Source organism: Lynx canadensis, chromosome F2 (genome assembly GCF_007474595.2).
Source record: "Lynx canadensis isolate LIC74 chromosome F2, mLynCan4.pri.v2, whole genome shotgun sequence".
NCBI lineage: Eukaryota > Metazoa > Chordata > Mammalia > Carnivora > Felidae > Lynx > Lynx canadensis.
Window position 1 is genome coordinate 59,944,568 of NC_044320.2, and position 576,716 is coordinate 60,521,283.

The following is a 576,716-nucleotide window of genomic DNA, read 5'->3' on the forward strand; positions in this document are numbered from 1 at the left end:
CTGACAGCTTGGAGCCCACTTCAGATCTTCTGTCTCCCTCTCTCTCTCTCCCCCTCCCCTGCTCATGCTCTCTCTCTCAAAAATAAACAAACATTAAAAAAAAAAAGCTAAATAAAATGAACTTTAGATGGTAAAACCTGACCTTCTGGAGAAATTTTCTGAGAACATAGGGATAAAGATTTCCAGAAGAAAATTTATCTGGAAAAGCTTTCCTCTTTCCTTGGGATATATGGGTTTTACTTACAAATGAAATGTTGACAACACAACTGAGCTGACACCAGATATGCTTCTGGATGATTCCTGGTTGCCAAGACCCTCCAAACATTCCTCAAGGACACAGTCATTTTGCACAACAAAGGGAAACCAGCCCATTTCTGGCAATAGGGTGGAATTCTAAGAGGAAAAAGCAAATCAATATAACTTCCTCTCCAGTGATGAAGAATGATTCATTTATATTATACTATAGAATAATCGGTCTTTTTAAAAGATCTTTTTCCTTTTTGAAAACACTTTAGAGAATTTCTCAGAGAACGTAATGATCTATCTTTAGGGGGAGAAGAATAACATCCTACATTGCTCTTATATTTAAAATCTTACAGAAATTTGCAAAAAGAGCCCAAGTTAATAAAATGATAGATTTTAAGCGTTCCTTCCGGTAAAGTAAAAGCATTCTATTCAATGTATCAGCCACCTAAATCTTTAAAAGAACATGAGGTACAAGCCTTTGGCTTCCATTTTCCTGTTAAAAACCAATGACATCTTCAGTCTTGGGATAGCTTTTAAAACTGTGGCTTCTGATAAATGTTGGCAGAACTGGTGCATTCCCAGAATAAATTCTGAATGCTCAGCTTTCCCTATTCAAAAACATCCCTCGGTCAAATGACTACAAAACTGCCCACCATGAAACAAGCTGAAGAGAAGTCCGGATGTGCTACAAGCTGTAAGTGTAAATTATAAAGTGCACTGGCACATTATGTCTAGGATCAAATCTCTATAAACAAATGTGAATCCCCTAACAACCCTATTACTGATACACGTGAAGTTTAAAACTGAGGGGCTGGGGTAGTGAGGAGACAACAGCACACAAAAGAAAAACTTCCCTTTTCAGGCAAGTTTCAGCTCCATCCTTGCTTTTAAAATACCAAAGTGCTGTTTTGCTCTCAATTCTTGTCCCACTGTACAAAGAAATCTGTGTCTCTATCCCCCAAATTAGGAATATGAGAAGCTTTCCAGACCGTAAAGACTAGAAAGCAGCCCCGCAGGTAACTGGCCCCAAGGGTGTGAAAGCGGGCATGGTGGTGTGGAAAGCCACGCGAAAGGAAAAAAAATCTGTAAACCCTACACCTGTGGTTGAAAACAAACAAACAAGAACACCCCACGGGACTGGACATCATCAAAATCTCGGGGTATAGAGAGAAAAAAACAACCACCATGGCGAGATCAGAACCAGAGCGGCGTTTCTCAGACGACCAGGTCAGCAGGTGAGCTCGCCGGGCACGCTGGGGAGCTGGATGTGACTGAGTACCGACAGCGCCATTTACCGTGCTCTCGCCTGCCCCTCCCCCACGGAGGCCCAGCGCTCCAGCCAATCCCCTCCCGCCGTCCCCTTCCCATCGGAGGCCCCGCCCCCCGCGCCCAGGATGCTGGGCCCCCGCGGCGTGACGCGAGCACGGCAGCTCCGCCCCCTGCGTCTCTGGCCTCGCCGGCCTTGGGGGGATGGTTCCATCATGGCGTCAATGCAGGTGAGAGGAGTTTGCAGCATCTGGGCGGGCGAGGGAGCCGCCGAGAGAACGCAAGCGTTTTGTCAGGGGCGGCGTCTGGGACTCTGGGGCACCCGGGCGGGCTCGGGAGCGGCCCTGGTAGCCAGTCCTTTCCCAGCCTCAGGACGTTCGGGAGGGGTGAGAGAAGGCGAGAAGAAGGGCGGGGGAGGGGGGTCCTCGGTCGGTCGAAGCGGACACCAGCCGGCCGGGAAGTTGGGGGATAAAGAAGGCTAAGAGGGGGGGAAAGGGCGAAGTTTGGCGTTGGTTCGGCGACAGTGGTCTCGAAATCATCTGTCGCTCACACACACACACACACTGGCCTGTCCGCCCGCCGCAGGGATGCCTTCTTCGCGGTCCCCGGCCCAGCGGAAACAGCTGCTTTCGCCGTTGTCACTGGGGCAAGGGCGGCCCTGAGAGGGGCTGAGTGTGGGGTAGCTGAGAAGGCGGCTGGCTGCAAAGGCGCCTCGCGGCCTCTGCTCAGGCCTCCCACGCCCAGCTTCCCGGACTATTCGGCCCCTCGGCTCTCCTCTCTTTTGACTCTTAATCCTTTGCCCCGTGTATCTTCCTCTGTTAGCCTTCGCACTCTCAACGAGCATTAGTCCGGCAGCTCACTTTGTAGCTCTCCCCGAAGCTGCCCTTAGTCCATCAACATCATTTGCCGCCTAGTATGCAGTCTCCCCGAGATCTGAGTCACCAGCCCCCTTATACCTTCGGGATAGCTCGCCCTCAAAATTTTTTTTCTACGGTGCCCCACCCTTGTGATCGCGGTAAGGCTACAGCCCTTTGCCCTTCTTCCCCAGGTCTTCAGTGGAATCTTAGTTTGGTAGGAGGCGTTTATTAACCCGTGTCATAGCTACCTGAGTTAGCAGTTCATGGTTTTCTGGCTTTCCAACTTAATACATTCTTTTTTTCCCCAAGCCATGGAGTTTGGTGTTTTGTTTTGTTTTGTTTTCCAGGCAAAGATGGCAACCACAACTGCAGTTTTGTAAAGATTGACTGTGTTATCTATAGCTGCATTTAATTTTACAGATGAAGACTAGCTCTAATGAAAGTATATAGGAAGAGAAGGTAGAACTCTTGTTTGGAGTGTCAGCTGAGTGCTTTTTAGAGTTTTGACATCATCTTAAAGAGACTGACATTTTTCTCAGAAGGATTTAGTGCTTTTGTTTCTAGAAGAATAAGCAAATCTCCCTATCCCCCCCTCTGTTTTTTCTCTCGTTTCTAGGCAAGATCACTTTTTCTTCTCTTTTCTGCATCTTCCTCTTTTGTGGACATATTTGCTTCACATTTACTTCTGTGCTTTTTCTTGTCTGTTCCCTTTAAACTTACTTTCCGTGCGATATTTTTACTTTTGCTTCTCACTCTGGACTTTCCTTCAGAATAGAAAAATGTATATAACGTTCCTAGTTGAAGGGATGTCACAAAATGGTGCGGGGAAAAAAACAAGAACAATTTGAGGAAACATTATACTTTACACCAACCTCCCCAGAGACGTTAGAGAAGTTTCGTCATTTGAGGCCAAAAAAGGAACTGTGGAACACTAGTTGAACAGTAGATAGGCTATATGACTAATTTAAGATTATTTGTATTAAGATTAAAAGTATTTGTTTTAAGACTAAAAATTAAGGTTAAATCCACAACACTTGTGAGATTGTATTTGACGGAGAATTATAGGGATAACTAATTGGTTAGATTTAGACTCCAGGGTTCTGGAAAAGGCAGATTTCAGTTTTTAAAAGAAAAAAGTACAGAACTGAGTCAGTACAGAACTTAATGGTGATAATCTTGGATTTTACATGGCGACTTAAGCAATAGAAAAAAAAAAAAAAAACTTGCCACTGCATTTTTCTGTGTCCCAAGTACTACCTCTGAGTATCTTATTACCCTTTATTCCTTAGTGTCTTCTGATTAGAGGAATGGAAAACTAAGGTTTCCTATTTTAGTTAAAATAAAACCTTTCCTTTTGTGTGTATTTTTGAAATAACTGATAAAGGTTTTCTGGTAGTAACTAGAAAAATAATTTTAATATAGATAAATCAAACTTCTGAAACACATTACTACTTTCAATGTGTTTATTTTGTCTTTGGTGAACAAAATTTTTTCCTGACCATCTTAATAGCAAAAAAAGTTTTTTGTAAAGATTTTGTTTTTTTAAAGTAATCTCTACACCCAATGTGGGGCTCAAACTTAAAACCCCAAGATCATGAGTCACATGTTCTATGGACTGAACCAGCCAGGTACCCCTTAAATTTAACTCTTCAAAAAACTGAATTACATATAAGACTGCAACCAGATTATCAAATTTGTTTATTTACTTATCAGTTATTTTTTAAGGGCCCACTGTGTCGGGTACTGATCAGCGTGCTGGAGATAAAGCAGATAAACCAAAGCAGATCAGGACCTCTGCCTTTGTGGATATAATAGTCTAGCTGAGGGAGACAGATAAGAACTAAATATTTAAGTTAATTGCATAGTATATTAGAAGGAAGGTGTTATTGCTTTGGAAGGAAGTTAGGAAATGGATATTTTGAGGATTTCAGTTAGGAATCCTTAGCTTAGGAAAAAAAGATACTATACACAAATGCTGCTCTGACCATGTCTTACCTAAAAAGTTTTCAGATTTCTTTATCTTACCCATACCAGGATATTATTGCTGCTGAAGAGATTACGTAAGCTGTGAGAGGAACTGTGTCTTAAAAACATAAATACTCTACAAATGTAGGATTTGATTACTTGGTAAAATGAAATAAGTCTTTAGGATCAATAACATCAAGTAGACTTTGATTTTCTCATTGGAGAATATTTTGAAGTTGAGGTTTTAACTTCTTTACTGTACCCTATCAGTGCCTCCCAGCCTTTTCTCAGGTGGTGGCATACCTAGGAAATAATTTTTGAATCAGGTACTAAGGTGGATGAAATAAAACATTGGTGATGAGTATCATCACATCTGTACAGATCTGTACATCTGGCACCTCTGTAATGCTGGAGGTGCTGTCCGCTATCATATTGATAGAGTTGTTCTTCAGTATACAGTGCAGAATTGTGGTTTTCAAACTTATTTGAGCCTTTGAGATGTTCTTTCTCATTTTTTTTTTCTTTCCAACTGTTTCTTCCTAGAACAAAGTCACATATTACCAGGATAATGGTTAGATTATGTTTTAAGAAAACATTCTTAGAGAATGGTGGGTTTCTGGCAGTGCTTAACATTGGCAGGAGTTAGAGTAAAGAAATAGATCCACATTTAATTTTGATAGTTCTAGAAATGTTAAATTACTCTTGCAGATTTTGTGCATTTTTTCTCTCTTACCTAATGGGGACTTATTTATTAACTGTTGATTTAGCTAGATGAAGGAGATTAAGATTTAGAAACAGGTGGATTTTGAATGGGTGCTTCTTTTCAGAGGATTTAGAAAGAGTAAATTATTTTGGATTATTCACAACACTGCACTGGTCTTTACTCAAGTATCTGGCTGTAGTAATTGAGAGGTAGAATATGGGCTCTTAACTGACATTTTTAGTAGTCACATTGCCTTGATGGACTCCATATAAGTATTTGTGATGTGAAGGGTTACAGCATAATCAAAGGTTAGAAAATTGACTCATCTTGGATCTTGAGGTTTACTGGGTACTGGGAACTTGGGGAGTATATATACCTAGAATTATAGTATCTGAGAAGGTTGATTGGATAATCTGGCTAGGAACAGGGCTGTCAGGGAGCTTTTAGGAGAAGCCAAGGAAAGGGGGAACAGAATAGAATTGAAGGTATTTTGTGTGAATCATAAATATAACTAGATAGTAGAGTTACTTGAGTAAAGGATAAAACTAAGGTAATCATCTTAACTTTCAAAGCAGTCATTGTGATCCTTTCTTTTAGCTGTTAATCAATTACTGCTTAATGAGATGCCTTCTATTTTTATGCTAAAGTGTTTGGGTGTTTTATTTAACTTTTCAGGTCTCTTTCACTCCCATGGGCCATAGATCTCCCGAGAATAGGAAAAATACCTTTTCTCTGTCTCTTAAATGGGTGCATAGTGATTACAGCAAATGTTCATTGCTTGGCAAACCAAAAAGCGTTTCTAACTATAGCAAGTTCTGAAATAGTTTAATTCTATTTTACAGAAATCTTTTTTTTTTTAAATTTTTAAAAATGTTTATTTTTGAGAGACAGAGAGACAGCATGAGCGGGGGAGAGGCAGAGAGAATGGGAGACACAGAATCTGAACCAGGCTCCAGGCTCCAGGCTCCAGGCTCCTGGCTCCAGGCTCCAGGCTCCAGGCTCTGAGCTGTCAGCATTTAACTGACTGAGCCACTCAGGCACCCCTGAGAATTTTTTTAAGCAATTCTGTAATAGTAAGGTTGAGGCCCTATAAAGGAATAATTTAAAATTCATATTTATATATATGTATTCCCCCAAAAGTTGGCTTATTTTCTTAGTTTATCTTTGCCATAATTTTTATGTTTTGCAAAGTATACCTAACGTTCTTTCTAGATTCTTATTCCAACCTTGTAAAATGGAAATCAGATAATCCTGTTTCATTTTAGTAGAGACGGAGAGTAATCACTTATTTGGAACGTGACTTACCCCAAATTATGTAGCCACTGTGTGGTGAAGCTGTGATTAGATCTGTTAATGCTATGAAGTTGTAGGTTATTAACATATTAACAAGTTTGGCATTATAGAGAAATCATTGGGACAATTACTTAACTTTACAGTCAAGAAGTAAACATTTGCTAGAATATTTTATAGCTTCTATAGCTGAGAGGATAATATTCCCCATATTTTATAATATAAAGTTAATGCATCACATTTTAAAAAGAATTTTTTTATGCATGTACTTGTGTGCTGAGTAAAACTATGGCAAATCTTTACTGTTCAAAGATAGTTTTTTAAAAAAAATACGTTTATTTTTGGTTGAGCACAAGTGGGGTAGGAACAGAGAGAGGGAGATAGAGGACCCGAAGTGAGCTCTGTGCTGACACACTGACAAGCAGTGAGCCCAATGTAGGGCTCAAACTCCGGAACTGTGAGATCATGACCTGAGCTGAAGTCGGGTGCTCAACCGACTGAACCACCCGGGTGTCCCAAGAGTCTTTATTAATCAAGGAGAATTTTTTAAAAATTTATTTTCAGTTTTATTCTTTTTTGAATGTTTATTTGTTTTTGAGAGAGAAACACAGCATGAGCAGGGGAGAGGCAGAGGGAGAAGGAGACACAGAGTCCGAAGCAGGCTCCAGGCTCTGAGCTGTCAGCACAGAGCTGGACACGGGCTAGAACCCATGAGCTGTGAGATCATGACCTGAGCTGAAGTTGGATGCTTAACCAACTGAGCCACCTAGGCACCCCAAGGAGAATTTTATTTTTATTTATTTTTTTTAAATTTTTTTTTTAACTTTTTATTTATTTTTGAGACAGAGAGAGACAGAGCATGAACGGGGGAGGGTCAGAGAGAGGGAAACACAGAATCCGAAACAGGCTCCAGGCTCTGAGCTGTCAGCACAGAGCCCGACGCGGGGCTCAAACTCACGGACTGCGAGATCATGACCCGAGCCGAAGTCGGCCGCTTAACCCACTGAGCCACCCAGGCGCCCCAAAGAGAATGTTAAAAGTAGGGGTGATCTGGCATCTTTCTGCAAGTATAGTTCTGCATAGTATTTATCTAAATTGAACATTTGTTATGTGAATTTTATTTCTTTGTGTCATTGCTGTCTGCTTTAATTTTACCTACACAATACTTGTTCCTGTTTGTCAGGTGTTTTTAATAATTCTTCATTTGATAGCCTTTTTTTTTTTTAATTTTTTTTTTCAACGTTTATTTATTTTTGGGACAGAGAGAGACAGAGCATGAACGGGGGAGGGGCAGAGAGAGAGGGAGACACAGAATCGGAAGCAGGCTCCAGGCTCTGAGCCATCAGCCCAGAGCCTGACGCGGGGCTCGAACTCACGGAGCGCGAGATCGTGACCTGGCTGAAGTCGGACGCTTAACCGACTGCGCCACCCAGGCGCCCCTGATAGCCTTTATTTGTGAATGCAGGTTTTGGGTCACCAACAAATGGTGCATGCCTTTGAGTTATTTTATTCTGATAAAAACTAACTTCAAAAAAAAAAAACTAATTTCATTCAGTAGGTCTTATAAAACTTCATTAGAAAAAAATATAGGATCTGGAATCAGAAGACCTGGATTTAGGTTCTGTTTCACTACTTAATGTCTGTGTTGCACAGAAATCAGTGTGTCAAGTTAGTGGTTAAGACAAAAGCAGATTGATAGAGGTAAACATGTATGAAACTGCTTTTTTTGACTTTACTTCCCAAACCTGTTTTTTTCTCCTGTAGTAGTCTTCATATTGGTACATGACAACTTTATTCATCCATTTGTTTAACCAGAAACCTTGGTTTCGTCCTATCCCATAGTCAAAACATCATCAAATTCTATCCAGCTCTACCTTCAGAATATATCCAGAATCCAACTGTTTGTCCTGTCTTCTGAATTACTTCCTGATGGAAATCCTTGTCATCCCTCATCTGGATTATATCAACAATCATAACTGATTTCCCTGCTTCTGCCCTTGTTCTCTTACTGTCTTTTCTCAGCCCATTATTTAGATTCTTTCAAAACAAAAGTCATATGTCACTGCACTCGCATCCCTGCTGTGGCTTCCCCGTTTTACTCAGAATATACAGTTGACCCTCCAACAATGCAAGGGTTAGTGGTGCTGACCCCTGCACAGTCCAAATCCATACATAACTGTTGATTCTCCAAAAACTTTACTAATAGCTTACTGTTAACTGGAAGCCTTACCGATAACATAGTTGATTAGCCTGTATTTTGAATGTTATATGCATTATATACTGTATTCTTAAAGTAAGCTAGAGAAAAAAAGGAAAACCATAAGGAAGAGAAAATGCATTTATATTACTCTACTGTATTTATAAAAAAAAAATTCATATGTAAGTGGACCTGTGCAGTTCAAACCCATGTTCAAGGGATTACACCTGTAATCCAGAGTCCCTGTTAGGGCATAGAATGCCTTACATTATCTATCTTTTTCCCCTCCCTGCTCACTTACCTACAGACTCCTTTCTATTTCTACCTCAGGGCTCTTGCCTTTTTTTCTCTTCTTGGAGTCTTCACCTATTGGGATGGCTCACTTCCTTTATTTATTCTCAGATCTTTGTTCATATGTAGTTTTCTCAGAGAACCCTTCTTTTGACCACCCCAGTGTAAAATAGCTCTTCCATCCATGGCAGTCGTAATTACCCTGCTAAGTTTTTCATAGCCCTGACATACTATTTATTAATTTACTTACTGTTTTTCCTGAACATGACTCAATGCCTGGTATTTAGCAGGCCCTCAGTAAATGTTGAAGGAATAAATGAGCGCAGCTTCTGGATTCAGATAAACTTGGTTTGAATTGATTCTAGCCTTGCCACTTAATAGTTGTATAACCTTTTTTGCCCAATATAAAATAGGAATAATAAAATAATCATATGGGATAAAGTTGCAAATTACTTCATTTCATGGATCTTTAGAGGCTATAGGCCTCTTATTTTAAACTATAGTATCCCTATAAGATACTTTTTAATTTTTTTTTTAATGTTTGTTTATTTTTGATAGAGCGTGGGGAGGAGCAGAGAGAGAGGGAGAGACAGAATCCAAAGCAGGATCCAGGCTCTGAGCTGTCAGCACAGAGCCCGACGCGGGGCTCAAACCCATGAACCATGAGATCATGACCTGAGCCAAAGTTGGATGCTTAACTGACTGAGCCATCCAGGCGCCCCCAGATACTCACTTTTTAAAAAAAAATTGTCTGATTCTTGCTCCTGTGTTGGCTATCAGTGGGAAAAAGCAGATTTCCTATATGATCCTGTGTCAAATGAGATCTCTCCTATTTCCACACTATAGGAGGGAGAGAAGAAGTATGGTTTCTAATTAGCATGTATGCTTGACTAATTCTCAAATTTTGAAGAGGATTAGCAAAGTAATATTTTGACTTTTTATAACAGTTTAAATGGCACATTCACATTTTTTTAAATTGAAATATAATTCACATACTATAAAACTTACCTTTAAAAAAAATTTTTTTTAATGTTTATTTATTTTTGAAACAGAGCATGAGCAGGGAAGGGGCAGAGGGGGAGACACAAAATCCAAAGCAGACTCCAGGCTGTCAGCACAGAGCCTGATGTGGGGCTCAAACTCACAAGCTGTGAGATCATGACCTGAGCCAAAGTCGGATGCTTAACTGACTGAGCCACTCAGGCGCCCCAGAACTTACCATTTTTATTAAAATGTACAATTCACTGATTTTTAGTATATTTACAACCATCATTACTATTTAATTCATCCCCAAAAGAAACCTTTTACTTATTAGCAGTCACTCCCCATTCCTTCCCCCCTCCTCGACTACCCTTCTCCTTCACCCCTGCCCCTCCAGATGAAAATCACTAATCTGTTTTCTGTCTCTTTTTGCCTTTTCTGGGCATTTCATATAAATGGAATCATACAATATGTGGCCTTTTGTAACTGGCTTCTTAGTATAATGTTTTTGAGGTTTATCCATATTGTTGCTTGTATCAGTACTTAATTCCTTTTTATGGCTAACAGTCCATTTTATGGTTATACCACAGTTTATCCATTCATCAGTTGATTGACATTTGGGTTGTTTCCTGTTTCCATTCATCAGTTAACTGGCAATTTGAATTGTTTCTACTTTTTGAATGCCACTATGAACGTTCATGTACATGTTTTTATTTGGCAGTGTTTTAATTTGTCTTAAGTATATACCTAGTAGTGGAATTGCTGGGTCATTTGGTAACTCTGTGTTTAACTTTCTAAGGAACTGCTAGGCATTTATGACAGCACCATTTTACATTCCCACCAGCAGTGTGCAAAGGTTCCAGTTTCTACACATTCTGGCCACTGTCTGTCCACTTTCTTGATTATAGCTATCGTAGTGGATGTGAAGTGATACCTCCTTGGTTTTTTGTTTGTTTGTTTTCTGTTTTTTTTTTTTTTTTTTTTTTTTTTTTTGACAGAGAGAGTGCATGTGCACACAAGCAGGGCAGGGGCAGAGGGAGAGAATCTTAAGCAGGCTCCATGCCCAGCATAGAGCCTGACTCGGGTCTCCATCCCATGAACCCTGAGATTATGACCTGAGCCAAAACCAAGAGTCAGACATTTAACCGACTGAGCACCCAGGTGCCCCTCTCCTTGTGGTTTTGATTTGCATTTCTCTAATAACTAAGGATGTTGCGCATCTTGCGTTTATTGGTAAATTTCTTGGAGAAATGTCTAGCCAAATCCTTTGCCCATTTAAAAAATAAAGTTGTCTATTCATTGAATTGTAAGCGAGTTTTTTTCTGTGTGTATTCTGAATATAAGCCCCTTATCAGATATGTGATTTGCAAACATTTTCTCCGAGTTATGTTTGCACGTTCCTGATGGTATCCATGCCAGCACAAAATTTTTTATTTTGATGAAGTCCAATTTAACTGTTTTTTTCTTTTGTCAAATTTATGCTTTTGGTGTCATATCTAAGAAATCATTACCTAATCGAAGGTCATAAAGATTTACACTTTATTACAGCTATGTTCTCTTCTGAGAGTGTTACAGTTTTAGCTCTCACATTTAGGTCTTTGATTCATTTTGAGTCCACTTTCTATATGATGAGGCATATTTAGTTTAATAGCATTAATATGGCAGCTTGTTTTTTTTTTCTTTTTGAAGTCGCCCAAGGTGAAAGCCTATCAGATTTGATAGTATCCTGCTGGATTCAAATTATTTTTCTAAGTCAAGTGGAGCTGTTAAGCTGTTTTTCAGATGACAATTTGTATTGCAGCCCTACTACTAAGAAATGTTGATTGTGGTCCTAATAAACTGTTACTGAGAATATTTATTCACATACCCGCTTTTATCATAATTAAAATAGGCATACCAACTTAACTTTTTACACTTAGAAAAACTTCACGCCACAGGGCATTTTAGAGGTCATCTGATTCAGCCAGCATACCTTTTCTTTAAGTCATTGCTGTATTTTGTGATTAGAAGTGTTGATAAAATATAATTTGTTTACTTTTGTACTACATGAAAAGAAGATATTTGAGCAAATTGAGTATACGGGTGTTTTGTTTTGTTTTGTTTTGTTTTTAATGCTTACTTATTTTTGAGAGGGGGGCACAGAGAGACCAGAGACAGAATCCAGAGTAGGCTCCATGCTGTTACCGGAAAGCCCAAAGTGGGGCTAGGCTCAAACCCACAAACTGTGAGATCATGACTTGAGCTGAAGACCCTCAACCTAGTGAGCCACTCAGGAGCCCTGAGTATATAGGCTTTTTATTTATTTATTTTTTAATATAGATTTGATATGAGAAAAATTGTCACATTCTTAGGAAATCCAATTTAGGAGTTCTAGTGGAGAAGATTACGTAGATGAGCATATTGGTGTCATTGTTCTTGATCTTGCTTAGTGGAAACTCAAATAGAATTCATTTCTTTGTAACAATTTGAGCTACCTTGACACTTCTACAGACTATTCTCAGTATTCATGGATTCTGTATACAGGATTTGTGAACCTGCCTGCTTGGTAAAATTTATTTGTAAGCCTAAAGTCAATCCTCATGGTGCTTTTATGGTGGTTTGTACACATGTGCAGAGCTGTGAAAAATTGGAGTACCTAAATATGCACGTTCCCAACTGCAGTCAAACAAGGCAACACTCTTTCGTGCTGTAACTGTTTCAGCTGTCATGCTGTAAACAAGTGTCCTTTTTTTGGTCTATTTAGTACTTCATGTTTTGGGGGTTTTTTTTTGCATTTATGTGCTTTTCGAGATTTCACTGTTTAAAATGGTACTCAGGCATATTATTGAAGTGCTGTCTAGTGTTCCTGACTGCAAGAAAACTGGAATGTACCTTATGTAGAAAAGGTGTGTGTTAGATAACCTTTTTTTAGGCATAAGCTCTTGGCCTTAGGTTCAATGTTAATGAATCAACAACATATATTAAGGATTCTTTAAACAAACACACAAAACCAGGTTGTTAACTGATTGGTTGAGTGTGACCAGAGGATGTAGGAACCTAACTCTCTTTCCCTTAGGAACAGTGTGGTTCAATATTTGCTAATTTAGTATTTGCTGTGATTTTATAGTCTGTAACATAACTACTGTGAATGCTGAGAATTGGCTGTTTGATTTAAATTTCAGTCTGCCTTTGATTTAAAATATATTGCAACCAGGTTAAAACTGGTAAAACTTGCTACATCTAGGTTCCTTGTTTCCTTTTTTACCTTTTTCTGCTGTAGATCGATGCCTTCTAGTTTTTTTTACTTGAGTTACCCGTACAATTCAAGTTGGTGGTTTCCCACTTTGGCATTATATTGAAATCACCTGGGGAGCTCTGAAGGGGGGTGGGGGTGGGGGGGGGACCTATCCCCAGAGATTGATTTAATTGGTCTGGCATGCATCCTGGGTATTGGAATTTTTCTCAGCTCCTGGGTAATTCTAATGTGCAGTGTAAGGTGAGAACTCATCTTTACTACAGGGGGTGAACTTAGGTGTGCAAATGATGTAAATTGGATCAGGTGTAATCCATCTCCTTGGACCAGATTTAGAGTTCAGGAGATAGTAGACATTTCTTTCTTCTTCTTTTTTTTTAATTAGACCTTCTTTTTTAGTGTTTATTTTTGAGAGAGCGAGTGAGAAAAAGCATGCACTGGCGCTCACAAATGAGGAAGGGACAGAAAGAGAGGGAGACAGAGGATCTGAAGTGGGCCCCGTGTTGACAGCAGAGCGCCCGAGTCAGGGCTCAAACCTGCGAACCGCAAGATCATGACTTGAGCCAAAGTTGGACGCTTACCCGACTGAGCCATACTGGTGCCCCAATAGTAGGCATTTCAAACTTGATACCTCTGGAGAGAACTTTAAGAACCAGATTTGAGACTGACAGTGTTTCTGTGTGTTCCTGGCTATCTGTATAATTACAGTTCTATCAAAGAACATCCATTTCCTATACATATCAACCAGTGTTGACTGCTTTATTAATTTTAGTGAATTCTCTTGTTTGGTGGCTATTTTATACAAAGAAAGTTTCTGCCAGGAGAGTTCTTTTGTGGAGGAGGATACTTTTGTGAACAAAATACATTCTGTGGCTGCTGTGTGGTCTTCTAGGCTCAGTTATGAGTTGAGTGATTTTTCTATGCCAATTGTGTACCTAGACAGACTTACCAATTTTATTTCATGAATCTTTGGAGTTGAACTTGAGTAATTCCAATCTCAAGTTGTTTTGTTGTTGTTATTTTAAATAATCTTAGGGGCCCTATATTAAAATATGAATAGTTCTTGGAATATTAGTCTTGTCTTTAGTCTTCTGGCCCTTCCTTAGGGCCATTATTATTACTGGCCCTTGCATCTCCCATTCTAAGGCCTATGCTGAACTTTTTATCAGTCCATTAAAATCCCTGAGAGTCAGGTTGTTTATATGATTCTGGGTGCTGGTCTCTCTCCCCTGTCCATTGGATGAAGTGGACATTACTGCAAACATGTAGATGCTGCACCCTTAACTTGCTAGGAATACTTACCAATTCTTTTTAGTCACTTTTTATATTGAACATCCATTTTGAATTCTGGGTCTTTTTTTTTTTTTTTTTAATTATGAATTCTGGGTCGTTTTGATAGCCCTCCTTCTTCTTACTGTTCCTGGGATTAAAAAAAAACAAAGTTAGCCCTTTCACTTTGTACCTGACATCATGCATGAATCCACCAAACTTAGCTTCAGTCCTCACAGTGTATGCACTTTTTCCTAACTCCTAGTACATTTTACCTCTTTCATTAGTATTTTTCATTTCTGCCTCTGTATAACTCACAGAGCAGTGTATTAGTGGTAAGCACTCAGGTGTTTTCTGAGTATTCAATTCGGTAGAACAGAGACTCAGGAAAATGCTTTTTCAACATAAGTCAGAAATGATATGAGAACATGGATTTCTTGCTATATCTCTTATTCCTTTGATGTCTCTTTTTTTGCTTCTGCCTTAGCCCAATTACACCAAAGAAATGAGGTGAATGGGAAAAAGTATATAGAATTTTAAAATCAGTGTAATATTTGTTAATTACATAAATCTCTCTCAACTAGATTAATATTTGGTTGGTAATTCTTTCACATTGGAGAGACCTTTATGAACTCAATGCAAATCTATTTTTTTTTTCTCGTGATTAAACTTCCAGTCCATAACCCTTATGGTAACAGCAGATAATCTTAGGTCTTGCTTCATTGATACTAAAATAATGTGGTTGCTTTCTCTCTAAACCAAAATATGTTGTGTCTCAGGATATTTCTCATGTCTGAAATTTATTCTTTTTCCAGATGTTTTATTCTTAGGGTGTGTCTAGGTGTGGTTTGGGTATAGATCTGTTTGTGTGTGCTTGTCGAGGTAGGAGGTTGTTTGGGGAGAGAGTGTTGTGGAATAGGGAATTTGTGATTGGTTCCTTCTTATGTTGCAGAAGACAGGACCTCTGTTGATGTCTGTAAAATGCAGACTGGTTTCTGATAAGCCTTTTTATCTTTAAACGTAAAGCTTTTGCATAGTGACAGAGTTTTACTTCAGATTCTTCCAACTTAAAGTACATGGAAGAAATTGGTCAGTTTAGAATACTCCTACCAAAAACAAAACAAAAAAACAGAAAAATCAACCCTGAAAGGAGAAAGAAGTTTGGCTCAATCCTGGCAAGCTTATAGTTTTCAGAAGTTTGTGCTGACAATGATAGAAGTACCAGGGGAGGCTAAGACAGTTAATGATGAAGGCTTGGAAAGCATTATCCATGATTCTAAACAGTAAAAATGGTGTCAGTAGGTACTGCTCCCTCTTTTTTTCAGCACCTAGTCTAAAATTGATAATTTTTTTGTATCAGCTTCTGACCGAAACCAGGTTTTTTAATTTAAAATATGTTGTTAATGTGTTTTATTATCGTATTTTACATTTTCATAAAGTGGCCAAAAATAAGGTAAAATTCAGCTCTAGTTTTGTAATTGAAAAAAACCTTTAAGGTAAATTGATATTTTCTTAAACTGGCAACATTGGTTGCCAAAATTGATTATATAAATCAGTCATTTATACTTATCATATTTCTTTTTGTTTTTGTTAGGATGAAACTTAGTGTAAATACATTTTATGTTCTCTTTAAGTTTATTATTCAAATAGACTGTTTTACTCTCTAGAGTGTTACTGTGTTACTCTCTAGAAACAAATCAAGTTGTTGCTTTTTGTTTTGGTTAATTTTTTTTTTAGTAATCTCGACACACCTCGTATGCTGGAACTCATGACCCTGAGATCAAGAGTTGCATGCTCTTCCAAGTGAGCCAGCCAGGCTCCCTCAGGTTTTTAGTTAAATCTCAGTGGCCTTGTATTTCCAGAAATTTTACATACTAATGTTAAAGAAGTTGCTGACTTCTGAGTTTGCATGGAGTGAAAGAAACGTGCTAAAGGTATTCTTAGACTCTTAGAGTTATACTGTGGCTATTTTTGACAGCTGAGGCCCAAATATGTGTAAATTTGTAAGCAAAAATTATCATTAAGAAGACAGTGATTTGGGGTGCTGGCTGGCTTAGTCAGTGGAGCATGAGACTCTTGATCCTGGGGTTGTAAGTTCGAGCCCCACATTGGGTGTAGCGATTACTTAAAAGCTTTTATTAAAAAAAAAAGACTGGGGGGTGCCTGGGTGGCTCAGTCAGTTAAGTGTCTGACTTCGGCTCAGGTCATGATGTCATGGTTTGTGAGTTCAAGCCCCGCGTTGGGCTTTGTGCTGACTGTGAGGAGCTTGGGATTCTCTCAGTCTCTCCCCTGCTCGTGTGGGTGCATTCCTTCTTTCTCTCAAAGTAAATATATAAACTTAAAAAAAAAAAACAGTAGCCTTTCTACTACTATACTGTTTATACTGTTGTAGCCTTTTATAACACATTGATGTCTTTTATAAAACATAAACTGAAACTATTCTGAAAAAAAAAACCCTTTTATTTTGATCACTTCTACGTATGTACATATATATGAGACACTCTGCCATCTACCTTAAGCACCAGGTCTTAAGCATATTGCCATATTTTTCATGTTAAAAATATTCCTGTAAACATTAAATATGATTCTATTTTTCTTTTCTTTTTTTTTTGATTCTTATTTGCCAAAGTTATCTAATCTTATAGAGGTTTCTGCTGTGTCAAGGGAAAGTATTGATGGAGTAAATCCCTAAAATCACAGGATAGCATAACTGAGCATGCTGAGGAAGAAAACAAACAACTGTTTATCTTCAGTGTAATAAAAAAGTTGCACAAACTATCTTTTCATTAAATGGATATTTGGGTTTGGCAAGGTAACTAACCTGGAATCTTAAGGTGAGTTGTTCACTTTATGATTTTATTCTTGCTGATGGTAATCTTTATAAATAGTGCTTAGGCATCACATTTTGTGGGCGTTTAAGTGGGTAAAAGGTAACAAGGGGAGGGAGGAAAATTGTTTATACTGAGTAGCTTTTTCCCCAATACTATTTTTTTTTAGTGTTTATTTATTTTGTGAGAGAGATGGAGCGAGCACACATGGGGGAAGGGCAGAAAGAGAGGGAGACACAGAATCCGAAGCAGGCTCCTGGCTCTGAGTCGTCAACACAGAGCCTGATGTGGGGCTCGAACCCACATACAGTGAGATCATGACCTGAGCTGAAGTCGGACTCTTAACCAACTTAGCCACCCAGCTGGCTCCCCATACTATTTTTAATTAAAAATGGAAATTTGCTTGCTTTAGACAAGATACAAGGTAATGATAAAATGAATTATGAACCTGTTTGCTTTCATAGTGGTGATTTGTTCGTTTGGCTAACTAAAAAAGTTTGTATAGTAGATTTTGTAATTAAAAGGAAATTTAGAGAGCTACAAAGAGAAAGTAGCTCTTTGTATAGTAGACTTCTCTTTATTTGCATTTTTGCCTTTGTGGACCAGAAGCAGACAGTCCTCCTTTTGACATATCGATCCTTTGACAGTATGTCAGAAGGTCACTTACACCCTAATGCTAGGTCACAGTGCCTACATCATTCACCTCACTTTGTCTCATTATGTAGGCATTTTAACATCTCACATCATCACAAGGAGGGTGAGTTCAGTATAAAAAGATTTTGAGAGAGACTACATTCACATAATTTGTTGTAGTATATTGTTATAGTTGCTGTAGTTTATTATTTTATATGATAATTTATTATAATATTTTACTGTTGTTAATGTCTTATTGTGCCTAGTCTATAAATTAAACTTTATTGTATGTATGTAGAGGAAAAAACATAGTATACATGTAGGGTTTGGCACTCTCTGTGGTTTCAGACATTCACACAGGGTCTTGTAGTGTATCTCCCTCAGGTACGGGGGCACTGCTGTATTTAGTTTTGGAACACGTTGTAAACCATTGTAGTTATGTAGAGATCTGGATATACAGAAATAACACTATGTTCACGTTAGATGAACATATTATAATATATAGGATTTACAAGATAATATACAGAAGTGCTTAAAACTTTGATGAGAATGTATGCATCACTTGTAAAACTACAGAAAACTAATTGCGGGTAAATATTGAATCAGACTGAACAATGTCTAGAGGAAGCTGCATGTAGCTTTAACTTGTGAAAACAAGTAGAATGGGTTCTGGGATTTTTTAATTAAAAGGAAATTTAGAGATCATTTAATCTAACTTTTTTTTTAATGAAAAAATGGGCCCCAATTTGAGGTGACTTAACTTGGCTAGGTTCATACTTCTCAGATAACTCTACTTAACAGACAGAACAGATATGTTTTCAAAGAAATTATCCATATTATCAATTTTATCTTTCCAAGATGAGTTCCATTACAAAACTAGATTTTCTCAGAACAGTAAAAATCACAATAAGAATGCAGTACATCTTTAAAAATATATGTATTTATTATATGAATGTTCTAATATTTACGCTCAGTAAGTTCCAAATCATCAGAAGTGTGTTCCTTTGGGATTAAGTCTATAAAAAGGAAAGATCTGTCCAACTAAGATCCATCAAGTTTGTGGCTTAAAAAGATCTTATAAAATCTTGTTAGTTGTAAAATTTAAAAGGTAAAGGCCCTGGAAGCTGTCTTCTGGTATAGAGAGTTGAGTGTCAGTGTTTGTTCTAACAGCCTGTCGTGATCTAAATAGTCATGTTCCTGTTGTTTCCACTTTTTCCCCCCATTATGAGCTTTCATTCTCTTCCCACCCCTCAATTTTAAATTATTCCTTAGAATAAATTTTTAAGAATAGTGTTCCTGAGACACAGAATTCAGTATTTTCTGGCTCTTGAAATACTTGATGACAGTTAATTTAAAGTCATTGGGTTGGAGCTTCCCGAAAATGGTAGAAAACTATTTTGCTTTAGGGGTACCTACAAAAAGAGTGGCCAGTAAGTAAGACATAAGCATAGCAGAAATGGGAACAGAGCCGTTTTGTATAATAGAATCAAAGGGGGTAAAGCTTTTCACGTGGAAGATTATAAGTGATAAGTCACCAAAATGGGTGACTTTGTTTTTAAGTAGGCTCCACACTCAACGTGAGGCTTGAACTCATGACCCGAAGATGAAGAGTTGCATACTATACCGACTGAACCAGCTGGGCATCCCGAACCCCAGTAGAATTTAATAAGCAAGTAGCATTGAACCTTGAGAAGTTTTGAGGGGTTGAAGCTTAAGTGAATGTATTAGAGGGGAAGTAGAGAGGCAGTGGATGTTGGCTGAGTTCAAGGAGTTGGGATAGTGAAACGAAAGGAGGAAATGGACAGAAGTAGAGGATAAAGGATGACTTTTTGCTTATTTTAAAGCTGGCAGAGACCCAGTTGATGGCTGAAGGGAAGGGATTCTGGAATGGCAAAGAGTGAAGTTATTATAAGTCAAATTATTAATTTGATCCTAGATGACTTGATAAGATCCAGTGAGAGACTGATGGGAAGATTTTGAGAAGGGAAAAGAATCTCCTTTGTCTGGGACTTCATTGAAGGACCAGAGATTGACTATAGGGACCATGTGTTTTGTTTTGTTTTTTTCTTTTAGTTTTAGCTAAAGATGAGGAAACAAGTTGTGGTTTGCATTCTTTGCATGTTTTAGTATTTTTTGCTAAGAGGAAGCTTTCCATTAATAACTTTTGGAGAACATCTGGGGCTAAATTTATAGATTGCAGCTGAGAGAAACGCTGAAGTTTGTTATTTAAAAATATTTCCCCAAAGCAAATGAAGCTGATGCATATTTTTATTTGTTCTCTAATAAAGTTGGTTAGGGAAAACTCATAATTTTAGGATAGTAATCTTTTATTTCTTTTTATTTGCCATCTTATTTTTTTTCTTTTTTGTCATCTTTGAATTTTGATACTAGTGTGTTTATTTGGAACTTACAACTTTTCAAAATAATGTTTTGTCTGTTGGACAGTCTCATTCTATCCTGTTAACAATCTGAGGTAGATATTTAATTATACAGGAATTAAGATAAAAGTTATAATTTATTCAAAGTTACATATATAATATACACTCCTGAAAACAGGTATTAATTTTTTTCAATGAAATATATCCCTTACAGCATATTCTAATTTATACTCTTTAAGGTTTGTGCTTTGCTTACCTTTAGAACAAATAAGTGACAGAACCTACTATTCCTAAATCCTAATTCTGGTTTCTTGTGATAGATCTGCAGTTTGATTTGAAGGTCAAACCAAACTTTCCACTCTTTGAGGACAGTATTATCCATCATTTTATCCAGCATATTTATTTAAGGTTTGATGTGTGCCAAACCTTGGCTAAAATGTGCATTTTCCACTACATAGCATGTTTTATGCTTTATGACATTTTATTTTCCTGAGTAATTTCTTTATTAACACTTACCAAAGTCTCTGGATATAGCCCAGCCTGGCAAACTGGAAGGTAAAAAATTTTGAATTGTACCTTTACAGGAGAAAAAAAAAATTAATATTCTTCCGAAGTTTAAAAAGGTTAGCTTAAATGAGACCTCATTTCATTCAGGCTTAATGCTGATGACTGTTTTTCATCTACAGTGTGAAATGTAGTGATCAGAAGGAGAAAGTAGACTCAGCACTGTATTTTATTTCATCTGGAGTCAGTGTTTCTGGGTAACTTAAATATTTTATTTGGAGTTATAATTTTCAAAAACTCCAGATAATTTCTGAACTAGCTTGAGAAATTCAGGTTTGATTCTGGGGTTGTAAACTCATTGCCTTCTGAATGAAGCAAAGCTGGTTTAAGGTATAAAGTATGCGTGATGCATGCATTGAGTTTGTAGTAGAGAGCCTACCCAGCCTAAAGAGCCTTATTTAAAAGGAGCAACTATGCTTCAACTCTGGTTGATTGACTTATTTTCATCCATCAGTCTGAATGTTCACAAGAAGCTTGAATTCCACAGGTTCAAAACTGAATTTAGTCTCAGCTGCCTCCAGCCCCAACGACAGATCTGCAATTCCTGCCTGTTCCTCTTAACTGTATGTCTTTCAGATTAATAGCACCACCATCCATCCAAACTAACATCCTGGAGTCATTCTTTTTGCTTCTCTTCCTCCCCCCCATCCAGTTACCACTCAATCCAGTACATTCTGCATCCTAACATAGTCCTGTGATTGCTCTGGTTGTTCAGTAGTAGTGTCCCAACCCTTCTTTTTCTAGTATTCAATCTGACTTCCTGGTCTTCCTTCTGTCTTAACTTCTCCAGTGTATCTGCCCACCATTATTGGAGTTACTATTTTTACTAGAAAACTTACACACGTTTAATGTTGAAATTATAGAAAATTACAGATAGGCAAAAAGAAAAATCACTACCCCAAGAAAATCACTGATGTTAAGATTAAAGGGTATTTTAATTTGTAAATATTTTGGTTTATATCTTTCTTTCCTAGGTATACAACATTTGCCCTTGAAAAGACACTTCCCTTGTAAAATCAGTCCCTGATCCTGAACTCTAGGTCCCATCTTCTTATAGGTTTTTTTACATCAGTTATCACCTTCTGTATTTACATGTGTTTCAGTTTTTCCTTAAAAAATAAACACCTCCATCTACCACTTCTGCCAACTATCATTCTATTGCTGTCCCTTCTTTCACAACCAAACTTTTGAGAGTGGCCTAGAAAAAAAGATGATGAAATACACATACAAAAGAATTTAAAAATTGCAGGTGAATATTTAAATAATATTAATAAAATACTGAACTTAAATAAAAGTTACCATTACTTTTGAAGTTTTCTTTCTGCCCCTTCTAATTGTACCTCATGTCCTTCTCTGAGTAAATTTCTCTTCTGGTTTTTATCCCCAATTTTTTATTGTAGATTTACCTTAAAGTGTATATTGTTTTGCTTTTTTGAACATTAAATAAATGGAATCATACTGTAAGTTTTTCTGACTTTTGTTTAGCATTTTAAGATTAATTTATCTTGATGGATATAGTACATTTTTAAGGTTAAGTAGTGTTCTTTGTTACAAATTCTATCAGTATTTATTTTACTCCCAAATTATTATGAACATTCTGCTTTAGATATACTGATACCTCTTGCCTGGTGCACACGTGTATGGTTTTCTTTAGGATATATATCTACGAGTGGACTTACTGGGTGGTACTCTGTCTTTGTTCAGTTTTACTAAATGTCAGAAGTAGTTAAATCAGTTTATGTTTTTGCTGGTAGTACGGGAGTCCCAGGGATACCACATACTCCCTGATATTTGGTATTGTCTGAGTTAATAATTTTTGTAGGTGATATCATTGTGGTTCTGTTTTACACTTCCTTGATTATTTGTTTATGGGCCATTTTTGTTTCCTCTTGTATGAAATGCCCATTGACTGTTGTCAGTTCATTTGTCTTTTTATTGATTTATAGTTCTTTTGTATGGCTAAATTCTTTTCCCAATTCAAGATTTGTTTTTTTGCTTTCACAGTGTCTTGATAAACCCTAAAGAAAATGTCAGTCTTTTCCTTTTGTTCGTATTTTTTGCATTTTGTTTAAGAAATCATTTTCTACTGTGAGGTCCTGACATTTTTCTGAAATTTGTCCTAAAACGTTATCTTCCAAAAAGTCTTATGGTTTAGCTTTTCACGTATTAGTCTTTTAATCCTTATGGTTTTAGGTAGAAATCTAATTTCTTTGTTGTTGTTGTTGTATTTTTTTTTAATTTGTTTTAATGTTTGTGTTTATTTTTGAGAGAGAGAGACAGAGAGACAGAGCACAAGTAGGAGAAGGGCAGAGAGATAGGGTGACACAGAATCCCAAGCAGGATCCAGGCTCCAAGCCGTCAGCACACAGCCCGATGTGGGGCTCGAACCCACAGACCATGAGATCTTGACCTGAGCTGAAGTCAGACGCTCAACTGACTGAGCCACCCAGTTGTTTGTTTTTTTACTCCCTATTCAGTTTGTCTCAGTTCCATTTACTAAGAACCTTTCCTGTTTGGTCATCAGTTAAGTTTCCAAATAGTATGGGTTGACATCTGGGCTCTTTCTTCTACCCTATTTGGTCTATATGTGTCCATACTTCACAGTTTATGGTGAAATCTTGATACCTGCCAGGGTGAGTCCTGCCACCTTGCAAATCTAGATATCTTTGCTTAAGGCGGACATTAAGGGAAATTTGCAAAAATATAAAATAATATCAATTGTTATAATTTCTGTATCAGAAGTAAAGTTATCTTCATAAATATTTGTATGTTGGGGTGCCTGGGTGGCTCAATTAGTTGTGCGTCTGACTCTTGATTTCAGCTTAGGTCAAGATCTCACAGTTCTGGGATCAAGCCCCGCTTCAGGCTCTGTGCTGACAACATGGAGCCTGCTTGGGTTTCTTTCTCTCCCTCTCTATCTGCCCCTCCCCCACTTGCTTACACACTCTCAAAATAAATAAACATTTTTAAAAATAATACAAGATTTATTAAGCAATAAGTTTATTTTATTTTTAAATGAATTAACAGACTTTAAAATTTCACAATTCAAATTTCTAATACAGTAGTTATCTATGTGTCTGTTTATCTGTCTATATCTGTATATATATATTTGCCCCATATTAACAAAAGCTTTTTGGGGAACTAAAAATCTTGTAAGTATAAAAGCCTTCTAAGACGGAAAGTTTAGTCTATGGCCATACCACCCTGAATGTGCCTGATCTTGTCTAAGACCAAAAAGTTTAAGAGCCATTGCTTTAAAGTAAACATTTAAAACTATAATATAGTTTATGTTAAGTACACTTTTAACTCTATGTCATAAGTTTTATAGGTAATATTTTTGTGATAATTTCTGAATATATTTGGTCTCCACTATGGTTCCTTCTCTGATCATTGTGTGTAAAAGTGTGTTTTAAGATTTCTAAATGTATGCACTGTCTCCTATTTTTGCTATGTCTAACTTACTGCATTGTGTTCAGAGGATGTGATTTGTATCATACAATTCTTTGAAATTTGTTGAACTAGATTTTATTGCTTGACACTGGTCATTTTTTACAAATGTTTTATAAATGCTTGAAAAACTTTTTTTCTCTAGGTATTAGTGTCAGTATTTTATTTTATTTTTTTTTTTTTAAATTTTTTTTTTCAACGTTTTTATTTATTTTTGGGACAGAGAGAGACAGAGCATGAACGGGGGAGGGGCAGAGAGAGAGGGAGACACAGAATCGGAAACAGGCTCCAGGCTCTGAGCCATCAGCCCAGAGCCTGACGCAGGGCTCGAACTCACGGACCGCGAGATCGTGACCTGGCTGAAGTCGGACGCTTAACCGACTGCGCCACCCAGGCGCCCCAGTGTCAGTATTTTAAATATGCTCTATTGATCTGTGAGCAGATAGGAAAATAATAACTACTGTAGGTATTTTCAGGCAGAGAGTTTTAATGCAGGTAATTGGTTACTAGGGTGTGTTTAGGACTAGACTGGCCAAAGGGAGGGGAGAGGCGTTGAGAGGAACAAAGGAGTTTTGTTTTCTTTCTCTGTGCTGACAGCAGTGAGCCCAGTGCGGAGCTTGAACTCATGAACTGAGAGATCATGACCTGAGTTGAAGTCTGACACTCAACAGACTGAGCCACCCAGGGGCCCCTGTGACTTATTTTGAGAGAGACTGTAAGCAGGGGAGGGGCAGAGAGAGGAAGAGAGAATCCCAAGCAGGCCCCATGCTATTAGCATAGAGCTCGGCATGGGGTTCCATCCCCATGACCTCATCATGATCTGAGCCTCATCATCCTCATCATGACCTGAGCCAAAATCAAGAGTTGAATGCTTAGTTGATGGAGCCACCCAGGTACCCCAATATTGTTATTTTTATAAAATTCAAAAATTTCTTAATTTTGAAATACATCTGGCCGCAAGACTTTATCCATAAGGAATTGTGGGCCTATGTTTTATAGCCAGTGTTCAGATTTATAGACTTACTTATATATTTATGTATTTTTGCTCACCATTCCTTTGCATCTTAAACTTGCAATTTGGGATCCTTTTCCAGAAGGAAGTCAAGATTTATTGTTGGTTGGTTGCTATTGGTGGTAAACTCTGTTTTGTCTGAAAATACCTTTTTTTTTTTTCACTTGTGTTCCTGAAATTTAGTTTAGTTTTACCAGATATAGGAGTTAAAACTGTCCATTGTTTTCACTTACACTAAAGATAAAATTCCAGTTTTCTAAGTTCTAGTGTTATCTGACTTCCATTGTTACTTTTAACCTAATTTCCATTTCTGTGTGGCTAATCTGTCTTTTCTCTCTAGTTTTAGGATTAAGCTCTTTTTAAATTGATGTTCTGTACTTTAAGTTCAGAATTCTTTTTATTTCGCTGTTTGGAATTCATTGAATTTCTTGACCTGAGGATTGATGTCTTAAACAATTCTGGGAAATTCTCAAGCATTATCTGTTTAAGTGTTGCCTCTTATTCTCCTTTATGTTCTTGTTTCACATTTTCATCTCCATTTCTCTGTTATATCCTGGATAAATGCTTCAGGTTATTGTCCTAGGTACTAATTCTCTCTTCACCTATTTTAGTCTGCTACTTAATCTATCCATTGAGTTTTTAAAAGGTTTTATTTAGATAAAATTTATATGCTATAAAATTTAACCATTTAAAGTGTACAATCAGTGGTTTTTAGTATATTTACCTGGTTTTGTACCCATCCCCATAATCTAATATTAGAATATTTTCATAATCTCCAAAAGAAAACGTGTACCCACTAGCACTCACTGTTCTGACACTTCACTCCACATCCCTCAGGCAGATAACTAGTCTACTTTCTGTATCTATAGACTTGCCTATCCTATTACATGAAATGTAAATAGTATCACATATACTAGTTTTTTTTGTGACTGATTTGTTTCACTTGGCATAATGTTTTTGATGTTCATCCATGTTACAGCATGTCAGTAGTTCATTCTTTTTTATGGCCAAATAACATTTTATTATCTGGACACATTTGCTTACCTCTTCATCAGTTAATGGGCATTTGGGTTGTTTCTTCTTTTTGGCTATTGTAAATAATGCTACTATCAATATTTGTGTACAGGTTCTTATGTGGATATGTTTTCATCATCCATTGAGCCCTTAATTTTATTTAATTTATTTTTTAATGTTTCATTCATTTTTTGAGAGAGAGTGAGTGAGCAGGCATGGGGGAGGGGCAGAGAGAGAGGGAGACACAGAATCCAAAGCAAGCTTCAGGCTCTGAACTGTCAGCTCGGAGCCCAACAGGGGGCTTGAACCCATGAACTGTGAGATCATGACCTGAGCCAAAGTCGGATGCTTAACCAACTGAGCCACCTACGTGCCCTTCATGTTTACATTCTTATTGTAAAAGAGTCATAGTATAAAAGTATATAGTGCAAATAGAGGTGTCTTCTTTCTCCTCCATTTCCACTGCTAGTAGGGTACTACTGTAAAATAGTTGGATATGCTTCCTTTGGACCTCTTTTGTATACATTTATATAACATTTGTACAATCTGTTGCTTTTGTTTTAACATAAAGGAATTCTATGTATTTTGAGACTTGCTTTTTCTTTTTTTTTTTATAAATTTTTTTTAAACATTTATTTATTTTTGAGACAGAAAGAGAGCATGAGTGGGGGGAGGGGCAGAGAGAGAGGGAGACACAGAATCCGAAGCAGGCTCCAGACTCTGAGCTGTCAGCACAGAGCCCGCTGCGGGTCTCGAACTCTCAGACTGCGAGATCATGACCTAAGCCTAAGTCAGATGCTCAACCAACTGAGCCACCCAGGTGCCCCTAGACTTGCTTTTTCTTCATCAGTATATTTTGAGGTTCTTTTGTTAGTACACATAATTCTTAATGGTTGCATAGTTTTATTTCTATATGCCATAATTTGTGTAAGTTAGCTATTGATAGACACATATATTTTTTTCTGGATTTTGCCCTTGCAAATAGTGAATTGGTCAACACCCTTATTAATTTTTTAGACATGTACTAAGGCAAAAACCATTATGTGCCAGGCACAGTTTTGAATGCTAGAAATACACAGAAATAGACACAATCTGTGCCTTAGAGTTGCTTACAGTTATATAAATCCTATAAGGACATAATTGGGGGATCTGGTACTATTCTGAATGCAAGAGAAGATAGATTTTTATCACAGTGGGTATTGAATGCTATTGTCTTCTGAATAAGTTCTCATTTGGTCCTTATTAATTTTTAATTTATCTTTCTAGATTCTGATAAATGAAATTGTTGCCTCCAAAGGATAAAACTTCTTTTCCTCTAGGGTTTATATTTGCTTCTGCCAGTTGCCTGGGCATTACTTCTTGGACTACTTTGATTAAATTCTTGTCTAAGGTTGTAGGAATTCATACTGAAAATCCACGTGGGTGTCCACTTGAGGTTAAGACATTTCATGGAAGAAATTTTTCTTCCTCCGCCCATTGCTGAGTTCAAAACAGGCAAATTTCTATGCCCTTTCTCTTACTCTTACACTGAAGAGTCATAGTCTTCTGTTAGAAGCCTCACTTTCTGGCCTTGCCCTCCTTGGGTTTGGTAGAAATCCCCAAGGCGAAATCCAACCATGATCCTTTTATTTCAGGATTCCTACACTCACTTTTTGTTTTGTTTTGTTTTTTTTATAGAATTATTCAGAGTCTCTATTCTGCCATTGTGCTGAAAATGAAATTGTTTAGTTTTTGTAACACATTCTTCCTTTGGTTTTCAGTTTATCATGATCGTGGTTTTTTTCTGTGCCCACTCCTCTCCTTTCAGGCACTGCTGTACCCTGAAAGCATGTAGAAGCATGAAAGCATGCAGTTTTTGTTTTTTTTTTTAGACTGTGGCCTCTTTGTAAGAAGAGGAATCTTTAAGTCTTGTCGCTTTTTGCATTCCAATCTAATTTTTGAAAATGTTAGTTTAAAATAAAGAATGAATACCTCTATTTGTTGGAGGCTTTCCATTTCCGAAAAGGGGCAAGAGTTTCAACAAATACCTATTAGGAACTAAGTCTGTAGAAGTGTATTTAGAATTCAGTAGGAAAGGAAATGTTTCCTTAATTTGCATGAATCAAATTCTGCTTCATTTTACAATAAGGTAAAATCATTTCATTGCTTAGCCTCTCACCCTGAAAGAAGAGAGATAGCTATTGTTATAATTGTTTAATGTTGTTGGGGGGAAAAATAGTAGTTGTTTGATAGTGTAATGATACTAATGTGTATAGTAATCTTATTTTTATTCCATTGTGTTCCCCTATTGTTAACCTTCCACCTGTTGGTTGTTGCATGAAATGAGAGAAAAACAGTGTTGGCCATTTCATGTACAGTTGCATTGGCATCCACTGACATTTATTTCTACATTTTTTTAAATGTTTATTTATTTTTGAGAGAGAGAGAGACAGAGCATGAGAAGGAGAGGGGCAGAGAGAGAGGGAGACACAGAATCCGAAGCAGGCTCCCGGCTCTGAGCTTTCAGCACAGAGCTGGATGTGGGGCTTGAATTCAAGAACCGTGAGATCATGACCTGAGCTGAAGTGGGACAGTTAACTGACTGAGCCACCCAGGTGCCCCTATTTCTACATTTTTAATGTTTTCCTGTCTTTATATTTTTCCCTACCCTAAATAAGGTTTTTTTAAATTTAAAACCTTTTTAAATAAGGTTTTTTTAATCCTTTATTTTTTTAAATATTTTGAGAGAGAGGGCACGTGTGAGTGAGGGGCAGAGAGAGAATCCCAAGCAGGCTCTGTGCTGCCAGCTCAGAGCCCAGCGCAGGGCTTGATCACATGAGCCGTGAGATCATAACCTGAACCAAAACCGAGTCTAGACACCTAACCAAGAGTCTAGAGCCACCCAGGTGCCCCTAATTTTACCCATTAGAATATAGGCATACCTCAGAGATCCTGTGGGTTTGGTTCAGACCATCACAATAAAACAAATATCACAGTAAAATGAGTCAGATGTATGTTTTGGTTTCCCAGTATATATAAAAGTTGTATTTACACTATGTTATAGTCTGTTATATGTGCGGTAGCATCGTGTCTGAAAAAACAATGTGCATAGCTTAATTGAAAAACTGCTAAAAATGCTAACCTCCATTGAGCTATTAGTGAATTGTAATCTGTTTTGCTTGTGGAGCTTCTTGCCTGGATGTTGATGGTCATTGACTGATCAGGGTGGTGGTTGCTGAAGATTGGGGTGGCTGTGGCAATTATATGAAATCAGACAATGAAATTTGCAGCATTGATCAACTCTTCCTTTCAGGAATGATATCTCTGTAGCATTTGATGCTGTTTGACAGCATCTGAACCACAGTAGAACTTCTTTTAAAGTTGGAGTCAATCCTCAAACCCTGCCACTGCTTTATCAACTGAGTTTATGTAATACTCTAAGTCCTTTCTTGTCATTTCAGAAAGTGACAGCATTTTTCCCAGGAATGGATTCCAACTGAAAAAACCACTTTCTTTGCTCATCCATGTGGTGCAACTCCTTATCTGTTAAAGTTTTATCATGAGATTCCAACAATTCAGTCACATCTTTAGGGTCCACTTCTAGACCTTGCTGTTTCCACCACATCTGCAGTTACTTCCTCCACTGAAGTCTTGAACCCCTCAAAGTCATCCATGAGGGCTGGAGTCCATTTTTTCTACACTTCTGTCAATGTTAATATTTCGACTTCTTTCCGTGAATCATACAGGGGTTTTTTTGTTTTTTGTGTTTTTTTTTTTTTGAGAGAGAGAGAGAGACAGACAGACAGACAGACAGACTCCCAAGCAGGTTCTGCACTGTCAGCACAGAGCTTTATGTGGGGCTCAAATCCATGAGCCGTGAGATCATGACCCAAGCTGAAATCAAGAGTTGGCTGCTTAACTTAGTGAGCCACCCAGGTGCCCCAAATCACACATGTTTTTAATGGCATCTAGAATGGTGAATCTTTTCCAGAAGGTTTTCAGTTTACTTTGTCCAGATGCATCAGAAGAATCACTGTCTATGGCAGCTGTGTATTTCTTAAGTAAAGACTTGAAAGTCAGAATTACTTCTCGATCCTTGGGCTGCAGAATGGATTTTGTTTGCTGGCATGAAAACATTAATCTTGTTGCACGTCTCCATAAGAACTCTTGGGTGATCAAGTACATTGTCAGTGAGTAGTATTATTTTGAAAGGAAGCTTTTTTTCCCTGAGTAGTAGGTCTCAAAGTAGGCTTAAAATATTCAGTAAGCCATGTTGTAAACAGATGTGCTGTCATCTAGGCTTTGTTGTTCCATTTACATTGCACAGGAAGAGTACATTTAACGTGATTCTGAAGGGCTCTAGGATTTTTGGAATGGCCAATGAGCACTGCCTTCAACTTAAAGTCACTAGCTGCATTAGCCCCTTACAAGAGATAGCCTGTTCTTTGACTCTTTGAAGCCAGGCATTGACTTCTCTCTAGCTGTGAAAGTCTTAGATGGCCTCTTCTTCCAATAGAAGGCTGTTTCATTTCCACTCAAAATCTGTTGTTTAGTGTAGCCACCCTTGTTAATTACCTTAACTACATCTTCTGGATAACTTGCTGCAGTTTTATATCTCTTACTGTTTCACCTTGCACTTTCATGTTAGACGGCTTCTTTCTTAAAACCTCATGAACCAATCTCTGCTAACTTCAAATCTTTCTTCTCAGTTTCTTCACTTTCTCAGACTTTACAGATTTGAAGAGAGTTAGAACCTTGTTCTGGATTAGGCTTTGGCTTATGGGAATTTTGTGGCTGGTTTGATCTTCTATCCAGACCACTCAGACTTTGTCCATATCAGCAATAAAAGGCTGTTTTGTTTTCTTACCACTCAAGCGTTCACTGGAGTAGCACTTTTAATTTCCTTTAAGAACTTTTTATGTTGCATTTACAACTTGGCTAACTGGTACATTTCATTTGATGATGTATTCTTCAGATTAAACAGTAATGTTCACTACAAAATGACCATAATAGTAACTTTTTTTTTTTTAAATACAGTCATACTCATCATCCTTAGCTGTGTGAAGAAAGACTGGAATTAATATATGACTGTGGGCATTGATGAAAATGACAATAGCTGAAGAGGCAGAGATCACATCATTGGGATGAAACTCCATGGTTTAGCACTGTGCTACACAGAGTATGATCTGTAGATGTTACTGGGCCATGCTTTTCATTTAATGAGGACTTGCAGAAATTACTCCTAATTTCTGTTTCAGTGAGACAGTATATTATGGTTTAAGAGCATGTGAAGGAATAAATGTTTGCCACTGTTAATGCTAGCCCTGAAGATGAGTATCGTTAAACAAAAATAAAGTGATATATTCAACAAAATAAATAAACTCTTTTGCTAGGTAATGCAGGGTGGGCTTGCGGAGAGGGAAACAGCAGATGAAGGAGAGAAAAGAGGAGAAAGGAAAATAAGATGTCAGTGAGTAGAAGTTAGGTATTGCGATAAGTTATTGGCAATGAAAAAGCAGATGACAGTAAAAAAAAAAAAGTGGAAAACAGGGATATCAGACTATCACAATTTGCTGCAGAGTTGGTTGGGCTTATAGATCTCATTGTTATTTAAGGCTGTCACAATAATGCAGTCATTGTTAGGCTAAATTATGTTCAGTACACAATGGCAGGGCTCTTTTAGGATAGAGTTTTGCCACACTTAAAAAGTTTTTTGGACTTCTGAGATTTTATGTTTATATGTATTTTATGTCTATATAATTTAAGTTTTTATTTTAATTCAATTAACATAGTATTTTATTACTTTCAAGTGTATAAGATAGTAATTCAGCACTTCCATACATCATTCTGTGTCCATCATAAGTACACTCCTCAATCGCTGTCACCTATATAACCATCCCCTCAGTCCCCACATTAATTTAAAAATTTTTAATGTTTAAAAGTGTTAGTCTTTGTATTTATCCATTATCTCATATCTTGATTATGCCAGGGAGGCATATGGCATATTCAAGCTTGATTTAACATTATGAGTGTATATTTGGATAGCTTTGATATTTTGAGTTGGGGGAAATGGAATAGAACTGTTAGAATATGGTGATTACAGTTTTAAAGTGATTTATCTTTTAAATTGCTTTTTTCTCTTTTGTATACAAACTGGCTTGAGCCTTCCAAGGGCTTTACATCTCGTGAAGTTAAGAGTAATAATAAATGTGTCTATTCTTCACTATGTTGACTGTTTTGTGTTTCCACAGTTCACCTTTGGTGTGAAGCAGCTTACTGTAGTAATTCTTGGAGAAGTAATAGTGGAGAGAGGGTATGTTAAGCTCCAGAGCAGCCTTTTAATACTATATTAATTTCTTTCTTCAACCCAGTACTGTAGTAATAAGCCCCAGTCATAGGGGAGAGTAAATCTCAAGAATAATCCCTCACATGCATTGAGTTGGAAAACATTTTAGGAACTGAACTGGTGTCACTGTAAGTACAGGGTTACAAGTCCTAGGCTGTTGTAATCTAGAGCAGAGATTCCCAGCTGTGGTGTTATGACATACTGGAGTGTCCTTCAGTTTTGTGGTGTGCTCCAATACCTTGTCATTGATGATAGTTGCAAAATTTGTCAGTGGTTTTCTTAATACTCCCCACCCCCAAAGGTAATAAATTAGAATGGATTCATATCACTTTGAACCATTTGCTTTTGTGAGGAAGGAAAGAAAAGGAGGTGCTGGCTGGACTACTGAAGCCAGAGCCACTGAACAGCCAAATCAGTTTGTTGTTTTGTTTTGTTTTAAGTAGGTTTCACGCCCAACATGGGGCTTGAACTCACAACCCTGAGATCAAGAGTTGCATGCTCTATTTGCTGAGCCAGCCAGGTACCCCAAGCCAAACCAGTTCTGAAAATGTTTAATCATTTCTCTCTCAAGGTATTTAGATGTATCAGGATCTTTCTTACTGATTATGTAAATCCATCTGGATCTCTTCAGAGCTCAGATTCTTGTGTGTTTTTTAGACTTGAGCCAACATAAGATGATGGCTTAGTTGGGAGTTTTTCAGGTTTACTCTAGATTTGTGGTGCTTCCAAACATTTAGATTCTAGACCTGACCATTTTTGATGAATGAGGTGAGAAAAAGAAATTCTTTTGCTAGTAGCTTTAGGCCTTTTTGTCTGGGAGGACAAGATGTCGGTGCACTTTTATGCAAATTCTGGAAAGAAAATGTATGTTTAAAGAGTGAAATCATGTATTTTTGGTTAGGTATTAAATATTGAGATAAGAATCATTTTTGGCATATTAAATTTATTCAGCAAATTAATTTTTATTTTTCAAGTAATTCTGGTATTTAAGTATTAGGAAAATTAAACTTTTATTAATACAATATTCATAGATTTTTAAATGCAGTTTTTTCATATTTAATCCAAAATGAAGATATGTCTTACCAGTGGTGTGTTACTATTCAGTTGGCAGTAGTCTTCTTTTTCCAGGGTTATATAAAATAATGGTGCATCTTAAGACTGATGATGTTTCTTAGATTCAGAAAATGATGATACATTTGCAATATATGTAATTAGTTTTTCCATGTCCTCACCAATTTAGGTACAGACAAGGGTTGATATTTGGCCAAGAACCATTGCAAATTTCTTGACTTCTTCCCCTCCCAGTGGTTTCAGGGTAGTTCTGCTTCTCTGGTTACAGCCGTTACCTTCTGCAATTAGTTTCTATTATCTTCAGTTATTTTAGTCTGTAGCTGCCATTTTCAGCACTGTATGGGAAAGCTGGCCATGTTGCCATAATGGTTTTCACAGCTGGTGGTATCATCACTTTTGCTAGTGTTTCTCATCTACTTTCATAATACTTTGTCTTCAATGATAGGAGGAGCTGAATGCTTTCCTCATGTGATAATAGCTTTCTGTTGATTGATACTACATGGTGTGATCTCTAAATAGATCACTAGCTCTTTACATCCTCAAGTAAGTATGAATTCTTGTTTATTTTTACATCAAATTTTTAGGTCCTTCTCTTTTAGCTTCTGTGTCCGTGTTCAAGAAACTTAGGGCTAGTTTCTTTGTTGTTGCTTTGTTTTGTTTTGTTTTGTTTTGGAGTATACCTCATTAGAACCAATTTCTTAGATGATCCAAAGGACCCTTGAGGGGACTGACTGCTTATTTAAAGACGTGTTCTGCCTTCTCCAATGAATTATTGTTCTGAGAATACACCAAAGGATAAATTCCCTGTTTTGTGAACCATCCAAATAGACAAACCATTTGACCTTCCATTCTTTGTATGTTTTTTTTTTTTATGTTTTGATTTTAAGTGCATGGGTGAATTATTACTTTTATTAGTGGGCTTAGTAAATATGCATTAGCCCCCAAAAGGTTGGTCATGCTTTATCTCTTTATTGGAGGCGATGTGGATGTGTGCAAAGTAGTTTAAGGCCTAGTAGCTAAGACATTAAGGGGCTGGCATGAATTGTCTTTTTATGTACTGACTCACCTGCTCAGTAAAAAAAAAACTTTTTATGTAGTGACTCACCCCCTCAGAATGTTTTAGATTCTGACCTGTGATACTGAAATGGAAAGTGGGTTGTAGATTATAACCCCTTTTCATGAGGGGAGTTTGGAGCAGAGATCCTGCATTATCTGTTGCTATATAACAAATTATCTCCAAATTTAGTAATTTAAAAGAACAAACCTTTATAATCCCATGTCGCCCAAAGGGTCTGGAATCAGAGGCTTAGCTGGATGGTTCTGGCTTAGAGTCTCTCTTGAGTTTGTAAGCAAGATATTGGCCTGGGCTGCAGTCATCTGAAAGACTGGCTTAGGGTTGGAGAATATGCTTCCAAATCATACATGGTTATTAGCAGGAGGCCAGTAATCTTAGCATGCAGTCTTCTGAATTAGGCTGTTCACAATACGGCAAGTGATTCTAAAGAGAATGACCAAGATGTAAACCATATTGTTTTATAACCTAATCTTGGGAGTGACATACCATCATTTCAGCTATGTTCTGTTAGTCACACTGTTGAATTTTGGTACAGTGTGGGAAGGAACTACACAAAGATGGGAATACAAGAAAGCAGAGTTAATTGCAGATTCTCTTGGGAGTTTGGTCATCACAGGTCTTTTTCTTTGTGGACATGTAAGAATTAGTGTCAGGTGAGGAAAGCATTTCTTTTTTCATAGCACTCTTAATCATTATGTTCAGGAGACATAAGGGATAATGATACCAATAAAACTCTTCTTAACTTACCTTTATATCCTTATGTTTCAGTTAGTACCTGTGCAAATTGCCTTATATATCCTTGATTTGATAACAGGGCTTGCGCTCCCTGTTTTAGTAAAGTTCTCAAGATCTGCAGAATTTCTACAGCAGTGTTACCCAAAATGTGATTATTGAAACAAGACTTTTCAGAGATGCTCTACACTAATGGGTTTCCATTACTTTTGGAAACTTCTTTGTTATCTTCTTCTCCTTGGAGAATCAATGTAGAAGTCTCTGAGAAGTCCCGCATTGAAGATACCAGTTTTTCGTTGTTGCACCCAGTGTTCTTAATTCACTTGAGGGGCACCTGGGTGGCTCAGTTGGTTAAGCATCCACCTTAGGCTCAGGTCATGATCTTACAGTGGTTCATGAGTTTGAGCCCTGCATCAGGCGCTCTGCTGTCAACACGGAGCCCATTTCAGATCCTCTGTCCCCTTTTCTCTGCCCTTTCCCCACTTGTGCGTGCGCTTGCTCTCTCTCTCTCTCTCTCTCTCTCTCTTTCAAAAGTAAACATTTAAAAAAATAGTAAAATAAAATAATAAAAATTTACTTGATCAGGGCACCTGGGTGGCTCAGTTAAGTGTCTGACTTCAGCTCAGGTCATGATCTCGTGGTTCGTGAGTTTGAGCCCCGCATCACATTGGGCTCTTTGCTGTCAGCCAGAGCCCGCTTTGGATCCTCTGTCCCCCTCTGTCTCTGCACCTCCCCCTCTTCCCTTCTCCCCATCGCACGTGTGCATGCTCTCTGTCTCTGTCTCAAAAATAAACATTAAAAAAATTTACTTGATCATTGAATCACTGTATTATATACCTGAAACAAATAATAACACTGTATGTTAAATACACTGGAATTAAAATTTAAAAACTTGAAAAAAAATATACTTGATCATATAACCTACATTTGTTAACATAAGAGGAATAAATTAAAAACTTTGTTCTAACATAGAACTTTATCACAAATATATTTCTTTATTCAAAACAAGTCACTTAGGCAGCTTTATTTCTGTATTTTAGATACTTAAAATTTTTCTTAACTGATTTTCAATTTGTAATTATTTTGCATTTTGGAAGGCAGCTGAGATCAGAAATTGCAAGTAGTTGATACCTTATTTTCATTTTACTAGCAATTATGATACTGCAGGATCTAAGGAAAGATTTCATTCTTGGCCACTTTAAGAGCCATTTAGGAATTTAGAATTTTTTTTTTTTAACATTTAGTGATTTATTATCGATGTTTTTCAGCATATTCTAGACCCTGGGGATGCTGTGATCAAAAACATAGTCTGTTCTTATTGTGAGGCGAGAGCCAAACAAATGTAGGAGGTAATTGCAGAAAGGCCACAGAGACCAAAGTAAAGGTGTGGTAGTCCACAGATACCTGCTTGTGGGCCAAGTGTGTGTGCCTATTAATAAGTTCTTTTCCAGTGATTCTCAACAGAGAAGGCAGGAGGTTTTTTTGTTTGTTTGTTTGTTTTTTATTTCTTTATTTTGAGAGAGAGAGAGAGAGAGAGAGAATGAATCGAAAGAGAGAGAGAGAGAGAGAGAGAGACAGGGAATGAATCCCAAGTAGGCTCTGCACTATCAGCACACAGCCAGACGTGGGGCTCAAACTCATGAACGGTGAGATCATGACCTGAGCCAAAATCAAGAGTTGGTCGCTTAACCGACTGAGCCACCTAAGTGCCCCGAGAAGGGAGGATTTTTCCAATCTGTAGTGGTATTGGATGCTGTTAAATTTACTTAAAGGCATCATAAACTGAAAAGGTCTAGAAATATTTGTTAGTGATACTTGATTGACCAGCAACAGCACAAACTAGCTTTTAAGTAGAGAATTGTTGAGTTCTGAACAGATACCCATTTTGGTCTACTTTATTCCAAGAAAAGATGCTCATTAAGAGTATTTATAATGTTACATGAAATAATTTCTAATAACATGGGTTATTTGATTTTTAAACCCATAAGTTGCAGGCTTCTATGGTTTTTGCTTTGCTTCTATTTGTTTTGCTTTGTTGTATACTGATAAAGAATGTCCACTAGTGATAACAGAAGAGTTGAACAGTAAAAACTTATAAACAAGAATGTAAATACATAGTCATTTGGGTTATGTGGAAAAATAACTGCGTATCTTGGGCCCAGATATGTTATATTCTGATATTGATAGTTTAAATTATGTGCAGATACCCTATTTAAGAAAACAAATATGGGCTGTAAATTGTAAATTAAATTATTTAAAATGTTTTCAAAAGGCTTTTTGCATGAATGGTTACTTGTATAGTTTCTCTGAAAAGCTTGCATGTTTGAAATGACACCTTTTTTTAAGGATGATGGAGAACTGTGGTTTTTACAATTGGAAAGCAGTAAAGGAAACAGTGCTGAAACTTTTAAGCATTTAAAACCTAGACTGAGATCTTGTAACCCCGATGGAGTAACAGTGAAGTTTTGTAGGTAGCTGGCTGCTCTTCATAACCACTTTACAGCATCAGTGTTTTCAAATATATTTGGAAATCTTTTGATTGTGAATTATGGGACAAGCAATTAAAACTTTGAGAGTGAGGCATACATACAAAGTGTAAGGGACTTGAAAAGATATGAGCCTATGGAGGAAATTTAATCAAGGATTTCATTCTGTGTAGAAGGATATTTACATTGTCATTTTTCTTAAAGTACAAATTATTATTGATACTCTTTTCTAGAAACGATTGCAGAAAGAACTGTTGGCTTTGCAAAATGACCCACCTCCCGGAATGACTTTAAATGAAAAGAGTGTTCAAAATTCAATTACACAGTAAGTAGTTAATTTATTATTATTATTATTATTATTATTATTGTTACTTAATGTTTACTTATTTTTGAAAGAAAGAGGGCACACATGCACACGAGCCGGGGAGGGGCAGAGAGAGAAGGGGACGGAGGATGTGAAGTGGGCCGACAGTCAGATGTGGGGCTTAACCTCATGAATCATGAGATCATGACCTGAGCCCGAGCTGAAGTCAGATGCTTAACCTACTGAGCCACCCAGGTGTCCTGGTAGTTAATTTTTGAAGTACTTCCGTGTTTCATTTATTATTAGTGTAATGTATGAATATATACTTACTTTTTTAATGTAGAATTTTCATATTTAATTCCACTCTCTTCTATCAAGAGATAAACAAATAGATCTTACTCTATGCATTTATATATACAATTTGGTGTTATGTAATATCATATACATTATATACAATGTATGATTTGTAACCCTTTGTTTTTTAAAACCATATGTTTGATTACTAATTTTTTTTTTTTTTTTTTTTTTTTAGTGTTTATTTTTGAGAGAGGGACAGAGTGCGAGCAGGGCAGGGGCAGAGAGAGAGAGGGAGACAGAGAATCAGAAGCAGGCTCTGGGCTGTGAGCTGTCAGCACAGAGCCCAACACAGGGCTCAAACTCATGAACCATGAGATCATGACCTGGGCCGAAGTCAGACGCTTAAAACAACTGAACCACCCAGGTGCCCCTGATTAGTAGTTTTTAAAATGTCTCTTGCTAAGAAGGCAGCATTTAAAAACTTAGGTCTGTCTTCATTTATGAAATGATCTTCATCTTAAATAACACAATTTGGCATGAAGTTGTTTATCACAGTTTTCAAAACCACATGTAAAGGTTTAAAGAGAGTAATAGTCAAGAGGTGTCTCCATCCCATGAACACAGTAGTTGCCCTGTACAGAAGGGTAAATAAATGAATGTCAGACCCTCAACAACCTCTTTTAATAGATAAGAAACTTCTTCATGAGGATGAAAAAGTGAAGCATGAAAGGAAGACACAGAAATATTCTAATTCCCCTCCTTCCTTGGGAGTAAAGAAGTGAAAAATTTTCCCAGATACAATACCAAGAAGGGTAGAGAGATATGTGTCCTCTTGCATAAAAATGAGCATTTGAATTAGTTTGAAACATTTTCAAGGGTATCACTTTAAGTCTCCAACCCTGTGTAGTCTATTTTTTACCACTCCTTTGATTTAATATTTTATTAGACAAGGGTAAATGTTCTGAAATTGGGGGAGGGGTGGGTAGTGGTGGAATTTAAAATAATGAACCCTCTTCTTAAAAAAAAAAAAACTCCAAAAACATAAAAGGGATAGGAGGCAACAAGATAAAAGTATACTGTAGACCAAGTTGTAGGGCAAATACTTAGTGATAGTCTAGGTCCAGAGAGCAAAAGTGACCAAAATTCGTGGACTAGGGCATCTGTATGGCTCAGTCAGCCAAGTGTCTAACTCTTGATTTCAGCTCAGGTCATGATCTCATGGTTCATGGGATCAAACCCCACTGTCAGCACAGAGCCTGCTTGGGATTCTCTCCTTTCTCTCTCCCCCCCTTTCTCAAACAAACATGTAAAAGAAAAAAATTCATGGGCATATTTATCTTTTTAGAGAAACAGTTTTGGTTACCTTTGACTTTGATACTTGAGTCAGTACTTAAGACAGAAGTCAAGCCTTTTAAGAACAGGGATATGAAGAATGGATCTACTGATGGTTGGATGGATATTGATGTTTGAAAATGTAGTGTAGATTTCTATCTCTATAACAGTCATTTTAAAACATTGCTGGGTTCGCAAGTATTTTTAGGTTCCCTATAAAACTGAGCAGAAGATACAGAGATTTCTCATATATTCTCTGCTCTCACAAACGCAGTCTCCCCCATTATCAACATCTTGCCCCCAGAGTGGTATATTGGTTATAATTGATGAATTATGGTTGACACATCATAATTACTCAGAGTCTGTAGTTTACATTGTAATTCATTCTTGATGTTTCTAAGGATTTGGGCAAATGTACAGTGACCTGTATTATCATTATGGTATCATACAGAATGTTTTCATTGGCCTAAAAATCCCCTGTGCTCCAGCTATTCATCACCTCCCCCAACCACTGATCTTCTTACTTTCTCTGTAGTTTTCCCTTTCTCAGAATGTCATATAGTTGGAACCATACAGTAAGTAGCCTTTCAGATCTCTTTTACTTAGTAATATGCATTTAAGGTTCTTCCATTTCTTTTTGTAACTCTCAATTGATTTTTCATTTCCATCAAACAAAACTTGAAAATGGAATGTATGGCATTTGTTCTGTATAATTATGTGATTTTTTTTTTTGTTCTGTATAATTAAACAGAATATATTCCATTTTCATTGGTAATAAGTGCTTCCTCTTTCAGTCTTTTTTTGGTGGGGCAGGAGGACTACACAACACAATGATTTATAAAATGTTAATGGAATGTTCTGCATTAAAAAAAATTTTTTTTTAATGTTTATTTATTTTCGAGAAACAGAGTGCAAGTGGGGGAGGGGCAGAGAGAGAAGGAGACGCAGAATCTGAAACAGGCTCCAGGCTCTGAGCTGTCAGCACAGAGCCTGACGCGGGGCTCAAACTCTTGAATCATGAGATCCTGACCTGAGCCGAAGTCAGACCCTCAACTGACTGAGCCACCCAGGCGCCCCTGTTTTACATTTTTATAAATGGAAACATTTGTATCAAGTAATTATACCATATTATATTATAACTACCAAAACAGCAGTGTCTTTGTTGCAGGATAAACCTGTCAGTTAGAGGTTTGTCAGGCAGGTTTTTTTTTTAAATAATTTATTGTAAATCAATCACAAAAGTTTTATATCTTTATCTTCCAGGATCTATAAATACTCTTAAAAAATTCTATCTTAAAATATGTGTTTAAATGGGATAAGAATTATAATGAAAGCACATTAAGCTTTCTGGAAGACAGTTTGGTGGCATATATTAAGATATTTAAAAATGAGAGTGTCATATCCTTTGACCTAAGAAATAAACCCATGCTGTCTTAAGGAAGGAACAGAGATACAGAAAGATTAGCCCAGGGGCACCTGGTTGGCTCATTCAGTAGAACATGCCACTCTTGATCTCTGGGTTATGAGTTTGAGCCCCATGTTGGTGGACATAGAGCTTATTTAAAAAAACAAAATTAACTTAGAACTAACTATACTTCTTTCAACATTACTATTTCTGGGGACAATTTGGAAACAATGTAAATATCTATAATTGGGAAATGGTTTCTCAGTGAAATGGCATCCCCTGAGTTACAGCTGATAGCATGAAACACAAAAATTTTGTATAGTCCTAATTACCTGTGAAAATCCTTAGAGAGGCAATATTGGTATGTATCCTGTCTTAATATATCCAACAGAGCTGGTTTTTCCTCCAGAAGGGAATAGTTGGCTGTTTTTTTTGTTAGTAGGAGCTATGAATGCATGAAAAATACCTGTCTAAACATTAGAATCCTAGAACAATAGTTATTCACAGGAAGTTAAGAACTGAAACTTCTCCCATATTCATCCTCAGAGGCATGTACCCATAATTGGAATCATAAACACTGGTGATTTGAATGTATATAATTTAAGTGTGCACATAATTCAACTATTAGATGTCAATATCATAGATAAAGAAACTACAAAATGACTAGAATGAAATGTACCCAAAAAATTTCAACAGTGATTATCTTTGGGCGACTTTTGTTTATTTATACCTTTCTAAATTTTCTGTGGTGAACAAACATGCATTACTTTTTTAATTAGCAAAAGTTATTTAAAATTACCCTGTACAGTGGTGAAAATTATGCCTTCTTCGACCAATCTCACCCAGGTATTGGAAGGATTACTGAGATATTTGCTTAGCTATTATTTAAAAGCTGTGTTTGGATAGATCACATGTAAATTTGTGGTGCATTATATCCTAAAATTTGCCTTTAAACAGAAAGAGAGGGCACCAGGAAGTCCTCTGATTTTTCCTTGGAATAACCACTGCATAGTGGATGTCAAGATAGCTAGAAAGGACCCAGTTTTTAAAGAGAATAGATTTTTTGTTTTTAATGCAGTTTATGCATTATACATTTTCTGAACGTTTTTATTCATTTTTGAGACACGGAGTGTGAGTGGGGGAGGGGCACAGAGAGAGACAGACACAGACACACACACACACATGCACACACACACACACACACACACACACACAATCTGAAGCAGGCTCTAGGCTCTGAGCTGTCAGCACAGAGCCCGACTTGGGGTGGGGTGGGGGGGCTCGAACTCACGAACCATGAGATCATGACCTGAGCCGAAGTCAGACGCTTAACTGACTGAGCCACCCAGGTATCCCTGCATTATATTTAATTTACTGTGTACTGGTTCTAATATCAGGAAAGTGCTATGCGATTTATCTTTCCAACACTTTGAGATGAATATCTGTTTTCAATGAAATTTTAACTTGTTTTTAATATCAATTTTACAATTGAAATAGTTCAAACAAGAGAGGTAAAACAGCTTACTCATGGCCACACAGCTAAAGGACAGACCTGTGTAATTTCATGATAAAATATTGGCTCTTGGCTTGTATTTTTTATTGCCATGTATAGTATTCAACACGCATTCTGAAAATGAATAGCTATGTTCTTAAGGGCCTGTATGTGTTAGCTGATTGCTTTCAGAGAGTAGACACATTTATTATTTTACATACTTTAAAGTCCATAGTATATGGAATCGTGACTAGAACCCCAACCCTGTATTCTCAATATTACTTCCTTTTGTTTCCCTGTACTTAAAGTAATACATTTTTATACCTAAAAAATTTAAGAGGAAAGGAATTGGCCAGAGAGATAATTAGGAATTCATTCTTATGACTGGTCCATTTTTGCTTCGCAATGTGACCCTATCATCTTTGCCACCATAACCCTTGTTCTACTCCTGTTCCTCCTTTTTTTTGTAAAAGAGCAAGAGGTAGGTGTCTGACTGGCTTGGTCTGTAGAGCATGCGACTCTTGATCTCAGGGTTTTAAGTTTGAGCACTATGTTGGGTGTAGAGATTACTGAAAAATAAATTAAAAGAGCAAGAGATAAGTGTACAGACTATAATTATAAACAGATTTGTATTCATAATTGTTATATGTGGAAACAAAGTATGCTTGTAAAGAGGCCATAGAAATCTCTTCTAAGTTTTATTAAACAACTGAAACATAGGACGCAAAGGAAAGGCATATAGAGCCTTGAATAGCCATCGGAGTAAGTGGACTGATGTCAGCTTAGCTTCTTTTTCCTGTTTAGTCTTCTCTAGAGTACTGATGAGAAGATGTGTCTAACGGCCATGATTCTCTAGTTGTTGTTGATATCTACTTCCACCATTGTTTCTAAAATGACATCAGAAAGGCAGTTCATTTGTTTCATGTTATCTATAAAATCTTTTCAGTCATTGCAGAAATAGTGTTTCTGCATGTAATAAATAGTGTTATAAAAATAGTGTTCCTGCATATAATAATTTCTGCATAAAATAAAGAGCACAGGCTTTAATGTCAGCACACTTGAGTTGGGTTTTATTTTGTGTTTTTAGACCTGGGTTAAAATTTGGCCCTGTCCTCTGCTAGTTGTCTGACTTTGATCTGGTTAAATAGCCCTTGAGTGTCAGAGAAGGGAATAGGGCGAGGGAGTTAATGTGCAGTAGGATGAAACGTGCTGTTGCAAGCTAATGCCTGGCATAGAGGAAGTCTTCAGTGTTCCTTTTCTCTTTCTCATCCCAATTCCTCTTACCTGAAGTTTTTAAATTTTTTTTTCCTGTTCTAGGTGGATTGTAGACATGGAAGGTGCACCAGGTACCTTATACGAAGGAGAAAAATTTCAACTTCTATTTAAGTTTAGTAGTCGATACCCTTTTGACTCTCCTCAGGTAACTGCCTTGCTTTTTAACATTTTATTGTGTTTTTAGATTATAGCAAAATACTAAATTAGTGACTTTTTACTAAATACAAACTTAAAAAAAGAAATCCATTATAATTATGTAAATAGATTTGTTCCTTTTTCTTATTTGTAATATAATCAAGATCTTAGGAACATTTACTTTATTGAGATTAGGACTTTGCTTTTGTACTTCCAAGAAGTTAACACTGTTCTTATTCATAGATGTTAGTGGAAAAGGGTTTGGAAATCTAACCCAGGCCCAGGGGTTGTGGGAGAATTTAACATTTTGGAATACCTGGAGGCACTTATTCCTAAATAAGATGATAGAATAATTGTGAGGAGGCAGTGCTTTGTTGAAAGGAACACTTTCTTGATTTTGCATTAACATGCTGTCTTTGTAGGCTTTTAGTACTGTAAAGATAGAACATATTACAAGATGTTGAATATCTAAACATAAGCCCTAAATCAGATTATTATAATTTGAGGCACAGTTAGTTTAGGTAATGGGTTAATACTTAGACAAATGATAATGGTGATAGAACTTTTTTGAGAGCTGTTTAACTGGTGAATGATTAATCCTTGGAAGTTAGAGAAAAGGAGACTCTAGGATGGCGTCCACATTGCTGGCTTGGAAGATGGGTGAATGAGTTACTAGTGGCAAAATGTTAAGACTTAATGCCAACTGTGTCTCATATTGCTGGATAATGAGGTTATGGATAATGAAATTTCCCAAATACCTAAAATTCAACATTTGAAGTGCTAAAATATGTTATTTTTGAGGAAAATCATATTTTATTGCCACTTTAAATAGAATATACCTAACAGTGCTCTTGGCCATGTAGGGGTACAGATGGAAGCCAGTTATTGTATTGTGCTATAAATAAAGAGGTGATTGTTTTAAGGCACAGAATTAAATGGAACTGGACTCCTTGAGTGCTACAGTTTTTTAATGTGAGCAGAAAATTAAGATAAGCTTATTTTTATTATTTCATAAAAATAAAGCCAAGGATAATGACCTTTAGGCCTCTATAATAAGCACCTGTAGACTATGATCAGAAACCAAAGCAAACATCATCTTTCTCTCTAGAAAACCATCTTCACCTTTTGTTGCCTTTTGGCTTATCAGCATCATTTCAGATTGTTAATGCTTAAAGGCAGTGTGGTCTCAGGTATTCCCTTCTCACCTTCAACCTGTTCTACTTCACTTCAGCTAAGTTTGTGGAAGGTATATGAAGGAAGAATGTGATTTATGAACTCCAAAATGTTGACTAGAGGGATATTGGAGAAGGCTTACTCCAGGAGCCCACAGATTGTTTTATCATGTTTTATCAGAGGAAGATAATATTTCTGTAAATAGGAACCAAGGCAAAAGTGTCCTCTAAACTCTCTCCTTAGCATTTAATTCTAAATCAAATATCACTCTGCAGCATCATTTGAATTTCATCTTGAATATTTCTGTAAGTTAGAACATATATAATGAATTCTATCATATCTCAAAAATTTTTTTTGTCCTTCCCTGGTTTGACTTCTGCCCACTTTTCTGATTCTTCTGATTTGGGATTCTTTATTCACTACCCCCGATACTTCTCACTCTTTTCTGTAATGTCTTCAACCATCTTAAGCGGCTGACTCCCAGATCTACAGTTATGTGTACAACCTCTTCCTGAGGTTTAATTTCACACCCTTGTTGGATATTGCTACTTAAGTACCTCCAGATGTCTCAAATTTAACACTTCTAAACTCAATCTTTTCCAATAATAAAATAAGAAAAAAAATTTTTGTCCTTGGGTTATTGTCCATTTGTCTGCTTTTGTTGAAATTCTTTTCTTCACCATTAAATGCAGCTTTTGAGGTCCTTTTGCAGTGCTTAAGTCAGTCCCTTCTTATCTTACAGTCAGTGGTGTACTCCCAAGTTTCCATCTTTCATGCGGGCTATTATGTAATAGCCTCTAGTTCTTTCCACCCCCCACCATCCTTTGACAGTGCTGCTAGATTTCTCTGAAGGCGCAATTACCTCATTGGTTTGCACAGACACACAACACTACCACCACTACTACAACAATCCCTGTCCTCCTCCATAAAACTTCTAATGCTTCTTTATTTTCTGTGAAGTCAAGTCTGAAAACTCTTTAGCTTAGTGTTCAAGTACAAACTTAACCATTTCAGCCTCACATTTACCTCCATGACTTCTATGTAGTAATATTTGTATCATATTTTCTACTGTAAATTCCATTCTGATTTTGTCTTGTAACAGCTCTAATGAAGTGGTTAGGGAAGATGGATTCATTCTCGTAAGTGAAGAAAGTGAAGTCTATAGAAGTAAAATGTCTTGTTCATGGTTTAAAAGCTAACTTGTAGGATAGTCAAGACTTAAAACCCAAGTTACCTCTTTCCATGCTGCCAATTAGGTCTGAGTACCAGAATGGGGAAAATGCCTATTTATCTAGACAGTAATATTATCTCTAAAAGTGAAGGATTATATATAGAATGATAACTTTGAAAGCTCTGGGCAGTTGTTCCCAGTCTTTTGGACTGTGGGGATTCCTTTTTTTCTTTTTTTTTTCCCCACTATTCTCATGGTTTTTATTCAACATTGATTTATTCAACGTGTGTGTGTGTGTATGTTTTTTAATCCAAGTTAGTTAACATATAGCATAATACTGGTTTCAGGAATAGAATTTAGTGATTCATCACTTACATACAACACCCAGTGCTCATCACAAGTGCCCTCCTTAATGCCTATTACCCATTTAGCCCATCCTCCCACCCAGCACCCCTCCAGCAACCCCTAGTTTGTTCTCTGTATTTAAGAGTCTCTTTTTGCCTCCCTCTCTGTTTTTATCTTATTTTTCCTTCCCTTCCCCTATGTTCATCTGTTGAGTTTGTGAAATTCCACATATGAGTGAAATCATATGTCTTGACTGATTTATTTCGCCTAGCATAGTATACTCTAGTTTATCCACGTTGTCGCAAATGGCAAGGTTTCATTCTTTTTGGTTGCAGAGTAGTATTCCATTGTGTTTATATACACCACATCTTCTTTGAGGATTCCTTTTTAAACATCACTCCACAGAAGCTGTGTATTCTAGTATCCATGATTGAGAAGAGCTGCTCTAAGTCTAGTAATACTTTAAAATTATTTTTTTAGTTTTTATTAATCACATCGTCTATATGATTACAAAATAATTATAATGGTCTAACAGTCAGTTGCTTGATGTGCATATCAACTTTGAGGTTTTCCAATAACTGAAACTTTCCATTGGTCTATTGCCCTGGGGAAGTGATTAGAACCACTCCAGGGCAGTAAAATTCCTCATTCACCACAGATTTTATTTGATGAGACCCAGAAACACTGGCACTTGCTGGAAAATTAGTTTTTGATCTTCCTGTGCAATAATTAGTACTGAATATACCACTACTTACAAAAGTAGAATTTGGGAAAATAAACCTAAAATAAGCCAGTCTGTTGTGAGCTTAGTACTTTTGCATCTGTAAGTTAGATCTTTAAGACTGTATTAACTTGATAGTCTTTTGTGTTTTCTTTCCCTACTAGTTGTAGTTAATTTCTCATATATCTCGCTTTATAGTGAAAAAGCTGCCTGTCTAAACAGGTGTTTGGCCTGGTCATTTGCTTTAAAAGAAACAATAATGACAACAAAACCTTTTTATATTGGGAGCAGAGATGAGGCACTTTTCCATCACTGTTTTCTGCTAATGTGCACTTACCATCAGTCATACAGAAAATAAAATATCTTTCTGTATTATATTGTTTTTCTGTGCTAGGATCCAGGTAAGTGATTGGTTGGTTTTGAATTAATGGGTATTTAAACATGAATTATGTGCCAAATACTGTGCTCTGTACTTGAGAGATAAAAAAGAGTACAGAAATTAAAAGGCATCGGGCCTGCCTTTAATAATTGGTTAGGTATGTAGATAGTCAGACACAGATTAATTCATTCTGTAAGGGGTGGAGGGCATAGGTATGAGAGATAATTTGGGTTGGAGGGTCCATCATAAATGGTGTAGGACATTTATATCCCATTGTAAGAATTTTGACTTTTACTCAGAATGAGATGAAAAATCTTTGAATATTTTGAGCAGAGGAATGACATCCTACTTAAAAGGAAAAATGTGGCACATTGATTGTTGGGTGTACAAGAGTACAGGGAGACCAGACCACTATTGCATTAATCCAGGTGAGAAGTGATGGTGGCTTGCACCAGAAGGGTAGCAGTGGAGACTATGGAAGGTGGCCATATTTTGGACCTTTAAAGGTTGAGCCAACAGGATTTGCTCATGAATTGAGGAATATGAATGAGGGAAAGGAGACAGAGAAGACTTCCACAACTTTTGACCTAGGCAACTAGATGGACCATAAATTGAAGTATGAATTGTATGCTTTGGGGACAAAAGAGAAAGCAGTGACCAATTTAGATTAAGATGAGGAGACAGAAAAACCTGTTTGTACTGGGACTTAAAGTACAGGAAGAATTTATGTCATAAGTGGAGCAAGTCACAAGAAGACGTGGCCTCTTCTGAGATTTGTGAGCAAATATAGTTTTATGTATAGATGCTGGAGGGCTGTGGGAGAAGATGAAAAAGGAAGGATGTTTTGGGGTTTATCCAAGAGAGTCTTGCAGTATGAAGGATTTAGAGATTTATCTCGAAGGAATTGGGAGGTATGGTCACCTCTCCATCCAAACTGTGAAGTCCTCAAGTTTAGTGTCTAGTGTTTTGCTTCTTTTCCTTTCTACTTCGTCACATTAGCAGTCCTTCTGTTCCAAATATCTATGATCTTATACCGTCTTTCTCTGTCAAAACATCCCATTTGAATGCAATGAAACTGAAACACATCTATATTATCTTGCAAATGTCCTGGTTATACCTTGTTTTTAATTAAGCTTTTCAACTCTAATTTTTGTTGAAGAAATTTTAGGCATTTTAGAAATAGGTGGGGAAGTATTTTTTTAGGGGGAAGAGAACACTGTACTTGGTCCTGAAACCATACTGATGCTAAAAGTGGTGCTGGAAATATACTTGCCTTGATTACAAAGCTTTAGAAACACTGGGGCAGGTCGCTTTCTCCTTATCCTTATCCCCCTTCCTATTCATGCCCCCTCAACATGGACCCTTTCGTTCTGTTGCTCAATACTCCTTCATTGAAAAGATCCAGAAACTATTTTCATAGTGTTCTCATAGTGTGATTCTCCTTGTTCTTTCATGTGAAGGGGGTTAAGCTTTCCAAAGTTTTAAATAACCATTTTTATTGCTTTAAGTTGTCTAGCATCTAGGATACCTGATGAGGAAAAAGTGAACAGTGAACCCTATTTGTTGAAGTCTGGTAAAGCAGAGGGAAGATAAATGGAGAGGACTGGTAGGCTAGAAGAACACAGCTTGTAAAGGAGAGAGAATGTACCATCCAGGGAACCCAAGTTTAGTTTCATTGTATCCAGGAATTTTGTCTGTGTAATACTTGAACTACTTGATGCTACTAATACATATTAAATGACTAAAAGGGGAGCATTGAATTAAAAACTATGCTAAAACTCCAAATCTCCAGTTATTTTTGTCAGATATTTACCATTTGTGCTAGCCTGCCTATATCATACATTATGAATAATTACATATCTGATTCCAACAAACTTTGCTTTTATGTTCAATTTCTATAGTTGCCCATTGAGTCTTGTCATCTACTTACAGTTTTAATAAGAGAAAACATTTCCTTATATTGTTCCTAGGGAAATCTTTGTATCCATTTTGTAGATTGGCTTTGATATTTTATAGCCTGTTTTGTACTACTTATTCTGGTCATGTGTTTTGACCTAGTTTGACACTATATTAGGTTACTCACTTTCTAATTAGTTGCAGAACATTAGTGTGAACTCAGTAGTATATGCCTTCCTTGTGGTCAGATCTCAGTATTTGTGGGCTCATTCAGTATCAACTTGATGTTTGGAAATCCTAATGTACTAGTACCATGAATTTCATATTAGAAACAGTTACCTAATTTCCATTCTTTATTTTGTCACTGTCAGTGGCTTTCATTCTCAGATTAGTAGTTTTATGAAAGACACTAATTTGGTACCAAAAGTTACCCAGGGGTTGGCTTGCTTAAAACTTTAGGTTAGGGGGCGCCTGGGTGGTGCAGTCGGTTAAGCGTCCGGCTTCAGCCAGGTCACGATCTCGCGGTCCGTGGGTTCGAGCCCTGCGTCGGGCTCTGGGCTGATGGCTCAGAGCCTGGAGCCTGTTTCCGATTCTGTGTCTCCCTCTCTCTCTGCCCCTCCCCCGTTCATGCTCTGTCTCTCTCTGTCCCAAAAATAAATAAACGTTGAAAAAAAAATTAAAAAAAAAAAAAAAAAAAACTTTAGGTTAGATGTGCTTACTTACCTCCAAAATTATGCGGATTCTGAGCATAGTTTTCTTAGATCGCACCTACTGTGGAAAATACACCATAATGATAGATGTTTGGAAATTTAGAGATGTCTGAGGACTGTTTCTCATGCAGACTCAGAACTTCAGATGTGATTCACGTGCATTAGATTTAAAATCATTAGATCTAAAATCATGGCTTTTTTCCCATAAAACAGCTTATTCTTTAAAATCTGTACTTCCATTTGATTGTTTGGTTTATGCAGTAGGGAGTGTGTGCAGTCTCTGTTAACTGTTTATATGCTAAATTTGAATTTGAATAAATTATTTAAAAAATAAATAACTTTTAAAATAAAGAAATTAGCAATGTTCTTATTCCCTTTTGTTTCAAATTCATTGTATTCAGTTGTCTTCTTAAATCTGTTTTGGTTTTGTCAGTTACTTGGGATTCCCCTCAAAAAGTTTTTTTAATTCTGAAAACAGCTCTTCATCTCTTAAATGTTCAGAACTTGCTTGGCTGCAGTTAAATAACTGAAATGTCCATTTCCTCCTTTGGATTGTACTGTGTGTTAAATAAATGAAGATGGTTAAGAGCATGATCTAAAAGAAATTCAGCCTTGGTTACTTTCCCCATCACATGCAAAGAACCAGAATCGCAGAGTTTCAAACTGTCTGTGGAAGCTGCTTACCAGCCTTTTTACATGAATCAGCTGTTGAAAAAAGTTTTTTCTTTTATTTCAGGGGTTCATCCTGGAATGCCAGTTACATCTGGCATGTAAACTCAGCCTTTCCATGTTTAGGCAAACTTCTAAAATTCTGTATCTGGCAGGTTAGGTCCTAGGGGCTATCTTAATATGTGCAGCTTATTGATTCCGCTGTTTTAGGCTGGCTGCATTGGCCCTGCATGCAGCATGTTAAAAAGCCCCAGCTTTTTTTTTTTTTTAAAGGTTTATTGAGATCTGATTAAGTTTATTACTTCAGTTCCCTTAGAGTTCAGAGCTGTTTCTGTCTTGATTTCTGGCTCTCCTCTGTGCTTGTCAGGGTCTGCTGCTCCTGCTGTAGGTGTCTTCTGCATTTCATCCCTTCTCTCCTGATTTCCTTGTTCATGGGTCCTTCTTGGCTCTCAGGCCAAGTGATTTAGTTTGTAATCCGTTCTAAGAGAAATACTCCTTTCCTTCTGCCTTGTGAATTGGCTATTCGAAGCATGTTGTGATAACCTTTGTATTTTGCTGTGTATTTTCTTTGATGGTCGCTGATGCATGCAAAGAAGATATCTTAGCAGTTCTTCATTTTTTGGTACTTTCAGAGCACTATTCTGTGTGACTTTTTAAAAAGGAGACCTTACTAGAAAAGAACTATCCTTTAAAATATATTTCGTGGCCAGGGGATAAGGTCTTGCTTGGGCACTGTTTGTGTTATTACTGAAAATACCCTACTGGCCAAACGGGATTTTGTGGCAGAATGAATCCCCCAGGGCAGATGCATATTCTGTGAGATTATAAACTCCCACTCTAGAAATCTACAACACATTGTGGGAATATCAAATGCATATAATAAACTACATGTTTATAAAAAATAGAATTTAAAATAATCGTGGGTAGACTCAAAAAGTATGGAGCTGCAAGACCATTTAAGCAGTCATTTCCTTTTAGGGTAGCACTTTTTTAGCAAAAAAGTGAATGAAAAGGGTAATAACACTGATAGATAAAATTGAGATAAATAATATGCTTTAAACACAGCTGTGCCAGAGTCAGGGATTGGGTGGTCTTCTACAATCAGGCAGAGCAAGTAACTTGATATCTCTTATTTTGAGACTTATTTTTAGTTTTCAGCTTTACTTTAGCTCTTTTCAGTGGAAATGGAGGGTGCATGACCAGAATTTAAAGAAATAAAAATATGCAAATGTGCAAAGTTATTCCTTTGAGAAGAAAATTCCTTTTGTTGTCTTATATTAGCTTCAGCCCAGGCAATGAGTTCCATATGTTAGTAGTATATTTGAAGTGTTAGAGGACTCCTGCTTATGAAAGAGTGCTTTGTTAAAATGTAAATATTTGTGAAATTATAATAAAGTCAGAATTGTTAGATAGATATTTTAAAATAAAAGCAAAAACCCAGCTTATGATAACTTTCCATAACATCCCATATTAAATAATGACATACCTTACCCTAGCCATACTTATTTCACTGGCTTTCTATAAAAGGGAAAATAAGTTATGCCTAGAATAACAAATACTTCATCAGTTTCTGACATAACTGAAGGTAGGGTTTTTTACTAAGATTTTGCTGTATTCAAGTGTGAGGCAGTTTGTAGGGCTGAGAGAGATTACCGTAAGTCTCTTTTGGGAAGTACTGGTTTATATTTGATGAGCTTTATAAAAATCTCATCATACCTATTGAATCTGTATCTATGAAAGTGGGACTCTTGAATTCTTATTTTTTAACCAAACCTTCGGTGATTTTTTTTTTTTAAGGTCAGGTCAGAAATTAGTAATTACTACTAAACAACAGAATAAAAATGGTACATCTTACTGCAGCATAAAATTAATGTAAAGATTGGTGGATTAATTTTTATATCAAAATAAGTAATTTTTTATGAAGTAACATATATAAGCATTCTTAAATATTAGACTTCTGCTTTCTTTGTCCTACTTTGCACTGTGCTTACAGATTCATCAGAATGTATGAATTCATTCTCTTGCCCATTCAGATGCTTAGTGTACATAGGGGTTTTGTTTTTAAATATGGAGTTATGTGTTTATTTTTGTTTTTTTTAAATACATTTATTATGTATGTATTTATTCCTTCATTCATTCTTTTTTTTGAGAGAGAGAATGTACACATGAGTGTAGGAGGGGCAGAGAGAGGATCATAAGCAGGCTTTACACTCAGGGTGGAGCCCCAACGGGGCTGGATCCCACAACCCTGGGATCACGACCTGAGCCAAAATCAAGAGTCGGACGCTCAACCAACTGAGCCACCCAGGTGTCCCAGTGTAGATACATTTAAGAAGCACTAACAGGATTCTTAATGAATTATTAGGGCAAGGGAGGGAATAATAGATTTATTACCTTTCAAAAAACAGTGCTGAGGCAAGGAAAGTTGGAGAAAGGAAAAATTGTTAGAAGAATTGAGTAGAAGAGGCAGAAAAAAACAAGTAATTGGGAGACTCATTCAACCATTGTTTGTGTGTGTGTGTGTGTGTGTGTGTGTGTGTGTGTGTAGGCACATAGTTTATTTGCTGATGAATAAATAGTAATTTGTATCCATCATAATGGACGAGTGAGTTTAGAGCAGGTGTTATATATAGCACTCATTTCCTTTTGCATGTAGTACCTTAGGTGATAGCATTGTTACAGGTGGAAGGGGTGCTCCTATCATCTAGAATTCATGTTGTCCCCAAATTGAATACTTTCATATGATTTCTATATGCAGAGAGCAATGAGTAGAATTTGAAAAAGCATTCTTATAAATATAGTAGTCTTTTGCTAGGCTAAAAATGCATGATTAATTTATGAATTTTTAAAAGGAATTTGTGAAAAATAGTTGAAATAAAAAATAGATGATCTGGGCTTTTTCCCTATGTGTACCATTCCCTACGTGCTCATTCATACAGTGAAACCAGTTCTTCGTGAATTGATGAGAATAAACAATGAGCAGTTTTTTTTTAGTTGCTTAGTTGGTTTTTAGAATAATAAGTTCTGTGGAGAATATTTTATTTCTTGATAACACAGAATATTTGGGTGTTAATGGAATTTTATTCTTTCTTAGGTCATGTTTACTGGTGAAAATATTCCTGTTCATCCTCATGTTTATAGCAATGGTCATATCTGTTTATCCATTCTAACAGAAGACTGGTCCCCAGCGCTCTCAGTCCAATCAGTTTGTCTTAGCATTATTAGCATGCTTTCCAGCTGCAAAGAAAAGGTAGGACTTTTCAGAATTATTCCAAGTAATATCTGTTCTTTTAGTTTGGGTAAGAAACTATTTTAATATATGATTTATTTGAAAGACTTAATGCCTTTTATTATGAAGTTATAGGTAATATCATGTTTAGTAATAGATTGGAAAATTACTGTGATAATTTTTCATTCCACGTAGAAGTCAGGCATTGTTTTATATTTCTTAAACAGAAAAGTTCTGCAGATTTCTTAAATAATCTGAATTTTATTTCTGTAAGCATACACAGGGCAAATGTGTACAAGAAATTCTTGCTTCTGGATTTCACAATGGAAAGCCCCAGGAACAAGTTTTCATAGCTCCCTTCTCCACTGTGTTGGCTCCCACCCTATCATCCTCTTTTAGGGAATTTCCCAGGAGCCAGAGCTTTCCTATCATTATGATCATCATAATGACTAGGTTGAAGGAGGAGGATTAGATTACCAGTAGAATTTTCAGGACTTCCCTCTAATTCTCCTTTACTAATCCACAGATCCTGTGTCTGATGGAAAGGCAAAAATTACCAGAAACAAAAATCAAATGAGTCAAACTTAGGATACCCTTTTAAAGTATCTAAATCCTGTGTGCATTTCTGATCTTCTTGTCATTTCTGCCTGAGGGTTAGTGTAGCACAATATTCATATAATTCTATATTTTAAAGACTCTCTTTCATAAGGGTTTCCTTTTGTATTCGGTTTAAAGGAGAAACAAATTTACCTTATGTATTAGGGGGTCTGTGGGGTTATTTCAGCATTTTTTTTCCTGTGTTCTCCAAATTCAACTATCATTTTTACTAAATTAGTGTTTAGAGAACTTGAAGGTTAGTAACTCTGAAACACCAAGACACTGTTTGCAAAGTAAGTTTCTTGGAATGTTAGTTCCATAAGATGTTTCTTGGTGTTAGTTTTAAAAAAACAAATAGGTTTTTTTTGTTCAAAGAAGTATGGGAGATAATGGTTTAAATTGTATTTTCTAAAAATATGGCATTATAAGCCCTTAACGTACAGTTTTATATACCTAATATAAGAAAGAAAAAAACTTCCGGCGGTAAACTATTACACCATTAGTTAAAAGGTATATATCCCCATTCAGGAATATTAAAATGTGCAGAAAAATGTACACTTTAGAATAGAGGAAATAAGGTACATACTATCTAATTGTGGTATGACTTTTTAATTTAAGTTTCCTCTTTCCCTGTGGGCTTTTTCACATTGCATATAAAGGCTACGCTTGAGCTTTTGTTAACCCCAAGGGCTTTGGAAACAACTCTTACTCCTTTATTGCTTCCATATTTTCTCATCCCCCACACTTCCAATCCCAGCATACATAAAAATTTTTAGGTGTAGAGCAGAGCAGTTTGCAGTTACAAAGACTTCTGTGCCCGTGTTAATGTTTAATGTTTTCAGAAAGGTGAGGCAGTTAAGTATAAAATTTAATAAGAAAAATTGAGACGAACACCAGTGATGTGTGCACGTAACTCTTGCATGTGCCTTGAATTAATTAGCACTTTTTTACATTTTAATGTAATTTAAAATACGTGTAATGATTTACTCTTAAAAGCTAGAAATGACTATATTCTTTACCTCCTGTATCCTTTTCTAATCCTCACTATTCACATTTCAGTTTTCTAGTTTTCTTGCGTAGTTAGTAAATGACTAATTATTCCATTTAAATTATTGGCAAGCTATGTTATATAATATAAACTTCATTATATTTAAACAAGATAATAATCTGGAAGGTAGAATTCTGGCCACATTAGTTCTGTGAAATATGAGGAAAATTCAGCAAACATTTCGTAGGTACCTACTAGGTGCTGTTTTTACTGTGTTAAGTACAAGGTTACAAACATGAAGAGGAAACTTGGTTTGAAACTGAGGGGATCTAGCTCCAAACAAGCTTTTAAAAATCTTTTAACTACTCACCAAAAGCTCTTCTTTTAAAAGAGGTGAATTTTACTCTGTGGCCAATGTGGTGCTGTGAGTTTCACTTTAATATTTGAGTTGAATACAAATTTTAATTTTTACTATAAGCATTTGGGAACTTTGATTTAGTCATAATTCTTTCACTCCAGTTTTCTTTTTCACAGGCAAGAATGGTTCCCTAAACTGAGGGCATTTAAATCCATTATGTCAGTAGATTTCAGTAGTTAAAAATAATTTCTGATATTGAGAGGGCTTTCAGTAATCTACCATTTATTCTCAGTGCCCTTGTAATATAGATTATCCAAACTTTCCAGCTTGTATTCAGTTCCTAAAACAATTTTGGTAATCCATCTTTTTGTATAGTTACTTTATTTTTCTAAGAACCATGTCTCTGTGATCACTTAGTATTTTGGTTGTATTCTTGACTTAAGCAAATAGAATGAGTGTATTTTCTTCCTTAAACGTGTGTGTGTGTGTGTGTGTGTGTGTGTGTGTGTGTGTGTGTGTATGTGTGTGTATTTTGAAGATTGGGTTCTAATCAATATACAGAGAAAATGAGTTTATGAAATTTGTTGCAGTGGTAGCAGTTTATTCCACATGAACACAGATTATGACTTTGCAGGACAAACAGCAACAGACCATCTATTCTTTGAGGTAGCCAGGCATCTCATTTCATAATACTAATTTTTCAGGTATTTTCTTAATCTGTGTCAGCAGGGTAATCTTGGGATAGCTGTTTAACATCTTATACTCTACTCTTCCCTTTTGTTAAATCACTATTAACATTGACTTATAAGAGTGTTATAAGGCTCAACTAAGATCAGAGTTCTGTACCTGAGTTATAGAAGTGCCAAGTGGACTGCCTATCTCCCTTCCTGTTGTCTAAGGCAGTCCTGCTCGCCATTAGTTGTTGGTTGGACCTATCATATTACCTACTAACCTGCCCTCAATGGCTTTAGTACAAACTTGACATGTTTCCAAATTTTTGTAGAGAGTCACATATTTGTTTTATGTAACCAGTATCCAACATTTTCAGCGAAATTCCCTTCCATAATCTGTCGTCAGTGTTGTTGGCATCACTTTTCCTGCTATAGCTCCCTTGGAGAGCTGCCATATGTTTCTAATATTATGCTAGTCGGGACATATGTATAGCAGAAATGCCAACATAGCTTTTCCCCTTTTTTCTTTTTATATATTGTTTGGAAACTGAATCTTTTAGTTTGTCCTTGGTGGTACTATCTTACAGGAAAACCATAATTCTTTGTGGAGGTCTATAAGTTGCTGTTAGTTTCTCAGACAAACCTAGTAAAGTAGACTTCTCTGCCTTTTTTTTTCTTTTTTTTTTTTTAATTAGTTTCTAGAAGTAATTACTAAATTATTTCTAGGGAGATAAATGAAAGCAAAATTCTTTAAAACCTAATGCTACCACTTTGGGTTAATAGTTGGAACCTAATCCAAATCACACATGCATACCTTTTATTTTATTTTATTTTATTTTTTATTTTATTTTATTTTATTTTATTTTATTTTATTTTATTTTATTTTATTTTATTTTATTTTTTAATTTCAGTGTCAAGACTCTACTTTTCCTGGAATATATTCATTTGTGCCACATAAACATTTGTATTTTTTATGCTGTCTGTAATAATTCTGCTAAAGCTTTTATTAAAACTGCCTCCTTAAATCTTCTTCTATTTTATAACTTCTTATCTATTTAAATTCTTTTTGGTTTCAGAGACGACCACCAGATAATTCTTTTTATGTTCGAACATGTAACAAGAATCCAAAGAAAACAAAATGGTGGTATCATGGTAAGCAGTTTTATTTTAGCATTTTGGTTTGAAAGATTATATATCTGTTTGGGGAAAAGAAGGGAATATATAACTGATGTAATTTTGTAATATAGAGAAGAGTCTTTAAAATATTTAAGACATTTAATGGATACGTTGGACTAGATTTTTAATACGGCACATAAAATCATACCTATCATGTAAGTAAAATCTAAAATCACTTTAACATTCTAAAATGCTACCATTTTATCACTAAAAAAGAGTCTTTAATAATCTTTAAGTGAAATTGAAATTAGTTATTGGAAACCTGTTAACTTAAAATAGAAATTTTGATGTCTTTTGTAATTACTTAATTCTGGTACTGTTCTTAGTGGCAGGAGGGGGAATCACATTGTAAGAGATGATCCATTAAATAAAGCTCTTCCTATTCTAATAGTTAGCCCTCAAAAATTTGTGGTTTTTCTGATTGTAGCTGTATGAATACAGTACTCTCCCTGATTTTGTTTTACTGATTCTGTTGGGAGAGTGCTGGTAGCTTTTTAATTGAAAACTGCCAGTCTTTTCTAAACTGACCTCACCTCTTCCTTAAAGAGGTACATTTGAAATTCACAACAAAAATTTTATACTCTTCAGTGTACTTTTTGAAGGGAGTGAACAAAACCACCCTGATGTATTCATCAGAGCATTTCCTTTATTTTTCTTTTTTTAAATGTTAGCCTAATAAAAAAAATGAGAACTGGGGCGCTTGGGTGGCTCAGTCGGTTGAGCGGCCGACTTCAGCTCAGGTCATGATCTCGCGGTTTGTGAGTTCGAGCCCCGTGTCGGGCTCTGTGCTGACAGCTCAGAGCCTGGAGCCTGTTTCCGATTCTGTGTCTCCCTCACTCTGACCCTCCCCCATTCATGCTCTGTCTCTCTCTGTCTCAAAAATAAATTTTAAAAAACGTTAAAAAAAAAAATTAAAAAAAAAAAAAGAAATGAGAACTGACAGCTAATTAGTAAGAATATGATCTTCCCCCCCTTATCTTTCTATCAATTGTGAAACCTTCTGTTACCTGAGTTAATTTGAGTCAATTAAAAACTTTTTAAATTATAAAGTTCTGTAGGTGTTGAGATAAGTGATGGCTAGAATCAATACAATAGCACTATGCCAACAGTTACATGTTAGAAAGCATAGTGAAAGAGGAATGCCCCTAAGAACCATGGAAAGGTAAATACTCATGTTAATGACAGTTATAGATGACCTAGAAGAAAAAATGACAAAACTTGTAAGAGCTATCAAAAAATAGAGATATTTGATGACAAACTAGTATCATATAATTTTCAAATTATAGGTTTAATATAATTTAGTAAAAATCCAGTGGAATGATGGGTGAGTGCTTGAAAGTTGGAAAAAAATAATAGGTGAGAAGAGCAGTTTGGATTTTGAACTAAAGGATAATGAAAGAGAATTGGTCTACTAAATACCAAAACATATTAATGCAAGAATAGACATCAAAATAGAATTACTCTTTCCTAGGCCTTTTTATATATAAGATTTGAATATATGGTGAATTAGGTGTCACAAATCAGAAGGCAAAAAATTATTTAGTAAGTTAACCTGTTAGAAAGTTGGTAATCATTTTGGGAAAGAAAAATTTACATTTTTACTTCATATATAAAATATTTCCTGTGGATTGAATTAAGTACTTTTTTTTAAACAAGGGAAAATATTTTCTTAAAGTTTGGGATCATCTCTAGAGGAAGGAAGAATTTCTGAAATCAAAAGGAATCACAAATGTTAAATATTAAAGAGTTGTATGAAAATTTAAACCTTTTAGAAAAACCTCAAAGCACAGCCAACCTTTATTTTAAAAATGTGAAAAACACTTACAGTTTATTAAAAATAAAGACCATTTGGGGCGCCTGGGTGGCGCAGTCGGTTAAGTCCGACTTCAGCCAGGTCACGATCTTGCGGTCCGTGAGTTCGAGCCCCGCATCGGGCTCTGGGCTGATGGCTCAGAGCCTGGAGCCTGTTTCCGATTCTGTGTCTCCCTCTCTCTCTCTGCCCCTCCCCCGTTCATGCTCTGTCTCTCTCTGTCCCAAAAATAAATAAACGTTGAGGAAAAAAAAAAAAAAAATTTAAAAAAAAGACCATTTATGAGAGTTGCTTAACATAATAAATAAAATTAATAAAAAACATTGGCCAAAAATTTCACAGTAAAATAATTACAGATTTAATATTTTGAAATTATTTTTGAATTGGCGGAGTTCTATAAAATGAGTGCAATCTTGGAAAAGAATAAAGAGTAGAAAAAAAATAGTGCTTTCGTATTTGTTGATGGTATAGCAAGTTCAGCAATATTTAACAAAGTTTAAGATCAAGACTTTTGTCTGAGTTACCAACTTCTGAGAATCCATCCTAAGAAAATCATCTTTTAATTTTTTTTTAAATATTTATTTATTTTTGAGAGAGACAAAGACAGAGGGTGAGCAAGGGAGGCACAGAGAGAGAGGGGGAGACAGAATCCGAAACAGGCTCCAGGCTCTGAGCTGTCAGCACAGAGCCTGATGCGGGGCTTGAACTCACGAACTGTGAGACCATGACTTGAGCCCAAGTTGGATGTTTAACTGACTAAGCCACCTAGGTGCCCCAATCCTAAGAAAATCATTTTTAAAACAGGAAGTGTTTTATACATGGAATGTTCAGTGGAGGATTATTTATAATACACACTATTTGTTATCTTATGTACTATTTGCCTGGATTCATTCCAGGCACAGACATGCACACAAACACACCTACCTCAACGAATCCTTCCACTACACACACCCTCAGGAACTCCTTCAGCAAAGTCTTGTTGATTGCTTTCTCTTTTAAAGAATTTAATAAACTTTATTACTGTGCCTAGAATGCTGGTTTTGTTTTAGTCTTTAAGGTATCCCCAGATAATTCTGATAGAGCTTGACGCTTGAGGACTACTGTTACAGGGATTCTGAGATATAAAAGGACAGGTTTCCATATAAAATGAATTAATAAGCAGACTTAAGGAATTCTTTCTGAGCACTGAAAGTCTACTAAAACATTTAAGACCCTACTTTAAGTAAACAGCCCTTTAATTCAATTTACACTGCTGGCTTGTCATTCTTTTTCATCCTCTTGCCTAGGACCAAACACCAAACTACCTCTTCCTTCCAAAAAAAAAAAAAAATTCTTGAGTGTCACAGACCCTGTATCTTAGCATAGACAGTCCCAGATTCATCAAAAATTCAGATTAGTCAATCAATATTGACAAACACACTAAATCAAACATGTTTTAAAGTGTCAAAGTTCTAAAGATAGTATAGTCCTTCTGTTTCAAACTCCACTAATCATAAAAAAGTGCCCCGTTGTCTTTTCCATAGATTTTAAGCCACTTGTGTTTTCTAATAAAACTTGAGAGGAAATTGTCTTGGAGTGATGAATTTTAAAAATACATATAATTTGAACGTATAAACTGCTATCTTGCCTCAGTGTGTTCATACATTTTCCCTTCCTTACTCCCTGGTAGGGAAATTTCAGAAAGATACAGTCTTTCAGGCCCTCTGATGCTGCCTTATATAGATAAAAGGACTTATGAGAAGTCCTTTATCCAAGAATATTCCCAGAATTTCTCATTACGTGCTGTTGAATAAGAAATGGAGAGGGGCGCTTGGGTGCCTCAGTTCGTTAAGCATCCAACTCTTGGTTTTGGCTCAGGTCATGATCTCATGGTCATGGAATTGAGCCCCATGTCCAGCTCTATGCTGACTGTGGAGCCTGCTTGGGATTCTCCTTCTCCCTCTTCTCTCTGCCCCTCCCCTACTCTCTGTCTTTCAAAATAAATAAATAAACTTTAAAAAAAAAAGAGATGGAGAAAAGTCCCATAGTGAAACTAGAAATATAAAATTAATTATTTAAAACAAAATACACTTCATAGAAGTTATTTTTCATAGTTAATAGTTTTTATCTGTTAACTGAGAAATTTATACTTTCGTAACTAAAATAGAAAAAGTCTTTTAATAGGTTGGACTATTACATTCTCCACCTTAGCCAAAAAGTACTAAGAAAAGAGAGGCTTTTCAAAGTCAATTAGCTTCTTAGTGTCCAGGAGTTCATTTTACCAATAAACAGACTAAAAGTGTCTCTCCCCCTTCCTGCCCCCAAAATACAAATTAGCCATCTTTAAAGGACTGGATTGTATTTCAACTAAATTATGACTATTCTAGCTCAGTTTCCAGTCCCAGGTACAGATACATTTTTTTTCCTTTACAGATAATTCTGTTTAAAACATTCTCAGATTATTGATTTACAGTGACTGGTCTTAACTCAGTATGTTTTGTACTCATGCTTGAACCCTGCATACCTGAATCATTCCCCTCCCAGAATCTCTTTAAATCGACAGTTTGCTTCACGAGTGACCATCATATGAAATCAAGAAAGGGTAATACTAGTTATACTTTGAGATGATAGAGCAGCTGCTCTTTCATAAAGGTGAGTGGGTATAGACAGTCTTCCTTGAACTTTTCCTTCATCTTTAAAAACTAAAGCATTTCAGCTGTGTAGCATATATTATCTCTGCCTTTATACATTTCAGAGTGACAGTTATAAGCAATGTGAGAAATAGCTCACCTTGACCTTACAGCTGAATTTGAAAAATCTTATCAAAAAGGTAATCATACTCTCACTCATAAAGCAGAATACGTCAGCTTTGTTTTGAGTTTTCCAGATGTCAGCTTATATGTTTTTCTGTTTAGCTGCGTTAGTTCCAAAAGATCTTCATTGATCAATCATGTTCTCCTTATAACACCAAATTACCAAGAAATATGGACTCTTGTTATTTCTTAGCATCATCTAATTCTGAAAGGGCTACAAGGTCAGGCCAGTGTCCTGACATGACCTACAAACTTAAACAAAAAGATCCAGAGACTAAATAAAGACTTGCTTGGAATTGGATGAACTTACTGAAACACTTAACATTTCAATTTCTAGAAGAAATTGAATTCTGCCCAAGCAGAATTGTGGGCCTCAGGTATAGGCTCCACAGTCCTTGGGTCAACGTGGGTCAGAGTGTTCGTCAGTGTTTGTAATCAAAAGAGACAAGGAAGGTTTGGGTTTAGTTTCATAATATCTATGCACTTGAGAGGGCTTCCTGGCTGCAGGATGAATGCCACTATTAATGAAAAACAATAATTCAGCAGTTCAGAAGATCTCCTGGATTTGGAAGAGTAGGTTTCTGCTGATACACCAGACTTGAGCTGCCAGATAGATACCAGTGTTGGGTGCTTGAAAAAAAAGCCTCTTTCAACTTAAATCTGTGATCTTCCATGTTGTTAGTATACTTTGAAAATGTAGGACAGTCACTGCTACCCTACTGTTACTCTCTTTGTAGTATCATATCTTCTGCATTTCTTTCTGCATTTCTTTTGAGATTCTTCTCTAGCTCCGTAATATTAAAGTGCAAAAATTTCCTGAGATGTGAACACACATTCCTTACTGTTACTTACTTGAAGTTTACTATCAACCTGTTTTCCAGAATTCTTTGATAGTTTCTTTTCACTAAAGAATTAAGGCCATTGGGATACAAATATTCTGTGTTGCAAATTAAGGCCAGGGGTCCATATGCTTTGAAAAATTGGTTAAATGGAGAGAATAGGGTTAAAAAAATAAAGGGAACTAACCAAAATAGGTATTTGAATAGACAACTCATTTCCGCATACATAAGGGGAATTTACCTATAATTCAGGGCTAAGATGGTAGCCAGTTTAGTGCACAAATGTATCCAGTTTAGCACACAAATGAATGAATGAGCCTAAAGTTCAGTATCAAAACAGACATAATTGTTCTTGAAAAAGAGAAAAAGTATCTTTTTATGGAATCGTAAAAATATTTCAATAAGATAGCCAATAGAATCCATTAATAATATGATCCATCTGTTTCCTGGGATCCATATTGAATGTATATAACTTAGTTTCATAATGATTGCTTTTCACAAATGGCAGTACTGATCTGGTTCTTGAAGCATTTTCCTTAAGGTGATAAGAGAATTGAGCAGTATAGCTTAAGACTGTTATTGAGTATTGGCTTCAGAAAACTAGGCTTACAGGAAACAGATTGGCATAATGTTTAGATGTTATGTCCAGTAAACTGTTGAGTTTATAAGTTTGGGGAGGAGTAGAAGAATACCTCGCTCTCTTTTTTTTTTATTTATTTTTTATTTTTTTTTACAAAACTTTAAACTACATTCTGGTTCCATTCAGCTGGACCTGTAAAATTTTAAGGATTATAAGGGGATAGGAACATAAAATTGTCTCAGACTAGTATTGATAAACTCTTTTTCTTCCTGTCTTATAGCTGTCTATAGAACTATAGTACTTATAGAGTCTATAGAACTTATAGTAGTCTATAGAACTACTTATGTTAGGTGTAAACCTTTTTATTTGCACTACCTTACAAAATCATTTTCTAAATTCCTAAGTCCAAATGTTTACGCAGCTTAACAGCCTTTTCCCTTTATTTCCTGCTAGATAACAGTTCTGTTGTCTATTGTGAAATCTTTCTTGAACTGGTTCATCAAAGTAAAATTTTAATTCCCTAAACTGTTAAGACACAAACCTAACTGTAAAGATTTATTTTTGTCTTTCTTAGAATTCGGATCCCACTTCATATCTACTGACTTATTACTGTGTTCCTTTTGTCCCTGGGAATATCCAGGGAGGTGGTTTCCAATATAACGTGATGGTTGTGGTGTCCATTATAATGGGATGGTTCTTATACTCGGGAGAACTAAATGACATGCTTCTAATATAGTTCTCTTCCACTCATATTTCCCAGAAGCCTAGTGAAGTTAGCCATGGTAGATGTCACTTCTTTGGAACTGGTGATTTGTGTATTATATTTGAGGGTATAGTTTTAATAAGCGCTTACACAGTTCCAGAAAAAAAGTTTAAGGGATTAATCTAAGATTTTTTTTCCAGGCCTTCATTTTGCTACAGATACTTTATTCAAGAGGTTATATATATTGTGTTATTTGACCATGTTTTATAGACCTATATTTGTCTTAATCTTATTAACAACCTTTTTTTGTAGGTCATCCTGGTATTCAGTAATCTTTTTCATCTAGTTAGGAAACTGTGTTCCTTTTGCTAACAGATGAGTTTTTTGCTTCTTAGTGATGGCCTTTTTTTCCTAGGAAAAAGTTTGCCTGGCTTTGGCTCATACTTGTCTCCATACTTAAGTATTTGCTCATAGACTCTTTGGTTATTTACAGCCATGATGGATTTGTAATGTTAAATCCATGTGTCCTTGTGGGTCCAGCTATCAGAGATCATGGAACTCTATTTTCAAAACTTACTTAGTACATTTATTTCTCTAAAGATAGAGTATTTAAGGCAGGGAGTATCATATTCATCCTCTAATTTTTTTTTTTTTTTTAACTTCTGATCCAGAGTGGAGATTAGGGTAGGGAGAATAGCTTTGTATGGATTTCTTACTCATTTTGGTGGATTGTAGCACATTCTACAGCAGCCCACTATACTGAAAAACTTCCAAAATGAACAACCTGATGCAGATACATTTACAGTATCACCTATCAGAGATGATATCTTTGGAAATAAAAGCTTATTTTTGGCAGTTAACTAGGTATATGATGTTCAAATTGAATTTTGTCTCACCTTTTTATTGTATACATTGTCATATGGTATGATACTTAAAGTTTGACCTATCAGAATTTAGTGCAGTCTCTTAGCTTAGAGATCTAAGGGCGGTTAGTTTGAGTATTAATTTCAAGGACCCTAATATTATAAATTACTCTGTTGGAAAAGTGATGTTTTAACATTTTTTATATTCTGCATCCATGACATCTGTATCTCCTCTGTATTCCAAGTTCCACAGTAATTGAGGAAACATACTTTCATGTGACACTTAGAAACTATAAACTGTCCATTTACTTCCTTCTTAAAGATATTATTTCTTCAAAGAATTCTAATGATTTAGGTAAGATTTATTTTAAAAATCCAATATATTTCACCCTTTAGATCACCCTTAATGTACAGGGGATGGATAGTTTGCCTAGCAGAGAATTCAGATATACTGGTTTTTAGCTCTCATTGAATCATTGGGAATGGGGATTTTATTAACAGTGTATTGATCCTAACATGGATATTTTATAAAGTATTTTAGCCAATTTTTCAGAAATGTTTTAGAGAGCTTTCACAATTCTTGGGTAGTTGTTACTAGTCTTCCTTCTAAAGCCTCTTTCTGAAGAGTAACCAGTCCTCAAAATAAATCCTTCAGATATGTCTTGTGAAATAAAATTTGTAAAATAAGTTATGAATCCCCAAATTTCATGTCTTACATAAATATGATGTGTTGAGGCTACCAGAAGTCATTACTAAATTATTTTAGTTTTTTAAACCTCGTTTGCATATGTATCTATACTTGCTGAAAAATGTATTTTTAAATGTATTTTCCATAGAGAAATTAATAACATTGACTATGTATTAATTGATTTGGAGATCATACCTTATTTGTGAAGTTATTTCCTTCATAGACTAAAGGCACAACTTGTATTATCCTGTGTTAAATAGTAGGACACTGTTGGTCAGGAGTTTGCTTCCTGTCTCATTATAATTTAAAATTGTGGCCCTTAAAACAACTCTTGAGAGATAAATCCTGAATATGTACTAACATATATCAATTTATTATTTTAAGGAGAACTAACACACTAATTAATGCATCAGTTAAGATCTATGTGAACTACATTTCCATGAAAGAATTGAATTTAATGTGTTTGTCACTATATAATTGAACACAAATTGGACTTTTTATTTGCAAGGATTGGGGGAGGCAAGTCAGACAAATAAATCATGTTCTTCTTGCTACTTGAAATTATTTATATGTTAGGCTAGCTTGTGGATTTTACTTATGCAGGCTTGACTTTTTTAATTATCTTTTTTCTCCTTTTCTTAAAGATGATACTTGTTGATGCCACTGTTATCATCCTCCTAGCAGAAGATAGTCCTACTGAGAAAATGAGCACTTTGATCATTCAGTCTTTGAACTTTAACCTTTGACTGGAAGTGACCTATAGGCAATGAAGACTACTTCCTTTTACTGCATTTTTACTCGTGTGCATTCTGGGCGCATGTTGATCGCTGGTTCAGTCCAGGCAACTGACATGCTTTTATTAGTCATACAGTATTAATGCAGGTGTCAGGAAATGTCAAATATAATTCCATTTTTTATTTTTATTTTTTTAAGCTTTTGGAAAAGTTCCAGGTCCTCATGTATTGTGCAATAACAATGACTTCCTTGGCGGTTTTGGGACGTTCATTGCCGGCAATGGACGTTTAACAGGAAAAATTTTCATTAACTCCTGCCACCCAATGATTAATGCATGATAGGGCCTATGAAATGAACTTATTGGTTATAGTGGGATTATAAATAAAGTGAGGGATCCAACATTACCTTGAAAGTCACCCCAACTGTTTATATTTGGATTCTATGCACTGTGATCCTAAGGTTAACGGCATGAATTAACATGCGTCTTTAAAGGACTGTAATGAAAGATCATTGCGTATTTATTGAATTGTTTATATCTGCTGTCAAATTGTTTTGACATGGAAGGTTTTCAAGTAACATTGGCAGAGAGGTACAATATGTTATCCCTATGGTGAAAATAAATTCATTTGTTGTATATAGTTCCTCAATATCTGAAGTAAAGGTATGAGTAATATAGGGTATGAATGGTTTAATCAAGGCTTTATTTTGGAAGTAAGAAAAATGGCAGTGATGATTCAACTGCTGCAGTCCATAATTTGGGCTTATTTGTACATTAACAGTTTTTCCAAGTAGATTACACTCTGTTACTTCCTGCTAGCCATCAGCATGAGCCCTACTGCCTAAACACTATTTCATTTATTTATGTTTGGAAAATCCATAAACAGTTTTTGTTTGCAATTTTGTTTCTTCTGTTATGTTTTAAGTCAAGATTGAATGTTACAGTACTTCAATTGGAAAATTTTTGTCAAGTTTTTTCCTGTAAATTTTCTTTACTTGTAAGTATCATTATGTCCTTTAATCCTGTACCCTAAAATAAGAAATACATTTTTGACAGAGGCTTAATGTTTTAACAAAAGAGTGTGGACATTTTTATTTTAAAATTTAGGCAAAAGTACACTATAGAATGGTATGTTTGCTTATTTGTCTCACACAACCATACAATTTTTCCTGGAGGGATTAGTTTTGTTTTCTTGTTGTTTAAAAGACTTTGCTTACAGCTAGATAAAGTTTTCTATAGAAAAAAATTGTTGAAACGTCCAATTCTCAGTACCATGTAAGTTAATGATACTGCAACTAGGTTCTCTTTTTAAAAAGCGATTATGTATTTTATAAATTACCTTTTCACATATGCAAAAATCTGTTTCTACTACAATGTTATTTTTACTAATGCCTGTTGTTGCACTCTTTTTGACATATCCTGCAGTGAATAAATATATGAATCAATTTGGGCTTAAAAGTAAAAGCCAATTGGCTGAAAGGTTTGAAGTATGTACCCCAGCAAAACCATCCAATCAATAATTGGCGAGGAGTATTTTCAAAATTGTTTTTAATCTCTGTATAGATGACATTTTGTAGCTTTGTACATGTTGTTAATTAAGGGCATATAATTTTACACTCTAAAAGTATAATTGCTGAACTCAGGGGTGGGTAGACTTCAAAAATATGTCTGCTGTAGAAATAACTTGAAAAACAAATTAAAACTATGGCCAGCCACCAAATTGTGGACACTGTTTATACTATAGTTAGCAACTACCACTTTTTGAAATTAAACACATTTTTGCTCTTTCTTCACTAGATACACCTAAGTTCTCACAGTAGTTTCTATCAGTCTTATTAGTTGCCCTGTTTAACCAAGACAAAAAATGTTTTTGGGAATGCTTGAGCTACTCTTAGTTTTTAACTGCTTTTTAATATGAAAATTGCAGTGACAAATTATATATTTTTCATATTTTACACAACTCCAAACTGATTGACTTGATCATTTGTGGGGGTGGGGGAGTCTTTCTCCATAATGCTGGTCCTCTTACTAAAATTCTTTTATAAAGAAATGACCTGTGACATTTATTCACCAAAGGAATTAATATACCAGGTCAAAGATGAACAATGCTGTCCTGTAGATTAATAGGTGGTATATAGCCTCAGTTGAGTTTTGTAAAATAAAAATAGCAGTATTTTAAGATACCTCTCTCTCTACCTAGAGATATCATAAAATAAATTAAAATGAAGCAGAGGAAAGTAAAGGAAACCAAATAATTTCAGTACACTTTACGGTTTAAAGAGAAGGTGAAATATCCTAAAATATAGAAATACCAATCATTCAAAATTTGCAATAAGATAACACTTTATTCGTTACATTACTCCCTTGAACTTAGGAATTATTGGAAACTCCTTTGCACTTAGATTTAATTAAGTTGATTTTAAATGTAAGTTACATTATTAAAAGACATAAGATGTTTACTTAAGTCATTGATCTAGAGAGCAAAATTAATGACTTTGTAATAATAAACTATTTCTCTGTAACACGTTGTTGAACGACAACCAGAATACCAAGAAAATGTACATAGGAATATGCTACTTCCCTCTTCCCTTGCTCTATGGGGCACTGTCTGCTACATAGGCCTACAGAATTATACTTTCATATTTAGACAATATGTACTCTCTATTTATTTATTTATTTATTTATTTTAAGGCCATTCTTCTGGTTTGCCAAATTCTGTTAAGGCAGTGATACATTCATTTCCTTATTTTGCATGTTTATATCATGAACTTGGTGCCCTTTCAAAAAAAAAAAATATTATGTCAAGTAGGTATTAATGCCATAGATTTTAATGAGAGAAACGGTTTTCAGTTTTTTAAGATAAATTTTTTAAAATACATTTTATGGCTGTTCTCTTAAGGAATTTAATATTCACCTCTAAAGGACTCACTTGTAGTGTATGAATTCCTCCTTTTAGCTAGCAGGGACATAAAGCTTTTTTTAATCCCCAAAAGAAAATGCTAAAAAACAGCTTTTATATACGGTTCATCTGGAGAAAGACCTTAATCCTTATTTGTTTTGACTAGGTATATAAATATTTGGTATAAAATAACTAGAATAGTTTATTACTTTTTCCCTTCTGAAATTTTAAATATATGCAAATATATATCATTAGATTCCTGTGGTGAATAATAATTTCTTCAGATTCTAAAACAGGTATCTAGTGACTGCTTAATTATTTCCAGATTGCATCAAAGATGAATTGACAAATAATGGAAATGAGTAGTGATATGAAAATGGTATGTAACCACATATTACTTGTTTCTGGTAATCAAATCTTATTTTTTAAAAAGCCTATTGTTTTTGAGAATTGAGATATTTAAACTTGTTACAACTTCTTCCTAAAAATAGAAGAGAAGAGGAGGTACTGTGTGTTCAAAAATTTTTTTAAATAAAGAATTCAGTGTCACTAGTTCTAAGCCTTTATGGTCACTGCTGCTTATATTTCTTGATCTCACTTTTATTTAATTTTTTTGTACATATTCGAGATGAATGCTTAGGATTATTAAGTGTATATAAATTGGTTTTCTAAAAGAACTGAGGCTTACCCATATCTTCTCTAAGGATTCACTGTTACCAAAATCAGCTACTGCACGATTCTGTGTTATGCTAATGCCTTTGCATGATTAAGATCTGTGAAGGTGTCTTTTAATCTGCACCACTTGGCCCAATCCTCTTTGCAGTCTTGTTTTTCTCTCTCTTCTTTCTTCCTGTCTTCTCACAGATGTCCACTATGTCGGTCTTCAGCAGTTTCCCGAAGTTTTCCTCTCCCTCTCCCTTCCTTCCTTCTTTCCTCCTTCCTTTTCTTGAGGTTAGGGAATCCAGAGAAGGAAGACTATTGAAATTACATCAGAATTTTTTCTTAAATAAGAGGACTCCTTCCTACAGATAAAATATGTAGAATTTCTGATACTTTATTTCAGTTCAAGAGTAGGTGGCTAAATTTATTGAATAATTGACTACTTGATAAATGAGCTGTTAATTGTAATTTAGTTCTTAAATACTAATATTAAGGGAGTTTTGCTTACTTTTTGGATGGTGACTCTCCCAAAGTCTAATTATTGCCCAAATGAATTGAATTAATTGTTTTGATAAAAGTGTTTTTTCCATTTAAGTTTCTAAGCCATTTTGAGATTTGGAACTTTTTTCTTTTTTTTTAATAATTTGTGGGAGACTTTAATTTTCTCAGCATGAACTGCATTAAAGACAGGCTTGTATGCATCATTATCATTAGAGGCCCGTGGAGTCTACACATGTACTTCAAACTTTAGATCTTTATCTTTAAAGTTGAAGTTCTGGTTCTGACTATCGTCCTGATGATTGAGGTGTTCTCTGTGACTTTAATTCTCAAAAGTTACTGGGACTGATAGTTGAGGATGAATCTCCAGAATGGTTATATGACTGTTTTATCAAAAAATTGTTTATAAAACAATATAATATCTGAAGACATTTTTGAATATGTGGAAGGAAAGCTTGACTAGAAGCTGGTATGTTTTACCATACCTAAAGAACTGCAGTTGTGCAAGTTGAGTGCAGTTGACAGGGAGAAAGAGAAACTGTTCTTGTTCTATTTCTTGGTGCATACTTTGTCAGGGTTTTGTCAAAAGTTTGCTTCTGCAGTAATTCTAAGCAGTTTTCTCAAAGGCAAAGCATGGTTCTGGGCTTTGGCTTGTTAGGTGTGGCCGCACTTGTCAAATTTCCTGGTAAATGGAAAGATTGAATAATCCCACCTCTCTAATTCTAAAGCCTGAAACAAGACTAGTGAGGAATGTGGTAGAATGTCAGATACCATGAATATAAATGCGAGTCTCTTAATAGTTAACCACAGATTATTTACATAAATGCAAATTGATTGTCATTCTCGGGGTAAAATCATTAATCGAACAGATTATCATGTCAGTTATCTGGTAGCCAAGAATTAAGTCCATGTTCAAGTTAAAGTGGATTTGTTGTTTTTAGTTGGTACCATTTTTCTCTCAATATTCAGAAATACAGATTGTGCATTTTATTAATAGGAACGGAAGCTCATGCTTGAGGATTTGAATAGGGTGGATGTATATATTTTATAAATTCAAGTTGTAAAATATGTAAAGCTGCTGCTTTTTGAATAGAATATAAATGTTAAGACATAAATCTATATATTATATATTTTTAAATACATGTACCAAACTTTTGTTAGTTGAATATAAATTACATTGTGTGCTTTATGGAATTCAGTAACTTTTAATAATAAAGCAGTTGTCATTGATTTTTTTTTATGTAGACTTGAATATTAAATTGGATAATTAAATCTCTTTGTAGTTTATAATAATGTAAAAATTTACTTATGTACTAGTTTCTCATTACAGAGGACTGCGATCTTCAAAGGTTTGTGGAAACAGTGACATGTCCATTTCCAAAAATAGGTGCAACAGCACGAAGATAGTCCCTAACGCCACTTGTTTATTTATTTAATGGATCATGTTCACTTAGCAGTGTAGCCTAGTATATTTTAGTGGTTCTTCATGCTTTAATTGAAGAAGTCCTGATTGAAACACAGGCATCTTCAGAAAAGGTGGAAATTGAGACCCAAGCACTTGCTTAGAGTTCCACCATGAGTCTAGTGTTGCTGAACTTTAAGTTCTATTAGATTAATAAGGACATACCATAGAGACCTTTGGAATACTTTCCTGAGTATACACATAGATCAACTAACTTATGTAGATGAGTGACTCGTGAAACTATGAGAAAAGCAGAGGAGAGGCTGAAGAATCAGGATACCTGTCTGCATCTCAGTTATTCACAGCAGGAAGAATGCTCTGCTGATATTCTAAGTTCTCTATCCAGGGGGGCCCTGCTTGCCCCAGGAGCACCTCACTCCTCACAGGGGCATGAAACTGCCTTACCTCAACATGCTGTTTCTCCATCCTCAACAGTAGATGAGTAACTGGTTACGTAAATGCAAGACCCATCTTTGTACTTTGATGACATTCTCTCCCTTTATTACAAATCTTAGAATAATTTCTACCTCTCTCAGGTGGTTTAAGCAACACTGTGGATAAGTGAGTCTTTTGAATTCCTCTCTACATTCCGTAGTACTTTTCACACTAACATACAGCAAAATTAAACATGAACTGAAGAGAAGTCAAATGACATAGCTAAGAGTTTTCTGTGCTTGGATAATAGGGTCCAAGGCCACAGTGGTTCTACAACATCTGTCCTGTTGGGAACTTCTGTCAATAAATCTTTTAAATTGCTTATGAGATTTCTTTTTATGTTTGCTTAAGGCAAAATATGTAAGTGAGTACCTGTGTGCTCTTTCCAGTCCAGTGGAGTTTGGAAATGTTTTAATAAGGAAAATTGAAATAAGAAACTAAGGTAGAAAATATCTTCTCATATAGGTACTTGACCTTCAAGGACCCATGGTGGGTAGATATAACTCATCAGGCAAGAACCTAATAAGGATGGCTATTTCCTGCAGAAAACGTTTCCAACTTAACATTAAAATTTTCTTATGTCCTGGGGCACCTGGGTGGCTCAGTTGGTTAAGCGTCCCACTCTTCAGTTCAGGTCATGATCTCACAGTCATGAGGTCGGGCTTCGCACTGAGCTGAGCGTAGAGTGTGCTTAAGATTCTTTCTCCCTCTGCTCCTCTCCCCCACTCACACTCCCTCTCAAATTAAAAAAATAAAAATAAAAATAACTCTTTAAAAAATGTTTTATGTCCTCTCTCATACCCCAGAAAGCATGTTTCTCTTTTCTTTCCTGTTACAATGGCATTCTGTCCAACCTAGTTATCCAAACGAAGACTTAATCGCTATTTACTGGTCCTCTCTGACATTTTTCATCATTAAGTCCTTTTGAGCCTCTCTTTAAAAATGATCTCAAATCCCTCCTTTCTCCTAGTGTCCTTGTCATTCTGTCCCTTCACTACCTGCATCCTGTGTTCCCAGGCTGCTCTTCAGCCATCCACACACTTTGTTCCTTAAATAGTAGCAAAAGAAGACTACCTATACTTTGCTAATGTTCTTCCATGTTCCTAGAGTGTTTTTCATCTGCTTTTCTACCTAAAAAGTCCAGTTCAAATGTAGTTCTAAGGTTATATTTGTCCTTCCCTTCCCACCCCCTACCAGTCTTCTGTCCTGGATTCTTTAACAGTAGGGGCAATGTCTCAAATGCCCCCAGCATGTAGCACACCCTACACAACATACAAGCTTTTAATAAATGTTTGTTAAATTAACTTGATTGTACTTGTATTTTTATACTAACTTTTCTAAAGAAAATTATGCAAGTGCTAGCAGTTTTGAAACCTACCTCTAAACCACCATCTGTGTGAAGTGTCACAGCAGAACAACTTACCCTTCCTATCCCAGAAGGTTTGAAAAAATTGCTTTGAAGTAAACCATTAACGATTCTTCATTGGTTTTACTTTCGTTTATTAAAAAAAATATTTTTCTCGTATCTTTGCCCTATGTCTGAGGTAAATTGCTTACCTTGAATATATATTTACAGATTAAGAATGTAATTGTTTTAGGGCACCTAGGTGGCTCAGTCAGTTAAGTGTCCGACTTTTGTCTTAGGTCATGATCTCACAGTTCATGAGTTTGAGCCTCACATCGGGCTCTCTGCTGTCAGTGCAGAGCCTGCTTCTGATCCTCTGTCCCCCCCCCAGCCCCTCCCCCACATGCACAAATGCTCGTGCGCTGTCTCAAAAATAAGACATTTAAGAAATTTTATTTAAAAAGAATATGTAGGGGCGCCTGGGTGGCGCAGTCGGTTAAACGTCCGACTTCAGCCAGGTCACGATCTCGCGGTCCGTGGGTTCGAGCCCCGCGTCAGGCTCTGGGCTGATGGCTCAGAGCCTGGAGCCTGTTTCCGATTCTGTGTCTCCCTCTCTCTCTGCCCCTCCCCCGTTCATGCTCTGTCTCTCTCTGTCCCAAAAATAAATAAACGTTGAAAAAAAAAAATTAAAAAAAAAAAAAATAAAAAAAATAAAAAGAATATGTAATTGTTTTAAGCTAAATATATCTGAAGAGACCTGAGCTCATAAAGGTAAACCTAATACTCATTAAGGTTAAAAACAGACATTAAGCAAGTACTTAGAACCTCGAATGCTGAGGATGGCAGATAAGACGAAGCATATATCTGTCTTCAAAGGGTCTATATTCTGAGCGGGATAAGAAAAAAATAATAACATCAAAAGTAATGAGCCCTAAAAGGTGCAGATAAATAGCTGTTTCTGATAATCATGGAAGTGAGTTGACTGCAAAAAGAAGCGTAATGGTTTGAAAGTTAAAAAGGTAGATGGGTTCTAGGGAAGTACAAAAGCCCTAGGACAGGGTTTGTATGAAGGCCAGCCTGGAGGAGGATGTGCCTGCTTCAGAGTACATTGTTGGGGAGGGGGAGGGGCAGCAGCCAAGGGCCAAAGGATGGTAGAGCCTTGTGGGTGAGGGTAAGGTTGAAATTGGTCTTTCAGTTTCCACTAATCAAAGAGCTGAGCCTAGCACTCAGTTCCTTTTGTCCTAGGGCGCTTATTGAGGAGAGATTATAAAGCTGAGTCATTGTGTGGGCAATATCACAGGAAATGTTGCTCAGAAAACACAGCGAGGGGTCTGAGCTACTATACCTACATCCCACCCACCAAAACTAAAGCCAGCGACTAGCAGAGCTCCATCCCCAGAGTGAAGGTCACCTGAGGAAGCAACCCTGATTCAGACTTGCATCTTGGATTGGTTCAGGGAATGTCAAGCTTTGAACTTGGATTGAGGTGTGGTCTCTGGCAGTGTCCTCAGGAGGTGGCCAGGAGGAAATGAAAGTTCTGTGGAAGAAGCTATTCTCTTCCCAGGTCTCAGATGATCCATACAAGTGATTTATTTCAATACAGTGACCAATACACAAAGGTTATCCCTTCTACGAAGCAAGGCACTGTGAAATGACAGACCTAGAAAGCACTGGAGGTGTGGGGTGGGGAGCGACAGGATCTGGTACAGTTTACTGCTCTGCATCCCACATTTTGTTGGGAGCTTCTGAAGAACAAGAACTGTCTTGTTCATCTTTACACTCATTCAGATATCAAGTGCTTTCTGTATCCCAAGGAGCTTATGATCTGGCAGAGAAGACAAATGGGTAATTAAAATAGTGTGACAGTTGTTGTGATAGGCTAATCACAGTGCTGAGTGAGCATCAAGGTGAGAACAAAGCTGTCTAAGGGAGTCCAGGAAAGAATTCCAGGGGAAGTGGTGAGTATTGGCCAGGCAAAGGTGGGAGAGTGAAGATGAGGGCATCTGAGATAAGGCACAGAGCAAGTGCAAAAGCCCAGGATGAGAGAACAGTGTTCAGAGCATTGAGTGTGGATGAGGAAGTGGTAAAAATAAATTGAGATAAAATTAGAGCTAGCATGCAAAAGACCAAATTAATAGAGTTTTGGTTTTATCTCCTGGGTGACAGGGACTGATGGATTCAGATTTGCACTTAAGAAAAATACCTTGGCTTATAGTCTGGAGAGTGATCTGGAAGGGTCACGAGAGGGGAAAAACAAGAGACCTTATCAGTACCAAATGATGATGACAACTTGGACTTATTATAAAGTATTGGCATAAAGACAGACATACCAATGGAACGGCAGGGAAAGTACAGAGATTAGTTTTTTTTAAAGATGCCAAGGTACTTGTAGGGGAAAAGAATAATGTATCCAACAAATGGTACTAGAACATTTGGAAAGCTATTTGTAAAAAAACAAAAATAAAAATCTTCTATACAAAAATTAGCCCAAAATGAATCATACACTTAACGAGTAAAACTATAAAATTTCAAGAAAACAGAAGCTCTAAGATCTTGGATGTGGCAAAGATTTCTTAGCTATGAAACAAATTACGAAAAACAATTGATGAATTGGGCTCAACAAAATTTAGGATTTAGGCTTTTAAAAAGACATTTTGTAAAGACTGCACAATATATGTGCAAAGTATATAACCCAATAAAGCACTTGAATTTAGATTTTTTTTTTAAATCTTAGGGTTTAATAACCAGAAGCAAAATAACCCAATTTAAAAATGGGCAAGTTTTATGATTTTTTTTTTTTTTACCTGAACTATTCTTGACTGAAGAAAATACAGAGACAGCAAATAAGTAACTGAAAAACTGCTGAGTATCAATGATTAGGGGGAATAACAGGTGAAAACCACAAGATACCACCGCACCATCACTGCACTGTCTGTACCAAGTTTTGGCAAGGACGTGGAGTAATGGGAACTTTCCGGCACTACTGATGGTGACGTAGAATGTGTAAGTACTTTGGAAAACTGTTTGATAGCTTCTTTAAAAAGTTAAACACGTACCTATACTATACAAGTCAGCCATTTCGCTCGTAGGTATTTACCCAGAGAAAAAGACTATGTCTACACAAAAACTTGTGTATAAAGGTTTGTATCAAGTTTGTAAAATACCCAAACTGGAAACATTCTAAATGTCCATTAGTAGGTGATTGGATGGCCAATGTGAGATATCCATACATTGGACTGCTACTCAGCAGTAAAACAGGAATGAACTATTAATATATGCAACAACATTGATAAATGTCTATTATGCTGAGTGAAAGTACCCATGCAAAAAGTACCCTGTATGGTTTTATCTATATAAAATGCAAATTCATAGTGACAAAAGTCAGAAGTATTTGCCTGAAGATATGGGGTGGTGGGAACAAACTTTTGGAGGTGATGGATACTTGATTATCTTGTTTTCCCAGATTTATATGTATATGAAAACTCATTAAATTCCACAATTTAGGGGCACCTTGGTGGCTCAGTTGGTTGAGCCTCCAACTCTTGATTTTGGTTCAGGTCATGATCCCAGGGTTGTAGGATTGAGCCCCGTGTCAGGCTCTGCACTGAGCGTGAAGCTTGCTTAAGATTCTCTCTTTCTCCCTTTTGCCCCTCTCCCCTGCTCATCCACGCTCTCTCTAAAATAAAATTTAAAAAAATTTAATTCTACACTTTATATATCAATACTTTACTGAATGTTCTACCTCAAACAGAATTAGGAGGTTTTAAGCAATAAAGGCAAAGGATGATAAAGGCCTGAAGTGGAATATAAGAAAGTGGGCAATTCAACCATAATCAACTTGCCCAAAATTATAGGTCGAAAGTGATGGAGCTGGAATTTAATCCTGAGTCTGACTGACTTCAAAATCCATGCTCTAAGTCAGTATGCTTATATTTAACATGAACCCCCCTACTTTTGGCTTAGACAATTGAACAGAGAGGCTGATGACTTTCACCAATACACAAGGAGGGGAGCAGGTTTGGGGGAGAGGATATGTTTGTACTTCCTTGTAGCAGCAAATACAGTAACTTACCTAGTGAATTAGTGAGTGGAGATGTGAGTTGAAGTTTTTAGGTGGCAACGTTAATGAAAGAGTGATGTAATCTCAGTTCATGAGCTTATTTGCCTATTGACCAACAGCTGAAAAATTTAATATTTTCTAGTCTAATAACCTACCCAATGAATTAGTTCCTTCTCAGCATCTTTGAAGTGAATCACCCTTGACACCTTCACTGACAGGAATTAACTCAGAAAATTACTGCACGTTTCAACAAATCTTATCATTAGAAAGTTATTTCTTTCAAACTGAAGTCTGCTTATACAATTTATTCTAGATTGAAGTGTGTCTCCCTAAAAAATATATGTTGAAGTCCTAACTCCCAGTAGCTCAGAATGTGATGGTATTTGGAAATGGAGTTGTCAAAGCTGTAATTAGTTAAGGTGAAGTCATACTGGATGGAGTAGGGTGGACCTTAATTCAATATGAATGGTGTCCTACAAATTGGAGAAGACACTGAGACACAGGCACTTGGGAGAACACCATGTATCCATGCTGTGATACATCTACAAGCCAAGGAACACCAAGGATTGCTGGGAACCACCAGGAACTGGAGGAGGCAAGGACGGATTCTTCCCCAGAGCCTTTGGAGAGTATGATCCTGCTACCTGATGTTGGACTTCTCACTCCAGAACTGTGAGAGAATAAATGTCTGTTGTTTGAAACCATCCAGTTTATGGTCATTTGCCACGACGGCTCTAGGAAACTAATCACACACTCTCCCATCTTTTTTTCCCCTAGTTCTGCCTTGTGGAGACACATGGAATAAGTCCTTGTCCTTTCTCCAGATATTTCCAGATGTTTTGAGAACACGTTTTTTTTTTGTTTTTTTTTTTCTGGGAGAATATCTCCCTCGCTGGTTTTTTACCCGATACATTTTTAAATCCTTTCATTATTCTTTTGTAGCACCAAGATTTTCACAGATGCTTTAGAGTGTGATAGCCAGAACTGATCTTACTACTTCAAACAGTTTGACCTACAAAAAAGAATGGAATTTGGTCTCTGGTTCAGGTCAGGGATCTTCAAGCTGTTTCTCAGAGCTTTAGGAGTTCCTTGGAGGTACGCCAGGGGCACACTTGATTGTATTCCATGTAAATGAAATACACTTTTCTGACAGGGTTGTTTTTGCTTGTTTGTTTGTTTGTGGGGAGAGGGGGTCCCATGTAAAGTATTACTTTTCCCATGAGTAAAAGTATTACTTATTCCCATGAGATTTTACTTTGTCTAGTTCTGCCATGCTATTTAGCCTTGTGCTTTTTTGGTTTTTTATTCCATCGTGTACCCTATTCTCTCTCCCTCTTTTTCAGTACCACCTCAAAGCATTTCTACACCTTTTCAGGACTGAACAAAGCCAATAAGGACATGAGCCTACAGCATGTTATCTGCAGCTCAGTGTGTTACTTAAACCATTTAACTACAATCTGCTATTTTTTCTACCAAGTGTCAAACTATTATCTCTCAGGCCATATTTCTATATAGTTTAGCAAAGAAAGATGCTGGTTATTCTGGTGAAACTCATTCTTGGTGAATTTATGCTGATTCCAAATGGTCGTTCGTTTGGTTTCTATTTTGAATAACTGAATTCTACATATTGTTTTGTGATTTCTGATCTGTTGAAATGAACACATTCCAGTCTGTCTGTCTGTCTGTCTTTCTGCCTCTTTCTGTCTCCAGTGACCACAAGGTGAGCATGGCTGCTGTGGGAGTGTAGGATCTCCCTTCATGAAATAACTTGCTGGTCAGCTGCAAGCGGTGCAATTAGCTGGTTGGTTTCTCCAAGGGTAGCCCTTCAGCGTCTGCCTCAGATAGAGCCCAAATCACACTTTTCCCAAGCAGCCCCCAGCCAATAACATGGCCTGGCCATTGCTGCCCAGTGTGGGACTTCTCCAATAGATAATCCTTGGTCTAGAGCTTCCCATTAGATCAGCGAGATCTTGGCAGATCTGCATCTCAGTCTGACGCTCCACCTACCCACATCTGCTTCCTCCCCCCTTTCCCTTCACAGGTTTCAGATCTACACCATGGTTTGGTTTTCATAGCCTGATCTTTTTTTTTTTTTAAGTAAACTACCCCCCAACATGGGGCTCGAAATCATGACCCCAAGATCGAGTTGCATGCTCTACTAACTGAGCCAGCCAGATGCCCACCCTGATCCTTTTTTATCTTTCACAAACATTACACATACTCTTTACCACAAGAAACCCCAATGCCCTCCAAACTCTAGTGCTGATTCTGGACCATCAGAATCAACAGAGTTGGCACTGAGTGTGGTCAAGAAGAAGGTTGATGAGATGGAGTTTTGAGGCCTAGTCACACTCATTGTCTCCCTGACAATGAGAACCCCATCCCAGGTGGCATTTGGGACATAGATAGGTCCTGCCACAGGTATTATGTGGCCCAGTTGCTAAAAGTTACACAAGTGATGATTTGGAAGAATGCTCCATTGGAGGGGACTGCCTTGGACAGTAAGTACAATGGTTCAAGCATTTGAAAAATATGGGGGAACAATGAATACAAGGACAATGAAATTGGGTGATTGTTAATAAATTGTATTATCCTCTGTCTTAGTCTGCTTGGGCCACAGTAACAAAATCTCATAACATGAGTGGCTAAAACAACGGAAAGGTATTCTCACAGCACTCAGAGAATGCAAGCAGGAACTGGTTCTTACGAGGGCACTAATCCTTTCATGCGGGCCCCACTGTCATAATCTCATCTAAACCTAATCATCTCTCAAAGGCTCCATCTCCAAATACCATCACATTAGGGGTTAGGACTTCCACATATGAATTGGGAGGGGACAAGATGAACAATCAAATCCATAGCATCACCTAGAGAGGGATGATGCAAAGTTGAGGGCAGATGACAATTGAAAACTACTTCTGAACACCAGAGGGCCTCTTTGGTAACTGCCAAAGAAGGTCTTACCTCCTGCAGTGGGAGAGCAGGAAAAGCTCAAGACCAGAGTCAGCATTTAGAAGATCCTTGAGGAGGGCGCCTGGGTGCCTCAGTCAGTTAAGCCTCTGACTTCGGCTCAGGTCATGATCTCACGGTTTGTGGGTTTGAGTCCCGTGTCAGGCAAGCCTGGAGCCTGCTTCAGATTCTGTGTTTCCTTCTCCCTCTGCCCCTCCCCCCCCTCAAAAATAAACATAAAAACATTTTTAAAAAAATAAAATTTAAAAGAGGCTTGAGGGGCGCGTGGCCGGCTCAGTAAGTGGAACATGTGACTCTTGATCTCGGGGTTGTGAGTTCAAGCCCCATGTTGGGTGTAGAGATTGCTTAAAATAAAATCTTTTTTTTTTTTCAACGTTTATTTATTTTTGGGACAGAGAGAGACAGAGCATGAACGGGCGAGGGGCAGAGAGAGAGGGAGACACAGAATCGGAAACAGGCTCCAGGCTCTGAGCCATCAGCCCAGAGCCTGACGCGGGGCTCGAACTCCGGACCGCGAGATCGTGACCTGGTTGAAGTCGGACGCTTAACCGACTGCGCCACCCAGGCGCCCCTTAAAATAAAATCTTTGAAAAAAAATAAAAATGAAAGAGCTTTGAGCTTCAAAAATATTTGGATGCTCAGCTGGGCCAGTCTGTTATGGGAAGGTCAGTGTCCCAATTGGGCAACCGGAGACCCTGACACATGAGATAGAGACATCTGGGTGTGGGACTCCAGAGACTGTGGGTCCCTGACTCCTCTGTAATTTTAGAGCCCATAGAGAGACCCACCCTCCATATTAAGAGCTAGAATACCCTCCAGTGAGAGGACCCATCAGGAATCCTTCTTAGACTCTGCCCCCACCTCTTCTAGCTGCCCCATGCATAAGCAGGTTTAAGAAACTATAATAAAGTTGGGATGAATGGGTGGCTCAGTCAGTTAAGCATCCGACTTTGGCTCATAGTTCGTGGTTCAAGCCCGCATTAGACTCTCTGCTGTCAGCACAGAGTGGATTCTGCTGTGGATTCTTTGTCCCCCTCTCCGCCTGCCCCTGCCCAGCTTGTTCTCTATCTCTCTTAAAATAAATACAAAAACTTAAAAAGAAAAAAAAAGAAATAATAAAATCTACCTGGAATATGTGGAGTCTCATAATGGAGTAAAAGAACTATCCCTTTTAAAAAAAAAAAAAATTTCCCCCCAGTATTATTGAGATACAATTGGCATATAACATAAATTTAAGGTGTACAATGTAGGGGCGCCTGGGTGGCTCAGTCAATTAAGTGTCCGACTCTTGATGTCAGCTCAGGTCTTGATCTCAGTGTCATGAGTTCAAGCCCTGCATTGGGCTCCACACTGGGCATGAAGCCTACTTAAAAAAATTTTTTTTTTAAATTTAAACATGAAATATAGACACAAAAAAACCCACAAAAACTTTAAAATTTTAAAACACAAATCATTACAATGTAATGACTTTTTATTTAGAAATTCTTTTTAATGTTTATTTTTGAGAGAGAGACAGACTGTGCGTGGAGGAGGGGCAGAGAGAAAGACACACACACACACAGAATCCGAAGCAGGCTCTCAGCTATCAGCACAGAGCCTGACGCAGGGCTCAAACTCACGAACTGTGAGATCATGACCTGAGCTGAAGTCGGACGTTCAACCGACTGAAGCACCCAGGTACCCAGTGTATAATGATTTGATACACTTACATATTGTGAAATGATTAGCACAATAGGGTTAGTTAACATTTCCATCACCTCATATAACGACCATTTCTTTTCTGTGGTGAGAATATTTAAGATCTAACTCTTAGCAACTTTCAAGTATATAACACAATATTATTAACTGTAATAATAAAATTAGATGTACATTAGATCCCAATGTACATCAAATCCCAGAACATATTCATCTTATAACTGGAAGTTCGTACCCTTTGACTAACATCTCCCCATTTTTCCCACCTCCAGCCGCTGGTAACTTTCTGTTTCTATGAGTTTGGCCTTTTTAGATTCCACATATTAGTGATACCATAGAGTATTTCTCTCTCTTTCTCTCTGACTTACTTCACTTAGCATCATGTCCTCAAGGGCCATGCCAGTTGACACAAGTGGCAAGATCTCCTTCTTTGCTGTGGCTGAAAAAGATTCCATTTTACATACATCACAACTTCTCTATCCGTTTGTCTATAGATAATGGACACTTAGGTTTTTTCCATATCTCGTGATTGTGAATAATGCTGCGTGGAACATGGGAATGCAGATACTCCTTGAGATCCTGATTTCATTTCCTTTGGATACATACCCAGAAGTGGGATTGCTGGATCATATGGTAATTCTATTTTTTAATTCTTTAAGGAACCACTGTTCTGTTTTCCATGATGGCTGTACCAATTTACATTCCCACTAACAGTGCACAAGAGTTCCCTTTTCTCCACATCCTCGCCAACACTTGTTATCTCTTGTCTTTTCAATAATAGCCATTCTAACAGTGCAAGATGATTTCTCATGTTTTTGTTTTGTGTTTCCCTGAAGGTTAGTGATGTTAAGCATCTTTTCATGTACCTGTTGTCCATTTGTATGTCTTCTTTAGAAAAATCTGTATCTAGTTCCTCATTCTTAAGTATTTTATTGCTTTTTATATTATGAATAGAATTGCTTTATTTCTTTTTCAGATATTTGTTATTAGTATATGGAAATGCAGCTGATTTCTTGATTTTGGATCCTGTACCTTTACTGAATTTGTTGATTAGTTAAGTTTTTTGGTGGAGTCTTTAGGATTTTCTATGTATAAGATCGTATTACCTGCAAAGATAATTTTACCATTTCCTTTTCAACTTGAATGCCCTTTATTTCTTTTTCTTACCTGATTGCTCTGGCTAGGACTTCCTGTGCTGTGGTGAATAGGAGTGGTGAGTAGGCATACTTGTCTTGTTCCTGGTCTTAGAGGAAAAGTTTCCCACCTTTCACCACTGAATATGACATTAATTGTGACATATTGACATAATATGTGGTTCTTACTATGTTGATTTACATTCCTTCTACTCCAATTTATGGTAGTTTTTGTAATGAAAAGATATATTTTATCAAATGCTTTCTATTTTGATATTTCATTGTATTAATGTGGTGTACTACATTTATCAATTTGCATATGTTGAACTGTCTTTGCATCCAAAGGGTGAATCCTATTTGATCATGGTGTGTGATCCTTTTCATGTGCTGTTGAATCTGGTTTGTTAATATGTTGTTGAGAATTTTTACATCTATGTTCATCAGTGATATTGGCCTGAAGTTTTATTTCTTGTAGTGTCCTTACCTGGTTTTGGTATCTAGATAAGGCTTGCCCATAGATTTTTTGGGAAGAGTTTCAGAAGCATTGGCATTAATTCTTCTTTAAATGTTCAATAGGCTTCACCAGAGAAACTATCTGGTCCTGGGCTTTTCATTATTGGGAAATTTTTGGTTACTGATTCAGTGTCCTTACTCATTATTAGTATGTTTGGATTTTCTATTTCTTCATGGGTTAGTCTTGATAGGTTGTATGTTTCTAGGAATGTATCCATTTCTTTAATTTATCCTATTTGTTGGCCTACAGTTGTTAATAGCAGTCTCTTATGGTCCTTTATATTTCTGTTTCATCAGTTATAATGTCTCTTCTTCCATGTCTGGTTTTATTTTGAGTCTTCTCTCTTTTTTCTTAGTCTAGCTTAAAGGTTTTTCTTTTTTTTCCTTTTCTTTTCTTTTCTTTTCTTTTCTTTTCTTTTCAAAACATCAGCTCTTATTTTCACTGATTTTTTTCCTATTATTTTTCTGGTCTCTGTCTTGTTAATTTCTGCTCAAGTCTTCGTGATTTCCTCCCTTTTGCTAACTTTGTGGTTAGTTTGTACCTCTTTTTCTAGTTCTTTGAGGTGTAATTTGGATGTTTTATTTGAGATCTTTTTTCTGAACATACATGTTTATCACTATAAAGTTCCCTTTTAAAATTACTTTTGCTGGGGCGCCTGGGTGGCGCAGTCGGTTAAGCGTCCGACTTCAGCCAGGTCACGATCTCGCGGTCCGTGAGTTCGAGCCCCGCGTCGGGCTCTGGGCTGATGGCTCAGAGCCTGGAGCCTGTTTCCCATTCTGTGTCTCTCTCTCTCTCTGCCCCTCCCCCGTTCATGCTGTGTCTCTCTCTGTCCCAAAAATAAATAAACGTTGAAAAAAAAATTTTTTTAAATTACTTTTGCTGTATTATATAAGGTTTGGTACATTGTGTTTCTTTCCATTTTCATTTGTTTCAAAATATTTATTTCTTTTTGACTTCTTTTTTGATCCATCAGATTATTCAGGAGTATGCTGCATAATTTCCACATTTTTGTGAATTTTCCAGTTTTCCTCCTGTTATTGATTTCTAGTCTTATACTATTATGATCAGAAAATATACTTTGCATTATTTCATTCTCAAATTTGTTAAGACTTATTTTATGATCTGTCATAGGATCTATTCTGGAAAATGTTCCTTATGTGCTTGGCAAGAATATATATTCTGCTATTGGGTGGAATGTTCTGTGCAATAGACTGTTAGGGGGCATTGGGGTGGCATAGTTGATTGAGCATTCAACTCTTAATTTTGGCTCAAGTCATGATCTCACAGTTCATGAGTTCGAGCCCCACATCCAGCTCTGCACTGAGAGTTTGGAACCTACTTGGAATTCTCTCTCCCTCTCTCTGCCCCTACCCCACTCTCTCTCACTCTCAAAATAAATAAACTTAAAAAAAAAATAGACTTTTAGGTCTATTTGGTTTAATGCTTTTTTTTTCTTTAAGTTAACTCTTTGCCCAATTTGAGGCTTGAACTCATGACCCCAAGATCAAGAATTGCTTTACCGACTGAGCCAGTCAGGCTCACCCTCCATTTGACTTAAAGTATGATTCAAATCTGTTTCTGTATTGATTTTCTGTCTGGATGATCCCATTGTTGGAAGTGTGGGATATTGAGGTCCCATACCATTATCATATTGCCATGTATTTCTCCCTTCATATCTGTTATTATTTGCTTCGTAAATTTAGGTGCTATGATGTTGGGTGCATATATATTTACAATTATATCCTTTTGATAAATTCACCTCTTTATCATTATGTAATGGCCCTCTTTGTCTCTTGTTACAGTTTTTGATGTAAAGTCTATTTTGTCTGATAAAAGTGTAGCAGCTACTCTGATCACTTCTGGTTTCCATTGGCATGGAATATCTTTTTCTCTCTCTTTGAGCCTCTGTGTGTCTGTAAAGCTGAAGTTAACCTTTTTTTTTTTTTTAATATTTATTGATTTATTTTGAGAGAGAGAGTGAGCGAGCAGGGGAGGTGCAGAGAGAGGGAGAGAGAGAATCCCAAGCAAGCTCAGCACTGTCAGTGCAGAGCCCGAGGTGGGGTTTGAACCAAAAACCGTGAGATCATAACCTGAGCCAAAACCAAAAGTCAGATGCTTAACCGACTGAGCTATCCACCCAAGCACCCCTTTTTTGTACTTGACCTTTTGTAGTTGAGTCTTTTTTTTTTATGTATTTAAATACACTCTATCTTTTGATTGGAAAATTTAATCCATTTACATTCATAATAATTATTGATATGTAAAGACTTACTAATGCAATCTTATTGTTTTCTAGCTGTTTTGTAGTTTCCTTATTTCTTTCTCCCTCTCTTGATGCCTTTGTGAATTGATGATTTTCCATAGTGGTATGCTTTGGTTCCATTCTCTTTATCTTTTGTGAATCTACCGTAGGTTTTTGCTTTGTAGTTACCATGACACTTATGTAAAATACCTTATAGATACTATAGTCTGTTTTAGGCTGGTGACAACTTAACTTCAATCATGTAAAAGTACTCCACGCTTTTACTTTCCCCCTTTTGTTTTTGGTGTCAGAATTTATCTTCTTGTATTGTGTATTTATTAACAAATTATTGTACCTATAGGTATTTTTAATACTCTTGTCCTTTAACCTCTATCCTAGAAATAAGTGGTTAACACACCATCATATTACAGTATTAGGTATTCTGCATTTGACTATATACTTACCTTTACCAGTATGTTGTATATTTTCATGTCTTCATATTACTAATTAGTATCTTTTTATTTCAGCTTGAAGAACTCCTTTCAGCAATTTTTGTAAAGCAGGTCTCATGGTGGTGAACTCTCAGCTTTTCTTTGTCTGGGAAGGTCCTTTATCTCTCCTTCATTTCTGAAAGACCACTTTGCCAGCTAAACTATTCCCTGTTGATAGTTTTGTTTTTTTTTTTTTCTTTCTTTCAGCACTTTGAATATATTATCCCACTCTCTCCTGCCTGTTAAGTTTCCTGCTGAGAAATCTGATTATAGCCTTATGGTGGTTCTCTTGTAAATTAGAAGCTTCTTTCCTCTCACTGCTTCTTAAGATTCTCTCTTCATCTTTTATTTTTAACAGTTTTATTATAATGTGTCTTGAAGAAGATCTCTTTAAGTTGAGTTTTTTGCTGACCTATGAGTTTCATGAACTTGGATATACAAATCTCTTCTTAGATTTAGGAAGTTCTCAGTCATTGTTTCTTTAGATTAGCTTCTAACACTTTTCCCTCTCTTCTCCTTCTGGGATTCCAATAATTCACAAATCATTTCTTTCTATTGTATCCAATAGATCACATGGGATTTCTTCACTTTTTTTCATTCTTTCCTTTTTTCTCAAGACTATGTAATTTCAACGTTCCTATCTTCTAACTCACAGATTATTTTTTCTACTTGATCCACTGCATTTTTTTTTCATTTCATTTGTTGTATTTTTCAGCTCCAGAGTTTCTATTTGGTTCTTTTTTATTATTTCTGTTTTTGTAAGTTCTCATTTTGTTCATGTATAGTTTTCCTGATTTTGTGCAATTGTCTTTCTATATTTTCTTGTAGCTCATTGAGCTTCTTTATTTATTTTCTTAAATGTTTATTTATTTTTGAGAGAGCCAGAGAGCACACATGGAGAAGGGGTAGAGAGAGAGGAGGACAGAGGAACCAAAGTGGGCTCTGCATTGACAGCACAGAGCCTGATGTGGGACTTGAACCCAGGAACAGTGAGATCATGACCTGAGCCAAATCGGACCTGAGCTGAAGTCAGACCTGAGCTGAAATCGGATGCATAAAGAAGACACAGGTGCCCCTGAGCTTCTTTAAAACAACTGTTGTAGGGGTGCCTGGGTGGCTCAGTGGGTTAAGCATCCAACTCTTGATATTGGCTCAGGTCATGATCTCAGGGTTCGAGAACTCCTCTGCGCTGACAGTGCAGAGCCTGCTTGGGATTCTCTCTCTCCCTCTCTCTCTCTCAAAATAAACATTAAAATAAATAAATAAATAAATAAATAAATAAAACAACTATCTTATTTTCTTTTAAATATTTATTTATTTTGAGAGAGAGAATCCCAACCAGGTCCTTCACTGTCAGCACAGAGCCTGACGTGGGGCTGGATCTCATGAACTGCAAGATCATGACCTGAGCCAAAACCAAGAGTTGGACGCTCAACCAAATGAGCCACTCAGGTGCCCCTAAAATAACTATTTTAAGTCCCTAAGTCAGGTAAGTTGCAGATCTCCAATTCTTGGGGACCAGTAACTAGAAGATTATTGTGATCCTTTGGTGGTGCCTTATTTCCTTGGTTTTTCATTCTCCTTTAAGTTTTGCATTGTCATCTTTGCATTTGAAGTGACAGTCATTTCCTGTAGTCTTTACTTTCTTTGGGAGAGAAATACCTTCCATTAGCCTTGCTAGGAATTCTAAGGCTTTGTCAGATCTTTTATAGATACATCTGCTCCATGCTTCTGGCTCTGACTTGTGGCAGAATTCTTAAGCTTCTATGCCCTCTCTCAATCCTTAAGCTTTTATGCTCTCTCTCAATCCTGCAACACACCATGCTGACAGTGCTGACAGCATTTCTTTTGTTTGCCCTAAGTTGGAGCTCAAGCTCTAGTTTGTGGTGTCTCCCTGGCCAACAGATTCAGGCCAGTTTTCTGTGTGTGCTCACTAGCCATCTTACAAAGTTTTCTCTTACCACCATTGGGAGTGTGCATGGAGACCCAGCTACAGCATGGAGGAGATCACGGGTGAGGTATGTGGAGTGTGGGGGGCGTCCATCGTCCAGTTGAGGGGAATCCACTTGTGAAGTGTTCCCAGCTGTTTATGGGCAGGCTTCTTGATGGAGTCTGCTTTGCAATTAGTAGGATCCACTTGCCTTTAATGCCCTCCTTTGAATTACTATAGTATATGGTAGAGTAAGAGAATAAAAGACTTAAGGAAGTGAGCATGCTGGGGCGCCTGGGTGGCTCAATCAGTTAGGCATCGACTCTTGATTTCAGCTTAGGTTATGATCTCGTGGTTCGTGAGTTTGAGCCCTGTGTAGGGCTCTGTGCTGGCAGCCTAGAGCCTGCTGGGATTCTGTCTTCCTCTCTCTCTGCCCCTCCTCTGCTTACTCTCTCTCTCTCAAAATAAATCAAAATAAAAAAAGAAGTGAGCATAAAAGAAATAAAAGTAAAAAAGAAGTGGAGTGGATGTTATGTGAGATCAGAAGACTCCTGAGAGCATTATATTCCATGAGAGGTCCTGGAGGACAAATGATCACAAGGCCATCATCTTAAGGTGCAGGTGAAGGGGGCAGTAGAATCATCACAAAAAGCTGGGAAGAGCCTGTGTTCCCACCAGCCAGAGTGGAAAGCCTTGTCATTCATGGGGCATAGGATGGAATATTCAGAAGAGTATTGCCTAAGTAGTGAGGAAAGATTAATCCTAGACTAAACACTGCTCTGTGCCCACCTCAAAAAGCATAAAGAGTACGTTTCAAGAGGATCAAACTCTTCCCAAGTAACTTAACTGCATTGCAGAACAAAGCTTTAGAATATTTATAGAAATAAATATCATGTTTATATTTGTGTGTGTGTTTGTCTCCAGCACCCAACAATCCAATGGTGGGAAAATCACTACGTTGGGCCCCTTTTGTCCTGGAAAAACATTATGGGTTAAATTGTGTCCCATCTAAATTCATATGTTGAAGTTCTGACCAGCAGTGCTTCAGAACATGACCTGATTTAGAGATAGTCTTTACAAAGGTAATCAAGTTAAAATAAGATCAGTACAGTAGGGTCCAGCTCAATATGATTGATGTCCTTTAGAAAGGGGAAATTTGGACCGAGAGACACACAAAGGAGGAAGACAATGTGAAGACATAGGGAAGAAACGCGAACATAAGGATGGTCATCTGTGAGCCAGGGAGAAAGGCCTGGAAGGGGCCCTTTCCTCACTGACCTCGGAAGGAACCACCTCTGCAGACACTTTGATTGCAGACTTGTAGTCTCCAGAACGGGGAGACAATTTCTCGTGTTTACCCAATTTGTGACACTTTTTTATGGCAGCCCTAGGAAACTGCTACAAAGGACAAGACTTTGTTTTCACCAGAGTAACACTTCTTCTGGGTATTGGTTTACCTTTTCTGCCAGCAGAGTCAAGCAGCCAGCAGCACTACCTGGTGTCTTATAGAGTCCCTGATCCACAGGCATGGATTCCAAATAATGTGGTATCTGATCAGGGGACCCACTTCACAGCAAAGGAGGTATGGGAATGGGCCCACGACCATGGAATCAACCGGCCATATCCCAGATGCACCATCCAGAGGTAACTGGCCCGAGAGTGCATCACAGCAGCATACTGGAGGGACAGCTGATGTATCAATTTGGAGGCAATGGTCTGTCTGCAAAGATGGGTGCTGTCTTCCGGGATATTTGTATATGCACTTCAATCAGAAACTTCTATATGGGGCTCTGTCTCTGATAGGAAGAATACATGGGTCCTGGAATCCGTTTTTGCCGGGGGACATAGCACAAGTCCCATTATACCCCAAGTTATAGCTACTGTCTTAACACTTTGGATTCTTTGTATTCAGGAACAGGCTGGCAAGGAGGCCATCTTGGCTGGAGTAATTGACCCTGATATCCAGACCAGGAATGTCAAATAGACCCAAGGCAGTCTCTTATGGATTTAGACTAAAAGAATACATTCTCATTTTTCTTGAGCATATTTTTCCCCAAGAAGTAATATTAAAGTTATTTTTGTATTATTATTAAAGTTCCTTGGTGATAACTCCTAGATAAGAATGTAGTTTCTTTTTCAGAAGAGAATTTTTGGAGAACATTGCCTTCTGCAGTTCATGGGAAGAATTGAGTGTCAATATATACGACTGGACATGAACAAAACAATACAACTGGAAATTTTACTTAAGTCATGGAAATTTGCTTGACTTTGAGCTTGAAGTAAAAAATATGCTTTCTAACTTCTTTACCCCCAGTTTTTTGCATATGGCCGGCTGTTAAGCAAAAAATTCAGTAAATGGGGGTGCCTGGGTTGCTCAGTCAGTTAAGCACCCGACTCTTGATTTCCGTTCAGGTCATGATCTCAGGGTTCCTGAGATCAAGCCCCATGTTGGGCGCCATGCTGGGCATGGAGTCTGCTTGAGATTCTCTCCCTCTGCCTCTGCCCATTCCTGGTCGTGCTCTCTTTTTCAAGAAGAAAAAAAAATATTAAAAAAAAAAACCCTCAGTAAATGTTTGCTAAATAAGTAATTAACAAAAGTTCTGAGCCTAAGTTCAGAGTTTCCCATTATTCTCATTTCAATGTCCCTGAAATTGCCTCTTTAGCTCCAACTTTTATGTGGCCAAAGTGTTTCCTCCATTCACAAAGCTGAAGAGTCTTTAAAAATTTTTTTTTCATTATTTTTTATCATTTTGTTTATTTTATTTATTTATTTATTTATTTATTTATTTTTATTATTTTGTTTTATTTTAATTTCAGTATAGTGAACAGTGTTATATTAGTTCCAGGTGTACAATATGGTGATACAACAATTTCATACATCACCCAATGCTCTTCACAGACAAATGCCCTCCTTAATCCCCATCACCTATTTCACCCCACAGCCCCCTGGTAACCATCAGTTTGTTCTCTAGAGTTAAGAAAAGAGAGGCTTTCATGAGCTCATTCGTGCCTTCCAGTAACAGAAAGGAAAGAGATTCTGTTTTATATCTTTGTCTCTTTAAGAAAAAATTATGACTTGGTTCAATACAGCATTACTGAGTGGTAAATCAATTCAACTCAGTCCCCTTCCAGTAAGATTTGGAAAGGAGTCAGAATTCATACTTCAGGGGAATAAAGCTCCCCCAGATGATTCTGACACACAGCCAGGTTTGAGGATGACTGTTTTAACTCACTTCCAAGTTTCTTAGGTTACCAGAAATGTTATTTCTCTTTCGAACATCAGTCTAGGAAGTTGCAAGACAAAGCAATTTTCAGCTGTAACTCAGTATCAGGAGGATAAACATTTGTCAGGGAGAATACAGCAACGGAACAACAGCAAAATGTACATTTTTTTTTTTTTTTGCAGAAAGAGGGGAAATAATTTAAAAATTAAGAGGAACTACAATTCCTATTTAGAATAAATAATAAATGGGCTCATGACCCATTTATTGTTTTGAGAGAATTGTTTTGAGATCAGTGAGAGATCTCCCAGTCATCAAAAAGAAATTTCAGATTAGAATAGTTTTACATTTGTAAATATCCTTTCACATTTCAAGCTGGAACTGGGCCTTGCATTAGGGCTATTTTTGTTTTAAGTAAAGTAGCTAAAACTGTTTGGTTTCTGAAACAGGAGAGTCTGGAGTGGTAGTGGCTTCATAATGGCGGGAGGCAGGGCTCAAAGAGGGTAGGTAGGGCCGTTTTCCCTTCTGTGTGGCTTTATTCTACAGGCAGATTCTCTCCAAATGGTGGGCAAGAGGGTCACTGACAGTTACATCTTCCCAGCCTAGTGACTCCAAGAAAACAGGTCTCTTCTCTAGTGTTTGCATGGTTATCTTAGAGCTGACTATGCTTGGTCTTTTTTGGATTGTAGTTTGTAGCACACCTCAATCATCACTGAGGGCAGGGTAATGGGGGACTTTGGTAGGCCTGGGTCTCATGACTGCCCCTGTGACCATGAGTTCACAACCCCATCAGGACCATATGGAATTGGCAAAGAGTTTCCCAACATAATTAAAATGAAGTTGGGGTTTTAATGGGCAGATTTTAAAATCTGCAGGATTGTTTGTATGGCAGATAAGAGATACGAATTTGTGCATGGAGTTAATCTAAAATATTTCAGTCTGTGAGACTGTAGACCAATGTTTTAGGTGGTTTTTTTTCAATGTTTATTTTTGAGAGAGAGAGAGACAGAGTGGGAGTGGGAGAGGGGCAGAGAGAGGAGGAGACACAGAATCTGAAACAGGCTCCAGGCTCTAAGCTGTCAGCACAGAGCCCGATGTGGGCTCGAACTCACAAACTGTGAGATCATGACATGAACCGAAGTTGGATGCTTAACTGACTGAACCACCAGGTGCCCCTAGATCTTTTTTTTTAATGTTTATTCATTTATTTTGAGGGAGAGAAAGAGAGGGAGAACACAAGTGGGGGGAGGGCAGAGAGAGAGGGAGAGAGAAAATCTCAAGCAGACTTCATGCTCTCAGCACAGAGCCCAGAGTGCGGCTTGAACTCATGAACCTTGAGATCATGACCTGAGCCGAAATCAAAGGTGGGATACTTAACCAGCTCAGCCACCCAGGCACCCTGGTTGTGGATGAATGTTAATATGAATGAATGGATACCTGGGGAGTGGGGAGGGAGGCAGCAGGGAAGCACTTGAAGGCAGCCCTGCCATGGCTAATGGCTATGTCTTTTTAACTTTTTCTTGAGATATAATTGACATAACATTGTGTTATTTTCATATGTACAAGTATGACCAATATACGTATGCATTATGAAATGATCAACGTAAGTCTAGGTAACATTCATCATCACACAGTAACAAATTTTTTTCCTTGTGATGATAACTTGTAAGGACCTGTTCTCTTAGCAACTTTCAAATATGCGATACGGTATTAACTATAGTTACTGTGTTGTATGTTACATCCCCAAGGCTTTCTTATTTTATAACTGGAAGTTATATTGTATTATACCATATGGGGAGGGAAGTAGGGGGTAGGCAAAATGAATGAAGGTGATCGAAAAGTATAAATTTCTGGGGCGCCTGGTGCCTCAGTCTGTTCAGCGTCCAACTTTAGCTCAAGTCATGATGTCACAGTTTGTGGGTTTGAGCCCCGCATCAGGCTCTGTGCTGACAGCTCGGAGCCTGGAGCCTGCTTTGGATTCTGTGTCTCCCTCTCTCTCTGTCCCTCTCCTGCTCACTCTCTATTTCTCTCTCTCACAAATAAATAAACATTTTTTTAAAAAGTATAAATTTCTCCAGTTATAAAATAAATAAGCCCCCATCACTTACCTCTGACAACCACAAATCTGTTTTCTGTATCTATGAGTTTGGCTTTTTGGGTGTTGTTTTTCTAGATACCACATGCAAGTGAACTCATATGGTATTTGTCTTTCTGACTTATTTTACTTAGCATAATGCCTTCCAGGTCCATCCATGTTGTCACAAATGGCAAGATTTTGTTCTTTTTTTATGGCTGAATAATAGTCCATTATATATATCACATTTTCTTTATCCATCCATTAGGCTGCTTCCATGTCTTGGCTATTGTAAATAATGCTGTAATGAACATGCATATTCTGGTATCTTTATATATATATATTTTGTTGTTGTTGTTGCTGCTGTTGTTCTATACTCAACATGGGGTCAGAACTCATGACCCCAACAACAGGAGTCACATGCTCTAGCAACTGAGCCAACCAGGCACCCCTACAGGTATCTTTTTGGATTAATGTTCTCATTTCCTTTGAATGAATATCCAGAAGTGGAATTGCCGCTGGATGATATGGTAGTCCTTTTGTTGTTGTTGTTGTTGTTTTTCTGAAGTATACTTGACATACAATGTTACATAATTTTCAGGTGTGTAACATAGTGGTTCAACAAGTATTTAAGGTATAAAGTGATTATACTTTATGCTGCACTCTCCGTAAGCGTAGCTGCACCATCTGTCACAACACAACCATTATTACAATACCGTTGACTATATTCCTTATGCTGTGCCTTTATTTCTGTGACTTATTCACACCATAACTGAAAGCCTTTACCTCCCACACTCTTCACTCATTTTGCCCATCGCCTTCCTGCTAGTTTTATTTTTATTTATTTAGTTAGGGGTTTTTTTAATGTTTATTTATTTATTTTTGAGAGAGAGAGAGAGAGAGAGAGAGAGAGAGAGAGAGAGAGACAGGAAGGAGCAGAGAGAGAAGGAGACAAAGAATCCCAAGCAGGTTCAACCCGTGAACTGTGAGATCATGACCTGAGCCAAAGCCAAGAGTCAGATGTTTGACTGAGCCACCTATGTGCCTTTACTTATTTATTTATTTAAGAGAAAGAGAGAGAGAGAGCATGCAAGTTGCGGAGAAGGGCAGAGGGAGAGAGAGAGAATCTCAAGCAGGCTCCACACTCAGCTCAGAGCCCAACATGGGGGCTCAATCCCATAACACTGGGATCATGACCTGAGCCAAAATCAAGAGTGAGGTGCTTAACCAACAGAGCCACCCAGGCACCCCTAATTTTTTTTTAAGTAATCTCTATGCCCAATGTAAGGCTTGAACTCACAACCCGAAGATCAAGAGTCACGTGCTCTACCCACCAAACCAGCCAGGTGCCCCTGTTTTCAATTTTTTAAGGAAACAGTGGCTGCACAAATTTACATTTCCAACAGTGCACATGTTTGCCTTTGCCATTTCTTGTCTTTTTGATAATAGCCATTCTCACAGGTATGAAGTGACATCTCATTGTAGTTTTGATTTGCATTTCCCTGATAATTAGGGATGTTGAGCATCTTTTCATGTACCTGTTGTTCATCTGTGTATCTTCTTTGTAAAGATTCAGATCCTGTGCCCATTTTATTTATTTATTTATTTATTTATTTATTTATTTATTATTTTTTTAATGTTTATTTACTTTTGAGAGAAAGCAAACCGGGAAGGGGAAGAAAGAGAGACAGGGAGACACAGAATCTGAAACAGGCTCAGGCTTTGAGCTGTCAGCACAGAGCCTGATGTGGGGCTCAAACTTGGGAACAGCAAGATCATGACCTGAGCCGAAGTCGATCACCCAACCAACTGAGCCATCCAGGTGCCCCTCTGCCCACTTTTAAATTGGATTGTTTGTTTTTTGCTGTTGAATTGTATGAGCTCTTTATGTATTTTGGCTATTAACCTTTCATCAGATACATGATTTGCAAATATTTTCTTCCATTCAGTATGTTGCCATTATGTTTTATTAATGATTTTCTTTGCTGTGTTATTCCTTTCTTATAATCATTTTTGATATTAGTAATTGCCTCTTTAATATTTTTACTTATTATATTCCTAGTGCAAAGAAAAAATCCCTGACATATAGTAAGAATTCAATAAATATTTTTAAAATAATGAATGTAATTGCTTAATTTTGTAGATACTGATCACTAATTCTTCCCCTGACAGTACAGTTTTCCGCATGCTTAAAAAGTTTCAGAGAGGGGTGCCTGGGTGGCTCAGTCGGATGAGCATCTGACTTCGGCTCAGGTCATGATCTCATCAGTTGATGAGTTTGAGCCTTGTGTCGGGCTCTGTGCTGACAGCTCAGAGCCTGGAGCCTGCTTCCGATTCTGTGTCTCCCTCTCTCTCTGACCCTCCCCTGCTCATGCTCTGTCTCTCTCTGTCTCAAAAATAAATAAACGTCAAATTTTTTTTTAAAGTTTCAGAGAAAGTATCAATCAGCACATTCTAGGTCATGCTCTGATAACGAATTACCCCCAAATGCCAGTGATTTTCTAGAGCAACGTTGTTTGTTTGTTTGTTTGTTTGTTTTTCTCATGATATAAATCTGCCACAGGTTGGCTGCACGCTGTCTTCACTCCCAAGACCCAATGAAAAGCATCCTCTGCAGAACATGGCTGGTCTGTGGCGGGCGGCAAAGGACATGTGGCAGACTGGCTGTTAGTGTTTCTACTATGAAGTTATTTATCACTTTCACTCACAATGTACTGAGCCAAATAGGTCCTTGGCTAAGCTTGACATAATGAGGCAGGGATCTATATTCTTAGAAAGGGGCTCTGGAAGGAAGGGCATCATGGGGAGAACCACTATATTTGTGGCAGAGAAATACAGTCTTTCACAGTGAATGCATCAGATCCATTTTCTCTAGGAGAAAAGTCCTCCATTCTCCTTTGATGTGGATTGTTTGCTTTACGGGCCTGCCCCACAGCTGTCATGCAGGGACTTCCCTTTACTATCATCTTGGAAAATCCCTTTGTGTATCACGTATATTGGTTCCCTGTTTACTGGATCTAGGTCTTTTTCTTTGTTTTACTTTCTCACTTGCCTGCATTCTCCCAGTAGAAAGAGAAGGCAGATTCATGAGGTAAATTTTGAGACCATTCAGGCTTAAAAATGTCTTTACCCTCAAACATGATTAATAGTTTCACTAAGCATAGAATTCTAAGTTGATAATTTTTTCTTGGAATTTTTTGAAGGTATGTCTTCATTAACTTTTTTTTTTTTTGAGAGGCCAACACTATTTTTGAAATAATTTGTTAATGTTTATTTATTTTTGAGAGAGAGGGAGACAGAATCTGAAGCAGGCTCCAGGCTTTGAACTATCAGCACAGAGCCCAACGTGGAACTCAACATGGGGGTCGAACTCACAAACCACGATATCATGACCTGAGCCAAAGTTGAACGTTTAACTGACTGAGCCACCCAGGCATCCTTAGAGGCCAATAGTATTTTTTTCTCATTCTTTTATTTGTGATATGTTTCTACTCTGGAAGCTTTTAGACTATTTTTTAATGACTGAAGTACTAAATTTCACAATAATGTGCCTTTAAATGGGTCTTTTTTCATTCATTGTGTGGGGTGCTTCAAAATAAGTAAATAAACCTTAAAAAATAGCATCCAGTTCTTTTTTTAAATTATGTATTTATTTCTTCATTCATTCACTTATTCATTTATTTATTTAATTTGAGAGAGAGAGAGAGAGAGAGAGAGAGAGAGAGAGAGAATATGCATGAGCCAGGAGGGGCAGAGGGAGAGAGAGGGAGAATATCAAGCAGACTCCATGCTCAGCACTGAGCTTGATGTGAGCCTGGATCCCACAACCCTGGGATCATGACCTGAGCTGAAATCAAGAGTCAGCCTCTCAACCAACTGAGCCACCGGGTGCCCCTATTTAAAAAAAAAAAAAAAAAAATTTTTTTTTTTTTTTTTTTTTGGTTTATGCCTTTATTTGACAATCATTGGTTAGTTCTCATCCACATTAACTGTAGATTTTTTAAGGTGGTGACAGGTACATAGATAACTAACATAAAGAGCTTGTTTGGCGAATCTTCATCCTCCTTACATTTTCTGGACAACCGCATATGGATACAATATGGAACATTCCTTATTCATTTGGCTCAGACAGCATTGTTGAGCACTGACTGGTGTGAATGTGCACATCTGGAGTCCTCATTCCCTTCATGCAAATTTCCAGATCTCTGCGAGTGTCTTCTTGAAACCCACTCCATAGGTGTGCTTGTGAATAATGCTAGTATGAGTAACAAGAAATATTTCTTCTTGCGTAAGCTTATATCAGCGTGGATAACCATTGGTGGTATATTCTCTGGTCACTACCTCGTTGGTGGTGGAATGGCCCTTCTTCTTCTGGCCACCCTTCTTTGTGGGAACCATTCTGCCAGGCCCTGGTTGGAAAGGAAGCAGCATCCAGTTCTTTTATAGGATACAATATATTCTCTAAACTTTGATGAATAACTAAAAACAAACAAACAGGGGCACCTGGGTGGCTCGGTTGAGCATCTGACTCTTGATTTCAGCTCAGATCATGATCTCACAGTTCATCAGTTTGAACTCTATATCAGGTTCTGTGCTGTCAGTATGGACCCCACTTCGGGTCTTCTGTCTCCCTCTATCTTTGACCCTCCCCATCCTCAAAAAGAAACATTAAAAACATTTTTAAAAAAGAAGTATGAGCCACATGTTTTATATGTGTGTGTGTGTGTGTGTGTGTGTGTGTGTGTGTGTATGATCAGTTGGTGGACATATGTTATTATACATTTGGCCAAATCCATAGAAAGTACAATACAGTGAACCCTAATATAAACTATGGACTTTGGATGATAATGATGTGTCAATGTAGGCTCATCAGTTGTCATAAATGTGCCACTCTGGTAGGGGATGTTGATAATGGAGGAAGCAATGCTTGTGTGATGACAGAGGGCATATGGGAAATCTCTGTATCTTCCACTTAATTTGCTAAGAACCTAAACCTAAAAAACTAAGTCTTTTTTGGGGGGTACCTGTATGGCTTAGTCAGTGGAGCATGTGACTCTTGAACTCGGGGTTGTGGATTCAAGCCCAGTGTTGGGTGTAGAGATTACTTAAAAATGAAATCTTAAAAATATTAAGTCTGTTTTTAAAGAAATGATCAGTTAAGGGGCGCCTGGGTGGCTCAGTCGGTTAAGCATCTGACTTCAGCTCAGGTCATGATCTCACGGTCTGTGAGTTTGAGCTCTGCTTCAGGCTCTGTACTAACAGCTCAGAGCCTGGAGCCTGCTTCAGATTCTGTGTCTCCCTCTCTCTCTGCCCCTCCCCTGCTCACACTCTGTCTCTCTCTGTCTCTCTCTCTCTCTCTCTCAAAAAATAAACAGTAAAAAAAAAAGATCAGTTAAAAAAAAAGATTAGTTGATAATTAAAGATATAGGGAGAAATTAGCAATGTAAATGACCTTTCTTGTTTTACCAGAAATCTGCCAACCTAGGTGGGAATTGGAGCCTTTGGCTCCATCTACAGGCAGAGTCCCTCTGTGTCTAAGTCTCTGTGCCTTAATGTTTCCCAAAATATGCTCCATAGATGTGCTCCCTGCCAAAAAGTTCCTATGGTCATATAAATTTAGGAAACAGAACATGTTCTTTTCCTTCTTGGAGACACCAACCATACTGGCAGAAAAAAGGCTCTGAGGAATCCTACGGTAAAGAAGCTTTAGCTTTATTGAACTCACAGCTTCTTAGACATATTTTATCAAAGAATCCTGTCCTCACGTAAAAGCTATGCATGTCTATTGAAATGATGCCATGGAATTACAGTTCATGATATTTTGGATCAGTCCTATTTATGGTCTGGAATTTGGGAATTCATAGGTCAAATGTTTCCATACTTGATATTGTTAATCCTGTTTTAAATGGCTTCTGGCTTTGTATTCTGAATTTAGAGGCTCCAAGGGTAATTCTGACAGTATTCATTAGGCCTGCTGCAGCCCTATTCAAAGGGATGCTGGGAAAAGGGAAAACTATGCCCTGATAAGATCTACTGATGAGGGTTTTCAATCCTTTAGTCTGTAAGGAGGAGACAGACAGGACAGACACTCACTGAATGGAAGTAGAAAAGTGGGGCTAACATGGGAGTGGGGTGGGAGGGGTTAGACCATTTCTGACCTAAGGGTATTAAGCAAACCACCAACTAGCTTAAGGAAATTGACTGGCCCCCCCGCACAGAGACCATGTGCTCACCATTTTGGGTAGCTCTACACAGAAGCCCCAGCTGAGGGCCAACGAGGCTGGAAATTCAGGGCATCTTCTGCTCACTCCCTTTTCCTTGGCATAAAGATGATACCTAATCAACAACACTTGTGCTGATGGAGCTGTGTCCAGCTGGAGGGGTACATTTAAAAAGGTCTCTTAAAGGCATTTGTGACATAAGAAGAAATACATAGTTGGTCTCTGCCTCCAGTTCCTGACACAGAGCTCCTAAAATCCTTGTAATTTCCTGAGTGATAGGCGAGATAGGAGCATTTTTTGTTATAATATTTAGTCTTTCCCGACACGAGAGCTTCTAAGATACTTGGAATCTACAGAGGGTAGAGGAAAAAGAGTCTATACCTACCAGCGACAGTGAGGCCTGCCAGTGTATTAAGAAGTCTTCTGGTGTCACTCTGCACCCCTGACACTGTGTGGAGCCAGCCAACTGGAAGTTTGGGAAGAGAAAGGATGAAAGGTTTGCGGATGAAGAACATTTGATTCCTAGGTGTCCACATGGTCCCTAATGGATGAAGCACCATCTATGCTGCAATTTGCTAAAGGTAAAAGTTACCGATGAGTTTAGAGACGGATACAGCTCCCTGGGAGTTGTTTTACTGGATGCATAAGAAAATGCAATCCAATGAGCAAAAGGTAAATTATACGATCCCTTGGTTACTGTTACCCATGATAACTAAGATGGTATTAAAACAGAGTGCTGAGGGGCGCCTGGGTGGCGCAGTCGGTTAAGCGTCCGACTTCAGCCAGGTCACGATCTCGCGGTCCGTGAGTTCGAGCCCCGCGTCGGGCTCTGGGCTGATGGCTCAGAGCCTGGAGCCTGTTTCTGATTCTGTGTCTCCCTCTCTCTCTGCCCCTCCCCCGTTCATGCTCTGTCTCTCTCTGTCCCAAAAATAAAAAAATTAAAAAAAAAATAAATAAATAAATAAAACAGAGTGCTGAGTTGAGCCTTGATGCCAGATCAGGCTCAGATTTCTGTTTGATCTGAGCTTAGGCCACTGGCCTCAAAGCCCCCCTCAGAGGGAAGAACTACGCAGGCACAGCAGAGAGTGCCTCTAAGACCTCTGGCCACCAATAAGATAGTCCACATTAGAAGGGGGCAAAAGCAGGAAATGACTGAAAACAGGGAGTATAGGGTGGCAGGGTGCCATTTTGTGGGCAGGTATCATCAGTTTCTTGAAGACCCTTTATCAAAATGGATTTTCAGAGTAATTTATGGGGAGTGGCTTTGGTTTTGAATGCTGTAGATGGAAGAGCAGGTCTGGGTTCATACAGGACCCACAGCTACTAATGAAAAAATCACAGATGGGTATACCTGATCCAGACACTTGTTCCTGAGGGAACAGCTAGCCTCATTTACTGGATAAAAGCCACTATAAGATCTGTTTACCCTGAGAAGGGAGACTAACCAACTGTCTCTATAAATGCAAGTGGAACACCATAGAAGAAGCAGCTGGTATGTTTCATATGCAAGCCATGTAGGACTGGCTTCATGATAATCAGGATATTCACTTACTAAAAATGCCCATTATCCAAGTTATGGTAAACGCTGTGCTTGAGGGAGCCGCCTTCACAGGGGCACCCCATTATAAGAGTAGTGCTGCATAACTAAGCAACAGTCTAGAAGCCTTGTGGAATTTGCTGTCTTAAGCTTCCCCTCATTAGTCTTACAGATGCTTATTAAACTATTAGTTAACAACAGAATGGGAGAGGCAGAGGGAAGAGTCCAAAGCTGGTTTTAGGAAGATGAAAAATTTAAAATGGCTATTAAGAAATAAGGTGGATAAAGGAAAGAAATATTGATAGGGGTGAAGAAAAGAGACAAAAGAGGTCAGTCAGGACACCTGGCTGGCTCAGTCAGAAGAGCATGCGACTTTTGATCTTGGGGTCGTGAGCTTAAGCCCCATGTTTGGTGTTAGAGATGAAAGAAAGAAAGAAAAAGAAAGAAAGAAAGAAAGAAAGAAAGAAAGAAAGAAAGAAAGAAAGAAAGAAAGTCATAGGACTCATCCCATCAGGGTGAAAATTGTTAGATGGTTATTTAAACAGGAGTTAATAAAACTGATATGGATAGGCTTAAAACACAGGTCATAATACTACACTATTACTAAAATGTTGAGCAGGCCAATGAGACCCCCACCTGCTCCTCCAACATTAAAGGGCCCCAAACTAGGCAGCTCTATTTACCCCAGTTTGGAGCAACTTTAAAAGTGAGAAATTGGACCTGCAATCACTTGGGGCAAAACAGTGAGGCAGATTAGTCAAGGTAAAGATTGGCAAAAGGGCCAGAGTTCCTCTGCCCCACCCTCTAGCTGAGAACCCAAAGCCTCATACACAAGAGAGGGTAAAATGGTCAGGGGATGGAGAAGTTTCCTAGAGTTCTTGTTAGGGGAGCCTCTTGTACTGTGCACCAACCATATTGGGGAAGTCCTGCCTGGAGGGCTATAATTAGATTGAGATGATGCAGAAATGTAGGCACCGTTCAGATTGTGAAGATCTGGAGCATTTCAGTGGGATTGTGTCAAGAGATCCTGTGTCCTTTGCCTTCCACACTGCTTAGCCTAGTGGTGGTCCTGTGAGCGTGACTCTCAGAAAGGTCAAGGGTATGCTCCACAGAGCAGCTGCAAGCAAACTAGGGAGCTAGGAGTGTAGGTTCACAGAAGGTTGGAACAGCTCTGGGTGGGGGTGGTAAGATCAACTGAAACTCAGTAAGAGTTGGAGGTCAAAGCTGGGGTAGAAGAGGGAAGGAGAAGAGAGGGTCAGACCATGTGTGTGTGGTCCTGGGCATCGAGTCTAGCAGGTACTGGATAGAAGAAGTTGTATATCAGGTTTTAAGAGATATGTGTGTGTGTGTGTGTGTGTGTGTGTGTGTGTGTGTGTGTTGGAGGGCAGTAGGCAGCATGGAGAGAATAACAGAGCAGGAATTTGGGCTCATGGAGCAGACAGGGTTACAGACAAGCACCAGACAATTTCTTAATACGTGGCATGTACTGTCACTGGCAGGTGTAGAGGAGGGGAAAATTTTTTTTGTTTACCTTTCTTTACCTTTTTCTTTACCCTTCTAAGTTTTCGACTGGCACTTCTGTAACAAAAGACAGATTAACAAGAGAAGAGCATACATATTTATTTAATATAAACTTTACGTGATGCAGGAGCCTTCATAAAGAAATGAATACCTAAAGAAATGATGAAACCTACATGCTTTTATACTAGGTTTGATGAAGACTTGTGGGAAGATGATGGGACAAAGGTTATGAGGTAAGTGTAGTAAACTGGCAAAAACTTAGCAAGAATGTTTGTGCAGATACTTTCTGTGTCCCTTCACGTTTGGTGATGAGAGAGCTCCTTTCCTCTGGGTATAGGGAGGGCACCTCTCATATGAGGGTTTTATTTCCTGTTTCAGGAGAAGATCAGAAAGTCACTCCTGCACATGCTATTTCTCAAATTTCTTCAGCTTAAAATATTCAGTATGCCAACGGGTCCTATTTTTGGGGAACATGTTCTAGACCCCCCATCACAGGCATATATGTTGAACAGGCATATATGATGAACAAATGACTTTTGCCTGCAGGTGATGCTGGGGTAAGGCTGGGAGAAAAAGGAATAACCCTTGCTCAGAGTGACGCCAGTCAGCATGACTTTGTCTGACTGCCTTCTGCTGGTCCCTCCCCAGGTCACGTCTCAGCTCCTCACCGGCAACATGGCCCACTTCCAACTGCAGTATGTCCCAGAAACACAGCACGATTCAATGTTACAATTGTACATCACTGCCTGGGGTTTCCTCCAGCTTCCAACTTACCCCTTCATCTCTTCTGCTGATGCAATTGTCAACTCCTTTAGCTTGCCCAAAGCCTCCCCTTGACCTGGCAAGGAGAGTGGACTCTAAAAGTGTATGAAGCCTTTCCTCTTGACCCTGGTTTTTGTGATCTCTATAATTCAGGTGTGCAACTGTCTTCAGTGGGCAAGGAGAGTGTTAGATGAGTGAAGTCAGCGGCCATGATTCACGCAGACCCAGGTATCCATGGAAGGAAATGTTCAATGTCACCTTTATTTTAACACAGAGACAATACAGCGAAAAGACAAGGTGATATGTTTCAGAGAATGTACAGAGTTTTAAATCAGACTTTAAAATTATTCGACATGCCTCTCATGGAGAGATGGGGTCAAATTTCCACTCCTTGAATCTGGGCCCAATAGATTATGGCAGAATTCACAGCATGTCTATGCCGGTTTATAAGCCCAGGTCTTAAAAATCTGATGTCTTTGGGGTGCCTAGCTGGCTCAGTCGGTAGAGCATACAACTCTTTATTGCAGGGGCATAAGTTAGAGCCCCGTGTTGCACGTAGGGCTGACTTGAAAAAAACAAAACAAACGAAAAACCAAAAACTTATGTCTTTGACCTCTGTTTTTAAAAATTTTTTTTGAATGTTTATTTGAGAGAGAGAGAGAGCGCGCGCGGGTGCGCGTGTGAGTGGGGGAGGGGCAGAGAGAAAGGGAGACACAGAATCTGAAACAGGCTCCAGGGTCTGAACTGTCAGCACAGAGCCCCATGCGGGACCCTGACTCACGAGCCATGAGATCATGACCTGAGCCAAAGTCGGACGCTCAATCGACTGAGCCACCCAGGCACCCTTGTCTTTGACTTCTTATTTCTTGGAACCCAGCCACCATGCTGTGAAGAAGCCACGCAGCTACAGAGAGGCCACAGGTAGGTGTTCTGACAGATGGTCCCAGCTGACAGCCAGCATCAACTACAGATGTGAGTAAGTGCACACTTACATGATTCAGGCTCAGCTTGAACGGAGCAGGGACTGGTTATGGAGCCTTACCCAAACTGCTTCAACGAAATAAACTGCTGTTGTTTTAAGCCACTAAATTTTGGGATGGTTTATTACGCTGCAATATATTACTAATTGAGTGTCTTTGATAATTATCAAAGAGAGGAAAGAATGAGAAGTCACAAATAGCTGGAATGTACAGTTTTTTTCTTACTTTACAAATGGGAAGGGAAAGAATAGCCTATGAATGATGAAGTCTTTTGAAAAGGTGGGGGGCCAATAAGGAAAGAGAGAGGTGATTGCTAAGATGATGCCTCTCAAAACAGTCACAATGAAAAGTGTTTGAAGAAGTCACTGAACTTATTTAATAAACAACACCTGTGGGGGCACCTGGGTGGCTCAGTTGGTTAAGTGTGCGACTCTCGGTTTCAGCTCAGGTCTTGATCTCATGGTTTGGGGGTTCGAGCCCCGAATCGGCTCTGTGCTGACACATGCAGAGCCTGCTTGGGATTCTCTCTCTCTCCCTCTCTCTCTCTCTCTCTGCTGTCCCCTGCTCGCATTCTCTCTCTCAAAATAAATAAATAAACTTAAAAAAAAGAAGAAGAAACAACACCTGCCATCTTCCTGCCATCCCTCTTGCTCAGTGATGTTACAAATTTATTTCCATTGCAAGGAAATTTAAATAATTATAAAGAAGGCACATTTCTAGCCTTTGTTTTATATATATGTACATATATATACATATATATACACATATATATATGTTTTAAAGAAAAGTATCAGAAAGTTAGGGTAAATATGGTAGAATAAAGCCAAATTATAGATTCTTTCTCTGGAATGTTTTCCCACACCACCGACCAATTCTCTGATCTCTGGACACCCACTAAATGGGAAAAATAGTTTTTCTTTACTGCTCACACCAACACTTCTGACATCAAATGTATGGATTTTCAGCACCAAGCAATTCTGACACGAACAGCCTGGGGTTAGTGCAGACGCCACAGGTTAAGAACTCAGTCCCACAAGACTGTCCCACTCCCCCAGTTTCACATGTTAATTGAAAGTCCAGGTTTTCGCCAGTGCTTCTGATTGACTCGGTAAAAATCTAGGGTTCCCACACCCTAACCTCAGGCTCAATAATTTGCTAGAGTGACTCACAGAACCCAGGAAAACACTTACTTACTAGATTACAAGTTTATTATGAAAACCTACATCTCAGATCCAGCTGAACTGAAGCGATGCATAGGACGAGGATTGGGCGAAGGGAACGACCAAGTCCTCCCCAGCCGTTGCACTCTTCCAGCACTTTGATGTGCTCAGCAACCTGGAAGCTCCCTTCCTTTTTTTTTTTTTTTTTTTTTAAAGATACCTTATTTATTTTGAGAGAAAGAGAGTTCATGCATGAGTGGGTGAAGGGGCAGAGAGAGGGAGAGAGATATCCCAAGAAGGCCCACAAACCATGTGATGGTGACCTGAGTTGAAACCAAGAGTTGGATGCTAAACCGACTGAGCCACCCAGGCACCCCTGGGAGCTCTCTTCCTCAGTTTGAGTTTTTAATGCAGTCTCATTATGTAGACATGAATGATTACATCATTGATCATTGGTGATCTCCAGCCTCTCCCCAAACCCTAGAGGTCAAGGGGTGGGGCTAAAAGTTTCAACTCTCTAACATGTGGTTGCTTCCTTTGACAGCCTCCATCCTTAGGGGCTTTCTAAAAGTCACCTCATTAACATAAACTCAGGTGGGGTTGAAAAGGGCTTGTTATGAATACCAGAAGATTCTCCTTTCACCTTTAATACTCTGTAGCTGTATCAGGAGCTGGAAAAAACCCCAAATATTATAGCAAAAGATGCTTCTATGACTTTTATCACTTAGGGGTATTACAAGTGTTTTAGGAGCTTTGTGCCACATAAATATTTTGTATTATATCACAGTATCACACTATCCCATCCCTAAAACAAATGAAATGAATGAAACAAAACATAATTTTGTTTTCCCTAGACGTTCTACTGAGCGATGGTAAGCTAATAATAGGTCTGGAGACAGCTTCCTAGATTAGGCAGGAGTAAAATGAGCATAAAAATTATGTCAATCATTGCAGCAAAACTAATAATGATAGTAATAATAATACAAAAATGGAACATGGCATTCAAAAGACAGAGGAAGAACCGAGGCTAGAAGAAAAATACCCATGAAGAGAAGAATTCTTTCTATGAGTGCATTGTACTATAGATAAATGTAGTACAAGTTCATATTCAATAAAAGAATCCAGTTTACAGATGATAAAACAGATCGAAATGAAAAAGGAGATTACAAAAGTATCGCATCTTGTATTTCAGCTTAGGACTTAAGTTTGAAATCGAAACTTAAACAATGCCATTACAAATCTAATAAGTTAAAATCAAAATGTCAGATTTCTGGTGTGGTGGAAAGTATAGATATATTCAAGAAAAAATTGATAGTTTTGGAGGGGAGATGATAGATATGACGGAAAAAGAAAAGTCAATCTAAGCACAATTGGTTCCCTATTATTATTCAAGAATATTTGTTAAGCATTATGTTTCCTAAGACTTAAAGGAAACTTTGTACACTTCATTAAATAAAATTTTGTTTCCTTACTCTTAATGATTATATTTATAATTTATTTCTATTCTTTTTTAGTATAGTGTTTTAGACAACTGATACCTAATAACTATCTTGTCATCATTATTATGGAAAAAATATTGAGTTGCAAACAATCTATTTGTGAACACACAAATACATTGGGATTTTTCAGAATGGTATTCTAATAGAGGTAAAGGATTTAGAAGTGCTTATTTCATGCATTTATCTATTCATTCATTCCTCTGTAAGTTCCAGGAGGAGAAAGATTCTGCAGATTTTTTTCATTGCTCTGTGTCTCTGGGCCATAAATAGTATTTGGCATATAGTAGCTACTCTGTAAATGTTTGTCAAATTCACTACTCCATTCATTCAACAAAAATGTATTGATCACTGTGCTGGATGCTGGGGAAGCAAAGATAAGGAAGCCATTGTTCCTGTCTTTAAGGAGCTGAAGGTATCGTGGAAGAAACACATACTGTGTAGTGATAACAATATGTCGATATAAGTATATAAAGGAGAGTAGCTTATATGGTGGGCACTGGGGCTACATGAATTTTACAGGGAAACAGACCTTAAGAAAAGGATGTATTAAAGGGCACCTGGGTAGCTCAGTCGGCTAAGCATCTGATTCTTCATTTCAGCTCAGGTCATGATGTCACTATATGTGAGATGGAGCCCCGCGTCCAATGCTGCACTGACAGCGTGGAGCCTGCTTGGGATTCCTTCTCACCCTCTCTGCCCTCCGCCACTCTCTCTCTCTCTCAAGATTAATGAATAAACATTTTTTTTAAAGGGAAAAAGATGTAATAATATAAGAGAGGGGACTTCTGGCTGGCTCAGTTGGAAGAGCATTTGAGCCCCATGTTGTGTGTAGAAATTACAAAAGACAAACAAACAAACAAAAAACCAACCCCCATTCCCCCCCCAGCCCCAAACAACTTTACAAATATATATATAAGAAAAGAGGACCGGGGCACCTGGCTGGCTCAGTCAGTTAAGCATCCAACTCTTGATTTCAGCTCAGGTCATGATCTTGAGTTCTGTGGGTTTGAGCTCCACATTGGGCTCTGTGGTGTTGAGAGTGGGGAGCCTCCTTGGGATTCTTTCTCTCCCTGTGCCTCCCCCATTCTCTCTCTCTCTCAAAATGATAAATAAATAAACAAACTTAAAAAAAAAAAAACCAAATTGCTCAAACCTGACAAAGATGAATTTGAAAGCGTATTTTTCTGAATATTTGACTACAATGGTACCTGGTAAAGATGCATTGATAAATGAGTTGCTTTGTTTTAGTCAGCTGCTAATAGGATCACTCTTCTTTAAATAGCCATTATTTTCAACTCCTATATGAATATTTTATTTTAAAGTAAAATCTTCAGAAGATTATAGATTTATGTGTAGATTTCCACATCACTCAGGTGATTTCATGTACTGATGCTATATACCTCATGCAACTGAAAGTGCAGCTTCAAGCTTAACAACAAATTTCTCTCTGAATATTGTGGCTTGAAGGGGAGCAAAGTACGTGACCCTCAAATATGCCACTTTGGCGTGTAGATTTTTTTGAGCTAAAGACAAGACCAGCAGACCAAGAAAAGCTTTATCTCTCTCTTTACTACCCAAAAGAATTTAGATAGGGGGTCTGGCGCAGAGAGAGAGAGAGCTATTACCAGAGATATCGTTTATCTGAGTGACCTATCTGTATGGCAGGGCAAACAACTAATTACAAAACATCTGCTCTTATCATCCTCTGAATCACCCTCCTCCCATTTGAAGCTCAATACTCCTCTCCCATTCCTTAGCTTAGGATGGCATATAAACCTCAATTGTCTGATTTGTCCTTGGGTCTCATGTGCTTATAGGGTTCCCATAGGTATATGCTGTTAATGTATTTCCTGTTAATCTGCTTTATATCAATTTATCATCCAAAGAACCTAGCAGGATAGAGGAAAATATGTCCTCCTCAACAGAGTAGTAAAAATTCAATCTATTTGGGGTACAAATGTAACATGCCCACGGTTTCCTAGTTAGCAAGTGGGTAACCAAAGACTTAAAATTGGTTATAAGAAAAAGTTACAGTGGAGATACAGTTTTCAGTTAACTTCAATTATCTAAATTAAAGGGGATGAAATTTCTGACCACTCTAGAGTCATTTGCCAAAGCATAAACTCATCCATTAATCCAAATGCATTTACTTCCACCCTCTTGCTGTTGGATGCTGGGGTTACCAGAGCCTGCCCTGAAAAGATGCACTGTCTGTGAGGAGAGATGGGCTCAAAACAATTGAATACACCAACAATGTCAGAGAAGAGAGAGTCAGGAGACAGCCCTGGCCCACTCAGAGGAGTCAGAGAATGCCTCTCAAGGAGCTGATTTTGGAATTATTTGAAGGATGATTTTCTTCATCAGGTGAGGGGAGATGGACTCAGGGGAGAAGCAAGAGCCTATGGAAAGGCCAGGAAGTGACAGACTTGTCAGGAGAACTGCTTGTAGGAAGGGCATGTATTCATTCAAACAAGTATTTAAATGTTGACTAGATGCTAAGTTTGAGTAGCTTGAAGTCACTAATCAAGGACTAGTGCAAATTTAGGGAGGGTAAACATGTTAAGTGTGAAGGAATTGGCAGAAGGGAAGAGGGGAAGGAGTTTAAGAAAGAGTTCTAAGAGGAAAATGTAGCAGTAGCTGCTATGTTACCACATGCCAGGCCCAGTTTAAAGGGCTTTATATATAATCATATTTAAATACATATTATCATATGTAATCTCCTGAACAAAAGCATAAACGGACTCATTGCTAATTCTGGTGCCCTTGGCTTAACCACTAACTAGACTATTATTGTCTCCCCAGTTGTAGATAGAACTGTCAGTTTTAGGTGATGACTAAAATCACAGGCTGGGTAAACATTTTCCAGGTGGAGATTGATACTGGGAAGGAACCCTGGGAATAATAATGCAAATGGGGAAGTTTGTGAAAACACAGTAATAATTCTATTTCTAGACTTATTTTTTTGCCAGATTATTTTTGGTGCCATTTACTAAATGAAGGGTTGAATTTCACTGGGTTTAGCCGGGTTGAAGTCGTCTAGACATCTGTAACCCACATCAAAACCAGGACGAATCAAGAAGTAACTCGAGTTTTCTGGCACTCTTGCCTCAATCATCTAGGATCTAGGGCACTGTTCTAAGATGGTCCTCATTTTTGGTTCCAAGGATTTTTTCATGTGACCAAATACGGTTTCTTGGGTTTTTGTTTTTGTTTGTTTTTTGTTTTCTTGGTGGAGGAGGCTCTTTGGCTAAGCTGCCGATCTTGGACAGCAGGTGATTACTGATCACTAGTGTTTTCTGGGCGAGACAGTTGCACTAACCCCCTCCCCTCCTCCCCCGCCCCCCTCCTCCCAGCGTCTGGAAAGGTGCAGGATCTGCTAAACCGTGCATCGCACAGCAGCGGCCGGAGCAGACGCGGGATGGTCGCGTGTCCCCAGCAGAACAGAGGGGGGCAGCCAGAGAGCCTGGGAAAGGTAAGGGCAGAGAATCCGGGCGCGTATGGGCGTCTAGGAAGAGCAGAAGGTCAATTGGGCGGGGGAGGCAGTTGCTGAGTGCAGGTGTGGAAGGGGCTGCCTCAGGCCCACCCTTTGCAGCCGAGCGGGCGGGGAGCCAGGCCTGGGAGCCGAGCGGGGAACAGGGAGACTGCGGACTGGGCGCGCTCCCCAATCACTCTCTCCCCCTCGTTCCCAAGGCCTCAGGGAACGGCCCTCGCCCGGAGGCCCAGCCTGCCGGCGCCAGCACCGCAGCGCCAGCCGCGGCCGCTACTGCGGGGGGCCGGACCGCCGCCAGGGGGCGGGAGCTGCGCCGCGAACAATGGCCGCGCTCGGCCGCGGGCCGACTGGAGGAGGAATGGAGCTAGGGCCGGAGCCGGGCGCGCGGCCCGGGTCCGCGGAGGGCCGGGGGCGCGCGCGCGCGCGACGGGCTGGCAGGGACGCGGGAGCGGCTGCGCAGGCGGGGGCGCGCGGCGCGGGCCCGGGAGGGCGCGGCGGGAGCGCTAGGAAGGCGGGCGGAGGCGGGGGGCGGGGAGCCGGAGGGGTGGAAGCCGGCGGCGGCGGCGGCGGCGGCGGCCGAGCGGGGTCAGTTCTCTGTAGTGCTTGCCAATGTTGGAGCCGTCTGCAAAGTGTCCCTGGCAAGAAGGTAAATACCCTCGTTGGGGGCGTCCGGGAGGCCCCGACTTCCGCCCCGCTGGCGGAGGAGACAGAGGGCGCTGGGGAGCCTTGCAGGTCCTCGGCGCGCGGCGAACCCCGAGAAGAGCGGCCCCTTGGCGGCCTCCCCTCCCCCGCGCCTTCCCTCCCTCCTCGGGATCTCTCCAGGCGGGAGGGGGGAGGGGAGGAGGACCGTGGGGGTGCGGAGGAGCCGGGGAAGAGGCGAATGAATTGGGGGGGGGGGGCGTGTGTGGAGGGGTGGGACGACACAGGTGTCCGGAGGGGAGGAGCCGGGAGGAAGGCTAGGAGGCCGGCATAAATGGAGTGCCCGGGTTGGGGGTGGGGTGGGGGAGGCAGGCGCCCGACGGAGGGCGCAGAAAGATGGGGTCTAAGGGGCCCGGGTGGGAACAGTCTGAAGAGAGGACGGTGGGTGAAGCGGCGGTGTGGGAGGGAGGGAGGGAGGGGGAGGGCCCGAGGGTGGGTCCCTGCGGAGGGGAGGGGAAGGGACGGGAGGAGAGATGGAGCGAGGCCCTAGGAGGGTCTGCGGGGAATGGCCCCGGGGGCGCGGGAGGAGCGGCGGGCCCGGGGCGCGCCTTGGGGTGGTGCTGGTGGCTATTTCTGTATAATGGGCAAGTGGTGAAGACGTAACACGCCGAAATGGGGAAGGTAGGTGGGGCCGAGGGGACAAAATATATCCTATGACAGGCAAGTTCTGATGTGGCTCATAAGAACTACTACCGTGAGGACTCGGCTTAAAGGGGTAGTTGGCAGTTAGTGACCTTGCCGAGGTGAAGGGAATTGGGCGGAGAGACAAAGATCAGTTACAGAATCCACTGTGTGAGGGCAGAGCCTCCAGTCCCTCCCGGGGAGAGCCGGGGATTGTGATGAGGGGGGTGTTCCGCAGAGGCAATCGAGGAGACGCTGAACTGGGATTCTTAGGGAGGGGGGCGGGGATAATGGCCTCGGGGTTCTGGAAGTCCCTGGAAATACGTGCAGGATTTTGCACTTGTGAATAATTTTCTTTGGAAAGGGTCCATACTCTGCGTGACCCGCCGCTCCCCACACCCCCAAAAGGTTAAGAACTCCTGGGGTAGGGATGGACCGTTCAATTAAGGGAATGTACTAAAGGATTTTGAAGTGGGCGGTTCCAGCAGAAACGATAGAGATGATCCTTTAAAGGTATTTCACTGTTAGGTGAAAACCCTTATTTTTAATATTTTGATTTCACAATTTTGGTGAACTTTTGCTGAGCATTACTTCTCTTCTGATGCATCCTTACATTTTAGGAAACCATGGCGAACACTTGAATTCAAAATTATGATGGGCAGGCAGGATAATAGTAACCTTGTAGGAGAAAAGATTGCAACGTTCTCCAGGAGGGCATTTCTTTCCTAGTCCTTTCTAAAGATGATTCAAATATATTGTTGTGAATTGAGCTGCAGTGGGAAAAAAAATTAGTTAATAAAACAATCAAAACCCAGACATCCTGTATCTCAGTTGTTTTGTAATATGGCAAGTGTTTCACTTTTCAGTTTGTCTATATTTTACTGCAAACCAGAGATCTCATATATCACTTGAATTGTAGATTTGCTGCGTTTTGCAGCAGGCCTGTATTAAATTTGTGAGGCATTTATACCAAACTGTGGGGTGTGTATGCTGGTTTTTTTTTTTTTCCTGCTATGATTTCAACTCAAGTCACCATTGCCACATGTCATTACATAGCAGTGTAGTTTGAAATTTATTTGAAAGTGATCATTAGCTGGAAGGATATAGTGCATATTTCCTAACAAATTACTGAATTTTTCCTCAAAAATCCGTTTTGTATCTGTAAAAATGTTGCAGCATAATCAGAATGTGTATTGTTAACTACTGATGGAATGCCATGTAATTTTTAAGTTTTAACTTTTTATTTGGAAATAATTTCAAGCTTATAGAAAAGTAGGAAGGATAATAATAATACAAAGAATACTCATGTAACCTTTACTCATATTTACCTGTTAGCATTTTATTCACTTATCACTAGATCTGGGTCTGTCATGTATACATAATATTTTTTTCCTGAATCATTTGAGGGTAAGTTACGTCATGACTCTTTATTCCTAATTGGCATGGGAAACCATATAAATTTTATATTTTAGATTTTTTGGCTTGCCTGGATGAAGTTCTAGGAAAGAGTGGCTTGGTTTGGCTTTCAACAAAGAATATTAAAAATATCTAAGATGATCAAACTTTTCAGTGTGTAAACAATACAGAAAGTGAGGCTGAGTGGTTTTCCTGTTTTAGGATCAGATTCTGAAAGATATAATTGGCCAGTACTTTGGGATTTTTTCTTTGTAACTAACCTCTTTACTATCACTCCCTCCTTTTGTTCACTTTGAGTTCTGGGTATCTGATAATTAATGTGTACAGATCATAATAAAGAGAAAAACCTAGATATTGTAAAATTGAATTGTGTTAATATTAGACTGAATAGTTGGAGGCATGCACAGTATGATCATATTATGTGTAGATATATTTGTGCCTCTTTTAGGTACTCAAGGAAATATTAGATGAGTGTCTAGAATCCATAAGAATTACAATTTATAATTGATTTTAAACAAATCACCAAAGTTCCAAAGGAACCTTGCTATTATGTTGTCCTAGAGATCAAGACCTTTGTGACAGGAAAAATTTTAAGAGGTGAAGTCTTTATTTATAAATTTAATGTATAATAAAGAGATGAGGACTTCAAACCAGACCATACTAGGTTTTAATCCTAGCAGTGGACTGTGGGATGTAATACAACTTCTAGAAAAGTGGAGATAACCTCTATATCCCAGGGTGATGAAGATTAAATGAGTTAATATAAAAATGGCAAAATATAACATGTGGTATATAACATTAGTGTCTGATAAATGTTAGTTTTCCTTCTTGGTTGGTGGTGAGATTTCTATATACTTAGAATCTTTCACAGGCTCTTAAGAGATATTAAAGTTTATATTAAATTATTTTGCTTTTCTTACATAAAAGTTCTTTTGGATGCCTACTTTGAAAAAGAAGTGAAAGTTAAGAAAAAACATTTTTTAATGCTTTTTAAGGACCCTGTGAAGTTTTTAGAGTAAGAAGCTTTGAGCTGATAGTTTTCGGGTAGTTTGGAGCCTAAGAATGGTATAGTAATTGTTTTTGCTTTTCATATTGTCCAATAAGACATTTATGTGAGGATTGCCTATCAATTGTGGGATGGTGCTGCTATAACAATTTGTAGAGAAATTAATTTAATAACGCTATTTTATGAAGCAATATTTAATTGTTGAAGATTTTATAGATTTAATTTTGTACAGCTTTCAATTTATCACATGGGTAAAATCTGATAATAAAAGCAAAAGCAGCAAGTTATATCAGCAATACATTTCACATACATGTTGGACTTCCAATTCTTCATGAGCAGCAAATCTTCTACAGTTAGTTGCCCTCTCTCCATAAATTGCTCTGCCTGTTTTCATTTAGTAGCTTGGAATCTGGAACTGCATGTCCTAATGTGCCTGACTGGATAGCACTGTCGGGCATTTTTGGGACATGTGAATAGGTTTCTCTAAAAGTACTTAGCTGTAATTGGAATGAACTGCAGCTGGAAACTTTTTTGATAGTGGATGGAGAAGTGGATTTTATGAAATCATAGGGAGTATAAAACTGCTCTACATTTTATTGATATTTTATCGAATTGTTTTAAATGTAGGACAGTAGAGCAGGCATGTCTGTAAAGAAGGAATGAAGTGTTAAAGACGTGTCCCTATGGGCATTCCGAATTGTCCATAGTATGGTTGTGAATTATAATTTATATATTGATGTAAATGTAATATAACTTGGTAAAAAAAGTGTAAGTTCAGAATATTATTCAGTTACGTCATGGAGTGCTATTATAGACCTATTAGTTTCATGTTTTAATTTATACAAATCTTTATAATTGTGAAGGAGAGGCTTACAGAATACTTAAAATTTTATGGTCAATTTTAAGCAGTTTTGTTTTTTCTTACAACTACCCTTTGTATCAGAAGATTAGAACTTTAAAAAAATGTAACCTTATATCTTATTGTGACTACTTCTTGGAATCCGCCCACTACTGTTACAAACTCTAATATTGAAGAGCGCCCCTATATTTACTGTAGCATTATTTACAGTAGCCAAATTATGGAAGCAATCTAAGTGTCCATTGATAGATGAATAGATAAAGAAGATGGGGTGTACACACACATACACACACAATGGAATATTTTTCAACCGTAAAAAAGAATGCCATCTTGCCTTTTGCAACAGCATGGATGGATCTAGAAAATATAATGCTAAGTGAAATAAGCCAGTCAGAGAAAGACAAATACCATATGATTTCAGTTTGATGTGGAGTTTAAGAAACAAAACAAGTGAACAAAGGAAGGGGAGGAAAAAAAAAGAGACAAACCAAAAAACAGACTTTTAACTATAGAGAACAAACTGATGGTTACCAGAGGGGAGGTGGGGGGTGGGTGGGAGGGGGGGGGAAGGTGCAATAGTTGAAGGAGATTAAGAGTACACTTATCTTGATAAATACTGGGTACTGTATAGAATTATTGAATTATTATATTGTACATCTGAAACTAATATAATACTGTATGTTAACTGTGCTGGAATTAAAATAAAAAAAAAATAACAAACTCTAATACTGAAGAAACACATATAGGTCTATAGATAAGCATTTGTAACTTTTAGAGGCTTACATGAGATAAAAACAAAATAGGATTTCTCAAATTTGGTGAGTGTTGAATTCTAGAAAGTAGGGGACACTAAATCACTGAGATGCTTTTAGTGGCTTTTTCACATTTTAACTTCCAAATGAATTATTTTCAGTTAAAAAAATGAAAATTGGTTGGGACTGTATTTTTAGTTATACCTAGTGTATTTTAATACCATTTGACTACTGAGGCACTTTTTAGTGATTTCTTTTTTTTTTTGAACAAAATGTAAATGTTTAAGTTTCATAATTTATCATTTTCAAGTTCTAATGTAACTCATTTACTCATGTTAAACAGGGAATTATTTTTTTGGTTTATCGAGGTATGTTAATTAATACCTAAATCACCATAGGAGTATAGAATTTTAGAATTGAATGGGATTGTCTTATTTATTGTTGCATAACAAATTACCCTGGGAAGTAAGGGCTTAAAACAACAAACATTTATTACTCAGTTTCTGTGGGTTAGAAATCTGGGTGCAGCCTATCTGGTACTTGTGGCTCAAGGCCTCTTAGAGGTTGCAGACAAGCTATCCCTGGAGCTGTGGTCTCATCTGAGAGAGTGACTGGGGGAAGAGCTGCTTTCAAGCTCATTCATGTAGCGCTTGGCAAGATTCAGTTGGCTTGGGAGGTATTGGACTGAAGGCCTCCATTTCTTTTGGGTTGTTGGCCAGAGGCCTGTCTCAATTCTTTGCCATCTGGGCCTGTCCAAAGGGCAGCTCACAGTATGGCAGTTAGTTTGCTTCAGAGCAGAGAGGTGAGAGAACAAGAGCAGGTAACACCTAAGGTGGAAATTGTGATCTTTTTTGTAATCCAGTCTTGTGAGCGGGGTCTTATTTCTGTTGTATTTTATTTGTTAGAGGCTGCCTACCACAGTGACTTTAGTTTACTTTTTACAGATTTAAAAAAGAAAGAAAGAAAGAAAAAGAACTCGAAAGACACACAAAGTAGTTTGCCAAGGCTCAAAAGGTAATCTCCTGAAGAGCTTGGAATAATATTCACATTCAGTGATCCTCAGCCGTTGTGCTGTTTCTACAACATATGATTTTTTTTGAAAATATAAAAATTGTTGCAGATGCCGAGGTCACTATTATAACATATGTATATTGAAAACTTTCAAATTCATTTTGAATTGACCTCAGTTTGTCATCTTGAGAAAATGGTAGCTGTATATATACACACACACGGTATACCTAAGAGTGTGTATATAAGAACCTATGTGTGTGTATATGTATATAGTGTATCTGTGTGTGTGTGTGTACGTGTATATATCAAGAACCTTTGTTTCTGAGGGAAATTTTAATATTAAAGTTTTACAGCATAAAAGATTCTTACCCAAGTGACTGGATTTAGTGCTTTTGCTCTTTATCAAGACTGTGTTGTTGCTTTTTAGATAAATTTTCTTGAAGGGTAGTGTCTGTACATAATTTGTTTTTCTTATTTTATTTTATTTTATTTTTTTAGTAGCCTCTATGCCCAATGTGCAGCTTAAACTCACAACCCCTAGATCAGGAATCTCATATTATACTGATTGAGCCAGCCAGGTGCCCCCATAATTTATTTTTTCATGTAAACTTTTTACATTGTAAGATCCCATGATTTGTTTGTTCATAGACTTGGGTGTTCTGCCCTTCTTTGGTATCTATTTTTAAATTAAGTTTAGAAGAGATTTGCCACATGCAAAGAAATATAATTGTAGCAGGGAGGTCAGACCCAGAAGGAAACAAACCCAAATGTAACAATGGGATATGTCAGGACAGTGATTTTTTTTTTCCTGAAAATTTTATGTGAAATTTTATTGTGCATGCTGTTTTTATAATGATGATAAACAAAACCACAAACAGAAAAAAAAATCCAGCTAGGTTATCTTACTTTGTACTCTTCCATACCACCTAGGAGAGTAAGTAGGAGAGTAAGTGTTGTATGTTCTTCAGGCTTAATTTGTCTTATAGAGCTTGGAAACAAAGCTGTTTAAAACCTTCCTAGAGCAAGGGGAGTGTATATTAAATATTAATCTGAAAATTTCAGATTGTTTTTAATAGCTCCACTTTTGCTGGAATTGTTTTAGAACCAGAAGGGTCATCTTTCAGCCTACCTCTGCACTGTCCACTAGTCACATATGGTTATTTAAATTTAAATTAATGTCAAAATTTTTAAAACATCAAAAATTTACTTTCTTGTTGCATTAGCCACATTTCAAGTGCTCGGTAGCTATATGTGGCTAGTGGCTACTGGATTAGACACTGCAGATATATAAAACATGTTTATCATCATAGAAAGTTCTATGTTGACCTAGATCTACTCCATTTTATATTTGATTTTGATCAAGGACATGTGTTTAAAGTGCTAATCATTGAGATCACCAACTAAGTTGAACTTTATTTCTTCATTTTCATTTTCCAGTTTTTGGAGCCGTGAGGGATACAGCAGTTTGGTCAATATTGTTTTAACATGCTTCAAATAAATCAGGTGAGTTTGTGTTAAGGCATGTCCTACTTATATGGTGCTTGGGCCATAAATTGTGGAACGTATTAACCCAGCTTTTCTATAGCCATAACCTGGCCACCGCTTTATAGAGCAATTACATCCTATATATTCACCATAGGAGACTGTGCAGGGCAGGTTGTCTAAGGATCATAGTGACAGTTCTGCAAGTTGTTAACTTATGAGTGTGCAGAGCAGAAGGTGTGTCTGTTCTTTTTGATGTTCCATCCCTCCAAGACTTAGTGTGTTCAGACTGCTTACAATTGTGATCTACCTTCAGTAGGTGGCAGTTCTGTAGACTGAAAGCATTTCTAGTGACAGATCTTGTGAAGTAGTTCTATCAGTGTGTTAAAAAAAAGTTCCTTTTCTAGGGCACTGGAAAAGGCTAGAAGGAAGGCTCTGTTAAATAAACTTTAGCCTATAATGTCTTAGACTCACTGAAAGAAGTATTTTTCTTAGGTCTTGGCATTTCTCCAAGAACTTTATACATTTCATCTTATTCATTCTGAACAAATAGGGCATTGTGTTGGAAGTATAATATTAGGAAATACTTTTATTTCAGATTTGTAAGTCAAGAGAGAAAGAATTGGATTGCAAGAAGTAATGAATTTTGTGTGTGTGTGATTTAATGAAGTGGTACACGCCCGCCCCCGCCCTGTCCTGCTCAGCTTGTCTAAGTAATACCCTCCAGTTGTGCATCACGCACCATCTCTCAGCCAGTGACTTCTAAGTTTATACTTCGCCTGGATCTCTCTTCCGAGCTCCGCACTCATGTAGCAGTTGCCAACCCGATCTCTTAACTTGGGTATCTTTATGCATCTCAGAATTAACATGGGCACAAGAAATGGTCTCAGTGCTTTGATACACCAGACTGAGTTCCTGGGTTGGTTGAGGTCGTCGTGCCAGCTGGAGGAGCTTTGCATAGATTGCCCCTGCCTGGGCCTCTCTTTCTGTCCGCTGTGGTTGGCTCACTTGACTCTGAAGCCTAGTATTTGCTCTCATAGCACCCTGCCCTTTTATTTAATGATGTTCTAACATTTGCAGTTCTAGTCAAATATCTAGTTGTTTGCTTAACATCTTTGTTCCTTGTTAGGGACCGTATGCTACATGAAGGTAGCGACTCTGCTGGTTTATTCTTGTATCCCCAGGTCCTAGAATAGTTTTGGTTGGATATGGTTTTTCATGTATTTGCTGAATGAGTGCATGGATGGTGCTGGGGTTGTCACCAAAGCAAGGAACTCTCCATTCTTTTCAAAATAACTGCGTAACCGTATCATCATTTTAGGTATTCTGTGCTTGCTTTACACAAATGCCACTAACATATAATTTCTTTCTTATGCAAAGTTATTCTTTGACTTTCTCCTTGTACTAGAAAATTTTCTCCTGCAACAAATGTTGCTTTCATCAAAGATGATACCTATGTAGGTTTAAAGGAATCTGAAGCTGTACCATGCTTAGTGCTTTCTGTGCCTTCATAGTTGCTGTCAAATCCCATGGGGTGCATTGATGGAGCTTTATGTGACATGACTCGCAAACTATGTTGTAGGTTTGGGTGGATGCCAAGTGTATGGATACCTGCTATTGTGTGGGTACAATTAGAATAATTTGTTTCATATTCCACCAAAGAAAGGTGGAAATAAACATTCTTTTTATGCCAGTCGTCATCACTGAAAATTATAGATTAGTCCTACTGAAGATTTACTGTTGGTGCTACTGGTCATGTGGAATCAGGCATTATAAACAATTCTAGGCAATGTTCTGCAAGGCCACAAGCAGTTTCCTGTGCTTTGGCTGGAATTGTACACAGTGCTTGGAGATGTATACGCTGTCCTGGTAACATATGTGTATTTTTAGACTCAACCTCAGGACTCTTGCTATCGACTAAGTTTCATCCCCCCAAATGTTCAAGTCTGAGGGGAAAAATTAATCTAATTTGGAATAGAAGTTATAGAGAAGACTTTTTCTTCAGCCAGACTTAAACTTATGAGTGATTTATGTTTTATCATTGTCGTGGTGACTGCTTTTCCACTAGAGTGTGAGGTCTCAAGATGACTGTGAAAAGGCATGAAAATGCGATTGAATCTGACACGTTGAAGCAGTTGAGGCTTTCACTGAGTGATTTTCAACACTGTCTTTCAGATTCATACTACATTCTTATTTGAGAGGTCATTTTGTTTGTTGTCTTAAGATGCCTGGGGAGTACTAACAAATTCTTCCATGTGTGTTCCTAGAACTAATTAAAAACAAGGCTATTGAGTTAAGTTATATGATATTTTATTTGATATTAGTTCTGCCTGACATTTTTAGGGATCATGGGACTGTCCCATGTTCCGTTACAGTAGTGGCACTCCTGTCTTTAAATTGTGCTCTAAATGTGTGTTTTCCATGTGCAACCCACGTAGAAAAATTAGGTAGTAGAGATAAACAAAAAGAAAACAGTCACAAATAATTCCACTATTCTTTTACAGAGATAATCACTGCTAAGCATTTTGGGGTGTATACTTCTAGATTTTTTTCCTATGCAGGTATGTTTTTATGTGAATATATGTTACTTTAAAAACTGGGATAATATAATAGTCTGAAGTGACTTAATAATTCATAGTTTGGAAGTACTAAATTTGTTTAATCAAACCCTTATTGTTGGACAGATTTTGGTATTATAGTTAGTGCCAGAGTGATTTTTTTCCTTCTTTTTTAACATATAAGTATGTTCCTTTGTCCATTATTTTCTTGTAATTAATTTGTTAGAAATGGAAATACTGGTCAAACGAGTATGCAAATTTTAAAGATATTTGATGCATAAATCCCCAAAATACAAAATTATATTTATTAGAATGCCTGTTTTCTTACTTTCTTGACAAATTTTCAATGTTTGCCAATCTGTCTGACAAAAAGTGATATTTTAATTTGCATTTCTATGATTTGCTTCTGTTTGTTGTTCTTTTGTGTTCTGTCTTTTGTGAATTGTTTATATGTGTCCACTGGTAACTTTTCCTTTTTATTTGTAAATAAAATTACTTGGATTATAACCCCTTGAGAGTTTTCTGAGCTAGTATTGATAATTATTACTTTATATTTTTCATTCATTTTTCAACAAATAACTAGTGGGAACCTATGTTTCCAGGTACTGTACTAAGTAGGAGTTTGGTATATTTTGGACCTTTCTCTCTGGTGATTAATTATGAACCCCTAGGGAAGCTGTAGCAAATTTAAATTAAGAAGGCATTTGTGCTATGAAATAATATTTTTCAATGAGTGCCTAAAATAAGGCACAGTTTTTGGGATTAATTGGTGAGGCAGAATTGACAGGGTATGTTTTCCACTGGGTTTAAGGGGAAGTCTGTATTAGGCAGCAGTAGGACTGGGAGAGTCCAGCAGCAGGGTATTAACAGAGGTCTCACTAGTCTGGTGGTTTCTTTGAAAGAGTTTTGCTGGTTTTGGAGTTTTGGAGGAACCTTTAAGTCCTGACTCAAGTAGAATGAGAGGTTAGACAGGACAGCACAGTATTTCAGTGCCAGAAGAGTGGGAGAGGAAGCCAGGTGTTATGTAGGAAGAATAAAGTACCAAGATACACTGCAAAGCATAAAGCCACTGTAGGATTATCAAGAAACGAAGACCTGGAGTTTAAGGGATAATGATGACCTATGTCACAGGTTTGTTGTGAGGAGTAATTAAACTGACAAAGGCAAAATGCTTAGCATTGACCCTGGTACTATTGCTACTGCTACTCGTAATGCCGTTGCTGTCTAGCTCTGGAGATTGATGAGAAAGGAGGCAGACATTTAGATTGGTCATTAGAGTTGAGTAGTTGTTTGGGAGAATGAAAAGCACCTCGGACGTTTCTTAAGCCCAGGTCTGCGATAAGTGCTCTCCTCTTTCTTGCCATAGGCATCAAGAACTCTTATTCTTTTCTCTTAAAAGCTGCTTCTACTTAACTCTTAGTTATTTTTTCCCCAAGTCTGGCTATGGAGTAGGATCTACAATCTGCCCATCTCTCTTGAAGCTGTAGGATGCAGTCTATAGTTAGAGGATTAAAAAAATAACATAAGGAGTTAAAATGTGTAAGAAGGACTTTGGCTTTCTGCCGTGTTGACATAGCAAGATTCTTCCTCTATGTGGCCAGCTTCCAAAATGGGCCCAATGATCCCTGCCTCCTAGTATTTATACCATTGTATAATCCTCTCACACATTGTGTGGCCAATAGAATATGGTGGAAGTAATGGATCATTTCCAAGGACAGGTTATAAAAGACATTGTGGCTTTTGCCTCTTCTCTGTCCGTCTGTGCTGCTCCCCCCCCACCCTTCCTTCCCTTGCTCATTCAGAGTAGTTAGCTGCCATGTTGTGAATAGCTCTATGGAGAGGCCCATGTGGTGAGAAATTGAGGCCTCCTGCCAACAGCTAACAAGGAACTGAGGCCTCTAGCCAACAGTGTGTGACTGAGTCTTCTTGGAAGCAGATCTTCCAGCCCTTGTCAAGTTTCCAGCTGTAAACTACTGGCCCACTGGCATCTTGACTGCCACCTCATGAGATATCCTGAGCCAGAACCACCCAGCTAAGCTGCTTCTTGATTGCCGAACCTCAGAAACTGTGTGAAAAAAATAAATGCTTGTTTTTTAAGATTCTAAGTTGGGGGTAATTTGTTATGCAGTAATAATATACTCTTCCTCCTTAAACAACTTGAGAACATATAGATATGTAAACAATGATTTTTAGACATTGGACGACAGGTGGCATCAGACTGTGATCCCTGAGAGAATGGAAACACATGAGGTAAGCCCTTCTTTACACTAGTTTACAGTAGAGCCTGGAGGTTGTTTATATAGGCTCCAGTGCAAGGAGGAGGAACCAAAACAGAGTTCACTTTCATTGAAATTAGGAAACAAAGATAAGTGTTTGGGAAGGCCAGGATGGTTAGAATTGCAGGGCAGAGTGCCAGAGAGAAGATACTTAGGGGGAGAAGGGTAAGTATATAGGTAAGTAAAAAAGTGCATTCAAGCATGAACACATTTTGGAGATCTGCAGAGGGTGCTTGAGTTTTTGGCTGAGTTCTGATCTGTAGATGCATGACAAGACTTATTCAAAGTCAGGGAAAGAATGACTGCAAAGCAGTGAAGAAAACAATTTCCGGAACTCATACAGAGCTGAGAATAGTTTGTGTCTAGACCATCTAGAGTCTAAAGACCTTCTAATACATGAGGCATTGGGAAGAGTCCTCAGAAGGCTTCAGGTGATCCCAAGTTACTTAACTGTGCATCAGAACAAAGTCCAACTCTAGAGAAATACAACACAATTCAGAATCCAACAATGTAAAATTTATGGTTTGTATCATTCAGTCAAAAATTACAATGCTTGCCTCACCTTGAATAAGGAATAGAGCATCTAGACAGATCAGTAAAGAAATAGAGGACTTGAACAACAGTGTAAGCCAGTTAGACCTAATAGACATACACAAAACAGCCAGGAATAGCTGGATACACATTTTCTCAAGTGCACACGTGACATTCTCCAGGGATAGTCCATATGTTAGGCCACAAAAAATTCTCAGTACATTTTAAACATTTATGAAACCATAAAAGTATCTTCTTCAGTCACAGTGGAATGAAGCTACAAAATCAGCTACAAGAATACCTGAAAACTCAAAAATATGTAGAAATTAAACAACATACTCATAAATAACCAATAGGTCAAAGAAGAAATCACAGGGGAAATTAGAAAATTATTACCAACAAATGAAAATGGAAACACAGCATACCATAACTTATGAGATGCAGCAAAAGTAGTACTTACAGGGAAATTTATAGCAGTGAATACCTATATTTAAAAAAGAAGAACTGAAACAAATAATCTAATTTCTTACTTTAAGGAAACTAGAAACAGAGGAGCAAATTAAATCCAAAGTGAACCAAAGAAAGAAAATAATAAAGATTAAAGGAAGATAAGTGAAATAGAGAATAGGAAACAATATAGAGAATCAGCAAAACCAAAATCTTTTCTTTGAAAAGATCAACAAAATTAACAAACCTTTACCTAAACCAGACTGATAAAGGGGGAAAAAAAGCAAAGTCACACCTAACTAAAATCAGCAATGAAGGTGGGGATGTTGCTGCTGACCTTAGGGTATAAGAGAGCACTATAACAATTAATTGTATTTCAACAGCTTGGGTAATCTACATGAAATGGACAAATTCCTAGAAACACAGATTACCAAAACTAACTTAAGCAATAGAAAATATGACCTATAACAAGTAAATAGATTGAACCAGTAATAGTAATAATAACAAATCCCTTCCAAACACGAAAAGTGTAGGACCAGATGGCATTACTGGTGAATTCTACCAAACATTTAAAGAAGAATTAACACTAACCCTTTCAAACTCTTCCAAAAAATGAGATGACAAAGAATACTTCCTAACTCTATGAGACCAGCGTTACTCTGGTAGCAAAGCCAAACAGATACCATGAGAAACAAAACAAAACAAAACAAAAAAACCTGAAGATTAATATTCCTTGAATTTAGATGTAAAAATCCTCAAGAAAACAATAAGAAACTAAATCCAGCAGTATATTTAAATGGTTATACACCATGACCGAGTGGGATTTACCCAAGTGGGAATGCAAGGGCAGTTCAACATAGAAAAATCAAACTGCATCATACCCTGCATTAGTAGGATGAAGGGTAAAAAACAAACATCACCAGTTAATATGGAAGGCTTTTGGCAAAATAGAACACCTGTCTATAATAGAAACACTCCAAAACTAGAAAGAGAAGGGAAATTCTTCAGTATGATAAAGGGATTTATGAAGAACCCATAGCTAACTCAGTGGTAAAGGATCCAACTCAGTGGTAAAGGACAAAACTTTTCCCTATGATCAGAAGCAAGACAAGGATGCCTATTTTACACTGCTGTTCAGCATTGTGGTAGGAGTTATAGCCAGAGCAGTTAGGCAAGAAAAAGAAAAGACATTTAAATTGGGAAGGAAGAAGTAAAACTGTTTGTATTTGCAGATAACATGATCCCATATATGGAAAATCCCAAAGAATCTACAAAAACCCACTACAGGTAATAAACAAATTCAGAAAATTTGTAAGTACAGGATCAAACACAAAGTCAAATTGTGTTTCTGTATACCAGCAGTGAACAATCCAAAAAGGAGAAGAAGAAAACTGTTCATTTAATAATATCCAAAAATTTAAGGAGTTGAACCATTTATACACTGAAAACTATAAAACATTGTTGAAAGAAATTAAAGAAGATCTAAATAAATGGAAGATCTAAATAAATGTGTTTATAGATTGGAAGATTTAGTATTGTTGAGGTGGCAATTCTATGCAAAACAATGTACAGATTCAATGAGATCTCTGTCAGAATTCTAGTGACCTTTTTGCAGAATTGGAAAAGCAGGTTTTTAAATTCATATGAAATTGCAGTGGTCTCAAATAGCCAAAACTCTATTCTTAAAAAAGAACAGAGTTGGAAGACTCATACTTCCCTATTTCAAAACATATTAATAAAGTGACAGTAATCAAAACAGTGTGGTACTGACATAAGGATAGACATATAAACCAATGGAATAGAATTGAGAGGAGAGAAATTATCTATCTATCTATCTATCTATCTTATCTATCTATCTTTATCTACAGATGATTTTTGACAAGAGTGCCATGACCACTCAATGCAAGAAAGAAAAATTTCTTTAACAAATAGTTTTGGGACAACTAGATACCCACATGCAAAAGAATGCATTTAGATCCCTACCTCACACTGCATTAATATATTAACTCCAAATTGGGAGGAGGGTGTGTGCCTGGGTGGCTCAGTTGGTTAAGCATCCTATTCTTGGTTTTGGCTCAGGTCATGATCTCATGGTTTGTGGCTTTGAGCTCTGTGTCAGCTTCATTGCTGCTGGTGCGGAGCCTGCCTGGGATTCTCAATTCTCTCTCTCTCTCTCTGACCCCTACTCCCCCTCACCTTTCTATCAAAATAAATAAACTTAAGATATATTAACTCTAAGTGGATCATTGACTTAAATATAAGAACTAAAACCCTGAAAACTCAACAACAGAAGTATAAACAACCCAACTAAAAAATGGGCAAAAGACTGAAATTGACAATTCTCCAAAGAAGATACACAAATGACCAATATGAAGAAATACTCAACCTTGTTAGTGATTAGGGAAAAAGCAAATGAAAACCACAATGACATACCACTTCATGCCCACCAGGATGACTAGAATAAAAGGCAAAAACAGTAACAAGTGTTGGTACAAGGGTGCAAAGTGTTGGTACAACAATGTACAAAGGTATATTGCTGGTGGGAATGTAAAATGATTCACCTGTGGAAAACAATTTGGCAGTTCTTTAAAATATTAAACATAAAATTAGTATATGACCCAGCCATTCTATTCCTAGGTGTATATCCAAAAGAACTGAAAACAGGTGCTCCTATATATGTACACACATGTTCATAGTAATACTATTTACAATAGACAAATGATGGAAGCAGCCTAAATGCCTACAGATGGAAGAATGATTAAAGAATGATTAAAGATGGTGCTGTAGGAAGATCCTGAACTTGCTCCTCCCACAATAAATAAACAACTACATATGGAATATTGTTTCTACAACATATGTTTCTACAACAAAGGACAAAAAAGACAGCCTTGAGATGGAGAGAAGAGGCAGAAACATCATCTTGCCAAAACAAAACAAAACAAAACAAAAACCCAAAAAAAACAAAACAAAAAAACATTCCAGGTGTAATATATAATCAGGAGGGAACTCAAAAATACAAAACTTTTCCCTGAGGAACCAGAGGTTAGTGATTCATAACAGGTATCCCAGTCCTTGGATCCTGCATAACAGAGACAAGCCACGCAAATACTGGGCTTTGAAAACCAACTGGGATTATATCCAGAGAAACCATAGAACTATAGGAGTGGAGAACCCACATGTACTCACCCCAGGATCAGCACAAAAATACCAATTTGAAAAGTGCCTCTGTGAAGAAGACCCACTTAGTAATTTTAAAGCGTCTGTCAGGAAACTGTTGGGACTTTTCTCTGGGGATGGAGGCATTGGTAGGTGCCGTATTTGTGACCTCATCCTACCTTGCTAATGTTGGTGCTGGTGGGAACCACTTTGCAGCTATATCTCAAATTCCTGGAGACAGTGGGCACACCCAGCTGAGAACCCTGCCCATTCCCACAGTGCAGTCACGTGTTGCAACCAGGTGAAAGCCACACGCAGCCACATGCAGCTGAGCCAGGTGTCAGCCTCATTCACCCTGTGCTGGAGACATGGTGCCGCCACAGTAGACAGTGCAGGCAGCCCACACAGGGAATTGTGCTTTTGAGGTACATATGACATCTTCTACACAAGGCCACTCCTTCAAGACTAGGAGAGGTGATTTGATTTGCCTGATACATAGAAACAAACAAGAGTCAGGCAAAATGAGGAGACAGAGAATATGCTCCAAATGAAAGAACAAGATAAAACACCAGAAAATGACATTAATGAAATGGAGATAAACAACCAGCCTGATAAAGAATTTAAAGTAATGGTCATAAAGATGCTCACTGAACTTGGGAGAAGAATAGATGAACACAGTGAGATCTTCCATAAAGAGACAATGTAAGAAAGGTCCAAACAAAAGTTACAGAGCTGAAGAGTAAAATAACTGAACTGAAAAATACACAGACTGTATGAGCTGGATGAGCTGAATATTGGATCATTGACCTGGATGGCAAAGCAATAGAAGTCATGTAGACACATTAGCAAGAAGAAAAAAAAGTTAAGAAAATGAAGATAAGGGATTTTTCTTTCGGACACTATCAAGTGGAATAACATTCACTTTATTTGGGTCCTAGAAAGAAAAGAGAGAGAAAGGGGCAGAAAACTTATCTGAAAAAATCATGGTGGAAAACTTCTAATCTGGGGAACGAAATATACATACAGGTCCATGAGAGAATTCCAAATAAAATGAACCCAAAGAGATCCACATCAAGGTACATTGTAATTAAAATTAGAGAGAGAATCTTCAAAGTAGCGGGAGAAAACGTGTTACATAAAAGGGAAATGTCATAAGGCTATCAGCAGAGTTTTCAGCAGAAACTTTGCAAGCTAGAAGAGAGCAGCATGACATGTTCAAAGTGCTGAGTGGAAAAAACTGCCAACCAAGAGTTCTCTAGTTGGTAAGGTTATCATTCAGAATTGAAGGAGAGATTAAGAATTGTTCAGATAATCAAAACCTAGAGGAGTTCATCACTACTAAACCAGCTTTACAAGAAATGTTAAAGGGACTTCTCTAAACTGAAAAGAGGTGGCAATAACAAGCAAATGTATGAAAGTAAAAATCTCTCTGGAAAAGGTAAATATATAGTAAAGGTAGTGGATCAATCACTTACAAAGCAAGTTTGAAGCTTAAAAAAAGACAAAAATAGGGGCACCTGGGTGGCTCAGTCGGTTAAGCATCTGACTTTGGCTCAGGTCATGATCTCACGGTTTGTGAGTTCGAGCCCCACGTTGGGCTCTGTGCTGACATCACGGAGCCTGGAGCCTGCTATGGATTCTGTGTCTCCTTCTGTCTCTGCCCCTCCCCAACTTGTGCTCTGTCTCTCTGTGTCTCTCAAAAAATAAATGTAAAAAGAAAATTAAAAAAAAAGACAAAAATAGTAAAATTAAATAAAACTATGGTAATAAGTTAAAGACTGAATGAAATGATGTAAAACATGACATCAAAAATATAAAACGTGGGCAGGGTGGAGAAAATGTGTTTTGGAATAGGTGCAAATTTAATTGCTATCAATTCAAAGCAGACCATTATATACATAGTAAGTTATATATGAACTTCATGGTAACCACAAAACAAAAAGTTACAATAAATACACAAAAGTGAATGAGAAGGAAGATGAACAGAACACTAAAGAAAGCCATCAAACCACAATGGAAGAGAAAGAAGAAAGGAACAGAGGAACTATGAAAACAGCCAGTAGACTGAACAAAATTGAAAAAAGTACACACCTATCAATAGTTGCTTTCAGTAAATGGCCTAAACTCTCCAACCAACAGATGCAGTGGCTGAATGGATTTAAAAAAAAAAAAAGCAAGACCCATCTATATGCTGCCTACAAGAGTCTCATTTCAGAAATAAGGACATACACAGACTAAAAATGAAAGGATAGAGAAAGATATTCCATGTAAATAGGAATTAAAAGAAACCTGGAAGGATGCCTAGCTGGCTCAGGTGGTGGAGCATGCAACTCTTGATTTTAGGGTAATGAGTTCAAGCCCCATGGTGGGCATAGAGCTTATTAAAAAAAATGAAAGAAAGCAGTACGGTTACACTTTTAGCAAAGAAAATTGACTTTAAAACAAAAATTATAGTAATAGACAAGGAAGGACATTACATAATGATAAAGGGGTCAATCCAAAAAGAAGACATAGTAAATATATATGGACCCAACATAGGAACATCAAGATTTATCAAGCAAATATTAACAGATCTAAAGGGAGAAATTGATAGCAATACCGAAATAGTAGGGGACTTTAACATCCCATTATATCAATGAATAGATCATCCAGACAGCAAATTAATAAGGAAACCTCAGCCTTAAATGACACCATATAGATTTAATATATACAGAACATTCTATATAAAAGCAACAACAAACATTATTCTCAAGTGCACATAGGCCATTTTAGGTTAGATCACATGTTAGGCCACCAGTTAAGCTTCAGTAAATTTAAAAAAGATTGAAATTCTATTGAGCATCTTTTCTGATTACAATGGTATGAAACTAGAAATCAATTACAAGAAGAAAACTTGAAAATGGGGAGGTTAACATGCTACCCAACGACCATTGAAGAAATCAAAGAAATAAGAAAAATTCTGAGAGATAAATGAAAATAGAACTATGATATACCAAAATCTTTGGGATACAGCAAAAGCAGTTCTAAGAGGGAATGTTATAGGAATATAGGACTACCTCAAGAAACAAAAATCTCCAATAATCTAACTTTGCACCTAAGGGAGCTGGAAAAAAAAAAAACAACAAATAAAGCTCTCAAAGTTAGTAGAAGAAAAGAAATAATAGCAATCAGAGCAGAACTAAATGAAAGAGACAGAAACAATAGAAAAGATTAATAAAACTAAGAGCTGATTATTTGAAAAGATAACATTGACAAACTTTTAGGTAGACTAACGACCAAGAAAAAAGAGAAGGCTCTAATCATCAAAATCAAAATGCAAGAGGAGAAATTAAAACTGACACCACAGTACAAAGGGTAAGAGACTAACAAGAAATATATGCTAACAAATTGGACAACCTAGAAGAAATGGATAAATGCCTAGAAACAACTATCTTCCAGGACTGAATCATGAAGAAATAGAAAATCTGAATGAACCAGTTATGTTGAGATTGATTAGTAATGGAAAACTTCCCAACAAGCCAAAGTCCCAAGACCAGGTAGTTTGCTGGTGACTTCTACCAAAATTTAGAAAGATTTAACACCTATCCTTTTCAAACTCTTCCAAAAAATTGAAGAGGAGGGAATACTTCCAAACTCATTTTGTGAGGCTAGCATTACCTGGATAACAACCCAGACATGGATACCATATAAAAGATTTTTAAAAATTATAGGGCAACATCACTGATATGAACATTGATGCAAAAATTCTCAACAAAATGTTAGCAAACTGAATGCAACAATACATTGAAAGGATCATAAGCCAAGATCAAGTAGGATTTATTCAAGGGATGCAAGGAATGGTTCAGCATCCATCAGCCAACCAACATGGTACAGCACATTAACCAAATGAAGGAAAGAATTGCATGATCATCTTTATAGATGCAGAAAAAGCATTTGACACATTTAAACATTTGTGATAAAAACTCTCAACAAAGTGGCTACAGAGGTAATGTACCTCAACATAACAAAAGCCGTATATAGTAAACACACAGTTACCATTATACTCAGTGGTGAACAGCTATAAGCTTTCCCTCTAAGATCAGGAACAAGACAAGGATGCCCACTGTCACCACTTTTATTCAACATAGTGTTGGAAATCCTAGCCACAGCAATTAGCAGGAAAAAGAAATAAAAGGCATCCAAATTGGAAAGGAATAAGTAAAATGGTCACCACCTGAAGATGACAGAATACTATACATAGAAAACCCAAAAGACTCCCCCATTTTTTGATTGGGATTTATTTTTTGTTGTTGAGATGTAAGGGTTCTTTATGTATTATAGGTGTCAATTCCTTATCCAGGTATATGATTTGAGAAACAATTTGAGAGAATTTATTTTTAGCAGACTTGCACTGCAAGAGGTCTTGAAGTTATTTAGGCAAAAGAAAAATTACTAACAGATGGAAATTTGGATCTGTGAAAAGGAATGAAGAGTGTAAGAAATGGTAAAATATGGAGTAAATGTAAGACATTTTCTGCATTTTTAAACTTTTCAAAAGAGTTGATTAATTAAATCAAAAGTAATAACTGAATTGGTGGCTTATAGTATACATAGAAGTAGATTGGTGTCAGTAGCATAAAGAATGGTACAGGAGAATGGGAAGTATGGTATTGTTAGGTCCTTATACCATATACAAAGGGGCATAATATTTATTTGAAGTGTGTATATTTTAGAGCAATTGCTGTAAAAAAAGAAAAATAACTTATAAGCTATAGGGGAGATGAATTGAATATTAAAACCTAATCAGTCCACAAGAAAGTAGGTAAAGATGAAAAAAGGAATAAACAGGAGATGAAACAAAAATAGCAAAATAGTATATTTAGATCTCTTTTTGATAATTACATTAAATATAAATGATCTAAATCTAGTTAAAAGGCAGATACTCAGATTGGCTAGAAAAGCAGTTGTCAAATATATGGTGTTGAGAAACTTTGAATATAAAGATAAAGATAGACTAAAAGTACAGACTGCATCTGGCTCATATGTAGTAATAGGGACTTTATTTATACTTATCATGAAACAACTCCCTGTTCCATAAAACTAAATACATAAAATAACAGTTCTGAAGACACTGCATGTGAAGCAATGAGAGTCAGGGATCTCTGAGTGATAAGAAACAAGGGAGGTGAGCCTGCAATTGCCCTAGTCTGTTGCATTGAGAGACTTACCAGGATGTGGCACAAGCAGTGGCAACTGAGGTGTGGAGCTTGCCACATTCCCCTGGTTGAGGAGATGTTGCTCTGGAACTGAGTTGCAAATTATAACAGCAAGTCTTGAAAGAAACAATATATTTCCAAGTTACTTAACTGCATCCCAGAACAAAGTTCAGGAATATTTATAGGGCTGGGAAACACCAGCACACAAGTGCGTGTCATTCAGTTAAAGATTCCCATAGATGCACAGGAACATAAAAACATGAGAATAATCTATCATGGGGGCACAGAATTGATACAGATGATAGAATTAGCGGAGGATTTTAAAACTATTTGTTATAATTATATTCCATATGTTCAGAAAGTAAGAAACATATAAGATGCAAAAAGATCCATATAGAACTTTTAAAGATAAAAACTACATCTGAGATGAAAAGTATAGTGGATGAGATAAATCACAGATTAGATCTTGCAGGAAAAAGATTAAGTGTGTACATACTTCCAGAAGTAGTTGCCAAAAACTTTCCAAATAAGTTTTTTCAAATACCTTTTAATGTTTATTTATTTTTATTTATTTTTTTAAACTTTTTTTTAACGTTTTATTTTTGAGAGACAGAGAGAGACAGAGCACAAGTGGGGGAAGGGCAGAGGGAGAGGGAGACAAAGAATCTGAAGCAGGCTCCAGGCTCTGAGCTGTCAGCACAGAACCCAGTGTGGGGCTCGAACCCATGAACCATGAGATCATGACCTGAGCTGAAGTCGGACACTTAACTGACTGAGCCACCCATGTGCCACCAAATAAATTTTATTAAGATGAAACCATAAACCAGAACCTTCCAAATAAATTTTATTAAGATACAACCATAAAGAAGTTCAATGAGCTACCAAGTTTAAGAAATATAAAGGAAACTACCCCGAGGCTTATCATAATCAGATTACCAAATAAAAATGATAAAGAGAAAATCTTAAAAGTCAGAGAAAAAATAGACATGATCAAGTTGTGTGCATAGGAACAAAGATAAAGATGACATTAGATTTCTTGTCAGAAACAATATAAGCAAGAAAACAGTGGAATAATATGTTTAATGTATTGAAAGATGAAAAAAATCAACCTAGGATTCTGTACCTGGCAAAAATATGTTTCAGAAACAAACATGTTGAAAATTTATTTTCAAACACAGAGAAGCTGAGGAAATTAATTGCTAACATCCTCTTCCCCCCCCTTAAGGAAGATTTTAAAGTATGTCCTACAGACAGCAGGAAAGTGATACCAGTTGAATAAAAATAAAAACAAAGCCAAAAGACCCACAAGAAATGGTAACTACTTGGGTAAATATATGGAATTTGTTATTTTTTTTTAAAGGATTTTATTTTAGAGAGAGAGTGTGAATGGGGGAGAGGGGCAGAAGGGCAGAGAGAGAGAGAATCCCAAGCAGGCTCATGCTCAGCACAGAGCCTGACATGGGGCTTGATTCCATGACCCTAGTATCATGACCTAAGCCAAAATCAAGAGTCACTCAACTGACTGAGCCACCCAGGAGCCCCTAAAATTTGTTTCTTATTTAATCTCTTTAAAATATATTTGCTTAAAGTAAAAATATTAACAAGCTATTGTATGGTTTATAACATACATAAAAGTAAAATGCCAGAAAACAGCGTGAAGGCTGAGGGAAAAAAGGAAATATAGAGATTCTTATACTCTACATTAGATGGTAGATCATTTAAAGGTAGACTGTGGTAAGTTAGAGATCTATATTGTAAACTCTAATGCAGCCACTAAAATAGGAAAACAGTCATAACTAATAAGCCAAAGTAGAATTTAATCATGCAGAAATTAATACAATAGAAGTCATGACAACATGAAAAGGGAAAAAACATCATTTGGGACAAATACTGTATAAAATAAATAGTAAGATGATATGTTATAATGAATAACCATATTAAGTACAAATATAAATATTCTAAACATCCCTATTTAAAGGCCAAGATTGAATAAAAAGATCCAACCATTTACTTGGCTATAAGAAGTACTTTTAACTATAAGCACAAATAGATTAAAAGTAAAAAAGTAGAAAAAGATGTAACATGTTAACCTAGTTGAAAGAAACTTGGACTGAGTTTATTAATTTCAGACGAAGGAACTTTCAGTATTATCTGGGGTAAAGAAGATCATTTCATAATAATGGGGTCATTTAATCAAGAGGACATAGCAGGCTTAATGTTTATACACTTAAACCGAGCTTCAAAACATGCAAAACAAAATGAACAGAAATGCAAAGAGAAATTCACAATTATAGCCAGAGATTTCAGTCACCCCTCTCAATAATTGATATAACAAGTGGGCAGAAAATTACCAAAGATACAGTTGAGTTGTTGAGTTGAGAATTCAATTCAACTTGACCTAACTGGATTTAGAGAACACTCTACTCAAGAAGAGCAGAAAATACATTTGTTCAGAAGTTTACACTGAACATTTACCAAGGTAGACTATATTTACCAAGATTGGGCTATAAAAGAAGTGTCAATAAATTCAAAAGGATTGAATTCATAAAGAATCTCCCAGACCACAGTGGAATTAAATTAGAAATCATTAATAGAAAGATCCTTGGAAAATTTCCCAAATGTTTGGAAATTAAATAGCATGTTTATAAATAATCCATTGTTAGAAGAACTCAAAAAAGAAATTGGTAAATATTTTAAACTGAATGAGGATAGAAACAGCATTTTAAAAGATAATGCTAAAACAGAGGGAAATCTATAGCTCTAAATATCTGTATTAGAAAAGAAGACAAATCTCAAATGACTTCAGCTTCTATCTTAAAAAACTAGAAAAAAGAAGAGTAATTTAATCTCAAAGGAAGCAGAAGAAAATAGTAGATAATCTGAATAGCTCCCTATGATTTAAAGAAATTGAAATTGTAGTTAAAAGTCTGCCCACAAAGAAAACTCCAGGTCCAACTAGTTTCATTGGTGAATTGCACAAAACACTATAGGAAGAAATACTATCATTTCTATATCATCTTTTCTAAAATATTTGAAGTGGAGGGAATATTTTCCAAAGCCTATGATGCCAGCATTGCTGGGGAACCAGAACCAGACAAAGACATTATAAGAGAACTTTAGAATAATACTACTTGCAAGCATAGATGCAAAACATTTAAGCCAAATTTCAGCAAATCAAATTCAATTGTGTATTAAAAGGTTAATATGTCATGACCACTTGGGGTTTATCCCAGGAATGCAAGGTTGGTTTAACATTCAAAAAAACCCATATAATTCACCATATTTACAAACTAACAAGTAAAAATCATGGTGTGGAAAAATCACTTGACTAATCCAGTAACCTTCCTGATTGAAAAAAACAAAACAAAACAAAAACCTCTACAAAACTAAGAATAGAAGTGGGATTCCTCAATCTGATAATGGACATTCATGACAAACCTAATTTGCTGACATTGTACTTACCGGTGAAAGGTTAAATACTTTCTTTATGATATAAGGAAGAAGAGAGAGATGTTTACTTTTACCATCTTATTGAATATTGCCCTGAGGTTCTAGCTAGTGCAATCAGGGAAGAAAAAAAAATGTTATTCACATGAGAAAGGAAGGAATAAAACTATCCTTATTCACAGATGACCTGACTGTATATGTAAAAATCTCACAATACTATTAGCACCAGTTGAATGAGTTTAAGGATACAAGATTAATATACAAAAATCAGTTGTGTTTCTATAAAGTAGCAAGGAACAATCAGAAGTTCAAGTAAAAAATACCATTTACAACAATACAAAAATATGAAATACTGATTAATCTAACAAAATATGTTAAAGAAAATTGAGAACTACAAAATACTGTTGAGAGAAAGCGAAGGATACTGAAATAGAGAGATACAGTTGTTCCTTATTCACAGATTTTGTATTTTCTTTTTATTTTTTATTTAAAAAAATTTTTTTTAAATGTTTATTTATTTCTGAGACAGAAAGAGACAGAACATGAGCTGGGGAGAGGAGAGAGAGAGGGAGACACAGAATCAGAAGCAGGCTCCAGGCTCCGAGCTGTCAGCACAGAGCCTGACGCGGGGCTTGAACTCACAAACCACGAGATCATGACCTGAGCCGAAGTCGGTCGCTCAACCGACTGAGCCACCCAGGCGCCCCTGTATTTTCTTTTTAATGTTTATTTTTGAGAGACAGTGAGACACAGTGCGAGTGGGTGAGGGGCAGAAAGAGGGACACAGAATCTGAAGCAGGCTCCAGGCTCTGAGCTGTCAGCACAGAGCTCAATGTGGGGCTCGAACCAGGGAACCATGAGATCATGACCTGAGCCGAAGTTGGACGCTTAACCGACTGAGCCACCCAGGCGCTCCACAGATTCTGTGTTTTGAGTTGACCTATTTGCTGAAATTTATTTCTAATCCCCAAATCAATACTTGGAGTGCTTTGCAGAGTGGCACAAAATTTGAGTTGCCCGATATGCGCAGTCTGAATTCAGGATGAACAAGGTGACATTCTGTTTTCTTGTTCTAGCTGTCATGCATTAAGCAGGTGTCCTTGGTTTATTTAGTGCCACATTTTTAGCATTTTTGTGGGTTTTTTTGTTGGTGATTTAGCTGTTTAAAATGGCTCCTAAGCATGGAAGTGCTTTGTAGTCTTCCTAAGCATAAGAAAGTTGTAATGTACCTTATGGAGAAGATACATGTATTTAGATAAGCTTTGTTCAGGCAAAGGTTACAGTGCTGTCAGCTCTGAGTTTAGTGTTAATGAATCAACGATATATACTAGATAGGGGGTCTTCAACCAGAAACACACATAAAACTAGGTTATGTATTGATTGAGAACAATGTCATGACCAGAGGTATGTAGGAACCTGTCTTTCCCCTAGCAGCAATGGTTTGGTATTTGATAATTCACTGTTCATGGTGACATTCTAGAACATAATTATCACTAGATATTATTATTCCAGTAATGAGAATTAGTTGTATATCTTGTACATGAGTTGGAAAACTCAACTTTGTTAAAATGTTGATTTTCACCAAATTAATCTATAGATTCAAGGGACTTCTCTAATTTTTGCAGGCATGTTTGCCTAAAATAAAATTCATATGTAAATATGAGAATTTAGAATAGCCAAAATAAATGTGAAAAAGAACAGTGTTGGGGGACAATACTACCTAATTTCAAGAAATACTATAGGGGCGCCTGGGTGGCTTAGTCGGTTGAGCGTCTGACTTCAGCTCAGGTCATGGTCTTGCAGTTCATGGGTTTGAACCTTGCGTCAGGCTCTGTGCTAACAAACAGCTCAGAGCCTGGAGCCTGCTTTCAGATTCTCTCTCTCCCCCTCCCCTGCTCATGCTCTGCCTCTCTCTGTCTCTCTAAAATAAATGGTAAAAAAAAATTAAAAAAGAAATACCATAAAGCTGCAGTAAAAATAGCATTGGCATAAAGATAGACAAATAAATCAATGAAACATAAGAGGTAGTCCAGAAGTAAGCCCACTTAGATGTAAATAATTGATTTTGACAAAGCCATAAAAAGCAATACAGTGGAAAAAATACAAGTGTTTTTCACATATACTGCTTGAGCATTGGATATTGATATATAAAAAATGGAATTGAATCCATACTTTGCAACATATATGAAAATTAATTCAAAATGGCTCAGGGACTTAAATGTGCAACCTAAAACTATAAAGCTTGTAGAAGAAAACTTAGGAGAAAATCTTAGAGACCTGAACTAGGTAATGATTTCTTAGATACAACACCAAGAGCATAATATATAAATGGATAAGTTGATAAACTGGATTTTATTAAAGTCTGCTCTTCGAAAGACACTGGTAAGAGAATGAAAAGAGATGACACATTGTGGGAGAAAATCTTTGTGAAACATATAACTGATTAATGACTCATATTTGGATTATATAAAGAACTCTACAAATAAAACAATAAGAAAAATAACCTAATTAAAAATGGGTAAAATATTCAGGTGGACACTTCACTATAGGATAAATACAGAGAGTGTGTCAAAGATGAAACGATGATCAACATCAGTAGTCAGTAGGGAAATGCAAATTAAAACCACAGTGAGATACCATTACACAGCTATTAGAATAACTAAAGTTATGAAGGCTAACCATATCAAATGTTGGTAAGGCTACCATATTTTAGCTGTGTTTAAATCCCAAGGTGGCTTCCTTTGTAAAAGTTAGGGATTGTAGACATGACACGGCCTGCTTTAAGTTAGGTTCTTGAGCATCTTCTTGTTTACAGAACCGTGGTGGCCCTATAAAGACTAGAAAGGACAACAACAATTAGAGTCTAAGACTTTTACACTATAAATCATTCCCTACTTTTGGTATGACTTTGTAAAATAACTTCTTTAATACAAAGCTTAATCTGTATGTTTAGTGTAAAGAAGGTAGAACAGTGGGATACTTGAAAGTAGAAAGTGAAGAGTCCCTCTGTTCCCTGCCAGTTCCATTTCTCCCTTAATACACAGGCACATGTTTGATGTAAAAAAATAAAAATAAGACTAGACAGTAGGCTGTTGTATCTGTTTTTCTTCTGACCTCTTGTAATGTTTCCCATGTCAGTGCATAAGCTCTGTACCTCATCTTTGCAAGGTTGCACATCCCATTGTAGTTTATTTAATTACTTATTGATAGGTAAATATTTAGCTTGTTTATAATTCTTGGTAATACAGTCTTGCTATACAGATTGTTACTGTGTATATTTTATGTGAGTCTGTAGAATTGCTGTTTTAAAGATAGATGCAAATGAAACTATAAACAGTATTGTCAGATTGCTCACTAGAAGGTTTGTACTAAGTTATATTTGCATCAGTAGAGTTTGCATCCATTTTCCCACATCCTGGCCAATACTTACATGATCATTTTTTCATATATATCAGTTTAATATGGTAAGTTACATTTCACTGGAATTCGATTTTTTATTTGTTTAGACGTTAGTTTTTTGAATAGATGTGTTCACTCAAATTATATTGTGAGTTGATTGTGCATACCTTTGTCCCTATTCCTATTGGATTAAAAAATCGATTCATATCATCTTTGTATTTTATAGTTGTTAAACAATTTTTCTTTACATGTTGCAAGTATTTCTCCAGTTTGTAGACATTTTTAGCATCATTTATGGTACGTTTTGCTCTATGGAAGTTTTATATTTTTATGTTGTTAAATCTGTCAGTTTATCCCACTGTGGCTTCTAGGTTTCTCTTCTTATCTAGAAAAGCCTTCTGCCTTACAGGATTATGACAAGTATTTAGCCAAAGTTTCTTGTGCTTTTGCCCTATTTTTATATTTGCATTTTAATACTTAGGGAATTTATTTTTGTGTTCATATGAGGTAGGAACTTAAATTTTTCCCTAATAGGCAATTATGTCAGAGGAGTTTGATTCTTATAGTGATTTTGCTTGGACAACCTTAGGTTATAGTCTAATTTGAAGTTATAAGGTTTGTTTTAGTTATAAATATGGATAAGTAATTCTATTTCTCCTAGAAGGCAAGAACCTGTAGAAGGTAAATATCTTTGCTTTTTTGACTCTGTGTTTTTTTTCCCCCCCTTTATTTACTTGGGAATTAGGATGAGTCACTTCCAATAGCAGGGCATAGGGGAAGGGAAGCCAGCAAAGAGACATAGACACTGTGTCCAAGTCATTTCTGGGACCAGGGATGGAAACGGATTCTTCTGTGGAGAGACTTGCCTTGGCAGGTGAGGTAGACCAAGACTTTATTAGCAACAGCTCTGGCTGCAATTTAACTACTTTAAAAATGTTGCTATTGTGAGTTCTGGCTTAGGAAACTTTTGGTGTTTTGATGGATTCTGGTCAGTTTTTTCTGCGCTTTCCTTCTATGCATTCTGTTTTCTGCTAATGATCTACTTGTATTTGATGGAATGTGATGTTTTCTGTGCTTTCTCCTGCATGTGTGCTTAGACAGGCTTGGATTGTCTTTCTCTCTTCTCCCCTTGCTAGCTTGGTGAATTCCCACTTTCTTTAATATAATCACCACCTCTTAAAACCTGCCTTTTAATCCCTCCTCCACCTAAGAAGTCCCTGTAACAGCCTTATTGTAGCACTTACATTGTAGTATTGTATTTGTTTATTATATGTATCTGTTTCTTGTACCCTTCTGAGTTCTTTTGGGACAGGGATTTTTGCTTGTTGATTGAAAAGTCTGAGCTACATTATTTTCATATAGTGTAAAGATTTAAGTCCCAGAGAGGACATTTTATAAAGATATAAAAAGTAGGGTATATCTCAAAAAGAATAGAGTATATCTACTTTTTGTTGCCTGTGCTGGTACTGTTAAATATCTGTTTACCAGTGTTACTTACCAAAGTTATGGAGAATTACATGTAAACAAATTTCATATCAACAAAAATAGAATATTCCAAAACAAATATGACAAAAATGTTTTTTTATATCACAGATGGGAATTTTTCAGAGGAAACAAACTTCTGATGTTATAAGTCAATGGAAAACATAACAAATACATGTTTCTTACAGAATGTTAAAGAAGTCTATTTGTATGAATAAAATCAGTGTATCCTAAAAGATTTAAGTTTATTTTTTGAGAGAGAGAGAGAGAGAACAAGGAAGAGGCAGAGAGAGAGGGAGAGACAATCCCAAGCAGGCTCTGTGGGTGCAGAGCCTGATGCAGGGCTTGATCCCACGAGCTGTGAAATTCATGACCTGAGCCAAAACCAAGAGTTGGACTCTTAACTGTCTGAGCCACCCAGGTGCCCCTAGAACATTTTAAGCTAGAATATTTTAGTTTGGAAGGCTGTGAAAAAGGGTTTATAAAAACTGTATCAATGTTTTCATAATTTGATGATGTTTTAACAAATTGTTTTTAATCAGAATAATAATAGATTCTTGTCATTGTGTGTCTTGCATCATCTCATTCAACTCATACTATTATATAGTAGTATAAAAACAACTATTATTTCTGTTTTGCTGTCTAGGAAAGTGAGTTTTCGGTACTTTCTCAAAGTCATATAGCTATCAGTAAGTGGCAGAGATGTCCAAACAGGATCCTAACCATCATAGGGCAGTTGCTGTCTCAAAATGGTCAAGACTTAGATTGTGAAATCCATTATCATTAATGTAATTTAATTATTTTTTTGCATATGAGGTAAATATTTTATTTTTTAATTTAAAAAGTTTTTAAAAATCTAATTTATTGTCAAATTGGCTTACATACAACACCCAGTGCTCATCCCAATAAATGCCCTCCTCAATGCCCATTATCATTAATTTTATTTACTTCTAAGTAGACTTCTGTTCCAGCCACCTAACTGACTTGAAGCCTATTTCAAAATATCTTCAGGGAGGACATTCTTAGGTCTCTTGAAAATGTATACCTGTGCAACAGTGTATGTATTTCTCACTTTTTGCAATGTTGACTTTTCTAAAAAGTTAGATAGAAAGCTAATTTGTGGATCTCAACTTTTATAGACCAATTTGTTTTGTAGTTTGATAAATGCTTTATTAAAATTTTGGTCTAACTTTTAATTATTGCTCTACTCTGTGAAGTAGTTAATACTAATAAGATTTCTGATTAGATAGAGGAATATCTATTCAAAATAAAGTTCTAACCATTTTGTAAAACAAACAGTTACAACTAGGACTAATTAGTTGTAAATTTAATAAGTTTAAACCTTTGAATTTTAGTTATAAAGCTTTACCTAAGTGAGATCCTTCGTGCATTTGCATACCTTTCACACCAAAACCTCAGTTATATATTAAAATGTTTTACTGGATGCATGTTCTTTTTATGAAGCAGAGAATCAAAGTTAATGGAATGTAAGTTTAACATCATGTCATTAGTTGGTACTTTTCTTAAAGGATTTAGATCAGGTTTTCTAACCAAACAAGTATACAGAGCTATAAACTTACCATTTTTAAAAAATGTTTATTTATTTTGAGAGTGAGAGAGTGTGCAAGCAGGGGAAAGGCAGAGAGGGAGCGAGAGAGAGAATCCCAAGCTGGCAGCGCAGCGTCCTATGTGAGGCCTCTGTTTCACAAAGTGCGAGATCATGACCTGAGCAGAAATCAAGAGTCAGATACTTAACTGACTGAGCCACCCAGGTGCCCCTATACTTACCATTTTAATCACATTTTAATATATTAAAAGCCTATGCTATTAAAATTTTTCACTATAAAATTGTAACATTATGCTTGCTGTGCTGCTAATAATTTTTGCATTGTAGAAGGTGAATGTGTAGCATTGTTGAGTTATGAAAATTGTATAGTAGTATAAATGCTATTAAACTGTTATGGAAAATTGGCTGATTTTTATCAGACTTTAGTATTTCTCATTTTTAACAAATTGTCATTTTTCTTTTGCTTTTTGATATTCAGTTATCTGTGTTATCTATTGTACTTGAGTTATTTAATGCCATGGTATGTAAGGACTGAAATTAGTTGTGGTCCAGGTCACTTTGTATTTTATATAGTGACTGACTGTCTGGTACACTTTATAAAATTCACGGTGGGATAAGTAAGATGCAGATTTCCTCAAACCTCTCTTGACTTACTCTTGTCTTTTTTGTGCTGTTCCAAAAAGTAATAATTACTGTTTTTTTATTTTGTTTTTGTTTTTTGCTTTTTTGTTTTGCAGGCCACATAGGGTGTGGTTTAATTGTAGAATCAGCTGCCAGCTGTATTGGTCTTACAGGTGGTTGCTTAGGTTCTCTTTTACTTGTGCCTTACTAGGTATTTATGTAGTTTTTTAATCAAATAATTTCTTAACTGTAATGATTGTGATCAAATTATTGTACTAAATTATTGGTCCTATAAAGAGTATTAAAAAGTTAAGAGAACACTGTTTTGTCCATTAAACTTGCCACAGAAAGTTTATAGATAAAGTTCCTAAAACCAGCTATTTCCATTCATTTAATGTATGCTCCACACATGGTGGCTACAGTTTTATTGGGCAGAAAGTAATCCACTTGCGTGTTTTATGCTTAGATTTTAAAGTGTTGCTTAGTACTGATTTGTAGGGGATGAAAGAAAACTAAAAAGCAGTTAATGTGTCTATAAATGAGATGAAGGAATAATATAGGATAAAGTAATTTAATATAGTATTAGGAAAATAATTTGAAGCTGTAGTATTTAGATTACTATACATTTAAAAATCTTAATGTCAAGATAATCTGGGGGTTAAGTAGGATAGATTTATTACCCTTATTTTACAGGTGAAGCATAGAAGGCTTAGTTTAATTAAGTAAGAATCATTAAGACCTTACAGGTTAGGGAAGGATTTCTTGAATAAGACATAGAAAGCAAAGATTGGTAAATAATAATATATAAAATAATCAATTAAAAAAAAAGATGGAAGCAATTCCCAAAAAAGGAGACCCAAATGATCAATAATATGAAAAGATGATTATCTTCACTAGGAAAATGGGAATGCAAATTAAAATAATAATGGAGATAACAAAAAATGTCAAATATCAGATTATCAAAAATTAAAATGCCTGACCATTCAAGTTTGAGGGGAAGTGGTAATTCTCATACTGCTAGGGGAAGGTAACGTGGTATACTCACTCTGTGTGCCATTTGGCAACATGTTTTTACTCGTAAGAGTAAAGAATTGAAGCAACCTAAATGTCTATTAGTAGGGGAAGGGATTAAAAAACCGATATGATATTGTGATAGAAATTATTATTATTATTTTTTAAGTATTTTTTTATTTTTAACATTTGTATATTTTTGAGAAACAGAATGTGAGTGGGGAGGGGCAGAGAGGGAGACACAGAATCCGAAGCAGGTTCCAGGCTCTGAGCTGTCAGCACAGAGCCTGATGTGGGGCTTGAACCCACGAATCAGGAGATCATAATCTGAGCCGAAATTGGAGGCTTAATTGACTGAGCCGCCTAGGCTCCCTGTGATGGAAATTATACAGCAGTTAAAAGTAATGCAATGGATTTATATAAGTTATAATATCAAAAACATAATTGAAGATTGAAGAAAGTAAGTTATGAAAATTATGTTAATATTATGTTATTACTATTATGTTAAATTATGTTAATATTACTATTAATGTGACTACAAAACCACGTGTGTATGTATACATGTATATCAAGACTATATATTTTTTCGTGGACATACATGCATGCATATATAAACGTATTTTAAAATATCCCAGAGGGATATATTCTAAATTTTTTTTTTAATGTTTACTTAATTTTGAGAGAGAGATGGAGACAGAATCTGAAGCAGGCTCCAGGCTCTGAGCTGTCAGCACAGAGCCCGATGCTCAGCTGAACTCAAAAACTGCGAGATCATGACCTGAGCCGAAGTCGGATGCTTAACTGACAGAGACACCCAGGCGCCTCCCAGAGGGATATATTCTAAATTCATATAGTAGTGGTTTCTGGAAAGGATAAAGGGAGCTTAACTGGAATATAATACTTTTCTTTTAATAAAATTAAAACAGTCATGGAAAAACTGATTTCAGTTCTAGGTGGTAGGGACATGGACATTGGTTAAATTATCCTTTTTGCTTCTTTTAAAATTTCGTCAGAAAATAAAAAGAAAAGGAAGTTGCTAAAAAATAATAGTTGGAAGAGCTAGTACTTAGACTTGATTCCCAAGTCTAGAGCTCTTACAGTTAATATGCTGCCTCAAAATTAGAAGGAAAAAAATCAGACCAAAAGATAAAAAAGGTTGGGGCACCTGGCTGGCTGTTGGTAGAGCACGCAGCTCTTGATCTTGGGGTCATGAGTTTGAACCCCATGTTGGGTGTAGAGATTTCCGAAGAAATAAACTGGAAAAAATGATTTAAGAAGGTAGAAAGAATTTAGTTTTATGGTAATAAGAATTGGGAGAATTGTGTTTATTATAAAATTTTTTTGAGAGGAAAGGGAAGTTATAAATTAAAAATTATTATAATATAATTTAAAAATCTTTAAGCATGTTGTTATCAAAAAATATAGAGAGGGCATCTTAGGTACTTAGGGAGAAAGTTACCTTAATTTACTGTTTAAAATGTGATACATATTTCTGTTGCATGTAATGGAAGACTGTAGATGATTTGATTTTTTTATATAAAATTCATGAAAATAATTTAATCCAAATTTACAATCTAACTTCAATCGAAAAAAGTCAAAACTAGCTTTTCATCCATTTTGTAAAGTCATTCTTCACAAAAACTTTACAGCCTTTTTATTTACAGCTTCTCTCCAAGATAAAATGGCAAACCCCAAAGAGAAAACTCCAATGTGTCTGGTAAATGAGTTAGCCCGTTTCAATAGAGTCCAACCCCAGTATAAACTTCTGAAAGAAAGAGGGCCTGCTCATTCGAAGGTAAGGTTATGAAGAGAGGTGGTGAGACATGCTTATCAAAGTCTATCAGATTTGTCATCTCAGGTTTTAATTGTGCTTCATTTTGCAGGGGAGGGGCAGCAGGTTACCTGAAGGCTCTTAGTCCTATTTTACCAATGTTTAGAAGTCTGTAACTAAACAATTTTATAGCTCATTATGGTTTACAAAGCTCTTTCAGATACAGTACTTCACAAAAATCTTAATCATGAAGTGTGAATTTTTGATTTCTGTTTTGTAAATTAGGCAGAGAAAAGTTAATTGACTTGCTTAATAGTAGTTCATAAGTGCCAGTGCCAGCACTTGAATATGTGTTCTTTGGCTCCCAAGTGCAGTATTCTTTCCATGAAATTATAACTGCTAAAGTAAAAATGGAGACAGGAAGTCTAGCAACAGTTACCTAGTGAGACATCTTTCCCAATGTGATATGGAATTCTAAGTTATATCATTTATAAAAGTTGTATATACCAGTTATTATTGTTTATACATTCATGTATAATATTGTTCTCTTAAGTGGAAAAGCAGCTTATATTTATATATGTAACTTCATGCATATATGTTTATATGTATACATGTTACAAAGAAGTTTATAATCAATGCATTTATGTTTGAACTCTATTCATATGTTTTAAAAATCTCAGTTGTACACAGATTTCTTTGATACATTTTTAATCATGGATTTGAAGGTTATGATAATTTTCATAAATTTTTGTATGTTGAAGTAATTGATTCTCTAAAAGTTGGTTAATCAGTATAAAGCAGCTGGCTATTTATTATTTGTTTTCTAGCACCTCCTTCAAAGTAAGGAATAGAAGATGAAACTCAAATCCATTAATTCAGTTCCCTATTAGAAGCTTTTATGAAGATTTCTTGTCAACAGTTTAATTTATTCATAAATTAATGATTTATGAATATGATATGATTTATGATTCATATCATTTGTGTAGAGAAAAAAGTTGTGGCCTTGGTATACCTGTTAAGTCATTTATCCTGACTCTCTTTTAGACGCATTAATTCATATTCATTTCATACTCTTTCTGCCCTTAATCACATCGAACTGTTTGCATTTCTTAGAATGTTTCATGTTTTTTTCATATCTCTTTCCTTTGCCTATCTTGTAGCGCCTCCCTTCCTTGAGGGCCTTTTGTTCTTATTCATTTTTAAACACTTAGGTCACATACCACATCTTCTAAACTTCTGTGAAACTTCTCTGATCCCTGCCCTGGGCTTTCAGGAGGACCTGCCTTACGCAGGTGTAGACGTTGTGCTGTATGTAATGATGTATGTTGATCATTAGTCTTGTACTAGACTGAGCTTCTTTAGTGTTAATAAATATTTTATTCTTTTGTATTTTATGGTTCCTCTGGTGTCTGTCTTCGTAGCTCCTAATTTCTAATTCCAGGAATTCTTCCTTGAGATAGCTCTTCAGCTTTGAATTTCATGTGAATAGACTAACCTCCGCGTCCTCACATGGTTGTCATTTTGCTCACCTCTGGGTGGTTCCATCATGTTTCTCATGCCTCACTTTTACTCTGACTCATCATGTATTAATTTTTGTTGATTTCACTGTCTACAAAGATTATTGTTCCAACATGCTGACATTTCAGTTTCTTGGGCTTTTCTTATTATCTTGCTTCCATTCTCCTTCAGCCACTCCTTCCTGTGATCATATTACTGACATTATCATTACCAATAATTGCAAGGCCCTCCAAAATTTTAATCTCAAGCATTCATCTCTCTCTTACACCTCCTAACTTTCTAGTTCATTCCCTCTATTTGACTTCAGTAGTTCTTCCACACCACAAATCCATTGATTTCTACCACTCTTTTACTCTTTCTCACTTCCCTCAGTCCTCACTTAGTTCTTAACCAGCTTAAATTCCATATACCTTGTATAGACCCTCAGCAGTTTTGCTCCCCTTGGTTAGCACTTGCTTGGCAAAATCCCGGCCTAAATCCAAACTCTGCCTTTCCTTCTGCACTGTGGATGGACTACCTGTAGGGCGGCCAGCCCCTCTATTTCTGTGCTAGATCCCAACTCCTCTCACCTATTCAAGGCTATTCCTCTAGCTTTCCCTCTCCTTCCCTCCCCTCCCTTTCTTCAGTGTCATCAGTTTCCCTCTCTAAAGGACCAGGTTTGTTGTGGTCCACCTTCTGGTTTCTGGACAGTCCCAGGACTCTCTTGGGTTCTAAGAAGATTTGCGGATTCTTTTGCCAACCTGTGTTGTTGCTCAAGGTGCTTTGGTCATAGACCACCCTATTTAGCTGTAGCTCATTTTTTTTTTAAAAGAGAAAGTACTAAAATAATTAGCAGATTCCTAAGGGAAATATAACATTTATGAGTCTAATTTTCATTATTAGTGTTAGAATTAATTTGCTGGGTCTGGATCCCTCTTGTGGAAAGCAAAGTCACTTTCATTGATGTATGTCTACCAGTAGTTTTGAGACATGTAATGTATTCTAATGAACTAAATGATTATCTCTGGCATCAAAAATTTAAACATAGCTCTAGTTCATTTGTTTTCTTGGGACATTAACCAGTTATATGACAATATACATATTTGTGTATGCATGCATATATGTTTTTATGTTACATACACACACACCTACAGTAGTGGTTCTCAACCTTGGTTGTTCATTGAAATCACAAGGAAGCTTTAAAATATACTTATGCCTGAGTCTTAACCTCAGAAATTCTAATTTGATTGGTCTTGGATGAGGCCCAGACATCAAGTTTTTTTTTTTTTAAGCACTCAAGATGATTCACATGTGCATCCAGAGTTGAGAAACATAAATGTCTTCAAGGTAGTGTGGAATTATCTTTTCATACATACTTCTTGATGGGAAATAGTGATCTGTCTTATGTTTACATGCTTTCCTCTTTCCCACACTGAGTCTTATAGAATCTAAGCAGCTTATGGCAACTTTTAACCTATGACTATTAAATAAAAAATTACAATGTTTTCTTTGCCCTCTTTTGTTTCTCTGCTCACTTTCAAGTTTAATTCAGAAGTAATTTAGTATACCTTATGTTAGTGTGAGTTACTGTGATATTGCTGTATATCCTAGGTAACTAAATACAGTTCTTCATTTTTTTTATGGATTGTTGTTTAGATTTTTCATAGCTCTAAAGAAGGCTATTATAATGTGAGTATAAAGAAAAGAGCCAGAAAGAACACAGAATGGTATTTTCTTCTTTTCCTTTATTTCCCTATTTTGAGAAGTTGTTGGTATGCATGAGTTAAGTGTTGAGAAAGCTCCAGGAGCGACACTTCAAGGAGGTTTACTTTGGAGTAGCTTTATTATTGAGGGAGACCGTATCATCCAGTGGTCTTGAAGCCAGATAGTCCTTTTTTTTTTTTTTTTTTAACCTTAGCTAGATTTGTCAGGCTTGATTTTTGCCCTACATTATCCAGCTGATGTAGCCTTGAGAAAGTAATTTAGAGTTTCAGTTGTCTTATCTGTAATTTTAGAAATTATGATATCTGTTCTAGAGTGGTGTAATGGAAGGATGATTTATAAATTCTTGGCAACTATGTTGATGATGGGAGTACTCAGATAATTATGTCATTGCTTGTTAGTAGTATATATGATTAAAAAAATCATTGGTAAAATATCTATTGAGTGTTTGCTGTGTGACAGGCACTTTGCCTTTATTGGAGCTTCCTACTCTGGTGTCTTCTCTGATGATGTTTCTTTTTGGATATTGTGGATACAAGTCCTTTATTAGATATATGTTTGGCAAATATTTCCTCCTACTCTGTGGTTTATCTTTTCTTTTTTTAACCGTATCTTTTGAAGAGCAGTAGTTGTTAATTTTGATGAATCCCAATTTCTTCATTTGTTCTCTGTATAGATTGTGCTTTTGGCCTCATGTCCAAGAAATCTTTGCCTCATCAAAGATCATAAGATTTTCACGACATTTTTTCCTAGATATTTTATCACTTTAGGTTTGACATTTAGGTCTTACATTTAGATCTAATTGCCGTTTTGTGTTGATTTTTGTATGCCATGTGAGATATGGAAGAAGGCTTATTTATTTCTTTGTAGATGCACGTCCACTTGTTGACGAGACTACCCTTTCTTCACTGCATCACTTTTGCACTTTTGTCAAAAATCAGCTGTCCATATATATGTTTATTTCTGGAGTCTGTTCTATTCTGTTGTTTTCTCATCTGTATGCAAATGCTGTGTTTTGTTTGCTGTGGTTTTCTAATTCTTGAAATCTGGTAGTATTATCCCTCTAATTTGGTTCTTCTTTTTCAGAATTGTTTCTTTGCATTTTTATATGAATTTAAAGTCAGCTTGTCTGTTCTATGAAACACCCTGCTGGGATTGTGAATAGAACTGCTGTGAATCTGTAGCTCAGTTTGGGGCAAATTAACATGGTAGAAAAATTGAGTCTTCCAACCTGTGAACAAAGTATCTCTCATTTATCTAGACATTATTTAATTTCTTTCAACAATATTTGTAGTTCTCAGTAGACAGGTATTTTATGTCTTTAGGTTTATGCTTCAATATTTCATATTTTTGATGCTATTTTAAAAATTTCAATTTCTTTAAAATTTTTTTTTAATATTCATTTTTGAGAGACAGACAGAGACAGAGCGCAAGCAGGGGTGGGGCAGAGAGAGAGAGGGAGACACAGAATCCAAAGCAGGCTCCAGGCTCTGAGCTGTCAGTACAGAGCCCAATGCAGGGCTTGAACTCATGAACCGTGAGATCATGACCTAAGACGAAGTCAGATGCTTAACTGAGCCACCCAGGTGCCCCTAAAATTTCAATTTCTTTTTTTCTTTTGATGTTGACATTTGATTGATTTGATGTGATTTTTTAAAAATATAATTTATTGTCAAGTTAGCTAACATACAGTGTATATAGTGTGCTCTTGGTTTCAGGAGTAGATTCCCATAATTCATCGCTTACATACAACATCCAGTGCTCGTCCCAACAAGTTCCCTCCTCAATGCTCATCACCCGTTTCCTCCCTCCCCCACCTCCCCCCACCAACCCTCAGTTTGTTTCTCTGTATTTAAGAGTCTTTTAAGGTTTGCCTCCCTGTCTGTTTGAAACTTTTTTTTTCCCCTTCCCTTCCCCCATGGTCTTCTGTAAAGTTTCTCAAATTCCACATATGAGTGAAAACTTATTGTCCTTCTCTGACTGACTTATTTCATTCAGCATGATACCCTCCAGTTCCATCCACATTGTTGCAAATGGCAAGATTTCATTCTTTATTATTGCCAAGTAGTATTCCATTGTATATATAAACCACATCTTTTAAACTTTCAATTTCTAATTGTTCTTACTGATTTTGCTACCATATAAAAAGACACCAGTTTTTGTGTATGATTAATGTACTATACTCTGAAATCTTGCTAACCTCATTTATCAGTTCTAGTAGCCTTAAAAAAATTTTTTTTAAAAGATTTTATTGGTGGTTCCACATGTCATTTTGAATAAAGACAACTTTAAATCCTACTTTCCAATCTTTTTTTTTTTTTTTAAATTTTTTTTCAACGTTTTATTTATTTTTGGGACAGAGAGAGACAGAGCATGAACGGGGGAGGGGCAGAGAGAGAGGGAGACACAGAATCGGAAACAGGCTCCAGGCTCCGAGCCATCAGCCCAGAGCCCGACGCGGGGCTCGAACTCACGGACCGCGAGATCGTGACCTGGCTGAAGTCGGACGCTTAACCGACTGCGCCACCCAGGCGCCCCCCTACTTTCCAATCTTAATGTCTTTTATTTATTTCTCTTGCCTGATTGGACTGGTTAGAATTTACAGTGCAATGTTGAATAGAAGTGGTTAGAGCAGGTATCTCTAACTTCTTGATCTTATGGGCAATATTTCAGTTTCCCCCCATTAATTATGATGTTAGGTGTACCTTTTTTTTTTTTTTGTAGATGCTTTGTATCAGATTGAAGAATTCCTTTCTACTTAATATTTACTGAGAGTTTTTAACATGAATAGATGTTGATTTTTGTCATGTTGGTTCTTCTGCATTGATTGAGATGGTAATATATGGTTTTTCTGTTTTTTTTTTTTTTTAAATTTTTTTTTTTTAACATTTATTTATTTTTGAGACAGAGAGAGACAGAGCATGAATGGGGGGAGGGCCAGAGAGAGAGGGAGACACAGAATCGGCAGCACGCTCCAGGCTCTGAGCTGTCAGCACAGAGCCTGATGCGGGGCTCGAACTCACGGACCGTGAGATCGTGACCTGAGCGAAGTCGGACGCTCAACCGACTGAGCCACCCAGGCGCCCCTGGTTTTTCTGTTTTTAATCTCAATGTTGTGAATTACATTGATTGATTCTCAGATGTAGAATTTACCCTTGAATTCCTGGGATAAAACACCTAGTTATAATGTATTAAAATACTTAGTTATAATCTCATTTCTATATTGATGGATTCCATTTGTTAATATATATGTATATTTTTAAGTTTTTATTTAAATTCCAGTTAGTTAAAATACAGTATAATATTAGTTTCAGGTATACAGTATAGTGATTCTACACTTCCATACAACACCTACTCATCACAACAAGTGCACTACTTACTCCCCATCACCTAGTTTATCCATCCCCCTACCCACCTCCCTTTTGGTAACCATCAGTTCTCTATAGTTAAGAGTCTGTTTCTTGGTTTACCTCACTCTTTCTTTTCTTCCCCCCCTTATTCATTTGTTTTGTTTCTTAAATTCCACATGAGTGAAATCATATGATATTTGTCTTTCTCTGACTTATTTTGCTTAGCATAATACTCTGTAGCTCCATCCGGGTCTTTGCAAGTGGCAAGATTTCATTCCTTTTTATGGCTAAGACTCTATTGTATGTATGTATGTATATGTGTGTGTATCTACATCTATATCTACATCTATATCTATATCATCTAAATCTAAATCTGTGTCTATATCTATATCTACATCTATATATCTGTATCTGTATCAATATCTTTATCTATCTGTCACCTTCTTTATTCACCAGTCAGTGGACATTTCAGCTCTTTCCATAGTTTGGCTGTTGTTGATAATGCTGCTATGAACATTGGGTACATGTATCCTTTTGAATAAGTATTTTGTATCCTTTGGGTAGAGATTGCACCTAATGGTGCAATTGCTAGATTGTAGGGTAGTTCTGTTTTTTTTTTCTGTTTCAAGTTTTAATTTAAATTCTAGTTAGTTAACATATAGTATAATATTAGTTTCAGGAGTAGAATTTAGTGGTTCATCACTTACATATAACATCCAGTGCTTATCCTAAGTGCCTTTCTTTTTTTTTCTTTTTTAATTAGAATTAAAAACATTTTAAAGATTTTTTTATTAAAATATTAAAAAAATTTTAATGTTTATTTTTGAGAGAGGGAGAGAGACAGAGGAGAGAGAGAATGAGTGGGGGAGGGGCAGAGAGAGGGGACAGAGGATCTGAAGCAGACTCTGCGCAGACAGCAGCAAGCCCGATGTGGGGCTCAAACTCATGAACCATGAGATAATGACCTGAGTCAAAGTAGGACACTCAAATGACTGAGCCACCCAGGCACCTTAACAAGTGTCTTTCTCTTTATTTATCTATTTATTTTATTATAAAATTAAAAAAAAATACTTATTTAGAGAGAGAGGGAGACAGAGCATGAGCGGGGAGGGGAGGATGGGCAGATAGAGAGGGAGACACAGAATCTGAAGTAGGCTCCAGGCTCTGAGCTATCAGCACAGAACCTGATGTGGGTCTCGAACCCACGAATATCGAGATCATTACCTAAGCTGAAGTTGGACGCTCAACCGACTGACCCTCCCAGGGGCCCCATCAACAAGTGTCTTTCTAAATATCTGTCACCCATTTAGCCCATCCTCCTGTCCATGTCCCCTCCAGCAACCCTCAGTTTATTCTGTGTAGTTAAGACTGTCTTTTATGATTTGCCTCGCTTTTTCTTTCCCCTATGTTCCTCTGTTTTGTTTCTTAAATTCCACATATGAGTGAAATCATATGGTATTTGTCTTTTTCTGACTGATTTATTTCACTTAGCATAATACACTCTAGCGCCATCCACATCGTTGCAAATGACAAGATTTCATTCTGTTTGATGACTGATACTCCATTATATATATACCACATCTTCTTTATCCATTCATCAGTTGATGGACGTAGGCTCTTTCGATAATTTGGCTATTGTTGATAATGCTGCTGCAAACATTGGGGTGCATATGCCCCTGCGAATCAGTATTTTTGTGTCATTTGGGTAAATACCTAATAGTTCAATTGCTAGATTGTAGGGTAGTTCTTTTTTTAATTGAGGGGCCTCCATACTGTTTTCCAGAGTGGCTGCACTAGTTTGCATTCCCACCAACAGTGTGAGAGGATTCCCCTTTCTCCACATCCTCTCCACATCCAATACCTGTTGTTTTCTATGTTGTTAATCTTAGCTGTTCTAACTGGTGTGAAGTGATATTTCACTTCATATCTGTATGTCTTCTTTGGAAAAATGTCTATGTCTTTTGCCCATTAAAAAAAATTTTTTTTTAATGTTTATTTACTTTTGAGAGAGACAGAGGCAGAGACAGAGAGAGACAGAGAGAGCGAGCACGAGCAGGGGAAGGACAGAAAGAGAGGGAGACACAGAATCCGAACCAGGCTCCAGGCTCTGAGCTGTCAGCATAGAGCCAGACACAGGACTTGAACTCACAAATGGCGAGTTCATGACCTGAGCCAAAGTCAGACGCTAAACTGACTGAGCCACCCAGGTGCCCATCTTTTGCCCATTTTTAAACTGGATTATTTGTTTTTGGGTGTTGAGTTTTATAAGTTATTTATAGATTTTGGATATTAGCTCTTTATCAGGTCATTTGCAAATATTTTCTTCCATTCCATAGGTTGCCTTTTAGTTTTGTTTTGTTTCCTTTGCTGTGCAGAAGCTTTTAATTTTGGTGAAGTCCCAATAGTTGATTATTGCTCTTGTTTCCCTTGCTTCAGGAGACCTATCTAGTGAGAACTTGCTACAGCCAGTATCAAAGAGGTTATTGCCTGTATTCTTCTCTCAGATTTTAATGGTTTCCTGTCTCATATGTAGGTCTTTCATGCATTTTGAATTTATTTTTTTTTGTATGTTATAAGAACATGATCCAGTTTGATTCTTTTGCATGTTACTGTCCAGTTTCACCAGCACCGTTTGTTGAAGAGACTTTTTTCCATTGGATATTATTTCCTGCTTTGTTGAAGATTGGCCATACCATTGTGGGTTCATTTCTGGGTTTTCTATTCTGTTCTATTGATCTTTGTGTCTATATTTGTGCCAGTACCGTACTGTCTTGATCACTGCAGCTTTGTAATGTAGCATTAAGTCTGGAATTGTGATGCCTCCAGCTTTGTTTTTTTTGTTTTTTTTTGTTTTTTTCCCCAAGGTGGCTTTGGCTATTTGGGGTCTTTTGTGGTTCCATACAAATTTTAGGATTATTTGTTGTAAGTCTGTGAAAAATGCTGTGGTTATTTTGATAAGGATTACATTAAATGTGTAGATTGCTTGGGGTAGTACAGGTATTTTAACAGTATTTACTCTTCCAGTGCATGAGCATGGAATGTTTTTCCATCTCTTTGTGTAATCTTCAGTTTCTTTCATCATTGTTTTATAGTTTTCGGAGTCCAGATCTTTTACCTCTTTGGTTAAGTTTTTGTTTTTTGGTGCGATTGTAAATGGGATTGATTCCTTGATTTCTCCTTCTGCTGCTTCATTTTGGTGTATAGAGATGCAACAGATTTCTGTATGTTGATTTTGTATTCTGCAATTTTACTGAATTTGTGTATCAGTTCTAGCAATATCTGGGGTGGGGAGGTCTTTTGGATTTTTTATGTAGAGTATCATGTCATCTGGAAATACTGAAAGTTTGACTTCTTTGCTGATTTGGATACATTTTATTTCTTTGTGTTGTCTGATTGCTGAGGCTAGGACTTCTACTACTATGTTAAATAACAATGGTGAGAATGGACATCTCTGACTTGTTCCTGAAAGTAGAGGAAAAGCTCAGTTTTACCCCATTAAGTATGATATTAACTGTGGTCTTTATTATGTTGAGGTATGTTCTCGGTATGTTCTCTCTAACCTTACTTTGTTGAGGTTTTTTTTTTTTATCATGAATGGATATTGTACTTTATAAAATGTTTTTTCTGCATCTCTTGAGAGGATCATATGGTTCTTATCCATTTATTTGTTTGTTTGTTTGTTATTATGTTTATTTATTTTTAGAGAGAGACAGAGACAGAGTGAGAATGGGGGAGGGGCAGACAGGGAGGCACAGAATCCAAACCAAGCTCCAGACTCTGAGCGGTCAGCACAGAGTCCAATGAGGGGCTCAGACTCACAAACTGTGAGATCATGACTTGAGCTGAAGTCTGACGCTTAACTGACTGAGCCACCCAAGCGCCCCGGTTCTTACCTTTAATTAATATGGTGTATCACATTGCTTGGTTTATGGATATTGAACCACACTTGCAAATGGGAATAAATCTCACTTGATCATGGTGAAGGATTCTTTTAAGGTACTGTTGGACAAAACACAATTTGCTAGTATTTTATTGAGAATTTTGCATCAGTGTTCATCAGGAATATTGGCCTGTAGTTCTTTTTTCGTGGAGTCTTTGTCTGGTTTTGGTGTCAGGGTAATGCTGGCCTCATAGAATGAATTTGGAAGTTTTCCTTTCATTTCTTTTTCTTTGGAATAGTTTGAGAATAGGTATTAACTGTTCTTTAAATGTTTGGTAGAATTCCCCTGTGAAGCCATTTGGCCCTGGACTTTTGTTTGTTGGGAAATTTTTGATTACTGATTCAGTTTCTTTGCTGGGCATCAGTCTGTTCAAGTTTTCTATTTCTTCCTGTTTCTGTTTTGGTAGCTTATATGTTTGTAGGAATATATCCTTTTTTTCCAGGTTGTCCAACTTGTTGGCATATAGTTTCTATAGTATTCTCTTATAACTGTATTTCTGTGACATTGGTTGTGCTTTTTCTTCTCACATTTGTGATTTTATATATTTGTGTTCTTTCTCTCTTCTTTTTGATAAGTCAGGCTAGAGATTTATCAATTCTATTAATTTTTCAAAGAACCAGCTCCTGGTTTCATTGATCTGTTAGTTTCTATATCATTTAATTTTTGCTCTAAACTTTGTTATTTCCCTTCTTCTGCTGGCTTTAAGCTTCATTTGTTTTTCTTTTTCTAGCTCCTTTAGGTGTAAGCTTAGGTTATTTATGTTAGATTTTTCTTGCTTCGTGAAGTAGGACTGTATTGCTATATACTTCCCTCTTGTGACTACTTTTGCTCCATCCCAAAGGTTTTGGGACATTGTGTTTTCATTTTCATTTATTTCCATGTATTTTTAATTTCTTTTTTGATTTCCTGGTTGACCCATTCATTATTTAGAAGAATCACTTTGTACTCTTGCCGGTTTTTCTTGTGTTTGACCTCATAGTATTTTGGTCAGAAAATATGCATGGTATGATCTCATTCTTTTTGTACTTGTTGAGGCCTGATTTGTGATCAATTATGTGATCTATTCTGGAGAATATCCTATGTGCACTTGAAAAGAATGTGTATTTGGGGGCTCCTGTGTGGTTCAGTCGGTTAAGTGTCCGCTCTTTATCTCAGCTCAGGTCTTGATTTCAGGGTCTTGAGTTGAAGCCCACTGTTGGGCCCCATGATGGGCATGGAGCTTACTTGAAGAAAAACAAGAAAAGAAAATAATGTGCATCCTACTGCTTTAGGATGGGATGTTCTGAATATATCTGTGAAGTCCATCTGGTCCAGGGTATTATTCAATGTCACATTTCCTTGTTGATTTTCTGCTTATGTGATTTATCTGTTGATGTAAGTTGGGTGTTAATGTCCTCTACTATTATTGTTTTATTATCAATGAGTTTCTTCATGTTTGTTATTGTTTTATATATTTAGGTGGTTCCATGTTGGATATATAAATATTTAAAATTACTAAATCTTCTTGTTGGGCAATCCCCTTTATTATGATATAGTCAAGTCCGTTTGCATGATAAATGTTTCTCCATCCCCTCACTTTCAGTCCACAGGTGTATTTAGGTCTAAAATGAGTCTCTTGTGTATAGCATATAAATGGGTCTTGTTTTCTTATTCATTCTGACTCCCTGTGTCTTATGATTGCAACATTTAGTCCATTTACCTCAGAAGAATTATTGATAGATATGTATTTAGTACCATTTTATTACTTGTTTTGTCTTTGTTTCTGGAGATTTTCTCTGTTCCTTTCTTGTCTTTGTCACTTTTGGTTTTTCCTTTCCACTTAGAGAATTCCCTTTAACATTTCTTGCAGGGCTGGTTTAGTGGTCATAAACTCTTCTAGTTTTTGTTTGTCTGGGAAATCTTCATCTTTCCTATTCTGAATGATAGCCTTGCTGGATAGAGTATTCTTGGCTGCAGATTTCTCCCATTCAGCATGTTGAATATATCATGCCACTCCCTTCTGGCTTGCCAAGTTTCTGTTGAGAGATCTGCAGCTCGCCTTTTGGGTCTTCCCTTCATGCCACATCTTCTTTATCCATTCATCAGTCGATGGAAACTTGAGTTGTTTCCATAATTTAGCTATTGTATGTATAATGCTGCTGTAAACGTTAGGGTACATGTATCTCTTTGAATTAGTATTTTTTTTTTTTAATTTTTTTTTTTCAACGTTTATTTATTTTTGGGACAGAGAGAGACAGAGCATGAACGGGGGAAGGGCAGAGAGAGAGGGAGACACAGAATTGGAAACAGGCTCCAGGCTCCGAGCCATCAGCCCAGAGCCTGACGCGGGGCTCGAACTCCCGGACCGCGAGATCGTGACCTGGCTGAAGTCGGACGCTTAACCGACTGTGCCACCCAGGCGCCCCTCTTTGAATTAGTATTTTTTTTAATTCTTTGGGTTATTACCTAGTAGTGCAATTGCTGGATCATAGGGTAGTTCTACTTTTAACCTTTTGAAGAACCTGTTTCCAGAGTAGCTGCACCTGTCTGCATTCCTTGTTAATATTTTCTGAAGGATTTTTACATTTATCTTTATGAGAGATATTGGCCTGTAGTTTTGGTTTATACTGTTTTTCTTTTCTTTCTTTTTTTTTTTTAATGTTTATTTTTGAGACAGAGAGAGACAGAGCATGAATGGGGGAGGGTCAGAGAGAGAGGGAGACACAGAATCGGAAGCAGGAAGCAGGCTCCAGGCTCTGAGCTGTCAGCAGAGAGCCCGACGCGGGGCTCGAACTCCCGGACCGTGAGATCATGACCTGAGCCGAAGTCGGACGCTTAACCGACTGAGCCACCCAGGCGCCCCCTGTTTTTCTTAATAGTATCTTACTCTGACTTTAGTATTCAAGTAATCCTGGCTTCATAGAATAAGTTGAGGAGTGTTCCTCCTTCAATTTTTGGGAAGAGTGTGTGGGAATTGTTATTATTTCTTTCTTAAATACTTAGTATAATTTATCATTAAAACTATCCGGACCTGGAGGTTTTTGTTGTTGTTGTTGTTTTTTGTGGAAAGATTTTAAACTGCAGATTCAGTTTCTTTAACATATATAGTGCTATTCAGGTTACTTATTTCTTCTTGAATGAGCTTAATAATTGTGTCTTTCACAGAATTTAAGTTGTTAAGTTTATTGGCATAAAATTGTTAAAAATACTCCCTTTTTATCTTTTTATTATTTTAAGAATCTGGGGTGATATCACTTCTCTCATTTCCTGATACTGGTAATTTATGTCTTTTTTTTTTTTTTTTTTCAAGATTAGTCTGTTTATAGGTTTACCAATTTTGTTGACCTCTGCAGTGAACCAGCTCTTGGTTTTATAGAGTTTATTTTATATTTTGTTAATGTTTGCTTTTATCTTTATTACTTTTTTTTCCTGTTAACTTCAGATTTGATTTGCTCTTCTTTTTCTAGTTTCTTAAGATTAAAGCTAAAGCTAACTTATTTGAGACCTTATGTCTTTTCTAGAATAGGTATTTGGTGCTAGAAATTTCCTCTTAGTACTGTTTTAGTGTTACTTTCCAAGATGTGGTGTTTTCATTTTTGTTCAGTTTAAAATACCTTTTAATTTCCCTTTTGATTTAATCTTTTACCCTTTATTTAGAAATGTATTATTTAGTTTCCAAATGTTTGGAAATTTTCCAGAGGTTTTTCTGTTATTAGTTTATAACTTAATTCCATTGTGGTCCGAGAACATACTTTGCATCACTTGAATCCTTTGAATTTATTGAGACTTGTTTTATGGTCCAGAATATTTTATTTCTTGGTGAATGTTTTGTGAGAAATAGAGGACAAATGTACTTGTTAATTGTTATATCACTTATTAAGAGGAGAAGGCATTGAATTTCTGATGTAAATTGTGTATTTTCAACTTCTGTTTGCAGTTCTATTAGTTTTTGCTTCATATATTTTAAAGCTGTGTTATTAGTTGACTAAATGTTTAAAATTGTTATGTCTTCTTGATTAATTGGCCCATTTATCATGAATAAACTTTGTTATCCTTGGTATTAATCTTTACTCTGAAATCTACTTTGATATTTATATGGCCATTCTGACTTTTCTTTGATATGTTAGCATGGCACATTTTTTTTCTATCCCATTGCTTTTAAACTATGTCATCCTTGCAGGGGCCATGCTAATCTTTAATCTTCTCTGTATTGTCCCAATTTTAGTATATGTGCTGCTGAAGCGAGGACTAAACTGTGTCTTCATAGTTGAAATGCAATATTTGTAGGTAGCATGTGGTTGGATTTTGCTTTTGACAGTCTCTACCTTTCTAATGGGGGCATTTACGTCATTTTTTTTAAATTTTCACAACAATCCTATGTGTTCTTTTTAGTGCCATTTTACTAAAGAAGTAAGGAAACAGAAAGAATAAGTCATTTTCTTAACTTTGTATATAGTAAATGGTAAAGCTACCACTTAAACTCATAAACAGTGCGTCCCATGATTCCTACTGGAAATTATTGGGGTTCTTTTTATTTTTTCCAGTTTTATTGAGATATAGTTGACATATAACATTGTATTAGTTTTAGATGTATAATAATCTGGTGGGATTCTGTAGAGAAGTTTCTGAAAAGCAGAGGATTGACTTGGATACATTTGTATTTTATAGAGTGTTCATGTTGATGGTGGTAAGGAGGATAGTGTGAATGGGAAAGTCTTATGTTAAGAGAATGATGTTAGGATGGTCTCATAGTAGTTTAGGAGAGAGAGGTTGATATTCTTTGCTAAGACATTGGCAAAGAGTATAAAGAGAGGAGGCCAAATCTGAAAAATATTTTTGAAGTTGAATCAGTAGTTTGATAGTTGTTTGCAGGAAAGAATGATGAGAGAAATGGAGGAGATAAGTAAGACCACTCAAAGGTGTCTTGCCTGTGGGCCTAGGAAAATAGTGACATCTACAAGATCAGGAGGCAGGAGAGTTTAAATCATACAGACCAATCATAGGGTGAAAAACCAGACAAATCCAGATTATGGCATATTCTTTTGTTGTGTTTTTTTCCTTTCATGACATTGACATTTTTGAAGAGTTGAGGCCAATTGTCATGTAGAATATATGCCATTTTCTAGGTTTGTCTGATTTTCCCCCTATGATTAGATTCAGGCTAAACATTTTTGGCCAGGAATACCAAATAGTTCTCATTGGGTCGCATCAGGAGGTACATGATACCGTTTGTGTGATTATGGATGATGCTAACTTTAATCAGTTGGTTAGGGTACTTTCTACCTGACCTCCTTTCTACAAATACACATTTATTTCTTAGTAATTGTAATACACATATATTTTTTACTACTTTGTATTCCTACAAATTAGTAAGCTATCCGTGGAGTAAAACAGCAGATTATGTGTGTATTTTATAACTTAATCCTCCATTTTAAAGGTGAATAAGTTTCGGGTTTGTATGGAAATAATGGTGTGAATGGAATGTTTGGATGGCAAGGGAAAGAGTAGGTATGAAATGAAGATGGACAGATAGAACTTTTGTGCCATGCTAGAATGGGAAAAATTAAAGGTTTTTAGCCTGAAGTTGGGGTGATATACTTGGATTTGAGGTTTTTTTTTTTTTTTTTTAGAGAGACATTTGAGAACTACTTATGACATTAAAATTAACAGAATTTGGTGACTGGTTAAATGTTGGTTGTGGAAGATTGAGAGTTTCCTGGTGACACAATATTCAGTAGGGTTGCCTGGTTTTTGACTAGATTGTATTAAGTATAAAATTTAAGGAATTAGATTTTGTAAGTGTTACAGAGACAGGGCCTTGGGGATTTTCTTACAGTTTCTCTTATTCTTTATTCTGCTGTTTTTTTGAGGACTGTTTGAATGATTAACAGTATGAATCTATTTAGGGAAATGATTTCTTCTTGATTTATTCTACCCAAAATGCACACTTAGAGCTGCCACTAAGCCTTCAAATAGTATAGAACAGAATCTGGTACAATCTCTTAAAATTATTTCACTGGTAGAATAAGATTTTTGTTGCAAATAATCTGTAAGGTCACCTCTAGCTCTAAAATTTTGATTCTGTGGTGTATCAGTTTTTCTCTCAGACAGCATATTTTATTTTCTGAAAAAATTTAATGTTTTCTTTGTCTCTTTATGTTTTTCGAAGATGTTCTCAGTGCAACTGAGTCTTGGTGAGCAGACATGGGAATCCGAAGGGAGCAGTATAAAGAAGGCTCAACAGGCTGTTGCTAATAAAGCTTTGACTGAATCTACACTTCCCAAACCAGTTCAGAAACCACCCAAAAGTAATGTTAATAATAACCCAGGTATGGCCCTGACTTGTTTCCTTCTGTTGTGTTGTTGTGTTCTGTATGTGTTATTCTCTCTACTTTTCTTTACAGCAGGCTGCTTGTATAGCTGACAGGTATTAATAGCTCACCTGAAAAAAACTGAATAATAATTAAAGGTGAGAGAATGAGGAACGTCATTGTAATTATATTAAAAATTTGCTTCGTGGATACTCCAAAGATGCATTATTTACATTTTAAATGTTGACAAAAAGACCTTTGGATACAAAGACCAGAAAGTATGACTGAGTTTTTTTTTTTTTTTTTTAAGTTTTTAATTTTAATTCCAGTTAGTTAACATATGGTGTTATATTAGTTTCAGGTGTATAGTATAGTGACTCAATAATTCTATACATTACCATCTATACAGTAGATATTGTATCTATACAATATGTCTATATTGTATTATATCTATGCAATAGATATCACTTTAAGTATTTTTATGATGGAGTAAAAAAAAAAAAAAAGACTTTTTCCTGCCAAAAATGACTCTGTAATGTATTTAACTGGAGTTCCTGTGCTTATGCTCATAATTGCCTGATATTTCTTTCTTTCTCATGTGGCATGTGCTAGGTAGACACAGACTCTCCTTTCAAGAACTGCTCTTTTTAAAGCTCCATGAATTTCCTATTACTAGTCCTTTTGCTTCTGCTCAGCTGATTTTAGTATTTATTAAGTAAGCTTAAATAAACCAAAATGTTACTACAGTAAAGAAACACACCTGTATTGAAGTCAGTAAGAGATTGTCTCCGTTTATAATTTTTAAAAAATCTCTTCAGATTACCGATTGATCATTAGTGCCACACCACTGCCTCTATGTATTATGCATTTGCTTTTATATATTTAAGAGATAGAAAACATTTTTCTTTTCTACCTGACCTCCTTTTACAGCTGTGTACATAAAGCATATACATCAGTGGTAAAGATCAAGTACCAAGTGAATAATAACAGCCGTCAGTATTGTAAGTAATGATAAACTTGGATGAGAGTAGTTGAAGGAAGATAAGGTGTTTGAATGGAGCATAGACAGCTTGGTGCAGTGGCAGTATCGTAGCCAATGAGGTTTATCCGAGGCGTGATTATTGCTAATTGAATGGAGAGTAGACAGGTATAGAGGTGAGGAAAGAATATTCTAGGTGGAGGGAGTACTCTGAGGAGAGGCATTGGAAATAGGACTCTGGACTATGGGTTTGGTTAAAAAAATTTTTGGTTTAACCAAAAAAATTTGGCTTAAAAAAATTGTTTTTTAATTAGATCAGGTAGGTGACTAGGAAGAGATAAGACTGGAGATAAATTAGGGTTGAACTGTGATGAACTTGAATGCCAGGTTTAGGAGATTAAATTTTATCTATGGTTTAGGAGGTTAATGTTTACAAGCTACTGGATGATGTGTTTAAAATGGCATTTTAGGGGCGCCTGGGTGGCGCAGTCGGTTAAGCGTCCGACTTCAGCCAGGTCACGATCTCGCGGTCCGGGAGTTCGAGCCCCGCGTCAGGCTCTGGGCTGATGGCTCAGAGCCTGGAGCCTGTTTCCGATTCTGTGTCTCCCTCTCTCTCTGCCCCTCCCCCGTTCATGCTCTGTCTCTCTCTGTCCCAAAAATAAATAAACGTTGAAAAAAAAAATTAAAAAAAAAAATAAAATGGCATTTTAGGAAGTTCAGCTTAGTATGTGGATTGAAGGTGGAAAATGCTAAAAGCAAGATCAGTTAGGAAACCATAGATTATGGGTGAAGAAAGAAGAAAAGAAACTCCTCTGCATGAAGTACTACACACCCTCTGCTCTGCAGTAGTACTGGGAGTGGCAGTGGGAGTGGAACAGAAGGACAAGTATTGCCGACCCAATGGTCGAAGCCATGTTAGAGAACAAGCTCTTCAGGGCTTATAGTGTGAAGCAAGAGCAGCCTGTGCCCATCTCTGCGTCAGGTCCAATGTAGAGGATTAGACTGGGAGGTGAACCAGCAAGGAGTCAGAAGGAAACAGGAGAGCCCGAAAGATCAGTGGAGATGAGTTTCTGCTGTTGAGTGTTTCAGTGAGCTGATAGAGTAGATTTTTGAAGGTAAAGTTTTAAAATAGAGCATAATATTGCATACCAGCAAGTGCACAAATTACAGTTGTAGAACCTTGATGGTTTTTTGCACTGTGAACACTTTACCAGTACCTGTGCCCTAGAAGCCTCCCTCATTCCCCCTTCTAGTGGTTAAACAACTCCAGAGGAAGCCACTGTTCTGCTTATCTGTCTTAAACTTGTTGTGCCTGCTTGTTGGAATCATACACTATACTTTTTTGTGATAGCTTGTTTTTCTCAATGTTACATCTGTGAGACTCATCCATGTTGTATTTAACACTATAGTGTTTCATTGCTATATAGTATTCTATTGCATGAGTGTAATCTACTTTTCGTTGTACTATTGATGGACATTTGGATTGTTTCCAGTTTTGGGCTCTTAGAAACAAAACTGTTGTCAACATTCTTGTATGTATACATTTTTGTTGCGATGGACCTAATATTGGAACTGTTGGGCCATGAGTTATGCATGTATTCATGCATAAATCAAATCAGAAGATGAATTAAGACAAGAAGTTGATGAGCATACACAGAAGACAGGTATCTCAGCTACTGTTCTTACATCAGTCTTTTATTCCTAGACCTATTGAAAAGATGAGAAAGCTATTGAGGCATCAGTTAGACACAGTAAGGAAACTATCACAGTTTTGGTCAGAAAGAATAGTTAATTAGAACAACAATTAAAGGATGTCCTTGAAGAGAGAATTTCCCTGGACATTCAGCTGGAAAAACTTTGACCACTCTCCTACCTATAAGCCAGTTGCTGTGAACTGTGAACATACCCATTTTTAAGTGTTTTTGGGGGCCCAAAACGTTTTGTTCAGCTCACTACTTAGTTCAGCATTAAATTTTATGATTCGCTTTTGCCCCATATGTTCTCCATTGTATTTAAGTATCTTTTATTTTTTAATTTCAACAACAAAATGGTCAGGATGATTAAAAAAAACAAAACCCAAACCCCCAAACCCCCAAAGCATACATAAGGCATATAGGTGTTATGTGCCTGTAGTCCCAGCTACTTGGGAGTCTGAGCCAGGAGGACCGGTTGAGTCCAGAAGTTCTGGGCTGTAGTGTGCTATGCCAATCAAGTGTCTGCACTGATATAGTGCAGTGGCATTGATATAGTGGCCTCCTGGGAGTAGGGGACTACCAGGTTGCCTACAGTGGGGTGAACCAGCCCAGGTTGGAAACAGAACACGTCAGAGTAGTGGGATTGTGCTTGTGAATAGCCACTTCACTCCAATCTGGGCAACATAATAAAACCTCCTCTGTTTTTGCCCGTCCCCAGTTTAGGGAATCCTGTGTCTCAAAAAAAAAAAAAAAAAGTTTGCCCCTTTCCAAGTTCATACTATAAAAAAAACCACATGCATAAGAAATACATACAAATACATAATGTCAGACTATAATAGTGTATTTCTTAGCTATTCTTCGGGGGTATAATAGTAATTCAGTGTAGTTTTAATTTGCATTTCCCTGGTAACTAATGATGGTCAGCATCTTTTCATATGTCTGTTGGTATTAAGATCTCTGTTGTCGAGTGCCAGTTGAAATAATTTTCCCGTTAAAAAAAAATGCAGGGGTGCCTGGGTGGCTCAGTTGGTTAAGCATCCAGCTCTTGATTTTGGCTCAGGTCATGATATCCCGGTTTGTGGGTTTGAGTCTGTGCTGGGCTCTGTAGTGCAGAGCCTGCCTCGGATACTCTCTCTCTTTCCCCCTCTCTCTGCCCCTCCCTCACTCATGTGCTCTGTCTCTGTCTCAAAATAAATAAGCTTAAAAAAATAAACTTTTTTTGGAAATGAGTTCATACTTATGTAAAGTTTGTAAAAAGAGTACATAGAGCTCCTTTGTACACTTCATCCAGATTCCCCAATTGTTAACATTTCTGAACCATTTGAGAATAAGTTGTGGACATTTGATCCCATTTCCCTTCGTACTTCAAAGTATTTTTTCCCAAGTACATGGCCATTCTTCTGACAGGAAGTTAACATTGATCTCGTATTATCATGTAATGCAAAGATTCCATTTTTGTTTCATTAATTGTCCCAGTAATATCCTTTGTAGGTCTGTGATCTAATCAGGATCATGTACTTAGTGTTTCTTTTCATTCCACTTTAATGTGGAATAGTTCCTTAGAGCTTCTTATCTTTTATGACCATGACATTTTGAACAGTACAGGCCACCTCATTTGTAGAATGCCCCTTGATTGAGTTTATCTGGTGCTTCCTCATGATTTATGCATTTTTAGCATGAATATCCCAGTGACCTAGTTTTATCTCAGTGATATATAGCAGGACACACCCCATTTTGATTTGACCCATTAGTGATGACTTTTGTCACTTGGTGAAGAGTATGTTTGCCAGGGTTCTCTATTGTAAAGTTAGTTAATAAGTATGTTTTCTTATTATATAATAAGAAATTAATAAGAATTTAATTAGTGTTTTCTGAGGAAAAACTTTGAGACTATATAAACATTCTGTTCCTCATCAAAGTTTATATCACGTACCAGATTTGGCATCTATTGATGATTCTTTTCTGAATCAATTAATATTCTAAAGGGTGCCAAAGGGTGATTTTATCTCTGTCTGTCTGTCTCTTTTTGTGGTTTAAAACAACAGAAATTTATTCTGTCTCAAAGGGTGATATTTTAATTCCATTTATTTTAGATCTGTTAGTTGGCATTCTACCCTAGAATTTTCTTTCCCCTCATTTTTCTGTTTGTTCATTTATTTATATCACTATAGACTCTTGGATTCCTATTTTGCTTACTGCTTTATAATCTATCATTATTTATTTTGGTTCTCAATTTGTCACAGACTTAGCCAGTGGTATGAACCTTTCAGGTTGACTCCACTGTCCTTCTAGCATTTCCTCAGTTTTCTTTGAGCATTTCTTACTGTCTGGCACAGTAAGAGATTCCAAAGTCATCTCGTATTATCTTTGTCCTGGTCCCAGCACCAGCCATTTCTTCAAGGAGTCTTGGTTGATTAATCAGTTCATTCTTTGAACGAATATTTATTGAGTGACTGCTGTGCTCCAGGGACTATTCTAACTTCCTACATAGCTGTTTCCTGAAGTGTTAGTATTATGTAGCTCCTTGAAAAGTAGTTGTGGCATTTTTCTTCCATTTTTCACATAATAGGAATCCACAATTGTTGTTATATACGTTTGTATATATAATCAATTAGCCTTGTTCTGTTTTTCACTGATAAATACAGAAGTTTCCTTTAACATACCGAAAAACCGATAGAAATGGATTCTGTGTTGACTGTGTCAACCTTGCAGCCATGTTACACATGAGGATTCTATGTAATGATTATTTTTATGCAACCTGGGTGCAGCTCTCACATGGTGGAGTGGTACTTAGAATTATTATTTGGAGGTTCTCATACTTTAAAGTTCTTCTTTAACTGTTTTATGTGAAAGCATTTCTGTAGGTAGAGAGGCTGTGTGCATGGAGAGATTCCAGTCTAGTTCTTTATTAAACAGGTGGGGATACTTCGCTCTAAGTGTTGAAACCTCTTCAGCCTGGTGTGCACTTGTCTGCTTCTTCTCCACTCTCCTTCACACAGACCAGTGTCTAGCATTTCTGTGAAGAAAATATACCAGCCTTACTTTCAAATGAAGAATTTACATGAAATCATTTATTGATTCAAATGATATGAATATAATACTTTTACCTGGCTTACCACCCAATTTTGGTATAGGTGGGAGGACATTTATATGCCACTAGTGCATTAAAATCACCTTACTGGTGCTTTTTAAACTCACAGTTTCTTATTTATTGCCCTACTTAAACGATGAGGTCTTTTAAGCTTTTTTTTCTTTTTGAATTTTATGCTATCTGTGTCTGTATGATTATGGCCAAGTCAAATTCGGAATGACATAAATCTTAACAACTGATTGATTAACATGCTGGTTATTAAACTACAATCTTTATGAAAGAAGAAAAACTTAAACTTTGAAAGGCATAGACTGCTCGTTGGTGTTAAGTCTTTAGAAACTTTTAGACAATTTCTAATAAAGTTAACCATAAACCTACTCTGCGATCTAGCAATTCCACTGTTAGGCATATACCTGAGAACTTACTGTGTATGTCTCTGCTAAAACATTGTGGCTTTATACTTGTTCCCAACTGGAAACAACTCAAATGCCCCATTCATAGCAGAATAAACTAATGTATTTATTCAGTGGAATACTATTCAGTGATAAAAAAAAATGTTTGAAATACTGATATATTTGACAAAATTTCTATGTTGAGTGAAAAGCAAGATGGAACAATACATGTTCAGGTTTGAAGAACAGGCAAAACTCTGATGACAGAAGTCAGAATAGGTAACTTGGGGAGGTGGGTGTTGCCTGGAAAAAGGCGTGATGGAACTTTCTGGGTTATGGAAATGTTCCTATCTTGATCTGAATGATGGGCACTGAGTGTTTACATGTATAATAATGTGTGGATCTGTATGCTTAAGGTTTGTGCATTTTACTTATCCTTTGGTAAAATCCTGTAGGAAAGAAAGAAGGAAAAGAGAATCCCTTTATTCTTGCCTTTCTCTTCCTCTGCCCTGAGTATTGCTATTAAATTAGGGATTTGGACTAATTGGACTCACTATTCAGTATGTTAACTGTGCTTTGCTGTTTTTCTTATGCTTATCTTTTCCTTCTTTGCCTCCTCTGTCCTTCCACTCTCTTTATTTTTCCCCTTAACCTTGGTTATAGTTCCTGTCCTTATACTCTTTAGCGGCTTCACTTGAACGCTTTAGAAATGAGATATGAAGTGAGCATTATTGACTCTTGATGGATTGCTTATGCCGTGGCTGCCAGTTGTGCATTTGTGTCAGGCTCTCCCACCCCTGGTGGGTGCTTTCTGCCAGCCCCAGTTTCTCTGCTGCAATAAGTGGGCCCATGTTTATACGTGATGAACGGAGTCTTAAATGTATATTGCAGAAGGCGTAATTCAAGCAAAATAGTGTATATAGAATTTACACTGATTACTACTTTCTCTGAAAACTTTAGATTCCTTTGTATAATTTTTTATATGGGATATATATATATATCCCATATATATATATATATATATATATATATATATATATATATATATGTTTTACTAAGTAGCCTCTTTTGGTACTCAAAATAATATGATGTAATAATTTACATTGTGTGTTATTTATTATGGATTTTTCAAATTGTCGAAAAAGTAAATAAGATAGTAAACATCCCTATACCCACCACCAGCTTCAACAGTTACCTTGTTTGTCATCTGTCTCTCCTCTGAATTATTTTGAAAGAAGTCTCAGATACATCACTTCATCCAAAAACACTTCAGTGTGTAGCTTTAAAGATTATTTATACAAAGCATTAGTATATTTACTTTGTCTTGTATGTGATAGAAACTCAAAATTTAGTTTTATTAGGTAAGTCCAAGAATTACTGATGACCCTGTATTCATTGCTAACTTCAGCTGCTTGATTAGCAAAATATAAAAATATTCACAGATGATAATGTTTTTAATGATTAAATAACTGAAAGCTTCCTGGGGTGAGTAATTTATGCTGAAGTTCAGTACTTTATAATATTCGAATTAAGCAATCTATGAGTCTTGTGTTTCCCTTGTTTTGAAATAGTATGACTTTCAAATTGAATTTTTGGTCATGAATATAAAAAAAGGTTGCCAAAACCCCAAAGAGATTTCATTAGAAACAATTTTCCTGTTCATGTAGTTTGTATTTACATCCCTGAGACCATCATACAGACAGGCCATTGACTCCCACCTTCTTTCATGGTAATGACATGTAATGTAATTATGGCTTGTGTGATTTATTATGGAAATATTTCACTTGTGTGCTTTTAATATTTTTTTTTAAACAGGTAGTATAACTCCAACTGTGGAACTGAATGGGCTTGCTATGAAAAGGGGAGAGCCTGCCATCTACAGGCCATTAGATCCAAAGCCTTTCCCAAATTATAGAGCTAATTACAACTTTCGGGGCATGTACAATCAGAGGTTTGTATGTCTTCTTTGGTTTTGTTCTCATTTATTATTTTATGCACATTGTAAAAGTTTCTAAAACTCAAAGAGTATTTGCAATGTGAAGAGAATTTACTTTGGGCATTTTGCATGGAATTTAGATAAGTCGGGCTCAAAGGAATATTTAAAGTAGTATATTTTTAAAAATAACTGGTTTTCAGGAACTAGTTTTTATAGAGTCATGAGAGCCCTGTATTTGTTGCAGGCAGGACCATGTTTTAAAATCATGCCACAGTATAGTGGTGAGTTCTCAGTTGACTTGTAGATACTTAGCTTAGCTAGTGTTTTTCTTAATTTGTCCAAATACATTACACACATGAGTATTTTTAATTTATAGGAAATTTGTTGGAAGAATTTACTGAGTCTTTCTACACATTGCATAATTTTGTGATAGTTACAAGTGTAACAGTTTTCTTTTGTAGGCAAGGCAGAATTTTAAAAAATGTGAATTTTTTTTTTCTGATCATTTATAAAAGTCACGTAACTCATTGTAGAGAATGTAGAAAATGCAGAAAGTTAAAAAGAAAATATAAATAACTTGTAATTCCAGAAATAAATGCCTTTAATATTTTGATGTATTTTATATATTTTTTATTCTTTGCACATTTATTTAACCAAATTGAAGTTATCCTTTATTCCTTTATATGCAATTTCTACAGTACTTTATGGAGGTACCATATATGAATCACAAAACGCACAGACAGATCTTAAATGTACATTGTGATAACTATCATTTATGTATATACATACATATTTATACTTTAATGGATTGCTTTTTACATATGTATATCCTCACAACATCGCCAGCGTGTTTCTATCACCCTGAGAGTGTCCTCATACCTATTTGCATTTATTACACCTCCTCCCAGGAGTAACCATGGTTCTATCACTGTAAATTAGTTTTGCGTGTCATTGAACTTTATATGAATAGACTCATATAGTATGTACTCTTTTTGTTTGGATATTTTCACTTCGTATAATGGTTTTCTTGTTTATTTGTTTTTGTTTTCTGTTTGTTGCTTGTACTGTGTCTGGATTTTGCCATTTTTTATTGCTAAATAGTGTTCCTTTGTTTATGAATATATCATAATTTATTCATTCCACATGTACAATATTGTGCCCTCTTCTCATTGAATAGGGATCATTTTTCATATATTTCTTTTAAAGTTTATTTATTTTTTAATAATCTCTGCATCCAGTGTGGGGCTCGAACTTACAACCTTGAGATTAAGAGTCACATGCTCTTCTGACTGAGCCAGCCAGGTGCCCCCAATTTTTCACATTTAAAAAAATTTTTTTTTTTTTCAACGTTTATTTATTTTTGGGACAGAGAGAGACAGAGCATGAACGGGGGAGGGGCAGAGAGAGAGGGAGACACAGAATCGGAAACAGGCTCCAGGCTCTGAGCCATCAGCCCAGAGCCTGACGCGGGGCTCGAACTCCCGGACCGCGAGATCGTGACCTGGCTGAAGTCGGACGCTTAACCGACGGCGCCACCCAGGCGCCCCTAAAAAAATTTTTTTAATGGTTTTTTAGTTTTGAGTGACACACAGAGAGAGACAGAGCCTGAGCAGAGGAAGGGCAGAGAGAGAGGGAGACACAGAATCCAAAGTAGGCTTCAGGCTCTGAGCTGTCAGCACAGAGCTGGACGTGGAGCTCGAACTCACGGACCATGAGATCATGACCTGAGGTGAAGTCGGACGCTTAACTGAGCCACCCAGGCGTCCCCATTTTTTATATTTTTAAGTGATTTTTGAAAAACATTTTTGATGGCTATATAATGCTTCATTTGGCCAGGTTATACTTTACAAGGATATAAACAGGTACAAACAAAGAATACTTGATGAGTATATAAACGAAATGCACCTGTTGTTGATCATCTAAGTTGTTTCCCCTTTTTTTGGGCAATTGTAAGCAATGTTACAGCAAACAATTTTTACATACAAATTTTTGTTCACATCACTGATTATTTTCTTAAAATAGATTACTATATGGGAATATTAGGTTGAAAAAAATAATGTTACCCAATTACATTAACATTTGTACTTATTTCTTAGAGTATATTCTGTTCCATTCTGACAACACTGACTTTAAGAAATACATTGTCTTATTTGATGGCTAAAAAGTGGTATGTTTTTAAATTTTGGTTTCATTGATTACTTGTGAGGTTGAACAGTTTTTAAATATTTATTAGTCACTTGTCCTTTTTGATTTGTCTAATTTGCTAACTTTTGTTGCATTACTTGACCAGTCTTCAAATGTTTACGTATGGAGGAGAGGGTATTAGCATTGCCTATTTTGTTTAATTTTCCTGCCCACCAAAAATTGGCTTTAGTTTTGTGTTTGTTTTTGATGTGCAACAGTTTTAGATATTATATGGTCTAATCTATAATTTTTGTGTGTTTGATTTCTCCCATTGCTTTTATGCCTAAGAAATTCTTGTGATCAGATGTTTACTAATTCTTAAAAAGAATATTTTTATTGAGATATAATTGACATATAACATTGTACAGGTTTAAAGTGTGCAACATACTGATTTGGTACATTTATGTTGCATTGTGATTGCCATTGTAGGGTTAGCTGACACCTCTATCATGTCACATAATTATCATTTCTTCTAGTGTTGAGATGCTGATACATTTTTAACAAATTTTTTTTAATGTTTATTTTTGAGAGAGCATGAGTGGGGGAAGGGCAGAGAGAGAGAGAGAGAGAGAGAGAGAGAGAGAGAGAGAGAATGAGAATCAGAAGGAGGCTCCAAGCTCTGAGCTGTCAGCACAGAGCCTGATGCGGGGCTCGAACTCACGAGCCGTGAGATCATGACCTGAGCTAAGTCGGATGCTTGATGGACTGAGCCACCCAGGTGCCCCAAGATGCTGATATTTTTAAAATCATTTTGTGTACTTACTGACGTTACAGTTCGGATGTGAGAGGAAGATATTTAGTGTACATATAACCTGATACCTTTTGGTGTCTTCTTTGGTAGTGCGTATTTACCATTTAAAACTCGGTCCTATTCAGATTTTAAATGGTTCCTTTAAATACTATTGCTCCGATTCTGTAATAAAAATGTGTACAATCTCTTAGACTTCTGCTCCTTCCTGCTTTTCTGCTGGGTGTGTCAGGGGAATTTACTGTGTTGTCGTGGTAGGGACGGAGGGACCCTCGCCGTTGTGTGGGTGTTCTGTATTGTCCGCTGGGCTTCTCTGCTCTTTGTGGTCATGTCCCTTGCCTAGCAGATAGCCGACACCTTTCTTGCCGCCTTGCTGAAACCTGCAGCTGGTGACGTGTAGTCCTGTCAGGTAATGCTTCCACAGAGTCTTGACCATCTCCCCCCTTACTCTTTTGGCCTAAATCCTTAACTCCCTTTGTTTTCCTGGCATGTTTTTCCATTCTTATTCTCTTCTTAGTGTCTCCTAGTCGGAGCATCCACTGGCAGGCTTACCAGCTCTCAACTGGGTGTCCACACCCCATAGGTGGCAAGAAGGGCATCACGTGTCTCTTGTAGTTGCTTTACTTTGTCTTTTTCTGTATAACATACGTATTGCCTTTCTCATGAGCCTGAGGTTACCTAATATAAATAAAACGATTTGCCCACTTAGCACAATAGATATAGTTGGTCACCTGAATTAGATATACCTTGCCTTGTTTGTACTTGCAAGATATTCTGTCTATCGATTTATAAGTTCATTTATTTATTTTGCGGGGGGGGGGCAGAGTAAGAGAGGGAGAGAGAGAATCCCAAGGAGGCTCTGTGCTGACAGCGCAGAGCCCAATGTGGGGCTGAAACCCACGAATCATGAGATCATGACCTGAGACAAAATCAAGAGTCAGAGGCTTACAGACTGAAGCACCCAGGTGCCCCTTATTTTTAACGTACTATAATGAATAGTCTCATGAGTATATTATATTTAAATGCTTATTGTATTTTGATATCTATAGTCCTTTATTGAAATCTTAACTAGAGTTTCGATTAGTGAATTTATTACTTTTAAATGAAAGAAATCTGGTGCTAAAGCAATGAAAAATCAGACAGTAATCTCTGTGGATTATTAATATGGAGCTCATATTCTAGCAGGGGAGGCAGTCAGTAAGAAGTGGTTACTTAGTGAGAAGGTGACTTTTGATAAAGACCTAAAAGGAGAGAGGAAGTAAGTAGTGAGAATGTCATGAGAGAGGGAGAGAATATTCCAAGCAGAACAAACAGCAGGTGCAAAGCTCCTGAAGTGGGAATGTTCTAGGTGTGTTGATGTCTTTACCAGGACACCAGTATGGCTGGAAAACAGTGAACCAAGGGGAAGAATAGTTGGCATATGAGAATGTGACAGGGGTCCTGTGGTTTGGTTTTATTTTTTTTTTTCCTATGGTAACTTTTATGTTAAGCTGTTGACATTTTTCCTTTCTTGGCAATTTCTGGTTTCAAGATGTGATTCCATGGTTGTCATGAGGGGCACAAGAAGTTATTTATGACTTCTTTAGAGGGTTGTGCCATAGTCCATTCCAACTTCATGGAGAAAGTGGACTTTGCTTCCAGATTGTTGGAGAGGCTTTTCAGATTGTTTTGAGATTCTGCAGATCACAAAAAAAGGTAAAAAGAAAATAGGGAAGTACTGGTAAGCTGCCAGGCCGTGTTTCAATGTAAAAGCTGCTCACAAAAGGGCAAACCTAACCTAACCATTACTCATCAGGCTGTAAAAATTATGATTTCACATATGACCTTCATTTGCGGATGACAACACCTGAATGTGTTACAGGGAATTTGGAGCCAAAGATCAGAGGGGGCACTCTTCTCCTTGTCAGACCCCAAATGAATCAGTAGCTTCTTAGTCAGGGAAGGAAAAGTTAAAAAGTCTAAGAAACAGATATTGTTTAGAGGGATTTATGTAAAGGTCATGTCATTTTCTACTTAAAATAGTATTAAGTAATAATTAGGTATTACCCATGTTGTTTTTTTTTAAGTGTATTTATTTTTATTTAATTCTGTTTTTTCCTGATGAGGTTTCTACACTCGAACTCACTCAAAGGCTAAGGAGGCACTTACAGAAACCACCCCTCCACCCCCATTCCTCCACTGTCCTGTTTTATGATGGCTGGGGAGAAAAAAAGATTTATCCATTAGCAAAACCTGGATGCAAGCTGGGTTCTGAAGTACCTGGCTCTTTTTGTTACACCCGAGATGTTTAAAAATGAATGTATCCAGTTACATCTTTTTCTTTCTCATTTGGGCCACTGTTCACTAACAGATATAAAGTTGAAAGCTACAAAAATTTATATGACAAAGTGTAGGATGTAAAGTTTGGAGAATACTTTATGCTTTTGTTCTCCTATCTTTGTTATAAAAGTGGTATACATTATCCCAAGGAACAGAATGGTTGAAATCAGGCCTCCAACAGACAGTTTATCAATTTTGTGTATGCACAGATGCAAGGAGCATTACTGCTTGGCTAGTGGCCAAAAGGTCCCCAGTCTGCTGATGCAGATGGCCAAAGGCCCACAACTCAAACAAGACTTTGTGAAAATGGGGATTTTTGCTTTAAATAACTGGGAGGTCTCTTGGGGAGATTTCAGGCATGGTTGAATATAGGGCTTTAGTGTTCTTTTCCCTCATTTTCCATTTCTCTTTTTAGTTCTTGTCTCATTTCTCCTCTGCTTGGCTTCATTTTTAAAGAAGCTGACTTTCATTTGCTGTATCTCATATGCTACAAAGTCCTTAGACATGTGGTACCAGAGAAGGAACAAGTTTTTGTGTCATTCTTAGGAAAGTCCTAGGAAAGACTGAGTAGACTATCTATCCCTTTGTCATTCAGACTGGATTTGGGGTTTGAGAATAATTAGCCCATGCTTGGGTTTGTGCCCAGCCAGGAGAAACAGGGATTTATCCCATTCAAGTTGCTATGCAGAGCACAATTATTTTATGAAGATTCCCTCAAGGCAAAGATTCTGAAGGAGAATCATTTCCATTACAGTCAGAACCTTTGGTTCAAATCCTGATTCTGATGCTTTTAGCTGTGTGGTTTTGGGCAAGGCACTGGACCTCTCTTAGTTTCCTCATTTCCTAAATAGAGATGATGATAAAATGAAAGGACTTTCATGAGATCTTTCATTAAGCAAATATTTACAAATGCCTGCTTTTTGCCACATGTCGTGTTAAGAGTAGATACTTTAGGGCGCCTGGGTGGCGCAGTCGGTTAAGCGTCCGACTTCAGCCAGGTCACGATCTCGCGGTCTGCGAGTTCGAGCCCCGCGTCGGGCTCTGGGCTGATGGCTCGGAGCCTGGAGCCTGTTTCCGATTCTGTGTCTCCCTCTCTCTCTGCCCCTCCCCCGTTCATGCTCCGTCTCTCTCTGTCCCAAAAAAAAAAAAAAAAAAAAAAAAAAAAAAAACGTTGAAAAAAAAAGAGTAGATACTTTAGTGGATACTTTACATAGTCTGGTAGACTCTGAGTCCATTAGAAGATGAAAACAATGCAGAGAAACAGTAACAGAGTGATAGATGTGACCATATGGTGCTGTGGAAACACTGAGAACAAGCACCTCACTCATATTGGGGAATCAAAGGAAGAAGCTTCCCAGAAGGAATTGACACTTGAACTGAATCTCCAAGGTTAACTAGGCACTAGCCAGGTGACCAAGGTAAGGAAAAGCAAACTAGGTTTTGGGAACAACAACAAGGAATCCTGAGAAGTTTAGTTCATCATGGGCTTGCAAGCCATGTGGTATGTCTGGAATGAAAAGGCCAAAGTTCAGTCAGGGTGCTGATCTGATGTCCTCAGATGGCCTTGGGAAGAGGTTTAGATTTATACTGAAGGTGATTGGGAGCCACTGAAGGATTGTAAGCTGAGGGATAAAATAATTTGGTATCTGTTTTAGACATATTGCTTTGGCAGTATGTGGCAAATAGTTTTGATAGGCTTAAAATTCAAGGGAGAAAGATGAATTACAAGGATGTTGTAATTCAGGCTTAAGGTGATGAGAGCCTGGAACAGTGAAGATGGAGAGGAAGGCAGTGTCTATTTAGAAGTATATTTAGAAGGTGAACTTGATAGCACTTGGGGATTGATTGGATGAGGAAAGTAATTAAGGGTAACTTTCACCTATCTGGATCACTAGTAATATTTTTCACAATGAGGAGTCGGAGTTGATCTTTGGAAACATTAGGAATTCTGTTTCGACTATGTTGAGTTTAAACTGCCTATATTTAGGAAGAGCCCGTTTTACTATTCTTTAAAGCCTCAGTGGAGGATATGTATGGGAAGATTATCTTCAGCTTTGAAAGTTTGTTGGAAGAACACATGGGAAGAGGAACTTCAGGGTCTGGAGCCTCCTTGAAGCTCACACATCAGAATGCATCCTGCAGACAATGACATTGGTTAGGTTACAACCAAAGTTTGAGTGACCAATCTGTTCTTTGTTCATGTAGGATTTATATTTCCTTCTCAAAAGGATTTAGTTATGCTGGTTTGTCATTATTTGATTTGGAAAAATTTCATGGCACGCCCCCATGCCAAGCATGGCCATCCTCAGGTATGGTTGGTATATTTTGTGTCAAGACAATATTTGGTTGCTAATGTATCAGATTCCTGGTCCAATTACTTGTACCTGGGTTAGTAAAGTTGCTTTCTCTTAAGATGTATGGTATGAGTCATAGTAAGTTAAATAAGGAAAGAGAACTATTTTGCTAAAGTTTCTTGTTCCAATGGGCAGAGCCAGGTACCTGCTTGAATCTTCATGGTCTCCCCTCTTGTTGCCCAAGTCTGTGAGACTTGGAAAGAACTTTTTGGACAGCTATAGCTATCAGTGGAAATTTGATAGGGTGAAACAGATTTTTTTTTTTTTAACGTTTATTTATTTTTGAGAGAGCATGAGCAGGAGAGGGGCAGAGAGAGTGAGACACAGAATCTGAAGCAGGCTCCAGGCTCCGAGCTGTCAGCATAGAGCCCAGCGTGGTGCTCAAACCCGTGAACTGTGAGATCGTGACCTGAGCCGAAGTCAGATGCTTAACTGACTGAGCCACCCAGGTGCCCCAGATTTTTTGAAGTACCTGAACTGATTTTATTTCATTATGTTAATTATCAGTAAAATTAGAAATAATCAAGATTTTAGTTTATGAAATATTTTGTTGCATTTCACAGTTTGTTATATAGGCTGATGACTAGCTGCTAATACTGTGTGGTATGCTATTAATTTTGAGCTTGTTCCAACTTTTTAAAATTTTAACATACAGTGTTATATTAGTTTCAGGTGTATAATTCAAACCGTCAGTCTAAGTGTCCTTCACTACTTTCTATTGCCCTTTGAAAAAGCAAGTTGGAAAGTAGAACACTTGAGAAACTGAATGTATTTGTATGGAGCAGTATAAACAGGAAAAGCCTATAATTTCGCTTTCTGCCACCAGATGGTGCTTGTGTACTGATAAAACAACATGCAGACTGGGTGAGTTTACACTGGTTAGTATTCCAGGGCTGGTGGTTAACTGATAAATGAGAGGTTAAACCATATAAAGTCATTAATATTTTACCTTTCTTTGTCCTATAAATATGTTATTTTCATATGTTTCAACGTAACAGGAAAAAGTCAGCAAAGTACACAGCTTTAAAGCCTCTTGCATAAATGAAATAAATGTGAAGTAGTCAAAAGCAGGAATTCATTCAAGTAGTTATATATAATTTTGCCTTTTGTACATTATATCCCTTGATTTGGGGAACATATTCTTTTCTCTATTGTATACTTTATGTATATTACAACTTTTCAAAATGATGTTTCTTTTCTTTTTAAAATTTTTTAAGCTTATATTTATTGATTCCAAGAGCAAGTGAGTGAGCAGGGGAGGGTCAGACCGAGGGGGAGAGAGAGAGAACCCCAAGCAGCCTCCGCACCATCAGCACAGAACCCAATGCAGGGCCTGAACCCACAAACCACGAAATCATGACCTGAGACAAAATCAAGAGCCAGACGCCCAACTGACTGAGCCACCCAGGCACCCGTCAAGATGACATTTCTTTTAAAAATGGTATTTCTTCACGAGGATACTACTTTATAGGTAGACTTAGAACTGAAAGGCTATAAGACAAAAGTGTTCAATATTCTCTATTTTTACATAGGATTACATTAGTTAAATTAGAAATGTGTTTTTATTTGGGGGAAATAAATCCAAACCCATAATAAAGAAGTGTCAAAAATACATTGTGTTTTAAGACTCTTACAGTGAGTCAGAGAAGAGGATTTGAATAGGTTAAGAAAGCAAAGATGAGGGAGAATGAACTGGAGCATGAAGCCAGAGAATCAGAGAGCAAGGGAAATGAGGGGTTTAGTCTGGCCCAGAAGCTCTTGCCTTAGGCAACAGTATTTAAAATTAAGAATAGGAACTAGTGAACATTTTGACTCTTTAAAACAAAAGTTGTGGGGCACCTGGGTGGCTCAGTCGTTTGAGCGTCCGACTTTGACTCGGGTCGTGATCTCTCGGTCTGTGAGTTGGAGCCCCTCATTGGGCGCTGTGCTGACAGCTCAGAGCCTGGAGCCTGTTTCAGATTCTGTGTCTCCCTCTCTCTGACCCTCCCCCATTCATGCTCTGTCTCTCTCTGCCTCAAAAATAAATAAACGTTAAAAAAAATTAAAAAAACAAAAACAAAAGTTGTAACTCTTATTCATCTGGTAAGACCAGATATGACATACTTCATTTTATGAAATAGAAATACAACTTTTTGCTTTGAAGTGAAATATAAAGAGCCCTTCCCCACCTCACATCTGTTTCTTCAAATATTAGATAAAAATAAAATTATTAAAAATATTGTGGGACTTATGCTTTTGGCTATAACTGGGACCAGATTTACCCTCCCCCGAATAAACACCTAGAAAACTTAGGGACGTTTCTTACATTATATGTGAACGGATATAATATATGAAGGGAAGTTATGGTAAGTTAAAGATGTCTATTGATGCTGTGCAAAAAAAGAATAGTTAAGAATATAATAGTGGGTATAAAATAGAATAAGAAATATAATCTAAAAGAAGGCAGAAAAGAGGGAGAAAAAAAGAGTAATGAACATATGGGATAAATAGAAAACAAAGAGCAAGATGATAGATTTGAACCCAGTGATACCAGTAATTATGTTAAATGTAAATGGTTTAAATGCTTTAGTTAAAAGATAATGTCAGACTTGATAAAAGAGCAGGAAATACAACCATATGGTATATAAAGAAATCCACTTTCATTGTAAAGACACGGATTGGTTAAAAGTACGGAAAATGATACTTGATGCAAACACTAATCATAATAAAGCTGGAGTGGCTATATTTATATAAGACAAAGTAGACTTCAAAGCAAGAAGTATTATCAAGAATAAAATTATTGGGGCGCCTGGGTGGTTCAGTCGGTTAAGCGTTCGACTTCCACTCAGGTCACGATCTCATGGTTCGTGGGTTCAAGCCTTGTATCAAGTTCTGTGCTCACAGCTCAGAGCCTGGGACATGCTTCAGATTCTGTCTCTGTCTCTCTCTCTCTCTCTCTCTCTGTCTGCCCCTCCCCTGCTCACGCTCTGTCTCTCTCTCTCTCTCTCAAAAATAAATAAACATTAAAAAAATTAAAAAAAAAAAAGAAAATTACCAATGATAAAGGATAAAATCACCCAGAAAACCTAACAATTGTAACTATCCGTGAACCTATGAACAGGCTTTAGAATAACTAGGCAGAAAACAATTAAACTAAGGCACTGGTGTGGGCTAAATTGTGTACCCCCCAAGTTCATATGTTGAAGCCCTAACCTGAAATGTGATGGTATTTGCATATAGGGCCTGTGGGAGGTAGTTAGGTTTCGAGAGGTCATGAGGGTGTGGCCCTCATGATGAGGTTATTGCTCTTTTAAGAACAGACACCATACAGCTAGCTCTGCATATCCTCTGCCCTTGCCATGTGAGGACCTAAGAAGTCGGTTGTCTACGAGCCAGGAAGAGGGCTGTCATCAGAAACTGACCACGTAAGCACCTTGATCTTGGACTTCCAGCCTCCAGAACTGTGAGAAAATAAATTTCTGTCGTTTAAGCCACCCAGTCTGTGGTATTTTGTTATGGCAGGCCAAGCTAAGACAGTGTTCAATAACACTGTCAATGAGTGTTCTGGATCTCCCTATCTAATAACAGCAGAATATATATTCTTCTTAAGCACACACAGAACATTCACCAAGATAGATGATATGCTGTGCTATGAGACAATTCTCAATAAATGTGAGAGAATTGAAATAATACAAACTGTGTTCTGATCCCAAAGGGATTGAGTTATAAATATGATAAAAATATCTGGAAATTCTTTAAGTATTTGGTAATTAAACAACATATTTCTAAATAATGCATGGGTCAAAGGAAAAATCACCAAGGATATTAGAAAAATATTTTAAACTAAATGAAGATGAAAATGAAACGTTGAGATATGGATGCAGCTAAAGCAGTGCTTGGAAGGACATGTATAGCTTTAAATGCTACGTGAGAAAAGAAGAAGTCCAAAATTATTGCTTAAGGCTTCCATCTTAAGAAGCTAGAGCTTGCACTCTCCCTCAAAAAATAAAATAAACATTAAAAAATATGTGAGCATCTTATAGACACAGAAAAAGCATTTGATAAAAGTCAGCACTCATTCATGATAGAGACTCATCAAACTAAGAATGGAAAGTAGTTTCTCCTTAATGTGATAAGGGATTTCTCTAAACAGCTTATAGCTGATGTTATGTTTTGTGACGGAAGACTGAATATTTTACTTGTAAGGTGAGCAAGGCAGCGATGTACATGTTATCACTTGTAGTTAGCATTGTACTTGAGTTCTATTAAGTGTAATAAGAAATAAAGGTGGGGGGGAATATTGGATAAGAAGAAATAAAACTTGTATATGCAAACACCATTAGTTTTTTAGAAAATTCTTAACTCAAAAATGAAAAGCTACTGAAGCAAATGAGTTGAGCAAGGTCACAGGATACAAGGTTAATGTACAAAACATCAACAGTATTTCTATTTCATAGTAATGAACAATTGAACATTAAAATAGTATAAAAGCATGTCATACCCGGTATTAAATCTAACAAAATATATGCACAGACTGTGTACTAAAACTAAAAAATACCGTTCCAATAAATTAAAGAAGACTTGATATAGTTAAAATGTCAGTTATTCCAAAGTTAACATACAGCTGTAATGCAATCCCAGTAAAAATCATGGCAGGGTTTTGTGTGTGTGTGTGTTTGTAAAATTGATAATATTAATATTTGTGTGGAGATGCAAAGAAACTGCAGTTACCACACAGTTTTGAAAAGGATGGACAAATTTGAAGAGCTCATACCACCTGACTTCAAGACTTGTTCTAAAGCTTCAGTAATCAAGACAGTTAAATACTGGCCTGGGGAGTGATCAGTGGAACAGAACAGAACAGAGGTTGGCAAACTGGCTCATAGAGCAAATCTGGTCTCCCTGTTTTTGTGTGGCCTGCAAGCTAAGAAGGGTTTTTACATTTTTAAATGGTTAGGAAAAAATATTTAGAAAAAGATATTTCATAGCACATGAAATTTAGATGAAGTTGAAATTTGAATGTCAAGTTTTATTGGAACACAGATAGGATCATTTGTTTGTATATTGTCTGCAGGTGCTGTCATGCTATATAGCAGCAGAGTTGAGTAGATATGACAGATTATATGGCTTGCAAAGCCCCAAATATTTACTATCTGGCTCTTCACAGAAAAAAAAGCTCGCTTGATCCCTGGAATATAGAATCAAGAAATAGACCCACTCATATATATAAGTCAATTTGTTTTTTCTCAAAGTTAACTTTAACAAAGATGCTAATAGGCAAAGGATACTCTTTCCCTCAAACGGTGGTAAAACAATTGGATATCCAGATAGAAAGAAATGTTTCTCAACACCTTACCTTACACCACAGACAAAAATTAATTAGAAATGGATCACAGACCTACGTGTAAAAGTTAGGGCTGTAAGTTTTCAGAAGAAAATACATTATTACTTTGGAGGTAGGCAAAGATTTTATCAAACCTAAAAAGCATGAATCATAATTTACAGAAGAAAGTATTTTGCTACTTTAGGGAAAGGTGAAGATCTCTTCGAACACAAAAAACATAAATCATAAAAGAAAAATTAAGAAATTAAACTTTATCAAAATTTAAAACTTCTGATACCTGAAAGTCATTGTTTAAAAAACTAGAAAGCAGGACATACACTGGAAGAAAATATTTGCAATACATAGTTTGACACAGGATTTGTATCCAGAATATATAAATGGACACTTAAAACTTAAGACAAACAAATGAGCAAAGTAATTGAATAGACACTTCACTAAAGGAGAGATAAGAATGGCTAATAAGCCTTTGAAAAGATGCTTGAAATCATTAATTTTCAGGGAAGTACAACTTAAAACTGTAGTTAAAATTTAAAAAGACTGGCAATACCAAGTGTCATGACTAGGCAGCTGGAACTCTCATACCTTGTTGCTGGGAAGATAAAACTGTATGGCCTTTTTGTCATGGTTTGTAACTTTCTTTTGAAATTAAAGGTATACTTACCATACCAGCCAGCAATTCCACTCTTGGTGTTTACCTAAAAGAAATGAAAATATGTGGCCAAAGATTGTACATAAATATTTGTAGCATCTTTCTTTTTCTTCCTTTCCCTTCCCTTTCCTTCCCTTCCCTTCCTTTTTTTCCCCCTTTTTGCATCTTTATTTATAATAATCCTAAAGTAGTAATATCCACCACCAGTTAAATGGTTGAACAAATTATAATGTAACCATGCCATGGAATACTACCCAGTAGTAAAACGTTTGATTCGACGAATCTGAAAAGCATTATGGTGTATGAAAGAAGCCAGATATGTATGTGTTGACTGTAAGATTCTGTTTTCATGACCTTCTAGAATGGGCAAAACTAACCCATAGTGACATAAAGCAGTTCATTGCTTGCCTAGATCCAAAGGTGGGGATTTTTTCTACAGGGAAGCCTTTTGGGGTGATAGAAATATTCCGTATCTTGATTTTAGTGATTGTTATACAGGTGTGTGTCAAAACTCATTAACTGTGAGCTTAAAACAGGCACATTTCATTGCATGCAAATTTTATCTCAATAAAGCTGAGGTTTTTTTTTTTTTAAAGTTCATGTATTTTTAAAAGATATTTTGTAATACTGAATTTTCTTTGAAGCTAAAAGTGTGTCTAAGAAAGCATCAGATTTTGCCTCTCAAGCATTTCTCCAAAACCATTGTAAATGTTTTACTAGGGGCTAAAATAATATTTACCTCATAGAGTGTTTGAGAATAAAATGGCATGTCTATAAATTGCTTAGCTTTTGCCTTTGCTCAGTAAATGTTGTTTAATTGTTAGCCTTTATTATATTGTAGCTAATATAGTTGTAAGTACAGGATCTGGAGTTGGAATGATGGCTGTGTGGATTTGAACAACCTTCTAATTCTCAGTTAACACATCTATAAATTGGGGAGAATAAATTATGCTTCTTCATAATGTTGTTTTCAAGATTAAATATGACAATTCCATGACTACACATGGCCCATTTTCTTACTTTACCATAGTGTTTGTATTTCCTTAAAAATAATTTTAAGTATCAGAGTATTTGCCCTAGGACATTGTTATTTTGAGAGGTTTTAAATAATTTACTTCTGCCCAATTAAAAAAAATCAGATATGATTCTATTATTATTTCTAAGTATTTACTTACCAGAAGGAATGACCGATTCTATAAAACAGAAATACATACCTTTATTTAGCTTTTTGCTGGAATTTAGTTGATCCTGGAATGATACTGCCATTGCAGCCCAGAAAGTCCTTTCTCCTTTAGAAAAACTGCACATGAGCAGTTATTAATTTGGGATTTGGGCATGAGCCTAGAAATTCTGTGCTTTTTATTAATTATTTGTGGCATTTATACAGCTACCTCTGCTGCCTTGCCATAACTTCATAGCCATCCATTTTACCTTTGATCTTTCAACTTTGTCACTTTCATTCCCAAGGAATGGTTAGTTTGTGTTTGTTTGCCACTGAGTTAGTATTCAAGGACTAATAACTTGTAACAAATTTCCCCTGATACAAATTCAGAACTCCAGACTCCTTTTTCTCCTCTTACAGGCAGTCAGGCAAGCCCAAGGCTCACCATTTAATTTTGTATTAGAGACTGTTTAAATTATCTGGTATGTTTAATAAATAAATAAATAAATAAATAAATAAACTTTTTACATGTCACATGTTTAACATTTTTCATATCCCCTTAAAACAAAAACAAAAGTAGAATAAACAAAGCCAATCCTTAAAAAAAAAATGACTTTTTGTAATTCTGGGTTGATCGTTTTATTTAGCCACTTATTTTTGTAATGCTCTTGAGAATCCTTTTTGAGTTCTTTATGCTGAATGTTTAAAAATTATTCTCCATAAAGGTGAGTACAGGAAAGTAGCATCAAAGCCCTCATCTGTAAGGTGGACTGTAAGTCCTCATCTCCCGCAAGTTTATCATGATTCTTCAGGAAAATGTACCCTGGACTTAAATGTGAACAACACTATATTCAAAACTCTTTATAAGAAGTGATCCATCTTTCTAGCCATGATTTTTTTTTAGAATCCCAATAACTTTTCTCCTAGATTAGAGAAATAAGCAGCATCCTGTATTATTTTATTTGAGACCCATTTTACCAGTCTGTTGTTCATCCTCTGGAAACCAAGGACAATAGTTTGTCCCCTATGTGTTTGAAGCAATACTCTACCACAAATGTTTCTTTCATGTAATTCAGCAAAATCTTGCTTTAACAATGCATATTTACCTGTGTTTTAAAAAATACCTGGACAAAATGACAGTTCAGCTTGTGAAGACCTTGTTAACGTGGCATGTGACCTATAGATGAGTGGGCTTTCTATTTTTAGAATTGTACAAAGAATTTATACAGTTGCTAGTCTTAGCTCTGAGAAATTTCAAAAATTCTGTCTTTTTGTCTTTGTCTTGGAGAGTTCCTTTATGAATTGAAAAACGTGATCTACCAGGTGTTTTTTCTTAATGTTCAATCACTTGTTACATGTTTTGTTCAACTGTTGATTTTTAGCAAAAGGTTTATGAAGTTTTTAGTGTTAATTGGATTTAGAAATAAATTTAAGTATGGTTTGCAATGTAAGTGCTATGACTATCAGTGAGAGTTTATGTTACATGTTTATAGAAGTTTCTGCAATAATAGTATTTCTTGGAAATGAAATATTGTATCTAATAAATTCTGGGCAAGATTTTGGGTGAGCATCAAAATAGGCCATGTCCCAAAGTTTGTTTTTATGTTGGTTACTGGAAACTTAGAATGTATTTCTCATAGAGTGTGGTAAATGGTGGCACAGTTCCCAAGATATTCTATAAAAGCTCTTTTTAATTACAGTGAACCATATACCTTGTAAATAGTTCTAACTTTGGTTTCCAAGGAACATTTTCCCCTCAATGCCACCTGACCAATAGAAGTTAGCCTCTTGCAACCCTAACAACAGCAGGAGGAGAAAAGAACCAAAGGTTTCAGATACATCAGAGATGATAGAGACCGTTTCCCCTTCCACAGCTTTAATTTAAAATTGTTTATTGATAGAAGCAAGTTTAGTCAGCCCAAGGAAAGGGCCGTGCCTTAAGTGCTAGGCATGCTTTAGAAGAAGGCAGCGGACAGGCAGCTGAAGATGGAAAAAGTGATAGAGGCATTGTATTAGCCTAGGGCGTAATGGGTAAGATGGGCCTTATAGTAGTGGTATAGAATCTGATGGTTAGTGTATTCCAAAGTTGGTAAGGAGTGGAGATGGCATGCTAGAACAAAAAAAAATTCGTATATTTGGTACGGAAATTTCTAGTCTAAAAATACAATCTACGTTGTCCAAATTTGGTTTTATACTGGGATTCCCATTTCTCCACTTGGTTGCCAAACTTACTGTTTTCTGATTTTTTTGACAAGGGCCATGCTAATGAGTGTGAAGTGTGGTCCAGCCAGTTTTAACACCACCTCACAGTTACAGATTCTTATCTGGGGACACATTTTTTTTTTTTCTCCTCTGATTCATTGACACCAGGAATATGTTTATTCATTGATTCATTCAGTATGTCGGTGTTAATCAATTAGTAGTTCTTGAGAAGTGAGATGCTGGCGAATGTGAAGATGAGGACACTGCCCTTACCCTTGAGCTTATAGCCTGGTAGTGGAGGATACATGATTATAACTGAGAATGATAAATGCCATAATGGGGATTATGGCAGACACCTCGAGAGTACTTTAGAAGGTTATTTATCTTCTTTAACACCAAGATCAGTAATGAGGCACGCCATCTCCAAAACTATTTGTCGTAGACTGACTAGCTGATGCAGTTAGAGAAAAGAAAACAATGAAAGTACAGAGAAAGAAATAATGAAGATTAAGGCAGAATGGCAAAGAAATTAGAACAGAAAATTTTAACAAATTGTAAGAGTCTACAGACCTCTGTAAAAATATATTGGAAAACCTAGATGATCTAGATAATTTCCTGGGAAATATTGTTTACCAGAATTGGCCCCTTAGAAATATAAAGCTTGAATGCATCAATATTCACTGAAACAAATAGAGAAAGTTAATAAATGCACACAAAAGGACCAGATCCACAGAGTTTCACAGAGGTATTCTGTCTACCAAATTATCAAAGACTACATAGTCTTTAACATTTTTAAGTCTATATAACATTTATAATCTAGACCAGACAGATATAGAGACAGAGGAGAATTTCCAAATTTTACTGTGTACAATTTTAAGCAAAAGAGTCACATGATAGAAGAAGGAGGGGGAATTTTTAAATTCTTTTTACAAAACAAGTATGACATTGTTACCTAAACCTGGTAAAGATGGTACAGAAAAGGAAATTGAAATCTAATGCCAAACATAAATAATGTAAGAAAAAACAAAGCATGAGCAAACAGAATCTAATACCAAGTTAGTAATAGTAGCTTTTAGAAAAGTTTCTTGAGTTGAATTTAATTCGTTGATCCTAATGCTTTCATTGTTACTGATGTAATTGTTAAAGGCTATAAACTTTCCTCTGATCACTGCTTTACATGTGTCCTGTAGTTCCAGTTATATAGTATTTTCATTATTTTTGTTCTGTAATTTCAGTTTGTATTTTCCCTTTATGTAGAAGTTGTTCAATAAAGGATTAATTTTTCAAGTAGAGGGTTATTTTTTCATTTTATAATTTTTTAATTTCTGGTTTATCACTTTGTGATCCAAGACTTTTTTTTTTTTTTTTTTTTTTTTTGGTAATGTTTCTACTTGATGGCACTTACTCATGCTTTCTTTGAGATCTAGTGTGGAATCAGTGCAAGGATTGCATATGTACTTGAGAAATATAAAGGAAATGAAGATTGATGTATATATGATCTTCCGTAAGATTTTGTTGTTTAGGTCTTCTGTATCTTTACTTTTTGCCTACTTCATCTGTCTTGTACCAAGAGCGGTATGTTAAACTGTCTTCGTATTTGCATGCTTCTATCTATATCTACTTGCATCTCCTGTAACATTTTGCTTTATAGAAGTGGTTGCTGTGTTATTTGACCCATAGATACTCATAACGGTTATATATTATTTGAGAATTGCAGATTTGTAGCGTTAGAAAATGTCCTTTTACATTAATGCATTTTAGATAGAATTCACTTTGTCTGGTATCAAGGTTACAATCACTGTGTTTTTAGTTTCCATTAACCTGGTATACCTTTGTCCTTTAATTTTTAGTCTTTCTCTGCTTTTGGTATCCTGTTGCATGTGGCATATACTTGGGTCTTGCTTTGTGAGAAATCTTATTCTTTTAAGCCCAACTTTGAGAAACAAAGTCAGACTTTTTTTTTTTTTGGCAACCTAGTTTGGGGTTGGTTGACAGTATGTATTGTTGGGTGTTTACCATAAATTAAATGAGCTAAGTCTGCTATTCCAAAGTTTTGGTGACAATATATGTGAAGTTCATGATAAGATAAAAGCACTTTATTAGAAGGGTGCCTGGGTGGTGGTGGCTCAGTCGGTTAAGCGTCTGACTTCGGCTCGGGTCATGATCTTGCAGTTTGGACTCTGTGCTGACAGCTCAGAGCCTGAGCCTGCTTCAGATTCTGTGTCTCCTCTTTCTGTCTGTCCCATGCTCATGCTCTGTCTCTCTCTGTCTCTCAGTAATAAACATTTAAAAAAACCATTTTATTACACAAATATACCAGGGAAGGGTATTGAAATTAACAATATTTTAATTTTTTTTTTTTTTTTACCCTTTCTGAGTATATCAAATTAAAGGAGATGCTGCTAGGTGAAAGAATAATTTATATAATTAATAGTCATTTGTTGTCTTAGGAATGCTTTTTTGGACTTCTTCCTTGAAATTGAGAAGCTGAATACTTGTAATAAACACGTAACACTTCCTATTGTATGTCAGTAGTTTCTAGTTCTTTGCTTTCCACAAATTACAAGAGGATCTAGTCAAGTTATCAGTTGTCATGTCATTAAAAGCAGTTTCTGATAGATCATAATATAAGTTGTGACACAAAATATGTATTGCTGTAACAAAACTCGGATGATTTACTTCTGCATGTGAGTAGCGTTTCTCAATGATTAAACCTAGGAAATTTTGAATTAAGAATAAAATTGAGAATCTATGTTCTTTTAGCAGTGAGGATTATTCTTTCTTATCCATCTCAGTAAGAAGCATATCCCTAAGATTTTACTTTTTGTTTAAAAATTATTCATTGAAGTGTCTAATATTTATGTTCCATTAATTATCTGCTAACAACAATTGTAACAATGTCTCATTCCACAGATTTTTTTGAGCATATATGCTTATGGTGACAGGAAATACAAACGTCTAGAAATTTTAATTAATATCCATATTTTTGACACATAGGATTATAATAGAATGAGCCATAAAAGATTTCCAGGTATAAAGTTAACGGTAAAATTCCATGGAGAGAAAAGAATAACATGCAAGTTCCAGAAGGAAAAAAAATTTATAAAAATCTTGATATACTGAAGAGAATTTTTGTGCTTTTGAGGGTAGGTATCAACTTGTTAGGATATTTAGATTCCTTTGGGTACATTTAAAGGAGTGACATAACACTTGTATTTTAAATTGCCAATATTGCAGTAAACCAGAAACTATATTCTTTGCAAGTATTTAAGCTAATGAAAAATTTTAGGTGTGCTAATTAAAATTTTAGATGTAATAAAAATGTGCAAGAATACACATAGTTTTCAAAATTCCTTAATGGTGTGCGCACATTGAGTTTGAAGACCATTGATATAGATTTACTTGAAGAAAAGCTGAATTAGAGATGGCTGTTGTGGAATGCACAGAAGTGGTGTATATTTTTATCTTGATTTTTACTTGGATTGTCAAACGTGGTGGTAGGATGAAAATGGCTTGATAACTTAAAAAGTCTTGAACACAAATATAGCAGTCATAGCTAGTCTTTTGAGCTCAATCATACCCCAGAGTGAAATCCTGTTTTTCTTCTATGGCATTGAATATAATTTTCCCATTTATAAATAATAAAATTGATTTCATTATCAGTATTTCTGGTATTATACAGGTAAAAAAAATTTATCTTGAACCATTAGAGGGCAGCATAAATTTATCTTTGGAATTAGCTTTCACAGTGTGTGAGTCACAGGCTTACTGTAAGCATGATTTAAATATGCTGAAGTTTTTTAGTTGAAACTATAACTTCTCATTTGGAATTTTAACTAAAATCTCACATTTGGAATTCTTTTAATACAATAAAAATGTGATAGTAATACACTTTTTTTTTTTTTTTTCCTTCTCTTACTTCCTCTGCTGCTGTTAAGGCTCTTACAAAGTTCGGAAAGTGGCACAATTTAATTCTAAACTTATTATGTACCTTGATTTTCATCTAAAGAATTACTTAAGTAAGTTTTATAAGATGTTCTATGAAAAAAGGGATTTGAAGACAAATTTGGGAAATGCTGTACACTTTATCCGCTTAAAGATTCCTTAAAGGGGAGCCTGGGTGGCTCAGTCGAAGGTCCGACTTTGGCTCGGGTCGTGATCTCATGGTTCGTGCATTCGAGCTCGGTGTTGGGCTCTGTGCTGACAGCTCAGAGCTTGGAGCCTGCTAAGGAGTCTGTGTCTCCTCTCTCTCTCTGCCTGTCCCCTGCTCATGCTCTGTTTCTCTTTCTCTCTCTCAAAAACAAATAAACATTAAAAAAAAAATAAAGGTTCCTTAAAGATTCTTAAAGATGTCATACAGAAAATTGTGTATCTTAGTGGTTCCCAATCCTGGCAGAACATCAGGTTTTCCTAAAAACATTTAACCAGTCTGATGCCACACTCTATCTAGACTAATGAAATCAGAATTTCTGGTTGGGGAATTTGAACACCCGTGCTTTAAAAAGTTCCCCAGGTCATTCTAATGCCCAGCCATTGGAATACCAGTTGAAACACATATTACCCTTTATCAACATCAATGATTATTTTATGATAGGCTAGTTTAAGTAGTCCCAGGACTTTTGAAAGAGTTAAACAAGAAGGTAAAAATGGTAGCTAACCACCATCCTCAAGGAATCAGTTGTTCTGGATAGCCAAGTTTTCTAAATTGCTGAGGATTTACCCTTTTTATAAGTCTTGTAACATAAATACATGGTATGTTCTTATGTCAGATACTCCTAGACATCAGTTTCTTGAGTACCCAAGTCTGCTTTTGTTACTTCCTAAATCATCCTTGACAATCTTGTCATATTATTTCTTGTTGCATGTCAGTGTGTCTTTGTGTAGCATTGCTTGTCCCTTGCCTCTTTAAGGCTCTTAAACTATTACCTTGAAAACTGATACTGAAGTTAGGATTGGAAGCAATGTAAGAATAACAAGGCTTTGAATTAGGCTTCAGGGTGATCCTAGAAGTGTGAAGTACGTGAGCTTTATTTGGTTCATGGGCTTTTTGACTTCAGAATTTATTTTTTCCCTCATACATTTTAGATTTCTTCTGCATTTTAAGTAGAATGAAGTTGCCAGTTAGCTGAATATACGTTTGGTGAATATGTAATCACATAAAATATTTTGGCAATGAACAGAGATAACGATTGCTTTAATAAATTTCATAAATTACTTTCTCATACATTAAAGGAGAAAGAAAAGTTCATTTGTGCATGACTTCCCCCCTTTTGACCTTAGTTCTCTCTCTGTCTCTCTCTCTCTCTCTCTTTCCCTGTTGGCTAAAAAAAACGAAAACAAAAAACAGAGAAACTTACTTTCCAAAATGAGAAGGTTTGCATGCATATTCTAAAAAAAAATTGCCAAGTTTGGTAATTTTTTATGTCATTTCTACAAAGGTGTTCCTTTATTGACTTGACCTTTTTATTTACTATGGTTTTTTTTTTCTCATCTAGAATCTTTATGTACTTTCTCTCTCTCTCTCTCTCTCTCTCTTTCTCTGTGTGTGTGTGTGGGGGGGGGGGGTGTTAATTCCCTTGGTGTCCAGAGTCTCTTCTTGAGAGCCAAAAAGCAAACTTTATTTGTAGCTTTTTGATTTTTAGATGTAAAAATCTCAGTTCATTGATGTAAGAAAAAGAAAGAAAGAAAATAAAAAAAGGTAAGACTACATGACATTTTTCTTTGGGGAAAAAAACGTTTTTCCTTATAGTTGTGGATTAAAAGTCAACAGAGATAGAGGTTGGTTCCTCATAAAATATTTTTTAACATTACTGTCTGAAGTATAGGCAGTAAATCACTCAACACTAAAAGAACAAGCAATTCAATAGAAAATGAGCAAAGGACATGAAGAGACATTTCACCAAAGAAGGCATACGGATGATTAAAAAATAATGAAAAAATGTTCAACATTCCTAGCCATAAGGCAAATGTAAATTAGGACCATGATGATGTATTACTACTCACCTACTAGAATGATGAAAATTAAAAATAATGACAACAACAAATGCTGGTAAGGATGAAGAGAAACTGGATATCTCAAACATTTCTAGTTGTGATGCAAAATGGCTCAGCTACTCTGGAAAATGGTTTGGCAGTTTCCTATAAAACTAAACATACATTTACTATGTGACCTGGCTATCACACTCTTGAGCATCTCTCCCAGAGAAATGAAAATTTATGTTCATATAAAAACTGTATGAACATTTGCATAGTTTTTACATGAACATAAATAGGCACTGCTTTAGTTTCAGCTCACAACTTTTATATATTTAATTTTCATTCAGTTCAGTGTATGTAAAAAAATTCCCTTGATACTTCTTTCTTCACCTATGCGTTATTTTATTTTTTTTTTTTTTTTTTTTTTTTTTTATTTTTTTTTTAAATTTTTTTTTTTTTTCAATGTTTATTTATTTTTGGGACAGAGAGAGACAGAGCATGAACGGGGGAGGGGCAGAGAGAGAGGGAGACACGGAATCGGAAACAGGCTTCAGGCTCTGAGCCATCAGCCCAGAGCCCGACGCGGGGCTCGAACTCACGGACCGCGAGATCGTGACCTGGCTGAAGTCGGACGCTTAACCGACTGCGCCACCCAGGCGACCCCACCTATGCGTTATTTTAGAAGTATATTGTCTACCTTCCAAGTGTTTGGAGATTTTTCCATTAATTTCTGTTCATGTTTATTATTATTGTTATTTATTTATTTTTAATGTTTATTTTGAGAGAGATTGAGTGTGCGCATGAGTGGGGGAGGGGCAGAGAGAGAGAGGGAAAGAGAATTCCAAGCAGGCTCTGCACTGTCAGCACATAGCCTGGTGTGAGGCTTGATCCCATGAATCATGAGATTATGATCTGAGCTGAAATGAAGAGTTGGATGCTTAACCAACTGAGTCACCTAGGGGCCCCCCGTTGTTCATATTTAGTCTGATTCCATTGTGGTCAGAGAACACACTGTGTGCTTTCACTTCATTTAAATTTGTTGTGATTGGTTTTATGGCTCAAGATATGGTCTGTCTTGGTATATGTTCCATGGGTGCTTGAAAGGAGTATGTATTCTGCCATTGTTGGTACAGTGTTTTATAAATACTGATTGGGTTCTGTTAGTAAATAGTGTTGTTAAGTTTGTCTACATCTTTGCTGATTTTCTGTCTGGTTGTTCTGTGAGTTGTGAGAAGTATATTGAAGTCTCCAAATTGTGGATTTGCCTATTTCTCTTTCAATTCTGTCAGTTTTGCTTTACATATTTTGCAGCTCCGTTAGGTGGAATCTCATTTAGGATTGCTATGTTGCCTTGGTGGATTGACCTTTTTATCCTTATGTTTATGTTCCTTTTTGTTTTTGGTAATTTTCTTTGCTCCTAAATCTACCCTGTCTGATATTAAAATAGCCAATACTGCTTTATTTTGATTAATGCTTAAATTGTACATTTTTCCATCCTTTTACTCTCTACTTATAATCTTATATTTTATGTTTTTTTTTATGTTTATTTTTGAGAGAGAGAGAGAGAGAGACAGAGCATGAGCGGGGGGGGGGGGGGGGTGGGGCAGAGAGAGGGAGACACAGAATCTGAAGCAGGCTCCAGGCTCTGAGCTGTCAGCACAGAGCCCAAAGTGGGGCTTGAACTCATGAACTACAAGATCATGACCTGAGCCAAAGTTGGATGCTTAATCGACTGAGTCACCCAGGCTTCCGTATGTGAGTTTTTATAGACAGCATATATGTGGGTCATGTTTTCAAGTTCACTTTGCCAGTCTCTATCTTTTAGTTGGAATATTTTGACCGTTTACATTTAATATAATTATTAGTGCATTAGGGCTTCAGTCTACCATTTTATTTTTTATTTAATTTTATTTCACTTATTTTTCCTTTGTCTTCTTTTCCTACCTTTTTGTGGGTTAATTGTATTTTTTTTAGAATTCCATTTTGACTTATTGAGGCTTTCAGGGTATATCTCTTTAAAAAAGCAAACACTTGCTCTAGGTATTATATTATACATATATAATCTATTAGTCTGTTGGTGTTTACATTTTGTCAGTACGAGTAATGTTCGAGACCTTACCTCCCTTTAAGTCCTTTATCCTCTTTCATTATGTTATGTTATTGTCTTAAATATTTTCTCTACATACTTTGAAAGCCCTATCAGCCAATGTTAGGATTTTTGCTTAAGATATCAAATATAATGTAGAAACCACAAGAGGCAAAATAAAATTTCCTGTGTGCCCATAGTTTTCCATCATTCTATTTTCCTTTCAGATGTTCCAAGATCCTTTTTTTTTTCATTTCAAGAACTGTTTCTGTTCTTTTAGAGTATGTCCACTGGCAACGCAGTCTTCTAGTTTTCTTTTCTCTGAAAATACCTTCATTTCTGAAGGATAAGTTTATTGGTATAGAATTTTTTATTGACCTTTTTTTTTTTCTGAGCACAGGATAAATGTTATGTCATTTTCTTCTGGCCTTCATGATGTCTGATGTGATATCCATTGTCATTCAAATTACTTTTCCTTTATCAGTAAGATATGGTAAGGTGTCATTTCTCTCTTGTGGCTTTCAAGATTTTTTTTGACTTTCGATTTCAAGAATTTCTCTTGGTGTGAATTTCTTTGGGCATATCCTATTTGGGATTTAAATTTATATAACTTTTGACAAATATGATAAATTTTCAGCCATTATTTTGGGGGGATTATTTTCAGCCTTATATGATTTTTTTCTCTTCTTCTGAGACAGCAATTACACAAATGTTAGATCTTTTGTGATAGCACTGTAGTTCTCTGAAATTTTGTTCATCCTTTTCCCCCTGCATATTGTCTCTCTATTATTCATATTGGAGAATTCATATTGTTCTATTTTCACATTCATTGATTCTTATCTCTTTCATCTATATTCTGCTGTTGAGCCCATCCAGTGAATATTTCATTTTGGTTATTGTATTTTTTCAGTTCTAAAATTTCCATTTGATTATTTTTTCTAGGACTACCTGTTTCTTTGCTGAGACTTTCTACTTTTTCATTTGTTTCAAGTGCATTTGTAATTGTTTATTGAAGTATTTTTATGATGGCTACTGTAAAATATTTCTCAGATAATTCCATCTGTATCATCTTGATTTGGTAACTGGTGATTGTCTTTTCTCATTAAAGTTGAGATTTTCCTGGTTCTTGGTATGATGAATGATTTTAATAGAATCTAAACACTGTGGATATTATGAATCTGTGGCTCCTATTTTTATAGGCTTCTGATACTGCAACAACAGGAGAATGAGGAATCTATCATGTTAATGCTAGGTCTGGGTGGAAATTCAGGTTCTGCACTTTGCCTTATTGACAACTTGTAGCTTCACTTGACCTTCTCTGACACCACTCTACCAGGGGAAAGGAACTTTTCATTATAGCTGGGGGAAGATGGGAGTCTAGGCTCCTTACTTAACTTTTGCTGACAGAAATCCAGATGGAGTTGCAGCTTTTTTGGGATGTATTGTTGGTGTAGGGCAGTTATTGCATGGAAGTTTTCTGTCCTGCATAATTTCTCTTTTCCTGGTCCTTTTGCTAAAGAGAATAAACTTGCTTTGTTTTCTTTTTTGTTTGTTTGTTTGTTTTATCTGCATACATTGATGCTTTCAGGCTGCTGGCTTCTGTAGCACCCAACTCAGGATATAATAGGTCAAGAGAAATCACAGGGAACTCACCACTCTGTTGTTCCTTTGGTCTTAAGTTCTCTAGCTAGTCTCTTTCCAACTTGCAAAATTTTCTTATGTTGCTTTTTTTTTTTTTCTAATTTTTTTTCAATGCTTATTTATCTTTGAGAGAGACAGAGCATGAGCGGGAGATGCAGAGAAAGGGAGAGACAGACTCCAAAGCAGGCTCCAGCCTCTGAGCTGTCAGCAGATAGCCCGATGCGGGGCTTGAACTCAAAAACTGCGAGATCATGACCTGAGCCGAAGTCAGGACGCTTAACTGACTGAGCCACCCAGGCACCCCTCTTATGTTTATTATACATAAATGACCTGAAATTTAGTTGTACTTAGCAGTAGGAATGGGGAGAATTATTTCTGTTCTGTTTTGTCCTAGGACCATCCTTATTTCCTCTTATGTGTATAAATTTTGGTTAGATTTTAAGAGTAAAACATTGTTTATAGTTAATTTGATATTTCAGTAAAGAGATGTTTAAAAAAATTTTAAAGAGTGAGATTATTTACCCATTTATTTATTTATTTCATTTATTGTTGGGGAGAGAGAGAGAGAGAGAGAGAGAGAGAATGCATGAGTGGAGGAAAGGGACAGAGGGAGAGGGAGAGAGAATCTTAAGCAGGCTCCATGTTTAGTGTGGAGCCTGATGTGGGTCTCAATCCCACAGCCCTGGAATCATGACTTGAGCTAAAATCAATAGTCAGATGCTCAACTGACTGAGCCACCAAGGCACCCCTATATTTGTATTTTATTGATGGAAAAAATTTCACAAAAGATTTTTGAATCCGGACTACCAAAAGTGGAAAAGAGAAGTGTCAGAATCTGTGTTTACTGGAAAAAAAAAATTATAGGAAGTATAATAAAATGTATACTGCAAAATCTGTGTCCAGTTTTGCATTTTGCCTTCTTAGCTGTTCACTTTCTTCCTACTTTCTAGGACAAGCACATACAAACCTTTGGTTTAAAGAATTGTCTACAGTCTTATCTCCCCAAATACTACTACTACTATTCCCCTTTCACTTTAAAAATGTATCACAAGAATTTTCCTGTAACTAAATATGCTTGCATGGTATTCCACTGAAGTAATACACCATAATGTATTGTTATTTTTGTTGTGGAGTTTGTTGCTAGTCATCATGAAATAACAGGCAGTAGCACAAATAACAAACATGGGGATGTTACAGAGGTTTCACAAGTTTTCAAACATGGTAGTAGTTTAATGTCTGTAGCTACCATTTCTTTTTAGAGAGTATAAAAAGAAAGCTATTTGGGACATTGATCCTGCTTGGTGTGGGGTTCACTGGATTTCCCACTTTTAGACTTACACTATCAAAGGCTATAGGGACCTCTTCCTCTCTGTCTGCAGCCTCCTAGCCTGAAGCTACTGTTAGGGTTAAACCCTAGACACATGTACCATTTGTCTTCAGTGGACATTTGACATTTAGGAGGACATCCAGACATCATGTTCTACATCACCCATCCTCTGGCACCCTAGGAATGTTAATTCCCTGACGTGGGAATCAGATGCAAGTGATTTCTTTTCTTTGTGTGTGTAATATATACATGGGAAGCAGTATTCATTGGAGTACTACATACCCAGGATTAGGCTCTTCACCAAGTTTAAGACACAAAGGATATAGTTACCTCGTATGGAGAATGTTTCATTAGAATTTTCTGTCTACATGGAGGAGTTTTCAGGTGTCTGGCTTTTACCAATAGGTAGAGATAACTGCCATTTACTGAGATGTGGAGGAATGGAGGAGACAGACTTGGAGTGGGAATTAGGACTTCAGCATAAACACGTAAGGCATCCAAAGGAGCTGTCAAGTGTGTGTTTGACATAGAAGACTGGACCTCAGAGGAGAGATCTAAATTAGAGAGGTAAATGCAGGAGCTGACTGCATAATCAGTGCCCCACAAGTCCCTGCTCTACCAGGCCTCTCATTACCTTTCTGATTTCATCTACTCTCCCCACCATGCCAACTCTGCTCCAGCCACCTTGGCCATATTTTCCAAATGAGTCATCCATACTCATATTTTAGAGTTATGTTTATTTTTTATTCCCTCTTTATTAAAGTCTGTTGAAATCTTTTCAGTCATGCCCCTTTTATGCCACTCTAGTTAAAAATGCACCCCACCTCCTCACTCTGACATTCCTAGTTTCTTGCCCTGCTTTTTCCTCTGTACCACTTAGTGTTGTCTGTACTAGCTTTGTGTGGCTGTAGTATGTAAAACAAAGAAGAGCAATGATGCTAAGCTGGAGAGAGTAGGCAAAGGTTAGATCCTCCAGGGCTCTCCTAAAGACCAGTAGGAGATGCAGATTTTTAAGGAGGAGGAAATGTGGCCACTTGTGCATTGAGAGGCAATGGAAGGGTAAGAGTGGTTATGGATAGATCAAGTCGGAGACAATTGCATTAGAATAAAAACAAAAGGAGGGGCGCCTGGGTGGCGCAGTCGGTTAGGCATCCGACTTCAGCCAGGTCACGATCTCGCGGTCCGGGAGTTCGAGCCCCGCGTCGGGCTCTGGGCTGATGGCTCAGAGCCTGGAGCCTGTTTCCGATGCTGTGTCTCCCTCTCTCTCTGCCCCTCCCCCGTTCATGCTCTGTCTCTCTCTGTCCCAAAAATAAATAAACGTTGAAAAAAATGTATAGATTGCTGCTTTCTGGGAGCTGACAATCTTTAAAAAAAAAAAAAAAAAAAGGAAAAGGAAAACGTTTAATGATCCAAGCACGTTGCTAGGTTGAAGAAATAAGGGTGGTAGAGAATGATTCTGTCTCCCACTTAAGGAATTGAATCTAGAAGGTCAGATGATTTCAATCTAAGTACCCTGAAAGAGGAAGGTCAGAGTATTCTGGGAGCAGATGGTTCTGATTTTGTTTTTAGGCAGTTCAGATTTGTAAACCTGAATTTAGTATTTGAACAGCTTTCACGGAATTACTACTTAGAAATAGTCTCATAGTTTTAAAATTTAGAACCTAGGGGACGTTAATAAGGAAGTACTGCTCAAACAAAGTAATTGAGTGAGCTTTGAGAGCACTAAATCAGATCAAAGGATTTATTTACTGTAGGACTTCTCCAAGAACTCATGATCTGTCCTAGAAATGTGTATAATGTGTATCATTTCCCAAAGTTGTTTGGCCATGGATCCTGTTAAGTTAATGAATCGTCTGTGGATACAGAACAGACTTTAGGGAACGCTAGCTTCGTGATTTGCTCAAGATCTTAACAATTAGCTAAAAGTAAGTTACCATAGGGGCGCCTGGGTGGCTTAGTCGGTTAAGTGTCAGACTTTGGCTCAGGTCATGATCTCGCAGTTTGTGAGTTCGAACCCTGTGTCTGGCTCTGTGCTGACAGCTCAGAGCCTGGAGCCTGCTTGGGATTCTGTGTCTCCCTCTCATTCTGCCCCTCCCCTACTCACGCCTCTGTCTCTTTCCTTCTGCCTCTTTCTCCCTAAGGTAAAAAAAAAAAAAAAAAAAAAAGTAAGTTACCATAACACAATTTCCTTGACTGTGTCCTATAATTTTTCTAAGACATTTTAGTGTTACACATAGAACATCAGGAAGTATGAAACTGCCAGTATTCTTGTGGCCAAATTTTAATACTATCTTGTATGTGGGGTGAATGAAATTCATAGTTTGGCATAAATATAGGTAATAATCCTGTATAGTTCAAGGGACAAATCTTATACAGAATCTATGTGAAATTTGTGACCCATGAATGTGTAATGAAATAACACTTCACCGTCTCTTTAAAACCTCTTTTTTGTGGCTTTGAAATATTAAGAATACTTCATTTTAGCTTTCTTAGCTTTGGTTCAGTCATTATTTTGGCAGATAATGCTATTTTAGAACTTAGTGTATTACAAAAATAATGGTATAGTAAAAATGTGACATTATTTATATTCTATTATTAAAAAGAGCATTTAGAAAGTATTACTAATAAGCACTTTTCCTATACCTCTAGATCAAGGGTTGGCACGCTACAGCTCCTGGGGCCAAATCCAACCTGCTGCCTGTTTTTGTATATTCCACAATCTAAGGTTCTACTTTTAAAAATCATTGAAACAAATCAACAGAATAATAGTATCTTGTGATGTGTGAAAATTATATGAAATTTAGATTTCAGTAACCATAAATAAAGTTTTACTGGAGTACAGCCATACTCCTTCATTTATGTACTGTCTATGGCTCCTTTCACACTATAACAGCAGTGTTGAGTAGGTGTGACAGAAACCGTATGGCCTGCAAAGTCTGAAATATTTACTATCTGGCTCTTTTTAGAACAGTTTGCAGACCTTGGTCTAGATTAATGGGTAATAGAGTTTATGGGGTTATTTTATAAGTTTGAATATATGAAATACAGGGAACTGTGTATTATGTATATCCAATTCTCTAAATAAATATTTTCTAACAATTTCCGTTAATTTTTCCCTGCTAGTTCTCTTCTTCATTTCTTTTCTCTGCTATAAGATACATGTTTTATTTCAATTTCAATTAATTTCCTTCCTTTTTGCATTTGATCAGTAAAACAGTATATAGTGTCCTATGTTGTGACAGGAAGCACATGGATTTGAGGAGCGTTTGTAGAATAATCAGAAATTTGGAATAATTGTATGTTTTCTCCATATACTTGATTTGTGGGGAAAACTTTTATATTTGAAGTTGACTTTGATTAAAGTTTTTTTTTTTTTTAAATAATGATTTCAAATGATCATATAAGCAGCAGAATAGTACCCTTATTGGATTTAGCTGACCCAAAGAATCAGTAATTGATTTTTTTCCCTAACACAACTAGAGTGAATAGACTACTTCACCTCTTTGATTTGAATGTTGCTACTAGTTTAATTTTAAGATTCTATTATATATTCTGTTCAGTAGCCTTCTTCTTGTCTCTTAAGACAATTCATTTCATTTTTTTGTTTCCAAATATAGGAATGGTTTTACAGATGAATTTATTTCTTTTTATAAATTTTATGGTTTGGTAGAAGTAAAAGTAATGTATGCCTTGTTCTAAGTTATGTAAAATATGAAGTTAAGAAGTAGCTTGAGATATGTAAATACCGCTAATGTGCTTCAACATGTCCTTTTCAATACAATATTTAGTTTCATTTGTGATACAGAAATTTATTTTCATCCTGAGTCATCTGAGGTTGTAGAGAATAGGTACTAGGAATGGCTCATTAATCCCTCACTATTAACACTTCACTTATGAGGAAGAAAACTAGCTGAATGTACCTAGGCTTCCATATTTTTCATTTTAGCATCTTATTGCTTTCACAGATTTTTTCATAATAAATTCTGCTTGTTATTACAGATGAAACTAGGATCATATCCTCCCTTCAAAGAGGAAGGGCATAGAAACATTATTCACAGTGTCCATGATTAAAGAATTTCTGAGTATTCACTAATTGTGGTCTTACTCCTTTGTTGGTGTAGGTATAAAGATAAATTGATTAAAATACAGTATTAAAGTAGATTGGTAAGTGGATTTAAAACTCAGAGGAATCCAAAACCTACAGGAAATAGTAAAATTCATGTCATCACATAGAAAAGATTTTCTATATTAAACTGTAACACCAAGATGGATACATTGTAAATAATATCGCTTGAACTTTATGTAAAAAGAGTTTGAAATTCTACTTTTTTTTTTTTTTTGCACCAGAATAACAGTTAAAATTTATGTCAACTTTTAGGAATTAAACAACATATTGTGGTATATTCTTATGGAAATCATTTGTATGTTCAACAAATACTTTTTGTGTTCTCAGAGGTGGTTAATTTCATTCCTTTTGCCCAGGAATGTCACAGGTACCCAAATGAAGAGTTTTTAAAATAAATAAGCTATGAGATATTTAAGAATACTTTGAAAAATATTAAGTCTAGAGTTTTAGTGGATGTAACTGTGTTAAACTTCCAGTAAAAATAGAGAGGGATGCAAACCATAAGAGAATCTTATACAGAGAACAAACTGAGGGCTGCTGGAGGGGGCAGGTGCAGTGATGGGCTAAATGGGTGATTAGCAATAAGGAGGGAACTTGTTGGGATGAGCACTGGGTGTTATATGTAAGTGATGAATCACTAAATTCTACTCCTGAAACCATTATTACACTACATGTTAACTAACTTAGATTTAAATTCACAAAATTGCAATTATATTTGAAGCTACTCTGATGGACTAAATCTTTTTTAAAAATAGTATTTCAAAGGACTCAAGTAGTATTTTTACTGTATGTAGTTGGCTTAATTAATCAAAAAGTGATTAAAATATCAGTACCTGCAATACTATTCTCCCTTGGGATAGAATAGCTGTTACTTGAAAAAAAGAGGAGAATCTTTTTCTTTTCTTTTTATTTATTATTATTTTTTAATGTTTATTTTTGAGAGAAAGAGAGAGAGAGAGAGAGAGTGTGTGGGGGGGAGGGGCAGAGAGAGATGGAAACACAACTTATATTCTATATATATTCTATTCTCTCTCTATATTTTTTTTTAATTTTTTTTCAACGTTTTTTATTTATTTTGGGACAGAGAGAGACAGAGCATGAACGGGGGAGGGGCAGAGAGAGAGGGAGACACAGAATCGGAAACAGGCTCCAGGCTCCGAGCCATCAGCCCAGAGCCTGACGCGGGGCTCGAACTCACGGACCGCGAGATCGTGACCTGGCTGAAGTCGGACGCTTAACCGACTGCGCCACCCAGGCGCCCCTATATTTATATTCCATGTAGTACACAATTTTAAAAACTTGAATGTTATGCCACCCCTGCATTCCAGTACCTATTCTGCCCTTGCTAGTTTCATGTGTATCCTTTTAGGATATTCTCTAGCTGTATGTACTTTAAGTATCATTCTGTAATAATCTCCTCAATCTCTCTCTTTTTTTTTAAGTTTTTATTTATTTTAGAGAGAGAGTGAGAGCAAGCAGGGGAGGGGCACAGAGAGAGAGAGAGAGAGAGTGGGGGGTGAGAGGGAGAGAGGGAATCCCAAGCAGGCTCCCCACTGCCAGCATGGAGCCCATTGTGGAGCTTGAACCCACGAATTGTGAGATCATGACCTGAGCTGAAATCAAGAGTTGGATACTTAACTGACTGAGCTACCCAGGCACCCTCAATCTCTCTTTTAAATTTGAAATATGCCTTAAAAGATCATTCTGTATTAAAAAAATTTTTCTTAATGTTTAATTTTGAGAGAGAGAGAGAGTGCAGGTGGGGAAGGAGTAGAGAGAGGGAGACAGAATCCAAAGCAGTCTCCACTGTCAGCACAAAGCCAGATGTGGGGCTGGAACCCACGAACCATGAGAACATGACCTGGGCTGAAACCAAGAGTCAGACACTTAACCGACTGAGCCACCCAGGTACCCCATAGATCATTCCATATTAGTATATAAAGAGCTACATCATCTTTTCTAACTTCAGTATGAAAATTCAGGAACCTATAACAATATAGGTCTATTTAATGCCTCAGCACATCTGTTATACTGTAGTTGTCATTTGTTTACATACATTATGAACCTCATAATGTCATAATTTTGGCTTAGTCTATATGTCTTAAAGAAAATAAAGGAAAAAATAGTCTTTAGTAAATATTCACAAATTTACCATACCTCATACATCTGTTCCTATCTGAAGAGGTAGGTTTCCATCTAGCTTTACTTCCCTTCAGCCCAAACATCCTTTAGAATTTCTGGTAGTACAAGTCTGCTGGCAATGGATTCTTTTAATTTTCATTAACTGAACATATCTTTATTTTGCCTTCATTTTTGAAGGATATTTTCAATGAATATAGAATTCTAAGTTTTCAGGTTTTTTTACTTACAGCACTTTAAAGATTTTCCAGTGTCATGATATGTCTTAGGTCTTATGGCCTTTTTTTTTTTTTTTTTTCTCATGAGAGGTCAGCCATTTAATAAATAAGTAAATATAAATAAATACCTTAACTCACCAAAAAAAGGGAAGTCAACCATTATTGGAATTTTTGTTCCCTTCATGCAATGTCATTTTGGCTTTTAGCAGTTCAAGTATAATGTGCCTTTGTGGTTTCCTTTATAGTAACGTAGCTCACTGAACTTATTGACTTTGTAAGCATGTCTTTAACCAAAAGATTTTTTTTAGCCTTTATGTCTTTTAATATTTTTCTGCCTTCTTTTTTTTTTTACTTCTCTCCATCTGTTAGACTTTTTAATATTATCTCACAGGTCCCTAAGGCTCCATTCATTTTTTTCAATCTTTTTCCCTCTCTGTTCTTTGGTTTGTATAATTTCTATTGATTAACCTTGACTCCTTTGTCATCCTCTTTCTGTTATTATGCCTAGCTAGTGAATTTAAAACTGGAATATATTTAGTTGTCTCTAGCCATATATATGGCTAGAATTTCCATTTAGCCTTTCATTTTGTAGTTTCTGTTCTCTGATAAGATTTCCCGTACATTTATTCATTAAGAGCATATATTCTTTTATATTTTTGAGCACAGTGTAGCTGTTTGCTAATTCTAACATCTGGGTCATTTCAGGGTTGCTTCTGTTGATTGTCTTTTATCATGAGAATGGATCATTTTTTTCCTACTTCTTCATATATTTAGTAATTTTGGATTGCATTCTTGACATTGTAAATTGGCTAGAAACTGGATTTTGTGATGTCCGTCTGAAGTATAGGGAACAGTTTTTTTTTTTTTTTAATTTTTTTTTTTTCAACGTTTATTTATTTTTGGGACAGAGAGAGACAGAGCATGAACGGGCGAGGGGCAGAGAGAGAGGGAGACACAGAATCGGAAACAGGCTCCAGGCTCTGAGCCATCAGCCCAGAGCCCCACGCGGGGCTCGAACTCACGGACCGCGAGATCGTGACCTGGCTGAAGTCGGACGCTTAACCGACTGTGCCACCCAGGCACCCCAGGGAACAGTTTTTTAAGCAGGCAGTTAATTTGGCTGAAGCCTACCAACAAAGTGTGTGTGTGTGTGTGTGTGTGTGTGTGTGTATGTATATGTAAATATGTAAATATATATATACACACACACACACACACACACATATATATATATATATATATATATATATATATATCTGCTCAAATTTTTATCTCTTACCTGTGTTGTTTAGAGTCTGTCCTATGCCTGTGTATTTCAAACATCAGGTAGAGATTTGGGCAGAGTTTTATACACAGAATTTGGGGCTCTTCCTTTCTAGATCTGTTATTTCTAAGATTTTCTCCTTCATTTCCTACTGACCTTGGTTGCTTTGAACCTTATCTCTGGGCCTTCAGGCTAGTAAGGCTTTTCTGTTGGCACTTTAGCCACTCTATTTGGAACAGACTGGACCCTCCCTAAAGTTTAAGCTGTTAAAAAAAAAAAAAAAAAGAGAGAGAGAAACTCATTCTGTGCTGTTCCTTTTTCCAGTGTTATTCCCACTGCCCCCCCCCCCCCCCCCCCCAGTATCTGCCAGTATCTTCAGTGCCTTTGGATGATTGTTTTTTTGTATTTTGCTGAGAATTTATAGTGTCCCATAAAGGATTGGTCTAATTAGAATTTAGTCATCCTGAAAACAGGATAGCTGCTTATTTTAAGAACTGTTTAATATTTCCCTGTCTACTTATTCTATAATTTATTTAACCAATTCTGTATTCATGGACATTTAGTTGTCTCTAATGTTTTTCTGTAACAATGTTGCAGTATATATCTTTGCACAAATCTATCTATCTATCTATCTATCTATCCAAGATTTTATTTAAATTCAAGTTAGTTAACATATAGTATAGTATTGGTTTCAGGAGCAGAATTTAGTGATTTATTGCTTACATATAACACCTAGTGCTCATCCCAACAAGTGCCCTCATTAATGCCCATCACCTATTTAGCCTATCCCCCCCCCATCAGCAACCCTTAGTGTTTCTCTATAGTTAAGAGTTTTATGGTTTGCCTCTCTCTCTTGTTTTATATATTTTTTTTAAATTTTTTTTTTCAACGTTTATTTATTTTTGGAACAGAGAGAGACAGAGCATGAACAGGGGAAGGGCAGAGAGAGAGGGAGACACAGAATTGGAAACAGGCTCCAGGCTCTGAGCCATCAGCCCAGAGCCTGACGCGGGGCTCGAACTCACAGACCGCGAGATCGTGACCTGGCTGAAGTCGGACGCTTAACCGACTGCGCCACCCAGGCGCCCCTTGTTTTATCTTATTTTTCCTTCCATTCCCCAGTGTTCATCTGTTCATCTGTTTTGTCTTAAATGCTCCATATGAGTGAAGTCATAGGGTATTTGTTTTATCTCTGATTGATTTATTTCACTTTGCATAAATATACTCTAGTTCCATCCACCTTGTTGCACATGGCAAGATTTCATTCTTTTTGATCGCCAAGTAATATTCCAGCACACGCGCACGTGTGTGTGTGTGTGTGTGTGTGTGTGTGTGTGTGTGTATACACCACATCTTCTTTATCCATTCATCAGTTTGGGCTCTTTCCATAATTTAGCTATTGTTGATAGTGCTGTTATCAATATTGGAGTCTTTGCACATACATTTAGCCATGTGTGAGACATTCTTATAGGTACTTCAGATACATCCATAAAAATAGACATTTTTACTCTGATGAAATTTACATTCTAGTTGGGTGAGATGGATAATAAAAAATAAATACAGGTGTGCCTGGGTAGCTAGGTCAGTTAAACATCTGACTCTTGATTTTAGCTCAGGTCATGATCTCACGGTTCACGAGATTGGGCCCTGCATTGGGCTCTGTGCTGGCAGCACGAAGCCTGCTTGGGATTCTCTGTCTCCCTTTCTCTCTGCCCTTCCCTCACTCACACTTCTCTCTCTCTCTCTCAAAATAAATATACATTAAAAATAAATATAATAAATGTTTTGTAGTAGATTGAAAAGTAAGAAGTACTGTGGACAAATGGAAAGTAGAGTAGAAGAAAAAGGATGAAGATTACAGTTTTAAATAGGGAGGTCTTATTGAAAAGGTGAGATTTGAGCAAGACTCTAAGGAGAGCAAGTGAGTTTTGACAATGCTGTGGGAGAGGCAAGAGATTAGCCGCTGCAAAGTCCCTACGTGGAAACATGTCTGGTGAGTTTGAGGAGCAGGAAGGAGGCCGGTGTGGTTGGAGCGGAATAAGTGTTGAATGGTGTGATTGAAGTCATTGATACGGTGTGGAGCCAGACCTGTGTAAAGCTGTATTAGGCTGTTGGAAGGATGCTGTCTTTTATTCTGGATGAGATGTAGAAGCATTGCAGTTTTGAGCAAAACAGAGACATGATCAGACTTACATTTTGAAAGGCTCACTTTGGTGCTAAGAGAACAGTTAGGAGGTTATTATGATAATCCAGACTAGAGATGGAGCTATTTTGAATCTTTTGGGGCTTTTTGGCAACATAATTAGGTGAAAAATGATACCTTTTTGGCATTTTAATTTGTATTTCTTTATGAATCAAGTTGATCATCTTCTCTTATATATATGAGCCATTTTTTCTGTGAGTTGTGAAGTTATAATTTTTGCTTGTTTTTCTATTGATTTAACAGTCTTTTTCTCACAGATTTGTGTAAGTCAGCTGATTTTACTGTGTAGCCAAGGATGAACACTGTAGATTTAGTCTGTGCTCAGTATATCGTGCAGCTGCCTCAAGGTCATTGGTCATGCCAAACGTTGAAAAGTACCTGGAGCCAACTGTAACTAGGTGCATGCACTCTTAGCCCTTCCCCAGTCAGATCCCACATGCATCTGTTTACTTTTTTTTTTTTTTTTAACAAACTAACACAACATGTTTATTTGTGTACGAAGCATTTCCCCAACCTTTTAACATGAAATCACATCTATGTGATTAACATCTACGGCAGTATATCCCCAAAGTAATATGCATACCTGGATTAATTCTAGACATTTATGTAAAACAAATATGAAATTTTATACTTTAATAGTTACGTATTTGTTTAATTGTATAAAGATGACTTAAACATCAAATTTATCTTTTCACAGACATTGCTATATCTGAGACAGAGTTAAAAAGAATTTCATCTTGCCCATCCTTTTATTTTGGACTCCCCCTGCTCCTGCAAACTAAGAGCCTGGTCCTTGCTGGTCCAGTCTTCCCCCTCCTAATCTCACTCTGGCATCGAGAGGGCCTTCGTAATGCAGTGTACCGGTAGTCAGTCTACCTTCATTTGCAGTCTGGCTCCACCTACACCAAGTTGTGTAAACTCTCTGTTCTTCAGTTTCCTCAGCTATAAAAATGGGAATAATAGCAGTATTTACCACTTAGGGCTACTGTGAGAATCCGATGAGTTGCTGTTTGTGCAGTACTGGAATATAGCAAGCTCAGTGTGAGCTGTTATTACTCTCTCAGTTAACAGCCATGAATTGGACTCCTTTTAAGTGCTAGGTATCATGCCACGTACAAGACACGAGGGCTACAGTGAATAAGACTCCCTTTTCCCCGTGCATGAGCAGAAAGCAGTCCCTTCACAGCCTTCCTAGAGCACTGCTCCCAGAATAGTATGTGAGTCATTTACTCTAAACTGTTTGCTTTATTAAAGAAAGTATATGGTCTAATACAACATTCACAGACATTTGCAGCGAGTCCTGCCTTTCTTGGACTCAGGAAGTAAAAGAATACCCTTATTTTGATTTTATTAGAATTACATTTTGATAAAACAAGAGCCAAATGACAACTAAGATTATAAGTTTAGCTCTTCATTTAGTTGACTTCATCGTAAGTTCACCAGCACTGAAGTGTTCAGTTTCTGGACAGAATTTCTTATGCATGTACGGAATGATTTTGCTTCCTGAGAGATCACCGTGGTCATGCTCTTGTCAGTCTCGATCACTCTTCCTGCTTTGGCATTCTCAGGGTCTTGCAGTCTCAGGTTACATTGCAGATTTGTCTTCTTGTCTCAAAGAAGTGTCATCCTCTGCAAATAAGGTTGTAGAGTCTTATTTACAAGGCTTTCTTTTGTTCTCTTGAGTGACTTTTTAAGGAGAATAACAAAAAGAATAATAAAAATTTGCTCAAGATGCATTCTTACTTTACTCCCATGTGGGTCTCAAATTTTCGGATTTCTCTATGTTGCTTCCTCAAATCCTTCTGGAGCCTTATACACACTAGGTTTGAATGACTTTTTGATTTTGCTTGACATCCTTTCTTTAAGAATATATGGAAGGCTTTCTCAAAATCAATAAAGGCAGCAAGAGGTTTTTTACTGTACTGAACTTACTAGTTGTCTACATATCTCATTTTAGAACAAAAATAAAACTATCTCGTGTTCTTACCTTCCCTAAATCCAAGTAAGTTCTTTATGTTGAGTTTCAGTAGTCTAATGTAATGTAATAAAACAATCTTAATATCATCAAGTATTTTTCACCCTTGTTTGCTTGCACACCTTTTCTCTCTCTTTTTCTCATCTCTCCTCTCTCATTGAGATAAAAATAAGCAGCTTCAACTGTTTCACTATTCTCTTTTACCTTTGGGTCAGGTTTAGAATCGTAGGCCGTGATGTTTGGACTGTGTAGTTATCTCAGGTATTATTCGCATCATGGCTTATTGCTTTTCGCAGTTCGAGTTTCCTGGGAGCTTATTATTCATTAATTTCCCAGGCTTTTTCTTGGCCTCAGTTAGCAGAACCTTGACCCACTTGTTTTCTTTATTTCCTTATTATTTGTTGACATTCTCACATTCTCTGGTCAAGATGCACTTCTTCAAAGATAAATGAGTTACTAGACACCTACACTCTGGTTGACTGACAGTTCATAAAATAGTCTACAGAGATAGAACGTAACCTGAAACTGAAATAAATGTCCTTTAAGACATAAAGAGAATTTAAAAAGTTAAAGTTAACATTACTCATTGTTTTACATTTAATTTATCTAAAGGTTTATTTAGTTGGTTTATACTGGTTTTCTTTTTAAAAAATATTTATTTGGGGGGGGCGCAGAGCTCATGTGCACACATGCGCACAGGACAGAGAGGAGAGACAGAATCTCAAGCAAACTCCCCACTGTCAAGGCAGAGCCTAATGTGTGGCTTGAACTCACAAACCAGGAGATCATGACCTGGGCTGAGATCAAGAGTCCGACACTCAACTGACTGAGTCACCCAGGGGCCCCTTACTGGTTTTCTTGATATCTGAACTTATCAAGGTATTTTCTGAACACTGCCTGATCTTTTGCAATGCGTTGGCTTCTTGAATGATTGATGAGCCAAATGTTAGTTTTCCTAGGGAGCATGAAGTGGTCTCTCTGGGGTGATATAAGCACTGACCACAAATGCCACCAAGCATGGCAATTGAAAGGCTAGGGATCGGCTAGCGTTACTGTGGCCCTTTCCTGGACCTCTCCCAAGCAGACAGTAGTGGAGCTAGTCGCATTGCCCCTCGGTTTGAGGAGCTGGTAACAAAGCCCCTAGGTTCTTTACAGGGAATAATAAAAAGCAGGAGAGGCGCTGAAGCATCATGGAAACATTGTGGGATGTTTAAGAAGGATGATGGATTTGTTGCCAAGGAAGAAGGAAGGCAAACAATCAGGATTTCCTACTATGATCTGACACAGTATATAACTTGTCCAGGTTTACACGGCCAGTGAAGGACTGAGCTGTCCCTCCAACCCATGATTATATGTTTTCCAGGCTTATGCTTTTTTTTTGCTGTGCTGTGCTAACTCATGTGAACATCTGCTCTTTGGGAATAATAGGATATCATGACAGACTTATTTAAGAATATTCTTAAGAGCTATTTTGCTCACTGGAAAGAATTTGCAGTGTGAGTAAAATGCATTATCTAATTTATATTGTTAAGAGGAATCATAATCAGAGGTCAGAACTGTTAGCCTGTCATACTAAGTATTACTCAACCTATTTCCATGCATGGTAGTCAGACTGCCTGTCAGTGTCATGTTTTTATCAGTATTGTCTTGTTGCCATGATTTTGCCTCGGGTACAGGTATTTTGCCACAGGCAAAGATAAAGAGGTTTTGATGTTCTTAGCTTAGTGTACGTCCTGGAATAAGATAGTTCACACTGACTTATTGATAAAAAGCATACCTAGATTATCTACAGCAATACAGGAAAAGGAGAGCATAGATAATTGCAATCCAGATAGTATTCCCCAGAGGATTTATGCAGGAAAAAAAATAAATTACTTTAAATTACTTTAAATTACTTAGCATTACCTCAAAGTAATTGTAGTTAAAAAAGTAGAAGAGTTTTCTAAAAGTCCCAGGTACTCTTTTATTTTGGCAAAAGTTACTTTTTATACTGCAAAAGGATCCAGGTAGTTGATCAGGTCCTTTTCCCCATTTCTTTGAAAAGTAGTATTGAGTCAGACAATGGTATTGGCTCCAAATGATCTGTATAATTCCAATTAATTGTCTGGTATGGATTATAATAAAATGTCAAGTGTATTACCAATAGCAGAAGGTATTTTTAAAATCCTTAAAAGATGATTATCAATAATTTGAGACTACTTGTATCACTTGAATCTGACAGCATATTTCCATGTGGCAATTCTAGCTAATAAATTATGTTTGCACTCTCAGCTTCTATGGAAGTCACCCAAAATTCTGCATTTTAAAAAAATGATTGTGCGAATATGAAACAAATGATTACCCATTTGTTTAATCCATATGTTTAATTTTAATTGCAGGTGAGAGGATAAAATGTAGTTTATAAGTAATTAAGTGTATCTATTCCTTGGCACTTAGATGTTTAATTATGAATTTTATGATGTGTTGGAGCCAACATTTTCTTACAGAAATACAACTCAAGATTTAATATTGGGCAACAGTGGGAAAATGGGATTTAGTATGAAAATATTTGCTTTATGTAAACCTTTTTATGAATGTAGCTAATGCATAAGTGAAGTCAAGCTGTAAAAACAATTAGCTGGGAAAATGCCAAGTTAAGTTTTTTATATTCCAATGAATATCTGTTAACTACACATTATTTATGCAAATGTACGACTAGATTTACTTAGATTCAGGTAAAAAAGACTAAGTACTAGAAGTATGCGATAAGTATAATTACCATTTACATCTCCAAACAAAGCACATTAATCTTTCTGCAGCACCGCTGATGTAATGTCTCCTTACTTTTGGGAGTATTTGAAGTGGGCAAGCATCCAAAGTTGATAGTGAATTCTGATCAGCAAAGGCACTGGAATAGATGTCTGGGCTGGACATTGTAACAAAGCGAGCCATTTCTAAAGCTCTTGGAAGATTCTACACAATCATCCATTGGAATCTCTTATTCTAGACATTACCAAAAAACCAATTTATTCAAAAAGGGTGTGAAACTTCTCCTAAAAATATAATCTGATATATTTGTGGGTTTTTGTTTTTTTTTTCATTTAAACTTCTTAAAAGCATGTTCTTTGGGGCTTAAGTTAATGAGGAAACAGAGGATTTAAAATATTTTCTGGAACCATTTTGTTGTTGAAAGGACTTGACAGATTCTTTGCACTAGTTTTCAAAGAACATTCTCAGACAACCCGTAACCAAAGATGATCTATTGATAGAATTAGATAATGAGAATCTTCTTACAATTCAAAGAAAAAATAAGCCATATTTTCTGTAATTTTCTCCAAAAAGTTTTTTTTTAAATCATTTGATCCCCTACACCCATAATTTCCTTAAATTTAGGACTCTGCCACTAGACTACTAGCACGTAGTATTTAGTGAAGACATATTAAAAACTTGAAATTTCTTTAAAACATTTTACTAATGTTTTTGTAGTTCACAGAGCACTTCATATGCACACACACATATATATCTAACTGAAAATACACAGACATACTAGGATATTTCATGAGAAACACAATAAATTTCCTTCTGGTTTGCCACTTGAATAAGGTTGAGAAAGTTGATACAGACAAGATCTTTCATATCACTGATGAATCTTAGAGAAACTCAGTCCTCTTTCCCAAAGTGCTTATAGATAGTTTTTGGAGCTTAAATCCAATTGCTCTAAAAATCTAAAGATATCTTCCTCTATCCACACCATCTCTCAGTGTTTATTTACTCCAAGTTTATAAAAATACTCGATAAACATTTTTCATTATATTTAAAAATGTTAAGTAATTTTTATTACATTCAAGATAAAAAACTTCTAGTAGATTAAAGTAACCTGTAGAATACACAGACTCTTAACTAAAGCATAATACCTAAAACAGCATATCCCAAGGTGTGTTTCATAGTATACACATGATAACTCACGTTACCAGAAATATTTAGGAAACACTGTATAGTATATTTCTGTCTTGAAGCATTGCAGTAAAAGCAACATAAAGCCTTCATTAATCTTGTATCTATATTAATAGATACCATGAAAATTAATCATGTCTGCAACACAAGAAGTTAGAAAAGGAATAACAAAGTAAGTCTGAAGGAGGAACATGAATGCATCAGTAGATTAATTAGAAAAACAGAAGACTAATAGAAGAAAACATACAGAATCCAAGATCTTGTTCTTAGGAAGAACCAGTATGTAATCTAATCAATGTGAGCAAGTGTGAACGCAGAGCACAAATATGCAGAATGTAGTTGGACGGTAAGGGAAGCCTGACGCCTAGGAAATGACGGTTCTCATAAAGGACTGTTTTGTTCAACTCAAGGAAGACTATTTCAGAATGAGGATAAACTGGGTGATTTTGTAGGAAAATATAAACTGCCAAAAAAGATCCATTGCTATAGAAGTGAAAGGACAAGTAGTCAAATAGCCAATTACCATTACCTCCCCCTACCACCCTGAAGAAAAGCACTTGGCCTAGATGGTATCACAGAGAAATTTTACTGAACCTTTGAAAAATAGGAAACACATTATTTTGGGCAATCAAAACTAGCCTGTCTAGCTCAACAGTGCCAGCTAAGACAAAACAAAACACAACAAGAAAGGCTAGAACTTCAGACCAATATTCTTTATAAAATAGCAGTGGAAAAATCCTAATTGAAATATTGGCAAATAGAATTTGGCAATTTATTGAAAGAATAACCACTGCAACCACGTGGGAATTATTCCAGGAATGCAAAATTATTTCACTATTAGAAATATGGTAATAAAATTCACTTTATTAAGAGATGAAAAGTAAAAATTGCTAACTACACAGAGGCTGAAAAGGTATCTGAAAATTCATTCTTGACTTTGAAAACAATGTTATGAATATTGAATACTTCTTCAACATGATAAACTATATACTCTGTTGATGCACACACACATACATGTACACATACACACACTCCCCTCCTATCCCAACCAAACCCAGTAGCCAGCCTTATGCTTAATAAGGGCATATTAGCCACATTTCCAGTAAAGTGAGAAGCAAGAGAAAAGCATCCATTATCAACTGCTATTTAGTATTCTTTAAGGGGTGTGGCTCAATGCAGGGGAAAAAAAGAATAAAATTTGGAAAGAAATAGGAAAAATTACTTTTCTTGGCAGAAAAAATATAATTGTTTGTTTGTAAAATTGCAAGAGAATCAACTAAACACCTACTAGAAGCATCAAGAGAATTCAGTAAGGGAGATGAGTGGCCAAGTTAGTATCCAGGAATCAAAGCCTTCATATTCACAAATGGGAAGGGGAGACGACCCACGGATCTTTAGCATGCGTGAAATCACTGAGGCTATTTGGTAATAATGTAGACTCCACCAAAGAGTCTGATTCAGTCAGCCTTGAATCTGGAGGTTAACAGTGTTCTAGACCCCACCAGGAGGACTCTGATGGTCTTTTGTTTGTTTGTTTTTTGTTTTTTTAATATGAAATTTATTGTCAAATTGGTTTCCATACAACACCCAGTGCTCATCCCAAAAGATGCCTTTCTCAATACGCATCACCCACCCTCCCCTCCCTCGCACCCCCCATCAACCCTCAGTTTGTTCTCAGTTTTTAAGAGTCTCTTATGCTTTGGCTCTCTCCCTCTCTAACCTCTTTTTTTTTTCTTCCCTTTCCCCCATGGACTTCTGTTAAGTTTCTCTGATGGTCTTTGTGGGGGACCCACACTTTGAGAAATGCTACCCTGAGGAACCCACACCCATTCCTGTGCCATCACTCCTACCTTACTGTTAGCTTCCACATCGCTGTGTGTGGTACCAGTTATTTACCTGTCTCAGATGGTATGCTGCGGTACCCAGAGGAATACAGTGGCAGCATACAGTGGAAGGAGAGCCCCCTCCCCTCCAGGTTGCTCCTCCAAGGATCCTTCTGTACAGTTACAAAGTGGAAGCACTTTCAGAATTTCAAAACCGCTCTGCTTGTCAGCCACTCACGGGAGGCACTCCTTGCTGCTTCTGCTACAAGCCATCTATCCAGTGGGATGGCAGGAATTGGGGTGGGGGCACGGCCCACTGTTACCTGTGCTTCCCGAAGACGTGAGCAGAGCCTCCAGGGGGGTTGCAGCCACTACTAACCTGCAGATTTCGTGGGGCTGTGTTTCCCTGGAGTTTCTCACTCATTCCCACCAGTCGCTTGTTACTTAATTCTCATGTTCTCTAGTACCTCCCAGCTTGAACACTGCTTATCAAAACCAACTGGTTAAGTTCATTTCCTCTGACTCTGTACTTGTACCCAGGAAGCTACAGAAAAACAACTGTGCTGACTGGTCCCATCTTGAAATAGGGACCACAGTCCTTCAGTGGACTTTTAGCAGTGCCTGCAATCCTACTGTATTCTCCTAGGTGGTTCAGCCTCCTGTTTTCAGAGAGGAGTTACCCAGACTATGCAGTGGCCTGCCAACTGCCTCTCTTTGGACAAACAGCAGCTAGAGACTTAATTCAATAAGTCAGACCATGTCACTCCCTGCTTAAAACCCTCTCTGATGGCTTCAATCACATGTGGAATAGAATTCTGACTTACCTGCCTGACTACTTTTCAGACCTAGTTTCCTACCACTCGCCCCTTGACTCATTGCTATCCAGGTACGAGAACACTTCCTGTTTTTTTTTTTAATTTTTTTTTTTTCCAACGTTTATTTATTTTTGGGACAGAGAGAGACAGAGCATGAACGGGGGAGGGGCAGAGAGAGAGGGAGACACAGAATCAGAAACAGGCTCCAGGCTCCGAGCCATCAGCCCAGAGCCTGACGCGGGGCTCGAACTCACGGACCGCGAGATCGTGACCTGGCTGAAGTCGGACGCTTAACCGACTGCGCCACCCAGGCGCCCCGAACACTTACTGTTTTTAAAAAATGGCTGTATGTTACCTCCGCAGGGCCTTGGCACTTGCTATCTCATTTGCTTGGAACATTTTTTTTCCTCCAGGCATTCATATGCCTGGAATTCTCCCTCCATTCACCTCTTTATTCAAATGTCACTTCCTAAAGGCTCTCTTACTACTCTGTTCTCTTACTTTACTTTTCTTCTAACCCATCTTATCAGTTGCTACTGTTTTATTTGTTGATTGTCTCCTGAGGGCAGTCTTCCATCCCTAGGGATTAAAACAGTCCCTGGCATGAATTAGGCCCTCAATAAATATTTGTTAAATTAATTTAATTCACATAGCCCCTGGCAGTCAAGCAAGGGCAGGAAGAAGACCAGGTCATTAATTTCTAAGAGTGCAAAAGGGAGGGATGCTGCTTGTGCATCCCCAATTGGATAGGCTCATTTCTGGGAGTCTGCCAGGACTGTAAATAGGAGTAGGTGAAATCACCTAGGAAGACTCTTCTTGAGAAGATTGGATGCAAGGGAGAGTCAAGATTTTTTAAAAAACTTTTTTTATTGAGGTAAAATGCACAATAATGTAAACATCATTTGTACTATTTTCAATTATACAATTCTGTATGCTATGAATTAGTACATTCACATTGTTGTACAACCACCACCACTAATTCCAGGACATTTCATCACCCTTAAAAGAAAACTCACGCCCATTAACAGTTACTCCCCCTTTTCTCTCTTCGCAGCCCCCGCAACCACTAATCTGCTTTGGTCTCTGGATCTGCCTATTCTGGACATTTCATCTAAATGGAATTATGCAATATGTAGCCTTTTGTGTCTAGCTTTCATTTAGCATGTTTTTAAAGTCCGTCTACATTATATCCGTGTATCAGCACTTATTCCTTTGTATGGCTCTATAGTACTCCATTGTATGGATATACTGCATTTAGTTAATTGACCTATTGATTTATGGACTTTTGGTTTATTTCCACCTTTTGGCTATTATGGATAATGCTGTGAACATTTGTGTATACATTTTTGTTTTTGTTTTCAAAGAGGGCACAAGTGAGCGAGGGGCAGAGAGAGGGAGAGAGGAGTGGGGTTCACCCAAAGCGGGGCTCATGCTCACTCGAAGTGGGGCTCTTGCTCACCCAAAGTGGAGCTTGAGCTCACCCAGTGTGGGGCTCACACTTAGGAACTGCCAGATCATGACCTGAGCTGAAGTCAGATGCTTAACCAACTCAGCTACCCAGGCGTTCCTGTTTCAATGCAGTTTTAAATTTCAGTTTTTTTAAAAAAAAATTTTAATGTTGACTTATTTTGAAGAGACAGAAACAGAGCATGAGTCGGGGAGGGGCAGAGGTCTCGAGAGGGAGACACAGAACCCGAAGCAGGCTCCAGACTCTGAGCTGTCAGCACAGAGCCCGATGTGGGGCTCGAACTAACGGACCACAAGATCATGACCCGAGCTGAAGTCGGATGCTTAACCGACTCAGCCACCCAGGCGCCCCTAAATTTCAGTTTATATATATCTAGGAATGAAATTGCTTGGTCAAATGGCAATTCTGTTTAAATTTTTAAGGAACTGCCAAACTTTTCCACAGTGGCTGCCCGACTATAGCCATTCTAGTGGGTGTGAAGTACTATGTCATTGTGGTTTTGGTTTGCATTTCCCTGATGGAACATCAGCTTTTAAGCATGAGCTTCAAAAACGTTAAGAGAAGAGACAAAGAATGAGAGAGAGTAGTAAGACTGCAGCCAGCATGGTTTCCTGGACTTACTGTGCTCCCCCAAATTCTCTTTGGTAACCAATGTGACCATTGGTCTCTGAGGTCTAATTTGACTTAAATTGCCTTAAGTGCCAAGTCTGGCAGGACTTCTCCATAGTTTATAGTTAGTACCTCTGCAGTGTATGGTGTTCATTTTATCTAGTTCATTCAGAGACAGCATCGTGTAGAGGCTAAGATCATGGGCTCTGGTGTGAGATTACTTGGGCCTGGGGGGGTGGCCTTGGGCAAATGAAATATCTCTTCCTCATTTCCTTATGTGTAAAATGAAGTTGGGGTTGTTATGGTGACTGAGATTAGTATGTATAGTGCTTGGAAGAGTGCCTGACACGTATTGACTGCTTTGTGTATTTTTGTTGTAATCATGATAATGGTGGTGATGATTTATCTCTCTATTCATGTAGGGAAGGGGAAGAATAGGTTTATGCTGGATCCAAGTGTAGGATTTAGAGTGGTGATTGTGTATTTACAAAATGGGGCTCTTTGATAACATGCTATGCTTTCCATGGTCTTATTGTGGTACTAGCATCAGTAACACAGTACACATTATTTACTCTTGTGGATTATATTCTGTGTTCCGCAAGTTACTCTGCTAATTTATCAAATTTACATTTGGAACACAGATTTACCTTTATTTGGATTGGGACTAGACTTATTTCAGTTAAACATTTTTTTTTTTTGTTTTTTGGTTTATACTCTAGTACAGCCGTATTATTAAAAAAAAATTGAAATTACGAAAGAGAACATCATTTGTAATTCCATCACTTCAAGGCATCCTGTCCCAGTTTTTAGTACATATCTTTCTGTATTTTCCCCTAGGCATTTTAGACATCATTATAATAATTCTACAAATAGAATAGACTATCCTTTAAAGCTTATTTTCAGCTGCCCTGTGAATCTTTTTTAATAGGTCCTAATTTTTGAAATTCCTCAAGACTTAACATTTAGATCCCATAAGAGATATATTTTCAAAATTTATAGATGTGAATAGAGAAAGAACCCTCTCCTATCTAGACATTTTATATACATACAAGCTTGAAAGTGGGCCAAGGACTATTTTATGGCTTTATGATAAAACCTATTATTTTTCTATAGCAAGTAAAAGAATGCTTAGCAGTGCCAAAATGCATACAAAGAGTCAAAATAATCAACATGTCATTTGAATTCTAAGTTTTGGCTGTTAGAGGTCTTTAAACATAGATTCTGCACATATTTTCCAGATAAGTAAACTGAGATAGAAAGATTAAGTGACATTTCTGCTTTCAGTCAATGTTAGAAATAAACACAGAAATCAAAAGCCTCTCCTTATTAGATGAGAAGATAACATGTTCATGTATTTCAGGACATAAACCTGTAGAGGAGATATGAACACTTAAGCTGGGTTGAGATTTATGAATAATGCTATCAAATAAAATGAGGCAATTATTTCTCAATTTTTAAAAGTTCTCATGTTATTTGGAATATGTCTTTCTCACCTTGTAAAAAATGATACTTAGGAGAGTAGACATGTTAGAAAAAAAAGCAGTCACTGAATGGTAGGGGAGGACACATGGATTTTAGTTGTTTAGACTCATACAAGAGGAGTCTACAAAGAGAGCATTAATGAAGTAACTTTAGGCAGGAAGGCAAGGATATATGATATGGAAACTTCTTATGACTGACAGTCAAATAGAAGTATACAAATAAAATTATGTATATTCTTATAAGAATACTTACATAAGAATGTAAAATCTTCCCTTAACTCAAAAATCAAAACCAAAACTCTATAAGGAATGTCAGACAGTGTTAATTCAAAGGAACCAAATATACATCCTGTCTTTACTGCTGTATTGACTTGTGATGTCTTGAAGATAGGCCAAATCTAAAGACTTTTTTGGGATTTAAAGAAAGGGGAGCATTTTATTTTATTTTATTTTATTTTATTTTATTTTATTTATTTTTGCTTTTATTTTATTTTATTTGAAATTTTATTTGTTTAGTTTTTATAAGACTTCCAGCAGACAGAGGGCAAAGAGGCATGGGGGAAAAGGCCTTACAAGCAGCCTTTATAAAACTTAGACCATTAGGACTGTAACACTCGATGCTCATTATTCTGACTTTTCAGTTTGATGGTTACTTGATTGTGTCTCTTTTTTGATCCTGCTTGGCTTGACATACCATAAAAACCTAGGATTTCATTATGGAGCTCTGTTTGTTTCAGTGGCTATTTAGTAAATTGCTTCTGAAGTCTACTAGTGGACCTTAGGTTTAGACGGAACTTACATTAGGTTCTTTAGCTTACCAAGGACATAACAAATTTTGTAAACAAATGAGAACACAAAAATAGAAGAGGATAAAGCAGATTTTTGGGAGATGACTTAAGAGTTTCCGGAGTCTTGAGCTCTGAAGTTAGATAGACTTCAGTTTGATTGCTCACAACCATGTTGGGGATATTTGTTAGCTCTCATGGTGATCATGGGGGCATCTGTCTCACCTGGCCGCTGTGAGGTTAAGTGAGAGACATATATAGGAAACCTAACCATGATGCTACAGGAATGTGTGTGGTCGTTTGCTTGCGTGGAGTTTGGAGTAATCAAATCACGTATGCTGTATTGTGAGCTGTGGTGATATCATGGAGCAGTGGTTCTCAGACTCTTAGTATGAAAGATTTACCAGGGAATCTTGTTAAAGTGAAGCTTCTTGTTCCATCCCCAGAGACTGATTCAGCAGATCAGGATTGGAGCACAGGAATGGACATTTTTAATAGGCACTGAGGGTAATTCTGATGAGTGGGATCACACTTCGCAAAGTATTTGGGAGGCTGTGGGTAGAAGCCATTTGACCCTGAAATTTTAATAGCCTGGATGAGTGAGTTTTCATGGCTCGTTTTTTAATAACAGTCACTATGCAAATATAAACATTGCAAATCACTATGCAAATATAAATATTTAGAATAAAAATTCTAATTGAGAAAAATCATTTAAGAATAGCAATGTAAGATTTCATAAATATCTACTAATTTTTAGAAATGTGTACATCACTTGTTAAAAGCACTTTACCTAGGATGAGCTTAATGTTTGAAATAAATAGAAAAAGAAATTATACTTAGGACATATCAAGCTTCAAAGTTAATAAACTCTGAATGTTCCTTTAGTAAAGGAAACAGGTATTTAGAGACCTGGGCCTAACATACAAGGAGACTTTCTGCATCATTTCTACCATAATTCAGTCTGGGTGCCATTATTGAGGGCATTCTGGTTAATTTTAATTGTCACCATGATATGGGGAGATGTGATATATAAGGTAATCAAACCATGTGGGGTAGAATATTAAGAATCATTGTTAAGTAAGAGGATGGAATGAAACTAGAACAAAACAAGTCAGGCATTTACTCTTGGTATTTCCTGTTGTTAGTGCTAGAATAGTTTACTGTTTATGTTAAAATACAGCAAACCTGATTTCTCCTCTGATAGTTACACAATATAATATACATATACATATGTATCCACATGCATACACATATACATATATAGAGCCATATTTGATGGCCACAAAGGAAGAGGCCCCAAGGGCTCTTTAGTGTGCAATTAATATTTTGGTCAGAAAATCAGCAGATTGTTTCAGTATGGTTATGTGTTATGACATCATATTCCAGTAAAGTCATAATGAACAGAAATTTTGTTTGTCTCTGTGGCAAACCGAAATGAGTTTTGTAATTGTCAGCAGGCCTTAGTGATTATAGTGGCGCCCACTCCCTCTACTGTAGTTAAAGGTCTGTTAGCATTCCAGTTGTGGACCTCTGTTTTCAGAAGTGTATAATTAATTGTAAACATTTGCTCTATGGTGAAAGCTTGCCATGTAAGATCTCAGTACAGGAGTCAATTTCTGATTTCAGGTTGTCTGTTTTAAAGTTTTATAGTGGAACCAGTTAAAAATATCCATGAAATACTGTGTAGGTGGAAAACTGAATTTTGTGGTGTACACAATGAAGATAACCTGCATTTATTTTGTTAGTCTTTTAAGATCTATGCAGTAAGGGTATCTAAAACAATAGGAAAATGCACTTCAGGAATGCAGTGAGAGATTGTGTACCCCAGTATACTAGTTCTTGTAATCGAAGAGCAAAACAGATTGTGGTTTTTGATGCTTCGTCTTAGCATATTAAAAGTATTTTACTGTAAGTGATCTTTTTCTTCCTTTAACTTTTTTTTATATTTGCCTGTTTAAAATGAGAACCTATGACATAATGAAAACACATTTAAAATACTTTATCTTAAAACAAAATAATAGAAAACTGTGGCCAAGAAAATTGACTTTAAGAATTTAAAATAGCGACCATTTCTTTTTTTCCTACTCTGGATTTCTCCACTGCAGTTGACAATATTGATTTCCCTGACATTGTGTCGTAATTTCTTTCCTAACTCTGACCCTCTTTTCGTCTCCTTCACTGCCGTCTATTGTTTCCCCTGCCTTTTGATCACGGGCCTCAATCAGATCCCAGCCTTAGGCTCTCTTTTTCGGTTCCTTTACACTTACCCTTTCCAGGTGCTGACCCACTCACATGGTTTCAGTTATTGTCTCCCAGAACTGCATCTTCAGGGCTGATGTCCCTTTCTGGTCCTTTACCTTCTGTAAGCCTTCGCTAATTAGTGCCATCTGCCTGCCAAATTCTTCTATGACAGGCTCTGTGCAGTTTATCTCAGGCTGAATATAGAACCCCGCTCTTCAGATGTCCAGTAATCATCCCAAACGTAGTAGGACTTCAGTTGGACTTCTCTTTGCTTTGAAACAGACATTTTTCAGCACCGGACTGATTTTAACTTAATTTTTTGACATCATGTTGTAAATCCACCACTCCCATCAAAATCAATCCTTTTACTTTTACTGAATTGCCCAATTCAGTGGTATTAGTTCTCAGTCATCATTTCACTTGGTCTATGAGTATAATTTGCCACAATTGCCCCCTCCCTCCTCCTAGATCTACTTTTTCCCATTTAACTTTCAGGAAGGACCCTGTGCTTGCCTGTTCTTCTTCCTGTCACTCCTTCCCACAGAGTTCTCACTGTCCTGTGGCTTTAAATTCCATCCATATATTGATGACTTTCAAATTTTCTCTTCACCTTGGACCTCTTTCCTAGAGTCCAGACTTAGAGTCCAGACATGACTGTTCATTTGACATCTCCACTTAAGATGTCTAAGCAGGCTGAGTGATTTAATATCCCCCAGCCAGAGCGGCTGATACCCACCCCCAACAAACCTGTTCCTTCTCTAGTCTTCGCTGACTCAGTGTACAGGTACTCTGTCTTCCACTTGTTCAGCTCAGAAGCCCTGGGGTCATCCTTGACTCCTCTTTCATATTCCATAACTAATCCTTTGGTAAACCCGGCCAGCTCTGCTTTTGAAATTTGTTCAGAATTGAACTGTTTCTCATTACTTGGACTGCTGCTACCCTAGTAGGTCCCTGTTGCTGTTCCCTTGTGTTACTGCAGTAGTCTCCTGATAGATCTCCTTGCTTCCATCATCATCCCCTACTGTTCTCAGCATAATCGTTAGGTGATCCCTCCAAAATGCAAGTCACGTATGTTACTTCTCTTCCAAACCTTCTAGTGGCTGGCCATTTCACTCAGGGTAAAAGTTGGATCTTTACAATAACTTTTATGTAAGGCACTAAGGAATCTGGCTACCTCTTTTCCTTTCTTAGCTTTCCTTTTCTCACTTCTTCAACTGTAGCCAGATAAGCGTCTTCTGAATTAATTGAACATACTTGGCACACTGCTGCCCCAGGACCTTTGCACTTGCTGTTTTCTCTGCCTCAGATGCACTGTTCCAGATATCTGGGTGTTGCCTCCCTCAGTTGTTTTAGGTCTTTACACAATTGTCATATTCTCAATGAGACCCTCCTTGGCCACCCTGTCTAAAACCTACCTCCCAAACACTTCTGAACCTTTCCTTCTTTTTCTGTTTAACTTAGATCTCTAACATACTAGATACTCTGCATATTACTTTAGTTACTATCTGTCTTACCCAGTACAATGTGTTTTTGTTCATTGTCATACTCCCCTGTCATATAGATGTCCTCCACAAATAATTGTTGAATTAGTGTATTTTATTGCATATCCTCTTAATTTTTTCCTTCTTAATTTCTTCTAGGTTGTTCTTTCCTCACTCAGCCCTTTTATCACCTCATGTCTTCATCACTGGTGCTGTCTAGTTGTGACTCCTTACTTCAGTTTTGTTAAACGCGAACCTGCTAAAATTTCTCTCTTTAAATACGTTTTATTATTATACTGCTTATCTGCTTAAGAATTAGCTTACCTCCCCATTCTTTCTTATGTTCGATCTGATCTTACTACTTGGCCAAGTACTCACTCCTTTGGAATGGAGCTGTAGCTCTATCTCTCTGCCCCTCCCATGTCTAGTCATAACTCTTCCGCTGAAGGCACAGAAATCTGCGTCCTGTCCCCTGAATGGGCTTGCTTGTCTCCTGCCTCTGTTGTGAGTCTCCTCCTTCAGCACAGACCATTTGGCTTGTTTCTGTCAAAATCTGACTGAAAACTGGGGTGCCTGAGTGGCTCAGTTGGTTTAGGCATCCAACTTCAGCTCAGGTCATGATCTCATGGTCCATGAGTTCAAGCCCCGTGTCGGGCTCTGTGCTGACAGCTCAGGGCCTGGAGCCTGTTTTGGATTCTGTGTCTCCCTCTTTCTGTCCCTCCCCTGCTTGTGCTCTGTCTCTCTCTCTCCCTAAAAAATAAATAAACATTAAAAAAAAAATCTGACTGAAAACTTCTTACTAGAAGTCTTCTGTGATATAATTGAATAAATTTTACTATATTAATTTATGTTTCACATTGTTTTCTCTAATATATTTTCATGGAGATACCTATAGATATATGACTCATTTTATCTTTTATAAATACATTTGTGAGGTTAAAACTTTACTGGGGTTAATAAGAGGGTATATAGTACATTATATGGTTGGTATCAATTTCAAGAAAACAAATCTATTGATGATTATAGAATGATTTTATTGAACAAACATTAATATTTTTATTTTCTTATTTTAGGTATCATTGCCCAATGCCAAGATCTTTTATGTCAGCTGACTGTAGGAAACAATGAATTTTTTGGGGAAGGAAGACTCGACAAGCTGCTAGACACAATGCTGCAATGAAAGCCCTTCAAGCACTGCAGAATGAGCCTATTCCAGAAAAATCACCTCAGGTATGTTACTGCTACATGTGACAGTCTCTTCCTTATCGTTCCCCCCGGTGGATTATTAACAAGACAAACAAATGCATTTTATAATAAAAGAAATCATCTCCTCTGAGAGGAAGAATATTAGAATGGTGGCCTGCTATGATCTGCCTCTCAGATTACGTGCCTCCTTGCACTAAGCTCATGTGTCCTGCTAGGATGACCTTACCTTGGAGAACTTGGTTCACCCACAGAGTTCAGTTCTGAGGCAACACAGGATTTAAGGATATGAACAAGGATGGGAATAGCATTCATTACCTTAGATTTAATGCTATGTTTACTGAGTATAGAGTACACTGTGTTAATCTAGAGTCAAGGAATTTAAAGTGGAAGAGATTTGTGTGGATTTTTTCAGTCCCACTTTATTTTACAGACCGGGATATTGAGGCTGATCCTGAGTAATTTCACCCATTCCATGGCTTTGGCGACTCTCTCTGTTGATTTCAAAATAGTATCTCCAGCCCAGACATGTCTTATAAGATACCTTGTTATTGAGCTGTCCACTTAGTTATTGCAAACTGTACTGTTCAACCCTGCAGATGCCCTGCTATCAAACCTCTTGTCCTTCCCTTTTGAGATTCATCTTAGTTAATGGCCGACGTAGGTGTTTTTCTCCTTGTACACTTTCATTATGACTCTAACCTCTGTGCTTATCTGTTTTTACACACGTCGTAAGTTTCTCAATAGCAGGGATACTGTTTCTTGATCTTTTTATTCTCTGAGACTTACCCTGTGTCAGCATATATGAAGCCCTCCAGAAGTATGTGTTAAAGAAGTGAATGAATAAATTGGTGCCAGAACCAAAGAGCTCCAAAATCCTGGTTTACATCCTGTACTCCTTCTACAATTCAGTGTTACAGAAAATTAAATAGCATTAGAAATATTGGGGATATTTCTAATGGGTGGGGGATACAGATCTCTAAAGAAAAGTGAGTCTGGGGACATAGTATAAACTCAAATTTGTATATGGTGAGTAAAATTTTTCCACACTCAACATTTATTCTTTCCACTTGGGGGGGGGGAACCCTAAAATTAAATTACAAAAAGCCTGACAACAAAGCCTACAACTACTCTTGGTACATAGGAATCCACAAAATACAGTCTCTAGTTTCTTTTTCTTATTGTATTTCAGATAGGCCCTCTTTATTGTAGAATATATGTAACAGTTTGCTACAAAGCGGGTTTTCATTGTCATCCTGTATTTTGTGATTTAGAACGGTGAATCCGGAAAAGAAATGGATGATGACAAAGATGCAAACAATCTGAGATCAGCTTAGTGTTTGAAAGTTGCTCTGAAGCGAAATATGCCCGTCAGTTTTGAGGTAAGTGCTCAGTAGAGATATTTCGTGTCTCTCCCCCTGCTCCTCACTTTTTAAAATAAACGAACAAATAAATTAGCTGGCCATACTAATCTCCTGAAAGAGTTCAGGTGCTTTCTTATGCTCTCACTGTCTATCATGAAAGCATATAGGCCCTGGAGAAAGTAGAATATACTTTCTATACTTACTATATGCTTACTATAATATACTTACTAGAAATCATGGATTCCTGCAGATCTCTTTGGCTTTGCTGTATTAAACTTTTGTATGTATATATATAAATATATTTATATTTTTGTTTATATATATAATATATATAACATTGTAGATTTGTAGTATGCTACAAATATGTTTAGTGTTTTTGGTAGGATCAAATGAAAGGATTCAAGTTAATATTTTGTGACACGTATATATGGATATCTAAATTCTCTAAATTTGTGGAACTGAAATAGGTTTAAATTTAACTTTTACCAATAAGTCACAAACAAGTAATTAGCAGCTCTCTACGTTACCGCCAGCTAAACATGTCACAAATGTTTATAAAAATCATGTGAAATACAAAAGAGAAAACATTTTAAATCATTGTAATACCTTCTTTATTAAGAGGTCATTAATTTTGTAACTCAGATATCTAGAAAATAGACAAAACCCAGGAAATAAGCTAAAACGGTTGTAGAGTTTCTTCTTCCTTCAAGTGTGTGGAGTTCACCTACTAGAAAGGTCCCACATTTTATTCACTGTCAAGATCAACTGACCTCGACTGAGAACCTGTCTTTTTAGACACAATCCTCATAAAGTTGGGTTATCTGATTTCGTAGCCTCTAGCAGATTAAAAGCAGAATGAGGAAGGCAGGAATAGAATGTACTTGACGGCCTGTTGGTCCTAGCAGAAATGATAGGGAAAATGTACTATCAAAAGTAATTTACATATACTCAAAATTGTTGGGCATGGGCCTTTTAAAGGCTACAATGAATAGGAATAGTTTTTATAAGTCTTAGAATTCCTTGAAAGCATCAATACATTATAGTATAGAATATTTGGTGTTCATAATGATCTAATGTGAACAATAAAAAGGTCAAATATTTAGTATTCTGTTAAGGTCGGTAAAATGTGTACTTTTTTTTTAATTGAGAGGGTGCCCATCAAAGTTATTAAAATTAAACAGTTTTAGTGTTTCAACTAGTAAGGTTAAATTACATGGATAGCATGCTATCATAAGTTTCTTACCCCCAGTAATGTTGGATATTGAGATACTTGTTGTTTTCCTTTTCCTAATTGGTATTATTAGAAGACAAAACTTTAATGTAAAGTTACATGGTAAACTATTTAACTAAATAGGGTTTCTTTTATGAAAGGTCCGAATTTTGAAGGGGACTAAAGTTTTTAGCATTTGGGTTTTGGAGAGCACCTTTCCTCCAAAAACTGGAATATTTTAAAGAGCACATTAATACAGGGTTTAGGAATGCTCATTCATAGCTGGCAGATTCATAATCCATTACTCTAGAAACATAGGTATTTTTTATGGTATGTCTACTTACCTTTTTAAGATCATGTCACAGAGAGTAAACATTCTTTCTATAAAACAGCCTTTGAGGTCTCCATCAAAAATAGGTTATTTTCACCCAAAAGTTATTTTTGAGAGGCTTCCACTTGTAGGATGCTTTATGGGCTAGAGAACTCCAGTAAGAAATAGCCTTGGACTTCAGTAACTTATCTTACAGAGGAGAAATTAGATATTACACTGTTACATACAAACTATTATTCTGGATGGTCTGTGTAGCTAATCCAATATGGTATGTTTTATGTTCTTAATTTTCCGTTCCATAAGAAACTGGGTCACCATAATTAGAATTGCCTATTTTAAGCTAGTAAAACACAAATTTTGAGTGTGAATTGAATGTATTTATTTAGATTTTTGTTCTTTCAACTTCATTTTATTAAGCAGCATAAGTATCAAAAATGAATGGTCCTATATAATGTCTATATAACTTATTAAAGAAATCTATAATTTTGGCATAATTTTTTGTGATTTCAATTTGATTATGATACGAGTATTTAAAAGATGCATGAGATGATAACACTACTTAAGAGCCTATATTCATAGTTACTTATATTTAATAGGTTATTAAAGAAAGTGGACCACCACATATGAAAAGCTTTGTTACTAGGGTGTCAGTAGGAGAGTTCTCCGCGGAAGGAGAGGGAAACAGCAAAAAACTCTCCAAGAAGCGTGCTGCAACCACCGTCCTACAGGAGCTAAGAAACTCCCGCCTCTTCCTGTGGTTGAAAGCCAAAATTATTTTTTAAAAAACGCCCTAAAACAATAGTAAAGGTAAGTGTGTGCTTGTGAACATTAGTCAGGTTTACTATATAAATATTATGGTAACTATAGATAAAAATTTTTCCGTAGGACAGGCACCTAAATGTATGGATTATATACAATCCCAGAGTTACCGGTGTGGTCCTGGACTATAAATTAATAAACACTCTATTTTGTTTTAAAATTCTTTTTACTGTTCATTCTTTTATTTTGAGAGTGTGAGAGAGTGCATATGTGATCAGAGTGGGGGGGAAGGGATCAGAGAGAGAGAGAGAATACAAGCAGGCTCCACACCATCACCGTCGAGCCTGATGTGGGGCTGAACTCACCACTGTTAAATCACAACCTGAGCCAAAATCAAGAGTCGTATGCTTAACGACAGAGCCACCCAGCACCCTTGTTTTGCTTCAGACACATTGTATACCTGTGTTTGTTCATCAAAAAACAGTACCTTCCATATTTCTAGTTTTTATGGTTTAAAAAAATACTTTCTCATTCATGGTCACCATGTGATTCTCATCAGGACTGTGTAAGGTAGATGACGTTACCCCTCCTTTTACAGTAAGGTTTCATGAAACATGCGTGCTCAAAGAATTTGCTCGCTTTTATTCACCTCACGTGTGGAACAACTGAAGGACTCTGTTTCCAACCCAACGTTCTTTCTGCACACAACACTGTAATGTATTAACTTCTTGGGCTCTCATGAAATGATGATGGGTTACAGAGTAATAATCATATGAGTCATACTAATGCTGGTGACGGTGGCAGCAGCTGGTAGGTATAAATCAACCGTGTGCAGCCAGCTTTGTCCAGCACATTCGTGTGCTTTATCACATTTGATGCTCGCAGCAGCCCTGCAAGGTAGACGGTACTATTTTATTTCTGTACTTTCAGGCAGGTAGAGCTTGGCCAAAGAAGAAAACAGAGCAGACACTTTTGCAAGATGCTGTGACTCTTTCTTTTACTGGAGCAGGTTTTTCTGTTTACATTAACAACAACAACCCAAAAAGGAATGAGCTGAGTCGGCACTGAGTACAGGACACTGCCCACGAGTGCGCACTGTGTGTGGGATGAACGAGCTAGCCTTCTGTGTACAGAGAGAGCCTTCAGTTGCCAGCATGTCACTTGCCAGCTCAGTGTCACTTCTCTAGCAGACTTTGGGTTAGCTCTAGGAATCAAGGGTTACAAAAACACGGGTTTGAACCACATGGGTCCATTTATATGCAAATTTTTCTGTAAATACAGTATTATAAATGTATTTTTTCCTTATAAGTTTCTTTTTCTTTTTCTTTTTTTCCTTATGATTTTCTTAATAACATTTCCTTTTTTAGTGTAAGAATACACTATATAATACATAAAACATACAAAATATGTGTTCATTCACTGTTTCTGTTATTAGTAAGGCTTCTGCTCAGTCGTTGGCTAGTTAGTAGTTAAGTAGTTAACCATTACCAGTTAAGTCTTGGGGGAATCAAAACAAAAAAACAAAGTTATACACAGATTTTTGACTGAGTGGGGCGTTGCCCCCCCCCCCCCACACCTTGTTCAGGGATCAACTGTACGTTTTATCTGTGACGAACCTCTTTTGTTTAGATTGTACTATGGTACAACTGGTATTTTTATAGGTTTTCTGCATTTTGTACCTTTGCTTTATTTAAAAGTACATGCATACATATTCACATAAGTAAGTAACTACATAAACGTGTTCTTAATGAATACTATCATTATGACAAGGTGTAGGTTATGCATTCCTTGAAATAGCATTCTACATGGTATGTAGACTAAAAATAAATGGCAAATAGATACACTTATGAGTTCTAGTGGTTCTGAGAGCTGGCTTTCATTCATATGCTCTAACTACATGGTTAGGGTGTAGGATAATGGTTGTTTATTTTTTTGTTTGTTTTAGCATTTAAGTGGGTTTTAATTGAAATACATTTGACATACTAACATTGTGTAAATTTAAGGTGCACAACCCGTTTGATTTGATATATTATATATTATAATTGTCATTGTAGGGAAAATTAGCACCTATATCATACCACATAATATCATTTCTTTTTAGGAGTTGGAATAATTAAGATCTAGTCTGTTAGCAAGTCTGATGATTCTAATCAACATTGTTGTCTTTTTCACTCTACTGTACATTAGGTCTGCAGAACTTATTTACTACTTGTTGCAAATTTGCACCCTTAACATCTCTCCTATCCCCCTACTTCCCGACCCTGTAACCACCATTTGCTCTCTGTTTTTTATGAGTTTGGCTTTTTTTAGACTCCACGTATAAGTGAGACATGCAGTATTTAGGATAATGGGTTTTAAGAACAGAACGTTTGGATTCAGTTTGAGTGTGAATCCCTGTGACCTGAGCAAGTAACCTAACTTTTCTAATCTTACATTTTGTTTTTTATAAGTAGGGAATAATAATGTGAATTAGTTTCATGGGATTGTTATGTGTTAACTGAGATAATACACAGAAGGATTAGTAATTATTATAAGTATTTATTAACAATACAAATAAAAAGTGCTCAATAAAGATTATTTGTTATTCTATACCTGTCTATTCACATTTTAGATGTATGTGAATATATCTATGGTCTGTTTTCTGAAATATTTTTTAAGCATTTTTATCATTGGGGTGCCTGGGTGGCTCAGTCTGTTGAGCGTCTGACTTCAGCTCAGGTCATGATCTCACAGCTCATGAGTTCGAGCCCCATGTCGGGCTCTGTGCTGACAGTTCAGAGCTTGGAACCTGCTTCGGATTCTGTGTGTCTTTCTCTGCCCCTAACCCACTCGCATTCTGTCTCTGTCTGTCTCAAAAATAAATAAACATTAAAAAAATTTTTTAAAAAGAATTCTTATTATTGAGGTATAGTAGAAATACAGTGACATACTTGTGTCTGGATACAATATGTTGACTCAGCAGTTCTACACATTACTGAGAGCTCACCATGATAAGTGTAGTTGCTATCTGTCACCATTTGTTATTACAATATTATTGGCTGTATTCTCTATGCTGTACTTTTTATCCCTGTGATTTATTTTGTAATTAGAAGTTTGTACCTCTTAATCCCATTCACCTATTTCACTCATCCCCCTCCCCCCTGCCAACCACCAGTTTGTTCTATGTATTAGTGAGTCTGTTTGTATTTTTTTGTCTTAAATCTTTTTATGTATAAAATCTATAGTTCTTCCACGATGGAAGAACAGTGCTCTACATCAGAATTGTAGTACAAAACTGGTCACAATAATTTCCATCGAATTTATTAAACTAAATCTAATCTTAATAAGTTATGAATAATGAGCCATTAGGCTAGAAAAGATCTATACTTTTTTTTTTAATGTTTATTTTTGGGAGAGAGACAGACAGAGCGTGAGCTGGGGAGGGGCAGAGAGAGAGGGAGACACAGAATCTGAAGTAGGTTCCAGGCTCTGAGCTGTCAGCACAGAGCCCAATGCGGGGCTCAAACTCACAGACCACAAGATCATGACCTGAGCCGAAGTCGGACACTCAACCGACTGAGCCACCCAGGCGCCCCAGATGTATACATTTTTATATAGGATATAAATATAACCCTATTGTTTTTAACGATAGCCATTAAAAGCAAGATTATTGTTTAAATGTTATTCCCCAGAGTGGAGAGCAACATTTTAAATTCTCAGAATTATTTGCTGCTACTTCTAGTATATAAGTATATTATTCCAGAACTTTCTTCCTGTCCACCATTCAGATCTCAGCGTACACTTGACTTCTTCAGGGAAGGCTTCTGTGTTCTCCTCCATTCCCAGAGTAGGTTAGCCCCCTACATTTTTCTTCACATACATCACACTTGTAATTACTTGTACCATGTCTGTCTTACGTTAAAATAAAGCCTATAGACATCTTCTGGAATGTAAGGTTATTTTAAGAAAACAGCATACATACAGTGAGTTGGAATCTAGATAATTTTAAGTATAATCACACCTTATGGTGGGCCAATAAATGGGTCAGGTTGGAATAGTATCTTGGTTTTCAGCATTTTCCTCCCTTCCTCATATGTCTTATACATGTAGACTCTATAGTTCCTTATTATGCAGTAGAAGTAGAGAATAAACTGTTGATGATTTACTTTAATTTTATTTAAAATAATAAAACATCACATTTTATTTAATTTTCTTAATCATGCTGTGGTGTAGCTTTTATCCCATTTTACCGATGAGTTCCTTGATGTTTAAGAAACGTACCCAAGATCATGTAACAGTCGGGTTCCAGGTCCAGTCCTGTCTGTTTCCAGTGCCCATCTGAAACCGGTTGATTGTGAACTCCTCTTGGATTTTAAGAGTAACGCTACACAGTTACCTTGTTACAGTGTTAGATTGTTTTAATTATGTCTTTGGGTCTATATTTTATTTTTTAATGCGGTTCTCTTCTATAAGATGAGAATTTAGAGAAGTGTTTCCGATGTTGGAGGTAAAATTTTCTGGATACAACTATTACAAGACTGTCTATACTAGTTCGTGGAAAGAGAACATAAGACTTGATACCCAAGGAATAAGTTAATTGTCCGAGATGCTAGTAGTTAATTTCAATCAAGGGAAGAAACCAGCCATTCTTAATGTTCTCAGACTCCATTATTATCCAATTGGATTTATGCATCTGGTTTTTTGTCATTGGAATCCGTATCAACAGTGTTTTGGAACTTAAAAACATTTTTATAAAAGAGGCAAATTAAATAAGAGTAAAGGCAGCATACCATTGGAAGTACATATTATTTGAGTGTCTTCAGGAACTGGGCATACTTCTAATGCTAGACTCAAAAACTTCCCTTTACCTTTTTGTTGATATCCCACTCTTAGACTTATAACTTATTGTCTGTATCTGTCTGTTCTTATCAATCCTTTACTTCGTTTATAATTCATTAGTTTTCATGTTTGCTATTAAGTATGGGTAGAAACCAGAATTTTATCAAAAGCTAAAATCTTCCCTTTCTCTCCTCTTCCTCCATCTAACTATTGCAGTAACTGAAGTTCTCAGTCTTTTTCTTCTTCTCTTACAGCACCTAGGCTTCTCTTCATACTTCTAGGGTTTCAATTCAGTCTCTGTATAGATGATTTTCAGAGACTCTTTTGTGCTATATGCTGCCTGTTGGACATCTTCACTTCTTATTTATTTCACAGGCACATCAAACTCATCATAAACTCCTTCTCCTCCAGCATTCCTTGTCACAGTGCCTGGCATCACCATCCCACTGCTGCTGAAACAGAAACCTGGGAATCATTTTTAACTTTTCTCTTAACCATTATATCCAGTCAATCATCAAATCCTATTGAATCTATCACTTAAGTATTTCTTAAGTTGATTCATTTATTTCTATCTCTTTGCCATCTTTATTTGGTTCGGCTCAAAATCATCTCTTGCCTGAACTGCTATAGCAGGTTTTTAATTGGCCTTCCTGTAAGTACTTTTGACATCCTGTCAACTGATCTTCTAAAAAGTGTTATCTTTCAGAGACACAGTCAGATCATGTCATGCCTCTGCTTGAAATCTTTTAGTAATTTCCCATTGCTCTTTGGATAAAGTCCAAAATCCTAAATATACTCTAAAAGACCCTGCAGGATCCGACCTGCAGCAGCAAACTAGGTGTGATGGAGAACCAGGAAGAGCTCCGACTATATACAAGTTTAGTGTGACACACATAGCCTGCAACATAGTGATTACCTTTGCCTCTGATACTTGTTTTAGAGTAAATTTTCACAGGTGGAAACAAAGTTCTGCCCGTGTGATAAATACACAGCTTCATTTCTAGGAGTAATATACGAAGAAAGTTCATATGCACACAGAATATTTGATTTGCAAAGATTGTTTTTTTGTTTTTAAACCTTTTAGAAGGCACTAAAACAGCTATATATAAGTTTAAAAAATTTTTTTAAAAAGCTTTATTCATAAACATTTCCCATACAACGTTAAAAATAGGATACCTTCTAAATGGCTTATACGGTATTTGTATGTAAGTTAAAAAGCCTATTACGTTAAATGAAAACTTACTGCCAAACTTGCATCTAGAACATTTCTCAATGAGATTGAAGCTGTGTAGGCCCCTCCTCTGTTACGTCCAGATACCACCTCACATGGTTAATCACAATATTAGTTTTATATTTAACGTTTCCTGACCTTATAATTTTATTGCATGTTTGTTTTTTTCTGAAAAAATTGCATTGGTTAGCTAGCTTTTAAACAGCTTTGTTGAAGTATAATTGTACATATTTAAAACATGCTATTTGGTATGTTTTGATATATGTGTACACCTGTGAAACCATGACCATAATCAAGATAATGAATCTATCCATTGCTCCCAAAAGTTTCCTTGTGCCCCTTTGTAATCCCTCACCCTCCATTCCCAAGCAACTACCTTCTTTTTGGCTGGCTTCTTTTACTTAGCATAATCATTTTGAGATTCGTCCATGTTGTTGCATGTTAACAGTTATTGATTCTGTTGTTGTTTTTTTTTTAATTAAAAAGCTTTTTTAAATGTTTATTTTTGAGAGAGAGAGAGAGAGAACGTGTGTGTGCATGTGAAGAAGGGGCAGAGAGATAGGGAGACAGCATCTGAAGCAGGCCCTGCACGGTCAGTGCAAAGCCCTGTGCAGGGCTTGAACCCATGAACCACGAGATCATGACCCGAAGTTGGAAGCTCAACCAACTGAGCCACCAGGTGCCTCTGATTCTGTTTTAATGCTAAGTATGTATTCTATTGTATGGTTATACCACCCTTTGTTTTATCCATTCACCCTGTGGTGGATATTGGGATGTTTCTCATTTTGGGCTATAAATAGAGCTGTTGTGAACATGTGTGTATGTCTTATGGGCATAAGTTTTCCTTTTCTTTAAAAAAATTTTTTTTTTTTTAGAATATATTTATTATTGAGAGAGAGAGAGAGAGAGAGAGAGAGCACGAGCGAGTGAGTGTAAGCATGGGAGGGGCAGAGAGAGGGGGAGACACAGAATCCAAAGCAGGCTCCAGGCTCTGAGCAAGCTGTCAGCACAGAGCTGACGTGGGGCTCGAACTCATGAACTACGAGATCATGACCTGAGCTGAAGTCGGACACTCAACCAACTGAGCCACCCAGGTGCCCCATAAGTTTTCCTTTTCTTTTTTGGGTAAATGCTTGGGAGTGAATGTGCATGGTCATTTAGTAGGCATATACTCAACCTTTAAGAGACTGTCAATTGTTTTTTAAAATGAGTATACCATTTTACATTTTTCGCATCCATCATTTTAGTTGCTGCACATCCTTTCTAATGCGTAGTATAGTCTTGAATTTCAGTTGTACAAATGCATGTGTATTGATACTTCATTGTGGTTTTAATTCACATTACTCCAGTGGCTAATGATATTGAGCATTGTTATGTGTTTGGTAGCACATGAGGTTGGATGAGGTGTTGTTCAAATCTTTTGACCACTTCAAACATTAGTAATAACTTAAATAACAATAAAAATAATAAAATATATAATAAGTTTATTATTGAATTTTGAGAGGTCTTCATACATTCTAGATACAAGTTCTTTTTTTTTTCTTCAGTGAGAATTCTTTATGTTTTTATTGAATCATAAATGAAATGCAGTATCCCATTAGTTTCAGGGGTACATCATAGTGATTGAATATTTTTAGACATTATAAATGATACCATCTGTCACCATACAAAGTTGTTACAATAGCATTGACTATATTCCCTGTGCTGTACATTATGTCCCTATGACTTACTTATTTTATAACTGGAAGTCTTTACCTCTTAATTCCTTTCACCTATTTCGCTCTCCTCCACATACAAGTGCTTTATCAGATATATGGTTTGCAGATATTTTCTCTAAAGCCTGTGACTTAACCTTTTCAAAGAACAGAAATTACTAATTTTGAAGAAGTCTAATTTATTATTTTTTATGGGATATGATTTCAGTGTTGTATCTAAGAAATTGTCACCTAACCAAGTCACAAAATTTCCCCTGTGTTTCTTCTGGAAATTTTATAGTTTAGATATTACATTTAAGTTTGTGAACCATTTGAGTTAATGATAATGAGGTACGGATTTAAGTTTGTGGTTTTTTTGGTTTTTTGTGTGTGTTTTTTTGTGCATATGAATATTCAGTTGTTGCAGGACCAGTGGTTGAAAAGACTACCCTTTCCCATTGAATTGCTTTTCTACCTTTGTCAAAAATCTGTTAACCATGTATATGTATGGGTCAATTTCTGGATGCTGCTGTGTTTGCTGGTCTCTGTCTCTTTATGCCAATACTACACATACTGTCTTGATCACCATAGCTTTATAATAAATCTTGAAATCAGATAGTCTGAATCCTCCAACTTTCTTCTTTTTTTCAAAGTTGTTTTGGTTATCTGTCCTTTGTGTTTCCACATGAATTTTAGCATTAGTTTATTAAGTATTACAAGAAGTATGGTAGGATTTTGATTGGGATTGCAATGAATTGATAGATCAGTTTGAAGAGACTTGACATTTTAAGAATATTAAGTCTTCTCATCCATGAACATATGTCTGTTCATTTATTGAGATCCTGGTTAATTTCAGCAGTGTTTTGTCATTTTAGTGGGTTTTACATGAATTATACTGTATTCTTCTGTGCTTGCTTTTCTTGTCTTATTTAAAATTTTTTTCTGAATTTCATTCATTGTGAGGCATGCAGCTGTCCTTAATTCATTTTCATTGCTATATGCCACTCCACTGTATTAACATGAGGTAATTTATTATTTTATTGATAAATGCTTAGGCTATTTCCAGTTTTTTTGCTATTTCAAATAATGCAGCTATGGATATTCCTGTATATATGAGCTAGCACGTATGGGAAACCATTTTCTAAGGGTATTTATATGTCTGTGAAGAGGCTACTGGTTTTTAGCTTTACTAGACATTGCCAGATTCTTTTCCAATTTATATTATCAGCAGTGTATAAGGATTTTTTTAAAAGTTTATTTATTTTGAGAGAGAGACAAAGTGGGGGAGGAACAGAGAGAGAGAGAGAATTGCAAGTAGGTTTCATGTTATCAGTGCAGAGCCTGATTCAGGGCACAAATGCACAAACCGTGAGATCATGACCTGAGCTGAAACCAAGAGTCAGATGCTTAACCAACTGAGCCACCCAGGTGCCCCTAAGATTTTTTTTTTTTTTTAAGTTTATTCATTTACTTTTTCAGTAATCTCTATACCCAATGTGAGGCTTGAACTCACAACCCTGAGATCAGGATTCACTCTTCTGACTGAGCCAGCCAGGCAATCCAGCAGTGTATAAGTTTTTGTTACTCCCTATCCTCACCAATCAGGGCTGTCAGACTTCTTAATTTTTGCCAAATAGATGAGTGTGAAATAGTATCTGACTGTGGTTTTAACATGCATTTTCTGAGTCTTTTTTTTTTTTTTTTTTTGAGAGAGAGCGAGGGCAAGAGCACATGTGTGTGCAGGATGGGAATGGGGCAAAGGGAAAGGGAGAATCTCAAAACAGGCTCCACACAGCCTGACACATGGCTCAATCTCATGACCCTGGGATCATGACCTGAGCCAAGATCGAGAGTTGGATACTTAACCAACTGAACCACCCAGGCACCCCCACTTTCTGAGTCATAATGAGGTTGATTATCCTTTCATATGTTTTTCTTCTGTTAAATATCTATTCATCTCCTTTGCCCATTTTTCTTTTATATTGTCTTAATACTTTTTAGGAGTTTTAAAAATATATTTCGGATGCTGGATACATCTTTTTTTTTAGTTATATATATTGCAAATGTCTCTTCCCAGCTCATGGCTTATCTTCTTACTTTCTTTTTGGTGTTTTTTGACGAACAGAACTTGTGAAGCAACTCTAATATATTAAAGAGTTTAAAAGCAGCCTTAGCCCAAGTTATCAATCATGCCTTTGAGCCCTAAATCCCATAGAAGTCTAGTTTCAGATCCATTCTATGATTTACCTTTATAAATCTTCATAAATGACTCTCCAGTTGCATTATCTTCGCTAGTCATGGTTTTGGGGTACAGAAGATGAGGGGAGAACCACTGTTTCTTAAAGGATCTGATAATGGGTTTTGCAAGCATATGTTGAAATTTTCTCAAATTATTTTTAGGCTGGACCAGAGTATGGTCAAGGAATGAACCCCATTAGCCGCCTGGCTCAAATTCAACAGGCCAAAAAGGAGAAGGAGCCAGATTATGTTTTGCTTTCAGAAAGAGGAATGCCTCGGCGTCGGGAATTTGTGATGCAGGTACTTTTAACTTCTGTATTAGAAAACAATTTTGTAACTACTGAAAAAAATTAGAAGCCCCCAGGTTGGAATAAAGATGTGGGGGCAAGGCAAACTAGGAACTAATAACATTCATTCTCTCCAGGCCCACCTGCTGCTTGGCTGAAACATTCAAGTGTCAGGGACATGTTGAAGTAGACCATCTGGGTTTTTGAAGGGACTGTGAGTTCACACAGGTTATTTACCACAGAGTGTATAATTCAGAATGCCTATCTCTAACTTAGGTTACGCTTTGCAGTCAGGGGCTGTTAACTACTGGGGGTAGGATGCGGATGGAATTAGAAACATAATTTAGAAAATAGATGTAGAAGATGGAACAGGGCCAAGAGCACGAGCTTTTGGGTTATCAGGAAAATTAGGAAAAGAAAGCTAGCTGGTGAGGACTGAGGGACTCAGAATTGCTGAGAGATTTAGGCATTTAGAGATTTAGAGATTTCGGATTGAGGCACAATGCCTAATATGTCCTCCTTTTATTTATTTACTTAAAAAAGTTTTTTTTAATATTCTTATTTTGAGAGAGAGCACAAGTGCTTGAGCTCAAGTGGGGGAGGGGCAGGGAGAGGAAGACAGAGGATCCAAAGCAGGCTCCTCGCTGTGAACGGGGAGCCTGTAGCGGGCTCGAACTCATGAACTGTGAGATATGACCTGAGCTGAAATCAAGAATTGATTGCTTAATTGACTGAGCCACCCAGGCGCCCCCCTCCTTTTAAAATTCTACCCATTCATCTTCATTTGCCAACTCAAGCCCCAGTAGTGAAGAAACCTTTAATTCTTATTATGCAATTTTCAAACATACCCAAAGGTGGATATACTTAATTAATAGTTTACTACAAATAATAATACAATGGAATACGAATAGCATATGAGGAATATGCCCAGCATCCAAACCCAACAACTAAGATTTTTGCCACACTTACTTCAGCTATCAATTTTTTCTTTCCTCCTTCCCTCTCTTTCTTCTTTTCTTGAAGTATTTGAAAGCTAATATCTAGCCACCTATCATTTTAACCTGCGTACTTAGTGTATATCCCTAAAAAATATGGAAGTTTTTCTTTTGTGTTTTTACATTAGGCATGATTCGTACTGATTAGAATCATCTAATAGTGTACATTGAAATTCTGCTTACTGTACCCAAACTGTTTTTGTTATAATTGTCAAAAAAACTTTCTCCAATTAGACTCATAGATCTCATTTTTAATTAATCCAGTTAAAACCAACAGATATTTGTTAAGTGTTGACCATGTGGCAGACATTTTGGCACTAATACATAGTATCTCATATTGATTAACTTCTCATGCATATTTAAATTTTACCTTCTTTCCCAATTTATAATCTCCACGTTTCTTTATCTCAGAGTACCTAATATAGTGTATGTATATAGTTACCTTAAAAAACCTTTGGTGTACATTTGCTGCCTTCCTGCTTGATTGAGAGCTAGCATCTTGGGCTTTTGTTGGAGATGAAAACTTCTGATGGGAACCTCAATATCCGAAGAGGGGGGAATACTTCTGTGGTAGTAAGCACGGTACTGTCTAGATGTCATTAGGACCCAGAACAGTTTTATTCTAGTATTTTACTTTGTAAATATGGGCGCTATTTTTCTTTTTACATGCTTAGCTTTAAAGAATTGTAGGAAATATTTTAGAACTCTAAAACCTGAGGGGGGTGGAAATCACCTAAAATTTAGACTTGTGTTAGGATGAAAACTGGCTTTGACTTTATTAAACATTTTTTTTTCTGTGGAGTATATTGAGTACCCCTTTTGAAAAAGGAATTTAGAATGTCTTAGGCCAGTTTCCATTTTATGGGTATTCATAAACATTCTAGTCAAATGGGAACATTTGGCTGTGCTTTTAAATGTTTTCACACTGAATTCATATTGTTTTTTCCCCTTCTGGAAGCCCCAGTGGATTCATTATAGTATTGCAGCAAGTTTATCAAAGTAAAGGCTTTTGTATAAACTACTTAAGCAATGTTATCATTTGTTATAATTGAATGTGGAAGTAAAATATCCAGAGATAATATGCTCATATTTATCTATCACCAAAAAAAAAAAAAAAAAGGTAAGTTTGTGTGTTATAAAGTAGATGCAGTTACTTGTACTGATTATTAGACAAGGAAAATCTCTGATGACATTATCTGGGTGTTTATTTCTAGAGTATATTTCTCAAAGCTTTTTAGGTGTTTATTTCTAGAGTGTATTTCTTAAAGCTTTTTATTATTTTAGAAAGAGGTATTTTAAGTTTTCAATGAGAAAATAATGACAACTACACCAAATTGTATATCAGCACATTCTATTATATATATCATGAGTTAATTTTTCTACCTCTGATTAAGGTCTTCAGGTTTTAAAAAATGCATAAAGCAAGTTCATCTATTATATTTGTTTTTTTTTTCTTTAATGTTTATTATTTTGAGAGAGAGAGCAGGGGAGGGGCAGAGAGCGAGGGAGAGAGAAACAATCCCAAGTAGGCTCTGCACTGTCAGCACAGAGCCCATTGCAGGGCTTGATCCTATGAATGGTGAGATCATGACTTGAGCTGAAACCAAGAATTAGACACTTAACTGACTGAGCCCCCCAGTGCTCCTATTTTTTTTCTTTTTTTAAGAGAGAGAGAAGGCGCAAGTGAGCGAGGAGCAGAGAGAGAGAGAGAAGCGGGGCTCACCTGAAGTGGGGCTCATGTTATTTTTACCTGAAGTGGGGTTCGAGCTCACCCAATGCAGAGCTCATGCTCTACCCAAGTGGGACTGGATCTCCCCTGAACCAGGGTTCAAACTCATGAACCCATGAGATCACAACCTGAGCTGAAGTCAGATGCTTAACCGACTGAGCCACCCAGGCACGCCCATTAATTTTTTTTGTGACTCATTGAAAGTGAATCAATTAAGTCTGGTAAATGCCACTTTAGAACTATTTTTTTTTTACTTTTTTTGAGGACTTATTTAAATAATTTGTTTAAAGATAAAAACCTGGCAGTCTTAAAGTTATTGCATAGCAAAATAATTGAGCTTCTTTGTAGACAACATTTTAATGTAAAACTATTATTTGTAATAATTTAAAAATATTGTGAATTTTTGAGGAAGATGGCTTATGAAGTTTACTTACATACTTACTTGCTTACTTACACATTTACATGCTTTTATAATTATGTGACTTATTTTTTTGAATGTTCACTGTGTTTGTTAGCAAGGAATCAAAGTCCTTCAGCACAGTGCTCTTTTTCGATACTAGCAAATAACTCTGGGATAATTACCTGCAACCTTTTGAACCATGCCACCATGTCAACTTGTGTGAGGTGAGGGGTAGGAGAATGGGAAAAATGAATCTGGAAGTACCGGTTCTAGAAGTAAGTCTTGAAGGTGTCAGAATAGGTCAGTTGGAAAGCTGGCAGATACAGATCCAACATGATTGCTGAGTTGGGAACAGCATTACCCAAGAGCAGGAGACTGGAGTCAAAGAGCATCAGGCCTGGGTAGATAAATGAGATTTAGAGATGAAGCAGCAAAAGAATTGAATGAGAGCTCGTGAGGTGTATGTAGCATGTCAAAACAGCTGAAACTTTTTTTTTTCCCCCTGCTGACTGATCCTGCTTCCATTTACTTTGGCAAGTCTTTTGTCCCTCAGAGCAGTAGAGGAAGCTTCTGACATAGCTGGCCTACTCTGTTAGCAGGCAAGCATTCCAGCAACAACACAGGGGCTGATGAAGCTGGGAACTAACCAAACACTGGAAAAAATAACAGGTAGCAGAGGCCTGGCTCTAGCCAGGTACTCAAGCACATTATACCTAGGGCCTGCTATATTCAGGTCAGGTGCAGGCCAGCACAGATATGGGAGATAGTATGTGTTCACCCAGCTCCAGGGATCTGCTGTGGACAGTATTAAGTATTAGATCAGTGCTTCTGAGGGAAGTCCATAGACTACTGCTGATTTGTCATAATGTGCTGGTTTCTAGTTTTAGAAGAAAGAGCAATGAAATGTTTCAAAGACAGTGCACAGATTTGAACTGTAACATTTGTGATAGTTGTTACAGAAACTCTGTAAAGAATATGTTTCCAGTGTTTCATATACAACTATGTCATTTAGTTCATCTTGACTTTCTTTGTCGTATAATTTGCACATTGTTTATACTTAAGTTCTTTAACCACTGTGTTAGAAGTACTTGGTTCACTGAAGCTTTAACGTGGTGATGGAAATGGTAACACAAATCAAACTGAAATAATGGTGTAAGAATAAATGGCAAGCAGTACACAAGTGTGGACACCAGATGGAAACTGGTATGTTCCGAGACAAGTGAAATAGCCAGTTACGCTTTCACCCAAGAGCCAGAAAACAAACTGTGTGTACAAGTGTCATGCTTTATATCCGAAAGCTGGATTAGTTGTACAACATACCAGGTCGTTACTAGTACACAGTATATTGTAATTGTGAAATTTTATTAAGGTGGCATGAAACTATTGAAGCTAATTTTTTTTTTCAACGTTTTTTTTTTTTTTTTTTTTTTATTTTTGGGACAGAGAGAGACAGAGCATGAACGGGGGAGGGGCAGAGAGAGAGGGAGACACAGAATCGGAAACAGGCTCCAGGCTCTGAGCCATCAGCCCAGAGCCCGACGCGGGGCTCGAACTCCCGGACCACGAGATCGTGACCTGGCTGAAGTCGGACGCTTAACCGACTGCGCCACCCAGGCGCCCCGAAGCTAATTTTTTTTTAAAGCAAAGCATAGTGACATCAAATTTTCATTTATAGATTGCCTGTTCAGCTTTCTTGCTCATTTTTCTACTAGCTTTAAAAAATTGATTTGGGTGTACCTGGGTGGCTGGCTCAGTTGGTTAAGCATCCAACTTCTGCTCAGGTCATGATCTCACGGTACGTGACTTTGAGTCTCGTACAGGTCTCTCTGCTGTCAGTGCAGGGCCTGCTTTGGATCTTCTGTCTCCTCTCTCTGCCCCCCCTGCCACTTGTGCTTGTTCACTCTCTCTCAAAAATAAATAAATATTAAAGAATAAATAAATAACTCTTTAAAAAAATTGATTTATCGGAATCTACTATATATTCTGGAATGTAAGTCTTTTTCAGTTACGTGGCCTTTCAAGTATCTCCTCTTGTGTTGTGACTTTACTTTTTTTTCCCCCCCAATTTTAGTGATGTTCTTTTGAGGAACAGAAGTAATTTTTTTTTTTTAAGATTGTCTATTTTGGGGGTGGGGAGAGGCAGAGAGAAAGAATCCCAAGCAGGCTCCGTGCTATCAGCACAGACCCGATGTTGGGCTTAATCTCACAACTGTGAAATCATGAACTGAGCCATAATCAAGAGTTGTATGCTTAACCAACTGAGCCACCCAGACACCCCCAGAAGTAATGTATTTTAATGCAGACAAATTTATCTGTCTTTTCCCTCATGTTGACTTTATAAGTGCAGACATCCAGAAGAATAATGCCCCCACCTTGTTTCTCTTCAATGGGGTCTTGAATGTTCTTAGTACTTTGCATTTCCATGTACATTTTGGAATCAGCTTGTCAAGTATTGTAAAAATCATGTGTGGGATTTTGATGGTAATTCATTGAATTTATAGGTCAATTTGAAGAGAATTGATATCATATTGAGTATTAAGTACATGAGTATGGCGTATCTCTATTTATTAGGTTTATCTTAATTTTTCTCGGTGCTTATTATTTTTTTATATAAAGTTCTTAAACATCATAGGTGTTTGATTTTCATTCAGTGTAAATGGTATCTTTTAATAATTTTCTACTTGATTGTTGATGGGATATAACAATGCAGTTGGCTTAGGGCTCCTGGGTGTTTCAGTCGGTTAGGCTTCTGACTTCGGCTCAGGTCATGATGTTACAGTTCGTGGGTTTGAGCCCGTGTCAGGCTTTGTGCTGACAGCTCAGAGCCTGGAGCCTCCTTCAGATTCTGTGTCTCCCTCTCTCTTTTTCCCTCCTCCTACTTAGGCTTTCTCACTCTCTCAAAAACAAATACATAAATAAACATTAGAAAATGTGGTTGGCTTTTGTATACTATAATATACATTGAAAACTTTACACTCTCATAAAGTCTTATAATTTAGCTGTAGATATTCTTGGATTTCCTGTATAAATATCATACATCCAAATAATGACAATTTGTTTTTATACTTCTAATTCTATGGTTTTTTTCTTGTCTTATTGCTCTGTCTAGGATTTGTAGTAAATGTTAAATACTAGTAAAAAATAGAGGGCATCTTTGTCTTGTTTCTAATATCAAAATTTCAACAGTAAGTATAATGTTCGTTGAAGTTTGCTATAGACTTTTTGCAGAATGCCCTATATCATATTAAGTAAGTTCCCTTTTTTCCTTAGTTTGCTAGGAGTTTTTATTATGAATGTATGGTGAGTTTATCACATGCTTTTGCTCAATTTGTTAGGATGACCATATGTTTTGTCTCCTCAATCTGTTAATATAGCAGATTCCACTGATTGATTTTACTTGAATTTCGAATGTTAGACCAATCTTGCATTTCTGGAATAAACCTAACTTCATCATGATTTTTCTTTTATATATTGCTTTGTTCAATATACTATATTATGCAGTTTAAACTTTAACAGTTATACTTGGGAATAAAATTGGTCTGTACATTTTCTTTCTTAAATTGTTCCTGTTGGGTTTTAGAATCAAACTGATACCTCATTGAATAATTGGGGACTGATTTCTCTTTTTCTTTTATTATGTGAAGTTTTGTAAGGTTAGCATTATTCTTTCTTAAATATTAGGTAGAACTTGCTGGAGAAGCTCTCAGGAATTTTCTTCATGAACACGTTTTTTTTTTTTGTTTTTTTTTTTTAAATTTTTTTTTTTCAACGTTTTATTTATTTTTGGGACAGAGAGAGACAGAGCATGAACGGGGGAGGGGCAGAGAGAGAGGGAGACACAGAATCTGAAACAGGCCCCAGGCTCTGAGCCATCAGCCCAGAGCCCGACGCGGGGCTCGAACTCACGGACCGCGAGATCGTGACCTGGCTGAAGTCGGACGCTTAACCGACTGCGCCACCCAGGTGCCCCATGAACACGTTTTTAATTATTGTTTTAATTTTTTTTCTTTTAGTAGTTATAGAACTCTACAGTTCTGGGTTTATTCTGTGCCAGTTTTGGTAATTTGTATTGTTCAGGAATTTTTGTACTTTCTCTAAGTATTCAAAAGTTTTTAGCTAAAATACTCAATATCCCTTATTATTTTTTAATTCTACAGAAGCTATAGTAATCTCCCATTTTCTTGTTATTTGTGTCTTCTCTTGCTTTTTCTTGATCAGTCTTAACTTTGGTTTATCATTTTATTAGTCTTTTCAGGGAACCAACTTTGCTTTTTTTGAATTTCTCTATTGTATTTTTTCTTTATCCTTAATTTCCCTCCTTGTCTTTATTCCATTTTCTTTGGATTCGTTTTGCTCTAATAACTTTTTGAGCTGGATGTTTAGGTCATTACTTTCCTGCCTTTCTCTAAGCTTTTATGGCTATATATTTTTTTCTAGATCCTTTAGCTGCATGCTTCAGGTTTTGATGTATTGTATTTCCATTATTATTTATTTAAAATATTTTCTAGTTTTTATTGGGATTTTTTTCTCTGCCCATAGATTATTCAGACTTAATTGTTTCATTTCCAAAGCTGTGCTTATCTTCTTTCTTATTTGCTGCTTTGATCATTTGTTGAGACCAGTGTATAAAAACAAATCCCACTGTAGTTGTGTATTTTTTATTTCTCCTTGTAATGCTATATACTTCTTGCTTTCTTTACTTTTAAAAAATTATTTATTTTTTCCTTTTTGCTTTCCACTATAATTTTTATATTTGCATTAGCTTTTGGCACATGCATCATTAAAAGCTCTACCCAATTCAGAAAATGTATATGTGGATATGAGATGGCTGATGTATATTTAAATACGTGTGTGTGTGTGTGTGTGTGTGTGTGTGTGTGTGTATACATCAATGGTTTGCAAAGGTAATTGTGGAATAGTCCTAATAATAAAAAGCTGTTTATTGACCAGTTATGATTTATTCTACAGTGTAGTTTACATACATTTTCTTACTTAATTTTCAGAACAATACAGTGACATAGATGTATTACCGTTCTTTTATTGACGAAAAAAACTGAGGCTTAGAGATGTTGACTAATTTGAATCAGTTCATACAGTTAAGAAGTAGTAGAATTGAATTTTCATACCCAGTTCTCACCTGGAAATCTTTGTTCTTAACCACAATATTGAATTAACCTTTGTATATTAATTTTTTCTCAGGAACTATTTAATATAAACCTTTGTAAACTTGGGATACAATGTAAACATTGTTTTGAATTGCACCACCATGAATTTCAGTCTTTTAGTATATTAACTTAGATAATGCTAAATGTAGTCATAACCAACATAAACTCTGTTGTAATGTGAATTTATTTTTCTGCTTATAGAAGTATTTTTGTTTAAAAATCAAGTAACATAGAACTATGTATGGAAGTAAGAGTCATTTAAGATTCTATCACCCTGGGATAAACCCCCATTGCCATTTTGAGGACCATATTGTCATATTTTTCACCACATATATTTTCACTTGTGTATATAATTTTATGTAATTGGGAGACTAGCTTAGCTGCTGTTTTCATTTTGGACTGAACTTTACATTTGTGAATGCTAGAGAGCATAACACATTGCTTTTGGGTATTAAGGAGTTCTTGTTTACCAAAGCAATTACCATCCATTTCTTACTTTAATCCTACCAGGTCAAAGTAGGCAATGAAGTTGCTACTGGAACAGGACCTAACAAAAAGATAGCCAAAAAAAATGCTGCAGAAGCAATGCTGTTACAGCTTGGTTATAAAGCATCCACTAGTCTTCAAGATCAACTTGATAAGGTAAGAGTTAAATTTACGTGTGCATATACCTGTCTTGTCAGAATATCAAAAGCGATGAGCAAATCCACTGTTTTTTTGACTCTTAAGTAATGTGTTAATTAGTTTAAAGGTAGAAGTCAAAAGTTTTTTTTTTTTTCCCTCAAGTCAGTACTCTGTATCTTTAAAGATAGATTCTTCAGGTAGAAAGTAACATCTGTTTATGGGTTGTTATATATTAATATTAAGATGAAATATTATATTCTTATAATTGGCATATACTAAATATTGTGTATATTTTTATTTTTTGTATCATTGAATATTTTATATAATACCAGTTGAATAATTTTTTAGCTTATTGACTAGTGGCTTTTGCCAGATAGCCACAGTTTTTAATTTGTGCTTTTTAAAGAACACAGACTGTTAGCCTTCATTTCTGGAATACAGCTGCAAACACTAGAAATAAAGATCCTGAGTTATCCCTTTAGGGCAGGAACTGTACTGGACAGGCGCTCTATAAACTAATTTTTCTATTTACTTTAAATTTAAAAGTAAACTCAGAGGGTGTTTATTTTCTGCCAAGACTTATGTTCATGGTCCCCTATTTCTTCTGCAGCAGTTAATGACATCATTAACACCTACCTCTGTTGCAAGAGAAGCAGAGAACCCCAAATTCAGGCCTTGGCAGATAATTTGGCAGGAACTGGCTTAATTTCATTTTGTATTGTCATTGTATCTTTGTACATGGAGAAATTGTTTTTATTAATATTTTAATAAATGAAAAGTCATAAAACCAGCTTAATAATTATTTCTATCAAAACAATATACTTTTTTCCATGACATTTTCTCATATAAGGATTCTATTTTTTAGAGATATTTTCAGTTTCTACAGGAATACGTTTCTGAAATTCAGAGTAAAAACAAAATCATCTATTAAAAAACATTGAGATATACTTTTCTTTTTAAGACAGCTGTGAATACCTAGGCAATTATTTTCAGCGATTAAGAATTATTTGTCTGTGTGGTATCGCTAGAGATTTCAATTCTGTTTTTATAACCTGGCTAGTCAATGCTTTTTCTTCTTTTAAAAGTATTTGTAACATGAAACCCAACATGTGTTCAAGATTCTGTAGTTCTTATATTGTGTATATGTTGTTTTAACTTAACACATTTATATTGACTTAAAACTAGTGAGTGATTTATAAAAATACGTCAAAATAAATCTCATAGGCATATATTTGTATGTTAAGTGAAAATAAAACAGAAAAGTCAGCATTAATTTTTTTTAATTTGAAAGACATTTTTTATATACCCTTTGTATTATTGGTCAGGGTTCTCCAGAGAAACAGACCAACAGGATGTGTATGTGTGTGTATGTATATATAATGTATGTGTGTATGTATATATATACATATTCATACATCACTCACAGAGACTTGTTTTAAGGAATTGGCCCATGGAATTATAGAGGATTAGCTAGTCCACAGTCTGAGGGAGAGGTCAGCCGGCTAGCGAATCAGGAGTTAAGTTTGAATCCAAAGGCATTCTGCTGGAGATTACCCTCTTGCTTCAGGGGAGGTCAACCTTTTCTTCTAGTTAGTTCTTCAACTGATTAGGCCCACCCACATTATGGAGAGAAATCTACTTTACTCAAAGTTCAGTGATTTAAATGTAAACCTTTTCCAAAAACACCCTCTCACAGAGCACCCAGAATAATGTTTGATCAAATATCTAAGCACCAAAGTTCAGACAAGTTGACACCTAAAATTTCCCATTGCACCTAGCTAAAAGCCAAATACTTATAACTAAAGATAACAAGGTGACTGAAACCTGGTCCCTACACTCGAGAAACTAACCTTGTAAGTGTTAACAGTAAGGAGCGTTACTCATATAACAAAAATTATAGTATTCTAGAACCTACAGAACATGAAGATGAATCTGGAAAGTCAGGAATAGCTGAGACCACTATTTTTATGTGAGTTAAAGAACTTGAGGAATTATTAACTTAAGATTTGAATATGAAAGTGACACTATACGGTTTACAGTCTTCAAAAGACAATCGTGTAAGTAACGTAGTGAATGTATTTGAGCAGGATGAGACTGAAGGCAGAGGGGCCAGTTAGGAGGCTAGCAGAACTGTTCAGGTAAAAGATACTGAGGGTCTGACTCAGGCAGTGGTGGTAGAAAAGAGAGGGTAAAGATACCAGAGGTATTTCTGAAGTGTAAGTGGTATGCTTTCAGTAGCAGATAATATGCATGGAGGATACAGGAATCAGAGGAGGAAAGAAAACCTGTAAAAAGGAAGAGAATGACTTTAAGAAATAGGTAGCAGTCATATGCTGCAGGGAGATCAAAAAAGGAAAGGACTGAATACACTGATTTGTCAATAAAGATCTGCAGTGATTGTGGAGAAGCAACTTAAAAACCTGCAAGAGAGTTTTTAAAAAGTTTTTTTTTTTTAAATAAACAAGATATGTACATGGCTGAAAGAATTCAAATAACACGAAAGAATAAGTAATCTTACTTTATCCTGAGACCCTTGGCTCTTAACCTCTCTTTTGAATAGCATCTCCCACAATGAGTTAATATTTGTACAGCATTTAGGATACTGTCTGAAATATAGTGAATGTTATATAGGGATTTGATAAATAGAAATAAATATCCTTGTAGAGATATTCTATGCATATATACTAATATGTCCCCACTTCATAAAAATTTCAGATTTATTGAGGTGCAGTTCAGTGAATTTTGACATATGTGTCTTATATGTGTGTACACATTCTTTAACCACCACCAGAATTAAGATTTATAGTATTTCGGTTACACCATAAAAGTTCCCTTTTGTAGTTAATCTCTTCCCCTCTCCTTAGGCCCTGGCAAGCACTGATCTAATTTCTGCCTATAATTTTGCATTTCCTGAATGTCATACAAATTGGATCATACATTAGGAAGGCTTTTGTGTCTAACTTCATAATTCTGAGATTCATCCATGTTGTTGCATTTATCATTAGTTTGTCCTTTTTTATTGTTTGTTACTGTTTTATTCTTCACCAACATTTGGGCTCTTTCCAATTTGAGGCTATGATAGATTAAGTGGTTATAAACATTCATGTATAAGTCTTTATATGTGTGTATTTCTCTAGTGTATTCTTTATGTACATAGTGTATAATAAGAACATGTTATAACTTTGTTAAGAAACTGTGAAGATGTTTTCCAGAGAGGCTTTACCATTTTGTATTCCCAACGGAGTGTTTGAGACTCCAGTTATTTCACATCTTTTCCAGCTCTTGGTATGGTTGGTTTTGATAGCTCTGATCATACTAGTAGGCATAGAATGCTATCTCATTGGAATTTAATTTGCATTGCCCTAATAACTGGTAATGCTGAATATCCTATCATGTATTTATTTTCCATTCATATCTCTCCCTGAAAAGGCTGTTCAAAGTTTTATCTCTAACAATTGGATAGTTTGCTTTCTTACTGAGTGTAACAGTTCTTTACATATTTTGGACACAAATCCTGTATCAGATAAAGAACCTCCCCTGCCTTCTCCTTCTCTTCTTTCCTGTCCTCTCCTTTCCTCCTTTTCCACATAGGTTATCCAATTGTTTCAGCATCAACTGTTTTAAAGATTAATGCTGTTTTCATAGAATTCCCTTAGGACCTTTGCTCAAAAGCAGTTAGCCACATATTTGTGGGTCTGCTTCTAGATTCTCTGTTCTGTTCCATGAATCCCTATGTCTATCCTGAAGCTATTACAACTGTATTTGGACTGTAGCTTTTTAGGTAAGGTTTGAAATCAGATAATGAACTCTTTCTTTGTTCTGTTTTTTAAAAAATATTTTGGCTACTCTAGAGCTTTTGCATTTTCATAGAAATTTTAGAATCAATTTCTACCAAGAAAAAAAAAGCAGTGGGGAAGTTTTCTTTGGAATTGCGTTGAATATATAGATCAATTTCACACAAATTGGTATCTTAATATTGAGTCTTCCAGTCCATGAACACGATCCAGCTCTCCCATTTTTTAGTTTTTTAGAAATATCCCACAGCAATGTTTTGTACTTTTTCATAGAAATATCTTACACAGCTGTTATGTCTATCCGTAAGTACTTCATGTTTTTGGATGTGTTATTAATGGTATTGGTTTTTAATTTCAATTCCAGTTCTTCTTTTGTAGTGTATAGAAACACAGTGGGTTTTAGATATTGACCTTGTATCTATGACGTAGCTAAACTGAGTTATAAATTGTAATAGTTTATTTTGTAGATGGGATTTTCTGCATTGATGATTGTGTCATCTATGAATAAAGACGGTTTTATTTCTTCCTTTCCAATCTGTATATGTTATCTATTTGTTTGCTTTATTGCTCTGAATAGAACAACTGGTACAACGTTGAATAGAAGTAGTTGCTTGTTGAATAGGAAAGCAGATATCCTTACCTCGCTCCCCATTTTAAAAGGAAACTTATTCAGATTTCACCATTATAAATACCATGATGATTGTAGGTTTTCTTCATAGATACTCTATATAGGTGATATTTCCTTGTATTCCTGCTTTATTGAAAGATTGTTTTTTGTTCTTTAATTATCAGTGCATGTTGAATTTTGCCCAGTGCTTTCTCTGCATCTATTGATATGTAATATATTTTTCTGTTTAGTTTGTTACAGTGAATTTCGCTGACAGATTTTTAAAATTTATGTAAATATTTAAAAAATTACCATTTTAAGCATTTAAGGTGAATATTTCGGTGGCATTAAGTACATTCACAATGTTGTGCAACCATTACCACTATCTACTTCCAGAACATTTTCATCATCCCGAAGAGAAACTGTACCCCATTAAACACTGACTCCTCATTCTTCTCTCTACTCAGCCCTTGGTAACCTCTGTTCTACTCTCTATCTCTATGAATTTACCTTTTCTAGGAACCTTCTGTAAGTGGAATCATACTGTATTTGTCCCTTTTTGTCAGGCTTATTTCATTTAGCATGTTTTCAAGTTTCATCCATGTTGTAGCATCTATCAGAATTTCATTCCTTTAAAAAAATTTTTGTTCATTTATTTTTGAGAGGTGGGGGAGGGGCACAGAGAGAGGGAGACACAGAATCTGAAGCAGGATTCAGGCTTTGAGCTGTCAGCACAGAGCCTGATGTGGGGCTTGAACTCACAAGCCGGGAGATCATGACCTGGAGCTGAAGTTGGACGCTTAACCGACTGAGCCACCCAGGGCCCCCAGAATTTCATTCCTTTTAAAGCCTGAATAATATTATGTTGTATGGATATATCACGTTTTGTTTATCCATTCATCTTTTGATGGACATTTTGGGTTATTTTCAACTTAAGGCTGTTGTGAGTAATGCTGCATGAACATTGGTGTATAAGTATCTGTTTTAAGTCTCTACTTTCATTGTTTTGAGTATGTACTTAGAAGTGAAATTGTTTGATCAAATGGTAATGTACATTTACTATTTTGAGGAATAGCCAATTCTTTTCAATAGTGACTGTATCATTTTATATTCCCACCAGTGATGTACAGGGTTCCAGTTTCTCCAAGTCCTTGCTAACATTTATACATGTGTGTGTCAGTGTGTGTGTAGATGTTTGTTTTTGTTTTGTCTTGTTTTTTAACCAATAGCCATCCTGATGGATGGGCATTGATTGCTTTTTGAATGTTGAACTAAGCTTGCCTGATTGACATAACCCCATTTGATCATGATGTATTACTTATGTTTTTGTATATTGTGGAATAGATTTGCTAATATTTAAAAGATTTTTATGGCTGCATGTATGATCTATATTTTTCTTTTGTTGTTATATCTTTGTGTGGTTTTAGCATCAGTATCAGGGTAATGCTTCTCATATAGTAAGTTTGGAAGAGTTTGGTATCTTTCTTCCTTAATTTTTGGGTATAGAACTTACAGTGGGGTAACCTTCCATCTGGGGAAGGTTTTCTCTGTGGGAAGATTTTAACTATAAATTGAGTTTTAAAAATAGATATAGGGCTATACAGACTATCTACTTCTGCTTGAGTGATCTTTGGCAGTTGAATCTTACAAGCAATTTGTCCGTTTATCTAAGTTGTTGATTTTATTGGTACAGAATTGTCCACATTTCCTTGTTATCCTTTTAATAGCTATAGCATCTGTAGTGATATTCCCTCTCTCATTCCTGCTATTGGTAATTTGTTTGTTTTTCTTTTTCTCCTTATCAATATGGCTAGGAGCTTATAATTTGTATTCTTTTCTTTCATCTCTTCTCTTCTCTTCTCTTCTCTTCTCTTCTCTTCTCTTCTCTTCTCTCTCTTCTTTTCTTTTTTTTATAAGAGAAAGGAAGTACGAGTAGGATAGGGGCAGAGGGAGAGGGAGAGAGAATCTTAAGCAGACTCCATGTGCAGTGTGGAGCCCAATAACGGATTTTGATCTTGTGACCATGAGATCATGACCTGAGCTGAAATCAGGAGTTGGACACTTACTGACTGAGCCATGCAGGCACTCCTTTATCTTTTTCAAACAACCAGGTTTTGTTTTCATTGATTTCTCCATTTTTCTATTTTCAATTTTATTGATTTCTACTCTTTATTTTATCCTTCCTTTACTAGCTTTGGGTTTGATTTTCTGTCTTTTTTCTGGCTTGTAAATTAGAAGCTAAGACTGGATCTGAGAACTTTCTTCTTTCTCATATAAGATTTAATGCTGTATACTTCTCTATGTACTGATTTAGTTCTGTCCTACAGATTTTGACAAGATGAGTTTTTGTTTTCATTCAAGATATGTTATAATTTTCCTTTTGACTTCTTTCAAGTCACCATATCGCTTTTGATTTTTTGTCATCTTCTTTTATTGTTAGTGTCTCCAGTTACAAATTTGGATTTGTCCATTTCTTTCCGTTTTTGTCAATTTTGTTTTGTGTACTTTGAAACTTTGTTGTTAACACACACACACACACACACACACACATTTGGCATTGTTATGTCTTTTTAATGACTTGGCGCCTTTATTACTATGTGATTTTTCTCTTTAGTCCTGATAATATTCCTTCCTGTGAATTTGCTTTGTCTTGATGTTAAATAGCCATCCCAGTTTTATTTTGATTAGTGTTTGCATGGAATATTTTCCTCCCATCATTTTGGCCTGTGTCTTTACATTTAAATTGCTTCCTTTTCATAAGAGACTCTTAAAACTGAGAACAAACTGAGGGTTGATGGGGGTGGGAGGCAGGGGAGGGTGGGTGATGGGTATTGAGGAGGGCACCTTTTGGAATGAGATGGGGTTGTATGGAAACCGATATGACAATAAATTTCATATAAAAAATAATTGCTTTTCTTTTAGAAAACATATACTTGGGTCTTGCTTTTTAAAATCTATGTTGACAGTCTTTTAGTTGAGGGTAATTAGAACATTTGCATTTATTATAGTTATGATATGGTTGGATTTAAATCTTACTAATTATTTCTCTTTACCATTGTTCTTTGTTCACACTCTTCTTTTTGACCACTAATATGGTCATAGATTTTACTTTTTCTGTATGCCTCTATGACCTCCAATTGTGATATTACTGTGTATGTTTCAAAGACCTCCTATTGTGGTCATACATTTTACTTCTGTATATAGTATAAAGCTTACAGTTTTTTGAGCTTTATTTTTATTGTTTATTTATTATTACTAATTATGCTTTATATAGTCATCATTTTATGTGGTTTAAAATGAGAAAAAAGCGTTGTATATACCCTCATTTTTACCATTTTCAGTATGCTTCATTTATTTGTGTCAATCCATATTCATGAATACCTGTTCATTTGTGTGGATTTCTTTCTGGTATCATACTCTGCTTATAGAACTTACTCTACAACTACTTGTATTAATAAGTCTACTGGCAATGATTTCTCTCAGCCTTTGTTGGATGAAGAAGTCCTTATTTCATCTTCATTTTTGCAAGTTTTTTTTTTTAGCTGGATATAGGATTCTGGATTTTTCTCTTTATTTCCTTAAAGGAGTCTCCCTTATATTTATGGTTTCACTTTCCATGGTTTCAGTCACCTGTAGTCACCTGCAGGTCTGGAAACTCATCAGAAGGTTAATAGTTGCCTAACTGCACATTAGAATGCCTAAGTCATTCACCTCACTTCATCTCATCATGTAGGCATTTTATCATTTCACATCATTGCACAAATAGTATTGTACGAGAACATATTTTGAGAGAAAGACCACATTCACATAACTTATTATAGTGTTATAATGGTTCTATTTTCTTATTATTTTAATGTTAATCTCTTACTGTGGCTAATTTATAAATTAAAACATTGTCATAGGTGCATATGTATAGGAAATAACATCACATATATAGGGTTTGTTACTATCCGTGTTATCAGGCATCCACTGGGGAACTTGGAATGCATCTCTTGTGGATAAGGGGCACAACTTTACTTATGAAGATCTTGTTTCATTGTCTTTTGACGTGTGTAGCTTTTGATGTCATTTCTGCTGTAATTCTTACCTGCTCTTTCCTCCTCGTATATTTTTTTCCCTTTGAAGGCTGTCAAAATTTTCCTTTTTCATTAGTTCTCAGCAGTTTGACTGTGATGTGTCTAAATATGATTTTTTTCTTTTTTCTTTACCCTTCTATCTTCTCCCTTGTACTTCCTCCTTCCATCCTCCTTTTCTTCCTCTTCTTCATCCATTTATTCTCCTTTTTGTATTTTTCCTGCCTTAGTGGTCTCTGAACATGGTATCTGCATTTTGTATAATTCAGTTATTTTGTCAAATTCTCAGCTATTATCATTTCAAATGTTTCTTATTCTTTGTTTCTTCTCTTTTGTGGAATTTCCAGTACACACTTGTTAGACTGTTGGTATTGTTTTATGGCTCCAGTATTTTTTGTTCCTTTTAATTTTTCACTCTTTTTTTTTCCCCCTGTGCTTCAGTTTGAGTAATTTCTATTGATTTATCTGTAGTTTTACTGATTATTTCTTCAGTTGTATCCATCTGCTAATAATGACGTCAACATTCATTTCATCCATGTCTCACCCCCAGGATTTCCATTTGCTTTGTTCTATAGTTTCTATCTGTCTGTTGAAATTTCCATATGTTTATGCATGTTGTCTTTATGTTAACTCTTCTAACCTGTTAGTCATAGATATTGTAAAGTTTATTTCTTGTCATTCTAGCATCTGGGTCATCTCTGGGTCCTGTTTTCTTGACTTCTTTATCTTCTGACAATGGGTTATTCTTGTGATTTTGGATGTCTCATAATTTTTTTTTTTTTAATTTTTTTTTTCAACGTTTATTTATTTTTGGGACAGAGAGAGACAGAGCATGAACGGGGGAGGGCAGAGAGAGAGAGGGAGACACAGAATCAGAAACAGGCTCCGAGCCATCAGCCAGAGCCTGACGCGGGGCTCGAACTCACGGAGTGCGAGATCGTGACCTGGCTGAAGTCGGACGCTTAACCGACTGCGCCACCCAGGCGCCCCGGATGTCTCATAATTTTTTAATAAATGGTAGATGTTGTGTATTGAGAAATCACGGAGGCTGAGTTAGTATTTATGTTGAGAAATGGGCGTCTCTCTTCTGTCAGCCTGTTTGTGTGGAGGGTGGCATCCATCTTGTCATAGTTGAGCCCATTTTGAGTTTTGTTGCTGCTGTCATCACTACTGACTTCAAATTCCTTCAGTACTGGTATCTGTACTTTGTGTGGGGTGAGGTTTGGGGGTGGGTTTTTTCCTCAGTGTTTCTGCTCCGCCCTTACATTTCAGCAGTCCTTCTCACTGTGCCAGGGGGTGAGGGCTTTGTGTATACTCTGCAGTCAGCTGTTGGTGCTTATTACTTGGTTATGAATGCGGAGGGTACGGGAACATAGTTCATGAATTTCTTGCCCAGCCTCATTCTCAGTCAGACTTTGTGTGCCTGGGTCTCAGAGGTGGGTTTTTATCAGTGTTTCTGCTTCCTTCCCCATGGTGGCCAAACTTGACTTTGGATCTGTGGGTGCTCTTGGGTGCAAGAGAATGTCCTGTCCGCTTGTCAGCATTTTCAGACCTATGCTTTATATTGGGGCAGGGCCTTGCTTTCAGGAGGGTCTTATACTCCTTTTTTTCCAGGGGCAAGTAGATTTTGCTTTTACTCCTTTTCCAGAAGCAACAAGTCTTTGCCTAAGCCTCTGGGGCAACAGAATTTCTTGTCTCTACCCCAGAGGCAGTTGGTATTTGTTTTTCCCCTTTCTCTAGTTAGGGCTTGAGCTTTTTTGCTTTGTACAAAAGAAAAGTCTGGAAGTGTGTTAAAGTTCCATGCTTTCCTCTCAGTGGCAGACATTCACCAGCTGCATACCTGCTCCACTGAGTGAGGCTCTCTCTGGTTTCCAGTTGTACCTCTGATGTCTTCCTCAGTGTTCAGGAGAGGCCCGTGGAAAAGAGCTTCTGCCACAAGATCCTGGTTTTCTAAATTATCGTGCTAGCCCACCTCAGTCTCTTAGAATTTATTGGCATTTCATGTACTTTCTTCTCACCTGCATTGAGAACGTGCGTCTCTTCCTTCCTGCTCCCACCAGTGTTGAAACACTTTGTGAGTCTGCCTCTCCCCAGAGGGGTTTGTCACAACCATTCACTTCACTTACGTGCTTTACAATCTCAGATCTCTGATGGTTCAAGACAAGTTATGACTTTTTACGTTTCCTGGTGCTTTCTCATTGATAACGTTTCTACATTCTAAGGAAAAGTGGAACATTCTTTACACCTTTCAAGGTATACTGTTCTTACATCTTGATTTTCTTTTCCACTCATATATTGGGCTTTCATTTATATCTTGGAGTTTGTTCTACATCAAGACGTAACTAACACGTGCTTCATTTTTTCTGTTGTTTTTGTTAGAGAGAGAGTGTAAGTGGGGGAGACAGGCAGAGGAAGGGAGGGAGGGAGGGAGGGAGGGAGGGAGGGAGAGAGAGAGAGAGAGAGAGAGAGAGAGAATCTCAAGCAGGCTCCACACCCAGCACAGAGCCCATGACCTGAGCCGAAGTCAAGAGTAGGATGCTAAACTGACTGAGCCACCGGGAGCCCCCTTCCCTCTTTTTTATATTTGATTATTATATTGGTCGAAGTAATACTCATATATGTATAAAAAGTCAAGGTTTTTTCAAGATTAATAGTATAAGGGCTCAAGATTATAATAAACAGAAATATTCTGTTCTGCCCTGCTACTGGCCATTTCTGCTTCTCTTTTTCAGAGGCAACCATTTACCACATGCTTCAGCTGTTTGTTCTATTACTTTTATGTTGTCGGTTGTTCATATTGCTATTTCTAAATTTTTTCATTTTTAGATAGTATCTGAGTGCTATGAAAAATGAAGACTTGGGGTGCCTGGGTGGCTCAGTTGGTTTAAGCGTCCGACTTCGGCTCAGGTCACGATCTCACGGTCCGTGAGTTCGAGCCCCGCGTCGGGCTCTGGGTGATGGCTCAGAGCTGGAGCCTGCTTCGGATTCTGTGTCTCCCTCTCTCTCTGCCCCTCCCCCGTTCATGCTCTGTCTCTCTGTCTCAAAAATAAATAAACGTTAAAAAAAAAAATTTTAAAAATGAAGACTTAACTCTCATACACATATTCCACATGTATACTTCTCTGCATCTTTCTAACTTATTCTTAGGACTCTCTGCCAAGTAAACACATCATGTAATTTTTTCATTTTTTTTTTTGTTTTTAATCTTTCTTGGAGCTCTTTATCCTCTTCTGATTTGGGATGATTGATAGGTCCGCTGCAGATCTGCTGTTTTGGTTCTTCTCTTCACCATTATTTTGAAAATTTTTTTTGCCTCTCTCCCTTGTTGAGTGCATGTTTTTCTGGATGGTTTCTCTTGTTCTTGATCTACTTCCTTATTTTGATGGGCACATACTTTAGTAGATTCCCTATAGAAGATACTTGAGAAGTAAATATTTTTTGAGATCTTGTAGGTCTGAACTCTTTTATTCCCACACACTTAATTCATAGTTTTTCTGAGATATAATTCTAAATTGGAAATAATTTTTTCACGGATTCCTGAAGGCATTGCAACCAGTGTTTTCTGCCTCCCAGGACTACTCTTGAAACTCCATAGCCTTCTGATTCTTCAGCCTATATATGAAACTTTTATGTTTTTTTTCCCCTCTTTAGGCTTTTCTGACTTTCTTTTCCCAGGGGTTCTGAAAATTCATGGATAATTGACTTGATGTGTGTATTCTTTGGTAAATCACCTTGGGCATTTGGATTTCTTTTAACCCTTTTATTATTGTTTTTTTTTAAACCAATGACCCCAGGGATAGGGGACCAGGGGAGGGGGCTGGAGGGGAAGTGAGGCCTGAACCCCACTGCATTTGGATTTCAATCTAGAGATAAATATTCTTTAAGTGGGAAATTTCTTATTATATTATTTCCTTGGTAATTTCTTTCCTTCATTGTTGTTATTGTTTCTTTCTGGGATGCCTGCTAGTCGTATGGATAATCTTCTGATCTTTCCTTCCTTCCTTCCCTTCCCCCCTCCCTTCCATCTCTCCCTACTTTTGTTCTGTTTTCTAGGAGATTTCTGTAACTGTGTCTTTCCAGTCCTCTTTGAAATTGCTTACTTTGGCTATTGTATTTTTGACCTCCTAGAGCTTCTTCTTTAATCCTCCAGAATATTTCCTTTTTATAACCGCCTATTCTTGTTTAGTTGTTATAATATTTCTTTCATGCCTCTGGGAACTTTGAAAAATGTTAACCTTTTTTTTGGAAGTTTTATTCTGTTTCCCTGTGTTAATTCTGCCATTCCTTGTAGGTCAGAAGCCTGGCTTTTTCTTCTGAGGCCAAAATGAAGAAGGGCACTGGGGGTCTTCTCTTCCAGGATAAGTGTAGATAGACTCTATCTCCTCATTTGCAATGTGGCCCATCACTCCCACCTACAGCTGTGCCACGTGTTCAGAGTCTGTGTTTTAGCCTTTTCTAAGAGGACCCCTCTTAAGAAATCTGTCTTTTTGGGGTCAAAGAGGTGACCTGGAGATTTCATAGCACTTTGAAAGACGTCCAGTGAGTCTTCCTGTTTTCAGGTCCTTTCAACATTCATCTTTAGAAATACCAGGTGTGCTTCTAATTCCTAGGGCTTTCTGGGATCCTGGGGGCACAAATCAGTTTACTTTTTTGTAAGGTCTTTGTTGGCTTCTCACTCTTCAGACTAGTTTAGCCTATTCACATCTGCTAGGTCAGTTACAACTTGTGTATCTGCTTTTCAGCTTCCAGACTTTGGTAGGCTTCTCTCTTCTGCTGTTGACTCCTTTCTATTCTGTTTGGGGGGGTAGGTGGGCAGAAGACAGGGAGAGAGAGTTTATGGACTATTGGGTTATCAATTTAGAGATGTTTGGGGAGAGACAGATTACTCCTTCTGTTCATTCTGTTATGTTTAAAGAAGAAACCTTACAAAGTAATTTTATTAGAGTGTTGGGGTAGAAATCAAAGACAGTAGGCTTGAGATTCAGTGACGGTAAAAAATCAGAAATAGGGAATATAATCTACTACTTAACCTTGGTTATAAGTAGAATAAAAGGAGGAATGAACTGCTAAATTTATATTACCAATTTTCCAGCTGAGCCCTCATCTGCCTGAGAATCTGCATTCTTTAATTCTGCCTGCTCTTCCCCTCCCTTGGGTGACTCATTCCTTACTAAACTTTCTTCAAACTATAAGTCTCTCAGTGATCTCGTATTGTGTAGCACAGAGAACGTGGAACTGGGGCCCTCCCAGATTTCCATCAACATCCATCTGCATTTACGAACGTTTTTACTCCTCCTCTGTCCTTCCACAATGGTAATCTATTTGCTAGAATTGTATTTTGTGCTTATATGGGAGTTAAATCCATTTGAATGTTGGCATCTGATAATGCAAATATAAAATGCTGATTATAATAAGAATAGTCTCTTCCCCCCGAGTACCTTTGTATCAATAATACCAGCTTCACACAAAGAGAACATAGCCAGTTAGACACTTATTAATTTGGACTAAACATACTACTTCAAAATATCTTAGTTTCTCTGGATGTACTTTTATCTGAAACAGAGATCAAATCATTTGACAGAGTTAGGATATTACAGGTTTTACTTAAAGTTTTGGACTTAGTTTTTCAATTTTCTGTGTATGTCATTAGCCATGTTGCATGACCCTAGTCATAGAACTTTTACAGAACAGGACACAGTAATATTTCTATGGTTAATTTGACCTCAGGAGCGATAAGCAGCTCTTTTAGTCACCTCAGTATTTGTGATGATTATTATTGTTTACTGTTTGAATAAGAAATTGTTTACTTTTTAAACCATCTAGATAGAGCCCTGTTGTATATGATACATGTACTGAATATGGGGCTTTCTTGATTACTTAAGTTGTAAATTTAGATGAACAGATAAAAGCAGGAGACATAAGAATAGATTCTCCTGTAGAAAAGGAAGAAATGATACTGTTCATACTAGTTACTTTTGTGTCCATGGTCCTCGCATCAGAGATAGATAAGCAGAATAATATTTGAGAGACTTTTGTCCCTGCTTTAGTGATCAGTTAACTTTTTTCTTTTGAATAAATCTATTTCTCTGGATTTAAACAATTGATTTAATCTTTCAGACAGGGGAGAACAAAGGATGGAGTGGTCCAAAGGCTGGGTTTCCTGAAACCAACAAATAACAGTAAGTTTTCACTTTCATGTTAACTACACTTGATGTTCGTCATTGTCCAGTAATTAGTCTGGCAGCCCGGGTATTTATTGGACTGTTTGGGCCGGAGATGTCACATGGAAGACAAGGAAGTTGTGGTGTTTTGCTTTCCTGGAACTGACAGAAGACATAAGCACTGAAGTTTCTTAGCATGGTTTAGTCACCGCAGAGATAGTACCATTTACTCCACATGGTAATGATCTAATTTTTAAGTTGTTTTTATTGCACATTGTTATAATATAAAGAATCAAAAAAGTAAAGGCAATTATCTCTAAGGTCCGTTATACACTAAATCAACTGTTTTCATGTTTCGGTTCTTTTAGGTACACACACGTTTTTACATAATTATATATACATGGAAGTTTGTACTGTGTTTTCATTTAACATTAGTAATAAAACATTTTTACATTGTACTGAGTTGTTAGAATTTTTAATGTTTTATTAAATGTACATAAAAATTGTGAGCAATTTATTTCCAATTATAGTGTCATCAACATGTGAAATCTCCAGTTTATTTCTTTTTTCAAAGGTACATGATCAAGCTGTGGAAGCTCATTTGTCTTTCTTTAAGTTCTTCCCACCTCTCCCAAAAAGTATCTATTTTCCCTAATGTGGACCATTTTACTGTAAATCGGTAAAACAAAATAGCCAGCCTGTGAAGACCCTATTGAACTGAAGTCCTCAGTGAAGCCAAATTTATATTCCTTTCTAACTCTGTTTCTCTTCCTTCTACAACTTCTGGAAGCTGGACTAAGCCTAAATATGTAAATTGTCATAATGAACAGTATTCTTTGATATTCACAGCTTATCTCTTGATGTATAATGAAATTAGTAACAACTTTTATCAAAGCACACTTCTGAGAATTGAATTCTTGGGTCATCAAAACGAGCCTCTTGAAAAAGAATATTTCAGTGAGGTAATTGTATTCATGAGTTACTTTCTGGGAATAACTTAAATAATTTAATATGACTCTGAGCCTTGGTCTCTCTATATAAGAATGATGAATGTGATAGGCTTAGCACATAGCCCAAGGGAAAAAAAAAAATGGAAATCAGTTCAGGACTCTCAGAAAGTTTGTGTTTAATTCCTTTGATGTTTGAATATACAGGTGTATGATTATTTGGTACGGGATTGTAAGCATTAAATTGATCTTGGTTATATATAAAGTACTTAGCATGGTGTCTGTTTCCTAGTAAGCACATAGTGATTGTTGATTTTCTTCTATGCCTTCTCCCTCCCTTTTTAAATAAAAATTACATAATTCTATGTAGGCTTAACAAAAATTCCACGCTTACACTTTTATCTGTCAGACGTTTTTCATGAACAGTGTATCTGTAGTTTGTATTGGAATAGTTACTTTTGGCACTAGATATTTTTTCAAAGAATATAAAACACTATACGTTGAATATGGAAGTCGGATGGTTATTAACTTGATAGTTTTTAACATGAAATCACATTATAGATAACCTGCAAACTCTATCATTTAACAGTGACATTTTGGCTCTTAATTTTATGTGTTTGTTGATTTTTTTTAAACGTGCTAAGGGGTTTTGGGACTCACTTGCAAGTAGGGGAAGAGATGGCACAAAGAGGCCAGTGAGTTTCAGTGATCAGGAAATGTGTAAGAATGCTACAAGATTTGCTTTAGACATAATGTTAGAAGTGATAAAGCTGTTTGGAGTCAGCGTAAAACTTAACCAAAACCGTTCACACTTTAGAACTTTCTTTTGGTCTCCAGTAGTTCAAATTGAGTATTTGAAAGAAGGATATGATCCCTCAGCCCTTCCAAACTCCGAGAGGTGAGAAAGCCAATATCAGGGTCCTTCCCTCTGATCAGGTCCCTGCCTCAGGTTACCACTGAGGATGAGGGCAGCTCCACTCTGAAATGTAACTGTTTTACTCCCTGATAGCTGGAGCTCTCCAGCAGTGCCCCACGTCCTCTGAAATACGTTAGGAAAAAGTTAGTTTCTTAGCAATTGATCATTCAGGTGATGAATCTGTTACCTGAAAATTAATTTAAATCTGTATATAACGGTAACATTCATGTTAGATTCTTTTCTGTGTAATTCCCTAAGTTTGAAATTCTGCCCTGAGTGGTTTCTGTCCCTTGAAGAATGCCCGTGTTAAGAGTTTTGCAGGCAAAGGTCAGAGCAGGCATCTCTTAGGATGGCACATGTGGGGGAAGAGAGGAATTTGAGGTGGTCAGTGCTGTCTGCCCCTCTGGCATATTTTCAGACTTTGAACAACTCATTTCACATCTTCTAATTCAATGCGCATGCCAGTTTATAATGCTGAGTATCTTTAATGATCTAACATTTGTAAAATGAGTAACTATTCTTGAATAACATCTGAAAAGGTAACATATTACTTTTGTAAAAAACAGAATGGTATCATAAAGTGACTCTTTACAGTGTTTTCTTTATTAAACTTTATATTACTTTACAAATTGTACTTAGCCAAGCATTATTTTGATAAATATTATGAAATTAACTTGGAACCATAGTGTACAAAAATTAAAAGCAGGGAATGCAGAATTGGAAACGAGAAAGAAGATAATTTTAACCTGGCACAGCTAACACCTAAACTATAAGTAGACAAAAAAAGTTCATGTACATGTGCATTTAATTTTTGAAGTGGAAGATATTTTTTTTTTAAGATTACAGTCATAAGAAACTGCTAACAATTACAACAAAAAATAGTTTAAATGGTTTTGCAAGTGATCATGATTGCATAGCCTGGCTCCTGGCTTGATTGCCTGCAGATTTAAAATATGGACCTAATTTTTGCATACTTCTCAGGCTTTCTTCATTGTATTGAATTGCAGCAAAAGGTAGACTGTTCTAAGTGTGTTTTTACCCTTTGAATCACTGTCATAGTCATGTTGCAGTGCAAGAACACATAACTTGTAATGTGAGGTTTGTGTTAAATTTAGCATGGGGCAATTTTATGCTTGGCATACACATAAAAAGATAGATTTTTACAGATGAATGACTAACAGGTTTTTAAAAAGATCATGGATTTTAAAGATCTACTGACAGCTCATGGAAAACTTTGTAAAATATTTAGATACAGTTCAGTTGATAATATCTTTTATTTTGTATTCACATTCCATGTTTCTTATTAATACAGGGTTTTACTTAAAAACAGGTTCATTGTTTCTTAAAGGTGAATTCTAGCTTAATTCAAAATTGGACTAAGCTCAAAGGTATTCACTGGTATGTGCTGAATCCACCCACTAAAAGATTATTTGGAGGCATTTTTCACATAAATATTTTTCCGTTAACCTTTTAAAAAGTTTTATTTAGCCCCTGTGAAATATGCTGGCTCTTCTAGGTTCATTAGAGATGACCCAGGACAAATACTTTTGGGATGGGATAGAATTCTTATCGACCTTTACAGTATTGTAGTTGGCTTGCCATTTTTTGGTCACTTTTGTGTCCCATCCATTTATTATTAAACTCTGTATCTACATCCTGAAACCAGGAGGCTACATCATCCCAGTGATATGGCTTAAGATAGATTGTAGGCTTGTTTCCCATATGCTGCATACTGTATTTACAACCTCTGCTTTTTTTGTGTGGGTATGGGTGAGGGCTGTACTTTTAAGATAACAGATTAATAGATTCTTTAAGTGTTATGGCAGAGTACCCTGAACAATCTGCTTTTGTGTCTCCCCTAACAAACCACTTTGTAATGAGACAACTAAATTAGTTGGAGCTGGTTGGATTTAAATATTAAACTAAGCGATCAGATTACTTATTTAATTGGACATAAATACTATGTTGGAAATCCAAGAGTGTAGCTGACTTGCAGCTATCTACTTTTAAAAGATTGTTTGGGCTATTGTGCCCTGGATGATTATCTTTGAGCAAAGTCCTATCCCATAAATAGAGGGCTATTAACTGGAGCAGTTGGGGGGCAACAAGACAGACACATCCTCATTGCCATTGCTGTTGCACCTGTTGAAACGGCAGGTGGAAATGCTATCCCTCCCCTGAATCAAGGAAGGAAGATCCAAATGTTCCAGAAAGATACTCCCCTCCTTTTGCATTGGTGGCTATCAACATAGCCTTTTGGCTATCAGCCACTTGCCTGAGTGGTGAGAAGCTATAGCCCTTTTTATTACCAGGATTGGGATTCTCTTGTCTTGCCCATTGAATCTCAGGAAGAGAGAGGCAGTATTAAGCTTGCTTCTGTTTCTTTAATCAGATGAGCAAAGATAGTATATTTTTCTGAAATATTCTCAGGAAAGATTGAATGAATTTAAATTTCCACGAACTTAAAAACTTGTTTGACTCATTTTTACACAAAAAAGATTCAAATACATGTTTTTTTAAAAAGGAAACCACATGAGCAATTTAAAGATGCATTTATTGATTGTAGTATGAGAGTATTTTTTAAGAGTAAAGGATGAAAGCATAAAGAAAAAAGAGAAGGAGTTAGGTACATAAAAACTAAAATGAATTCATGAAGCAGCATAGGAAAATGAAAGGCAAATGATAAACAGCATAAATATCAGCATATATAGCAACAGGACAAATATACACAAAGGACACATAGAGATTATAATAATAAAGTAAGAGGTAAATATCCTAACAGAAAAATGGCCAAAAGACTTAAGGAGGCATTTGAAAAGAACAGATATTAAATCATGAAAAATTGCATAATCAGGAAAGTGCAGATTAAAATAAATGTCATGTAATTTCTGATCCATAAAAATTGGCAAGGAGGGGGCGCCTGGGTGGCTCAGTTGATTTTGCGTCTGACTCTTGGTTTTGGCTCGGGTCATAATCTCACGGTTTGTGAGTTTGAGCCCCACATCAGGCTCTGTGTTGACCATGTGGAGCCTGCTTGGGATTCTCTCTATCTCCCTCTCTGTGCCCCTTCCCTGCTCGTGGTCTTTTCTCTCTCTCTCAAATAAATAAATAAATAAACAAAAAAATTGGCAAGGATTTAAGAATGATAAATCTAAATGTTGAGGAAACAGGTGCTCAGATACTGCTAGTAGGATTGTGAATTAGCACAGACTTTCTGAAACCAGAAGAATACAAAGATTAGGCACATTTCTTTCTAAAGCTTAACTAAAAGATATGGAAAAACAGAGATTTTTTTTTCCATAATAAACATATACTGGTTTTATAACCAGAAAATATATATATATGGTTAAAACACTCACAAACTTTGGCCTGAGTTGTACAAACTGACTGAATTTAAACACGTAGTGTATAGTAAACAGCTAGGGTAGCAGTTATCTACATACTGAAGTCCCTTGGAGAACCTTTTATGACCTTTTTTTGAAAGAAGAGATATAGTTTTTTAAAGTCTGATTGAAATTTCATGTTGGAAATTTGTTCTAGAAATCTGAAATATATGCTCTTTATTCTCAGAGATCTATGGGAATTGAAAGGTTTCTAAATCTAGCATTTTCATACCTGGAAGAGAGGATAGTAATGACATATAGATGAAAATACCTAGAGGTTAAAAATTGAAGTATTAATAACTACTTAATTGATTTTCTCTGTTATCAAAGGAACTCTACAATAAGCAGAAGGAGAAAATAAGGTTAATCCTCAAAATTACTTATTCATCAGCTTGCCTAGAAAGATGGAGTTTTTTGAATTCAGTACAGAATTACAGTTGCTAAGGAATGTTAAACTCGTGTGTTACCATCTTTAGTGAAAAAATACAACTTGATCCATAAAGTATTTAACACATTTATGAAGATGATAATAAAATAAACACTCGTGAACCCACCACTCAATTTGAGAATCAGAACATTACCAATTTCATTATGGTTACATTCTCCTCTTTCATATCCCTTGGCCTCCCATGCGTCTCCACAACAGGGGTGACACTCTCTGGATTTTATATGTAGTACCCTCACCCTGTATTTCATAGTTTTACCAAATAAGTATGAATCCTTAACAGTAATTGTTTAAATCCAAAAGATTTAATTGTTTAATCCAAAGATTTAGAAAGAATATTACTGTGTATTTTCTAAAGCTTTTTTTTCTCCCACTTGTAATATAACATGAATTTGTTGCATCATAGTATTTAAGCCATTGTATATGTATTGAGCTACACTGAGATATTTTCAGGATTTTATTGCTATAAACAGTATTCCTATGAACATTTTTGAACCTGTCTCCTGGTGCACATGGGTAAGTTTCAAGGAAACACACCTGGGAGTGAAATTTGTGTATTGTAGGGTATGGGTAAGTTCAGATTTACAGAAATACTAGTGTTCTGTAATGGGATAGCCTGAGAGCCCCTCAAAGTATCTAGTCCTCCCCACTGCTCCAAATAGACATTTTAAAAATCTTTTACCTTTTATTTTCCTTTTACCTATGAACTTAATTGGAGTTTAGTTCAAATTCAATTAAATCCTTAATCTAATTTTTCTTTTTTCTTTTTACTGAAAATAAATAATGTACGAAAAGTGAAAAGTCTTCCCCTACTTTTGTCCTAATTAGCACAGTTTTTACCCTGTTCCCCAAACAAGTTAACTTATGATTGGCTGGTTTCTTTTGTATTGTTCCAGAATCTTTATACATATAAAAGCAAATTCAAGTACATATTATTTTATCCCCTAGCATTCCAGACACACTATTCTACAATTTTCTCTTTTCACTTCATATGTCCTGAAGAGCCTTCTGTATTGATATGTATAGGCCTTTATTATTATTTGACTCGTTTCTAACCTATGGGCATTTAGATTATTTACATTATATTTCTATTATAAATTATCCTGCTGGGTAAAGCCTCACACACATATCATTTTACGTGTGTGCTAGTATATTTGTTGGGTAGATTGCTACAAGTGGAATTACTGAGTCAAAGAATATGTACACATATAATTTTGATAGGTGTAGCCAGATTATACTCAGTAGAGATTTAACAGTTTACATTCCTACCAGCAGTATATGAGATTTCCTGTTTCCCCACAGCTTTAGGAACACAAGGTGCTGTCAAACTTCTGGATCTGTGCCAATCTGATCGTTGAAATGTGGTATTCAGTGTAGTTTCATTTTACACTTCTATTGTGAATGAGATCAACTGTATCTTTGTATATTGCTGAGCCATTTCTGTACTCTTTATGTCACTGACATAGGCCTGTCTATTGCTCATTTTAAAGTTAGATTGCTGGTCTTTTATTCTTTCTTATTTGATAAGAGAGTATGTGTGTATGTGCCTTAATAATATGACTTGCCAATATTTTTCAAGTTCTCTTTGCTTATGGTGAAATTTTCTTTTAAAGTTTGGTTTTATTTTTAGTATATTTGAATGGTCTATCTTTTATAGTCTTATATAGCACTTGTAATCTTAACAGAGTTAATAATGCCTTTGCCACTGTATGATTATAAAAAATACTCTCACGTTATCTTCTGGAACTTCTGTAGTTTTATTTTTTTTGTCTTTCAATCTTTGACCCATCTGGGATTTATACCTCAAGTATGACTTCAACTTTGATCCCCACTGAATTGAAACTTTACTGTTATTATATACTAAGATTCTGTTTTTAAATTTTTATGTTTATTTATTTTTGAGAGAGAGGGAGACACAGAAGCAGGCTCCAGGCTTTGAGCTGTCAGAACAGAGCCTGACACGGGGCTTGAACCCATGAACCATGAGATCATGAACTGAGCCAAAGTCAGATGCTTAACCGACTGAGCCACCCAGGCATCCCAGGATTGTGTATTTAGTTTTATTCTGGACTTTCTATTCTCTTCTGTTCATCTGTCTAATTTATTCATGCACCAGTTTTAATCATTGAGTCTTTATTGTGTTTTAACATGAATAAATTGAAAGCTCTGTTCAAAACAAATGTGAATGAAGAAGTGCTCAGTCCATGATCTTTCTATACATACTACATGGAGTACAAGTAATTGAGAAGATAAAAATCTCCTTGGCATGAGAAGTGAGAGGAGTATGGATAGTCAAAACATTGACTAAAAGCACTTTTTTAAAAGAAACAACAGGCAACTGTATGGTTGAGGGCTGTTAGGTTTAAGATTCAGTGAGGCAGTGAAGACAGTCTCCATAAAACTTCTGCATATAATGGATGTAGCATTTACTCTTTCATTTATTCAGAAAATACTTATTAACTGCATTGTACTATGTTTGATATTATCCATGATTGCAATAAAAATTTTTAAAGTTGAAACTGCTTCTTCGAAAGCCAATCAATCTGAAAGATAAACATGGTTAACCACCACCACCCTGCCCAATAAGAAAAGGAGGGAAAACAAAAAATAAGTGTAATCTGGGGGCGGGGAGGGAATCAATTATTTTGATTTAAAAAGTAAAGCATGAGAGCACAGTACCTGACATTGTTGGTTTCATTTGAACAAATGAAAAAAATGCAGTGTTTTTACTTTTTTCCCCACTGTGTTGATTTTCTTAGGTATCTTTTAGACCTGTGGTTTTCAGCTTGGTGTTGCTAGACTCAATTTATAATAGGTGTCATTATTGGTATTTCAACAACCTAATAGAAATATTGCATTCATTCTTGGTGGATTTATTGCTTTGAGTTAGAAATATATCTCTGAATTCATATCACAAGTTGTTCCGAATCTCAGATTGGCAGTCTTTGGTAGAAGAAACAGGAAGATGATTTATTATTACTAAAAAAATGCAGGAGATATGGTATGTATAGAAGAAAAACAGTGCAAGTGGTCCTAAGTGTGAAAAGGTTGGAGAATGTCCAACCTCTGATTTTACAAATAGGATAATTGAAGCTCGGGTGATTTTTTTTAATTTGCCTGAGGGACAGTAAGTTAGAGGTGGTAAAGACTTGAACTTGTGTCTTTTGATTCTAGGGTCTGGCGTTTGCCACTACACATTTATTTCCATATATATCACTTGCTGATAATTAAGAAAAAATAAATATTTTTTCTAAGAAATTCCACTAAAATTAAGTATACATTTTCTTGAAAGAATGTTTTGTATATCATTTACCAGAATCTTTTTTAAAAAACATTTAGGATGTTTCATAACATGGAAAATGTCCAAACTATTGTTTCAGATACCAGTTTGATATTTGGGTGGATCATGTAAAAACACTAAAATGGCTGAGAAAGCATGTGAAATGTTTGTTTTAACAATGGAACAGCCATCTGCATTACATGATTTTTCTTAAGACTTAAAAAACTTTAGTAATAGTCCATTTTTGAAAACACTCAACAGGCTTTTTGGGTGATGTTATTCAAGTGTATTGTTTTATTCCAAGCTTTCTGGTTTGTGTTAAGATGATTCATAGGCTTTTAGAGCTGAAAGAGATTTTCAAGTTCCCCTAGTCTGATTCATTTTACAGATCAAGAAAGCAAGGTAAAAAGGCTATCTGCTGCTACAACTCAAACTCAGGGAGGCTTCAGTCTAGTACATTTACATTTACGACTGTATTATTATCTTTTCTTTGTTACACTTCGTGCTACTACAAAATGTCAGACTTTTTTATTTGCTATTTTTTAAAAATATTTTTTTAAAGCAGTTTTAGATTTACAACAAAATTGAGAGGACGGTACAGAGATTTCTCATATATTCCCCATCCCCGCACAGGCATAGCTTCCTGCATGATCAGCGTCACTCACCAGAATGGTTGTGTGTGTGTGTGTGTGTGTGTGTGTGTGTGTGTGTGTGTGTGTGTGTGTTTTGACAAAGGATGAATCTGCGTTGACATATAATAATCACTCAAGTCTGTAGTTTACCTTATTAGGGTTCATTCTTGGTGTTGTACATTTTATAGGTTTGGACAAATGTCTGATGGTATATATCCATCATTATAATATCATACAGAATATTTTCACAGCCCTAGAAATCCTCTGTGCTCTGCCTATTCATCTCTTCCTCTCTCCCCCAATCTTGACAACCACTGGTATTTTTATTGTTTTTGTAGTTTTTCCTTTTCCAGGGTATCATGCAGTTGGAATCATAGATACATACTCTTTTAAGATTGGCTTCTTTCACATAGTAACAAGCATTTAGGATTCTTTCATGTCTTTTCAAGGCTTGATAGCTCATTTCTTTTTAGTACTCAATAGTATTCCATTGTCTGGATGGATCATCGTTTATCCACTCACCTACCGAGGGACATCTTGGTTGCTTCCAAGTTTAGGCAATTATAAATAAAGCTGCTATGAACATCTATGTGCAAGTTTTTGTGTAGACGTAGTTTCTGACTCCTTTGAAGAAATATCAAGAAGCACAATTGCTGGACCGTGTGGTTAAGAGTACTGTCTTCCAGAGTGGCTGTACCATTTTTGCATTGGCACCAGCAAGGAATAGGAGTTCCTATAACTCTGTGTCCTTGTCAGCATTTGGCAATGATGTCAGTATGCTGGATTTTGGTTCTTTTAATAGGTGTGTAGTAGTATCTCATTTTTATTTGCATTTCCTTTGGGACATATGATGCAGAGCATCTTTTCATATGGTTATTTGCTATATGTGTATCTCCCCCTCCACCCCCATCTGTATATCTTCTTTGGTGAGGTGTCTGTTAAGGTCCTTTTTAATTGTGCTGTTTGTTATCTTATTGTTGAGTTTTTAGAGTTCTTTGTGTATTTTGGACAACAGTCCTTCATCGAATGTATCTTTTGCAAATACTTTCTCCCAGTCTGTGACTTCCTTTGTAATTCTCATATTACTGTCTTTTTTTTAGAATAGAAATTTTAATTTTAATGAAGTCTAGCTTATCAATTGTTTTTTCATGGATCTTGTTTTAATGTTACATCTACAAAGGCATTACCATACCCAAGGTCATCTAGATTTTCTCCCGTAATCTCTTCTCAAAGTTTTATAGTTTTGGATTTTACATTTGGGTCTACTGGCTTTATGAAAGGCGTAAGATCTGTGTCTAGGTTAATTTTTGTGTTCATGGATGTCCAGTCATTTCAGTATCATTTGTTGAAGAGACTGTCTTTGCCCCATTGTATTGCCTTTGTTGCTTTGCCAAAGGTCAGTGACTATATGGGTGTGTATTTCTGGGTTCCCTCTTTTGTTCCTTTGATCTGTTTGTTCTTTCACTAATACCACATTATGATTACTGTAGCTTTATAGTGTCTTGAAGTTGGGTAGCATCAGTCCTCCAACTTTGTTCTTCACCTTCAATATTGTGGTGTTGGCTTTTCTGGGGACTTTTGCCTCTCCATGTAAACTTTAGAATCAGTTTGTCAGTACTTATAAAATAACTTGCTAGGATTTTAATTGTGATAGCATGGAATCTATAGGTCAAGTTGGGAAGAACTGACCTCTTGACAATATTGAGTCTTCCTGTCTGTGAACATGGGATATCTCTCCATTTATTTAGTTCTTTGATTTTGTTCATCAGAGTTTTGTACTTTTCTTCATATAGATGTTTTACATATTTTGTTAGATTTATACATAGGTATCTCATTTTTGGGTGCTATTGTAAATGGTATTGTGTTTTTAGCTTCAAATTCCACTTGTTCATATTGGTACATAGGACATTAACTATTTTTAAATTAAATTTTATTTTTTATTGTGGTTAAAAACATACATGAGACCTGCCCTTTCAACAAATTTTTAAATGCATAGTGTAGTATTGTTAACTGTAGACACAATGTTTTACAGCAAATCCCTAGAATTTTTTCATCATGCATGACTGAAACTCTGTACTTATTGAGCAGCAACTCCCCATTTTCCCTTCTTCCCAGTCCTTGGCAGCCACCATTCTACTTTCTGTTTTCTGTGAGTTTGACTACTTTAGATAACTCATATATGTGGAATCATGTAGTATTTGTCTTTCTGTGACTGCTTTGTATCACTTAGCATAATGTTCTCAATGTTTATCCATGTTATTACATATGACAGGATTTCTTTCTTTTTATAGCTGAGTAATATTCTATCATATGTATACACCACTCTTCTTTATCCATTCACCCACTGACAGACATTAGATTATTTCTCCTTCTTTGCTGTTGTGAGTAAAGCTGCAGTGAACACAAAGTGCAAATATCTCTTTAAGATCTTGTTTTCAGTTCTTTTGCATAAACACCCAGAAGTGTGATTGCTGTTTCTCATGTGACCGTTCTTTTTATAATTTTTGAGGTATCCATACTGTTTTTCCATAGTGGCTTCACTATTTTACATTCGCACTAACAGTGTACAGGGGTTAGTGTACAGGGGTACAGGGGTTCAAATTTCTCTACATCCTTATCAAAACTTCCTTCCTTTTTTTTTTTTTTTTTTTTTAATGGTCATCCTACCGGGTGTGAGGTGTTGCTTTATTAAGGTTTTGTTTTGCATTTCCATGATAATTAGTGATGTCGAGCATCTTTTCATATACCTGTTGACCATTTGTGTGCCTTCTTTGGAGAAATGTCTGTTCAAGTCCTTTCTTTGCACATTTTTAAATCAGATTATTAATCTTTTTGCTGTTGAGTTGTAGGAATCTTATAGATTTTGAGTTTTGCTCCCTTATAAGATAAATGGTTTGCAGATATTTTCTCCCATTCCATAAGTTGCCTTTTCACTCTATTGATTGTTTCCTTTTCTGTACAGAAGCTTTTTCATTTGATATAATCCCATTTGGTCTATTTTTGCCTATGTTTTTGGTATCATATCTGAGAAATCATTGCCTAGACCAATGTTATGAAACTCCCTACATTTTCTTCTAGGAGTTTTGTAGTTTGGGGTCTACGTTTAAATCTTTAACCCATTTTAAGTTGACTTTTTTGTATATGGTATAAAATAAGGGTCCAATCTCATTCCTTTGCTTACAGAGATCCAGTTTGCCCAACACCATTTGTTGAAGAGGCTGTCTTGTCCCCATTGTAGTCTTGACACCATTGTCAAAGATCACGTGACCATATGTGTGTGAATTTATTTCTGGGCTTTCTATTCTGTTCTTTTGGTCAATATGTCTATCTTTATTCCAGTACCTCAGTGTTTTGATTACTATAGCTTTGTAATGTTTCAAAATGAGTCAGCATGGTACCTTAAGATTATTTCTTCTTTCTCAAGACTGACTTGCCTCTCTTAGGTCTTTTGTAGTTCCATGTGAATTTAGGATTTTTTTTTCTTTAAAAAATGCCAGTGGTATTTAGATAAGGATTACATCAAATCTTTAGATTGTTTGGGTTGTATGGACACTGTAATAATATTAAATTTCACAATCCATGAGCATGGGATTTCTTTTCATTTATTTGTTCCATATTTAATCCTTTGAGCAGTGTTTTATAATTTCCAGTGTACAAATTTTCACCTCCTTGGTTAAGAGAATTCTAAATATTTTATTCTTTTTGATGCTATTGTAAATGGATTGTTTTCTTAGTCCTTTTCAGATATCTTATTGTTAGTGTATAGAAATCCAACTGAGTTACAGTGGGGTAAAAACTGAGAGCTTTCCCCCTAAGGTCAGGAACAAGACAGGGATGTCCACTCTCACCACTGTTATTCAATATAGTATTGGAAGTCTTCGCCTCTGCAAGCAGACAACACAAAGAAATAAAAGGCATCCAAATCGGCCAGGAGGAGGTCAAACTTTCACTCTTCTCAGATGACATGATATTCTATATGGAAACCCAAAAGATTCCACCAAAAAACTTCTAGAACTGATTCATGAATTCAGCAAAGTTGCAGGATATAAAATCAATGCACAGAAATTAGTTGCATTCCTATATACCAACAATGAAGCAACAGAAAGAGAAATCAAGGAATCGATCCCATTTACAGTTGCACAAAAAACCCATAAAATACCTAGGAATAAATCTAACCAAAGAGTTGAAAAATAATAGAAAGCTTATGAAAGAAATTGAAGAAGACACAAAAATATGGAAAAAGATTCCATGCTCCTGGATAGGAAGAACAAATATCATTAAAATGTCGATACTACCCAAAGCAATCTACATATTCAATGCAATCTCTATCAAAGTAACACCAGCATTCTTCACAGAGCTAGAACAAATAATCCTAAAATTTGTATGGAACCAGAAAAGACCCCGAAGAGCCAAAGCAATCTTGAAAAAGAAAACCAAAGCAGGAAGCATCACAATCCCAGACGTCAAGCTATACTACAAAGCTGTAATCATCAAGACAGTGTGATACTGGCACAAGAACAGACACTCAGATCAATGGAACAGAATAGAGAACCCAGAAATGGACCCACAAACATATGGCCAACTAATCTTTGACAAAGCAGGAAAGAATATCTAATGGAATAAAGACAGTCTCTTCAGCAAGTGATGCTGGGAAAAGTGGACAGCGACATGCAGAAGAATGAAGCTGGGCCACTTTCTTACACCATACACAAAAATAAAATAGATGAAAGACCTCAGTGTAACACAGGAAGCCATCAAAATCCTCGAGGAGAATGCAGGCAAAAACCTCTTTGATCTTGGCCGCAGCAACTTCTTACTCCACACATCTCCAGAGGCAAGGGAAACAAAAGCAAAAATGAACTACTGGGACCTCATCAAAATAAAAAGCTTCTGCACAGCCAAGGAAACAATCAGCAAAACTAAAAGGCAACCGACAGAATGGGAGAAGATATTTGCAAATGACATATCAGATAAAGAGTTAGTATCCAAAATCTATAAAGAACTTATCAAACTCAACACCGAAAAAAACAAATAATCCAGTAAAGAAATGAGCGAAAGACATGAATAGACACTTCTCTAAGGAAGACATCCAGATGGCCAACCAACACATGAAAAAATGCACAACATCACTCATCATTAGGGGAATACAAATCAAAACCACAATGAGATACCACCTTACACCTGTCAGAATGGCTAACATTAGCAACTCAGACAACAATAGATGTTGGCGAGGATGTGGAGAAAGAGGATCTCTTTTGTATTGTTGGTGGCAATGCAAGCTGGTGCAGCCACTCTAGAAAACAGTATGGAGGTTCCTCAAAAAACTAAAAATAGAACTACCCTACGACCCAGCAATTGCACTACTAGGCATTTATCCAAGGAATACAGGGGTGCTGTTTCAAAGGGACACATGCACCCCCATGTTTATAGCAGCACTACCAACTATAGCCAAAGTATGGAAAGAGCCCAAATGTCCATCGATGGATGAATGGATAAAGAAGATGTGGTGTATATATACATACATATATATATATGTATATATATGTAAATATACATATATATACATATACATGCATACACACGTATATATGTATGTATGTATGTATACATACGTACACACGTGTATATACATACATACATGTATATACATACATACATATATACACACATACATACACACACAATAGAGTATTACTCGGCAATCAGAAAGAATGAAATCTTGCCATTTGCAACATGGAACTGGAGGGTATTATGCTAAGTGAAATGAGTCAGTCAGAGAAAGACAAAAATCATATGACTTCACTCATATGAGGACTTTAAGAGACAAAACAGATAAACATAAGGGAAGGGAAACAAAAATAATATAAAACCAGGGAGGGAGACAAAGCAGAAGAGACTCATAAATATGGAGAACAAACTGAGGGTTGCCGGAGGGGTTGTGGGAGGGGGGATGGGCTAAATGGGTAAGGGCATTAAGGAATCTACTCCTGAAATCATTGTTGCACTATATGCTAACTAATTTGGATGTAAATTTTAAAAAATAAAAAATTAAAAAAAAATCCAACTGAGTTTTGTGTGTTGACTTTATGTCCTGTTAATTGCTGTGTTTACATATTAGATATAACAGTTGGTTTGTAGAATCTCTCATGTTTTCTGCATGTAAGATCATACAATCAATGGACAGAGATAATTTACTTCTTTATAATTTGAATGCTTTCTATTTCTTTTTCTTGCCTAATTGCTCTGGTTAGAACTACTAGCACTTATTAGTGCTGAATAGAGGTGTCAAAAACATCCGTGCCTATTAAATGAAAAGCTAGACTATTTTTGTGAAGTCTGTTTGTCTTGCAGTATTAAGTTCCTGATGTCACCTTTCAGAGAGAGCAGTCTTTAGCATGTGCATGGTCACATGGGATGATAGTGGATTTAGTAGGGCTCTATTTTGCCCTCTTTCTAATCTCTGTTTTCTGCATGTGTTGATTTAACACTTGGCTTCTGGTTTCCACTAATTGCTGTCATATAGCCCTATGGTTTTTTGGGACATAAATTATACCCAGTCTGAACCAATTAACTTTGGATCCCTTCTCAGAATACTTTCTGAGGCCAGTATCTCAGGTTTTGACCCCAACGGCACTCTTCTTGGCTGTCTCTTTTCCTGGTTCTATCTGGGAAACTATGTTAGGTTTATAGTGTAGCTTCCTGCCGTTTTCATGAAATTAGCAGACTCTTGTGAATTGCTAACCTCTAAAACCTCCAATGTTTCATGAGTGCCCTTAGGCTTAAACTTACCCACAATCCATTTCAAATAAACTAATTTCCTTTGGGGGAGCTTTAAAGCTCTGTTCTTATGGACTACCTCACCCCTGAGCAGAATTTCTGAGTCACTGCTTTCCAGTGAGAATGGGGACAGTGGTCACTTCCCTGAGAGTGCTTCATAAATGACCAGAGTGTTGGGCAGGGAAGGTACTCTCTGTTGTTCTTGGCTTGCCTTTCCTGACATGAACCTCCCTCGTATGATCAAGCTGAGGAGAGGCATTTCAGTTCCCAAGTATTGTCAACCTGCTGTGCTTGTGTAGAGCCTTCATTGTATGAGTGGTGGCTGCATGGAAGAAGGATTGCCCAATTTCATGGCCATATATATGAGGAATTTAGATTTTTCAACTTGGAGCTGGGGGAAATGAGATATTCTGGTAGCCTGCCCTTCCTGGTGACATGCCATATTCCTTGACAGGAGATTGAGGAGAGAGAGCTTCCCCACCCCATCTTCTTAGCTGCATATGGGGGGAGGAAGTGGGTCATGGCTCAGTGCCACAGACTCTTGTTCTTACTGAGATTTGTTACATTTTCTTGATTAAATGTATAATAACTTCTGATGCTAAACCTGGAGTTAGGCTAAATGTCACAGTTTAAAGGCATGATTCTCTACAAGACTGCCCTCACTTCTGATACCAGCTGCTAGGAGGGGATTTATAGGCTACTGTCACTTCTGACCAACTGTTTATAAATTCAGATTTTCTCATGACCCTTTAGATTTAATAATTCACTAGAATCACTCACAGAATCCAGGAAAGTCCTATACAAGATTATGGAATTGTTATAGCAAAAAGGACAAATCAGAACCAGCCAAAAGAAGAGACATATAGGGTGAGATCTGGGAGGCTCCCAAACACAAAGCTTCCAGTGTCCCTTTCCCATGAGTCAGGATGGATCATCACCCCCCCCCCCCCCGCCGCCCCACACACACACGATGTGTAATATTGCCAACCAGAGGGGACTCACTCAAGTTTCCAAAGTTGTCCAGAATTTTTATGAGCTTTCATTTTATAGGCATAATTGAATCATTCATTGGCCATGAGGTTGATACCAGTCTCCAACTCTCTCTCTTTCTCAGAAATTTGACTGATATCATTTGATTCAAAGCTCCAACTATCTAATCACATCATTGGTCTTTCTGACATGGCCATCACCCATCTTGAATCATCTTGTTAGCATAAACCCTGATGTGGTCCAAAGGGTCCCCCATGAATAATAAAGACACTCCTGTCACTCAGGAAATTCCAAGGATTTAGAGACTACCTCCCAAGAACTGGGGACAGAGTCCAGCCAAATGGGAAAATGTCTTATTTGCTGTATGTACTTGGAACAATTTCTAGAGACTTAAAAATTTTTTTTTTTCATTAATACTCTTCAGTTATGGTTGTTTGATGTGGGTGGGTTAATAGATCTCCTATGTCATTTGAAATAGAATGTCTTATTTTTTTTTTTAATTAATATTTATAAGATATGCCTTATTTTCCCTATCCTTTTAGTTTTAACTTGCCTATATCATAATATTTGAATTGAGTTTCATTTAGACAGCATGTAGCTGGGTCTTAATTTTTAATCTACTCTGCCAGTCTCCTTTTAACTCATGTATTTAGGTCATTTACATTTAATGTAATCATTGGTATGGTATGGTTTATGTCTGCCATTTTATTTCTTTTTTCTATTGTTGTTGTTGTTTTTTTCTTGCCTCCTGTGGGTTACTGGGTCACTCTTTAGAATTCTACTTTGATTATCTAGACTTTCTTTGAGTTTATCTCATTATATAGCCATTTTAGTGCTTGTCTTAGTGCTTAGTGCTTGCTCTCATAATGTGTCAGTTTATGGATACTGTCATTTTACACTTTGGAGTGAAGTATAGAAATCTTACCTCTCTTTTTATCCCTTTACCTTTCTTATTTATAATTGTCTTAAGAATTTCCTCTCTATGTATTTATGTAAGTATGTATGTATGTATGTGTGTATGTATTTATTTAGTAAACTTAGTGCCCAGGGTGGAGCTTGAACCCATGACCCTGAGATTGAGAGGTGCATGCTCTAGTGACTGAGCCAGTCAGGGACCCCTCCTCTATATACATTTAGACTAATTTATACATTTAGTATAATTTTTGCTTTGTCTGGAAAATATAATTTAAAAAAACCTCAGCGAAGAAACAAATTCGAGTGTTTTTACCCATATTATTTATTTACCATGTTTTTTTCCCCTTCTTTCTGTTCTGTAGTTCTTTCTTTTTTGCTTCCTTTCTGCTAAAGATCTCGGTGTATCCATTCTTGTAGCATGGGTTTACTGGTAAAAATCATCTTAGTTTTCCTATATCTGAGAATGCTTCACTATACCCTTCATTCCTAAAGTATATTTTTGCTGGGTATAGGATTCTGGGTTGACAATACTTCCACCCATCTTCCCCCTAGCACTTGATAAATATTGTGCTATTTCCTTTTGACACCCATGGTTTGGGATGAGAATCCACTGTCATTTGAATTGTTTTTCCCCTGAGGTTAGGTTTTGCTTTTTCTCTAATTTTCAAGATTCTTTTTCTTTTTCTTCAGTTTTTGGAAGTTTAATTATGATGTGTTTTGTTGTGGATTTCTTTATATTTATCCTGCTCTGGGTTCACACAACATTTTGAATGTGTATAGTTTATGTCTTTTGCCATTTGGGGCATTTTCAGCCATTATTTATACTTCAGTACTTTTTTAGACCCACCTTCTTTCTCCTTTCCTTCTGGAACACCAGCAGCACAAATTTTAGTTCTTTTGTTGTAGTCTTACTGATCCCTGAGGTGTTCTTCATTTTATTTCTAGTCTTTTTTTCCCCCTCTCTTGTTCATATGAGGTAATTTATATCTTTTTTTCAACTTCCGCTTCACCAATTCTTTCCTCTGTTCATTCTGCTGTTGAAACCATTCACTGAGATTTTTATTTCAATTAATGTGTATTTTAGTTCCAAAATTACCATTTGGTTTTTCTTTTTACCTTCCATTTATTTGCTGAGACTTTCTATTTGCTAAAGCTTTCTATTTTGCAGTTGTTTCAAGCATGTTTTTGCTTGCTTAATTGAAGCATTTTTATCATAGCTGCTTTAACATTGTTGTTGATTTTTTAAAAATCTCTGTCCTCTCAGTATTGGCATCTTTTGATGTTTTTTCATTCAGTTTGAGGTCTTCATGTTTCTTAATATGATTTGAAATTTTTTATTGAAAACTGTGTATTTTCTTAGTATACTATGAGACTGGGTATTTTGTACACCTTCTGTTTCCATTGTGGGGTGGTTTGGGTTTTTTTTGTTGTTTTTTTTTTTTGGTGTTTTGTTTTTTCAGTGATACCACTTGGCCTGTGGAGTAGGGGTGCCACCTTGTTACTGTTAGTTGCTAGTACAAGTCCAGTTTCTCTATTCTACCTCCAATGATACCCAGGGTAGAGGACTCTTCATTATTACTGGATAGAATGGGAATTCTGGCTGCACATAGTCTTCATTGATACCACAATGGAGATAACCTTTTCACCGCTAGGTGATGATTAAAATCCTGACTCTCCAATGTTCCTCTCCAGGCAACACTCTAACAGGGAGGGGAAAGGGCTTCTCATTACTGCCGGGTAGGGGTAGGGTAGATGTCCAGGCTTTCTGTGATCTCCATTGATACTATAGGGTGAGGTCAAAGTCCCAGATTCCTATTAGGCCTTCTCCAGTACCATCACAGTGGAGGTGATGGGGAGTCTTATTATATAGCTTGATGGCGGTAAAAGCGTGGGCTCCCAACTTGGCCTTTGGTGTTATAGGTGAGAATAGGACAACAGTTTTTTGTGTGTGTGCTTGGCTGAAGTAAGTAGTTTTTGTATGAGTTTTCTGTCTTACTAGACTGTTTCTTTCCTGGTCCTAAAAAATGAGTTTGTTATTTTTGCAAGGAGATTTTTAACATTAGATACATTACTTAATATTTATATTGTTCTGGGGTGCCTGGGTGGCTCAGTCGGTTGAGCGTCTGACTTCAGCTCAGGTCAGGATCTCACCGTTTGCAAGTTCAAGCCCTGTGTCGGGCTCTGTGCTGACAGCTCAGAGCCTGGAGCCTGTTTCAGATTCTGTGTCTCCCTCTCTCTGCCCCTACCCCACTCATGCTCTGTCTCTCTCTGTCTCTCAAAAATGAATAAACATTAAAAATTTTTTAAAAATATTTATATTGTTCTAATCAGTTCATTTTTATTTATAGTATTGTGGAATTAGTCATAACTTTCTGAGTAATACATAGACTAATTTGGAATAGATTATTAAATCAGAATTTATATCATATAAGGAGAATTAAAAGAGTTATGTGGATTAAGTTCTTTCATCCTAAAGCTACACTTTTTCTGTTATGTTAAACTAATACTTGAAGTTACTTTCTCACAACAAATAAAATTATGATGCTGACTGAGCACGTTATTTTTACACGTCTTCCCAAAGGGTGGTTTCACAATGCAAATCTTTTTCTTTTTTTTAAAAGTGATTTCTGCCTGGCTCCTATTTCTAGCTTTTCTATCATGCTACTTGAGAGAGACTCTGGTTCATTGAGCCTAGAAAATAGGTTTGAAATGAAAACCGGGAGACACCTCATATTAAGTTCAATATCTTGACACTTTCTTTTCTCTGTGCTGGTGTTAGAATATTTCAAGACTCATTTCCATAGAACTTAAACGTACAGATGCAAAGAATAAGAGTTTTTGTTTTCATATTTGTTTATTTTACCGATTGAAGGGTAGTTACATGTGCTAACCCCAAAAGCCAGATGCCGAGTTGCAGTCCCAAGCCTTGCTGCTTACCATTTGTAACTTTGAGAGGTCACCATGACCTCTCTGAGCCTCAGGGCCTTCAACTGGAAAATGGACAAAATCATAATTCCTGTGACAGAGGGTTATTGTGAGGATTACTGAGCTAATCTATGCAAAGCCTGCTGTCTAGTAAGGTCTATATGAATGTTACCTATGCTTATTCTTGCTTTATGAGCTCTCTGGAACAGATGCTTGGGATGCTAGCAGGGGAATAGTGAGTGCAATGTTAGGGGCTGCTGCAGCAGACATTTCAGTGTGTGTTTCTTCCTCCTGAGAGACTGGTCATTTGTGTCATATGGCAGGCTTACATAATGCATTTTTCAGGGTTTGTTTTTTTGTTTTGTGTTTTGTTTTTTACAGTTTTTGGTAAGTAGTCATTAATGGATTTTTTTCTGTGAAGAAAAAAACTAATGGTCTTCATTTTGTCAGAAACATTTTAACCCCATTTAAATAAATGCATAATTGAACATGGCTCATTATGTTCACAAGCTGCTCTCAAACTTCATTTTTACTGTACCAGTTTTGTCTCACTTGGTAGAAATGTTCATGGTTCTGTCTTTTTTGAACAGAAGAGATTTGTTCTATATAAGCCAGCTGAGACTTTGTTTATTATTAAGGTGAATTGTGAATTTATTCACGATACTCACATCCTTATCCTTTGTCATTATATACTTTCAAGTTTTCTTTTTTAAAGAAAAAACAACTGTTCAGCCCTCGGTTTTGAAAACTCTTGACTAACCCCTTTTCTTGGCTAAGATAGTGTACATATGTACAGTGGAACAAACTTTCCAAAGGCATTTCCCAGTTCATTTGAATTTTTTTCAAACAATGTTTTTGTTTCAAAAAATAAAAATTTTTTTGTTTCAACAAAAATTTCAAAAAACTCCTTTTGTTGCTATTATTACTTTTAGCTTTTTAAAGAAAATTTATCATTTACCATTTTGTGGTTCCCCTCCTCCCCATCGCACAGCTGAAATAATGAAGGCACAGTCTCTTTTAGGTGCGCAGGGTGCTGTGTCATGACCCTTCCGGTCAGGCCTCTGCCCTGGGGTTGCGCCTGTTGTGGATCAGGGCTGGCACTTTTCCCTCTTGGTACTGTGCTCTCCAGAAGACTTTCATATCATGCCAAAAAGTTCTGTTGGTAATTTAATTCATAAACATTCACCAAACTAATAATTTCACATATATCATGTTAAATGTAGCTCCCCCCCCCGCCAAAAGAAGAAAAAAGACCAATAAAATGCACAGATTAAAAAATTAGTGCTGTCCAACTCTAAGGGCAAGAACAGGGTTAGTTTTTAACCACTGATTTAAGGTATACTTTTTGAGCACATTAAAATACATCATTTTGTTCATTTGTTCAGTAATGACTCCTTTTTCAATGTAGCTGTTTCTTTAATCCAGAACAGCTTTAGTCTCATCTGCAGTGTGAAATGTGATCAAATTTTTGCTAATTGGGAGCTTTACCTTCCAAAATGATTCTTAAACTGACCTTAAAAAAGAAACTTCTAGGGGCGCCTGGGTGGCTCAGTCGGTTAAGCGTCAGACTTCAGCTAAGGTCATGATCTCACTGTTTGTGGGTTCGAGCCCCATGTCAAGCTCTGCTGACAGTTCAGAGCCTGGAGCCTGCTTTGAATTCTGTGTCTCCTCTGTCTGCTCCTCTCCCACTCATGCTGTGTCCCTCTCTCTCTCTCTCTCTCAAAAATAAATATTAAAAAAAATGTTTAAAAAAAAAAGAAACTTGTAACAAATTCTTTACCTGTTTATTTGATTTTTTTCATTGTATTGCTTTTAGCCAACATTTTCCCTTTTTAGTTCGATTTTCAGGAGAATTTTTTTCTAATTTTGTATTAATTGATTCTTGTCTCTATCTAAATAGCTTATATTTGACTTAAAAGTTAGAACTAAGGACCTTGACTGAGCCTCAGCTGGAAGACAGGTTGATACTGAGCTGTTTGGAAAGGGAGAGGTGGGGTCCCCTAAAAATACCATCCTATTCCATTGTATCTCAATGACAGGGCAGCAGAAAGTGGAAGATTTCTAAGATCCAGTCAGGCTCCTTGCCAAAGATCATGAGAAGATGGATTGGCTATTCATATCTGCACTCCAGGAAGATGGCCATGGTGGTTCCATTGGTTCCTTTTTTTTTTTTTTTAATTTTTTTTTTAATGTTTATTTATTTTTGAGACAGAGAGAGACAGAGCATGAATGGAGGAGGGTCAGAGAGAGGGAGACACAGAATCTGAAACAGGCTCCAGGCTCTGAGTTGGCAGCACAGAGCCCGACGCGGGGCTCGAACTCACGGACCGTGAGATCATGACCTGAGCCGAAGTCGGACGCTTAACCGACTGAGCCACCCAGGTGCCCCTCCATTGGTTCCTTCTTGGGCTACGTGTGCACTCATCTAATAAATAGCCCTGAGCTTACCTGGGAAAGAAAGAGTACCAGCCCTAAGCCAGAGCCTAGGAAACCAGGGACGGTGCATCAGGCAGAGGCAGGGGTCAAAGCTGCAGACCCCAAGGCACAGGCACTGCCAATGCCAGCCCTGCTTACTCTTGGGGCCATATCCAGTGCTAGTGCCACTGTCCTTCTTGCCTCAGCGACACCTTCTTCTGGGGCCTCTGTACTGAGGGAGAGGCCCAGAGAAACATAGCAGTGCTTTCATGTAATTGTAATTTAACAAGTTGTACAAGTAGTGCAGAGGGTTTGCATGTGCCCATCACTCGGTTTCTCCCAATAGTGACATTTTATATAATTACAGGACATTCGCAAAACCAGGAAATTGACATGGGTACAATACAATGAACTAGACTGTAGACCTTCCTTAGATTTCATGAATTTTCACAAAGGTGAAAAATCACTGTAAGCCGGATAAATCATGTTGCTCATGCTTTTCTCAAATTTCCTGTTTTGAAACAGTAGTCTGTTTCCTAGTTTTTAAGATTTTTTTAAAATAACAATTTGTTTCTGAAACTTTAAAGATAAAGTGCATTGAGTGGATCAGAATGATGTTAAGAGATATTACCATCATTAAGACACACAAGGGAAAGTTAGTGAGTAGCAAATGCTACAAAGGCAGACTTTATGTTTATCAGCAGGAAAATCAGCCATACACTTGACTCTGCCGCTTGAATCTTTGGCTGCCACTTGAATCTTTGGACAAAAGATTTAAAAAAAAGAAAAAAGAAAAACTCATTAGGCATCAATTTTGCCATTAGCAACCAAGTAAGTTTTCAGATAACCAATTCAAAAAGTTGAGGGCTGTTTTAAGATAATTGATGCTAATCAGGAAGCATGCCTGTTTTCTGAGATAGCAATCAACAAAATATTCAGAGAAGAAATAAAAATCGGAGGCATCAGCTTTCAAAATATGCACAAATAATTTACTTTCTTATTAAAATTTGGTGAATTGTCCATGATAGTAACTAAGTAGAAGCAGAGTCTACCCACATGCACTATATTTCAATCAGAGGAAATTGCCACCCCACCATTCTGGTCCTTCTCTCACTTACAAACAAGTATTTTTATCCCTATGTGAATTATTAATTTTTTTTGTTATGCAAAACTTACTGTGGCAGAAGGAGACCTGAGTATTATTAGGTATTTTTTTAGTATTTACTAAAAAACATTTAGGGGCCCCTGGGTGGCTCAGGTCAAGTGTCCAGCTTCAGCTCAGGTCATGATCTCGTGTACATGGGTTCGAGCCCCACATTGGGCTCTGTGCTGACAGCTCAGAGCCTGGAGCTTGGCTTTGGATTCTTTGTCTCCCTTTGTCTCTGCCCCTACCTTGCTTGTGCTCTGTTTCTGTCTCTCAAAAAATAAAATGTTAAAAAGAAATATTTACTCCAACAGTTTTGTGACAAAATTCAAAAAATTAAAAGCTTTGGTATAAAAAGTGACAAATTTATTTTACTAAGAAGCAGCTGTGCACTCATTCCATGGACTTGCAGAGAAATCCTTCCGTATAGACTGGCATTAACCATTTGCATCAGTCTAGTGACATTATCCTTCTTACTGCATTGACTTGCCCTGTTGTTCTGATGCCCTGATACCAACTACTACTCAGTGACATTTATGTTCTTCAGCCTCTCTCAAAGAGTCAGGACATTACTGAACGTTGAAAGACAAGGTTCTCCTGAGTTTGCTTATCTGCACATATGGTAAAATCTTTTAAGAGATCTTGATTCAAAATGTCCTCTATAACTCTTCCGGTAAAGACTGAAGCTCCATAAAGATGCTCCAGGAGGTTTTGCACGAACCAGAGGGTTCACATACACATTTGAAAGAAACACAAACCCAAGGGGAAAAACATGTAAAATGTTCATGATGGTCTGGCATTCCTCATTTTGTAAGATGTCCCAGTCCCTGGCAAGTTTGGGCTTTTAAAATCCTGTTTGAGACAGGAAACAAAAGTAAACATGAACTATTAGGACTTAATCAAGATAAAACTGTTTCATCTACACAGTTAAGGAAACAGTCAACAAAACTAAAAGGCAGCCTCCAGAATGGGAGAAGATACTTGCAAGTGACAAGTGACTTGCAAGTGATAAAGCATTAGTATCCAAAATCTATAAAGAACTTCTCAAACTCAACACCCAAAACCAAATAATCCAGTTAAGAAATGGGCAGAAGACAGGAATAAACATTTTCCAAAGAAGACATCCAGATGGCTAACAGGCACAGGAAAAGAAGCTTAGTATCGTATCACTCATCATCAGGGAAATACAAGTCAACACCACAATGAGATACCACCTCACACCTGTCAGAATGCCTAAAATTACCAACACAGGAAGCTACAGATGTTGGTGAGGATGAAGGGGAGGTAAAGGGGAGCCCTCTTACACTGTTGGTGGGAATGTATACCGGTACAGCTACTTTGGAAAACAGTGTGAAGGTTCCTCAAAAAGTTAAAAGTAGAACTACCTTATGACCCAGCAATTGTATTACTAGGTATTTATCCAATGGTAAAAAAATACAGATTCGAAGGGGCACATGCACCTCCATGTTTATAGCAGCACTATCAACAATAGCCAAACTATGGAAAGAGCCCACATGTCCATCAACTGATGAATGGATAAAGAAGATGTGTGTGTCCGCGCGCGCGCGCACACACACACAATGAAATATTACTCAGCCATCAAAAAGAATGAAATCTTGCCATTTGCAACCACTTGGATGGAGCTAGAGTAATAAAAATGCCCATTTCATATGGTTATTATGGGGAGCTAAATGAGATAATTAATGTAAAGTGCTAGCATAATGCCAGTGTTGTATCTACAAGGTAGCTGTGTGCAATGGTTACAAACTGATAGTATGAAGATGGGAGGCAAAATCTAGGACAAAAGACAGATGATGGGAGAATGGGTTCAGGACATCCTAAGAGCATGAATATAATAGGATATAGCAGGCTTGAGCAAGGGAAATACATTTGAAGTCCATGAGCAAAACTGAGGTCCAAACTAACAGGAAATAAGGCACAAGCCTAGGTGGTTACATGAGAAGAAGTTTATCCTACATAATAATCAAATGTAAATTAATGTAACAGTGAAATATTATAGTGTCAATAATTATTTAGAATAACTAAAGCCTGTTTCAACAGAAGGATGAGAAATCAGGTTTAGTTACACAATGCTAATAGAAGTATAGATTGTTGGGGCACCTGGGTGGCTCAGTTGGTTAAGCAGTCGACTTCTGCTTGGGTCATGATCTCACGGCTCGTGAGCCCACACAGCGTTCTGTGCTAACAGCTGGGAGCCTGGAGCCTGCTTCCGATTCTGTGTATGTCTCTCTCTCTCTGCCCCTCCCCCCCCCCAAAATAAATAAACATTAAAAAAAATATTTGGAAGTATAAATTGTTATAGGTTTCCAGGAGGCCTAATTGGCAAAATAAGTTAGAGTCCTTAAGTATTTATAGCCTAAATTACACTTTGATTCTACTTTCAGAATCTTTACCCTTCTGAAAAGCTACTTAAATTTACAACAGGAAGAACCTAAACTAATTGTGACCAGTGCATTTACTCCGTTACTAATATTCAAGTTGAAAATCATTCAGTGGTTGACTGCAGAAATCCACATGTGTCTTTATACTCTTTCAACAACTATTCTACTAGTTGAGCTCTGTAGAAAGGAATCTTCTTTATTCGTGAAGAAAAGTCAACGCAGGCTTTACTTGTAGAATAAGGGAGTCTGAACCCTGCGTGAGTTCTTATACTGTGAGGTAATGCCTCTCTTGAGTGTTGAGAGAGCATTTTTGTTGCTTTATAATATTGTTATTGGCAAGCCCGTTACTGCTGTATAATAACAATACTGAAGTAATGCTGTTAGTTTCTTGATTTCTTAAATTGAGTGTCGAATTTAGAGTCATAACATTTAAATTATTCTTCAAATAAGAGTTACATGTGGTATTTATGCAGCTAGTGAAAAAACAAAAACCAATAAGACATTTCATTTATCAAATTGGTAAATATTTTTACAACTTTATTGAGGTATAATTGAAGTATAATAAGCTGCACATAAGGTATTCAGTTTGATCACTTTTGACATATGACCTGTTTTTACTTACAGCACTTCTGACACCAAATATATGGGGATCTTTTTCCCCATACCAACCAGTTCTCCAATTTTCCAGAAACCAGTTGGGTGTCCGACAGTTCCACTCAATTCTGACACTACCCAGAATGGAAAGTAGACCCCCACAGATAAGGACACTGTCGCACAAGACTGCCCCACTTCAGATGCCAGGCACAAGTCCTTTGCTGCCACCTGTACTTCTGGCCAACAGGCTATAAATTTAGGGGGTTCCCCCGACCCTCTCCTCAAGTTTGATCATGTGCTAGAATGGCTTACAGAACTCAGGAAGATATTTTATTTACTATCACTGGTTTATTATAAAGGATATAACATGAACAGTTAGAAGGGTCTGGACCACAGCAGTTGGCATCGGGATGCACCAAACCTCCCAGCATGTCAATATGTTTGAAACTCAAGAGGTCTCCGAGCTTCATCATTTGGGGGCTTTTTATGGAGGTTCCATTACATAGACATGATTGATTAAATCATTGACCGTTGGTGCTTGAACTCAAATCTTTAGCTCCTCTCACCTCCCCAGAAGTGAGGTTCTTATTTTGGTATTGGATATTATTTAAAGATCTTCTCCCTTATCTACACTAACAGAAAGCAGAGGCGCAAAGATGTTTTAGTAATAATAATATCCAATACCAAAATAGGGGGAAAAAGGTACTTTCATATATGAATATGGGAATGTAAAATTGTTACAACTTTTGTGGAGCTGTGCCAATTTGGAGCAAATTGTTAGCGTCAAAAAACACCTAAAATGCATGTTGTTTGAACTAGCAATTCTGTTTCTAACTTAAAGAAATAAATTTTCTTATAAACAAGGATTTAAAAGGGGCGCCTGGGTGGTGCAGTCGGTTAAGCGTCCGACTTCAGCCAGGTCACGATCTCGCGGTCCGTGGGTTCGAGCCCCGCGTCGGGCTCTGGGCTGATGGCTCAGAGCCTGGAGCCTGTTTCCGATTCTGTGTCTCCCTCTCTCTCTGCCCCTCCCCCGTTCATGCTCTGTCTCTCTCTGTCCCAAAAATAAATAAAAAACGTTGAAAAAAAATTAAAAAAAAAAAAAAGGATTTAAAAACAAAAATGTTTATCACTATGTTGTTTACAGTTACAAAAATTTGGAAACAAGTTAGATGTCCAACAATATGGGCTTGTTTAAGGTAATAGTTTGTATAATTAAATATTATGCTTTAATATTAGTAGTAAAAGTCTATTGTTTTATAAACAACAGGATCATATGGTATTCCTGTGTTTTAGCACATTTTTTCACCTCAACAACAAAAAAGAGTTCATATAAAAAATACTAAAACTGTATCTTTAAAGCAAAATGTTAAAAATAGTTTCCTCTGTTTAGTGAGATTTATCTGTATTTTTTCCAGTGCATATATTTTTTAAGTTTATTTATTTATTTTGAGAGAGAGAGAGAGAGAGAGAGGAAGAGAGGGGGAGAGCACATCTCCACACAAGTGAAGAAGGAGCAGAGAGAGAGGAGAGAGAATCCCAAGTAGGCTCCAAGCAGTCAGCACAGAGCCTGACATGGGGCTCAAATTCACAGACCGTGAGATCATGACCTGAGCTGAAATCAGGAGTCAGATGCTTTACTGACTGAGCCACCCAAGTGCCTTGATGCATATTTTCTTTAAAAAATTTTATTTGAAATTTTTTCCTGATTATAAAACTAACACAAAAGCATAAAATCAATCCATAAAATTGGACTGATATATGAATTTGAGCTATAAATTATTTTATAAAATAACTTCTTTGTTTTGATGTTATCAGGATAAAGTCCTTGGAGTTTGGCCCTCCCTACCTCCACTTTTTACCTTTTGCAGTTCCCACCTCCCTCTTCATGCCCTAGTGGTAAGGAAATGCCTGAGGTTTCCTGGCACATGCATTCGGCCAGTCCCTGCCTTTGTCTGTCTGCCTTTAGTTTTCTTCCTCCTCAGCTTTATTCTCCTTATCCCTTGAAATCTGCTGTCAGATTTCAGCATGTTCAGGCATGTTCGAGAAGCCTTTCCTGAGCTCCTAGTGCTTAACCTTTCTCATCCCACTGCTCTCTAGATTCATTTCTTCTGAGCCACCTGCCACATATTAGCCCTTTTCATTTTCCTCTCCCAACAGAATGAGCCTCACTGGAGGTCAGGACAGTATTGGTTAGCACAGCACCTAGAACCTAGCAATAGAAGCTTACCTATGTGTGTGTACACGCACGTGTATAACTGAACAGTAGAAATAAAGATGTGATGGGATCAAGTAGCATGGAGTGTTGGAAGAAGTGTGAATATATCTGCATGACTGGAGCATGAGATCTTTATGAAGAATTTAGATGAGGATAGAAATGTAAGGAGGAGCCAGATAATTAAGGGCTTTATTTGGCATCCCAAGGAATTTGGATTTTATAGCATAGTGATGGGAAGCCAGAAAAGATGTTTATGTAAGAAAATCACTAGCCTTAGCATTTTTCAAAGTGTTAGTTGTTATCAATGTTATGTAAAAAACTGGGACTTGGAATTTTTGAACCACTATATTGGACTCCTGAAATTAATACAACACTGTATGTTAACTATACTGGAATTAAAATCTAAATTAAAAAAAAACTTAGATGTAAAATAAATTTGGGAAGTCCTGGGTAAAACCAAGTTGAATAGATTTTTATTCTTTTGGACTTCTCAGTCTTTACTATGCTAATATGCATTTTTAATCCTCCAAAAGGTAGGTATGTGTGTGTGTGATATAATTTACATTATTTCCCAGATTTATTTATCATAGAACACTTCTATTTGGGACTATGTTATAGACATTTGGGGAAATAGACACTAGTATCAGTGAAACCTTTTAGTGATTGTTACAGTAGTTCAGGTGAGAAACATTGAAGGCTTGAATCAGAAGGTTAATGGTTGGAGAGAGAGAGAGAGAGAGGAGAGAGAGGCAGGCAAGAGCATGGTAATTAGGTTTTATCTGCCAGAACACATTCTCCAGAAGTGGTGATTTCTCAGTAATTTTATAAGATAGCATGATTTGTGATTTGCTAATATCTGATCCAAAGACATTAGAACAAGCAGTGTGAAATGCAGTTTGAAACATCTCTGAGATAAATGGTGGTCAGAGGAAAGTGCTTCTATTTATATGTTTACAACCCCACCAACTGATAACATAGCCCCAGGCTCACTCCTTTTGATATCAGAACCTGTCCACCGTCTGGCATGAACTAATGCACTTGATGATGAAGGGACAGATTCTAGACTGAATATGGTGACTACTTGTTACTGGGTGAGGCAAAGCCAGGAGTCTAGGTTGGACAACCGAGCAGATAGATGGTGGTATCATAATGAGATTTGCAAGATAGGACAGTGTGCCAGTGTTGGGAAGAAGGCACTCTGTCACTCTTTGAAATGTTCATGAGTGAGAGTTGTCTGTGGGACACCCTTGTGAAGAGGAACCGCACCCGGAGGCCATCAGGTCTATGAGTTTGTACCTCCGATGATTTGGACTGATCCCAGCCCTCATTTTACCTACTGTCTCTCAGTTGCTGTGTATGTTAGAGGTTCATGTCTCTATGAGATCATAAAAAATTAAATTGCACGTTGAAGACCAAGCACATTCCTAATCTTTTTAAACTTCTGATTTTAGGAATATTGAACTATATATTATTCATCTCTAAACGGAGGCTGCCTCTGCCTCTGCAGGTACGAGGAAGATGCTTGATTGACAGTGTTTCTTACTACTTGGTTACTAAACCAAGTAAAAGCATTAAGTTAACTATTTTATTTTTATTTTAATTATTTTAAGTGTAGTAACACTGTTCCTTCATTTTATTTATAGCTCCAAAAGGAATTCTTCATTTGTCTCCTGATGTTTATCAAGAGATGGAAGCCAGCCGCCACAAAGTAATCTCTGGCACTACTCTAGGCTATTTGTCACCCAAAGATATGAACCAACCCTCAAGCTCTTTCTTCAGTATATCTCCCACATCGAATAGTTCAGCTACCATTGCCAGGGAACTCCTAATGAATGGAACGTCTCCTACAGCTGAAGCCATAGGTTTAAAAGGAAGTTCTCCTACTCCCCCTTGTTCTCCAGTACAACCTTCAAAACAACTGGAATATTTAGCAAGGATTCAAGGCTTTCAGGTATGAATTACAAGCAAAAACAAAAACAAGAAAAAAAATTCATTAGCCCCAAATCCTTCATCTCTATCCATCAGAAAGCTCATTCTTGCCTGCTAGTGTGATCTATATGCCACTTACATTGTAAAGTATCAGGAACACAGAGGTCAGAAAAAAGAGAGCCATATGCACGTGCCTCATTTTTTTTTTTTTTTTTCATTCTATCCATTCATCTTTTGCTTCCTGGCTCTCCTCCGTTTTTCTTCTTCTTCCTATTATTTTTTTTTTTTTGAAAATTTTTAATTCTCTGTTCTGTCTTCCAGTTGGTCTTGATTGGGTGCATCTATCTTCTCACTCTGTCTTCCACAAACAAAAATTCTGCCTTTCATACATTTGGTGTTAGTATTTAGCACTAAGTTCTCCCTCATTTACAATAAGGCTGAGGTTTTCTAATGATGATTTTATTTCCATAGCAGTTTTGAAGTCGGCATTCTATTGCTAGTAATGATTCAGGTATACCGTTAAGGTACAACATCCTAGAACTCTGTTATCTTAGGAGTCAATTAAACATGGTATTAGAACAATAAGGACATGCTTTCTAGTTGTTTGAAGCATAAAAACATGTATTTGTTTTAGTGGATCACGTTTTGAACCGTGTAGGGTAGGCCCTGCCTCGGTACTAATAATTCTGTTTTACTGGTTAGTCTAACTCTAGCTCACAGCTCACTGAACTTGTGTATATGAATTTGGGAATGGGAATTTTTTCCCCTATTCTTTGTTCCCTTAGGAAAAAAACCCAGCAGTCCTTTGTGGATAGAGCTTTTAAAAGAATTGTTAACTCTAGGAAGAGGAAATACCTATGTTCTGATTTCTTAGTTGCCTTGAAAATCATGTACTGAACTGTAACTGCTGACTTGACTGGATGAACAGCCGTGTGCTTGTGCGTAGAAAGAGTGTACTGCACCCTCAGATCTCACTGTTCTCATCCCCTTTTCCATCTTAGTCTTATTCCCTAAGACCAAAAACTGTAATTTCCTTTAGAAATGCTCTAGAAGATCTGTATTGTGTAGAATGATCATGTATTTATAAAAATTTTACCAGTTTAGATACGAAATCAGAAAGAAGATCTTGTGTTTTGGCAGGTATTCTGCATGGTTTTTTTTGTTTGGTTGTTTGGTTGTTTGTTTGTTTGTTTGCCTTCACAGAAACCCGATTCTTTCAAATCTATTGCCAGGTAATCGTTAGTGTTTTTAATCAGACTATTAATATGAATTGAAGAAGCTGTTATCACTTATTGGCTCTGTCGTCTGAAATTTTAAACACTTGATTTAAAGTTAAAAAATTTTAGAATTTGTTTTTGTTGTTTACCTTAAGAATGACAATAAATCACTGTTTAAAATAAAAAGACCTTGATTCATATAGTTAAAGTACTGGAGAAAAGCTAATAATTCTTAGTTTTATCTATAATCTGCACACAATGAACTAGAAATAAACTGTGATGAAAAGAAATTCAGTGCTTATTTACAAACCTAGTCATTTAGAAATGTCTGAGAATAACACTGCATTTTTATAGAAACAAAGCACAAAATACATTCAAGCTCTGAATTGATTTTTTTGCTTGGAGATGTTATTATGGTAGATGTAATTTTGCTGCCAGAAAAACTACTTAAATTTTTTTATTTGTATTTATTTGTTAATTCTTGGTAATGATAACAATTATAATTTTATAATTACTTTAGTCAAAATGGAGAGTCTGTTTCCCTTATTATTGGGCTGACTGCTCAGACCTCTTTATAAAGCTTATGCTAAGATGATATACTCTTATTTATGACAAGTTAAACATTTCCAAATTCGTGTACTGTGATTTTTACATACTAATGAACATAAACAGATGGTTTGAAAACATTACTGTGCTTCTTTGGTCGAATGAGCTTGGTACTGAGTGAAATCCTGTGTCACGGAGAGATCACAGCCTGCATCTGAGCAGTGAACAGAATCTTTGTGGGAAATGGCTTAGTGTCTTCTCAGGCACATGGCATATCTTCATGATGTCACAGTAAAAGGTTCTTCATAGTTGAGAGTTTGTAGGTTACTAACTTTATCAGGTATCTTTACATGGTAGAAAAACATGTAGACTGTTTCTCTTTCTTAAATGTTTCAACTGGACTGTAGTTTAGAAGTTATAGGGTCAGCTTGTTATGGATTTCATGCTATTCTGTTATTTTTCTTTCTGGAATTTAAAACAATAAATTCTTTTTCTGTGTTTCTAGGTTAGTACTTTTTTATTTTGTTATTGTACATTGAATAGATATTACTGCTTATTGAATATTGTATAAACCCTTCTTTGGCCTTCCTTGACCATTTGAAATTTGATTTAAGCCTATCAGAGCCTTTGTATGTGACAGCTATATTGTATTACAAAGTAAAAATATATTAGTGTACTGAAAACTAAGTTGTTTTAGCTTTAAATTTTTTTCATTACTCAATCTTTAATTGAAATTTATAAATTACAGAAAGCCTATTTGCTTACTAGAATGTAGGTATTAAGCTCACATTTTTTGCTTAAATCTACAAAATAATTAAAATTATTATGCAATTAAAGTTATTATTAATAAAGCTGACTTCACAGAGCAGAATGTGACTGAACACCTGCACATTCTTGGTACTTTTATCACTGTTTGGGCTCACCTTAAGTTTTATCATATTTTAGATGCAAGCGTCTGGATCCCTGTCATAAATGAGTGTTTCTTTGAAGTTTTATTGAGTGCATTTTAACTATCCTCTTTTAAAGTCTGAATGTTCTTATTGATTGTCTTATTATTTTCTAGCAAGAAAAGTTTTTTTAAGTTTTTATTTATTTTTGAGAGAGACGATGTGAGTGGGGAGGGGCAGAGAGAGAGAGAGAGAGAGAGAGAGAGAGAGAGAGAGAGGGAATTCCAAGCAGGCTGTGCGCTGCCAGCTCAGAGCCCTATGCGGGGCCCAAACTCACAAACTGTGAGCTCATGACTTGAGCCAAAAGAGTCAGATGCTAAACTGACTGATCCTGGCACCCCAAAACTATTCAGCTCTTTAAATGTTTAATGTTTATTTATTTTTGAGAGAGAGAGAGATGGAGACAGAGTGTGAGTAGTGGAGGGGCAGAGAGAGAGGGAGACACAGAATCTGAAGCAGGTTCCAGGCTCTGAGCTGTCAGCACAGATCCCGATGCGGGGCTTGAACTCATGAACTGGGAGACCTGCACTGAAGTCAAACGCTTAACCAACTGAGCCAACCTGGTGCCCTGTAACTATTCAGCTTTTTAAAGACAGTTATTATGGCGGAGACATTCTTGAAATGCTGTGCATTTGAACTGAAGTAGATTTTGTTTTGTTGTGTTATAATTTACGTTATTCTAAGTTATAACATTAATATGCTTGGCCATACTAATTTTATTAGAAATCTAGATTTGTATAATTAGATATAAACAGTTTCTTTGTCTTTTGGTTCTTCTACTAATTCCAGTGTATGTGTATGGGTAGGGTGGTTCCCACACAGCACCAAGTAATTCTCAGGACACCAGCAAGGTGTCAGAATTCAACTCAATTCCAATACTATTTCCATGGAGACAGCATCAGATGCCCCAGGTCAAGGGTTCAGTCCTGCCAGACACCCTCAGCCCTCCCCACCAACTATTAGATGCCAGTAGCAAGCCCAGGTTGCTGCCTGTACTTTTGACTGACCAGCCATCAATCAGAGGTTCCCACAACCTCCTCCTCAGGTTCAGTAATTTGCTAGAGCAACTCCCAGGACTCCGAGAATTTTACTTCCTAGATCACCCGTTTATTGTGAAAGGAAATAAGTCAGAGCAGCCAGAGGGAAGGGCACAGAGCTTCCACGCCTTCTCCTGGCGCACCACCTTCCCAGCACCTCCATGTGCTCACCAACCCAGAAGCTCTCAGAATCCTGTCCTTTTGGACTTCATTATGAAGCCACGATTGGTTAAATCATTGACCATTGGTGATTGATTCAACCTCCAGCCCCTCTCCCATCCCCCAAGGTCAGGGGGATGGGACTGAAAGCTCTAACACTCTAATCATTGTTTGGCTCCATTGGCGATCAGCTCCCATCCTTAGCAAACGACTCTATCGCTTTCAATACTTAGGAAATACCAAGGGTATGGGGAGCTAGTATCAGAAAAAAGGGGTGAAGACCAAATGTATATTTCTTATAAATCATAGTATCATGCTCTATTTAAATGAGTCATTAGAAAAGTGATTTGATTGGAAATGAAAATTAATTCTTTTAGCAAGTTATCCTTTCTAGATGAATTTAATTTCATTTTGCTATTCTCTGTCCCCTTTTTGTGATCATCATCCATTGAATAGTGTTGATTTTGAAACCTCTGGATAAACTATAAGCTAGGTTTGCTTTTTTCACATTAAGAATATAAACAAAGAAATAGTTGTCGTCTTAGTTAAACCATAATTATTTTTACAGAATCAAGGAGGGTTTTATAGAGGGTTTTTTTTTTTTATTATTTTGAGTTTTAGATGTTAGTACTGTTTCTAGCAAGATGAAAATGTCAGTAGAAAGCTTTAAAATACCTACTTAAAATCTTTCTTTGAAATACAATTCAAACTTAATACATTTCAACTGGTTTTATCTCCTTTTATGAAGTTTAATATGATTATAGCAGGCTTATTTTACAGTTACAGGCTTCCTTTAAATATTTATTTTAACATATATGGCATATAACATTAAAAAAATTTTTTTAGCATTTATTTATTTTGAGAGAGAGAGTCAATGCAAGCAGGGGAGGGGGCAGAGAGAGAGGGAGACACAGAATCCGAAGCAGGTTCCAGGCTCTGAGCTGTCAGTACAGAGCCTGACGTGGGGCTTGAACCCACAAGCCATGATATCATGACCTGAGCGAAAGATGGACGTTCAACTGACTAAGCCACCCAGGCGCCCCTATGGCATATAACATTTTAAGAATATGGCCGTAATACAGATTCCATTAAGAATTAGTATGGAAGGTAGCTGACCAATCTGAGAATCAACCTTTTGTCTTTCCTTTTTCATTCTTCCCTGTACCTCATTTTTTATAATCCAAGTATTTATCATCAAAGAGGCTATTTGCAGCTTTTTTTTTTTTTTAAGAATGAGGGATCTATTTTTTTCAAAGAGCAATATAAATTAAACTTTGTAGGTTTTTTTCGTAGAATATGGAGAAAGAAATCATGCATATACATATACCCCCCACTTAGAAATATGTTTTTCCCCAATTTTAAATTTATCCTTGAAACATAACTTACTACATTATTTCTCAGCCCAAATTTTCATCTATGCCACTATAGAAATGGCTGTATAAAATGGGGAGAAGTTACTCAGAGTGCAATGAGTAAAATACATTTGTGGGTTTGGCATGGGGTCAGAGAGAGAATCCTAAGCGCGCCCTGCTGCTTAGCACAGAGCCCTATGCAGGGCTTGATCCCAGCACCTAGGGATCATGATCTGAACTGAAATCAAGAGTCAGATGCTCAACCGACTGAGCCACCCAGGCACCCCTGCAGTCATTCTTTAAAAATCCCTTTTGGATTTGGCCTTTACTACTTTCCAAAGACGTTGGAGACTTGGTTTAGTATTTGAACTCTCCCAAAGGCTTGGTGTTTCTATAGTGACCCTAAAATTCAGGTTTGTTCTTCAAATGGGCAACCCAAGTTTGTGTAGACTGACTTATTGTCTCTGGTATCATCATACCTTGACATATTTTGCCAAACTCCCAAAAGTATGCAGACTACATATTACAAAACTACTTCTGTAAAACCCAGTGGAATTATCTATCAACTCATTTTGCTGAAATTTCTAACTCTATAGAAAAAAACTTCTGGTTGAAAGAAAGAAATCCTGATGCATATAAACCATGATCAGTAACAATAATATAGGTAAGAATCAGGCAAGCCTTGAGTAAAATAGTCCCTTATTACTACATGCATTTATTCTGGACTCACTTCACCCTAAGTCACTACAGAGTACAACCATGGAACTCAAAAGGACAAAGACATTCATCTTGGAGCCTTGATGTGCCAGCACGCACATAGTAAGACATATAAGGTATTTCAAAGAAAAAGTACTATACAAACATGGAAAGAGCCTTTCCTACCACCGTGACTTTGATGTGGTACAGAAAAAAACAAAGGCTGTCATTAATGTGTCTTCCCCAAGTAGAAATACCTAGCTTTCTCTGTTTGTGTCAAACTTCAGCTCAGCATGAGAATTCTACTTGGAATCATTTGAAAATCATGGGGCGCCTGGGTGGCGCAGTCGGTTAAGCGTCCGACTTCAGCCAGGTCACGATCTCGCGGTCCGTGGGTTCGAGCCCCGCATCAGGCTCTGGGCTGATGGCTCAGAGCCTGGAGCCTGTTTCCGATTCTGTGTCTCCCTCTCTCTCTGCCCCTCCCCCGTTCATGCTCTGTCTCTCTCTGTCCCAAAAATAAATAAACGTTGAAAAAAAAAAATAAAAAGAAAATCAAATCTTTGAAGAAATTATTTTTCATCTAAAGGTGAATTAAATTTCCTTTTGCTAGAAAAAGTCGGCAATAATAGGATTTTTACTTAGGGACATGAGATTAACTGTTCTACCCATCGAGTCTCTTCATGTTGGGCAAATAGCAATATACCCGTGCTCATTCTGAGTCATGTTGAAATGATCTATTTTTCTCTCTCCAGCAATCAGCTGTGTCTAAGATTTTTTTCATTAGTGACTGTGGTTAAAATTTCATATGTATTGTTCTCTTCTCACCCAGGATAAATCTTGAAAAAGAGAGCAATATGTGGAATTATTGCACGTAAAGGATTTTCTGCACACTGAAAAAAACAAACAACTAAGATAGCAGGCGCATGCTTCATTTTGGAAATATATGGGTAAATAAGGAAACGAAACTGACATTTACTGATTTAAGTAGGCTTTACGACCAGCGTGGAGCCCAGTGCAGAGCTTGAACTCACAACCCTGAGCTAAGATCAAGAATCAGATGCTTAACCAACTGAGCCACCAAGGCACCCAGATCTTTGTATTATTTTAAATCAAACTGTTGTATAGTGTTTGGAGATTGATCCCTGTAAGTAGGACTAAGTTTGTGGTGGAGGTCCATGGTCTTCTAGATAGTGGTTTAGTTATTGATTTTATTAATCCATTTATGCCCTCTATTAGATACATAACCGAGTCTGAGTTATTTAAGAGTTCTAACTCTTTTGAGCTGGAAGGAAGTTTGAATTTTATTCTGACATAAAATTTTATTATGTAAATACACATTTGATGGACTACACAAGTAAAAGCTTTCTATTAGCAATGTAGTTTACTCATTTCCCATGTGGAATTATTAGTTAATTTTAAACCCTGACAGAGTTTAGGTTCTGGAAAGTTCTGCCATCTTAACAGGGTCACATCAAAAGGCAGAGTTACTTGTCAGAGATAAGGGATATTTGAAGAACGTTCAACATGTTTTTGTCTGTATTACTGTCATTTTTTTAAGTTTAAGAAAAGCCCAGAATCAAGTCCTAAATTGGAACATTTGAGGAAACAAAGACCGCAGTTTGAAGACGATACAGTGATAGCTTGAATAAACCTTATTAAGAGAAAAATAGTAGCTAATGCATTAGTTTTCAGTAATCTCAGTATGTGAAAGAACTAGATGGATATGAAGTTAAATCTGGCTACAGAGTTTGTCAGCCCATTGAATACTGGAATTGATTTGTTTGAAGAACAGGAAATGGGACATCTGCTTATTCATTCTGGGCAAACACTTAATAAGTACCTACACATGATAGGTAACATGTCAAGCACTGGACACAGTAGGAATTATGGTCAAGTTGAGCACAGACAGGTAAATAAAACCAATATGCCAAAGGTTGGCCACTACCATAAATTAGTCCTATCTCCAAGGATCATTGTTTGAACATTACACAACCGTTTGATAAAAATAATTAAAGATTTGTAGCATCTGCATGAAATAATGTATATAATGTCTACCCCCATAGTAAGAGGCATAAGGGTCACTTCACTTTAGGTGTAGTTAGCCATGTCAAGAATCACAAATAAGAACGAACAGCTCTGACCGAAAGAATTAGGGAAGAACAGCGGATGAGACATTTGAAATAACTTTTAAAGAGCACATAGAATTTTCAGGTGAATAAGAATAGCAGGCAGAAGCCAAGCACTGAAGAAATGAAAGGACACAGCATTTCAGAAAATGCTTAGAGTCAAAGTGGAAGTGGCTGGCAGGGAGACTGAAAAGCTGTGTGTTGCTGGGAGTTTGGATTTTAGCTGTTAGGCAGAGACCAGGAACTTAACTTTTAAAAGGGTAGTGACATTGGTTTTGTATTGTAGAAAGACAGTTCTACCAGTGATACAAAGGGTGAACTAGACAAAAAAGAGACATGATTGGTAGCAAAAAGACCAACCAAAGTGGTTTTGTGTGAATCCAGGAGAGAAATAACAAAGACTGAATTAGGGCAGAGCTGGTGGGCATAGAGGAGTGGGGCTGAGGTACAGTTGTCTAAGGTACAACTGGGAGAATTAAATCATCTCTTGTGCTGATTTCTGTGAGGACGCTTTCACTAGCCTGGTCAAGGTGGCAGCAAGATGTATCTATGTTAAAGAGTAAGTAGAGACTATTTGAGGATACGTAGACTACTTTTTCAGGAATTTCCAGGAGTGAAATAAAGTAGGATAGTATGAACGTGATGTGACTTGGGCAGGGTTTTATGTTTAGTGTGGATGAGATGAATAAACTTAGAAGAAATTAATGTTTAATGGCTAAACATGTGGAATTTAAGTTGCCTGAAATAAAGGTGTCCAGTACAGTTGTAAATGCATCTGGGGATCAGCAAGAAAGGATAGGACACACAGATTGGAGGGTCCTCTTTATTTAGATGTAATTGAAACCATAGAAGTAGGTAAGTTTGATTAGGGGAAATGGGTAATACTGTAGGAGAAATTCCAGATGAATGCTAACAATGTAAAGGGTTCATTTAGCCATTAATTCAACTGCAATATATTGAGCACCGCCTACAGGCCAAGTATACTTCTTGGCCCTGAGGATATAGTATAAGTGACAGGGTTTGTGCCCTCATGGAGCTACCATAAAACGGATGTGGAGGAGGTGGGATGTGGAGGAGGGGCAGGGGACAGGTGGAAGAACAGATAATCATATCTGAACACATGATAAACTCAAATGATATTAACATCCTAAGGTAACAGTTGTTAGGAAACTAATTGTGAGATTAATTATGATTATTTAGAAGTACATGCAATGACTTAATGTCTCCAACTGTTGTGTCAAAGATAGCTGTGCTTTTTAAATGTTTGAATCAACCATACTGGCTATATAAACACACCCATTTTATCATGTAGTTTTGAAAAATGTGTGCAACCATGTGACTGCCACTGCAGTCAAGATGAGGATATTTCTATTACTATAAAAGTTTTCCTGGTGCCTCTTTGTAGCCTGTTTTCCTCACTACCACCCCCCCCCCATGGCTACAGATAACCAAGCTGTCCTTTTGTAACTAAAGAGTAGTTTTGCCTTTTCAGGAATTTTATAAAAATGGAACCATACAGCATGCAGTTTTGCATCTGGCTTTTTTCATTCACTTCTAATGTTTTTTTTTTTTTATTTTTTATTTTTGTTTTTTTTTTTAGCGTTTTATTTATTTTTGAGACAGGGAGAGACAGAGCATGAACAGGGGAGGGTCAGAGAGAGGGAGACTCAGAATCTGCAACAGGCTCCAGGCTCTGAGCTGTCAGCACAGAGCCCGACGCGGGGCTCGAACTCACGGACCGAGAGATCATGACCTGAGCCGAAGTCGGCCGCTTAACCGACTGAGCCACCCAGGCGCCCCATCATTCACTTGTAATGTTTCTGAAATTCATCCATGTTGCATATATCAGTAGTTTCTTTTTTTTAAACTACTTGTCCACTATATGGATGTATGCCACAAATTGTTTCTCAGTTTACCTGTTGATGGACATTTGAGTTGTTTTCAGTTTGGTGCTATTATGAATAAAGCTGTTTGTGATTATTCTTGTACAAGATTCTTAAAAGATTTTTTTAACATTTATTTATTTGGGAGAGAGAGATGTAGAGAGGCAGAAAGAGAGGGAGAAAGAGAATCCCACACAGTCAGTGGATCCTTCACGCTGTCAGTGAAGAGCCTGACATGGGGCTCAAACTCAAGAACTATGAGATCATGACCTGAGCTGAAATCAAGAGTTGGCTGCTTAACTGACTGAGCCACCCAGGTGCCCACATGTACAAGATTTTATGCAGACATCTTTCTAATTCTCTTGGAAAAATTTCTTGGAGTAAAATTGTGGGGTCCCATGGTAAGTGTTCATACAAATTTATAACAAACCATCAGATTTTTTTTTCAATATACTGTAACATATAACATTCCTACTAGCAGTGTATGAGGGTTTCATGTATTGACATGATCAGTCTTATTCTACTAAGACTATAGCAGTTATCTCATTTATATTTTAATTTGTATTTCATTGATGACCCATATGATGAACTTCTTTTCATGTGCTTATTGGCCAATTATATATCTTTGTGAAATGTTCACATCTTTGCCCAGTTTCTAATTGGGTTTTTTTTTGTTGTTGTTCTTATTATGGAGTTATGAGAGTCCTTTTTCTATTCTGGGTATAAGTCCTTTGTGTTGCAAATATTATCTCTCTACCAGGATGATCTTGACATACTCAATTTCATCTGCAAAGAGCCTATTTCCAAATAAGTTCACATTCAAAAGTATAGAGGTTAGGACTTGGACATATCTTCTGAGAGCCATTGTTGAACTCACTGTATATTTATTGCTTTCATCAAATTTGAGAAATATGGGGCCATATTTTCTTTGAGTAAATTTTTTGCCCCCTTTCTCTCTTTTCTTCTGGGACTCCATTTATGTGCATTTTTTAAAATATTATCCCAGATTCCTGAGCCTTTATTCATAAAAAAAATTGTTTTCTCTGAACTTTATTTTACTTTTTAAACAATTTTTAATGTTTTTTTGTTTTTGAGAGAGAGTGTGAGCGGGGAGGGGCAGAGAGAGGGAGACACAGAATCTGAAGCAGGCTTCAGGCTTCGAGCTGTCAGCACAGAGCCTGACGTGGGGCTCAAACCCACATACTGTGAGATCACGACCTGAGCCAAAGTCAGACATTTAACCAACTGAGCCACCCAGTCACCCCTTCTCTGAACTTTAAATTGTATTATTTCATTGATTTATAAGTTACTGACTCTTTTGTGTATCTCCTTCATCCAGTGAATTTTTCTTTAAACTTTGGATATTGTATTTTCATTTCTAGAATTTCCATATGGTTCTTTCCAAAGTTTTGGTTTTTCTGCTGAGATTTCCTGTCCATTCATGCATTATGCTTGTATTTTCCTTTACATCCTTAAGAAAAATAGGTGCTTGGCTTTAAACACCTTTTCTGCTCATTTCAACATCAGATATATTGGATTTGGTCTCTATTGATTGCCTTTTCCCTTAAGTATGAGTCACCTTTTCCTGTTCATTACAGGTCAAGTAATTTTGGATTGAATCCTGACAATTGTCGATGATACATTATAGAAACTCTGGATTCTGTTACATTCCTCTGCATAGTGTTGGGTTTTGTTTTCTGAAGCAGTTAACCTGGCTGGACTCAAACTCTGAACCTTGTCTCTTATCTTAAACTTTCTATTCTCTTGGCTTCTGCAATAGTAGTCTCTTCTGGTTCTCCATCAACTTCTTGTCAACTGCTAAAAAGAAGAACCTGATAGAATTTGTTGGTTCCTGCTCCCTATTAAAAGTGATTTCAGCGGAAATTTTTTGTAATGACATTCATGATAGAGGAGAAAGCTAAAAAAAATTGTCATAGGTAGTATTTCCTACCACTTTGCATTTGCAACATAAGCAGCAACTTCTTACCTTTTGGAAATCAAGTAGCATTTATTGATATTTCTTTGTTCAAGTTTCTTGGTCCCCATTGCTAGGCTTCCCATGATTAGGCATCTGTCAACAATTTTTTTTCTCTCTAAATCTCTAACTTAATGAAGAACCTTTAGCTTCTTTGTCATTATGCTTTGGATACTGTAATTTTCCAGGCTTTTTGCCAGAAACTTTTTTTTCCTGCATCCTTTTTCCTTTTGATATCATAGGTAGAAACTACCACATTGCCCAGTGACTTTATTTTTCTAATGCAAAGAAAATCTCCACTGATTACCTTCTCTTGTGTTTAAAAATTCTTTTAATATAAAACTCTGATATGCGTAGAAAAACTTGTTTATCTGATACCTAGTCTAATGGGTGCTGGGCCTCTCCTTATCTCCTTTATTCTGAAACACTAAAGGTTTTCTTTTATTAGTGGCCTTTAAAAAATAATTTTAGGGGCACCTGGGTGGCTCAGTCGGTTAGGTGTCTGACTTCAGCTCGGGTCACAATCTCATGGATTGTGAATTTGAGCCTCACATTGGGCTCTGCGGGGACCATGCAGAGCCTCCTTCCAATTCACTGTCTCCTCCTCTCTGCCCCTCCCTGCTCATGCTCTCTCTCTGTCTCTCTCAAAAACAAACATTTAAAATAATAATAATAAAAATATTTTAAACTTAGGTAGAAATATAGTACAGAACTTAATGTTAGCAATGATATAACCATAGTATAATTGTCAGTACTGGGAAATTAATGATGATACAATCTTATTCAAATTTTCCGGTTTTCCTACGAGTGTCCTCTTTCTGGTCCAGGCTCCAGTCTAGTATTCCACAGGGTATTTAGTTGCAATGTCTCTTAAATCTTTTCCAATCAAGTAACAGTTCTTTAGTCTTTCATGATGTTAATACCTTTTTGTAATGTCTTATTATTTATTTTTGAGAGAGAGAGAAACAGAACGTGAATGAGGGAGGGGCAGAAAGAGGAGGAGACAGAGGATCTGAAACAGGCTCTGCGCTGAGAATGCAGACCCTGATGCAGGGCTCGAACTCAAGAACCGTGAGATTATGACCTGAGCTGAAATCAAGAGTCGTTTAACCAACTGAGCCACCTAGGCACCCCCTATGATCTTAACACTTTTGAATAATGTGATGACTTATTTTGTAGGATGTTCTTGAATTGGGTTTTTCTAAAATTTTCTCATGATTGGTTAAGGTTGAGCATATTTTTGGTAAGAATCTCACAGAATTGATGCTGTACCATTCTCAGTCCCCCATATGCTGCTTTGTTTATGATATAATTTTCTTAAATATTTCCTTCACAAAGAGTAAGAACCATATCAGACACTGTTAAAATTTTTGTTTCCAATGTCAAACATAGTTTAGAAAATTCAAGAAGAGAAGGAAAGTCTATTTTATTTACCAACACTTTTATTCCTTTCTGTTTTTTCTTCCTTTCCCAATGGAGTTCCAAGATCCCTGCTTTTATCATTTCCTTTCTGTTTCAAAAACTTACTTTAGCCATTCTGTTAGAGTAGGTCTACTGGCAACCTATACTCAAATTTCCACTCATTTGAGAAAGTTTTGGACTCCCCTCATTCCTTAAGGGTATTTTTGCTCAATATAAAATTCTGGGTTGACAGTTCTTTCAGCACTTTAAAAATGTTGTGCCAGTTCCTTATGATCTCCGTGGTTTCTGCCAAGACACTGCTGTCCCATTGTTTCACCTCTGTAGGTCAGGAGTTGTTTCTCTCTCACTGCTTCCAAGATTATTCTCTGTCTTTAATTTTCAGAAGGTTGATTATGTTGTGTCTTTGTGTTTATTCTGTTTAGGATTTGCCCAGCTTCTCGAAGCTATAGGCTTATATCTTTTACCAAAATTGTGTACATTTTTAGCCATTATTTCTTCAAATTATTTTTAGCCCCAATCACTGTCTCTCCTCCTTCCGGGATTCTGATGACACAAATATTAGATCTTTGTTATGCCCCAGAAATTTCTGTGGCTCTGTTCATTTTTTCTCAGTCTATTTTCTCTCTGTTGTCCAGATTGGGGAATTTCTATTTTTCTATCTATAAGTGTACTAAATCTTTTCTCTCCTCTCCACTGAGTTTTTAATTTTGGTTATTTTATTGTTCAGTTATAAAATGTCTATTTGATTCCTCTTATATCTTCAATTTCTTTGGGGAGACTACGTTTTTTCATTTTTTAAATGTGTGTGTCATTGCCTTTTAAAGCATTTTTATAATGGCTCTTTAAAACATTTGTCAGATGAATCTAACACCTATGTCATCTTGGTGTTGGCATCTCATGATTGTCTTTTGTCATTCAAGTTGAGATCCTGGTTCTTGGTATAATGAATGATTTTCTATTGAATCCTGGACATTTCAGGTATGATAAATCTCTCTGTCTTATTTGTCTTCTGTTTTAGCAACCCTAACACTGCACCAACTAGGAGTATAGGAGTGCCACCTTGTTACTTGTTATGGGTAGAAGTTTACTTTTTCCACTGAGTTCTGTTGACATTGTTGTCGGAGAAGGGGGACTTATTATAGCTGAATAGTGGTGAAGGTCCTGACCCTCCACTATGCCAGTTCTGAAACTACCCCAGTGAGAAGGTATAGTGTGCCTCATTATCACCAGGTAGAGACAAAGCCTAGGGATCCAGCAGGGATAAAAGCTCTGACTCCCCATTCAGACTTCTCTGTCACCACCCCAGTTGGGGAATTGAGTTAACTCATTCATTTGGCAAGGATAGAAGTCTAGGCTCCCCAGTTGACCTTTGCTGATGGGAGTGAGGATGGGTCTGCCAATTTTTCCATGGTGTTTGGCTGGAATAGGGCAGTTATTGTCTAACTGTTTTCTGTCTTGCTAATTTATTCCTTTTCTGGCCTTTTGAACAGAGAAAGCATTTTCTTCTCGCATTATTAGTATTATTTTTATTATTATTTTGTATACCCATTGACATTTTCAGGTTGCCAGCTTCTTTAGCACCCAGCCCAGGATGTATAAGGCAAAGAGAAAACTTAGGAGTTCACCACTCTGTTGTTTCTTGGGTCTTGAAATCCTTAGCTTAGATTCTTCCTTCTTCTTTCCCCCCTTCCTGAATCCTCTTATGTTTGTTTTATATATAATATCAGGAGCTTTTACTTATACTTAGTAGGAAGAATAGGGAAAAGTAAATCTATTTCATCTTGTCTGGAAGTAAAAGTCATCATAATGGTCTTCGCATCATGAAAGTAATTGTATTTTAAAAACAAATACAGTATGTTTCTAAAATCTGTAATTCCTGAGTATAAAGCAAAACATTCTGATATTTTTATAAAAAAAATAATTAAATGCCATTATAAAGTAAACTGGTATATAATGAAGATTTGTAAGGTCTTGTCTTTGATTCCATTGTTTGAAGTGCTATTCAATATGATAGAATTCTAATACATGAAAATTAGAGTTGGTTGGCTCTATTGGGAGAAGATTGTGTTAGTTTAACTTTGGTAGTGTACTAATTGCCTAAATAACTGTAACTGCCCTTTGACCTTAGGAGAAGTTTTTCTTGTTAAAAAATTATTTCTTTAGGGGTGCCTGGGTGGCTCAGTCGGTTAAACGTCCGATTCTTGATTTTGGTTTGGGTCATGACCTCAGGGTTCATGAGTTCGAGCCCCCCATCCAGCTCTGCACTGACAGTATGGAGCCTGCTTGGGATTCTCTCCTCCCCTCTCTCTGCCTCTCCCCCATTCACGTGCATGTGCACATGCTCTCTCCTTCTCTTGAAATAAATAAAAACTTAAAAAAAATTTTCTCTCAAAGCCCTGTAGATTTTAGTGTCTCTTCTTATAAATATGTAAATGGTTATATGCGGGTATGTCAAAACATGAGTATGCACTACAAGAGACAGAAGCTTCTTTTCTGGTAGCTATGAAATTGACTGTTAAAAATCACCTAGTGCTTTTTTTTTTTTTTTTTTTTTATTTTTTTAAAAATTTTTTTTTCAACGTTTATTTATTTTTTGGGGGACACACAGAGACAGAGCATGAACGGGGGAGGGGCAGAGAGAGAGGGAGACACAGAATCCGAAACAGGCTCCAGGCTCCGAGCCATCAGCCCAGAGCCTGATGCGGGGCTCGAACTCACGGAACGCGAGATCGTGACCTGGCTGAAGTCGGATGCTTAACCGACTGCGCCACCCAGGCGCCCCTCACCTAGTGCTTTTTTGTTTTGTTTTGGGTTTTTTTTTGATGGAAGTGTCAAACTAAAACAACTATGTGTGTGTATAATTTACTTTCTAAGTAATTGGCTTCCTCCTTAAACTTCCACTGGCATAGTAAGTGGAAACTAAAAACCAAAGAAAAAACATTTAGGATTTTTGTCATGTACACGCTCATCCCTTAAAGTAAGAATGCATTTATCTCCCTTGACAATACAGATAACACATCTGTTGTTGAATTTGCTAGGCAATTTTTATCTGTGACTTACACTAGAAATAAATCTATACATCCCTATTAGATTTTGTATGCCAAATATAGCCTTGTAACTCTCAAAGCTTATCCCAAGCATAGAATTTCTTAAAGAGAGAAAAGATAATTACAAGTTGAGTCTCAGTCTTTATAATGTGATTTCGTTCATTCACTTATCCCTTTAGAGATGTTAATGTGACAAGCATATTGCATGCAGAGTAAAACAGGTTATTCAACCAGCTAAAACACAGGTAAATGACTGAGCATGTTAAATATATATTTACATTTTAGTTACAAAGGAGTTGATTTTAGTTATGAAAAGGATTGGGAAAAATTTTAGAGAATGTCAGTGACAGGCATTATACTAATATAATATTATTTTTAATGATTATATATCATGTCATGTCTTTTAGTACATTATTATGGGATGTATTATAATTGTAGTAAGAAGAATATCTAATATATTTATTTTAATGCTAACCGTGATCTAGGCATTGCTCTAAGTGATTTGCATGGAGAAACTCATTTTATCTATTACATATAAATTAATTCATTAGTTAAATAACTAACATAATGTAGCTTTTTACTGTTGACCCTAGTTCACCCAAATAAGATGATTTACATGTCATCAAGTGATCTAAAAAAGCAGCTGAGAACGTTTAATACCAACTGACTCTATTTATTAGGGCAATATTTATCAAGTAATACTGTTTCACACTTTGCCAAGAAAATGCTGTTTTTTTGTGTTAATAAAGATACAGGTCTTTTGTACGGCCACTGTGCAGACACTGCAAAAGTCCAGCGTGTTTTGACATCCTTATCCTAAGTTCCAGTGTTGAGACGGTCACTCTTTGGCTCCTTACAGCCTTTATTGCTCATGCAGAGCATCTGTGCAGTGGCTGGAATGGGCTCTCTGCCCCACAGTTCATGAACTCGAGGTGTGCTAATCACACACGTTTTCTTGATACAGTGATTCTGTTAGGTATCACATATGAACATACAGGCCTTTATCTTTCCTTAGTGATCCAGAGAGCAACGGTCTTTAAACATGGGTCTTTTTCATACCCTCCTCATTTTTGTCCCACAGTGGGTGACCATTAAAAACATCTGACAAACAAGCAGTTAACCAGTTTCCTGCTGAGATTAGTAAAATATTTAGTAGTCCTGCAACATCAAGGAGTTTCAGCCCTGCAGGAAACAGTTTGGTTCAACTCTTTTTTTTTTGGAGGTAGGAGGTAGGGAATTTACATTTTCATTTGGATGCCCCCTCGTAGTTTCAAGTGGGCATGAAAAAATGTACATATGTAGCTTTTAGTGTAAATTAATCTAAGGTTTTATAGTAGTTTTCTTTATTTTTTAAATTATATGAATAGCTGGAGTAGCTTGTCTTCCCTTCAGGAAAGAGAAATCTCTGGACTGGCAAAGTTAGTACCAGAATGCACAACTACAGCATCTCATCTGGGTTTATGTGATTACAAGTCAAACTAGAAAACTTACTTTAAAATAAAAATTATCATAGATTTGCAAATTTCAAAGGAAGGCACATGTTTAATTTACATATATTGAAATTTTTGGCCCATCTTTTCATGGAATAATTTTTTTAAATCCATGAGAAAGAAACAAAGTGTTAGTTGATAGTGTTATAAATTGAGAACAAGAACTATAACATTATAAACGTCAAGATCAATTGCTTACATTTTAAAGTACCAAAGATAGCAAAATGATATGATTTGTAAATAGTAAATCTTAAAGTACAATAGGAGATGACTTTTGCAGTCTTCTAAAATTATCTTTATATAACTTTTTCTTTAATCAAAATCAAGGTCCTGTGACATTGCATAGTGGAATTTTTAGAGCCGCATTTGTAGGAACACACTGCTCTGTTACAACAGATTTTGCTGTGTCGGTTCTAAAGATTTGTGCCTTACAGAATGTAGTATGATTTTATTACCCTAATTATTTCAGGCTAGTGGTCCTCAGAATTCTGGCTTCTGTTGATGCTTTGAATCATAAGAAGCATTTTTCTGTGCCAGAGGATGAATTTCAAAATGTCATTCACACATTTTTTTTGACATTCACAATTTTATGAACTTTAATGTTGTTATATCCAAGAAGAAAATATATAACTAAAAAGAGCCATATCAAACTTATTTTTATGACTGGCTGATGTGGAGTGGTGTGTAACATGTGACTCTTTCTTAAGGCCTCTTTTCTGTATATTACTACTTTTTGTTTAATTTGGAACTGTGTCCTCAATCACTAGCTTCTTGTATTTTTCGCATAGTTTTTATCTGGTTTATTGGGCAGTCTCAGTGCAGTGAAGGTACAAACGTGGAGTGATTTTATATTTCTCCAGTCACCACTTTCCTCCATGCTCTGTCAGATCTCCCATTCATGTTCCTTTATATCTGGTTACCTTTAATTTTAAAAATTGAGTCTGGTTCACTGTAAAATGCCAAACTCCGATCCCCAGCATTGCAAGCCAGTTGATTGGCTCAAGACACTTGGTGGAGGGAGGGTGGGCAATGATTTCTTTTTCTCTTCCTCTCACTTCGGTGGCTTTGAACATTTGTAGTCTTTGTGGTCGGTGGGGTGGGGACTTTTGAGACCTCTTCTGCCATACTCCACCTGTTTCATTTTTTTTTTTCATTTTTTTTTTTACATTTATTTATTTTTGAGAGAGACAAAGTGTGAGCAGGGGAGGGGCAGAGAGAGAGGGATACAGAATCAGAAGCAGCCTCCAGGCTCTGAGCTGCCAGCACAGAGCCCAATGCAGGGCTTGAAACGGACTGTGAGATCATGACCTGAGCTGAGGTCAGACACTTAACCCACTGAGCCACCTACGCACCCCATCCGCCTGCTTCATTTCATGGCCTTACTACTCTGATGTTGGGAAGCCAGGAGGGGGCCAGAGTAGGGGAAGATGCCACCCTAGCCTGGTTTCATTCCCTACTGACTTCCATGTAGATGATATTCATGATTTTCTTGAGGCAGCATTTGGTTTCTTCCAGTTCCCTCTGTCCCTCCCCTAAATGTTGGCAGCTCCTTAGAGATCCTTTTGTTGTTGGCTGTGGGTCCTGGTGTCAGTTCTGGGGCAGCAGGAAAAGTCCCCCTGGGTTTAGGTTCTTTTGTAAGTGATAAAAAGCCCAGTGACTTAAATAAAATAGATGTTTATTCTTTTGTCATATAAAGGTCTGTAAGTTTGCAGTCCAGAGCTAGTGTGATGGTTCTGTTCCATCAAGTCTTCAGGGACCCAGGATCCTGCCTACTCACCATCCTACCATCTCTAGGTTTCTGCCTTTGTCCTATGGTGAAAAGATGCTAACATCCACCCGCATTTCAAGCAGGTTGACAAAGCGAGTCAAGAATAAGAGCAAAAGGCACACGCTTGAAATGTCTTTTTAAAGTTGCCAGGAAGCTGTTACATTTACGTTCTACTCAACCACATGCAAGGGAGGCTGAGAAATATGAACTTTATTCTGAGCATTTAAGTAGCCAGCTGGGAATTACTGAGGAAGAATATTGGAGGATAATTAGCAATCTCTGTCACATTCACGGGATGCTCTGACATTTGCTTTGAAGCTATGTGCAAACTCACACCTCTACATTTATGTTATGTACAGGTTATACATGTTCACCAATATTGAATGTCTGCAGGATGCATAATATTTCATAGGGTATTGCAGGCTTACAGTGAATTGTATACAGTTAGGAGAAAGTTAAATCTTTCAGTAATAGTGTCTAAGCCATGGATGGAAATGCAGTTGGGAGTTTATATTTTCTACTAGGATTGTCTTGTGGTATTTCTGTCCTTTATAATCTTCATTTCTCTAGAAGAAGACTAGAACTGCAGTAAATTGGCTGACATATAAGTGTATTCACTATCAATTTGAGTATTTAGGGAAGTGTCATGTCTTTCATACAGATTTTCAATTGATGTCAAAGGGCGGTTATATTTTATTTTAAAAAGCATGTTTTATAATAGCACTATATCAGACATAATACTTTAATGGTACCATAAATAGCTGTGAACTGTAGCTATTTTAGTGTCACCATTTATTGGCTTTTGCATAAAGCTGTTATGTGATAAGTTTCATTCCCCCCATCATATTTAGCTGATGCATAGTAAACAACACTTCCACATTCTTGAACTCATATATACTGAGTGACCTTTCAACTTGCTTAGGAGGCATAGTGCAGTGATTTAGAACTACTGTCAAATCTTTTCCCCCAAAGTTAACTTGGAAAAAAATATTTTTATCATAAAATCTTTAAAGTACTTTGGAAACAAGCTTTGTATATTGCCTTGATTTAAACTCTAAACTACTTTTTATAGATTCCAGGATGTTTCCCTACCTTCAGGGAAACTGCTGGTGAATCTTAACAACCCTACTGCTTTAAAAATGTTCAATTATTAACCTATTAGACCAAGATCCATATTGTTGTCATTTTCAGTCAGATATATATTATCCATAACAAAATATACGTGGACCATAATCTATAACAAAGGTATATTATGGATATTATCATGCAGCAGTTAGAATTAAGCCACAGGGAACTGATATGTGTATTTTAATTTTCTTCCTCACAAATTCAAGATTTTCACCTAAGCTTTTAGCCTAGATCTATGTAAATTTAACAGTTTGAGCAAGTTATAACTAATAAAACCAATTTTCCCTATAAAACAATCAGTAAGAATCCCATTCTATAGGCACGTTTCATTAATCACAAAAGCAATGCTATTTTTACTTTGTTAGCTTAGAATGAAAATAAAAACTGCTGGAAAGAACTTTTCTGAAAGTAGGTAAATGAGAGGATGGAAATTTTCCCACTGGGAAGATGGACTCACACTTCCCTCTACCCCCATTTACCCTGCCTCTGATATGGAATGTCTTACATGTGGTTTTAATAATGGTTGGTTGTGTTTAACTAAAAGAAAAATAATAATATAGTAACTTTATTTTGGTTTGTACATTAAAAATCATTTCACTTTAATTCAATTTGATTACAATGTCAATTTCAAGCAGAACATGAGGTAGTGATATCTATATATATTTAGCAGTGGTTTTATAGGGTGTACTGTAATGTAGAAATAGAAGAACATCACTGGCAGTTAACTGGCAATCACACACATGTAGAGTCAAAGATGAACAAAAATTCAGGTTGACAAAATTCCATTGGAATCAAGTGAACTTTGACTTATGCTTACCCTTGAGTCTTTTATGCATGATGCATTATGAAAAGCTGGACTGTAAAGATAGGTATGGTATTTAATTGTGAATTTTTCTACTAGCTATAACACTGTAAAGCATTTTATAAAGCATATCCGAGACTCTTTTAAAACCTCAAAAGTACTTAAAATGGAATTAATAGATTTTCCCTGGATATCAGAAGGTCCTTGATAGCTTTTTAAATATTTGAAGTATATTCTGCATAAATTATTTGAATTTTTCTGGAAATCTAGACCTATTGGAAAGGACCTATTGCATCTGGCTCCCTCTTACAAGTGGCGTTCAGCAGATTGCATGTGTTCTGTTATAGGTTCACTACTGTGATAGACAAAGTGGCAAAGAGTGTGTGACCTGTCTGACATTAGCCCCTGTGCAGATGACTTTCCATGCTATTGGAAGCTCCATTGAAGCCAGCCATGATCAGGTATAATTTGCCACTGCCATTTTGCTGCATTATGGCCCAGCTGAGAAATCAGAGACCATCAAAATGGAAGTTATGTGCACACCTACAGCTTTGCTTTCCCTAATACATTACCCACTAGCACCATCTGCTAGAATTTTTAAAAATCCAAAATTTGGGGGATGGGAAACCAAGATCTTGGGAGATTTAAATTATTTTAGACTTCTAGTGGGTAGTTCATTATTAATTAAAATACAAAATTCTCTTATATTTGCCCTGCAAGTTATTTTCGTGTTTAAAAATTACATATAGGAAGCAGGGTTAGATAAACAACATAGATAACACTAGGGTCTCACTGTAATATACTCATTCAGTTCTGTTGAAGAGAGCTCAATATTCTAGAATGTGTATAAAATAACTGAACTTTCAGAATCATCACCTTACTCCCATAATTTGAGATCTTATTTAAATGACACTGCAGTGTTGTTTCTACTTTTAAGGTTTTATTTCTGAATTACAGCTTAAAATCTGAAAAGTATATTATTTCTTAATAATAAATTCCCTTGTTTAGATAGCAGCTTGCAAAAAAATATCCTGTTTATAACATAATACATATTTTCAGTTAAAATAATCATCGGATTAGACTAAACGAATGATCTAGGTCATAGAATTTCTAGTTTGGAGTAAAAATAAATACACATACACGATTTACAGTTTGACTAACCAGCTATGCTTTCTAAATTAACTGTTCATACGCAGAACAATGGTAGCTCACTTTTATATCCATTTTTCAGTAAATTTGAAGACTTCTAATAGTCTTGCCTGACTAGTCTTTTTTTCCTTCTCTCTGAGTAGTACCCTTGCATGGAAAGAATAAAAGAACATAGTAGTTTATCTTCTCAAACACATGATTTATCACCCAGCTCAAAAAAGACATCCTTAATGGCGCACTTCCCTAGTTCATAATGTCTCTGTCATTGTGGGGTTTCCTTCCAATCATCATTTGTTGATTGGTGTTGAGGAAAAAGCAACTAAATTAGGCAGAAAAAAATGCATTTTGGGAACTAACCACGGCGTGAGTTAGCTGCAGCTACCTGAGTGGATTCTGCCCTCTCTTTGGGAGAGGAATGTTTTCTGGATTGTTCAATGAAGGAGTTGGTTAGATGGCTTGCAAGATCCATTCCAGTGCTGCCATTTTCTGGTTGTGTGACTGATCTTCCTGCTCCTGGCTGAATAAGCCCCACTAATAATAAACAGTTAATAGCATATTGACTTCGAAAGCAGCTTGGAGATTACTCCAGTGCTTCTCAGAGTTTGGCACTGACCTCTGCTCTAGCTGCAGAAGAGAGTGCAGCAGGAATTAGAGGGACATGACCTAAGCTAATTGATAGAAAGTATTGTGTTTCCCTGTGTAAAACTATAACTTAGCTATATGCCAGGTGCTAAGGATAAGTGATAAGAATGTTAGACATGGTTCCTGCTCTCGTGGAGCTTGCAAACTAGCAACTTTACGACTTTGAGTATTTGCCAACAAGTCTAGCTGCTGCTGTATCTCTGTATCCATTCATGGCAGAAACACATGCATGAGCAGCATGAGATAACCATCCTGCAAAGGCCGCCTGTTAGGCTGAGCAAAGACATGAAGGAGTGTTTCAGAAAGCCACACACCTGAGAAGAGCAACCCATTGTTAGCAGAGGCAGCATGCTGCTGTACAAGAGCGCTGGAATGGGAATAGAGACCGAGATCAAACCTAGATTTGCCATGAAGTAGCTGTGGGAACTTGTCTCTCTGCCTCTTGGAGCTTGGCTTCTTCATGAATAAAATAATGAGGCTGGTTCAAGCTTGTGCCAAGTCCATGTGGTAAAGTTCTGGGCTAGTGTTTGCCCATATGGCATCTTTACAGGTTAGAAAAAAAAGATGCTTCTTCCTCAAGGCAATTTACCGCTGTCCAAATCCACAAGAACTACAGCATGAATGTTCTTCCCACCCCCCACCCCACAAGGTGTGCAGCACACAACCTGCACACGTATACGTAGAGGTCCTACACTACATCTACTGGAATGTCAGTTTTACGCAATGGTAAGTAAATAAAGACATTTCTATATTAAAGCAAATACAGTTGCATTAGAGTTGATGAATTTGCATGAAATTTTAAGGGAAAAAAAGACTTTCAGAAAATTTGTTGATAATGGTCAGGTGGATGGATGGAAGCTGGATGGATAGATGGATGAATGAATGGAGCTGTGACTGGATTGGTCATTCTGTACATTAAACACTCTACTTCGGTGGCCTCAGAGGTGCGAATGAAGTACAGTGTGATCAGTACTCCTCCCTTGTGCTTGGATTCTCGGGCTCCCTGAGGAAAGGAGGCACAGTAAATCTCTACTGCACATCCTCTGCTTTTCCGCATTATGTTGCCCTTACACTTTCCTCATACTCAGTGTCTATCTACGCAAAAAGTACTTCTTCACCATACCGAAAGCATAAACTTGATTTCATAAGTTGGAAAGGATGTACCACTAAATGGCTTTTTCACCTGTTAACCAGTAAATACTGGAAAACATTTGAAAGCAAGAAAAACTACAGTCACTTACAGAACGTGTTCTATCCTTAGTTCATTTGAGCCAACGTAATTTAATGAACAGAGTAAGTATTCTGAGAAAAAATATGTAAAATTTAGAGGCGACCCCTCTTAAAACAAACTCCTGTTGTTCTTATCTATGTGGAAAATGAAGGTGACAAATGGAAGAGCTCTCTAGCCTTGAACATTTACAGGCTACCTTAGTTTTTTAGATTTAGCCCTAGGAACTCAGCAAAATGGAGACTAAATGTATTGTTCAGTGTGTCCACTCACTGTATTAAGGAGTGAGAGGACAAGGACTGTGAAGTATCTCTATCAAAGGTCCATACAGATCTGTAGAATGGTCAGGAGGGAGATACAGTATCATCTGTATGCTGACAACGTCCAAATGTATGGATCTTTTAATTCTCCCACCAACAAACCTGCCTCTCCCTTCACCCCCGTCCTTTCTTTTTACCCATCCTGATAAACAACACCATCACCTACCTTGTTGCTCAAGCCAAGCTCCTTGGAGCATCTTTGCCTCCTCTCTCCTCCTCACATGCTACATCCAGTCCCAGTATCCCTTTGAATTACATCTATCATCTGACTACTTTTCGCTACCTCCATTGTTGCCCTTATAGTCACTATCATGGTTTTTTGTTTTTTTTTTAAAGATTTTATTTTATTTTATTTTATATTTATTTATTTATTTTGAGAGTGAGGGGGAGAGAGAGGGAGCAATAAAGAGAGAGCAAAAGAGAGAATCCCAAGCAGGCACCATGCTGGCAGTGCAGAGCCTAACACAGGGTCCCATCTCATAAGCCGTGAGATTAAGACCTGAACTGAAATCAAGAGTTGAACACTCAACTGACTGAGCCACCCAGGCGCCCTTAAAAATTTTATTTTTAAGTAATCTCTCCACTCAGTGTGGGCCTCGAACTTAACAACCCCAAGATCAGCAGTTGCATGCTCCACTGACTGAGCCAGCCAGATGCCCCTATCCTGTTTAATCCAGGCAACTGCAATAGTCTTTACACTAGATTCCTTGTTTTCTGCTTCTGTTCCATTGTGGTCTATCTTCCATGCAGTAGCCAGAATTATTTTTAAGTTAATCCGATCAGATTTTCAGCTGTTCAGAACCTTCCAGTGGCTTTTCCCATCACACCTAGTACAAATCCAAAACTTTTGTTATGGCATTTAAGTCCCTATGTGATTTGGCCCTTTCCACCTCTCCAGTTTCAATTCCTACCACTCTCCGTTTCACTCAGTGTCCAGGTCTCTTTCGCTTTGTTGCCAGTTATATCATGACAGATGAAAGAAACCAGAAATCAAAAGGCAACATACTGTAGACTTGATGTGTATGACATTCTGGAGAAGGCAGAACTTTAGAGACAGAAAACAGATCATTGGTTGCCAGGGGCTGAGGAAGGATTGACCATAAGTTGTCATGAGAATTTTGAAGGGCAATGGAAATGTGCTGTATCTTGATTGTGGTGGTAGAACATGACTATACACTTATTAAACTTATAGAACTGTATGCTTTTAGTAAAAAGGGTAAATTTTACTGTATTTAGGTTATACCTCAATAAACCTAACTTTAAAAAAAAGCCAGTTTCATTCCTTTATCATTGACCTATGTATGGTATTGACCCCAGGGAAATGTGGAGACATGACATCCCCTTTCCTTTCCTGTATGCTCTGAATATGTTGGATCCACCTTAGAATGCACTAAATTTAACTTAGAGCCTAGTTTAGAGCTTCTCCAAATACCAGTGGTTAGTTAAGGCCCGCTTCAGACTTCCTAGAATAATCATTAGTCTCCAAAAGTGGTCTAAGGCTGCCCCTGTCTGACTTCAGAGAAAGGATCTGTAGGCCAGCATTTCCCATTTGGGAACTTTGAATTCTCATCCAGAGAGTAGGCATTCAGGCTGGTTGCTGCCTGGGCGTCCTGGTGAGATCTGGGTGAAAATGTTCTACACGTTTGCTTTTATTCATCGTAGCAAATGTGATACTATTAATTTACATTAGTTTTGAATGTTTAATTGTCTAGAATAAAAACAGTTTAAATTTCTAGATGGTGATTTTCTTTTTAAATGTTTTTTAGCAAAATATTTTAAGTATTTTAACAAATATAGCAAAAATTTGTCAACTGAACAACTCTCTGGGAATATTGCACTAGATAGTAGAGCATCCAAAGATAACTAACTTCTAGTCTTCGTAATAAGCTAGGTAACTAACTTAATGTAGGCTTCAGTGAGTTCATCATCCTGTGAAATTTAAAATCTGCAGAGCATATGGTGGTTTCAATGAAGAGCAGTCATCCTTATTCATAAATTGGGTAAAGAGCACATTTATTCGGTAAGATTAAGCTAGTGAGGGTTTTGCTCAATGTTTTTCAATATATCCTATTTGGAAATTAAATTTATATTGGTTAGTATATATTATTAAAAGCAGAATCATTTATAATAATGTAGAAAGGTTTTTGGAATCTTCTAGCTTGGGTATAATTCACCAAATATTCTTTCCTCTCTCCTTGTGGCCTGACACTTTCTACATCTTTCTTCATCGTGCTTGGATGTTACTGAGTCCTGTTTACTCTTTCTGTTTCGTTTAAATCGGTCATCTTCCAGGTACAGCCTCAAAAGCATAAACTTCCTTCCCTGTCTTTATATTTTATTTTATTCACCTTCATTTAGACTGCATTATTAATCTCACCAATCTCACCAGCACTGGGTAGGCAGATGTAGATTAGTTAAAATACTGTAGCTTAGTTTCTAGTTATGTGGTTTATCACTGCCTACCTTATTGTGTTCAGGTTAGCTTTGGAACTCACTTGCTTCATATAAAAAAGGAATAAATCAACCACCTAACCAAGCACTAACTCACCCATGTAGTATATAACATGTAAATTACTATTTGCTCTAATTTGACTTCTCGTCAACATAAGATGAGATTATGATATAAAGGACAAAGCATAATTAGTATATTTATGTACATATACATACATATACATACAGAGCATAATTAGCACATTTATATACATATATATGTAAAAGACAAAGCATAATCAGCACATTTCATAAATTCTAAGAATTTATGAAATGAGCAATTCTACAAGATAAATGAAACAGGAACCAAATTTATATTAAATGTGTTAACTCTGTACCAGATATTGTGCTAGGCTCTACATCCATTATTTTGATTGATTCTCATAATAATTCTATGAGGTATAAACTATAGTGTTCGTATATTTGCTTCATTTGCTACATCACCTGTAAAAATGTATGTCCATCTTTGCATACCAAGCTGAGGTGTTGCCAGTGTGGGTGCTTTGACTGGAATTCAAGGCCAACCTCTCAGTGAAAGGACAACCATGAAGTACATGGAACAAGTTACAAATCCAAATCTAAAGGGTATTCTCTTCTACTTTTGTTTAAAGTCTGCTCATAGGTTTTTCTTTCCTGATTAATTAATGTGATATGACACATATGTGATAGTATATACTATCACAACAATAATGCATGGATTGATTATAGACTATACACAGAACTTTTATAGTGCTAGATGGTCTTAAATGATAGTACATATATAGTCCCTTTCCCTTGAGGTAAACGTTAGTCTGATGGAGTGGATCAGTTAGGATGCTTTTGGCTACAAGTAGCAGAAAACCTGACTCATACTGGCTTAAACAATAAGGAACCTTGTTATCTCCCATAACAGGAAGTTCAGAGGAAGGGTGAATCCCAGGGTTGGTTGATAAAGTAGCTTAGCAATGTCAACAAGGACTCAGGTTATTCCATTTCTTAGCTCTGCTTCATCCTCTGATTCATGGAAAGATGGCCACAGTAGTTCTCTGTGTCACTGGCAGTGTATCCACATTTAAAAGAAGATGAGAGATCTGATCTTACTGTATCTCCTTTTAGGAGCAAAGACATCTATATCAGGAACTCCTCCAGCCATCTTTCCTTCATGGTGCATGCCTGGATTGAGTCATTCACAAGCCCATCTCCAAACAGTCGCTGGCAAGAGACAATGAGATCACTATGAGATTTTTTTTCTTTTTTAAGATTTTTATGTTTTAAGCAATCTCTACACCCAACATAGGGCTTGAGCTCATGACCGCAAGATCAAGAGTCACATGCTTTACTGACTGAGCCAGTCAGGTGCCCTGAGATCACCATGAGTCTAAATGCTTAGGGTGAAATGATTGTTGAAGAATCAACTACAGAGACTACTACATGAGGAATTAAATGCCACATTATATAATTCAAAATGTTCTCTCAGACTCATTAAAAAAAAACAACAGGTGAACTTGATCTTAATAATATACGTTAATTAACCCAATATATCCAAAGTATCACTTCCACATACAATCAGCTTTTTACATTATTGAGGTATTTAACCATTTCTCATATGTTTCATTTTGGACTAGCCACACTTCAAGTGCTCAGTACCATGTATGTGTTGCACAGCACAGGTCTCCGGGCATTATGATTTGGTCCCTGCCCTTGTCTCCAATCTCATCCTTCACCATCCACCCTGTACCTAACTAAAACCCACACTTTATGTTCTGGCAGTATTGAGTTCGCATATCTCATGCTCTTTTGCATCTGTGTCTTTGTCTACACTGTTCCCTCTGCCTGGGCCATTCTCTCCTTGCTCATAATAGGAACTTTAATTGTTGTATCCGTCAGATCCAACCAAGCTGTCAGTGGCAGTCAATAGGCCTTCCCCAAATCTACTTTCTGTGTCATTCCATTGTTAAACCTATCAAACTATCTTCCCATTGTTCTTCATATTGGTGGACCCTGCTGGGCAGTAACCTCTTGGAGGTGCAGGGCAATGTCTTATTCACCTTTGAATTCTCCTTGTCTATGCTCTGGCATGTAGGAGGCACTCAATTCATGTTTATAGGATGGAATTGAATTGGATTTCTAAGAAAATTAGAATAACTTGGATTTGGTAGAATTCATTTGGTAGAACTAGTGAGAGAAGTACAATGTTTGTCCTAGTATGCTTTCTCTCATGGTGCCTTATAAGGACATTATTTGTGAAAGCATTCTGGTACTTTCATATGTTGACATCTGAGTGTTTGCGTACTCTGAGTATATGTAACTGAGTATATGTAGCATTTGGAATCTGTCAGTAATTCTTCCACTGATCTGTTTGTAATCTTTAATTTTTGTAACCTATTATGCATAAGCCTCCGTCCTTCTCAGTGTCCTGAATTGCTTTCTTCAAGTTCCAGAGCCTGCCTCCTGATTCTAGCATTCCGTATTGTAGTACATAAGTCGGTATCCACTGAATGATGTCACTGGGTACTGCAGTCCTCAGAATATAAAGAGACACGAACTTCATAGTTTGGAGCAACAATTACCTAAGACAAAGTTTTGGTTTTTTTTTAATTTTTTATTAACATAAAGGACACACTTAAGTGACATTGTATAATAACAGACCTCATGTCATCATCCTAGAGGTATCTGTAATAGGGTTCAGGAATTCTTTGTGTTACATAGATTCAGTGTCGGTTTTTGAACTTCAGCTGTTTTTCTTGTTCCACACGTCAAGCCAGAGTGCTGAGTGCCATGGGGTGTTGACAGAGAGGGAATGATCACTGCCGTTGGCAGCTTCCATGAGGTCCCGGAGCTGCCAAAATTCAAAATGTAACCTGATTTTCATTTACTTTTTATGAAATAGGGTGCTAAGAGAGATATTAGAAAGGCACATCAATTTTAATGTTTGCTTCGAGAAATTGTTTTCATATATACTGATTTTTTTTTTATATTGAAATATTTCAGAATATTTCCTCTACTTGAAACGTATCCCATGATTATAGGACAAAAATTTCTTCTGCTGACTTTTAACTTTATTATATGAAATTCCCATTTTACACAAGTATATATTGTGGTTAAGGAATTTAATCATATCTTTTTTTTCATTTACATTTTATATTTCAATAATTGGCCCAGTAGTTCACATAGTGTTTTGTTTTTGTTTTTAGATTTTCTTTAATTGAGATATAATTGATATATATAACATGGTATTAGTTTTAAGTATACAACATTTTATGTGAAATGATTGTCATAATAAATTTAGTTAACATCTGTCACCACACACAGTTACAAATTCAATCATATCTTCAAAAAAAATCAGCAGGAAGTCAGTAGGAACAACTTCTCACCACTGGATAGTTTATCACTCATGGATGGTCTAGAACAGGAGTCAGCAAACTGTGACCTGCAGGCCAAATCCATGCTACCGCTTGAATTAAGAATGGTTTTTAGATTTTGAAATGATTGGAAAAAAGATCAAAAGAAGAGTAATATTTCATGACATATGAGAATTATATGGAATTCAAATTTTAGTGCCCATAAATAAGTTTCATCGGAAAATAGTCATGCTTATTCACTTGGGTATTGTCTATAGCCACTTTTACTCCACAACAGCAGAGATGAGTGGTTATGACAGAGACCTTGTCGCCTGCAGAGCCTGAGATACTTAGTATCTGCCACTTTACAGGAAAAAAATTGCTGGTCTAATTCCTGGACTAGAAGGAAGAAACATTAGGCATTCACCTTTTGAAATTTGTATCAAATGGTTATTTTAAACATGGGCATTCAGAGTTCATTCTCTTTCAGAAAGGAGCCAGTTTTCTGGAAATAGTTCCCCTATTACAGCACAGTTAGACTTGATTGTGAATTTTGTATTTATTTACTCTACAGTGGAAATCAATTTTATTCTCTAAGGGAATAATAAGTCTTTCTTTATCAGTATTCATCAGAGCATTGAAAGAAAGTTTGTACCAAAGGAGGTTACTTTTGTCTCCTTTTGAAATCCCATTTAGAAACATTTCATAGCTGGACTTTTTTTTTTTTTAAGTAGTAGGGAATATTCTCTTGTTTCCATGGTGATCTTTCACTTCTTTTATTTCAGCTGTATAAGCAGTTTCCAGAACCAACACTGAGTTATAGGGGAAGGCAGTGAGAAGACTAAATATTATATATTTTATAACTGATTCATGATTCCATTTATGCTTAGTATAGCATGACCACATTTCTAGGAGGGTGCACATATCCAGTGATATTGTGCCCACAAGTGACTTATTAATTTTACCCAAAAATTAATTTTGGACTACAGTCAAAACCCACGAATTTAATTTATTGCTTTCTTTCTCCCACTTTTTACTGAAGTGATGATTAACAGCTATTTTAATCAACAGAAAGTGTGAAATTTTAGGTTTCTAAAAACCTGACTTTTCTCAACTACACTAAAAATGATTTTTAGGGTGGTTATTTGACCTGTACCCCAGTTACCTATAGCTCAGTGTTTCACAACAGATTATCTCTTTGAAGATAATTTCATGTTCATGATCTCAACAAATTATAGAACCAAAAATATTTTCTAGATTTTTCTCCCTAATAAGTTTTGGTCAACTTGAGACCTGCATACAAACTCCATGTCAGTAGTTACTTGATTTTTAAACTTTTCTTTTTTAATGTTTATATATTTTTGAGAGAGAGAGAGAGTGTGAGTGGGGGTGGGGGAGGGGCAGAGAACGAAGGAGAGACAGAACTCGAAGCAAGCTCCAGGCTCTGCACTGTCAGCACAGAGCCTGAGACAGAGCTTGAACTCACAAACTGTGAGATCACAACCCGAGCCGAAGTCAAACGCTTGACTGACTGAGCCACCCAGGCACCCCATTAGTTCCTTGATTTTTAATTCAGTATTCCAAGTTTACATTATTTAAGTAGGAATTTAATATTTCTACTGTTCTGTAGATCCATATATTTGAAGTTGATTTGAAGATCATTAGGGAAATATTCTACAAACCTTTCTGTTAACAGTTCATACTAATGAATCATAACCAGATATATTATTAAACCAATAAATACCATATGTATATAATTGGCTAAATGGATGTGAAAGTTATAGTGGAAAACTGTTGCCTATATAGACTTTTTAAAAGTGACGATCAATGGCATATAGTCCCCCAGGCCACAGATTTGAGAGCGTTATTACCCACTGGAGGTCACTTTTACAACCTAAAGAGTATTTACCTTCCTTGTAAACTCAAATTATGGTGTTGTGTATGATTTATTATACTATTTAAAACCGAAAAACAGAAACCTACTCTTAGTAATACACCTTCAATTAAGTCATGTCTCTCCCCATTTCCAAAATTCTTTTTTAGACAAACTAGTTATTTTTCAGAAATCCAATTTTCTTCTTTCATTGCTAATAGTTATTTGGCCTGCTCTCTTTGTTTCTAAGTTGGCAGCTAATGCCTTTTCAGATCACATATTTTAAAAATACCCTTTAGTTAATTTGCTTCTCTTTGCATCCTCTGATGAAGGAATTTGAAGACAGTTTTAAGCCCCCAAATATTTAACATGTGTGGAATTAGTAATGGTCAACGTAGTGATAAAAAACGTCTCTGTGACCCTTCGTAGGCAGTCCAGTGGTGTGCTACCGTCCTCTGGTACCTTTGGTGAGAAGTGTCACCATTATACCAAGACCCACACTTAAATTTCTCACTCCGGAGGACTAATATGCAGTAGGCTTCCTACCTGGCTCACTAAACCTCATATGCAGAAAAGTCATGGCCTCACATCAGTTCTTGCCATAGAAGGAAACATAATAAGAAATTTTTCAGCTCAGGAACAAACTCGCTTGGCTGCCAGAGCCTCGTTGCTGCTACATTTCTGCTTCCTAGGTTCCTGTTTGCTGGTCTCCTTACCTAGCACATCCGTACTGTCTGCTTGGCTGACTCTTGTACTCTGACTGCTGGTTACTTACCACCTGTCTGCTCTGTTGGTTTGTCTTGGCCTACCAGTACTTTAGTTCTCTTTGATCTTGTACTGCCTAACTGACCCCTTGACATTGGCTTCTGACTGTTTTCTGTCCTTGTCCGCACCTTGCATTACAGAGACTCATTGTTCTCATTGCTGTTCAAATCCAAAACTGCCTATGATTGACAGAAGTACATTTTATAGATATTCTATTCTGCAGTCATTATAAAATGCAGAGAATACCATTTTACTTGTTCATGGAACTGATATTCAGTCTGTGCCCTCGGATATGGTTGTACCAAGTGTTAAAATGTTTAAATGCTTTCATAATACTTGGCAAATAGCTGCTGCCACATATTTCACCCCCTACCATTGTGGCCTCATGTCAAGGACCTCTGGGACCTCTCCATCATCTAGCAACTGATGGATCATTTCTTGGGCCAACAGGAGTTTTCAGGACCGTTTTGTTGTCTGAATTCATTGGTTTGTGTTCATACCACAAATTATTACAAATGTTAAATATCACTTCTGCTTTCAGAGGTGTATGGAAGAGTTAAGTTCTTCAAGGGGAGGAGGGTAGAGACATCCTAAAGTGACCATTTTTCTGAAACGATTTTTTAAAATTTCCATTGGAAATCAAGAAGCATTTTATTCATTCAGCAGTCATACTAAGCCCTAGTTTCATGCCCATCACTGTACTATATGCTAAGGAGTATTCCCAATTTTGTAAATTGTGAAAGCCCTCAAACTGAGTGTAATACAAAGTTGGAGATGGGATATATGGGAACTTTCTGTACTCTCTGTTCAATTTTACTGTGACTCGAAAATGCTTTAAAAAATAAAACCCATTTAAAAGGAAATAAATATTGGTGAAACGACAAAACACAGAAACAATTGACCGATTGCAAACTGACATGTTTAGTGTCAGAAACGTGTACAAAATCTATATATGTATATGTGAATATTGAAAAGCTGTGGAATATAGGAATGATCAAGAACAGAAGAGTTCACCTGATTAAGCTTCTTTTAGGAGTTGGTGGACCAAAAATTGAAAGACAAATTACAAGGGCTTCCCACATAGGGGAAACAACATGAGAAAGATTAGAAACATGGAAATTGGCAAGGACTATGTGGGGAAAGAAAAACTTAACTTGGTGGGAGCTCCAGGAATACATAATGTTGCATAAGATCAAGGCAGTTGAGTACATTTTGACAGCTAGGTTAAGTAGTACACATTTTATGTTTTTGCAGCAAAGAACCATTCTTCAGTCAGGAGCAGGGAATATGATTATGCTGGTGTCTCTAAGATCAATCTAGTAGCCAGATGCAGGATTGACTGTGGTGGGGAAGAAGGCTTCCACAGTAGTGCTGGTTATCTTGATGGGTGTGTCTCTACAAATGGCAAGAAAAACAGCATCTCTCCCAGAGCAACATTGCATAAAAAGAATCAGCAGACCTTGGTGACCAGCTGAGTATGACAGAAAGAAGCAGAACAATTAAAAATAGCTTTAAAGGCACACTACCAATAAAATATGGCAGAGTGAGAGCTGGACAATTATTTTCAAAAAGCAAACTGGATGAAATTATCAAGAACAGCAATTTTAGGACTCTGGAAATTGACCAAAAACACTCAACAAATTGAAAAGCATTTATTCACGGAAAAATGACTGGACTTCAGGTAAGAAAAGTAGGGTCCTGTGGTGTTTCTGTCTGGAGCTGCTCCCATGCCCCACTTTGAGGCTCAGTCAGCATAGGAGTTCTGCAAGGGTGAGGAAAACCATGAAAACCAGCAGTTTCACTGGAGGAATGGCCTCACTTGATTTAAAGTAGAATGTGAGAAACCCTATGCCCATAGGCATTGTGAATAACAGTGGATATCTTGATGGCAAACAGATAGGAAAGGCTGGCTAATGACTCTGTGAACCTGACGTTACAGTCTTGGTTGGAGTCAACAATAGACAAACAGACTAGCCAGACATTTATCAAGGAGATTCAGGGAATGATACAGTGATAGGGGCCTTGGTAAACCGCACATATTCCTGGCTGACCAACAGACTTCACACACCTGCAGGAGAGACCAAAGAGGGCCCAAGCTATCTATACATCACCCCTGCTGCACGTGAAATTCTGCACATATGCAGAGGATATGCAAGAGGGTCTGGCAGAAAGTAAATGCCCAGGCAGACCTGAGAACTGCCAGAAATTTGAATGAGCTTCCCAACCCAAACACAGCTCCGTTGGCAGAGAGTAGAAACTATATTGGCTTAAGGTGTTGGAGCACAATTAATGATCAGTAATTGACTAAGCTATGCAGACACAAGGGTCATTCCTAGAAAGTCAGATTTAAAAATAAAAACAAAAGGAAATTTTAAAAAACTGAGTAGAGAGAGACACAAGGAGCACATGCCCTGGGGAGATGGATTGCATACATTTAATCAAGCAAATTAATAGTGGAAAAACAACAGGAACAACAACAGCCCTGAGAGAGGAACATCAAAATCCAGAGTTACTACAATATATATATGCCATATGTGTGTGTGTGTGTGTGTGTGTGCGCGCGCACGCATGTGCGTGTGTATCCAGTTTTTAACAAAAAATTACAAGATATGAAAAGAAAGGAAAGGTTTACCAATACTCAGTGGAAAGAAGCTGTGGGCCCAGAGCTTTGGACTTAGCGGAGAAAGACTTCAAAGCAGCTATATTAAATATGTTCAACTAATGAAAGGAAGCCATGTTTGAAGAATTAAAGAAAAACATGATAATAATTCAACAAATAGAGAATTACTGAAATGAAAAATTCACTAGAGTGATTCAACAACAGATTTGAGATGGCAGAAGAAAGAACCCATGAACTTCAAGATGTATCAAAAGAAGTTATCCAGCCTGAAAAACAGGGAAAAAAGAGTTTAAAAATGGACAGAGCCTCAGAAGATGTGGGACAACATCAAGCAACATATAAAAAGCATTAAACACCATTATCAAGGTTGATTTAACATCTGAAAATCACATACTATATACATCATATTAATAAAGGGGAAAAAAACACAATAATCTCAGTAAACACAGAAAAAGCACTTGACAAAATCCAACATGCATTCCTGATTAAAAGCTCTGAACAATTTAGGAATAGAGCATTTAGGAACTTTCTTAACTTAATAAAGAACATCTATGAAAACTCTACAGCAAATGTCATCTTAATGATGAAAGACTGCAGGCTTTCCCCCCCATAAGTTTGGGGACAAAACAAGAATGCTTACACTAAACATTTTTTGCTCAACATTACACCAGAGTTTGTAGCCACTGCAAAAGGGGGTGAGGGGGAGGAAAGAGAAACAAAAGTCATGCAACTTGGAAAGGAAGAAACAAAACTTTATTTGTAGATGACATGATTATGTATTTAGAAAATCCTAAGAAATACACACACACACACACACATACACACACACCTATTGGGACTTAAAAATAAGTTCATAAAGTTGTAGGATACAAATTAATATACAAAAATCAATTGTATACTAGATACAAATATACTAGAAACAAGCATCCAAAATAAATTTAAGAAGACAATTTCATCAACAATACCATCAAAAATAATAAGATACTTAGGAATCAATTTAACCAAAGAAGTATTAAGACTTTACACTGAAAACTACAAAACATTGCTGAGAGAAGTTAAAAATCTAAATATATGAGAGAATTCAACATTCATGGATTAGAAGACCCATTAATGTTAAGTTGCCACTTTTCCCCAAATTGATCTATATGGTCAGGGCAATCTCTATCAGAATCCCAGTAGGTTTTTGTTTTGTTTTTGTTTTTGTTTTTGTTCTTGTTTTTTTTTTAGAAATTGACAAGCTGATCCCAACATTTATATGGAAATGCAAAGAGCCCAGAACAGTTAAAACAATTTTGAAAAGGAAGAACAAAATTGAAAGACTTACACTACCCAAATTTTACTATAAAACCACATTATTCTAAGTTAGCGGCATGAGGATACACATGTAGATCAATGGAACAGAATCAAATGGAACAGTCCAGAAATGAACCTTTATATTTAGTTCAATCTATTTTCCAAAGAAGTGCCAAGGAAATTAAGTGAGAAAGGATTGTTTTTTTAAGAGATGGTACTAGGAAAATTAAATATCCATATGCAAAAGATAAATTTAGACCCTTACCTCAACCATATACAAAAATTAACTTAAAATGATAATAGATGTAAGTGTAAATCTAAAAAAGTAAAACTTCTGGAAAAATCATAGGAGAAATTTTCATGACCTTGGGTTAGGCCAAGAATTTTTAGATTCAACACCAAAACATAATCCATAAAAGAAGAAATTGGGTAATTGGACTTTATCAAAACTTAAAACTTTTGTGCTTTAAAAGATACCATTGAGAAAAACAAAAGACAAGGCACCAACTAGAAGAAACTATTTGCAAATCATATATCTTACAAATTACTCATGCCTATGAATATACAAAGAGCTCTTATGACACAATAATAAGAAGGCAATGCAAAATGGATAAATGATATGAATAGACAGTTCATCAAAGAAAATGTACAATTGGCTAATAAACACCTAAGAAGATGCTCAACATAATTAGCCATAGGGAAAGGCAAAGTAAAACCACAATGGGATACCACTTCCTACCCAGTAAGATGGTCATACAAGAAAAGGCAGACAATAACAAATGTTGACAAGAATGTGGAAAAACTGAAACCTTCATGGATTGCTGGTGGGAATGTAGAATTGTACAGCCACTTTGGAAAATTACTTGGCAGTTTCTTAAGTTAACCAAATATTACGACATGATGTAGCAATTCCACTTTTATATCTGCTAAGGAAAATTAACATGTTTACATGAAGACTTGTTTGTCAATATTCATGACAGCATTATTCATAATAGCCAAAACCTGAAAACAATCTGAATACCTCCTAACTAGTGAATGAATAAAGAGCGATATATCCATATAATGGAATACTAATCAATGAAAAAGAATGAACTGATATACTCTATAACAAAGAACCTCAGAAACATGCCATATGAAAGACACCAGTCACAACAGACCACATGTAGGATTCCATTTATGTGAAATTTCCGGAGAAGGCAAATAATCTATAGAGAGAGAAAGCAGATCAATGGTTGCCTTGGGCTGGGAATGGGAGTGCGGAATGATTGCAAATGGGCACAGTGAAACTTTTGCAGTAAGAGAAATGCTCTAAGACTAGATTGTGATGATGTTTGTAGAACTTTGTAAATTTGTTAAAAGTTGAACAATAGATGAACTTTATGGTATATAAATTATACCTCAATAAAGATGTTTAAAAAAAAACTTTATAAGCTTCAAAGCCTCAGACACCAAGAGGATTATAAGGCCATTTGTGATCATGGAAATGTTGGTAAGCAATCATTTATTTGGGCCCAGAAGCTCAAGAAATTCTCCAGCAAACTCCGTGAGGATTATTCTCCACTCTCTCCCCCCCCCCACCTCACTATTTCAGCAGAAATAGAGCGGAAAACCAGAAATCACCATGCGTTTCCGGGCCCAGGAATTGCACGTCTCTGCTGGTCCTCCACTCTCTTCATCCCTGCATGTACCTCAAGCCTGGGGACTTGAGCTGTGATACTTTCTGCAACATTTCTTGCCTCTTATTTCCAATTTTCTTAGCTTCAGCTTTGTGACCTGCCTCAAATTTCCTGTATTCTTGACCTCAATTCCTGTTAATTATTATTGCCCCACCCTAACTCCTGATCATCATGTTCCCTCCTGCCCAGCCCAGTAAACTGATCCTGACTTCTGATTGTTTCCTTTACTTAACTTGTTTCATTAATTTTTACATACTTTAAAAAAGTCGCTCTGCCATTGTTAACCCTAGGCTGCACTCTAGTCCTGATTAGGCCCGCCACATGGCTCAAAAGGAAAGCTGATTCTTGGATTCTTTTGGAGGATCATGACTTAGGTTTTTGACGTATTAAATGTCCATTCCAGAGACGATACTCAGTAAACAACAAAAGATTTGAGGTCAGAGTCACAATGAGAAATTAGGGATGAAGATACAGGTTAGGTCCCCATATAAGCACAAAATAGAGGAAGGAACCAAAACAGATACCTTGCGAAATTCTACAAAGTAAGGGGATACAGAACCATTGGAAACCAGGAAATGTTTCCTTCCCCAGAGTTACAAATCAAACATGTATACAAAAAGGTTTTATCTTCCCTTCGATCATGTCGGTTAATCACTGTAGTGGAAACTAACTGCTTGAAAGAAAACCGATAGACTTGGAACAGGCCAGTTTTGTAGAGATTACTTAAGGTTATTTAAAAAAATTCATCTAAAATCCCTGATACGAAAGAAATGTTTGATCATTTTCTAATAAGAAGCTGACCTCTGCTCTTGGGTCTTCTACAAAACACAAACCTGACTATGAAACTGCCTCCCCCACTAGGTGGCAAAAGTAAGCTGCCAGTGAGAGAGAAAACAGCAGGACGTTTATACCCTCCTTTGTCACTTCTTCCTAAGTGATGGGACCTTAAAATTGTCATTTTGAAAAGTTCACTGTATACATTTGAAGTATATAGTCTGTGTAATACTTAAACTTTCCTCTAAAATAGAGAGAGGAAGGGTGAAGATACACCTTGTATTGGTTTTTGGTAGCAAACATTTATGTTTGGGACACAACATAAATACTGAAGAGAAAATTACTGTGGTTATTCACAGTTTTATCCCAAAATTTCTTGGGAAATACTAACTACTGAAGAAACCTGAGCTAAATTTTACCAACCCTGTTTTAAGTAAGCTACCATATCTGGTGGTAGCTGAGAGGACGCTCTCCTAAGTCTTCTTTAAACTCATACTGGTCGGGAGAGAGCCAAAGCATAAGAGACTCTTAAAAACTGAAACTGAGGGCTGATGAGGGGTGGGAGGGAGGGGACGGTGGGTGATGTGTATTGAGGAGGGCACCTGTTGGGATGAGCACTGAGTGTTGTATGGAAACCAATTTGACAATAAATTTCATATATTTAAAAAATATATATATGAACTCATACCGGTCACTGCAGGTTGCTCGCTCTCTGGCTTGCATCAATATAAAAGGTTTCTGGAGGTCTCCCTAACTACTTGGGCCTTGGAATATATTTTAAAATCGCCTGAGACACAATAACATGTTCAAAGTGTGCTAAAGATTTTCTTTATTAGGGTCACCAAATAATAGTTCACTTTTTTTTATATATTAACATTAATAGCGTTTTCTCTTCTCTTAGTAGTATTTTCCTCTCTTTTTATATGGGTCTTACTTTGTCCTTTTGTCTCCAGATAGCTTTGAAAAAGTAGCAGACTACCGCTTTAATTCTAAAAGAAACAGACTCACTCCCTAAGGTTTGTAAGCCCAGGCCAGGACCACCAGACAGAAATGAAGTTTCCCTGCAGCTTTTGTCCTTCAGGACCAGAATCTGTACAAAGTTTGAGGCACAGCACTCAAATCTCAGCCAAGAGGCACATTTTTAGTTTCTTCCCCTCAAGTACATGCTCAGACATTCACATTTACATCACTTGTCAAAGTATTCTTTTTTAATATTCTAATAAAAGAGCAGTCAGTCGTTTTTTCATCCATTCAGCAAATATTTATTCAGTTTCTCTATGGGCCAAAAAAAAAAGTGCTGCTTTTTAAACTGGAGGCAAGGTGCTTGAATGTTTTGTTGTTGTTTTAGATGAGTAACTTTCAAATTGTGATTCACCGTTTAGGTCAGTTCCGTGAAAGGAAACCCTGTTTTATTAATTCTTCCATTACAGTCTTTTCAATTTATGTAGATGATAGAACTCTGAACAGAGAATCATGTATCATCTCAGGAAATGAGCCTCGCTATTACTTTAAGCCTCATTGATTTGGAGGTTTTAAAGTTTGACCACTTAAATAGGGTAGTAAAGAATATATTAAGCAAAACTTCATTATAAAGCACTTCAGTGTACCACGTATTCATTTTTGTTTTATGCCAAATGATGTCTTCCATGTACACTTTCATATGCAGTATATCTTTTTCACAGTTACAAGGAAACCTATTGTTCAGGGCCTTAGTCCCTGGCGTCGGTATTGTTATGGGCTTCTACTGTCTCATTTTATGAATGAGGCTGATCTCTAGTCTCACCTCCAATTGAATTTATAATGGAGATGTTAATCATTTCTATTGTTTGCTTTGAGAGGAGATTACAGGCAGTAACAGTTTTTGCCACTGGCTTCTGCAGTGAATGCTCGAGTACGAATAAATCCAGAATAAAAGATTATGATTACATAAAAGTTAATTCATTCAATAAACCTTTATTGGATGCTGCATACAAGGCAGTGTGACAGTGTATGGGTAAATGGATCTAAAGATGTGTATAAAAAATGGATGCCGCCCCTAAGGAGTGATCATCGTGGTTAGAAGAAAATCTGTAATGCAAATGAAAGATCACTGGCTGATGAGAAATATAAGCAAGATGTTTAAGGAATTTTGAGGACAGGGCAGGGATGTTTTTGGCTAAGAAAACCTTATGCAGAAGGTGGCCTTCTCTATAGAAGGTAAAGGATGAAGCAGATTTCCCTCTAGGCAATAGAGAAAAAGGCATTTAATAAAAAGTATTTGGTCTGGCAGTGGGGCTAGCAAGAGCTCAGGCACTGAGGAGGGAGGAGGGAGCCTTATTCAGTGGACAGAACTCTGGGTGAAGTGTGCACTGGTCTTAGATATCAGTGGGAACAAGGGCTAGAATGAGACACAGAGATCAGACTGTGAAGTGTCTTAGAAGACAGGACAAAGACTTTGGATTCCATCCAGTGGTGGGTCATGAGGAACCATGAAAATTTGCACATATGCAAAGCGGTTATATGATTAATGTACTGACATAGGGCATACACAACAATTACGTTAGGTGAGAAACAATTTAACAAATTAATTTGAGAAGTAATGTTTTTTTTAAGTTCTAAAATTCTATGGTGTAAACAACACACTGCTCTGTTGATAATGTAATTTATTAATTACCTGGCTCAGATCATTTAGTTTATTACTTTGGGAACATAGATCTTAAAACATGCAATGAAGGAAAATCCTACTGTAACATTATGAGTATTAGTTCTGTCCCTGAATGATTAGCCATAAAAAAAAAATTCCAATTTTAAGGATGCTTTTCACAAATTAGGTAATTAGGTCTTTTAAATAACATTGGAGGGAACCCTAAGAATCATCTCCTGTGTGCTACTTCTGGACACCCCATCCCACAGTGGCTACAGAAATGGAAACCCCTTCTTTCTTGTTCCTTTGTGGAATAATTGGTACTTTCCCAGGATTAACTGCTCCTGGAGAAGAAACAACAGATAATTGAAAACGTTTTATTTACATTTATGTTTTGGTTGACATCTGTGGGCCAAAAGACATATTGCAAATGGCCTTGGTCAGAGAAAAAGAATGTTACTAAACATGCTGTTGGAAATGCTTGTTCAGTTTCATATATATATTTATGTATATATAAAATATATATGTATATATTTCATATATATATTTATATATATATATATATTTATGTATATTTCCCCCATTAAGGTTGGAATTGTGGATTCCATGATAGGTAAAAGAGGCAGAAAAAAAGCAGAAAGAAGTCTAAAGTTCTTTCCCTAGAAAAATATGTTAAACATTATAATAGAATTTGTTCAGGAAACTGACCTAAGCCTTTACCTTTAGAAGTTTAGAGTCTGGGAAATGTTTTACTTATACTTGCTGAGGAAGATTTATAGAGAAATGAAACATGCTAGTATACTTCTCTCCTAGATAAGGCATCTGGAGAGTGTGTAAATGGAGTGTGTAACATAATAGCAACAAATGTAATTGATATTTAAAAGTTTTAAGGCATTGAATATAAATACATTGAATATAAATACACAATTCTAAAATAGGTCATACTTTGCCATTAATATCTATTTTCTGTGTATAGGTTATATTTCTACTTAAAAGCCTAATGTTATTCAAGATAAATTTTTTAAGACCTGAAGTACTTAGTTCTCTTTTTATTAAATAACACTTTAATGAGTGTTCAACACTTTTATTTAGTAAATATCCAACTGGGAAGGTTTCCACAGTTGTTTTTTTTTTTTTTTTTTTTTTTTTTTTTGTAGGAAAGTTTGCACAAAAGGAGTGTTTTCTTATTACCAAATTAGTTACTTTGAAGTATCTGGCAGATTACATCAGTCTCTTGTTCGAATTGGTACTACAAGAAGACATCTATTGTACATCATTAGTGATGCATTAAATTGGTTATTTATGTTTTAAAATCTAAGCATAGTAGAATCTTTTGTGTTTGTCTTCGGAGATTGCTGTTATAATAAAACATTTTGAAATGAGTAAAGTTGTCCTTTTGGCTTAGTTAACGCATCACCGGAGAACCTGAAGATTTTAGTTTCCAACCACCCATCTCCTTGTTTAGTAGAATCTGAGAAAATTGTGTGCATTTCCTTATATTTTAAGGAAAAAAAAGTTACAGATTATTTGTACAATCACTTTATATTCACAGCTAATAAAATAATAGGCTTATTGATCACATCGAGCTTAAGTCTTTTAACATTTGAGCATAATAAGATTATGTGCTATTTTATCATGTTCTTATAGTAGTGGTTTCTTCTTTGACCACTGAGATCGTAGCTATTTTTATAACTAAACCACATATTGGAAATCTTGTTTTCAAGCTTCTATTAAAAAAATTTGTACAAGTGATGAAAGCCAGAGGACCAGTATTTTTTACTGATCACTGGCAGAAATGAGTATATTTGGCTAAAGGTTTCCCACGATATACTCTGTAACCCAATGCTAGAAATGGTTAAGACATTTTGTTTGTTTCCTCAGTGACTAAATATATACTAGGCTATATTAGCAGGACAGGTAGACTGGCAGAGAATGGGTCTCATGCTCTTTGCAATCCCTTATAGTACTAGATACATTGAATATATTATTCAATAATGACTCTTAATCATAACCTCACCTCTAAATTCCCTGAGAAATAAAGGATAAATAAAATAAGGCATGGAGCCCCAGCTTCAGAGCAATCCATAAGACCACCAGTCCCTTATCTATACACTGCTTGTCTTGACTAAGAGGTATTTCGCTTCTGATTAGAGTTACCCCTACTCCTGTGGTCTAGACCCCATCTTCTGAGATACTCCTTCTGAGACTTGGTTTCCCAACAGTTGCCATCTGCCTTTATCTTCTCCAATGACTTCTCTCTCTGACCTTACAAATATCCCTCTCATTCTAAAGTCTTCCTCCTCCATTATACCTTCCTTTTTGAACTATTATTTTCTTCCTTTCCTCAATTGCCAAAAATGTTCCACTTATTCACCTCTTATTTATAGTAGATAATGCAAAGGAATACAGAATGATGTTTATCCCAATCACCATTACAGTTGCCCTAGCCATGGTCACCATTGTCCTACTAATTGCCAAATACCAGGCCTAAACTCTTCCCTCATCCTAGGTGACCTTTCTGCAATATTGCTTCCCTTCTTTGTGAAACCCTCTGTGCCCTGGTTTAATCTTTTCCTTTGACTTCTTGTCTTCTGCTAGCCCCTTAAATGCTATTGTACCTAAGTTTTATCCTTGGTACCTTGGTTCCTTTTGTGTCCTATCCACTTCCATGAATTGCATTATTGTTCATATTTTGATACCTTCCCAATCTCTGTATTTAGCTATGATTTCCTGTATCATAACAGTTCTCCAGAGAAACAAAACCAATAGGATATGTATGTATGTATGTATGTATGTATGTATGTATGTATGTATAGAGAGATTTTACATAATTGCTCACACAGTTGTAAGAGCTGAGATATCCAAAATCTGTAGCGCAGGTCAGCAGGCTGGAAACATAAGCAGAGTTGATGTTGCAACCTTTACTGAAATCTATAGGGCAACTGGTAGTATGGAAATTCAAGCAGGATTTTTATGTCATGGTCTTGAAGCAGAATTCCTTCTCTGCGAAACTTGATTTTGCTCTTAAGGTCTTCAACTGATTGGATGAGGCCCACCCACATTATAGAGGATATGTTCCTTCACTTAAAGTCAGTCAATTATAAATGTTAATTACATCTACAAAATACCTTCACAGCAACATCTGAGCTTGTATTTGACCAAGCATATTGGACACCACAGTCTAGTCAAGTTGACACATAAAGTTAAACGTCACAACCACTAACCAGCTCGAAGCTTATGTTTCCTGGGGTAGTTGGAGGACATATAGGTTAGGATTTGACACCTGGTTCTTGTACTCAACAGCCTGGGTTACCTTGGGCAAGTTTCTTAATCTCCTCAAATAACATTGCCTGTCTTTACATAATTATTGGTCTGTTTGTTTTCATGATACGTTTATTCTTTTTATATCAGCCCCATGCCTATCATAGTGCTGGTTACATAAATACTTGATGAATGAATGCAGTGCATAGTGAATGAAATCAGGAAAATGATTTGAAAGTTTTAAAAAAGATTTTATTTTTTAGTAATCTCTATACCCAATGCGGGGCTCACATCCATAACACTAAGACCAGGAGCTGCAGAGCCATCCGACAGAGCCAGCCAGGCACCGCAGGATTTGAATTTTGATGTCACCAAAATTGAGAACTAAGATCGAAACTTCAGAATCATGTTACAAGTTCTTACTGGGATGCCAGAATCACATGAAAAGTTCTTAGTGGAGTGGCTTAGTTGGTTAAGTGGCAGACTCTTGATTTTGGCTCAGGCCAAGATCTCATGGTTCATGAGTTCAAACCCCCCAGGTCAGGCTCTGTGCTGACAGCTCGGAGCCTGGAGCCTGCTTCAGATTCTGTGTCTCCCACTCTCTCTCTGCCCCTCCCCTGCTTGTGCTCTGTCTCTCTGTCTCTCAAAAATAAATAAATGTTAAAAAAAAAAACTTTAAAAAAAGGACATATACATACATAGTATATGTATTGTGTGTATGTATTTATTTATTTATGTATAGAATGAATGCAGGCCACAGTCTTTATACACATCCACCCTGTATGGTGTATATCTTCTATGGCCATTCATGCAACAACCATTGAACAAAGTGCCCGGCAGCACACTAGGTGTGGGCCACCTAACATTAAGAGTTTCCCTGACTTTGCCCTTATTACTCTCTTCATTGGCTTCTGTAATAAATATTTACCTTTTTTCTTCAGAAATGAGACAATGTCATGTGTCATGCTGGCTCTGCTGAATGCTCCTTAAATAATATAAATCATGTAGAAAGTTGACTTCAAATGTCATGATTTTATCTTAAAGGCAAATTTACAAACACAACATACCTTATGCTATTTATTAAAAGATCAAATATGTTATGTTGCCCCCTATAAAGATGAATTTATGTCAGCTTTCACTATATATAGTGCTGAAATACATTTTAGAGATTTTCAGAAACACCTTTTGTATTTTGATAAAGCATGTGGGATGTTTTTTTAACTTCCCTTTAAGATTTCTGTTATACAGTGGTTTATAATGATACAAAAACACTTGAGTGTGCTATTACTCTTATAAATTTGAGAGGAAAGAGAAGGTTGTCAGAGAGTACCTTTATATAATTTTTGTCAAGTTTGGTATAACAAACTTATGAGTTAATTGAAATGATGTACAATTGTACCTGGAGATAAAAAACATGCAGGGGTCTGTTGCAAGTATAACTGATAATTGAGAAGTTGTCCTGTGATGCAAATAGGTCCTCCTCCAGTCTTTAAATTACTAAGGTATACAACATAGCTAAAGGTTTATCTATTAGAATCTGACTATCACCATCTAGTAATAAGCTGCCAAGAATTGATAATGATATCTATTATTGAACATAAATTTGCTTGGGGTATGGTTCACTAATATAAAAACTATTTCATAGCCTAAATCATTTAGACTGAATGAAATCAAATAGGTTTTGTGACTGTAGGAGTGATTTTGAATGTTTATTCATTTGAAAACAGTCTTATGATTCTTAGGATTACATAAAGACCTAAGTTTCAGATGAAGTCCAAATCTACATCATATAATATGAAATGGGGACTTGGCAATTCTTTAATAGACATAAACCAGTTTAATAGATTAATGAATCCACTCTCCAGGGTTGAATTCAGAAGATAATCGCCAGTTCTTTACTTCTTAATGATTGTTCAATGTTAGGAAAATCATCTATAGTTTAAAAATGCCAGATAAAATAGGAAATTAAAGAATCTTTCCTGATAAAAGTAGACCTCCCAGGGCGCCTGGGTGGCTCAGTGGGTTAAGTGCCCAGCTTCAGCTCAGGTCATGATCTCTCAGCTTGTGAGTTCGAGCCCCACATCGGGCTCTGTGTTGACAGCTCAGAGCCTGGAGCCTGCTTCAGATTCTTTGTCTCCGTCTCTCCTTGCCCTTTCCCCACTCACACTCTGTCTCTCTCTCTCTCTCTCTCTCTCTCTCTCTGAAAAATAAACAAACATTAAAGAAAAAAGAAAGTAGACATCTTGTGGAAGCATTTAATCTATAATTTTCATATGCTTGGCTGAATTTTACATGAACTCTATTAACATATTAATTTTGACAATAGAGTAATAATAGGGTTTGAAAACTGAAAGAACTGTTAGCAACTGACTAGATCCTTGCTGTCCAATATGTTAACCAATTAGCCACATGTAGCTCTTGAGCATTTGAAATTGGGTATGTGCTGTAGGTACAAAATACACATGGATTTCAAAGACTTAACACCAAAAAAAAACAAAAACAAAAAAGTGTAAGATCTAATTAATGATGTTTTAATTGATTAAATATTGAAATGATGATATTTGGCATATACTGAGTTAAATAAAAACATTATAAAAATTTCATCTGTTTCTTTTTACTTATTTTTTTAAAATGTTTTATTATTTATTTTTGAGAGAGAGAGAGAGATAGAACGTGAGCAGGAAGGGCAGAGATAGAGGGGGACACAGAATCTGAAGCAGGCTCCAGGCTCTGAGCTGTCAGCACACAGCCCAAAGCAGGGCCTGAACTCATGAACCGCAAGATCATGACTGGAGCCAAAGTCAGACGTTCAACCGACTGAGCCACCCAGGCACCCCTCTTTTTACTTTTTAAATATGGCTATAAAAATTACATACGTAGCCCACATTATGTTTCTATTGGACTGTGCTGATTTAGATAAACTCTTATTTTAAAGATGAGGAAATTGAAACCCAGAAAAATGAAAGGACTTCCCCAAACTTGCACAGCTTATAAATGGCAGAGCTGAAACACAAACCCTGGCTTTCTGATACCTGACACAGTTCTTTCCATTCTAGCACACTTCCTTCCAAAGTGACAGTTAAAACACAGACACACACATATTCTGGAGCACATACATCTGAGTATTGGTTCCTCCAAAGTGACCGTCTTACCTCCCATCTTGGGAGGCAATGTATTTTTGCTTTTTTTAAGTTTCCACTTTCAGAAATGTCTTCAGAATTTTCCAAACATTCTTTTGATAACAACTTAATAACTTTATGAGGTGGCTTTGATTTTTAGAAATAACTACAAGTCATTTGGAGATGTCAGCTAAGTAATATTGTGTCTGAAATTGTGATCACGAAAGAAGGCAACTTCGTGTGTGTTAAGAGCTAGAGAGAGCGAGAGGATATACACATCATTTGAGGTACACTATCTTGTGAAAGACTGTTCCAAAATAGAATTCCACAATTATATTGTCACTTTCCCAGATGAATATGAATAAAACAGTACTCATTTGTATACATAATTTCTGAGACATTTTAATCATTGTTCTTTTATAGTCACATTTTTCATTAGATAAACCCAAGAATTAATATTAACTATACACGTATATATTGAACTTTGGGAATTATTCCTCCTAGTAGTTTATGATTTACTTTAAGAGACCCTGTCTTTAAACGTGGGTAAAATAAGTAATGAAAAGAATATGAATTTTTATTGACATTTTATATGACAACTGAAAGACTATAATATTACATTAAATAGAAAAGACATTAAATAAGGGATGAAATCACTTGGTAAAGTAACTGATATGTGTTTTTTGAAATAACTTGGGGGGAAATAAAAAATAAAATAGCTCATTTGAAGAAAAATGTAGGGGCGCCTGGGTGGCGCAGTCGGTTAAGCGTCCGACTTCAGCCAGGTCACGATCTCGCGGTCCGTGAGTTCGAGCCCCGCGTCGGGCTCTGGGCTGATGGTTCAGAGCCTGGAGCCAGTTTCCGATTCTGTGTCTCCCTCTCTCTCTGCCCCTCCCCCGTTCATGCTCTGTCTCTCTCTGTCCCAAAAATAAATAAACGTTGAAAAAAAAAATTAAAAAAAAAAAAAAAAGAAAAATGTAAATGCTTAAGATAAACTTCTTTTAACATTTTGACCATCTTTTATACTTATTAACCATTAAAAAATTCTCAATTCCAATTAAATGACAGAATACTTTTATTTTATTGATCTATGATGCTAAGTATTTCTGTAACCAAGAGGGAAAGGCACATTGTTCCATGCAGCAAAAGGAAGAAATCCTTCTGAGGTCTGTTATGTGTTTTTAAATTAAGTAGCGTAGTTAATATAATATCTATAAATTATTAATGCCATAAGCATATTCTGCTACATGTCATCAAATTTTATATATAGCAATCTATTTGGTGCTTAAAATATCTAAAGAGACCAGTACACTTCTAATAGATCAGTTTCCTTGCATGGTATTTTGGGTTATACCCAACCATCCCAGAATATGATACAAAGTAGATTTATTGTTTCAATTGCCAATAAAAAATCATACCTAATAAATAAAGGTATAAACTCTTCTTTTTATCAATAAAATATGTTAATTTAGGGGCACAGTTTTAATCTTAATATATGATAAAGGTACTCTGAGATTATAATACAATGTTCTTATTATGCATGACCCTGGAGGGGGTTCTACAATATCTTGTGATTTGTTCATTTCCATTATTTGGTACAACACAATTGGAAATATCTTGTTTTTCCTTCTGTTTGCATATGAATCGACAATCTACAAAATTCAAAATGTTATTTGTTGACAAAGCTTTCCATTAAAATTTAAGATAACATTATTTCTTAATAATCTTTATATTTCTAATTAAAGTAGAAGTGGCTTACAGTTTATTGTTATTATAGATCAGTTTTAAAAGATTCTTTGCTCTGAGCCAAGTCACAGGTTTTTAATAGAAGGTGGTACAACTATTGCTACATTTTCATATTGTTCAAAAACATGACGGAGTTTGATATTCAAATCAACTGACCAAACCGAACTAGTTTTATTTTCTGTCTTCTCTTGATATTTGCTGTAGATGGACTTGAACATCATTCAGTCATTCCATCATTTAGGAGAAGTTAGATTTCATTGTATACAAAGATGAGAGAAGTATCTATGAATAGAGGTAAATTCAGGTAAACGTTCAGGATGACATTATATTGAAAAATTATATATGCGTTCGTGACTATGTATAGTAGTTTTGTCATTTAGATGTTTCATCATTTACTTGTTTCATCATTTATCTATTTCAGCATCTCTGTTAATCTTTTTTTGGGGGGGGTGCATTTCAAAGAAAGAAGTGGACATCCATCTCTACCCCAGTAATTTGACATTCATGTCATTAACCTCATTTTTGTTTATAGTTCCTCTGTCCCCTTTTGAGGTAAAATTTACATACAGTAAAATGCACAGATCTTAAGTGTATCAGTTGACAAGTTCTGACTATATGCATGTACAACTCAAACCCCTGTCAAGATAGAAAACTTTCCCATCACCACAACAATGTCCCTCATGTCCCTTTTCAGTAAATCCCAGCATTCACCACCCTCAAAGGCAACAATTTTGTTGACATTTTTCCATGATATTTTATTTCTGCCTGTTCTAGAACTTTAAATGAGCTCATAGTGCACACTATTGTGTAATGCTTCTTTTACTCAGCAAAATGTTTTTGAGATTCATCCATGTTGTCGCGTACATCTGTAGTGTGTTTCTTTTAATCGCTGAATAGTGTCTCCTGTGAATATGCCACAGTTTGTTTATTCATTCCCCTTTTGATAGACACCTGAATTGTTTTCAGTTTTTAATTATAATGAATACAACTGCTGTGAACATTCTTGTACAATCTTTTGTGGATATGTTTTCATTTCTTTTGGATCAATCTCTAAGAGTGGAATTGCTGGGTCATAGGGCAGGTGTATGTTTTATGTAACACACCATTTGACAGTCTCACCAATGATATATGAGATTTCCAGTTGCTGCACATCCTTACCAACATTTGGTGCTATCATTTTAATTTCAGTCCTTCTGGTGGGTAAGGATACTCAGTATGGTTTTAATTTGTTGTTCCTTGATGACAAATGATGTTGTGTATTTTGTTATGTGTTTATTGGTCATTCATATATCTTACTTTGTGAGGAGTCTGTTCAAACTTTTGCCCATTTTTGAATAGGTTGTTTGTCTTTTCATTATTAAGTTATAGGAGTTCTTTATACATCCTAGATACCAATCCTTTGTTATCTATACTTTGAAAATAGTTTTCTTAGCCTGTGGCTTCCTTAGTCATCTTATCAGTGGATTTTCATGAGACGTTTTCAATTTTGAGGAAGTAAAATTTATGGTTTTTTTATTTTATAAAGTAACTTGTAACTTATCTTTTAAGAAACCTTTGCCTATTTCTTGGGGTGCCGGGGAGGCTCAGTCGGCTGGGTGCCCAACTTCAGCTAGGGTCATGATCTCACAGTTTGTGAGTTCGAGTCCCACATCAGTCTCTGTGCTGACATCTTGGAGCCTGGAGCCTGCTTCAGATTCTGTGTCTCCCTCTCTCTTTGCCTCTCCCCCACTCACGTTCCGTCTCTCAAAAATGAATAAACATTTTTTAAAAATTAAAAAAAAAAAGAAACCTTTGCCTATTCCCAACTTGTGAAGATATTCTCCTTTGTTTTCATCAAAAAATTTTGTAGTTTTAGCTTTTATATTTAGGTTTAAGATAGACCTAAAGTTAATTTTTTGTGTGTGGTGAGAACAAGGAGTTGTGGTGTTTAGTTTATTTTCACACATGGCGTTCAGTTAGGACTCCTAACACAGTTAGATGATTTTGGTGTTTTGTCGAAAATCAAATGACCAAATAAGTGTGGGTCTATTTCTCAGCTCTCTATTCTGTTCTATTAATCTATTTGTCAATCCTCATGCTAATATTACTGTAGCTTTATATTAAGTAATGACCATTTTTAACAGCTGCTTGTATGCCAGTGTGTGTGTGTGTGTGTGTGTGTATGTGTGTGTGTGTGTGTGTATACACACATAGCTTTATTTTCTTGCAAACTTAATTCATGTTTAATTAAATTTAATTTCCAACTTTGTACTACCATAAAAAATACTGCCATGAAAATCCTTGCACACATATCTTTCTTTACTTATTGAATTATCTCTTGGGGATTAATTTCTATATGTGGGAATTCTGGGTCAAAGGCTGAAGGCATTTTTCATTTTGATGTAAAAACCCAGTCTGGTTTTTGCACTCCCGTCAGCCTTTGCATTAACGTACCTATTTTCTCTTACCATGTGAGGAGTTAAACTTCTAAAAGGTAAATTTCAATATCAGGAAGTAGTGAGCTTGGGCACTAAGAATTTTGTGTTGTAGATGGTTGTGTGTATATTTTATGGGATTGGCATTTACTTAAGTTTCTTACCAGTTTTTTCTCTGGATTATGTAGAATGTATTTTCAACAGGGTAGTTTTCTGGGAAACATCTTGCCAATATGAGGTGATTTACTAAGCCTCAGATTCCATTTTCGCATTGGCTGGTAATGACTGTGTGTTGAAGGGAACAGTAGGTGAGGTTGACTAAGCTAATGAGATCGGCTATGATTGTGGAGTCACCTCTGAGAACTCTCACTGAACTCTGTACTTAGGCTCTCAAAAACAACTAAAAAATCCTTGAACAATAGAAAGTAGTCTGGGCTCATTTAATGGATACCTGGTAATTTTCTGACATAATAGTAGCTTGTATTGCACAGTTTACAATGCCAATCTGAATCAGTAACAATGAAATGCTGTATTATTTTTGTCCTCTATATTTGTAGTAAACTCTTACATGTTGAGAGTTGAAAACAAAGCTTGGTACTGGACCTCTTTTCACCCCCTGCTCCACCCCCACTTCCTGGTGATGTGGGGAAGGAATTTTCCGTTAACTCTCTCCGTGGCAAGTTTAAAGAAAAAAAATTAAAACATGCCAAATCAGAAAAACACTGAACCATGCGATCTGGCCCGGTTTTACATTGCTAAATGAAGCCTAATTCTGATTTATTTCTTACAGACAAGTATAATGCATATTAAACTGGGGAGTCAGAAGATGGACGTTCTTGTCCTAACACATTAATCAATACATATATGATCTTTAGCAAATTACTTGCATCTCTACTAGATCTTTGTAGGCCTCCATTTCCTCAACTGTGAAATGAGAGTTTGACTTGGGGTATCTACAAAATTTCTTCCTGTTCTATAATTCTTTGATTGCATCTGTTCCAGATTTCTAACTTAGGATAAAAATGTGCTTGAAAATCAGTAGATTTTAAATACAGCTTAGCTCAGTTTTTATTAGTTAGAAAAGAAGGAAAGTATAACTTCCAAAAAATATATTTAAACCCCTTCAACCACAATTTCCCCACCCGAGTGTGCTGTGCCTCCCATACAATGCCAGAGGAGAAGTCTAGGATGATTTTTTTCCGTGCGAGTACACACACAAATGTTAGGGGAAACAGACTGTGTGCCTTTTCTGAGTCACCTGTTGAGAAAATAGGCAACTATTGACAAGCCTGATTCATGGCTGAGTGACTGCTCCGCTAGCCTTCACATGATCCCCACTGAGCACAATCTTTGACCGCCTGCTAAACCAGGTCTGTTTGAAGTTTCTTTTTAACATTTCCAAAACGTTAATTCAGCAGGATGTCTCCACTGGGGTTCTCCATGTCACCAAATCAGCAGCTGTTGAAATCCATTCACTTCAGCATGAAATGTTTTCATAAGTGCTTTTTTTATTTGTGACAACAGCAAAATAAACATAAGACTAAAATTCTACCTCATTCAACATTTACATGTGTTAAAACTGCTTCTGATTGCAGTTTACATTCTTGGTATTTATTTGCAAGCATTTAATACCAATAGACAGCTTTGCTACGGAGGACTTAAAAATCAGCCTTGCCTGCAAAATATACTATACCATGTATTTATTTTTTAAATAATTTATCTAAACATTTATACTTTGAATAATCATTCATACTATGACTTTAAAGCAGAAGTTTATATTCCTTATGAAGCCCTGATTTTTGTAATTTTTGTGTCCATAGCCAGTTTAAGACATGTTTAAATCTCCACATTTGTCAATTTTCCATGACAGTATTTATAAATTCTTTAAGATATTTCCCACTTTAAAAGGAAAAATATTAAGCTTCCAGGGAAATCATTCAACAGGATAAAGTAATGTAAAAATCTTGAGATAGAGACCTGAGGCTGGCAAAATCTGATGGTAAAGATAAAGCACACCAAAGTCTACAGATTATATTGAATTGTTTAAATAGCTCAGTACTCCTTAGAGCTAGGATCTTTTATTCATTGGAAGTAAAAGTCATAGATCTTTAATTGATTGCAGAGTTCAGCATGAGAATTGTTATGTTTTCTCAACATAGTTTGAGCTGAGTCCCTTTTTCTGTTCAGGTTTTAAAAGACTTGAGTGTAGTTTTATAAGTTCATTAACTTGCTTCATTCTTTGAAATGCATTTCACCTCCATATTATCAAATTTCATTACATGCAAAAAATTATCAGATCAACCCATTATACAGCCTAGCAGCATGAAGTCTTTTTCCGTCTACAGGGAGAATATTGTGTAAATCAGCCTCTCGGGTTTCAGTGGGAGGCAGAGGGTTGCACGGTGTCCATTTGTCAAGTTGATTGCACCGCAGTGAGGTTACATTAGCTTGTCTTTGAACAGAAGTGAAATCTTATGCGAAGCTCCCCTCTCTGTCATTTACACTAACATCCATCCTCTTAAACTGAGGCCTCTGAGAAAAACAAAGTGATGGCACAATATAATCAGTCACTCAACTTGTCTGTCATCTGTTTTCTTAAGGAAATGACTTTTAAGTCAGAGCAGAGAACTGTAGAAAATTAACAAAGGTTGTAGTAGTAAAAGTAGGTGGAATTTTTTTAAACTGCAGATGTCTTTTTGAGAAGATTTTATATGCAGAATAGCAAAATGGAGCCCCCTCCTCCCATAATGAATCTCATGAAATGTATTTCTTCTTGAACAATAGACCTACTGCTGTTAAGAACTGAGTATTTTTTGCTTAATGGTGCTACATGTTAATGCTCCCAAGAAACTTTCTGTAAAACTGAGTCTATAAAACTCTTAGCCTTAGTGGGTCCTCAGACAATTAGCTTGCCACCTTTCAATTCAAAGCTAGAATTGAATTCTAGCCGAATTTCAGTTATGTAACGGCAAATCTCTCATATGGTAGGCTGCCTTAGGAGTAAATGGTACTTTAAATGTAAATTATTGGCATTTCATTACCTAATATTACACTTAGACAATTCCTTTAAAACTCTTAGTCTCTGTTAAAGCCCTCGCTGTTTTGCCAGTGATGGCCAATCTAAGGCTGGCGATCAAATTTGCAACTTTTATTTCCCTAAGCCTATTTTATGGGCTGAAACACTCAGGTCATTTGCACCCTTCATTCATCATGAAGTAGTTAAACTCAGATTGTTAAACCAGGAGAGATTAGCTGGCAGACAGCAGTACATTAGATTAAGGCCTCCTTTGGTCATACTTAACTATTTATCTATCCCATTTCTGCGACATTTATAGCAAACTGTGTCTTTTTGGTGGACTTTAAAAGAAGTAGGAAGAGAAATTAAAAACAAAGGGAAATAACCAATCTTTTTTCAGTAATGTGATTAATATTTTTTATCATTTTCACTGGCTCTACCATTAACTAATATTAAAGACCTCTTGAAAAAGAAATAACTTGCCAGTGTGCTTAAATGTGAAGGAAGTCTCCTTTGCATTTGCTTTGGAGACATATTTAGTAGTTACACCGCTATTAGGTTTTTAAAAATACAACATCTGAAAACAAAAACAAAAACAATCCCCTCTGCCAAAGTATTGCCAGATCACATTCAACCTTTTCTTGAAAAATATTCTAGAAAATCCCTTAAGAATTGGTAGACAAAATTGACCCATACTTCTCAGTACTGGAGAATAGAAGCTTAGCTTTTCAGGAAAAGAAAATAGGTGCATACTTCTTTTAATTATAGTTAAATGCATTTTATAAAATATGACTATTATTAGCTCCAGTGCCCCCTAAACAGGTTATTAAGCAGTTTATTACAGAGAAGCTTTATTGTTTTCTTCCCTTTCGAAACTTATGTGAACGTTTGGAATTGGTGAACTTCTGAGAAACCGAGGCAATCAATCTTGATTAGTTTATTTTTCTTAGCAAAGATTTCGATAGCCTGGTATAGCTTTTTTTAAAAGAGCATTCCTTATTTCCTCTGGTGAGGGATGAAATACTGTTAAAAGCAACTTGTAAATGAAATAGCGAAAAACAGTTGAAATAACTGAAACTTTCATTGTCATTGAGGAGACCCCCAAATTTAAAGACTAATCTTTAATTGCCCTCTTCCTCATATTTCTTCCCAATTTAACCTCAAGGTGATTTTTAAAGTTATGGCAGTCATTTTACCTTTGCTTTGGAGCAGTTTACTACAGCTTTATTTCCTTTATTTAGCTTTATTTCCTTGGACTAGCAGAGACACAGATGCTGTGTTCTTTGCAACTAAAAGCTATTTCCTGGTAAATTTGGTCTTCTAAATAGGAAATGTGAACACTTTTCACCTTTAAATATTTATAACCGATGATATCAAAAGCACTACAAAAATACAATATATATTAAAATATATACATTCCAAAGTATACATACATAGTTTCCTGATTTTATTTCCATCGTTTTATTTGGAATTTGAAATCATATTCACAAATAAAAGTAATTTAAAAGTTTATCCTCTATGGAAGAGTACACTTATGTTACCCTGTTGCGTTTTCGAGGGGCAAAAAGTAATTATTGTAAAATTTTCATTCATTCACACAAATATTTCCTAACATTTGCTGAGTACAAACTGTATGCCACAAAACTGAAACTGTTTTGCCTGGATTGAATATTTGAACCATTCAAAATGTTTTTTGTTTAATATAAACTGACTTTTTGAGGAAACAAATGGTAAGAAAATTTATATTTTAGAATCACTGATTCTCCCAAATATTTCATCACAGTCAGTTAATGTAGGTTATGATTCATTATAAAACACAAACTAACTTTTATGCTATATATAGGTTGTACCTAATGAAAATTTATGTTCTTGTTTTTAAATGAAGTTCAACCTCTCCTTTCTTGGATCCCACATTTTGATCTTCTTTTCCAGTATCAACTGTGGACCTGAATCAAGTTAATTTGATCTGGGATTATTTAAACCACCATTCAACATTGATAATACTGCCACAATACTGCCTTGTACAGATATATTTAAAGCTCTCAAGATGTGCCAACATGCCCTATGTGGGCAGTTTGCAGGAAAAGTGTTCTTTTTCGAGTTGCAGAGTATATAGCAGGATAAGGCAAGAGTTGGACACTAACTAAACAAACAAATCAGAATATCTCCTATCACCTTCTTTATCAAATAGAAGGGCACTTCTGTGTGTTTATGTGAAAGGGGAGAAAGGGAAATTCTTCATCTGTAGCCACTGCTGTGTTTGGAAGTTTCCTCTAACATTACAGAAAATTCACAAACCATCTCTTCACCTTTTTATTAAATTCCAGTGATGATTAGAGATTTTCAGTTTGGGGAGGAAACACCAGATTTCCTCTCTTCCATATGTCAAGACACATTTACCAACCTCTCCACCCCTACCACTCACCAGAGTTAATACAAGGCACTGAGTCCCAAGCTCCTTCCCAGAAGTAATTTCTGGTGATTCTTTTCCAAAGGAAGTTCTTTGCATCATTCCCCTGACTGACCCACAGATAGCCTTGACAGCCTGGTGAACAAGAGTGTTCTTCAACCACGGCTTCACTGAAATACTTCCTTTCTTGAATAACCCCATAGGTAGGTGGGAAAGAGTTTATTGCATGTATCACCCCCACCAATTCCAAGAGTTCAATGGCCAATGAAAAGGGAAAATTCTGGAACATTAGACATGGTTTTCTGTGACCATTGTAAGAGATTTTGTTGCATTTCTAATGTAAAACAACCCTTTTAAAAGCAGATATGAAGAATAGATATTTTTTAAGGAAAACCTGAGAGGAAAAGGATTTTCCATTATTACATGTCATTTTGTCAAACGACAACAGAACTGTTTTGCTTTTCATACAAAGATCTAGTTGATAATATACAAAACCAGTCTGTAGTACAAGTTTGTGATATCAACTCATTGCATGTAATATTTGTTAATATTTCTCTATTTATATGATCTTCTGAACAACCCAGAAGGGAATTCATGTGGAGAAAAGAAAACACCCTTGAATTATTCAAGTGTTCATTTGAAATAAACCACATAGGAACTTACTAGTGTGAAAAGATATACCAATAGTAAAATTAAGTTTTTCACATGTACCTTTAATTAATCATTTTGGTTATTGGTTCATTTACTTACATATTGAATAAGAATTTGGGCGTTTAAAAATGACAGGCCCTGGAGATTCAGAAGGCAGAACTTGTGATTCCTACACTCACAGTTCCCACAACTAATAAGACAATGTATCCTATACTTAATTTACAGTTTCAGGTTAGTTGTCTGTAGAAAGAGGCCTGGCCTCCATTTTTTCCCTCTGCATGGCCTTCTTAAGCATCCAAGATCCTAAATGGTATTCTCTAATCTCCTTGTCAGCCTCGTCTTCCACCGTCCCACACACAGCTTTGGCTTTGGGCAAGACACCTAATTTTCCATGGCCTTTCCTGACTTTTTAATTTTGTTCTTGCCTTTTCTTAATTTTGGACAGCCTTCTCCCTATCTTTTTCTTTCATGGTTGTATTGCTTCTTTTTTTTTTTTAGTAATTTTTTTTTTAATTTTTAAATTTTATTTTTTATTTCTTAAAAGTTACATCCAAATTAGCATATAGTGCAACAATGATTTCAGGAGTAGATTCTTTAATGCCCCTTACCCATGTAGCCCATCCCCCCCCACAACCCCTCCAGTAACCCTCACTTTGTTCTCCATATTTGAGTCTCTTCTGTTTTGTCCCCTTCCCTGTTTTTATATTATTTTTGTTGCCCTTCCCTTATGTTCATCTGTTTTGTCTCTTAAGTCCTCATATGAGTGAAGTCATATGATTTTTGTCTTTCTCTGACTGACTCATTTCACTTAGTATAATACCCTCCAGTTCCATCCACATTGTTGCAAATGGCAAGATTTCATTCTTTTTGATTGCCGAGTAATACTCCATTGTATGTATATACCACATCTTCTTTATCCACTCATCTATCGATGGACATTTGGGCTCTTTCCATACTTTGGCTATTGTTGATAGTGCTGCTATAAACCTGGGGGTGCATGTGTCCCTTCAAAACAGCACCCCTGTGTTCCTTGGATAAATGCCTAGTAGTGCAATTGCTGGGTCGTAGGGTAGTTCTATTTTTAGTTTTTTGAGGAACCTCCATACTGTTTTCCAGAGTGGCTGCACCAACTTGCATTGCCACCAACAGTGCAAAAGAGATCCTCTTTCTCCACATCCTCGCCAACATCCGTTGTTGCCTGAGTTCATGGTTATATTGTTTCTTGAACCTCATTGCAGAGGTCACCTTTATCCAGAAACATGTTTTTTAATTCTCTAGGCTCTTTCAGATCTTTCCCTTCTCTGGACCTCCATGTACTTTGCACTTCTCTCCCGGAGCCCTGGATATAATTGGATTTATAAACTCCTTGAGGGTGGAGCATCGTCTTTTAAGTACATGGAATTGTGACTGTAGGATAGTCAGTGCCTATATTTCACATTAAATTGATTGATAACTTTAGAACAAATTATTATTTTAAATGTGTAGGGATGTAGTTCTCTACAAGGATAAGCAAAACAAAATGACATTTAAAAAATTGTCTATAATCCCAGTTGCTGTCGTGAAGGATGGGATCATGAATTCAGATAACAGGGACTGTTCTGACAGTGCTGGCGGACATCTTCCTTCCTTTTGCCTATGAGATTAGAACGTGTCTACCTAAGTTTGATCTTTGAAGAAGGATGAAGTGTAATTATGATGCAAAATTACTAAATAATGAATAAGGTATGGAAAAAATAAATATCTTTAGGTTATTTCTTTTACTTTGTCAGGGTCCATTGGCAATCCTTATTTTATTAGAGAAAACTGCAAGTAATTCAAACTAACCTCCAGTGTGCCTAGTTTCTGAATGTTGAATTGCCCCAGAGAATTGAGTCACTTACCATGGTCACACAGGGAGCAGGTAACAGAACTAGGGATCACAGGTTGGTCATTTCTGCTAATGTTCTATTACTTGGGTGTTGGTAAACAGGAGTTTCATCCACTTTACAGACTAAGATATTACACACGCTTTTGTGGCAAGTACTAGGTGGGTTAGGTAAAGCTTCACTTAACCTTCACTCTATCAGAATTTATGTGATAAAAAGCCATCCATTAACAAGGGTCTACTGTGCTAGGTTTCCAATACTTCACATCTATTCCAGAAAGAAGGTTTTAAAGACTGAGAATGTTCAAATCCACCCAGTTCACCTCTATTCCATCATATAGTCCCTTGCACTGGAAATACATACTCCAAACTAATCCTTGTCTTTTAATATTTCAAGGATGTTCTGCTAACTTGAGCTAGATTCCAATGCTCTGTAGCAATTGTAGAAGCAGCTTCAAAACAATGACTTCTTCCATATTCCCATGCTCATAAATATCAAATTTTTAAAATTGTTTTTATATCATGTCATTATGCTGGCTTCTAAAATCTTACCATTTATTAGCAATACCCAAAGGGACCTACTGATAGGAACATAGGGACTTGATGAGCTCATGGCCATTGTCATCCCTCTGTTTGTATGAAATGTAGCATTTTAAATTGTTGTTGACACTAAAAGTGAACACTAATCACATCTTAATATGAGACTAACTCTGGCCATGACTGTATTTTTCTTTTCCTCGTGAAAATGCTCCCTTGCTGACGCCATGGCTGAAACAAAATCCTCAGCATTTAAAAGAAAAGAGCCAGCAAGAGAAATGACTCTGTAAACACCACTTCAGTCAGACTCTGATACCAAATATAGCATTATGTTAGATGCATGTAGGCATGGCCTCAGAATGTCCCACACAGTTAATCTCAAAGTCCTGCATATCAATCACACCTCCTTCACATACCTGGCCTGGAGCCTTAATGGGATTCCTCCTTGCTATTTCAGTGATAGCTTACTTCCTCTGTTTTTTCCAATTGGCTGATCATTGTGCCAACTTCTTCAAGGAGCATTTTCTTACCTAAGCAACATTGTAATGTTGTAATATATGCTGACAGTTCATTTATACAGCCCTTTTTGTTCCAAATGTTTTTATGTTCAATTACTGAAATTTAATCATCAGAAGAGATTGAATTTTCTCTAGATCATACAGCTTTGCTTAAATGTTAAGTTAATAGTACATTACTGAAATATAAGATTTCAAAGGTTTAAAATTCAATATCAAGAAAATTCATTAAGCTTTGAACTGATCACCTTTGAAATCATAGATAAGAGCTGTGTAAATGGTCACATATAAATCACATATTTAATGAGGAGTTCATTCGGAATTATAACAAACAGAGTCAATGATTGTTCATGATTATTCATACAGTTTGTGAGCATTTTTCTGGGGGGGGTTTTGGGATTTTTTTTTCCTGATTTCCTCAAGTTCTTGTGGACATGCTTTTAAGTTTTATTTTACAGCCTCTGCTCTCCTTAATGTTACGTTGTTAGAATTCCTTCAAGCCAAGTGATTCTTTTATCAGCATGTTGAAAACACTTTTTCTGTACCTCCATTTTTGTGGTATTATAAATAGAGACCAAAGAGGAAAGACCAACCACTCTATTCTCCAAAGCGTCTCTTGTTTTAGGCTTTCATTTCTTTTGTTGACCACTGACTACTCTGTGCATGGGTTGTTGTATGTGTGTGTGTGTGTGTGTGTGTGTGTGTGTGTGTGTGCGTGTATGTGTGTGTGTTTTAACTTCTTGTGTAAGGTACAAAGCAAATATTAAATATTATTTTTGGTTCTGATACAAGGAAATTAAAGGAGGTATGGGAGCTCTGTTTACCATTGTTTGTAGAGAAAACTACCAATTAAGCCATTCCAATTGGGTAAATAGCATCTATAGTTTAATCTGAACCTAATTTCTTCCTGTGATTCTGAAAACGAAGTTCTTAAGTTTTATTTAGTGAGTGGTTCAAATTAATTAACAAACTATACATAAAATATTATATTACCCAATTACTGCTGTATGATAAAATTTCTATATGACAATTAGTGATTTTTGTTCTTTCTGACTGAAAAAAATTTTAAGTAGTATATGTAGCTTGTAGCTCAAATAAAAGACTTACAGTAAAAATAAAACTTAAGTTTTATTTAATACAAATATACAGTCCAGTCCATATTAAATGAAAGGCAATCTCCTGAAATGACTTCTGCTACTCTTTAACTAAAAGAGCTTTTTTGCCTGAGGGTGTTTGTGTGAGGGTGTGTATTTGCATATAGTCGATTTACAAAGTGCCAGGGTAAGGACTTTTCCTTCCTTTGGATTCCCTTCACACCAAGAAATATGTCGTGTAAGCTGAAATAAACCAACTTGCTTACTGTTTAAATGTCTGTTAAGTTTTGAACTAAAAAGAAAGAGCTTTTTTTAGATCATGAATGTTTTTCTTTTCTGTATTCTTTATGTTTCGTAATTAGTTATAACTAGTAGCTATGGTGGCTCCAGTGAGAATTCTCCAGGATTTGGAGTCAGGAGTAATCTGCGAGTTCACACACAGACTCCCCAGCAGTTTGACCACAGGCCAGTTTCTCTACTTCTCTGTAATGAGTAATGTAATACCTGATGGCAGGGCTAGAGTGGGGAACAGATGAGATAATATGTATGAAGAATTGAGTGTGGCTCCACACCTGAGAGGAGCTTTTAAAATGGTACAGATTATGGGACACTTGGGTGGCTCAGTTAGTTGGGCCTCTGACTTGGGCTCAGGTCATGATCTCGTGGTCAGTGAGTTCAAGACCTGCGTTGGTCTCTATGCAGACAGCTCAGAGCCTGGAGCCTGCTTCATATTCTGTCTCTCTCTCTCTCTGCCCCTACCCCGCTCATTCTGTGTTCTCTTTGTCTCTCAAAAATGAATAAACATTAAAAGAATATTAAAAAATGGCACAGATTATCTACAGCAACAGCAAAATAAAGTCTCTCCAGGTATAAAAATTTATTTATGTATGTATGTATTTATTTCTAAATGTTTATTTATTTTGAGAGAGAGGGAGAAAGGGCTGCATGCTGTCAGCACAGAGCCTGATATGGGTCTTGATCCCACGAATCATGAGATCATGACCTGAGCCAAAATCAAGAGTCAGACGCTCAACTGACCAAGCCACCCAGGCACCATCTAAAAGTATGTTTAAATAAAAGGAAAAGATGAATCTACCAGTGTCGAATAGCATTCAAAAGATTATTATAAACACTATCTGAACTTCACTGAGAAAATGGCCCACCTATTGTACTACACTTAAAGGAAAACAAAAGCTGTTTTAAGAGGAGAGCATTTACCCAACTTTGATTCATCTCCATCAGTAGTCACATGCAGTGAAAATTCATTATAATCTTTCCACAAGCAGTATTTCTTACATTTCAAAATCACACCTAAAAATTCAAAGCAGTGAATGCTTCCCCATATTCCTGAAATATTTAAAATGAATTTTAGTTTTTTGTATACTTAATCTGCTACTACACTTTAATCAGGAGTATTATTGTATACCTAACTTATACAAAAATGGGCCTTTGGTTGGGGCAACATCATATAAATATAGAGCTGCAGAAATACCCTTCTTGCTAGAGAAAGCTTTAATTTGGTCCACCTCCCAAAAAAGTATTTTTTGGCTTATTTTCATCCAAATACTTATTCCTAGAATCAGAAGCTAGAAGTGGCTCTCAATTTTGATATGCCTCAAAATTCCCAGGTGTAGTTGTTAGAAAATGGCTTTCTGGTACCCATCCCCAAAAGTCTGATTCAGTGGGTCTGGAATGGATCTTGAGAATTTGGATTTCTCTCAAGTTCCCAACTGATGCTAATGCTGTCAGTCTGACGAATTACACTGCCCTGCTCCAGGGCTCATCTCTTTAACCACTCACAACTTGTTAGTGTATTAATGTTACAGTTCTTGTCAGACATTTTATAGAGATGATTGTTCTATATACATGGCTGTGTCTTCTTTGCATTCAAAGATTCTCAAAGAAAATCAAAAGCCAAAGTGGCTATATTAATATGAGACAGAGTAGATCCTAGATCAAAGAATATTGACAAGGATAAAGACCATTTCATAATAGTAAAGAGACTGATTCATCAAGAGGACACAATCCTAAAAGTTGATGCATGTGTTAACAAAGCTTCAAAATGTATGAAGCAAAACCTGATAGAACTGCAAGGAGAAATAGACAAATCTACAATTATAGTCAGATATTTCAACACCCCTTGCTCAATATTTGACAGAAGAAGTAGAGAGAAAATCAGTAAGGATATAGAAAACTTGAACCCTGTCAACCAATTTCACCCAATTGACATGTATAGAACACTCCATGGAACATTGTACATATCCTTCTCAAGTACACATGGAACATTCACCTGTGTGGATCATATTCTGGGCCAAAACACAAGCTTTAATAAATGTAAAGGAATTTAAGTCATACAAACTATGTTCTCTACCACGATGGGATTATATTAAAAATCAGTAACAATGATGTACAGAAAATCTCCAATACTTGGAAGCTAAACAGACTTCTAAATAAGGGAAGGGTCAAAGAAGAGATCACAAGGAAAATTAGATCATATTTTCAGTTGGGAAATGAAACTACAACTTGTTACAATTTGTAAGCATAGCTACCACAATATTATTAGGGAAAATTATAGCACTAAATAAATGACAATATTAGAAAAAGAAGAAAGGTCTCAGATCGATGGTGTCAGCTTCCACCTCAAAAAAACTAAGAAGAGGAGATAAACCCAGAGTATGTACAAGAATGGAAATAATGAAGATCAAAGCAGAAATCAGTGAAAGAATAGAAAGAGAAAGAAAATCAGCAAAACCAAAACCTGATTTTTTAAAGACTAATAAAATTAATAAGCCTCTACCCAGACTAGAGATCAGGACGAAAAGAGAAAAAATGCAGAATTCCAGTATCAGAGATGAGAGGTAACATCACTGCAGATTCTATAAACATTAAGAGGATAGTAAGGGAATATTCTAAACAGCTTATGCAAATAAATTCAACAATTTATATGAAATGGACAAATTCTTTGAGAGACAAAGACATTCCCAGATGTTACTACTGAGAAATTCTTTTCTGAAGTTGGAACACAGGGTCATCAGGGAAGAAATTTTATAACAACTCCCTTGAGCAGAAAACAACTGAGTAAAGCTGGCTATTCAGTAAACCCAAAAGAACACAATAGCCCTTGCCACACACTGCACATATAATAACTTCACCTGGTCTTACAGCTACCACTGCTCTTTGTAACGTTTGGCCCCATTTTCCCTTTATACTTGACCTGAAACTTTTGCTCAGAAGGTGTGCCCTTTTCTTTTTGTAGTGGAGCATACAAAAATGATGATGCTATTTCCCAGAAATATGCTTTCATTTGCTAAGAAAAGGATTAGAAAATAAAGTTGAGGAACATTGCCAAAAAAGCAGAACAAAAGGACAAAGAAATGGAAAATAGAAATAGGAAAACAAAAAAGACGTCCAACATCCAAGTATTGTGAGTCCCAGAAACAGAGTACAGAGAACAAAAGACTTAATTTTTCACATTGAAAAAACCCAGAGGGTGCCATGAAATGAATGAAAATAACTCCCCCCCCCCCCACTGCCCCAAGCATGTTGTGAAAGTTGACAACATTGAGGACAAAGAGAACATAGTACAAGCAGCTAGAGATCACATGTAAAGGATCAGAAACTATAATGGCTTTGGGTTTCTCAAAAGCATTGTGGGAATGGTAGTGGAACAATGCCTTCAGAATTCTGAAGAAAAATAGTCACCAATTAGAATTCTATACCAGCCCAAACTATCAGCAATGAATGAATAAAATAAGAATATTTTCAGACATGCAAAGTTTCAAAATGTTGCCTCCTATGCCCCCTCTGTCAAAAAGCTACTTGAAAACATGCCCTCTCGACATGAGAGGAAAAACAAGATGGGAGACAGGAGATCTGGTGCACAGATGGGGCAGAGGCAACCTCTATGAGGAAGGTGAAGGATGAGCCCAGGATCCATTGTGTACAACATGGAGCAGAGAAGCCTGATTCAAGGGCTAGACACACTGAGTGCTGCGATCACCAGGATCTGTACTGGGAGTGTACTGTCTTTTTAACCTGAAGATGTTATGGCAGGTGAGCCTAGCCCAGATTCTTCTCTGTATTTTTTTTTCTTTGATCATGTATGAATGAAGTTCCTACTTTCCTCTCCATGTCCTGCTGTCTGGTCATCTGAGGATGCTCATTTCCACCTCCACCAATATGTTCTTCTGTGAGCTGGAGGTGTGACACAGAGAGCTTAAAAACAGAAGGTACAACAACGACAAAAACAAACAGCCTAATTCAGTAATGGGCCAAGGAATTCAGTAGACATTTCTTCAGAGAAGGTATACCAGTGGCCAGGAAGCACATAAAAAGATATTCAGCATCACTAATCATTAGGGAAATGCAAATAAAAACTATAATGAGATACCACTTCATACTCTTTAAGAGGGCTATTATCAAAAACACAGAAAATAGTACGTGTTGGCAAGGCTGTGGAGAAATCAGAACCCCATGTAGTGCTGGTGGGAATATAAAATGGTGTGGCTGCTGTTGAAAACAGTATAGCAGTTCCTCAGAAAGTCCAACATAGAATTACCATACGATCCAATGATTACACTTCTAGGTCTATACCCAAAAGAATTCAAAGCAGTATCTCAAAGAGTTATTTGTACACTCGTATTCATAGTAGCATCATTCGCAAAGTATACACCAACAGATGAATGGATAAACACACTGTGGTATATACATAGGATGGGACCTGATCCAGCCTTAAAAAGGAAGGAAATTCTGACACGCACAACATGGATGAGCCTTGAGGACATTATGCTAAGTGAAATAAGCCAGTCACAAAAAGACAAATACTGTATGATTCCACTTATCTGAGGTACCTGTCTTCACAAAGAAAACAATGTGGTAGCCACCAGGGGCAAGGGGTACAGAGTTTCACTGGGGAAGATGAAAATTCTGGAGATGGATGGTAATGATGGCTGTACAACAGTGTCGATGTACTTAGTGCCACAGGGCTGTCCGTACATGGCAAATTTTATGTATATTTTGCCACCATTAAAAACAAAAACCAGAAGATAGAGAGTAACCCACACCCGATCACAGTCCTGCCAGATGTCTGGTTCTTGGTTGGCATTACAGCTGTGACAACAGCCCAGAGGCGGCAAGACCTCTGTTTCTCAGGACTCTCTCAGCTGCCCTCTGACTTCCCCAGTAGAGGCTCTTGTAAATCCTCAAAGAACCTGAAGCCAGACTAGGCCCTTGTGGCATCTTTCTTCCCCTAGCTTTCCTTAGATTGGCCGGTTTGTGCTTGCTATGCAGTCTCCCCAACCCAACCCCAAGTGTTGTCTCGACGGTAGAATGTTAGATGGTAGAGCTATAAAGAAATACAAAGGAATGATTATCACAAAAACAAGGCAGTGGTCACCACTCATAGGAAAGGAGTGAGAAACAGTTGGGAAGCAGGATTCTGTGGCTTTCAAGATACTAGTCATGTTCTGTTTCTGAACCTGGGAGGTGGGTGCATGGACATTTGTTGTGTTTGTTCTTTTTCAAATAAAATTGTATATATGCACTCTTCATAGTATACTTTCATAAAAAGAATTTTTTAAATATTTTAATTATTTAATTGACATCAGAATAAATGTAGCAGCAAGTATGTCATACTCTTTTTAAAATTTATTTATTTTGAGAGAGAGAGAGTGTGCATGCACCTGTGAATGGGGGAGGGGCAGAGAGAGAGACGGGGAGAGAGAATCTCAAGCAGGCTCCATGCTGACAGCACGGACATGGGGCTCGAATTCATGAACTGTGAGATCATGACCTGAGCCAAGATCAAGAGTCAGAGACACTTAACTGACTGAGCCACCAAGGTACCCCAAGTGTGTCCTGCTCTTTAATTTCTTTTTAACGTTTATTTATTATTAAGAAACAGAGACAGAGCACGAGCATGGTGGGGGGGCAGAGAGAAGTGGAGACACAGAATCTGAGGCAGGCTCCAGGCTCTGAGCTGTCAGCACAGAGCCTGACACAGGGCTTGAACTCACAAACCACCAGATCATGACCTGAGCCGAAGTCAGACGCTTAACCGACTGAGCCACCCAGGCGCCCCCTAACTCTTAAATATATCATAATAGCTCCACTTTTCAGTGTTGCATTGAACTTCTTCCTTTCATGAGTTTGTATTTTAGTATGCTTAATAATTTGTTGGAAGTAATTGCTTCAGTCTCTTGGTATGTAAATCAGAATGCTTGGCCTTTCTTTGCCATCCCACACTTCCACTTTGGCTCCCACGGATTTTGTGTTTATTTGGTACCAAAGACTTCTTTAGGTAAATCAGTTATATTTGAGTTTGTGATTATAATTGATCATAAACATTACTTGTAATAAACTGTGAATGATTTTTTTTCAATGTTTGTTTATTTTTGAGAGAGAGAGAGCACGTGCATGAGTGGGGTAGGGGCAGAGAGAGAGGGAGTCAGAGGATCCCAAGCAGCCTCCACACTGACAGCAGAGAGCCCAATGTGGGCTCGAACCCATGAACTGTGATATCATGACCTGAGACAAAGTCAGATGCTTAACCCACTGAGCCACCCAGGTGCCCCAAACTGTGAATGTTTTTAGATTGAGCTCTTAAATATAGACATCCTACAACTACATGTTAATTCTACATATTTATTTTGGGAGTTCTTAAATCATAGATTAGACCCTCCTTTCTCTATGTGTTTTGTGCATGCCACATTTCTGAATGTTTCATATCCATAACAAAATTAAGTGTTCCCTCCTTTGTGTCACCACCAAATCCAGTACATGTTAATATATCTGTACCTAATGCTTCTATGGAAATTTGTTTATCTGTGTTTTCCATTAGGTGGTGAGCTCCTTGAGAGCAAAGATCAGGCCTTATTCCTTATCTTTATCTCTTTATTGCAAGATCACATTTATCATATGGCCAAATAAGAAATATTTTATTTGGGGCAGAGGGAACGACCTGAACCAAACTGCAGAGGCATGAAGAAGAGATACTCAGGGAGTAGAACTGTTCCAATGTAGCCAGAGCCCTGGGGGACCTGCGGTGGGAAAGAGTGGTGAGACGCGAGGCTGGAAGGATGGGCTGTGGGTAGATTGTAATGATCCTTGACTGCCACTTTGAGAAATCTGAACTTGATTCTGTCGACACTGGTTAGCAACTGCTGATTTTTAAGTAAACCATGACAGGCTGGAGCTGTGCTTTAGAAAATGGACTCTTGTCAGCATCCGTGTGTTAGATGAAATGGAGAAGAGAGTGGGTCAGGGGAGCCAGTAAGAGGCTGACTAGAGCAGTAGAAGGAAAGACACACTGACTCCGTGTGGGTGCTTCCTTTTTTTTTTTTTTCCCCCTGAAGCCACTTACTGTAATACGTCTACATTCCTAAAGACATTTTGAGAGACAGGGAGTGGATGTAAAATTTTTCGGAAACTTTAATTTTTTTTCATTTATGACATTGTGACATTTTACTTCAAATATGCACAACGAAGTGTACTTTTTAGGCCTACACACACATGCCTATATATGTATATACATATGTACATATTGATATGTGTGTGTGTAGTATTTAAATATATCTGCTCAAAGTTTTGATAGCTGTCATTAATTACAAATTTGATCCTTCTTAAGACTAGTTTTCTTAAGAGCTTGTTTAGCCTGTTTCTCTGCTGTATTACAATTTTCATTTTCATATCAAGTATTCATATTCACACAACCAATAAGGTTTTTTTTAAATTTTTTTTAATGTTTATTCATCTTTGAGAGACACAGAGAGATGGAATACGAGCGTGGAAGGGGCAGAAAGAGGGAGACACAGAATCCGAAGCAGGCCCCAGGCTCTGAGCTGTCAGCACAGAGCCCGACACGGGGCTTGAACTCACGAACTGCTAGATCATGACCTGAGCCGAAGTCGGACGCTCAACCGACTGAGCCACCCAGGCGCCCATATGTGTATTTCTAACATTAGTATCAAATTTTAGTGCTACTTTTTTGGAACCAGACAATAGTTACTTGATAATGATTGGTTGTAGATGAAAATTTTCTATAGAGAAATTTATCCCAAATTGTGCTAATCTAATTCTCCATATTTTCAACCTTGTATCTCAACACGTCCTGACCTAGTCATTTTCTTCTGCTTCCAAAACCACATTTGCTCAGGTGCTCCTTGCAACAAAACCCAACCAGTTGCCCAAGATAGAACCTTCGAAAACTCAGGTTACATTTCTGACCCCTCCACACCTAAATCTGGCCTGCTCAGTATCCTGGTATCTATCCACAGAACTTCCGTCCATCCATACCAGCCTCGCCCTCAGTTGAACGCAGTCATCTATAGCCTGACTACTGCAGCTATTCTTCCTGTACTCCAGTCCTTTCTATACCACAGCCAAATTGATTTTCCGAAGTGCAAGGCTGTTGTATCATCTCCCTACTTAAAACACTTCAGAGAAGTAGACTTCAAACCTTTTGGCCTATGGCTCACAGTGAGAAATAAATTTAAAGTCATGACCAAATACACACACACACACACACACACACACACACACACTCACTCACTCACATTTTGTGTTTTCTGTTCTATCCTATTTTGATCTCTTTTGTTGAACAAGTAAAGCTGGTTGAAACCTATGAAAATGATTTCAGAGCTAACTAATAGATGATCTCCTATGGTGTGAAAAGCACTGCTTTTTTGGATTCTTATCTTCCAAAGGATAAAAACCGACCTCTGTAACAAGAATGACGGGGCTCTTTGTATTCTGCCATCTGCTCATCTCTGTAGCCCCAACCCTTGGCCCCTGTCATTTGATGTCCCAGCTTTCCTGGACCCAGATAGTCCCAGAGTGATGCTGCCCTCCTTTGCCTTTGACTACCCTTCCCCTTCTCCACCCCCACCTGCCTCGTTAATTCTGCTAGTCCTTCCCATGTCAGCGTCAATGTCACTTCCTTCAGGAGTTGTTACCCTGATTGTATTTATAAAGTGTTTATCATATACCAGTCACTGTGCTAAACCCTTCACCTGGATTTTTTTTAAGCTCCAGTTGTGAGAATAGGTGCTCACTAAGTATTTGTTGGATGAATTGATTTCACATCATGCCCCTCCGGTTGTTGTTTGGGACTGGAATGGTATGTATTTAATATTATCTCTATGTTAGAATCTCTACAGTACTTAGAATCTACTTGTGAGCATTTGTTTCCATATGTTTTCTGCACTGATGGCCAGTGGGTCATCTGTGGGTACAATGCCATGAGAGATGTAATGATTTCTTCAGGCTTGAGAGGAAAGTGTAGTCTGCCTCCTGTCACCTGAGAGTCTTAGGAGGAGAATGCCATAAGATGCTAACAACTGCCTCAATATTTTATGTTGTTAATTCATTTTCTTTGATGGTTGCTTTTGAAGCCTAGTTTAATCTAGCAATTCCTATTATTAGAAGTACACTGAATCAGATTATAAATGTTATGCAGCCATGATCAAGGAAACTTACAATTTTAATCTGAATAAGGGTCACAATACCAAGTCACAGTACATTACCCATAATATAAAGCCAGAAGGTAAATTGGTTGAAAAATAATGACTCTACTTTGCTTTACAGTCAGTGAGTCTGAGCCCTTTATAGCCTGGGAAACAGAATGAACATGGTAAATAGTTTCAACTTTAGGTAATTATTACTATTTACAAATAGTAATGACTCACAGCCTTTTTAATAGTCCTCGAAAAACCATTGTAAGATAAAAACAGCCCACATTTTCTCAGGCTGAGAAGTTTTCTAACAATATCAAATCTATCTCAGATGGACATAGAAGAGTCTGATAAATTCTATTCTGGCTGACCTGAGGACATTTAGTGCTCTTCTGACCGTATATGTTCTTGAATAAGAAAATAAAATAGCCCACACAGCTCCCATTGGTAACAATAAACACAATTTCCAAAATGATTATTAGTACTTTTTTTAAAGGACACTGTTAACATATGAGTTCCTAAACTGATATCAACCAGTTTCTAAAAGTCAATAACCACTTAGGAACACATAATTTCTTGGCTCTGTTCTTTAGAATGCGTGCATATCACAATAAATTAAAATTCTAATGTCACATTGTAACTGTTCATTTCATATCATCTCTTTTTAGATATTTGCAATTCTGTGAATCAACAATAAAGTGGAAGTGAGAAAGCTCAAACAAAAGTGAATTGGTTTAGGGGCGCCTGGGTGGCGCAGTCGGTTAAGCGTCCGACTTCAGCCAGGTCACGATCTCGCGGTCCGTGAGTTCGAGCCCCGCGTCGGGCTCTGGGCTGATGGCTCAGAGCCTGGAGCCTGCTTCCGATTCTGTGTCTCCCTCTCTCTCTGCCCCTCCCCCATTCATGCTCTGTCTCTCTCTGTCTCAAAAATAAATAAAACGTTAAAAAAAAAAAGTGAATTGGTTTAGTAGTCAGGAAAACTTAATTCTAGTCCGTATTCTGTTTTTGAATATCAGTAGGCATATCATTTCACCTGTTTGCATCTCAGGCTCTTCATCTATAAAAAGGAGGAGGTTAAAATCATAGCGTGACCATTTTCAAAAGGATTTTCTGTGATTCTAAATTAGCATTAAACGAGACCTTATATATCAATGGGAAAACCCTTTGTCAATTTAAATAAATTTAACAGATGGTTTTGTCTCATTTCTCTAGATTTCTTTCATATAGGGGATGTAGAATCTCCAAGGTTTGGAAAACATTTCAAAAATGGAACAAAATCCAAATAACCAAACTACCATTCATTGACTTCAGAGTATCCATGTTTCTATAAGTGCATGATCCATCAAATTTACAAACCCACTTACTGAATCCATGATTTACAGGAAGAGGAAAAATGTTTATTTATATATTCTGTGATTGAGCTTTAAGCCTCAGAAGTCAGTCAAATTTCTGTTGATCAGTTGCTTCCTGCTCTGTGGGAATTAGGAAGTTTGAGAACAGATGTGAGTACCAATCAGAGCAAATCTAGTTGGATCCTGTCAACTTAGAGGCTGCTCCACTTTTAGAAAAACTTCTTACTGAAGGAAAATTTACAACAGAAAAACGTACATAAGTGTACATTTGCTGTCTTTTCAAAAATTGAACACATCCATGTAACCAGTAGCCCAATCAAGAAACACACCAGCATCCCAGAAGCCCCCATTGTGCTCCCTCTCAGTCACTCCCTTCCCCAAAGGTCACCACTCTCTTAGCTCCCAACAACATAATTTAATTGTGCTTGGTTTTGGACCTTGCATAAATGAAACATTACTCTAAGTACTCTTTTGTGACTTCTTTCACTCAATTTTATATTTATATATAGTGTTGAGTGTAGTTGCAATTGTCATTGCTGTAAAATACTCCATAACTAGACCACCCCCCTAATTTATCCTTTCCAGTTTGGCCTATTATGAATATTGTCATTATATACCTTATTTTATGTCTTTTGGTGAACACATGGACCCATTTCTATAGAGGAGACTGATCCATTTTTAAATGTAGCCTTTTGTGATACTTTGGCATACAGACTACCCATTATTGGAAGATTGGGTAGAAATTATCTAAGTATCAAAAGGCATGATTAATTTTAGTTCAAACCAGCCTACTTTTTTCTCTTCTCTCCCCAAGACATACCCGTTAAGATGGGAGATGAACAGAACATGTCTCCTCTGCATGAAGAGGGACAAGTTGAACAGAGTTGGGAAACACTGATCCTAAGCAACACCCAGGGATAGGAAGCAGTGGTTTTTTCGCTTTTGCTTTCATTCATTAATACAGCAGCAGTTTGTGGGTAGAAAGAGCTTTAAATAAGGTAAACTTAAAGTTTCAGATTCACCAAAACTTCTCTAATGTTTTCTCCTTGCATATCACGAAAAGTTGACAGTAATTAGATCACAAAACCACCCACAAACTTGGTCACCCAGCTTTTATTTATACTTGTATTAGACAGTCTCCCTTTTAATGCCCCCAACTATGCAGTTCTGATGTGCGTAGGCAGACATTTCAAGAAGAAAATGCCTGCAGACTCCAGGGACGGGATAAAGGCCTAACCATTTCAGATCTTCTTCAAGTTTCCTGAAGTGTTTTGTTTTGTTCTTTTTAACCACTTAGACCCCATGCCACAATAAATTATTAAAGGATTTGTAGTTCACAATTCATCCTCTCAGGCAATATTTCATTCTATTGTCTTAGTAACCCTCTGGGGGTAGACAAGAAAGGCTGTGTGTGAAAATGTTCTAGCTTAATTTGGAAAGTGCCATCCATTTGTAACTGATCTTATTATGAGCTGTTTATTATTTTTGTAACTGGAAATTTCCAAACTTCTTCCATCCCCTTCTTCTCACAATACTGCTCTTTATTTTCCCCCTTGGCATGAGGGCGAGGCAGCTAGGAGAACGCTGCACTAAGCTTTCCATTGCTTGGAGCATCTTCTGATCCCCCTTTTAATTTTATTTTTTAGCCAGTAAGCACTTGATCCTTTTGATGGTGTTATAGTAGAAGGTGTTGGACTAGGCAGTGGCTTGTCATATGGCATCACTGGCAAATCCAGGCCTCCAGCTGTTTCTCTGTCTTCCAGGGCCGTGTTCAGATCACAGCACTAAGCTGGGGGCTCCCTGAGGGGAGAAGGTGCTAGTTACTAACACAGTTCCTCTGGCTTCCATGCATATCCATACATCTGAGGTCTGCAAAAATGCCCAGCATGCACATTACTTGGTCTTGAGGCATGTGGATTTTTGTTCCATATTCAAACCATGTGACCAAGACCACAAAAACTTGGATAAGATGATTCTTTTTAAAAACCAGATTGCACAGCCACTCTGCTGCCCTTTGATGTGTGGACATTCTATCATTTGACTAGCTTCCCCTTCCTTTTTTTTCACTCAGAAATATCATTTGATCCGGGATTCTGAGAGAGTCTTAAATCTGTTCTCCCTAGTATGCAGCTTTAAATATTCCAGAGAGCAAATATTCTCATTTCGATTTTAGCTTACAGAACAGTATTACTGAAAATTGCCTCCACCCTTAAGCCATGTTGGTCTGAGTCCTGTGGGGGCTTGCTTACTCCTCACGACCAGATTTCTTGGGCTGTGAACATTGTCAATACTGTAATTCACTGTCATTTGAAAAACGACAGTTTTATCTGAGTACTTCTTCCTCCATCACGCTAGTATTCACCTTGGCTGTTACAAATTACAGAGAGTATCATTTTTTTTTTTTCTGAAATAAGTTAAATTGGGAGAAAATTCTATGGTATATTGTTTCATTTCTTAGACATGCTGCTGAGTCATTTCCCCTTCATAACTGGGCTAGTTTTCACCAATACCTTTAATTACATCAGTTCTTTTTAATAAAACTCATTTCTTATTGACTTTCACTCTACTTAATAAATTCTTCCTGGTGAAACAGGACCTTACTGGGACAGCATATAAAATGACCCCTTATTACAGCTGAAGGTGGGGTGCATTTTTCTATCTCATTTATTTCTCATTTCTATTAGCAGTGTACGTTTCTTGTTTTTTTTACACTGAACTAAATTGACTGAAAGCTTTATCTCTCTATTACATGGGCTGGCCTTACCTTATGAAATAGAATTCTTAATAGCTTGTACTGTACGTTAAAAAAAAAGATCTTTGGGGGCGCCTGGGTGGCGCAGTCGGTTAAGCGTCCGACTTCAGCCAGGTCACGATCTCGCGGTGCGTGAGTTTGAGCCCCGCGTCAGGCTCTGGGCTGATGGCTCAGAGCCTGGAGCCTGTTTCCGATTCTGTGTCTCCCTCTCTCTCTGCCCCTCCCCTGTTCATGCTCTGTCTCTCTCTGTCCCAAAAATAAACGTTGGAAAAAAAAAAAAAAAAAAGATCTTTGATAATTTGAATAGTATTTTAAATGACACTTTAAAAAAGCTCAAGGAGAATTATTTTTATAAAGTCTAATTATTTTATATTGTGAGTAATTGTTCCCTAATTATCTATCTGTATTTTTTTTTTTACTGATGGCTTTCTGATAGCCCACACTTATAGCTAAACACATAGAACAACAACAACAAAAAAGGAGACATTTTACTGAAGAATATACAGAGACATTTTCCTTAATTGTGCCTGGTGTAGGCTTCAATGTAAGATTAACTTTTATTTGCCTTCACTATACCCTCCCTCAATCCTATTCTCCCTATGCCCACCCCATTCCCCTCAGTAACTGTGTGTAATTCACAGTTATATCTCTGTGCTAATAATTAGTCCATTAGCGGCACTGTTTTGGTTGGGTGTTACCTAACTGTGTAGCTTTTTATGGAGCTTTATTTTAAACCCAATGTCATCTCTTCTTAGCACATCAGTTTTTCTTCTCGTTTTGACAGATCTGTCCCTCCCCACCTGATCCTGGTACACCACCACCCTGTCCCATCACACCACGCACTGATTAAAGGCAAATCCCTTTTGCATTCCCTTCCTACACCTCTACTCCGGGATTTTGTCAGCAGAGTTAGCCTTTAGCTTAGCCAACGTAGGGATGTAACAACACACAAATTTAAAGCAAGGTCCCCTAGTCTAGAAATCTGTCTTCCATTGGTCCTGTCCTATAATGCCCCAAATCATACCTATATTACCTGTTGCTCTACTTTGTATTTAGGCATTAAGGGCTGCTATTAAAATGTAAATATCATGAGAGGGCTAACCCACCTACGTCTTAGCTCGAATTTGTTTCTTCCTGTCTTCCTTCCTTCCTTGCTCCCTCCCTCTCTCTCTTTTTTTCTTTCTTTCACTACAGAGGCAATAATAAATCATTGGAATCTGAGAAAATTAAACATAAGATAATTGATATTGGGGAAAAGCAAGAGAAATAGAAAACCCTGGGAAATGGAGATCACCCTAAAATGGCATTAGAGAATGCTGATTTAGGGGTATTAAAAATAATTAGGGTTGGGGGCAAAGGGGAGAAAAAGTGAAAAGTGAAAGCAAATGGTGACATCAGATAATGAAAAAGGGAGACCCTTAAAAAAGCAACTCCATCTCCTACTCAGTTTTGTTGGAAATATGCCTAGGTGTTATTCCTGGAAACTAGTAGTGGTACTACTTCAGCAGTTTCTCTTAATGGGCTATTCCATGCCACTGTCTTTATTACACTTAATTTACTATTGAATTACATTCCTCACCCCAAGCTTTGTCAATCCCATGACCCCTTCTTCTGCCCATTTATGCATGTGCTCTTGCTACTGGGTATTGGGTGTTGTGACACAAATTGACTATTCCAAAGGCTTTTCCTAACTCCCTTCTACCTTAAATTTTTCTTTTTATAGAGGGGGAGAAAAAAAACAACCACCAAAGCCAAACTGGTAGTCATTTTCCAGACTCCCTTGCAGCAGAAGGTAGCCATATTGCCAAAACCTCACTCTTCAGACATAAAGGGATATCTGCCTTACAAGCTTTTGGGGAAACTGGCTGAAAACCTAATACAATTCTGAATGTGATCATTTGAAAAACAAATCTGAACTTCTTATGAAAAGGAGAGTCCATTCTGACAGCAACCCTATAAAAATATAGTGTTATATCATCTGAAGAGGAAACTAAGGTTCAGAGAAGCTAAGCAACTTACTCAAAGTAACAGAGCCTATAAATTGTAAGACAGAGACCTAACACCAGGGCTTCCCTCCCACTGCTTTGTGCTGCCTGTTGGTCACCCTTGTATAAAAGTAAGATGTATCTACACATTTAAAAGTCACATCAATTAAAACTTCACTCATAAATCTGTTGAGTTGTTTCCCATTTTTCCAGGGTTGCAGCTTTATTCTCCAAGCAACTTGATTTAATTCCAACTTTAGTCTGATCCTCCCTGGATGCCCTCTGTCTGGATATTTGTGTGTGTGTGTTCTTGCCCAGAAGGCGTACTCACTTGCTGATCTGCTTTTTACTGTTTCCTTTGACCCACATTCTTTTCCTTTCTTGAATTGACCAGGGGTAGAATCCATGCAACGGCACTAATCCTCAACCTGTCTTCTCCCGGGACCACAGAAAATGGGTGTGTTTTACTCATTTCCCCATTTTGCTAATAGGTCTCCTGCCATGTCTGTCCCCTTATCTTTGTATCTCCCATCCAAACACTCCTCCTAAGGTGATACAGGGGGAAGAGGTATATCTTTTTCTAATAGCAAATTTACTTAGTCTGGTAGATAGAACAGAAGATGTGGCTTCTTGCCCCACGCTACCTTCATTTAAATTTGGGGTCGGGTCATTTATCTCATTTATCCGCTCCATTTGTCTTAGTTTGGGCTACTTTCACAAAGTAGGCTGATGGCTTAGATAACAGAAATTTCTCACAGTTCTAGAGGCTGAGAAGTCTGAGATAAGGTGCCAGCATGGTCTGTGGCTGGTGAGGGCCCTCTTTCTGGTTTGCAAATGGTCAATTTCTTGCTATGTCCTCACTTGGCAGAGAAAGAGAGCTTCTCTTTTTGTGTTATTTCTTGGAAGGGCACTAATCCCATTCATGAGGGCTCCACCATCATTATCTAATCACCTCCCAAAGGCCTCACATCCAAATATCATCACACTAGGGATTAGGCTTCAACTTTTAAATTTTAGGGTGTTGGGAACACAAACATTCCATCTATTGCACTGTCCCTTTGTTTTCCTACCTGTAAAAAGGGATAAATGCTATCTTTCTCACCTTACCTGAGGGGGATATTATGAGGAGGGCTAATCATTTACTTAAGTAAATGGTTTACTTAAGTAAACTTTACTTAAGTTTACTTAAGTAAACTTACTTTACTTAATGGGTATCTACTATGGAACAGGCATAGTGCCTGAACCTGGAGAAACAACGATTATAAGGCAAGGTTCCTGCCCTGATTGCAGTGGTAGAGATAGACTTATAAAGAGAAAGTTTCAATTTATGAGAAGCACTAAAATAAAAATGTGCATATGCTGTGGGAACTCAGGCTGGCAGTTCAGGAAAATCTCCATGTAGAGTTTGTGTCTAAGCCTCAAAAGACAAACAAGGGAAAGGAGAGAAAGAACATTTCAAGCAAGGGAGACTGCATTGATAGAGAAATGACCCAGAACCAAGATGGCAGGGATGGCAGAGAGGATGCACCTGGTGCTATAGGCAAGGGCTGGGCCAGGACTGTGAGCCTCATGAGGGAGGGCAAGGATCACATCTTAATCATCTTTGTATCCATCATCTAGCAAAGTACCTGGCATCAAGGAAGGTGCTTAATAATTGTTCATTACATGTTGAATGAATGGAGGGCTTATGGGAGATCACACAAATACTTACAACACAAGTAGAAATTGGTGAGGACTATAAGGGAGATACAGATAAAATGTTGTATGAGAGTGGGGGGCGGGGTGGGAAAGGCAAGGGTGTCTCCATGGAGAAGAAGCCTATGAAATAGGCCTTCATGGATGGATGAGGTTTATCAGCGTGGCTTCTCTTCTTCTCTTCTGTGTCACATTCTTCCATTCGCCAACCTCTTGACACTGGCTTAAGTTTCCCTCCACCCCCTCTTCTTCCTAGCTTCCTTCCTGGATTATTTCTTTCATCCTGTGTAGAAGCCCTTCCTCCTCTCTAATAAGCCGGAGGGTAGAAAGGCGTTGCTTGAGCCCTTTCACCTCTCCTCTGGAGGAATCTTATTGCAAAGACTTGGGATAGAGTAGTTGGCAAACTTGCATCTTTAAAGATCCAGAGCTCCGGGGTAAAGAAGGAAGGACCCAAAGGTCTTTAGCAACATTGAAATGAACAGAACATACAAATAGTAAAGCTGATTGGGTAACTTCATGAACCTGAAACCCAGAAAAACAGTTATGAGGATATACCATGGTGTTTTGGTTTAAAGTAATGTAATTTATGGATTACCATTCAGGTTTGAGAGATCTACAGGTATGTAGGTCTAAAATGTAAGAATTAGTTAAGAGATTGACGGGAGAGCATTTGGGCCTAACCCTACACCAGCACATACTGCCTTTAAGGACAGGGGAAAGAAAATAGCAATAAAGATACAAACAAAGGGGGAATGTTAAATCCTACCGTGGCATAATTAAGCAATACATGTACATACATATATATATACCTGTGCACACACGTAAAGGATTACAACAAGGCAAGGCTATGATGAACACGCGGGACTATTGGTGTCCAGTATCCATTGCAACAAATCCAAAGCGATCATACTTTCAAAAGATCAGGAGAAGGGGAGTTTTAAAACAGTGTCCTCTGAAAGCAGGAAGGGAAGTTCATCTCCTGCCTCAAAAAATACATGTAGCTACCCACACTTGGTTTAAAAGAGATCATTAGTTTGAAGAAATAATTAAGAAATCAAATAATAAGTGGGACACCCTAATACCTTCACTAACAAAGAAGACGGCTCTAGCACGTTTTCTGGTCAAATACATTTCTACTAAATACAGAAACTAAATAAGGAGGATGGGCTATATTCTAGGATCGCATAAAGAAACTGTAGTTTTAAAAAAATCCATTTAGGGGCACCTGGGTGGCTCAGTCAGTTAAGCGGCCGACTTCGGCTCAGGTCATGATCTCGCGGTCTGTGAGTTCAAGCCCCGCGTCGGGCTCTGTGCTGACAGCTCAGAGTCCAGAGCCTGTTTCGGATTCTGTGTCTCCCTCTCTCTGACCCTCCCCCGTTCATGCTCTGTCTCTCTCTGTCTCAAAAATAAATAAACGTTAAAAAAAATTTTTAAAAATCCATTTAAATATTTAACAAAATATTATCATACATGCTGGAAAGCGTCAATATGCATCCAAAGAGATTTGAAATGTTTATCATGTTTTAAACTGTTGAGCATTGGATAGGAAAGCACAGGACTGTTTGGCCACACTGCTCAAGGGGCTGGGAACTAGTAGGGTCAGACCCAAGCTGTCAGTCAGCATGGGCTGGTGCTGGGAGTCATTTCTGCCACCTGAATTTCCTTCTTTGCAGATCTCTGCTCTTCGAAGAGCAAGGCTATATACAAACTCAAAAAGACAATAAATAGTTTCTTGGCAAGAGTAGAAACCATTATGTTGATGTTTATTCTTCCATTTAGTTTGGTTCCATACATAAATTATGCTGAGAAAATAGTGACATCCTCCAATGGGCAATGACCTCATTTTAGCTGTATCTTCCTAAAATGATATCCGAAAAACAAATCCACCCCCCTCTAAAATTGCTTACAAAGAATAGATCTTTTATCATTCTGAAAGAGTTCATTCTTACTTGCAGGTTGATGATATAACTTCATCTAACTTCCCAACTTCCGTTCTGTTAAGCATGTTATTACAAGCCATGTTCAACTTGGATTCTTTTTTTAATGTTTCCTTTGATTCTTCTGTTTCAGTTTTTTAAAATGCTTTGTTTTTGAGAGTTTTCTTGCATTTCCTGAGCCGTCAGAGTGTTTCAAGAGAAACACTGAGCCATTTAGGCTGCAGTTGTGTGTGTGTGTGTGTGTGTGTGTGTGTGTGTGTGTGTGTGTGTGTTTAAATCCAATGCTGCCTGCGAACAAACGTTGTATTGTATATTATACGGAGCTGCCTCCTCTCCTTCTTGAACAGAGCACCTGGTGTTACTGGTTTCAAAGAATATTTTGAGATTGGCAGTTGGAGTCTCTTCATAGAAGTGTAACGGCGCTTCCCAGAAAGCTTGAAAAATGATATTCAAAGTGAAGGAGAATAGAGAATAGGTGTCACCCTCTAAAAGAATAGTAAGCAGCCGCAAGAACCTTCATTCAGAAAGGATTCAGAGAGAAAATGGAGACGTCTGAGAACCAGCTTTATAGCTCCGTGTGAGCTTAGAAGATTGAGTAGCCTCTTGAAACAGGGTTCTGCCTGATCTGTCTGCCAGCATGTTTCTTGTGTGAAAGCAAAACAAAACAAAACCAAACCAAGGCTTTCTGCTTCAGGCAGTATCCCAGAAAAGTTCCATTCAAAAGCTAGAAATCGCACAAGTTTTCGGGCAACTTGGAAAGTGTTGCCCAAAACTCCTGCCTATTAAAAAGAAAAAGACTGGTGGAATAAAGAGGTTTCACAACAGATCTGGCCTCTGGTGGGAAGGCTCTTGATACACCATTTTCAAGTCTTGATTTCATAGCCACCAACCCCCCCCCCCCACTTCCTCTCCAGTGCACATACAAGATTAGCAAACCTGCTTTGAAGGTTAAAATGAAAAATATTCAAAGTCAATTCCATTAGACATGAGGTACTTTCCTTATCTTGCTCTGCATCCTAGAGCTCACAAATGTTCCCTGCAGCTGCTCACCGATCAGAAATCATTTTGCAAAAGTCAAACTTTTATTCACCCCAGATATGGGATAAATCAGAACCAAAGGAAATTACCTTCTTGGAAGTCTCCTTCACAAATGGAGTAGGTACCTTGACTCCTTTTCCTGAACATGCTTCCCATAAAAGTAGGGGCTCTGAATCTTGGATTGCACATCGATAAATAAACTTATAACAAAGTCGTGGGAAGAGTATCAGACTAAGGCCTTGACCACTTAGAAAGACTTAGAAGCCTGAACTGTGAGTATTTGTTTTGTGTCATCAGCTTGCATAATAATTATGGTGATTTATTTTTCTACAGTCTTTCTTATGAAGCAATATCCTTTATGATCAAGTACTCAGAAATTCATGCATAAAGTATATTTACTCCTCGGAACTGGCAGATATGAAGTGAAATAGATTATGAGGAACACAATTTTTCTGGACAACATTGTTATAAAAGCCATTTTTTATTTGTACCTTGCTTATTCAAAGCAGGCCAGGGAATAGTACAAATGAACCAGTATAAGCCTAGCACATGTACATGGCCACACATGAAGATCTATGTGCCATTTTCATTTTCAAAAGCCAGCATATTGCTTTGATAAGGTATAGAATAGGTAAAACTAGACAGTATTAATCTTATCACTCTCTAGCAAGTGTTATAATGTCTAATTAACTTATCCATAATCACATAGTGAGGAGCCAAACCCATGTCTATTAGACCCACTTCTCCATTTGGACTCCGCAAATGTTGGTAGGTAGGCAGAAAAGCAGGCACAGAGGGAGACTAGCAGGAAAAAAAGGAATCTTTTCATTGCCTCCTAATATGACTGCCTTCAAGTTAATTATCTATTGTGCAAACAATCTTCAGAGAAGTTCCTTCACCATCACTGGCTATGCACTCTGGAATGCCATAGTCTTTATTACACGATCGACTATGTACATCCCAAAGGCATTCCAATAAATTGCATTTATTTGTCATAAAGACATTATCATAGAGGTATCATAAAGACATTAAGTTGACTAAGAACACTTACATTTTGGCACATCACACTGTAGGTGACACTTGAAGTCATAGATGCCAGAGGAATAAGGAAAATATCTTACATATTTTTAGGTTTATATTTTGTTGTTATTTATTAGTAGATGTGGACCAAAAAAAAACCATGACAAATGGAGGGTGGCTGTAGTGGTTGAAAAGGTTGAGGTGATGGGAGTTAGGTTGGGTTAGGTTAGGTGAGGTTAGGTCATCAGACCAGACAAAGAAGCAGGGTAATTGGGCTGACCAAGGGGAAGGGTGGGAGCAGAGCTGCTGGGAGCTACAGCTCTGAGCTCTCGGGGTGACACTGTGGCTAGGCGGAGACCAGAGTGTGCAGTTCCAGGGGACTGGTCCACTTCCCTGCAGACTCCAAGTTTAAGAGTTTCCCTGCATTCCACATATGGGTGAAAGCCTGCAGCTGGGTTCCCATCTGACTTCTGCTTCTCCCCACCTCATTCTCCCCCTCCTACACAGTCTCCATCCTCCTCCCACTTGCTACCATGCTTGCACTATCTGTTGACCTCCCTGACTGCCACCAGTATGACATGATGTAAGTGGTATCCTTCCCCTAGCATACGGATGCATCTGCAAATACACAGAAGAAATCATGGTTTAGGTACCCCATGCTTGCCAAATTTAATTATGATTCCACAAGGTTTCTGATGGTCTCCCAAACCAGTGAGATGATATCTTCTTCTTCTTATCCAATAAGATACAGCTCAGGCATCAATTCCTGTATTCCTCCTCTCAGCCTCACCTTCCTCCTAATTACTTACTAAGGCTGGGATAAATATTAGTCCTTTAAAACTAGTGCTTATCAGAAGTATTGAAATCTCTGCTTAATGTTTTCCTTTCCCACTGGACCATCAGCTGTTCGTGGTCTATCGTATACATCTGTGTAAGGGTGAGAGCTGCTGTGTGTGCATACATCCCCTATGTGCCAGGCACTGTGGTAAATCCTTTGTGTGCATTATCTCATCTGAGGAAACCCAGGGAGGACCCAGAGACTCAGAGAAGTGCTGCCATTTCCCCAAAGTCTCTTAGCCAGATTCCAGACCAGGTCACTCTGACTCCTTAGCCCATATAATCACGTACCACATATCAAAGAACCTAGAGCACAGTTATTCAATGATTCCTTAAACAGAAAGAAGAAAAGTGGGGATAAGGGAGCAGGTGCATCCCAAAAGGTAAAGCTCAGAGCTGTGGTTCCAGCCTCCCAATCCAAAGCCAGTTCTAGCGTTAGCAGCTAAACCATTTGGAATGAATCCCTGTCAGAAGCATATTGGAAATCTGTGGAATGTGACCAACATAGCCTAAGCACGTTGGAGCTCCTTATGACATCAGTGTGAAGAAGATGAAAACAAAGCTCTGGATGGAGTAGGGCACTAAATAATCAGGGCTCGCATCCTGGAAGCAGCTGATGCTTTTGTCCTCACCAGAGCTGACACCCCCTGCCCCCGGCAAACAACTAGGGAATAACACAGGATACTTCAAGGCCAGAAGACCATGGATCTAAGAGTACTCAAAGCCTTAGCAGAGGACAGAGATCACCACTGTCCCTCAAGTGTGTTCCTCAAAAGCCCTTTGTAATTCCTATTTAGCCATCCTTTACCACTGCCAATTTACTCACATCAATTTTTAGGAAAGGCGAAATGGAGCTCTTAAGCTAAATATCATCAAATGTGTTTAAACTTGTCCGAAACTTCTCTCATCCTCTATAGTCATTTAGCATACGTGTTTAACAAGAATTAAAGCCCTTAAATATTGATTCAGTCATTTTTGCTGTCTCTCAAATCCTGTCCCTTTTCTAACTTGGAACATATGAACTTTCCCAAACCACCTCAATCAAAACAATAACAATACAATACAATAACAATGCCACTGCCTTTTTCCTTCGAGTTCTTGCTTGGTTCAGTATGGAGACAACAGTTCCTCCACAGCATCGAGGCAGGGTAGGGGGAATGTCTGCCAGACCCACAACTCGTCAGGTACCTCAGGCTAGGAGACTGAGGATCGTAAGAAGATAAGGATATAGAACTGGAATGGAGTTGGAGCTTGGGTTGGCCACGGCTGAGTACAGGCTGAGGGTGAAGTGAGGTGTGTTGACCTATACGAATGGTCTAATAGAAGGAGAACAATCCAATTCAGCTCTGCCCTAGATTCCTCTGCAGCATTCCTCTGATTTCCATTGTGCGTTCACCGCTGGGGCTGGGGCCCCGGGGAGGCCTTGAGAGTCCCAGCCAGCCATGCCTGAGAGGAGCCGCTCCTCCAGAGACAGTGGCCACATTGAGCAAATGAAGATATGGAGCCAAGGGCAAGTATTCCTGAAATATGTGTTTGAAATTCCTGTTTAATGCATATATTCGGCAGCATACCAGGGCCCTTAGTAACAGCCCGTTGGGTGTTGTGACAACAGCGTGGGTGTAATGACAGCAGCCTATGTGGGTCGTGGCAATATCTGGGGGCAGAGCTGCTGGAGTCTGAGGATTGGCTTTTATCTCACTGGGAGCTCTGCACATGCTAGGGCCACGGTTTGAAGTCTCTGGGCGACAGGGAGGGGGCATCATCTTAATGAGAGCAGACTTCATGTAGGAGGCCCACTTCCTGACAGGGAGAGGGTAAAAATGCAGCTCCAGAAACCAGAGTGCCTCTCAACTATTTAAAGTCACCCCCTTAAAAAAGCCTGGACCATTCAGATGGCTCTCAGGATGAATTTAGGGATTTCTGATTTCTGTATGGAAAATGTATTCTGTAAAGCTATTTCTATAGAGTGGAAAGTTATGACTCTTTCATATAAATGTAATAATAAAGCTGAGCTGAAATGGCTCATATTCTCTGTATTTGTCAGGAGTTAAGTTTTTTCATGCTAGGTGACAAGAAACTCTGCTTCTCTTTCGTGACTATACACTGTCAAACAAGAGCATCCTCTGTATGGTTGTGTGTGTGTGTGTGTGTGTGTGTGTGTGTGTGTGTGTGTGTGCAAACTTTATCTTGCATCTATCTTTGCTGTATAAAAACCTTGGCAAGTTAATATTAAATCAGTAGTTGTTAGTCATGAGAGAACAATGAACATAGGAAACTTCTTTAAAATAAAAAAACTTTAAAGTCATAATTTGATTACTTTGACAGAAGTAGGCTTCCATTCAATGAAATTTTTTGTTAGATTTTTTAGTCATTGCAGGGAGCTGGAGTGATTAAAATGTTTTATAAGGCACTGTTGTTTTCCATGAAACTCTAGTGTGGCCCTGTTCCCCAGCCACAGGAATGTAAGAACTTCTTGGCAAATACCCTGACTAGGACCGGGTGGGACGATGTATAATTAATGTCAAGTGTTATTGCCCTTCTCCAATGCCATCCACCCACTGACCAGCATCAACTTCCTCCTGTTCTTTCTGTATTCGGAGCTTGGTTTACAGCAGTTCAGTTCTGAATGTGTCAGGATAAAATTCTGGTCTCTCTTTTTGAGAATACACATGTTGAAAATCAGGTTCATGTAACAAGAGCTAACTTTCTTATATCTTTGTTAAAGGTACTCAGAATGAACCAACATTTTTACAGTTAGAGATAATATTCAAGTTAGCAAAGATTTAAAAAAAAAGAACATTCTATAGCTACTTTTCAGGGGGTATAATTTTGTGCTCAATTGTTTAACATTCTCCCTTGAGTTTTGCTTGACAAGTATTGGGAGAGAATGTCTGGCAACTGTTAATGAAACCGTAGGCTCTTTTTCTCTCTTTCTTGCTTCTATAAACTTACTAGACAGGCTTAAGTCCAAAGAGTGATAAAGTAAGAAGATATTTGTACATTAAAATGAAAGCAGGAATAAAAGCACATATTCCTGAATATCTTAGAATATTGAATTGGAATCAGAGTAGAAACCATGGGATTCAGATATATTACCCTGAAGCTGAATTGTCTAATGAGGAAAACTATAACTGTTAAAACCAAAATTCCAAGTCAGTGCTAGAGCCAATTTTATTTTATGGAAGTAAAGCTGAGAATCTTAATTAAATCGTAGCTCTTCCTGTGAGGAAGAATTTTCCTGCGAGAAAAAATTTCCTGGGAAGGAAATTTAAGGATGGATCTCAATGGGGATGATGTTCATCAGATTGGTGTTAGTATGCTGTAGTTTGCCTATATTGGTTGTTAAAATATTGAAATACTTCCATACCCGTTGGTAAAGAGCCATGGCCTAGAGCTCTCAGTGCTCTCTGCCAACCCCGTGGCTGCCTAGGCCCCTCTCTGAAAGCCCCCCTTCTTCTCACCTCCCCAAGACCCAGCTGCTAAAGGAGTGACACCCGTGTCTCAGACACTGTCCCAGCCCAGAGTGGCAGTCTGCTTGGTCAGTGCCTGTATTAACCTGTTAACCGTGTTAACCTGTTGTTCAGTACTTTGCATATCATGCCTAGCCTAGTGGAAATCCTACAAATTAAAGCCGCTAAAATAAGGATATTGCAGTAGAAAGGAAAGTCAGACAAATGTTACACCAAAGAGAAAACTAAGAGTGGTATTCAAAGCTCAGATTGAATAAATTGTAAGCAAAGCCTCAGAGTCACGGGGACGTGGGAGATCAAAGCCAGTGCATAGTTTTTCTCGGCCTATTGCTTTGCTGATTCACACATGTCTGCAAGAATTCTTTTCCTCCCCCATCCTCTTATTTTAGCAGCATATCTTTTTTGTACCAAATCATTAGTCTGGAAAGCATAAAATGAAATTCCTCTATGACAACATTACAAATGGAAATATGAGAGGGTGCCTAAGCGTGAATGGTTCATTTGAGATGAAGACCCAACTGCCTGTGTATTTGCTGAGGCTGCGGGGGCTGCCTGGGGTCCACAAGGCACCTGGTGCAGGCTTCCTGGCCCTTCTCAGAATTGGTTCCCTGGGAGGGCCCTGCAGCCTCTAACGGCCTGTGCTTGGACACCAACCTACATTCTATTTAATTATTGATTGGCATTCAGATGCTAATATCAAAAGGGAAGTGCTTCATTGGCTTTTGAGATTTCTTTCTGTGTATTTTTAAATTTGATTTGGGTCTCTAATATTCTTGTTTTTTTCCACTGGAAAACAGATATCTGACTGCAGATCAGTCATTTTTGTACCTCTCAGTGCCCTTGGTTAGCGAAAAAAGCCAGAGAGAATTATGAAGAAAATCTTACTTCATAGATAAAATGTGCCCATGAGGAAAAACTACACCATTTTAAAGAGTGCCCAATGCAAATTAAAGATGCCAGGGCTGGGGGTGCCTGGGTGGTTCAGTCGGTTAAGCGTCCAGCTCTTGGTGTCAGCTCATGTCATGATCTCACGGTTTGTGAGACTGAGCCCGGCATCAGGCTCTACTCTGACAGCATGGAGCCTGTTTGGGATTGTCTCTCTCCCTCTCTCTCTGCCCCTCCCCCCCCAACAAATAAATAAATAAACTAGGAAAAAAAAAAGAAAGATGTCAGGGCTTAAAAAAATGTCATTAACAAGTTCAAATATCAATGTATTTATTAAATCAGAGAATCAAAGATTTTGGAAAAAACAGAAAAGGATCTTGGTTTCATTTGATAAATGTGCTTTTCAATGCACTGTATGTGATTCACTACTAGATAAAATTGTTCTGTAATACTCCTCAAATTTGAATTTAGCAGCCCCTGTACTGTTTCCATTTTTGAACACATGTCCAAATGTGTTTGTGCCTAAATTATGCATATTTGAAAAATGTAACTGTTGTCATAGAGAAAATGTCAGTGGCTTTAAAAGTATAGAATTGTGTCAGCCCAGGCAACCCACATATGAGTAGCAGGAAGAGAATGACTATCTGGTGAGATCCAATGGAACGGACACCCCCAAGACCTCCAGCTGCAGGCACTATGCTCATTCCTGCCTCACAGCTAGGCTGTTTGGCCCCATCCCCTCCTGCTCCCTCTCACTCACACCTGACAAATTCTTCCTCTTTTGTGTGCACATTTCGTATTTCTTTATGCCCTCCATGAAGCAGAGATAATGTTGTGCATATAGGACGCATTCAAAAGACGCCTGACTGAATGAATGATTGATAACTCTGGGCAGATTTCCGTTATTCTTTCTCTGTGTAATGCAAGATGAGAGGTTCCATTTCTTACTGTGGATTAATTCAGGCTCACTCATTTTAAATAGGCCCTGTTTAAAGTCGTCTATACCACCAACCGAGATCTGTTTTAAATAGACCACACTGTAGGGACGCCTGGGTGGCTCAATCGGTTAAGCGTCTGACTTCAGCTCAGGTCATGATCTCACAGTCCGTGAGTTCGAGCCCCGTGTTGGGCTCTGTGCTGATGGCACAGAGCCTGGAGCCTGCTTCCGATTCTGTGTCTGCCTCTCTCTCTGCCCCTCCCCTGCTCATATTCTGTCTCAAAAATAAATAAAAACATTAAATAGACCACACTGTATATTTTAGATTGCCCTTTTGTGCCTAATCTCATGCAGTAATTATGTCCTACTTAACATTTAATTCAACAATGCTCCATGGCAACAAGACTGAAATACATGCTACTCACAGAACTGAATATTGTAAGAGTATTTGTTTTACTGCTGAGCCTGATCCTGCCCACTGGAGAGAGGCATCTTTGTAATTGATCTGTGCCAATTGTGGATTCCTTTCTGGCTTACACCTAGACATTGAACCCATCCTCTTAGACTAAAAGTAGCCAAGAGCTTTGATTTAGCTGATACCTTCAGGCACCAAGCCTTAGCTTCTCATCCATCCATCCGTCCATCCAATATTTATTGAATACCCTATACATTTTGGATTTGTGTTAGAACTAAAGAGATACATACAACATACCCCCTGACCTTGAATAGCTTGTGGCCTGGTGGGGTACAGAGGCATTCAGTCTCACACATTATCAATATGATACAAATCCATAGTGGAGATACGGGCAAAGCATTTGGATGTACAAAAGGCAGAACAATTTACTCTCAGGGAATTAGGGGAGCATTTAGGGAGGAAATGACAGCTTAGCTGAATCCTAAATAATACGTAGTGGTTTTTCAGGTGCAGACAGGTGGGAAGGGCCCTCTAAGCAGAGGGAATAGACTAAGCAAAGGCACAGAGCACCTCCTGGGCCTGTCGCTGGAGGCTGTGAGGACTGTCTCCCATTCCTATTTTAGTATATGTGCTACCCAAGTGAGCATGACTGTCTCCGTGCCTGGTTTGGGCTATCCTTCCTGCCCTGAACTGTGGCTGCCCCAGGACCACTGGGAATATTTCCAGATCAAGGAAGATCTGGTAAGAGACTTCAGTGTCTACGGTGGCTGGAGCAAGGCTTGTGGGCATATTGATCTTTGACTTCTGACCTGTGGTCCTGATTCCTAGGCCCTCTACCCTAGTCACACGGCCCCTGAGAGAGTGGTGGTTTGATCAGAGACCAAAGCTGTGAGGTTCTCCAAATCAATTCTGCCTCTCCTTTCTGAACCTTTACATAAGGAAACTTCCCCACCATTAGATAGCAGCGAGTCCCAAACCCAGCCCAGCAGAGCAGGCAGTAGGCTTCATGACCTGCACCTCTGTACAAGGGGATGGGATCCAGATGGCCCTTCTGCCTGCAGCAAGGCATGTGCTTGGTGTGCTCGCACATGCGCGAATTCCAGTGTTGTGCTGCAAACACGGAGTAGGATGACCTGGCTAAATATTTCCATCTCCAGTGGAGCCTGAATCCTATGTTTAAGCATGAGCTGTCTTGGAAGAACTGCCAAAAACACTCCTCTTCTAGCTTGGGGAGGACTCAGTCCCCCTGACAAAAGCACCCATCTATCAGTGCTAACAATCCCAGACCTGTGCAGTTTGCAGCTCTCGCGCAGCGTCATTGTCCCCTGGGAGACACAGTCTCACTGTTGGCTTTGCTGTAGTCTCTGAAGCGGTGTCTGTGTGTTAATATACAGCTGTAGGCTGTACATCTAGAACTCCTACAGCTCAGTAAGCTGAGATGATATTGAATTGCCTTTGAAAGATCCCCCCATTAGTCCTTTCCTTGTCTCACATTCTTTGTCTTCTCTCTTTAAACATAATAAAATATTAAATGCCATTCAAATGTCAGACGTCCTCCTGGACTGTTATTGCATCTGTCATGTTGAAGAAGAGAGCAGCTGGGTAAATGATCAGCAGATAGTATTGGCACAAAGTGACCCAGGACCCCATTCCCGTGGACCCTAGTCTTCACTTTCTTTCTCGGTTGCTGCCACTGAGTTAGCATTTAGACAAATATGCCTCAATATAGGTACAAACAAAAATCACAGAAAGAAGTCTTTTAGATCCATTTTATGATGATACTATCATGAAGAGTAAGTGGAAAGCATAGGGAGCATAAGGAGAAAAGAGAGTCCTTTGTGCACGGTTGGTGGGAATGTAAATGGGTGCAGCCACTGTGGAGAAGAGAGTGGAGGTTCCTCAAAAAATTAAAAACAGAACTCCCATATGGTCCAGCAGTTCTACTTGGGTATTTATCCAATTCTGGGTATTTATCCAAAGGAAACACCATCACTAGCTCGAAAAGATATCTGTACCCCCATGTTCATTGCAGCATTATTTACAGTAGCCAAGACATGGCAACAACCTAAGTGTCCAACAGTGGATGAACAGATAAAGGAAATGTAGTACACACACACACACACACACACACACACACACAATAGAATATTATCAGCCATAAAAAAAAAAAAAAAAAAAAAAAGAAGGAGGGGAGCCTGGGTGGCTCAGTCAGTTAAGCATCTGATTCTTGATTTCAGCTCAGGTCATGGTCTCATGGTTGTGAGATGGAGCCCCATGTTGGGCTCTGCGCTGGGCATGGGGTCTGCTTGAGATTCTCTCTCCCTCTGTCTCTGCCATCACGCTCTCTGTGTGCTTTCTCTTTCTCAACAACAAAAAGAGGAAATTCTGCTATTTGGGAGAACATGGATGGAACTTGCGGGCATTATGCTAAGTGAAAGAAATCAGACAGATAAAGATAAATACTGTATGACCTCACATATATGAGGTATCTTAAAAAAAAAAAGAACTAACTCATTGATACAGAGAACAGATTAGTGGTTGCCAGAGGAAAGTGGGAGAGGAGTGAAGGGATGGGGGCAATTAAAGGGGGTTAAAAAAAGCAGCAGCATAAATTAATATGTGAGTTGAAGGTATATCTACTGAACATTTTTTTAACTAGGTCATGTCTGCAAATGAAATAGGCAACCAGATAATCCAAGATGAAATATTATTCTTTAGGGTTCTGCAAATTTTACATTTGTCCAATGGGTGTTATATCACAGTTACTGTTTAATGCTTTGGCATGTGTAGTAAAATGCAACTTTATGAATGTGTGGCATTTTTAAAACTAACCTGCAGCCTTAAGTGCTCAATCTGTAGCTGCTAATTTGGACTGGTGGGCAGAATTCCTATTTTATAGCTTGCTCTATGGAGAAACAAATTTAATAACCTCTCTTTTATGGATAACTTATTTATTTATTAAGGATTACTAACTTTTTAAAAAAATTTAACATTTATTTTTGAGAGACAGAGAGAGACAGAGCACAAGCTGGGTAGGGGCAGAGAGGAGGGAGACACAGAAGCTGAAGCAGGCTCCAGGCTCTGAGCTGTCAGCACAGTGCCTGACGCAGGGCTCAAACCCATGGACCATGAGATGATGACCCAAGCCAAAGTCGAATGCGTAAGCGACTGAGCCACCCAGGCGCCCCAAGGATTACTAATTTTTTAAATAGTCTAATATTCTGGGTTTTTTTTCTAAGAAATGTATTTAGAATCAGATGGTCTCAAGTAAAAGGAAAACAGATTTTAGTGGAAGTGCCCATTTGTTTTCTGGCTATGCAGACATGTATCCTGAGTGAAGGCACACAGCTCTGCCCTCCAGAACAGAGTGGATGCTAGGGCATGTCTTCTGCTCAGAGGACATACACCCAGTGGGGAGAGAGTAACCCGGCTGTGGTGTGATCCACACCTAGGACAATTACCTGCCAAAACCAACCAAACAAACAAACAAACAAACAAACACAAAAACAACCATATGTCTAATCAGTAGCTGTGTCTTTTAGAAAGACATGATGTTATTCGTCTTACCAAGCCAGAATTTATATTTATTGGTATAAAATGAAGGGGCACCTGGGTGGTTCAGTCAATTAAGCACCCAAAACTTGATTTCGGCTCAGGTCATGATCTCACAGTTTGTGGGATTGAGCCCTGCGTCAGGCTCTATTCTGACAGAGCAGAGCCTGCTTGGGATTCTCTCCCTCTCTCTTCTCCTCCCCCACTTGCTCTCTCTCTCTCTCAAAAGAAATAAACTTAAAAATTTGTTTTTAATTAAAAAACAAAATGAAAAAAATCTACCTACCCTAAGAAGTCATTGCCTCTTAAAAGAAAAAAAAAAGTTCTTCTGATTACTAAAAAGAGCTATCCATTTTCAAACTGGTTCATCTACTCAGGCCTCAAAGCACCCAGGCTATGACAGACCCCTGTGCCAGTTTTCATCAGCTTGGTTTGGGTAGCCAAGTGCCTCTCAATGTTTTCCAGACAGTGCTCAGAGCCTAGAGAGTATGTTTTCTGAATGTATTTGCACTTTAGGTCTAGAATACTGAGCAAAGAAATGGAAATACATGCTTATGTACTCATGAAAAAATATAAAATGATAGCTTTTACGTTCTGGCTGAAATTCAAATGTTTGGAGTAAATAATTGCCAACAATAGCTTATGAATATAGTGTATTTTATATGCTCTCACAGGTGAATTTCATCTCCATGGAAATATGTTTTCCCTTTTACAATAATTTCTAACCTCAAAAAATATAAAGTCACAGGTGGATTTTTTTTTACACTTCTGCTTTTTCCTCATTTTAAAGGTGAGATATAGAGATTACATTTTTGCTAAGAAACCTGCAGCTGTGAGTCTTATCTTTGAAAATTATGCCTGCTCTTTTGCAATTTCACCTTAAAGACACTGAGTTACAGTCATTTACTAATCACAAATACAAAATGCATTAGGTTTTAACAGCAGATCTAAATTAAAAACTCAGTAACTTGGAACAAATGGACCTTTTAGTTCATTTCCAAACTAAAACCCTGGTTACATTTTATTGTTTCTAAACCTTTCTTACTGCAAACCATCAATCCACCAACTTCTTCCTGGCTCATTCGGGCTTTGAACTGTACCTTTACGGTGCTATAAATTAGCATGTCACTGGGATATGCTGTAATTTGCATTAACTCCTTTCCAGTTGAAGCTGTCTATCTTTGAAGACATCTTTACAATACTCACAATCCACTCCGTAAAGTAATACCCAACTAAAGATGTAAAACATAAATTTAAAAAACATGTTTTGGCTTTTATCTCAAGATGGAAAATAAAAGTGGTCAAGGTTATGTGTGCAGTTCTGTGATCCAGAACTCACTTTCTGATACTTTAGTGCCATTGTTTCAGGCAGAGACATTTTAGCAGCAGGAAACAGAGGGAAGAACACAGCCCTGCTCTCACCCACCTGAAGACAAGGAGCCATTTTAAAGATATGGTTACAGGGGGAAATGGTCAGGGTCACAAAACTGTCAATGAAATGCACTCTAATCGGGGCTTGATGTGGGATGCATGGCCAGAAAAAGCCAAAAGTCTCAGTTGAGAGGGGACAAGGCTACTCCCAGGGCTGGTTTGGCCAGACCCAGATGAGGCTCACAGGAGTGGCCCTGACGAGGCCCCTGGGAGCCACCCACAGCAGGTGTCAAGCCTCTCTGTCCTCTGTCACAGAGCTGCTGTCCTGATGGGGCAGGAGAGGGGTGAGAGAGCAAGCAGTGGATAACTGGGGAGACTCTTGAGGGGGAATGAAACCACCCTGCTCGCCTGTGAACCTGAAACTCTAGAAAGCGAGCCTTCTGGATGCATCAGGGAGCTATCTGTCCACTGTGCACCTGTCTGTGAGAGGGACCACGTTGGTTCCAGTCTGGGGTCATTCCCCACACCCAGCTCCTTGGCTTCCACTGCCCGCCTGCCCTTCTCCAAGTGCATCCTGCAGAAGCTGATCCTTTAGTGGAATTTGTTTTCCAAGCTTTAAAAACAAAATTACTGGGAGGGTAAGAGAAAACCCAAGCCCTTCAGTCCTTGGGCAGCATGCCACCGAACTCCTTGAACTCCAGCCCTGGGTTTTTGTGTCCCTTTGAAATAGACACGGTTTGGGTTGAACCTGCACTTCCTAGCATCTGGAGAAGAGAAGGAAGAATATACTATTTTTAAAAGGAACTTTCTGGAAAGTGTACAAAACCTGATAATTAAAAAAATAAAAGCCAAACCCTCAGCTGCACAAACAGCCCTTGTTCTCTTCCAGCAAAGGTCTGTCAGGAGTGCCCACCTTCCTCTCCCTGAGAAGAGCAATTAAGGAGACCAGGAAGCATCGCTGAGTTGGTCTGTTTTCTAGCAAAGCCTTTTCAATCACCTCCTTTGATCTAGCTGTGAGTGTGGGAGGGGGAGCGAAACCAACCTGCTTCATGCCTCCGGCCCTATTTGTAGGCACTGTGTTGGAAGAGCGTTTTGTCTCTCAGCATATTTTCTGGAATCAGAGCGCACACATCTGTCTTTATGCCCAGCCGCCTCTCTGGGCCCAAACAAGTTCTCTGTGAGTTTCCCCAACCGAGCTCAGCGGGATCTCTGTCAGCTGCAAGATTTATGTCATCTCGTTCAGTCCTGAGAACTGCTCCTTCGGCTTTTCACATCTGGATTTAATTGGAAAGACATTAAGTGCACTGGAAAAGCATATTTCAGGGCAGCTCTTTATAGACACCCCTATTAAAGGGGCTGACGGCTGTAGGTTCAAGTGGGACGAGCAAAGACAACATCTCAAAAGACGAAAGCACGAAGTAATGAAAGAGCCGCTGGGAATGAGAGGGTCCCGTTCGAGGATCACGTTTATTCAGTTACTTTGGGAGAGAAATGTGATAAGATACCTGCCAACTGCAAGCTTTGCCCAGCAGCGTGTGGGATCGACACACGGACAACCGGGCCTTTTGGTGTTTTCGCGAACGGCACCTGCGGTGCCTGGTCTCCACATCCACATTCTCGTGTGCCGGCGTTTGGATGTGTGACACACAAACATTTTAGGGTAGCGAGAGAGGGTGGATGGTAACTGCAAATGCCATCACCTTCTTGCCTCACCATCCCCACAAGGGGTGGTGACAGAGTCCCAGGGGCGACCTCACCCTGTGGTATCTTGATACATAACAATAGCAGCATCTGGCGAGCTTGGAGAAAAGATGGCACACACACTTGTGTGATTTTTGCAAAGTCTCTGACTCCATAACCTTCTTCTGTGAGTGTGCCCTAGTAGGTCTTAAATAAGTACGTCCGAGACTGAAGGCAGAGGTCCGTGTGATGATCAGCATAATACAAATGGTCTACGTTTTCAGACTTGGGCTTGGGTCAAAAAGATATTAAAAGTCAAAGAACAGTTGTCATCAGAGAAATACAGATATCTCTCTTTGATTGTGTTACATTTTGAGGCCCTAAACTTTCTAGCTCAAGAGCAGCTTCAATTCCCTGAAGTCTTAACTGCCCAAATGTCTTCTTAACAGAGAGCAAAATGGGTATTTAGTTTCCTCTCTTGGACTCCCCTTCATCTCATCTCTCATTTGAGCCATGGACCCTTTGGTCACTCTGGTGAAACCTACGGACCTCTTCATAGAAGGAAATTTTTAGGGGTACCTGGGTGGTTCAGTCGGTTGAATGTCCCACTTCCAGCTCAGGTGATGGTCTCGCAGCTCCTGAGTTCAAGCCCCACATCGGGCTCGCTGCTGTCAGCACAGAGCCTGCTTCGGATCCTCTGTCCCCCTCTCTCTGCCCCTCCCCTGCTTGCACTCTCTCAAAAATAAAGAAACAAAAGAAAGAGTATTTTTAAACAAATAAAAATACATAAGATTTCAAAAAATTCTATTGACATCAATGATCAAAATATTTTAAGAATATCTATGCTATTGAAGAATGTTTGAGAGTAACTAAGAATAAATTTGTACTGTGGTAATAAATGGGTTTATTAGCACATAGACTAATGAGATCTAGCAATTGGTCTAATAACTCTACTTCTAATGTACTTCCAATGTTTTTAATATTTTGCCTAAGGAAGTGCTAAGTTTCAGTTGGATGTTAATACACATCAAAAAATGTAATGTTCTGTCTGTACCGTGGACCCCAACTTAAAACCCCTGGTTTGGTGAGGACAGCATCTAACCAGCATCCATGGACTGTGGGTCTGTTTCTCAATCAGGCCCTTTCCTCCAGGAGCCTCAGCCTACCCCTTGGCCCTTGTCCTAAGCTGAGCGACTTGGAAGGTGTTTGGCTTCCCTGCAGCCCCAGAGGGAAGGTGTTGCTTCCTTCAGTGTTTGTGGAAGGTGCCGGCAGATCAGGTCAGAGCAGGGACCTGGCAGGGCACTTCTTTACACAGTGGGCAGTGGGGGGACTCCGGAGAAAGGCCTGTCCACACTGGAGTCAGTTAGCCCCCCTGGGCACAATGAGAGAGAAGGCCTCTGCCCAGAGGAAGCGTAACTGCAAGGGGTGTCAGTGGTGTAAGATGTGAAGAAGCATCAAGTCAGTTAGGGAGAGAAAAGGCTTAGGCCATTCTGATTGCCTCCTGGCTGGTCTCCCTGCCTCTGCACCATCCAGCTGCGAGCAGGTGGCTCCTTTGAAAACACAAATCTAGGGGCCACTGGGTGGCTCAGTCCCCTAAGCGGCTGACTTCTGCTCAGGTCATGATCTCGTAGCTGGTGAGTTCAAACCCCGTGTCAGGCTCTGTGCTGACACCTAGGAGCCTGGAGCCTGCTTTGGATTCTGTGTCTCCCTCTCTCTCTGCCCCTCCCCTGATTGTGCTCTGTCTCTCCCTCTCAAAAATAAATAAACATTAAAAAAAATAAAAATAAACAAATATGAAAACACAAATCTAAGCATGTCACTGCCCTGGTTAAAGTTTGCAATGACACAGAGGCCCTTATGGGCCCAGTTGTGTCCCTCTTAAAATTCAAGCGTTGAAGCCCTATCCCCAGAATGGGACTTCAAAGAGACAATTGGCCTTTAAAGAGGCAACTTAGAGTGGGCAAACTGACCAGTGTCCCTATAAGAAGAGGAAATGAGGACACCAGGGATGCAGGCACTCAGAGAAAAGACCACGTGAGGACACGGAGAAAGCAGCAGCCGGCAGCAAGCCAAGGAGCGAGGCCCCGGGAGAAAGCAGCCCTGCCGCCGCCTTGGTCTCGGACTTCCAGCCTCCTCAACTGTGGGAAGATCAATGTCCGTTGCGTAAACCACCCAACCACCCGATCTGCAGTGTTTTGTTTCAGCAAACCCGCAGGGCCCGCCCAGCCTAACTAAGGCTTCCTGGGAGGACAGACCCCGCTCCCCCACGCCCCCCACCGGCCCCTCCGGGAACGCTGCTGCCGCCTCGTTGGCCGCACACGCGAGGCACGCTGCTTCTCGCCCCGGTGCCTCTGTCGTGCTGGGCCCTGTCCTGGATGCCTTTCTCCCGCGCCTGCTCTTCCTCTGCAAACGCTCGGGCTGCACGGCGCCCAGGAAGACTTTCCCGCCCCCACCGGGCTGTGGGTCCCTCCCGGAGCGCCCCGATGGCCTGCAGCGCGTTTTCCGTGCTCCCCACCCACCGGGCACCTCAGGGGAGGGCTGTCTTTGCTTCATCTTTGGCCACAGCCTGGCGCAGCACTCCCGCACGCCGGATGTATCCACTGAACAAGTACATGTAGCATCTTCCAGCCAGAGTGTCCTCACACTACAGATATTCTGGGTTCAGGGCCAGGGCAGGCCATTTACCAGCTCCAGACCTTAGAAGAGTCTCATGACCTCTCTGAGATGCAAGCTCCTGAGCGAACTGTGGGCGCAGGGCCAGGGCAGTGTTTCTCAAGCCTTAGAAGACCCGGGTCTTCTTTTAGCAAATGGTTTTATTTTATTTTATTTTTTTTTAATTTTTTTTTTCAACGTTTATTTACTTTTGGGACAGAGAGAGACAGAGCATGAACGGGGGAGGGGCAGAGAGAGAGGGAGACACAGAATCCGAAGCAGGCTCCAGGCTCTGAGCCATCAGCCCAGAGCCTGATGCGGGGCTCGAACTCACAGACCGCGAGATCATGACCTGGTTGAAGTCGGACGCTTAACCGACTGTGCCACCCAGGCACCCCAGCAAATGGTTTTTAAAAAAGGTTAAATACACACACACACACACACACACACACACACACACACGTATATATGTGTATATATGTATATATATATATATATATATATATATATAAATCATATATGTATATATGATTTTTCCCAAAATGATTCTTGATCCATGAGTGCCTGTTAACTGGGATGATTTTGCCAACCTTTACTCTCTCTAGTTTAAAACTTACTGATGCTGGAGCTAGGAGGGAGGATGGAGCTAGCTAGGATGAGGTTCCAAGCAGGCCATTTTCAGAGTTTTGCCCAAGGTCCTCTGCGGGACCGTCTGGTCACTTTGCACCAGAGCTAGTCCGGTGTAAAGTCAGACTGGAATGGGGTTGGGAATGGGTCTGTGCTGGGAGAAAGAGGAAGGCAACGGTTCTTGGAGGGACTGCTGTCAGCCAGCCGATCGTTTGGTTAGTATTGCTCCCTTCTGACAATAAGGGACGGAAGAAGCTGTACTTGCCCTCTCTTGTTTAACTGTGCCACCCCGTAGCAATTAATTAGGCCAAATTCTACCAAACACAGAACTTTTTAAAAATAAAGAGATGCAAAAATGTTTATGTAGCCCATTCTTGTAAACACAGGGAACCCCACCCAGCCTCCAGTGCTCCAACAGGTTCAGATCAAGGCAGCTCTGGCACTTAGGTCCCATTGCCAGAACCTTCCACCCCTGGGTCAGGTGACTATATCCCCCAAGGAAGTGGGTGATTCAGGATGATGGAGCCTTAGACCCCAAGGGCTTTTGAGAAGGAATCAGACTACTAGGCTTCCTGATCCTTACTCTTCAATAATACCGAGAAGATGCTCCTGTATTATTTTAAGCAAACCACTTACCTTGAACACTACTTATTTTACCAAAAAAATACAAGAGGGACAGAGCTAGATCCGATCAAGGAATCCAGATTTCTGGATCTACTGCCCACAGCCAAAAGTCAGCCCCTGCTCATGTTCACACAAAAACAGATTGAGAGGAGAGAGAAGGAGCATGTCCGGAGGAATCCTTAGTTACTCAAACTCAAGTCAAACTCATGTGCATATTTTAGCAATAATTCAGTAAAGCTGCACAGACATGTTGAGCTCCTGCTCTGCTAGGTACTGCATGTGAAAACTTGAGGAAGAAGACATGGTCTATGGTTTGAAGATCTCATAACCTACCAGAGTAGATAGACCAATAGGTCATTTTAGTATTGTGTAGAAAGTGCTAGGTGTCTGCAGAGAACAGACATTTTGGTCCAAGTAGAAGGCTGTAGCCAGTTTCCTGGAGGAAAGGTGTCTAAGCTGGATCTGAAAGAAAAGTCATCTAGATCAATACAGGCGGGAACCATTTGGTTCCAAGCAGAGACATCGGAAGGAGAAAGGCACAGGGGTAAGAAAGGGGTAAGAAAGAACATTATGCATATGGGGCAACTACATGCAAGTTGAAGGTACAAAAACCTGAAATAAAGGGGAGAAGGGGAATAGCAGAAACTAAAACTTGGAGAGACACGTTATCATGAAGTAACTGGGAGCCATATTGCCATGCACAACTCTGTTCCACCTAAGATGAATGAAGAGCCAGGAGAGGCTCATGTTAGAGAGACTGGATGATGGGGCGCCTGGGTGGCGCAGTCGGTTAAGCGTCCGACTTCAGCCAGGTCACGATCTCGCGGTCCGTGAGCTCGAGCCCCGCGTCAGGCTCTGGGCTGATGACTCAGAGCCTGGAGCCTGTTTCCGATTCTGTGTCTCCCTCTCTCTCTGCCCCTCCCCCGTTCATGCTCTGTCTCTCTCTGTCCCAAAAATAAATAAACGTTGAAAAAAAATTAAAAAAAAAAAAAGAATATATTAGAGAGACTGGATGATAAGACTGGGTATTTACTTATAGTAATAATGGAAGAATGAAGTTTTTACTGATTTTTATGATGATCATAGTATTGCATGAGTGTTGTTTTTGTTGAAGGGTAGATTTTAACACCATAAATGAATTCCTTAAATATATTCCTTTAAATCCCAGTATTAACTGGAAAGTTATCTGAGATTCCCAAGGATTTTTTTTTTAATTTTTTTTTCAACGTTTATTTATTTTTGGGACAGAGAGAGACAGAGCATGAACGGGGAAGGGGCAGAGAGAGAGGGAGACACAGAATCGGAAACAGGCTCCAGGCTCTGAGCCATCAGCCCAGAGCCCGACATGGGGCTCGAACTCCCGGACTGCGAGACTGTGACCTGGCTGAAGTCGGACGCTTAACCGACTGCGCCACCCAGGCGCCCCATACCAAGGCTTTTTAAGAGGGAATTGAGGGGCACCTGGGTGGCTCAGTTGGTTAAGTGTCTGACTTCGGCTCAGGTCATGTCACCTGGTCCGTGAGTTTTGAGCCCCGCCTCGGGCTTTGTGTGGACAACTCAGAGCCTGGAGGCTGCTCTGATTCTGTGTATCCCTCTCTCTCTGCCCCTCCCCCATTCATGTGCGTGCTCTCTCTCTCTCTCTCTTTCTCTCTCTCTCTCTCTCAAAAATAAACATAAAAAAATTAAAGAGGGAATTGAATTTTTAATATTTATTTTGACAAAAAGAAGTTGGAAGGTATTGGCTGAAAATCCCACCACGAGATGCCCCAAGTGCCATGTTGAAGTCTGTGGGAATATAATGGCATGTCTTGAGAGAGGAGACCAATTATGTTCATGTTCCCCAGAGGGTGGTGAGATATACCCTCTCACTTCATTTCTACACTGGGATGAAGTATAATCTAGCCACCCAGAAGTAGAAGGAAACAGGAAAACGGTGCTAACTTCCAGTAAGTACAGCTTCCCCACATTAGAGGCGGGTGGCAGAGCTGTTCCTTGAGGAGGCCCACCTCCCTTGCCAGGGACAGCTCCTGAAACAGATTCTCCCTGCTTCCAGGCCCTGGTGACCTGCCTGCCTTCCTGTTCTCTCCCTCTCTCTCTCTTTTTTAATGTTTTATTTATTTTTTTTTTAAATTTTTTTTTTCAACGTTTATTTTATTTTTGGGACAGAGAGAGACAGAGCATGAACGGGGGAGGGGCAGAGAGAGAGGGAGACACAGAATCGGAAACAGGCTCCAGGCTCTGAGCCATCAGCCCAGAGCCCGACGCGGGGCTCGAACTCACGGACCGCGAGATCGTGACCTGGCTGAAGTCGGACGCTTAACCGACTGCGCCACCCAGGCGCCCCTGTTTTATTTATTTTTGAGAAAGAGAGCGCAAGCAGGGAAGGTGCAGAAAGAATGGGGGACAGAGGATCCAAAGCAGGCTCTGCGCTGATAGCAGTGAGCCCATGTGGGGCTCAAACTCATGAACTATGAGATCATGACCTGAGCAGGAGTTGGACACTTAACCAACTGAGCCATCCAGTTTCCCTAGAAGTATTCATTTTAAAATTAAAAATACCGGGGCACCTGGGTGGCTCAGTTGGTTACATGTCTGACTCTTGATTTCAGCTCAGGTCATGATCTCATGGTCGTGAGATTGAGCCCCTCATCAGGCTCTGCACTGGGCCTGGAACCTGCTTAAGATTCTTTCTCTCCCTCTTCCCCTCCCCTGTTCATTCTCCCCCTCTCAAAAAAATTAAAATACTAATTTTCAAGAAGTACATTTCTAATTTTGTTGTGTTTTTAATTTTTATTTTCAAACAATTATAGATTCACAGAAAGTTGCAAGAGTAGTACAGAATGGTTGTGTGTACTTTGTACTCCAATAGTTCCGTTTTATTTACCTATAACAAAATATCCAAGCCAAGATGATGACAGCAGTACCATATGTGGATGGTAGGTCTATGCCAGTTTACCACATGTAACCACCACCCCAATCAAGATGGAAAACTCCTCCATTTCTACAGAGATCTCCCTGGTGCTCCTCCTTCCACCCTATCACTAACCCTTGGCAACCACTAATGACTTCTCCATCTCTATACTTTTGTCATTTCGAGGGTGTCATATAAATATAGTCATATAGTAAGTGACCTTCACTCAGCCTGATGCCTTTAAGATCCATACAAGTTATGTGTACCAGTAGTTGTTCCTGTTTATTGTCTGGTAGGTAATATTGAGCAGTATCCCATGGTGTGAATGTACCAGTTTACTTTTAGTTTATCTATTGTGGGATATTGGGTTGTTCCCAGTTGTTGGACTATCACAGATAAAACTGCTATGAACATTTGTGTACAGGTTTTGGTGTGGACATAAATTTTCATTTCTCTGGGATAGATGAAAGTGTGTGTGATATAGAGTGTGATGACTGGGTTATTTTCCAGAGTGGCCAACACATTTTACGTTTCCGTCAAAAATGTATGAGAGATCCAGTTTCTCGGAATCCTCTCCAGCATTTGGTGTATTCGCTACTGTTTATTTTGGCAGTTTTAATAAGTTTGTAATAACCTTGTGGTCTTAATGGCTAGTGATGCGGAGCATCTTTTCACATGTTTAATTGCCATCTGTAAATCCTCCTTGGTGAACCTTCTCTTCAAGTTGTTTGCCCATCTTTTAATTGGATTGTTTGTTTTTTACTGTTGAGTCTGAAAGTTCTTTATATATTCTAGATACTAGTCCTTTAGCAGTCACCCAGGGGCTACAAGAGTAGCAAGAGCTTTGCATGGAACCAAATGGAGACAGAAAGAATAAGGTTCTAGATTTTTATAATGTTCTATAGTCCTGCTTATTCACCTATAACTTCTGACTTCTTTCTCAGTTGATGAGGAGGTCTGGTTTATCCTTGAGAAATATTTTGGTTCCCTTTTTATTCTCGAGATTGGGGTTCACTGGAAACCCTCCACCCCATCCTTTGTCTTTCAGGAACCCAACCTCTCTCTCTCCCACTGAAGTGCCTTGTGAGAGGTGAAGGGTATGAGGACTTTCTCCTGTGAAGGCTTCTTGCATGAAGACACAATGAGAATTAACAAAGTAGGTGCCCCACGCCCGTTGTTGGCATGTGGTCCCTGTGTCCTCTAGAAATATCTACAGAGGGAGGCCATCTTCAGGAAGGGATAAAAATCTAGGCATTTCTTGGCAATATTAGTAGATAACTAGTCTTAACATCTCCAGGTTCACTCTGTGAGCCTGGCATCCCACATCCCCTGCTATAAATTAAACATTAACTCCATGCCAGATTTGGTGCTACAGCTACCAAAACAAATAAGACCCAATTCTGCTTTATTCTGGAGGCTTATAATTTACCCTAAGAAGATAGACCTGTAGATGCCTCAGCAAATGAGTGCAATGACATGACAATACTTGTGGTGGAGCCTAATTACTCACCACACATGCTTCCTCTTCTCCTCAGCTCACAGCCAGACTTAGCACCCAACCTAGAGATGGGTGTGGTCGTGGAGTTAGGTATAGTCATGTCACTGGGTTCTGGTCAATGGAGTATGAGGGCTTTCTGTCCTCTTTCACAAAATTCTCCTACATACTATCTTCTGTTTTATTTTCCCTTCCACTTGCTGAATGGAGAGGACCATAATGCTAGCCTCGAAGAGGGAAGAGTCACAAAATGGAAGGGATCTGGTACCTTGTTTGACCAGAATCCACAGCCCAGGAACATTCAATTGGTCTTTTCATGAGCATTGAGATTCTGGGGGTGTTTGGGCAGCAGTTATCTTTACTAATACACAGAGCACAGAAATCACAAGTCACTACTCTCTTCCAAACATAGAAAGGCTTCATAGAGGAGGTGCCTGATTTCCCTTGGAGCTCATCCCACATTGCCTCCCAGATACTACTTACATTTACAGATCAGGAATTGCATTGTTGCTTTTTATGCTTGTCCTCATTCATTAATTTTTCTCTTTTGAAATACCATTTTATTCTTACTTGGCTAACAAAACTAGCTATACAAAGCATGAAAGTTGCACGCTATCAAATTCCAAATGGCTTATTGCTTTTAGCACCCTCCCCCCTTTCAGCAAATTCTTCCAGCCTTTTGATAACTTAATTTATATCCTTTCCACATATTTATCCAAAAGGCAGCTTTTAAATTCTGGCATGGTCACCCACTCTTCCTCCTGGGCTTTGATGCTACCAGATGCTAGAACAAAAACATTCACAATATGCCTACAATCTATTTCAATATATAATTCTATCCAACTGAATGTCAGGCATTTCTAAAGAATGCTGTTGGCTGATATAATGTCCCTTGCTCAAGTTAAGGTTTTGATTTTAAATTGCATATTGGAATGCCTTGTGTTACGCTTTCCCCCAATTTATAAATCTATCACAGATTCTCTTTCCAATCTATCTTGCCTCCTTAAAAGATTAACCGTTAAGAGTAGAGTTTAATGTGATATCTTTAGAAAGCAAATGAACAAAAATATTTTGCTTTTGAAAGGGAATGTACCCTCAGGCAAAAGAAAAAAAATTCTGTCTCTTAATACATGTTGGGAACTGCCAGTTGTCATGCTTACAGCTTAAGATGGATTAGGATTCCATCACTGATCATCACATAAATTCTTATACTTATAACCTTACATCTTCGTCTGCAGCCAAGCAATTAGAAAAGAAAAAGACTGCGTTTGGATATATTAGAATGTGTGGAGTCTGTTAGAGTATCAGCAGTTTCTTGAAACAACTTAAGAGAATTTTTTACTTAAGTGTTCGGCAGACCTAAACCATATCCCCAAACGTGTACTAAATTTTGTTTCATTTGAGAGTGAAGGTAGGGGAAGAGAGCCATTCATGATCATGATTATTTAAACATAAAGTAAATCTCTTTATTTGATTATATTGTCTTAATTAAGATGTTTTTAGGAAATCAAGATATTCTTTCTTTGAGATGATTATTTAACCATAGACTTTAAAAATTACCAAACCAAGTGTGATATTATTGGTGATGTGCTTTTCTTTCCATGGTACCAGAAAAAGAAGATATAATGTACTTGAACTTTATAGTGACTCTGCCTTTCTCTTAGTTTAAAAAAATGAAGGCTTTCTAGAAAAAAAATATTAAAATTAATTCCAATAAAATTTATTCCACAGTTGTGATAATGTAATTGGCATCCAATAAGTTTACAACATATGAGAACACTCACATTGGAGACTTATCATTATACTTCACTTTCTTCACTTGAAAGACTAACATTTAGCACGTAATATTCCACCTGAATAATCAGTCTTTAAACATCAAATTAATGGTTGCTTCTAGGTTTCAATAAATGGGGAAAATGATCTACCCCTTAATTTCCTTAGGGAATTTCTGAGAATTAATAAAACTGAATTAGTTAAAATATATTAGTAAGAATTAATAAGAATTAATAAAAATATATAAGGTGACTAGATATTCTTGAACATGACCATTGTCTTTAATCATTCATTCTTTCAAGTCATTAAACTAATAAGTATTTATTATCCATATACGCTTCTAGATCCTGAGTATTTAGCAATGAACAAAAGAGACAATCTTTGCCCTCATGGGGCTTATGTTCTAATGGGGAACATAGAAAATAAGCAAGGAATTCGTTAAATATATAATAAAACTTCAGGAGCAATAAGCACTACACATGAGGCAGAGTGAGGAGATGAGAGAATCCCAGGCTGGGCGGGGCGGGGGGGTGGCGTGTGTGTGTGTGTTTGTGTGTGTGTGTGTGTGTGTGTGTGTGTAGCTCCTTTAGGTCGAGAGATCACAACTGGTGATGACTGAGTAGAGGACCAGATGGAGTGAGGAAGAGAGCCATGTGAACATCTGGGAGAAGAGCCCCAAGTTGAGGGAAAAGCTTATGGAAACCCTTGAGACAGGAATGAACTCAGGGTGTTCTACAAAGAGGAGAGAGGCTGGTGTGGCTGGGGCTCCGTGGCTAAGGGGGAGCTCGGTAGGGAAGATATAGCTGGGTTAGTGTCTGCTAGGGCTTTAGCTCAAGTCAGAAGTTGGGGTTTTGTTCTAAGAGTGACCAGGAGCTCCTGGAGGGTTTTGAGCAGGATCTTGACCTGTTCTCATCTACATTTCACACCTACCACTCTGGATTTATTTGAAAGAATGACTTTAGGTCAGGGAGATACAGTTAGGAAGCTATGGCATGAGTCTTGCTGAGAGATGACAGTGACCTGGGCTGGGATGGCAGGAGAGCAGGAGGTGAGACATGGTTGGATTCTAGATGCATTTTAAAGAGGAACTTGTTATCGAGTTTTGTGTGGGAGGTGAGCAAGGTTGATTCCCAGGGTCTTTTGTCAGAGCTGCTGTTTGAATGAGGGTTCCGTGTTCTGGGAGAGGAGTGGTTTGGAGAATGGTAATCACAAGTTTGAGTCTGGGCTGATTTTAAATGCCTTTCACGCACCTAAGGGGAGAAATCCACCAGGCAATTGTATGTGTGAACCCTAGGGCAGAAGGCTAGGCTGAAGATAGGTATTGGGGGCCACGAATATTTATAAAGGATTTGTCATAAGCCTCAATGAAATCGTCTAGGGAGAGAATAATGACAGAGAAGATAAGAGTCCCAAGGATGGACTTAGGGGCACCTGGGTGGCTCAGTCAGTTAAGCGTCCGACTTTGGCTCAGGTCATGATCTCGTGGTTTGTGGGTTTGAGTCCCACGTCGGGCTCTGTGCTGACAGCTCAGAGCCTGGTACCTGCTTCAAATTCTGTGTCTCCCACTCTCTCTGCTTCTTACCTGCTTATGCTCTGTCTCTCTCTGAAAAGTAAACATTAACAAAAATTTTTAAAAAATTATAAGAATTCAGCTCCAGAGCCAGGCCATCTGGATCCAAATTCCAAATCTACCAAAAGCAAGTCATGTTGGCCTCACAGAAATTACTTCCTCTGTGTCTCCGTATCCTCACCGTTAACCAGGGATGAGGAGCAAACCTACCTGCTGTGGTGACTGTGAAGACTGAGTTAGGAATATGACGTCTTTAGACGAAAGTGAATGTCAACAGCACAAGATGCCGTATCATCTAATAGTTGAGATTTTTACTTGCCCAAGGTCATATGCCTAGTTGAGGTGGAGCCAGTCATAGAGCCCAGTTTTGCTGGGCTGCAAATTGTGGATTTTTAGCCACTTTGCTGCCTTGCCTGCTAGCAGTAAGCAGGGAGCCAGAGAGATTACCAGTTAGGATCTTTTCCCCGGAGGGTCAACTGCTAAACATGTTCCACACAGTACTGTTTACTGCAGACACCCCCAGGACACCTCCCTCAGATGCATCCGTCGCTTGATGCCTTTGATAGGATGGTTTTAATGATTCAGTCTTCTAAATGGAGACGTTGAGCATAGATACTTTCTCACATAACCACTGGTGAAGCTCAGGCCAAGTTATACCTTTCACACGGAGAACTCAACTTTCACCTGCAAACCATACTCAACACATTACACAGCTCCATCCGTCACCTCCCCGATAACCCTTGTCTTCCTGTATGTGTGCTGGTGTCCTTTACCTGTGTGGCCTTGTCTGGGTAAGCAGGCCTGACGTGAGTATCAGAGAGCCCCAGAGGTGAGAGGCCCTTTCTGGCCCCCCGCGGCCGGCATTGCCTCCCACCTGACAGACGACCGAGCCAGTGGAACCACGCAGTGCGCATCACCGGCCCCACCTCAGCAGCCAGCCGCACTCCCAGGGGGCACAGTCCCCTTCCGGTTTGGAGGCCAAATCCCTTTGCCCATGGCTTCCATCTTTTGGGCTTGACCCAGCTTTCCCCAGAGCAAGGTGCTTCCGTCTTCTACACAACACCTTTCAAATTGTCCAGGACACTGTGCCTGTCGATTCCCACCCACCTCCCAATCCAGCCATTCTGAACTGCCTTGCACGAGGAGGCCCCCCTGCTGACAACACCCTCCTCTCACAATTTGCCCCACTGAAAAAGTCCTCCTCACCCTACATCTCACCCCAAGTGCTGCCTCTGTGTGACTTCCGGTGTTCCCCGGGGAGACCTGAGTGCCCTTTCTCAGTTTGACTTCAGCTGTACATTCTTCCTTACAGCGATTATCTTGGTAGATTGGTGTTGGCCTCGTGCCTTTCTCCCTGCTGCAAGACCCAGCGCAGAAGGCAGGGACTGTGCATGTTGCTCTTGGTTTTCCTGGTACCTCGTGTGGAGCCTGGTTCTCCATAAATATTTGTTGAGTGAGTGATGGTACCCAGTTTTGAATCAGATAGGCCAGGCCCCTTCCTCTAGTAGATCACAGACTGTGACAAGTGTTATGAGGAAAATGAACAAGGTTATGTGATTTGCTGGGGGTGGGGGGGACACCCTAGACGGGGTGTTCACTCCCCCCGCCCCAACTCAACCGGAGCTGAGACCTGAAGGCTGACAAGCGGCCAGTCATGAGAAGGGGTGGCCAGAAGGACCGGACAACCTGAACCCCCGAGGTGGGAAAGAGCTTATCCCTGCTGAGGAACAAAAAGGAGGTTAGGACAGAGCATTAGGGGTGAAAAGGAGAGTGATGCATGGGTCCCTAAGGGTGGGGGCTGGTCCAAACAGGGTTTAGGTGATGACTGGCTTGACACTGGCGTGCCGCTTGCTCGGAGTGGGGCGAGAGCTCCTTCAGTCCTGCCTGACGTGGCCAGCAGACGGCCAGCGGCATCAGCAAGGCACCCGGCACAGCTGGCCCCACTTCTTCCCAAGCCCCAGCCTTCTCTTTCCCGGACATTCTCCTTCTCAGGCCCAACACCAGCTGGTCTCAGGAGAGTACGGTATCAGACCTTCACACCCCCGTGTGACTCGCAGTGCCCCGCTAAAGGAATGGTGGCTTAAAACAGCACCTATGTATCATCTCACAGGCTGTAGTCGGAAGTCAGACACCATCTCACCGGGCTCAAATCGAGGTGTCGGCGGTGCTGTGTTCCTTTCTGGAGACTCCGGGGGGAATCCGTGCCCTTGCCTTTTCCAGCTTCTGTAAGCTTCCTACATTCTTTGCTTCGTGGTCCCATCATTGGCATTCAAAGCTAGTAAGGCACATCCCTCTGAGGCTTCTGGCACCGCCATGTGACCACCTCTGACCAGAGCTGGGAGAGGACCCCTGAGGTTAAAGACTTGCGTTTGGATTGGCCGTGAATCCCCCCTCCGCAGGTCCCGTCGGGAATTGGATCCTGGACATCTTTGCCATTATTCTGCTTTCCACAGGACTCCTAGCTCTTAAAAGAACAGTCAGATACAACGTGTGGACTGTTGGGATGTAGATTCAAAAACCAACGTTAAAAGACATCTTTGAGGCCATCAGGAAAAGTTTAACATGACCCAGGTATTTAGATGATAAAAAGGATTTGTTCTTAATTTTGTTAGGTGTGATCGTGCCATGTGTCTTTATCTGATACCTGATTTGTAATCCTACAGAAGACATGAAGATACATGAAACAAGATTGGAAAAGTACTGATAATTCTTTTTTTTTTTTAATTTTTTTAATGTTTGTTTTTGAGAGAGAAAGAAAGAGACAGAACACAAGGGGAGGGGCAGAGAGAGGGACACAATTGCAAGCAACCTCCAGGCTCTGAGCTGTCAGCACAGAGCTTGATGTGGCGCTCGAACTTGTGAACCGCGAGATGATGACCTGAGCCAAAGTCAGACACTTAACTGACTGAGCCATGCTGGTGCCCCAAAATACTAATAATTCTTGATCTGAGTGATAGGTGGTAGGGCAGGGGGGGCAGGGGGGTTCAGTATACACTATCCTTTGTACTTTTTTGGATGTTTGGAACTTTTATTTTAAAAAGTAAATATATATACTTTTATTTTAAATATATATTATATATTATATTATATTATATTATATTATATATTAATATTTATATATTATATAAATAAAAATATGTGTTAATATTTATATATTATATAAATAAAATATATAAAATATATATATAAATATATAAAATATATATATTAAAAAGTAAATATATATGCTTTTATTTTAAAAAGTAAATATATATATATGTATATATATATATATGATCAGATATCAGTAAGAGGCTAAGGAGACATTTGGGATGGAGGTAAAGATCTATTCTGGCCCCCTCTCTGCTGCAATTTGACCACTAGGATGGCCACCAAATGCCCCAAGAAAAGAAATCAGGCTTCTGCATGCCTCACTCATTGAGGGAATCAGCAAGGCCTGCGAACTTGGACTCTATTTCAGTACAACCAAAAGTTCAAAACTAAACAAAACTTTATAGGTTATATTGTTTGACCATCATTCCCTGTTGCTCCCAGCTACCCCCTACAGCCATGCAATCTAAGAACCCATTAAATGCAATAAAAACTATGAAATAACTATACATTTTTTTTCAATCATATGCTCAAACCTAACTGGAATTTCTGAATAGGCAGAGCAGTGTGTGTCCATATTCAGTAGCAATGCTTCTCCATCTCTTCGTAGTAGGATGTCAAAGAACCAAGAAATCCCAAAGAGACCTTTAGGACAGTGGGGAGAAGGGCTGCCAAGGCAGAATTCAGGCACCATTGCCCTGCAGAATCAGGCTCGCCTTGGGTGGGAGAGGCTCACCTCTGTTCCTGTTTCAGGATGTGCCACCCCATTGTTGGGTCCTCCCAGGTAGGGTTTCCCAGGCACTTTCTTTGTAGCCCTCACATTAGCCCAGGGAGGGGGAAGCACTGGTTACAGACATCAAAGATGACAGAAGCCAAACCCAAATGGTTGACATTTCAAAAAGTCAGTAACTATCATCTGTATTCCTTGGTAGATTGTGGACAGAACCTTCTCTTACATGGATAGAGATGACCCAGCTCTACTTTCTCGGGACCATTTATCCTAAAGCATATTGGCTGCAGAGCCCGTGTGAGGGTGAGGATGGGAGGGGTGTGTGAAAGAAGGAGAGAGAGCCTCATAGGAGAGAAGCTTTGGAAGATGCCCTGAAGTAAGGAAAAGCCAGCTAGAACAAGATGCTCACTTACAGAATAGAGAGAAGACAAAGCACAAATGTGTCTGTGAGTACTTATCTGTCTTAGGGGGCTCCAGTTGGAAGCTGGTGGATAACCAACCAAGCAATATTCCTTGAGGATCTTCTGTAAATACATTGTGCTAGTTTCAAACAGGAAAATGGCTCTTCCAACCAAGGGCTGACCAACTACGTGAGAGACAGGACATAAACACGTTGAAGACAGCCCACAGTTCAGGGAGGCAAATGGCAAGGGCTGTCAGAAGTTCATGGGTAGGAGACAGGCTGGGAGTCAGAGAAGTCCACCCTAGGAAAATGAAAGACTGCAGGAGCAAAGGTGTAGAGGTAAAAAAACTCAGATGTCTCCATCAGACAGGAGGCAGACCAGACAGACCAGGGTGGAAGATCCATGTGGGCAGGGCTTCTGCAATGTTGGTGTCTCTCAGGCCAACTGGCTGGGGAGCTCTTGATAACACTGACACCTGCCAGGTGTTCCTGAGGCTGGTGACCAGTCTGTTGGCTCAGACATCACACTCTGGGAAACACACTGTAATGAAATTGCAGTAAATGAGGTTATAGAGTAGAATGGGGCCAGCTGATGCATGGCCTTGAATGCCAGGCCAAGGATACAGAATGTTATTTGGTGGCTGGAAGTTAGTAGTGGCTTTTGATTAAGGGGAAGGCATAGTGATAGGGTTCTCTTAGGAAGAAAGATGGGTAAGCAATATGCTAGAAAAAAGATAGAAATGCATACAAAACTGGACATAAATAACATGGAGATAGAGAGTATAAAAAATTTTATGACTGGATGTCGGTCTCAACAGAGAAAATTTTGTAATAAAAGCTTTCATTCATGGTCCAGACGTTAACCTCTCAAACAATCCAATGCAGTAAGTGTTGTAGTCTCCAATTTACAGATGATGAAAAAGAAGCTCAGAGAGATAAAGTAACTTGCATAGACACAACTTGTCTACAGTAGGGCTGGAATTTTAGTCTAGGGCTGACGGGCTCCAAATGCCGTGCTCTCCTCCCTTCCTTGTCCAGATGACAGGTAGAGTGTATTAGCTGGCTCTTGCTGCAATGACAAATTACTAGACTTAGTGGCTTAACCACACAAATGCATTATCTTAAGGGGCACCTGGGTGGCTCAATTGGTCAAGCATCCAACTTCGGCTCAAGTCATGATCTCATGGTTCATGAGTTCAAGCCCCACATTGGGCTCTCTGTTGTCAGCAAGGAAGCCTGCTTTGGATCCTCTGTCCCCTTCTCTCTGTGCCCCTCCCCTGCTCATGCTCTCTCTCTCTCTCTTTCTCTTTCTCTCATCTTTCTCAAAAAATAAATAAACTTGGGGCACCTGGGTGGCTCAGTTGGTTAAGTAACCAACTCTTGATTTCAGCTCAGTCATGATTTCACGGTTTCATGAGTTCAAGCCCCATATCAGGCTCTGTGAAGGCAGTGTGGAGCCTGCTTGGGATTTTCTCTCTCCCTCTCTCTCTCTCTCTACCCCTTCCCCACTCACACTGTACCTGTCTCTCTCAAAATAAATAAATAAATAACTTTAAAAAAAGAAAAAAATTTAATATATAAGTAATAAAACAAATGATTATCTTAGAGTTCTGTAGATTCTCTATAGAGAACCCCTGGGCTAAAATCCAGGTATCAGCAGTTTTTTTTTTTTTTTTTTTTTTTTTTTTTTTTTTTTTTTTTTTTTTTTTTGGCTTGAGGGGCAAATTGGTCTTCTTGGCTTTTCCAGCTTCTAGAGCCCACCTCCATTTCTTAGCTTGTGTCTTCCTTCCTCTGTCTTCAAAACTAACAACATTACTCTGACCATTTTCCCCAGCCCTGTCTTTCTCTCTCACCAAATTCGGGAAAGATTCTCTGATATTAAGGACTCATGTGATTAGATTGGACCCACTTGGATAATCCAAGATAATCTCCACATCTCAATGTTTATACCTCAGTCTTATCTGAAAAATCACTTTTGCCTTATGAGGTAACATATGCACATCCTGGAGATCAGGACATGGACACTTTGGTGGGGGGGCATTATCCTGCCAAGCACAGAGTGATGCTGCTGCCATTCTTAGACACTTGGTTTTGTGCCCAACAGCATGTTTGGGTAACATACCATTACAAAGGGGATTTTTTGTTGAATCAACAGTAATGAAATAAAGGGCAACACAGGAATTTTTAAAGGAATAGTGTTTCCTTTAAAACAGAAACGGCATGGTTGGAGTAAGAGCTGGAAGCATGGATGCCACTGCTAAAATTTGTTCTAAACACACTGCAAACATTCCTCTGCATCGTTAATCCCACTTAAATTTGACTCTATCATTGTCAAGATGAGCAGCTATGTGGATTACCCAATGTAGGAGCCTGACCACAGAATATAGATGATGCCTAAGTCTGTAGTTTCAGTGCCCAAGTTTGTACTAATTCCCCAAATTCTAGAGTCAAATTCCTATTCTCTGCTTTAGTAGTCTGTCTAAAATATGCATGCCTTCAGACCACTGCCGGACTTCTTTTTATTTTATTTTATTTTATTTTATTTTATTTTATTTTATTTTATTATTTTATTTTTTGATGATGAGTAGCCATTACCTTAGCAGGCTGACATCCCTTTGTTCCAATAGTAAGTCATTTATAAAGTATGAATTTTACAGAAATTATATGAACCAATAGGTTTATGTGAGCATAAATGGAAAGTGCAGGCTATATGAAATTGTTAGAATCAGGGCAGCAAATGGTTTAGTTAAAGCTCAATATAATCCTTTATCATTTTATTTTTAAAGTCCTATCACTGATTCATCTGAAATGTGATAGACTGAGGATCTTATCGTAATGTGACAAAATTTAGAAATACAATTTTCTCTTTTTGGTTTCTTTTATTTTATAGAAAGAGAGAGTTGGCATTTTGTTATAGACCTTTCAAAGCAAGAAAATGATAACTCAGGAACATTAAAATTCACGTTCTTTGGGCAATAAGCCCTAAGCTTACTGAAGAACCTGCTGGTTTGCAGTCGCTGAAATGATTTAATAGGGAGCCAGTCTCAAAGATTGTTGAGACAAGAAGTTAGGAGAGCCCTCAACTACAAGTGAAGGCGGTTGCTGTTGAAGCCTATCGTTTTCTCATTTAAGAAGCCTGATTTAGTGAGCTGCACATATGATCACGGTGTGCATTCTGAGATGAATCTAGCAGTGAGAGTGGCTCCCAGGAAGAGTTCCACATGAACAAGCGCCTCAGGGGGAAAAGGCAAACAAAACAAACCTTGGGCACTTGCTTAAAAATGAAGGCCACATTCGGGCATGTGTGGTTGCCATTGACTTTAATGGGAACATCCTGTCTGTTTCTGGGATTCAGAACATAAAATCGGTGGGAAAAGTGTGAAATGGGGAAAGAAAGAAATAAAAGTATCCATTGGGCATTGGGTTTAAAGATGAGAAGAACTGTGTGTCATAAAGGAATGAGTTAAAATTCACATTTTGCCAGTGAAGACCATTGTTGTGTCTCAAAAAATTATTTAATACTGTTGCGTTTGATTCCTGAAAAAGGAAGCAGGAGGAATAGGCACTGGTTTCAACACAATTTGCTAATTTCTGATTGACAAGAGGAAAGTTAGAAATTGCAGAAATGGCTGGGAAGACTCACCTCCATTCTGCAGACACACACACACACACACACACAAGCGCATGCATGCGTGCAAACCAAGACCAACAAACAGGCATGGAAAGTATCTTACTGGCATCTTGTTTCTGGTATTGCTATAACTACGCACAAAACAAGTGATACATGAAATGGTAGCGACATCTGTTCAAGAACCTGTGGGGCTTTCCTCACAAAACAGTTGTAAAATCTTTTGGGGACAAAAATATTTCTACGTATCTGTGTAGATGCTTTCTTTTAAGGGAAACACGCACACACACACACACACACACACACACACACACACACGAACAAGTGTTGAGCTGAAAAGACAAGAATAAGAAAAAGAAATGTCATCCATGTCTTAAAATGCTTCTTTAATTTTTCTCCTTTCAAACCAAGCTACGTGAATTGCCTCGAAGGTACCGATTTTTTTTCTTTTTTCTTTTCTTTTCTTTCCTCTTTTCTTAGAATCTCAAAACATGTAAATTGTCATAAAGCTAAAGTTTAAGATTCCCCTTGGTCAGACCGTAGTAACACACACTTGGATGCTGAGTGAGTTTGTTTTTATTTGGTAGGAAACATTTTCTGACCCTGGAAATGAAATTGTTCAGTTGTCTGTTTGTTTATGGCTGAAGCTATATGGAGGGTCCTGGGTACTTGTGTTCTGGGTACTTTGAAATTCTCAAATCCACAGTGTGTGGGAAGTTATACAACTTGGGTTTAATCATCGTTCAGGATGTTCCTCATTAAGGAACCCAGATTTACCTCCTTCCCACGACTCCCCAACATTAGTTTACATTTATCACACAGCAAACTGTCCAGGCTGAGGGGGTGAACTGCAGACAGTAGGAGCTGAGCCTCTCGTTATCTATTTACCCTCTCAGTAGTAGACAATGTAGAACTTGTGCCTTGAGCAGGCTGCAAATGTCTCTCCAAATGAGTTATTCGACTTTTCCCTCACTCCAGTGTCCTTTAATATCAGGTAGCATTTTTATAATATAGTCTTAATTGTTTTAAATAACTGGCCTCTAGCAAGTACAATCTATTCAGTTGGAATGGTTGAAACATGGAGATTTTGTTGATTTTACCATCTTCTGGACAGATTTGGATGTGCAAAGTAACATGTCTTGGTGGACCATTAAATGTTAGCATTTGTTGGCAAAGCCATTCCATTATACATTGTTCTTTGAAATGACTGATGATTGAGTCTTGCTAAATGTAATGTGGCTATTTTGGACATTGCTGCATTATCCTATTTTTGTAGCCACTTTGCTGTGGAAAGTGAAGCACACCCATCTCACAGATGGAATTTTTTAATCTGCAGAGTATCCTTTCTGGGAAAGTGGTGGCTGATGAACTGGGGGTAGGGTGGCAGCTCCCCAGCTGAGCTCATGACAAGTGAGAGATGAGGCAGCCAGGGCCGGTGTTCCATTCATACCTGTGGGCGGATGCACCTGGTGGGCAGCCCCTGCCCATCTCTGCTTTCCTAAAAGTACTGAGCTTATCACTCTCTATAAATCACAGCCAGGCCCTCCGTCCTTTCCCTGTCCGTTCATCTTCCCGGTCCCAGCATCCCAGCCCCTCCCCTTGCTGCAGCATTCCTGCATGCCACAGTCCCAGGCAAACCGTGCAGCTTGATTTTCCCTCTGGCCAGCAACCCCTGGCGGGTGAGGAATGAACTCTTCTCAGAACAACAGAGGGGAGATGAATAAATGAGCAAGACTTGGTACCCTTAGAATGTTGAGAAATGGAGAATTGAATCACCTTGTTTGGGAGCCGTTGGGTAATTCAAGTGACAAAATAAGTACCATAGCAATTCAATTTTAGCCCAATCTACACTCGTTACAGAAGCACTGAACAGAGCCTCAGAAGTCAACCCACAAGATGATAAATCCCTTGTCTAGAAAATAGAGATAATTGTATGAGCTTACCTCCAGTAATTATTGTGGGGGAATAATTAATAGAATGAGTATGGAGGAGGGTATAAGAGTGATCTGGAAATGATAATATTGAAAAAAGCCATGCTGAAATTGGCCTAGGTGGGAAGGAAATAAAGTGATCTGGTCAAGAATGTGCACTGGGTTCAAATCCATGCTCTGCCACTTACTAGCTGTGTGACCTTTGAATAGGTTACTGAATTCCTCGTGGGTAGGACCTACCTGCCGGGCTGTGGGAACACCTGAGGCCACTCAGGTAAATGGCCTGGTTTCATGACTCTGGCACGGTGATGCTCATCAAATGGTAGCTCTTACTGTTTACAGAGAAGATAAATCGTCTTCATTGTCTTTTATAAATTAGCAAGAAGTCCTCTCCTATTTATAAGCAATTGTATTCAGGATTATCAATAAGATGTGGGTTGAAATTATCTCATCAGATAAATAAGGGAATATTGTTTGGAAGCCTTTAAGCATACCTTTGGAGGGAAGCAGCCACACAAGAATTCTGAAAATCCGTTCATGGCAGTGAGTGAAAGAGCACGCCGCCCTTCCAGCCTGCAGGACATTCTTTGAGTGACGACAGGCATTTTGAAAGTGCACAGAGACCTGCCCGACATGTTGGTAAAATCATCCAGGAGATTTTGCAAGAACCAAAACACTGAACCTGCTCTCTGAGACCTGGCCTGCATCTCATATGTTGGATAGAAGAGAGCAGGTGTCACGGGGTCCTGGACTTGGTGTAGCAAGACATTTGGTTCTTGGTATTTGGGCAACAAGTATTCCAACAACAACTAGTAAAATGGGCTACAATTAGCCTATAAATGACTTTTTAAAGTTGTTTTTTAAATTTTTAAAAGTCATTTTTGGTTGTCATTTTGGGACCAGGGAGCCCTGGGGTTCTCATGTGTCTCATTCAGCAATATGACATTGCTCATTTAAATTTACAGGCACTAAAGAGCCTTCCACAATAGTTCACGTGGGAAGCAATTGATAAAAATTGGCATTCCTGACAATAATCCACATACTAATGGATCAGAAAAAAGAATAATTATTTAACTTTTTTTTTATTTTAAAAAAGGTGCTCCTGAGTGGCTCAGTCACTTAAGCGCCTGGCTCTTGATTTTGGCTCAGGTCATGATCTTGCAGTTTATGAGATTGAACCCCGCATTGGGCTCTGCACTGACAGTGCGGAAGCCCCTTCAGATTTTCTCTCACCCTCTCCTCTGCCCCTCCCCGCTCGTATGCCCATGCACCCTCTCTCTCCCTCTCTCAAAAATAGACATTTAAAAAAAAATATTAAAAAAAAGAATAGGTGTTCATTTGTTCAAAATTGTTGAATATACAAAGACCTGTAAGTTCATTAGTGCTCCCCCCCACTCCGCCCCACCAATGTAGTTGGGCTATCTGGAAAGGTCAGGCATGGACTGCTCTTTAGAGCTTTGCAGTGAGTGGGCCTCATGCCTCACCCAGTACATGCATATGTAAGGCAGGACTCCAGCTCAGGTTCATGTAACAAGCCCATGAGAATGTGCACACCCACAGGACTTTTCCCAGGCTAGTCACCTGGGAAGGCTGTCCAGCACAACCCAGCATTGCAGGACTTAGAAGGACCTCAGAGATTACCCAAGTGATTTTAAATGAGAGCCAAATCCCTCTGCAGGTTTCTTTTGGGGGAGGGGAATTGTCCAAATCTGGGTCTTTTGAGGCTCAATTTAATTTTTGAAAGCAACCAAACTTCACTCAAAGCCAGATCTAGTGAATAAGGTAAATGGTCAGGATGGACAAATGAAAACTAAGGTGGGGCCATAAAATGACAAAACTGGTTGGCTCTAATGACCCACAAAGTGGTTCTGAGAGATTAATTCCAAAAGCACCTAAAGAAGCATCAGCTCCTCACATTACTACTGTGGTCACAACCTCTCTGAGGGAGGTGAAAAAGCTCATGTCAGATCTAAAAATATTCATGCTTTTTGGCCCAGAAATTCAATTTCTAGGAATCTATCATAAGGAAGTTATTGAGATGGTATGCAAAAATTTAACTATTTGAAATCTGGATGCAGTGTTAATAATCACTTAAATCTGGGAGTGTCCTAAATGTCTAACAGTAGGGATTGGCTGAATATAGAAGGACCTCTAAAGTCAATATACTGAGCACTCACGCAAAATAATGCTACTGAAGTGTTTTTATTGATATGGAAAACTGCTCACATTCAATGAAAAGAGCAGGTTATAAAATGGTGTGAAGATATGATCCAGGTGAAAGTTTGTACATATGGGGAAGGGATAGAAAAGTAAAGGGAAAGACATTAGACCAAGTAGTAAATGGTGGATGGGCCTGTGAATATTTTCACACTGTTTTTGCTTGTACCTCTTATGATTTTCCTATAATGAAAATTATTTTTATAATAAAAATATAATAAAAAGAAACATCACAGAAAGGAAAAGGAGGTTCTACTGTCCTTAAGGAGGAATTATGATGGACCTATTTTAGTTTGTTAGAGTTCTCATAGCAAAATACCACAAACTGAGTGGTTTAATCAACAGAAATATATCTTGTCACAGTTCTGGAGGCTGGGAGTCCAGAGTCAAGGTGCTGGCAGTTTTGGTTCCCTCTGAGGGTGTGAGGGAGAATCTGTTCCAAGACCTCTCCATAGCATCTGGCAGTTTGCTGGCAATCGGTGACGTCCCTTGGCTTCTGTTCTATCACTTCAATCTCTGCCTTCCTCTCCACAGGCTGTTCTCCCCGTGTGTGTGTGTGTGTGTGTGTGTGTGTGTGTGTGTGTGTCTACATCCTAAGTTCCCCTTATTATAAGGACATTAGACATATTGGATCTGGGCCCATTCTATTCCAGTAGGACTTCATCTTACTTAGATTTGCAATGTCCCTGTTTTCAAATACGGCCACATCTGAGGTATTGGGGGTTAGGACTTCAACATATAGATTTGGGGAGTAGTGGGGGGGACACAATTCAACCAGCAATAGTACCCCAATGAAATAGCCACACTGCTTCTACCCAACTGAAAGTACTGCTTACCTGCCATGTCAGCCTGTGCCAGCTGCTGTATACATAGTACGAGCATGGGCCAAGACCAGGAGTTGGGGGGGGGAGGGGGGGACACCGACATCCCTGCTCAATTTTTCTGGAAACCTAAAACTCCTCTTAAAAAATTAAGTCTATTAATTTAAAAATGAAAACCAAAAAATGTTACAAATAATGAAATTTACAAGGGATCACACAGTCAGCTACCCAAAAGGGGTCTTTGGCAGATAAAAGTTTGGGAAACTGCAAGAGTTAGCCCTTTTTCAAACGTAGTTGAGAGGATACAGATGACCAAAGTGTGACCCAGTGGGATCTCCAGGATTCAAACAACCCTGGCCGCTCACACCTATCTCAGACTCAACAAAGCCCTTCTAATGGAGCTTTAAGGGGGTGGGGAATGGGGGAGGGGAAGGAGAACCAAATTCTTATTCAAAGAAGTAACAATTTGGAACGTGCACAAGAGTGTCAACAAGTTATGTAGATCTTATCAGCATCACATTTTTGGTGCCTCCCAGCTATCCAGCGAGGCTCAGCCAGCCTGTCAACACCCTTCAGCATCCCACGCAAGACGGGCATATCAACACCTCGGGAGGCTCTGCTGTGGCCAGGCCTGCCTCCCCAGGGCCCCAAAGAGTGCACGTTTTCTCTCTCCTCACAGAATACCATCGTACCATCCCCTTTGTATGCATGAGTGTCTTGGGCCCATTTCTCTGCTCACATCCTGTGACTTGGTTGGGGATAGCTATGAAATGGAACAATACCTTTTTGCTAACTTTGGAAAGAGTACCTAACTTGGGAAAATCTGACGTTGCATTGTCTGAAGGAAGGGAATGTGTAGTTTCAGTAATGTGAGGAGAAAATGTTTTTATAGTCAAAATATAATACATTATATTTATATATGTATTTATATATATGTGTATATATATATTTATATGTCAAACTATAATAGGCTTATACTAGGTGCTTCTACATTTGCAGATAAAAACTTTGTGATTTTACAAAATTATGGATGGGGGCTAAGGCATGAAACTTTGGAGATTCTCCTCCCCACCTCCTCCCACTTCGCCACAGAAATAAGGCCCTCGTAGCATACAATTGCTTCGTGATAATACAGGCTTTCAAATGTAATTTTGCTAAATGATGCAAAAAAAGCATTTATTTAGACCAGTGAAAATGATAGTCTTTACTATACATCTCAGCCTTCTTTTACAATTACCTGTTTATTAATATTAAAGTCAATGAATGGATCTCCTTGTTTGTGTGTTTGTTTTCACTTTTAGGCAGCTTTAAGTGCCTTGAAACAATTTTCTGAACAAGGACTGGACCCAATGGAAGGGGCAATGAATATTGAAAAAGGTTCTCTTGAAAAGTGAGTAAATCTTCTGCTATATTCTTACATTTCTAATTTTGCAATTGTGCAAAAAAAATAAGATATAGGTAACAATAAGGTAAAAAAAACCCTCAAGACAATAATATCTGTATCTTACAAAATTATTCATATTACAGTTAAATGTAAATAAATGAGAAATGATATATATATATATGGTCATTTTCATTTCCTCTAGTACATATGTGAAAGTTTTAATCTACTAATTGATCATTTTTTTCTCCATTTCAATGCCTTTGTTGGAAATATTTCTGTGAGTTTTATTGACTATAGAGACTTGCACAACTTTTAAAATACTGTTTTTACTTCATACTGTTGAGGTTTCTTCTGTCTAAACCTTTTCTGACATACAAACTTGCTCTCGCACTCCTGCTAAGTTGTGGGCGCAAGAGAGAGAAAAGAAAAAGAAGTCCAGAAGAGGTATCCCCTCCCCTTGACCGCATTTTGTTTTCCACGTTGTTCTAGAAACACAAGCACCCGTTGCCACAAAAGTGTGGCTCCCAAGGACTGCAAAGGCAAGAATGTAGCTGTAGCAAGAATTTCTGAAATCGAGTGCATAGTTTTTTTTTTATGATATCGAATGTCAGGTCTCACCTGAGCGACTGAATTTTGGGTCTCTCCAGAGGCCCAATTTATACTAAAGAAATTGAAAGCAATTGCATTTACATAGAGGAATCCGAATTCTTTCCAAGCCCTAAAAATCGCAGGTGAGATTTCAAAACGCCCATAGGAGATAACGTTTTTTAGAATGAAAACAAACCGATAACCCAGGAAGTGAAAAACAGATACATTGATCCTCCGGTTAAATAAGCATAGCCCCAAAACAGCATTTGGTCATTAATATGTAAGAGGTGAGAGCGTGAGAAGAAAGCATTTGGTAAACAGACGCGGTATTTTCTGTTGTCTATAGATTGGCAACCATTTATAAGCTAATTTAATCAAAACCATTTCCACATGATCTCATCAGTAGACTATCTGAACATAAATATTGTTGTTTCACTTTAAAATGTCACTTTTGTGGTGACCTTTGAATCCTGTGTGCCATCTGCTAATAAACATGTCTGAAGACGTGCAACCCTGGACCTTCAGCTCTTGTTAATGTATTAATCTTCCAGACAAGCCCAGCATCTGGGAGAGAAAGCGGACAATAACCAGACACACCCGGGCTCCATCGCTCAGGACTGCAAGAAATCAAAGTCGGTCATCTAGCAGCTCCCAGAACCACGGCTGCCACCACATCCTTATAAACCTGTCAGCACGCATGAGGGTGTCTGTGTTCAAGGAAATGAATGACTAATACCATTATTTGAGTCTTATGTGAAGACAACACTATTCTAACACAAGAGATAATATACATAGTACTGTTTATTCAACTGGGGAAAAATAAAACTTTGAGCATTTCCCTCGGAACTTGAGATCAGATCATAACTCACTTGCCCGGAGGCAGGAGAAATCTGATCCTGCTACTGGAGCTTGAAATAACAATTAATGAAAAGTGTTAGAAACAGAGGTAAAAATTTTAAATGATTAATAGAAAAATTGGGTTTGGTTCCGTTGTTATGATTGTTTTGTCGTGGAGCTTGTGTTCAGTTATATTCTCCCTCTCTCTCTCTCTCTCTCTCTTGTTTTAAATAATGCTTGACGATTCAAAGATTAACCAATGATGTGCTGTGGAATGTGATGGTCGTTGTCTTCATATAGAGTCACACCGTTTCTCTTTTTATGCGGATATTTATAATCTTCATCCTGTATCAATACGAATGACTTTGAGGTGCACGCCTCAAAGATGTATGCAAACAAACAAAGTTTAAATCAGGTCAGATATTTTATTTACCATATGAAATCGTGTTAGGAACAACTAGTTTCAATATACTCCAGGAATTAAAAAACAAAAACCAGAAAAAAAACAGTTGTGGGTTTTGAGCTCCATAATACTATTAGCCACTAAGGAGGCGTCTTGCCTCCACTGACCATTTCTCCAGATTCCACGTTCCGTTGTGGAAGTCGCACCCACCCTCATCCGTGTGTCATAGCCACTCACTGTTTGCATCGAGAGCGTTTTTAATAACTGCCTCTGGACTTGGGACAGTGAGTAGGATCAAAATAAATAATGTACATGGCGGGGAAGGGAAAGCCTGTCGGAGGAGCCGTAAGAGTCTTGCCAGCTTGTAGCCAGCCACGCTCTGGACCAGCATGTTGGAATCCAGCGTGTACCGAATGCAGTAAAAAAATTGGTCGGTTTCTGTGTGAAGTGTTGTCATTGTTGTTCTTTCGTTCCCTGGCTCTCATCTCTTAAACATCACCTCGGTGAGACCCATCCCAAAGGCCGCCACCCAGCCCAGTCATCCTGTGCCACGGTGGCTTTAGAGGGTGTCCCGGCTCCTGCGCCACCAGCTGTATCTGTGAAACTGCAGAGCGGCCTCCTGGGTGACGAGGAGCCGGGTTCCTGACCAGCCAACGTCATCTCATTGTTCAGCCTTTCTCCTTATTGATTCACAGACGTTGTGCAATGAGAAAACACTATATGGCCTAACTGCTCGACCCAACGTGACAATAGGAATATGATTATGTAAGATTTCATAAGCAAAACCACCACAAATCATGATCTGGCTGACTCACACGCGACTGGAGGATAAACAAACAGCAACATAAGGAAATAACTCGAAGGTTGTTTTTAATGATTCCCATGTGGGGAAGTCCGCCAGTGTTGGGAGGGCCGGTGCCCTCGGAGGAAATAGGTTTCGTTACATAAAGCTGGGTCCTGGTGGAGATCAGCACATTTGTAAAGTTGGGGTTCACAAGGTAAGCCAAGCTGAACGATACGTCCTGCTGCCTCGCGCCAGGGTGCGGAGAGCCCTGAATCATTGCCTTCGAAGGGGACAGGCTGTTTCTTCTGCTCTGCCTTTTACCACCTGAGGCTTAGGCCCTCAGCCGGGTGGGGAACAGGCCCATACACAGCACCACTTCGGGCAGGGGCTTTAAAGTGGATCTTCAGTTTACCAAACACAATAAACACGGGCTACCTCCTGCAGCCCACGGTCAGAACAACACCAAGGCCGTCAGGGCTGTAGGGGAGTGATGAGCCCAGGGAACAAACGAGCTAATCAGTTCTCACAACCCAAATATCTGAAACATTTAACTCTTGAGCTCTCTGACGTGAGCCATCCTCATGGCTGAGGTATCCCTGACACAGCAGAGCCGTGGTGGTGGGCGCGGGAGAGGTACGTTCGCAGAGCACCTCAAGTTTAGTGGGGGGATATTTATTTCAAAATTCCATCCCACCTACCTGCCTGAAGAGCCCAGGAAAGCCTCCAGATGTTTGGCCCAGAACCGCAGCCCTGCCTGGGAACCCTTTGGGTTTTCTTTGGGTTAGATTAGCAATGCAAATGTTGGGTGGCCTGCAGCCGCCTGCAGGAACCCGCTAGGATGCTCCGAGCTCCTTCCAAAGCACAGTGTTATAGATCATTGGAGGGGAAGCCATTAAGTAGATTTATTGAAAGAATGTTTCTTCGGCACAAGGAGATCTTTTTGATGAAAAATGGAACTCATTATTCTTTAAAGGACACAGATTGACTTATCTCCTTTATCAATTACAGTGTCTGCTTTCAGCTTTTCTCAATCAGCGATGGGCTTTGTAGTCACTTCCCAGCGCGGAGGCCAATGTGCTTTATGAAAAAGGTTTGTTTTTACATTTTAATTGGAAATATAATATTGCACTTTGGAACTCTGACCATCCCTTTCCATCACAACTTGCCAAAGGTCGATGGTGAGACACCACCAATCAGGCTGTGACAAGGGTATTATTCCTCCCCTTCCTGGGGTGATGTATCTGGGTCCTTCTGGCATTCTTCTCCCCAGCAGACATTCTCTGCAGTGAGTTCTGTTGTTGCTGTTGATGGCTTCAACCAAATTCCTGCACCACAAAATAAAAATAGATGAATGAAAAACTTAATGTATTATACAGAAGTTTTCAGAACTCGTAGTGACCTTGCAGATGTGGTCCAGACAAATTGGTTGGTGTTTATTCCCACTGCAGGTGAGTTATCACTGCAGCTACCTGGTATGTTCTGTACCTTTTAATGTCCAAAGGCTACTTGTCATCATTGTGGCCAAGGATGATAGAAAACCTACCAGTTTTGGGCGTCTGGGTGACTCGACTTTGGATCAGGTCATGATCCCACAGTTGATGGGTTCGTGCCCAAGTCGGGCTCTCTGGTGTCAGTGTGGAACCTGCTTCGGATATTCTGTTCCCCTCTCTCTGTCCCTCCCCCACTTGTGCATGCTCTCTCTCTCTCTCTCAAAAAAAAAAAAAAAAAAAAAAACATTTAAAAAATTTAAGAAAGAAAGAAAGAAAAAGAAAGGAAGAAAACCTAACAGTTTTGCACACAGAGCTAAGAAGTCATTAGTGGCAAAATCATATATGAATTTGTCTTCGAGTTTCCCCTAACTTACCCCACTGTGATACAGGTACGATAAATGTATAAATGATACATTGAATACATGCAAAAATGGATAAATGAATAAGGTACCAAAGGGATAGATAAGCCTGTTAAAGAAAGAAATTTTAAATCTCACTGCTTAACATGACACAGAGCTAGTCACTCGTGATAATATATGGCATTCCCATTGATAATATTATAGTACCTTCAGCCCCAGAGGGACTGTGGCATTTCTTTCCCTTTTTTAATATTTTTATTTTTTTAATGTTTATTTATTTTGAGAGAGAGAGAGCACGAGCCAGGGAGGAGCAGAGAGAGAGAGGGAGAGAGAGAATCCCAAGTAGGCCCCGTGCCGCCCGTGCAGAGACTGATGCGGGGCTCCATCTGCTGAACCATGAGATCGTGACCTGAGCCAAAATCAAGATTCTGATGCTTAACAGACTGAGCCACCCAGGTGCCCTGACTGTGGCATTTCTTAATTCAAAGCGTGGTGAGTCCACAAAACCCCTCATTTCAGAGGACTTTGGACCCATGGAGACCCACTATCCTGCCCCCCCCTTCCCATTTCTGCATTTATATCCCTTCCCTAAACTAGCAGATTTAATTCCAATCCCCACTCCCAGATACGTTCCTGCATTTCCATAATCACAGATACGTGTCTTATGAGGAGGGACCTTGTAATATGTGGTTCAAAGCAAAGACTTTCCTAGATTCGGTCAAACCCACTGTCTGTTTCTGTCAGACAGCACCTGAGTTCAGTCTCACCTTTGCCAAGACTCAGGTAAAAATCATCTCACCGAGGAAGCTCTCCTCTGTGCTCTAACCTCTTAACATAACTAAAAGCTCTTTTGGAGTCCCAGCGCGCTCTGATGTATGCTGGGAATGCAGAAAATAAATAAACAAATGAAACTACTTCCCCCTAAAGGACCCACATTCTAGCTGGAGGGAAAGACTGACAAGGAAATGAGCACAGAGCGGGGAGCATTTTGTTCTCACAACCATCACACTGGAGCTAGTTGCTCACCTGCTTGTCCCCGACGGTCACTCACTCCTTCCCATGCTCATCTCACATGCTTCGGGCAGCGTGCTGTATTCAGGTGACACTGTCAAAAAGCTATCGTCTGCTTTCACTCTAGTAGCATATCTTATCTCACCTCCACCTCCCACGGCCACTGACAGCCCCACCCTCAGCCCCACCCCCAGCCTCAAATATGCATACACAGATGAAGAAGCTTTTTAAGTCCCCCTGCACTTAGGAGACAGACCACCTGAATTGACTCCTCATCGTGTCTCCTGGCCTGGTAGGACTGCCCACTTTAATATGTAAATATTTATTGAATAGAGGAATGACCCTAAAAACCCTGCCATGATGGATTTGCCAGTCTAACTGGATCAGCAGACCCTGGATGCACGGACAGAGAAGTCTGGCCTATTCGATGGACTCTCCTGCCTGGGAGGAAACTTCTAGTTCCACTTCTGTTAATGTGTGGCCTCGTTGAAGTCATTTAACGTCTCCAAGTTTCAGCTTTTCATCCAAAGCAATAGGGGTGAGAATATGCAAGAGTCTGTGGCCTATTTTTTTTAAGTTTATTTCTTTATTTTGGGAGAGACAGAGACAGCGCAAGTGGGGGGGGGGGGGGAGAGAGGGGGAGAGAGAGAATCCCAAGCAGTCTCCACACTGCCAGTGCAGAGTCCGAGGTGGGGCTCAAACCCACAAAGCCGCAAGATCATGACCAGAGCCGAATCGACGGGTCGGATGCTTAACCAACTGAGCCACACGGGTGCCTCTGGACAATTTTTTAAAGTGCACAAGTTGTGAAAATAAATACAATCTTTCAATCAGAGTCAGTGGGTATTACAGAAAGAGCTGTGGCCTAGGAGTCAAGCATCTAGAGATCTGGTTCAGCCACAGATATGACCCTGGCAAGGGATTTAGACTTCCTGAGCCTCAGTTTCCACATCTATAAAATGATGTCCCCTAAGACATTACAGCTCTAAATTTATATTAATATTCATACCTCTATTACTAGTGGTATGCTTATATTCAAATTTGGTGTCTAATGTGTGGATTTTTTATCAAACGTCTGTAAGCAAAATACCACTCAATCAATTTGAATGATTTGAATCAATCTGTTGCTTGTACGTTATAGAAACCTACTCAAACCAGCAATGGGAAACTTGTTTTAAAGGTACAGGGGTGTTTCACAGAACCTAAGGGCAGAAATGCAGACACAAACTGGAGCCAGGAAGTAGAAACTGTGGGGAAACCAGGAAGTGCTCTTTCTCCCTGTCTCTCAATTCCCCTCCTCTCTCTGAATGTCTGAATCATCTCACATTAGCTCCTGCTTCTCAAGTACACATATCAGAGAACATGGCTATCAATAGAACCCGAGTTTACAGCCATCTGATGAAACAATGAATCTCTCTTTTGATTTCATTCCTCAAATCATAGGAAGGAACCCATGACTGCACCACCTTGAACCAGGTGTTCACCTCTGACCCACAATGTACAAATATGGCTGCCCTTCTTTACCCTTATGGAGCAGGGTAAGGTGGTCATCGGAGAAGAATCACTGTTTAGTGAGACAAACTAAGATATCTGCCTTGACTACTTCCCAGGGGGCAAGGCTCGTTATAATCATGTGCTAGTTCTGACTTTCAATGTAAACAATGAAGCTTAAGTAACTAACCGTCTCCCAAATGTCATAGATTGGTCTCAGGTTTGTGAAGGTTGTGCTGTTTTGTTTGGTTTTGTTTAATCCTTTCGTGTCTTCAGTTTCAAGGGTCTGATGAACCACAAAGCTGTCCTGAATGAGTCATAAAACTACCTAAGAGAAAAAGTAAAAAGTTTCCAGGGATCCCAATTAGTATATTTTTAAAAGCCTCCTTTCCTTCAGCACACATAACAAGAAATTTCGGCAGTAGATTGGTCAACCGTCCTCAGGGATTTCTATAAAACCAGAAGACCAGAGGCCATTTCCCAGTTTTTGTTATCCTGAGAGGATTTTAACTGTAAAGGAATTTCTGATTTTTACAACGGAGGTGGGTAGAGATGGAAACAATCTTGGTCTGATTTTCTTTCAAACTTTACTCATAAATTTTCAAGGGAGCCCAAAGAAGAGAGATTTGGTTAGTTAAGTGAGTGGAAGGAGGCAGAAAATAGGGTCAGAAATTTGAATTCAAGAGTGAAGTAGGTGAGAAAGCCATGCTGCATTGGAAAAGAATAAGGAAATGGGAAGTTCTGGAGAAGACATTTGTGACCAAAACAGACTATTTTCCCTGCAGGTAAGTCTTTAAATGCCTGTCCCTTTGCCTGAGGAATGAGCAGTCAAAATCTCCTGTTTCCCCTTGAACCTGCCCCTAAATCTTCTACATGAGTAGTAATTTTCCAGAAAGGTGTTTAGTCACTGGTCCTTCCTCATCCTCTGAATGAAGAGGAAGGAACTAGATCTCTCACCAACTCAAGATGATTACTGAGCTACAGGAAAAGCCCAGGCCTATGAACTCCAAGGAGAATTTGGCTCATTGGTTATCCCTGGTATTAGAAAAGGTCAGAACCTCTGTTTTTGCTTGGAACCAGAGTCACTTCCACAGTCATCACAACATAATGCGCAACAGTTCTTTGAGGGCTCAGGTACATGACAGCCACTGCCTCTGTCTTAGAAGAGACCACTAGCCTGAACAGGTCTGACTAAACGTACCTTGCCTTCTGGTTTCTAACCTTAACCAAATTCCAACCTATTAATCAGTTAGCAGATATGGAGTTAGTCTTGTGGGGAACCAACTGAAGCTTAAAAGTTCTCTACCTTCAAAGAGCTTCCAGTCCAATTGGGAAGATGAGATGGCAACGAGATACTGAGAGAAAAATGCAAGAAAACAGATACAGACACACTTCATTAGGAACTGATTTCAGCTTCTGCTGCTCCCACAATGCTTATAGGAAGCATCGTGAGGAAATTCAGGCTAACAACCCAGATTTCAATATTATAAAGAATGTCTACCTTGGATTCCTGCTCCCTTTGGTCTGGTGATCTGGGCTGGCCAACCTATAACTAAGGTGATGTGGGAATCCATTTTGTATGTTTCCTTTTTCTGTGGTGAATCCCTGAGATAGATGAGGCTTTATGAGCTACCATCCCCTCTACAACCACTACCCTCACCACCAACAACCTTCCTAACTACTGATTTGTAATCTTGAGCCACATTTTACCAAGAAAGGAGTGCTGGGTTTGATTAAGAATCAGGATTCGGGGATCAGACTGCCTACACTCAACTCTTGGCTTTTCCACTAACTCCTTATATATATTTAGGTAAGTTACCTTAACTTTTCCAAGCCTCACCTTCTTCAGCTATAAAGGATGACAGTGTTGTTACGTGGACCAAATAGATTAATTTCATGAGTCAATACATGTAAAGTGTTTTGAGCTATACGTGGCACAGAAAAAGTACTCAATAAACATGAGTTATTATTGACCAAGAGCCAATCAATGAATGAATCAGTAATTATTGATCAACTCCTGCGTGCCAGACACTATGAGTGCTGAGAAGAGAACGAGGCCAAGATGAACAAGGCATGGCCCTGTTTTGCATCATGAGATTTTGGTTTCTTAAAGACAGCTATAAAACATGCACACAAAGAAATGTTACCCTAGAATGAATAGCCTCAGAGACCTGGGGCTAGGAGCATCTACAGGACGCCCTATGGACTACTCAGTCAATAGGATCACCTTTGAGATGTCTTCTCTACAAAGTCAAATATCTGTGTCTCCTAACGCCTCTTGGGACTTGTTGGTGAGAATGACCCACAGGTCAGAGAATGATTTCTGACAAAGGGATTACACATTCCCCACACACCTCATGATGCACCTCTTTCTCTAGACTCCTCAGGGAACCAGGAGAAGATGGCGGAAGAAGTCTACCAGTGACCTAGAAAGGTACACACAGCCCCAGAAGTCAGGGAAACCAAGGCTGGTAAGTTGACTTTGAAATGTTAGACCAAACCTGGGCTTGGCTTCTGTTGGTTTAAGTTTCTGGAAGGTAAGGAGAAAAAAACTGTAAATAACCCTGTCCCTCCTGGCCAGTATGGGAAAAGCAGCTTATTCCTTCTGTTCTATCTGGTTATAAGTATACCAGCACTACCATGGTCCTTTTATATCTTTTCTTCGTATATCACCCGAGAAAGAGAAGAGGCACAGGAAGTCTCATATGGTGGATAATAAAAGTTATTTACAATGGAGTTGAGGTAATAAGGGTCTGAATGAGGGCAGTAGCAGTAGGGAGGGAGAACAGGAAGCATAAAGAAGGTAGATTCAATAGGCTTTAATCACCAAATGGATGGAAGGGAAAAGGGGAGGAGTTTCATCCAGGCTGACTCCAGGGCCCTGGCCTAGGAAACTGGGTAAATGTCAGTAATGTTCACTAAAATAGGGAATACAGGAAAAGAGCAAGTTGTTAATGAAGTCAGTCCTAGACTTGTTGAGTCTCATATGCCTGCAGGACACCCAGAGAAAGATCTTCAACTGGTAACTGAAAATGTACCAAACATCAGGAGGGACATTTAAGTGGAAGAGATACTTCTGAAGAATAAGCATATGGGTGGTAATTAGTGGTATGTAAATTAACAAGATCCTCCAGAAAGAGCCTGTAGAATAAGAGCAAAGGTCAAGGCAAAGCCTTGGGAAGTAGAAGTAGGCTGAGACAGAAAAGTTCATCCAGAAGTCTGAGAAAGAATGGAAGTCACAAGAAAAGGATGGCCAGGGGAGAATGGGATGGGCAAAAGTATCGGTTGCCACAGCGAGGAAGTGAGGGAGCAGAACAGACAGCAAAAAGCCCTTAAGATCTGGCATCAGGAGGTCACGGGTGACCTTGGACAGACTTGGTCAGGGAGGAAGAGAAGGAGGACGCAGGAAGGGCAGCCTCATTTTCCTTTTGAAGGGCTAGACAGCTTCTCAAGTAAAAGCCTGAGTCCATTGTCTTCTGAATACTTCGCATACTATTACACTAGATACAAGGACAGTAAATTGGTACATCTTTTCTAGAGAACAATTTGGCAATGTGTATCCAATACTTAGTGAAGAAAGAATGCTGTTGTCAGCAATCTCCGCCCACTCGCCATGCAGAGATGGTGTCTGCTTGGGCATTGTCAGTGCAGTAAAAGGAGGCAGTACCAATGGGAGCTTGCAAACTAGTAGGTCTCATTCAGATCAGTGTGATCTCCAGTGACCTATCACTAGGGAGTGTGCTAGCTACCTCTGAAGATAGAGCAACTGCCACTGGGCATTGGGTGCCCAGCCTGTAGATGCTGCCCCACAGAGGTGCTCCCTGTCGGAAGCTCCTCCCCACCTTGGCAGTAAGTTGTCTGTTGTTCTGGTAGGCTCGTGGTCTTCGCTCTGCCTGCTTTTGTTTGCCTTCTGAGGATAGGGCTTCTGCTTCAAAGGAAGAGCCAGGAAGCAGAGGGCATTGGTTTGATCTTCATTGGTAGTTGGCCTTGTGTGGGGTTCCTTGGTAAGAGCTGTAGAGGGGACCAAGGTTGTGAAGATGGAGGTGGGTGGGCACAGTCTGGGATATGTTGTCTTATGTGGAAAGGCTATATAATTAGGTGTTAGTGGTGAATTAAAGATGGCTATAAAATGTCTTTCTCACTAGTGAGAAGTAGAGGTTATTTCCCCTCTTCTTGGATCTGGGCTGGCCCTGTAATTGCTAAATCAATAGAATCTGGTGGAAGTGACACTGGGCCAGTTCCAGGCCTAGCCTTCTGGCTCAGGCTCCTGCTTCCTCCCTCTTGGGCCACTCTCTCTTCTGACTCTCACTCTTGGAACCCAGCCACCATGCTGTGAGAATCCCAAGCCACACAGAAAGACCACATTTGGTCAAGCCCTAGCTGAGCTCTGAACCAACAGCCAACATCAACTACCAGCTGGGTGAACAGGCCATCTTGGATGTTCCAGCCCAATAAAGCTTCAGATGACCACTACCCCAGCCACCATCATGTGAAACAGAAGTTGTCCCAGCTATGCCCATTCAACCCATCAACAGCATCATGAGAAATGATGCAAGAGTTGCTTTTGGTCACTAAGTTTGGGATGGTTTGTTATGCAGCAGTAGATAACTGGGAACAGTTTTCGTTTATAGTTTCCATGGACTTGAAGCCAATTGCTGGGTAAACTAGCAAAAGCAAACCCTAAATTAGCCATTATCCTCTATCTCTGCTACACAGAATCCTTTTCACCATCGCTTACAAGTAGCAAAACAGAACTGCAGCTCCCTTTTGCCTCTTTCTATCTCCTTGTGGTAGATGCACACAATGGACTGAATGTCTCAGGCATGGGGCAGGGGCATAGAGGGCCTGAGAAAATCCAACTGGAGAAGAGGGGGTCTTCTCCAAATGAGTGAGTAGAGTCACTTGGGATTGGGGCCATTTTTACACAGGCAGTTGAACACACCATTTTTTTTTTCTAGTTTGTCTCCACAAGAGAGGGCCAGATGCCAACACTAGGTGGGCCCAAATTGCTAAGCTCCCATTCCTTCTTGCACTGAGGGCTAATTTTAGTTCCATGATATGACACTTGATCCCAATAACTGTGTGCTTGTGGCTTCATTCAGTACCGCAGATTCAAGTCTCCCAGGCTTCTGCTCCACTGCGAGCCCTGCTTCTCCCTGCAGCCTACTCTAAACCCTCTGGCTGACACCAAGCCTGAGCTCAAGGGTGCCATGACACACTATCTCATGGCCTTGACTATTACTTCACCTGTATTAGCTTTTCCCCAAAATCTCAGTCACAAGCTTCTCAGGGACAGGGACCATGACTTGGTTTGGATTCTGTACCCTGCTAGACAGATCAGGAAAGTATGGCAAAAACCTAACATATATTCTCTTTTGTCTCCTGGGAGCCCAGTCAATGCCAGTTTGCCGGGAGAGTGTGGCTCTGTGGACCAGACCTTTGAGCTTGAAACAAGAATGGCTCAGAAAGTTCTGAGTCAACTACCATGGCCAAAATTTCACTTTTCTTACTGGGTTGTGATAATTCTTTGCTTTTTTAATGTTTATTTTTGAGAGAGAGAGAGAGAAAGAGAGAGAGAGAGAGAGAGAGAGCACATATGAGGGGGGAGGGGCAGAGAGAGAGGGAGACACAGAATCCAAAGCAGGCTCCAGGCTCTGAGCTGTCAGCACAGAGCCCCACGTGGGGCTCAAACCCATGGACTGTGAGATCATGACCTAAGCCAAAGTAAGACGCTCAACCGACTGAGCCACCCAGGCGCCCCTGGGTTGTGATAATTCTTAATAAGCATGCTTAGACTCTTCAACTCAAATGAATTCATTTATAACAGACAGAATTTTCTTAAAGCTCATACTAGTGTTATAAGTCTCTGTATTTCAGATTTAGAGTAATTTCCAGCATGATGGTTATATTGTTTTCATATTGTCAAGAACATAAATGATAGCAGGAAGATCTTATTACTAGAAAAAAAAATAAAATTAAACAAGGTGGTCTGTGGTGAGTTATCGTGTATGGAATTAATTTCACATCCAGGTTTGGATGATCTCATAAATTGTTCTTTTGGTTGGCAGTTTCACCCTAGCCTGATAGATTGAATTATTTCCTTGTAATTCAGACCCCCTGTGTAGTCTGTAACGAAGAACACATTGTGTATCTTGGCTAGCCTGGGGGGTAGAGGACAGACACCCACAGTTGTCTAAGAGCCATCAGCACTGAGCTCAGCCACACATCCTTGAAGGACAATTGATGATATTGTCAATGGTGCATTGTTGTAATATCAGGGCAAGGGGGTGGGACAGAGGTAGGAGGGATTCCCTAGAACGCTGAGTCTGACATGCATGTGGTTACATTATGAAATCTGATTCAGACAATTTGGCCCAACACCCATAGAACAATAGGACATCCCAAACTTCTGTGGCATCTCAGAAAGACAGTGGCTCAAAAGGCCAGGAGTACAGAGGCCCAACCACAGAGTAGTGGCATCTGTGATCTCTTTTGAAGGAGAAGCCTTCACATATTTGAAGGACAAAAATAGTAAGAATCTGAGATCCTTCAAATCCAGTAGAGAGGAACAGACAGACAAGAGAATGAACTTCTAGAAATAAAAACTGCATAACCAAGGTGTCTCCTTTTGACTCTGCAGGGTGCAACAAATCACCCTCCAAAGCTACATCCTCTTTCTTCTAGGTGGGAGAAGGGGACAAGTTCTACTAACCTCACCCAGAACCAAGCCCTCTGAAGGATGACAGTGATGTGACTTCTAACCCCCTGGTCAGAGAGTCAGGTTCACTCACAAAGCCCCCTGAAATTTGCAAATAAAACAGCTATGGACGATCCATTGCCCCATCAAATACCGTGGCAGCTGATCCAGAAACCGTCTTTGTAGGCGAACCCGGTGGCCCTGACTCATCCTCCATGACCAGCAGCCACATTTCTGGGAGCGGCGGGGCTGGTGTCTCCAGCCTCACTAACAGCGTGGCTGAAAGAGGAGTGGGTGCTGTGCTCCACTCATCTACCCTTGTTGGGCAGGGAGATGGCTCTGGAGAATTCTGATAAGCAGCACTGTAGAAACCCGAACTTGATTCAGAGAAAAGTGCTCCATAGGACCACTGCTAGTTACAGGTTGACCAACCTTCTTGGTTTGCCCAGCACAGGAGGTTCCTGGGACATGGGACTTCCAGTGCTAAAACTTAGAATGCCAAGCGAACCGGGACATTGGTCCTCTGCCCTGCCAGCACTCATGCCACGGGACCAGGGGAGAGGGAATCTCGAAGTTTCCCACTTTCCATACAAGCTGCCCCCCCCCAGCTGTGGGCTGCCCGGCCACCTGGGCTCTTTAGGCAACTGTTCTCTCCACCATCCTAAATCTCTCCACCATGCCTAAATCTGAGATTTGTGCCTCTGGGAGCTATTTGAGCTCTTTCAGCAAGCCACATCTCCTAATGCCAAAGGAGAGGAAATGCTGTCCAGTGGTCCACGGAGCTGAGGTCGTTCCCACCGTGGTTAGTTAGTTAATTAGTTAACATACAGTATTATATTATTTTCAGGTGTACAATATAGTGATTCAACAATTCTATACATTACTCAGTGCTCATCATGATAAGTATACTCTTAATCCCCTTCCCCTATTTCACCCATCTCCCCCCCCCCCACCTCCCTTGTGGCAACCATCAGTTTGTTCTCTCTAGTTAGGAGTCTGTTTCTTAGCTTCTCTCTCACTCTCTCTTGCTCTCTCTCTCTCATTTTGCCTTTGCTTTTTTGGTTTTGTTTTTTAAATTCCACAAATGAGTGAAATTATATGGTATTTGTCTTTCTCTGGTCGACTTCTTTCACTCAGCATAATACTCTCTGGTTCCATCCACGCCATTGCAAATGGCAAGATTTCATTCTTTTTCGTGGCTGAATAACATTCCATTGTGTATATACACCGCATCTTCTTTAACTCTTCACCCGTCAGTAGACACTTGGGCTGCTTCCATAATTTGACTATTGTAAATAGCGTTGCAGTAAATATAAAGGTGCGTGTCTCCCTTTGAATTAGTGTTTTTGTACTTCTGGGGTAAATAACCAGTAGTGCAATTACTGGATCATAGAGTAGTTCTATTTTCAGTTTTTTGAGGAACCTCCATACCGTTTTCCAGAGTGGCTGCACTACATTTTGTTCACACCAACAGTGTGTAAGGGTGCCTTTTTCTTTATCCTCTCCAGCATTTGTTGTTTCTTGTGTTTTTTATTTTAGCTATTCTAACAGGTGTGAGGTGGTATCTCATTGTGGTCTTGATTTGTATTTCCCTGATGATGAGTGATGCTGAGCATCTTTTCATGTGTCTGTTGGCCATGTGTATGTCTTCTTTGGAGTCATGTCTGTTCATGTCTTCTGCCCATGTTTTTAATGGGACTTTGAGTCCCACACAGAGGCCTGTTTGGAGCCTTGGCAACCCAAGTATGTTGTAAGATCCACGAGAACTGGTCAGCAGATTTTTCTCTTGCCTGAGGCCATCCAAGTGTCTTTATAGGCTCTGAGTCAGAGACTGAAGCGTCGTCCAGGGTAGTGCCCTTGCAAAGTTTGGAAAAGATACGCAGATTATAAGGAGCGGAGACATTTGTTCCTGTCAGGAGATAGTTTGTCTTACCGGAAAAAGAATGCACAGACAGGCTCCTTCTTGTCACTTGGGAGCCTCGAGCTGCTGTCAGTCCATTCGGAGCATGTTGTTTCATGGGCCAAGCTGCTGAGGAGAGAACATCGAAGGTGTTCTCTCTTAACTTACCTTGGCCAAAACCCTGCTTTTCCCGCCTTCAGAACTGTAGGCAGCATGGGGCAGAGGGCAGTTCATCCAAAGTCACAGATGGGGCACTTACACAGCAATAGCAGTGACCACTTGGTCCTAGGACCAGAGGGTTCCTGCTCTGTGCAGCTCTTAGGAAGCATACCCCCCTAACTGAAAAACTGAAAAGTAAAACTGCATCATCACCAGAGCGGTGTTGGAATCACATACTCAAGTTTCTGCAGCTGGAAATTCCCAGGAACTTCAAAATTCCACGGTCGTGTCTGGAGTTTTGGAGTATTGTTTGGGGCTAAAATTATTGATAACCCAGCTCACTGAGCCCCAGAAGGGAAAGGGGGAGAACCTTTCAAAACCTGAAACTCTGTAGCCTGATAGGCAATGACCTGAGCCCTAAATATCCTGCAGCCTGATTGGATGCTTCTTTTCTCTCCAGGCCCTTCCAGGCCAGGTCCGCTTGTCCTCTCTTCCTCTTCTCAAACTGCCCCCATGTTTTCCTCATCTCCTCTTGTCTAACATGTCCACTGTCCTCACTTCCTGTTCACCCTGCTGTCCAGGTACAGCTCCCATCCCGCTTCCTGCACAAAGCCCTCTTGGATGCCTCAGCCTCTGCCTGTCCAAATACATGGTACCGCTGGGCTGCTTCATTCATTCTCTCCTGAGCAGATGGGGATCGCCCTGTCCCACATGTGTCATTGAAGTGGTGGCAGGTGCATGTCTGTCACCATCATCTGACTCCAAGCTCTTTGAAGGCAAGGTTTACCTTTCATTTTCTAGACATCTCCAGCCAGGTGTGGCCCTTAGGAGAAATTTAGTTATGATTGCTGATATCATTTGATCAAAATGAAACCCCGATTAAAGCCAAGTGACACATACATCTTCCCTGTGACCCAGCCATTCCAACCCTTAGTATTTACCCAAGAGAAATAAACGAACACCAAAGTGCCTGTACAAGAATGCTCACAGCAGCTTTATTTGTAATCACCAAAAACTGTAAACAGCCCACATGCACATTAATAGGAAATTAGATAAATGTACAACGGATCATAAAAATTCATCATTTGGATGAATCTCAAATGCATTAAACTGAGTGAAGTTTTGCACAAAATAGTCCATGCTGCATGATTTCATTTACATGAAGTTTTGGAACAGGTAAACTCATCTATGGTGAAAATTATCAGAACGGTGCTTGGGGCACTGGCGTGGCTCAGTCAGTTAAGCATCCTACTCTTAGTTTCCACTCAGGTCATGACCCCCGCATCAGGGTCCCTGCTGACAGCATGGAGCTGGCTTGGGATTCTCTCTCTTGCTCTCTCTCTCTCTCTCTCTGCCCTTCCCCGGCTCGTGTGTGTGCACTTCCGCTCTCTCTCTCTCTCTCTCTCTCTCCCCAAAAATAAGTAAATAAGTAAATAAACTTAAAAAAAAAAAAAAAGAACAGCGCTGGTTTCTGGAGAACAGGGGTGTGGAATTGATTGAGAAAGGCGCTCTGGAGTGAAGGTAGTGTTTTGTATCTTCATTAGGGCTTAGGTTGCCCAGACGTATGCATTTTTCAAACCCCAAAACCATGTACTTAAGGGTTATGTATGTCACTGAAGGTAAGTTTTTATCTCAAAACGAAAACATTAACAGATATTGGATATTAACAATGTGCACGTTGAAGCGGGGGGAGCGCAGGGATGTCTGCAATTCACTTTGAAATGAATCAGACAGGAAAGTGTACTGATGGACAGAGAGGGGGATGGACAGAGGCGATGAAACAAACGGAGTAAAATAAAGCAGAACAAAAGAAAACAGCCAACGCTGGCTGCCACCCAATCCACCGCACTCACCCTTAGTGCGGCCGCTGCCGGGGAGGGCAGGCCAGAAGGATAAACAGCAACCCTGGGAGGGCTAGAAGGGGGGAGGTGGTGTCCTCTGGGGTGAACAGGTTTCTGGGGACCCGGAGGAGGGTGGTGAGGTGGCCGGAGTGCAGCTGGAGCTCCCGGGGGGCTGTACGGGGAGGGGAGAATGAGGAAGGGCCCCCGTCGGGCTGGCTGGGAGCAGGTGGCCTCAGGCTTTGATCTCCAGCCTCTGGCCAAACGGCTGCATGGTCCTTGGCCCTACCAGGTACGAAGGAATGTGTAGTGAATGGCAGGCTGGCTGAGCTCACTCCATTGCTGGGCCCACAGCCCTTGAAGTCCAGAGTCGAATTCATGCTTCAAAGGACTATCTTTTCCTAGGAAACACTGATAATCCAAACCACATCTATCCTCATTCCTCCCTTTGAGAGGGTAACTGAGCTGGTAGATCAGAGGAGAGCCATAGATTTAGCCCATCTGGATTTCAGCAGAGGTTGCAAACTGGCAGCTCTCAGGCTGGATCCAGCCCACAGATGTGTTACGTGTTTTGCTTGGCCTCCCAGAGGCTCGGTGTGTTTTTTTTGTTTTGTTTTTTGGTTTTTGTTTTTTAAGTTTAGTTTAGCTGCCAAGATCTTAAAATCACGTAAGATCTAGATTGTCTGCATCTCTTGAAATATTGGAAGATCCAGCAACCACGGGCCTACGGGATGATGGCAGGAATGAGTGGCAGCCTCCCCCTCAGAGGCTGGCTCCCATTCACTCCTAACCCTCTGCTCACCCTGTGGGTGTGGGCATCTCAACTCCCAACGTAGGTCATGCCGTTTGTGTAGACGACAGAGAAGTCAAGGTTGGCTGATCATAACACTAAACTAACCTTAATGCGATAAATATTTCCTGGGCACCTACCAAGGATGTTTGGTTCTGGGGACACAATGGAAAATCAAATGACTCAGACCCTTTTCTAAAGGAACTTAGATTCTAGAGGAGTAGATGAACCAAGAAGAAGAGGAAGAAGAAGAAGAAGAAGGAAGAGGAGGAGGAGGAAGAGGGGGAGGAGGAGGAGGAGGGAGAGGGGAGGACAGGGGAGGAGGAGGAGGAGGAGGAGAAAGTAAGGAAAACAAAAAATTACAAATGGTGATAATTGCCACAAAGGGACAAAATGAAAGAGGAGACTCTGTAGAGAGTAACTTGGGGTAAGGAGTGCCTGCCTCAGATGGGGTGGTGGAGAATGCCCGTCTGGGGGGACGTTTGTCAGCTAAGTCCTGAAGAATAAGGCAATGTGGGCAAGATCGTTAAGGGGGATGAAAGACCTTCGATGGGGAGGTGCTTGGGTCTTTCAGGAGCTGAGGGAAGCCAGGTATGAAAGGAGCAAGATAAGGTTGGACAGGTGGGCAGGACTTGCAAACCAAGTAAAGAGTTTAAGTTTCCTTCCGGGTGCAGTGGGAAGCCATCAAAAAATCTAAGGCAAGAAAGAGACACAGATTTCATTCGATAAAGCCCATCTTGTTATTGGTAAGGAATGCAGCCCGCAGTCTCATCAGGAGGCCACTGCAGGGCCGGGGGAGACGCGGCGGTGGCTCCAGAAAGGAAAGAAGTAGATCCAGGTACACTTCGGAGGAAGTTAATGCATAGCTGGTTTCGGGAGGAAGAGGCCCTGGAAATCCTATCAATAGCTGCATCAGATGCAAATTCGTGGAGAGATTTAGACAAAGCTTGCCTAGGCTCATGCAGCTCCATAAACTGTAAGGTGCTTTCACATGAATCACAGCTTCCCTTGATAGCAGGATGCCACCTAAAGCAGTAAGCAGTTCACTACAAACAGAAAATGTCTGAAAATCCATGTTGATTTTACACTCGAGTCCACAATGTATCTGTTTTGGGTCTGGCTTTTAAAAGGTGTAAATGACATAACATCAGTGAACAAACGAACAAGAAAAGACCCACATATTCCTCCAACATCCTTGGATAATGTTCTCTTCAATGATTCCCAACCTTGGCTGCACATTGGAATCACTTGAGAAGCTTTTAAAAATACTGATGTCTGGGTCCCCCTCCCAGAGATTCTGGCTTAGTTGTTGTGGATTGTGACCTAGGCATTTGGATTTTTTTTTTTTATGCTTATTTTTGAGAGAGACAGAGGAGAGAGAGAGAGCACGCATGAGCAGGGGAGGGGCAGAGAAAAAGGGAGACCAAGAATCTAAACTCCAAAGTAGGCTCTGAGCTGTCAGCACAAAGCCCGACATGGGCCCGAACCCACGAACCATGAGATCATGATCTGAGCCAAAGTCGATGTTCAACGGACTGAGCCACCCAGGCCCCCCTAGGCATTTCGATTTTTAAAACTCCCTGGTGACTCAAATATGCCATGTCTATGGTAGAGAACCACCCACTGATCTGGGACAGAGGTTCCCAAAGTGTGCCCTGGGCCAGCAGCAACGGCACAACACAGAAACTTGTAAGAAATTCAGGGATTTGCCAGTCAGTGGCAGACTACCCAAACCCCATCTTCTGAAGGTAGAACAGCAGTGGCTGTTTCCAGTGACTTCTCCCCACCATGCTGCCTCTCACCGGCTGACAGGTCTGATACCAGGACTCCTCCGAGAAGATAGACACAGAGTCCTGGGCTCTGAGGAATGGGGTAGAGGGTGAGCAAATTTATTCTGTAAAGGGCCAGAGAGTAAATAGCTCTGTGGGCCACACTGTCTCTGTCAAAACTACTCGAATGCCACTTTGGTGTGACTGCGGCCATAGACAATGTGTAAATGAATGGACATGACTGTGTGCCCATAAAACTTTATTTTAAAATGTAGCTGTGGGACTGAGCTTTGGCGTGGGACTAGGGTCCCACTTAGGAGTAAGGTTCAGCCCAGGACGTTGGCCTGAGCCAAGCCTCCACTTAGTACCTACACCTTGTCCTTTTGCAGGCATTGTTTCCAGAGCCCAAAATACCCCGCTGTATGTTTTCTCTAAGCTGGAAGCGATGAGGGCTGAGACCCAGCTGGTGGGGGGGGGGGGTGGACATGGAGGTGGTTTTTCTGGCTTCTCCTCCTTACAGAGACTTTGAGAGGTGTGGTTGGTGGGATCCCAAGGCCTGGTCATGTCTCCTAAGGGGCAAGGTCAGCCAGGCAAGTCCTTGCAGGGGCAGTAAGTGAGCCAGTGAGCTTGCTATCCAAACCTAGTAGCTCATTCTTCTGGAAATCGTCTTCACGGAAAATTTTGGAACGTTATAAAGCCACAGAATACAGAAAAGAAAAAATAACAACTGAGTGAAGTGAATAGTGAGAAAGAGCCATCAGAGGTGCCAAAGGCGGGCGGTTGGCCTGGTAAAATACACTCAGTTTCAAACCCACAGAATAATTGCAGGAGTCAGGAGCTGTGCACACTTAACCCTATGGTTTCTAAGAAATGAAATGCTTGGCAGAGAGAGAGGGCTATCCCTCAAAGAGTGGGAATCCCCACTCAGGATTGGCGGCTGGGTTCCTGCTTGATGTTGCATGTAGCAACAGTGCATTTATTTTTATCGCTGACCATTATTCTGTTATTATATGGATGCACACCACACATTATTCATCCACTCTGTTGATGAACATTTGGGTTGTTTCTGTCTGGGGGGCTGTGATGAAGGATGCTGTCTAAACAAGTCTACGTGAGCCTGTTTTCTTGGGTAAATACCTAGTATTGAGATCTCTGGGTTACATAGTAAGTATATGTTCGAATTTTTAAAAAACTGTTAAACCGTTTTCCAAAGTTTGGCTGTAGAGTTCTATATTTCCATCAGCAAAGTATGAAAATGTCAGTTTCTTTATTTTTTTTTAAGGTGACTTTCTTTTTTTTTTTTTTCAATATATGAAATTTATTGTCAAATTGGTTTCCATACAACACCCAGTGCTCATCCCAAAAGGTGCCCTCCTCAATACCCATCCCCCACCCTCCCCTCCCTCCCACCCCCCATCAACCCTCAGTTTGTTCTCAGTTTTTAACAGTCTCTTATGCTTTGGCTCTCTCCCACTCTAACCTTTTTTTTTTTTTCCTTGCCCTCCCCCATGGGTTTCTGTTAAGTTTCTCAGGATCCACATAAGAGTGAAAACATATGGTATCTGTCTTTCTCTGTATGGCTTATTTCACTTAGCATCACACTCTCCAGTTCCATCCACGTTGCTACAAAGGGCCATATTTCGTTCTTTCTCATTGCCACGTAGTACTCCATTGTGTATGTAAACCACAATCTCTTTATCCATTCATCAGTTGATGGACATTTAGGCTTTTTCCATAATTTGGCTATTGTTGAGAGTGCTGCTATAAACATTGGGGTACAAGTGCCCCTATGCATCAGTACTCCTGTATCCCTTGGGTAAATTCCTAGCAGTGCTATTGCTGGGTCATAGGGTAGGTCTATTATTAATTTTCTGAGGAACCTCCACACTGTTTTCCAGAGTGGCTGCACCAATTTGCATTCCCACCAACAGTGCAAGAGGATTCCCGTTTCTCCACATCCTCTCCAGCATCTATAGTCTCCTGATTTGTTCATTTTGGCCACTCTGACTGGCGTGAGGTGATATCTGAGTGTGGTTTTGATTTGTATTTCCCTGATGAGGAGCGACGTTGAGCATCTTTTCATGTGCCTGTTGGCCATCCGGATGTCTTCTTTAGAGAAGTGTCTATTCATGTTTTCTGCCCATTTCTTCACTGGGTTATTTGTTTTTCAGGTGTGGAGTTTGGTGAGCTCTTTATAGATTTTGGATATTAGCCCTTTGTCCGATATGTCATTTGCAAATATCTTTTCCCATTCCGTTGGTTGCCTTTTAGTTTTGTTGGTTGTTTCCTTTGCTGTGCAGAAGCTTTTTATCTTCATAAGTTCCCAGTAATTCATTTTTGCTTTTAATTCCCTTGCCTTTGGGGATGTGTCGAGTAAGAGATTGCTACGGCTGAGGTCAGAGAGGTCTTTTTGTGCTTTCTCCTCTAGGGTTTTGATGGTTTCCTGTCTCACATTCAGGTCCTTTATCCATTTTGAGTTTATTTTTGTGAATGGTGTGAGAAAGTGGTCTAGTTTCAATCTTCTGCATGTTGCTGTCCAGTTCTCCCAGCACTATTTGTTAAAGAGACTGTCTTTTTTCCATTGGATGTTCTTTCCTGCTTTGTCAAAGATTAGTTGGCCATATGTTTGTGAGTCTAGTTCTGGGGTTTCTATTCTATTCCATTGGTCTATGTGTCTGTTTTTGTGCCATGAAAATGCCAGTTTCTACACATACTTACCGACACCTGGTATTGTTAATCTTTGGAATTATAGCCATGACAGTAGGTGCGTACTGGTATCTTGTTGTGGTTTTAATTTGCATTTCCATAATGGCTAATCAAATTCATCAGCTTTTCCTGGGCTTGTTAGTCATTTGTAGATCTCTTTGATGATTATCTATGTAAACGTTGTGACCATTTTTAAATTGGGTGGCTTGCCCTCTTACTACTGAGTTTTTTTCACTTTTTAAATATTATAAAATATAGATGACAAAAAAATTTCCCATTTTAACCACACAGTTCTGTCGTTAAGTATCTACTTACATTACTGCACACCCCTCGCCGCCATCTGTCTCCAGAGCTTGTCTGTACTCCCACCTGAAGCTCTGTACCCATTAAACACTAACTTCTCGTTCGTCCCTCTGCCTAGCCCCTGGCGGCCACCATTCTACTTTCCATCTCTATGAACTTGGCTACTCTAGGAATCTCATAGGAGTGAAGTCATACAATATTTATCCTTTTGTGAGTGGCTGATCTCACTTAACATGGTGTCTTCGAGGCTATCCATATCGTGGCGTGTGTCAGAATTTCTTTCCTTTTTAAGGCTAATGATATTCCACTTTATATGATTCATACCGCATATTCTTTATCCTATCCTTTCTTCTGATAGACACTGAAGTTGCTTCATCTTGTTGGGTTTCAGAGTTCTTTATGTATCCTAGATGAAGCCCAGTTTACCAATGTTTTCCTTTTTATGGTTCTTGTTATTTATTTATTATTATTATTTTTTATAATAGCTAGATCATGTATTTGATGTCACATTTATGAAATCCTTTCCAAATCCAGAGTCAAAAAGATTTTCTTATATGTTTTTCTTCTGGAAGTTTTATAGATTTAGCTCTTACATATTGGTCTGTCATCTACTTTGAGTTAATTTTTGCATATTGTATAAAGGTCTAAATCCATGTTTTTGCATTTGGATATCCAGTCGTCCCAGTAGCAATTCTTGAAAAGCCTAAGCTTTCCCCCACTGAACTGCTTTGACACCTTTTGAAAATCAATTGACCATAAATGTAAGGGTTTGTTTTCGGACTTTCTTTTCTGTTCCATTGATCTCTATGTCTATTATTATGCCAATACCATTTATTCTTGGCTGCTATGGCTTTCATATAATAATTTTTAAAATTAAACTTTATATACCAAGCTTTGACATTTTCAAATTTACTTTGTCTTATTTTAGGACCTTTGTGTTTCCATATGAATGTGAACAAAGAGAGTTTTATGTCTTCCTTCCCAGTCTGCATTCTTTTATTTGTCATGTCTTCCTGCACTGGCTAAAAACCTTTATTTGACTAGAAGTGGTGACAGCACACATTCTTGCATTATTCCCAACTTTTTTTTTTAATTTAAATTGACTATTTTGTATTTTTTCTTTCCTTACAAGTATCTTTTTTAAATTATTTTTTAAAATTCCAGTATAGGTAGCATACAGTGTTATATTAGTTTCAGGTGTACGATCTAGTGATTCAACAATTCTATACATTACTCAGGGCTCATCATGGTAAGTGTGCTCTTAATCCCCTCACCTCTTGTGACCATCCTGCCACCCACCTCTCCTCTGGTGACCATCAGTTTGTTCTCTATACTTAAGGATACTTTTAGGTTTTTCTCTCTTTTCTGTGTTTGTTTTGTTTCTTAAATTCTACATATGAGTGAAATCATGTGGTATTTGTCTTTTTCTGACTGGCTTATTTCGCTTAGCATTATTCCTAATCTTAGGGGGAAAACATTCGGTTTTTTGGCACTAACTATAAAGTCAGCTGTTAGTTTTTGGTGGTGCCCTTGATCAGATTGAGGAAATTCTTTCTATACCTAGTTTCTTTTTTTCTTTTTCTTTTTTTAATGTTTATTTATTTTTGAGAGAGAGAGCATGAGCAGAGAAGGGGCAGAGAGAGAGGGAGACACAGAATCTGAAGCAGGCTCCAGGCTCTGAGTTGTCAGCACAGAGCCCAACGCGGGGCTGGAACCCACAAACCATGAGATCATGACCTGAGCCGAAGTCGGACGCTTAACTGACTGAGCCACCCAGGCACCCCTCCATACTTAGTATCTTGAGAGTTTTCATCATAAATGGGCATTGGATTTAGTCAAATGCTCAGTCTGTTGTGATGTTCATGTAGTCTTTTGTCCTGTTTTTCTACTTATACTTCACATGAATTGATTATTTGATTTTAGGATGTTAAACCCATCTTGTATTCCTGGGATAAATCCCACTTGTTCTTGGGGCATAACTCTTTTAATGTGTTTCTGGAATCAGTTAGCTGATGTTATGTTAAATATTTTTACATCTATTCATAAGGGATATTGGTTTGTTTGGTTCTTTGTTTCTTGTGATGTATTTATCTGGCTTCGGTATCTGGTTAATACTGTCCTCGGTGAATTAGTAGTTGTTTTCTCTTTCTATGTTTTCTGAAGGATTTTGTGTATGATTTGTATTTTTAAATAATGTTTGATAAAGTTTACTAATAAGCCATTTTGCCATGAGGGGGGAACGATTTTTAGTTGCTAATTTAATTTCTTTACTTTTTATAATTCTATTAAGGTTTTAAGAAATTTCTTCTTGAATCTGCTTTAATAATTTGTATCATTATAGGAATCTGATTACTTCATTTAAATCATCTACTTTGTTTGCATAATGTTGTTCATAATGTTCCCTTAAAAGACTTAATTTCTGTAGAATCTCTAGATATGATACTACTTTCATGTTTAATTTTGGTATTTTGTGCCTTCTCTCCTTTTTTATTCCTTGGTCATTTTAGTTAAAGGTTTCTCAAATTTCTGGGTATTTTTGAAAAGCCACTTTGATTTCCTCTATTATTTTTCTCTTTTCTATTTGTCCATTTCTACTCTGAGCTATATTTTTTCTCACCTTGTACTTACTTTGGGTTTGAAATTTTTTTTCTAGCTGTTTAAGATGTAAGATTAAATTACTGATTTTAGGTTTTCTTCCTTTTCAATATATGTGTTAAAATCTATAAATTACCCTCTCAGCATGCTTTAGCTGCAACCAAAATTTTGATATGGTGTGTTTTTCCAGGTTGGTTCGGCTCAAGATATTTTCTAATTTTTATTTCCCTGTGATCTCTTTTTTGGACTAATCATGTTTTACGAATAACCTGGATTTTGCCTTCACACGTACTTGACACAAGATGTTGCAGAAATGAATTAAGTGAGCAAAGAGTATGGGACTGACACCTGTTCTGTCTTGAGATCCAACTTCTCCGGCTATGTATCACTATAGCCTAGTGGTTATGAGCAGAGTCTGAGGCCAGGCCAACTCTTTTTGAATCCCATCTTTATCACTTACTGGTTCTGTGACCTTGAGTAAGTTATTTAATCCTTCGTAGCCCAGTTTCCTCACTGTGTATCATAAAGTTGCTTCAAGGAATAAATGAGTGATATATGTAAAGCACTTAGTGTCTGGCATATAGTAAGTCAAGCTCATCAATAACCAAGCCTAAAGAGTATCTCCCCTTTAATTATTAAGAGTAGCCAGTGGAATTGGATGGAGAAAATCTACAGGTATAGGTTAAAATGAATTTCTGTGTTATAAGACTTCTTACAGAATAAAGTGTCAGGGCTGAAACCAACACTTAACTTCTTACTTGAAAGAAATAGTCTCCAGTGAAATGTGATTACATATAAGAATTTTTTTAATCTCATAAAACAAAAGGATGAGATTCCCAAACACACACAAACACACACACACACACACACACACACACACACACACATCTTGCTTATATTTTATAGCATGATTAATATCATGAGAATCCCAAGCATCTGAGATAATTGCAATTTCCTTTATGATGTTACCCTTCTTTAGTAGTCTTTCCTTCTGACTCTTACCATTAATGACATTTTATATTTGTGAAGATGTCTGTTTTACCACCAAAGTATAAATTCTTTAAGAGCAGAGACTACAGCTTTTCATTATCATTCCTGTGCCTGGAATATAGTTAGATGCTCTCTCTCTCTCTCTCTCTCTCTCTATATATATATATATATATATATATATGTATAAGTATATATATATATATGTATACTTAATGTAAACAAACTCTAGAGACATCCACTCCCCTTTAGGGCTGTTTGCATATTTCCTTTTGGACTATTTCTTAGAGCAGTCAATAAAGGAGATATTTCATTGCTTAAAGTGGAAGTGGCCAATGTTGATTTGGGGGATGAGCAAATATATGTGAGCCTTTGATAGTAATGAACCTTCCTGTGGTATCTGGGAAAAAAAAATAGATTCCAAAATAATTCCCCATTGTAGGTAAAGAACACTATGATGGTTAATATTATGTGTCAACTTGACTGGGCTAAGGGAGGCACAGATAGCTGGTACATTTCTGGGTGTGTCTGTGAGGGTGTTTCTAGAAGAGATTCCACATTTGATTTAGTAGGCTGTGTAAAAAGATTGCCCTCACCAATATGTGCAGGCATCATCAAATCCACAAAAAGGCTAAAGAAGGGCAAATTCCCTGTCCTTGGACATGGGAGCTCGTGGTTCTCAGACCTTTGGACTTAGACTGAATTATGCCATTGGCTTTAACTAGTCCTCTAGCCTACAGGCAGCAGACTGTGAGACTTCTCGGCCTCCATAAGCACATGAGCCAGGTCCTATAATAAATCTCCCCATTGATTCTGTTTCTGTGGAGAATCCTGACTACAAATACATAATGGTTGACTCCCCAAAATTCATTCGACCTCAGATCAGTAGGCTAGGCCAGTTAGTCTAAGCCAACTAGTTAATTCCATCCTTCTTTCAGTGATGGTTCAAGACCCACACACAAGCCAGTTCTGTCTAGTGAAACATGATAGGACGTTTATAGGCAGCTGCTGGGAAGGTTACCCCTCTTCTGTGAGAAAGGAGACTCGCCATGGTACTAGATGCTAATTCTTCTTTGTATGCACGTTGTCTTGTCTGGATACACCTTCTGGAATAGCTGCATCAAAAGGACGAAGATGAAGCCAGGCCAGCTGAGGCAGTGCAGAGAAATGGGAAGAGCCTGAAATGTTGATGGTGGTTTCGGGTCTGCCTGGCCACCTTCTTTTGTGAGTTAATGAATTTCTTAATTGTTTAAGCCAGTTTAAGTCAAAGTTGTGTGTACTTCAGACAAAAACACCTTAAACGATAGAAAATACAAGCATAGATTGTTATAGCTGGAAGGGAACTTGAGATAATTTAGTTTAAAGCTCTCATTTTTAAAATGAGGAAGTTGAGGGGCGTTTGGGTGGCTCAGTCAGTTGGGCGTCAGACTTTGTTTGGCTTAGGTCATGATCTCGTGATTCACGAGTTTGAGCCCCACATCAGGCTCTGTGCTGACATCTCAGCCTGGAGCCTGCTTCAGATTTTGTCTCTCTCTCTCTCTCTCTCTCTCTCAAACATAAACTTTAAAAAAAAATTTTTTTTTAAATTAAAAAAAGAGAGGAAATTGAGACCAAAAGGGGTCAAGTGACTTTCTTTCCCGGAAAGAAGACGGGATGCCTGGAAATGCTGCAGCCCTCTTGTATCCATGAGGTAAAAAGCCCATCCACTAAAAATGCACAATGAAAAGATAGGAGCCTGGGAATCTCCTCACCAGTTCCAGAAGGGCTGATATGACAAATGTGGGTCCATATTTGTACAAGTCGGGTTTATGATCCTTGAAGTCAAAAGCATTCCTAACTGATACTATGAACTGTTTCTTTCATACGGCACACTTTCTCTGATAGACTAAGACTGACTGCAGCAACTAGAGCTCAGCTAGACAACTTTCTTTTTTAAGGAGTATGTGTACCTCCCCATATATTTACTATTATTAAAGTATATCTGATTTATTTTATTTTTTACTCTTTATTTTGAAAAAATTTCAAATCTATACAAAAATTGTAAGAATAGTATAATGAATATCCTGCATGCTTTTCGTTTAGATTCACCAACTGTTAGTTAACATTTTGCTACATTTCTGTCTCTCTCTCTATCTATCTAATATCCACACACACATAAATATCATGTGTAATTTTTTCTCAACTCTTTGTGAATAAGTTGCAAATATCATGAACTTTAAACTGAAAATATTTCTCTCTCTTAGAAACTAGGGTAGTCTCTTACATAACTACCATATAATTAAGAAATTCAGAAAATTTAACATTGATATAGTACTGTTACTAAAACATGAGTCATATACACATTTCACTAATTGTCTCAATACTGTATATAGCAATACTTCTGTCTTGACAAGAATCCAGTCCAGGATGACACATCTATCTCTCTAGTCTCCTATCTCTCTAGTCTCCTTTAATCTGGAATGGTTCTTCAGAATTTCTTTGTCTTTTTTTTAATGTTTTATCTTATTTTATTTTTTGAGAGAGAGAGTGAGAGAGAGGGAGCAAGTGTGCATGAGTGGGGAAGGGGCAGAGAAAGAGGGGGAGAGGGAGAGGGGGAGGGAGAGGGAGAGGGAGAGGGAGAGAGAGAGAGAGAGAGAGAGAAGGAGAGAGAAAATCCCAAGCAGGCTCTGCACTGTCAGCACAGAGCCTGATGCCGGGCTTGATCCCACGACCCTGGGATCATGACCTGAGCCGAAATCAAGAGTCAGATGCTCAACCAATGGAGCCATCTAGGTGCCTCAGAGTTTTTCTTTAAAAAAAAAATTTTTTTTTTTAAAGAGAATAAGTCAGTTGTTTAGTACAATTTCTCTCAACTTGGGTTTATCTCGTAGTCTCTCCATGATTAGACTCAAGTTACACAATTTTGCAGCAATACAACATTGGTGATGTTGTGTCCTTCACAGTGCATCACATCAGAAGGGATGTGATGTCAATTTTCCCCATCACCCGTGGAGTAAACTTTAATCACTTGATTTCAGTGGAGTTCATCTCTGGCTCATTCTTATGAGTCTAATTTCTTAACTCTCAGTGGGACAGAGTATTATCTTTCTTAGGTGATTGGTAGGCTACATGGAGTCATTCCCATGGTTTCCTGGATAGGCTTTGAGTCATAGGGCCCTTTGGTAAGGGATAGGTTCAGGAGGTACCTTGAAAGCTGGATTTGGATTAAGTGGCAATCACTCCCTCAAAGATTCAATGAGCCCATTGCTAGATATTTATAAGTCAGTGGGAAAGGGTTAATAAGGACATGGACCATCTGGTTTTCCTTAAGGAGGGTTGAGCTTCCCCAAAATATTACTCCTTTACACCTGAAGAAGTTAAATGGTCCTGTTCCCATGGAATCCTCAACCAATGTAGCCCTGACCTGTGATTTATATAAAAAGTAGCTGGTCCTTAATTTTCCCTACAATGGCTTCATTCTTACCTTATGAACCTGCTTTGTCAGTGTTCGCTTTGATTTATGGAAGATTTCAAACTCCCCAAATAACTATCCCTTTTCTTTTCATTAAAGTTAATCCCCACAAAGACACTTTCATCCTCTGATTAGTCATGCCCCAGTGAACCTTGCTAACCAGAGGCTAAGTTATTGATGTGTTAAAGATGTAATCTCTAAGTCTTGGGACCACTGAAGAAACCCCAACATGTTATTTGACAGTCAGAATCTCACAATGTATTACCTCCTTTGAGCAGCCTTGGTCGCACGCGTTCCTTGGGGTCCATAAATCTCTCTGGCCCGACTGCCTATGAGGACTGAGTTATTGTGGGGCCGAGTTTAGGCTGCCAACACACACTGCCCTGCACCCCAGGATATCATGGTGCCTTCTCCAGACCCCAGTGTCTATTTCCAGTAACATGTATTCAGTAGCAAATGTTTTACACCAGAAGCACAGCTCATTTTTTTATGCCCTGCCTGTGGCCTTCATCATAAATTTGCACCAACCCACAAGTCAACAAGACTGTACTCGGGGTGTGATATTGGCCACCAATGGCACTAACCCTTTCTCCTACCCACTGATTTTGAGCAATATGGAAGCTTGGCTCAACCACTAGTGAGTCTTATTAGATGGTGCTGACATCCTATCTGCACAGAAGAGTAGCACACATGGGGATGTGAAATAACCCCTCAACAACTAATTTTAAGTTTGTAAATTAAAAAAAAATCTTAGACCTTTACACCTATGTGAGGTTCAGTGTGGTCCGCATAAGGACAATGACTCTCAACTGGCAGGATGGTTCATGAGGCAATATGGCACCTGCTGTCCAGTTTTTAGCTTCTTCAGTGCTCACAGTAAGTGGCTAGAGAGATCCCTAGTCTTTTTGACAATCTCAGTACCTGTAGACTTTTCCCCTCTGAAGACAGTTTAAGTTGTCTCCTGGGAAGGTAGCACTTTTCCCCTCTCCACTCGTTCTTTCTTGTTTAAGAACCACGACCTTGAACAAGAGAAAAACAGAGCAGGAGGAGGAGATCTTAAGGTACCACCTTCCCGATACACAGATGGAAGACCCATCTCGGGAAAACCTATCTTTGACCCTGACTTTGTTGTTGTTGTTGTTGTTGCTGTTGTCCAATAATACCCACGTGTCAGCACATGCTTCTGCAGGTTAGAAAGCCAGATGGGCTCCAGTGGTGTCTATGTTCAGGGTATCTCCAGGCTGAAATCCAGATGTCAGCTGGACTTATCTCAAAGCCCTGGAAAAGAACTGCTTCCAGGCTCATTCAGCTTGTTCACAGAATTCAGCTCCTTGTGGTTGTAGGACTGAATTTCCCATTTTCTTGCTGAAGGTTGGCCAAGATGCAGGTTCTAAAAGCCATTCACATTCCTTCTCAGGTGGCCCCTCAGTCTTCACATCAGCAACATTTTGAATCTTTCCCTCATTTGTTTTTTGTGGGTTTTTTCTAATGTTTATTTATTTTTGAAAGAGAGAGAGAGACTGAGCATGAGCAGGGAAGGGGCAGAGAGAGGGAGACACAGAAGCCGAAGCAGGCTCCAGGCTCTGAGCTGTCAGCATAGAGCCTGACGTGGGGCTCAAACTCACAAAGCTCGAGATCATGAACTGAGTTGAAGTCAAGATGCTTAACTGACTGAGCTACCCAAATGCCCTGAGTCTTTCCCTCATTTGGAATCCCTCTGCCTTCCTCTTTTGTCACCAGCTGGAGAAAAGCCTCACTGAGTTCAACAACTGCCCTATACCCTCTTTATTGAGATGAGCCCACTGATCATGACCTTGGATGCTGGGGCAATGTTGAATTGCTATAAAATTTTCTTGTCCCTTTTTCTTTTAAGTTTATTTACTTATTTTGAGAGAGGAAGAGAGAGCAGGTAGGGGAGGGACAGAGAGAGGGAGAGAGAATCCTAAGTAGGCTCTGTGCTGTCAGCACAGAGCCCAACCTGGAGCTCAACCCCAGGAACCGTGACCTGAGCCGAAATCAGAGTCGGACACTTAACCAACTGAGCCACCCAGGTGCCCAACTATAAAATTTTCTAATGGTTTACTCTCAATTTTGATACCTAACTTATTGAGAACCAGTTTATTTTCTTAAATAAAAAAAATTAAATAATTTCAACCACACAAGAGGTAGATGATAAATACCAAAAACTCAGGAAACTCCTGTGATATCATGATTTATAAGAAATATATATTTGGTCCTTGTTTTCAGTTCTGTCACAGACCTCCTAAAGTGCTTGGAATTTCCTAAGAGTTGAGAGGATAAAGGTGTCCATTATGCTGATAAGGTGACTTTTGCAAAGCCTCTAGGTAACCTAAGGATGGGAGCGTGTGATTAGAGGGTTGGAACTTTCGGCCCCACCTCCTGACTCCTGGGGAGAGGGAAGGGGCTAGAGACTATTCAGTCAGCAACAGGCAATGATTTAATCAGTTGTGCCTCTGTAATGAAGCCTCCATAAAAACTCACAGGGATCGAGTTCCGAGAGTTTCTAGGTTTGTGAACATGTGGAGATTTGGGGAGAGTGGCCCTTGCCCATGTGCACCTCTTCCATCTGGTTGTTCCTTAGTTCTGTGCTTTTCTAATAAAACAATGAACTGGTAATCTAGTAAATAAATGTTTTCCTGTGTTCTGTGAGCTGTTCCTGCAAATTAATCGAACCCAAGGAGGGGAGTTGTTGGAATCTCGGATCTATAGCCTGATGGTCAGAAACCCAGGGTTCACCCTGCACTTGCTGTTGGCATCTGAAGTTGCAAGTAGTCAACCTTGTAGGACTGAGCCTTTAACCTGTGGGATTTCACACTATCTCTGTGTAGACAGCGTCAGAATAGAATTGAGTTAATTGCTTGATGGTGGGGGGCAAACCCCACAGATCGGAATCGGGCGCAGAATTGGAATTAGATAGCTAATACCCTCCTCAACCACCTTGTCACAATCTCACCATCCTGCTCTCTCTAGAAGAAACCCCAGTTATGAGTCAGTGGGCGTACATCCAGACAACTTTTAACACTTCACATACACTTATATGCATCCCTGGAAAAGGCATAGTATTGTTTCATGGAAGTGTTTTTATATAAATGATTACCACACTGCACATCTCACCTGAAAGTTGTTCTTCTTAACAAGCAGTATGTTTTGGGGATTATCTCCTTTGGTCCATAGAGATGTGATTCATTTCTCTGCATATACTGTGCATTGTTTCACTTAGGCATTTCCCCTTGGCTTATACAGATATAATTGTCACGTTTTCAAGCAATGCTGCATTGGCAGTCTTGCACACGCCTCCTTGTGCTGAGGTACAGGTGTTTCTGTAGAGAAGATACCTACAAGTGTCATTGCTGGTCAGGGAGTAGGAACTCGGAATTAAAGGAGATTCAGTTAAGTTGCTGCTCCTCAAGGCAATCTGCAATTGCATGGCTCTGAGATTTCCCTTTCCCCACATCTTTAACGCACTAGATACAATCACACTTGAATATTGCCAAAGGCATAGGTATGACCTAGGTCCTCACTGGTATTTGTTTGTTTGTTTGTTTTTATTGAAGTATAGTTGATACACAATGTTACAAGAGTGTCACCCGTACAACAGTGATTGCACCAGTCTAAATACACTATCCTCACCACAAGTGTGGGTACCATCTAGCACCACACAACGCTCTTATAGTATAGGTCCTCACTGGTTTAATTTACATTTCCCTGTGTACTAATGAGACTGAGTAATTTCTTATGTTTGTTGGCCATTTATATTTCCTCTTTTAAAAAACTGTGGTTTATATTCTTTAACCATTTTTTAAAGTTGATTTACTTATTTATTTATTTATTTTTTTAATGCTTATATATTTTTGAGAGAGAGAGAATGTGAGCAAGGGAGGAGCAGAGAGAGAGGGAGACACAGAATCTGAAGCAGATTCCAGGCTCTGAGCTGTCAGCACAGAGCCCGACGTGGGGCTCGAAGTCACGGACCACGAGATCATGACCTGAGCTGAAGTCAGAAGCTCAAATGAATGAGCCACCCTCGCGTCCCCCAGAGTTTGTTTATTTATGTATTGAGAGAAAGAGAGAGAGAAAGAGAGAGAGAGAGAGAGTGTGTGTGTGTGTGTGTGTGTGTGTGTGCACCAGTGGGGGAGAGGCAGAGAGAGAGGGAGACAGAGAATTCCAAGCAGGCTCTCTGAGCTGTCAGCACAGAGATGGACACAGAGCTTGAACTCACAAACCGTGAGATCAAGACCTGAGCCAAATTAAGAGTCAGACGTTTAACGGACTGAGACACTCAGGCGCCCCTATATTCTTTAACTATTTTAAAGCTGGCTTATTTGTCTCTTTCTCGTTGATTTACAAGCATTCTATGTATTCTTTTTACTAATCCTTTGTTTTTTACATATGCTGCGAAGTGTTTTCTCTCTGAGTTGGTAACACTTTAACCTTGCTTCTGGTGTCTTTTGTTGTAGAGAATTCTTTATTTTGAGGTAGAGAAATGTATCATTTTTTCCTCAGGTACTTTGTATTTTGGGGAGTCTGAAAATTGTTTTTATCACCTAGCAGTAAGTAACTCATCTGAGGTCACCCCTCACCTAAGGTCATAATGTTAATTTCTATCTTTTCTTCTTGTAATTTTAAAGTTCTGTGCTTTACATTTATGTCTTAAATCCATCTGGAATTATGGAAAACCGTGTTGGGATTTTGATTAAAAGTACTTTAAATTTACATATTAATTTGGGGAACATCACATGGCCATTTCCAAAGTCTTCTGAAAATGGGACAAGGTAAAATATACGTGTATAGATGTAAAATTTCAATCTAGAAAGGGCTGCAAGGCAACATAACATTTTTTTAAGTGGATAATAGAAGCCCAGTCATTCATACAGTGAGTAAGTTTGGAGTGCTTACTCTATGCCCAGAATTATTCTATGCATTTAAGACAAATCACTGAAAAAGTACAATACAGCTTCTAATTTATGGCCCTTGCATTCTAGTAGGGCAGACAAAAGACAGACAACCGAGGTGAACATTTTCCCTCAAATGCCTACACTCTTTGCCTAGCTTTCATAATCCATCTAACACTTGGGTATCGAGGCATCAGCTAGGTTTGTCAGACAGAAGACAGACAAAGACACATGGTACTGGTAACACTATGATAATATCACAGGACAGACAACCACCAGACACAATAGCACTCTCCCTGGGTATTGTTTTGTCTTCGTTTTTGTTTTTAAATCAAACTATTTCCACTGGAATACCCAACTTCATGGAAAAAAAGTCTTAAAATATTTAGATGAAATCTTACAAAGAATACATATTTACCTGTTTAATAATCTTTTTTCCACATAACTACAAGTTTTGTCTGTTCCTTCTGCAGAATTTCCTGTGTGATCAATGATCTGGAATAAAAAGCTTAACAAGAACATGAAAAACAAGGATCACAGGGGAGGCTGTGGTAGTAAACACTGTTTAAAAAATGTTTATTAGTTATTTTGAGAGAGCGCTCATGGGTGCACAAGCAGGGGACGGGCAGAGAGAGAATGAGGGAGAGAGAATCCCAAGCAGGCTCTGTGCTCCAGCACAGAGCTCCACATGGGGTTCTATCCCATGACCCGTGAGATGATGACCTGAGCTCAAATCAAGAGTCAGATGCTTAGCTGACTGAGCCACCCAGGAGCACCATAAACACGTTGACCGTATTTACACGCAGGAATTACTCTCCGTACTTTGCATACATTAGTTCATTTGTCCTCAGAACAATCCTATGAAGGAGACACTATTATTATTACCTCCGTGTCACAGAAGAGGAAACTGAGGCAAGGAACTTGTCCAAAGTCTCACAGGGATTTTAGTGTGAACAGTGGTGCAATAAAACAAAAAGTATACTTACTTGGAAAAAAAAAAAAAGACAACGAAACAACAACAAGTTGACCCTTGAACATGCAGGAGTTAGGGGTACTGACCCCTGTGCGATTGAATACCTCAGTACAACTTTTGACTCCCCTAAAAGTTAAGAATTACTAATAGCCTACCACTGATCAGAAGGCTTACTGACAACATAAACAGTTAACACGTATTTGGTGTTATATGTATCATATATTGTGTTCTTACAATAAAATAAGCTAGAGAAAAGAACATGTTGCCAAGAAAACCATAAGAAAGAGAAAGTACATGTACAGTACTGGACTGTATTTATCAGGAAAGAAGATCTGCCTATAAGTGGACCCGTGCAGTTCAAACCTATGCTGTTCAAGGGCCACCTGCACATCAAGAGCACTGCTGAGCATCGTAGTGCCATTAGGGAAGTAAACCAAGGATGCTGAGAGCATGACTGGGTGCCCCTGGACAGCCTCTTTGAGTCCAACTGAAGCCAAGAGTTGAAAGAGGAGGATCAGGGCCGGGAGCCCAAGGCTCAAAGGCCGGGAGGTGGATAGGGTCATGGCCTTGAGGATCCCAAGGAAGCCAGCATGGCCGTGCGGGCCAGATCATCAGGGGACTGTGGGCCATGGTCTGGAGTTCGGGTTACCATACTCACCGTGAGAAGCCAGTGAAGGGTGAGGTGAAGGAAGAACTATGTGTTTTACTGCAATGGGTTCTTAGCAGTAACAAATTTGGAAGCGGGTCTCTTCTAGAACTGTCACTGTGTGTTTTAAAAAAAATTGTAAACATCATTTTACTGTTTTTCCTGCTGCTACCCTCTCCTTCCGTTTTAACCTCAAGCTTTGGCAGGAGAGTAATCCCAGGTTAGCAAGAGATTATTGTCTTGTCTTCTTTGAAGTCAACTGGTAAATAAGCCCCATTTCTCTTTGTTTTTGACTGCCAGGGAGCAGCTTTACCGTGTTCTTTAGCTGAGGGGGGAAAGAAATAGAGTGAACAGAGATTTCATTTTCCTTCCTTTTGGCCAGGAAATAAACTCAGGCTTGAATGTGACAGAGGTGAAGTCTGCTAATAGTCAGGAGGCCATCATTAGCTTGGGGCATACTATCTCCTCCTTCAGGCTACAGGGAATCACAGTGGGTTTCACTCTGGATCTCCTATTTCAGTACTGAAACTATCAATCCGTGTGAACCAATTACCAGTGGATGCGACTTATTTTATTTAGCTTATCAAAAGCCTTGGCCAGGCTCCACAACCACTGGTAATAAAAATATTCAGTTACTGTAGATGGGATTAACTGTAATGTTTTCTTATGGATCGGAAACTGATTTGGAAACAGGAAGCAAAGGGTAAGACAAGCTCTGGGTGGAAACGCACAAACAACGGAATCCTCTGTTACCTGTCATTGGGAGTGGTCTTTTTAAAACCATTTTGCAAACCATACCAAGTATCTAATAAATCTTCAGGTTTGCCAAGGGCCATGTTAGGAACTCTGGACTCAGACTGGCTCTTGGGCATGTTGTTTCACCTGTAAGTCTCATTTTTCTAATCTGTAAAATGATAATAATTGTACCTTTTCATTGGGTGATGAAGATAAATAAGGTAATGTATTTTAGCTTAGTGCCTGGGGTTCCTCTGATAAAGCTGTTAGTCTTATTTCTGAGAAGAAAATACCGATCCGGTAGGAAAAGCTACAGAAAATCTCAATGAAACTGTGTGCTAAGCCTGGAGAATATATAGAATGCATTTTCCAAAGCACAGTTACCATCCTCACAAAAACTCCTGCTTCTTTCAGGTAACTGATTTACTGGTACCACCTTCACTCAGGGGTCTGAAATTGAGATCAGGGCTCATCCTCCAGAGCTCATCAGGTCCTCTTCCCCCTGCCCCCTGTCCCATCCTCTCATCTGATCTTGTCTCTAAATATTGATCATTTTTTTCTCTCTGCTTCCCAGCCCTTCGTTTAGACTGGGGGTTGGCAAACTTTTCCTGAAGAGTGTGAGATAGTAAATATTTTTTGCTGTGCCAACCCATACAATCTCTGTTACAACTACTCAAACCTCAATCCTAGCACAAAAGCAGCCATAGACAATTATGTAAAAGAATGGGTATGACTCTGTTCTAATAATACTTTATTTACAAAAACAGGGGGAGGGCCGGATTTCACTCAGAGGTTGTTAGCTGACCCTGAATTTAGACCACCATGATCTCTTAGAGATTAGGAATGTAGTCCCCAAGCCTCCCTGCGGGCCAGATCCAATCCAGTCATTCTCCATTTAAAACTTTTCAATGGTTTTCCTTTTTTTTTTTTTTTTATTTAATTTGCAAACAGTGGTCTTGGACCCTATCCTTAAAATCACTTGAGCTACTTTTTAGAATACAGAGTTGAAGGCTCTTCTCCCAAGACACTAAAACAGCATCTCTGGAGGACAGGCTGGGGAGCTGGATATTAATGAGTATCCCAGGGAATTCTGATGCAGCAGTCCTCAAACTGGGGCCTGTGGACCCCTGAAGGCCCCCCGTGTGCTTTTGGGACTTCTGTGATGCAGAGAAGAATCACAAAGTGTGTTGAGGGTGGGAGGAAAGCCTTATGGAGAAGGTGACAGCTGAGTGTAGGCCTGAAAGAGGAAGCATATCTCTGGGAGGAACGTTCCAGGCAGAGAGAAAGCCCCAGGCTGGCGTGACTGGTGAGAAGTCCAGTGTGGTTGGTGTGGCGGGGGTGGGGAGCAATGAGAGAGGATAGGAGAGATGCAGAGGAAAGGGGCCAGAACAGATGGAGTAGGGCCTTGGAGGCCATCGAGAGACTTGGCTTTCTGCTGAGAACAAAATGGGAGCCTGTTGGAGAGTGTCAGCAGGTCAAATTATGCAAGCTATTCCAGGAATTCTAGCCATCTCTTCCTCCTTCCTCACACTCCATCTGAGCATTTATCTCTCTCCCCCTGTGCACTGGATCCCTTGAGAATCCAGGCTCTCCCTCTTACCTGCCTTTGTCCTCAGCGCCAGCAATGCCCAGGACCTTGTGGGTATTCAACACGTAGTGATGAATGTCAAAATGCCTTTGTTTTCCCCTGTGGCTGGATTTGGATTTGGGTTTGGTAAGAACCTCTTGAGAAAAACAGCCTTTTTCAAATAAACATGAAAAAAAAAAGTATTCATTTTTCTGTGAGAAGTTTAATAAATGATGTAGTATCTTAAAAAAAAAAAAAAAAAAAAGCCCACCATCAGAAACACTTCACCAGAGAACGAGAAATCAACATGCCTTTCCTTTGCGATCATAAATAAATCCGAATTAAAAAATTAGTGTTTTCCGGATGCGATTCTGTGGCATTGGAAAAGCAAATCCCTTTTTTCTGTAGCGGGCCATTAGGGAGTTCTACAATGCTCGTTTCCGCTCTTCTCAGAATGTGGCTGGCCTCCTGTGTTGACGCGTCCCCTCCACCTCCCCTTGAGGATCTTTCTGGGCAGTGTTTTCTTCAGCACCATCTGAGGAAGAATTAGGCAGTTTGCACTGACCACACGAACCGCCCCTGGGCTAACCCCCCCGTGGCTGGACCCCAGTCACTGCATAGCGTGGTTCCCGCTCTTCACTCCGGACCAACATTTTCTTCCCCTCGGAGTGGACACCCAGTCCTGGCTCCCAGGGTCTGGAAACCAAGGGGGCCCCGAACACAACTGCCACTAGAAACCCCCATTCTCCACCCTTTCACTTCCACAAAGGGCATAAGGAAAGTAAATATGCTCACATTCTTTTCCAAAGCTTGAAGCGTAATGAACTCTAATGGAGATTTTAAGGAAGAAGAACATCACAGCTCAAAGAAATCATAGTATTCTACCAAACACGTACGTGTATGTGTGTGTGTGTGTGTGTGTGTGTGTGTGTGTAAGTGTGTGGTCCACGGTGCTTTGGTTCCCACCAGGAGCTGTCTTTTTTATCTGTATTTGTAGGAAAAATCTAATAGTTCCTCTTGCTCTGCGTCTAAGAAGTCATTTCCCTTGAGACAGCAGTTGTCAGAGGCGCTAAGAACTTCCTTAGAGCAGGGGAGACCTGTAATCCCTTCCCTCTAGACTGAAGGTCTGCATTATGCTGTATACCCCACGGTGCAAGGCCTGCCGCGGGTTTTAGTTTATGGGGTTGGTCCAGCGCCCGGGACCATGCCTGTCATTTGGAAGCAGTGCTCTGTTAATATTTATTAAATGGAGGAGTGTGAGGTGTTATATAATTTAAAATACTAACTTATGTGCCCCCCCCCCACCCATATCTCCTCTCCTCCATAATCCTTGCTTCATCCCAAGGAGGCAGCCTCAGGGAGGCATTCACTACTTTGGGGTGAATGATCAGAAAGACAGGGTTTTTGAGGGCACTCAAAGCAGAAACCACTAATATGGGCAAATTCCTTATGAATTCGATTTTCTGAGTTAGTGGAGAATAAGTAAAGAAACACTCTCCAATCGTTCCTAGAAGCCACATCCCAGGCAGAGAGCTGGCGGCCGAACCTCCAGGTATGTTTGAGGAACCTGAGAGGTGAGACTGGGAGGTGAGGACAAGGACATGGCTGTGATGGCCTCACCCAGTTGTTGAAGAACATTCCCCATGAACCTAAGGGCAATATGGAACAGTGGACAGCCTGCCTCTGAGGACCCAGCAGCAGAACATCCCTAGGGCTGGGGCACGTGGGTGGCTCAGTCGGTTGAGTGTCCGACTTCAGCTCAGGTCTTGATCTCGTGGTTCGTGAGTTCGAGCCCTGCGTTGGGCTCTGTGCTCACAGCTCAGAGCCTAGAGCCTGCTTCAGATTCTGTGTCTCCCTCTTTCTCTGCCCCTCCTCTGCTTTCACTCTGTCTCTCTCTCTCTCTCTCTCAAAAATAAATAATAAACATTAAAAAAATTTTTAAAAAATGCCAAGGGCTGTATGTGGTACCCATACAGCTAGCAACCCTCCACCAGTCTGCTTAGAATAGAGTAGCACTCAGCAGAAAGCAGGCATCCGATAACTTTTGAATTAACATATAGAGGTACTCAGTGAATATCCCTAGCTTTCTACTCTTTGCTTGAGTAAATTTTAACCCACTTTGTGTCTGTTACTCATTCACGAAACAGATATTCTAACACCCTCACTAGAAACAGAGGAAAACAGCACCCATGTACCCTGCAAGGCTTTGTAAGGATGGTGCTGACATGTAAGACGGGCTCCCTGACCCCAACTATGTACTGGCTGGGAGAACAAGGCTCAGGGAGTAAAAGGAGAAAATAAGTTAGAAAAATAAACGTATAAGAGCCAGATGAGGCTGACTGTCATTGCCAGAAGAGTAGAGTGTAGGAGAGATGGGGCAGGAGGGAGGATATTGACACATAAGCAGGACTGACATGAGAGGGGCAGGGGGAGTAGGGAAGGTATAGGAGGAGAGGGGAATTAAATGAGCGAAGTAGCTGAAGCAGGAATGAGCATGTGTGTTCCAGTTACAACAGACTATCGATCAGAAACGCTGGAGCAGAGAGTTGATGTCAAGATCTACTCGTGAGACCAGAGAGAGGGGCCAGAGAAACTGAGACACTTCTCAGTGCCGAGCTAAGGAGTCTCGACTTGGCAATGAAGCGGGACCCATTACCTATGTTGCAGGGCCCAACGCAAAATGAAAATCCAGGGTTCCTGGTTCCAACATTAGGAGTTTCAACACAGGACGGCAGAACATTCAACCACTGGCAGGGCCTCCCAAGCACAGGGCCCAGGGCGACTGGCCTACCGGTACACCCACCAAGCCCATACTGTGTGTGAGCATTGACAATGCATTGCACAATTTTGACGGGAAAACGCTGCATCGGAGTGATGTATTAGAAAGACTAGGTGTACCTCCTAGGTGGTGGGGACAGGAAGTAGCAGAAGGGTACCTATCAGAAAATCATGGGACTTGTCACACGTGTGGTAATAAGCCCACAGAGAAGGTCGGTGGTTGTAGGAATGGGATGGAGGGACATGTGTAATGTATTAGCAGAGGTCACTGTCTCTAGGGGCCAAGTATGGGGACAACCCAGGCCCTCTGTGGTGATGCCCCGGCTCGCACTGGGTCTGGGAGAAAGCTGGAATCCTGGAGAGAAAGAGGAAGTGTGGTAAAAGGAGCTGATTTGGGGAGGTTGGTGGGGAGTAAGCAGTCTTAGTCATGCTGAGTATGAGATAAGGGCAGGGCCTCCAAGAAGAAATGCCCTGCCAGCCGTTAAAGATGAGGAAGAAAGTTCAGTTTTGGAAATGGAGATTTGAAAGAAGTGAAAATTCTTGTGTAACGATTGAGGCTGTGAGGCCATAGATGCAATTTCTTAGGAATCAAGTGGATAGATAAGCGGGGTGCTAAAAACAGCTGAGTACTTTAAAATAATATTTTCTACCTCCACTTAGAAGGAATTGGGCAATTAGCCATGATGTTGGTTGGAGCCAGCAGCCCGGTGGAAGTTTTTCTCAGTTGCTATTTCCATAAGGTGGTTGTGCAGAATCACAAACCGGTTTTGATCCTTCAGTGTTAAAACATGACTAAAAAAAAAAAAAAAAAAAAAAAAAAAAAGCCGAAACACTGGTAAAACTTATCGGCATTAACTGTCGAAGGGCTCTTGTAGCAGGTTCCCCAATGCCGTCCCCCCACCGCCTTTAATGATCCATTTATTTTTCAGGCAATTCTTTCAGGAATTTGAAAGTTTAAGCAGGGGTTACATAGAGAACTAACAGGAAATGTCTCATCTTTCCAAGTTTATTGTTGAGAGTGGCCAGATGTCATTTGTTTGTGAGTGGGAAATGGGAAGTTAGATCACAGAACGTGAAATTTAAAACTCCATGCTTAAAAAAAAAAAAAAGGTGGGGGAGAGGGGGAGTGGAGAGAGGAGAAACACACACAGGGAAGCGTCTTTGCCTCCCATGACTTATGTTAACAGTGTAGTGGGGCAATGCTCATGAGCAAGACGCTAATATGAGAACATGCTTTACTGTCTGCAGGCATCACTCCCTTCGAGGTCTGTGTGCAAACAGCTGGTCTCCGCCTGGCCGGGCCAGGGTGTTTGGGAGCTCTCTGCGGATCGGCTGTAATTATAAACCCCACAAAGGGCCAGGAATGGAGGCCAACGTTCTTATTGGTCATCGTGCCCCAGAATCAAGAATGAGACAGGAACTTACAGAGTCCTTCGCTTTAGCACTTACTAAAGCAATTATACTGATTTTTTTAAATTATGTTTTCAGCCTCTCTGGTTTAAACAATCTGGGTCAAACACTTCCAGACTGTTCAGGCTGGCTCAGATCTGGGCCCTTCAACTGTCCCGGAAATACCCTCTTCATCCCTTGCTGTTGCTACAGTGGGCTTTGGCAGGCTCCCTCTCGGCCAGGTGTTTTCCCCCAACAGTTGCCATGGCAGCAATGTTCAACAGAGGTTCTGAGGGGCTTGGAATTGACAAGCCAGAGGTGGGGCCTGAGTTCCTGTCTCCAGTCCACGATTTGCTGATCCATCTGTCTTCCTCAGAGAGAGAGCACATAGAACAGGATTGTGCCTCCTTGGAAGACGACAGGCACCAGGCCAGACTAACAGACGTAAATTTGGAATTGCTTATTGGATTACCGGGCCAAACACGGGAAATGTAGCTGGAGGGGAAGATACAGAGCAAAGGCATCCAAGAGCAGCTCCAAGGCTCAGAACTTCTTGGCCAGTGTTGGAAAGAAAAAGAAAGCCCCAATCTACTCCTGGGCCTTCAAGGGCAACAAGAAAGATTCTCTTCACCCCCACCCCTGTCTTCCCCTCGAATTATTTAGCAGCTTTTCTTCCTTGGCCCCTGCCTAAGATCCTGACATCCCCACTTTAGTCTCTTCCTGGGATTAAATCATTAAGGCCTCATTTATGCAAATACTGAACGGGAGGATGGAGCCCATTGGCCAGGCTGCTTGGCCATAATGCCTACGTAGGCATTTATTGTCATGGTGTCCAAGGGCTGGGAAACACAAGAGATAAGCTACTTTTTTAAAAAATTATTGTGGTAAAATATAGATTTTCCAAAATTTACCAATTTAACCATTTTTAAGTGTACAATTCAGTGGTGTTAAGTACATTCACTGTGTTATACACCATCACCACTACCCATTTCCACAACTTTTCATGACCCCAAACAAAAACTCTGTACCCATTAAACAATAACTCTCCATTCCCTCCCCTACCCCAACCCCTGGTAAACTCTAGTCTACTTTATGACTATGAATTTGCCTATGCTGGGTATCAACACATAAGTTTTTTAAAATAACTGTTGTTTTTGTGAAAATGATACATGTTTGTTTGTTTGTTTTTTTAATTTTTTTTTTTCAACGTTTATTTATTTTTGGGACAGAGAGACAGAGCATGAACGGGGGAGGGGCAGAGAGAGAGGGAGACACAGAATCGGAAACAGGCTCCAGGCTCCGAGCCATCAGCCCAGAGCCTGACGCGGGGCTCGAACTCCCGGACCGCGAGATCGTGACCTGGCTGAAGTCGGACGCTTAACCGACTGCGCCACCCAGGCGCCCCGATACATGTTTTTTAAATACATGCTCGAGGAACACAGGAGAGTACAAAGGCAAAAAAAAAAAACAAAGGAGGGGCGCCTGGGTGGCTCAGGTGGTTGAACATCTCACTCTTGATTTCGGCTCAAGTCATGATCCCAGGGTCATGGGATCGAGCCCTGAGTAGGGCTCCATGCTGAGCGTGAAACCTGCTTAAGATTCTTTCTCCACACCCCCCCCCCCCCAGTTCTCTCCCCTGCTTACAGGCAGGCGGTCTCTCTCTCTAAATTAAAAAAAAAAAAAAAAAAAGGCAAAGGAGAATTACATCATGACATGCCATTGTCAACATTTGCTCAACATCATTCCCGACACCTTTGTGTACATACAGACTTACAGAACCAAAAGAAGAAAAACGCACAGTCAGATAAACTTTATAAAAATGAGATTATTCAGGGGTGCCTGGGTGGCTCAGTCAGTTAAGGGTCCCACTCCAGATTTTGGCTCAGGTCATGATCTCACACAATTCATGAGTTTGAGCCTCACATCGGGTTCTGCACTATCAGTGCAGAGCCTGCTTGGGATTCTCTCTCTTCCTCTCTCTCTGCCCCTTCCCTGCTCGTGCTCTCATGCTCTCAAAATAAATAAATAAACTAAAAAATGATAATAATAAAAACATAAAATAAAATAAAAATGAGATTATTCAATACCTTGAGTTTTGAAGTTAAAAACGCAATTTTTCTTGCATTTAACAGAAGAGAAATTAATTGAAGTTATTACCAAATTTCAGATAAGTGATTTCTTACAGCAAAAATTATTAACTCTGAAAAAATTCCTCACCGTTAGTGAAAATGATGAAGATGGTGGGCTCCTTATGACCTGCTGATCAGGTTCCTTTGGCTGCAGCAAGGGCAACGCTGTGATGAGTGGCGGTGAAGTGTGTGCTTCCTCTGCGGCTGCTCCCCCTCTAAATCCCAATTGTTGCTGGTTGATTATTACTTTTACCTCATTAAGGTGCTGACATTTCAGGCAAGGCGCGGTGAGTGAGGTGAAGGGAAAGCAAGGGGACCCAGGAGGCTGGAGGTCAATGTGAGTGGAGTGGCGTCATAGCACCGGGGCCGCGTGCTTGGAGCCTTCTTGATTAAAGCTGTATAACGGTACTGATGAGGACAGGCGACTTTTTTGAGATCTTACTATGGGCCAAGCATTACACTAATCAAATACCTCCCACGTATTAAGTTCCTCGATCCTAACATGCAACCTATGATCAATGCTATTGGCTCACTATTTTATGTTTATTTTTGCTGTAGGGATAAGGAGCTGAGGTTTATGGAAGGAACTTGACCAAGGTCACAATCTGTGTTCTCTCCACTGAATCTACAGGCAGAGCCATTGGATGTGCAGCTTCAGCAAGGGGCTCTTTCTAACAGGGGCCCCCAAGGGTGAGACAAATGGTAGAGGGAGCAGTCAACCCTTTATGTCAACATGGTGCATCCTCTTGATTTCTCTAGTTTGCTCTCCTCCATGATGTTTCCATTTGACAGATGATGGAGAGAGGTGACGTGACTCCACCAGGGACAGAGCCCAGGTGTCAGTTCTGGGGCTCGGACTCCAATGCCAGCCTTTTACTGCTCTGCCCCCTTCCTCATCCAGTGCTTTCTGATCTGGACAATACTACTTGCCAATATTAATGGGTTGGGGGGAAGGATTCCTTCAAAAACAAAAGAAGTTCTGAATTAACATCTTCTGGTAGATGTCATATAAAATTCAAGGTCTTTGCTTTCGTTTCCTGAAGCTGCCGGTAACACATTCCCACAAATTGGGTGGTTTAAAATAATAGAAATGTATTCTTTCTCAGTTCCGGAGGCCAGAAGTCCCAAATCAATGTATCAGCAGGCTGCGCCCCGTGAAGGCTACAGGCAAGAATGCTTCTTTGCAGCTTATAGGGGCCACTCATGATCCTTGGTGTTCCTGGCTTGTAGATGCATCACTGAAATCTCAATCACCATCTTCATGTAGCCTTCTCCTGTCTTATAATCCTGTCATTGGATTTAGGGCCCATCCTAATCCAGGACGGTCTTTGGCAAAGACTCTTTTTCCAAATAAGGTTACGTTCCGAGGTTCCAGGCAGACACGTGTTTTGAGGGGTGGCTATTCAAGCCACAGTCTCCATGGTGAATGACTGACTCTGGAAGCAGTGCTTCTCAAGTTGGTGCTTTTGAGCCCATCGGTGAGAGCAGACAGAAGAGTCACTTGCTGGGACGCCTGGGTGGCTCAACTGGTTGAGCATCCAACTCTTGATCTCTGCTCAGGCATGATCTCGTGGTCTTGGGATCAAGCCCCACATCCGGCTCTGCCAGGGGCATGGAACGTTCTTGGGATTCTCTCTCTCTCTCTCTCTCTGTCTCTCTCTCTTTCTCTGTCTCTCCTTCTGCCCCTCCCCTGCTCATGCTCACTCTCTCTCTCTCAAAAACTTTTTTTTAACAAAATTCAAAAAAAAATTTAAAAAAGGATTGTCACTTGCTGGTGAAACTTCAGACCTGTCTTGCGTAGGAAGCTACTGGTGGTACCCTTGTTGGAGCTGGCCAGAGTCATAGCCAAATCCCACAACTGCAAATGTCTCTACATTTCACTATTAGATAAAATTTCTGTTTAGGAGGCTGGAAAAGCACATCCTCACTTAGTTTCTGACTAGAAAAAAAAAAAAAAGTAGCAAAGCTCAAACCCCATGAGGCTGTGTCACAAGTCTATATATAATGCTCTCCTATGGTTCACACAAACACCCACAAGGGAGTTTAGTTCAATATTTTGAACTGTCCCCAAGTTTATAGGACATATTATGAGGTTGGAACATCTGATAAATTATTTTTGGAAAATAAACTGAGATCTGGTCTGGAGCATACATTTAAACCTGTATCCCTTTGTCTGAGTTCACTGAGGACCTGTTGGTCTAAGGCTTGAGGGCTCCAGCTTTCCAGGAAGCTGATGCCAGTGGATAGATTCTGGTTTTACTCTGCCCACAAGACCCCTGCTCTGCCATACTAATTCCTAAAATTCTCCTTTTCTTTTCTTTCTAGTCCTTCTCATACCAAATTTAAAGAGGCTTAAAATGGATTCTTTTTTGATACCAAAGATCTTCCCTGGAAGGACTCCTCCTTCTTCGTCATCCTATCTGACCCCGAGCTCATCCCCTTCTTGAATCTTTCCCCACTCATCCCAGACATCAAAATTCAAGTCTTCCTCTGAAATCCCAAAGGCTTTATTGCTATACTACTTACCAGCACTTGGCACACGCCTCATTGCTGATGCTGGCAGACAAATGGTGCACTGTCTTGCCTTCCTGTATCTCTCATCTGCATCCAGGACCAGATATCAGGTCAATGCTGCTTGAATGACACTGGTAGCCCCTGGTATTCCTGGAACCCCCCACCATCAGATCAGCAGACACTTAGTTACTCAGAATTCAACAGTTTCATAAATTTAATTCATTTTTGTTTTATTTTATTTATTTGTAATTAGGTTAGTTTTTCATTGCAGTAAAATGAACCTACAGTGTTATATTAGTTTCAGGTGTACAATATAGTGATTCAGCAGTGCTATACATTACTCAGTGCTCATCATGATAAGTGTGCTCATAATCCCCTTCACCTATTTCACCCCCCGCCCCCACCTCCACTCTGGTAACCACCATCTTGTTCTCTGTATTTAAAGTGAAATCACATGGTATTTGTCTTTCTCTGATTGACTTATTTCACTTAGCATTATACCCACTAGATCTATCCATGCCATTGCAAATGGCAAGATTTCATTCCTTTTTATGGCTGAGTAATATTCCAGCGTGTGTGTGTGTGTGTGTGTGTGTGTGTGTGTGTATGTGTGTGTGTGTGTGTGTGTATCTCACATCTTCTTTATCCATTCAATCTTCGAGGGACACTTGGGTTACTTCCAAATAATACTGCAATAAACATAAGAATGTGTATGTCTTTTAGAATTAGTGTTTTTATATTCTTTGGATAAAAACCCAGTGATGGAATTCCTGGATCATATGGCAATCCTACTTTTAATTTTGGGGAGAACCCCCATAATGTTTTCCACAATGGCTGCACTGGTTTGCATTCCCACAACAGTGAACAGAGGTTCCATCAACACCCACAGCTACAAAAATGTTTTTCTTACGGTGAAACCTTTTAAGGTTTACTTTCTTAGCAACTTTCAAATATATGATACAATATTATTAACTATAGTCACGATGCTGTATATTGTATCCTCAGGATTCCACATGCTCACCAATACTTGTTGTTTCTTGCATTTTTGCTCTTTAACCATTCTGACAGGCATGAGGTTACATCTCATTGTGGTCTTGATTTGTATTTCCCTGATGATGAGTCATGTTGAACTTCTTTTCATGTGTCTGTTGGCCATCGGTATATCTTCTTTGAAGAAATGTCTGTTCATGTCTCCTGCCCATTTTTAACTGGATTATTTGTTTGGTGGCTGTTGAGTTGTACAAATTCTTTATATGTTTTGGACACTAGCCCCTTATCAGATATATCATTTGCAAATATCTTCACCTACTCAGTAGGTTGTCTTTTTGTTTCATTGATTGTTTCCTTAGCTGTAAAGAAATTTTTTATTTTAATGTGGTCCCAATAGTTCATTTTTGTTACTATGACCCATGTCAAAGAAACTACTGCCCGTACTATCTTCTAGGATTTTTATGGTTTCAGATCTTACATTTAGGTGTAAATTTAATTCATTTTATAATAATTGTCTTCCATTGATTTTTATTTATCCTCAAAACCAGTTGTAGAAATCCTTAGCTTTGCCTTCTGAGGTAGCCTACTGTTAGTTTTATTATTTAGACCTCATTTTTGTTTCAAAAAAAAAAAAAAAAGTAAAGCCTCACATCCTGGGCTTTGACACGTTTTAATGGATGACTAATGCTATAGTCAGAGAACCAGTGTGATAGAGACTATCAGTCATGCATTGCTCGTACACGGATGGCTCCCTTCTGCTAGGAAATGAAGCAGAATTCTCTAGCAACCAGGGTTCTCAGCACACTGCCCATCCAGCCTTAGTCATCATCGAGTGCATGACCCTTCTTCAGGGGTCCCTGCCGGTTGCTCACACCGGATCAACCCAAGTCAGGCACTGTTCACTGGCTCTTACATAGATTTTTTAATAATTGAGGTACAACTGACATGGAACATTATATTAGTTTCAGGTGTGCAACATGATTATTCAATATATGTAGAGACAGCAATGTGGTCACTACAGTAAGTCCAGTTAACATCCACCAACACCCACAGCTACAAAAATGTTTTTCTTACGGTGAAACCTTCTAAGGTTTACTTTCTTAGCAACTTTCAAATATATAATACAGTATTATCAACTATAGTCACGATGCTGTATATTGTATCCTCAGGATTTCTTTGTTTTATAAGTGGAAGTTTGTACCTTTTGACCACTTTCATCCATTTTGTCCATCCTTTACCTCCCACAGATTGGCAACCATCAATCTGTTCTCTGTAGCTGTGAGTTCAGGGGGTTTTGTTCTCTTGCTTTTAGATTCCACATATTGGTGAAATCATATGGTGTTAGTCTTTCACTTTCTGATTTATTTCACTTAGTGTAATGCCCTCAAGGTTCATCCACGTTGTCAGACATGAGAAAATTTCCTTCTTTAGGGGCGCCTGGGTGGCTCAGTCAGTTAAGCGTCCGACTTTGGCTCAGGTCGTGATCTCGCAGTTCATGAGTTCAAGCCCCGCCTCGGGTTCTGTGCTGACAGCTCGGAGCCTGGAGTCTGCTTCGGATTCTGTGTCTCCCTCTGTCTCTGCCCCTTCCCTGCTCGCCCTCTGTCTCTCTTTCTCTCAAAACATTAAACAAAAAAAATTGAACATTAAAAAAACATTAAATTTCCTTCTTTTTATGGCTGAATAATATTCCATTAAATGTATGTATAATATATGCCATTGCATATGTATTTGATATATGGAGATATATATATGTGTGTATATATGTGTGTATGTATATATATACATGTGTAAGTATGTGCACACATACACACACATATAACATTTTCTTTATTCATTTATCCGTCAATGGATAGTTAGGTTTTTTTCCATGTCTTGGGTGCTGTAAATAATGCTGCAATGAACATGGGGGTACAGATATATTTTTGAGTTAGTGGTTTTATTTCCTTTAGATAAATACCCAGAAGTAGAATAAGAACCTCCATACTGTTTTCCATTGTCGCTGCACCATTTTGCATTCCCACCAACTGTGCGCAAGGGTTCCTTTGTCTCTACATCCTTGCCAACACTCCTGATTTCTTATCTTTTTGGTGATAGCCATTCTGACAGGTGTGAGGTGATATCTCATTGTGGTTATGATTTGCCTTTCCCTGATAATTAGTGATGTTGAACACTTTTCCATGCACCTATTGGCCATCTATATTTCCTCTTTGGAAAAATGCCTTTTCGGATCCTCTGTCGCCTTTATTTGGATTATTTATGTATTTATTTATTTGCTATCGAGTTGTATGAATTTCCTATATATTTTATCAAATATCTGATAACCCTTTGTCAGATATTTGATTTGCAAATATTTCCCCTCATTCAGTGGGCTGGCTTTTCATTTTGTTGATGGTTTCCTTTGCTGTGCAGAGGCTTTTTGTTTGATGTCGTCTAACTTGTTTACTTTTGCTTTTGTTGCTTTTGCTTTTTGTGTCAAATCCAAACAACCATCACCAAGACTGATGTCAAGGAGCTTATCATCTATGTTGCTTTTACACGGATCTGGTCCTCTCAACACACCTATATAATGCGTTATATTATTGTCTCCATTTTAAAATGAGAAAACTGGGGTCCAGAGAGGTTAAGTCACCTGCCCATGGTCACACAGTAGGATCCGGATACCTGACCTCAGAGTCTGTGCACCTGACCACAACGGGCACTAGTTGATGACACCAGACCACTGTGTCAACCTACTGTGTCACAGGGCCAGCACCTAGGGCCGTGAGGGCAGCAGCCACAAGGCCACACTACACTTCCTGGAAGAGCCAGTAGACATGTTAACCACGTCCCTCCAGGACACTGTGATGTGGAGAGTGAATTACAACACATCTCACTCAGTATGACTAGAATCCCACGGGTTGGGTCCTACGCACTCTTTTTAATCCCTATTTTACTCATGAGGAAATCGCAGGTTCAAGTGACTGGATTTGCCCAAGGTCACTCGGTGGGTAGGTGGCGGAGTAAGATTTGAACCTAACTCTTCAATCCCTACGTTGATTGTTCCTCAGAACATGCTTTTCCCACGGATGCCAGGACGGTGCTTCCCTGGTCTGCCTTGATCAGACTGACGAAGCTCACGTCTCCCAAAGCGTCTTTCGCACCTCTGCCCTCTTGTTTGAAATCCCCCTCCCAGCCCTGCCTCCACCATACTCTGACCCTACGGGGCCTCCTCCACTAGGCAGGGCTCACTATTGCTTTCCAGCACCTGGCCTGGAGTAGGTGCTCGCAAACTGCCTGTTGAAAGAAGGGATGGATTTGTTCCGGGTAAGGAGTTTTTCCCAGAAAACCCCGGTTAAAATGCAAATGTGCTGCCTGGCAGAGATGTCTGGAATTTGTTTATTGCTTTCCTCCCAGAGAGGAGGGTTTTGAGGAATGACTTGATAGGACTAAAGAGTAAAGGGAGGGGAGGCTCTTGAGTTTAGGGACATGCCCAGCGTGGGCCCCGGGGAATTCAGGTGCGCGATAGGGGACCTTGACCACCACTGTGGAAGAAAGTAGAGGGTGGAATAGGCCCCACCCTCTTCAGTCTTGCCCCAGTCCGGCTGATCCTCAGGGCACAGGTCTGACCACCTCCACAGACAATGGGAGAGACCCCCTGGCAGTGTCTAAGCACTGATTCTTCCCAGTCCTGGAAAAGGGCCGCAAGGTCAGGTTTCCCCAAGAGGGTCCTGGAAACAATCCACTTAGGGGTAGGGGAACTGGGTTCAAAACTTGTTTCTACAGCCTGGCCACTGGACGACCTTGGGCAAATTCAATCACTCAAACGGACTACCTACTAGTATGGCCCTTTTAGCTCAAATGTCTCTTTTCCTCCCACAAAACAGCCAATCCTGAAAGGAGAAGCAGCAACATTGGAGCCATCTCTCGCCTCCCACCCCAAGTTCATCTAGCAGCCCTGCCCCACCCCCTCGAGCAGGCAGATTTTCTCCCCGACACTTCTCTGTGCATAGGTATGTATAACACATTGGAAAATTGGATCACACTCTACCTAGAGGTCCGAGGCTTATCTTCTCCCTTTAAACATACGGGGCGCCTTTCACTGTCAATTCACATACGTCTGCTGTAATCTGTTGAAAATAGTTTCACTGTATTTCATCATAGGACATAGCAGACATACCACAATACACCAAGCCGGTCTCCCACTCATGAGCAGTATAGCTGTCTCCAGCTTTTGGCTGTTGCCGGTGCTGCAGTGCACATTTCTGCACACCCGAGCAGTCTTGTTTTGAATCCACCGACCACTGTGCTTCCTCACCATGGCTTTTACTTAGGAAGGTACTAAACGGGAGTGCGTTTCTCCTGGGCTGGGGGACTCGGCTCTCCACGCCCAGTTTCAAGCTGCCCTGCAAGCCGGTGCCCCACGGGTTCTGAGCCAACGTCAGTGAGAATGACCATGCGTGAGAATCCGGACCCCACAGAGTCACCAGCCTGGCCGGCCTCTCACCTCCTGTTCCGGGGAACGGAGGCACCTCTGCATCATTTTCTGTAATGCCAAAGGAAATCCCCAGATAAGACGGACACCCTCATGCTTCACAGGAGACGCTCCCCCACTCCCACGGAGATAAACTCATGAATGCTTTCTTAATCACAGCTCATGATTCTCTGGGGCCCTCCGGGGCTGCCAAAACCTCTCTCAGCTCATTGCTGCTGCTACCGCAGCCAGACCCAGCACTTCCTAGAAAATCATCATTCCATTTACTGTTTATTCTTGGGGCGGATTATTGTTTCCCATAAACTCTCCTAGCGCTAAAGGTGGTTTTTCAGTAAATCTCATGAAATGTCTACATGAAGGGGAAAAGATGTTCTTTACTTTATGTTTTCTGTTTTATTTCTAATGCGTCAGAGAAAAGGAAACTATAGTCCCATTTTTAGATAGTGATAAAAGCAAGCAAGAGCCAGTTCTGGCTGTGAGAGCTCAGTACAGTTTTATAATCATTATCTTTAACTCACTAAACAGTCAGAGTCCTGGCTGGGATATGAAGAGGATAGAGCTGTTTGATCGTTACACCCTGGAGTACCCAAGTTTGTCATACTTGTCATTTGCAGTCTTGACTTTTGCCACCTCCGTGAACCATTAGTTCCTTATTATTTCTAATGACTTTTTAAAACACAGCTTCATCCTAATTAATATCTCAGATAATAGGTTTGGTGTGCTGGTTATATTTTTTTCTCTTTTCTTCTCTTTCTTTCTTTCTTTCTTTCTTTTTCTTTCTTCAAAGACTTCTGCTTTATTATAATATATGAGCTTGAACTGACGGAAGGGGTAGCTGTGATGGGCAACCACTGCCCTGATTAGCATCAGATGCCCATCCCAATGGCCATGACTGTGCCAAAGGGGCGCCTTTCTGCATCATGGTTTTCCAGATCGGCCCATCAGCTCCCAAACCCACGTTCCAATCCTGAGACAGGGAAAGGTTCCGAAGAGCGCCCAGCTGCCATGACCACTGCGCAGCCCATCACAAAGCCCATCCTCTTGAGGCCGAAGCAGTTCACCTGGGACTGTCCATAGGGTCTACGGCCACCAGCTTGGGTCACTCAGTTCTACGTTTCACATGGGACACTGGTTGTATTTTTTTAAAGCATATTAAAATTCAAAAAATATTGGGTATTACCCACAATATTCTGAAGTACGGAACAGCAGCACATTTTAATAAATGTTGGGCTTGATCGGATACCAGATTCTAGCCTCCTGCTGGGGTGTCTTCTAAGGCTAACAGAATACTGTTGAGACGTGGAAGCATTACCCTATGCCTTTGCATTTTTGTGCATTATAATGGGCCATAGATTCAGAAATTGGAGGTTGGGAAGGATGGAGAAATTACCTACTTTTGAAAGGTAGGGCAGCCAGTTGGAAAACTCATGAGTTTTGGAATCAGGCCTAGGTACAAAAAAGTATCTGTGAATAATAATAAAAAAAATTCTGTCTGGTAATGCCAGGAAGCTATGGAAATGATATGGAATGGCCATTCCAGATTCATGAACATACTGAGGGAGTACGGCAGGCATTGAGGGGCTCTCTTCTGCTGACAGAAGTTTAAGTGTGGTAGTATTTATTGCCTTTTTGGGCAAGGGATGGGAGAAACAAAGAGCACTCTGGAAAACCAGGAGAGATACCAGACATCCCCCTCACTGGCCTTTATTATTTTGTGCTGCTGCATGCTGGTCCTCTGTCTTCCTTAACCCCTGGCACGTGGTGTGGGGTCTGCCCTCCCTGGCCCTGTCGGGTGTGGCGATGGACAGGGTGAGGGGATGGGAGGGCTGCACACCAGCTGAGCAAGTACAGCTCTCACAGAAGATGCGCTCAGATGTGGTGCTGACAAAACAGCGCTGCTTCCTGCAGAGACTTCAAAAGCCCACACCCTGTCTACCACGGCACATTTTTGCAGCTGAAGGAGAAACTGCTGGAAATAGGAGTTTCCCTGATGTCATTGGGACGCTGCCGACTGTGTTCTCCAGGAGACATCAGGGAGTTGGCTCAGGAAGGGCTGGGTGGGAAGTGATGCAACTTTGGACAAAGGCTCTGGGCTCTTCACAAAGGAAGGTCAGGTGGGGCCCCGGGGTTCCGAGTTGGCTGAGCGTTCACCTGCACGGAGCAGCCATAGAAAGTTCTAGTCCTAAGAGTAGAGGGTACGGAGAGGAGAGATTCAGAGAAAGGGATGAGCAGGGCAGGTAGAGCTGTGTCAGCACCTCTGAAGCCTTTTTTCTCCTCTCATCCTACCCTTCTTCATCCAAAGAGAAGAAAACCTTTGTCCTATTTCGCATCTCGGTGCTTCCAATTCAGACTGTATTCAATTCTTCTAGGTTATGTTATCATCCCGAGGGGAATCCTTTAAAGATGCCTGGAACACCGGAAGGAACCAGGGCTCCTTGGAGGAATGGCTGATTACTAATGAGGGCGGAAATGTCCGAGATGAGCCTACGTGATTGTGCCAGAAAACACAATCAAAAAGTGGCCCAGGAGTCAGCTGGAGAGTCTTACTGGCTAAAGGTGGGAAATTTTTAGCATCAAAAAGAATAATGACTGCCATATATTGAAAGGTAAAAATGCAGAAAATTGTGAGTACATAATGATAAAAAGAGAACCCTTACTGGTCTCCATTTCAGGGTTGTTTGGGTACCAATTTATTTCTCTGAAAACTGATAAAAAGAAGAATAAGCACACAACCCACCTTTCCTGTGTGAACTACATTTCCAAGTGACCAAAGAGCTGATAAGGGAAAGTTCATCTTTAAGTAAGAATTCTTCCCAGTATATGCAGAAGGAATAACAGAATTAGAAAATCATGACTTTTGGAGCACCTGGGTGGCTCAGCTGCTTGAGTGTCTGACTTGATTTCCACTCAGGTCATGATCCTAGGGTCGTGGGATTGAGTCCCGTGTCGGGCTCTGAGCTGAGCGTGGAGCCTGCTTGGGATTCTCTGTCTCTGTCTCTGTCTCTGTCTCTGTCTCTCTCTCTCTCCCTCTGCCCCTCCCCCTGCTCACGTGCTCTCTCTCTCCAAACAAACAAACAAACAAACAAATACATGGCTTTTGAAACCTCTAGGAAAATAATGGATTAAGAAATGACCAATCAGTGAATACTGACCTATCTTGTGAAAGGTTGATGGGGAATTTCCAAATGGGAAATCTACAGCAACACCTACATAGTATTCTTCTCACATAAAAAAATCTAAGATTGAATCTTAAAAAAGCCTTTACATCTGCCCCATCCAATATGGTAGCCACATGAGGCCCTTGAACACTTGAATTGTAGCTACTCGGAGTTAAGATGTGCTTTAAGTGTATAACCCACATCCAGTTTTGGAAATGCTGTATAAAAAAAGAATATAAGACATCTCATTTATAGTTTTGTTGTATTCACCACATTTTGAAATGACAATATCTTGGCTATTTCACATTAAATTAAATAAATTATTTTTTTTAATTTCACCTATTTCTTTTAACTTTTTTTATTCCAGTATAGTCAACATGCAGTGTTATATTAGTTACAGGTGTACAAAATAGTGATTCAACACTTCCATATATTACTCAGTGCTCGTCAAGTGTAGTCTTAATCTCCTTCACTTATTTTTTTGTACTTTTTTTTTTTTTTTAGAGAGAGAGAGAGAGAGCATGAGTTGGGGAGAGGGGCAGAGGGAGACAGAAAGAGAACCCCAAGCAGCTGCATGCTCAGCACGGAACCTGAAGTGGGGCTCCATTCCGTGACCCTGGGATCGTGACCTGAGCCGAAATCAAGATTCAGAGGCTCAACTGACTGAGCCACCCAGGTACCCCTTTTAAAACATTTTTTTCTTTTTTTTTTTTAATTTTTTTTTTCAATGTTTATTTATTTTTGGGACAGAGAGAGACAGAGCATGAACGGGGGAGGGGCAGAGAGAGAGGGAGACACAGAATCGGAAACAGGCTCCAGGCTCTGAGCCATCAGCCCAGAGCCTGATGCGGGGCTCGAACTCACGGACTGTGAGATCGTGACCTGGCTGAAGTCGGACGCTTAACCGACTGCGCCACCCAGGCGCCCCTTAAAAAATTTTTTTTCAATGTGCCTGTTAGAACATGTGAAAGTACATATGTGGCTGGCATTTTATTTCCATTGGCTGTCACATTGCTCTAAATCTTACTTAGCAGTTTACAGAAAACACTGGCAATAATGGAACTACCTAATAACACCAAGAGAAATCAGCCAAATCCAGAATGTGGGGAAATTCTACCAGATCATTTGTTACCTCTGTTAATAATGGCACTGTTGTTATGTCTTTTAAAATGTGCTTATCTGTGAGGGACGCATATCCAAGTTTGTGTGGGTGAAATCATAGGTCTTGTGGTATTTGCTCTGAAAGTGCTGAGTAAAAAAGTGTGAGGGATAGATGAAACCGGAGGACAAAATGTTGATCATTGTTGTAACTAGGCAATGAGCATTTGGGGGTTCATCATATTCCTCTCTCTCTTTTTTATATGTTGAAAAGTTCTAGAATTTAATTATAATTACATAAGATTCATTTGTAACATATTTATAAACAGCATACTATATTATATTTAGTAATATAAATGTATATTATTATATAATAAAAAATTATAATGACTTATTTTCTTTTTTAACATTTATTCAGTTTTTGAGAGGCAGAGCGAGAGACACAGCGTGAGTGGGGGAGGAGCAGAGAGAGAGGGAGACACAGAATCGGAAGCGGGCTCCAGGCTCTGAGCTGTCAGCACAGAGCCCGATGTGGGGCTCGAACTCACGGACCATGAGATCACGACCTGAGCCGAAGTCGGCTGTTTAACCGGCTTAGCCACCCAGGAGCCCCCAAAATTATAATGACTTTTAATGCCTCAGAAGCTGTTTTTACTTTTAATGCCTAGGGAAGGTAACACACAATTGGTTTATCAGGTGAAAGTATGCAAAACTTTCAAAGGCAGAGTCCAGAGGGAATGGAAAGAAATTCGACAACATGCACCCCCACTCCTGTGGGTAACAGGTCGTCCTGGGTTTCCTGTGAGGAGCACAGGCAAGCCAGGGCCAGGTCAAAGGCACTGGATTCCTGAGGTTGGGGGTGCGGGGGGGCGGGCTGTTGGCAAGGCCTGTAACCATCTGAAGAAGGCCTAGAGACTAATGGCAGTTTTTCTCCAGCAGCTTGCATCCCTGTCTGTCCTAAAACCCCCTCCCACGTAGCTGTCCTCTGCCTCAGCGGTCTCCTTGGAAGAATGGTATTAATGACTGATAATACGTGGTGGATTACCCTCAAAGGGACATTGAGTTTTGAGCTCAGCATAAAGCCTAACTTAGCTCAAAATAACAAACCTGAATGATTTGAGTCGGAATCTCCAGCTGGTCTGCCTGGGGCTGGCCAGCTCCGCGTCCAGATGGACCTCACAGGTGGGCCCCACAGTCCAGGCTCTGGCCTATTGTTGGTAGATCTGGAGGAACCAGCCCCCAGGTTCATGAGAGGGGATGAATAATCACGATGAAAGTTTGTTCGTTTACTACGAGCTGTAAGCATCAAGGACCAGATATCCGTGGCCACTGAGCAGCTCATCACGGGGAACCCACACCCAGTGGGAGGAAAAGGGTTTGGAAGGTGGTCGTGGCTGTTTTCACCAGGCGTGATGCTTCCTGATACACCTGTCTCCACCAGAAGGAAAACCATCCCATCGCTGCACAGGACTTTGTTTTTAGTATTAGCAGGACAGGGCCAGAAATGCAGACAAGTGCGCCCTGAGTTCACCTGTTGTAGGAATCCCCGACTGACCATTTGACCCTCTTCCTTCCTCCGTTCCCTTATTCAGGTGTGGTTGAACCGTCCCATCCCTTTAGAGTAACCGTTCGGTGTTATTTTATAAATCTTGGGGCGCCTGGGTGGCGCAGTCGGTTAAGCGTCCGACTTCAGCCAGGTCACGATCTCACAGTCCGTGAGTTCGAGCCCCGCATCAGGCTCTGGGCTGATGGCTCAGAGCCTGGAGCCTGTTTCCGATTCTGTGTCTCCCTCTCTCTCTGCCCCTCCCCCGTTCATGCTCTGTCTCTCTCTGTCCCAAAAATAAATAAACGTTGAAAAAAAAATATTTTATAAATCTTTCAGAGGGCAAACCAATTTCTCCTTCCCAGGTTCTGATGGGATCACTCATGTTGCCCCTTCAGAGTCTCCACAGGATGGTACTAAAAATTCACTTTAGCCAGCCCATGATCGTGTAGACCAGTAGTAACAAATATGGGCTGTGGAGTTGCACGGGGACTGCGCTGCAACCCTCTCTCAGCTCCGGAACAATTGGATAACCTCGAGCAAATAGCTTCTCCAAGCCTCAGTTTCTTAGAAATACTGCTCTTGACCTTACTGTGAAAAACTGATTCTATGTAATATCAGGGACAGTGCCCGGCACCTACTAGGCACCTGACGAATGAAGGCTGTAGCTGTCACATCGTTATTACCGTGGCTGCAGTTTGCAGCTGGCCCTGACTATAAATGAGTTTTGCTTCCCCGGGTTAAACGAAATGCCCAAACCAGGAAGCTTAGACCTGCTTCCACATTCCCAGTGCAAATCCAGGGCATTTCTGGCTAGAATTAAAAGGGGGACAAGGCCGTGGAATACAGGCGGATCCCATCAACAAGGAATGTTTGACGTGCCTACTGTGCTCGTGTCTCCGATCTTGCAACTCCATAGGGCTGCAGGCCAGGGGAGTAGAAATGGTCCCCTCATCCGAGGTGCCTGCACACTCACCGGGTTAGCCTCTATTCTACAGCCGTCTTCCCCAGCAGCTTGCATCCTGTCTGTCCTAAAACCCCCTCCCATGTAGCTGTCCTCTGCCTCAGCGGTCTCCTTGGAAGAATGATATTAATGACTGCTAATGCATGGTGGATTACCCTCAAAGGGGCATTTGCTTTTGAGCTCAGCCGAGAGCCTAACTTAGCTCGACATAACAAACCTGAGATGATTCGAGTCAGAATCTCCAAAAGCCTGGCACCAGTAGGTGCTCAATAAAACATATCAGTGATTAATGGAGGGAATTTCAGGCATTGTAGTGAACTGCTGAGGCGCATCTGTTGGGCCTGGGGACTTTCCTAGGACCATTCCAATCACCCCCACAGAGGGTGGTTTCCTGTTCCAGTTACTCAGAAGGTCAGCCCTTAGGAAGGGCACCAAACTCTGATTTCTTTAAGGGTTGAGGCTGATTACAGTCTGAGCTTTAGGAGTTTTTCGCCATTCACAGAGCTTTAGACGTATTAAAGCTTTGCTTCGGTGGAGGAGTCCCCAGTGGGAGCGATAGAAAGCTCACCACTTAAGTCATTTAAACTTTGGCTGCCCAGGCCTGAAAAAAATGCCCTTGGGACTGATCCTGAAGTGCCGGAGAAGAAGTTAAATGGCTTAATAGATCCTGGCAGCTTCAGAAAGGACTAATGGCTCAGCGTTAATTGGGTACAAGGAGTGAAGATGAATCTCTGCAAAGGTATTTCCGATCTGCGCATTCAGCTCTCACTGGCTTCGTGCATCCATCAGTCGACCCCCAAACTGAAGCTGATTGCTAACAAAGTCTGAATGCTCGATGTTTGCATCAGCCCCCATCTCCCTGCTCCTTTACTCTGTCCCCTCAGTAAACATTTACTGAGTGCCTACCACAGGCCAGGCACTGTGCCAGGGGCTAGAGCTAGATAGAGGACGTTGCTGTCCCGGTCCCCATGAACCTCTATTTTGGGAGGCAGAGGATGAGAATCAGACACAAGACGGGTGCCTTATCTGCCTTTATCCGAAGCAGATTTGAGGAAGAAGCAAAGAACAAGGTGTGGCTCTGCCCAGGCTGGTGGGTGGCAGCAAGTCTTCCCAGTTGCGTGGGGACTGGAGGGACATGCCAGGTCTCCAAGGTGGGCAGGCAGGCGACAGGCGAAGGGAGCCACGTGCTCACGGAGCCGGAGAGAGCATGACTCACGCAGGGATTTGCAGGCAAGCACACGGCAGCCAGAGGGAGGGAGGAGGGTGCTGGAAAGGTGGGTAGGAGCCCTGCGGAAGAGTGCTGTGGCTGTGTGTCACTGCAGGACTGGATCATGGATGTGACGAGTGTTGGCTTGGTGTTGTGAAAGAGACATCGACCAGAGCGTACAAAACGCATGCGAGAGGGGATGAGATCACACGCAGGGAAACCTCTTTTGAGGGTCAAAGATGTGAAGCAGGGTGTGAAGCAGTGTTTAAATTCTTGCTGCTCTCTCTATAGCAGTGAGATATTGCACAGCTCACTTAACCTCACTGAGCACCTTCCTCGGGGTGAGGAACAAATGATAAGATACCTACAAAAGAGAATTTTAGACACTGGTTGCAAGTGACCAAAAGCCACCTTAAACTAGCTCAGGTTAAAAAGAAAAATTTATAGGAGCACCTGGGTGGCTCAGTCGTTTGAGTGTCTGACTTCGTCTCGGGTCATGATCTCATGGCTCATGAGTTTGAGACCTGCATCAGGTTCTGTGCTGACAGCTCAGATCCTGGAGCCTGCTTCAGATTCTGTGTCTCCCTCTCTCTGGCCCTCCCCCGCTCATGCTCTGTCTCACTCTCTGTCTCAAAAATAAAATGGTATTTTTAAAAAAAATGGTATTGAGGGGACGTCTGGGTGGCTCAGTAGGTTGAGCGACCCACTTCGGCTCAGGCCCTGATCGCCTGTTCTTGAGTTTGAGCCCCATACGGGGCTCACTGCTGTCAGCACGCAGCCCGCTTTGGATCCTTTGTCCCCCTCTCTCTGCCCCTCGCCCGCTCATGCTCGCTCTCTTTCTCTTTCTCAAAAATAAAAATAAACATTAAAAAAAATGGTATCGAGGTAGTGGACAGTTAGCAGACAACATGCATGCAGGGGAGTCCAACTTTATCAGGGACTAGGTCTAAAGTCCACACGTACCACGGAAATCTCATGTAATCAATATAACCCTTGAAACCTCCCCAGGGACACACCACGTTGAAAAACCACATACCATCTCTCGTAAGTCTGACAGAACCGTTTTTCCTCCAAGTTGGAACAGATCACTGTTTCCTTTGGTCAGACACCAGATGAAGCAGTTGGTTTCATTTAAGAGTGACGCTTTATGAAAAACTGCATTAGCATCAGAATCCATGCAGCGTGGGGAGACGCTCGGGAGGAAGGGGCAGACCCCCCTCTCTCACCTCAGGATCGTTGGGAATGGCAGGTGCCATTGCTGGGCACCGGGAGTTATGATCTTTCTCTTGCTGAGAATTGCGGAGAAAATGTAGTTGACATTGTGCACATGAAATGAGTATCTCGTGTCCTATTCTCATGTTTATTTAGTGTGTACTGTCTGGTATTCCTCTGCTATAATGCATATTCAGAGAGTTAGGAAGCCTGGCCGCCCTGTTCACAGCCGACTCTCCCGTACTTATGAGCATGCTTGGCCCACAGCAGGTTCTCAGTAGCTGTGTGTCGAATGAATGACTGCATTGCACAAGGCATCACTCGCGGTCCGGACGGTCCTGACGGAGTGAGATAAGGAGATCGATGAAAGTGGACCTTCCACCGGGGCACACGGTCAGTGTCAGAAGGGAAGTAAACTCCGAGATGCCTGAGCAGACATGAAAAGACAACAATGCCAGGCAGGAGGTGTTAACGGTCGATGAATAATAGAAGAAGACATACTGGGAGACTCTTAGAGGAAGTGGGACCTATCCCTAGGAGAGTCCTGCCTTTTCCTCTAAACTCCACCCTTTTTGCTTCTCCGTTCGTCCAGAGAAACCCCCGTGTTCCTGCAGCCCAGAGCAAGTTCAAACCCAAGGATTTACTTCAAATACATGCTAGTACCCGGAGACAGCTTCCTAGGGAGCTCCTTGCTCAGAGGTGCCTGGGGCGGGGTGGGGGGGAATTCTAACACTGCCTGGTGACCAGTTGATACCAAAGCTGATATCAGATTTCTCTTCTCTGAGCTGAGGGAAACCTGACATTGTAATGACTGGTCATGACCGATAGGTCTTGACATGGTGACCTCCTAGGGGAAGGGGTCTTACATTCCATTCTTCCCCATGGCCCACCCTTGCTTTGTGATGTAGGACCATGGGCTGCCCCACCTGCTCATTTGAGTGTGTGATCCCTGATTCTAGAGCACATCTGTGGGACAATGCCACCTCTGCTCTCACAAACCTGTTCATCTGAGGAGAGACTCCCTCTTCTGCTCCCATGAGCCGAAGTCAGACGCCCAACCAACCGAGCCACCCAGGCACGCCTCATTTTGGCCGTTTTTCAAAAATATATTTAATGTCTCTTTAAATTTCTTCTCTTAAGATTGCCAATTCATGGGAGATTTCTTTTGACACGAAGTAAAATAACTCCAATTCACGAGTTCAAACAATCTGAAGCATGTTTGTTTTATTACTTTCTACCTCCTCTTTTCTGTCTTTTCCGCCTTTTCTGGATCTGACCTATGTTCCCCCTGCTCTCCCCCCACCGTTGCACATTCAACCATAGGATTCTGGTCCCCTGGCCTCTCCCTGCTATGGCCTGTGGCCAGCATGACATTCCCACTGCCAATTGCCCCAGACATTCCTCAGGACAGGATTTGGTCCATATTTCCATCTTATAAACACAGGCGATGAGCCAGGGACTGGGCTGAGCACTGGGGGGTTACAAATAAATAAAACGCAATTACTTTTCTCTAGAGCTGAGCATCTATCCAGTAGTAGACTCAGACAAACCGTAAGTCACTAATGCAAGTTGTCGGAGATGTGCACTAGTAGAAGTGAAAGGGGTCTGGAGGAGAAGGTATATTATTTTCAACTCTTGGATCTCAGATGATTTCTTAGAGAAATTGAGGTCTGAGAAGGAAAGGGGTTTCGGGCAGAACAAACAGTATATCAAGAGCAACCACCTACTAAGTAGCATGTGCCAGGTGGACGTATGTTACTGCTGATTCGTCCAACAACTTCACAGCTGAGGAAAGGAGGGCTTAGCGAGGTTGAACATCCAGCCCAAGGCTGCTGGGTTGTGTCAGAAGGGGGATTTGAACCTTGGTCTATCGGCAGTGGCTTCTCGCCTTCCAATTACCATTTGAGCACAAGCTGTAGGGTAGACAGTATGAAGAGCACAGGATTGTTGGGGGCTTGGGGCTGGGGAGGTATGATTGGTCCACGGGGCCAAACAGCAGAGAGCTGTGAATGAGATGGCTAGCAACTATTGTCCCTACCATCCTGCAGGTCTCAGTCCAGGCATCACCTCCTCCAGGAAGCCTTCCCTGACTTCCTCTAGTCAGCTCGATGCCCACCCTCACCAACTCCCACTTACAGGTGTGACCCTGTGCTCTCCTTTCCCATGGACTTATTCATGGTATACAAATTGTCTAGTCACTGGTTTCTGCTGGACAGAGAGCTCCTTGAGGGTGGGGCTGTGTCTGATTGTCTTTGCATTCCCAGTTTGTGAGTGGGAGAAAGAGTCAATGGGGCACTGGGCGTGGGGAAGGGGGCAGGAAGAGCTTCGAGGCAGCCAGGCAGGATTTGGCAGCGGGTAAAGGGCTGAGGGCAGGCAGGGAAAAAAAAATCTCTGAGGATTCAGCCTGGCTGGGCAGAGATGCTGGGTGAGGAGGAGAAGTGGGCTGGGGGTGGGGGGGGCTGTTCTCTCCCTTCCCACAGGAATGGGGGTGGGGCAGGGAGTGCGGGGAGGTGATGGCATTCTAAATTCACAGAATATAATGCCGCGGGGCCTGTGATGAAAATAACCTTGGCTCTGCTCTGAGACTGGTCCCAGTGCTAGTTGACCCCCTTAGGGCCCCGTGGCAACTTACAGAACAGTGGCTCAGTTTTCCTTGCTGGTGAAATGGGGCTATGAATCCACCTGAGCTCAAAGGCTGAGGATGATGCTGAGATTCTGTGTGCCAAGGCTAACGTCACTGTCCTCCTCTTTCTCTGGCTTCTCCTGGCTTCTCAAGGCCCTGCCTGAGATGCAGAGCGTAAACAGTGTGCCCACGTCTCGTGGGAGCTTGAGCCCGTGCGGCCTGAGGCGGAGATGCCAGCGGTAGGCGATCTGTAGCAGAGATTTTGTTTGTTTGTTTAAGGTTTTGGGCTCCGGGGTCACAGGACCTGAGTCAGGCTTACTAACTCCAGACTTGCTAGCTGTGGCATCTTGAATTTGTTGCCTAACCACTCTGTGCTTCACATTGTTCTATAAAACAGGGACGATAATAGTAATAGCAACACGTGTGGCTCTCATCGGGTTGTTTGTGAGTTGAGTGACATAGTACATGGCTCCTCGTCAGACACAGGAACTCCGATTTCTCCTCATGGCCTGTGAGCCCCCATGTGCTCTGACTTCTGTGCACAACTCTGATCGCCACTCCCTCCGCCGCACTCACCCCCATCCCAACCACACAGTACTCCCTAGCCTTGCTCTCATCTCGGGGCCTGTGCCTTGCTGGCCCCACGGGCAGAGCCGTTCTCTCCTTGGACCTTTGTCAGTCTTTCTCCCTCGCTTCATTCAGGTCTGCTCGATGTCACCTCCTCTGGGCAGTCTCCCCAGATCTCCCTGCGACACCAGCTTCTCCCCAGCCCTATTCCTTACTTTGTTTTCTTGATTAGCCCTGACCTGAGGTAACGTTCACATTCACCTGTGTGTTGTCTCTCCCTCCTGGAATGGAAGCTTCACAAGCACAGGGACCTCATCCATCTCATTCACCGACGTGACCCATTGCCTACAACGGCAACCAGCACAGAGTAGGTCCTCAACAAATATTCGTGAACAAGAGTGTGAGTGAACAAGTTTCTTAGCACCTGCCAGACGCACTTGGGACCCATGAAATGTTAGCTTTCGTGATTCTCGACATTGTCGTTATTACCGCGGGAAAGCAGTTATTTGGGTTAGGGCCTGAATGACAGAGTGCTTGGGTTCGAAGCCCAGCCCTGGCCTTTCATTAGTGCACAGCCCCCAGACCCCGCATTCACGGTGCTGTGAGGAGCAAATGGGTCAACCTGGAGGAAGCCCACCATGTGGCAGTCATCACGATGACAGCAGCTGTGGCTCACACTTAACCAGATTCCACAAAAGCACTCAGGTTTTTGAAAGAACAGCTACCAACTCACATCCGTCCCCTCTTTTACACTTCGTGTTTTGTTTCTGCGTTTTCAAAAAATCGAGGTACAATTCAGATAACAGCAATCGTTTTTAAAGTGAACAACTCAGTGGGTCTTAGTACATTCACAAAGTTGTGCAAGCATCACCTCTCTATAGTTTCAAAGAATTTCCGTCACCTTAAAAGAAACCCCTGTATCCATTGAGTAAACAGTCCCCAGTGCCCTCTGCCCCCAGTACCTAGAAACCACTAATCTCTCTTCTGTTTCTATAGTTTTTCCTGTTCTGGAGATAGCACATAAACGGAATCAGAGAAGAGATGACCTTTTGCATTTTAGCCTCTTTGGTTTAGTGTTTTCAAGGTTCGCCCACATTGTACCATATATCAATAGTTTATTTCTCTTTATAGCTGAATAATATTCCATTGTAAGAATACGCACATTTTGTTTCTTCATCTGTGGATGGACATTTGGATTGTTTCCACCTTTTCGGCCATGGTAAACAGAGCTTCTGTGAACATTTGTGTCCAGATGAATCCCTGTTTTCGATTCTTTGGGGTGCATACCTAGGAGTGGAGCTGCTGAGTCATACGGTAACTCTATAGTTAACTTTTTGAGGGATTGCCAGACTGTTTTTCAAGGCAGCTGCGCCCTTTTCCATTCTCGCCGTCACCGTGTGAGGGGTCTAATTTCTCCACATCCCCGCCGACACTTCTTTTCCGTCTTTCTGCTTGTAGCCATCCTAGAGGGTGTGAAGTGCTATCTCTTTGTGGTTTTGATTTGCATTTCCCTCATGACTCATGACATGGAGCATCTTTTCCTTCACTGCATGTTATTGAACCAGAGGCAGGGCTTGGTTTGATTGCCCCGTCTGGGGTTGTCCTTCACCGGAAGGTGCATCTAGAGAATGTGGTTCCTCCCCTTGGGACGCCCTTCATGTCTGGGGTGTGGGGTTGGCTTCCTGCGTCCTGTTTTACATCCATGTGTGGCAGTGGGACTGGAGCCCACCTTCCTCTGTTCAACACAGACAGCAGTCCCTGACTCAGAGTGAGAGTGAGTGAGAAAGGGGAGTGGCTAACAGGGTAGACTCTGAAACTGGATTGCAGGTGTTCCGGCGAGGTGTGTGTGACCTTGGGCTTAACGAGTCAATGTCTCTGTGCCTTCGTTTCTTGTCTGAGTTTACTAATAGTGACTGCCTCACAGGGTTGTTGTGAAGATTGGATGAGTTAATAAATGAAAGCCAGCGCTCAGTAAGTGTCTGCTGTTATCCTCGCCATTCTGTATTCCGGCTTCAGGGGGACACAGGCTATCAAGCTCCTGTTTGTTCTTCTGCTCTGCTCACTGGCCTCCTCCGAGTTCTTTACGGACCGTCTTCCACGTGAACTACACAAGAACTTCTGTCTGTTATTTGCCTGCTTCAACTTTCAAAGCAAAAGGATCATGGTCTCAGTTAATAGGTCCCCTTGTATCCATGCAATGCTTTGATGAAACTCTTTAAAATCTGTGCATCTCCGATCATCAGACTCGGGGCCAGGAATGGAAGGAGAAGAATTTGAAAAACCAGTTTAGTCCCCCAGACCACAGCTGCCTGGGCACTGTGGGCAGAAAGGAAGACCTGCCTCTCCTTCCGCTCCACACCTCTGAATCCTGTCCTGTCCCCCAGGGGACCTCAGTCCAAGACTTGGCCAACGTAACCCCAACACTCCAGAAAATCCTTCTAGGGAAATCCCCCTCAAACCTTTCCTAAGAATGGCTTCCTCCACTTTCTCTGTGATTCCTTCAGCTCCCTTGATTTTCTCGTGCTCTCACTTCAAGTGTGAAAAATTGTGAAATCCTGGCAGGAACTGTTACTGTGGGGGTGAGAAGAAAGTCACCTGGAACTACTTCATCCATTTTTTTAATGTTTATTTATTTTTGAGAGAGAGAGAGGGAGACACTGAATCCGAAACGGGCTCCGGGCTCCAAGCTGTCAGCACAGAGCCTGACTCGGGGCTGGAACTCACAGACCGTGAGAGCATCACCTGGGCCGAGCCAACTGAGCCTCCCAGGTGCTCCTACTTTATCCATTTTAAAGCCTTTGTTCCAGCCCCAATGAGGAAAAGCTGTTTTAAAGATGGTGGAAAACACTCTCGTCGGGAAAGGAAGCGGGACTTGAGTGCAGTGTGAGGAAGGAGGCAGAGGGAGTGTCACCCGTCCAGGCTAAAGAGGGCACCTCAGCCCTCAGTAGGCACCATTCATGCTCACGGTAGGACAGCTTCACCACGTAGGGCCCCTCATCCAACTGCAGGAACTTGGGCCAGGCCCTGAGAGCAAGGGCCCAGGTCCCAATCCTGGCTGCATTAATTGTAGCTCTGTTTTCCTTTACGCAGCGGATGAATGAACTCGTTCTGTGATGAGCACGGGGCCACACAGGCTTTGACTGGCTGCACGAGATCTTTAAGCAGACCGTCCCAACGAATGACCCAAGAGAGTCCAGCCCACGTTCCTAATTCGGTGGAGAGGTATGAAAATCCAGCCTGGAGAACCCGAGCCCAAGGTAGGAAGATGCCTGGCCCTTCCAGGCCAGGCCCAAGATTTGCATGGTACCCCCTGCTCTACTTTCTGAGAAGTTCCAGAACTTCTTCCCGGGATGCTCAGCAGTGTCTATGCATCTCCAGTTTGGTAAATCAAGGGTGGGGTTTGCAAAGACTGGAAACCCAAGTTTCCCACAGCTGCAAATTCAAGTCCTACTAGACCTCACCTCCACCTTACTGGTTCAGACTGGTGGACTGTTCAGCCTGCTAGTCACTGCTTTTCTCATGTTGTCTACAAAAATTACCAGTGAGAGGCTGCAGGCAGAGGTGGGGCAGGTGGGCACCATCACCCAGGGTGGGAGCCTCAGGACAGAATATTGTACGGCTGTAGAATATTCCATTATATATTTTTATAGGTATGCTAATTTATCCATTCAACTGGCTATACGTATTATTTTTGCTTCTAGTTTTTGCTTATCTAAATGATGCTTTCTTGAAACATATTCCAAACAAGAATCATTCATTACATATCTCTTTATAGTATTTTATTTTATTTTTAAGTTTATTTATGTGTGTGTGTGTGTGTGTGTGTGAGAGAGAGAGAGAGAGAGAGAGAGAGAGCGAGCAAGCAGGGGAGGGGGCGGGGGTAGAGAGAGGATCCCAAGCAGGCTCCACGATGTCAGCACAGAGCCCAACGTGGGGCTCGAACTCACGAACTGTGAGATCATGACCTGAACCAAAACCAAGAGTCAGTGCTTAACCAGCTGAGCCATCCAGGAGCCCCTTTGTATCTGATTTTAATCAAGAACAGCCCTTCACTTTTATCAAGACTTTCATAAAGCTAATATGCTTCCGATGGCTAGGCCAGTTGTCTTGAAAACTGTCCCAAATTCTGAATTTGTCTATTTTTTCTTCATGACTTGTTTTGTTCTGTTTCTTTAACTCTTGTTTTCTTGTAAAAAAAAAAAATTAGGCCAAGAGGCTCATTTAAGTTCAGGTTAAGTATTTTGGATAAGGATGCTTCATAAAATTTCTTTTTTTTTTTCTTTTTTTTCAACGTTTTATTTATTTTTGGGACAGAGAGAGACAGAGCATGAACGGGGGAGGGGCAGAGAGAGAGGGAGACGCAGAATCGGAAACAGGCTCCAGGCTCTGAGCCATCAGCCCAGAGCCTGACGCGGGGCTCGAACTCACGGACCGCGAGATCGTGACCTGGCTGAAGTCGGACGCTTAACCGACTGCGCCACCCAGGCGCCCCAAGGATGCTTCATAGGTGACGCTGTCTACTGAATACATTTATCACATTAGAAGACATGAAACGTCAGGTGGTGCCATTACAACAGTTAAGGTGGCAGTGTGCTTGGTGACTGCCTGGAACACAGCAAACACAAAATATTGTGTATCATTAACCCCATTTTACAGATGAGGACACGAAGACTCTTACATTTGCAGCTAACATTCTCAGGTAACCTAGCTTATGACTGACAAAACTGGGACTCAGACCCAGACCCTCTGATTCCAAATCCAGTCTTCTTTCCCTCCACTATCCAAATTCCTAGCTTCTTAGAGCTAAAAGGTCCTTTATAAGTCATTCATTCACTTATTAGTTCATTCAGCAAATAATTAGTGAAAGCTTACTAGGAGACGTTCAGGCACTATCCCAGGCACTGGGGAAACTTCAGTGACAAAAGTCCTCAGGGAGCTTACATTGTAGTGCAGTGAGACGGGCAGTAAACACAACATGTAAACATACATGATATGGAGGAAAATAAAGCAGAATCAGGGGAATGAGGTGGGTCCAACTGAGAAGGTGACTTTTCAGCAAAGATTTGCAGAAGGTGAGAGAGTGAGCCATGTTGAAATCTTAGAGGTAGAGAGTTCTAAGCAAAGGAAACGGTGCAAAGGTCCTGAGGCAGATGCATGGTAGGCATGTTTGAGGAATATTGAGTAGTCCTTCTAGCCCCCAACCCTGAGCCTATCCAACAGAGGTGTCCCATCACAGCTATGCATTGGACAGATATGTAGATTCAGAAACCTATTCCTTTGCTTCCTTAATAGTCCATGTATGGGTCTCCTCTCAAACTCCTGCAGGTGCATTTGGGTGTCCCTCTCGCCAAACAAAGGGTGCCTGAGGTCCAATCACAGACTGTGATTCTCTCACATGATGATCAGAGAGGAAAGGAAGAAGAAGAGCAAGGGAGCAGAGGAGGTAGGCACAGATTTGGAGGTTGAAAGGTCAAAGTTTGGGGCCAATGGCATCTTGAGATAAAGTGTCATGATATTGTCAAGTTACTTTGAAATGGTTCTATAAGATTGATGGATAGGTGGATGAATGGATAGGTGGGTGGGTGGATGGATGGATAGATAGATAGATAGATGTAAATAAAACCAGTATGAAAAAAGATCACAACTGTTGCAACTAGGTATACAGGTATTCGTTGTACTATATGTTTTTCAACTTTATGTATATTTGAAAATTTTCATAAAAAGGTAGGAAAAAGATTCTTTGGAACTTCTGTCTTACGCAGTGGCAGGGGTTAGGAAGAGGAACACCAGATGCCACACGTTGTGGTGTCTCTACATGTTGTCCCTCTTACCACATGGCCCTGGGCAGCCCCTTTGTGACTTCTGTAAAGTGCTATGGTCAGTGTGAGTTGATCTTTGCAATGTCCTTGAGGGGAGGGAGCTTTGTGTGGAGAAGAGACACTATTTGTAGATACGTTTAAAAAATTATACTTGGGCTGCCTGCGTGGCTCTGTTGGTTAAGCGTCCGACTTTGGCTCAAGTCATAATCTTGTGGTCCGTGAGTTCGAGCCCTCCACTGGGCTCTGTGCTGACAGCCCAGAGCCTGGAGCCTGCTTCAGATTCTGTGTCTCCCCCTCTCTTTTCCTCTCCCCTGCTTGCACTCTGTCTCTCCCTATCTCAAAAATAAATAAACATTAAAAAAAATTAAAAATAATTATATTTAATTTATTTAAGCAATACATTGAAAAATCCCCTAATTTTCCTTAAGTTTTTGAGTTCAGCTGACAACTCTCATTATTTTATTTATAAATCTAGTAAATTTTAATAATCACCCTTAAAGGGGCTTTTTTCATTTCATTAATTAAATCCCCTTACATACTTTTAATTGGATTTATAAATTTAATATATTTGGTTTTATTTATAAGCACTTCAAATACCTAACAATCAGAACATTGCCAAATGCTAAAACAATTCTAATAAGTATAATAAATTAAACTTAAAAATATAATGCATCTCAAGTTCTCATAAACATTCCAATATTGTTTACAAATCTTGTAAAATCACAAATCTAAACAATTACTCAGTTACACATTTTAAGTTGGAATCATGAGGCTGATATATTAGTCTTTAATGCCAGCTCCTCTTAAGTATTACAAACACTAAAAATGCCCAGTATACACAAATTGTTGCAAAACCTAATAGAAAAGTATTCTTAATTTGAACCCTTCCCAAGGTCAAAAGACAAGGTCAAAGGAAGCAGTAAAGTTGAACTAAGCAAGTTGTAGTTTCCATTTCAGTAGCCTGAGATGATAGCGCCAAGAGAGATTTTTCTGTGGACATAGGATCCCGTTTCCCTCATGACACGCACCTACGAGTTGAACTGCTAGCAGGGACTCCGTGCTTTTAGAGGGGTTGGGATCTGCAGAGTTCAAGGTAAACCATTGCCCCAGTCTCCCATCTGGTCCGAGTCTGCAGCGCCCTCTGCCCGGGTTGCTCCACCTTATTTATTTATTGCCTGATTCTGCTCAGAATCCCCCAGCCCCACGTTATCCTTGTCTAGTAGGACCACAACTTTTAAAGCTATGTAATGACACCTAGTTGGATTCTGTACTTCTCCTATGGCATTGGCTAGCTCCACATGTGGCCCACAACAGTCACGGTGGAGACTGGAGCCCTGTCCCTACTTATGGCCGCCAATAGGACAGACGTAGCTGTACAATGTCCCTGGGAGAGGGACACAGGCCTCTTCTACACTCAAATCCTAAAACACTGTCTTACCTGTTGCTACTTCCCCAGGGCTCTGCATGGAGGAGGAGGGACTCCTTGTCCAGGGACCACAGAATCTATATTCTCTGTCATGTCTTCTCATCCATCTTTCTCCTCTGGGCCCTCCCAGCCCTGGGGCACGTAGTTATCTTCATGGTGTAAGAGTAGGTGGGATCACTTTCCCCTCTAAACCTCCTGATCCCAAAGACTTAGTCTGGGCCTCTCTGTTCTTCTAAGGAATTTTTTAGGGTTTGTAGGGTTTTAGAAGGTAAACACAAAAAGAGACCCATGCATTTCTTTTCTTTTTTATTCATCTTCGACATTTAGAAACCTGAAGCATTTCAAGCATGCAAGAAAGAATAAAAGGCAGTCTAGAGAACATCCAGTGGTCCACCACGCAGTGTGGTAGAGCTTAGCACTCTTCTGTACTTATTCGAATACATAGACTTAGAAAGAAAGAAAAACATGATACAGTTGAAGCCCCTGTAGTCAGATCCAATTCTTTTTCCTTCCCTGAGATGAGCACTATCTGGAATTTGGTGCTTAACATTTCGTGTGTGTTTCTATACCTTTATTTAATATGTGCATCCATCAATAAACATAAAATACTTATGTGTGTTTTTGAACGGCAAATAAATGACATCATATAATGTATCTTTCTGCAATTTACCTTTTGTATTCAACGGTACACTCTGAGATTTATCCTAGTGGATGCGGATAGCAGTAGCTCATTCTTTTTTTTCCACTGCCTTGTAATAATCCACTGAATGATCGTATCACAATGTGTCCATTCTCCTCTTGATGGACATTTTGGTTGCTTCTAATTTGGTCATGCAAATGCACTACAATGGGCATTCTTGTTCGGATGTTCTTGTGAGCACGTGTGAGAATTTCCCGAGGCTTCCTATCTATGGTGGGGATGGGGGGTAATGAGGCGTGTATGGCTTCGGGTTTGCTGAGAATATCAAGAGGTTGTACCCTCCCGCCAACCATTATAAGAGTTCCTGTTGCTTCACCCCCTGGACAACCATTTGTAGTGTTAGATGTGTTTCCTTTTTGCCAGTCTGGTAGACGTGCAATGGTATCTCTTTGTGGTTTAAATGATTTTTCCCTTATTACCAGTGAGAATGGGCATTTGTTTAGAACTTTTCTTGCATAGTATTCTAGTCAGCGGCCCCCTTCCCCTGTGGTTGGAGGAGGATCCAGTCACCACTGCCACCACATTGCCTCTCCTGAGTATCCCCAATTTGTCAACCCTGTACTGTCCCCAGCAAAGCTTCATTCTCCTGATTCTCCATAACCAACCCGGGAATCTTAGATGAAGTTCACTCATCTGGACTATCCTCGGCCTGGAGGGCTTGGTACTTGTGTGCAAAGTCCTTTTATGTCCAGCCCGTGTGTTTTGTTTGGATACCAGTACCAGGCTGGAGCCACCTTTGTAGAATGAACACTGCAAATCTGGACACTCTGCCTCTAGACCTGTGGGGACTTCCTCCCCTCTAAAGGCCATGATTCTAAATACACCAGACTCTCAATATTCCCTGAGGATACTCAAAGACTTGCATGTAACTCTAATTAGTAAATACCATCACATTTTTATACCTATTGACTTTATGGATCCTCTCACCACTGACCAGGATGATTTTATTCACAAAGAAACAAAGTGGTGTTAGAATTTCTATTTCTCTTTTATCATAATATATAAAGAACATTAATGCCACATGAGTGAAGGAATCTGGCTGGCCTCTGGTCTTCCCACTAGGCCCAAGGACTCCATCACGTGTATCAGCCAGCTTCTTGGCTTGCAGAATTGAATTTGGGCCCCAGCAAATTTTAAATGCTGGTATATCATGGAACTTTCGGATATTGCATGTATTTTGCAGACATGAATGGAAATCTTAGATGTTAAAAGTTTATTAAACACGGTCATCTATTTTTAAAAATTTTTTTAATGTTCATTTATTTATTTTGAGAGAGAGACAGAGAGAGAAAGCATGTGTGAGCAAGGGAGGGGCCGAGGGAGGGAGGGAGAGAATTCCAAGCAGATAGCACACTGACAGAATGGAGCTCAAACTGGGGCTTGAGCTCACGAAACATGAGATCATGACCTGAGCTGAAATCAAGAGTCAGACGCTCAAACCAACTGAGCCACCCAGGTGCCCCTCATTTATTCATTTTTAAAAACAGCTTTATTGAGGGGCGCCTGGGTGGCGCAGTTGGTTAAGCCTCCGACTTCAGCCAGGTCACGATCTCGCGGTCCGTGAGTTCGAGCCCCGCGTCGGGCTCTGGGCTGATGGCTCAGAGCCTGGAGCCTGTTTCCCATTCTGTGTCTCCCTCTCTCTCTGCCCCTCCCCCGTTCATGCTCTGTCTCTCTCTGTCCCAAAAATAAATAAACGTTGAAAAAAAAAAAACAGCTTTATTGAAATTCAATTTATATACCATACAATGTACCCATTTAAAGTATATAACTCAATGGTTTTTCGTGTATTCACAGTTGTGTATCTGTGACTACAGCCAATTTTAGAACATTTTCATCATCCCAAAAAGAAACCCTGTAGGCTTTAGTTATCACACCCCTACTCCCCATCCTCACTCCCAATCTTAAGCTTTCCATCTTTTTTTAAAATTTTTTAATGTTTTTATTTATTTTTGAGACAGAGAGAGACAGAGCATGAGCAGGGGAGGGGCAGAGAGAGGGAGACACAGAATCTGAAACAGGCTCCAGGCTCTGAGCTGTCAGCACAGAGCCTGACGTGGGGCTCGAACTCACAGACTGTGAGATCATGACCTGAGCCGAAGTCGGATGCCTAACCGACTGAGCCACCCAGGTGCCCCTTAAGCTTTCCATCTTTACAGATCAACTTTCCATCTTTACAGATTTGCCTATTCTGGACATTTCACAGAAATGAAATCATCTAATATGTTGTCTTTTGTGACTGACTTCTTTCACATAGCACTGTGTTTTCAAGGCCCACTCGTATGTTGTACAACGTATTTGTCTGTTGAGGGAGGTCTGTGTTGTTTCCACTTTTGACTATTGTGACTAGTAGTGTTATGGATACTCATGTATAAGTTTTGGTTTGAATACCCTTTTCTAATTCTTTGGGGTATATACCTAGAAAGTATATATGCTGGGTCATATGGTAGTTCTATGTTTAACTTTTTGAGTGAACCTCCAGTTTCCCCCAGGAGCTGTACCATTTTGCATTCCCACTGGCAATGTACAAGTGTGCTGATTTCTTTACACCCTCACCAACATTTATTTTGTTGAAAAAAAATTATAGCTATTCTAGTGGATGTGAAATAGTATCTTTTTTTTTAATGTTTATCTATTTTGAGAGAGAGAGAGAGAGAGAGAGAGAGAATGTGCACAAGCAGGGAAGGGGCAGAGAAAGAGGGAGAGAATCCCAAGCAGGCTTCATGCTGCTAGCACAGAGCCTGACACGAGCCTCAATCCCATGAACTGTGAGATCATGACCTAAGCCAAAATCAAGAGTGGGATGCTTACCCAACTGAGCCACCAAGGTGCTGCTTGAAGAGGCATCTTACTATGGTTTTGATTTGCATGTCTCCAATAACTAATGTTGAATATCTTTTCATAGGCTTGTTGGCCATTTTTAGATCTTTGGGAAAATGTCTATTCAAGTTCTTTGCTCATTTTTAATTTTAATTTTTTAGTTTTTGTTTAAATTCCAGTTAGTTAACATACAGTGTAACATTTGTTTCAAGTATACAATTTAGTGATTCAACACTTACACACAACACCTGGTGCTCATCACAAGTACCCTCCTTAATCACCATCACATATTTACCCATCCCCCTGCCCACCTCCCTTCTGGTAACCATCAGTTTGTTCTCTATAGTTAAGAGTCTGTTTTCTTCTCTCTTTTTTCCCCCATGATTGTTTGTTTTATTTATTAAATCCCACATATGAGTGAAATCATACGATATTTTTCTTTGACTTATATACTTAGCTTAATATATGCTTAGCTTAGCATAATACTATCTAGCTCCATTCACAGTATAGCTAATGGCAAAATTTCTTTTTGTGTGTGTGTGTGTGTGTGTGTGTGTGTGTGTGTGTGTGTGTGTTTCACATCTTCTTTACCCTACAATCCAGCAGTTGCACTACTAGGTATTTACCCAAAGAATACAAAAATATGAATTCAAAGGAACACATGTACCCCAATGTTTATAGCAGCATTATCAACAATAGCCAAATTATGGAAAGAGCCCAAATGTCCATCAATTAATGAATGGATAAAGAAGATGGGGTATATGCATACAATGGAATATTGCTCATTTTTTAACTGGACTGTTTGGCTTTTTGTTATTGAATTGCATGCATTCTTTCAATAAACACTTTCTGAGCATGCATCAGGTATGAAATAAAGGCACTTGGGAGGAGAAATACAAAGATGGATTAGGTAAGATCCCCACCTTCTAGTTGCTCTCAGGAGGGATGTGAATGGTGACTGCCCCCCACAAGGACTCGGGCCTTTGAGAGTTCAGCAGAGGGAAGGAGACTGCACTTCTGGAGGGGCAATTTTGGGGTCCCTGAAGGGAGTAAGACTTGAGGCAGGCCCAGGAAAAAGGGAGTCGAGTGAGCTCAGGGGCCGATGTTAGAGGTGGGAAAACAATAGGAATGTCCTGGCCAGAATTAAAAAATCTCCAGGGAGATAGTAAATCCAGGAGAATTCTGGGAATGGAGGTGAGGAAGGCATGTGAGTGAGAAGAAAATACACGAATGAGATGACACACAATTAGAAACTGACCAGGTCAAGCAAGAGGAGAAGGGGGAAGAAGAGGAAGAATGGGAAGTTTCACCCAGGGATTCTAACTGCATGGATCCGCAGTAGTGGTCTGGCTAGAATTGTCCCCAGATGCAGCAACAGGGGGCTAGTGCCGATTTTTTCTAGGCTGCTGTTACTCAGGTATGTGATTGGCTGAGAAAAGGCAGCCTGAAGACCTTAGAGCCTGGAGGTGTCCTGTTTCTTACTAGGTGACATCTGTGTTGGCACCAGGGCTGGTGTGCAGAGTCTGGGACTACCAGTAACTTGCCCCCTGCCTTTGGGGTCTCCTTTCATTTTCCCTGAGCCCACAGCCAGCTCTGTGGACTGCCCTGTGGGCCGTCAGTTGCCCCCACCCAAGGCCTCAGCCTCATGGTTTCTTCTCGGGTCATTTACAACTGAAGTGAAGGATCAGAAGACTCTTGGAAACAGTCATTCTGGCCTCCATTACTTTCCACCCCAGGCCAGTTAGAGAGCTGGCTCCCCATGGGATGAACTCCTTCCTTAGCTTTGGCAGGAAGACAAGAGTCCAGTGCATTAACTCACGTGCCCTGAGTGCCTACTGGGTGCCAAGCACTCCAGGGGGAAGAAAACCAAGATGCATCCCTGATTCAAGGCAAGTGTCTGGTCCAGCCAGATCAAATACACCATAAGGCATAAACAGCAGCTCCGCTCCCAGGGTTGCTCAGAACCGAGTGCCCCTCGGGACTGAGGAGTGTTGAACTGGGAACAGTCTACAGCCAGGGAGCCCTTTTCTTTTTTTTCTTTTTAAATTTTTTTTTTTTAACATTTATTTATTTTTGAGACAGAGAGAGACAGAGCATGAACGGGGCAGGGTCAGAGAGAGAGGGAGACACAGAATCCGAAGCAGGCTCCAGGCTCTGAGCAGTCAGCACAGAGCCCGACGCAGGGCTCAAACTCATGGACCGCGAGATCATGACCTGAGCCGAAGTCGGCCGCTTAACCGACTGAGCCACCCAGGCGCCCCCAGGGAGCCCTTTTCAAGTAACATCTCATGAGACTGGAGTTCTAAGGGACATACCTGGGTGCTATATTTCCTTATGTCCATACTCGGCATTATGTATGGGGTGCAGCCTGCAAGCTGGAGAAGCCGTGGTAAGTCAGGGCAGGCACTGCTAGTCACTTGGAAGGTGCATGTGGCATTGAACTGTACAGCATTCACAGAGAAATCATTCCCTGGGAGCAGCTGACCTTCAGTCCTGGTCACCTCCGCATCCTCAGTGCCCTGCATGTGGCATCAACTCCTAGTATTTGTCTTATGATTTCTTCCCCTCTTGCCACAGGCAAGGATGACATTACGTAAGGAGACCATCTGCTATGGCTAATTAAGGATGGACCACCACCTTCTCAATAGTGGTCCCAAAGTCCAGACCATTCTAGGATTTTTTGTGTTTAAGGCTGGATAATATTCCATGTGTGCACACACCACACTTCATCCATCCATCTGTCAATGGACTTTTGACTCTTGTAAATAATGCTGCTATGAACAAGGGTATACAAACACCTCAAGACCAATGCTTTCAATTCTTTTGGATATATACCCAGAAGTGGAATTGTTGGATCATATGGTAATTCAATGGTTAATTCTTTGCGAGACTGCCATTCTGTTTCCCGTAGTGGCTGCACTGTTGTATATTCCCACCAACAGTACACAAAGGTTCTGGTCTTATAAATAGCTGTTCTTTAAGAATGGAGTGTGTTCTCTGAACAGATCTCACTTGGAGTTGGAAATCTAAAACCTTTTTCTTTTTCTTTTCTATCTTCTGCCTCCCGAATTTTCCAGTCTGTAACTGGTTTGATTTCAAATGAATCGGATTTTAGGGGTCTGATACAATAAGAAAACACTAGAAACTCTAGGGGCTAGTTAAGAAATCTACCTCATCCCACACGTCTCCACTGCCAGGGAGAGTCTGGTGAGTTCTGCAATTATGTGTATGTTTCTCTAGTCCTCCATAACCTCATCCTTTCCTCGAGCTTTTTTAAAGCTCAAAAGCTTTCCTTTTTTAAATTACTTGATCCCCGCCCCCCCCCCCCCATACCTAAAATACTTCTTCCCTTCTAAGGTAAATCATTTTGGGGGGGCCTGGGTGGCTCTGTTGGTTAAGCATCCAACTTCGGCTCAGGTCATGATCTCAAAGTTTGTGAGTTGGAGCTCCGCATCAGGCTCTGTGCTGACAGCTCGGATCCTGGAGCCTGCTTCGGACTCTGTGTCTCCCTCTCTCTCTCCTCCTCCCCTGCTTTCTCTCTCAAAAATAAACATTTAAAAAATTTTTAAAAAATCATTTCGAATTGATATTTCTTCATTGAAAATACACCCAAAGTGCCCAAATTGCATAAACTTCTTGTGTGGCTCACTGAACTAAAACCTAGAGACGTGAGTGAAACTTGTTCCCAAAAGCTGAGTCCCAGAGAGAGAAGTCTGGCCAATCCCTCTTCTCCAGAACGCGCTCTCCTGCATCTGTAGCAGGTAAGGAGAAATGGTTCTCGGGCTTTCCGCTGGCTGCTGGAATGTCTTCAGGGACAGACTCCAGGCCGTGGAGCAGGAAGTCTGAGCAGCTGGAGGAACAGTGGTTAGGGAATCTCCCCCCAGGGCTGCAGCTTTTGCTGCATCTAGTTCCTTCCGTGACAGTCGTATTCATTTCTTCACTCCCTGGCCAGGTTCTGTGTTTCCCAGCTCTCAGTCCCCAAGGGCCTCCCTCTGCTTCAGGAATGCGGAGGGCAGAGCGTTGGGCTCCAGAGGCCGTCCTGAGAAAGACCTCTTACGTACACTTCCAGGGGTATGGCCAAGACTCTTTAGCATCCATCCTGCAATAAATCCCCCTGAATCTGACACTGCCATTGCCAAAGTCAGAGCAAGGGGGTAGAAATTAGAAGGGAACTTCTGCGCAATAGAGACTCCCATCTTTCTTCCTTCCTTCCTTCCTTCCTTCCTTCCTTCCTTCCTTCCTTTCTTTCTTTCTTTCTTTCTTTCTTTCTTTCTTTCTCACCTATCTCTACTTATTTTCTTTTTCCCAAAAGATAAGCTTTCCATGGTCAATTCCAGCTGGAAGAAAATGATGCTATAGGGGTCAGATTAAAGTTCTCTATGTCTGCCTCACTGCGCATTGTTTCTAGGACCAGACTAACTTTTGTTGTCTCTCTCTCTCCCCAAGATGACCAGATATTCTGAGGGGCTGGAGAACCGGTACTGGGGTGGGGTGGGGGGGAGGGTACCTTACAAACTTTTCTGGTCTTCAGTAACCTCTGCATACAGGTGACGTTGTGAGAGAAAAGACTCCAAGGACGCATGAATAGAAATTTCCTTTGTCCTCATATTTCTTTCAGAAGCAACAGAACAGGGGGAAAATCCTTTAGTGCAGAAAAGACTTGGAAAAGTCCCTTTCTATTTCACAGATGAGATCACCAGGTGTTATGTGATGAGCACAAAGGTCACGCAGGTCAACTTTTTTTAAAAATTTACTTCTTAAGTTACAATCAAGTTAGCATACAATGTGCAATAATGACTTCAGGAGTAGAATCAAGTGATTCATTCCTTTCATATAACACCCAGTGCTCATCCCAGCAAGGGTCCTCCTTAATGGCTCTTACTCATTTAGCTCATCCTCTCACACCAAACCCCTCCAGCAACCCTGTTTGTCCTCTGTAGCTGAAAGTCTCTTATGTTTTGTCCCCCTCCCCGTTTTTATTTTTGCTTCCCTTCCCTTATGTTCATCTGTTTTGTATCTTAAATTCCAAATGAGTGAAGTCATATGATACTTGTCTTTCTCTAATTTCGCTTAGCATAATACCCTCCAGTCCCATCCACGTAGTTGCAAATGGCAAGATTTTGTTCTTTTTGATTGCCAAGTGATACGCCATTGTTTATATACCACATCTTCTTTATCCATTCATCCATTGATGGACATTTGGGCTCTTTGCATACTTTGGCTATTGTTGATAGTGCTGCTATAAACATGGGGGTGCATGTGTCCCTTCGAAACAGCACCCCTGTATTCCTTGGATAAACGCCTAGTAGTGCAATTGCTGGGTCGTAGGGTAGTTCTATTTTTAGTTCTTTGAGGAACCTCCATACTGTTTTCCAGAGTGGCTGCACCAGCTTGCATTCCCACCAACAATGCAAAAGAGATCCTCTTTCCCCGCATCCTCACCAACATCTGTGGTTGCCTGAGTTGTTCATGTTAGCCATTCTGACAGGTGTAAGGCGGTATCTCATGGTGGTTTTGATTTGTATTTCCCGATGATGAGTGACATTGAGCATCTTCTCATGTCTGTTGGCCATCTGGATGTCTTTTTTGGAGATGCAGATCAACATGTATTGAGCATATACTGTGTGCACTTAGCATTATATGAGGGGTAGGACTAGAACCATATGGAGCCACGTGGGAAGAATGAAACAGGACACTTGTTAGATGTACAAATAAGTCATTGCAACACACCGTGTTTACACTATTTTATTTACATATATATATATACATATATATATACATATGTATGTATATACATATATGTGTCTGTGTGTATATATATATATACATATGTGTGTGTATATATATATATATGTATATATATATGTGTGTGTGTGTGTATATATATATATACATATATATATGTGTGTGTGTGTATATATATATATACATATATATATGTGTGTGTGTGTATATATATATATATACACACACACACACATATATATACATATATATATGTGTGTGTGTGTGTATATATATATATACACACACACACACATATAAAATTTGCCCCAATTCCTGGCACAGAGCTCCTAAAACCCTCGGAATCTCCTGAGTAATGAGTGTCTTTTGGTATTCATAAAAGCCTTTTTCCACCATACCTGAGATCCTGCTAAGGAGGTGACACGGGGTGGGCATGCGGCTAGTTTCAAGGGAGGGGCTGGCCACACTTAGAGGGTTGGATTTGCTACCACCCCTCCTCCCAACCTCCAAGGTGGGGAGAGGGGATGGAGATTGAGTTCATTCACCAGTGGCCAGTGGTTTAATCAACCAAGTCTAGGTAATAAAACCCCTATAAAAAACTCTTGACCTATGAGATTTGGAGAGCTTGCGGGTAGGTGAACACGTTAAGGTGCCCAGAGGGTAGGTGACTGGGGAGGGTATGGAAGCTGTGTGCCATGTCCCCTACTCCCCTATGTACCTCTTCATCTGGCTGGTCCTTTGTATCTTTTATAACAAGCTGTAATCATGAGTACAGTGTTCACCTGAGTTCTGAGTTGTTCTAGCAAATTATCAAACCTGAGGCAGAGGTCGTGGAATCCCCCCAATTTATAGTCAGCTGGGCAGATGTGTGGGTAGCTTGGGGCCCCCATCTGCAAATGGTGTCTGAAGTGGGGGCAGTCTTACGGGACTGAGCCCTTAACCTGCGGGGTTTGCACCGACTCTGACAAGTGTCAGAACTGAGGGGCGCCTGGGTGGCTCAGTCGGTTAAGCGTCCAACTCTTGATTCCGGCTCAGGTCGTGTTCTCACGGTTCGTGAGTTTGAGCCCCACATTGGGCTCTGTGCTGACAGTGGGGAGCCTGCTTGGGATTCTTTCCCTCTCTATCTCTGTCCCTCCCCTGCTCGCGCTCTCTCCCTATAAATAAGTAAACAAACAAACATACTTGAAAGAATTGAATTGTAGGACACCCAGTTGGTGTCCAAGAATTGAGAATTATTGGAAAAACCAAACAGTATCATAAGCCAGGACTCTCAGATCAGTAGTGCCCACCACCACCACCACTGTTAGACCGGTAGGCTGAACTGTTAAGCTGTTTGTTGTAGGTCAAAGATAATTGAAAGCAGCAAATCAACCCAATGCAATCTCTAACATTCACAATTTGTGGGAGACACAGGACTCAGTGCTTTACGTGCGTCCTCTCATATACCCCTCAGAATACTCTTTACATGGGTCCTGCTATCATGGCCAATTTACGCACATGGAGACTTCTGGAGGTGTGGCTGTAGGCCTTGAGGATGTGCAGCCTAGGGCTGCCTTAGCCAAGTATCGCAAACCGGGTGGCTAAAAGTATAGAAGCTTACTTTCTCACCGTTCCAGAGGCTGGAAATCTGGAATCAAGGAGTCGACAGGATTGATTCCTTTTTGGGGCTCTGAGAGAGAATCTGCTCCTTGCTTCTTCCGTGAAGGCACCCCGTGGTGCCCCTTGGCTTGTAGCTGCACCTCTCCAATCTCCGCCTCTCTCTCTTTCCATGGTGTTCTCCCTGTGTGTTTCTGTCTCTCTTAGGATGCCAGTGGTTGGACTTAGGGCCTATCCTCATTCAAAATGACCTCCTCAGGATTAGACTGCAAAGACCCTATTTCCAAATATGGTCACATTTACAGGAAGTGGGGGATAGGACATCAATGTTCTCTCTTTGAGGAGGATATGTTTCCATCTGTAGCACTGAGCTCTTAAATGGGAACTCTGCAGTTGCGGGATGGATGCTATGTGCCTGTGTCGGGGCCAGGACTCCCGCCTGCCTGTTGGCCTGTTGGGCCACATAGGCCCTGCATAGACCCGGGCTGGCTGGGGCCACGATGGTGGATCCGGGCACCTCCGTTGTGGGGGGGAGGAGAGGCCTGCCGGGTGGCGTCCAGGTGGACCACCCACGATGTGTGCGCAAGGCAAGGGGGCATTTTTTGTGGCCGCTGCGAACACATATCTCCCTGCAGCATGGTTTAAATCACCTTGACAGGAAAACCTCAAACTGGGAATCTGGGCTGAAGATGCTTTGTTTTTCTTGCTAATCACTTCTCTTGCTTTTGGCTGGTGGTTAGAAAGGTTTCAACGATTATAGCTAAAAAGCTTGTTAGAAGCTCCTGGAAGATACCATGTAAACGCTCTACAGGAATGAAGCAAGTTTGATGAGAAATAATTACTGAGTAGGATTCTGGATGATGTGACTGCACATTTTCAACACTTTCCCGAAAAGATAGCTAGTCATGAATGTGGTACGTGCTTTGAAATAGCTAGCGGAATGTCATGTAGGAACTGCAAGGTCCAAGAGTCCTAATAACACCCAGGACTGTGGTCACACACATCACTCTGCCTGGCATCTCCAGGGAGTGCTGGCAAGCGCAGATGATGTCCATCTTGACCTAGGGACGTGACCAGAGCAGCTCTTGGCTTGGGCTGAGTTCAGTACTTGAGAGAACCAGATAGGAGACCGTCTGGTTGAGCAGACTGATAGAAGTTAGTCCTGTCCCATCTTTTTGGCAACTAAAGAGAGTTCATTTAAGCTAACATGTATCCACTCGGTGATACTTGAAATGCACTTTGTTTTTCTCTGGGCTCTCATGAAACACTGCACATTGAAGTAAGTCATGCTTCTGAGGCCAAGCAAACAAAACTGCCAAACAACGGTTTCCAGGTTTCACTTGGGAAGAAATTTTCCTTTGGTCATTTAAACAATGGATTCAGTTACTAGAAACCCGAGTGCACGTTTAAAGACCCCATGTGCTATCTGTTAACGCTGGCCTTCACCTTTTGGGCCTCTGCCCCAGGGCTGGCCACACAGATGCTTTTTCTTGGGCCAGACTGAGGTTTCTTAAGTGTGACTCAGGCTGGAGATTAGGTCCAGGCAGAGGAGATAATTGTTTCTAGTCTGGTTTCTTCTAACTTTTCTCCAATGTCACCTTTGAAGACTTTTCCTTCAGCTGCCCCCTCACGTTCCCCAAGCTTTAGTCCCTGGCCCTTCTCATTCTGTGCTCCCCCCACCCCCACCCCACTTCACTGCACAGCTTCTTTGCAGAGGACTCCAGAATCTTAGCACCGATCTCTTTCTGATGTCCACCTGTCTGTCAGGGACTGTCACCCAGCACCTCAAATGTAGCACTTTTAAGATCAGATTCACTGTCTGTTCTGTGGCTCCCCCTTAAATCCAACCCGGTTCACGCGGAGCCATTCTTCAGTCATTGAGCTTAAAGTGGAATCTCTTGTGCCGTCAGCTGTTAAGCCTTCCAACTCTCACTCCACAGACTCTTGAGGCCCCCTCTTCCTTTACATGCTCAGTGCTTCTCAGCCTTTTACAGTAGCCTCCCTCCTAATTGGTCCCCCAGCTTCCTGTATTCCAAAAGTCTTTATTGCACCTGAATTACTCTGCTCATGCCCTTTCCTGCTTAAAAAACAAAACAAAACGAAACAGAACTTCTTAGGGGCACCTGGGTGGCTCCAGTCGGTTAAGCTTTGGACTCTTGATTTCGGCTCAGGTCATGATCTCACGGTTCATGGGGTCGAGCCCTGCGTCAGGCTCTGCACTGACAGCATGGAGCCTACTTGAGAGTCTCTCTTTCACTCTGTCTCTGCCTCTTCCCCACTTTCCCTCTCTCTCAAAAATAAACATTTAAAAAAAAAAAAAAACTTCCTAGGGCTTCCTTCTTCTCCACCCTCATCCTGGAAAAGAGGCTATTCTCAGGATGGGACCTACTTAGGGGACGTGTGGCATTCTCCTCATGGGTCCCGTTTCAGGCACGATGGATATAATTTTTCCTTTTCAACTTCTGGGCCTTTCCTGACTTTTCCTTGGAAAATCCAAGCTCCCAGTCTCATCTCCTTCTGCTGAGTCCCCAGTCTTCCAGGCTTCTCTCAATTGCCACCTTGCTGAGGACTTGTCACACTTGGAGGCTTCATTTGTGTCATACTCACATAGTTACTGGTTATCTGAACTTGTGAGTCAACTACAAGCTCCTTGTGTCCCCGGGATTGGTCCTTAGGCTTAGTAGATGCCTGGTGTACTTGCTAAACTGTGGGCAGACGCCCAGTCCTGCCCCACCCCCACTGGCCCTGCGTCCCGGCCTCTCTGACCCATCCCAGCCTTGCTTTCCCTCCTCTTTTTAATCAGACACAGGCAATAAATTTGGCGTGGAAAGAACTACCCTCCTCCCCCAAACCCCACTGACTTTAAATCTTATTGGAGGCAAAAGCGAATTTCCAAGATTCAGATCAACACCAATTTAGAATTATTTCTGCCAGTTGGAAAAGAAAACTTTGAAAATGACATTTGGCTTTTTTTTTTTTTTTTTTTTTACTTGGGACAAATATGAAAGCTATAGCCTTTCAAGGAAACAGGATACTTACGCCGCATGCACATGCGCGCACACACACACACCCCAGCCTAGCTTTATGCAGTTCAATCCTGTCAAGCTAATCTAATCTTTTGTGACAGAGCAGCAGACCCGCTAGACCAAGGCGGGAAACAATAGTTGGGATTTATCTTTGCCGGCTTTAAAACTTTTGATTCCTAGGTTCCACTCAATATGATTATCATTAGACTGGTTGAAAGGTTGGCAGGGGGGTGGCGGTGGGGAGGAGGGCACAAAGCAGTTATAGCTAAGGGAAAGAAGTGGTACCCTGGGTGTCAGGCTTGAGCCCAGGGGCCCTTTACGTTGGCCTGAATGGGCCAGATGACAGAAAAGAGACCACAAGGTCAGCCTGAATGTCGAGGCAGGTGGCATAGATTGATAATCGGCAGGAAACGTAACTTAGGCGATTACTGACCAACGTGATCAACGCTAGTATGTAGGTCTGACTAGGGGAGGGTTCTCATTCAGGGAGAACAGGCATGGTCAACGTGGCATTATATAAGAATGTGCTACTGGGGTGAAGAGGTACAACATGTAGCAATCTTATCGTCCTAGACTTGCATTAACCTCTATCCCCTTCCAAACTCCACAGCTAAAGACAGGAAAGAGAATTTGGACGGCATTCATGGGAGAGCCACAGAACTAATTTAACTGGGCCTGGACTAGGGAATTGAAGATTCCTACAAAAAAGTTCAATGAATTAGGTTTATTAAACTTAGAGATGGACAAGCTTAGAAGGCCAGTACCAAACGAAAATAGAAATAGGTTTAAATTATAACACATGAGAATAAAATTAAATGTAAGTAAGACTTTCCTTAGTCTTGAAACCAATAAATGGGTCATGACAGTAGCATGGATTTCTCTAGGCTGGTTTGAGAGTGCCCTGGGCTGGCTGGGAGGACCTGGACAAACTGAGAATATCTGTCTCTACCCCCCACAGTGTTAGGAAGCATTGCTTCCACTCCAAATGCCTCAAATGTTATAATGGTCTCAGGCGTCGGTGTCGTTTCCTTTTTTAGAGAATTTCCAACATAAATGAAGCTATTCCTTAAGACCAGCGCTGGGAATGCCCGCAGTGAGCTGGACTTTCCTGTATGTGATTACAGTGCTGACCTGATCCACGGAGCAAACTCATGGCAAATGGGATGCTGTCTTCCCACTTTCAGTGCGAACAAGCCCCTGATGAAGTATCTCATCTAAGGAGACGGTAACTATAGAAACTTGAGTGCACGGCACCCTGAGTTGTTAATGGCGGTTCGTGAACATTATCCCATTCAAACGTTTCTTCTTGTAAGTGTGATCTGGCATGAGTAAAAAAGGGGACGCAATGATTTTCTCTACAATATTACTGATAACTAATAATCACAGTCCATTGCACATGTAGGTTAATTCTTTAAATTTAATCAGTCCTTTATAAAACGTCCCAATTAATTAGTAAAAGATGGCTTATTTTAATAGCCTTAAACATTGGTCGCTATTTAAACAAGACATTCTAAAAAAAAAAAAAAAAGGCAATCACATAATAGTTTATAGTAATTTACAAGTGGATGGTATACATTTAGATACAGAGGTAGAGGTCCACTTTAACAACATTTCACTAATACACATTTACCAAATTCAAGGCACAAAATAGTTTGCTTTACAAAAAAATACTGTAAAAATGTCAATTGCTGTTCTACAATGTGAATAAAACTTTCAGAAGAATCTTTACACCCTTCCATACGTACTCCATAGAATATGGTTTTTCCCCCTCAGTAATCATAGTTGGCACAAAAATGGGGACTTTTTTTTTAATGCGGAAGTTCCCAATTTTAGGAACTGTTTCTTTGCAGAGCTGCTATGTATTCTAGATAAAAGTCCACTCAGAGAAATGAAACACAGCAACTTCCTGAGGAAAGGGCACTTTCTGTATGCAGCAAAATTCACAGGTAGAAAATGTATGACCTTTGTGGATAACTAGGTCTCCAGAGTAATAGATCCTTAAGGGAAGATTTCAGAGATAAAATTAAAAATCCGGCTAACACTTCAGTCATTATGACTTTAAGAAAGAGACCTGATCACCTTTACTGTAATAATCAAACATCATTTACTTCAAATTGGTGGAGATTTCAAAATTCCTTTTCAAAAGAGCTGTACACACAAACACCACGAAAAGCCACACAGGCTTTGCAAAACTGAAACTTATAAAACATGAGAAAATAGAGCACTATCAGTCCTTGAAGTTGCAAGGGCGTCAATTGGCTAGAGTTTAATTACAAGAATTAATAAACTCCATGGAGATTAAAAAAAAAAAAAAACCCACACGGCTGAAACACACTGTTGTTATCATCTCTAGACTTTCTGCTCATTAAAAAAAATAATGGTAGCCTGGAGATGTCACACAGTGCTTGTCTAAAAGATTTGACAGGTTTTAGGGTTCGGCCGAAAAGGAGCCTGCTGGCAACAAGGTAAGCTCACTTTTGCTGATCACATTTTCCAAGTATTCTAGTCGGTTAATTTACACTTTATTTATTTTTTAAAAAGTTGATTTAAAAAAAAGTCAACATGGATTTGGAATCCAGAGAATGTCAATAATGCTGACGTAGATAGGACTGAAATACCTTGATCGTCTTCTGATAGAAATGATATTCCATACAAAAAAGATCGATTCTCAGATTCCATTTTTTGCCTCATTATTGTTTGTGGCTTGTTTTCTTTGAGCGATAAATGGGTACATACACTTGTCTGCTCCTAGGAACCGATACATGCACACGACTGCTTCAAAAGGGAGGATGCTGAAAAGGGAAAGGGGGCTATTAGCAAACGTGTGACGTCTCATGTGAAGTTATAGGGGTGGGGCGGGCATGAGACAGATGCAGTGCACCAGGGAACCCCACCCGAGTTACCTCTTCATGAACGTCACGATGTACATGAGGCGGGGGGTGCAGATCATGGGCTGGTCGGTGAGGATGGCCTTCATGGCCTGCTTCACACAGTAATCCGGCTTCAGAGGGGGCAGAAAAGGCTCAATTTCTTTCCTGGAAGTTATACATTAGAAAAATGAAATTAACGCAAAGTAGGGAAGACTGGAAATACACATCCAAACATTAATAACGGCGTTATCTAACATAGGTTCATTTTGTTTCCTTCATTGTGCTTTTCTGTATTTTCCACAATTTCTTACTATGAATACATTTTATTTGCATAGTCTGGAAAACGAGCTAAAAAAAAAAAAAGCAAAATCAGTCTGCTTTTCTCTAAAATGAGAAAATCATGTTTTTAAAATGCCTTAAAATGTATTTCATATTTTTCTATTTTTTTTCAATAGAAAAAGAAGAGAGTGGCATAACACTCAACCCAAACATTATGCCATACTTTTTATTTCTAATATATTTTTTTTTAACATTTATTTTTGACAGAGACCAAGCACGAGTGGGGGAGGGGCAATGAGAGAGGGAGACACAGAATCCAAAACAGACTCCAGGCTCTGAGCTGTCAGCACAGAGCCCAGCGTGGGGCTAGAACTCATGAACCGTGAGGTCATGACCTGAGCCTGAGCCAACATTGGACACTTAACTGACTGAGCCACCCAGGCACCCCAACGACGCCAAACTTTCAGTGCTAAGTGTTGCTGAAATGATGGCGTGTATACTGGCATAACCTTCCTGAGTGAAGAAAGTCAGCTACACACATTCCAAGGTATTTTCTCTTGGGGGTCTCTGAAACAAAGTACATATAGACATCCTACCTTCAGCTGAATCCATTACATTACACATTAAAATAACCTAATAGTATAACGTACTCCTTTCACTTTTCATTGTCTCACCACAGTTTTGGACACCTGCCATGATGCTAAATAGGAAACAGGACTCCTTACACTCTCAGCAATTGGCTTCTAAGTATATAAGACGAAGACGAAGACACACACACACACACACACACACACACACGGGAAAAGAGGCAGAGCTTGAGTCTGTTCCCGTCCAGACTGGGAGTCAGCCTGAGACTGGAATGACTCAAATCAAGCTCCACCTGCTTCCCAGCTTGGCCAGGCTCAGGATGTGTTAAGAATGGCCCTCACCAACAGGGAACTGGTTCAGTTATCTTCCTTTGCCTTTCAAATTCTTCCCAGAAAAGATCTCAAAGTAAGCATGTCTTCACAGGTATCCTATTAAGATTTGTGAGCTTGTTTACCGGCTTAGTTCAAGTCCGACGTGACCTGGCATTTATATTCCCATATGCCTCCTTTCAAAGTGGGTGGGAATTTTACTTTGTCTTTAGTAAATCTAAATAGTTCTTCTCATTCTGTCACAATGAATCTACCTATATATACTGTCCACAAAAAGGAAGCTCCCAAATCTGGAGAGCAATATTCAAAGGTCTTTTTAAAAGAAAAGCTTACTCTTTTGTGACAGTGACATTGTTTCAGATCCAAATCAAAGTCACATTCATTTACCAATACTAAAGAAAAAAAAAACTCCTAAGGAAGTAGCTTCTAAGGAAAATCCTGGATATTTATGTTTTCTTCTTGAAGGTGCAGAGAGGCCAATTCCTTTCTGATGCTTCTAGACTGACTTCCTCGCGTTAGTATCTGTGTGGTACCCGACCCTCACCTGTTAAGCTTTTTCATTGGAACTTTACAAACCTTGACCAATGAAATGACAGGTTGAACTGTGAAATGATAGTTATAGGGTAAGATCTGATTCTACATATTCTCCCAATATGGAAAGATGATTTCTAAACCAGCTTTTTTATCAATAAGATAGGTTCTCACTGACCTGATTCGGCAGCCTCTGAACATGCCCGTGTCTACAAGGTAAGGGCAAACCAACGTTGTTTTAATTCCATCCTTTTCAGCAGCCTTTAACTCATGGCTCAGGGATTCATGAAAACCCACCACTCCAAATTTACTGGCACAATAATCCTGAGTTAGAAGGGGAGAGAACAGAAACACTAAGTATGTGCACAGATCCCCCACCAAACCCACCGAACTCAAGCTTCCGTGATCCTATTACTTTGGTTATGTGTTTGATACAGAAGGTTACAGGTGACTAAGCAAAGAAAAGGAAAGCATTTTAAAAGACAGTTATCTGATGTGGTTTGGTGCAGAAATAATATTTTCAAAGCAACAGCAGACGAACACTTTTTGCCACATCGACCAAGTATCATATTACTTTGGGGAAGTTACCACAAAGGATTCTATAAAGGCTAACACACTGAAGCTAAAAATGGAGAAAGGTTCACTTTGAAGTTTCTGGAAATTTACAAATGGCCTCTTGTTCAGTAAAGGAGAATAAAAATCCAGTTTGTTTAATTCTATGAGAGCAAAGGTGAGTCTAGCTTAGGTTGTAAGTTATTATGATCCACTTGTCTTTTTAGTGTAAAGTGAAGAAAATGATAACTACACCTTGCAAACTTAAGCCAAACCTTTACCTAAGAACACACAGTATAGAAAGTTCTCCTTTGTCCCATTTGCAATGTAGGAGTGGAAATGTAGAACATGGAAGCCATCTGTTATTTGGTGTTCTTTTGCATATTTGCATGCAATTTTTAACTCTATGCTATAGGCTCCCACAGGACAGACAGCACAGGCTGATACACACACATGCACTTTACAATTTGTGGTGAAGAACAGGGCTTGATTAAGCCCAGTTCTACAGATCTAACATTGCGAGACACCTCACATCTGCCGTAGCCATCTTCTCTGATGAGCTGATACAGGATGGCTCACTTCTGGCAAGTTGACCAAAACAGAACGTCAACCTTTGGCCTCATTCATCTGTTTCCCGTGGCACTGCCACTGCCCTCCATGGTTTCGTTCTTGACCCTGCACCTCCCCACCATCATCATGCAGAACTGCTAATGAAAATGGGGCACACTGAGGACTGGTCCACCCAGTGCTGCTGCTGCTGCTGCTTTGTCAAACTAGCAGAAGTGATTTTATGGCACAAGATACTAGAGTTGCACCTCACCAGCTGGCCCTGGGGTATCGCAGAACATTCCACAAACAGCACACAGGTAGAGTGCTTTCATAAATGTATGGGCAACAGGTACTCTTTACAGGATTTGGGGATATTCGGGATAAAGCGACTGAAGGAAGGAAATGCTTTATATTAGACAAACCAACCTCAACTCCAGCAGTACTGAACAATCCCAGGGAACTTGCAACCGTCACAATATGACCATGATTAATCTCCAGCATTGTAGGAAGAAAAGCCTTAGTGGTCTGAAAGAGAAGGAAGATTGAAGCTTTAGAACTGACATTGTGAGTTTCATCTAAAAGCCAATCCTACCTAATGTTTTACCCACATAATAAACGTTTCCCAATTCATTTAAAAATCTTACACATCCATGAAAAGAGAAGATCCTTGAAGTGTCTGGTTAACATAACACCGTATCATTGGTATGGCAGGCCTATTATAAAGCCGTGACCAAAAGGACTGTAACACAAGAGCTTTTGGGGACAATCTCCAGAGATGAAAAGAAAGCCGTTAGTCGAAGAGACTCTTTATCACCTTTCAAGTGATAGTTATCTGCTAATCTAAACTACTCCCAGGTCAGAGATCTTTTTATGCTCATGACACTTTAACACAGCTATCTCCTGGTCTGTGAGAGGACCTCCAGCTTACCCTGTATCTACAGGAGGTAAAGTAGTTCAGGATGTAAAAACGCGGGATGAAAGTACAGGATCATTTTAATGAAAACTGTGTCCTATTCTGACTGCACTGCCAAGAGCTTACAGCAGTCTGAATGCACACACCCCTCTGTGGAGGTTTACAGGGCAGTGACTTTCCCACAGAAGCAGGTGACTGGCCAGTGTAGCCAAGCAAGTAGCAGAAGTTCCAGGACAACAGACCCAGGGACGGCATTGATTTCTTATTCGCTAAACTCTTTTTCCCTCTGGATCTTTTGCCTTCAAGACACAACAAGGCTGTATTAAAAAAAAAAAAAAAATTACTTCAAATTGCTTAAGATGATCTATTAACTACTTCACCAGGCTCCCAACAGTTTTATAACCTGCTTCTTAAAAGAAAGCAGCAAAGAGCAATCTGTCTACTGTTGAGTTATATCCCATTGCCAACACAGCCTCCCCATGATTTATGAAGTTAAAAAAACCCAAACAATACACACTGGACTTAAAGAAGAGTTGCATGCCCCTCTCTGAGGATTTCCTGGCTAAGGGATCACTGAATTTTTGCATAAATATCTAATTTGTTCCAATAATTTTTGCATGTACAAGATCAAAAACGGTCATTCCATTTATTTTGAAGCTTTTCTGTGTTCCAATCCATGGTGCACACAGTTGCCAGATGAATGTCTGTCAAGGGTCCCAAGGTGGTCCCCAGTCTGCCTCCTGATTAGCATGCAACTCCCCTGCCCCAGCTCCTACCCCATTTTTCTGAGCGACCTCACTGCTGCTGCCCAGGGCACCCTTCTCACCTGTGAGGTTTTACCCATGAATTCTTCTCTAATCTGACAATCTACTGCCAATGCCCTCCTACATCATTCAAAGTATAATATTAATCACGTGTTTACAAAACCTCTTACGCTTTTCAACATGCTTATGTCACAGGAGTTTCCAAATAATTCTCTACTGGAGGTGTTGAGCTTTTATATAATTCTATACCACCTTAATTTTGTTCATATTTCTTTAAGACACATGGTCAGTACCATTCACCATAACATATAATTACATGTTCTATGGGATTTTGATTGTTTTATATTTATTTGTCTGGCTGCCTCAGATGAAGCTGGGAGATGAAGCTTCAAAGATTATGGGAGAATTACTCCCCTGTGATACCCTGTGGAGGAGAGAATGTGAACCATGTGCCTTACGTACTTCAGAGACCTGGCATACTACTGGATGGACGAGAGACACGTTTCAGCTGGATTTTTACCTCTTTGCAGTAGTTAGTGGGAATGGCTAGGGCAATTACGATAATAATTATTATTTTGGTCTGCTTGATAGCCAAAAAAGGCAAGACCTGGTACTTCAGGTCATTATAGGTTCAATTTTAGACTCAACAGCTTATATATGGCCATTATATTAAGAATTACAATAAAGTAACATCATTAAATCTAAATAAGAAAATGTATCCTTAAGTAATCAAGTCTGTAAGTCTTCTTTTAAGTATCTCGTTATGATGAACTGTTCCCAGATTAACTAAAAAGTATAAAATTTATTCTTGACGTTATTCGGAGACCAGTTCTAAGTATTAAAAGTTTGCCTAGTCTTAGAAGACAGGCATAGGTTTAGTTCAAAGGATCTTACTTTTAAGTTCTTAAGTACGTAGAAAGTCTCAATATTAAATCCCAAGAAACGACACACAGCATAGAATACTGGCAAGAACTTGCTGCTTAATCACCTGATGAATCTGAATCGCTGACCCTGCTTGTTCACATCACCAGTGACCACTCACTCCAGCTGGCAGCTGGCCCTGACTAGAAACACATGGACACAGAGCAGTTTGGCTCTAATGACCTCCCTGTGCTCGTGTGTGACGTTCGTTGTTGCCTGCAGGTGTTAAATGACCAATCCAGATCCCCTGCACCATATAAATGTAGGTGATACCAGATTAACAAGTTCCTAACTTTTTTTTTTAAGTTTAATTTGTTGCATGTTCTAAAACTGATTAATGACCCCTTCCCCTTTTCCTGAAATTAGTCTGGTGGTATTAACTTACTCATTCAACAAGTGTTTCTTGAACATCTATCTATCACAGGCAGGTACTGTTTTATGATCTGGCCAAATGATGATGGCTAAAACGGGAGCTGGTCCTGTGCCTGTCTCTAAGCAGAATTTACACTTACCGGCACTTAATTGTTAAAGCACTAGAACAGTTCTAGTGTATCCACAGGGTATTATGCCTGTGTATTCTAAAAACTGTGACTTGGGCCTGCTTTCCTCCCCACCCACCCTCCCACCAAGTAGTCTGCAGGGACATTTAAGCTACTCGTTTTGTATTTAAAGGAAGGAGGAAAAAAAGAGAAAGGAAGAAAAGAATCCAAATATGGCTGGCTAAAATCTTTTCCAATTGTGGGTTGTAAACATTTTTCAGAGAAATATGCTTCACTTTGAGTAGCTAGTAAAGTGTGACACAGGTTTGTTTTAAAGCTTCCTTTAGGGAGGGAGAGTTAAAAAAAAAAAACGTAGTGGCAGGTCAATGTCTGGTTTAAAATATGTGATTTCTTTGCCCAATCAGGGACAAACACGACCTTCTGTATAAGTGAAATCCAATGTGTCGTTTCATTGCATTTTCTACATCCTCAGACAAAGGCCTATATTCTTTAGGAAGCTCACCAATTATAGGCCTAATACAATGACACTGCTCTCAAGGCTGAGAACAAACAAGGTTGAGGAAACTGGGAGGTGAGAAAAGGCATCCAAGGCCAGGGTCAGCCTCAAAACCCAAACTCACGGTTTCCCAAAACTGGGGTCAAACACTCAGCTCCTAGTGTGTGCCAGGCAAAGGCAAGCCTGGGGTAAGAGCGTTCACATCAGGACCACTGAGGTTTCTTTTTAAAGCTGAGTTTTCAGGGTTCGCACTGGAGCCTGATCCACGTGACTGAGCACTCAGGCTGTTAATCATTTCCTTTGCTGCCTGAATGGAGGCAAGCAATTACTGCTTGTGCCTTATTTCCACAACCCAAGTCCTGCCTTGTGTCTGGGGCACATTACCAAATAAACTTTGATCAACACTAATTCTATCCCTTACTTTACAAGAAAAATGCTATAAATGGGTGGCTAGAAAGCATCATATTTTCAGGAATTTTCCCAAGTAACCTGACTAGTTTTCTTTTCTAATTACTCTTGCCCTCAACAGTCTGGTAGATGACATCTGAGATAGCACAGCATATTCCGTCCTTGACACAGTCTGACAGCACAAAGAAATCTGGCACTTTGCAATGAATTATTAATGTGCACAAATATTGTAGCATGTATGAGATGGGGACCAGCAAAAGGTGAAGTGCTAGTTGCCATGACACCAGTCAGTTCAAGCTAAGGTTCGTGATCTTTAACTTTGTCTCAAAGAGTCATTAAAAGAACATAAAGAGCAAATCTAAAAGCACATCCAAACGGCTTAAGTATAAATTCATGCGTCTGCCACCATCAGTGGATCTGAGAGGGGCAACTCAGATAACTCACTGAACACCTGGACTGCTGTGTGATCTCCACTCAGGACGGATTACCTAGATCAGAAGTTACCACCCAATACAGGGGGCTCTAAAGAAAGTGCAGAGTTATTAGCTGGTGTCAGTGGTGGCTGGCAAAGTTAGCTAGATGCTTAACCCGAGTCGGAGAACTGCGCTCCGTCGCTGCGTCCTTCTGTTCAAATGTCTGCGAAACAGAGGACATGTAGTTCTCCATCAGGAAAAATGGCTGACTCTCAATCTAGGGGGTCTCAGAGTCAGTAACCAATATACATTCATTGGCATTGTCGGTGGGAGAATTTAAAGTTGGAACAGATCTAGGGAGTATTTTATCTGCAGCAAGAGATAACTCTTATCTCTGTCTCCTGCGTCTGTCTAAAAAGTGTGGAGACAGACCTTTGAATACTCATGAGTAATTTTATCACATGACTCCAATACCATAATTGGCCACGAGCTGATGGGGTTGTTACTGCTGACTAAAAAGAAAAAACAAAGGAGGGAGGAGGACATTCACATGGACACTGACATTCTTATGAAACATACTTAAATCTAATATTGCTACAGCTCCTCGGGGTTCTTCAGAGCACTGGGCACTTTGAAAGATAACTGTAAAGGTCATATTTATAATATAAACAAGAATTCCTTAAACAGAAGTGTGACTGGACACAGACATGACATGTCATATCTCGAGAAATCTTTGAAAGTTAGGTTTACGCCAAATTAACTTCCAACAGTTGTAACCCTCCAGATCATTCCTGGTGCTCTTAATGACACACAGCAACACACAGCCTGTGGCTGCACTGTCAGGACAAATTAGCCTAAAGTTCGACAAAAGGGAATGTGAAGAAATGTGGTGTCTGGCAAAGCCTGGCTTTTGAAATTTCGAGACTGATGACATTTTAAAGGTGTAGGTAAAACACCTAGAATGTGTTTTCCCTATTTGCAAGCCATGCCAGGTTAATGGACACTAAGGGAAAAGCAAAGTTAATTTCTCACAGTAGGAAAAAGGCCTCATGCCATATTTTTGTGTGTTTGTATAACTGTCTTACGGTCAAGTCCAGAAAAAGCATCTTTGAAAAAGAATCATTTTAAAGTGTTTATCTCTCATGTGAACACCAAAAAACAGAAGACTTTCATTTGTAAAGAAGGTCATAAATCACATTTTGATGGGAAAAGGATTAACATCATCAGCACATATAAAATAGTAAGGCTTTTCAGAATCCTCAAATTAACAGCAGTATATACACAACTTGAAAAAAAAAAAAAAGAAAAGTACAGTTAAGACTCCACTGCACAAAGAACACCTAACTGGACACCCTCACGGCCCCTCCACCTGGTGCAAGAACTCTACTTGCTGTTCTGCTCCTTCTGCCTTTGTCGCCTCCTGGAGTAACTTATCTTTATCAGAATCACAAAGGAACATACTGCTTATTTACAAGGCTAAAATGACATCTGGTGGCACTCTTCTCTGAAAACTCAGTCACTGCTCCTGGAAAACTATGATTCAGTAGTACATACAAACTATTGAAGGCGCTGTGAAAATATAGTGAGCGCAGTTAAAAAGGCTAATAGGATAAATATTTCAGCATGTTTAAAGATTGAAAAACGGTGACATACCCCCCCAAGCTAACCTGGGAAAGGAACATATGGCTAAATACTCTTAATTCTGTAGATTTACAGGTATCTGCTTGGTAAATATACTGACCACCAAACTTAAGCAATTTCACTCTGACCACAGAATGTGATAGTTGAAAGTTTTCATTACAAAATTATCTTTTAAAAAATTTTATTTATTTATGTAATCTCTACATCCAACATGAGGGCTCGAACTCACGACCCTGAGATCAAGAGTTGCATGCTCTTCTGACTGAGCTAGCCAGGGGGCCCCACAAAATCATCTTTAACTAGGAAGTAAAAACTAAATCTGAACTTGCTAGCAATATATTGATTGACTCTAAATCTTTTAGTTTCACTTAACAGCACAAATTCTGAAATCATTATAATTGAATGACAGCTTTTTTTTTGTTGTTGTTCTTATTTGGTGTGTTTGTAGAGACAGGAAAGTCTCCAGACAAATTGTGCAACAGAGCCCCACGATACTGAAGCCTGGAACTAATCTCGGACTTAACAAAACGTTCATCAAAATCTCTTATCAGATTGACACAAAACATTCTGTCTTTAGCTATAGAAGAGAGGCTAAAGAATATGTCATAACTTGGGGCGCCTGGGTGGCGCAGTCGGTTAAGCGTCCGACTTCAGCCAGGTCACGATCTCGTGGTCCATGAGTTCGAGCCCCGCGTCAGGCTCCGGGCTGATGGCTCGGAGCCTGGAGCCTGTTTCCGATTCTGTGTCTCCCTCTCACTCTGCCCCTCCCCCGTTCATGCTCTGTCTCTCTCTGTCCCAAAAATAAATAAACATTGAAAAAAAAAAAAAAAAGAATATGTCATAACTGTTGAATGCATACCAATGTTACATCTACTGTCCTTTTTGTTATTATTTTGAGGCTATGGGGATTAGTTTAACGTTTGAAGGCATCAGCAGTTAATGCTTAACACACATGCACTAGTACATTCCTACAGTTGCCCTGCAACCAAGAAGCTAATAAAAGAGCTGGGCTTTTCAAATGAACACCTAGATGATGACACCATGAGTTATTCAGCAAAAATAAATGCTTCATTAACTTGCCTTCCCACTGTTAAAGCATGGGATGAATCTACCCCAAGGCAGCAACTCACACATCAACATTCCCTTGCATTTTAGGGTTTGCTATGCAGAAATGCTGGAAAGGAGGTAACTTAAAACTCAATCTGTCTGTAAAGTACACTGGTCTTTGGAGTCCACATGGTCCCAACTGCCAATCAGCTAACCATCCTTATTACTTGACCTCTTTGAATCTTGATTTTAACTCATTTGTGAGACAAAAAGAGAAGGTTCTCCAAGGTTTCTTTGTTCAAAAATGTTACGGCGACTTATATCCAATAATGCTTTCTTCGATTCCTACCACACATCCGAAATACAAGTTGTAACACTGAGGTATAACTTGCATAAGACTCTCGTAAATGACTCAATACGGTATCAGTTCCATTAGTGTAGATGCCAGCATCTGGTAAGCAGTAAAAATCTATTCATTAAACATTTATATGATGTCATGACTGTGCCTTTTAAAATAATGGAACTTGAGTTCAAACCTCTTACATATTAACAAAATTACACATTATCTGCAAAACATTGTTTTTCTGTGTCTCGGTTAAACTCAGGGAAGCTTGGTATGTTAAAAGAAACTGAACGCTGAACACTGTTCCTGAAGTGCTGTCTTCCCTGACCCTCCCCCTGGCCGAGTCCCAGATGATCAAAGGAGTGTTCCATGATCTCCTTCAAGCTCAGGCCCCTTTCCCTATTTAATAACGCTTTACAGAATGATGAAAATAACCCACAAAATTGCAGCCAAATAGTCTGCTAAACATGTTGTCATTAATCCCTTTGCTTTGCCCCAAACTCAGATCGCATCTCAGAACTTGTAATAACGACAGATCTTCCAAAGGGCAGAGGCCCCGCTTCTGCTCTAGTGACTACTAACCACTTCCAGGAGGCATAAACACTGCACACACAAGCTCAGCCACTGCTCAGGCCCTCTGTAGGGGCCGGACTCCTTTGTCCCTCTGCCCCCATTCCAACAGCATGGCCCAGCAACGTCCCCGTGATCACCTTTCATCATCCTCTGTATTTCGTATGTGTAAACAGTTTACATCCTCCCTTGCTTCCTAGTTTGCTTACGGTGGAATCTTCAAAAATAATAAAATCGTTACGTAAGTAAAAAATATAATCAAGAAGTTACTCCTGAAAACTTATTCTGAAGTGTGCACTGTAACAACATAGAATTTACTCATTACAGATGAGGGTCTATGAGGTCTCTATGTTGTGTGAGGCACAGTTAAAGAGAAAACTTTCGTCAACATCTGAGGGAACATGCACGTTAGCAAATCAGGTTCCATGCTGATGACTGTTTCTAAGCTTTAGTTCTCGTAGTGTATGACATTTTTCTGGATTCAGAAGGCATTTTGGACTTAAAAAAAAAAATCACAACTTAAATTTGGGCTCAAAAGCCCATCAGTTGTAGCTTATATGTCAGTACCTTCAAACTACCACTCCACTACTAAATTAAGAGATATCTTCAAGGACAATGATTGCCAATCCAGTAACTGGTCTGGTATATTCTAGCTTCATCACAGAAGACGGCACTAATCACTTCTCAATCACAACTCTGGCAAAACCACCTAAACTGTTCCTAAATTGTGAAAACTAAAAAGGAAGACCTCCTCTTAGGTACAGCAGGTGTCTGAGAAATCATGCCCTCCATTATCTGATACTGGATGCTAGTGATACGCCAGGGGCCAGGAGCGGAGAAAAGGGGCATGCACAACAGGCAAGGATGTAACTTATCCTGGGCAGCTCTTTAATGCATGGTCTTCATTTTGTTTTGTGACTCTTAGGGCTTTGGAAACTCCATCCTGGGCACGGTGACCAAGGGGAATAGGGAGCAAAAGTGCACCTGCACTCTTCCTTTTAGATACTGGACCGGAATTAAAAATAATAATAATAATAATAATAATAATAATAATAAACCTAGAGTAAGATTGGAACACAGAGTGTGTGGTCTGGCATTTTTCTTGTCTGGGAGATTTCTAAAGGGCTGATTAGCTCAGGAAAGAAAAACAAAAAGGCAGGGTAAGGAGAATATTGAGAAAGTGAGAAGGAAAATGTGTATTCAAGACCGGTTCCTCCTCAAACTTTGATGTGCCAAAGAATCACCCGGGATCCGAGTCCAATACAGATTCTGGCCCAGGAGGTCTGGGAGGGGGTCTGAGAGTCCGCTTTTCTAATGTACAATCTGCCAGATGATGCCATCACTGCCACTGCTCTGAACACAGGCTGAGCACAGGGTTCTAGCGAGAGCTAGGGAATCTGTCTACTCTAAACCTCAAGGGGCTTCAGATCAATTTCTCCTACAAACTCAGCAGAATTGGAAGATTAAGTTTGCTGCCCTCTATCCTACCCTCACTCTCTGAACCGGGATATTAGGGGTTGGGAAGCCCCACTCTCCATACCATTCCATTCTTGTAAGATAAAGCCTGGTTCAAACCAATGTCAAGGGCTCCCAGTGCTTTCTACAGACAACTATGAGAGTTTATGGACTGATTCTCTGTATATTTGCCTTGGATCCATTTTTAGCAGTGGCAAGCCCTTCTGTTGTCGTTTTGAATGTTAATGTATGTTAAAATCTGCTACTCAAAGTGATGGCATGAGAAGGTGGGGCCTTAGGGAGCCCTCAGGAATGGGATCAGTGCCCTTCTAATGAAGGCCCCAGAGAAACCCTTCCGCCATGTGAGGTTTCAGCAGACAGCTGTCTATGAACCAAGAAGTGGGCCCTCACCAGATGCCAAATCTGTTGGCACCCTGATCTTCTTAGACTTGTAGCTTCCAGAATTGTGAGACAGAAATTTCTGTTGTCTATAGCCCATGCAGTGTATGGCATTGTTACAGCAGTGCAAATGGACTAGGACAACCCCTTAGCCATTAGAACAGGCTCCCAAACAGAGACCTAGGAGGCTTCAAAGTCCTCTCCCTGCATCCACAGAGGCTTTGAAGGCTCAGCTTTCAAGACCAGGAATTTAGGCCCATTCCACCTCAGCTTTTAACTTTTCCATTTTTCACATTTACCTTTCTGAAGCTTTCATGCTTTGGTAAGCCTATGAAAAAACCCCACCTAGGAAAACATCAGCCCTTTACAAATCAGATGCTTGGGCCAGAAGTTTGGACAACAGCAGCTGGGCAAAACTGCATAATTTTGAAAATCCATGATTAGCATTTCCAAAGGCAAAGCTTATAGAGTTATCTGGAATTCTAATCCTGTAAGATTATTACGTAACAGAATAAAAGTTTTACATTTTCCAGGAGATAAGCTTTAAAACAACACCAACAAAAAACAAAACTCAAATCATCCTGTTACTGACACTTTATGGTACCAAGTATTTCTAGAACTTTGTGTAGCCAGTCCTCATAGAAGTGCCCCGTTTATTTGCTACCTTTTGTGTCCAGCTTGTCAATGTCGACATGTGAACCAGAAAAAGCAAGGAAGCCAAGTGACTGAGAATATCCTACAGTCTTCTCAATGAGGTAACCATCTCAGATGCAAACCATGGAAAATTACAGAAAAGGCAGGGAAAAAACACATGAACTGGGCTTTAGTAATAAAATTCTGATGAGGTGCTGGTTCTTTAACCTAGAATTTTACATTCTTGTCTAATTTATGGAGCAAACTTTCTGGAGATATTAAGCTAGGGTTCATTAGTCATTGCTAAAAGAACTAAGCTAGTAAAAAAAAAAAAAACAATCAGCATTTGAAGGGGGATTCTTTCATAAGTGACTCACAGAAGAAAATTGACAAGGAGCTTTGAACCGGTGGCCCAGCTAAGTATTTGTAGAAGTTCTAAACTAAAGTCTTGGGATGAGGGTCTGGGTCCTAGGTTCTTCTTTCCCCAGGGGTGACCTTAGGCTAGTCCTATAATCTCTCTCAGTTTGTTTCCTCATCCATAAAAATGGGGATAATGGCTCTCTTTAATTCAGGGTTGCTTTGAGGCTCAAATGAGAGGAGAGTGTTTATGAAAGGGTCTGTAAAATTTAAGTGCTATATAAAAGTATAGTAAATGCACTCAAGACTCATTAAGCATATATTTACAGGCTATTTTTGTTACAAGTGCCATCTATTTTTGGTGATGTTGTTTCTTCAAGCTCCTGCAGTTCCTGGTTCTTACTATGTATGGCTCCCAGGCCTCCCTGCCCTCCACACAGCACCAGACCACGCTTCCGGCAAAATGCCAGTAGCTGACCACCAGAAGCAGCCTCAAAACCATATTGCTAAGCAGCTGTTTCAGTTGCCCAGCCCCTTCCGTTCAGAACCCTAGATGCTGCCGGGAAACAACAACGCTTTCCAGTAACACCTCTCCTCTAACCCTCTCTCCTCCAGTCCTCTTTTACTAGGAGCAGAAACAACCGCTGAAAATATAAATTACGACACCTGACAGAGAAGAGTCTAGCAAACATAAAAATATTAAAAGTTAGTACAGAACTATTTTAAGATAACTTATTATACCTGATGTGTCTTTTTCCCAAGAGATAATAGAACTATCTCGTCTTTAAAAACCCTTGAGAAGTCAGTAGGGGGCAGTATGTTAAGTGCAATTTGCAGGTGGGAAAATTCAGGCTTTGAATTTTAAGTTTCAGTTGTCCTCAAAATACCCATGTGCTTACATAAGTTATACCACAAATATTTTCCCAGTTACACTGATTTGGGAAGTGTTATTTTGAGCCCCATTGTTTAGAATAACACTAAGAAGCTGAACCTTGTTAATATTTAAAAATTCCAGTACTAAGCTATTTGAAAGAAAGGCAAGAAAAATTCACGTTTTTATGCAAGCAGCAAATGAGAGAGAAACAGCACGGTTTCCCCAAACCAAACCAAGCAAAACAAAAAAAGCAAGACAACAACAAAACCCCCACAAAAAACAACCTTCACAATATTAACACCATGGCCATCTTTCACGCATCATTTTGTGTGATCTTTGAAAGTTTCACAGACCAAGTAATGTTTTGTTTCCAAATGTGAATTCATCGTAAGTGGCTTGTCAGTTGGGCTAATTTGACAGCACTCAAGGCTGCAGCAGTAATTGCCCTGACTTGTTAAATATTCTAGCAGCATTTGCTGCAGTGTTGAAAGTTTTATGATCATTAGGAGAGGATATTCAGTTTTTTCCCTGTGGTTCACTTAATTTTAGTCTCAGAGCGTTTAGGAAAATGGTCCCTGACAGGTGTGAACTTGATTTCTAAGAGAATTGACAAATAAAGTAAAATGAAAAAGGAATCTAAGAATGGGCCATGCTGGGTAAGATCAAGTGAAAGATGTAAGTGTTCCCTGTGTTGAAAGGCACACCCTCCAGGGCTGGGATGGCATAAGCCTGCAAACCCAGGCCGACCGGGACCCAATGGCTGGCCAAATGTGTCAAGGTGACTGGGATTAAATCCTACAGCCCTGCTCTGACAACCTGTACTCCAAACAGTGGTATCTTAAGTGTGAGGCCACAATATAGCGAAGTTCTCTAAGGCTGGCCCACTCCAAAGACTGCCTGTACACTCTACCTGTCCACTACAGATTTTCAAAGAAAGAATTACGAGATACCACCCTCTGAGTTATTTTCCCATTATGCTTACAAGAAGTCTCAGCCTAAAAGGAATCTTTAGGTCAGATGATAATAGAAACCATAAAGGGTTAGGTCTTTGAATAGCTAACTCCTATAGTAACTTCTGAGATTTAAAAAAAAAAAAAAAAATCAGTAATTAAACCAAGAGAGATTAACACATTTTAATCTGATCCCTAGAGTTCCAGGCTCAAAACATTGGATTTAACTCATTCAGTTGATACAGGGAGTAGTTCCCGATTTCTTAAGGACTATCAGAGTTTGTCATACTCCAAAGATTAGCTACAAAAGGCCCTTTATCTTGGGAAAATTACCGCTTGTATGTGCACAAGGAAAGAAGATACAAATCCACCCTGTCAGGACACCCCCTAGTGGAAATTCAGCATAGTACATACAATTTGGGGTTCCAAAAACATCCTGGGTATTTAGGACTTAACACAGTGGCTCAAATGAACTTTTTCCAGTCCGCTGGCTATAAATACACCATAGTCATGAGCCTTATTATTCATCAAGCATTCCAAATCAAGAAAACAAACATGTCATCTATACATCTATCCATGTAGGCAGGTATCTGAATTAAACAGAGGCATACTGGCTACTTATAATTGAACGAAGCTTAATTTTGGTTTCTGAAAGAAACAGAACAGAAATTTTAGATGAGTCTGTTAATATTCTTTAATTCAAGGAAAAAACAAATAAAAAGGGGTTCCCTACTTTAAAAAATTATTCTAAGTCCCAAGTGAGGTTATTAAACTTCTTGAAAGGAATTGTATTCAAGTTAACTAAAGTCAATTCACTAGAATTTGCCAAAGATCTTAAAAGTCTGAAAAACGGTTAGGGTAAAAACAAATTTAAAGGGAGAGAATAAATGAGGAGAATACGAGCAGTTAAGTATTTGGCCACAGGGTTTGTAGCTCTTCCCTAGGCCCCAGTGACCCAATCCTGCAATGAACAGCAAAGGACACCACCCAGGCACACTCCATTCTAGCTTTTTGAACAAGCTATTCAATCAGTGTTAACATTAGCACAGGTTAAAGAATGCTTTCACTTTGACATGTCCTGTAGATTAATTTCTACTTGGGCAGATAACGGATAAAGCCCTAGATGAAGAAATAATGAGGGAGAAAAGAACAAACATCAACTCCGCTTCCAGGAATCGAGATAACAGGACATAATCAAACAAGAGTGGGCCATTCCCTGGATGGAACTTTAAACTATTCTACAAGGACTACACCCTAATATACAAAGAGACTATTAAGTTAACACGAAAATATTATGAATATTTTTTCCTCTCTCAGGAGTAGTGATACATTTTGTCTAAACTATTCAACTTCTTTTGTCTCCCAGGACTCAAATGGTAGACAGCGGAGCGCTCAGGGCTCCATCAAGGCACAGTGCGGTATCCAGCCCTGTGGGAGTTTTGGGTTGACCAGGAGATATGATAGATGATGAGTTTGGAAGGCAGGTGGAAATCAGCTTTAGAAGATCTAAGCTGCCATGCTAATAAGCCTGGACTTCATGCTGTGAACAATATGGTCACCCAAGGGTTTGGGGTAGCATAATCTTTAAGCAGGCACATAACAAATTCGAGTCTGCTAAGATAACCCTACGTTGAAGAGCAAAGGCTGGGAACAGGGAAAGAAGTTCAGAGACTCCTCCCAAAGTCCAGGCAAGAGGTGATGGAAGCACATGGGATAAGGCAGGACTGGGAAGGAGGGGATCAAAGTACATGGTAGCAACAGAACAGTCAGGACTCATGAATGCGGGCAGGATGGAGAATTAAAGATACTGCTGATGTTCCCAAGTTTGGCACTGGCCACACCAGGGAATTCAAGAAGGGGCAAAAAGAAGTGAGCTCAGTTTTGAGATTTGTTGATTTTAGGGAATGAGTGGAACAGCCAAGACAGGTGTGTGAACTTGGGAACTGTGTTAGAAATCAGATGAAGCCATTGAAATAAACAGATTACCCAGCTAGAGGTACACAGTGAGAAGAGGTCTGAGTATGCAATCCTAATCATTACATCTCAGAAGCAGGGAGGCCAGGAGGACTGGGAAGACAAGAGAAGCAGGAAAAAGTGGGCTTTTTATGGAAACTAAAGATGAGTTTCAGAGATGGTTAACAGGATCACATTCTGTAGAATGATCAAGCTGCACACTGGATTTGGCAATTACGGGAGCACTATTACTTCTTCATATGATATTGGTTACTCAGCAATATTTTTCTGAACAACTGAGGTAACCAGACACAGATTAAAACATGTATCTAAAATATTGGAAAGATTTTTAGAGGATGGTTCTCTGCTCATACCAGTTATGTAAAGTGATGTTTTATCAAGTCATAGATACTGATTTCTAGTAGCAATAGATTTGGGCCTAGCATGTAACATACCGAACATAGAAACTCGATGTTCGATGGGCATGTGATCTTATTCTATGTTAGGAAACAAGGCTATGAAATGACCCTCTTAGGGACACAGTCCCAAGTACCTGAGTGGTTGCTACCTAAGAGATATTCTGAAGTGGGCTCACAAGAATTAATAAGATAGAGTATTCACACCCCAGGTCAATTTGCAGTTCAGTTCAAGACCTAAAAAATCTTTATTTCTAAAGCTCAAACATGATACTTATGCATGTTATTTATTTAACAGACCTGTTCTATCAGAGACTTAAAAATTGGCCATGAATTCCAACCTTTTAGTAGCTATTGTAAGATAGGAAAATAATATTTTATAAAACATTTGGTATAACAATTCTTAATATTATGGTTTGAAGGAGGAAGTACTAGCCTAGTAGTTTTATATGAACACTTTAGAAATGATTTTTTTTTAAATTCTAAACCTAAGAGGACTTGAACAAAACTAGGTTTCTCTAACCAGAGAACAATACAGTATTTGAGATTAAAAACCAGTAAATCACATAGGAACTTAAACACTAATGATTAGGGACCATTCATGAGATATTAGGTACTACCATAGCACTAATGTCTTTAAGTGCTACATTACTCAGATCTAGGTGGTGGGCTTTTACTTTTCCTGGATGGATTTTAACTAAATAGACTTTAGACATTTGGATATAGATAAATGCCTAATTCAGTAATTAGTATTTTAAAACTGTGAAACCTTTTAAGTTAAGTGGTCTATTAATTAACTACCAATTATCTTGTCTGACTACCGTATCAATAGAAGTAAATTACCGACTAGCTATTTGACAGATTTAGCCCTTTACCATGCAAAATTTCTGCAGAACATAAAAGGCCTGGAGTTAAATGCTTTTGCTACCCCCTTTTGGTTAATCAGGGATCAATTTGCTGCTCACGTATAAAGGCCAAATGCAGCTCTCTGGTCAAAAAGGATCTATAGATAAACTATGTCTCGCAAAAACAGCAAGCCAAGATTGGACTCCTCTTAAAAAAATAACAAGTGAAGCAACATTAACGTTTTGGGGGGAAACATGGGTTTGTAATTCCTGTATGGAGGCCAACCTGCCATATTTCAGAGGAGTCTAGAGAGGTATTTTCAAGTTTTTGTATCACACAGAGATACAGAGGGAGCCTAAGTGAATGTTTTCTGTGATTATGCCCCAATTAATGTGCATCGTATTGCATACATTCTCCTTGGTCTTGTCCTAACCATGAATGTCGCACAACAGATTATACTGACTAGAATCCATCCCAAATCTATCACTTCTTAACTGGTGACCAAGAGAAGGTTCCTAGGAGAGCTGCTGGTGATGGAAGAATACTGGACGATGAAGGATCACAGGACACTGGAGGGCTGTGCAGAACAATGGCAAGTACTGTGAAAACTTCCAATTGCTTACAAGTACAGACTACGAGGTTAAGAATCAAGGAAGGAACACAGGAAAAATCCTCTCCTTGAGGCCCAGCCATTAGGAAATATGAATGGTTGCCATAAATTCAATTGGAGCTTGATTCAAATTGGTTTATCAACACCGGCCTTCTCACAGTCGCTAGCCTTGCACCAATGAGCAGAGTTAATATACTACAGTAAATACGAGCACACAGGCGAGGCCGGGAGAATGGAAAAGTTGTATAGGAAAAAAAAAGGAGATACAAACAATTATGAATGTGAGCCAGCCCCATTTTGAAATTTCCTCAATCTTATGCAGCTTGAATTAGTCCAACATAATGCCTATTACCTTTTGAAATTTCAGAAGACAGGTCCCTGTGAGTATCCTCTGAGTAGGCTATCTTCTAAATATTTAAGCAGAAGTCTAGCCTATACTATCAAACATTTATTGAGTGTTTATTTAGTCTCAGGAGTAGAGTTCTATTGCAGGCAGGGGAAAACAAATAGAAGTATATAACAAACTGCCTTCAGAAAGCTTGCCATCTATTTCAGAATTTCAGGGCACAATGCGTAAAAAATTACACAAAAGAGCATGTACTGTGCCACAAAGGAGGAGAATTAAGAGATGTTGCAAGAGATTAATAATGGCAAGAAGAGAGGGGCACCTGGGTGGCTCTGGTGTCTGACTTCGGCTCAGGTCGTGATCTCCCGGTTTGTGAGTTCGAGCCCCACATGGAGCTCTGTGCTGGCAGCTCAGAGCCTGGAGCCTGCTTCGGATTCTGTCTCTCCATCTCTCGGCCCCTCCCCTGCTCATGCTCTGTGTCTGTCTCTCAATAATAAATAAACGTGAACAAAAAAAAATTTTTTTTAATAATGGCAAGAAGAGAAAAAGCTTTAGACAAGTCATTTAACTGCAGCTTCATCAGAAAATAAGGGATTAGAAAATAAGATGATCTCTAAGGATTCTTGCAGCTCTAATATGCAAAAATGCCAGAAAAGGGCTGGAGTGGGGAGGGAAGATTATAGTAAGAACTTGAGCTAGGCCTTAAAAGGTAGAAGAGTGGAGGAAGAGGGTCTCCAGGCAGGGCCAGTAGTAGAAGGGTTTGGAAGTAGGAGCACCCACAGCTTTTCAGTGGAAGTCCACACGGCTTTCCAATTCACTACATGGGACTTTAACTCTGGGTCGCGATCAACATACCATTTAGTGTTTTATGAAAACAGACATCGACTGCTACTTAGAAGTCTGGCTCCAGACAATCTGTTCAAATGACTACACAACTGTTTGCTCAGCTGATCTACTTTTTAAAATGAACGGGGCAACTTCTTTCCCCCAGCCAAATATAGTAAAAAGACACACTGGTTATTTTCTCTGGAAGGAAAACAGCATAAACCAATACATCTTTAGACAGTTGTCACACACATTTTTGTTAAAGAGGACTACTGGAAAGGAAGCTGAATTCAGGTAGCTCTTACATCACTGCATATGTGCACCCACCCACCCAGCCCCACTGCCAGTCCCTGTAAAAATTATAGTAAGTCTTCCTTTAAATTTTAGTTGCTAGTTCTCAACTTCTTAAAAGGTTTGTAAGTCTCGGCAAGAAGTCAGAAATTCCAACTCTAAAATGAATTTTCTGACTCAATATTGAAAATAAATTCTTAAGTTTAGATGCTTAGGGGAAAAACAGCTGGAGAATTCAGGAGCCTCCCATATTTTAATATGAAGTGACGTCATTATGGTCAAGGCTTCCAAGAACTCCCTAAATTGTGTAGTTAAGCAACATCTCAAAGCAAAGTAAGGACTCTGGGAAGGTGGTATATTCCTCCTTAGTATACAGATTCAATTCCACAATAATTTTTCTGTCAGAGACCTGATTCAATTTTCTCCTTAGGTTAGAAAGTAGTCCAATATTAGAGTACAGTATATCAAATGATGTGCATTTTCAAAGCTAAAGCTATGGATTTTCTGTGCTTAACACTCTAAATTAGCTCCCATTTTATAGGATATCTAGCGAGAAAAGGCTGCTTTCCTCTTCAAAGTATTTAACTGCAGATTGTATGGGGTTTCTTTAAAAGTGTGGTTTCATTTGCAATTTTAAAATTCAGGAAAGTAATCATACAGAGAAAGTAGGCAAGATTTTAGAGCACTGGGTAGGTCAAAGTTTATGGTTCAGAAACTGAGGATCATCTCAGTCAAAGGCTATGGAGAAAAAAAAAATACTGGTGTTGGTTCACAACTAGCCCACCAATGGCTTATATATCTGTTTAAGGATGACGAGCTGACTAAAATGAACTGGAATTTCTAAGGCACTTCCATCCTTATCATTCAAATACAAAAACTACAAGGCCACCTGCAATTCACATGTGTTATTTCAAATGGTGGCTGCTTGTTTTACTCAGAATTGTCAATACATAGGATTCTTGATAAACTGTATTGCCAAGTTTATTCATCTGCAGTGCCCTTTACTCACCTGATGCACCCCTTGCCACTTGTTCTTGTGGACCCCATGGCAGCAGGGACTTTTATTCAGTTGCCCACCCCCACTGCACACAAGACAGACAGACAGACAGACACACACACACACACACACACACACACACACACACACACACGTATGCACATGCGCCCCCCCCCAAAACACACTTAAGTTCCCCCAAACTGTATTTGGTAATCTCCTTACTCATTTAAAACATCAATATGAGTTAGTTAAGTCATTTATGTGTTCATTTCTTGAGGTTTGAAAATGGGTTAAATAGAGCTCATGTTTGAAAATAAAACGTTAAAGGAAGCTTCTTTCAGGATCAGAGAAATGGTTTGATATTCAAGGAACAACATTTGAATAAGCACTTCTAAAGCCAGATTAAGTTTTTAAGCAGTTGCTAAAAAATTAATGAGGTTTAATGTGACCTATTTAAAAGAAACAGTTCTTTGTTGTGTTCCATTACAAGGCTAATCCGCCTATGGAAAATACAAAAAAAAAAAAACAAAAACAAAAAACAAAACAACAACCCAACATCCTACCTCCTTACCCTTTCCTTATTGGCTCTTACCTATCTACGAAAATCAAGGGGAATTACTTCAGAGGAGGAAGAGAATAAAGTGGGTCAACAGTGTACAGTTATGGGGGAGAGCTTCACACCCAACATTACTGAAGTTTAGATGGAAAATTGGGATTCATTTTGTCCCCAGAGCAACAGAAGGCCCTCCTTCCCTCTCATCCTTAGATGCTGTAGTTCTGACGGTTAGAAGCGGATATGGTTCAAGTCTCTCCTTCCTCAAGTCTCACCGTCCTCCTGCCCCTTATATAGCGACTCTGTGGTCCTATCAGGGTGACTTCAGTTCTCCTGAGAGAGGCATCTTGTAAGCTGAGACAGTTCTGAGACCTACTCCATCAGGACAATGCCACAGACCCTGTGGCTGGTCAATGGATGTTAAGTGACTGCCAGGGTGGCCTGACCACTCCCAATGGACCACAAATGCTGATCTCAGAATCTCTGGCACTTTCTAAAATGTGGCTGAGCAGTAGTTTGGAAGCCTAAACTCTGACTTCAGGAATTCATAAGAACAACCAATGTTTTACAAACTCAACAGAAAGTAAAATAAACAAACCCAGGGTTTTATGCTCCCTCTAGTTATTTTTATGGCAATCTTTCAAACTAGTTCAAAATGTTCAGTCCTTTACTCTCTCAAGAAAGACTGCATGGGACGGGGGAGAAAATAATTATTTGATAGTAACTGGCATACAGTGTAATTCACCATGGGGAAATAGCAAATTAGAAGGAAGCTTTGTGGTGAAACGGTATAGGTGTCTTCCAGGATGGTATTGAAGTCTGGCTCCTTCCCAACCTTCTCATTGAGGAAGGCCTAGTAATAAAAACAAGGATGTTTATATTTACCCAGAAGTGTGCGTGGCAATTGACCATCATGGTTCTCTCAATGAGCTCATCAGGACATTCCAGAAGGTGATGCCCAGAGACCACGCCGGCATTATTGACCAGGACTGAGACCTCGCCAACCTCCTTGCGGACCCTTTCTGCAGTCAGGTAGACATTCTCCCTCTTTCCCACATCACAGGTGTAGGTAAAAACCTGCAAGTTACAGTGGGGCAGAATTTCTTCCTCACCATTTCCAGCTGTCCTCGGAAGTCCAGATGAAGGGGGAGAAAATGGAACAGAGAAAGGGTGGGGGGTGCAAAATGTGAGTCACGTGGCAATCAGTAGGACAAAGATCACACAAAACAAAAATACTACAGTGAGCTTCAGATTTCTAACACCATAAGGCTTGCCAATGACTGAACTTACAGCTGCCTTCCTCCCCCAAGAGTCTTTGGGAATTATAGCAATTTACTGGATAACTTTGCTTAGGGGAAAATCATGTAATTGTGACAAGCCCAATACAAGTCAGACCTCATGGGATCAGCTTCCTGGAGCTAAAGACACCTGGAAAGAACTGATCTCAGCCCAGAGAATAACACCCCCTCCTCCCAAACACAAATAATACACACTCCTCTTTTTTTGAGGACCAGGGGCCAGAATCGGCTCTTTTTCTTTTAGTAAGAGCACCTTCAAAATGGGAACCCTCCTTAAGGCTCACAAATCAAAACTGTAGCTAACAATCTGAAGTCATCCAAACCCAAGAAATGAACCTAAAGTTTCTCATGAAAGAATGGAGGTCACTGGTTTGTTTTAACTGGAATCTCTGAGTTCTCCTCAGAAGCACCTCGCATAAATCAAGTTTACAGGTAAATATGCAATTTTACCACAGAAGATCTCAATTTTGAAAGCCCAAATCTCTTTCCTGGTTTTTGAATACCTTTATCTTTTAGGTTGCAGCAGGGAACACAAAAATCTGTATTTGCTACCCTTCCATACCACTTTTGAAAATGTAACAGTTTTGACCTTTGCTTTTCTGGCCTAAAAGGCAGGTGCCAATACTTATGGTGAAAATTGATCGATATGGGGGGAGGGGTGGGGTCCAAGTTAATCTCCTCCGTATAGTTCTATGTATTTTCCGGAAATGAAAAATTTTGTCAAAGAGCAAGAGCCATTATCAAATTTCCTGGACCAATATTTACGGTTGGTTATGGTCTCCGCATTGGCTTAAAAAACAAGAAATAAAAAACAAAACCCCTCAGATTCAGGTTAGTTAATAAGTATACAGTGAGGCAGATTTCCTGAGGTTATCAAAAACACGGAATAAATTTACAATGAGGCTTAAATCCTCCAAGCGCTTTCCAAGAGGCAGCACACCTTTCAATCAGGCTGAGTATGTAACTAAAGCACTTACCTGTCTGTGGTGCAACAATGTAATTATTTTCTGGCGGCTAAAGTTATAGTGATATCATCAATGCCGCCTTAGCCCCAGCGGTTCAGACCACAGTAACACACAGACATGCATCAGTCGAGTCTGAGAACAACTTCCCAGACTCCTTAGTCTCCCATCGCAAAAGCGAGTGAGCCATTTCTTAAGGATTCACACCTGTGCTAACAAGCTCTGCCTTCCCGATATCCCCAGAGGGTTTAGGAAACCCGACATTCGCCCCCAAAGAGGACCCCCGTAAAGACAAGGGTTCGGCACACCTTCCCCCTTCTAGAACAGAGGTGACCGTGCTCCTTTCCCAGGGGGCCAACTCCACTCGCCGAAGACGAGCCGGGCTGACCAGGGCAATGGGGTTTGGGGCCCTCCCGGGGAGGGCTCGGGGGTGGGGCGAGGCTTGATCCGGCGCAGGTCCGAGTTACCTTGCAGCGCCGCGGCGTCGGCCGCCTCCAGGTCTCGGTAGATGTGGCGCACCATGCCCGCCGTCTCCTCGTTGCTCTGAGTATTGATGTCCCAGAGCACCAGCAGCGCCCGGCGCCGGGCGAACTCGAGCGCGAAGAGGCGGCCCAGGCCGCTGCCGGCGCCCGTGATGAGGCACACCTGGCCGGCCACGCTCTTCTCCTTGGGCCGCACCAGCCAGCGCGCCGCGGCCAGCACGAACGCCCAGAGCACTTTGAAAGTGACCACGAAGAACTCCACCACGATGTTCATCGCGACGCCCGGAACCCCGCACGAGTCCAGCGTCCGCGTCCGCGCTCACCCCGCGCAGGGCAGCCCGGCTCCCGGCCCCGGGGCGTTTGTCAGAGCCGCCCAGACCAGAAGGCTGCGCCCCGCGCCCTCTCTCGAGGTGCCCTCCGGGCTGGAGTGCGCGGCGCCGCTCCCTGTTCGCGCGGGGCCACTCCCGCCCGGGCTCGGCGCGGTGGCCCCGGGGTTGTGCCCGCCGCGGCAGCCGCCCGGCTCGGCGCCTCCTGCCGGCGGCCGCCCGCCCGTCCGTCCCGCAGCGCCCGCCCGGCCGGTCCCGCTGCAGCGGCGGTGACAGCCGCGAGTTAGTCGGCGCGCGCTGCCCTCATGGCCAAGCCGCCGCCGCCCGAGCGTCCCCGGAGCCGGCGCGGCGGCTCCCTCTCACCCCGGGGGAGGGGCGCGCAGCGGAGACCGCACGGGCCCGCCGGCCGCCTCGGGAGTTGTCAACTTGACCCAAGTTGCGAGAGGGTGGGAGAGTGGGGTGCGGGGCAGCGGGAGCGCCGGGAAGGGGCGACTCGCTCGGCGCAGTCGACCGCTGCCCAACGGCTTGCAGCTGCCCCCGCGGTCTCGTGTCCCCTGCCCTGCACTCCCCACGGCTGTCACTTGGGCACTGAGCTCCGCAGCGCCGCTTGCAAGTCGGAGCGCTCCCGGCCGCCTCTGAGCGGGCTCCACGCTCCGAGCTATATAACCCTCGACCGGGAAGAGCCGGCGGCGGCATCGGCCCTCCCTCCGCTCGGCCCTCCCCGCCCCCGGGCGCACCCCGCCCCCGGCCCAGCCCCCCGCCCGCCCGCAGCCGTCCGCCGAACCGCGGCGGGGCAGCCCCTCTCACATGGCCGTGGCTGCAGCCTCCAGCCCTCGTCGCACCTCCCTACACAGCTCACACCCCCTGCCTTGGGGTGTCCCGGCCTCCGCCGGCCAGGCCTGACGGTCTGCAGTGCCCGGGCCATCCTCCTCCTGCCGTCGGGTCCTCGCTTGTCCCTATTTCGCCACTTTGGTTAAGCGTGGGACTCGGACGGTCACCCCTGCGATCAGGCGCCGCGGAAGACAGCCCTGCAGGCTGGCGGAACGAATAGAAGGACCTCGGCAGCGCGGCAGTAGAGTGCCGGTTTATGGCTGGGGCTGGCAGAGCCGAGAAGCCCGCCAAAAGCCGGGTCTCGGAAGCGACTTAGAATCGCACCTAACCATCCGGAACGTGGGCCAAAAGGGTCTCGTTTTCCCTGGCTGTAATCACCACTGCAGTGGTTGCCTACAGTCCCAGTCAAGCCTTGCCCTCCCCACGCAGTGAAAATGGGGGCATGCCGGGATTTGTAGTTCGCGCCTGTGTGGCGTGTCATTTGCGTACATTACTGGGTGGAATACGAGAAGGTACCCTGTCAACGCAGCCTAGAGACTAGGACCCCGAGTAGTAAAGGTGTCAGCACTCTGTGCTCTTGTCATATTGATTAAAGACTCTAGTGGGTGCATGTATTTCCCATACAAATTTTACCCGAAAGTCGATCGTAAGGGGCTGAATCAGGCAGTTCTCAATTTTGCGTCTGCAAGACGAGTTCTCAGTTCCGAGTTCTTTTCTGGCTTATCCTGGGACACCTCTGAGTTGTGGGGCTTCGCTCTTGTCGTCTTTAAGTGGACAGCGCGCATGCGCTAACTTCCTCTTTTTCCGGCTGGAACCATGGAGGGTGCAGAGTAAGTAGCTCCTCGCTCACTCGAGAATCCTTCTCCATCCACGAATCCAGCGACTTTTTGTCTCGTTTTCCCTCGGTCTGGCTGTAGCCTGTACCTTTGCCCATTTGTCTGTGTGTTTATGACGCCCTGTGACGCTGGTGGAGGCGCCGGGCAAAGATAGGATGCAGATGGCCTTGGGTCAGAGGTTTTGGAGATACTGGGAACGCGGTGTGAAAGCCTAACTATGTACGGGACCGGCGAGTTTTCCAATGCCCTTTCAAGGGAGGTGCAGAACCTTTGAATTGCGGTCATCTTAACACGTATTTGGCCCAGTCGTCCCCGTCGTCAGGCCTTTGCTTTTAGCATGTGGAACTTCAGACCTGAACCAAGGTGGTAGCTGGGAGGTGTTTGTTTGTTTGTTAATTTTCTTGAGAATTCCAGGCCCCCTTCTTGCAGTAGTTTCTCAGTCTGTGTTAACTTTGTTGTGGATATTTTAGTTGTCGGAGGTCAGGACAGATGTGAATTTATTGTATTTTCTGTGAATTCTGTGTATTTAAGTGAAGTGGTCTGTGGTAAAGGCGAAGATTATCGGTATAAAAACTCTCTAAGCTCTATTTTTCACCATAACTTGCTAGAGAGCAGCTGAAGATAGAAATGTTTAGAGCCAGTGATGGTAGTGCTGCTAAATGGCAAAGCCTGTGCAACACAAGAGTAATGCGGTATTGTGTGCTGTTTGAACTATTAATAAAGTTCTGTTTGCTAACGCTAGAGAGAAGAAAAAGAAGGTTCCTGCTGTGCCAGAAACTCTCAAGAAAAAGCGAAGGAATTTCGCAGAGTTGAAGATCAAGCGTCTGAGAAAGAAATTTGCCCAAAAAATGGTAGGTAAATTTTTTTAAGGCACTTAACCTGTAAAGAGAGGCCTTGTGTTTGGGTTGAAAATAGGTGAGTGTTCTTTCTCAGCAAGGCTTGTGGACTTCACCTACTGTACCAGTGAGCTGGATCATCGGCTTTTTAAAAGTGTTTTTAATTGGAGGTAGTGTCTGCACATTGAAATGTTAACGAATGCTCTGACAAGGAAAAAGTTTCAAGGGGAAATTACTCTTTCTTCTGAACGGGTGGTGGTGACTGTATTTGGGAGCTAAGAATCAGATGAATAACTGGTATTGGTTTTCAGCTTCGAAAGGCAAGGAGGAAGCTTATTTATGAAAAAGCTAAGCATTACCACAAGGAATACAGGCAGATGTACAGAACTGAGATTCGAATGGCTAGAATGGCAAGAAAAGCTGGCAACTTCTACGTACCTGCAGAACCCAAATTGGCATTTGTCATCAGGATCCGAGGGTAAGTTCAGTTTTAACCGCATTCTGGTTTTGAAGGGAAAGTTACACAGTCTCAGCAAAACTTCCCGTTAACTTCTTGGGAGCGTTGGTTCTGGAACATTGGAATAGAGATATTTTGGTCATACCTAGAACGGGGTGGGGGGGTGGGTAGTATTTTAATGGTTTAGTTGCAAGTGCTGTGTCCGCAGCTCTCTGAGCATCTGACTTTTGTTCAGTGTCCTGGATGTTATTTTCAAAAAAAGCTAACAAAGACAAATACAAAGGTAGGATGGGGTAAAAGGGCCTGGGGAAGTTTGAAGTGTCAAAGGTATGTATCAAAGATCACTTATTTGTGAAAGAGGCAGGTTGGGACACGGGCTAGAATAAGCTAAGAAATGCCAGTGGTCTTCGTAACAATTCCTGTTTATTTAGGTGGGACTTGAGTTGTGCCGAATCATAACGGTTACTTTCTTATCCTCTATTAAGAATTGGGTTAAAGCTCAGTGCATTTTGTCCTTTTTTTTCACTGCAGTATCAATGGTGTGAGCCCAAAGGTTCGAAAGGTGTTGCAGCTTCTTCGCCTTCGCCAGATCTTCAACGGCACCTTTGTTAAGCTCAACAAGGCTTCAGTTAACATGCTAAGGATTGTGGAACCATATATTGCATGGGGGTAAGTCTGTCTTTTCCTTTGAGTTCTTTTTGGCAAATTGGCTCTGTTGACGAGGTGCATTTGAGGTTTTTTGATGGTGATAACCTTAGTGTATTTGGTCATTTATGTCTGTTTTTCATATATCAGGTACCCAAACCTGAAGTCAGTGAATGAATTGATCTACAAGCGTGGTTATGGCAAAATCAACAAGAAGAGAATTGCCCTGACAGATAACACATTGATTGCTCGATCTCTTGGTAGGTTCTACCTATTTGGGGAAAGGTTTGATAATTAGACAAAGTTGATTTTTCTATCAACGAATCTTCCCATGTTCTCTACAATGCAGAAGTTTATGGAAGATGTAAGTTAAGATTTCGTTGGCTTGAGTATTTGTAAATACAGCCGTGTATTTCCTTCTTTGTTGCTTTATTCTTAATTTACTTTAAACTATCATAGCCTCTGATTGTCCTTGCTGGATATCTTAATCTGTAAAAACAGCTAGCAATTTTTAATGATCTTAATGTTCAGGTAAATACGGCATCATCTGCATGGAGGATCTGATTCATGAGATCTACACTGTTGGAAAACGTTTCAAAGAAGCAAACAACTTTTTATGGCCCTTCAAGTTATCTTCTCCACGAGGGGGAATGAAGAAGAAGACCACCCATTTTGTAGAAGGTGGAGATGCTGGCAACAGGGAAGACCAGATCAATAGGCTTATTAGAAGAATGAACTAAGGTGAGTAGCTGCATCTCGATAGAAGTTTATTTAGTAATAAGGGTAAAAGTGGTGTTAGTCTCCTACTTTTTCCGTTAAATATTGATAAGGGTTTGGTTGGGTGCTAAGCAATATTGTTTAAGGGGGAAAAGCCAACCATGTTATCTGTACAGTTGGTTTGATTGTTCCTTCCTTTTGAGGGGCATTTATGGAGGAAAGAAAAGGCCCAGGGTTTTATCCTACTTAATGGAAATTGAAGTACTTTCTTATAATTTTCTCATTTATGTTAATTCTAATCTATCAAGGTGGTTTCTTTAATGAGATTTTTTTTTCCCCCTTTCAGGTATCCACCATGATTATTTTTGTAATCTGGTCAGTTAATAAACAACTACTTTCAAATTAGAATGTGTTGTGACTTTTTGCTAGACTCTGCTGTCCTTTAACTATTGGGACAAATCTTGATGTGTGATAAGAGTAAGCTGTCTTTTTCTTAAACTTTTAAAATTTTTATTTATTTTGAGAGAGAATCCCAAGCAGGCTCCAGGGATCGAATGAACTGTGCCAAGTTTTGCCTTTGTGTACGAAACTGGGGTCTGGTTTGTATTTTGGTGGAAAACATTCCTTGGGTTTATTAAAAACTCTCTTGTGAAAAGAAAAAAATCTTTTCACTTTTTTTTTTTTTAATTTTTCACTTTTTAATTGTGCCACTGAGTTAGCCAAGATGGGTCTGTTCTAAGGAAGCCTGTTTCATAGACTTATGTGCATGATTTATAGGTAAGGTAATAAAAATTATTGAATTATACTGTTGATGAAATTCCATCTGCTGAGGCTTGGTTTTTCTATAAAGTACTGTGTGAACATGTTTTCCTTTTGCATTCCTTTTTTGTTTTTTGCTGTGTATCTTCACCTATCCTGGTGAGTTTCTGATAATACCATTATATATGTTAGAAAAGGAAAAATGAAATTGCTGCCCATGGATGCCACTTATTTTGGAACACCCTCAGAACTCCTAATGAAACTAGTGAGCAAAAGCTTGAAATAGAAAAGATTAGGTATTTTATAAGTAACATTTTTATATATTGTATATATCTCAGATTAGTGAGCTGCAGGTTTTCGGTATAGAACATGTGAAGTAAGTACATCTAATAAAAGAAGTTTTTGCAGTCTTCATTGTGCCAGTGGTGTGATGAACAGGTGCCCTGTTCATTCCTTTGACACTTGCACTAGGATCGTTACTTCTTAGTATTTATATTTAGTAATTCAAATTCTCTAGACTTGGAAGCAATCTCTCTGAATTAGTGAGTTTATGGTCAGTGAATTCAGAAAAATTGAGAAGATTCTTAATAAAATCAGTGTTACATGTTTGAGTGTGGCAGGGTTTTGCAAGAAATAGGGTATCTTGGTAAACACTATGAATAGTCTGGTACATTTGTTAATAGCCCACGAATGGTGGACACATCACGCAAAGTAGCGAAGCTTTTGAAGCTGGTAAGGAATACGAACGTGTAGGATAAAAAAACTGACAAAGTATATTGGCTGTATGTGTGTTCTCTGCAGGCACTTTTCTGTTTTCCGTCTGGGAAGTCCAGTTCTCCATATAAATTACTTTCAAAGTGGGGCCAGAGGCTGAGTAGGGAGGAGTTGGCAGATGTCTAATACCACTATAGAAAACTCTCAAGCACTTGCTTCAGAAAAGGGGTATGAAAATATTTTGTGAACTGTTAAAACTTCTTGAAATGCAGCTGGCAAAGCTAACTTAGAAAAGCTACCTCCTAAAGGGGACTGTCCACTAGAAGGCTAACCAAACTTTGAAAGTCTGGGTCCTGCCCAGCAGGTTGTCCTACAAAAATTCACCCCACAAATGTAAATTTGCATTTCTACCCTTTAACATTCTAGCTTCATAAAAATCTTCTGCTAATTACCCCAGTCTCTTCAAGTCACAAAGTTTAGTTGTGCTCACTGGTTTTTTAGCAGGTGTTCCCTCAAATTACTTACCTTTGAAAGTTCCTTCATGGTTGGCTGGATTGAGTGCTGGCTCTGAAGCCAAACTGGTTCATACCCAGCCTTCACTTAATCATTTGGGCCAATAAATCTGTTTCTTAGCAAAATAGGGGAAATTGTGCATAATACCATAGGATTTTAATGATGTCAGTTCATGTAAAATGCTTACAGCAGTTCCTGGCTAAAAGTACTAAGTACTATGCAACGTGAGCACCTCGCAGGGGCATACAAATGGAGATGGCCTCTACTTTCTCGTGTGTCAGTCTAACGGGCAAGGTAGACAACGCAAGTAATGTGAGATAAGTGCTACAGGGATGTCTAGATGTATCTGCTTTTTGGGGTGTTGGGACAACCTATGGGGGAAATTGACAACATTCTACCCCCACTGTTTGCATTACAGATTTGGTATCAAACCAGCCAAAACATTGCTTTCATACAGGTGCCTCCCTTCTCTAGGGTAATAAAACATGTAAGGCCAGCCTTTTTGTCCCTCCTAACCGGTACCTGACAGAGTAGGTGCTAAGTTTTTGTTTACTGTTGGTGCTGTAATAAATTACAAACTTTGACTTAAAACTCAGATTTATTGTCTTTAACAATTTCAGGGGTAAGAAATCTAGATTTGGTTTCATTGGGCTAAATTGGTGTCAGTAGGCCTGCCTACCGTAGCTCTGAAGGCTAGGAGAGAATCATTTTCTTCCATTTTCTAGCAACCACTTGGCATTTCTTGGCTTATAGGCAGGCCATGCCTCAGTCTTCAAAGTGTAATCAATCTCTCCTTCCATTCTTCCATCATCACTGGCTCTGATCCTCTGCCTCCTCCCTCTTATAAGAACGCTTGTGATCAAATTGTGCCACCCAGATAATCCAGGATAATCTCTACATCTCAAATTGCTTAATTTAAGTGCATCAGCAAAGTCTCTACATTAAGCAGCGTGTTCGCAGGTTCCAGAAATCATGGCAGGGAAGTGTTTTGGGAGGGCTATGTGATCTTTATAGCAGGTAGCTATATTTTTTCTTGTTCCTCAAAAATGACAAGCTTCTAATGTAGGGTCTTGGCCCTTGTAATCTTCTGTCTGGAACACTCAGCCCTCAGGTCTTTGTACATTGCTTCTTTTTCGTTCTGGAAAAGGGTTTTTTCTCTGACACATCTCCATATAACCCTGTATTTTTCATAGTACTTTTTATTACCTGCAATACTTTTTCCATTTATTCTTGTTGCTTTTCACAGCCTCTCAAAGTTTTGAGAATATGTACCGAAACCACTGTAAGGTTTGAGCGTTTGCCGTCTGTTCTAGCACTTAGAATAGACCTGTTGCATTGCAGGCCTTTTGCTTTTTTGATTGACTCGAGCCTCTTAAGAGTAATAGCAATTTTGGGGCGCTTGGGTGGCTCAGTCCATTAAGTGTCAGACTTCAGCTTAGGTCATGATCTCGCGGTTCGTGAGTTCAAGCCCTGCATCAGCTCTGCTGACAGAGCCTGGAGCCTGCTTTCCTTTCTGTGTTTCTCTCTCTCTCTCTCTCTCTCTCTCTGCCCTTCCCCAGCTTGCACTCTCTCTCTCAAAAATAAGTAAACACTAAAAGTAAATGAATGAACCAAAAAGTAATAGCAATTTAAAATTTGGATTTTCCAGTTGCTGGCATGTTATTCTTGATGAATGCTGAGAGGAGTGGCGCCTGCATTGTGGGTTCATGGGTATATGTATTACTGTAAAGGACTCAAAAAGTGAGTTATTGTGTAGGGATAATAGTTTGTGAAAATAGAACAGCATGTTAGGGGAATATAGGAGATGGTTCATGCTGTGCAGATTGGGAAATTTCACAAAGGAGGTAGAATTTGGACACCTGGTGATAGAAGAGCAGGCAGGAGCCAACAGTTGGGAGACAATGCAGTGGCAGATGTGATAGCAAAACTCAAGAGCAGACCATTTAATAACAGTTGATCACGTATTGACTGCTAGTGTACACTTAATCCACATAATCCTCCCTCAATTGTCTCCATTTTGCAATCACAAAACCGATTAATTGGGGGATGGGTCCCAGGCCTTGCCCTTTAAATTCTCCACGTGAGTTTTAATGTGCAGCCTATTCCATTAGGTAAGTATACCACTGTCCCCATTTTTAAGATGAGGGGTTAACTCTCCCTCCCTCCCCCAGGATCACCCAAATAAGTGGTGTGGCTAGTATTAGGTTCCAGGCCTAATTTGAGTTTTCTTAACCAGAGGAGCTAAGGAAGGTGAGTAGGGAGCTTGATGAAAACAGAAAAGTGTGTTTGGGAGCACCTTCAGTTTTGTCGAACCTGAAACCGTGTATTTTACTAGGGCTAAACTTGCAGCCCTATTTGGGGTCCAGAAATGGAGGCAGAGGGTTTAGAATATAATTTGGCAAAAGTATTGATGCTAAGATCCTACCGCGCAAGTCAAGGTGCTAGGTTTAACTGGGGAGAGGACACCTAACCTTTCACCAAAGAACTTAGACAAAGGACATATAGAACATGGAATGCGGGTTGCCATGGTGAGGGGACTGGGGGTGGGGGGTGGGGCGGGGATGACTGTCACTTAACCTAAGATGGGCTGGGCAAGTATTGCTGGGCTGTTTGAAAGTTCCAGACTCATCAATACACCGGAGAGCCTGGTTAGTTTGAATCTTAAAAATGCAACCCAGGGAACTGCATATCACCAACCTGGTCCAGCCGCCCACTACGCACCCTGTCGATGCATGACACAACTTTTCGTGCCCCACTGACCTTGTGCCACCACTGACTCCTATACACCGGCCTTGTTTCAGCACCCTCCCTCCCACCCCTGCAGCTGTGACTGCAAAGGCCGTGGCACCGATAGTAGTTGTCGAGTGAGTCCTAGCGGCCTCCTAGCCGCCCAAGTGCTTTCCTGGCGCGGCACCCCAACTGTTGGTCCCTGCTACTGGGGCCGCGGCCGGTGACCTCGCGCGGGAGGCAACCGGAAGCCCCTGGCGCCTGGCAACCGGCACGCAACGGGCGGGCGGGGCTGCAGCCACCGGAGCCGCAGGCCGGGCCGGGCGGGGCTGAGCGGCGGGCGTGCCGCGCTCCCGAGCGTCGCCGGGCTGCCGGCCGCCGAGCATGTTCGCCCCGAGAGCCGCGCCCCTGAGAGCGACTGGCTGCCCGCCCCGCCCCGCCGCCACGGCCAGCCCCGCGCCCAGGCCGGGTTGAGCCAGGGGCTCGGGTCGGCTGGGGGCCGTCGCTGGCTCCCGCGCTGTCCGCTGCCCCCCTTGGTCCCGCCGCGGGAGCCTCAGACCTGGGCACCACCGCCGAGGTCCAGGCACGCGAAGAAGCCCCGCCCCTCCGCGGTGGATCTGTGGGGACAGTGAGTGCGGGCGATCTCCGGGGGAGCCCCGGCCGAGGGGCTCCGGGGGGGCAGAGGACCTTGCAGGGGCAGGGCTGAAGGGGAGGTGGGGGCCCAAAAGGTCAGCTGGTCAGGCCCCTTCCTGGGCAGGGGAAACTAGCCCAGCGAGGCTCGTGGGTCACTCCAGGGATTCTCTTGACGCACTTGGAGGGGAGCTGGCGGGTATGCGGGGGCTGAAGGACCGGACCAAGGCTGCCGGGCGGGGTCGGGTGAAGCGGAGAGACAGGACGAAACCCGGGCACCGAGGACCGGCCTGCCAGATCTGTACGTGTCCACACTCCTCAAGCTCCGTACAGGCTGTAGCGTGGACATCCGTGCGTCAAGTGGACACGCCCTTACAGGGTGGCCCTCCAGCCCGCCCAGGATTTAAACTGAAGCGGGGCGAGGGAGAATGTGTTTACCCTCTGCCCTTGACTGCCACCGTACTTCCCTCACTTTCCCTCTTGCACCCCGCCCTGTGCAGCAGAGCTTGGGACGGTCAGCGTCTTAGCTCTGGCCCCGTTTTCACCGCCGATTTTGCTTTGTGCCATTTCTGATTTACCTGGAGTTTGTTGTTGGTTACTTTTTTCGTGGGTTAAAAATACTAGAAAAAAATTGTGCAATGTAGACAGTCTGTTCTATTGTATGGGTCATTCTACCCTACAACATTTTTGGGGTCATTAAACATGAAAACGGAAGCCTCTGTCCAAAGAAATGCAATTTGGCCACCATTTTCAGGGTATTGTCCTCTGCGAAGCAGGAGAATTCCTGCCCTGCTTTGACTTTTATCTGCATTGCTAATGGTGAATTTAAATCGCCCTTTCCGGCGGCATTTCTTCAAAAATACTCCTGACATTTCTTTTTTTAAGTTCTTACATTTTTAAAATTACATTATAATACATTAGTAGTTGTCATTCAAACAGAAGTATATAGCCTTAGAGATGAAAGCCCTCTTTACCTTTTCCTTCTTTCTTTCTAAGACTTCTTAGAATTATTTTAGTGTTTATCTTTCTACTCTTTTTGCATCTGTTTTTTCTATCATCATTGGAATCATATCTTTTGAGAAGTTGTCCTTTTCACTTGACATGTGGCAGATACCTTTCCTCTCAGTTTATTTAGGTCTGCATTGATGTGGTAGAGGTGATCCGTATGTAATTTATTGTATTGTAATTTACGTAACCATTCCTCATTAAGATTGGTTCCAATCTTTCCTTGTTACAAATAATGCAACGGTGAACATTCCCATACATGGGAACAGTTCTATAAAATGAATTCCTTGAAGCAGAATTGCTGGGTCAGATGTGTGTATGTAAAAAATTTTTGGTAGCATCTTGCCTTACAAAAACTCTTTACTAATTTATATTTCCATCAGCAGACCGTGTTGGGAAAAATCTGTGTTCATTATTATTTAAAAAAAAATTAAAAACATAGTTTCCACTTGCTGAATGTTTATCACATGTCCAGCACTGTGCTGAAAACTTTACATCATTTTGAAATTTAATTCTCACTAACCCTATGAGAATCTGAGGCACTGTTATTTTCTTCATGACCCTATAGTTATGTAGCCATTGAAGGGCAGAATCAAGATTAGCATCCAGACTCATTTTACTCCAATTAAATAAAATGTGTTCTTTGTTGGGTATGAATTCCTGGTCAGTAATTGACCGGAGAATTGTGTTTCATCGGGTTGTTTGAAGATTAAATGAGATCGTGCTTTTGGTGCTACAGTGTTATTAGCAGCTCTTTCCGCTCCCAACTCCTATAGAATTGGACACGGTGCAGTGCTTTTGATGATTCTCGTTTCTCTGTATTGTCTGCCTCTCCAATCACCTCTCAGCCTTTTCTTTATCTTCCTCGTTTGTGTACATTTTAAGGAAATCTGGCTTTTTTCTCCCTCTCAAGTCTTCTTTGGCAACTTTAATCCAGTCTCTGGCCTTAATTCTTACTAGGTGAACAGATAACTCTTAAAATTTCTTCTCGCAACCAAAGCTACAGTCCTCAATTCCTAATTTAGATCCAGATTCCATAGCTCAACCTGGATGTCCCGCACTCCTTTTATCTAAAACTGAGCTCTCTGTTGCTCTCCACCCCCAGACTAGCAATTTCTCTTTGCATGTAATTCGTAATTCTCTTAGTCACCCAAGTTCACAGTCTCAGTCATCTTTGACTCTTTTGTCTTTGCTGAACCTCCTAAACTCAATCAACTTGTATTCTCACTGTTGCTACTCTAATGTAAGCCCTCTGGCCTCTTTTTAGTATAGTAACCTCTTAACTTAGATCCAGCCTCTGCCAGATCAGTCTTCCTAAAGCTTAGCTGTGAATTTGCCGCACCTCTGTTCAAAACCCCACCAGTGCCTTCCTGTTGCTCAAAGAAGGAAGTGCAAACCACATTGGCTGGCATTCAGATTCGTCTGTGATCTCCCCAATCTGCCATTTCTTTATCTCTCACAGCACCCCTAGCTGAACCCCCTCTGTTCTCCAGGGCATCTTTCACATCTATATCTTTTCCTGGAATGCCCATACCAACATTTCTGCCTGTCTAAATTCTATCTGAATGTCATTTTCTAGCTTTTCCAAGTCTTTTTGGAACTTCTATGTGAAAATAATATCTGCCTTCTTTTAACCCTCCTGATGTGAGATAGCTATCTCCCCTCAGGCTGTAATGTCACACTTTGCCTTCTCTTACAGTTGTATGAGTGGCTACTGTTTTTCCTTTTGGATTGGAACTTCTGTGAAGGCAGAATCTCTATTTAGTTCATCTTCGTATTTGTCATGCACATGGCATATTGATTCGCACATAGTACATGCTTAGTATATTTGAATAAGTGAGCTAATATCGTCACACTTGGGCATGTATTAGTCTGTTGCTAGATATGATGACAAACAGACCTCAACGTTTTAGTGACTTAACATGCAAAATTTTATTCTTGCTCACCCAGCAATTCCAAGGCGGGTATTCCTGGTCAGCAGGCAGCTTTCTTCCAATTGGTTGCAGGACCCAGACTCTACCATTTATTAACACTTCCCTATTATGTCACTGCAGTCAGCAGAAGGGAAGGGAGAAAGTACGGAGAAAGCGGACCTGCTTCTTAAAAGCTTCTTGCAGAGAGTATTACACATTACACTCACTCAAGTTCTGATCACAGGGAGGTAGCCATTTCTCAGAAACAACTCTATTCTCTGGAGGAGCAAGAGTTTTAGTAGACATTCCACCTTCTGTGTCACAATTTCTACTTAGGAAAACCCGTGGGACTGCGCTTGACCATCCCTCGCTCAAAACAAAAGCAAGGCTCCCACTTTCCCAATCTGGTTAGGTTAGCAAATGCTCTCTGTTGTACCACAGAAATGAAACACAGCTTTATCATCAGGATTTATCATCATGGGGGTGCCTGGGTAGCTCAGTCGGTTGAGTGTCTGACTCTTGATCTCAGCTCAGGTCATGATGTCACAGTCGGGATTTCAAGCCCTGCGTGGGGCTCGGTGCTGACAGAACAGAGCCTGCTTGGGATTCTCTCTCTCCCTCTTTCTCTCTCTCTCTGCCCCTCCCACACACTCTCTTTCTCTCTCAAGATAAATAAATAAACTTAAAAAGAAATGTTTATCGTAATGAACTATAGCTGCTTGTTTACTTTGTTCCCCCCAACATGCTATACGCTTTTGCATCTTCATCATTTTCGTATTTTAGCTCCTAGAACAATGACTGGCATTGTGGATAAATAAATAACTAGCTTTCTCACTGAATCCACAACTTGTCTTTATGTTCACTTGATAAATATTTTGCTTTAAACAAAGCTAAAAATAAAGATAATCTTACCATCTGCCCTTTGATGCTTGGGTTATTTTCAGCCTTTTTTCTTTTCTATTATAAAAAATGCAGGATTTGACATCCTTGAAGATAAATATTTGTATATATCAATGATCCTTCCTTTAGGATAAATACTTGGAAGTGGAGTAGATGGGCCAAAAGTATGTAAGATTATAAGGACATATATGTTGCTAGATTGCTTTCTGGAAGTATTATACCCATACATACACTGAAACTTTATGAGACCACCTGTTTTCCTTGAGCCCCATCTTACATTGTCTACTATTAGAGAAAACTCCTTGCCATTTTGGTTGGCAGAAGCCGTAGCTCATTATATTATTTTGCTTTTATTTGAGAACTAGTGAACTTTTTTTTTTAATTTTTTTTTAACGTTTATTTATTTTTGAGACAGAGAGAGACAGAGCATGAACGGGGGAGGGGCAGAGAGAGAGGGAGACACAGAATCTGAAACAGGCTCCAGGCTCTGAGCAGTCAGCACAGAGCCCGACACGGGGCTCGAACTCACGGAACCGCGAGATCATGACCTGAGCCGAAGTCGGACGCTTAACCGACTGAGCCACCCAGGCGCCCCGAGAACTAGCGAACTTTTATTGACCATTTGTATTTTTTTTTTTTCTGAAATGAACTATCTGTTCTTTAGTAAATACATTTTCTATAGGGTCATTTTCTTTTTCTCTTTTTTTCTTTTTTTTTAAATTGAAAAAATATTTGGTTTTTATTTAAGAGACAGAGGGAGAGAGAGAGATGGTGCCTGAGTAGGGGAGGGGTAAAGAGACAGAGACACAGAATCTGCAGCAGGCTCCAGGCTGCAAGCTGTCAGCACAGAGCCCGACGCGGGGCTCAAACTCACAAACTGCGAGATCATGACCTGAGCCGGTTGGTTCCAATTGGTGCCATCCACTTGAACTATGGCAGGAAAAGAGTTTGCTGTTAAACCCTGCCAAAGTTGGACACTTAACCAACTGAGCCACCCAGACACCCCTTTTTTATTTTTAAGTATCTTTATATATAAGAGAAATCAAATTCATCAGTGTTTTTATGTCCTCATTTGAAAAGTTATGGGAACTTCTGAGCAGTGTGGCAGAATGAGCTGACAGGGAAGGGACTCCATTGTATTTCAGTATATTTCCAATGCTGGGTAAAATATAATAAGATAATTTATGGAAATGTAGCTGAGCTAGAGACCATGGGAAGGAAATCCCCAGGTGCCACAAATGAAGGAATGCTCACATAGGAAGCCACTGTTGAGCATCTGCCGAAAGCTGGAAGTCACAAAGGAGCACTGTTCCAGTTACTATGACTGCATCACAAATTTCTCCAAAACTTAGTCATGGAAAACAACCATTTATTGTGCTCAGGGATTCTGTGGGTCAGGAATTCGGACAGTGCACAGCAGGGACAGCTTGGCTCTGCTTCATGATGTCTGGGGCCTCAGATGAAAGAATTGAAAGCTTGGGGCTAGAATCACCTGCAGGCTCATTCATTCCTATGTCTGATGGTTGATGCTGGCTGTGGACTGAGACCTTAGCTGTGCATGTCAGCTGCAACCTTATATGGTGGCTTCTTCTTGTCACCTGGCTTCCTCACAAAATGGTGGCTGGATTTCAAAGGTGAATATCCCAAGAGAGAGCCAGCGAAAGTTCTATGGCCTTTTATGCCCTAGCCTTGGAAATCATGCAGTGTCACTTCTACTATACTTTATTGACTCATGAAGTTAGTTTCAGGGAGGGGGAACACAGACCTCACCTCTTGAAGGAGGAATGTCACTATCACACTGAAGGAAGAACATGTAGGAATAGACATGTTTTAGTGCATCCTTCTTTGAAAAATACAACCTGGTACAGACACTGAGATGATAACTAGAAAAATGCCCCCTCATTGGCCTGAGGAGGTTACAAGGAAGCTTGCCATCCATGTGAACTATGGCAGGAAAAGAGTTCACTGTTAAACCCTGCACATAGACTCTGCACAGCTTCATACCCACACAGCTCAAGTCTGGTCTCTGGTGTCACATTACCACATGCTTCAGAGACCACAGTCCAGGAAATTGACATATTAACTGGTCTGGCACCTCCAAAACCCAGGGCGAGACAGAGACTAATGGAAAACTCTGTATAGCAAAGTTCTCATAGCTCAGGGAATACTAGACTCCTATAAATAGCAATCTCTTTAAAGATGAGCTCACAAAGTTTACAAATTATATAAGGAAATAAGCCCCAAAGAAGGAGACTTGACAGATACAGGAAATGGGAGATGTAAACCACCAAACTGAATAGAACATCATGGGAAAATAGTTAAATTTGTAATATTCAAGGAGACGAAGGCATGGAAACCATAAGGCAAGAACAGGACAGTATGAAGAAAAAGAGGAGAGGTCTAGGGTTACAGCTTTACCCCGAAAGGAAAAGAGGAAGAGAGGAAGAGGTGTTGAGTCAAGCTGTACCTCTCATACCCAGCCATTACACTTGATTCTTGGCCTATGATAATAATCATGATAATTATGATAATAATAGCAGCCATCACATGTTTGTGCATATAAAGACACCTTTACTGCAGTCTGAACTGAAGGTTCGTTTTTGAGAAGTAAAGCAGCATACTAGGCATTTAGCTAGATGCTTTTTTAAAATTACCTTTAAACTTCACAATAACTCTGTAAGGTAGAGCTTATTAGTTCCCTAGGTAGGGAGACTGAGGCATGGAAAGTTTAATAAAATGAATATTTTTCCCTATCCAGGAATAGATGACAGGAATAGGGATTATATAGGTGGATAGGATGTATTGTAAATAAGTTGCTGTCAGAAAAATGGCACCAATAGAATTGCTTCACTCAGGGTTGGCACACACCTTCAATTTGTAAAAAAACAATTATCTGTGAAGTATAATAAAGCAAAGAACAATAAAAGAAGATAAGCCTGTACATGTGTGTATTATACATATTTAATATATTTAGGTTCATTGCAGTTAATATTCTCATTCACGCTTATAATTCTCATTTTTGGTCGGTTGGGAACCTTTTTAGGTTGATGACTAATGATTATAATCTTCATTGATAGATTACTAGGTCTCTGGAATGGCAGTATGTTCTAGGCTCATCTTGTACATTTCCTTCCACAGACCTGGAATCAGCTATTTCTTCAAGAGGCCCTGGTTGTCTGTGGCTTAAAAAAATTTTTTTTTTAATGTAAATCCGAGTTAGTTAATATATAGTATAATAATGATTTCAGGAGTAGAATTTAGTGATTCATCACTTACATACAACACCCACTGCTCATCCCAACAAGTGTCCTCCTTAATGTCCATCACCCATTTAGCCCATCCCCCCACCCAACACCCTGCCAGCAACCGTTTGTTCTCTGTATTTAAGAGTCTCTTACAGTTTGTCTTCCTCTGTTTTTATATTCTTTTTGCTTTCCTTCCCGTATATTCATCTGTTTTGTTTCTTAAATTCCACATATGAGTGAAATCATATATTTGTCTTTTCTGACTTATTTCCCTCAGCATGGTACACTCTAGTTCCATCCATATTGTTGCAAATGGCAAGATTTCATTCTTTTTGATCACCAGTAATATTCCATTGTATATATATACCAAATCTTCTTTATCTGTTCATCTGTCGATGGACATTTGGGCTCTTTCCGTGCTTTGGCTATTGTTGATAATGCTGCTATAAACATTGCGGTGCGTGTGCCCCTTCAAATCAGCGTTTTTGTATTTGTGGGTTTTTTAAGTCACATTTTAATTGTTAGTTTTAGGGGCGCCTGGGTGGCGCAGTCGGTTGGGCGTCCGACTTCAGCCAGGTCACGATCTCGCGGTCCGTGAGTTCGAGCCCCGCGTCAGGCTCTGGGCTGATGGCTCAGAGCCTGGAGCCTGCTTCCGATTCTGTGTCTCCCTCTCTCTCTGCCCCTCCCCCGTTCATGCTCTGTCTCTCTGTGTCCCCAAAAAATAAATAAACGTTGAAAAAAAAAATTTTATTGTTAGTTTTAGTGGACAGAGATAGAAAACAGTTTTTTTGTCTTTTTTCTTTTTTAGATGAAAGTCTTACACTTCCAATTCGTAGTTGGGACTTCAGGGTTTTTGCTTAATTTTATTGATGATAAGTCTGTATCTTTTTCTTCCACTCTAAAAATCCTGGTTCCCATCAGCACCAGTATAAATGTTCATTAACACAACCAGCTATCTTGAACTATAAAGTAGATACTATATATTGAGGGCATTGGAGCAGTAAGATAGAAATGTATGGGGGTCCCTGATATCTTGGCACCAAAGCTTAGGTGTCTGGCCAGACTTTTATCTGACGAAAAATCTTTTGTTTAAGCACATATTTTGGATTTTCTATCATTTGAAGACTGAAGAGTACAGGTAACTACTATGGGTTTCCAATTTTTAAAGGATTAGTGTATGGCAAATGCATTTAATACCAACATGTTACTGAACTTACTATTGTCTTTGATACAGAAGACTTTTCAGAGTATTTTTCTCCCTCAAATGTTGCCAAGAATGTCAACAGTTATTACTGTATTGTAGAATTGTGAAGATCTCAATTGTAGTATATTATCCTTTTTTTTGATTTTTAGAAACTGGTTTTGAGGGAGTGAATAAATTTTTATGTTTACTTAATAGAATTTTAAAAGTTGTCTCCAACACATATTTTATATAGGCTATGATGTAGTGTTATGTATTGAATTTTGTCCCCCACCCCAAATTCATATGTCAAAGTCCTAACTCAACCTCCGAATATGACCTTATTTGGAGATAGGATCTTTACAGAGGTAATCAAGTTAATATGAGGTCATTAGAGTGGGCCCTAACCTAGTATGACCAGTGCCCTTATAAAAAGGGGTAATTTGGACACAAGACATGTATAGTGGGAAGGTGACGTGAAGACAAAGGGAGAGGACAACCTTCTACAAGCTGAGGAGAAAGGCCTGGGACAGATCTTTTACTCACAGCCCTTAGAGCAACCCAACCCTATTGACACTGATTTTGAACTTCCAGCCTCCGGAACTGTGAGACCCTAAATCTCTGTTGTTGAAGCCACCCAGTCTGTGGTACTTTGTTATGGAAGCACTGGCAAACTTATATGTATCCTTGGTTTTTTTGCACTGCTTCCTTATTCTGCCTGCTGTTGTTTAATAGAAACATTTTTTAAAAAATCTTTGATTGTAAAAGGCAGATATTTTTGATTCTCACTCCCCCATCTCCTCCAGGATAATGCTTCATTAATTCTTTTCCTCTTGTATTTTCAATCTCTCCTTTTTGATTGTCTTTATCCTTAGAGGACTATATCATGCTCAAGAGTCTCTCACGTTTAAATACAGCTCTTTTGGCAGTATGTTGCTCTCTGATGAAATTGGTCATCACTTCCTTTTCTTTTCCTTTTTTATTTTATTTTATTTTTTTAATGTTTTTTAAAATTTATTTTTGAGACAGAGAGAGACAGAGCATGAGCAGGGAAGGGGTAGGGAGAGAGGGAGACACAGAATCCAAAGCAGGCTCCAGGCTCTGAGCTGTCAGCAGAGAGCCCGACGCGGGGCTCGAACTCACGGACTGTGAGATCATGCCCTGAACTGAAGTCGGACACCCAACTGACTGAGCCACCCAGGTGCCCCTCCTTTTTTTATTTTTAAAGTTCATTCATTCATTCATTCATTCATTATTGAGAGAAAGAGAGAGACCACAGGAGGGGCAGAGAGGGAGAAGGAGAGAGAATCCCAAGCAGGCTCCACACTGCCAGTGCGTAGCCTGACGTGGGGCTTGAACTCATGAACTGTGACATCATGACCTGAGCCAAAGTCAAGAGTCAAACACTTAACCAACTGAGCCACCCAGGCATCCCACCACTTCCTGTTTCTTAAAACTCTCTTTGCCTTTGGTTTTTATTGGCACCCCTTACTTGGTTCTTCTCTTTTGCCAGTCCTTTTTGGTCTTCTCTATGGTCAACAGATTCTTCTTCTGTCTTTCAAATATTAGTTGCCTTGGACTTGCTCTTATTCTTCATAACTCTTCACTTGTACACTCCACTCACCCTGGACAGCCTGATCTGTTCTCAAGGCTCTACCTGTGCTGATGCCTACCAAACTGAATGTCTTGGCTAACCTCACTCCCACCTCTGGATATCCCCTGCTGTGAATGTCACACAGGCACCTCAAACTCATTTTATGCACAAGTGAATTTCTCTTCTCACTCACACTGGTTCCTCACCCCATCTTCCTAACTTTGTGAATAGTACCAGTCATATAGAGTCCCCAGGTCCTCTGGATGTCACCTCATTCACCTCTACCCAGCTTGGCTTTCAGTCTGCTGTTTCTTTGGTTTAGGCCTTCACTACTAATGGGTTTTGAATGACTAGATTTAGGAGAAGAGAGGTTGTCGCTGTTGCCTACCAGCTTTCTATTTTGTGCCATCGAAGGATGGCAATGTCATGTACTATGTTAGGGAATACTGAGGGAAACAGATTTTGATGGGGTTAACATATTTTGAGGGAAAATATCTAATAAGTAGTCATTTATATGTGCCTATTGCTCAGAAGAGAGGCCTGAAGATACAGATTTAGGATTCTTTGAAGAATGTCAAGGAAGACATTGTCACTCTGGCCATACTTAACTGCTTGCATTCCTTGTATAGAGCACTCTTTTTGATACCCCTGTGTCATCATCCAGCAGTGACACTCTAGAGTGCCCTGACCCACTCCCCCTGACCTGGATTTGGCTTAAGACTTAGCTTAAAGGTCATCTCCTCAAAGCCTTTCCTGAGAATTAACTACTCCCTTTGTGTTTCCACAGCACCCCTTATGCACCTTTTAACTTGGGATTTATTTTTTACCCAACACCAATATATTTTCTTTCCCACCCAAAACTTTTTGATGGATTTTCAGTGCACCTAGAATAAAATCCAAACTCTTTATGATGTATAAAGCCGCAAAATATCTGATACCTGCTCTCTCTCCAGCCTTATCTTATTCCCCTCTTTGTTGTAAGCCATATATGTAATTTAAAATTTTCTAGAAGCCACATTACAAAGGTAAAAAGAGACAGGTGAAATTAATTTAAATAATCTATTTTACTTGATTCAACATATCCATATATTATCAACATAAAATCAAAATAAAAATGATTAATGAGATGGTTTACATTCTTTTTTTTTCCATTCAAAGTCTTTGAAATCTGCTGTGTATTTCACACTTCCAGTACATCTCACTTCTGACTAGCCACATTTCAAGCGCTCAATAGCCACATATGGCTAGTGGCTACTCTATTGGACAGCACAGAAATTGATCTTTTTCTCCTTTAGAACATGCCAACCTTATTCTGGCTTTGGGCTCTTTGCACTCACTGTTCTCTTTGCAGAAAATTCTCTCCCTCCTTACGTTTTCTCCGAATATCTCTGCTTCTGGTCCGTTTGGATCTCTGCTCAAGACCACCTCATCTATACAGTCTTCCTTAGCTACCCAGTCCAAAGTACTTCCTTCCCCTTGGCACATTGCCATGATGAACTATAGTCAATCCTTAATATTCATGGATTCTGTATTTGCTAATTCACCTACCCGTTAAAATTTATTTGTAATTCGGAAATCAGTAGTTGTGGTGCATTCCCAGTCACTTGCGGACATGTGCAGAGTTGTAAAAAATTTGGGTTGCCTGACATACACTTTGCCACTGAGGTCGAACAAGGTCATAGTCCACCTTCTTGTTACAGTGTTCATACTGTAAGGAAATGTCCTTTTCACTATCTGTTTAGTGCCATGTGTTTTTACATGTTTGTGCTTTTTTTTGGTGATTTTGCTAAAAGTGTAGTGCTGAAGTTCTGTCTGGTGTTCCTAAGCACAAGAAGATGATGCTGTGTCTTATGGAGAAAATACATGTGTTAGATAAGCTTCCTTCAGGCATGAGTTATACTGCTGTTGGCCATGGGTCTGATGTTAATGACTCAACAATATATATTAAAGAAGGTATCTTTAAACAGAAACACTAAAAAGAAAGTATTGATCAGTTGATAAAAATGTTGTGACCAGAGGCTCACAGGAGCCTAATTTAATATTTTCTCTAGGAGCAGTGGTTCTGTATCTGCTACTTTAGCGTTTATGGCAACTTTATAGGACATAACTATTGTGAATAATAAGAATCAGCTATACTTTAGTTGTATTTTATCTAAAATAAACTTTATTAATTTCTTTGCTCATTTAATGTCTGTCTCTCCTTACTAAGCTTCAGAAACAGAGACCTTATCTGGTGCCTGACATAGGATTGTCATAAATGAATGAATAGATGAATAAATAATGAATAATGAACAAACATTTAATTAACATGTCCTTCTAGTTCTAAGCTAGGTGATAAAAAGATAATCTTAATTTAAAAAAATATTTGGAATATTTTTAATACAAAAAAATATTTAAATACAACCATGTTTTGAGGTGCCTTGAAAATATAGTAATTGTTTTATAGCTGTTTTAAACAGTTAGTTTATCTCAATCCTGAGTCTCCTTACCATTAACTTGCAAAAGCATTTGTTTTGAGTGAGTTTTTATGGTCTGCCCTAGAACCTAATTAAAAAATCTCTTTCTCTGTGAGGTTTTTCTATCAGCCCTTTTTATTTTTTAATTTTTTTAAAGTTTATTTATTTTGAGAGAGAGAGAGAGAGAGAGAGAGAGAGAGAGAGCATGTACACAAGCAGGGGAGGGGCAGAGAGAGGGGGAGAGAATCCTAAGCAGGCTCCTTGCCGGCAGACATAGGGCTCAAACCCACGAACTGTGAGATTATGACCTGAGCCGAAATCAAGAGTTGGATGCTCAACCAACTGAACCACCCAGGTGCCCCACTCCTTTTTATTTTTTAAGACTTATAAAGTAACCTTAATTTTTCTCCCTCCACTATAGTTGGTTATGTTTTGAGGAAACATCAGATCAAAATGTGTGTGTGTGTGTGTGTGTGTGTGTGTGTGTGTGTTTCCCAGCACATTCCTTAAGTTGTACATTCTTGCACCTGTGGGCTTTTTTACTCCTTTTAATTATGGAAAATTTCAAACATAGACAAAAAACTGTAGAGATAATAGTATGATGAACCCTCCTGTATTCATTGTGTGAACCTTTTTAAAAATACTCCATGTTAAGAAAGTTTTCTCTTAACCTGGTTTGAAAAATACCCCAAGAGGCATTTAATTGTTAGTCTCTGGTTGTTTCTTCTGTCCTGATAGAGAGGTTACTAAGAAGAGAAGGAGGGTCTGCCTTGGGGCTGAAAGAAAACTCTCTGGTCATTTTCACCTTTACAAGTAAAAGGAGAAAGAAGGACTTAGAATAGAGTATGGATTGTGATTCTTAGAGTCTTTTAAGACTTTGAAAATTATAATTTACTCCATATTTGTCATTTAAAAAAAATTTTTTTGATTAAAATTTTAGTTAACATACAGCGCAATATTGGTTTCAGGAGAATTCAGTGATTTCTTACTTACATATATTTTTTAACATTTTAATTTTTTTGTGGTAACATGAGATTTACCCTCTTAACATATTTTTAAGTGTAAAATACAGTATTGTTGTCTATAGGTACAATGTTGAACAGCAGATCTCTAGAATTTACTCATCTTGCATAATCGAAACTTTATACCCACTAATTAGCAGCTCCCCATTTTCCCCTCCCCCCAACCCCTGGAAACTACCATTCTGTGCTTCTATGAGTTTGACTATTTTAGATACCTCATATAAGTGGAATCTTTCCCTTTCTATGACTGGCTTATTTCACTCAGCAGAATGTCCTCAAGGTTCATCATGTTGTTACATATTTCAAGATTTTATTCTTTTTCTGTGGCTGATTAATATCTACACCACATTTTCTTTATTCATTCAGGTGTTGATGGATTTTTAGATTGTTTTCACATCTTGGCCATTGTTTTTTGTTTTTTGTTTTTTTTTTTTAATTTTTTTTTCAACGTTTATTTATTTTTGGGACAGAGAGAGACAGAGCATGAACGGGGAAGGGGCAGAGAGAGAGGGAGACACAGAATCGGAAGCAGGCTCCAGGCTCTGAGCCATCAGCCCAGAGCCTGACGCGGGGCTCGAACTCACGGACCGCGAGATCGTGACCTGGCTGAAGTCGGACGCTTAACCGACTGCGCCACCCAGGCGCCCCACATCTTGGCCATTGTAAAGAGTGCCAACAGTGAGTATGGGAGTGCCGGTATCTCTTCGATATTCTGATTTCAGTTATTTTGGGTTAATACTCAGAAGTGGGATTGTTGGATCCTAGGGTAGTTCTACTTTTACTTTTTGAGGAACCTCCATACTCTTTTCCATAGTGGCTGCACCATTTTGCATTTCCACCAATAGTGGACAACAGTTCCAATTTCTCTACATCCTCATCAATACCTGTCTTTAAGAAAATTTTTTTAGGGCGCCTGGGTGGCTCATTTGGTAAAGTGTCTGACTCTTGATTTCAGCTCAGGTCATGATCTCGAGGGTCATGGGATCAAGCCCCACATCAGGCTCTGTGCTGACAGTGTGGAGCCTGCTTGGCGTTCTCTCCCTTTCTCTGTTCCCCTCCCCTGCTAGCACTCACTGTTTCTCTCTCTCTTAAAATAAATAAACATTAAACAATTTTTTTCTAGTAGCCATCATAATAGGTGTTAGGTGGTATCTCACTATGCTTTTGATTTGCATTGCCCTGATGGTTAATGACATTGAGCATCTTTTCATATACCTTTTGGCCATTTGTATGTCTTCTTTGTTTTGTTTTTTTTTTTTTTTTTAACGTTTATTTATTTTTGAGACAGAGAGAGACACAGCATGAACGGGGGAGGGGCAGAGAGAGAGGGAGACACAGAATCGGAAGCAGGCTCCAGGCTCTGAGCCGTCAGCCCAGAGCCCGATGCGGGGCTCAAACTCGCGGACCGCGAGATCGTGACCTGAGCCGAAGTCGGCCGCTTAACTGACTGAGCCACCCAGGCGCCCCTGTATGTCTTCTTTGAAGAAATGTCTATTCAAGTCCAAGCCCATTTTTAACCAAGGTTATTAGTTTAGTTTTGTTTTGTTTTATTTTGCTTTGGAGTTATATATTTTGGATATTAGCCCCTTATCAGATATATGATTTGCAAATATTTTCTTCCTAATGTTTTTCTCCAGAGGTTTCCTTTTCACTCTGTTGATTGTTTCCTTTGCTATGCAGAAGCTTTTTAGTTTTATGTAGGTCCCACTTATCTATTTTTTGCTTTTATTTCCTGGGTCTTTGGTGTTATATCCATAAAATCCTTGCAAGATCAATGTCATGAAGATTTTCCCCTATGTTTTCTTATAAGAGTTTTACAGTTTTAGGTCTTAGGTTTAAGTCTTTAATCCATTTTGAGTTGATTTTTGTACATGGTGTAAGGTAAGGGCTCAGTTTCATTCTTTTGCATGTGGATAACTAGTTTTTCCAATGACATTTGTTGAAGACATTGCCTTTTCCTTATTGTGTACCCCTTGGTTATCCTTGTCAAAGATCAGCTGACTGTATACATGTCGATTTACTTCTGGATTCTATTCTTCCCATGGTCTGTTTTTTCTAACAGTACCATATTGTTTTAATTACTTTAGCTTTGTGATATATTTTGCAATTAGGAAGTTTGATGCCTCCAGCTTGATCTTCTTTCCAAGATTGTTTTGGCTATCTAGGGTCCTTTGTGAAGCCATATGAATTTTTGACTTGTTTTACTATTTATGTAAAAAATGCATTGGGATTTCAATTGCATTGAATCTGTTGATCATTTTGGGTAGTATGGTTATTTGGACAAAATTAAGTTCCAGTTTATAGACATGAGGGATGTCTTTCCACTTGTTTTTGTCTTTAATTTTTCATCACTGTTTTTCAGTGTATAAGTTGTTCTCTCCTTGGTTAAGTTTATTCCTAAGTATTTTTTTCTTTCTGATGCTATTGTAAATTTGGTTGTTTTCCTAATTTCCTTTTCAGATAGTTTATTGCCAGTGTATAAAAGTGCAAGTGATTTTTGTTTATTGATTTTGTATCCTGCAACTTTGTTGAATTCCTTGATTTGTTCTATCATTTTTTGGTGGAGTCTTTAGGGTTTCTGTCATCTGTATATAGGGATGGTTTTACTTCTTTTCCAGTCTAGATTCCTTTTTTTCCCTGATTACTCTGGCTATTACTTATAGTTGAATAGAAGCGTTAAGAGTGGTCATCCTTGCCTTATTCCTTACCTTAGAGGAAAAGCTTTTGATTCTTCACCATTGATTGTGACATTAATTGTGGACTTTTCATGTATAGCCTTTATAATGTTGAGCTAATTTCTCTCTATTACTAGTTTGTTGAGATTTTTATCATGAAAGAGTGTGGAATTTTATCAAATGCTTTTTCTGCATCTATTGAGATGATCATGTGATTTTTTTATCCTTTATTCTATTAAAGTGGTATATCACATTAATTTTGGGGTGTTGAACCATACTTGCATCCCAGAGATAAGTACCACTTGGTTATTGTGTATAATGGTAATATATTTGAGAGAGTCCTAAGCATTTTATTGTCTTATATACAATAACTTGCCATTGGACTTCAGTTTTTTTTATATTGCTAAATATCTGTGACCTAGGATTTGAAAGAATTCATTAAAATGTTTTAAATGACTCCTACTATCTGTTTTAGCTACATTATTAAAGGCCTCTTACTTTAAAATCCCAAGAATATGTATTTACATGTTATAAGTGAACTTTTCTTGTAAGTCTATGTTAGTATTTACTCTGCATGATGGAAAACAAATTAGAAAGAGTATTTATCTCTGCAATACTTTTTTTTTTTGTATTTTGTGTCCTGTATCTGAAGCAGCATCTCACTTTCATCAACACTGCTGAAAGAAGAAGAAACAATGCCAGTGTTATCCCCTGAAATCAAATTTGATACTTCTAATGTCACCAGAAATTCCCTTGACTGTTTTCTGTTTGAGAGTAGTTGGAGGAAAGCAGTTTTGGAAACACAAAAAATGAAGAAAGGTAACTTGTTTTTTTACAATTATTTTGCTGAAGAAAATATAACAATAGTGCCTTCAATTTACACATGTATTTTTTTAAGCAGTCGAGAGACATAATTTTTGTAACATTTATGTCAGGATAATATCCTGAGCTTATGGAAAATAAAAATGGAAGCAAATTAGAATTAATTTACTTAATGTAATTCTGTAATCATGATGGAAGCAAATTTTGAAGAACTACTTCCCTTGATATCAGTGCAGTAATATCTCCATTGAGTCATTTTACTTTTCCTAAATTGTGTTTGTTTTTAAGCACGTCAAGTTGGTTTTTATGTTTTAAGAAACCCAAATCTTTGACAGCACCTTTTTGTATTAGTAATTCTAACCAAAACTTTGGTTTTTGTGTGAGTTATATGGAAAGTATCTTATATTCTATAGATGCTCGATAAAGACTGATTTGAGGACTTTTGATATGTGTATGAATGTATTAATAGCTTAATTTTAATTTATATTTCAAGTTATAATTGTATTATCTTATTTATCCTGAATTCTGTCTTCAGCTTTATAAATAGAGATGTAATTCTTCAAAATCACAAAATTCAAACTCCCCAACCCATTTCATCACTCCTGGTTTTGAATGTGTTGCTCTATTTCTTCAACGTTTTCACTAGATTCCCATTAAAGATACTTTAGTTTATCTGCCCTTTTATACCCAAATCTAATTGCTGAAAAGAAAATTTGTATGTTTTTTGATCAGGAGAAGCAATTTTTTTTTTCCAAATGAGAAAATATCAAACGTTGCAAAATAGCATTTGGAACATTTAATATAACTCCAGTCCCATTAGATACTATTTTTATTCCTGTGCTAGACTTACTTAGTAGGGAAAGCTTAAGGGGCATCTGGGTGGCTCATCAGTTAAGTGTCCGGCTCCTGATTTTAGCTCAGGTTATCATCTCAGGGTCAAGGGATCAAGCCCCACATCGGGGTCTGCATTGAGCGTGGAGCCTGCTTGGGACTCTCTTTCCCGCTCTCTCTGCCCCTCCCTCCCCTCCCCCCCCCCCCGCTTAAAACAAAAAAAGAGAGAGGGGAAGTTTAAAAACCAATTCTCAACATTTAATTTAAAGATCACCCGAACCTTTAATTTCTTAATCTGTTTTTTTTCCATTCATTGCCTTCATTTTGAAATTGTGTTTTGTTTTGTTTTAATAATTTGACAGTGTCTTTGTCCAATTTTATGTGAGGTCAATAGGAGAAGCAATCTTGATGCTTCAGTGTTAGTGTTCCTAGATTTGGTATGAAATTTTGCAGAGAGAAAATTAAAATCAATGCCTGAAGTAAAATTCATTTATCTGTCATTGCTAGCTCAATAATCATGTATTTATACCTCTTACTTTACATAAAAGCAGGAAGGTAGAAAGATTTAAAATAGCAGGTAATATAAGAGTCTTAAAAGTGCTTTTAAACTCTATTTCAACATAAATGTCTCTAATATTCTGGAAATTATAATTATATAAAATAATGAGGCAGGGGACAGTGACGACTGGGAGATCCATGAAGCTGTCCTTTTTCCTTATTCTACTTCTTAATCAGCCCCTTAATCATCTCTTCCCTACAGTCCCTATAGTAGGAGTTAAAAGGTATTCTCTTGGGAAAGACACTAGATAAATTACAGTAGCTTTATTTTTCTCTACTTAATGACTGATTTAGTATATTGTATTATGTGTTTTAGTATGTCACAAAAGAAGACATTTCATGAAGAAATAATATAGTTGATTATGATACTATTTTTAATTTGAATACACCACAGCATTTGGTCTAGAAGAGCTCAAAGAATGTGTCAAAATGCCATATTTACCAGGACTGCAAAGTTGCCAAAAAAGTGTAAGTTCAAGTCCACTGGAAGTTCATCCAAGACTGCTGCATATTGATACTGAGATGCCTCCAGTCAGGTACACCATTTCTACTCAATTCTCTTTCATTTGACATTTATTTGTAGTAACAGCTAAATGTAGAGGTTTCCTGGCTAGTGAATTTAATTCTTTCTTGCCCACTAATATTTTTTTTCATAAAAGATTTAATTTTTTAAATCTAAGGTAGCAGTTTTATTCAGTTTGACAAGTAGGCACTTTTCTCAGTTTTCAAGTGACATTTCCTGAAAGGATTTAAGGAAATCCTTTTGAAAGTATTCGTTGCCCTAGAATAGATTGCCTATGAGAATATTGGGATTTTTCACAATGAAAATAAATGAACTCTTTGCAATATTTTGTTTATAGTTTGACTGATCTAGTGTGAGGGGAGATTCTAAATGAGATGTCAGCCTAATGAAAACCCTGCACTGACTATCAGAATGGAGTTTGTCAGCCAGAAAAGTCCCACCCACTTTGAATATTGGTGTTTAAAAACATTATCGTAATTGCCTTCCTTTTTATAAATCAGACTGACTGACATACCATTAAAAGAAAACCCCTTTCTCCAAAGGGATCTATAGTAAGACAGTCTCGTACTCTATTTTGTTGCTGCTTTGGTTTATTTATTTATTCATCAGGTATTTATTGCATGTCTAGTACTTGTTCACTCTGCCAGCCTGAAAAAGACGAAGCATTTATAGTCGTCTGTGTTGTTACTCTCTTTAGGGGAAAATTTATGTTTTCATATTCTTTTCCTGCTATAATGTGCTTTAAAGTCAGCTAGTTATATGTAGCACACAAATATCGAAGTCTTAGAATATATTTCTTGAGCTTTCCACTAGTGTTACTGTTCTTGCTAATTACTCTTGAAATAAATTTTGGTCATATAAATGGAGAACTACAATATGCTAAAAATGAAAAGTTGTGCATTATTTATGAAATTATGAAAACAAATAAGAACTTTGAAGAAAATTTGGAAAAAGAAAAACAATGCTTTGATAATATACCTATCCTCACATATCCATTTTTATTATCGGGTGTTGGTTCTCTTTTCTTCCTCATTTTCATGGACTTTTATTTTAGCTGTGATTTTAGTGTACTTACAATTTTGTACTCTGCCTTTTTAACTTATTATCACATATATTCACTTTTTCAGGTCAGTGCATAATCTTCAGACGGTCCTTACTGGCTACATTATATCCCACTGATATATCCATGGTTTATTTAATCATTTCCTATCATTGTACTTACAAGTTGCTTTGACTTTTTGGTTTCCTAAGTAATATCACAATGAACAACAGCATACATGAAGCCTTTCCCATCCTTTTTAATATTATCTGAGGGCAGGTTTCCAAGCTATAAAAATATTAAAAGCAAAATTACTCTTTCTTCCATGAGTCAATGATGCAATAAGGCAGATTGAGGGATAGTGGAAGAGAAAGAGTAAGCTGCTAGTGGAGTAGATAATGGGAAAAGAGGAGGAATGGCAGGGATAGAAAGGAGAGAGTCTTTTGGAAACATGAGTAAAATACCTGCTTAAGGACAGTGAGTTTCCATCTTTACTGACACACCTGTGTCCCTAACATTCACCTCACTCTTGTCATTTTCATCGGGAGCCCCAGGGCCCTTTGAGGAGGGTGTAGGACTGCCTCTGGCAATGAACTTTTCTTGGTACAGACCAGTCTTGTTACCCTTCTTCCAATGCATATGATCCATCTTTAAGAAACTGGAAGCCCCGAAAGCACTCCTTGTATTAGCTCAATTACCTCTTAATTTTAAGTCTTCATTTTACTTCCTACTGTTTTCACTCTATTTCAGTTTTTTTTCTTCCCATTTTCGATTAAGCTGTCTGTGCAATGACTCCTCACCATTTTACATGGACTCAAGTGTGAATTTATGTAGTCAGTGAGAGATCATTTCAATATATTAAATTCATGCTATGACAAGTATCCTTCATATACGAAGTACAAGAATGGTGGCTTCGTGCCGTCATGTTTATGAAGTGCTTGGCAAACGTAAATGTTAGTTCTCTTCACTGTCTTTGAAACAAGTGTCTTTATTTTAGCCCTTCTGGTGACAACCTGTCGAGTTGCCTGCAAGTATTTTATTCTCCTCTGCATATTGCACAGTGTCCTGTGAGGGAACAGCCATGGCAAAGCAGGAAAGTAACTCATTTTTCTTTGTCTTGTGTACAACCCCTTAATACCTTGTTTCCCTCCATATGAACATTTGTGAACATTTGTTTTTAAAATGTGGATAAAAGTTTGTGTTTTCAAATTTCTTTAATTATAATCATACATTTTCAGTGACTTTCAAGGCACACTCTGGTAATATAACTGATAGCGGTAATCCTAGAGGTAAAGGGCATCTAAAAGTTCTGGCTGACTTCTAAAGTTTAATATAGTTACAGAAAGTTTGCAGTTCGCATGGATTATCTCCCCCACAGCAGATTCAATCATGACATACTTCTTCTAATAACCCACTTGTTATGTAGGTCTGTTCCAGTAGGAACAAAAGTTAATTAAGATAAAATTCAGATTTTGTGGTGATTAATAGGTAAAATGTGCACAAATAAGTGATAGTTGATGTTTGGCATATCTAGATACTCTCAATCTAATCTTGACTACCTTCCTCTTAGCATTCCCTGAATCATGATTAGATAAAGTTAAGATAAAAATAAGATAAATAGGGGAGCCTGGCTGGCTCAGTTGGTTAAGCATCCGACCCTTAGTTTTGGCTCAGTTCATGATCTCATAGCTTCGTGGGTTCAAGACCCGCCTGGGGATCCACACTGAGTGTGGAGTCTGCTTGGGATCCTCTCTCTCCCTCTCTGCCCCTCCCCAACTTGCGCTGTCTCTGTTTCTCTCAAAATAAACAAATAATTAATAAACTTAAAAAAATAAGATAAATACGGGGAAAGTTAGACATAACACTTACCTACTGGTAAAATTTATTAACAAAAACAGACGGATTGAGTTGGTTCATATCTGCTTCTGATTGGATTAGTTACAATAGAATGAATTCGCCTTCTTTAATGTTTATTCATTTTCCATGTGATGTCTTTCACCAAGTGAGACAACTTCTTATCTCTTACTATGTATTTTAAATTAGTGTACTCTGGGGCGTCTGGGTGGCTCAGCCGGTTAAGTGTAAGGGTCCAACTTTGGCTGAAGTCATGAGTTCAAGCCCCACATCTGATTGTTTGTTGTCAGCACAGGACCTGCTTCCTATCCTCTGTCTCCCTCCCTCTCTCCCCCTCCCTGTTTGTGCATGCTCGCTCTCTCTCTCTCTCTCTCTCTCAAAAATAAGTAAACACTAAAAATTTTTTTAAAAATTAGTGTACTGTGGATTTATATAAACTTATTTTATGAAAATATATAATTTTAGGACAAGGAAGACTAAGGAGACATGCACTGTAGTACCAATTCAGCAGAAACCAAAGGGTAAGTTGGCTCATTTTTTTTCTCCTACTACATGTAATAGGTTGTCTAATGTTTATATTTTTAACTTCCTTTCTTTCCACTGATTTAATTGCTTTGTTCTGTTAATGCTTCTTTTAAGCTTTGTCTATTTTGTAAACTTAGTGGGTGCTATGTCCCATGTGCACATACCTTTATTATCTCAGGACCCTGGGATAGGCTCTCACCATCTCTCATGTGGGCCATGGCATAGCCTGCATAGCATTTGAGTTTCTGACTTTTGAAATTTTTCAAAGCTGTGGCAATGTGATGCTGAGACACTGAGTGTAGTTCCCCAGGATGAAACTTGATGATGCCACTCTCACTGTTAAGGGTGCATGTTGCCTCCAAAATGGCTTGCTGCAAAGCAAACACTGAATGCTATTTCTGTTTTTACCTTTTTAAAATAAAAGTAAAAATCTTTATTGGACTTCTTTCAGTTAGCAAAAACAGGTACTAATGTCAGTGTTTCATAAAAGTAAAGTGGCTTAGTATGAACTTTTGAAAGGCTGGGGAATACCTGTATTATATAGCTGTAAAAAAGGAAATCCTATTTGTTGTGACAAAATGGTTAAATCCAGAGGGCATCATGCTTAGTGAAATAAGCCAGACAGAAAAGACAAATTTTGCATGGAACTTTTTCTTACTGGAATCAATCGCTTATATGTGGAATCTCAAGGGGGGAAAAAAAAGGCTCAAGTATATGGAATAAAATGGTGGTTACCAGGGTTTGGAGCTGGGGCAAATGGGGAGATGTTGATACAAAATTACAGCTCTGAGATGAGTAAGTTCTGGGGATCTAATGTGTAGCCTAGTGACTGTAGATACTAATATTGTAATGTAGACTGAAATCTGCTAAGGGAGTAGATCTCAAGTGTTCTCATCTCCTTCCAGAAAAGGTAACTATGAGAGGTGATGGATGTGTTAATTAACTTAATTGTGGTAATCATGTAACAATGTATATGTATATCAAGTCATCATGTTGTATACCTTAAATATATACAATTTCTATTTGTCAAATATACTGCATTAAAGTTGGGGAAAAAGTGGAAAACAATATCATAGGATTAGTAAGATGAAAGGTCATTAGAAAATACCCAGTTAAAGTGGAGGGAGAAAAAACATAATACTGAACAGAGTGTGCAAGTCATTACGTGACAAGGTAAACCTGCTTTACTTGTGTGTAATTCTAATTCCAGAATAAGAGGAGAGAGAGTAGGACAGGAACACTATTTACATACTGACTGATAAGTTCCCAAATTGATGAAAAATACAAAGGCACAGATACAAGAAGTTCTATGAATCCTCAGCAGGATAGAAACAAAGAAAACCACAGGTAGGCACATCATAAGAAAAAGACTAAATTAAAACAAAACAAAACAAAACAAAACAAAAAACCGAAAAGAGAAAAAACAAATGTTACTTTCAAAGGAGCAATGGTAAGATACACAACTGACTTTTTAAATGTAGACAATGGAAGCAAGAAGACAGTGGAATGGCATTTTCAAGTGCTAAAAGAGTAACTGCCAAACTTGAATTGTATTCAATTCAGTGAAAATATTTTTAAAAGTAAAAGTGAAACAAATACATTTTCATTCAGATAGAAGTTGAAAGAATTTCTTTTCTGCAAAGCTTCACTAAAAAATATTAAGGGAGTAATGATACAAAATGAAAGTACAACTTGGGAAAGAATGAAAAGAGGTAGCGGTAGTATTATGAAGTTTAAAAATATATGTAGAAATATATTGTCAATAGTAGCACAGAGGTAGGAGGGGCATATGTGGAGTTAAAATATTGTAAGATACTTGCATTATCTGGAAAATGGTGAAATAACAAACTTAAAGTAGATTGTAATATATCAAAGAGACATGTGATAATCTGGTAACCACTAAAAGAACAATAAAATAATACAAGTAACAAGCTAATAATAGAAAGGGGAAATATGATAAATAACAAGAAAATACTTGATCATTTCAAAAGAGGACAAGAAAGGAGGAAAAAAGGAACATAAAACACAGGACAAATAGAAAACAACTAGTGAGATTGAAGATTTAAAGTTAAACATAACAACAATTAGATATAAGCAGACTAAATATTTCAATGAAAGAACAAAGTATCAGACTGAGAAAAATAACTATATGTTGCTTACAAGAGGCATACCTTAAATTTAAGGGCAAGAAGGATCAAAAGTACAAGGATGGAAAAATATAAGCCATACAAACACTAATAAAAAGAATTGTATAGGTACACTAATATCAAACAAAATAGACTGCAAGGCAAGAATTATTATTTTAATATTGATCCAATCATTTTAATTTTAGGATTTATAAGGCATTCTAATTCTTCAATCAATTTTGGTAAGTTATATTTTCTAAAATTTTTTGCATTGTATAGAATTTTTCAGATACATTGGCACAAATTTAGTTTTTATTCTATCTGTACTATCTATCTCTTTTTTTAAGATTTTATTTTTATTTATTTTTATTTTTATTATTATTTTTTTAAGATTTTATTTATAAGTAATCTCTGCATCCAATATGGGGCTCACAACTACAATCCTGAGATCAAGAGTCACATGCTTTACCTGTTCCTCTTTTTTTTTTCTTAATGTTTATTTATTTTTGAGAGAGATAGTGCAAGACACAGCACAAGCCAGGGAGGGGCATAGAGAGAGGGAGACACAGAATCTGAAACAAGCTCCAGGCTCTGAGCTGTCAGCACAGAGCCTGATGCAGGCCTCAAACTCACAAACCGGGAGATCATGATTTGAGCCAAAGTCAAATGCTTAACCGACTGAGCCACCCAGGCACCCCCCCAACCTTTTCCTCTTTTTTAATGTTATTTCTTTGTGCCTTCTGCATTTTTTTGATTGCTTTTATGAGACTTTTCTCTTTTATTAGTCTCTTCAATCAAGAACTTATCTAAAAACTTTCTTATTGTAAATTTGTTTTCTACTTCATTGATTTCTTCTCTTTCCTGTATTAGCTTTTGTCTTCCATGTTCTTTGGGTTTATTATTCTCCTAATGTATATTTTATATCTAGCTTATTAATTTTCAAGCCTTCTTTTCTGACATAGAGATTTTGGGTATAAACCTCTGCATGTATAACTTCTTTTGCATTACACAAGTTTTGTAATATTTTATTATTTAGTTACAGATATTTTAATGTTTACTTTGATTTCTTTTTTGACTGGTGAATAATCTAGAATGTATGTATAAATTTCTAAGTATTTGAGAATTTAAAATTTATCTTAATATTGACAACTTTCAACTTAACTGCAATTTTGAAATTTTTTGACATTTGCTTATGGTCTAGAATATAGTGCATTTGTAGCCAGAGGTTTTTCTTTTAATGCTTATTTATTTTGAGAAAGAGAGAGAGAGCAAGCAGGGGAGGGGCAGAGAGACAGGGAGACAAAGAATCCCAAGCAGACTCTGTGCTGTCAATGCAGAGCTGGACGTGGGGCTTGAACTCACAAACCGTGAGATCATGACCTGAGCCAGAATCAAGAGTTGGAGGCTTAACTGACTGAGCCACCCAGGCACTCCACCAGAGTGTTTTTCTAAGTGTCAGGTTCATTGTACTGCTACGAACGGTATCCTGATCATATTCTTCCCCTCTACTCTATCTCTTTGTCTGTCTCTGAACTTTCTACTTATAAGTTTTCTGATACGTGACCATTTGAAATTAAATAGTAGTATTTTAAAACAGTTTGAATCTGTATATTTTCAAAGTTTTATATATTTTGTAATAGAAGTATTTATACATAGTTACATATTTAGAGCAATATGTAGTATTTGCATAGGAAGTTTGATTTTGATGAATCTGGGTTCAAATCCTTTGCCCTTGGGCAAATTTTTTAGCCCTGGTAAATCTTCTTTTTATATCTGTGGTCCAAGATACTACTAGTTACCTATTTTATAGTGTTGCATGGATGAAATAAATGTAAAGTACTTGCCCAGAGAGATCATTCAATATATGTTATCTATTACTATTATTACTACTACTCTATAATAGAAGCTTGAGTAATGCTGTTCAGTTAGTGAATGATTATTTTACTTTACAATTTTACTATTTTACTAAACTTAGCATTTATGAGAAACAGCATATTTGGAGAAAATAACTTGATGAGCATATAAGTTATGAAACAAGTTAATTATTTATGGAGATTGTGCCTTTTGCTTTGGAATAAATTCCACAGCCATCCCATGTTTTAAGAAATACATAGTCAGGGAGTGCCTGGGTGACTCAGTCAGTTAAGTGTCCGACTCTTGATTTTGGCGCAGGTCATGATCTCATGGTCATGGGATCAAGCCCCATGTTGGGTTCTGTGCTGACAGCACAGAGCCTATTTGGGATTTTCCCTCTGCCCCCCCTCTCTCTGCCTCTTCCCTGCTTGTACACATGCATGCATGCTCTCTCTCTCAAAATAAATAAACATTAAAAAAAAGAAGTGCAGACTCAGATTTAGTTTTATATGATTAAAAACAAACATATAGGTTGTTTTAAATGTTTTTTGAGATGATGTAATATCACACTCACTTTAGAAGGTAAACACTTTCTATTTCTAATTCAAAGAATGTGATATATCAAAAACTAGTAGTGTTTAATGGTCATTTGAGAAAGAGATTATTTATTTATTTATTTATTTATTTAGAGAAAGAGATAGTTTAGAGCATATCATTCCATGCACTAACTTAACTTTAATAGCTGATTTCTTTTTCTTTACAGGTTCTGGTTTCAGCGATCCTCTTGCTGGAGCACCATCTCAATTCTTACAGAGACTTTCCAAAATGGCCATATTGGAGTATGATACCATTCGTCAAGAAACTACTAGAAGATCAAAAAAGGGCAAGAAACGAGACCTGCGAGACTGCTGATAAATATCACGTGGTATGATGCTTTCTTCACTGATATGTAGGGTTTATATATTTTTCCCTTCTTTTTCTTTTTTTGATATGTGATATGATGTGCAATAATTTATATAAAAATGGAAATGTAAATAGGAAATAAATGTTTTATGTAATATACAGAATTGTTTGTATTTCATTAACAACTACAAAAAAGAAATTTAAGTTATGGTCTATAGCAACACAGCATAGGAGAAATTACATTCCACGAACTTCATGCACATTGATTGTGTCCTTTGACTTAATTTGATACATGTATTTTGAGTGCCTATCTGCACAGTAAATGACTTTGCAGGGAATTTCAGAAAGATTCAAGACAGAGTGAATCATTATTGGGGTTAGAAGATGCCCAATACAAATCCCTCCTTTTCCCTACTGGAGTTTAAAAACAGTTGTGAGATAAGTATTCAAGCAGATGAAAATATTGGCTTTATTTGCCATTAAAACCTGGAAGGAAAATCCTGTCTTAGATGTGTGGCAACAGAGGGCCTCCTAATCCTGAACTTCAGAATTGGACAAAGGTACATGCTCGGGCATTGCTGACAAGCTCACCCTCCACATCAGAGATGGAGACTTGCTCCCTCTCATTGGGGAGGAGGAGGGAAGGTCTAGGTCAAGAGGAGAACCCCTCCTTCAGAAAGCCTTGGGGAATGGGGGACAAGCGTCATCAATACACCTCCCTGAGAAACGGCGAGAAGTCAAGGATACGAATGACTAATCCAGTGAAGAGCGGGATACAGGCCATAGGAGAACCACAGAGTGTTACCGAGGCTCAAAAATGGGGCAGTAACATCCAGCTGGGTGGTCAGAAAAAGCTTCATGGAAGATACAGTGTTCGAAATGGACCTTAAAGACAGGAAAGATGTAGGGAGGTCTTCTACAAAGATTGAATAACATAAGCAAAGACAGTTGTGCGTTTGGGAATGATGCATTTGGCTGGAGCACTAGGTAGTATAAGGCAAGTGTCATAAATTCATGTGCTTACAGGCACTGAGCCAGTACCAGATTGAGTGATACAGAACCAATCAGATGAAGGCTCTGGTGAGCTAGGGCATGTTTCTCCGTGCTATTGCATTTAAAAGGGCACTCATTGGCCAGCTTTGTGTCATATGGCAACATAGCCCCAAAGTTGCAAGAATGTGTAAATGTTAGCAATTAATTGAAATAAGCAACTAACATTCACAATTTATAAACCATGTGTGGGTCAAAGAAAATTTCACGTGCAAACTAGATCTGCCTTTGTGGGGCCATTCATTTATGCAACCTCGGGGTCAAAAGAATCGAGGGCGATAGGGTTCAAAAGATAACTGGATGATACTTGGCAGGGAATCTTAGATGCCAAGCATGAGTTTATATTTCCTCTGTTTCACACTGGGCGATTTTAAGAATGAAGGTAAATTACTGCTTTTGTGATTTAGGAAGATGCATCCAGGTATGTGTAGGCCAGATTGTAATGGGAAGGGGCTGGAGGTAGGGAAAGTATTTAGGAGATTGTTACAAAAATCGAGGTAAGACTCTCTCAGTAGAAAGGTAGAAATGGGAATGGGAAGGAGAGACAAGATAATTAAGACGTCACGGTGAAGGACTTATGATTAACTGATTAGACATAGGGTAACAGTAGAGAAAGACTCCAAACCATCTCATTTCTAATTTTAGACATAAGATTCTCAGAAGGAGGTCCCAATTTGGGGGGAATAAGATGATGAATGCAGCTTCGGGTATATTCAGTGTAGGGTGCCATCAGGACAGAGATGCCAAACAGGTAGTTGGAAGCAGGTATATAGTTCTGGAAAAAGATACTGACTAGAATTAGAACTTGGAGAAACATTTGCATAGCGTAGGCTGTTTTCTCCAATAAAAAGAAGTAGATTGAGAAGAGAGCCCAAATTCATAAGGGATGGGAGGAAATAGGAAGAAAGCAAAAACAGAAGAATAAAAGAAACCACCACAGATGTGGGAGAATGAACGTATTGCATATCCTTGACTGTTTTGTATTAATGTATAAAATACATTATGAATATGTATGTGTTTGTATGCATTATCCCAATGCATTCATTCCTAGGGGGATAACCAAGGAAACTTAGGTGGGTATGTTTGTGCTTACATCTGAATCTCAATTGAGAATGATTAAGATATTACCAATACCTTTTCTATCTTCTGATCACCTACTCCAAGCATGGCCAGTGATGTGAGAAATGGGAAACAGGAGAAAAGCTTCTCTCAAATGGAAATGTGATGAACTCTTGTTTGGATGAGCACTTCTAAACATCTTTGATTATCAAATGGATTTCATTTATTGACCTCCTAGTATGTACTCTAAACATTTAATATTACTTTGCAAACCTTATGAAAACCCTAAAAAGTAAGTGATGTTTTTTCTGTTTTATAAATGAAAGAAATAAAGGGTTTTTGTTTTACACTGAGTCTCTAGTTTGAAAACAGGAGAATTAGGATTCTAACCTGGTAGGATTCAATGCCTATATACATAAACTTAATGGAATAATAAGTTTGTTTGTTTGTTTATTTATTTATTTTGAGAGAGCGAGCAAGCAAGTGGGGAGGGGCAGGGAGAGAGGAAGACACAGAATCTGAAGCAGGCTCCAGGCTCTAAGTTGTCAGCACAGAGCTTGACATGGGGCTCAGACTCATAAACCATGAGATCGTGACCTGAGCTAAAGTTGGATGCCCAACTGACCAAGCCACCCAGGCACCCCTAGAATAATAATTTTTTAAAAACTTAAATTTAGTTGATACATCATGGTTTAGTTACTTAAAATTTAGAGGGAGACAGTCTTTCCACAGGGAAAAACATCTCTTGATATTGAGTTGACTTCCTAAGTTATGACACGTACACATCCTGTAGCATTTATATTAGTAGAGTGTAAAGTCTCTTGTCCCCATCTCCCCCATGAAAGAGTTCAACGCAGGCCAATGCAAGAAAGGAGTGGAATGTTTATGTCTTTTTAATAAACAAAGATATGAGATATACTGACAATAATTAATCACCTTTCAAGCCTTGGATGGAATTTGATTTGACTTACATTTTTCATTAAATCTTTAAAATGAAGAAAAGCCCCACAGGCTCTACTTCCTTACACTGTGTGTACTCTTTTTGTTCCAGTGAACAGGATGTATTTAGTACACAGAAGGTTGAAACAACCCCCAAGTGAGATAAATCCAAGATTTTAGAGATAAGTATGAGATGCCAACTTCTGATATTGTAGCTTACCATCGATGTTAAATTTATGTTTGAGATTGAAAACAATCTTGCCAGAAATGGTCTTTTTGCATTTGTGATTTGGAAATTCCTCCAGTGTAAGCAATATCAATCATAATCTTGGGAAACTGTAACTTATGGTAAATATTTAGGATGGGAAGATGGAGTTTTGATTTTAGGACGAGAAAGCAGTTCTTTAGAAAGAATAATTACTTCAGTGAAAGACTGAACGATAGTCAACGATAGTTTCAAGGAAATTTCCTAAGAAGATAAGACTCACTGCCTTTTCTCTAATTCTATGTTCATTAAGTAGCCCTCTCGTATGTAGTTTAGAGTCCTGAGTAAATAGAGTCACCAAAAAGTAGGTGCCTTGTCTGGATGACATATCTTAGATCTAGGAATGGGTATGTTAATTAATGTGTTGCAATTCTGATTCACTGTCTCTGTGAATTTGGTTGTTGTGAGCTGGTGCACAGATTCTGATCATCCTGATCAAATTAACGAATTGAGGGGTTTTGTTTTTGTTTTGTTTGTTTGTTTGAAAGCAAGAGAGAGTGCATAAGCAGGGGAGCTGTGCAGGGTGGGGGGGTTGCGGACAGAGGGTCCAAACCAGGCTCTGTGCAGACAGCAGAGAGCCCAATGCAGGGCTCAAACCCATGAATTGTGAGATCACGACCTGAGCCAAAGGCAGGTGCTTAACCGACTGAGACACTCAGGCACCCCCAGGGTTTTTTTTTAATTAGAAAAATAACGTTAGTATTTTTGGAAGAATAATTTACATTTCCAGAAATTTCAACAGTGCAGAAGGAGAATATTCAAATAACACCTCAAATCTCACCAGTCATAAATAACATTAGGTGAAATACTTTTATTGTAATGCGATCATTCTATGCATGCTATGTAAAAGTCAGTCAACTTAATTTTACTCAGATATAAGAAAAATAAATTTAAATGCAACAGAAGACATTGCTAAAATCCAAATGTTATTAGTTTTAAAAAATTTTATTAATCTGTATTTAGATCCATCTTTGTAGATTTATCTCTTAATCTAGATCTAGACCTTCTTTCCTAAAAGAGATATTCTTTCCTGAAGATTCCTCTGCAAGAAACTTCTGGTTCTGATCTACGGCATTTGTCAACTTAGAAGAACCTACGTGAAGTCTTCTAAAGATGAATTAACA

At 38.9% G+C, this 576,716-nt stretch overlaps 5 protein-coding genes, 2 long non-coding RNA genes and 2 pseudogenes across 12 annotated transcripts; 5 read left to right on the forward strand and 4 right to left on the reverse strand.

Moving 5' to 3' along the window:
* Positions 1-1,640: 1,640 nt before the first annotated feature.
* On the forward strand, positions 1,641-72,537 carry UBE2W (ubiquitin conjugating enzyme E2 W). Of its 2 annotated transcripts, XM_032591955.1 has the most exons (6): positions 1,641-1,742; positions 38,096-38,187; positions 44,010-44,112; positions 54,261-54,416; positions 58,086-58,161; positions 67,105-72,537. In XM_032591955.1, the coding sequence occupies exons 1-6, from the start codon at positions 1,641-1,643 to the stop codon at positions 67,116-67,118; spliced, it is 543 nt and encodes a 180-aa protein (XP_032447846.1). In that variant the 3' UTR covers positions 67,119-72,537. The 2 variants fall into 2 exon arrangements, with proteins under 2 accessions (XP_032447846.1, XP_030159384.1); XM_030303524.1 differs by lacking the exon at positions 67,105-72,537 and having other exon boundaries at positions 58,086-58,897.
* A 45,720-nt stretch (positions 72,538-118,257) lies between these two features.
* On the forward strand, positions 118,258-422,813 carry STAU2 (staufen double-stranded RNA binding protein 2). Its single transcript, XM_030304456.2, is given in 21 exon segments — positions 118,258-118,359; positions 119,794-119,859; positions 141,593-141,721; positions 147,193-147,323; positions 163,958-164,117; positions 172,071-172,206; positions 227,797-227,823; positions 227,825-227,865; positions 227,868-227,953; positions 229,201-229,308; positions 231,428-231,560; positions 231,563-231,589; positions 231,592-231,638; positions 241,734-241,871; positions 250,658-250,789; positions 265,363-265,410; positions 265,412-265,424; positions 297,030-297,337; positions 319,258-319,371; positions 420,456-420,544; positions 421,678-422,813. Coding segments are annotated over 19 exon segments (1,872 nt in total). The 5' UTR covers positions 118,258-118,359; positions 119,794-119,859; positions 141,593-141,681; the 3' UTR covers positions 421,772-422,813.
* On the reverse strand, positions 161,922-162,037 carry LOC115506622 (annotated as a pseudogene).
* On the forward strand, positions 165,167-165,382 carry LOC115506595 (annotated as a pseudogene).
* LOC115506461 lies at positions 168,840-187,194 on the reverse strand. The gene is made up of 3 exons (XR_003966393.1): positions 186,983-187,194; positions 185,781-185,814; positions 168,840-169,788 (listed from the first exon to the last, which is right to left on the reverse strand). It is a non-coding gene; the product is annotated as an uncharacterized LOC115506461 (long non-coding RNA).
* On the reverse strand, positions 210,744-218,329 carry LOC115506460. Its single transcript, XR_003966392.1, has 2 exons — positions 218,223-218,329; positions 210,744-211,741 (listed from the first exon to the last, which is right to left on the reverse strand). It is a non-coding gene; the product is annotated as an uncharacterized LOC115506460 (long non-coding RNA).
* An 85,892-nt stretch (positions 422,814-508,705) lies between the features above and the next one.
* Positions 508,706-535,714, reverse strand: RDH10 (retinol dehydrogenase 10). The gene is made up of 6 exons (XM_030304330.1): positions 535,249-535,714; positions 533,407-533,642; positions 513,427-513,525; positions 512,078-512,223; positions 510,206-510,337; positions 508,706-510,094 (listed from the first exon to the last, which is right to left on the reverse strand). Exons 1-6 carry the CDS (start codon positions 535,535-535,537, stop codon positions 509,971-509,973), a joined length of 1,026 nt encoding a protein of 341 aa, XP_030160190.1. The 5' UTR covers positions 535,538-535,714; the 3' UTR covers positions 508,706-509,970.
* A 1,508-nt stretch (positions 535,715-537,222) lies between these two features.
* On the forward strand, positions 537,223-540,319 carry RPL7 (ribosomal protein L7). The gene is made up of 7 exons (XM_030304193.2): positions 537,223-537,250; positions 537,999-538,107; positions 538,404-538,570; positions 539,081-539,218; positions 539,345-539,454; positions 539,726-539,935; positions 540,258-540,319. Exons 1-6 carry the CDS (start codon positions 537,237-537,239, stop codon positions 539,932-539,934), a joined length of 747 nt encoding a protein of 248 aa, XP_030160053.1. The 5' UTR covers positions 537,223-537,236; the 3' UTR covers position 539,935; positions 540,258-540,319.
* Positions 540,320-545,078: 4,759 nt separating this feature from the next.
* CF2H8orf89 (chromosome F2 C8orf89 homolog) lies at positions 545,079-572,405 on the forward strand. 5 transcript variants are annotated; one of them, XM_030304353.1, is made up of 7 exons: positions 545,079-545,252; positions 561,897-562,063; positions 563,850-563,991; positions 566,015-566,110; positions 567,337-567,392; positions 569,729-569,764; positions 572,140-572,405. In XM_030304353.1, the coding sequence occupies exons 2-7, from the start codon at positions 561,940-561,942 to the stop codon at positions 572,286-572,288; spliced, it is 603 nt and encodes a 200-aa protein (XP_030160213.1). In that variant the 5' UTR covers positions 545,079-545,252; positions 561,897-561,939; the 3' UTR covers positions 572,289-572,405. The 5 variants fall into 5 exon arrangements, with proteins under 5 accessions (XP_030160213.1, XP_030160211.1, XP_030160214.1 ...); XM_030304351.1 differs by having other exon boundaries at positions 561,900-562,063; XM_030304354.1 differs by lacking the exon at positions 569,729-569,764 and having other exon boundaries at positions 561,900-562,063.
* The last annotated feature ends 4,311 nt before the right edge of the window (positions 572,406-576,716 follow it).

Excerpts from the sequence above, each read along its gene's own strand:
- UBE2W (XM_030303524.1), top strand. The coding sequence starts at position 1,641 with ATGCTGGGCCCCCGCGGCGTGACGCGAGCACGGCAGCTCCGCCCCCTG. Across the intron at positions 44,113-54,260 it reads ACCCTTTTGACTCTCCTCAG|GTCATGTTTACTGGTGAAAA; the intron begins GTAACTGCCTTG and ends ATTCTTTCTTAG. Across the intron at positions 54,417-58,085 it reads TTTCCAGCTGCAAAGAAAAG|AGACGACCACCAGATAATTC; the intron begins GTAGGACTTTTC and ends TTTTGGTTTCAG.
- RDH10 (XM_030304330.1), bottom strand. The coding sequence starts at position 535,537 with ATGAACATCGTGGTGGAGTTCTTCGTGGTCACTTTCAAAGTGCTCTGG. Across the intron at positions 533,643-535,248 it reads CGACGCCGCGGCGCTGCAAG|CTGGAAATGGTGAGGAAGAA; the intron begins GTAACTCGGACC and ends TTCCGAGGACAG. Across the intron at positions 510,338-512,077 it reads TTCAGAGGCTGCCGAATCAG|GAAAGAAATTGAGCCTTTTC; the intron begins GTCAGTGAGAAC and ends TATAACTTCCAG.
- CF2H8orf89 (XM_030304353.1), top strand. The coding sequence starts at position 561,940 with ATGCCAGTGTTATCCCCTGAAATCAAATTTGATACTTCTAATGTCACC. Across the intron at positions 566,111-567,336 it reads GAACAGCCATGGCAAAGCAG|GACAAGGAAGACTAAGGAGA; the intron begins GAAAGTAACTCA and ends ATATAATTTTAG. Across the intron at positions 569,765-572,139 it reads TAATTCTTCAATCAATTTTG|GTTCTGGTTTCAGCGATCCT; the intron begins GTAAGTTATATT and ends TTTTCTTTACAG.
- RPL7 (XM_030304193.2), top strand. Across the intron at positions 539,219-539,344 it reads GAACCATATATTGCATGGGG|GTACCCAAACCTGAAGTCAG; the intron begins GTAAGTCTGTCT and ends TTCATATATCAG. Across the intron at positions 539,455-539,725 it reads ATTGATTGCTCGATCTCTTG|GTAAATACGGCATCATCTGC; the intron begins GTAGGTTCTACC and ends CTTAATGTTCAG.